Here is a 441920-nt window from a genome sequence, read left to right as displayed (position 1 = left end):
GTTCATTTATTTTTATACTTCAGGCACTGTACAATATTTTATATACTTGACAAATATAAAATGTGGGTTTAGATTAAAGACTTATTAGTTCCACAGGCCAAACAAACTCAAAAAGGACATTTAGACATAACCCGGTTACTGAGCCCTACCCAACAGATGTTTCACTCCCATGTTTAGCCACGGGCTAGCAATAGGGCAAATCTACCAGATGTCATTATGGCCTTTGTACTAATTTTTGACACTGGTTAGCTGGAAAACTGCTAAAGTGGTAAAGCTTTTGTTTTCTGAAAACAAAGGTGCATTTCACTGAACGTTCCCTTTTCCCACAAGCATCACCTACGGTATCTGTAACACTTATTCTGACCGAATACATACCCAATACTTACCTTTTCCCTTTCCTTTAAATGTATTCCTTAACAAATTACCTACTCCTAACACTAAAGGCGTATGTCAGGACAAAATAAAAACAAATGCAGTACATTTCTGCAATACTATACATGGTAATTTCCCTATGTTTTAACCATTTAAAGATCCTGCAAGTACAGAAAAATAGCTGTAGATCTACCAGAAATGTGCTCCTAAGTCCTATTGTGGTCTGACAACATACAGCATGTTTGTGGACTGAGTGTTGCCAGCCTGCCCAATTTTCTCTTGGCAAACCACTCAGACCCACCCACTCTTCTACCTCTATAGCATAAAGGCTAGTCATTCTGCAGCCCCATAATAAGGACTGGGAAGGCTAATTACTCTTTTATGGCACTTTTCCACTGCAAGTACCGGCTAGTACCGGCTCGGCTCTACTCGGCCCTGCTTGGCCCGGTTTGCTTTTCCACTGCGGTACCGCATGGTATAGTGTCGGAACGGTTCGGTACGGTACGGTATAGGTTTGCTTTTCCACTAAAGTAGTACTAAAGTTAAGTGGGTGGGATAACAACGGGGTGGGTGTGATTCTCTGACCAATCAGTGGCTAGTAGTGACTGCATGCAAAGGATTGTGGGATATGGTACCAGTTTGGTACCTGTTGGAACCACAATCGAGTAGGTACTGTTTTTTCAGAGCCGTACCGTACCGTACCGTTCGGTTCCATGCAGTGGAAAAGCAAACCTATACCGTACCGTACCGAACCGTTCCGACCCTATACCATGCGGTACCGCCGTGGAAAAGCACAAAAGCGTGCCGAGCCGGTACGGTTCTATGCAGTGGAAAAGCGCCATTAGACCCATTTCACACTCGGGCGCTCTAAAAGTCACACGATTTTGATGTGGCTTTGATGTAACTTTGCAACGTGACTTTGACACACCTTTGACATGACTTTGATGTGAGTCCTGAATGTGTACCAGGAGGTTGCAGGCAGTGAGGGTGGTACATTTCTGTTTGGCTTGCCAAGACATACCAAGCAGAAGTAGAAGCAGGTATCTATCAAAACTAGGTACCTGCTCCCAGAAAAAAAAAAATATCCAATACATGCGGTGGAGAGGAGGAGTAGGGCAAGCAGTGGCTTCCTGTAGTAAATTAAGTTCTACTTTAACCCTCAACCTATAAATGAAAATATTCTTTAAAATTAACCTAACCCAAACATGTAACCATTGACCTAATATTTAAAGTTAGCTCCTAAGAGTGTACCTTAAAGTGTATGTCAACTTCTGCAGTCAAATTTCAGAAAACCCCACTATATGTTTGTAAGGGGTTCCCATTTACATGGTATACCTAAGAACAATTTAAAAAAAATATTTATTTTAGATGTTTTGCAGGCCTCGTGGCCAACTGCAAGTGATGTCAGAGTCAGTCTGTCCCAAAAGAATGGCTTTGAACAGGCTGAGTTTCCAGTGAACAACCCCAACTTCTAAATCTTTAAGCTTTTTTAGGACCCACAGTGGTCATATCTTGTTTACATCCGATAATGTTATATGCCATCACAGTACAGACAGGGATCATAATGACAAACACGGCTTCCCAGCCCCCTCATATACAAAGATAACCAGGTAGGGTTTTTTCAGTGCAGGAGTGCCCAGACATTTACATTAAGTTGACTCTTGGTTCAGTTTGGCAACCTGAGTAGCCAGTCAATGCCTACTCTCTGCCTTTCACTTTTGGTCTTACAGCCATGGCATTAGGCCAGAAGTAGCGGGGAATCAGCAGGCCTCCTAAACCAATAGAGGTTTTTAGGGAAGCATTTGAGTTATGTTTTTGACTTTTAGTGAGGCTACAGGAATGTCAGGAAGACCTAAGATTAGTGTGAATGTATAACTACTTTCAGTCCTAACCTAAACTTACAATTATTCCTTAACCCTTGATCTAATACTAAAATTCAACCCTATATTCTTCCCTAACAGTAATTCTTTAACCAACCTTCCTTTGTCCCCTTTAATATCTGATATTAGCTTAGCTAAAATGTAATCCTTACTCTACCCCCTAATGTGAATTTAACCCTGACAAGTTATATAGATTGTCACCAGATAACTGGATTGCTTCAGTAGGTGGTGCCACTTCTGAAGAGCCAATTTATAGTGCAAATAGTTTTCTGTTCCCAACTGAGTATTTATCCAAAACTTCTCTGCCCTGCCTCTCCACCTTGTCCAAGCAGAGTACGCTTCACATTCAATCAAAAAATAAAAAACATTCTCCAAATTGGGCTTTTGCCTTGCAGCCGACCTCCTGTGTTCAGAATACAGCAGAGCAGCCACTCCGGGCTTACCCTGGAAGCAAGTGGAGATCACCGGAGTTGCTGTGTATTTTTCAGTGATTTCCAGCTTCAAGGGACATTTGTCAGGTATGGAGATGCATTTTTACATTGATCCAAGCTGGATGAAAGTAACTAAGTATAAAATATTCCAACCCATAATTCCTCCTAAAGAAAGTGGGTCTTCCTCACCTGCTTAAACCTGATCTCAAGGCAAATGGCTAAATAAACAGATTAAGTACATACATAGAAGCTGTTTTACCTGGCAAAGGATTAGTATTTCTGTCCATCCAGTTCTAAGATTTACATGGCTGTGTCAGGGAATTCCCGTGAAAGGTCTGGATAACAGAAATGTGCATGCGTGCATGAATCTTCGCAGAATGGCTATCAAGGAATAGTCGCACGGACTATGTATGTTGGAGCCAGACTGACTATTTAAGGATGCCTCTGTCTGTGCTCTAATGCTGACCGGTCCTCAGCTGTTCCCTGTGTACCCCCAGTGTATTTCCTTGGTTGCTGACCGGGCTTACTCCTGACCTGATCTCGGGTCCTGCTTTTCTTGTCGCTATTCCTGACCCGGCTCGTTCCTGACTTTGTCTCTGCTCCTGATTTGATACCTCACTGTCCGCCTGTTATGACCCTGGCTATCCTGTGACCATGCCCCTGTCTTTGATCCTGGCTTCCTGACTCATCTGAGTGTCTGCCTGGCTCTCTGCAATCACAGTTCTGTGACCTGCTGTGCGTTCCTGCTGCAAGTCGGCTGAAAGTTCTGACCTGCCACACGCTCCAGTCCTGAAGTGCAAGTGGAGTGCTTCCTTAACCTTAGCTGAACTACGGTGCGTGGGTACTGCTCCTGATCTGATGGTTCTCCCATTTCCTCAGAATCGCATCACCTGCTGCAAGTCCCTGGGCCTACACCTACAGGCACTCGTGTTCCTCCTGTCCCTTGGCACCCTCTGTTTCCCTCTCAGTGGGTCCTGAGATTTCCCCTCCGAGTACACATCCTCTCCCCCCACTCCAAAATCCCCCCTCCCAGCACAAATCCTCCCACCTAACACAAACCTTACCCCCCCAAATTTCTCCTCCTATTACTAATCCCCCCCCCAACCATTCCTACTGGCACAACCCTCCCCCTAACAAACCCAACAAAAATGTTCTCTCCTAGCACAAATCCCCTTACCCTCTACCATATCACCTCTATTAGCACAAACACCCAAAATCCCCCTTCCTAGCACAAATCCTCTTCCCCTATCCCCCTCCCAACACAAATCCCCCCAAATCTCCTTTCCTACCACACTGCCCCCCAGATTTCCCCTCCTAGAACATTTATTATCCCCTGCTGCACCCCAATATTCCCCCACCCAACACAATCCCCTCCCCCAACTCCTTGTAGTGCCCCACCATCTCACATGATACCACAATGACATGACAAGAGACCTGTTTTTCTCTGTTGAGTTTCAGAAAAACTTACAGGTCTGTTCTCACTGCCTATTACCACGCTTTTTGCACTGCAGAGCAACAAATTGGCTGCTTATGCTGCTTCTCCCTCTCTCACTCTAAGCTCTGTTCGACACGGATAGCAAGAGGCTGATTCCAAGTCAAATTCAAGTACTTACGGAGATATAATGATACTAGCAAAGAAAAGCCGCTCAGGTGAGACAGGGCATTCCTTTTTGCGAGTCGGATCCGTCTTCCAAATACTTCACAGCCAAAAAGAAAAATTGACCGCACTCAGGAATTGATGAAAATCAAAGTGTTTAATTCCTCATCAAGAATTGATACAGACAGTACATCACAGGGACATGCGACTGGTTGACGCGTTTCATGATTCTGAAGATCACTTACTCATGGCCACACTCATGTGGCTATGAGTGAGTGATCTTCAGAATCGTGAAACGCGTCAACCAGTCGCATGTCCCTGTGATGTACTGTCTGTATCAATTCTTGATGAGGAATTAAACACTTTCGATTTTCATCAATTCTGAGTGCAGTCATTTTTTCTTTTTGGCTGTGAAATTCAAGTACTTACTCTGCTTACATTGCAACAAAAAAAAAGATGTGTTGACCTGAATTAATATGTGTATTTTCTAGCTGCTCAGGATTCTGCTTTAATTGGCAAATTGGGAACAGGATGTTTCAGGATACTGAGTGAATACCAATCATAAGGATTTACTGACAGCTTGGTGCAAAAGATCATTGCTAGAATTAAAGGCAATTTAACCACAATACAATTTTTTATTTTCTTTCTGGGAAATTTCCCTAATTCAATTCCAATATGTCATGATTGTTCAGAAATACTGTGTTTTAATACTGTGTTTATACTTTTAAACTTAAAAATACATAAAAATATATACAGTATAGTGTAACAATAGCATCTTCTGCGTCTTTGTATAGGACAGATTTTCTTGTCTAACTTGAATGTATTTTGAGAAGACAGGATGGTCTCTCATCCCTAAAACTGGGAACAAGATTTGCCTGCATGCCGCCAGCTGTAACACGCATGACCAAGAGTTTCTTTCAACTTAATTATTTGATTTTATAAAGAACTACCTCTTTCCTCCAAACATCAACTTATCAGTCTCCTTATCATACTGTCCAAACATCAGCAGCCTCCACCTTTTACTGCTAAATCCTGTGTGAAGAGAAAACATCCTACTAAAGGAAGATATCAGAGCTGAAACATATTTTTAAGACATCACTTGCTTAGGAGAGATCTGTGAAAGGGTAATTCTATTTATCACCGGAGAGATCCTTGTCTGTCTCCTGTGGCGGCACACATGAGCCACTACAGACAGAAGACAAGTCAGTGCATATGACTTTCCCACATAAAAACAGTCAAGCTTAACTGCTCCCATGAATGACATCATGAGCAGTACTAAGACAAGTGCGGCTCTTTTTATTTGTTGTTACACTGTGCAAAGATGATGTTCAAACCCTGGCACTGTCACAGTATGTCATAGTCATTTAACTTACTAGTGAATCAATTAACTCAATAAAATGGAAACCGTGGAGATCCGCATAAATGTTCACTATAATCCTTTGATGTGATGTTTGCTCAGTTTACAAGTAACTTTTTTTCTGTTAGTTTTGGCAACTGTGAGGCCAAGCGAATCAGTGAAAAGGTTTCCTTTCCCTACATATATATCATCCACAAAAGTAAATACTGACAGATGAGAATCACGTTCCTTGTATTTGAATGCTGAAACTGAAAAATGCTCTTTGGTTACATTATATATCTATTTAAAATGATACAGTTGTTTGCTTGTCTTTAAACAAATCCTTTCTTTTATTGGTTTTGCCCTGGTATGCTTGAATAAATCTAATCTGTTGAACACTTATTGTAATTAATTTAGACATAAAAATAAAGAGCATGTTTCAAACTATGGGATAACAAAAACGTTGGTCATGAATTCAGCAAGAAAATATGAATGCGGTTACCAATTCTTATCAAAAACGTCTGTTGTTCTGCAAGGTTGAGATCTGCCAGTGCATGACTGTTTAAAGAAAATATTCACTGTATAAGTGTACATTGGCACCCACACAGATTATTGCATATAGCAGGTAGGAGAAAATGGAGTCATGTCAACCAAGTACACCAGAGGAAACAGAATGAGAACTGTTTTCACAAAGATCTGGAACATTTGAACTCTACTAAACAAGAACTTCATTCTACAGTCAGCTAGACAGTTCATACTGGGATCAGTAAGTAATGGTACCCAGGGCGGTTTACTCACCAGGTTACATAGTTAGGTACTATAATGGCCAGTGTTGGGGTAGTTACTCAAAAAATGTAACTAGTTACTAGTTACTTCTGTAAATTGTAACGAGAATACTTTACTAGTTACTGCATTTGAAAAGTAACTTCACTACTTATTACTTTACTTTCCTCTTTCTTAATTGACCATGTAGAAGAAGATACATGACACTCTTTCTGCATAGAGTTTATTGTATAAACACAGGCTTTGGGAAACATGAGAACAAAACCTGAAAAAACAGAATAAAACATAAAGTGCAACAAAAAGTCATAAACTTCATCTCTCTCTATTCATCGAAATAACGATTGTATCGCACGGCTTGGGTAGCGCAGGAAAGCGCGTTCCTATAGCCTAGTAAAGTAGTGTAGTTTCCTCCTATAGCCTAGTAAAGTAGTGTAGTTACCAATATTAGTATTGTAACTAGTTACATTACTTAGTTACCAAAAAAAGTAATGTAGTTACTGTAATCAGTTACTTTGTAACTAGTTACCCCCAACACTGATAATGGCATTCCCAAACTTTCAGTAGTTCTGCACAACATCATAACCATACATGCTTCAAAATGTACCACTCAGTTATATTGTTTCAGTTCTGCACTTAACCCCCCCCCCCCCACCCTCACCCACACCCACATCCTTCTGAAGACAAAAAAAAGACAGTACAGATCTGAGTAACAGTCATCCTGATCCTCCTGCTATAGGTTCACCTCCTCCTGGTTCTCCTCTTTAGAAAATAGCCTGCTCTCCTTTGTCTTCTCTTCTCTTCCTTCTTCCAGTTATTGCCATGTTTATACATAAATGTAAAAAAGAGTTAAAGAAAAAAAAATATTATATATATATATATATATATATATATATATATATATATATATATATATATATATACACTGTATATATATATATATATATATATATATATAAAAATGTATTTATATAAAAAACGTACTGCATATATATATATATATATATATATATATATATATATATATATATATATACTTGCTGCAAACGTCAGAGCTGCTGTGTCAAACACAAATTTGCATTACTCAATACTCATACTATGGGGTTAATTTACTAAAGGCAAATATACTGTGCACTGCAAGTGCACTTGCTCCAGAGCTTAGTAAATTAGGTAAATCTTCACTTTGCAAAGAATACTCAATCACATGCAAGGAAAAAAAAAAACAGCATTTGCTTGCACGTGATTGGATGATAGAAATCAGCAGAGTTTCCCCTTGTTTAAGAGCTTCCCCTCAGATCTAGAGCACTTAGAGTGCACTTTCAATTGCAGTGTACAATATATTTGCCTTTAGTAAATCAACCTCCCTATCACAGCGCTAAGGATTTCAACCAATAAAGTATATCGATTGCAAATAAAGTGCCCAGTGCTTGGTGTTGCTCTATTAAAAATAAATAAATGGGTAAATAAACAACAAAGTATCCAGTGTGCACTAAAAACTGCTCAGTGATCCTGTTCCTTTAACTCTTCACATAGAGCATCTTCTCCTTTTATAAAATTGATCACACACGTGCCAACACCTTCAAACCAGAAAACGCACTGGATGACCATGGCCCTCTTATATATCAGTGGGTTCAAGCATTTGTACCCCACAGGGGGATTCCAGGACCACTGCCACAATCTCTCCTCCGAGTATATTCCTCACATAGGTAAAAGGCGTCACAGAAAAGGAAAAGCTCACATAGTGTAAAATCTTTTATTTATTTAAAATGCCATCTATAAAAACAAAAGTATGCCCACTCATATTTACGTATGTACGCCCCTTGAAGACGTCAGCGCGAGAAACCGTGAAAGGGCAGGGCTACAGAAGGTGATGTCATCCTACTACATACACCTGGAAGTGAAAGGTACTCTTGGAAGTCCTGGAAGAAAGCAAGGCTTGGGCTGTAGATGGTGGAGCCAATGCTTTACACGTATTAGATGTGATATTCCTAGTGCAAGGTTATGTATTTGTAAATGTGAGTGCGGACAGCCTGATGGGGAAGCTGACACACTAGTTCCCCATCAGGTCTGCTGTCGGCTTGTAATTGACAGCAGACAGTAGTCGGATTCTATAGCCAATAGTAGGCTGTCTATTGATTAAGGATCCACCCACTGCCTGCTGTCAATCACAAGGGGAGGGGACCTGCTGGTGAGCTAGTGTCTGTGAATCTCCACCACCACCAGGCTCGCTCCCCCAGGTACAAAACTCCCTACCACTGTGCCATTTTACAGATGCAGCTGTGGGGAGGTTGCAGTCTATATGGACACTCTCTCTACACAGACTAGAACAGTTACAAAAATCTGGCACCAACACTGACATTTGTGGTGTGGAAGCATGTCAGAATTCTAAAGATTGTCTAAGACAATCTTTAATAATTCCCCTTGAGTGTCTAGTAAAATAATAATTCTATCCAATATGGCCTCCAAAGCAGACAAGCCAATCTGCACGTATTCATCCTATGATGATGTAAATCCTTTCCTTCCTTTCCATTTCTCCACTGAATTGTTTTATTTTATTTATATTTATGGTGTTCACTCAATAAAAGGAGTGCTAAGTTTTAAGAGTAATCAATCAGAATACACTCTGTTGAAGGCAGACTGGTACATGCTAAATTATGATTGGTTTCTTTGGGTTACTTTACTTAAAGCAGTAGTAAACACCGCTTGGTCATTTTTACCTACAGGTAAGCCTATAATAAGGCTTACCTGTAGGTAAAATGAATATCTCCTTACATGCACTGTTTAGGAGATATTCACCTTGAATGCAGCCAGTTACGTCACCGGCAAATGCGCTCTGAAGGTCCGGCATACCATGCTGGACCTTTAGAGCTTCATGCCGGAACTGAGGGCTTCTGCGTGCATGCGTGGGAGTGACGACATTGAGGCTCCGGCCAATCACATAGCCGGAACGTGTAAATCGGGAAGAAAGACTGGGGGAACATGTCAGCCCTCTCAGCAGTGACAGCCCCGCGCTAGAGGACTTTGTTCCAAGATAAGTATTTTATAATGCGCTAGTAAGCAGAGATGTATAGTAACAAAGTAGAACTACTTCACTACTGTACTTAAGTACTAAAAGGCGGTATCTGTACTAATTTTTTTCTCCTACTTCCACTTTTACTTCAGTTCATATTTTCGATGAGTTTAATACTTTTACTCCGATTTTTTTTATGTGCTGCATCGTTACTTGTTACAATTATAAAAATGTTACGAATCATTGCACTTCAAACACGCACCGCCACTGACTTTTTTTACTCGAGTCTCACTGTCTCTGAGACTCACAAGTCATGACCAATCCCCGACCCGATGCGATGGTTTAGGAGCAGAGCCTCGCCACCTCTGCCGTCCCTCAGCTCGGCCCGAGTCCCGCCTCCCGCCCGGCTCCCAAGTGAAGTGGTGGTGGCGAGAGAGGAGAGACACCTGCCTGCAGAGTGCTCTCTCTGGGCCCTGGCTGGGGCAGGGACTGTGAGTTACTAGAGTCTAGACTACTAGACTGTCTCTGGGCACTGTGCAGCGCGGCCGCCCAGCGCGGGAGAACTGGATGGAGCTAGGAATATATTCTTCTTTCAGCAGGGGGGACTGGACTGGGGACTGTGGAGAGAGAGGCTGGAGGACTCGAGACAGCCTAAGGTAGGAGAAGTAAGAACTGTCTTGAAGTCAAGTCACTCACTAAGGGGATCGGATCTATTCAATGGGGGGAGGGACCTGCCCTGGCCTGCCCTACTCTAAGGGGGATCTTTAATGGGAGGGGGACCCTGGCCTGCTCCAAGGGGAATCTATAATGGGAGGGGGACACTGGCCTGCTCTAAGGGGAATCTATAATGGGAGGGGGACACTGGCCTGCTCTAAGGGGAATCTATAATGGGAAGGAGACCCTGGCCTGCTTTAAGGGGGCTCTATAATGGGAGGGGGACCCTGGCCTGCTCTAAGGGGGATCTATAATGGAAGGGGGACCTATAATGGGAGGGGGACCCTGGCCTGCTCTAAGTGGGATCTATAATGGGAGGGGGACCCTGGCCTGCTCTAAGTGGGATCTATAATGGGAGGGGGGCCCTGGTCTGCTCTAAGGGGGATCTATAATGGGAGGGGGACCCTGGCCTGCTCTAAGGGGGATCTATAATGGGAGAGGGACCCTGGCATACTCTAAGGGGAATCTGTAATGGGAGGGGGACCCTGGCCTGCTCTAAGGGGATCTATAATGGGAGGGGGGCTCTGGCCTTTTGACTACTTTTTTAATAACTACATAACACAATACTTGTACTTTTATTTTCAGTACTTGAGTAGTAAATTTTAAAATAAACTGCTTGCAATACTTAACCTCCCTGGTGGTATGATTCTTTTGGATTTTAGGTGCTGAAAGCGGTACCATTATTTTGCATGTAATTCTTGTGAATGAGCAGCCCAAACCAACTGTATACATTTATTATATATATATTATATATATATATACATATATATATATGTATGTATACATATATTATGTATACATATATATATATATATATAATATGTATACAGTTGGTTTGGGCTGCTCATTCACAAGAATTATGTACAGTATATATATTTATATATATATATATATATACATATACGTATATATATATATATATATATATATATATATATATATATGTATATATATATATATATATATATATGTATATATATATATATATATATATATATATATATATATATATATATATATATATGTACTGTATATATATATATATATATATATATATATATATGTGTATATATATATATATACATATATTTACATAAAAAGTACAGTAAAACTGCAGGAAAGGGCACTGAGGGGCAATGTAATGTGATTTTTTTTATTTTGAACGGTATCAGTGTGTTTGGTGTGTTTTACATTCGAATTTGCCGCCGGTTCCACCCCCCCGGCGGACGTCACGTCGCCGGAGACGGAAGCCTAGGGTCGCAGACAATCGGGAGAGAGCTCCGCCGCTGCATACCGCTCACAGTCTTCGCTGGATCCCGGAGAAAAGGTAAGTAAAACCTCTTCCAGCATCCAGCGATCTTCCTAGCGCTACCCCGAGTGTGACTCGGGGTTACCGCTTTTGGCTCTAAAATCTTACCCCGAGTCACATTCGGGAATACCGCTAGGAAGGTTAAGTACAAAAAATGTTGAATACTTTAGTACTTCTACTTAAGTGTGGTGCTTAAAGAGCACTTCAACTTCTACTTAAGTCACTTTTTTGATAGAGCACTTGTACTTTTACTCAAGTCTGGGTCTCTAGTACTTTATACATATCTGCTAGTAAGTGATGCATACTAGCACATTATGCAATTGCCTTACAGGTCTTTTTTTTTTTTTTTTTTTTTTAACATCCATGGTGGTGTTAACCACTAGCAGACCGCCGCAAGTACATATACTGCGGCGGTCAGCCCCTCACAGGCAAAGTGACGTATGGGTATGTCACTAGCCTATGAGGCTCTGGGGAGCGAGCGCGTGCCGCCGGAGGTGCGCTCCTGCTCCCGCTCGGTCACGGACCCCCCGCGCGTGTGCCCGGTGGACCCGATGTCCGCCGGGCACTCACGATCGTCCGTGACAGCGGGAGAAAGGCAGGCGGCTGATGTAAACAAGCCGCCTGTCATTCTCCCCTGTGTAAGAACAGTGATCATACGATTCTACTATGTAGAACCGTTGATCACTGTTCCTACACCTCAAGCCACAGCCAATCACAGTAAGAATCACGCTCCTAGGGACACACACCACCCCTCCCTCTAAAAAAAAGTTAACCCCTTCACTGCCAGTGTCCTTTTACAGTAACAGTGCATATGTATAGCACTGATTACTGTAGTAATGTCACTGGTAACCCCAAAAGTGTCATAAATGTCAGTCAAGGGTCCGATCTGTCCGCCGCAATGGCGCAGTCCGCAAAAAGAATCGCAGATCGCCGCCATTACGCGTTAGAAAAAAAACAACAAAAATGACAAAAAATTTTCCCTTAGTTAGTAAACGCAATAACTTTTGTGCAAACCAATCAAAATACGCTTCTTGCGATTTTTTTTTTTACGAAAAATATGTAGTATAAAAGAAATTGGCCTAAAATGTTAAAAAATTTAGATTTTTACATGTTTTTTTTTTTGGGGAATTTCATATAAAAAAAATTGAAAAATATTGTTATTTTTGCAAAATTTACGCTCTTTTTTTGTTTATATCAAAAAATCGCACAGGTGATCAAATACCACCAAAAGAAAGCTCTGTTTGTGGGAAAAAAAAGGACGTCAAAATAGTTTAGTTACAGCTTCGCACGACCGCGCAATTGTCCGTTAAAGTCACGCAGTGCCAAATCGCAAAATACCCCCTGGTCAGGAAGGGGGTAAAATCTTCCGGGGCTTAAGTGGTTAAAGCAAAATCAGAAATTATATATATGATGCATTCTGTCTTTAGCACTCATAAAGTAGTCATTATTCTGAGTAACCCCCTCAACTCCCCCGCCACCTAACTTTTTTATCTGCTGACTCTGCTGTTTTTTTAATTCCTTTAAGTTAGAGGGTTGGGACAAACCAATTAACACTGGCAGGGATGCCTATATTGGTCAGCTTTTATTCATTAAAATAAAACCTTTAACCTAAAAGGATGTTAGATAGAAATAGAATTCAATTTGTTGATCACATATGCAAATTCCTTCCAAATCTATTAGTCCTACTCTACTCTACTCTCCCCAAACAGTTTCGTAGGAAATGATTGTGTATACTGTAGGATTATTCCACTAAAACTGCCAATTGTGTAAATTATTTTTGCAGCCACAATGCTGACTCGCACACTTAACCAATCACCAGTCTAACAGAATCCATTATACAGTACATTATAATGTATGTTCCTTAAACTTACCATCAGACTTGGTTTAGTTAACATTACTTTTTAAATTACTGGGCATCAATACATTAATGTAACATCCCAGAAAAAAAACCTACCATAGGGCGTGAAACTAAAATTAGACAAATTATTTTAGTATATTTGTTTCAAGTGTAAAAATCTGGAAAGTTGCTTGAGATAACATTTTCTAGTAAATTACAACTACTCTTGCAGGTGCATGAAATTGCTATGTTGTATATGTTCAGCACAGGCTATATTGTCTATATATACTGTACTGTATATATAGCAAGGTATTAGACAAAAAAGCTATACTGAATATCCTCCAACCTTTATACTCTAAATAGTTGATTTACTAAAGGCAAATAGGCTGTGCACTTTGCAAGTGCAGTTGCACTCTCCAAAGGCATTTGTCAGCAGAGCTTAGTAAATTAGGAGAAGCTCTGCTGACCTTTTCCTCCAATCATGTGCAAGCAAAAATGCTGTATTTTTATTTTCCTTGCATGTGATTAGGTATTCTTTGCAAAGCGACGCTTCACGTAATTTACTAGGCTCTGGAGCAAATACCCTTGCAGAGTCTGCCTTTGGTAAATCAACCCCTTTGTGCTGCTGAAGCCATGCTCTCTTTGAAATTGCACCCCTATGAACATAACTTAGTACCTTTAATTTAAAATTGTCCCCACCTTCATCCCTACCCACCAGAAAGAGTTTTTGTAATTTTTATAAAGAAATATGGATTGAATGTTGATAACTATAGCAGAACCAAGTTCCTTTTTGTGTGAACCTGTGCCTTTTCTTATAATGCAAGATGTTATGCAAAAGTCAAAACTGAAGGCAACTATAATACCCTTATACATACAACTGCAATGTACAGGTGCAAAATAGGCAGCGGAAACCACACCATGTAGTATGTACAAGTCCTAATGTGAAAGAATAGGCTTATCTTTTCTGACAGTGAACAATACATTTGAAATGGCCATGCAATAGTCTTAACTTAAGCTGGCCATAGGCAAAGGAATCGAATCACTTGGTCTTCTATTCTGCTGATATTCAGTGTATGATGGGCTGTCGCCTCACTACTAGTTAGTAGGACAGTAATGAACAGAAGCAGGTTCATCTCTGTTGTATCAAAGCAGATTTGAATATACTGGATGAAACCTCCAAATCCAATTGGTCCCTTTAGCCATAAATGCAGTCTACAAAGGCTTATGATGTAATTGTCTACTTTGCAAACATGGAGATTGTGACAAACTGGTGCCAGAAATGTGTGGGTGATATTCCTATCCCATGCTTTAGACCGGGGGGAGTGGTCATCTTATCCCATGCTTTAGACCGGCGGACGGCAGTGTTCAACTTAAAAATTATAGAGAGCCTTAAGTATGACCACTGATACTTGAAGAGGGCTGCAGATTTGTCTGTATTGAGGCGCATTGCAACAATTTATGCAGTTCATTCAACATAAAATGGCTGTCATGCTCCTCAACTCCAGAAAGATTTGGTCCTGCAGTTTTTTCTTGCCATAATATACAGTATCTCGCAAAAGTGAGTACACCCCTCACATTTTTGTAAAGATTTTATTATATCTTTTCATGTGACAACACTAAAGAAATGACACTTTGCTACAATGTAAAGTAGTGAGTGTACAGCTTGTATAACAGTGTAAATTTGCTGTCATCTCAAAATAACTCAACACACAGCCATTAATGTCTAAACCGCTGGCAACAAAAGAGAGTACATCCCTAAGTGAAAATGTCCAAGTTGGGCCCAAAGTGTCAATATTTTGTGTGGCCACCATTATTTTCCAGCACTTCCTTAACCCACTTGGGCATGGAGTTCACCAGAGCTTCGCAGGTTGTCACTGGAGTCCTCTTCCCCTCCTCCATGATGACATCACAGAGCTGGTGGATGTTAGAGACCTTGTGCTCCTCCACTTTATGTTTGAGGATGCCCCATAGATGCTCAATAGGATTTAGGTCTGGAGACATGCTTCGCCAGTCCATCGCCTTTACCCTCAGCTTCTTTAGCAAAGCAGTGGTCTTCTTGGAGGTGTGTTTGGGGTTGTTATCATGTTGGAATACTGCCCTGCGACCCAGTCTCTGAAGGGAGGGGATCATGCTCTACTTCAGTATGTCACAGTACATATTGGCATTCATGGTTCCCTCAATAATCTGTAGTTTCCCAGTGTTGGCAGCACTCATGCAGCCCCAGGACAATGACACCACCATGGTTGACTGAAGGCAAGACACACTTGCCTTTGTACTCCTCACCTGATTGCCACCACACAAGCTTGATACCATCTGAACCAAATAAGTTTATCTTGGTCTCATCAGAACACAGGACATAGTTTCAGTAGTCCATGTCCTTAGTCTTCTTGTCTTCAGCAAACTGTTTGCAGGCTTTCTTGTTCATCATCTTTAGAAGAGGCTTCCTCCTGGGACGGCAGCCATGCAGACCAATTTGATGCAGTGTGTGGTTTATGGTCTTAGCACTGACAGGATGGCCCCCCACCCCTTCAACCTCTGCAGCAATGTTGGCAGCACTCATACATCTATTTCCCAAAGACAACCTCTGGATATGACGCTGAGCACATGCACTCAACTTCTTTGGGCGACCATGGCGAGGCCTGTTCTGAGTGGAACCTGTCCTGTTAAATCACTGTATGGTCTTGGTCATCGTGCTGCAGCTCATTTTCAGGGTCTTGGCAATCTTCTTATAGCCTAGGCCATCTTTATGTAGAGCAACAATTGTTTTTTCAGATCTTCAGAGAGTTCTTTGCCATGAGGTGCCATGTTGAACTTCCAGTGACCAGTATGAAAGAGTGAGAGTGATAACACCAAATTTAACTTACCTGCTCCCCATTCACACCTGAGACCTTGTAATACTAAGGAGTCACATGACACCGAGGAGGGAAAATGGTTTGGGCCCAATTTGGACATTTTCACTTAGGGGTGTACTCACTTTTGTTGCCAGCGGTTTAGACATTAATCGCTGTGTGTTGAGTTATTTTGAGGGGACAGCAAGTTTACACTGTTATACAAGCTGTACACTCACTACTTTACATTGTAGCAAAGTGTCATTTCTTCAGTGTTGTCACATGAAAAGATAGAATAAAATATTTGCAAAAATGTGAGGGGTGTACTCACTTTTGTGAGATACTGTACATAGAAGAGGATGTGGCAATAAAATAAGCCCTATCAGATGCATCTCTAGCTTGTATCGAGCCATGTAGTAAATTGACACTTTAGAAGGTATGACCTGCAGTAAAAATTTGAAAGCTGTGATTTGAAAGTCAATTTCAAGACTTAGTGCATTCTTATAAATATTTTTTTAAATTAGATTAAAGGACTTTCTTTAATTATTCATTACAAAAAAAAAAAAGCACTCTTTGCATTGTGAAGGATAAACGTGGAGGAATAGAATACTATTGGTTATTCATTTGTGAGCTCTTGGCTATGTCCCATTTCTATTCCAACTATGTTGTTGTATTTTGACCTTTAATAAAAAGTGCACTGCAATGGGGGTAAAAGAGTATAAATTCCTTTCTTTCATATCCATGTGTTTCTGCTGCTATAAACATAATGTATTAAAGCAATGTAATAACGGAGCAATTACCTGAAGCAATTAGCCAGGTGTTAGCTTGTATCTTCTAATGTTCACTGGAAAAATGACAGCTAAAATCTGGTTGCAAAAAGACTTGCATATACAGTAGAAAACAGCAAATCGTTTGCACACCAATACATGGTTGAAGCTATAGGACCAATACACATATTAGTTGTATAAACCACTTGCCGACCAGTCACGTTGACTGTACTGCGGCAAAGTGGCCCGTTCCCGTCCAGCGACCTACGCTGGACTCCTCCCCCTGTGGGCGGCACGCGCGCGCCGCTGGAGGCTCGATCCCGCTGTATTTAGTCACAGCGGGAGTTGGGCCAGGGGAGGAGTGGTGGTGATCACCGCCGCTCTTCCCCGATCGTCGGGGAATTGAGTCTGGAGATCCGCCCGCTTGTGTAAACAAAGACAGCATAGCTGAACCTGCGATCTGTCCCTGTGTCACTCAGTCACCTCCCCCCACACACATTAGTAAGCACCAGGCATACATTAACCCTTTGATCACCAATAAAAATTAACCCCTTCCCAGCCAGTGTCATTTTTACAGTAACAGTGCATATGTATAGCACTGATTACTGTAGTAATGTCACTGGTACCCCCAAAAGTGTCAAAAATGTCAGTCAAGGGTCCGATCTGTCCGCCGCAATGTCGCAGTCCCGCAAAAAAAAGTCGCAGATCGCCGCCATTACTCGTTAAAAAAAAAACACCAAAAATTACAGAAATCTTTCCCTTAGTTAGTAAACGCAATAACTTTTGTGCAAACCAATCAAAATACGCTTATTGCGATTTCTTTTTACCAAAAATATGTAGCAGAAAACAAATTGGCCTAAAATTATAAAAAAAATTTACATTTTTTTGGGGGGGGGGGATTTCATATAAAAAATGTGAAAAATATTGTTATTTTTTCAAAATTGTCGCTCTTTTTTTATTATAGCGCAAAAAGTAAAAATCGCACAGGTGATCAAATACCACCAAAAGAAAGCTCTGTTTGTGGGAAAAAAAGGACGTAAATTTCGTTTGGGTACGGCGTTGCATGACCACGCAATTGTCAAGTAAACTCGCACAGTGCCGACTCGCAAAAAGTGGCCTGGACGTAAGACAGCAAAATCCTCCGGAGGTAAAGTGGTTAATCAGGTACAGTGATGAGAGTGTATATGTCTGAGAAGTAATGAATGCATCAATGCATTGGTACTTGTTATCACTCTCTTGGAAGATCTACAATACTAAGAAAAAGAATTTACATTGAAAAAGAACCATATCCCAAACTCAATAAAAGGCACATGGGGTCCAATGGGTGTGTGATGATGATATGAATGGGTATTACAGGGAATGTATACATGATTCACCAATTTAAACACAGGTTTTATAAATAAAATAACAGGTTATCTCAGACAGTGTTCTAATACTATATAGTACATTTAAATAAACATTGGCATTAGTTGCGTTTTATCTATTTGGTAGCAGCAACTTAAACATATATTAAAAGAAAGAAAAAAAAAAGGGAAAAATACATATATATATTTATTAGCACATACAGTAAATATTATTTCTTTCATGATCAAAGCCTCCCTAATAAATAGCACCTGCACACACACTACTAAGCTGCTGACATCAGTAGATCCTATACCAGACAGTAGACCGTCCGTCCTGACTGGTGACTCCTGCATGGATGGTTAACGTCTGTGGTTTTTCCCTTTGGAGACAGATGATATCTATGCCCTTTCTCTGCTCATATACATAAGGCCTCATGCACATGGATATTTAGAGGTTGCAAAGTTCGCTAGTGTAAATTCCCCATTGCTTTCCTGCACCTGGGGAGCTGCAGGTTGCGAATACTGCTGCCCATGAAAGGCTGTGGGTGGGCGTCTTATGTAAATGCTGATGGCTTGTACATGGTATATTTCCTTAAATACAATTGCAGCAAATCTTCAAAGATTTTAGGGAAGAGGATTTTGCAGCCTCTAGATATCTGTGCGCTGTTCATTTCACTGGGTATTTGTGAGGGTTTACATCCACTTTAAGTTCAACATTCAGCCTGTTCATGCTATGTCTTGTTTTAGCTGTTCTTTCTGTCTGTTCCTTCAAAGTTGCCATCACTGATTTCTCTTTCTGAAAATGATTTTTACCTAGCTGTCAACAGCCAAGCAAATAGTATCCTCAGAAGGATGTAAGCAATAGTAGCCACTAGTTACATATACATAGTAGGCGAGGTTGAATAAAGACAATAGTCCATCCAGTTCAACCTGTGTAGGTGTGTGTGACTGTAATCATCTAACATAGCCCTCAATCTCCTGATCCTTGAGATGTAAGTCTAAGAGTCTTTTGAAAGTCACCATACTACCCGCAGAAACCACCTCTTGTGGTAGACAATTCCACAATCTTGTAGCCCTAACAGTAAAGAACCCCCCACGTTGCCTGAGGTTAAAACGCTTCTCCTCTAATCGCATTGTATGTCCTCGAGTCCTCATGCAATTCCTTCGAATGAACAGCTTTTCTTCTAAGCTGAGATCCCCATTAAGATATTTATAAATTGCTATCATGTCCCCTCTCAGACGTCTTTTCTCCAGGGAAAATAAATCGAGCGATTGCAGCCGCTCTTCATAGGTAAGGTCCTCCAACCCCCTAATCAGTTTAGTTGCCCTTCTCTGGACTTTCTCCAGCTCCAACACATCCCTCCTGAGGACTGGCGACCAGAACTGGACAGAATACTCCAGATGCGGTCGGACCAGAGTTTTATAAAGTGGAAGGATTATAGTCTTATCTCTGGAATACATCCCTTTCTTTATGCATGCTAATATTCTGTTGGCTTTGGAAGCTGCCGCTTGGCATTGCATGCTGTTGCCTAATCTATCATCAACTAAGACTCCCAAATCTTTCTCCATTTTTGATTCCCCCAAGGGTTCCCCTCCTAACGTGTATTGTGTTTTTATGTTTTTGGTCCCCAAGTGCAAAACCTTACACTTCTCCACATTAAACCTCATTTGCCATGTCGTTGCCCACTCCGTAATTTTGTCCAGGTCATTCTGTAGGATATCTGCTTCATGCTGTGCAGTTATTGCCCTGGCCAATTTTGTGTCATCTGCAAAAACTGATAACGAACTACTGATCCCTTCCTCAATGCTGTTTATGAATAAATTGAACAAGGTTGGTCCCAGGACTGAGCCCTGGGGCACCCCGCTTACTACCTCAGACCAGTCTGAGTATGCGCTGTTTATTACTACCCTTTGGACACGGCCTTTTAGCCAATTCCGTATCCAAGAGCAAACCCTGCTGTCGATACCTGCAGACCTTATTTTATAAATTAAGCGCTTGTGGGGAACTGTATCAAACGCCTTAGCGAAATCCAAGTACACCACATCCACTGGTCTCCCCCTATCTAGCTCACAGCTCACTTCCTCGTAGAATGCTAAGAGATTGGTTTGACAAGAACGCCCATTTGTAAACCCGTGCTGGTTACTACTGATGATGTTGTTGTCTTTAGCATACTCTACGATATAGTCCCTTATCATCCCCTCCAAAAGTTTACATATTATTGATGTCAGACTGACAGGCCTATAATTTCCCGGGATATGTCTCTGGCCCTTTTTGAATATCGGAATCACGTTAGCCTTCCTCCAATCCCCTGGTACATCTCCTGTCCTAATACTGTCAGCAAAGATCAGGAACAGTGGTCTAGATATAACCATACTGAGTTCCTTGAGCACTCTCGGATGTACGCCATCCGGGCCTGGTGATTTGTTTGTGTTAAGTTTATCCAGTCTTTCCCTGATTTCCCCCTCTGTTAGCCATAGTGGCAAGTCCTGTGTATTACTACTAACCATACAGTCATGGTCAGTGTACCCTTCCTTTTCCTGCGTAAAAACTGACGAGAAAAAAGAATTCAGCACGGTTGCTTTTTCAGTGTCCTCTGTAACCATCCTCCCATCATCGTTAATTATGTGTGCAATATGCACTGCCCTAGTTTTTTTGCTGTTGATATATTTAAAGAATTTCTTTGGGTTTTTTTTACTATCCTCCGCTATTTGTCTCTCAAAGTTGATTTTAGCCATCTTGATTTCGTGTTTACACTTCTTATTTTCCTCCTTGTATTGCTGGAAGGCCGATACTGTGCCCTCTGATTTATATTTCTTGAAGGCCAATTTTTTTCCCCTAATAAGTTTTTTAACGCTACGGTTTAGCCAGCCAGGTTTGGCTTTGTCTCTTCTAAATTTATTCCCCATAGGAATGCACTGCAAGATGCCTTTGCTTAATATTGTTCTAAAGCATTCCCATTTTTCCTCTGTGGTCAGTGATCCCAGGGTTTGGTCCCAGTTTACCCTTTCCATCAATGAGTACAATTTTGGAAAGTCTGCCCTTCTGAAGTTTAGGGTTCTTATGTTCCCCACTTGCCTTTTTATATTGTTATTTATACTAAATGTGATCATCCTGTGATCGCTAGAGCCCAGGTTGTCCTGGACTCCTACCTCCGAGATTATGTCTGGGTCATTAGTGATCAATAGATCCAGGATAGCATTCTCTCTAGTAGGGGAATCCACCAACTGCGACATGTAGTTATCCTGTAAGGTTTCCGTGAATAGCCGGGCCTTATGCGAGTGTGCAGTCCCCTCTTCCCAGTCAATGTCGGGATAATTGAAGTCCCCCAATATGATGACTGATCCTAGTTTTGCCGCTTTACCTATTAGTGCTAAAAATTCCAGCTCTACCTCCTCCCCTTGGTTAGGTGGCCTATAGCAAACCCCCACAACTACTTTTCCCTTATCTTCTTCCCTATCGAGTTCAACCCACACAGATTCTAAATCCATGCTCATCCCATCCGTAATGTCACTCCTTTCTAGCACCTTTATATTGTTCTTGACATAGAGACATACCCCTCCCCCTCTTTTACCAACCCTGTCCTTCCGGTACACCGAATACCCTTGGATATTGGCCAGCCAGTCATGTGAGGGGTCGAACCAAGTCTCCGCTATTCCCACAAGGTCTATGTCTTCCTCATGTACTAACATTTCCAACTCATCCATCTTATTAGCTAGGCTCCTGGCATTAGCATATACCCCACTAGTTCTTTTTGATATGTTTTCCAGGACGTTTTATGTGCTTTGTTTTTTAATGTGTTTAAAGTTGAAGTTAAATATGCTTAAATTTTGTTTTCCCTGGTTCCTTCATCCCACCCTCAACCTCAACAACATGTTAATGACAATTATAAATAAAACCTTTCCATTTTCATTACATACCTAATTTTAGACCCAGTAGCTTAATGGGCCATACACACCATAAGATTTTCTGAAGACTTTTTCCTTTAGACTTACCAAAACCATATAATAGGAGGTCAAACTTAAACACTTTCAATTTGTATGCAATCTGGCAGGTCCTTGCACTACATAGAAAAGGTAAATCTGAAGGAAATCTAACCACAAAAGTTGGATAGTGTGTATCCAGCTTTACTCTTAAAGACACGGAAGTTGAATTCAACACAATTTTACTTTAGATAATTGCAGTACAGAGGATGTTTTTATGTTTTTCCAGTCTTTTGAAGTGCAAGAAGACAATCATTTGCAAGCCAATACATGGTTGAAGTGACTTTTCTAAAGCCTGTCTCTAGAAGAAACGGGGGGGGGGGATCCTGTAGGTAGCACTGAACTAATTAGCACCAAATAGGTGGGGACAACAGAGGAAAAAAACAATAAAGAAAATAAGCTGTAGTGACTCAAAATGTCAGCATGTGCCAAGCAATTGTAACTTGGTATAGTTCAATACAACAACAGAAAAAAATACAAATAGGTGGGTAAGACAATCATCATAGGAAGACATGAGAGAGCAGTAATCAAACTCCTAGATGACCCTTGCCTGTAAATTCTCTTATGCAAAATTCAAAAAATGACTGCACTATTTTGTAAATCTGGGGAGTCGCAAGTTCCCTGCTGCTATGTGAATATTTTTATTAAATCCATATGCAAGTCAATGGGGGAATTACTGCGCATAAGGCCCACTGTGAAATCCAGATGTGGTCACAGAGACCTATGTAATATCATGTGGAACTAAACATCGGCCCTGGCTTATGAAAGTTAATTTCAGCAGAAAAGAATAAGCTGTTTGTGCAAGATAACATCTCCTGTTTATTTGTGTGAATCTCTACCCCAGCCTTTTTCCACCAGGGTGCCCAGGAACCCAGTGGTGCCTTGAGGTTTCTTCAGGGGTGCCTTGGCAAAATGCCTTAAAGTTGCCCCAAAATTGTATGTGTGGGTGGATGAAACCTGCCTGTTAGTTACACAAAGCACGGGTTTTCATTGTACACCATTACAACCTTCTTGCTGCCAACCTCCTAACGACCAATGGCATTATCAGTTGATAAGGAGGATGTCAGTTGCCTGCATATCATCCTTGTTTGACCCTCCCCTGCCTCTCTCCATCAGCTTTGGGGTCTCATTAGCTAAGCAATGGAGAAAAAGAGAAACATTGGAATACTATAACCAGTACCAGTTTGCAAAAGTGTATTTGCTTTGGAAGAATAAATCACGTTTAACGCTGGGCATTCTACACGTTGATGTTGCTGCATTATGTAAAACTATCAGCAACATTTTTTAAATTTTAGAATGGGGCGCCACACGCCCTCAATACCAAATTCACCCCACCCACTTAGACCCAAGCTGACCAACAATGTATTTTAACAACATCTTCTTATATGCCCCCTTTGATCTACCCTATCAAAGGGACCCACGACATAAACCTTGCCGCAACAGGAAAGGGGGGGGGGGGGTTGGGAGGGGAGCTCCACTCGGTGGACCTTTCTGGTGACTAGCAAAAAATCTCTGTGACAGGCTTTTTAAAAAGGACCTTAATACCCTTCTGGAATGTTCTGGGAGGCAACCTGACCTTGACTGACCTATCCCTAACTGACCTACTGACCTTCCAGAACATGTGACCTCAATTGGCCTATCACAACAAGCCCCATTGGAAAGCATTTAAAGGGGCTTATTATGTAGCCACCATAGTCCCATGGGCAAAGGGGGGTCTATAAAAGACTATCCCCTTTTTCCTGACATTCTTCTATATTGTGCACTTGCCTCAGTCCAAAGTGCTGAGTGTGACATTTGTCTGCACCCTTTATTAATTTGCTATCTGCATGAATAATTTCTGACAGGCTGTGCCAACAGCAAGGGATCATGGGGGATGGGGGGGTCTCCAGTGCACAGCTTGTGATTGGCAGTCTCAGCTTTTCATGTTTCCCCATGAGTGTAGAGGGGGTGTGTCTCTTCCCTCCATTCAGGTCTCAGATTATACTCACCTCTCCTCTCTTAGCTGTGCAGCGTTTGATATCAGATCCCCACCCTCTGCCTCTGGAAGCTCAGAAAAGCTTTATAAATGATGGACTTCAAATGGCTCTAGAGAAGAGATGGCTTCAGATAACCAGGTACAACTTATGTAGGAGGATTTATTTCATCTCTATGTATCACCTAAGGCTATTCACTTCACTGGGTGTATATAAGATTTTACAACCACTTTAAAAGTTATTGTATATAACTTGTTCAATAGTTAAATAGCAACATAGACTTGCTGGTTGTAAATCCTAGAATGCCCCATGTGTATAAACCTATAACAAGATTAAAAGATAGTACAAGAACATGCCGAAGATTAGATAAGATACATAGAAACGCAGGAAAATGAATTGCGAAATGGGACACCTGCGTGGCAGTTAAAAGTAACGGAGATTAACTATTACACACAGTAAATAAATAGAAAAGGCGCAAGTTTAGATCACAGGAGCTATGGTATGCATTTAGCAAAGAATATAACAGTTTTCCTAAAACAGTTTCAAGTAGTGTGATCACTTTGTAACACTACCACAGCATATGTAAGCAATTTCAGCCAAGTGGATGAAGGTGTAATTGAATGCATATATCCACATGTGGTCAGAGTTTCGCCACTAAAACAACCACATTTGTTTGCTAGTATGCTAAAAACTCCAACTGTGTTAGAGCTTTGTAAAAAGAAGGACCATAGTAAAATATATAGTATTTGTGTAATATTGTACAGTATAATTTTGTACAAATGATATCTAAATTGTTTATAGAATTTTGACAGCTGACAAGGGTTGATTTTAAATATATATATATATATATATATATATATATATATATATATATATATATATATATATTTTTTTTTAAACCTTTTTCAATAGAAAAGGAAATTTCAGAGCAATGTTACATGAAGCAAGCTGGTAAAGAGTTCCTCGGATCCTCTTGCCAGGTAACTGCCATGCTGTCAAAGCCTGCAGATAGATGGTGCAAAAAGTGAATACATTATATAAATATATAGAAGAAAGAAATTTCCCCTTGGTGTTGGGACTTTTAAGGCATTGTATATTGGATCATGACAAATGAAAAAAAATGGTAAATAAAACTAATGTCTATTAATCCATAAAAAAAAAAAAAAAAAAAGGATTATAAAATAGTTACACATGCAAGTAAAGATACAAAAAATGCATAAGATACATAATAGTGTAGATACAGCACAATAGCAATGAACTGAAAATGCACCGACTGTGGAGGGTGCAGTGATGAAAATGTGACTTCCTCGACCCAACACGTTTCAGAGAAAGAGCTCTCCTTCATCAGGGATATGGGAGGTATCGGTGCAAGTCAATCACAGATCAAGGTATGTGGATATTGTATGTATCTTCTTAAAAACAAGCTCTGGTATTTCTGCCTGTCCACCCAATATATGGCACGATGTATAGAGGATCGTTAAGAAAGAAAACAATGGCATAAAGTTATGATCTTATAATGTTCCTCAGATTTTCTGTGGAAAAGCCACAAATTCAGGAAAACAGTTATCATTGAGACCCAAAAAGACTCCGTCCCTGAAAGTCCCAAATACTGATGTAAATGTACCGAAACTGGTACACCTATAAAATTTCATGGAAACCAGCCGATGTCAGAACGGTATACGATGCGGTGCCAGCCTCGGATCCATGTGATGATCCAATATACAATGTTTTGAAAGTCCCAATACCAAGGGAAATTTCCTTTCTTTTTTGTATACAAGGGATGTGGCATAGGCAGAGTCCAACCACCAGCATCTCTGGATTATATAAATTCATAGTGTTGTGCGCAACTATCACTCAAATAAATAGGGAATCCCTATTGGTCTCCCCATTGACCTGACATGGAGGAACCACTCATGGCCAAGTGTGAATTGATAGGTGGCTCAGATGACACCTTAATCAGATGACTTTCTATAGAGAATCAATCTGTATAAAATAGATATACAGGAACCCACAAATCTGTCCATAACCATTTGAATCCCAGGTTCAGTAGATTGATTTTTACTTTTATTATCCAGTCATTCTACTTAAATCAGTAATAAGTCCAAAACCAAAAATGTAGTACATTGCAACCTAATATCCGTTAGATGTAGTGGCTTTATTAGCTTTCTTTTTTTAGGCTTTTTTTTCCTCTGTTTTCACCTGGCACTCTGGATAAAGGAGCACAGGTACACATCCGGCAGCAGCATTATCAGTCTGGAGGGGGGGGAGTGTTAGATGTAGTAGCAGATTAAAATACACTAACAAACTGAAGCCGAACCTTAGCTAATACTTTACAATCTGGTACAACAAACTGTTTTTTTTTTACTTTTTGGGGTAAAGAATTAATAAATTAAAGCTGATCATTTTAGTCACCCCTGTCAGTGTTAAATGGTCTGTCTCCTCCCTCGAACTGCAACTGTTAAAAAACTACAGACTTACTGGCTGGATCCCCAGATGAAAATCGAGAAAAGAAAACTTAAAAAGGAATCGGATATAGCCATCACATTTAAGAATTGCTAAGCTGCAGTGTAATAAATGTCTGTGCTTGGGTTTAATACTGTTTTAAATGCAAGACAACGTACTAGCTATATTTTTAAATGAACGCTCATACAAAAATGAGTGCAGTAAATTCGATGACTTGACCAATGTTGTTCGAAACGACTTCAAAATTATGTATGCTTTTACAGGCATTACAAACTTTTAAATGTTTTGACTGTTTTAAATAGGTATTAGTCAGTGTTGGGGGTAACGAGTTACAAAGTAACTGATTACAGTAACTACATTACTTTTTTTGGTAACTAAGTAAAGTAACTAGTTACAATACTAATATTGGTAACTACACTACTTTACTAGACTATAGGAGGAAACTACACTACTTTACTAGACTATAGGAACGCGCTTTCCTGCGTTACCCAAGCCGTGCGATACAATCGTTATTTCGAAGAATAGAGAGGGATGAAGTTTATGACTTTTTGTTGCACTTTATGTTTTATTCTGTTTTTTCAGGTTTTGTTCTCATGTTTCTCAAAGCCTGTGTTTATACAATAAACTCTATGCAGAAAGAGTGTCATGTATCTTCTTCTACACGGTCAATTAAGAAAGAGGAAAGTAAAGTAATAAGTAGTGAAGTTACTTTTCAAATGCAGTAATTAGTAAAGTAATCTCATTACAATTTACAGAAGTAACTAGTAACTAGTAACTAGTTACATTTTTTGAGTAACTACCCCAACACTGGTATTAGTGTAGTTCTATTACCTGTGTTATCTGTTTGTCTTAACTTATAATGATGTGCTCACATGATATTTACAGACTACACTTTTGTTTAACAATTAAAACATAATTTTAGTTGCTTTCTGATAAACCAGGAGGGCTTAACAAGGTGCTGCAACTTGGGAGTGTTCCACAGTCAAACTCATGTCTCCTAGCAGGGTTTCCTTGTAAAGACTGAATGCGCTATGGCTCTGTGCTCCAAACTTCAGCCCAAATTCACTTTTAAATTATTGACATTTATTGTTTTGTACTTTTCCCCCTACCTTGCAGCAATTGTGCTGCAAGTTTGAAAAGGACTTGCTAAGCTATTACTAGACTTGCCAGGCTTCACAAGTTTATTGCACAATTGCAGTAAGTCTGCATTGCATGACTCCAGATCAACTTTCTTTGCACACATTCTGCAAGTCTGCTGCAAGTTCTGGTTCAGTTATGTTGTGCAATAGTCATCCCACCACAGGGGTAACTGTGGCTGAATTTAGAAAAGTGTCAACTAGAACTTGTACTTCAAGTGCTCTTCAAGTCAACTGCTCTGCAAGTGTACAACTTGCCAGTGAAAATGTGCAGCAAGTTAAACAACTTACAATTCAACACTGCCACAAATGTGTGGCACGTTATCCTTACTATCTGGGTATGGTGTTAAATAGTTAAAATAATTTAAAATGCACTACTTACCTTCTGTATCAGCACTGCATGTGTTTGCCATGATCTAGCCTGCGGTTTGTGAAATTCTTACCTCCTTGCTGCAGTGGTTCTGCTAAATCTGTCATTCCATTCACATGTGCTTCTGTGTAAACCTATGGGAGTCTCCTACTCTACTGTGGACCTTAAAGCGGAGTTCCGGCCTCAAATACCTTTTTTAACTAAAAATACCCCTATAATTCTAATCCATCACCCTTTACAGAACCGCTATTCTCATACTTACAAGGTGAATAGTATTGGATTTTAGTCAAAATTTTACTTTTAAAAATGCTTTTTGAGCGCGGCCATCTTGAATGTGGGCATCTGAAGCCGCAGTATAATCTGCTGTGTCCTTCTTCCTGATTCCAGGGAGTGTTCTGGGAGTTCTTCCTGATTCCAGCCACCTGGGAGTGATGACAAACAGCTCCCAGTATGCAATGCAAAGACGGAAGTGATGTCGGTGGCCGCGGCCACAGAGGGGGGAGAAGGAGGAAGTACAATCAAAAATGCCCTGAAAATAAGGTAAGGGACCCCCGGAAAAAAATGAAAATGCCCAATTGTTGATCAGCATAGCGAGCACTCCAGGAATCACTAAAGTTGCAAAATAGGCCGGAAGTCCGCTTTAATCCCTTCTTCTTCAATAACTTCCTGGCCTGCTTCCAGGCCTGCTGCCCTATATATAGACATGCAGCCAGTGCTGCCTGAGCAACTTCCTATTTTCTTAGGTTCTTGGTTTATCTTTATCTTTATTACTTACATTCTGTGCCTGATTACTTGTGTATCGAACCCAGCTTTATCTACCACTCTTGCAGCCAGCCCTGACTTTGGCTCATTTACCAGATTCTCTTCTGCCATCTGCATTCAGCACACTTGATTGGTCTCCGAATTATTTGCTAGGTGTTCCTGGGGGGCTGCGACCCAGTTCCAGTTTGCTGCATGACCATCCCAGGGGCCCTGGTGAGGAAGCAGACTGGGGCTTAGACTCCACACCCTGGGGAACCCTGAGTTGGCTTTTTACAAGGGCTCACTACCATAGAAACCAGAAAATGTTCTCCTTTAATCCTGGTTTCCCCACTTCCAGGTTAAATGATATTAGAGTTTGTCCTTAAATTCCTAAACAGAACCTATCACAGAGCTACATGCATGCCACATAAATCTATGTTAAAATCATAAATACACCAACATACTTGCTTACATTTTGAACGTTTTGTTCAGAGACAATACTTTAAGCGACATAACTTCAGCTAGAACTAATTTGCAGCCTAGTCAGCCGAGTCTGAAAATATCTTCTTCTATCAGAGGTTTCTGACAAATACAGTATATTGAGCTTAATAACACATTTTCTTTAAGTCTAGATTTTGTTTCTTGTTATTGTAAGATATTAGACCTCATGAAAAAGAATTGAATTAAAAGTGATGACAATTTTAAACCTGTTGATTCACTGATGTTGGACTTTAAATTAAAGCTTATGTCCAGTATAAACTTTATTTTAGTTTTGAATGAAGCTGAAAAAATTAGAACCCCTGTCCGGTTTTTACTACTTAAAACCCAATTCTGGGATCCCCCAAGTAGCACCCATTGCTCCCTGCCAATGTCAATGCCATGCCAATGGAAAGAATCCAGGCCCCAGATGGCTATAAGATCAAATATTGTAAACTGTTTGAAAAAGATGTTATCCTCTCACTCCCTAACATATACTAAATTGATCATTCAAGGCGCGCCATGCCCTACAGAATTTAAATAAGTGCATATAACAGTTATCTCAAAAAAAAATGAAAGACTCTGTTCTTTGTTAAAGCTACAGGTCGATTTCCCTAATTAATGTTGATATGAAATATATGCAAAAAGTTTGGCATCATGCCTCAAGCCACTGCTACCCTTCTGGATCCACCCAAACCAACCAGGTTGGTGTTGTTTAAGGGAGGTAACCCTTTGAAATCAGTTTTAAGTGAACAATATGCCCACTCACATAATTACTTCTTCTATCACCAGATGCTGAAAATGGGCACGGGCTCCAACATTTTTCTAGTATCATGGACCTATAGGTAAGGTTAGTATTAGTGGAGTTATTTCCCTTTCCATTAAACTCTGTAATGGAACCAGGCTGTAGGGATGCCTGCTGTCCCCTCAGTTTTTTTTTACCTAATCCTAGAACCCTTACTGGCCATATTGCCATTTTGCCATTTGCAAAATCTGAGACAATAAACATTGGGCTACCTCCGTCTAAGGCTGCTCATTTGCAATCAAAGCTCCTATTCCCCTGGAAAGACTGAACATTGAAATATCTAGATTTAAATTAGATTTAACAGCTAATTACCCTGTTCTTTTCAAATATAACTTCCATGGTTTTATACAGCCAAACTGTAAATGATTTGAGCTAAAATGGATAATCCAAAATTCTCCTTGGCAGGCCATATTGAAATTATAAAAAAAATGAATGTGTTACCTTGCATCTTCTTTATGTTTCAAATGTTACCGATAACCACACGTGAACTTCCATAGTTCCTTTAACTTTTAAATGTATTGATATTATCTGGTCTCATAAAAAGTCCAGGATCTCATATCACGTGCTAACTAGAACTAAAATGGTGGCATGGCTCTCTCAGATCTTGGGAAATGCTACAAAGCCTCATTACCTAATAAAGCTGCTGACTGAACTTATCAGAAATCTCAAAAATAGAAGGTGGATGTTGAGGAAAGTGTAATGTAGCAGGCCAAAAACTATGCATGTTGCTTTTTATAAACAAGTCCCTTAAGAAACCAGCCCCCACCAATGTTCCCACAAGTGCTACAACTTTGAGGATTTGGGACCTGGTATGGACACATCATAATTGCCAATAAAACTACCCCCTCATGCCCATTCTGGAAAATTCCAACTTTCCCTCTCATGGTATTGGTTGCTCAGATAAATCCCTAGAACTACTTGCCCACTGGGAGCAGAACTTCACAGACCTTCTCTAAAAGACACCTTTCAAAACCAATTTCTTTCTATAAAAGTGTAACTAAGGCAAAACATACTTTTTTTTGGATGAAGTGGAGAATGATTAGAACACTTATCAGTTTGTATTGCCTATGTGCCCCTGTTAGGGAGATTCATCCTCTCTGTTTGTCCTGTTCACTGTTATCATTGAAAGTGAAAGTAAAAGAATAGCCCAAATTTTTGGTTGAGATCAGAACACTAACAGAGGGAATATCTTCCAATGGGGACACTAGTTCTGGTGACCCTGGTGACACAAAGGAATTCCCTTTACTTTGGAGGGATTTCCTCTCACTTACTGTTTTGGCTATGGGACAGGAAGTGAATGGAAATCTCCCCAATGGGACACAGATGGCAAAAAAAAAAAAATGATAGGACTTATAACTTTACTGTATCCAAAATGATAAAAAAAAATGTTGCCTTTATTTACACTTTAATACGACTATAGAGCAATTTTAAACCTCTAGAGCAGTAATACAGAGACCCTGTATGAATATTCCTGCTGTGCTGGAGATGCAGACTGACCTCAGGCACCCTTTCCTATATTACGTGGTAGTGTTCACCAATTAAACCCTGCTGTGAACAAATTATTGACCTAAACGTGATAACCAACATTGTGACCCCGGTGTCTTCTTATTTCTGGCCTGCCCCTAAGCATAAAAAATCTCTGTTACGTCATCTTTTGAATGCTGCCAAAAGACTGATCCCACATTGTTACAAAGTTCCTGGTCCAGCTTCAGTAGCAGAAAGGTTTATTATGAGTTGAAAAGATACATCTAATGAAAGAAATTACAAATCTCCAAAAAGCAGGCTATGAAAAATATTACAAAATCTAGGTAAACTGGTTATATTATAAAAACTGGATGCAGTTTCAAACCTTACATAATACAATAGAACATGCTGAATTCACCACTAACAGCAATAGATAAAAGAAGGCCAGCTGAACATTGGTAACACATAACAGGTGACCTAAAGTGTTACTAAACCCAGGACCCTGCATTCACTATATCTGGTCTCCCACAGTACACAGAACATGGAAATGCAATCATTTTAGTAAATATAAATAGCCTTGTGACTTCTATCAGTTCCTGGTGAAGCTTGTAGGAGGAGTTTTCATACTGCACTGAGCTGTCCTATCAGGATGCAGAACCCCTGACCCTCTGTCTGGACAGTGCTGATTGGCCCTGTGCTGATCACATGCACTCTCCTAAGAAAAAAAATCCTACAAACCAAACTGAGCATGTGCAACCTGACTACTAATGCTCTGTCTTATCCGGAAATGTTCTGGAGTCTGTGGAAGAACAGAAGGATCTGTGCATACAGGATTAAAGCAGAGTTCCGGCCCCAAAATCGACATAGTTGATTTTGGGCCATCCGCTTGCTTATGGTCACCTGAAACAGAAATGGATAATTACGATTTTTTTTTTTTTTTTACTTACCTTGTAATCGCAGAAAAATATACTCACCTTTCTTCCACTTCCTCCCTCGGCAGCCACGGCCTGCGCCGTCGCTTGCGCTTTGCAATGATTCCTGGGAGCTGAACGTCATCGCTCCCAGGAATCAATGCGCCTGCACCGGCCCCGACGTCAGTTCCGGTGCAGGCGCGTCATACCTTGCTAAACAGCTTCTGGGCATGCCCAGAAGTTGTGCAGGGATGACGCTGCAGCCCCGGAAGTGACGGCGGGGCCGCTGCAGTGCATCGTGGGACCGAAGAGGACGAAAGAGGATGCAGAAGAGGATCGCACTGGCTTCAGCTGCCCACACCTGAGATGGCAGCGCTGGAGAAGAAATTTTCAAAGTAAGTATTTCTTCGAAAAGGTAAGTGCGAACCGGTACAGATCAGAGGCTATCCATTGTGGAATGTACTAGCCCTGACTGTCCCGGGGGTATTTTCATTGAAATTTTTTTTGGTGGCCGGAACTCCGCTTTAAACAGCCTTTTTACAATGCAGAGGAGTAACCCCTCAGGTTCCACAGTTAGTAGAACAAGCATGCTTTACTGCATATACAGACTGATTTTACTGTTGTGGGTTTAGTAACACTTTAACTTATAGCACATCATTTCTACCTTCTCCCAATGTGCCTGGTGTTTTTTCATTGTTGTTAAAGGATGTTTCATTTTATGGCTCTTCTACAAAATTCATGTCAACTGGATTGTATTTTGACTATTACTTATTTTAAGGTTCACACAATGATTCTGCTATCATTTAATTCAAAATATGTCAATGAAAAATTGAGAAAAAATATCCCTGAGTTAGGTTTTACAACCAAATATCTATCATTAATAAATGCAATTATAATATTATATGTGCAATGTATGTACACTATATTTTCAAAAGTATTGGGATGCCTGCCTTTACATGCACATGAACTTTAATGGCATTCCAGTCTTACTCCGAAGGCTTCAATATTGAGTCCACCCTTTGCAGCAATAACAGCTTCAACTCTTCTTGGAAGGCTGTGCACAAGGTTTAGGAGTGTGTCTGTGGGAATGTTTGACCATTTTTCCAGAAGTACATCAGTGAGGTCAGGCTCTGATATTGGACAAGACGGCCTGGCTCACAGTCTCCACTCTGAATCATCCCAAAAGTGATCTATCAGGTTGAGGTCAGGACTCTGTGCAGGCCAGTGAAGTTCCTCCACCTTAAACACGCTCATCCATGTCTTTATGGACCTTGCTTTGTGGAACTGGAAGGGGCCATCCCCAAACAAAGTTGGGAGCATGAAATTGCCAAAAATGTCTTTGTATGCTGACGCCTTAAAAAGATTGTAAATCCTCTCTTAGAACTTGTACCTGTAGGTAAGCCTTTAATAAGGCTTACCTATAGGTACTGTAACAACCTCCTAAACATGTACCGTTTAGGAGATATTTTCTTTTAATGTAGCCGATGATGTCATCATAGTGCCGTTCCTTCAGAGCACTCACTGTGCCGTGAATTCTGGCTCCCGCCGGCTAATCAGATGCCCGGGGGATGTGAAACAGGAAGCAGGACGGCCGAACATGTTGCTTAGTGGGCGGCACTGTGGGGGCTTCATTCTAAGGTAAGTATTTTATACTGAGCTAGTATACGATCCATACTAGCTCATTATGCCTTTGTCTTACAGGGGTTTTTTTTTCCTTTTTGTGGGGGGAGGGTTTACTTCCTCTTTAAGAGTCCTCTGCCCAGGAACTAAGAGGCCAAGCCCAACCTCTGAAAAACAACCCCACACCATAAACCCCCCCCCCACCCTCCACCAAATTATTTGGACCAATGCACTAAACAAGGTTCATAAAGACATGAATAAGTGAGTTTGGGGTGGAGGAACTTGACTGACCTGCACAGAGTCCTGATCTCAACCCGATAGAACACCTTTGGGATAAATTAGAGCGGAGACTGAGAGCCAGGCCTTCTAGTTCAACATCAGTGCCTGACCTCACAAATGCACTTCTGGAAGAATGGTCAAACATTCCCATAGACACACTGCTAAACCTTGTGGACAAGCTTCCTAGAGGAGTTGAAGCTGTTATAGCTAGAAAGGGTAGGCCAACTCAATATTGAACCCTACAGACTAAGACTGGGGTGCCATTAAAGTTCATGTGTGTGCAAAGGCAGGCGTCCCAATACTTTTACCAGTATAGTGTGTATGTGAAAATAAAGTGCTATAGTTTTGAAGAAATGTCAGTGAGTTTTAAAAAGACTGCTAATATCATCAACTTGCCTCAGCAAAATATGTGTACAAAAAAGAACTCTGGGCTTCTATAATTGCCTTGTGTTTGACAAAGATGTAAGATAGATTTCCCAATTTTATTCCATAACTGCATAAGAGATTCCTAGGATGTCCTGTTTAACCCCACATTAGGCAAGTCATGTGGCAGATGTGGATGAAAATTAATAGCTAGATACTAATTATAGGTATTGTTTTTAAATATATTTAAGGATGTTTTGAAGACTCTTCTGGTTAAATTACAGCTTAAAATGGTCTCACATAATTTTAGCAAACTTGACAGTGTTTTGTTCAAGATGAATGATTTTCCATGTACTGTGTAATTACAGGTGAGATCATGGAAGTCTGGAAAGACCTTTATTTGTGATTTAATATTAAAGCAGAGGATAGAGTTAGATACAATTTACAGAAGCAGCTAGTTTCCAGGTAATGGTCTCTCTGCTGTGGCAAATAAAGAAAAATGACACGGGGGTTTACTTGGATTACTTTTGTACATCCTTCAAAAATTACACGGAGACCTTTTTTTTTTAGGGCATTATTACGGCATTATTAGGGATGTAGTTGTGTCTGCCTTATATCTAATTATGATCAATTGAAAAGTAATCATTTGAGCCATAATTTAGCCCAGTGTAAGAGGAAAGCCTGTGTTTTCACATGGAATAGTAGCAGAGTAGAGCTTCATTTCATAGCTAATTCCTAACATATGTGAGACTCTCGCCTCTGAATATCAGAGCATTGCTTAACCAGTTTGCAAAACTGAACAGTAGAGTTCTGCATTAGGCTCATCTGTTTCTAGTTATTTATTGCTAATTTTTTCCACTACCTTTCAGATATTTTGTTTATATAATAATGTAAATTATATTTATATTTACCTGTATCTTGAGAATATTATTACTTCTTTAACCACTTGCCGACCGCCCACGCAGATTTTGTGAACGTGGCACGCGCTGCCAGAGTCACGCTCCTGATGTGTTTAGACACAGCGGGAGGCGGGGCGCGAGAGGAGCGGAGGCGATCGCCGCCAGCCTCCCGTAATGATCAATGAAACTGACAGAAGACCTGCCTGCTTATGTAAACAGAGCAGACAAGTCTTAACCACTTGCCGACTGCCTAACGACTATTTACGTAGGCAGTCAGCCCCTCACAGGCAAAGCGACGTAGATGTACGTCGCTAGCCTGTAAGGGTGTGGGGAGCGAGTGCGCGTGCCGGAGGCGCGCTCCCACTCGGTCACGGACCCCCCCGCGCGCGTGTGCCTGGCGGACCCGATGTCCGCCGGGCACTCACGATCGTCCGTACCAGTGGCAGAAAGGCAGGCGGCTAGTGTAAACAAAGCCGCCTGTCAGTTCTCCCTGTGTAAGAATGATGATCAAATGGTTCTACTATGTAGGACCGTTGATCATTGTTCTTACACACACAGCCACAGCCAATCACAGTTAGAAGCACGCCCCTAGGACACACTTAACCCCTCCCTCTCCAATAGAGTTAACTCCTTCACTGCCAGTGTCATTTTTACAGTAGCAGTGCATATATATAGCACTGATTACTGTAGTAATGTCACTGGTACCCCCAAAAGTGTCAAAAATGTCAGTCAAGGGTCCGATCTGTCCGCCCCAATGTCGCAGTCCCGCAAAAAAAATGGCAGATCGCCGCCATTACGCGTTAAAAAAAAAACAACAAAAATGACAAAAAATTTTTCCTTTGTTAGTAAACGCGATAACTTTTGCGCAAACCAATCAAAATACGCTTTTTGCAATTTTTTTTACCAAACATACCAAACATATGTAGCATAAAACAAATTGGCTGAAAATGTTAAAACATTTTGATTTTTACTTTTTTTTTTTGGGAATTTCATATAAAAAAAATGTGAAAAATATTGTTATTTTTGCAAAATTGACGCTCTTTTTTTGTTTATAGCGCATGATCAAAAAATCGCACAGGTGATCAAATACCACCAAAAGAAAACTCTGTTTGTGGGGGAAAAAAGGACGTCAAATCCATTTAGGTACAGTATCGCACGACCGTGCAATTGTCCATTAAAATCACGCAGTGCCGAATCGCAAAATAGGCCCTGGTCAGGAAGGGGGTAAAATCTTCCGGGGCTTAAGTGGTTAAGGATGCAAATCCTTCCGGTCTTAAAGTGGTTAAAGTGTTTGTAACACCTAACAATGATCTTCTATCATTTGGTTCTTTTTGGTCTGGTAAATATACCATTGAAAGCATGGTGTTGAATCTGTTTGATAAGTTTAAAAATACACTTGTTGTTGTTGGAAATCTTGTGAGCTGATAGCTTCCTGTGTTCTCTTCCATTACTGACTGTTATTAAAGATATTTTTCATGGAAGACTACAGAACCCCGCCTCTCCATGGTAAGAATAAAAGGAGAGCAGTGGGAGTCCATTGTCATGCTTGTTTCTGTTGTCCTAATACAAGTGTTGTCACTCAAATACTGGAAGTGTGTTAGAGGCAAAATCATAAAAAAACGAAAACTAATACCACATTAAACCAATTCCTAGTATGTGATCTGACACTTCTGAGTCTAGGGCGCGCATGCACCTCCGGCGACCAACAGCAGGAGCCCAGTGGCGGAGACCACCGACTCAACCAACTCATTGTCTGCCAGCACTCACCAGCTGTACAGTACACAGGCAGAACAGCGATCTGCTCATGTAAACAAGGCAGATTGCCATTCTGTCAGTAGAGAAGGTATTGATCCTGTGTTCCTCTAATCAGGATTATGGATCAATGCCTTTCAATAGTAAAAGCACCTGCGCCATAGTGAGAAGGCACAGGCTAGGCACACAGTTATACTCTTTGATCGCCCCTGATGTTAACCTCTTCCCAGCCAGTGTCATTAGTACAGTGACAGTGCATTATTTTAGCACTGATCACTGTATTAGTGTCACTGGTCCCCAAAAAATGTCTTAGTGTTCGATCTGTCGCCCGCATAATCGCAGTCCCGCTGTAAGTCGCTGATCACCGCAATTACTAGAAAAAAATAAAGAATAAATAAAAATATACCATAGTTTGCAGACACTATATTTTTTGCGCAAACCAATCAATATACGCTTATTGGGATTTTTTTTTACCAAAAACATGTAGCAGAATACATATTGGCATAAATTTATGAAGAAATTAAATTTTTTCAATTTTTGTTGTATAGCAGAAAGTAAAAAATATAGTTTTTTTTTTTCTTCAAAATTGTTCTTTTGTTGTGTATAGTACAAAAAATAAAAACCACAGAAGTGATCAAATACCACCAAAAGAAAGCTCTATTTGAGGGAAAAAAAAGAACATAAATTTAAATTTAGGTACAGCGTTGCACGACCGCACAATTGTCAGTAAAAATAGCGCAGTGCCAAATCGCAAAAAATGGCCTGGTCCTTAAGGGGGTAAAACCTTCCAGTCCAGAAGTGGTTAATAATCTCCTCACTGTCCAAACCCACTCAGGTTTTAGGCCTCATGCACACAGGGCATTTTAAAAAAGGACCTGCAAAGCCAGGAAAAAGCGTCTGTAAAAATGCTAAATGTTATTTGGGTGCAGCATCGCACAACAGCGCAATTGTCAGATAATGTAACACAATGTCGTATTGAAAAAAATGGCCTGGTCATGAAGGGAGTTAAATCTTCTGGAGGCCAAGTGGTTAAAGCGGAGTTCCACCCTAAATTTATACTTACCTCCATCTTCTCGCTCCGGGTCACCTGAAAAACAAATGGATAATCGCAATTTTTTTTTTTTTGTACTTACCTCGTATAGAAGAAAATATACTTACCTTACTTCCTTCTTCCTCCCCTCGGCGGCCACGGCGATTCGTCACTTCCTGGCTTTGCAATGATTCCTGGGAGCTGAACGTCATCACTCCCAGGAATCAATGCGCCTGCACCGGCCCCGCCGTCAGTTCCGGTGCAGGCGCGTCATTCCCTTCTAAACAGCTTCTGGGCATGCCCAAAAGCTGTGGAGTGATGACGCGCGCGCACCGGAAGTGACGGCGGGGCCGGTGCAGTGCATCGTGGGACCGAAGAAGACGGAAGAGGACGCAGAAGAGGATCGCGCTGGCTTCAAGCTGCCCACACCTGAGATGGCAGCGCTGGACAAGACATTTTCAAGGTAAGGATTTCTTCTAAATGGTAAGTGCGACCTGGGACAGATCAGAGGCTAGCCATTGTGGAATGTACTAGCCCTGACTGTCCCGGGGGTATTTTTATTAAAAAATGTATTCCCAGGGTGGAACTCCGCTTTAAGGAATGGTAAGCAGCAGCATGTTACAATTTTATTTTGGGGTTAAGATACAATTTAAGCTTTAATACAGTATTTAAAATCAAAAATAGGCATTTATTATATCGCAGCTTACCAATTCTTAGATGTGGTTGCTGCATTCGTTTTCTTTTTCAGTCCTTCTTTCCTTTATTGTGTCCTGGTGATCTAGCCAGTAAGTCTGTTGTTTTTCAACAGAATTTGCTGTCCTGCAGATGTAGAAGTTAGAGAGTTGAGGCAAATCATTTAACACAGACAGGGGTACCTGCAATGAACAGCATTTATTTATGTAAAACCTTTAGAGCCGGTTCACACTAATCCGACTCAAAGTCACCCCGACTTCGGGCGATTTTGAAGTCGCTCGTGCAGTGCGACTTCATCGCGGCTTGCAAACGACTTCTCATAATAGAAGTCAATGCAAATCGCTCTGACTTAGCCAAAAATTAGTGCAGGAACCTTTTTCTAAGTCGGCATTTAACGTTGGCTTTAGCCTTTATATAAGGCCTCCTTTCACACTTATGCGACCTAAAAGTTGCGTGTGTAGAACTGCCCCCACAGGGACTGCTGGATACTATCTTTACTGGCTCCCCTGGTTACCAGCACATATATACCTAGGAAATTCTCTGAATCCTTCCTGGTTCCCAAAGGCTCTACACAATAATGAACAGTCTAGGGTGTTGTTTGTTTTGTTGTTTTATTGTTAATTTGGGATGGGAGAAGGGAATAGTGGGATACTCCCATTGAACTATTCACATTGTTTGAGGACTTCTATCTTCTGATGTCTGTTGGTGGATATGAAACAGCCAGGCTGTTGGTTCACTCTGCCACTAGGACGAATGGGGTTAAGTCTCTTGTTCTTCTGGCTCTCTGACAAGATGATCTACCCTCAGGACACTCTCATTAGCCTCCTCTTCCCACTGACACCCATCCACTGACCACCTAAGAGCAGGGGTGGCCCCCCTCGGGTTAGGCCCCCAACATGAGTTCCTGTATCTACGATACTGCAGAAACAAGTCCTCCAGTGTCTCCGCTCTCAGTCAGCTTCTTCGGACCTTCAGTTTCCCACTGCCACTCTTCGGGCCCCGAGGGCGACCTCCTGAGACTGCATCGCACCTCTACAGAGGAGGAGGCAACCACCCCCCGACCCCCACTGGGACTCCGCTCTCCAACAAAAGACCCCGGGCACATGTGTTCCTGGCTTATACAGTATCCCAGCATGCACCGAGGTGTCCTGCCCTCTGCCAAATAATCAGGACTGTATCAAAAGCCCATGCACCCAATAGTCAGGTTTCCTCCCACTGGCTAATATGCCTCCCTATTGGACCAGCGTGAAACACTATCCCGACTGAATGAACTGCATACTGAGCAAAATAAGCAGACCTCACTAACAGATCCTGCACTCTGGTAGGCAGAGAACAATATGGATTTACCTGCAACCCCTCTGGTAAGCAGACAGAGCTCAAAACTATACTCTATCACTAGCACCTACCTAGGAGGGTGCTACACGTGATTTTGCTGTGATTTTGACTGTACTTGAAGCAATGCCTATGTCTATGGACCTCAAAACGCATTCAAAGCATCGCAAAGTAGTGCAGGGACTACTTTGAAGTCCTTTGCAACTTGAAATTGCACAGATATGAATGGTACTCATTGGAAATCATTGAGTATGACTTGTCTTGTGACTTTGCAGTCCCAAGTTGCAGGACAAGTCGCACAAGTGTGAAAGGAGCCTAAGATGGATCACAAAAAAAAAAAACATATACATTGCTTCCATCTGACATTTTTAAACACTGTTAAGACATGTCATATGAGCATTCCATAGTAATGCCTCACAGCTTCAGCACATCTTTACACTTATAACCACTGTTTGCTGTAAGATTATTGATTAACAAATTAAAAAAAAAAAAAAAAAGGAAAAAGCAATGCCCTCGTCTAATAGACTATCTATTCTGATACCCTTTTATTCAACAAAAAACGAAATATTTTAAAATCATAGAAAGATACAGGCAGAAACTCTTGTGCCCGAAATCCCTGTTTCCCAATCCTTCCATATGAATTAGTCAATTAAGGATAGGGGCACACCCTAAATTGGATACGTCATGGCCAAGATGGCTGCTATCTGTGGACACATGACTTGTAAAATTATTCTGATAACCCTAACATTTATGGATTGCTAATCTTAGAAAGAACTTTGCTTGAAGCCAAACAGTTGGATAAGGTGTGTGTGTGTATGTATATAAAGGTATGTGTGTATATATATATATATATATATATATATATATATATATATATATATATATTCTCTCTCAAACCTGAAAGTTAACAAACATACAGAGGACTGGAAACATATTGTACAATCTCCTTGCATCCATATATTGAGTTCTATAACTCTAAACTTCTAAAATTCCTGGTTTTACATAACTGCCAATGGATGCTTCTGATCTTAAGAAAGGAAATATTCCAGCCACCGCACTATAAACACATGTTTGAAAATGTCAATTCATATTTTACTTGACTTAGAAAATATTTTATTACCATATGGATTGATTTCCTTCCATAGTAGCTTAGTTTGTGCTTTCTTAAGCTTGCTTTATATTTTTAAGTTTGATTTTTGATAGCGTTTAGGAAATAAAAATACTACAATATTAGTATTTTTTTTAATACAGCAATTTTAAATTTTCATTTTCTTTTTTTTGCCCAACTCATGTTGCTTAACTAAATTAAAACTATATTTACTAAATTAATACTAAAATGTATGCTTAATTAGTTGAAAAAAAATTCGCACTGATTTCATAACACATTTAATAGGACATATGTTTAATCCTTTCGTAATAGGGTTTCTGTCTACTGTTTTATTTTAGAACTTTTCATTAGCTATTAAAGCAGAACTCCAGACACAAAAATTAAATGAATAGCCTATTAAAAGTTTAAACAAAAAGTGTGTAGTGGGAGGCTCAGGTGTGCTTTTGCTTCTGATCAACCACTTGCCTACCGCCCCACCTATATATGCTGCAGAGCTACTATCCTACAAGCAAAATGATGTACCTGAGCGTCCTTGTCTCTTCCAGGTTTGCAGTAAATGGACACAGCAGGAGCCTATCCCACCGATTGTTCCCAACAGAGGCAGCACAGTAGTCTGTAAACAAGGCAGATCTTTGTTCTGTGGAAGCAGGAACAAGGATCTCTGTCTTCCCACAGTACAAGCACTCCCTAGGGACACATTTAACCCCTTGATCGCCCCTGATGTTAACCCCTTCCCTGCAAGTGTCATTAATAAAGTGACAATGCATATTTTTTTAGCACTGATCACTGTATTGGTGTCACTGGTCCCCAAAAAGGTGTCCAATTTGTCCCCCGCATTGTCGGTATCCTACTAGAAGTTGCTGATCGCCACCATTACTAATAAAAAAAACTAAAAACACATTCGATAAAAATATCCCATAGTTTGTAGACGCTATAACTTTTGTGCAAATCAAACAATATAAGCTTATTGGGATTTTTTTTTTTTTACCAAAAACATGTAGCAGTATACATATTGGCCTAGACTGATGAAGACATTCGATTTTCTTTTCTTTTTAATTCAGTGTGTTTTTTTTAGCTGAAAAATAAAAATATTGTTTTTTTTGTTTTTCATAATTGTCCCTTTCCTGTCTGTCTCCATGGCAGCCTACGTGTGGGTTAACCCCGCCTCCACTCCAAGGGTATAGGACCCCCCTCCCATAAATTTCAGCTCTCAGGTACAGCAGGTGTTCATTTTTTGTCCTCCTCCAAGGACCTACACTTCTGATGTCTTACTACGTCCAGCTTACCTTAGGATACTTTGGATGGTGTCTGCATGTCCAGAGCCCAGCCACGGGCGGGTGAGTGACATTTAAAATCCCCTGCTCTCTGCGGTTGACTGAAGCTTGATTGGCATTCTCTGACATGGGTCTGAAGATTCGCATTGCTTCCCTTCATGGCAGCGGTATTTGTTATTTATGTACACTTTGTTTGTCTCTTTTTCTATCACTGTACAATTTGTTTGTTTGGCCCAATGGCGCTGGAACGCTTCCTGCGTTCCAGCAAACCCTTCCTGCGTTCCAACAAACCCTTCCTCTTCCTCCTCTGCTTCTAGCGTCCAATCGGTAGACGCTTCGTGGTCCCGCGCATGCGCAGTGCGCCGCGAGCGAAGTCGAGGCTTGGTTCGCACATGCGCATTAGCGATCGCGGCCGCATCACCGCTGACGTCATTCCGGCGGGAGATTTAAACAGCTGACGATTCCCCTGTACTTTGGGAATGTACTGTGGGCGTTGCGGCAGCTTCCCAGTGTCTCTGGATTCCTTGCTACAGGTATGTGCAATGGAGACTTGACTGCAGAGGGGGGGGGGGGGCGGAGGGTTGTCACCTCACAATGTATCACTGACATGGTGTCTGATATGTATTACCTTTCTTTATCAGTCTGGTTGTTTGGCCTGAAGTATGGATCCTGCGTCACCGCCCTCCTGTGGCCAGCCCTCTCACAACAGGTGGGTGCTGGCATTTTTCAGAGGGGGGGGCGGGGAGGGCTTGCTGGTCCCTAGGTCATGGCTAAATCCAGTGTCTCCCCGATTTTCTCTTTTTTCCATCAGCTCTCCCAGGCCTGATTTACCACAAGAAAGAGACCCTGTCAGACCTCGTGGGAGTTCATCCTCCAGATCTAAACGCCGTGAATCTCCATCAGGGAGTAGGCAACAAGGGAGACGCTCCAATTCCTCCCCCAGACACCATACACGATACCAGAGTCACCGCACACACCAGAGAGCCTGTTGGGGTTGTGGGGCGCATGTCCCGGAGGACAAGTCCCTATGTGAGCCATGTTTTGCTCATGCAGCCGGTGAGAGGGGGCAAAAGGATCAAAGATTGGAATCTCTAGTGAAGAGAATAGTACAACAGTCCCTGAAAGAATGGGGTACAGTCCCACCACTTGGTCCCACCACATCCAGTTCTCCAGGGGAAGTGCAGGAAGATCAAGGCCCCTCTCAACCGAGTATTACTTCTGCAAAGTCATCTGACAGTGATTCGGAAGAAGAAGGGGCTGTAGGCGGCTTTGAGTTCGCCCTAGTTTCACTCCTGATCAGAGCCATTAAAGAAGCTCTCAGATGGGAGGATCCTGTGTCTCCTCAGAAAAAGCAGCGGAAGTTCTTCAAGCACCTTGGTAAGGAGCGTATCAACTTCCCTTCCCTCTCTGAATTACAAGAGGTGATTACTGAAGAATGGAGTAAAGGGGATAGTAAGTCTTCCTTATCCTCCAAACTTGGGAAATTATATCCCTTTAAACCTGAAGATGTCGCCCGTCTGGAATCTGCTCCTCTTGTGGATGCGGCAGTTACAAGATTAGCAAAGCATGTCACTTTGCCACTAGATGACGCGGTCTCTTTCAAAGACCCTTTGGATAGGAAGATAGATCTGGACCTAAAGAGGATCTTTGTGACGGCCGGCGCGGCCTGCAAACCTGTGATGGCATTAGCAACAATGTCTAAAGCCATGGAAGTCTGGGTTTCCGATATAGAATCCAATCTTGGAAGTCTCTCGGAAGAAGCCGTAGAAAGTTCCCCTATTCACGAACTCAAGCTGGCTTCAGTGTTTTTAGGAGAAGCATCTATTGATGTTCTGCGTCTTCTGTCCAGATCGATGCTATCCTCAGTAACAGCAAAGAGGGCCTTGTGGCTTCGCCCGTGGATTGCAGATCCAGCTTCTAAACAGGCATGGTGTAAGATCCCTTTTGAGGGTACTTCCCTTTTTGGAAACAAACTAGACAGCGCCATTGCCAAGGCTACTGGCGGAAAGTCAGGTTTCCTCCCGCAAGACAGACGACTATTTGGTCAGAAGAAGCCTCAACCTAGGAGGCAATACACGGAGAGATCAAGAGATGCACGCTCTTACAAGCCTAATAGAGATTTCCGAAGAAACTGGAGAGGTGGTCAATCCTCTACTCGGAGGTCATCAAAAAATCCAGCGCCTGCTGGACAAGATTCCACTAAATCTTTTTGAGATTGGGCCCGTCCAGGCATGTCAGGTGGGGGCACGTCTTCTCCATTTTCAGCATGTCTGGGCGGCCTCAATCACGGACTTTTGGACCGTCAGGACGGTCTCTACAGGCCACAGATGGTCATTTCTGGCAGATCCAGTTCCAAGATTCATCTCAACTCATTTACCCTGTCTAGAAGAGAGAAGAGAAGTCTTGCTCGCCTATGTAGACGCTTTGGTGGCTCAAGGAGCGGTAGCTCCGGTTCCGGAACAAGAAAAATTTCAAGGGGTTTACTCACCCCTCTTCTTAGTCCAGAAGAAGAACGGGGCCTGGAGACCTGTTATAGATCTCACATACCTGAACAAGTTCATAAAGAACGAAAAATTCAAGATGGAAACACTCTCAACTATTCAAAGGGCAGTACTGCCGGGAGATTGGCTCGCCTCAATAGATTTAAAAGATGCGTATTTTCATGTACCTGTGGCAACCGACTTCCACAAATATCTTCGCTTCTGTGTTCGGAATCAGCATCTGCAATTCATTTGCCTACCCTTCGGCCTGTCTACCTCACCCAGAGTATTCACCAAAGTTCTTCTAGCAGTGGTAGCCTTCATAAGATTGAAAGGTATACGTCTACATCATTACTTAGACGATCTTCTGCTTCTGTCTCAAGAAAAGGATCAGTTATTGGCACACAGAGATCAGGTCATATCGACCCTCAAAGAGTTTGGCTGGCTGCTAAACCTACAAAAGAGTCAGCTGGAGCCTACTCAGCGCCTAGTCTATCTTGGGGCGCAATTCGACACCGTCGAGAATTCAATCTCTCTCCCATTAGAGAAGATACCGGTAGTGAGGGAGAGAATCCTTCCGGCTCTTTCCTCTCCTCGGCTGAAAGCCTCTCAGTGCCTCAAAATCATTGGCACCATGGTGTCCACGGCCCCAATGGTCAAATGGGCTCTCTGGCATATGAGGCCCTTCCAAAAAGGGTTCCTACAACAATGGAACACAGAAGAGAAAGATCAGTACATTCATATCTCCTCCAGCATGAGATACAGTCTTCTTTGGTGGCTGCAACGCAGGAATCTGCTCAACTGTCATTCTCTGGTTCCAGTCTCATGGACTATAATCACAACAGACGCCAGCAACTCAGGTTGGGGGGCTCATTGTCTGACAGAGATGACACAGGGGAGATGGTCTTTTCAGAGACACACTCCAGTCTCCAATATACTGGAACTCCGAGCAGCCTACCAGGGTCTTCGATCTTTCCAACACCTGCTAGAGGGGAAATCTGTAATGATTCGGATGGACAACACCACGGCAGTGTCTTATGTGAAGAGACAAGGTGGGACACGGAGTCTCTCTCTGCTACGAGAATTAGACCCGATCATGTCCTGGGCCCAGACTCACCTAGTAAACATCTCGGCAGTTTACATCCCAGGTTCACAGAATGTTCAAGCGGATTTTCTGTCCAGGGTCCAGTTGAACCACAACGAATGGTCGCTCCATGTGGAGTCGTTCAAATGGATTCTGTCGTTGGGAGTATCTCCCGAAGTCGATCTGTTCGCCTCCCCTTGCAACCACAAGTTGGGGAAGTATGTCACGAGGGGCAAGTGTCCTCAAGCTTACGGGACAGATGCACTAACCGACAGGTGGGAGTTCAGCAGGGCTTATGCCTTTCCTCCAGTACCCATCATTCTCAAATTCCTGCAAAGACTTCAAGCGGAAGATGTGGAGATAGTGATGGTGGCGCCTTTCTGGCCGAACAGGCCATGGTTTCCGCTACTCCTACAACTGAGTTACCGGGACCCGGTCCCTCTTCCCCTCAGACCAGACTTGCTTCTTCAGGGAACATCAGTGCACCCCTGTCCTGCAATTCTCCGGTTGACGGTCTGGTTCTTGAGAGGGAAAGGTTGGAATCGCTCGGCTGCCCATCTACAGCCATTTCCACCTTGATGAATGCTAGACGACCAAGTACTAATAAAGTATACTGTAGAATCTGGGCAAGATTCATGGAGTCTGCATATCCTGAAGGTATGTCTTCCTCAGTCCCTGGGATTCAAGAAATACTAAGTTTTCTTCAGGCTGGTCTGGATATGCCCCTTTCAGTGGCAACTCTTAGAGTTCAAGTTTCGGCCTTATCGGCCTTCTCCGGGGTCATGTGGGCCCAACACCCACTAATCCAACAATTTTTCAAAGGAGCAATCAGGCTCAATCCTCAGAGAAGACCTAGGTTCCCGAAATGGGATCTACCTCTTGTCCTAAATGCCCTCTCCAAATCGGGCATAGATTCCTCTTCTTCTATCAAGGACCTGACCATCCGAACTGTCTTCCTGGTAGCCATTACCTCGGCTAAAAGGGTCTCTGAATTAAGTTCTCTCGGATGTAAAGAACCATTCTTGACTTTTTTTCCGGATCGGGTAGTACTGATACCCAGGCTGAATTCAAATCCGAAAGTCACCTCAGTGTTTCACCAGAATCAGGAGATTGTCCTGCCTACTTTCCGTTCATCTAATGAGTCCAATCCTCATCCGTTGGATGTAGGAGAATCCTTAAAAGCCTATCTTCAAGCAACTGCACCATTCAGGCAGTCTGACAACCTCTTTGTCCTGTTCTGGGGAAAGAACAGAGGTAAACCTGCTTCATCTAGGACTATCGCTTCATGGATAGTGGCAGCTATCCAACAGGCCTATAGAGCTGAGGGGCTGGCTCCTCCGGAGGCGGTGACGGCGCACTCTACAAGGAGTATCTCTACTTCCTGGGCGGCTTCGCGGCACGTGGCTCCAGATGTGATTTGCAGAGCGGCTTCGTGGTCATCAGTCAATACTTTTATGACCCACTATTGTGTAGAGCCTGCTTCTCTGTCCTCAGTTAATTTTGGTTTGACTGTTTTGTCTGCAAATAGCATGAATTAAAATTTTCTTTGCTAAAGCATTCCCACCCGTGTGGAGTGAGCTAGTTATTTCCCACACGTAGGCTGCCATGGAGACAGACAGGAAAACGGAAAATTCCTATCATACTTACCGTAATTTTCCTTTCCTGATAGTCTCCATGGCAGCCGGAGTACCCACCCTCTCGTCTTGGATTCGGCTAAGATATGGAACACCTGCTGTACCTGAGAGCTGAAATTTATGGGAGGGGGGTCCTATACCCTTGGAGTGGAGGCGGGGTTAACCCACACGTAGGCTGCCATGGAGACTATCAGGAAAGGAAAATTACGGTAAGTATGATAGGAATTTTCCGTTTTTTGCGCAAAAAAAAAATTGCAGAGGTGATTAAATACCACCAAAAGAAAGCTCTATTTGTGGGGGAAAAAAGGACTTAAATTTTATTTGGGTACAGCGTTGCAATATCGCCCAATTGTCAGTTAAAGTAACGAAGTGCCGTAACGCAAAAAAATGGCCTGGTCTGGAACGGGGGTAAACCTTCTGAAGCTGAAGTGGTTAAGCTGGTAAACATGTCTGCTGGTGCACATAGGAAAAGCTGCTAGACGTTTACACAAATGCTTTATAAGTAGATTAATATTAATAAAATTCTAGATGAAACACACTATTCAGTCCTGCAAAGAGGGCAGTGATATGTTACATTAGTAGGCATTTTCCATGGCTCAGAATTCATTTTTAAAAATAATCACTGCCATTATTGCTGTCTTGTTGCTATAATGAGAGGTTAGGTAATATTACGCAACATGTCTCTCCAGTAATAGAGGCAAACAGGCTGTTCACTTCACTATGTGAACTTGTTCATGAATCAAATATCTGTAGCTTTGCCAAACAAATTAATTATAGAACTGTGGTCTAGTGGGACAGAACGCTTTACATGGTTTGCCTGTTCTTTGAGCAAGGTGCAATATTTGAGATATTGGTTTCTGTGTCTTGGAGGTGGTTAGTGTCTGGACATACTGACTCCTGCCTTTTGCTATATTAAAAAATAATTTGCTTTTCCCTTTCCATTAAGTCAAATGCATTTTACTAAGTTCCCATCTGACCTATAGCTGATCTGTCTGAGAATATACAACCCTTTGTAATTTAAATTATTTTAAGATACAAATGTAAAAAAAAAAAATGTTAGCTTGATGTAAATATTATCAATGTGTCCTAACGTTTTAAAAAACTTTTTGTATTTACATGATAGTTTGTAATTATACACTGCTCGAAAAATTTTAAGGAACACCTTGAAAACACATCAGATCTCAATGGGGAAAAATATCATGCTGGATATCTATATTGATATGGACTGGGTAATGTGTTAGGAATGAAAGCCACATTGTTTGATGGAAATACAAATTACCAACCTACAGAAGGCTGAACTCAAAAACATCCCCAAACATCAAAGTGAAAAAATTATGCAGCAGGCTAGTCCGTTTTGCAGAAATTTCATCACCCCAGTGATCCCATTTTATTTCTCCATGGATAATTGCTGTTACTGCATTATTAGTACTCCCCCTTCTGTATCGCAGGTGCTATTCCTTCTGTGTCAGCAGTGGTATCCCTTTTTTTTCTTCTTTTTTTTTGGCTTTATACATTTTTTCTTTTATTAAAAAAAAAACTATAATAAAACAGTTTATAGTTCACCAAGCGCAAAAGTATTGCACCCAAGCACCATATTTCCATCCCACACGCTATAATAAAAAGTTATAAAAATCCACATCCTGTCTGAAAGGCCAACAAGGAGAGTGCATCCTGTGCAGGCGGGGCACATTTGTCCTTTTTCTCTTTTTTCTTCTTTTTTTTTGGCTTTATACATTTTTTCTTTTATTAAAAAAAAAAACTATAATAAAACAGTTTATAGTTCACCAAGCGCAAAAGTATTGCACCCAAGCACCATATTTCCATCCCACACGCTATAATAAAAAGTTATAAAAATCCACATCCTGTCTGAAAGGCCAACAAGGAGAGTGCATCCTGTGCAGGCGGGGCACGTTTGTCCTTTTTCTCTGGTGCTAGCCATTTTATTGAGAAACACCATGCAGAAGAGTTGGTGAAGTGGATAACTCAGCTGTCCTCATCCTCTATCACCCAGACTCATACTAGTATGCCTTCCACCGCAGCTGCCAAAGCAGCCTATTCCACAGGCTCTTGTCCACAGCTACTTCTTCCATAACCTCACCGCAGTGGTGTATTTATGTTTTGTGCTGCCCTAGGCCTGACTGAACTTGGGCACCCATAATTTAAATATGATCCACCCCTTCCTGTAAAGGCCACACCCTTTCCTGTTTATGACCCACCCTGTCATCTGTAAACCACAGACTGCAACCACAGTCTATCAGTGCCCATCAGTCCAGCCTCATTACTGCCCATCAGTGCAGCCTCATCAGTGCAGCATATCAGTGCCTATCAGTGCAGCATATCAGTGCCCATCAGTGCAGCATATCAGTGCCCATCAGTGCAGCATATCAGTGCCCATCAGTGCAGCATTATCAGTGCCCATCAGTGCAGCATATCAGTGCCCATCAGTGGCATAACTAGAACCTTCAGGGCCCCAATGCAAGAAACCATAAAGGGCCCCCCGGACGGGGCCCTTCCCTCCCAGCCTGGTGCTGTGCCCCCTTTCAATGCAGACTGACCACAGCGTGCCCCCTTTCAATGCAGACTGACCACAGCGTGCCCCCATCAATGCAGAGTGACCACTGCGTGCCCCCTTTCAATGCAGACTGACCACAGCGTGCTCCCATCAATGCAGAGTGACCACTGCGTGCCCCCTTTCAATGCAGACTGACCACAGCGTGCCCCCTTTCAATGCAGAGTGACCACTGCGTGCCCCCTTTCAATGCAGACTGACCACTGCGTGCCCCCTTTCAATGCAGACTGACCACAGCGTGCCCCCTTTCAATGCAGACTGACCACAGCGTGCCCCCTTTCAATGCAGACTGACCACTGCGTGCCCCCTTTCAATGCAGACTGACCACTGCGTGCCCCCTTTCAATGCAGACTGACCACAGCGTGCCCCCTTTCAATGCAGACTGACCACAGCGTGCCCCCTTTCAATGCAGACTGACCACAGCGTGCCCCCTTTCAATGCAGACTGACCACAGCGTGCCCCCATCAATGCAGAGTGACCACAGCGTGCCCCCTTTCAATGCAGACTGACCACAGTGTGCCCCCTTTCAGTGTAGAAAGCCAGTGCACTTACCTGCAGCAGCGGCTTCTCCTCGAGTCCTCCCGCCTCCTCCTCGACCAATGGCACGTGTTTGCCTTTCGGCCAATCAGGAAGCGGGTCTTGGACCCGCTTCCTGATTGGCTAGGAGGAGGATCCGTGTGACAATAGTGAATTTTCATTCGCTATTGTAACACAAATGGGTGGGCTCGGGGCGCACTGCTCTGCGTCCCGGGTCCACCCTTTTCTGAAGCTTTTCTGTGACTCACACTGTCAGAAGGAGCCATCAGCTCCTTCTGACAGCTCCGCTGGCATACACAGGCTCAGTGGCACGGGGGGGGCGGACACAATGATTGTGCGGGCCTGTAACGCTCCTGCGTTTTATGTATGATGTGGATTTACAGCTGCAGAAATATTCCACTTCAGCAGTCATGTAGAGAAACGCTGAGACACCAATCCCAACTCCCAAAGACTCATCATGTGTGGATGATCTCAATTCAGCAAGTAAATACACACACTCAATAAGAAGTTCCTGGAGTGATCTATGTATATAGTAGTATAGAGGTGATAGGCTGAAGAGACAGGTTGAGTTGAGACGATAGGTGACAGACACTTGAGAGGAATGTTCTTGAGAATGAGATAGTAACAGGTGGGATGCAGATAGGTTAGCAATTATGTATGGTAGTAGATGATAGGATAGCAGATGACATACAGGAGAGACTAACCCAGTGCAAGAGCAGATGATAGTAGGCTCAAGAGCTAGCAATCTAGATAGTGCAGATGTAGTAACAGTCCTTAGTATGCAGAGCTAGACAGTGTAAGCTTTAGTATGAAGGTTATTGAGGTTTCCCCTGTGGGGTACTTATCACTAGTAGCAATGTAGCAGAGGAGAGGTTCGACAAGAGCGGATGATCCGGTAGCGGGATACAGGGATCAGCGCAGCGTGGTTCCGACAGCGAGGTATGCTTGCAAGCATGAGAGCTTCAAGACAGGTTAGCATCAAGGCACATCTAGGCACACAGCAGGTTGAACGAACACATGTGAGTGAGAGCTGGTGATTTAAATAGCTGTTCAGTCCGGCGCCTCATGATGATGTCAGCACTCTTAAAGGGAAACACACCTATATGTGCTTCATCTATCTAGGTAGATGGAAAGCACCCGGAAATGATGTGATAGGAGGCACTGAGAGTGCCAGAACCTTACAGGGCCGCAGGTTCCCCACCCCTGCATTAGGGGGTTAAAACAGGTGGTGAGGAAGCAACATATTGCCTTTTCACCGCCTATCAAATGCCTCTGAAAAGCCATATGAGTATGGATCGCTTTTCAGAGGAATAGCATTTTCTTGCTGGTACTATGAACAACCTGAAAAAAACAATTACTTCTGATTGTACACATATATGGGGTCAGGATTAAAAGTAATGTGCACACACACACACACATAAACGCACATGTACACACATACACACACATCTACATACTCATATATAAGCACATACACACACACACATATATATTTATTTATATATATATATATATATATATATATATATATATATATATATAGATATATATATATAAAAGCATACACTTCCCAGTTGACGTGTCCCACAAAGCTGACAGGCATCACCCAGCTGATACGTGTTACCCACACACAGCCCCCCTCATATAACAAGCAGCCCACACACAGATAATGAGCACCGCACACACAGCATTCCACAGTTGACAAGCTCCCCACTCAGAGTACCCCCCCCCCCAGGATTGGTGCCCGCACACACAACGCCTCCCAGATGACAAGCACACCACACATTGCTTCCTAGTTGATAAGTGTCCCCCACACAACTGGCATGTACCCTTAAATAAGCACACACACGTAAATATAGCCATACACATATAAACACACAAACATACATACATGCACACACATACATATATAGATGCACATATGCACACACATATACACACACATACACAGACACACATACACACATACACACACATACACACATATACACACATACACAGACATACACACACACACACAGTCACACACACACATACATATATAGATGCACATATGCACACACATATAAACACACACATACACACACATACACACATATACACACATACACAGACATACACACACATACACACATACACAGACATACACACACATACACACACACAGTCACACATACATACAGAAAGCCTTTTTATAGTAAAAACGGCAGAGAGGACTTTACCTTCCTGTAACTTCCTGCCGGGTATTACACTGTAGGGGGAGGCAGAGAGCACAGCACACACTGCTTTCATTTTACATTCTTTCGAATGTGATCACGATCAGCTTTCTCGGGAGGATCTGGGGGAGCTCCGGTCTCAGCTGTGGTTGCCGCTCCTCCTCTCTATACATACAGGGGGCCCTCTCAGGCCCCCTGCAGCATGGGGCCCGGTCGCCATGGCGACCCCTGCGACCCCTGTACGTCCGCCCCTGGTGCCCATCAGTTCAGCTTTAACAGTGCCCATCAGTGCAGCGTTATCAGTGCTCATCAGTGCAGCCTCATTACTGCCCATCAGTGCAGCCTCATCAGTCATTGAGTGTACTTTGGTGCCTGAGAGAACAGTAGGAAAGTGAGGAGGAGAAGCAACAACTCCAACGAGGCAGGATGTCCTTCAGGGGTTGGCTTAAGGGCAGCCATTCTATTGCATCACACCACAGAACTCCACAACTGCAGGGAGCTGCTGACTCCATGTTGACTTCCAAAAGTTCATTGGTGTGGGCTTTTTTCAACACATGTGCAGCAGACTGCAGCGTTTCTGTTTGCAATCTCTATCTGAAGCGGATCAAGCGTGGCCAGAACACCAGCCACTTGGGCACCACATGCTTGATAAGACATATGACGACCTGCCATGCAGTCCGCCGGCAACAACACCTGAAAGACGCACATTATAAAAAAAATGCAGACTTCTCCTTGCTCCTCATCTGGGGTCTCTACCTCTAATATACCTCCAGTCTTCTCGTAAATCTGCATTGAGATGGATGATTGTATAGCAATGGGTGCCACAAGTACTGCTAACAGTACACCACCTGTTGATTTCACCAGGCAAATTTCGCTACCCCAGTTGCGGAACTGTAAAAAAAAAAAAATACTGCCCCAGTCATCCACATGCTCAGCTTGCTTGGCCAAACTGCTAGCACTACAACCGCTGCCTTTTCATCTGGTAGACTCTGCCCCCTTTCATGAATTTGTGGAATGTGTTGTACCACAGTGGCAAGTTCCAAAACAAAATTTATTTTAATGCAAGGCCATTGCAGCTTTGTACCATCATGTGGAAGGCAATGTTTTGGCCTCGTTGGACAGACAGCAAGGTTCACATTACTGCTGACTCGTGGTCCAGGAGGCATGGTCAGGGATGTTACATTTCCTTCATGGCACACTGGGTAACTCTGCTGGCAGCTGGGAAGGATGCAGGACAGGGTCCAGTGCTGGGGCTTGTTCTGCCACCATGCCTTCAAAAAGCTGGTGGTGATTCTACCACATCTGTCTGCCCCACCCCCTCCTCTTCTTCTTCCTCTATGGTCTCTTCTGCTGAATTGTCGTCTGAATAAGCAGTGCTCCCTAAGCGGTCAAGAGGCTATGCAGGCAGTCAGGCTAAAAGATGCCATTCGGTACTTCAGTTGGTCTATTTAGGGGACAAGAGCCGCACCGGGCCAGAGATTCTGTCAGCTTTGCAGGGGCAGGCTCAGAGGCGGTCGACGCCACGGTAGCTTGAGCCAGGAATGGTTGTATGCGACAATGGCACCAACCTTCTCTCCGCTCTCAGACAGGGACACTTGACACCTGTTCCATGCTTGGCACATGTCCTGAATTTGGTGGTGCAGCGTTTCTTTAACAGGTACCCGGGCTTACAAGATCTTCTGAGGCAGGCTAGAAAAGTCTGTGGCCATTTCCGGCAGTCATACAATGCCAGTGCTCGGCTGGCTGACATTCAATGGGAATTCAACCTGCCCACCTCATTTATGACATGCCTACCAGGTGGAACTCAACAATGACAATGCTGCAGTGGCCGCACATGAAAAAGAGGGCCATCAATGATTTCCTGTGTGAGTATGGCACAAGGACGGGCTCAGGGGAGCTTGGCTTCTTTTTGCCACACCAGTGGCTGCTGATAAGGGATGCATGAACTGTCCTGTCAACATTTGAGGAGGCCACTAGGATGATGAGCCGTGACAATGCATGCATCAGTGACACTATCCCTCTAGTCTTCTCGCTGGAGCACACGCTTCGTGGAATCATGGACAGGGCACTTGTGACAGAACAGTGGTAGGAAGAGGAGGACTTCACTTCCTCTCAAGGCCCCCTTTATGCAGTTTCCATTTTTGCGGGGCCGCAAAACACACAGGAGGAAGAGGAGGAGGATTGTAACAGCATGGATGTAGAGGATAACATACAGCAGTCTTCAACGGATGCTTTTCCTTCCCCAGAAACCCCAAGAGTTGTACTTGGCTGGGGAGAGGTAGTTGCTGACAATGTCATCCTTAATGACCCAGAGGACTCACAATCTCATGCCTCCTCAAACTTATGCTGCATGGGCTCCCTGATTCTGTAAAGCCTGCAAAAGGACCACGCTTCGTGATCCACGTTACAAGGGTAAAGTTGCAGAGCTCATCCTGCCTTCGCAGATGGAGCAGAGGATGAAACATCTTGAGGACGCCTTGAAGAATAATTAGTGTAACACCTTTCCAGACATTGGGAGGTTGCCATTTCCATGTCAGTGGACTCCACCTGTAAAAACATTCCTGTTTTGGAGGTCATCTTATTGTTCCCCATCTAGCTCAACTGTTGTTAATTTCATTAGCACTAAAGCAGCTGAAACTGATGAAGAACCCCCTCAGCTATTAAACTGACCAGATCAATATCCCAGGAGTTTAATTGACTTGATGCTATACTCTGATTAAAAAAATGTTCCTTTAATTGTTATAAGCAGTTTATATACAGTTTATATATATATTGCTAATCTTATGATCAGCTGCCCCACTGAAAAACAATATACATCCTATGTGGCTTACATCGTATCTCAAGAGTTGTATGTAAAGCCATATATATATATATATATATATATATATATACTTTTTTTTTTTGGTTGATTGTCTGTGTCCATGATGGGAAAGTTCACCCTAACTGCTGGCCTTGTGATGATTTTTTCTAGTATAGAAAGTAATGGGAAATCCCAAATTTTAAAGTTGACTCATGATCATGAACTGAGAGTAGTGAAAACTGCAGGAGTGCTGGATATTAGCAAAACATTTACAACAATTCATGTTAAAATATTTTACACCAAAATGATACAATATGTCTGGTGGGAGGGGAGGGGGGGGATAAAAAACAAAACATATCAACACACGATCCCACGTCACCGGGAGGGGCAGATGTTTTGGACTAAGGGGGGACAGGTGCAAGAAAAAGGCATAAACATATCTACCCTTTACCTGGATTAAAAAATAAATAAATCCATAGTTCCTAAGGCTGATGGTAACATAAACACAACAAGATAGCGTGCTGTAATAAACACCAGTCAGGTACCTAAAGAAAAAAGATACATAAGTAGTACAGTACATGCAGACAATCTAACAGTCTAAGCATAAAAACAGTATGTACCAAATTATAGACTCAAACATACCGGCTAGTGGAAAAAATAGCAGCATCAAACCAAGATGATATGACCCAAGGGAGTCAGGACCGTTACAACCTATAAAAGCACAAAATTGCTAATTTCATGCAGACTTCAACCATTATGTGCCCATACAAATGTAATAGTAACCTCAATTGCACTCACACTGAACTGCTGATGGGAGCTGATCACTTCTCGACAGAGACACTAAGATACAGTATCTAAACAATCCCCCATCTATGAAAATATACACAATAAAGCAGCCATCAGGGTAGAGGCAAATATCAAAATTTAAGGCCACACACAACTGCCTAAAGCTGGCCATAAACATTAAGATTTTACCTATAAGAGAAGTATGGCTTTGTTTTTGTTTCTTTTCCAGATACATACTTACCTAGGTGGATGCAGCATCGTTCCCCAGGCCCTCTGCACTGAGAACCGAGCGATCAAACACTGCCAATCGCTCGGCTCTGACAGCTCCTCGAGCAGAGATCTGCTGACTGTTAGTCAGCAGCTCTCCACTGTGCCCCTCTCCCCACGCTCACTAGAGCGCTGGGATGTGGATGGGGTGGAGAAGTTGTCTCAGGCTCTTAACGGCTCGCTGAGAGGCTGAGGCGGGTGTCGGTCCAGGCACCTGGCGGATAATGACTTCCATTGTCGCATTGACGCAGTGCCTTGTACTGACTTCTTTGACGTCAGCAGAGAGCAGACTTCAGCCCACTCTCTGATAAAAACAGGTCACAGGAGTGCAAAACGAATTGCACTTCTGTGATCCAAAGAAGTACAGCCAAATGAGCTTTGCCTATACTTCTCCTTTAATTTCCCTATCTGTGCTAAAAAAGCTTGGATGGATGTATCTGCAGTGCCAGCTATTTTATTCTCACAGCTGGCACTCACATCTTCCAGAATATCCAACAGGATGTAGTTAATGTTTGGCTGGGAATTCAACAATTTCTCTTAACATCTCATAAAGTATGGAAGTCAGAAATAGCCAAGCAACCATTGTTCATGGTCGACAGCAAGGCTTAATTTCCTAAACTAGTCATGTAAATATGCAAAATTATTATTAATACGGTATTATTTATAAATAATAAAAAATGGTATTTCACAGACACTCACATGACTTGAAAAGAACCAGTATGCAATATAAACATTTTACTGTGGGTTGGATTTTCTAAAGGCAAATAGAAAGTGCAGTTGTATTCATATTTCCCAGAGCTTAGCAACTGTGATAAACCTCACTTGGTAAAGAATACCCAAAACTTGCAGGGGAAAAAAAAATCTGCATTTTTGCTTTCACGTGATTGGATGATGGAAATCAGCAGAGCTTTAACATATTTACTAAGCTCTGGGGAAAATTAGTGCAACAGCACTTGCAATGTGTCCAGCATTCACTTGGGCCCACTTTTCCAAAGAAATCAGGCCACCTTTCCCAAGGCAACTCACAATACAAAAGGCAGTTTCTAATATACCATTGACCCCAATAAATTGACCCCAATTAAAAAAACCATCCACTGTGTAAATTAAAAACAGTTGTTATATGACCATAACCCCTAGCCACAAAAGATAAAAATTGCTTTCAGAATACCTTGACATGGGTACAAAGTAAGACAAATTAAATGGCTGCATACTTACTAGGCAGGGAAGTTGCCATGATCATGAAGTTCTTCCATTGAGAAGCTCATTCATTGCACTCCAGGTGTGACCTCTGTGATTTCCCCAAATCCGGGAAACCTGTCTTCATAATCTGTGGTACAGGGGGTCTGTGTTGGAGAAAAATAAAAAAAAAATAAAAAAAGACTATTAAAACATAGGATTGAAGCGTGGAAAAAATGGGAGAAAAGAAAAAGGTAGATAAAATGGGTAATTAACAATAGAACAAAGGAGGAGAACAAACTATTACATCACTGGTACCCACAGTAAATGATGAAAATAAAAAGTGCTTTCATAATAAGAAAGAATAAATATAAAGATATAAAAAAGGGGAGAAAAGAGGTAATAGTCCCCTGTCCTAAAAATGTACGCATCATACAAAAAATATGCAGAATAAAACTGTAACCAGGTGATCCAACATTTCATTATGACACATTTTGAGTAATGGACATACAGTAAACAATTAATCAATACCCTTTTAGGATACTATCATCCCCTTCATTACTAACATTTCTGTAAAGGGCTTTTTTTTATGACCCCCCCCCCCCCCCTAAAAACTTTGTTTGCTTTTCCTAAAGCCTTTTGTGAAAAATGTCCTCCTTTCTAAAAGATTCTGCTATGGTAGTGATTTTACTTCAAGAGCTGTGGACAGCTTGTCCAGGCACTTTTCTTTCAACACTGGATGTTTTTAGCCTTTATACTGTTATTCATAACAAGAAAAACCTTGCGGCTGTACGGAAAGTCTTGGTGGAAATGTATTTAAATTTAAGGGTAGGTTACCTTTGCATTTTCTGATCAAGTAACTAAGGGTCCATCTTGCCCTCATTTACCTTAATTTAAAGACAAATGCTCCCTTCAAACTTTTGGGACAGCCACGGGTTCTAATATTTCACATTCTTCTTTGAAAATGCTATTTTGTTACTTTTTCATGGACCAAAAGTTTTACTGTATTGTGAAAGAAATTGTACATTCTGTTTATAACTGTAGGTAATTTTGTATGTGTTGCCTATGTATTGCACTCTGAACTCATTGTGCACATTGCACTAAAAATGTTTTGATTACATGTTTGCATTCTTTTGAGTCCTGATATAAAATTAGCCCATGTCCCTTGTTACCATAAAAGAACAATTGTATATTAATGTGATACCTACGTAACCATGTGTATAAAGAAAATTGTAATAGCTTTGAATAAACAGAACAGTGATTTAAAAAGATGCTGAGTATATCATTTTGTGTCTGCTCCCTCTATATAATTTACAAAACAGTTGATGAACATTTAACCAGGAGGGGATTTGCAGGAGACCCTTAGGATCTAAAACGAGGAGCTTGAGACAATCTGTGAATTTCTGTTAATCAGCCAGCTGAGGTAAACCATTTGCTTATATTAGAGTTATCAGACTTCCTTGGTCGGTAAAGCATTTTTAGGACAAAGGGTACCTATTTTACTCCCCTTAATCGAACTGCATTGATTGGTGGTTATATGTTCTGTTGTCACTGTCTACTGTCCATCAGAGTGTTGTAGATAAGAAAAGGAAGACTAGTGCTGTTAACAGGTTATATAAAGCACACATCTGTTGTAATAATAGGTTAGTGGCAAGAGGGTATAGGCCCATGTAGAGAAGACTGGCCTGTCATCATGGGCATTAAGTAAAGGAAAAGGGTAAGAAACTTTGAAAAATGCCCAACGCAAGAGGAGTGCTAGAGAATACATGAACCAGAGGTATGGTTCTGCCTATACTGAGCCCCTAGATAAATGGTTAAGTTGGATTGGGATCCACAATGGGTAACAGGGTTACCAAGTCCACAGGGACTTAGGATCATGCCCATACAACAACAGCTAGAGAAACCGTGATCTATCTGAGCAGGATGGATAAAGGGTGACAGACAATATAACACTAGACATAGTGGGACAGTTTTATGTTAAGTTGTGGGATGAATTTAGGGTAAGGCACAACAACTAGTAAATTGTAAAACATAGGAAAAAGCCAAAACAGAGAAATAAAAGTCAAATTGTATCGGAAAATAACAGAATTTTTGGCCTTGGCCCAAATAGAATACTTTATATGTAGTCAGAAAAGAAAGATGGGATGGGCACTATGGCTGCCCATCCAATCATAGGAGCTAGAGTAGGTTAAGTACATGATTACAGTACATGGGTTGCAAGGGATACCAATGAACAAAATAAGGAAAGCAGAAATTAGGGAGGTAAAACTAAATTAAGCAGGGAGAGCTTATCATTTATGTGTGTGAATGGGTGTGATGAGGCTTTTAGTTCTAGTTCTTTTTTTTTTTTTTCAAATATTTTATTTTATACAATCAGGCAGAAAATAATAACAACCGGATATATACAGAACTTCCATTGTACATAGTCCAACACCAAATGTAAAGCAAAATGTAAGATAAACAAACCCGGTACAGAAACATCGGGACAAGCGAATTTACTAGGTATGAGTTGAGGACGTAGCGGGGGATTACCACGGGACCCTGAGTCAGTCAATATACCCGAACATATCGGAATGCTACAAAGTACATGTTACAGGTAAGTGGTATATCATGGGAAGGCAAACCTCAGCAGACCTAGTTCTAGTTCTTTTTTATGTTCTGTAGCTCTATGCAGATAAAGTAAGGGAAAAAAGTATTTTGATCCCCTGCTTATTTTGTACTTTTGCCCACTGACAAAAAAAATATTAGTCTACAATTTTAATGGTAGGTTTATTTTAACAGTGAGAGACAGAATAACAACAAAAATATCCATTAAAAGTGCATTTCAAAAAAGTTATAAATTGATTTGCATTTTAATGAGTGAAAAAGCTATTTGATCCCCTATCTATCACCAAGATTTCTGGCTCCCAGGTGTCTTCTATACAGGTAATTAGCTGAGATTAGGAGCACTCTCTTAACCACTTAAGCCCCGGAAGATTTTACCCCCTTCCTGACCAGGGCCTATTTTGCGATTCGGCACTGCGTGACTTTAACGGACAATTGCGCGTTCGTGCGACGCTGTACCTAAACGAATTTGACATCCTTTTTTTCCCACAAACAGAGCTTTCTTTTGGTGGTATTTGATCCCCTGTATTTGATAATGCGCTATAAACAAAAAAAGAGCGTCAATTTTGCAAAAATAACAATATTTTTCAAAATTTTTTATATGAAATTCCCCCAAAAAAAATTTAAAAATCAAAATGTTTTAACATTTTCGGCCAATTTGTTTTATGCTACATATGTTTGGTAAAAAAAAATCGCAAAAAGCGTATTTCGATTGGTTTGCGCAAAAGTTATCGCGTTTGCTAACAAAGGGAAAGATTTTTGTCATTTTTGTTGTTTTTTTTTTTAATGAGTAATGGTGGCGATCTGGGATTTTTTTTGCGGTGCTGCGACATTGCGGCAGACAGATCGGACCCTTGACTGATATTTTTGACACTTTTGGGGTTACCAGTGACATTACTGCAGTAATCAGTGCTATACATATGCACTGTTACTGTAAAAATGACACTGGCAGTGAAGGAGTTAACTGTATTGGAGAGGGAGGGGTTAAGTGTGTCCTAGGGGCATGTTTCTAACTGTGATTGGCTGTGGCTACTAGTGTAAGAACAGAGATCAACGGTCCTACATAGTAGAACCGTCTGATCTCCATTCTTACACAGGGAAGAATGACAGGCGGCTTTGTTTACATCAGCTGCCTGCCTTTCTTCCGGTGTAACGGACGATCGCGAGTGCCCGGCGGACATCAGGTCCGCTGGGCACACGCGCGGGGGGGTCCGTGACCGCGCGGGAGAGCGCCTCCGGCGGCGGGCGCTCACTCCCTAGAGCCTCCCAGGCTAGCGACGTAGCCCTACGTCGATTTGCCTGTGAGGGGCTGACCGCCGCAGTAAATAGTCGTGCAGCGGTCGGCAAGCGGTTAAAGGGAGTGCTCCTAATCTCAGCTTGTTACCTGTATAAAAGACACCTGTTCACAGAAGCAATCAATCAATCAATCAGATTCAAATTTCTTTACCATGGCCAAGACCAAAGAGCTGTCCAAGGATGTCAGGGACAAGATTGTAGACCTGCACAAGGCTGGAAAGTGCTACAAGACCATCGCCAAGCAGCTTGTTGAGAGGGTGACAACAGTTGATGCGATTATTCTCAAATGGAAGAAACACAAAATAACTGTCAATCTCCCTCGGTCTTGGGCTCCACACAAGATCCCAACTCATGGAGTTTCAATGATCATGAGAAAGGTGAGGAATCCGCCCAGAACTACCTGGGAGAATCTTGTCAATTATCTCAAGGTAGCTGGGACCATAGTCACCAAGAAAACAATTGGTAACACATTACGACGTGAAGGAATAAAATCCTGCAGCGCCCGCAAGGTCCCCCTGCTCAAAAAAGCACATGTACAGGCGCATCTGTAGTTTGCTAATGAACATCTGAATAATTTAAAGGACAACTGGGTAAAAGTGTTGTGGGCAGATGAGACCAAAATCAAGCTCTTTGACATCAACTCAACTCGCTGTGTTTGGAGGAGGATAAATGCTGCCTATGACCCCAAGAACACCATCCCCACCATCAAACATAGAGGTGGAAACATAATGCTTTGGGCGTGTTTTTCTGCTAAGGGGACGGGACAACTTCACCGCAAGGGGATGGTTGACAGGGCCTTGTACTGTCAAATCCTGGGTGAGATCCCCTTTCCCTCTGCCAGGGCACTGAAAATGGGTCGTAGATGGGTATTCCAGCATGACAATGACCCAAAACACACGGCCAAGGAAACATAGGAGTGGCTCAAGAAGAAACACATTAAGGTCCTGGAGTGGCCTAGCCAGTCTCCAGATCTTATTTCCATAGAAAAAATGTGGAGGGAGCTGCAGGTTCCAGTTACTAAACATCAGCCTCAAAACCTTAATGAGAAGTGGGACAAAATCCCTCCTGAGATGTGTGCAAACCTTGTGGCCCACTACAAGAAACTTCTGACCTCTGTGATTGCCAACAAGGGTTTCTACACCAAGTACTAAGTCGTGTTTTGCGAACGGGTCAAATACTTTTTTCTGTCATTAAAATACAAATTAATTTATACTTTTTTTTAAATGTGTTTTTTCTGGATATTTTTGGTATTCTGTCTCTAACTGTTAAAATAAACCTACCATTAAAATTATAGACTGATAATTTTTTTGTCAGTGGGCAAATGTACAAAATCAGCAGGAGATCAAATACTTTTTCCACACTGTATGTTCCCTCCCTTTCTCTTTCTCAAAAAGGGAATGTGCTGGATGAGACATGTGTGATAAGAGCAAAGTTACTTTCGACTGCTGTTTTTTTTTAAAAAAAAGAACATTATATGCTGGATTAGTTAATCCGATGATAAAAAATGTTGAACTGATCTCTCTGCTATTATTGATGACATTTATTCTTCTACACCCATTCAACTGTCATTAACATTAGCTGACAGTAGTGGTTGAGGAGTTTGCTATAATATTTATGGATATGATCCTCTCTTGCTGGCCATTATCTTATACTGTTCCCTCACAGGACAAGTGACAGGATATATCCATTATTGGTGATCCACTTTGTATTTTGACATTATATTCCAAACCATTATGGGCTTCTGATACCATTTTACTGTACATGTGCACTGTACATCAACACATCCTGCTGTGTTGTGTATTAATTTTTCACTACAGGTTTATTCTGCATATTTTTGTATAATGTGTTAATTTATGGGACCAGGAATTCTCTTTTTCTATGTAACTAATTTTTTTATTCATTTTTTATGCACATTTTTATTTGCATTATGTACTGTGGGTAAAGGTGGTATTTTTCAGTAATAGTTTATTCCTCTTACCTTTGCTCTATTGTTACTTACCCTTGGCCCATTTTATTTTTACCCCTCGCTTTTCTTTCTTTCTTTTCCAAACATTGATCTCACATTTTGCTACATTTTCCTATCCCTTATTTTGTGTTACTTCCAACTTTGAGTTTTACCTTTCATGGCAACAGAATTGTATATGTTTTTGCATAGCAGTGATATGATCTCCTGGGTGAATATATTGGGAGTAATGGCAATCTTGGACTTCTCCGCTTCATCCAAATTTCATGTTTCTCTCTGCTATTGCCCACATGTACAGGCTTGGCAGTTTTGTGTGTATTTGCATTAATAGTTCAAGTATGTTTCCTATTTTGAAATGTAATTCTTACATTTGTTTAGGTTTTTTTATGCTTAATTGCTTCTTTGAATACTCTTATTTACCTAGATCCCATGAGCTGAGATGGTTGTTGTGGGTTACAGTCATTGATATTTGTTTTTAATTTACACGGCTGGTTGTTTTGTTGATTGGGGTGGATCCTTTAGTGGGGTCAATGGTATAGTAGGCCCTGCCTTTTGCATTGTGAATCACCTTGAGAAAGTATGAAATGCACACCACAGTTCCTTTTAATGCGAAGAGCCTCTCTTTTTTTTTTTTTTGCAGTGTTTTCATTTAATCATGTGCAGGGATTAACTAAAAGAGAATATATATATATATATAATATGGCTTAAAGCTAGTGGAAAAACAAAATTCAGTATCTCAGAAAACTAGCATATTACATAAGATCAATAAAAAAAGGTTTTTTAATACAGAAATGTTGGCTTACTGAAAAGTATGTCCATGTACCTCTTTGAAATTAGCGTTTTGATGATATACAAATTTTTTGAGATGCACCTGTATATTATACTGTATATACATTGTATATAGGCAGAGGTAAACCATGCATGAGACAGGGACACCTAGGAACCGTCTAGGCACATTTTGTCTTGTACTATACACCAAGGTAGTAAACAAACATAGTTTAACTACAGAAAGGCTTTGTACAGAAAATCCTTAGCATAAAACAAAACATCTGCTCATCCAAACACTAATTATACTCAGGTCAATTATTAAATCCTAAGTATAATTAATGGGTGTAAGCTAATGGATTACCCAAAATAAATAAACAATACTTGTACCTTTTTAGGTTTCTGTCAGCAGTCAGCCTTTCACACAGCAGCAGGCTCCCACCGCAGATAGAGTAAGAAAAAGAACCCTGAGTATCAGCCCGCTTACATTTATAATGGCCTGTGCACAACTAAGACTACTCAGGAGGTCTGGATACAAAATTAAAATGTGGAACTAGTAGCGTAGACTTTTTCTGAACTAAAACTCTACAAAGTCTCTGGGCTTCAGGACCTACACAGAACTTATTAAGAAATGAGAAAACAATAATCTGTTTTCTCCAAATCAATTACAAACCCTAAATTCCCTGACCATACATAAATGAGAAACCTTGGTGACATATATAGTATCCACAATCCTGCCAGCCAGTGCCTCTCAATATATTTATTGTAAGGAGGGCAGACTCAACTGGTATCAGTAGTGGTTAATCATGCATTAGACAGGGACACCCAGGAACAGTCCAGGCAGTTTGCCCTGCACTTTTATTCAGTAAGGCAGCAAGCAAACACACTTTCAATGCAGGAGGGCTTTATTCAGCATGTCCATAGAATGAAACAAACAAAACACAGAGCCACAAACTTAAATCATATCAATAATGACTAACATGCTAATCTTAATGGTTTCTCAAAACAAACAGGCAGCTCTTGCAATTTTTTAGTATTCTGTTAGCACTCAAGCCCTTTCCCCCAGCAGTAGGCTCCCACTGCAAAATGAGTGAGAGAGAGAGCTCTGAGCAGCACTTAGTTCGTATAGATATAGGCCTGTGCACAGCTGAGAATAATATGATCTAGCTGCCAGGTAAGATGTAGACGTAGGAATGGAGACTTTATCCCACCCAAAGCGCTTGAAAGTCTCAGGGCTCCAGGACCCAGGACTGAACTTTTTAAGATTCTGAGAAAACAAAAAGTTTGTTTTCTCCATATAGGCAATAAACCTTGGAGCTCCTCACCATATGTATGTAAAAACAAAAAAAAATGGCCCCTGCCCCCACCTATAACTGGCCTTCATAGCAAAGTGCACATTGAGGGAGTTAGGACTGCAGGTAAGACAGGGTGCCGTAAAGTGACCCTGCAGCTTACACATACGTTTGCAAATATATGCTAACTAAACCCCGGTTTTTAATGCATACTGTTATACAGGTTAATTCGGTAGGTAAGCAAGCTGGTTGGTGAATTAAGCTGGGAATTTTTTCTGCTTTTGTCTCACATGCGTTGCCCTTCCATGTGCTCTTTTGTTTGAAGGCCAGTTATAGGTGGGGGCTGGGGCCATTTTGTTTGTTGTTGATGATGTATACTGCTGAGTGGACACACTGGATGCCTTTGCTGCCACTGTGCTATGAGCTGGGCATGCACTGTGTGCCCCCAAGTGCTATTAAGGAGGGTTGGGCACCCCCAGGCTCGCCTGCCCCCTATCTATTCATTAAAGTGCATGTGCTTCCACTGTGGAGATTCTCATAGATTTAAAGGAGTTAGGACTGCAGGTAATACAGGGTGCTGTGAAGTGGTCCTGCAGCTTATGCATGCATTTGCAAATGTGTGCTAACTAAACCCCTGTTTTTAACGTATACTGTTAGAGAGATTCATTCGGTTGGTAAGCAAACTGGTTGGTAAATCGAGCTGGGAGTTTTTTCTGATTTTGTCTCGCATATGTATGTAAGAACCTGAGGTGACGCATACACACTGCCCACAATCCTGTCAGCCAGTGCCTAACAATATACAGTATAATATAATATATAATATTCATCATTGTCAGTTTTGCTAAAAATACTTTCTCTTACGTCCTCCGACAGTCGCCGCCTCTTCATATTCGTCACATATGGGGTATTAGACTTTGCTCCGAAGGAGTAGCTAGGCAACAGAATATGTTAACATTAAAGCTTTTAACATATCCCACCCTCAAGGGGTGGTCCCCTCAGTCAATACCCTCCTACTTCCTGCAACCATATCTCAGTTTCAATGTCTAGCTTGTCAGGAGTGGCTGGCTCTCTCTGTGCTGGGGCTTTGTGCCCCAGACTCTTTCTTCTTTTTTGATTTTTTGTTTGAGTTTTCTCTCTACCTTTATTTAGCTGTTCTTTTTGTCAGCGTTAGTTAGTTCTTCGGATGAAGAGGATCATGCGGGCTGGGTCTCGGGCTGATCCCCCTGGTCGCAGGTCGTGGGTCAGTGGCTTCCCAGCCTGCCATCGAGCGTTCAGCCAGGTAACGCTCCTGGCACAGTGAACGACCCATCCCTGTTCGGTGCAGGGATGATTGGTGAGGTGGCTACCTCACTGGGCGCTGTGCGGTTTCTTAACCCTCATTCTGTGCGCTTGTATGCGACTCTCCCTGCCTCATGTGCAGCGGCTTGTTCGCCTGTGTGGGTCCCCCACGCCATTGTGAGGTAAGTGTATCTATGTGGGGACCTGTCTGTCTGGGGGGGTGTCAGTCTGGGACTGTGTAACCTGCCTCTGTTCACACTGTTTGTCTCCCTATCACTCGGCTGCATGCTGTGGGCTGCAAGGGGGGGGGAGCTGTGTGACACTGTGTGTGTCAGCCTTGTCAGTGTGAGAAGCTGTGTGCTGTGGGGCATGTTTTGGGCATGTTTGGGCACTATACAGCGATCGCTGCGGCGATCTGACATGTTTTTTTATGCATGGATGACATGTGTGCATTACTGTACTGTGGAGCGGCGGTTTCGGCGCCAAATGGCGCCATTTTGCCTACACTCGCTCCGGCCGCATGTTCTACATGCATGGCGGCCATTTTCTTGTAGCCTCCCATAGGCTTTCATAGAGCGCCCTGGCAGCATCACTTCCTCTTCTCCAGGAACACCGATCGAGGCAGCAGCAGCGGCGAGGGTCTCCTCAGGTTATATCCTTCTTATCCATTGCCTGTGTCAGTTTTATTGTCCCTGTGGGGGTCTCATTGTGCTTGTGTGTGGTGCGGTGGGCTGCGCTCGCCGCGCTTGTTAAAGGGGCAGGTAACCCTTTATTATCCGGCATTTGTAATAGGGGCAATGGATTCTCAGGAGGGCAAATTTCCTACCGCCTTGGTGGAAAGCCAGGGGACCGCTGTTTCCCCCCCAGGGGGGATTTAGCCACTATTGTGGCTGGCCTTGCTGCTCAGGTGCAGATGCTGGTGGCTGCTCAATCTACTAAAAGACCCAGAGTTTCTCTTTCCTCTGATTCTGAGGGTGAAGGTGATGGGGCTGTTATGGCGGGGGCCTCCTTATCGGGGTCCCGCTCCTCCCTTGATCTGGTGGGGTCCGAGGTGGAGGCTGAAGTTGAAGGGGTTGATAATTCTCCCCCTGGCTCGCCTGAAGAGCTTGCAATCATGGATGAATTGATTGCTTCCATAAAACAAACGCTGCATTTTCAGGATGAAGTGTGTCCCCCCGCTGCCTTGGCGGCTTATGGGACGCAGAGAAAACGCAGGACGCCGCAGGTTTTTCCCTGCAATGATGATTTTCAGCGCGCTGTTAAGGAACAATGGCGCAATCTGCGCAAACCTTTTGCTGTACCAAGTAGGTTCAAGCTGCGTTATCCTTTCTCGCCTTCCACTGATGAAAGGTGGTGTGTGCCACCCCCAGTGGATCACGCAATTGCGGTTTTAAACAAATCCACTGCGATTCCTGCAGAGGATTCCCCTGTGTTCCGTGATGCCATGGATAGGAGATTGGAGTCTCTTGCCCGTCATACTTATTCTGTTACGGGTTCTATGCTTAAGGCTCTGTTTGCCTCTCTCATGGCGGCCCAGGCGGTCGCAAGTTGGATGCAGATGCTTAGGCGCGTCCTAGTGGCCGATTCGGCCTCGCCGGCGACCCTGGATATGGTGGATCAAATCCACCAGGGTGTCATGTATCTGTGTGATGCGGACTTGGACCTAGTCCCGTTGGCGGCACGTGTGCACAGCGTGGCGGTGTTGTCTCGCCGCCTGGTTTGGTTGAAATGTTGGTCGGTGGACCAATCTTCACGTAAGACCTTAGCCAATCTGCCTTATGATGGGTCTCGCCTTTTTGGGGAGTCCTTGGATGTGTTGATTAAGGGGATCGCCGGAGGTAAGAGCACTCTCTTGCCCCATTTCCCCAAGGCTAAGGGGGCTTCTGGGAAGAAGCATGCTAATTTTCGCCCCCCTCAGGGGTCCTTTCGTGCCTTTCGGTCGCACTACAAGGGCAAACCGTTCAAAGGTCAAGGCTCTCAGAAGAAGCCCTGGTCTGGAAAACAGAAGTCCGGTCAATCCGGATCCGCAGCCCATAACAGTGCGGCCTGAAGGGGCGCCCTCACCCAGTTTTGGGGTGGGGGGACGCTTGCTCGGTTTTCTTCAGCCCTGGTTGGCCCGCGTGCGGGACAGATGGGTTCAGGAGATCGTTCGATCTGGTTACAAGATCGAGTTTCTCTCTTGGCCGGAGAGCAGATTTTTTCCCTCAAATCTTCAACTGTCTCCAGAGCGTTTACGGGACCTGCACCTGGCAGTGCGGGACCTGAGGGCTCAGGGAGTGGTAGTTCCGGTGCCTCATCGGGACAGATTTCGGGGTTTTATTGCAATCTGTTCACCGTGCCCAGAAAGGAGGGCAAGGTTCGTCCAATTCTGGACTTGAAGGCTCTGAACCGCTCTGTGCGGGTTCGCAAGTTCCGCATGGAATCCCTGCGGTCGGTGGTGGCTGCCCTGGTTCCGGGGGAATTCATGGCCTCCATCGATTTGAAGGATGCGTATCTTCACATCCCCATTTTCGAGGGTCACCAGAGGTACCTTCGATTTGCCATTGCGGAGGATCACTACCAGTTCGTGGCGTTTCCTTTTGGTCTCGCCTCGGCTCCGCGGGTCTTCACCAAGGTGCTTGCGCTGGTTCTGGCGTTATTGAGGGCCCAGGGCATTTCTGTCCTGGGGTATCTGGACGACATTCTGGTTCGGTCTGCGACCAGCCAGGGTCTGGAGAAGGACCTGTCTGTCACGATGCAAACTCTGCAGGAGTTTGGTTGGACGATAAATTTTCCAAAGTCGACACTGAGTCCGTCGGTTCATCTTCCCTACCTGGGAATGATTCTGGACTCGGTGCAGGCGAAGGTCTTCCTGCCGGAAGACAAACTCAGAACTCTTCAGGAGGAAGTCAGGTCCCTCAGGGACGTTCCGCACTCGTCTCTGCGGACGTGCATGAGATGTCTGGGATTGATGGTCTCGGCCTTCGAGGCGATTCCCTTCGCCCAGTTTCACACGTGGGGTCTCCAAGCGGAGATCCTGTCCATGTGGGACGGGCGACCTCAATCTCTGGATCTTCAAATCTCGTTGAGTCATCGCACCAGAAGAGACCTTCTGTGGTGGCTCCAGTCCCTGATGGTGTCCGGGGGCAAGTCATTTCGTCCTATCTCGTGGACGGTAATCACCACGGATGCCAGCCTGTCGGGCTGGGGTGGTGTTATGGGCGTTCTGTCAGCCCAGGGGACTTGGTCGGAGGGGGAGTCCTCCCTTCCGATCAACATTCTGGAATTGCGTGCGATAAATCTCTGTCTTCATCGCTGGACGGACCGGCTGCAGGGCTGCCCGGTTCGGGTGCAGACGGACAATGCCACGGCGGTGGCCTACATCAACCACCAAGGGGGCACCAGGAGTGCCCGAGCGGCTCGAGAAGTGGCCGACATTCTGTCTTGGGCCGAGACTCATGTCCCGGCGATAACGGCGGTGCACATCCCGGGGGTGGAGAACTGGCAGGCGGACTATCTGAGTCGCCAGACCATGGATCAGGGGGAATGGTCTCTCCACCCGGCTGTCTTCCAGATGTTGTGCGCGAAGTGGGGTCTTCCAGATGTGGACCTGTTCGCGTCTCGTCTCAACAACAAGGTGAGAAGGTTCGTGGCAAGGACGCGCGTCCCTCGCGTTAGTGGCCCCGTGGCATCAGTACAGGCTGATGTACGCGTTTCCACCGATTCAGTTGCTGTCCAGGTTCCTTCGCAGGTTACACTCGGAACGCAGCACGGTGATTCTTGTGGCACCGAACTGGCCTCGCCGGTCCTGGTACGCAGACCTCGTGAATCTGGCGGTCGACGCCCCGTGGCGTCTGCCTCTTCGAGACGATCTCCTGTCTCAAGGAGTGATATACCATCCTGCTTTACAGTCGCTGGCTTTGACGGCCTGGCTGTTGAGACCGAGGTCCTGAAGGAGAAGGGTCTCTCCCCAGAGGTCGTTCATACCTTGATCAACGCGAGGAAGTCTTCCTCGGGGAAGGTTTATTACCGTACTTGGAAGGCCTATTTTGCCTGGTGTGAGTCCAGGGGGTTTTCACCCCGCACGTACTCGGTTTCCCGAGTGCTGTCCTTCCTTCAAACGGGTGTCGATCAGCGTTTGGCGCTGGCTACGATAAAGGGTCAAGTGTCTGCGCTGGCCGTTCTGTTTCAACGTCTCGTGGCTTCCAACTCCTTGGTTGGCACTTTTGTTCAGGGAGTGCGGCATCTGGTTCCTCCTAGGAGGGATCCTCTGCCCCCTTGGGACTTGAATCTCGTTCTATCTGTGTTACAACGTGCTCCTTTTGAACAGATCAGGGAGATCTCGTTGTCTATGTTGTCCAAAAAGGTCGCCTTTTTGGTTGCGATCACTTCGGCTCGCAGAGTGTCGGAGCTGGCGGCTTTGTCCTGCAAGTCTCCGTATCTGGTTGTTCATTTGGATAAGGTGGTCTTGCGACCTAATCCTTCTTTTCTTCCGAAGCGAGTTTCGGAATTCCATCTTAATGAAGATATTGTCTTGCCTTCGCTGTGCGCGAAGCCTAAACATCCAAGGGAGGTGAGATTACATTCTTTGGATGTTGTTCGGGCGATAAGGGTTTACCTTAAATCGACTGAATCTTTTCGAAAGACGGACTCCTTGTTTGTTCTTCCAGAGGGTCCTCGGAAGGGCATGGCGGCGTCGGCCTCTACCATCGCCAAATGGATCAGGCAGACCATTGAACAGGCCTATGCTTTGCAGGGGAAGGTTCCCCCTGTGCCTGTGAAGGCGCACTCTACTAGATCTTTGAGTACGTCTTGGGCCTGTCGTCATGGGGCTTCTGTAGCCCAGGTGTGTAAGGCGGCGACCTGGTCGACCGTGCATACTTTCACAAAATTCTACAAAGTAGATGTTCAGGCATCGGCGGATGCTTCCTTTGGCCGCAAGGTTCTTAGTGCGGCAATTCCCTAGGGTCCCTTGTTGGGGACCTCTGGCTGTTGGGATATGTTTTTTATCCCCTGGTTATTTGTCTTTTCCTGGGTTGTTGCTCCTGTTGAGCACTTGTTTTTCCTGTAGCCCAGCTGGTTTCCTTCCTTTGGTAAGGTTCCTTTCTTTGATGCGGAGACTGCGTTGCCTTTCGGCGCGGATGCGTTTCCCACCCCTCATGTTTGCACTGCTTTGGGACGTCCCCATATGTGACGAATATGAAGAGGCGGCGACTGTCGGAGGACGTAAGAGAAAACGGAATTTTTGTAAAATCTTACCTGTAAAATTCCTTTCTCTGAGTCCTCCGACAGTCGCCGCCCCCGCCCCTCTTTTGGGGTTTGGTTGTATACTCTACTGCTATTCCACTGAAACTGAGATATGGTTGCAGGAAGTAGGAGGGTATTGACTGAGGGGACCACCCCTTGAGGGTGGGATATGTTAAAAGCTTTAATGTTAACATATTCTGTTGCCTAGCTACTCCTTCGGAGCAAAGTCTAATACCCCATATGTGACGAATATGAAGAGGCGGCGACTGTCGGAAGACTCAGAGAAAGGAATTTTACAGGTAAGATTTTACAAAAATTCCGTTATTTAAAATTAACAGGTGTAAGAGCAGACTGCAAATTCTATATAAATACTTTTAATATTCAGAAGAACTATGCAGTTTCAGTTTCATCTGACAACAGAAACTGATAAAATACTTGTAATAGATTGCAGTTCTCTTAGGGGAAAATGTGGTTCAGTGTATTTTAAAGGCCGGTGATGCATGAAGGCCACAGTAACAAGCATGCAGTGCGTAAACTGAATGGAGATGGATTGGCCCACATTTTTAACAAAGGAGATCTAAGGGTAATTTTTGATTATGGGCCAAATTTGAGAAGATCTTGCCAGATTTGGTTGCTAAGGCTTGTAAAGTGCTAGCATGCATTAAATGAGATACATATTGTCGAGTCACAGCAATTTCCCTTCAATGTGCAATGTCAATGGAGCACACTTAAAAATAAAGAATCCTGGAGAATTAACAATGACACTGCAATAAAAAAAACATCTTTGTATGGTTTTCATCAAACCACATTGGTTTATCAGTATTTCATTCATGATAAACAGCCAGGAATTAGAAAAATTGTAAATTCACAACTTCAGCAAATTGCAGCTGTAGAGGAATTTGTTTTAACTTACTTTGTACCAGAGGAAAAAGGAAAATAATAAGTAGGTTTCAACTAAACTTTTCAGCTAATAGAAATGTTAACAATCAAACAATTACATGTATATCTGTATATTGTTACTATATTGCTTAAATAAAATAGAGATGTTGCATTAAGTATGCATATTTATCATAATTTTTTTGTCATTTACAATAGAGAATTCACAGAACACACAGATAAAGTACTTTAAACAGCAATACCTAAAGATGCACAAACACAACAGCAACCAAACTAATTTCAGTTTACTGAAGCCCAATTATTAAAGTGATACTAAACACACACTTTCATTTACATTGTCCCTTCTACTTCTGTATATGGAGGATGGCACTGTAATTATTTTAATAAATTATTTTTTTTTTTTTTAAAAAAAGGAAATTTTTCCTAAACTACCTGTATGTACAGCTGTCACATATGACCCAGATCTTTACCAACCTGTCTGGAAACATAAGCAGGAGGAGCTTCTAGTCCTCTGCTGCTGGTCCTGTGTTAAAAAAAACAGCCTTTGGAATACAAGTAAAAATAAATAAAGATTATCAATAAACTGTTTTAAATTGGCATACAAATGTATATTTGAAATCAAATCTTTATTATTTTTTTGGCAATAACTTGGTGTGGGCTTGTGTGGGTGGATTTCTGCCAGTCACAAGCTGTGTCACATCCCTGAAGTCTGTGTCTTAGAATAAGAGGGAGATGAAGCCACTATTAATCTACATGTAATATCCCGCCCCTATTGTGTTTAGCTGGTTGGTGCACATGGAGCAGGAGGGCGGGAGTGGGCTGTCATTTACCACTGTGTGACTCTAAAGTCACATGGGCTGCTAAGATGTGAGGAAATGCTCAGAATAAAACCTCAGTGAAAACTGAGCATGTCCAGAGTTTCCACAACAGCTGCAAAGTCCCTAGATGAATTTGGAACTTGGATTGGTAGGGAAGACAGAGAATAACAGGATCGACCAGGTTTTTTGCAGAATACAGAAAAGAAATCTCATAGTAAATAAGTGAGTATGAACAGCATGTCAAAACCTATTTGACATAGTGGCACTTTCAAGGCACAACAAAACTTATAGTTAAAATTGCAAAAAAGTTTATTTATACATCAAAAACGTTTTCAAAAACAATTCCCAATTACACATGAGATAAAATCATATTAGAAAAGGTCAATTCTTTGACAATAATCCCTGTATTACATGAATACATTTAGTCGATTCACATAAACTGACATGATCATATATTATTTTTTAGAAGATCAACATGTCACCTGGAATATATCCATTTCTTCAAGAGCTATAAATGGGATAGATGAACAATTCAGAGTATGCGTCAAGAAAGGGACAAACCACCAGAGGCCCAGGTAGGAGCAATTAACCAAGAGGAGGGTGAGGGTTGGAGCAACCTCTGGATGAATTAAGATTGGACAATTGTTTCAAGCCTGTTTGACCTTTTTAGAGATAAAGGGTCATATATAGCTGGTAAGGGTGAAATCTCCCTACACTATATATGGTGGTGGTTCACATAAGGATGGTATTCTCCGTTTGGTGACAAATTCACTCTTCCAACGAGCACTCAAGAGGAGTTTCTTTTTCACAAAGACTTTATATGGACTTTTGTTTTTTTGTATTTTTATGCCATATATGTACAAATCACCGATTTACTTTAGCGCAGCTAAAATAGGGTACTGTTCAAAAGAAAAGGCACAACAGCATGCTAAGGTACACAGTCCGTGTTCATTTTTTGAGAGGCACAAAATGTGACTCAACCTTTACTGTACAATAATCTATTAGTTCCATATATTTTCTAGGCACAATTTACTTCTACCAGCAAAAAATTTGGAATAAAATGTTTAAAGTGCACCTGTGCCCAGATGATGAACAATAAAATATTTATATATTTCTAACAAGTAATAAAAGGGCTTTCAAACAAGTCCTCAATTGCCTCTCCAGCTGTCTGTCCTGTGGAGTAAGGGGAGAGGAACTATGATTTAATTGCTTCTGAATCTGAAAAATAATTTATCCATGGTGTCTGCAGCTAAAGAGGTTAATGAGGGCTTGTTTGAAAGCTCATTTGATGCTTGTTAAGAATATGTAAATTCTATAGTCTAAGTAAAATTGAACTCCAGAAGATATCCATGCTGTATACAATACAAATGTGCTATATATAAAAGTCTAAGATTTGTCGCAGAACAAATCAGGATTTTGCCTTTGGATTGAGAATGGCCATCTGATAGATTGGGTACTGCACGCAGACTACTCGGACTTCTGCAGTGTTCCATTGTTTGATTCTTATCTATTACTTCACACTTCAATTTTGACAAGGATAGGGAGCAGAATTTTGAAGAAGTGCAATTTTAAACATTACTGACACAAACATAATATCACTCCACAATACTGGTGGCCTAATGACCACATGCTGTGCGGCCGTTATACATAAACAGCCTCCTCTTTGCAGTGGTCATGTATGTCCTTTAGTGGGTGCATGAGCATGGTTTGTGATCACTGGGGGGAGATTTACTAAAGTAGTAAAACAAAATCTCCTGCGCTCGAGTGCTGTCTGATGGAGTAAAAAGAGGTGCACTACAAACTCAGATGTGGAAAGAGCTATTGGTCTTGCTGCCCCCTTCAGGATCAAGGGTATCCAGAACCAACTGGTAGAAAAGACAAAAAAGAAAAAGAGGGGCGCACCGACCTAGTGCATTACCATAAAACTATTTATTTAAAATATTAAAAAGTGTACAAAGTACTCACAAGACTGGTGTGATACAACACACATCAACATTGCATATACAGTCTCCAAGATAGCCAGGTCCCAATTGTGACGAATGGACATGCAGATGGTCGCATGGGGCTGCTGTGGCTAGGCTGACACGTTTCAGGGGCGAACCCCCTTCCTCAGAGCCAGAAAAAGTGACATGAAGATGGTCGCATGGGGCTGCTGTGGCTAGGCTGACGCGTTTCAGGGGCGAACCCCCTTCCTCAGAGCCAGAAAAAGTGCTGCAGCACTTTTTCTGGCTCTGAGGAAGGGGGTTAGCCCCTGAAACGCGTCAGCCTAGCCACAGCAGCCCCATGCGACCATCTGCATGTCCATTCGTCACATTTGGGACCTGGCTACCTTGGAGACTGTATATGCAATGTTGATGTGTGTTGTATCACACCAGTCTTGTGAGTACTTTGTACACTTTTTAATATTTTAAATAAATGGTTTTATGGTAATGCACTAGGTCGGTGCGCCCCTCTTTTTCTTTTTTGTCTTTTCTACCAGGAGATTTACTAAAACTGGTGCATACAGAACCTGTTGCAGCTGTACATAGTAACCAATCAGCTTCTAGGTTTTATTGTCAATGCTTAATTGAACAAGCTTAAGTTAGAAGCTGATTAGACCACAATCTGTGCACCAGTTTTAGTAAAACTTCCCCATTGTGTCTATTGGATGCAGCAGATCACAAAGCAAGGTACAGAGCCAATTAAACTGGACCAGAACCATGTAATCACTGTGACCAATCACAGCAAACAAAAATGTAAAAAAGGCTGCATTTTCCAGACACAACTCTGTTTCCTCTTGCACATCAATCTGCCGTAAGAAGAAACAAAGTATTTCCTAGTGCGATCATAGCAGCATTTTTTGACTGTGCACCAGAGCCCGCCACAGTGTTGCAAATCTCTAGTCCCTCTGGTCACAAAGTCGCTAGACCAGTGCAGCCAGCCACAGTGCCTCTGATCACCAACCACACCAGTACCATGTATCCAGATGAGTAAAGTTAGCCACAGTGTCCCTGATACTAGAAGCACCAGTCCAATGTCACTAGTCCAGTGTAAGTCAGCCACAGTGTTTCTAAATGCTAGTCACACCAGTCCCAGTATCACCAAACCAGTGCAGGCAGGAACAGTGTTTCTGATCACTAGGCACACCAGTCCCAGTGTCACCAAACCAATGCAGCCAGCAACAGTGTTCCTGATAGCTAGGCACACCACTTCAAGTATACAAAACCAGGAGGTTAATGGCGCTGCCCAGAGCAAAAAATGTAAATATATATATATATATACATTTTTTGCTCCAGGCAGCACTTTTTACCTCCAGGTTTTTTATATTGATATTATATTCTCGATTGAGATCTTATAGAGGTAGGCTGCAGCCAGGGAGATACAGCGCGGATTTCCTATACAAACATCACTCTCAGTGTCACAAGACCAGTGTAAGCCAGCAACAACACTCCTGACTATTGAAGGAAAAGATGGTGTTATGCACCAATAAAACCGCGCAATGGGAGGTGAATAAATAGAAAATTAAATAAATAAATAAACAAATAATGATATCATAAATAATGCAGTGTAGGAAATTACTATTTGGGGTCGCAACAGACCATGTAAAAACGTAGAGTGATATGAAATAAATATTTCTAAATATAAAGTTGCGCTCAACCAAAATACACTTTAATAAAACCAGAGAAGTATATAATAGATATATTTTTTCAGGATATATCTATTATATACTTCTCTGGTTTTATTCAAGTGTATTTTGGTTGAGCGCAACTTTATATTTAGAAATATTTATTTCATATCAATCCTGACTGTTGCCACACCAGTCACAGTGTCACCAACCCAGGATAGCCAGCAAAAGTGTTCCTGATCATCACCATACTGGTCCTCCTGTTGCCAGACCACTGTAAGGCAGCAAAAGTAGTCCCGAATACCAGCAAAACCAGTCAAGGTGTCGCTAGACCAGTGTAAGCCAGCAACAGTGTTCCTGGTTGCTAACCACACCAGATCCAGTATCACCAGAGTTGTGTAAGCAACACTGTTCCTGATCATCACCACACTAATGCCAGTATCACCAGACCAATGCAGCCAGCAACATTGTTCCTGTCTACAGCCAGACAAGGTGCCAGTGTCACCAGACCAATGCAGCCAGCAACATTGTTCCTGTCTACAGCCAGACAAGGTGCCAGTGTCACCAGACCAATGCAGCCAGCAACATTGTTCCTGTCTACAGCCAGACAAGGTGCCAATGTCACCAGACCAATGCAAGTGCATAGGTGTTCCCGATCACAGTCACACCAGTACCACTGTCACCAGGCCTGTGCAGCCAACAACAGTGTTTCTGATCAAAAGCCAAACCAGTGCCAGTGTCACCAGAACCAGTGCAGCCATCCAGTGTCCTGATTGCTAGTCATACCAATGCAGTGTTGACTGTGCCAGTGTAAGCTACAACAGTCTTCTGACAGCTATCTACATCAGTGCAGCGTCACCAGAGCCAATAAGCCAGCAAATGTGTTCTGATCACTATCCACACCAGTGCCAATTGGAGTCAGCATCGTTGTCTGGACTTCCATCACAAAATAGATCAGCAAGTTTGGGAGTATAGCTTGCTCCTTTCTACTGGGAAGGTCACTGGTGATCATCAGGTCAACTTTTTTCATGTGGGATCTTAAGACCACTACAAGACCTGATCGCTTCATCTGTATCCCATCTGTGCAGTGTTTGTACACGGGAAGAAAAAGTACTGGGCAAAGAACGTGTCTTTTCTTATCCCAAATAGACAAAACTCACAAAGCATTACTAAGTGGCTGAGACAGAGACTGATGAGTGCCTGTAAGATGTTCCAAGGGGGAGAGAAGGAAGCGCCACCTAAGTGTAGTAGGTAAAAGATAGTTTTATTAACAATGGATTTTAAAAACTCACAGGATTGAGTAGTAAAACACGCTCATCAAGACATAATAATGCCACTCTGACCCGTCCTGCAGGCACCACTCTGTGCTGGAGAACCGCTTGAGATGAAAGAGACGGATGGAATGTCCTGTGGCCACCAAGAAGCCCACGCCAACCAGCGTGGAACGTACGGCAGATGTGACATCACTGGAAGGGAAGAGACGACCGAGACAACAGTCTATGTGCTCAGAGCCTCCAGCTGGACTGTAGAAAGAGCATGTGGCTCCGAGTGTGTAGCCTGTTGTCTCAGCCGTCTCTTCTCTTCCGGGGATGTTACATCCGGCATACGTTCCACGCTTGTTGACCTGGACTTCTGGCTGGCCACAGGACATTCCATCCATCTCTCCAGCTTCAGCAGTTCCCCAGCACAGCATGGTGCCTGCAGGACATACCAGAGTGACATTATTATGCCTTGATGAGTGTGTTTTACTACTCAATCCTGTGATTTTTTTGCATACATTTGCATAAGTCCCTGCCCTCACGGAGCTTAACATCTGAGGTTCCTAACACACTTTCATGCATATATAACTCAGTCCAATTAAGATAGGATCCAATTAACCTACCAGCATGTTTCTGGAGTGTGGGAGGAAACCAGAGTACCTGGAGGAAACCCACACAGGCACAGCTAGAACATGCAAACTATATGAGAAATTGTTGACAATAAAATGGAAGGATAAGTGGGATGTATTTTTTATTATAATATGGGATGTTTGCTTTCCAAAACGTGTTTATATTGTTGCTGTTTCTGCTGTCCTGGTGCTCTAGGACCTCCAAAAATGTGATAGGTAGACAGGAAATTAGATGCCAAATTGAAGCTCCTTGTCACCCTGAAGGTGCTCCTTGGACTTCAGGCCTCATCAATGCAGATTGGTGGTATTCCCATACTCAGGAGGAGTAGCAGAATATGTTTTGAGGTGTAATTCATGTTAAGTAAGTATGTCCATGCTGTCTGTTAGAAATATCTTATACATGTACAACTTTGTGTTAAAAAACACATTTTTATTTTCAATCTGCATTTTCTAAAAACTTGTGACAAAAAAGAAAATCTTTAAAAATATTGAGGTGTAGTCATAAAAGAAAATCTAAATGTGTCTACTTCATTCATTTTCCAAAAAAAGTGGCAAAAAGTATTGTGAAGGTGGCGGGTATCAGACCCCTGGCCTTCTCATCCACCTCGTGACCAAAGACCAAGCAATCTAACACCCTTCCGTCACTTGCGTAACAATGCCACTCTCAGCTGCACCCGGCACACCGATTGCCCAGCTTGCGGGACCACAATCTAGATGCCAGCAGACTGAGAGCGATTGTCACCGGGCTAATTAACAATTAACCCTTTCTCTGCCACCACCTCTACGTTATAATGAGCCCAGAGGACGCTCGTAATTTTAGAAATACCAATTATGACTTTAGAATAACCATCTGTAACACACACTGTCATCTCAGACAGGAATGTTCAGATGATTTATCCTAAACAGTAGCGCTCTTTCGGGAGGCAGGTTCTTTGGGTCAGTTTGCGTTTAAGAGCTTAGAGACAAAATGAACACTTTTCAAAATAAGGTTTAATTATAAGAAAGGTTAAGATTGGTGCAAATAAAAATATTTACAGAAAAATGGGTTACAAAGAAATAGAGACACAATACAGCAATTTAGAAATATTAAGATAAAGAGTGAAAATACATGCATTCAAAAAGTCCTGGTATTATCAGAGTTCCAGAAGCTGAACATGTGTGATCGGTCTCCAATGGATAGTTATTCCTTTTCCTTGATGTTACATGAGACTGACTGCTCTATCAGCTCCTGTCTTTTTCTCTGACCCACCGGGGGTGTCACCAGAAGTACTTGACCAATAGACACTGGGGCCGTGGGCGGCCCCTCGGAGGCTCATAAACTGCTAAGGGACCTCTCGGTTAGACAGATTTCTAACCTAACTCATATCTCGAAATATGTAATGGTTACATGCTTGAAACTGATATTTTATTGTACGGTATTTCATCTATTTTCCACAGACACTAAACACGGTTTATCTCAGAATAACCTCTGACCTGTAAGGCATCTGATCGCTAGCTTGTCTCCCCTAGCAAGTAAGGTGATCATGTTTGACCCTATTTCGATCAGTATTTTATCTGGCATTCAAATATATATTTTCTAGAGACCTATCTTGCTTGTGTATTAAGTTAGGAAGTTTGTGGGTGGCTGTGTCCCAAATAACAGAGCTAATGAATGTTTTGTTTACGACCTACTAGCCATATGGCTTTGCTCAGATTACCACTTAACTCTGAGCAGGAGGAGACAGAGTGGCTAGGAGGTCGGTCTGCTGCTTAGATAAGAGTTGTTTAAGGCCGTGCATACTAATGTTCAGTGACCCAGGGGGTAATTAACACTGCCAAAGGGAGCTTGGGGGTGAGGGACTGGTAAAGGAATGACCTTTTTGGTTTTTAAAAACTGTCAGCTGAAACACAAAAAGGTTGCTTGCGACAGCTTTAACGAAATGGCTGCCTGACAAACTGGGGTCCCAACGCACGATACCATTACAAGTATGACTTCAAAAAAGCCATCATGCCTCTTACTAAATACTTTGGAGTGCCTACTTTCTAAAAAGAGGGGCATCTGAGGAGTGTTTGCACTGCCCTGGCATTTTAGATCCAGTCAGAACATCAGGATTGTTACATTTCAAATATTTACTGTATACCAAGGGTGTCCAACCTTTTGAACTTCCTGGGCAACACTGGAAGAAGAAGAATTGTCTTGGGCCAAACATAAAATACACTAGCAATAAGTATAGCTGATGAGCAGAAAATGTTGGGCAGATCCCAAGTTAACGATCACTGATATAGATAACGTATCTATCTGAGTAATAATTTTCCTTCTTTCATCTGTAACTTTTCTTTTTTCAGGTTCTGTCTTCTTTTGCGATATGGTAGCCATGCTAGAATTAAAAATATAATAGATAAGGGTATTGGATTTCAACTATATATTCTGTGTGCTATGTGTATGTGGGGGGGGGGGGGAGGTAGAGGAGAGGTTGTGGGCAGAGGGCTTTGGGAGGGCACAAATGAAATCTGGGGGGCGCAGCCCAACCCAGCACCCCCTAGATCAGCCATTCGGCATTTACTTGCCTGGAGCTATCGGCATTCCCCCAGGCGTGCCATTGCTTGACTTCTCATTATCGCCCCCTGCGGCAGCTATGCTTGCATGGCATCGCTGGCCACCCTCCATACATGCATGTGTCCCTGTCTACTGTTGTGGCTTCTATCCCTCCAGCCATGCCCGGGCCGTGGGTTGGACACCCCTGCTGTATACCATAGTTTGTAGACTATACAGGCTATAACTTTTAGACAGTCTAATACAGTACATACTTTTTTGTAGCTGAATACATTTAGACAAAATTTATTAAAAAAAAAAGATTGCTTATTTCCAACTTATTTTTAAGTTGTATAACAGAAACTAAGGGAAACCATTTTTTTTTTTTTTTAATTGTTAGTCTTTTTTCATTTATATGGTGATTAAATATACCCAAATGAAATCTGTATCTGAAATAAAAAAAAATAATAAAATTAATTTGGGTACAGCGTTGCATGACCAAATAATTTTTCAAAACATCACAGTGCCAAAAACTAAAAAAAAGCCTGGTCAGGAAGAGAGTTTAACATGCCGATCTTCAAGTGGTTAAAGAGTACCAAACAATCTTCCTACTGAAAAAAAAAAATATATATATATATTCCTACTACAGTCTGCACATACAGTATACTGTAAATGACCATCCCAGCTTTACAAACATTACTTTACAATTAATTGTTATTGATATATGTATGTTTATTAGGAAATACATACTTATTTAATGTGATCTTCAGCTCCATCCACTGGCCATAAATGTGGTATTTTTCTGTTTCAGTCTATTCTGTATGAAGAATAACATTCACCTGGTGAAAATATAGCCTAATAACATGTATTTTACCAACATCGACACAGAACAAATGTAAGTGTGGTTTGAAAGATGATTAGCTCTGCAAATTCATTATAAATATACCCCTTTTTATATACCCTTACAATTTTTCTGAAAATGTCAACGCAATTTCAGTAGCAACTTAGGAAAATGCAATCCAAAGAACCTACATACTTAATATGTTTCACTTATTGTACACAAAGTACAGACAACTAGGGTTCATGGTGGTATCCTGTCAAGAAAAACTATGATGAAAAGTTGCACTATAATAGGAAAGAATAGGGAATTTATTTAAATGACTAGTGCAATGGGACATTAGAAAAACCATAAACCCATCAAAATATTTACAGGAAAATGCACAGTGATATTTTGCAGCACACCAGTACATCTTCCCCTAATATATAGAGCAGACAAAGGTGGAACTACACTGTAAAATATACATCACAGCTACAATAAAAAAACAGCACTATAAATGAACAATAATATACTGTATTTAATGCTGATGTGAACCACATAGCTTTGACAGCAAAATATGAAAATTGCTAAATAGTTTGCATATCAAGCCATTCAGAATGGACCAGAAGTGCTGGAGGTGGTGTCGCCTTTTACTCAACTGTATAGACATTGACAATAAATGATATAGAACCTATTCTTTCAATGATAATACCTCCAAATTCACACTCTTGTATTAAAGTGTACATCTGGGTAAAGAAAATTAAAAATAAATATATATATATATATACATACACAGTATATGCAATACATCTTTGCAGTACATGCATTTTGTAAAAGCATTATCTCTAATCTAATTTTCGAATGTTTAGAATTATATTTGTTGATCCTTCCAGAAATGCTTCCTGTGCTGCACTGAAATCCCAACCAGTGATGTCAACCCTGCCCAGCTCTCTTGGACTATAATATATCCCCACTCTCCTCATCCCCATAACTCCAGGGGAGAGATGTGTTGTAGTCCACCAGGGGAGAATTCAGGTAGTGTAGCAGATGCCTTGTTTTCAGTTCAACCAGGAAGTTAGGAGCTCACTTGATTTCTGGCAGGATCAACAGGTATTTTCTGTACTTGCAGCATTTTTAAAGAGACAGAACTTGTGAAAAGGTGCATATATTGCAGAGAGGTACCAAATATACATTTTTTATTTTGTACAAACATATACTTTAACTCTTTGAACTCCATTTTTTGTATTGTTTTGCTACACTATTTCCCAACGTTTAATTTAATAATATACTGAGCCAAATCATTGGCTTTTCAGTTAACAAACATAATCCCTGGTCCCCTAATTACCTGGTTTTCTCTGTTCTCAAGATTTCTGGCCGTTGATAAGATCTAGAATCATGGTTTATCCATTCTCATATACTGATGCTCTAAGACAGGGGTCCTCAACCCTGGTCCTCAGGGCCCACTAACAGGCCAGGTTTGCAAGATAACTGAAATACATCCCAGGTGATATAATTTGCTGCTCAGTGATTGCAGTACTCTAGTCTGCATCTCCCCAAGGTAATACTTAAAATCTGGCCTGTTAGTGGGCCCTGAGGACCGGAGTTGAGGACCACTGCTCTAAGACACATGTGTCAAACACAAGGCCCGCAGGCCGAATCTGGCCCTCCATTCCATTTCATGTGGCCCTCACACCTCTCCTGGAGCTGTAGTAGAGGTCCAGCCCTCCTTTAGGCCTCCTGCAGACCCTGCACTTTCTGCTTCCCAGCTCTGCCACCAACTTCTTCCAAGCAGCAACACAAGGTAAGGGGGTGTACTTTGATGTAAGAAAGGGTGGGGATGGACTCTAAACATCTGATTTAAGGCGTTTGAGATACTCTGGACATCTAGTATTACAGATGCAGTCGGCCCTTTGAGGGCAATCATAATGGTGATGCGGCCCTCGATGAAGTTGAGTTTGACACCCCTGCTCTAAGTGCTCCGTAATGTCTGATTGGACACTTTGAGTTTAATTTACTAAAGACAAATCAATTGTGCACTTTGCAGTTGCTCCAGAGTTTAGTAAATGAGTAGAAGCTCTACTGACTTCCATCATCCAATCATGTGTAAGCAAAAATGCTGTTTTTTGTTTTTTTTTCACATGATTTTTTATTCTTTGCAAAGTGAAGCTTTGCCTGATTTATTAGGCCTTGGACCAACTGCACTTTGCAAAGTGCACACTCTATTGGTCTTTAGTAAATCAACTCCTTTAAGTCCCCTAACTGTCTGTTGTTAAAGTGGAGTTCCACCCTAATTTTATACTTACCTCCATCTTCTCGCTCCGGGTCACCTGAAAAACAAATGGATAATCGCAATTTTACTTACCTTGTAGAGAAAATATACTTACCTTACTTCCTTCTTCCTCCCCTCGGCGGCCACGGCGATTCGTCACTTCCTGGCTTTTGCAATGATTCCTGGGAGCTGAACGTCATCGCTCCCAGGAATCATTGCGCCTGCACCGGCCCCGACGTCAGTTCCGGCGCGCGCGCGTCATTCCCTTCTTAACAGCTTCTGGGCATGCCCAGAAGCTGTGGAGGGATGACGCGCGCACACCGGAAGTGACGTCGGGGCCGGTGCAGTGCATCGCGGGACCGAAGAAGAAGGAAGAGGACACCGAAGAGGATCGCGCTGGCTTCAAGCTGCCCACACCTGAGATGGCAGCGCTGGAGAATACTTTTTCAAGGTAAGTATTTCTCCTAAAAGGTAAGTGCAACCCGGGACAGATCAGAGGCTAGCCATTGTGGAATGTACTAGCCCTGACTGTCCCGGGGGTATTTTTAAAAAAAAAATGTGCACTGGGTGGAACTCCGCTTTAAAGAGGATGTACTGTAGGTTACTTTATTAGTTCAATGAAGTGATCAGAAACATCTGTAGGGTTTCCATTTAGCAAACTTCATTTCAAAAGTATTTTTTGATTGTCCCTTTGCAGTATAGTACTCGAAGAGAAATACCCTGCATACTTTCAGCTTGTTGTTGCATAGTACCATTTGCACATATCTTATTACTTTTGTTATAAAGAAGCATATGTCTTCAACAAACTTTGTGACAATGATCTGCCTTGTACCAGTCCTCTAGATAGATCTAGGGATGTCAGGTTAATATTATGTCACCTAACAAATAATGATAGCCTTCTGGCACCATGCTGCCTGCTACGAACAATACTGAGTTAGGAAACAAAACCATAGGTAACAATTAACTGTGACAGAGATAGATGGGGAACTCCAAAAGCCTTACATTAAAACAAGCTGCGACACAATGAATTCAGCACTGTCAAAGAATGGAAGAATGTGTTCCTATTTTCAGATAACTGAGATAGCTGCTAACAAAAGCCAAATAATAATGAATCATTTGCAATAGGGATGCACCGAAATTTCGGCCACCGAAATTATCGGCCGAAAATGAGCCTCTCTCATTTCGGCCGATAATGGGTTAACAGTGCCGAAAATAAAAATGGCCGCCGTGGGGAAGGAGGAGGGCGCAGCGCAGCGCAGGGCAGGTTTCAAAAGTCCCGCCTCTGGCCGGCCGTCCGCCTCTTAATAATGTCCCTACTACTCTGTGCATTATGAATGGACATACTAGGCGGGGGGCGGGGCGAGCGGCCGCTATAGAGAGAACTATTGTGATCCTTCACTGTCAGCTCCTCACGTCTATGTATGAATGAGAACTGAACTGAGCTGACACCGGGCGGGGGGGCGGGCGGAGCGGCCGCTATTAGCTGTGACTATGTGAGAGCTTCACTTCCCTGACAGGCACGTATCTCCGCTGACAAGGAAGAGAAGCTCTCACATAGTCACAGCTAATAGCGGCCGCTCCGCCCGCCCCCCCGCCCGGTGTCAGCTCAGTTCAGTTCTCATTCATACATAGACGTGAGGAGCTGACAGTGAAGGATCACAATAGTTCTCTCTATAGCGGCCGCTCGCCCCGCCCCCCGCCTAGTATGTCCATTCATAATGCACAGAGTAGTAGGGACATCATTGAGAGGCGGTGCCGCCGGCCAGAGGCGGGACTTTTGAATGCAGGAGAGGACACCCGAGGAGGAGGACGCTGAGGCAGTGGGGGAGGGGGGAGGGGAGCTGAGGCAGCTTACCAATGCTATTAGTATTATGAGGCATGAGGGGTTAATGTATTGTCACTGCTGGTCACTCATCTATTAGTGACTGACCAGTGGCAGTTAATTAACCCCTTTTGTGCTGCATTAGTGCAACCAGTGTCAGTGTTAATTAACACTGGTTGCACTAATGCAGCACAAAGGGGTTAATTACCTGCCACTGGTCAGTCACTAATAGATGAGTGACCAGCAGTGACAATACATTAACCCCTCATGCCTCATAATACAAATACCATTGGTAATTAAATTAACCTCTTGCCAACCCATCACAGTACATATACTGTGACAGGGTGGCAGCGACAGGTTTAGGTGTACGTCGCTGCCTGTTTTTGGTTTATGTCCCTGTTCTATCCATTTCAAATTTTTTTGGGGGAAAAAGTCATTTTCGGTTTCGGTTTCGGTTTTCGGCCAAGGGCATCCTGCATTTTCGGTTTCGGTTTCGGCCCAAAATTTTCATTTCGGTGCATCCCTAATTTGCAATGTATTTTTCTATTTACAGGGTGCTTGTTGCCTACATATTACAGGTGACCATAGATCTGCCAATCCATCAAATCATCATGCACCGCGATTACTTCTTTTCTTAATTCAGCAAGCTTTTCTATGCGGAGAAAGCCCAGTGGAGAGAATATTTTCTATTCTGTGGACAAAAAGGAATGACCACATAGCATGCTGCCATGAGCGAAATCCAATATTTACTATTTTTCAATCACAAACAAGCAACAGCAAATGTGAAAATGCTTAGCATCACTGATAGATAACTCAAATCATGTTTGAAAACGTTTGAACATAAATTTGAGATGTAAACTATGCTGTATAATAAAATTGATAAATGCTTTTGCAGAAGGTGACATTTTTATTCAAGTATCCAGGGTAGCAAATGGACTGAGATGTTGGCTCAGAGATGACAAGCAAATCCTTGTGGCGGCTTTACACTATGTTTACAAATGTGTGACACAAATTAGCCCCCTTAAAAGAGGACACTGGTTACGTTATTATTTCAATGAAGGGATTGGAATCATCTGGGAGCTTACTTTTTAACTAAAAACTTTGCCAATGATTATTGCCATAATTATTGATCCCTGGGCAGGGAGGAGACTGAGGAAATCCTTCCTTCGGCCTAAAGCACCGTGATGACATCATCTTAGCCTAGACTATATCTCTTTTCTGTAGCTCAAGGATAAAAAGTACAATTGTTTGAAATTATACTATTGCTGTGCATTGGGAAATGTCAAGAATGCATTCTTACAGACTTGTAAAATTACTAAAAGGTCATCTTTAACCCCTTCAGTACCAGGTGCTATCATAGTTTGACAGACAATTACCCAATCCTCCGATAGTGCACCTAATGAATTTTATATAAATTCTTTAGATCAGGGGTCTTCAAACTATGGCCCTCCAGTTGTTTGGGAACTACAATTCCCATCATGCCTAGCCATGTCTGTGAATGTCAGAGTTTTACAGTGCCTCATGGGATGTGTAGTTCCACAACAGCTGGAGGGCTGTATTTTGAGGATCCCTGCTTTAAACTGTCTTTGGGAAATATTAAATATCAAGATACAAGAAATAGTGTGGGACTTTAAATGTACCTCCTTCGGTATAATGTAAACAAACTGGTTATATATAAAAATAAATCGTATTTATTGGAAATATCACAAATATATTTAAAAACTTTGTTTAAAAACATATCCATGGGTTAGCTATCCAAGATAGTATCTTTCCTGGACTTATGTCCCATCTATGGGGCCAAAATGTTGGGTAATAATAAATAAACCCCCCAAAACAATCTCATAACCAGTAGTGGTCACCTCACCTTAATACCTCTCATCGCTGATGATCAGTGGCACTGTACACCCCTAAAACAATTCCATAATTGGTGTTGGTCAGTGGTACTCTAACCCCCCACCATCACTACCTTGAATGCAAAGAAGTCTTCCAGTCTTAGGTAATATTTAATAAACACCCCCTTCATCAGTGGTGGTCAGGGGTACTTTAAACCCCCCAAAAGAATCCCACAATCAGTGGTGGTCAGTGGCACTTTAACCACTTAAGCCCCGGAAGATTTTACCCCCTTCCTGACCAGGGGGTATTTTGCGATTCGGCACTGCATGAATTTAACGGACAATTGCACGGTCGTGCGACACTTTACCTAAACGAATTTGACGTCCTTTTTTTTCCACAAACAGAGCTTTCTTTTGGTGGTATTTGATCACCTGTGCGATTTTTTGATCATGCGCTATAAACAAAAAAAGAGCGACAATTTTGCAAAAATAACAATATTTTTCACAATTTTTTATATGAAATTCCCAAAAAAAATGTAGAAATCAAAATTTTTTAACATTTTCAGCCAATTTGTTTTATGCTACATATGTTTGGTAAAAAAAATCGCAAAAAGCGTATTTTGATTGGTTTGCGCAAAAGTTGTTGCGTTTACTAACAAAGGGAAAGATTTTTGTAATTTTTGTTGTTTTTTTTTAATGCATAATGGCGGCGATCTGCAATTTTTTTTGCGGGACTGCGACATTGGGGCGGACAGATCGGACCCTTGACTGACATTTTTGACACTTTTGGGGTTACCAGTGACATTACTACAGTAATCAGTGCTATACATATGCACTGTTACTGCAAAATGACACTGGTAGTGAAGGGGTTAACTTTTTTTGAGAGGGAGGGGTGGTGTGTGTCCCTAGGGGCGTAATTCTAACTGTGATTGGCTGTGGCTTTTGCTGTAGGAACAGTGATCAACGGTCCTATATAGTAGAATCGTATGATCACTGTTTCTACACAGGGGAGAATGACAGGCGGCTTGTTTACACTAGCCGCCTGCCTTTCTCCCTCTCCACCGACGATCGCCGAGTGACCGGCGGACATTGGGTCCGCCGGTCACACGCGCGGGGGGGCCCCTGACAGCGCGGGAGCGGGATCGTGCCTCCGGCGGTGCGCGCTCGCTCCCCAGAGTCTCACAGGCTAGTGACGTACCGGTATGTCACTTTGCCTGTGAGGGGCTGACCGCCGTAGTATATGTACTTGCGGCAGTTGGCAAGTGGTTAACCCCCCCCCCCCCAACCTCATCATTGATGATCAGCGGCACTGTATACCACCAAAACAATACCATAGTGACTAGTCATTGCTGGTCATTGGAATATTAAACCCCAACACCAACTTGAATGAAAATGTGCCTTCCGTTCAGTAACATTTAATTACAGCTCCCATCCATCAGTGGTGGTCAGGGGTATTTTAAACTCCCCAAAACAACCCCACAATCAGTGGTGGTAAATGACACTTTAACCCCCCTCATCACTGAGGGTTAGTGGCACGGTATACCCCCAAAACAATCTCATAGTCATTGATGGTCAGTGGAACGCTAATCCCTCCTCACCACCAACACCACCTTGAATGAAAAACATTTCCTGTGCTGCTGGTTTTCTCTTCCTCTCCTTCCTCCCATTCTTCTTTTGATCTGCAGTAATGTAAGAGGGAGCCAAATTGCCATTGTGAGGGCAAGGGGAATGCTGACGTTTGTAAACACAGCCAGTGTTTACATTTGTGATCACTGTGATTTGTTCATGGAGATCACAAAGTACACAGGTACTCTGATTGGCTCTTTTCATTCTGCAATTGATCTATGCTGTTTACTGACAATGCAATCACAGGCATTGTGAGCTTTGACATGCTGTAAACACAATGCCATGTATAAATGGCACTCCAGAAAAAAACATTCACCGGCCTGCCATTTTTTTACAATATGGAGGTAGTAAGATGTCTAAGAATGGATAAGAATGACAGTAATCAGCATGCACCCACAAAAAATTCAGCAGTGGCAGCAACCGGATCTCTAAGCTGATAAATTCCTTTAAGCATGCTACTTCAAGCAATTGCTCTGCATCTGTGCAATATTTCAAGTTAAGGTACATTTATGATCCAGTGTCGTACACATCTTCACCAAATGCCAAAGACTTCTGACCTTTGTTATACAGTTTGTAGACTGCCTTCTTACAATATATACCTAAGTATCTATTTCAGAAGCATTACTATTATTTCCACTGAAGCTAAAGCAAACATTTCAAGAAAAATGTGTCAAGGTTTAATTGGACAGCCTGGGAAGCTGGTTTAAAATGCATTATACTTAATACACAGGAAGGGGTAGTCATAAAAATGTCACATTAGTATATAAGAAGATTAGAAAATATATACATATTTTTTGCAGCTATTAGAAATGGCAAATATTATTTACCGTGTGCATACGTAACATTCCTTTTCTTATTGCACTGACTGCCTCACCTGCATGTGGCCAATAGTCTGAAATATAAGATTAGCAATAGCTTCAAAAATGTCTTATCTTACCCATTTTATCAAATATTACAAAAACCCAACCTTATTTCAAAGTATACCAATTACAAAATGTAATAACTTTAATGTGGACCTGAACTCAAAAAGTGAAGATTTTCTATGATATCGGGAAAAGATCTAGAAATGTTAAAGTTTAACTATGGGCAAAAGATGGTATTGACTCCTCTTCAAATGTGAAGGTGTCTCCAACGCAAAGATTATGCGCAGAAAACAGCATGGTAAGTCAGAAATGGAGAATGAAAATCATCTACAGGGAGCCAACAGGCAATACTGTTGACTAGTCCTTTGTCTTCTGCTTAACCACTTTTGGACCGGAAGGATTTACCCCCTTAATGACCAGGCCATTTTTTACAATACTGCACTTACTTTTACTTAAAATTGCACGGTTGTGCGATGCTGTACCCAAATAAAATTGATATCCTTTTTTTCCCACGAATAGAGCTTTCTTTTGGTGGTATTTGATCAGCTGTGGGTTTTTTTTTTTTTGCGCTTTTGCGCTATAAACAAAAAACAGCGACAATTCTGAAAAAAAAAAAAAAAACAATAGTTTTTACTTTCTGCTATGTAACATTCCCAATAAAAAAAAATTCAAATTTTTTCCTCATTTTAGGCCAATTTGCATTTTGCCACATATTTTTGGTAAGACAAATCCCCCACAAAATCTATAAAAGTGAATATTGATTGGTTTGCGCAAAAGTTATCATGTCTACAAACTAGGGAAAAAAATGTATGTCCTTTTTATTTATTTTTTTACTAGTAATGGTGGCAATCACCAATTTTTCTAAGGAATGCGACATTGCGGCGGACAGATCGGACACCTAACTGACATTTTTGACACATTTGGGGGGACCAGTGAAAAAAATGCTAAAAATATGCACTGTTACTGTAATAATGACACTGGCAGGGAAGGGGTTAACATAAGGGGCAATCAATGGGGTTAAATGTGTCCCTAGGGGGTGCTTTCTAAATATAGGGGGGGTGCTTTCTGCCTGAACACAAAGACCTGTGTTCCTAAATAAAAGGACCACAAGATCGCTGTGTTTATAATGGCAGACGGCCGTTCTGTCTCCACAGAATGCAGTCACTGGTGTCCGACGGCAGTCGCGGGTGCCGGACCCACTGACCGGCTTCCCCTGCATGCGTCCCCCTGCTAGCGGTACCATGAAGCGACATACAGTTACATAATTTCGCGGGACATAGCCGACCTGCCGAAGTAAAACTGCGATGGGCTGTCGTTATGTGGTTAAAGGAGTTGTAAAGTCAGAAGATTTTTTTATCCTAACGCATTCTATGCATTAAGATAAAAAGCCTTCTACGTGCAGTAGCCCCTAATACATACCTGAGCCCCATCTCTATCCAGCGATGTCCACAAGTCCCTCGGCTGTCCATTGGCTCCCGCTGCTGTCAATCAAAGTCAGTTAGCTAATCAGGAGAGAGAGAAAGGGTGAGAGGCCGAACTACAGCTCCGCGTCTGAATGGACACACGGAGCTGCACCCTGACTTGGGTGCCCCCACAGCAAGCAGCTGTGGGGGCACCCAACAGGAGGGAGGGGCCAGGAGCAGTGAAGAGGGACCCGGGAAGAGGAGGATCTGGGCTGCTCTGTGCAAAACCATTACACAGAGGATGAAAGGATATTGATCTCTCTGAATATGTTTATTTATTTATTTATTTTTTTGCAGAAGTTAATAATTTACATGTACTTGCAATGCTTTATGGAATTATGGTGGTAGAACTACTTTAAAGCTTAAGATTTTGTGTAACATTATGAATTCAGGGAATGGCTTGCATAAGAAAGAGGAAGTGTCTCCATGTCCTAGCTGACCACAGATGTACAGACTTATACAATGTCTTTAGTAAGCAATATTGTTTGCCAGAATCTATAGTTTGATTCCTGGTAAGATGAACACATAGATGGGAAGGTACTTTAGGGGGTAAATGCACCCACTCATAGGAAGGGAATTTTGTCCTATCAAGGGATATACCATGAGTGGTTGCCACTTTCATTGTCATGTGATATACTATACTGTGCATCATCATATTCTGTATTGTGTCGTTGTTATGAACCCTATAAAACAGAGTAAACACAGAAATAAAAGTTGAATGTTGTACTGACCTTGATTGTTATGTAATCTGTCTGTGTATAGCACTCCCTGAGAATGCTGAACTGAAGGCATGAGGTTGGTACAGAATTGAAGTAAGGTTGAGACTAGTTAATAGAGAGATTAAGAGGTAAAATAAATAAGGTATAATACAGAGGGGGTGACTATAACATGTTTGTTATTTAAAAAAAAAACACAAGACATTACAATCACTTTAAGAGCACTAGAAAGCTCAGGGAGGTGAGAAATTATATACACAAATAGTGAAGCTACACACACTGCCAGGGCAGCCATCAGGGTGGGACAGCCCATACACATGTAGGGGCCCTGTGCGTTCCGAGAGGCCCGGCCGCCCAGGCCCCAACCAACGAGACCGAGTTGTTGCTGCTGTAGTAACTAGCAATTACTAAAGCAGAGTGGCTGCAGAGGCCGTCTCTTTGTTGGGTTAGGATGTCTCTTTGCTGGATTGGGATGTCTTTGCTGAATATATGAGGTCGTCTCTTTACTGGATTGGGATGTCTCTTTGCTGAATATATGAGGCCGTCTCTTTACTGGATTGGGATATCTCTTTGCTGAATATATGAGGCCGTCTCTTTGTTGGGTTAGGATGTCTCTTTGCTGAATATATGGGGATGTCTCTGTAGTGTATTAACACAGACCAGGCTGTACAGGTTGCTTCTTTATTCACTGCACATCAGCATGCAACTAACTTCAGCCGCACCCAGCTCCCAGACATATACATAATTGTAACATTTTGCAGACAGCAACTTAACCCGTTGCTTACCATACTACATTCCCTCCTCTCTTTGAATAAAACATAAGATGCACAACGTATTAATAAGATTAACAAAATGCATGGATGAACAACTAAAAATTTAAACTATAAACTCCTGACTATACACATAGTCCTTAAGGTAGGCCGGTGGATTTGTTGCTCGTTTTTCTCTTGGCCATTCCGATGTGGATGGTTGTGGATTGAAGTCTAGATCACTGGCAGTATCATCACTACTCTTTGCCTGTTCGCCATCTTCCGATACTTGACCGTCTGACTCAATAAATTTCTTCACAAATGAGGAATTACGCACTTTTGTGTGTCCATCTAAATCCTCTAAAACCACTTGAGTACCTCTTTTCTCCTTTACAACATAAGGCTCAGGTTCAAAGGACGGAGCCAGTTTGTTAAACCGATCATTTTGAAGCAACACCTTATCACCCTGTTGAAGGCCACTAGGTTGACAATGGCGGCGGTGGTTTGCATACTGTTCAGCCCGGATCTTCCTTTCCTCATCAATATGCCGAAAAGGTTTCTGACTCGTAGGAAGACCCCCAATGTCTGGCAATTTTGTCCTGAATTTGCGACCACAAAGAAGTTCTGCAGGACTAACGCCAGTGACAGTATGCGGAGTTGTGCGATAAGCCAAAAGAAAACGCCACAGTTCCTTTTTCCATTCTCTTCTCTCTAAATGAGCAATCCGCAAAGCTTTCAGCAAGGTTAGATTCTGGCGTTCCACTTCCCCGTTAGCCTGTGGCCAGTATGGAGTTGTACGACGATGTTCAATAGCATTTGATTTCAGATAATCCTGAAATTCCTGAGAAGTAAATTGGGCACCATTATCACTCACAATCCGTTTAGGCAACCCATGAGATGCAAAAATGCTCTCCAACCCCTCAATTACAGTTGATGATGTAGCTTTAGTGAGAACTACCACCTCTTGCCACCTTGAATAATAGTCCACAACAACTAAAAGATGGTGTCCAGATGGAATGTCGCACAGATCAATGGCTAAATCTTCCCATGGTCCCTCAGGTAGAACAGTGTGAGTTACTGGTTCTGGTTTAGGTTTGCTGCCCACCAACTGACATGCTCGACATGAAGAAACCAAACGTTCCACATCCTTGTCAATTCCTGGCCACCAGACTTTCTCACGTAATCTTTGTTTGGTGCGTACAATGCCTTGATGGCCCTCATGGGCTAAATGTAATGTACGTTTCCGTAAGTCTTTAGGCATCACAATACGATTGCCACGTAGAACTAGTTGTCCTGCAATACTCAGCTCTTGTTTGATTCTGTGATAGCTTGGGTCACAATCCACCCAAACCCCTTGTCTTACATATTTTCTCAACCGAGCAATTTCCGGATCCACAGATGACAATTCTTCAACCTCCCGCAGTGTCAATGCCTGAGGCATGGCGTTAGTAGCCACAAAACGAATGTACTCTTCTGCCAGGTTATGAACAGGTGCAGAAGACTGAGGCAATCTGGAAAGTGCATCTGCCGCATTAGTCGGTCCAGGTCTGTACCGCACTGTAAAGCGATACGGTAATAATCTGAGAACCCATCTCTCAATTCTGGCGGATGGTTTTGAGCGTGGCGAATATATCACTTCCAGAGGCTTGTGGTCTGTGATGATTTCAAAATCAAGGCCGTAGAGATAGGTGTCAAACCTTTCACATCCCCAAACAACAGCCAAAGCTTCTTTCTCGGTCTGAGAATAACGTCTCTCTACATCAGTGAGGGATCTGCTTGCATACTGAATAGGCCTGTAATCGCCTGTGCATTGTCTCTGAACCAAGATGGCGCCTAACCCCACAGGGCTAGCATCGACAATAACTTGGGTGTGTGCAGTAGGATTGAAATAAGCCAAAGTTGTGGCGCAAGTCAGCCGTCTCTTAAGTTCATCAAATGCACCTTGTTCCAAAAAGCCCCACTTCCAAGGGACTGCTTTGCGAGTCAACATTCTCAAAGGTTCACTGACAGTCGCCATATCTGGAATAAACTTGGCACAGTAATTCACTAGCCCAAGAAAACTGCGTACTTCTGCAGGGTTTTCAGGATTTCTGGCATCAGACACAGCTTTAATTTTACAGTCCTCCGGACCAATGCCCCTGTCAGACAGCACATGGCCCATAAAAGTCATTTTATTCATTTGAAATGTGCACTTCTTCTCATTTAATGTTAACCCTTTCTCCTTCAAGCGATTTAGCACTGCACGGAGACGTTCATCGTGCTCCTGTGTGTTTGTTCCCCACACAATTATATCATCAGAAATGTTATGCGTGCCTTCACAACCATGTAGCACTTGCTGAATCACATGTTGATAGGCCTCCGGTGCGGACGATACGCCAAACATCAACCTCTTGTATCTAAAAAGACCTTTATGGCTTGCAAATGTAGTGATGACTCTAGATGCTGGGGTCAATTCAATCTGATGATAACCCCATTTCAAATCCAGTTTACTGAAGACACTTGCCCCGTTCATTGCATGTAGAACATCTTCAATAGTGAGAATTGGATGTCTCTCTCTCTGCACAGCTTGGTTAGCACATCTCATGTCCACACAAATCCGAATATCTGTGCCCTTTGGTACAACAACTAACGGCGATACCCACGGAGTGGGCCCTTCCACAGGTTCAATAATGTCAAGGTCTAGCAGCTCTGCCAGTTTGTGCTCAACAGGTGATCTCAGGCTATAAGGAAGTCTGCGTACTGGCTGTGCAATAGGCTTTACATGTGGATCAATGTGAAGCTCCAACTGAAAATCCTTTAATTTTCCAAACCCAGAGAAGCAATCTTTAAATTCCTCTTTCAATGCAGAAATAGCAGGAGACACCATATTCACTCTTGCGCTGCCTACATCACGGCCAATCTGTAACACCCCTAGTGCCATTGCGGTTTGACGACCAAGCAGAGGCGACCCTGTGCCATCTACAACATAGAATTTGGTCTGCAATGGAGGACCAGTCTCATGTGTTTGAACAGAGGTATAAAATTTGCCTTTAAGTTGCAGTGGTGTACTGGAGCCATAAGTATAAATCTGTTTAGTGGTGTTACACAATGTGTAACAACAACAACTAACTTCAGCCACACCCAGCTCCCAGACATATACATAATTGTAACATTTTGCAGACAGCAACTTAACCCGTTGCTTACCATACTACAGTCTCTTTGATGGATTGGATTCATTTTCACATATTAAGTTGTAAGAGTGTTAAAAAAAAAGTGCGTGCACTGAAGGACTCGTGGAATGGCCAGTGGGCGGGTTAGGTGGGATGGCCAGATCGCGGGCCCTGCGGAATGTTGGTGGTAAGGCCCAGAGGGGCCCAGCCCTAAAGCTGTGTAAGGGGCCCCAAAATTTCTGATGGCTGTCCTGCACACCACTAATCCCTCGCATACAAAAACTTTATTCTGTCAGAAGAAATAGAGACACTCCACCAACGTCTTTCCTTTAACATATTTCCCCCTCTACTGGGGTCTAATTGCAAACTCTACAATTAAGCCCCAGTAGTGGGTGAAACATATCAGTTGGATGTGACAGAGTAAAATTATATCATATTTATTGATACATAAAATGAGGTAATGATGTAATGCACATATAGGCTGAGATGATATGGTGACAATAAAGTAATGAAGTACATGGTGTGCACCCCAACAGTTACAATCTCAAAAGAACCAACATATGTTGGTTCTTTTGAGATTGTAACTGTTGGGGTGCACACCATGTACTTCATTACTTTATTGTCACCATATCATCTCAGCCTATATGTGCATTACATCATTACCTCCTTTTATGTATCAATAAATATGATATAATTTTACTCTGTCATGTCTCTCATTCAAAGTCCCAACCTTTTTGTATTGTTTCAATTGACATTAGGGATGGAGGCGCACGGCTAATCCAACCGTGCGTTTCATTTAAAGTCCCGCCCTCCCCCCTCCTTTATCCGAATTAGGGATGGAGAGACATGACAGGTTGATACATTTTTGTTTCACTGTGCTTTGACTGCACATATTGGCTTACATTTTTGTGCCTAAACTTGCCTTGTCAATTTAGATTCCCCACGGCTTGGCTGGGGGTTTCTTGGCACTTTAGTTACAGGTATCAACCATTGTTACATCTATATATTTATATATATTTCATACTGGACACAATGTTGATTTTTTGCAGGCTGACATGTGACCATATTTTTAGCTTTCCATGTCCTCCAGCTGTGTTGTCTGGCGGTGGTGACTCTCTTCCCCTTTGCTAGCCTTGGGAGCTGCGATGTGCAACGGGTGCCCCCTCTTCCCCCTATGCTCCTTCGAGTACGGCGGATCGGGTGGGCGGTCCCGATGCACATCGGCGTCACGCCCTGCGCCGACGTGTGATGTCACCGACGCCACACGCCGACGGCTGTTGTTCATCCTGGTGCATAAGAGGAGGCCAGCGGGGCGGTATGGCGTCTGCCTCCCCTCTGCGGCTACATGTCGATGCACCTCATGACGCTGGGCGTTTGACGGTCGGCGGGCTTGGGCGCCATCATGTCACACTTTCATCCCCTGATTGGATTTATTCTTTTACAGGTTACTCCAAATCATCTTTATACCTTCTACCATTCCACTGCATCTTTTTTTCTTTAATTCCCTCCTCACTCAGTCACCATTATACTGTTCCAACCAGGCTGAGGGGTCAGCCGGGTTGTATCTGACTTCACTCCTATTTTTTGCTTCATCTATCATCTTTATATTTCACCATCACATCACTTCCTCCTCTTTTTTTGCTTCATTCAGTGCACCTTATCACTCATTCACCCCCCTCTTTTTAATCATTCAATATTTTTAGGTCCAAACACTTAGTTACTCCCCCATCATATACATCATTTAGCAGCATTATTATTTTTACTAGTATACAATCGTACAGGTATATAATCAACATACATACTATTCATGTAGCTTTATAATCTCTATATAATATATACTCATTTATAACAGTTTATACTTATACTCATTTTATATAGACATACTCTGGCTACTTAGTTACATATCTAATTTAATTATGACCATTTCATATTTTTCCATCTTCATCACATCCCCTCACTCCACCTTACTCATCTCTCCAAGTTCACATCATCCTTTCCTCCCCTCCTTTCCCCTCACTCTCATACATCAGCTAATATTATTACGTTTTGTATTCGACACAACCACTCACTATTATTATCATTTACTTCATTTAGATATACTCTGCCTACTCTATTATATCTTTACAAATTTACTCTGTATGTGACGCCTTCGCCTGGCCCGCGCGCCCCACATGCCCTCAGCTCCCGGGGGAGACATTTGGGGTGATGCCCCCACCTCCAGGACCTATCACTGTTGGAGTGACTGGGTAAGTGTTGGGGACATGGGGACTCTGCTCCCTATCCCCTCTCTCTCCCCTTCTCCCCCAATTTCCTAATTACCATCCAATGCAATGTACTCATACGCATATACCTATTTACTTATAGATATGACTATACACCGACTCTGAAGAAGTGGCCTTAGTCCACGAAACGCGTCAGTCAATGGATGTTATGATGTCATATTACTCTGTATTACTATTTCATTGTTATGTTGGTTCTTTTGAGATTGTAACTGTTGGGGTGCACACCATGTACTTCATTACTTTATTGTCACCATATCATCTCAGCCTATATGTGCATTACATCATTACCTCCTTTTATGTATCAATAAATATGATATAATTTTACTCTGTCATGTCTCTCATTCAAAGTCCCAACCTTTTTGTATTGTTTCAATATCAGTTGGATGAGTGATGGGAGGATGAGTGATGGGCAGTCTGGCTATTATTGCATGTAAACCTTATAGGAAAGTAACACTTTCAGAAATATGGAATAGAGGAGTGTTGAGGAAATGCTGTTGTGTGAATGAATAGTTGATGTGTGTATACAGGAGAAATATGTAGTGCAGAGACACAGAATAGTGTATATGTACTACTGAGGAGAAGAGAAGTGTCTGTATATGGGGATGTATCTACAATGTATCACTACTTTGGTATGGAGAAGTGTGGCATGGAAACGGCAGACGTATGTATACTACATGAGCATGCAGAAGTGCCTATAAGGTAGGGGGGGGATTAACTGCTCGGTAATGGAGAAGTGTTTACATATTGCTGGCGGGGGGGGGTGTACATAGTGCTGGGCTATATGTAAAAAGGCTTTATGAACACTATTTAAAGTCCACGTATAGCTTTATTATTTTTTTTATTTTTGGATAGCGAAGGGATTGGTGAAAACTGGTCACAACATGTCAGTTCATTTTTTATCTGCTTTTGTACCAATGGGGAGATTTCCACTTCCTGTCTTGGAATTGCAACAGAAAGTAAGAGAAAATTTCCCCAAAATGAAGGGAAGTTGTCACAGCAACATGCCCCATTTGAAGATATACAATTACCATTATTATGTTCTGGTTACAATGGTAACATTTTGGATTTTTCAGCACTTTCTGTCTCAATGAAAATAGCCGCCAAAACAGATATAGAGTTTAAAGCATAACTCCACTTTTCTTGAGAAAAAAACATTCCCCTCTGAGTGATTTCTGTACATTACAAGGATTTCACCAAACTTTGTTGCAGATTCCTACCTTTTGTTATTTTGAAGGAATCCATGTGTGTTTGCCTGGGTCCATGTGGTAAGTGAATCTAATGGGAGTGTTTTTTTAACCACTTGCCGACGGCGCTATAGCCAAATGATGGCTATAGCACAGACAGCTAGTTCTGGGAGCCGGTCATAATACGGCCTTCCGTGATCGCACCTGCCGCGCACCCGCTGCCGGGTGTGGGCAGTGTGCTTAATGAAGACACTGCTGATAGCAGATTGAGGTAAAGAGCAAATCAGCAGCTCTTTACCATGTGATCAACTGTGTCCAATCACAGCTCATCACAGATGTACATTGAAACTAGTTATCGGCACTCCTTTCCTCATGCTGACAGCATGAAGAGAAGAGAAAAGAGCCGATAACCAGCTAAAAAGAACATATACATTCATAATCAGGGCACTGATTATCAGTGTCCTGATTATTAGTGCAGTCCAAACAGTGCCCACCTGGGCTACCAATGTGTGCCAAACCAGTGCTGCCAATATCTGCCCACCAGTGCTGCCAATCAGTGCCCACCAGTGCTGCCAATCAGTGCCTCCTCATCAGTGTCACTGTGCTGCCTATCAGTGCCCATCAGTGCCACCTATCAGTGCCACCTATTAGTACCCATCAGTACTGCCTATGCAGTCTCATCATTGCCAACCAGTTCCTCCTTATTGGTGCCCACCAGTGCCACCTCATCAGTGCCCATCAATGCCCATCAGTGCCGCCTTATCAGTGCCCATCAGTGCAGCCTATCAGTGCCCATCAGTGCAGCCCCATCAGCGCACATCAGTGAAGGAGGAAAATTACCTGCTTCCAAAATTTTATAACAAATTATGATTTTTTTTTTCAAAATGTTCTGCCTTTTTTCTCGTGGTTTTTTTTTTTTTAGCAATATCACCACCAAAAGAAAGCTCTATTTGTGCTGGGAAAAAAATGCTAAAAAATTTGTTTGGGTACAACGTTGCATGACCGCGCAATTGTCATTGAAAGTGCTACAGCGCTGAAAGCTGAAAATTGGCCTGGGCAAGAAGGGGCTAAAAGTGCCTAGTAGGCAAGTGGTTATTATCAACTAGCTGCTGCACCTGCAAGGCTCTAATGGGAAAAATTGCAGGGTCTGCGTCCCTTTAGATGTGATTTCCTATTGGGGGTATCTTACCATAAATTACATTTTTGTTGCAGGAGATGCTTGATTTCTGACTTGTATATTAGTGCAGACTTCTGGGAAAATTGGTGAGCCAATCACACAAGCAGGAAATTTTGTTTCTGGGGAGCGTTCTATACACATTCTGTGTACAGAACACCTCCAGGTAGCTATATTACATTTTACAGAAAAGTGCAGAGCTGCAGATTAAAAAGGAAAGGTAATTTTTAATACACATTCAATTATAATATGACTTGAGTCGCAATTGTTTACGCTATATTATTTATTTATTTATTCTTTGGTTGCTATTTTTACCCACGAAAGTGGAGGTAACCTTTAGTCCCGGTTCACACTACCACGACTTGTCAGGCGACTTGGCCGCCTGACAAGTCGCGGTCCATTCAGTGCTATGGAAACCGTTCTAATAGGAGCAACTCAAGTCGCTCCGACATAGAAAATAGTTCCTGCACTACTTTTGACCGAAGTCGGATCGACTTGCATTGACTTCCACTATGTGAAGTCCGTGCAAGTCGCGCCGAAGTCGCTGTGCACCGCGACTTCACTAGTCACCCCCGAAGTCAGATCGCCATAGTGTGAACCGACACTTAAGGCCGGCCATACATGGTTGGAATCTGGGCTGGTTCAGCAGAAACTGTCCGAGATTCAAATCGATAATGAGCAGGATGAATGTACCAAGCTGAACAATCGATCAACTTGGGTACAACCAGCCTGTTGGATTCACTTGCGATTATCACAAGCGGCTACTAAAGCCGCTAGCGATAATCACTGTCTTCTCCTGGTGGAGATGGCTTCCCCTGCCCTTCCCTGCCCCCGGGAGAAGACAATGGCCCGGCAGGAGCGATTTCCACATTAACACTGTCTGTATTAATGGGGGAATTGAGTGAATTTCTTTCCTGTAACCCATGGTTGCAAGAAAAAAATTAAATTTGCTCTGTGTATGGTCGGCATAAGTCTCCCCAGTAACGCAGACAGCAATAAAAACGTATCTACTTACTTTAAAGCCCAACAAAAAAAAACGTTGGCTATACATTCACTTTCAAGGGTACATGCTCCTTATGGAATCCTAATTATATGCTAGTTTAGAAAGTAAACATCTCTAAAAGGAAGAGTTATTTTTTTTATTTCTGTGTGTAGACAGCATTGTGTCTGCACTTTACATTGTGGAGAATTAGAAGCAAATTTAAACTGGCAGAATCCTTGATGATTTGTGTTTACCTTTCAAAGGACTGAGAAAAGCTGACATTATAATAGGAATGAATAATAGAAGCCAGTACACCAGGATAACATCCAAAAAGTTTACTAGAGTCCCATGTCATGGATAACCTATCGGATATACAGAGCTCCCCTTTAACAGACAGACTGGTGGACTGGCACAGGGGATTTACACAGCACCACGGTTGTTGGCATGCATCCATATTTATTCTTCATTTCAAGGCAATTGTGTAGTATGCTTTGATTATTTTGTAGGTTATATTAGCAGACTTGCTTAATATACCTACCCTTAGTTTAGAATTGAATCTGTATTATAAATGCTGTAAACCTGAAAACATTATTGTGGTTTAACTGTAAAAAAAAAAATGCAATCTATGACAGCTGGACAATAAATAAAATAAAGGAATATGGAATTCCCATGAGCACATACACAGCATGTGAACACTTTATCCACTTGAAAATATGATAAAATTTGAAAGAACTCCCCAATGAATCTTCCTAATTCCTGTTGTTTAGAGTCTGATCCAAGAGTTCATAGGCCTGCTGAACTTCTTTCATTGCTCTGACACTCTCAGCCAGAAAGTTTTTTGTTTCAAAGATTTACGTCTATTTGGCATGTAATCTGCATGCAGAGCGTTCCACAATGTTTTCGAAATATGCTTGCTTTTATGTTGTGTATAAGCAGAATTTTTCAAAATGTTATATAGTTCAACAACAGATCAAATTAGCTTGTTTTATGATTTTAAGAATGTGTGCACATAATCTTTTTCATATTACAATCATTATTTTAGCCTAATCTTCACTTGTCACGTTATTTCAATGCTCTGCTCTATAGGGCACATAAAAAACTATATCTTAATGTACTATGTATTTAACACAAAGCATGCAGAAAAAGATTACTATAAACACACCCAGCTATACATACAGTATCAGCTTTAACATTTAACTTTGGAATGTATTGCTACATTTATAAGGTACCACAGTAGGTTTTCCATTGTGAAAAATAAATAATTTGGGGATTAAAGTAAAACAAAAGACAAAACATATTGGGGGAGATTTCTCTTCACTTCCTGTCCCATAGCCAAAACAGTAGGAGAAAATCGCTCCAAAAACCCTGGCTGTCACCAATAGGGATGAGCGGAACTGTGCTAAGTTCAGTTTTAAAAATTGTAAAAGTTCCACATTTTTTTAAATGGTCAAAGTAAAACTATCAAAATGTTCAATTCCTTTAAAAACTATTCTTGGGGTGCCCTTCTCCTGCCTGTGTCAGGAATTCATCTTTGTGCCCTACTACGGCAGCATTGGCATTTACAACATACAGAGAAAAAAAATGTTTACCCAGCTAGCAAATGACATTTCATTGCCAGCTTTTTTTTTAATGGCACATAGACCCCTCCAATGGCCTGCTATGTTTATTGGCAGCAACTTAAGATGTACCATTTTATTTTTTGTAGAGCATACCACAGCAAAAATTAAAAAAAAAAAAAAAAAAATTCATAGAGCCCCATCCCTCTTCAAAATGCTAACTAGCCAATTTGAGCCGAGGATGGATTTTAATTGGGTACCACACACGTGTGAGGTCCCTCAGGATGTCCATACAAGACCGCTCTATTTTTGATCTTGTGAGAACTCGAAATTTTGATAAACAGGACTAACAGGGTGAATTTCTCTTAGGGGCACAGAAAGCAATAAATATCTGAAAGATGTTCTAATCTACTCTAAATGAAAAAGTTTGTTTTTAGTTTTACTTTAGGGCTAGGGTGTCAAACTCAATTTCACCGTGGGTCGCATCAGCAATATGGCTGCCCTCAAAGGGCTGGTTGTAGCTCTAAGACTATATAAATATACTCCTTGTGCTGCTGCTGGGAAGACAGAGCTGGGAAGCAGAAAGTGCAGGGTCAGGACGAGGACCAGAGGAGGGCTGGAGTCAGCTGAATGCTGAGACCAGGGGAAAATGCAGACAAGGGGGTGCTGCAGCTACACAGAGAGCACAGGATCTGTAGGATGAATTCTGTCCTCCTCTCTGCTGCCGACTGCTGAGCTGGGGGGAGGGGGGCAGAGATAAGCCTCTCTACACGCAGAAGCGCAGGATCTAGTAAAGATGTTCTGGCCTTCTCTCTGCTGTCAACTGCTGAGACAAGGTGAGGTCAGAGGTGAGGAGGGGGGGGGGGGGGTTCTGCAGCTTCAGGAGCGGTGCAAGGGCCACATGAAATGTCCTTGAGGGCCAGATTAGGCCCGCGGGCCCTATGTTTGACACAGATGCTTTAGGGTGTGAGAAAATAACTCAATTGTGGAAGGGAATGGTGGCGCTGTAAAGGCATCTCAACTTGAGAATCACAGTACAAACCACTATCCCTATTCAAAAATAAAAATCATTTTTGGGTAGAATGGGTGTTTAACCAGCTAGGGATCTACCTGGTATATCCCACAGTCCTCACCCACTGAACACCCCTGTAAACAGCTGTTGGGACTTTATTGACCTTATAGTCAAGTTCTTGACTTAGGTAACACAGCTCCTATTAGCAGCTGTTTGAACACTGATTGACAGAAAAGTTTACTGTTTAATGCTTGTTAAAAAGTTAACATTGTAGTTAGTTGTGGATTTCAGGAACATATCTATTTTTGTACACAAAAGAGCAACATCTCTTTTTCTTTTATTCTGCAGTTTGTGAAACCAATAGAAGGCATTTTAAAACAAATTACACACTTTTTTGCAATATGTACAGATTAGGTGGGATTTACTATAGGAGTGACTTTTATGCTGTCATAGGAAAGAAGTGGCAACGTTTACACTAAATAAGCCCAATGCACCCCATGTAATGCAATATTACAGGGGCTGATTTACTAAAACTGAAATCTGGTGCAGCTGTGCATGGTAGCCAATCAGCTACTAACTGTAGCTTGTTCAGTTAAGCTTTGACAAAAAAAAAAAAAACTTGGAAGCTGCTTGGTTTCTATGCAGAGCTGCCCCAGATTTTGCACTTTCCAGGTTTAGTAATCAACCCTACAACATTCTTGAGAAAACTAGTGCAATGCAGGATTTACTTTTGTTTAGTAAAATCATGCTGCCTTTAGCAAGTAATCGATAGTGGAAATCAGCAATATTAGCACCTTCTATTTTATGGGAAGGCTGGAGGAGTTTTTAAACTAGGATTGAGGGGAGGCCAATCAGATGGCCGGATGCCGCGATCCCGGAAGACGGGCGACTGGACATGTCGCCCGTCATAGAGGTAAGCGAGCGGCGCGGCGGGGGCTAGTTCTAAGGTAAGTATTTCATAATGTGATGAAGGATGAATATTGCGCTCAGCAATTAAACTCACAAGAAAGTGCTATAGTGCATTAAACACAAGTATCCACAATATTCAGTTCATAAATATGTGCACATAATAAAGGTAAAAAAGTCCTTTCAATGGTGATAATTTACATACAATTCATATGCATTCTTTACTTGCTTCAGTATAGTTCCAAAAGCGAAAGAAATATTACAAATGTTTCCAAATGCTTCACTAAAGATTTTCAAACGTGCAAAATGAGGGGGCTGGATATGGGCAATGTTCAGAAGTTCTGTGCAGTGTTTTTGCACAGAGCAGCTGCAATCCTCCTTTTCTCTGGTCCCTCCTGCCAAGTGCCCCCAGAGCATGCAGCTTGCAATGGAGGCAGCTGCACGTTTGCAAATCTTTAGTGAAGCATTTGGAAACATTTGCAATATTTCTTTCGCTTTTGGAACTATACTGAAGCAAGTAAAGAATGCATATGAATTGTATGTAAATAATCTCCTGGATTCTCAGTCTCCACTGCAGCATGAGCCCCGGAGCTGCCTTCTGTTAACTGGCTTATTATACACTTGATGTGGAGACAGTACTGAGGACTAGGGATGATCGAACTTTTGAAAAGTTCGGTTCGACCAGAACACCCGAATTTTTCAAAAGTTCGGTTCGGATTTCAGAACCCCATTGAAATCAATGGGACCCGAACTTCAGTAATCAAAAAACACCATTTTTAAGCCCTAAAACCCAATAAATGCCCCTAAAAAGTCCCTAGGGTTCTGGGTCATGCCCCATTAACTATTAATCACACAAAAAAAAGTTCTTAAAAATTGTCATTTTTGATAAAAAAGCCAATTATTGAAAAAAAAAAAAAAAGAGATTTTTTGATTTAGTATCTGGGGGGGTCTAAAAAGTGTACATGTGAAGTTTCAGCTCTGTAGCATGTCCAGAACCATAAAAAAAAGATTGTTTGCATTAGAAAACTTTCAGATCACACCAATATGGTTTCTCGCTTTGCACAGCACGTTACCGCTTTAATAGAAGGCATTTTTTTGGGTTCTTTGGAGTCAGAAAAAACATTTGAACTTGTGTATAGTGGTACTGTGCACAAGTTCTGATGTTTTGCCTGCCTCCAAAAACCCCCAAAAAATGCCAGCAAAAACACACCTGGACATTTTTTTTTTTTTGACGCTAGCGTTTTTTTGGCATCAACAGCGGGTATAGGATTGTGTATATGGGATTGTATGTTTTTTTTTTTGGTTGAACCGGATGGACTTTTTTCAACCTGACTAACTATGTAACTATATTTAAATCTGCACAGTTGGGAGCTCTTGACACTGCTCCAAGACAGAACATTGCAAGTATAAATGCAATTTTGTCACAGCCAGAGAGAAATTTTATATTATATTTAAACACAAATTATTTTTGGTGGAAAAATTACTTGTGACTGTTGGATATCCAAGTGTTCTCTTCTGAAAGCCAATTCAATGCAAGACCCTTTGCAATTTAACAATTTCAAAAATGCCCTCTGTATTGAATTATGAAGTAGATGCAAATTTATAAAAATTGTTTAATAATTCATATGTTTCCTTGAATTTGTCAATCTGAGGATTTATTGCACCCAGAAATCTTATTTTGGCTTGTGTAATTGGCTTGCGGCTTTGCAGAGGTCTGTGTTGAGATCCAAGCCATATTTCTGGCATCCCCTGCAATTCAGTTTTATATTTTGTCAAATACACTTTAAGGCTTGCCTGCTTCTAAAAAAGGATGCAGGCACTGTAGCTCCTATCTTTACAACACAGAGACTTCACCAGTTTGTTATATATAATGAAGAAATACCACTCCATTCATAAATACGTTTGTGAACATTGTAAAGCAAACAGTAGTTTATTAAGAACAGAAAAAATGTAGAAATCAGCAGAAACATTTTGCTAAAAAAAACTTGAAAAGAACAATATGTGGTTCACTTTGAATATGTAATTGGAGTTGCACTTTACACAAAGGACATTTTTGCTCAAAGTTTGCCTTTGGCAAAAAAAAAAAAAATCTCTTTATCTCTGTATAGCTTTCATTCTTAGCATTTGTCTTATTGCACTATATACACAGAAGAGAGAAAAGAAAGCAGACAAAAAAGATGGTAAAAAATACAACTTATAAGGGCAACTATCCAGCGCTATTTACTAAGCTGTTGGAGGATTTGAGGACTTGGTCTGATGCAACCCTGTCTTGGATGGGTAGGATTGCCTCTGTAAAGATTATGGTTTTGCCCAAAGTATTATACTATTTTAGGACCCTAACTATTTCAGTACCAACAGAGACCTTGAGGTGATTACAAACAAAAATCTTTAAATTAATTTGGGGTGCTGGAGGCAGTAGACCGGCCCATGTTACTATGTATGCACCCAAAGACTTGAGCAGCTTGGGGGTCCCAAACTTTTGGAAATATTATATTGCAGCCCAACTTACCCAGCTATGTAAAATACACCATACTTATTACAGGCCGGACAGGGTAACTTTAGAGGCCAAAGCATGCTCCCTGCTGCCCATAGACTTAGTGCTTTGGACCCCCTACAGATATTGAAAGGCCATATTGTACCCCACACTCTCCCATTCTCTTAACTTTTGGGACTTGACTTGTTGACGAAGGACTCTGTGCTCACCCCACACCCCAGTAGTGCCCTTATTCAATAACCCCAAATTTCCTCCCGGTTTGTCGCTTGCTCAATTTAGCTGGTGAAGGAATAAGGGACTTTATCTTATAAGAAACTTCATTGACCATAGAGGGGTGCATCCCCCTTCCTATTTTGTGCAGGATTTGCCCTCAGCAGAGAGCGTCATCCTTTTCTTTGCTTTTTCTAGAGGAAAAGTCCTGATCTGGTAGTTCCTACACAATTTGAAAACAGATGTATACAAGAGACTCTCCAGCGGGGCTGCATCTCCATGCTGTACAAAACTTTTGTCTCTCCTTCATCGAAACTCCCCTACTAAATTGCTTTGGAGAGGGACCTGGGCATGGCCCTTGAAGTGGAGGATTGGCGATCCTGGACAACATGCCTACACAAGGGCATTATGAATGTTGCCTTGATCGAGGCAGGGTACAAACTTTTTGCGGGATGGTATTTGGTACCTGAACGCCTTGCTAAGATGTACCCTGATTTGTCACTCTCCTGTTTTAGAGGCTGTTGCCAGGTAGGTTCTGTCCTCCATGTGTGATGGACCTGCCTCAAGGTCCGGCATTTCTGGATACGGGTCCACTCCTTAATCCACTCGGTCACTATGGTTAACATTACAAAAGATCCTCGGATCGCGCTACTCAACGAACCTGTTGTTAATATCAAGAGATCCACTCAGAATCTAATATACTACATGTTCTTGGCAGCAAAAATAGCCATTGCAACCTTTTGGAAAAGCCCCATGATTGATTTAGCACTCATGAAGCAAAAGATAACATGGATCATGTGACACGAAAAAATAGTCAGTATCCTGAGGGACTAACAACCCCTATTTGAAAGCATATGGACCCCCTGGCTTTCTTATCTTCAGGTTTCAGACACCTGAGGCTGACACCATTTTAATGACTGGATGGGATTCTGGACGGACGGACTCTCACTCTTCTCGTGCCATGTTTTTCCTCTCTCCCTGTTTCTTATTCTTTTTCCTCTCTTCTCTTACTTTATATCTTAATTTTTTTTTTCACTTATTTTGGTATATTGTTGGCCCAACAGTTTGTCTTTATTTTTGTTCTAAGAATGATTGTAAGGTTTTGCTCAGGAGAAACTACATCAGGAGAATTTTCCTTTAAAGCCTAGATAGAGACACAACTTTACTGACTGGTACTATAGAGGTTATACTTGGTCGATTACATTACTGTAGTTTGTCACACCTACTTGTGAACTGTTTATGGGTTTTAGCAAAATCCTTACCATCTGTTATCTACTATTGTCTCCACATTTAAGTTTTCTTTTATTATGTACTGTGTATGTTGTCAGTTTTATTTTGTACTACTGTGTGCTACCCAAAATGTCCTTTCTTGTTACTCAATTTTTACTAAACTTTAATAAAAAGATTGACACAGAAAAAATACAACTCAAACAAAAGGTATAACATAAAACTCAAACCCTTAAGACGCATATATATGGGCATATTTTAGCTTTGTTCAGTTTTGAACTGAGAAAAATCTATTGTAAAATACAGTAAAACCTTGGATTGCGAGCATAATTCGTTCAGGAAACATGCTTGTAATCCAAAGCACTCTTATATCAAAGCAAATTTCCCCATAAGAAATCATGGAAACTCAGATGATTCGTTCCACAAACATTTATTCATAAGTCCTTCAGTTTATAGTCCATATAAAAAGATTATAGCATTGCGAGAGGTTATATAACCATAAAATGTCCATCCACAAATAGCCGCTTCCACAAGGGGATTAGAAGCAAAATCCAGCAGGAGCTACAGAGTATGAAAGAGAAGAGAGGCGCCTCTAAGTGTAGCAATATGGTTCCATTTAATGAAGGTACAACATTTAGCAACTTGCATGGTTGATGAATAAAATAGGCACATCTAAGTATGCAGGCATTGGGGGTAAAGCTGTCCACATAGACCATCTTCTGCACCGCCGGCTGCCAGTCTGTAATCCTGACCGGGAAGACCACCCTGCAGTAAAGCGATCTGAAAGCGAGGGGCAGCATGGAAAGGATGACGTAGATGGTGGTGTGGAGGATGGTCTATGTGGACAGCTTTAGCCTGGATGCCTGCATCCTTAGATGTGCCTGTTCCAATCATCAACCATCTGAGTTGCTAAAGTTTGTACCTTCATTAAATTTAACCATATTGCTACACTTAGAGGTGCCTCTCTTCTCTTTTCTACTCAGCTGTGACTTGAGGCTACTTGTATATCAAGACATCGCTTGTAAACCAAGTCAAAATTTATTTGAAAATTTTGCTTGTCTTGCAAAGCGCTCTTAAACCAAGTTACTCTCAAACCAAGGTTTTACTGTATAAGAATATGAAAATGCTTAGTGAAATAAAATCAACTATTCCTACTTCTTTGTTTTACTCTGCATGCAACACTATGCTTTTGAAGGTTGCTTCCAACTTTTGCTTGCATAAATGTAAATATAAATAAACAAATATAAATGTGTGTAAATACATCATGCGCAAAAGCAATAAAACATACCTCCAAACTTATCCATCATGGTAAACATTTAGAAAAAAAATAAATGCAAGTAACAAAGGTTTGCATGTGTGAGTACTAACTCTACAAGGAGCAATAATATATAAAAAATGAATGCATTTTTGTTAAATTTTAACGTATTAAATGTACTTATCCTTTAGTGTAGACTTTTAACATACATAGTCCGATGTTAGTTAAAAAATAAATCTACATACCTGTGAATTTGTGTAAAGAGAAAGTTGCTTTCACTCAATATATAGTCTGAATAAAATTCTACATTACACAATTTTTTTGATAAATGATTTTAACTCTTACCTGTGTATACTTACAAAATCAAGTTTTGGCGAATTTAGTGATCTACAATATAAAACCCTGTTTTATTCAGTACATTAAAAGTGAATAAAGGTTTGGGTAAAAAAAAAATCACTGTTGTGGCAAATTTGCCATTTTACAGGTTTTAATCTTAAATGAAAGCAAATTTAACAAAACAGATGGCAACATTATCTAATGAGGCAAAAGACAAGAAATGCTACTAACTATATAAAAAAATTATTTGCCATAACTTCTTTTGGAAAACAAATATAATTTGTCTCTTTTGGACTGTCCTTAATCCTAGGATCCTAAAGCCTAATGCCGTGATCACCCCCCCATCTACTGATCACCCATCACGGAGGGCCCCCTATCACTATGCTATGCTTTGTTTTTATACACCTACCAGAAGTCCTTAAACCAGTCATGTGATGTGCAGAGCCCTCTTCCTTTTCTTTAACTCTGGGGGTCCTCAATGATGCCTTACTACATTGTAAATGCAGGGTGACCTCGTGACACTGGCTGTTAATCAACCCAGAAGACTGAGGACATCTTGTGGTAGTAAAAAAGTACGCTAAGATACAGTGCCTTTTTAAAGGTGAGTATTGCAGCAAGCAATTTCAATCTACCTTGTTGCCACTTTCTTTGCATTTTCTAAAAAAATATTATTTTAAAAATAATCTTAATACAGAGTGCACCTGCAACTCTCTGTTTTCTATAAATAGAGCACAGCAGCAGCTTCTCTCTTTGTGACTAGCTGTCTCTAACTAAAGCTCTATACAGGATCAAAGAAGCACTGAGGAAGTTCGGATTAGTCATTCATCATTCAGTTGTGTATATTTTTTTTTTTTTTTTCAGTTGTGTATAATTTAAGGCCTCGGTGTCAGGAACGTGCTTGCCATAGCGCATACAAATGCACAGGCATGGGCCTGCGAGTCCCCATCTTGCTGTGCACAGGTGCACGCCATTAGCTATTGACACTGCCTGATCTCGTGCAGTATTAATTTCATTGACTAAAATATTTTCATTGACTAAATTAATTCTATTTTGGCTAAAATATGACTAAAACTAAAACAATTCAGATGACTAAAATAGGACTAAAACTAAAATGGCATTTTAGTCGAAAGACTAAAATAGGACTAAAACTAAAATGGCATTTTAATCAAAAGACTATGACTAAAACTAAATTAAAATGTGATGTCAAAATTAACACTGTATTACCACATAAGAATACATAGTGGGCATCTAAGCTGCTGAAAGAAAGAAAAATTAAGAAAAAGGCTTTTTTTATTTTATTTCTTAATAATTATTGTTGGTAATATATTCAGGTAACATGTGCATTCGCATTACAGCCAATAGAGTTAACAGTTTTTGTTTTTTTTTATATTTTCAAGTTGAACTTCTGCTTGTCAAAAAGCAATATTTTTGTTTATATAACGTGGTTTTATTTATAAAGACGTTTTATATCACAACGGCTAAATCTGTGTCTGTAGTGTATGTTCAAACCTTAATACCATAAATAATAACATGTCATTCTTTTTCTACTCCAGGAGTATATAATGTTTGTCAATTCTAAAGAAATAATTAATTCAAATTAAACTAAACTCATTCGATTTTAGTCGACTAAAATGTACTGGAAATTTTTCAACTAAAATATGACTAAAACTAAAACAACTCAGATGAAAATACGACTAAAACTAAAATGGCATTTTAGTAAAAAGACTAAAATACGACTAAAACTAATATGGCATTTTAGTCAAAAGACTATAACTAAAACTAAATTGAAATTTGATGTAAAAAATAGCATTGATCTCGTGCTGCCAACCTCTGCCTGTACCTTGACAATTCCTTGTCTGCCACCTCTGCCCGCATTTGATTGTCTGTTGTCGACTTGGCTTGTCAGACCTTGTATACAGTTGTTCATCTGCCCTGCCTGTACCTGCTTAGCTCCCGCTGGAGCTTCTTCTACTATGGCCCACCAGTCTTCCTGCAGCTGTTACCAGCCACTGTCTACCACTGCCTGCTGTCTACTAGCCCTGGGCCTGCTGTTCCTGTTGTCATCTGTTATTGCATCTATCCGACCAACTCTGGTGACACACCTGCTACACATCACTACTTCCAGCGGAAGACTACACAGTCACCCATACCTCACGACTGTCGCAACACCATTGGTCCCTGAGCAGGGGCTGTACAAAAGGCCTCCCTCTGCACGTCAGGCTCAGGCTGCAAGGTACGTGGCCCTCGGTCATCTTTGTAAACAAACTTTTTGTTAGTGTAGCAATATTCCCATATGGGTCCCCCTGGGTCACCGGGAGCAACAAAAGTACCTTTGTGCATGTTCCTCCAAGTGTGAGCACTGAGACAATGACCAGTCCAGTATCTTTGGGGGGTTTTTGTATTTATTGAGAACTTGGATGGGAGAAGGGAATGAGTGGGATACTCCTTTGGCTCAACTATGCACAATTTGCTAGGGACAACTGAAAATGCCGAATGGCGCTGACTTGACACTGACTAGATGCCGGTCAATGCTGGTTGACGCTGGTTAACGCTGGCTTACTGCCTGTTAACTGCAAATTGACCTTGGACTGCTTTCATACTTAAAGAAGTCCTCTTTGAGCTCCCTTAAGCACTCCTTACTGAGGTAGCTACTTGTACTGCTGCTGCGCTGCTAAACACTTCAGGGCCCACACCGACACCCTCTTTCTCTCACTTATCTTCAGGGCTTAGACACTGGCACCCCCTTTCTCTAAGCTTTCTCCACAGGTTAGCTGGCTCCCGGATCCCTCTGACCTTCTGGAGTGGCCCCCTCTCCTAGGCAGACCCCTGGGCGGTTTCGAGTACTCACGACACTGTTTTTCCCCAAAACTTCTGCCCAGCGGCTCCACTCGGTCCACAGCACTCTGGATCCCTCTCTCTACAGCTCAGCTCAACCTTCATCCTCTAGGCCGACTGCCCAGGACACCCTCACTCGCTCTGACAGGAGGAGAGACAGCCGTCACCCTCCTCCTAGGACTCTGCTTTCCGCCAAAGACGCCCTGTCACATGCTCCCCTCAGACTTAAAGCCCATTCCAGGGTGCATTGTGGTAAACTCCGCCCACTGAGATAGCCACAAGCCCTGGTGTGCTATTGGCTAGGTTTCCTCTACGGTTCAATAAGAGCCCTCATTGGACACAGTGGGGAGACTCCCCAGGCACAACAGGTCACACCTGGAAGCACGTGACAGCTTAACCAAATAATCAGGCCCCCCTGATAGGCAGACAGGGCCACCCACATGCTTCTTCCTAGCACCCACCTAGGAGGGTGCCACATTAGTAAAGAAATTAGGATTATCCTGTAAAAAGGAATGTAGAGCTTTATTTCTGGGTGGAAATAGTAAACATAAAAAACATGCATATATGTAAAAATCGTTCCTTTAATTTTTTTGAGCAGTGTATATATATACAGTATCTCACACAAAATCGAGTACACCCCTCACATTTTTGTAAATATTTTATTATACCTTTTCATGGGACAACACTGAAGAAATGACAATTTGCTACAATGTAAAGTAGTGAGTGTACAGCTTGTATAACAGAGTAAATTTGCTGTCCTCTCAAAATAACTCAACACACAGCCATTAGTGTAAAAGGGGTTGTAATGCGCTATAGGAATTGCTCAACCAGAAATTCAGGTAAAACTTTGGTTATACATTCACTCTTCTCTGATCACAAATAATAAAATACTTCTTCCATTATTAATCCATTTTTTTTTCCCGGTCCTCTCTCCTGGGGATATGTTTGCACCGATTTCCTATGGGGGATTTCCTAGGGTCCTTCCTCGCTTCCTTAACGGTATCCACTGTGCCTTCAGGCTCATATAAATAATGGGGCCATCATGGTGCAGTATATCAAACTTTTATTATGAATAAATATATAGACAACTCACATTTAAAACCACTGCTGTCTGTGTAGCGTATTCGGGGATCTCCGTCCCGCTCCGTCACGTCACTTCCGGGTATTTCCTCCTACGCGTTACGTCACGAATACCAAGTGACTTCCTCAGGGGAGGAAGAGAGGAACGGTAAAGAAAAATAGGAGGCACGACGATCACCCCAGGAGGAAGGGGAAGGCGTTGGAACAAAGGAACCAGAACCATTAATGGTCAAGTGATACTGGCGTATTACTGACCTCATTGAGGTGAGCATTTAGAACACCTAGAAGTAGGGTTGAGCGGACACCTAGATGTCCGTGTTCGACGGGTTCGGCCGAACTTTAAAAAAAAGTCCGGGTCCGTGTCCCGGACTTTTACCGAACTTTTCCCGGACACCGAACCCCATTGAAGTCAATGGGGACCCGAACTTTAAGGCACTAAAATGGCTCTAAAACACCAAAGGAAAGGGCTAGAGTGCTGCAAATGGCAGCAAAACGTAATTAAGAGCATGGCAAGTGCTCTGCAAACAAATGTGGATAGGGAAATAACTTAAAACAACAAAAAAAAACAGAAAAATAAAACAATGTTCTTCTTCATCTCTGAAGGACGAGGCCCATATGGAGTAGGAGGGAGGTTGAGGTGGTGGTGGATGTGGCGGTGACATAGGCGTGCGCACAGGGTGTGCTGGGTGTGCCTGGGCACACCCTAATCACCTAGGGCACATAGCATTGCCAGTGAGGAGATGGGAAAGATCTCCCTGGGACCTGCTCTGCTCTATTTCTCCTTGCCTACAGGTACATGGCCCCGATACATTACTCTCCCTGCTGGCAAACACATGCATGTGTATTTCAACTTTGGGGTGCACACCTTAATGCAATAGGCTGCGCACACCTATGGGCGGTGTAGGTGGAAGCGGCGGTGGAGGAGGACCAGGGCCGGATTAACAGCATCATGGGCTTGGTGCTGAGGATTTTGAAGGGCCTTAGGGCCGTGCCTTGCCATGCACCCAGAGGAGGAAGGGTGCAGCCATGCATGCCTAATTCAACATGGGATGCTGTCTCTGAAGCCCATAAACACATCCATGCATCGCCAACTGTCCCTCCTTGTCCGGCCTTCACGCTGTGTGGGGAGGTTCTGAGGGTGCTGCCTGGGGAAGCGAGCATAGAAGCCAGACTTCTGTGTTTACAAGTGACAGAAGAGCGGTAACAGTGAATATGGCCAACCCGGGGCCTATATAAAAGGTAGGGGCCTGGAGCTGCAGCTCCAATAGCCCCTACATTAATCTGGCCCTGAGGAGGAGGACGAGGTAGCCAACACTGCTTCTTTTCACAAATTTTAAATGAGGGTACACCCCAAAAGAGTGAGAAAGAGCAAAAATGGAACAATGGGTGGGTAAGGTCGGTATCCATTGCTATTCTGCATAAGGTACGGAAAAGTCCCGTGGGATCCATGCCTGGTTCATTTTAATGAACGTGAGCTTGTCCACATTGTCTCTGGACAGGCGGCTGCGCTTGTCTGTTATAACGCCCCCAGCCGTGCTAAATACCCGTTCAGATAATACACTGGCTGCAGGGCACGCCAGCACCTCCAAGGCGTAAAGGGCAAGCTCAGGCCATGTGCCCAATTTGGAGACCCAGAAGTTGAAGGGGGCAGACCCGTCATTCACTACATGTAGGCGTGTGCACACATACTGCTCCACCATGTTGGTAAAATGCTGCCTCCTGCTAAGACGTTCCATCTGAGCTGCTGGTGCTGCTGTTTGTTGTGGCGTGCTGACAAAGCTTTTCCACATTTCGGCCATGCTAACCCTGCCTTCTGAGGTGCTGGCGGTGCCCTGGTTGCGTTGGCGACCTCCTCCTCCTCCTCCTCTGCCTTGTGCTTCCACTGTGGCCCCGCTGTCAGATGGGAATGCCAGCAGCATGGCGTCTACCAGCGTGCGCTTGTACTCGCGCATCTTGCGATCGCGCTCCAGTGAGTGAATTAAGGACGGTACGTTGTCCTTGTAACGGGGATCCAGCAGCGTGGCCACCCAGTAATCAGCACAAGTTAGAATGTGGGCAACTCGGCGGTCGTTGTGGAGACACTGCAGCATGTAATCGCTCATGTGTGCCAGGCTGCCCAGAGGCAACGAAAGGCTGTCCTCTGTGGGAGGTGTATGGTCCGTGTCCTCTGTATCCCCCCAGCCACGCACCAGTGATGGCCATGAGCTGGCCTGGGTGCCACCCTGCTGTGAACATGGTTCCATCTCCTCCTCCAGCTCCTCCTCCTCCTCATCCTCCTCATCCTCCAGAACTGTGCCCCTGCTGGACAATTGCGTCCCTGGCGTTTGCGTGTGCAGGAACCCACCCTCGGAGCCCCTTGCGAATGACTGCCCTGAAAGCCTTGGAAATGTTACCTCTTCATCCTCCTCCTCCTCCTCATCCTGTGCCACATCCTCTTCCATCATCGCCCGAATTGTTTTTTCAAGGAGGCATAGAAGTGGGATAGTTAAGCTGAGAACGGCGTCATTGCCACTGGCCATGTTGGTGGAGTACTCAAAACAGCGCAACAAGGCACACAGGTCTCGCATGGAGGCCCAGTTATTGGTGGTGAAGTGGTGCTGTTCCGCAGAGCGACTCACGCGTGCGTGCTGCAGCTGAAACTCCACTATGGCCTGCTGCTGCTCGCACAGTCTTTCCAGCATGTGCAAGGTGGAGTTCCACCTTGTGGGCACGTCACATATGAGGCGGTGAGCGGGAAGGCCGAAGTTACGCTGCAGCGCTGCCAGGCGAGCAGCAGCAGGGTGAGAACGCCGAAAGTGCGCACAAACGGCCCGCACTTTCTGCAGCAGCTCTGACATATCGGGGTAGTTTTTAAGGAACCTCTGCACCACCAAATTCAGCACATGCGCCAGGCAAGGGATGTGCGTCAAACCGGCTAGGCCCAGAGCTGCTATGAGATTTCGCCCGTTATCGCACACCACCAGGCCGGGCTTGAGGCTCGCTGGCAGCAACCACTCATTTGTCTGCTGTTCCATGCTCCTCCACAACTCCTGCGCGGTGTGTGGTTTGTCCCCCAAACAGGCAAGTTGTAAAACTGCCTGCTGTCGTTTACCCCTGGCCGTGCTGAAGTTGGTGGTGAAGGTGTTACGCTGTCCGGATGAGGAGGCGGTAGAGGATGAGGAAGCGGAGTAGGAGGAGTTAGGAACAGGAGGCAAACTGAAGCGCCCTGCAATCCTCGGTGGTGGAAGGACATGCGCCAAATTGCTATCCGCCTCAGGCCCATCCGCCACTGCATTTACCCAGTGTGCCGTTAGGGAGATATAACGCCCCTGACCGTGCTTACTGGTCCACGTATCCGTAGTTAGGTGGACCTTGGCACAGATGGCGTTGCGCAGTGCACACCTGATTTTTTCCCCCACTTGGTTGTGCAGGGAAGGGATGGCTTGCCTGGAAAAGTAGTGGCGGCTGGGCACGACGTACTGTGGGACAGCCACCGACATAAGGTTTTTAAAACTGTGCGTCTCCACCAGACGGAATGACAGCATTTCAAAGGCCAATAATTTTGAAATGCTGGCATTCAGGGCCAGGGATCGCGGGTGGGTAGGGGGGTACTTCCTCTTCCTCTCAAGTGTTTGGGAGATGGAAAGCTGAACGCTTCCACGGGACATTGTGGAGATGGTTGTTGGTGACCCAGGTGGTGGTGTTGCTGACAGATCGTCTGTTTGCGGGGTGGCAGGTGCCGGTATCACTACAGATGTGGCTGGAGCGGCCGAGACTGCAGCAGAAGAGGAAGCAGGATGAGCCAGAGACGTTTCTTGGTTTTGAAGGTGTGTACTCCACTGCAGCTCGTGCTTTGCACTTAGATGCCTGATCATGCAGGTTGTGCTCAGGTTGAGAAGGTTCATGCCTCGCTTCAAGCTCTGATTGCACAGGGTGCAAACCACTCGTGTCCTGTCATCAGCACATTTTCTAAAGAACTTCCACGCTAGAGAACTCCTTTGAGCTGACTTTGGTGCGCTCGTTCCCTTGCTGCGTTGGGCAGTAGCGGGCGTAGTGTCTAGGGCACGGCCGCTCCGCTTCTGCACCCTGCTCCCTCTTCTGCTGTGCTGGTGGCTCTGTGCGACCACCGCCTCTTCCTCCAAACTACTCAGTTCACCTGCATGACGTTCATTCCATGTGGGGTCGAGGACCTCATCGTCCTCCACATCATCTTCCACCCAGTCTTCACCCCTGCCCTCCTTGTCGGTCTCCACAATGCTGAACGCCGCAGCAGTTGGCACCTGCGTTTCGTCATCATCGGAGACGTGCTGCGATGATCCTTGCATGTACTCATCTTGAGAAATAAGTGGTTGGGCATCGCTGCACTCAATCTCTTCCACTTCTGGGGCAGGGCTAGGTGGATGGCCCTGGGAAACCCTGCTGACAGAGTCCTCAAAAAGAATAAGAGACTGCTGTATGGCTTGGGGCTCAGACTGCTGGCCTGATTTGCAAGGGGGTGAGGTGAAAGACGGTTGGACATTGGCTGCAGGTGCCAACTCTGACCTTTCTGCAGTAGACTGGGTGGGAGACAATGTGAAGGAACTGGAGGCACTGTCAGCAGCAAACCAATCTACTATCGCCTCAACTTGTTCTGGCCTCATCACTTCTAGGGGCGTTTGATGCCCTACCAAATACTGATGCAGGTTCTGTCGCCTACTCACACTTGAGGAAGGTGTTTCACTTGTGCGTGTAGCTGGCACAGATCGACCATGTCCTCTCCTTGCAACAGGAGCTCTACCAGCAGCACCACGACCCAGGCCACGGCCCTTATTTGACGGTCTCCTCATATTTCTGTAATTTAAGATCTTGCCCTAGAAAGGTTTTTATTGAATAGCGGAATAGAAAATATGATCCAAAAAAAGTGTATGTATATCACACGTACACAACCACACTAGGCCCCAATTACTATTGTTTGTACCCCTAAAAGGCTAGATGAGGAGTAGGGGGGGTATGGAACAGGCAGCACCCTCAAACCTTCAGAAGTATGAGATGAACCCCAACAACTTGGAAAGGTGGATCTCTCTCACACGTACCGACACAGACTATCCCGCAATTCAATTGATCCTCAAAGGTTTTTATTGAATAGCGGAATAGGAAATATGATCAAAAAAAGTGTATGTATCTCGCACGTACACAACCACACTAGGCCCCAATTACTATTGTTTGTACCCCTAAAAGGCTAGATGAGGAGTAGGGGGGGTATGGAACAGGCAGCACCCTCAAACCTTCAGAAGTATGAGATGAACCCCAACAACTTGGAAAGGTGGATCTCTCTCACACGTACCGACACAGACTATCCCGCAATTCAATTGATCCTCAAAGGTTTTTATTGAATAGCGGAATAGGAAATATGATCAAAAAAAGTGTATGTATCTCGCACGTACACAACCACACTAGGCCCCAATTACTATTGTTTGTACCCCTAAAAGGCTAGATGAGGAGTAGGGGGGGTATGGAACAGGCAGCACCCTCAAACCTTCAGAAGTATGAGATGAACCCCAACAACTTGGAAAGGTGGATCTCTCTCACACGTACCAACACAGACTATCCCCCAATTTAACTGATCCCCAAAGGTTTTTGATTAAATAGCGGAATAGAAAATATGATCCCAAAAAAGTGTATGTATATCACACGTACACAACCACACTAGGCCCCAATTACTATTGTTTGTACCCCTAAAAGGCTAGGAGTAGGGGGGGTATGGAACAGGCAGCACCCTCAAACCTTCAGAAGTATGAGATGAACCCCAACAACTTGGAAAGGTGGATCTCTCTCACACGTACCAACACAGACTATCCCCCAATTTAACTGATCCCCAAAGGTTTTTGATTAAATAGCGGAATAGAAAATATGATCCCAAAAAAGTGTATGTATATCACACGTACACAACCACACTAGGCCCCAATTACTATTGTTTGTACCCCTAAAAGGCTAGGAGTAGGGGGAGTATGGAACAGGCAGCACCCTCAAACCTTCAGAAGTATGAGATGAACCCCAACAACTTGGAAAGGTGGATCTCTCTCACACGTACCAACACAGACTATCCCCCAATTTAACTGATCCCCAAAGGTTTTTGATTAAATAGCGGAATAGAAAATATGATCCCAAAAAAGTGTATGTATATCACACGTACACAACCACACTAGGCCCCAATTACTATTGTTTGTACCCCTAAAAGGCTAGGAGTAGGGGGAGTATGGAACAGGCAGCACCCTCAAACCTTCAGAAGTATGAGATGAACCTCAACAACTTGGAAAGGTGGATCTCTCTCACACGTACCAACACAGACTATCCCCCAATTTAACTGATCCCCAAAGGTTTTTGATTAAATAGCGGAATAGAAAATATGATCCCAAAAAAGTGTATGTATATCACACGTACACAACCACACTAGGCCCCAATTACTATTGTTTGTACCCCTAAAAGGCTAGGAGTAGGGGGAGTATGGAACAGGCAGCACCCTCAAACCTTCAGAAGTATGAGATGAACCCCAACAACTTGGAAAGGTGGATCTCTCTCACACGTACCAACACAGACTATCCCCCAATTTAACTGATCCCCAAAGGTTTTTGATTAAATAGCGGAATAGAAAATATGATCCCAAAAAAGTGTATGTATATCACACGTACACAACCACACTAGGCCCCAATTACTATTGTTTGTACCCCTAAAAGGCTAGGAGTAGGGGGGGTATGGAACAGGCAGCACCCTCAAACCTTCAGAAGTATGAGATGAACCCCAACAACTTGGAAAGGTGGATCTCTCTCACACGTACCAACACAGACTATCCCCCAATTTAACTGATCCCCAAAGGTTTTTGATTAAATAGCGGAATAGAAAATATGATCCCAAAAAAGTGTATGTATATCACACGTACACAACCACACTAGGCCCCAATTACTATTGTTTGTACCCCTAAAAGGCTAGGAGTAGGGGGAGTATGGAACAGGCAGCACCCTCAAACCTTCAGAAGTATGAGATGAACCCCAACAACTTGGAAAGGTGGATCTCTCTCACACGTACCAACACAGACTATCCCCCAATTTAACTGATCCCCAAAGGTTTTTGATTAAATAGCGGAATAGAAAATATGATCCCAAAAAAGTGTATGTATATCACACGTACACAACCACACTAGGCCCCAATTACTATTGTTTGTACCCCTAAAAGGCTAGGAGTAGGGGGAGTATGGAACAGGCAGCACCCTCAAACCTTCAGAAGTATGAGATGAACCCCAACAACTTGGAAAGGTGGATCTCTCTCACACGTACCAACACAGACTATCCCCCAATTTAACTGATCCCCAAAGGTTTTTGATTAAATAGCGGAATAGAAAATATGATCCCAAAAAAGTGTATGTATATCACACGTACACAACCACACTAGGCCCCAATTACTATTGTTTGTACCCCTAAAAGGCTAGATGAGGAGTAGGGGGAGTATGGAACAGGCAGCACCCTCAAACCTTCAGTATGAGATTGTGTTCACTGTACCCCACAAAGATTGAGTTCACTGCACCCCACAATGATTGTGTTCACTGCACCCCACAAAGATTGTGTTCACTGCACCTCACAAAGATTGTGTTCACTGTACCCCCCAAAGATTGTGTTCACTGCACCCCACAAAGATTCTGTTCACTGTACCCCACAAAGATTGTGTTCACTGCACCCCAAAAAGATTGTGTTCACTGCACCCCAAAAAGGATGTTGTTCACTGCACCCCAAAAAGGATGTTGTTCACTCCACCCCAAAAAGATTGTGTTCACTGCACCCCACAAAGATTGTGTTCACTGCACCCCAAAAAGATTGTGTTCACTGCACCCCAAAAATGATTTTGTTCACTGCACCCCAAAAAGGATTTTGTTCACTGCACCCCAAAAAGGATGTTGTTCACTCCACCCCAAAAAGATTGTGTTCACTGCACCCCAAAAAGATTGTGTTCACTGCACCCCACAAAGGATTTTGTTCACTGCACCCCAAAAAGATTGTGTTCACTGCACCCCAAAAAGGATGTTGTTCACTGCACCCCAAAAAGGATTTTGTTCACTGCACCCCAAAAAGATTGTGTTCACTGCACCCCACAAAGGATTTTGTTCACTGCACCCCACAAAGATTGTGTTCACTGCACACCAAAAAGGATTGTGTTCACTGCACCCCAAAAAGATTTTGTTCACTGCACCCCAAAAAGATTGTGTTCACTGCAGCCCAAAAAGATTGTGTTCACTGCAGCCCAAAAAGATTGTGTTCACTGCAGCCCAAAAAGATTGTGTTCACTGCAGCCCAAAAAGATTGTGTTCACTGCAGCCCAAAAAGATTGTGTTCACTGCAGCTCACACACAGAAAAATGGATGTGGATCACTGACACCTGCCTATCTCCAATCCCACACCACACAGCAATATCGATTGTAGTTTGTAGAACACAGTTTCCCTAAAATTCAGCAGACTCTGTCCCTAACAGGATTGAGAAGAGATCGTAGATCAGGATTGAGTGCAGACCCCACCCCCCACACAGCAATATCGATTGTAGTTTGTAGAAGACACTGACCCTATATAATTCAGCAGACTCTATCCCTAAAATGCCTACAACTCGCCCTGCCTAAACACTCCGACCTGTCCCTCAATTCTATCCGGACACAAATGGTTTTTTCCTGCCTATCTTTCCCTAATCAGCAGCCAGCACGTTGATGTGTGCTCTGTCCCTGAATCTAAGCAGCATAATGACGCCGCTGCGGCTGCCTCGAACTTATAAAGACTTGGTCACATGCTTCAGACGGCCAATCACAGCTACTGAGACATTTGCAGGCATGGCTGGGATGGCTTAAGGCACACCAGTTAAACGATTGTTGATTGGCTGTTGAAAGCCCGCCATGAAAAGAGCGCCAAAGCATGCAAAACCCGGAAATAAAACGACCGAACACGGATTTTTACCCGAACATACAGTAAAGTGTCCGTGTCCGTGTTCGGGTACAAAAAATCCAATTATTCGGTACGAACACGAATAATACAGTCCGTGTTCGCTCAACACTACCTAGAAGTGATTGCACTGAAAGGATCTGGGACACGAAGAGTTAAAAGGTGGAGGAAGAGTTTTAACCACCAAGGAGCACTATTGCCATACTGGCTTATTTTGCACAGAAGTTTTATTGGACACTATTTATACAACATTTTTTATATAGATTATGTTATAGTCATTTTATTATTACTATATGATTGAGTTTTATGAGAACAGGAATATTAGCAGTTTCAACACTATACACAGTGGTTTATTGATTTATGCACTGGTTCACTTTATATGATAAAAGCACTTTATAATTTATTATAATTGGAACACTAGCACTTTTGTAATTAACAGTATAAAGATACGGATATTATCTGATGCACAATTACCACTTTGGAGCACGATAACAACCCTCTTCACCTTTTTACGTAGATAAATAGTCACATTAGCACTTTAAGATATCAATATCACAGAAATTCATTGTTGATGAAATATACATATATTGTTTTATTTAATTTTTTTATGGATCAATAATGGAAGAAGTATTTTATTATTTGTGATCAGAGAAGAGTGAATGTATAACCAAAGTTTTACCTGAATTTCTGGTTGAGCAATTCCTAAAGCGCAGTACAACCCCTTTTACACTATATGCTCATACTGTTTTATTTGGTATCAGTTAATGTACTAGCAGCATAAGGGTGATTAGCGAAACCCTTCCAAGATAGCGCAGGAACCACACTTTATACATTTGTACACAACACACAGCCATTAATGTCTAAACCACTAGCAACAAAAGTGAGTACACCCCTAAGTTAAAATGTCCAAATTGGGCCCAAAGTGTCAATATTTTGTGTGGCCACCTATATTTTCCAGCACTGCCTTAACCCTCGTGGGTATGTAGTTCACCAGAGCGTCACAGGTTGCCACTGGAGTCCTCTCCCACTCCTCCATGATGACATCATGGTGCTGGTGGATGTTAGAGATCTTGCACTCCTCTACCTTCTACTTGAGGATGCCCCACAGATGCTCAATAGGGTTTAGGTCTGGAGACATGCTTGGCCAGTCTATCACCTTTATCCTCAGCTTCATTAGTGAGGCAGTGGTCGTCTTGGAGGTGTGTTTGGGGTCGTTCTAATGTTGGAATACTGCCCTGCAGCCCAGTCTCTGAAGGCAGGGGATAATGCTCTGCTTCAGTATGTCACAGTACATGTTGTCATTCATGGTTCCCTCAATGAACTGTAGCTCCCCAGTGCCGGCAGCACTTATGCAGCCCCAGACAATGACACTCCCACCACCATGCTTGACTGTAGGCAAGACACACTTGTCTTTGTACTCCTCACCTGGTTGCTGCCCCACACGCTTGACACTATCTGAACCAAATAAGTTTATCCTGGTCTCATCAGACCACAGGACATGGTTCCAGTATCCATTTCCTTAGTCTGCTTGTATTCAGCAAACTGTTTGTAGGCTTTCTTGTGCATCATCTTTGGAAGAGGCTTCCTTCTGGGACGACAGCCATACAGACCAATTTGATGCAGTGTGCGGCGTATGGTCTGAGCACTGACTGGCTGACCCCCCACCCCTTCAACCCAAAGACAACCCCTTGATATGACGCTGAGCACACGCACTCAACTTCTTTGGTCGACCATGGCGGGCCTGTTCTGAGTGGAACCTGTCCTGTGAAACCGCTGTATGGTCTTGGCCACCGTGCTGCAGCTCAGTTTCAGCGTCTTGGCAATCTTCTTATAGCCTATGCCATATTTATGTAGAGCAGCAATTCTTTTTTTTAGATCTTTAGATCCTCAGAGAGTTCTTTGCCATGAGGTGCCATGCTGAACTTCCAGTAACCAGTATGAGAGAGTGAGAGCGATAACACCAAATTAACCATACCTGCTCCCCATTCACACCTTAGACCTTGTAACACTAACAAGTCACATGACACCAGGGAGGGAAAAATGGCTAATTTTAGCCCAATTTGGACATTTTCACTTAGGGGTGTACACACTTTTGTTGCCAGCGGTTTAGACATTAATGGCTGCGTATTCAGTTATTTTGAGGGGACAGCAAATTTACACTGTTATACAAGCTGCACACTCACTACTTTACATTGTAGCAAAGTGTAATTTCTTCAGTGTTGTCACATGAAAAGATATAATAAAATATTTACATAAATGTGAGGGGTGTACTCACTTTTGTGAGATACTGTATATAAATATATACATGTATATATTTTTTTCTGAACATAATAAACAAAACATTTATAATAATTAATCAGCTGCTGCACTTGCAGGGTTCTAAGGAAAGTTGCAGGGTCTGAGCCCTGCTGAGGAAGTAGTGGTTTCGACGTAACGCGTACGGGGGAGGATCCTGCACGCGCTGTAGCATCCATATCGCTGTCCATGCCCGCACTGGCTGAGTGCCAGTACATGTGAGTGTTTTTTTTGTTTTATTTACCCCAATAAAGTAAACGTTACAGAGAGCACTAGATTGCTGTATTTATTTCACACATGTATCGTATTATGATGGTGGAGAGAGGAGTGTGAGGAGGCGACCACCCTATCCGCTTCAGTGTGTCAGCGCCACTGCAGATCTTTTACCTGAAGCACCTTTATACAGAGGGAGGACAGGAGGAAGTCACCTATCCACACCTACTGGCACCTGTGTGTGCAATAAGCGGGTTTGGTTCATTATAATTTGTGAGCCAAACCAGGAAGTGAGTGGCCAGCATTACCATTTATGCACCAAGGCACTTTTTAGTTATTCAAGCACCAGCACTTGGTCTTCTGGTACTAACACAGCTTAGAAGATATCACCCATTTTTTATGGACTTCTGTGTACCTATTTCTAATTCACACTAGTGTATGCTTATATGTGACTTTTATTTGCACGAGCACCTATTGTGACAACAGTCATTTATTATTACTATTGTTTTATCCACCGATATCGTTTTTATCACCTGAATATATTTTATCACATTAATTAAGAGCACTTGCACTTTGATTGTGATACATTTTTATATGTGTTTATTCATTTTGATAATTGACACATTTTGTGTATATTGAATTTATTTATAATTTATTTATCCTTTGACGCTACATAATTTATATATTTTTGCATTTTTTAATAATGTTCAATTACTATATGACTCGTGAAGCAATTGTATATGCTATATTATTATTTTTTTTTATTTGCTATTTTTTTTCCGCAAAATAGGAGTCAGCCTGTAGGCCCCCTTCACACTTATGCAACCTAAAAGTTGCGTGATTTTAAAGCGATTTTGCCTGGACTTGAACCAATGCCTATGTCTATGGACCTCAAGTCGGCCCAAAGTAGTGCAGGGACTACTTTGAAGTCGTTGTGACTTGAAGTCATACAGATATGAACAGTCATGGCGTATGACTTGTCATGCGACTTTGCAGTCCCAAGTCGAGGGACAAGTCGCACAAGTGTGAAAGGGGCCTTAATCATTGCATAGTATAAAGAAGACTATATATATATATATATATATATATATATATATATATATATATATTGTGAAAGTCTAGAGGAACCAACAAGTCAGGTGGGAGGAGCCTACATGACATCTCACAGGAAGTACCCGGGGTGCCATCTTGTTTGCTCAGAAGATTGTGTTTTTGAATGCACTTGGTCTCTTATCATATTGTGAGTGCATTTTTAATTAAGAAAATTGTTGCATAAAATGTTTTTTTTTATGGTTTTACACTAGGAATTTTTTTTTTTTTTAACCTATGGAATGGCCTGCATGGAGTTATGTATAGGGAGAGGTGGGGGCTATTGCAACTCTTGTTTGATGGATCACTGAAGAGTCTGCAGACTGTTCAAGGGATGAATCACCTATATCAAAAAGCACTGTTTGACCTACTATTTGTATGAGTAGTGGGGTCCATCTCAAAAGGTAAAAGTACATTGGCACGGTGGTGGTATTTAACAAACATATGAATATTATAGAAGGCACGGTGAATAACTCTTAAAGACGCAGTCACAGTATTTGAATCCTTTATATAAAAACATTTTTGGGGTCTTTTTTTGCTTTTAAGGACTGTTTTCTGATAAATGGGACTTTCTTTATGTATTAAAATAATTTACTGATTTAATTATCGCTTTCTGTATATGGTTTCAAAATGCATGGTACAGTATTATTTATATAATGTTTAGTTTAGTTATAAGTTTGTCGTACGTTGCTTAAAGGGAGCGCTGCGCCATAGTTTTTGGTTCAAAGTGTAAAGACATCATTCTCAACCAGGTTCTGTGAAACCCTAGGTTTCCTCCAGAGGTTGCTCAGAGTTCCTTGAGCAATGAGCAATTTCTGACTCTAACATAAGCAACCACTGACCTCAATGATCTTATTAGCCTCTTCCCACTGGCCAAAAGAGTTTTTGGGCGTTGCTTTCAATTACCAGCCAACCAACTACCAATCTTCGGGAGCCTGTATCCACTGAACATCTATGTAATAAAGGTTTTATTGACCACTAATATTAAGGGGCATGTCTTAAAGCGGATCATAAGCACCACAAGCCAAAAATGCTATTTAATTCAGTTTTAATATTAAAAGCAAACTCCTCCATCCTTCCATGTATCCATGTTTTATTTTGTTGAGAAATCACTTTGAAAAACATGCCCTAGCATTTATGTGTCCATCTTGACTAAGAGCCAATGATTCATGTAGACTATACTTCCTGGAAACCCCCTGCCCTTAGCTTAAGCATTAACGCAGGAGAGGGTGTGCTTAAAGAGGAACTGCAGTCTGCTCATACAATTTGTAATAAAAACATATTTGCCATCTGAAGCTTTCCTCCAACCACTTTGCATATTATTTTATATATACTGTGATTCTGTACTTGCCAAATATGCTGCAGAAATCTTCCTCCACTACGTCTGGCTGCAGCCATTTTAACTGTGGGCAGCTGAAGCTGCTGACTGTTCACTTCTTGGATTTACAAAGACACACAGAGGCACACAGACACATACACACACACACACATATATTTACAGACAGACACACTCACACTACTGCTTGCCTGTACATTTCTCCTCTATTGATGAATACTCATGGATCTCTGCAGTCTCTTGTTACTTCGCCCTCATCCAGCCCCCTCCAGCTCTGCAGCTCTCATTGGCCCTCCTATGACTTATCCCTCCCTTCCTTGCTGGCAAACTCTCACGAGAGTTAGAGAGAGAGCTGTGCATGATGTCATTAGCCTGGACTAATCACCAGACAAGACAGAGGAAGTGGGCTGTATAAGGTATTTACTCGCAGAAAAAAAAAATGTTTTACTATTCAAAGTTCAAACCACAAAGGAAGAACATTTAATAGATGGAAAGATGAAAAAATTACTGAAGAGCGGCTTGAACTGAGAAAACCCCTCCTCCTTTCCTCCCCTCCTGTAGACTCCTGGCATGTATGACATCATTTGCCTAGGCAGGAAACCAGGAAGTAACTGAAGAAGAAAAAAAAGCTAAAACAAGTAGATATGACATACTTTCCTATCTATTTGCTAATGCTAGCAACATGAGGATTACAAATAATCAGTTAATACAGTGGATTGGCAGAGTGAAGTTCCACTTTAAATGACTTTGTTCAGGCTACTGTGCCATGAGCTGTAGATACAGTATTTACAGGGGTTCCCTAAAACCTAAAAAATATTTCAAGGGTTCCTTTGTGTTATAAAGGATGAGAAAGGCTGGTTTAGAGCATTGTAGGGTACTTGGAAACTTGCAGATAAGCTTCTCCCTTGCAGTCAAACAGTCTTACAATAATGAGCACACACGTGCACAAACACACGTGAGCACACACACATCACACTCACTCTGTTCCTCTCATCAGTATGTTATTTGCACTGTAAAAGACACCTGAAACACTCAGAGAAAAATCTGTGCAAACATAAGGAGAATATACAAACTCTATGTAGAATTGCTCTTAATCAAACAGACATTCAAATCCTTTCCATGTTGACTCAAAGACTGATCCATATATAGGTTGCAGTAACCCTGTTAAAGTGTTTTTAAAGACAAAGTTATTTTTTTTTCCGGTATAGATAGAGTAGGGAAGGGTTCAATTAGTGTTTTTTTTTTTTATTCTTTTGCTGAGTTTGTCCTGCTGGAGATATTTCCCTTCTCTTCCTGACTGGTTATACAACAGGAAATAAGGGTAAATCTCTCTAAAGTTAACAAAATTCCTATCTTTGAGAATAGTCACTGGAACAAGTGTTGCAATTGGAGGATTTGCCCTTACATTTTGTTCTGGAGACAACACAAAAAAATTGTATTTTCTATTAGGCCTGGTTCACACCTATGCAGTATGCTTTTGATTTGTTTCTGCAGTGCTTTTGCGGTGCATTTTGCGTTTTTGCGCACACGTTTATGCCTTGTTTGATGCTTTTTGAATTTTTTTGGCCAATTTGTTGTTGGGTGGATTTAAAAAAGACACAAATATCAGCAAACATGCACACTGCATGCTCTTCTGCAGCTTCTCCAGTTAAGTCTATTGAACCAAAAATGCACTGTTTGCCTTTAAAAAAGTCCCTGACCCTTTCCAAAAATGCAGCGGCTGAAAAAAGCAAAGATGTGAACATGTCCCATAGGAAACCATGTTAAATAGACTGTAGCGTGTTTCTGAAAAAAGGAAGCGAGTGTGAACCGAACCTTACTTTTTGTCTCAGTCATAATGGTCACCAGGACAAATAGAACAGTGAATCTTCTCAGCGGGGACACAGACAACAATAGAAACTTGACAGTAAGTTTAACTCTTCCCCACTTTATCCAAAACTAAAGAAAAATGTACAGCAGGAAAGTTGTCAAACAGGTTTTCCTTCATTTTGCATTAAATTAATTTAGGGCTTACTGGCTTTAATGCCTGCTTCCACTCTGGCCCAAATGTTGGCTGTGCGACACTCCTGGCACCATACATCCTCTTCTTAAAAATCTTTACTTATTGGTCCAGGCCCTCCTGTGCATGGCAGTCTTCATTTATACTCTATTTCCTGTATTTCCTCTCCACCGTGGTGCTGCTGGAAGCTGAAGTCTTATCTTCTTAGAATCATAAGCCAGTTCAGTCTGTAGAAACAAAACCTTCCACAACCCTCCACACCTCTCTCTAGCAGTCCACATCCTCGGTGCACCCCCTTAGTGGATGGAGGGTGGTTTAAAACTGTCTGATCTATGTTCTGCAATAGGAGTCTCTCCTACAGCCGTGTCTGAGTAAAAGTCTTCTCTGCATCACAGGTTGATTTTCCTTCCAGAGTTGCAGACTGAGCTACACGTACTGTATATCCCTGAAAACTAGTTACCCCTGTTTTTGTCTACAGAAAGAAATTTTACAAGCATGACCATTTAGGAGTATTTGAGGAAATGATTCGAAAAAAAAAAATTATACGTTCTTTTTATACTAATAAAATAAAGCGGTAGAAAACCGCAGTTGAAGAAAAAACATTTCCCCTTCAAGGCAATGTCATAATGTGCTAGTAGGTATTGCATACATGTGCTGCAAGGCTTGAACATATTTGCACGGGTGCCAGACTAATAAAAATGGTGGCAATGGAGGTGGCACGGCCAAAGGTAAAGAGGGCTAAAGTTCCTCAATAAATGATCAGCCCACCTTTCAGAGATACATGTGTGCTATCATTTTATTGTTAGTTTCACAAACCAGAGCATGTCCTGTATAATTCATTAATTAGAGAAAGTAACATTCTTGCTTAGTCTGTCAGGGTCCAGTGTAACATTACAATATATTAATACGAGGTGCGTCCAGAATAAAATGAGAATGGAATTCCTACACTTGAGAAGGGCTCTTTGAAGGTAGAGGTTGGCCAAGGTCACTTGGGGCGAGGTGCCAAGACTGATCAGTTTTATTCCAGCCCTGAGTCGAGACATTCTTTTTTGTGACACACTGTTCAAGTGCCTCGTATGAGGAAAAATGCAAGCGAGTTTAAAACAGTGGTACGCGATAAAATTTTGTGCAAAATTGGATAAAAGCACATCAGAAACATTAGAAATTGTGAAGAAAGTTTACGAAGAAGCTGTGCTATCATCTGCACAAGTTTACCGAAGGCACAAGGCCTTCAGGGAAGGATGAGAAGGTGTTAAAGACAAACAACACTCTGCCCCTCTTTATCAAAAGCGGAACAGAATGTGGATGCAGTGAGGTCTGTTCTCAACTGTGACCGACATCTCACTATCAGATTGATTGTGGAGAAATGGGGAATTACCAAGTTAATTGTTCATGGAAACATGAAAAAAGTGTGTGCAAAACTTGTTCCCAAGAACTTGTCTTCTGATCAGAAGGAACACCATCAACCTGTTGGCCAGTTTGGAAAGAGATGGTGATATAAAGTTTGGAAAGAGAGTCTTTTTTTTAAGTCGCGTGATCACGGGAGAAGAATCCTGGGTGAGTACGTTCCCAAGATGAAGAAACAAAGTTGAGAATGACACACACCCACGTCACCTCACCCCAAAAAGGCTCGAAATACTAAATCAAGAAAAAAAAAATATTTTTTAATCACATGGAATTGTCCATAAGGAATTTGTACCTACTGGTCAAACTGTAAATCAAAGATTTTACCTGGAAGCTCTTGAGACAAAGAGTTTTCATGTGCATCCTGAAATTGGCTCAACTTGGATCCTTCATCACAACAACGCACAGTGATTTGGCTGTCAGAGAGTTTTTTGCTGAAAAATACCTCACAATGCTTCCCCATCCCCCCTACAGCCCTGTCTTGGCTCCTTGTGACTATTCTCAAAGATGAAAAAGAGTTTGAAAGGACTACATTTTGGTAGTGTGGATAATGTCCACTGAGCCACTATACAGGCTCTGAACATCATCCCACTTGAAGACTTCAAGGGATGCTATGAAGAATGGAAAAAATAGCTGGGAGTGTTGTGTACACTCACAAGGTGCATACATTGAAGGAGAAAATGTTCAATTGCCTCTTGGATTTGTTTGACACCTTGCATCCTATATGCAGCTGATTCTATAAAAAGTGTCACAGATTTAAAGTGGAAGGCAATTTAAACGCCATAAGGCTTGGATCTCAACATGTCTGATATTAGCCAGAAGGGCCATCTTACGATCCTGGATACACTCAACCCCACCAGCCCTTAAAGATGTTAAATCGAAATTAGAAACTATCTTCAAGCGGGAAACTTTGGATATGTCTGTATTTAAAGCTTCCCCCCATCGATTTCAAGCCAAATGGGACCTCTACATTAAAGCCTATGCTCACCGGGGGATGCCTCTGACGCCTCCTCAACTACTACGCACACATCCATTCGGGACCTCCCCAAGCACAGACCCCCTTTTGGACTGATACTCTGCTTAATAATGCTAATACACCTTTGACGCCTTCCTGATTTAGTAGAGATAATTTAACATCTTCTTCACCAAGTCCTTTTGTTCAATATTCAGGCTCTTCCTCTCTCTTCCTCTTCACTATGCCTATCTATGCCCTTTGACCCCTCTAGATGGGAGAGGGGTCATTGGTGTTTCTTTATGACTGATTATTCTCAACTGAGACGCTGCTTCCCTTTATTCTCTCTTTCTTTCTTCTCCCTTAGTTCTACCCCTTCAACCCCCCTCCCTCTTCCCCTTTCATACCCTACCCCCCCCCTCCATTTCACTCTTCCTAGCCTCCCTCACCTTCCTCTATTATCCCTTTAAGTTCTCTAGGGGATTACCCCTACAGTTTCATAGTTATGTTGTACCATGTTACCACCAGACCCTCCGGGTCCTATACTTGCTTCCCCTCTATGTTCCAGTTATGTTGTTTTCTTGTACTTGGTTAATGCACATGTTGAAAACCTAATATAATATATTTTTGAAAAAAAAAGTGATAGGCAAGTCAAAACCTAACTAAGCTTTTTTTGTTTTTCTCCCCCCCCCCCCTCATGTCTTCCCCCTCTGCTCCCGCTTCCCCTCTGTTACACTCCCTCCCTTCCCCTGCCTTCCTAGGTGCTACCGCGCTGTTTGGCTGGTCCACACAGTGCGCACCTCTCTACTACTTCCACCGCCTTATTCAGGATTTGCCCCCTTTTGTGATACCCCTCCCTCGCCGTGCCTGGGCCGGTTGTGCCCAGAGCATGGGCACGAGCTAGGTCATTTCCCTCCTGTTTAGTATGTCCCGATGTAGGACTCGCTAGTGTTTATGATATCTCCATTCCTCCTTGTAGTTGGGGTTCCTTCCCATTTTAGACCCCAGAATATAGGACTGCTCCCCCTCATTTTGGGATACCTTCCAAGTTTATACACGCTCTACATGAGACGCAAGATACACCTTGACCACTCTATGTACATTGAGGTTCACATTGCCCTTGGTTGGTCCTTGCTCTTCTTGACCTTCATATATCTATATGTGATGGTGGGGTTGTCTCCAAATTACAATGTTCGTTTACTGTTATTTACTGTTCATGCCTGTATACTTGCATGTGGTTACTTTTTCTTGTACTGCTTCTTCTTTTTCTCAATAAATTGTTTTGGAAAAAAAAAAACCTAACTAAGCTTAAGTCTATTCCCACCCCCATTCTAAGCCTATTCTGTCTACCCTGTAAAAGAAAAGATATGTTTACTTACCTATGCTAGAGTAACTTTGGTCCGGTCACTGGATCTCTTCAGCGGCCGGCTTCAGTGTAGAGGAGACATCCCCAACAAAGGCTGCAGAGCCTGGGCGATGATGTCATCCATAGGCTTAATATGGGGCATCTGTTCTTGGGTGTCTCTCCTTTACACAGGAACTGGTGCAGGAAGCCACTCATTTGCCAGACCAGAGCAACTTTAGAGTAGGTAAGTATAGGCATTTTGATTTTGTTCACTTACAGGGTAGTTAAAATAGACTTAGAATGGTGGTGGGAGTAGATTTAAGATTAGTTGGGTTTTTACTTACCTTCCACTTTTTTTTATAAAAGTCCCTAAACTATTGATTATTCAGCTGCTGATTACTCATCAATGGTAACATGAATTCAAAAAGTAATTCCTGCATTATCTGAACCTTCCCTACAATACTGCAAATGGACTTCATTTGAGACAGACTGGCTTGAATGGAGTATCTAAATTCCATCAAATAAAAGTATCCTTATGCTTCTAAAACAAATATTACCACAATTATCCAAAAATAAGAAGACGGTTGTGTTTTTATCATCTCAAAAACCGTTAATAGTTTCTTAAAGTGACCAATGAGCTGGTGTAGTCCTTGTCTACTTTAATTTATAACACTCAATTAGACCAAGGTGCTGTTTTTTTAATTACCGGTAGCCTAAACCTGATGTGTATTTGGAGGGAGCTTTGGTGGGTGTAAATATGAATAAATCAGACTCTAAGACCGCAATCACACTATGCATTTACTGCAGTTTTTAATGAAGGTAACTTCTGCTTATGTTTTTATACCATCACATGCTCACTTTGCTTATCTAGGCTTTTGCCAGCTTTAAAGGCATAGTTTACCTTTACCAAAAACTTCCCTATGCAGGTAAGTGGTGCTTGTAGAAAACAAAACTGTGCAGCTTTGACCAAAGTTGAATGAAACCCTTGTTATAGGTGTAGGCCATTTACGTACCTAATAAAGCCTGACTGTAAAACTCCCAGAGATCAAAGCCATCCTGTCTTGTTGCTAGAAGGTTGCTAAGACATCTCTAGCTCTTACTGTTTACCTTCACCGCCACAGGATTAAGCTCTTTCTCTGATTCAAACCCCTCACATGCAATTCCTTTCCCCTGATGCAGTAGCTCAGCATTTGAAAGCTCAATCATAGGCAGTTGTTTGGTTAAGGTGAACTGTGCCTTTAAAGCTGCCAAAAGCCTAGATAAGAACGTACATACACTATTAGCTTTATTGTGTTTAGCGGGTGGGCTGAATGAAAAAAAAAAAAAAAACAGTTTGCTCCATCTATACAAGGGTGGTAAATGGGGGAATCCCCCCTGCCAGGACAAAGTATTCTGACAGCGTCTCCAGCTGCTGTCAGAATACACAGATCAGCCACTGATCGAGAAAGGTTTTCCAATTTGTCTGTTTAACAGATGTCAATCAAACAATCGACTTCAGTCAAACAGGGATGGTCACACTGATCAAGATTCAGCAGATATGTGCTGAACTGGATGAATTTCGATCAGTTGGCCAGCTTTACATTAAACTCTTACACAAGTACTTACTGTATGTAAATAAAAAAAAAAGGACATAAAAATTGAACATTAATGTAAGCCTGTAGAACACTGAATGCTTAAAGCATAACTCCCCTTTTGTTGAGAAAAAAACATTCCCCTCTGGGTGATCTACGTACATTGCAAGGATTGTAACAAACTTTTTGTTATTCTAAAGAAATCATTGTTTGTTCCTCTGTGCTGAGTGGGTAAAATGGGAGTGATTTCATAAATATCTATCAGCTGTTTCAGCTGCTGAGCTCTAATGAGGAAAGCTGCTGGGCCTGCATCCTTTTAGACGTGTTCCTATTGGGAGTATCTCACCAAAAATGACATTTTTGTTGCAGGGGATGCCAGAAATCTGACTTGTATCTTAGGCCGACTTCTGGGAAAATTGGTGAGCCAATCACACAAGCAGGAAATTATGTTTCTGGTGTGTGGTCAGTACACCTTCTGTGTACAGAATAACTCCAGGTAGCCATATTGCATTGTATTTACAGAAAATTACAACAGCTGCAGATTGAAAAGGAAAGGTAATTTTGATTAACATTTAATTCAAATATGATTTGTGTCGCAATTGTATATTCTATATTGTTTTTTCTTTATTTGCTATTTTTTTCCCTACGAAAGTGGAGTTACCCTTTAATAGACACATAGGGGTTGTTCACTTAGGATGGCATGCTCACTTTGTAAATTAAATTTTCACTTAGTGTGGTAAATAGGGTATAGCTATTTTCACTTTGAATACCCATTCATGTGAAAGACAGAACCCCCCCCCCCCCCCAAAAAAAAAAAAAGAAAAAAAAACACAGGATTTTTGCTTGAAATTCAGCTCCTGCTGAACCAACCTGTTATTAGTGTACAAGGGGGTGCTGCTAAGTATTGAGCCTTACCCAGATACCCATAAATTGAGCTAGGAAGCTGTAAATTGCAGGGTGTACTGGCCAATTTGTCTATTTTCAATGGTGCAAAAATCAACTACCTATGATTTTAACTTATCTTTCTTTTTCAGGTCCAAAGTAACATGGCAGCCCCTCCAGAAAAATTCAATGTGGAAGAACATAGGACCATAATCAAGTTCCTGTTTCTCCAAGGCAAAGGTGTGAAGCAAATCCATGATGAAATGTCAAAAACTTTGGGTGACAGTGGTCCTTCATATGCAACAGTTAAACGTTGGGTTGTCAATTGTTAAACTGACCATTTCGGTGATGAAATTGATAAACCCAGTGGAAGGCATGTTTTTGTCTCTGTGCCTGCTAATGTGAAAGCCATCCATGACATGATCATGGAGGACCACCAAATATCAGCCAAAAGTATTGCTACATATCTGGGAATATCACGTGAGAGAGTTGGTGACATTATCCCCAACGACATGGAAATGAGAAAGCTTGCAGCAAAGTGGATCCCAAAACTTTTGACCACTGAAAAAAAGAGGAAACGTGTGGAAAGGTGAAACAATGGCATAACTGACCTCCTTAAGCTTTCAAGTGATGCCCCATCCACCCTATTCACCCGACCTGGCTCCTTCTGACTATCATTTGTTCCCCAATCTCAAAAAACACCTAAAGGGACAACGATTTGGGAGTGTTCCGGAGGCAAACAGTGCTGCACATGAGTGGTTACATTAGCAGTAGGAAAGCATTTATTTGCAGGGACTTAACCATTTTACGACCGCCCGCCGCAGTTATACTGGGGCAGGCAGCCGCTCCCAGGCAAATCACAGTACATGTACGGCGCTCGCTCTCGGGAGTATAGGGGGCGAGCGCGTGCCACCGGCAGCATGCTCCTGCCCCCGCTTGTCAGCAGGGAAACCAATGCAGAGGGCAAGCAGCTCCGATTGCCGCCTGATACCCATGATCGTTCCCCGCTGAGAGAGAAGGACGGTTGGCTGTTGTAATCAAAGCCGACCGTCCTTCTTCCTGGGATGATCATAGAGCTCATGTGATCCTGCTATATAGGATCACATGTCTCTATGGTCATCTCAGAAGCCACGCCCCTGCACAGTTAGAATCACTCCCCTAGGCTCACATTTAACCCCTTGATCACCCACAGGGTTAACCCCTTCTCTGCCAATGGCATTATTTCAGTAACAGTGCATATTTTTAGCACTGATTACTGTATTAATGTCACTGGTACCCCCAAAAGTGTCAAAAATGTCAGTTAGGGGTCCGATCTGTGTGCCGCAATGTCGCAGTCCCGCAAAAAATCACAGATCACGGCCATTACTAATAAAAAAAAAAACAATAAAAATGATATACATCTTTCCCGTAGTTAGTAGATGCGATAACTTTTGCGCAAACCAATCAAAATACGCTTATTTCAAGTTTTTTTTTTTTACCAAAAGTATGTAGCAGAAAACAAATTGGGCTAAAATGTTAAAAAAATTTGATTTTTACGTTTTTTTTTTTTGAGAATGTCATATAGCAGAATGTGAAAAATATTGGGTTTTTTTTGGGGGTTTTTTTTTCAGAATTGTCGCTCTTTTTTTGTTTAAAGCGCAAAAAATAAAAATCGTACAGGGGATCAAATACCACCAAAAAGACGTAAATTTTGTTTGGGGAAAGCGTTGCACGACCGCGCAATTTTCCGGTAAAACAACGCAGTGCCGAATCGCAAAATAGGGCCTGGTCAGGCAGGAAGCAAATCCTTCCGGTCTTAAAGTGGTTAACCTTCCTAGCGGTATTCCCGAGTGTGACTCGGGGTAAGATTTTAGAGCAAAAAGCGGTAACCCCGAGTCACACTCGGGGTAGCGCTAGGAAGATCGCTGGATGCTGGAAGAGGTTTTATTTACCTTTTCTCCGGGATCCAGCGAAGACTGCGAGCGGTATGCGGCGGCGGAGCTCTCTCCCGATCGTCTGCGAGCCCCGCCTTCCGTCTCCGGCGACGTGATTTCCGCCAGGGGGTGGAACCGGCGGCAAATTCGAATGTAAAACACACCAAACACACTGATACCGTTCAAAATAAAAAAAATCACATTACATTGCCCCCCAGTGCCCTTTCCTGCAGTTTTACTGTACTTTTTATGTAAATATATGTATATATATATACATATATATATATACAGTATATATATATATATATATATATATATACACACATATATATATATATATATATATATATATATATATATATATATATATATATATATATATATGTACGTGTATATATATATATATATATATATATATATATATATATATATATATATATATATATATATACAGGGAGTGCAGAATTATTAGGCAAATTAGTATTTTTGAGGATTAATTTTATTATTGAACAACAACCATGTTCTCAATGAACCCAAAAAACTCATTAATACCAAAGCTGACTATTTTTGGAAGTAGTTTTTAGTTTGTTTTTAGTTTTAGCTATTTTAGGGGGATATCTGTGTGTGCAGGTGACTATTACTGTGCATAATTATTAGGCAACTTAACAAAAATCAAAGATACAGTATACCCATTTCAATTATTTATTTTTACCAGTGAAACCAATATAACATCTCAACATTCACAAATATACATTTCTGATAAAAACAAAACAAAAACAAATCAGTGACCAATATAGCCACCTTTCTTTGCAAGGACACTCAAAAGCCTGCCATCCATGGATTCTGTCAGTGTTTTGATCTGTTCACCATCAACATTGCGTGCAGCAGCAACCACAGCCTCCCAGACACTGTTCAGAGAGGTGTACTGTTTTCCCTCCTTGTAAATCTCACATTTGATGATGGACCACAGGTTCTCAATGGGGTTCAGATCAGGTGAACAAGGAGGCCATGTCATTAGCTTTTCTTCTTTTATACCCTTTCTTGCCAGCCACGCTGTGGAGTACTTGGACGCGTGTGATGGAGCATTGTCCTGCATGAAAATCATGTTTTTCTTGAAGGATGCAGACTTCTTCCTGTACCACTGCTTGAAGAAGGTGTCTTCCAGAAACTGGCAGTAGGACTGGGAGTTGAGCTTGACTCCATCCTCAACCCGAAAAGGCCCCACAAGCTCATCTTTGATGATACCAGCCCAAACCAGTACTCCACCTCCACCTTGCTGGCGTCTGAGTCGGACTGGAGCTCTCTGCCCTTTACCAATCCAGCCACGGGCCCATCCATCTGGCCCATCAAGACTCACTCTCATTTCATCAGTCCATAAAACCTTTGAAAAATCAGTCTTGAGATATTTCTTGGCCCAGTCTTGACGTTTCAGCTTGTGTGTTTTGTTCAGTGGTGGTCGTCTTTCAGCCTTTCTTACCTTGGCCATGTCTCTGAGTATTGCACACCTTGTGCTTTTGGGCACTCCAGTGATGTTGCAGCTCTGAAATATGGCCAAACTGGTGGCAAGTGGCATCTTGGCAGCTGCACGCTTGACTTTTCTCAGTTCATGGGCTGTTATTTTGCGCCTTGGTTTTTCCACACGCTTCTTGCGACCCTGTTGACTATTTTGAATGAAATGCTTGATGATCACGCTTCAGAAGCTTTGCAATTTTAAGAGTGCTGCATCCCTCTGCAAGATATCTCACTATTTTTGACTTTTCTGAGCCTGTCAAGTCCTTCTTTTGACCCATTTTGCCCATGGAAAGGAAGTTGCCTAATAATTATGCACACCTGATATAGGGTGTTGATGTCATTAGACCACACCCCTTCTCATTACAGAGATGCACATCACCTAATATGCTTAATTGGTAGTAGGCTTTCGAGCCTATACAGCTTGGAGTAAGACAACATGCATAAAGAGGATGATGTGGTCAAAATACTCATTTGCCTAATAATTCTGCACTCCCTGTATATATATATGATTACAAAAATAACACCATCTATAAGTGGCAAGAAGAAAATAGCAACCCCCCAGCAACCTCCAGAGCCACCACTGAGGAACGAGAATTTCTTTCGTTGGGGGATGGTGACACCGAACCCAGGGAAAATCGAGGAAGACGTTTAAGCTATGATGAAGAATATCTGACTCCCCATCCTGGGAGATATGGACCTGACACCCCATACAATCCTACACCGACACCTAGGTAAAGACTTCCTAGCACCCCCTACTACAGAATTCCGGTCCAAAATCGGTTTGCACCACTGAGGGAGGAGGCGCCACCCCCCTTCTATGGCAACAATGTCGGGAACCCCCACCCCCAGCAGAACAGAGGCAGGGGACGGGGAAGAGGTAGGGGTAGAGGAAAACCTCACTGGCAACAAAATGAATATCATAACAACCAATACTACCAGAATTACTGGCAACCCCATGATCAACAACAGTATTATCAGAATGACCAGCCCCCATGGAATTACAACCAACCAAGAGGGGGTTTTCCCAAGAGGGGGTATGGAGGACCCCCGCGGAGAGGAAGAGGGAAAAATCAAAATCGGGGGAGAGGAGGAACCCAAGGCAACAACCAGCCCCAGAGAGAAGAGTCTTGGACCCCATGGCAACACACCCCGGGACAGAGTCAAGAACCAGAAAGAAGAAATACAGAACAAGAGGATGTCGAGGAGGCCAGGGGAAGAAAAAGACAAAGAGACCAATAGGCCAAGGCATCTTCAACCTCAGTGATGCCACATTCAATGAGGAGGAAATTAAGGTTTTGGAGTTGGGGCTTAAAATTGCCCCGAATAAGAATATTAATAAGTTTGAGGTATATATAGACCTACAAAAGTTCATAAGAAAAATCAACATCAAAAAACACTATTTTAATAAGGAAGATTTTAAAACACGTGACACCAAATTTACATATACGCAATTGAGGAACAAATCCATTTTTAACCCTAAAGTACGGAATCCCCATTTTAGTGAAGTTTTCAAAGTTTTGGTAGAGCAGGAAATTGAACAGTTTAATGTTGGAAATGGGAGAAGACAAAAAGACATAGAATCTGGGATCAAACAACTAGAAAATAAAAAGGAAGTGGTTATCAGACCAGCAGACAAAGGGGGCGGTCTGGTTATTCTCAATAAAAAGGACTACTTAGATGAACTCAACAGGCTGGTTGGAGATCGGGAAACATACGAAAAGTTAAGGGGTAACCCTACCAACAAAAACAAAGCCAAGTTGAAACGATTGATTAAGAGAGCACGGAATGATGAATTGATTAATAAACGAGAAGCAAGATATCTGATCCCAGACGCCCCCCGTCTAACTGTAATTTACCAAATCCCTAAAGTACATAAGAACCAAGTCAAACCCCCGGGAGGGCCCATTGTAAGCGGGATTGACTCCCTGTTCAGTAGATTAGGGGAATACATTGATTGCTTTTTGCAACCCCTAGCAAAAAAATTCCCAGCCTACCTGCGAGATAGCAAGGAGGTAATACAGATCCTACAGGGAGTTAACACCAATCCCCAACAGATATTGGCCAGTGTGGATGTGGACCCATTGTATACGAACATTTGTCAGGAACATGCATTACAAGCTATTAGGTGGGCCCTGGAAGGCTCAGACATGGAGCAAGAACAAGTTGAATTTTTACTACAGGCATTGGAATTGGCCATGAGTGAAAACTTTTTTTGGCATAGTGGTGATTATTTCAGGCAGATCAAAGGGGTGGCGATGGGGGCAAAATATGCCCCCTCGGTGGCTAACATCTTCCTCAGCAAATGGGAGGAAGAAGTAATTTTTAGCAAACCCAGACCGGAATTACGGTTATATAAACGCTACATTGACGATATTCTGATCATTTGGGACGGAAACATGGAGTCATTCCAAGAATTTATGTCAGAGATCAGAACAAATGAATACGATATCTCCTTCTCGGATCAGTGGAATAAGGAACATGTAAATTTCCTGGATTTGGTGATATACAAAAAGGATACAAAACTGTGCACAAAAACCTACTTCAAGGAAGTGGATCGGAACGGATATATCCCGTTACACAGTTGTCACCATCCAAGATGGCTGAATACGGTTCCAAAAAGTCAGCTAATAAGAATTAGACGTAATTGTGATAATGATGAGGATTATGATATCCAGGCTGACACGATCCTAAAGAGATTTGAAGAGAAGGGGTACAAGATGAAGGCCTTGAAAAAACTAAAAGAAGAAGTCAGGAAATCCAACAGACAACAAATAATGGAAACCCGCCCAAAAAGTTCGGACAAACAGTATGGGTCGGCTTTTATGACTGGTTTTTCTAGGCAATATAAACAACTAGAACACATAATCAGAAAACATTGGCATATTTTACAGAAAGACCCCATTCTTGAAAAAGTACTACCCAAAAAGCCTGTTTTTATCTACACAAAACCCACCACTTTGAGAAACAAACTAGCCAAGAACGTAGTAAACCCACCTAAAGCCATGCAAACATTTTTAGATCAAACTGGTTTCTTTACATGTGGGCGCTGTGTAATATGCAAAACATCAAAACACAGAACCCGCGAAACCACACAATTCACATCCACTAGTAGAGGAAAAAACTTCAAAATAGATAAATTAATTTTGTGCATGTCCACCCACGTAACATATTTATCGGAGTGTCCATGCAAACTCCAATATGTGGGTCGTACAACCCGTGAGCTAAGGACACGTCTAAGGGAACATGTAACAAATATAAAAACCGGTTTCGGAAAACATAGTTTGTCTAACCATTTCAGAATGGTACACAATAAAGACCCCTCAGTTTTAAAATTTTGTGGGATTGACAGAGTAAAACCCAATTTGAGGGGAGGTAATATGAAACAGGTAATTTCACAGAATGAGGGCAAATGGATTTTTTTACTAAAAACTATGCAGCCTGAAGGATTGAATGTGGAATTCGACCTAAACTGTTTTCTGTCAAACTGGTAACACAAATTTCCAGTCAGTTCCCCTACGCTCCTTTACGTTTTAAAATAATTTTAAAATAATTTTAAAATACTTTTTAAATAAAAAATGTAATGCATATCTTTTTCATATATTTTATGTATTTTTAATGTGGATCCATAATGGAATATTTAATTAGTGTAATATATTATTTTCTATATAATATTCCATTCTTCTTCAATTGTCACATATTTTTAATGGAAATTTTATTAAAAAATGGAAATGTGTGTTATGAGGATTGACAAATTAACACACTTCGTGTTTTTTGGATGTTGATAATGTATTGTTGATTGTTGCCCTAAAAACCATTACCATGTTCTTTGATAGGGATATAGGTGTCCCGATGTACATATAAGTTGCATATTTGCAAAACTTTGGCCCTTATTTCATTGATTTTATAAACGATTGTATGTTTGTATATGTTCATTTCGATGAGGGAATAGAAATATGGCGGCTCCATTACTTCCTGATGGGTGGAGATGAAGCCGCATACACCCATCAGGAATAGGAAGTTCGTCATTTGTCAATTAGATGGAGCAATACATAAACACTGCCCATCGCCGCAGACCGGAAATACGTCTGTGAAAACGCCCGGAAGAGGAGGGCGAAACGCGTCGACGCACTTCCGGTCTACGTCTTAGCGATACGTCACTTCCGGTGCGGTGGAACGCACGCCGAAACCACGGGGCGTTCTAGCGGCACCAGCTACTAGGAAGGACGAGATTTTTTACCATATACGCCTTAAATACAGCAACGAAATGTGAGTTTGTTTTTACTATTTGCACAAATAAACATCCTTTTATCGGATTTACACTATGTGAGCATCCTTTTCTCCAATACATGTATCGGGGTATTTACATCTGTGGAGATACATCCGCCTTGGAGGAGTTGTGATAGTCGGTTCCTTACTAGGACATAAGCCCTGCATATTTGCAAAACTTTGGCCCTTATTTCATTGATTTTATAAACGATTGTATGTTTGTATATGTTCATTTCGATGAGGGAATAGAAATATGGCGGCTCCATTACTTCCTGATGGGTGGAGATGAAGCCGCATACACCCATCAGGAATAGGAAGTTCGTCATTTGTCAATTAGATGGAGCAATACATAAACACTGCCCATCGCCGCAGACCGGAAATACGTCTGTGAAAACGCCCGGAAGAGGAGGGCGAAACGCGTCGACGCACTTCCGGTCTACGTCTTAGCGATACGTCACTTCCGGTGCGGTGGAACGCACACCGAAACCACGGGGCGTTCTAGCGGCACCAGCTACTAGGAAGGACGAGATTTTTTACCATATACGCCTTAAATACAGCAACGAAATGTGAGTTTGTTTTTACTATTTGCACAAATAAACATCCTTTTATCGGATTTACACTATGTGAGCATCCTTTTCTCCAATACATGTATCGGGGTATTTACATCTGTGGAGATACATCCGCCTTGGAGGAGTTGTGATAGTCGGTTCCTTACTAGGACATAAGCCCTGTCGATCTCTATAGCTATACAGCATAGGGGTCATTATTGTCCGGTAAGTGAACACCCAAAGGGGGAGGACCGGCACTTGCTCACTGCACCACAAAAGATTGCATGTTTGTGCACTTTCTTCCTGGCACTCCAGCACTTTCGTGGGACAAATTTTTGGGACTGTTTATATCTTATCATCTACTGAGATCTTAAAGAACTATTTTATCTGGACTGGCACTTTATTTACTTAGTATATGTTTACATGGTTTCTACACCCCAGCCCTTTTTGCACATATTTGCACGGTGCACTTTATGAGTTTTTGAGTAGAACCTTAATTTAATTATTTTTTATATGATCCACTATTGTTTGCGCTGTGATATATTTTTCTTGCATATATATATATATATATATATATATGTGTGTATATATATATATATATATATATATATATATATATATATACACGTATATATATATATACATAATTCTTGTGAATGAGCAGCCCAAACCAACTGTATACATATTACGTCCGCCGGGGGGTGGAACCGGCGGCAAATTCGAATGTAAAACACACCAAACACACTGATACCGTTCAAAATAAAAAAAATCACATTACATTGCCCCCCAGTGCCCTTTCCTGCAGTTTTACTGTACTTTTTATGTAAATATATGTATATATATATATATATATATATATATATATATATATATATATGTACGTATATATATATATATATATATATATATACATAATTCTTCTGAATGAGCAGCCCAAACCAACTGTATACATATTATATATATATATATATATATATATATATATATATATATATACACACGTATATATATATATATATATATACATAATATATGTATACATACATATATATATATATATATATATATATATATATAATATATATATATATATAATAAATGTATAAAGTTGGTTTGGGCTGCTCATTCACAAGAATTACATGCAAAATAATGGTACCGCTTTCAGCACCTAAAATCCAAAAGAATCATACCACCAGGGAGGTTAAGAAGCTGCAGGACAGATGTCGCAAGTGCATTGACTTCCTGGAGGAATATGTAGAATAGTGTGGCAGTTACAGGTTCCTGGCTCAATTTTTTCTGAGTAAGGCCCAATACTTATCAGCACCCCCTCGTATGGCCAGCTTAAAAAGTATTTTTTAGTATTTTTAAGTACTTTTATTGAGAAAAAACTTTCCCATCTGAATGATCTATGTACATTGCAGGGATTTTAATAAACTTTGTTTATTAAAGACCTCATCTGGAATATGCAGTTCAGTTTTAGGCACCAGCTCTCAAAAAGGATAATCGGGGAACTGGAGAAAGTGCAGAGAAGGGCAACCAACCTGATAAGATTCATGGAGGAGCTCAGTCCGAGGTCGCGGTGCGAGCAGCGCGCCGTGACCTATGAGGTCTCCCGGCAAAGTAACGTCGCCCCAGTGTGAACGGGGCCTTAAGGTCAACACAGAGGACAAGGGGGCACTCTTTACGTCTGGAGGAAAACACATTTTGTCTCCAAATACGGAAAGGTTTCTTTACCGTAAGAGCTGTGAAAATGTAGAATAGACTCCCTCCAGAGGTGGTTCTGGCCAGCTCACTAGATTGCTTTAAAAAAGGCCTGGATTCTTTTCTAGGTGTACTTAATATAACTGGATACTAATATTTATAGGTAAAGTTGATCCAGGGAATATTTGGTTGCCTCTCAGGGGATCAGGAAGGATTTTTTTCCAAATTGGATCATGCTTTGCTGGGTTTTTCGCCTTCCTCTGGATCAACTGTGGGTATAGGAGTGTGTATATGGGATTGTTTGGTTGGGTTTTCTTTACTGTTTTTTGTTTTTTATTGGTTGAGCCAGATGGACTTGTGTCTTTTTTCAACCTGACTATGTAACCATGTAACTATGTTGCAGATTCCTACCTTTTTTTGTTCTAAATAAATAGCTGTCTGTGCCCATGTGAAAAAGGAATCTAATGGGAGTGATTTTATAATTTTCAAATATCTGTTGCACTTGCAGGACGAGGAAAGTGGCAGGGTCTGCATCCCTTTAGATGTGATTTCACTTTGGGAGTATCACACCAAAATGACATTTTTGTTGCAGGAATGCCCAAAACCTGATTTGTATCTTAGTGCAGACTTCTGAGAAAGTCAGTAAGCCAATCACAGAAGTACGGAAATTACATTTTAGGGAGCGTGCTGTACACCATCTGTGTACAGGGCGCCTCCGGGTAGCCATAGTGCATTGCATTTTTTTTCTCACAAATAGGGATTTCTTTTGGTGGTATTTAAAATCACCACTGGGGTTTTTTTTTTTTTTTTTGCTAAACAAACAAAGTTTGAAAATGTAGGGAGGAAAAAAACAACTTTTTTCTTAGGTTCTGTTATACAATTTTGCCCAATTTTTTTTTCTCTTTCACTAATATACGCTGATGAGGCTGCACTGATGTGCACTGATAGGCTGCACTAATGGGCTATGATAGGCTGCACTGATGAGCTGGCACTGATGATATGGGACTGATAGGCAGCACTGATGAGGAGACACCGATGAGGAGGCACTGATAGGCGGCTCTCATAGGAGGCACTGATGAGGAGGCACTAATAGGCGCTACTGATAGAAGGCACTGATGAGGAGGCCCTGATAGGCGGCTCTGATAGGAGGAACTGATGAGGAGGCACTAATAGGCACTACAGATAGGAGGCACTGATGAGGAGGCACTGATAGATAGCTCTGATAGGAGGCACTGATAGGCGGCACTGATGGGCAGCACTGATGGGGGTTGCACTGACAGGTGGCTCTGATGAGGAGGCACTGATAGGCAGCTCTGATAGGAGGCACTGATTAGGAGGCACTGATAGGCGGCACTGATGGGCAGCACTAATGTGGCATGCACTGATAATCGGGTAACTGATGATCAGTGCCCTGGCCCCTGACTATCTGTGTAAATGTCCCCTGTCACTGTTGCCGGTTGCTTGCTCTCCTCTCCTCACACTATGATAACCGGCAAGTTTGTCTACATGTGATCAGCTGTGATTGGACATGGGCTGCTGTGATTGGCCCTTTACCATGATCTGTGATCATCTGTAACCAAGGGACACAGCAATTATAGAGGGCGTCGGATGTGTGTCCCAGGGGGTATGGTTCTGGGAAAATGTCCATGGACACCCTTCTTGCTGTAGCTGTCTTTCAGCTATAGCCCATAAATGAAGTGGTTAAAGACTAAGTCCAGCATTGATAGCACTTTAAATAGTTTGGGTCAAGCTGGACTAAATGAACTATTTCTAATACATGTGGCTGCTGTTTGAGCTGTAAAAACTGTATGTAGCATCAGTTACATACAATATACATCTCCGTGTTCTGACCTCCGTATGAGGACTTCCCACCCCACTCCCAGAACAAAATGCAGTTGGGCGAGGAGAACTAGGCTTTTATCAGTGAATACATTGCTTGCTCTGATTGGCTAAGGTGAAGAGGCAGGCAAACATCACAATCCCCTCAGCCAGTCAGAAGATTCCTTGTATTTATTCAAAAAATGCAAACTTTCCTGTGAATGGCTGGGCAGTGATCTAGTCCTGGGATCAGGGTGCCCCAGTCCCGGTAGCACTGGGCTGGCAGGACACATCATTGTATACTGTATATAGCTTTTTGCAGATCGTTTGAGACAACTTGACCAAAAGGAACAATTTAAAGTGACGGCAATTAGCCTTTACCTGAAGGTACATACCTGGGCTGGAGGAAACGTCTACACTCTACAAGATGAAAAGCATTGCACCTATGATCATGGTTACAAAGCAAACTTCAAAGCAAAAAAAAAAAAAAGCAATAAATTCATATTTTTGCTTTTTTCAAAGTGGATGCATTTATTATTATTTATAAAAGCTGGAATTCTCCTTTATTATTCTATAGATATCAGCAGTAATAGCCAATAACATACTATAGACGGTATATATATATAAAATGGGACCTATACAGGGACACCTGTGGAGAGCATCCCTTGTAGAGTGTAGCGCCCACCTGGTCAGGAGCGGAGCACACAGGTCTCCCCGTGCTCTGAGTGGCTGTGTAACCCGCTGTGACGTCACTGAGCGCGCAGTTCAGGCTTGCAGCTCTTTAATAAAGCAGCGTGAGATGGTCGGGCCAGCAAAGTGAGAGGAGAGGAGACTCAGGAGAGGAGAAGAGAGCCGTGCGCTGTGACACCGCCTAATAACCCAGCCAGGGCAATGTATGCCAGGCACAGCACCGACACCATGGACACCTCCAGGACCAGCCTGCTCGTCTGTTCCCTTCTCTGTACCGTACACCTCGTCACTGCAGCCAGGCCGGGGAAACAACAGCACCGGAGCTGCCCCAACCCGTGTGTGTGTGAGCAGGACGGCCTGATGATGAGGGTGGACTGCTCTGACCGGGGACTCAGCGGACTGCCTACCAACCTCAGCATCTTCATCACCTACCTGTAAGTCACCTTCCACTTACCGCACCGACATACATCATCCACATGTCTCTGCTACACCCAGGGCTAGCTAGTGACCCCAGAATGTCACTTCTGGGGGGAAGGGAGCTTCTTTATATTAGTGATGACTATAATGGAGTGTTGGGATTATTATTAATAACATTATTGTCAGTGACATCAGTGTTGTCTGCCACCAATAGATGATTGCTGTCTGCACTGCTAAGGTGCACCTCTCTCTTTCTTACTTCATTCTTTCTTCCTTTCTTTCTTTTTCCTTCCCTTCTTTCATTCTTTCCTTCTTTTCTTTAGGATGTGCATTGTCTGCATGGCTAAGGTGGATCTTTCTTTCTTTCTTTCTTTCTTTCTTTCTTTCTTTCTTTCTTTCTTTCTTTCTTTCTTTCTTTCTTTCTTTCTTTCTTTCTCCCTTTCTCTCTTTCTCCTTCCTTCCTTCTCCCCTTTTCTTTTTTCCCTCCTTCATTCTGTCCTTCCTTTCCTTAAGATGTCCACTGCCTGCATTGCTAAGGTTTATCATTCTTTCTTTCTTTCTTACTTCCTTCCTTCTCTCTCTCTCTCTCTCTTTATCTCCCCCAACTTCCTTCCTTCCCTCCTTCCTTTCTTCTTTAATTATTTTCTTCCTTTCTTTAGGATGTCCACTGCCTGCATTGCCAAGGTTTATCTTTCTTTCTTTCTTTCTTTCTTTCTTTCTTTCTTTCTTTCTTTCTTTCTTTCTTTCTTTATCTTTATCTCCCCCACCTTCCTTCCTTCCTTCTCTGTCTCTGTCTCTTTATCCCCCTCCTTCTTCCCTCTTCTTTCTTTCTTTCTTTCTTTCTTTCTTTCTTTCTTTCTTTCTTTCTTTCTTTCTTTCTTTCTTTCTTTCTTTCTTTCTTTCTTTCTTTCTTTCTCTCTTTCTTTCTTTCTCTCTTTCTTTCTTTCTTTCTTTCTTTCTTTCTTTCTTTCTTTCTTTCTCTCTTTCTTTCTCTCTCTCTTTCTTTCTCTCTCTCTCTCTCTCTCTCTCTCTCTCTCTCTCTCTCTTTATCTCCCCCACCTTCCTTCCTTCCTTCTCTGTCTCTGTCTCTTTATCCCCCTCCTTCTTTCTTTCTTTCTTTCTTTCTTTCTTTCTTTCCTTCCTTCCTTCCTTCCTTCCTTCCTTCCTTCCTTCCTTCCTTCCTTCCTTCCTTCCTTCCTTCCTTCCTTCCTTCCTTCTTTCTTTCTTTCTTTCTTTCATTATTTCCTTTCTTTCTTTCATTATTTCCTTTCTTTCTTTCATTATTTCCTTTCTTTCTTTAAGGTGTTCACTATCTGCATTGCTATGGTTTATCTTTCTTTCTTTTTTACTTCCTTTATTCTCTTTTCCTTTCTCTTCCTTCTTTCTCTACCTTCTTCATTTCCTTTCCTTTCTTTTACTTTTATTTTCTTCCTTATTTTTTCCTTTCTTTAAGATGTCTATTGTCTGCTTTCTTTCTTTCTTTCTTTCTTTCTTTCTTTCTTTCTTTCTTTCTTTCTTTCTTTCTTTCTTTCTTTCCTTCTCTCTTCCTTTCTCTCCCTTTATTTCTTGTCTTCCTTCCTTCCTACCTTCTTTATTTATGTCTACTGTATGCCTTGCTAAGGTATCTATCTATCTATCTATCTATCTATCTATCTATCTATCTATCTATCTATCTATCTCTATAATATATATATATATATATATATATATATATATATATATATATATATATATATATATATATATAATTTTTATTTTTTATTTCTTGTCTCACAATTAATATTTTACTGCAACTTAAAACTTAAACAATAGCAGAGACCTGTTTTGTTTTTTAGAAGTGGTTATCGGGAGTTTCTTGCTATACACATGTTAGAGAGCTGCTTATGTGTACCTAGTATGTACTGTATATAGCACTATATGTATATGTGTATAGTCTAGGTATATAGTAGAACAGATGCCATGGCTTCTATACATGTGGCATGGATGATGCTGGTGCCTGCCCATAGCTTGGTTGAAGGAAGCACTTGTCCTGGATTCTCATAGCGACACTGGGCACTGAGGCTGATTTACTAAGGATTTAGAGAATGCTCATCCAGATTCACTTTAGTCATCCAATCATGTACAGATGAAATGAGTAAACAGGGTTTCTCTTTTCAACTTGATTGGATAAATACAATGAATCTTTTTCCGATTTATTTCATGTTTTTAGTAAACTTGCCTCAATATGTCAATGTTGTATATCATCCAGAAAGCAGTGTTAGCAGTAGCTGGCGGTTTCTTCTTCTAATTAACCAACTTCCAAAATTAAAATATGATAGCAAACATGTTATATGTATGGAGTTTATCATTAGATCTTATATTGGTTGGTGTACACATGCACACTGCAGAAAATGTGTGCCCTTACCCATGCAGATCATGACATTCAGTGGCATTGCAGTATGTGTTTGTATGGATGTGCTTGCATTTGTACACCCCAGTGGAAAGTGATGGGCATTCAGCGATACTTAGTACTGACACCAAAGGCATTATTATAAATCAAGAGGGCATATTTACTACACAACAGCTGCCCTACTCTAAGACAGGGATCACAGACCAGAACCGGGAGGAGTGTGTGATCAAACCAGGAACCAAAGAGTGTGACTACAGGAGCAGTCTTGTTGTAAATCAGGGATCAGTCAGTGAGATCAGAAGAATACTGGTGCTCTGGGGATGAGCCAGATAAATCAGATAGTCACATGAAATAGCAGTAACTAGGTAAGTTACTAAACTGGGGTCAAGTTCAGTAGCAGCCCCTGCGTAAATAAACAGCCCGTGTCCCCAAATCGTTCTGCAAGGAATCTCCTTCCTTTTTTTTTTTTATCTTTAACATTCTTTTCAAATGTTGCTGGCAGGAATCGAGCACTGAGTTGAGCAGTAGATCTGCCAGCTTATGACCATTTGGCATTGATTTACCTTGTATATTTTAGATATGTGCATTTTATCAAATGCTGTTAAGGGAACAAGTTATTGAGATCCCAGACAGATTTCCAAGAAGAGATGTGTTATTCTTTAATAACGTTACCTTTCTTATGCAATCGCACAGTGCATCTGTTAAAAATTACACAGTGGCCCAAAATAATTGGGATATCACTTTATCGGGTGAGATTTCTATATTTGTTTTAGGGTAATACACATCAATTTACGTCCATGTAAAAAAAGGAGTATCTGATAATGTAAAGAGCACACATTTAAAATATGTCTTATGCAGTATCTACAGTACTACCAACCATAAAAACAATGTGATCGCTCCCCCTTTCTTTTTTGTCAGCAGGGTCATGGCGGTTTAGTGTACAGTAGCTTCACAACTCCTCCATGGTATAGGGAGTTAAAGCCCAGAGGACTGATATGACAAGTGTTTGCTCTAGTAATGTTGATCTAGTGTGAAGTTTCACGATGAGCCGCAGTCTTTCCTTGACAAGACTAATAAAAGTGAGGCAAGGGGAAATATTGATTACAGTTGCAAAAAAATTATCTCTACCTTTGGTTTATGAGACATTTCTTTGAAGTGTGCAAGTAATCTTTAACTGGGGAAGGAAAACAAAGAATAAAATCAAGGCTCTGTGCAAGTGTGCTGTAGTATTTACAAAGTAGAAATGTTGCAGGCAGCCTCATTCATAGAGTACAGGTGTACAGTGTGCAGCCTTGTCAAGTCATTACCAGTGCTGGTCACATTACTTAGATCTGATCTTTCAGATGTCGTTATGTTTATTGGAATTGCAAAATGCAGGTCAAGGTGCCTAAAAATCCCTCTACTCCTTCATTTAGTTCACTGATGGGGGATTTACTAAGGCCCCTTTCACACTAGTGCGACTTGTCCCGCGATTTTGGACCGCAAAATCGCATGACAAGTCGATTTCTATTATTTTCAATGAGCCCCATTCATATCAGTGCGTTTTGAAGTCGCACCGACTTCAAAGTAGTTCCTGCACTACTTTGTCACGATTTTAATGTGTTTTGAGGTATATAGCCCTGAGCCATTGCTCACAATCGTGGTAAAATCGCGTCGCATAAGTGTGAAAGGGGTCTTAAACTGGAGCGTGCAAAATCTGGTGCAGCTCTGCATAGAAACCAATCAGCTTCTAGGTTGTATTGTCAAAGCTTAATTGAATAAACTGAAGTTAGAAGCCAATTTGCTGCGATGCACAGCTGCACCAGATTCTGAGTCACCAGGCTTAGTAAATCTCCCCCTTAGTTTCTGTTCTATTAGTAGATCAAGTGCAATGGATTGGTTTGTGGCTGTCTAGTAATAGCTACATAGTTTCTGTTATCCTTGCATTTTGCTGTGTTTTACAATACAAAAAAAAGCATTGTAGCATGTTTGGAGAAAACAAGCCCTGAGCCTACGGCCACATCCATACTTGAAGCTCCAAAATGCTTAATGTCCTAAATCCAATGGTTTTCAGTTATGCCTGTTCACCCCTAAGCGTAGTGTCGCTTGAAGCTTGAGGATTCGTTCACACCTAAGCATATTGGAATCGCAGGCAGAACAAAACATGGGATGCGCTTGCGGTGCCATTATTTCTTAATGGTTCTAATGGCACCCCAAACCAAAGTTGTATAAAGTACTCGAAACCCATACTTGAGTAAAAGTACAAGTGCTCGATCAAAAAGTGACTTGAGTAGAAGTGGAAGTGCTCGATCAAAAAGTGACTTGAGTAGAAGTACTAAAGTATTCAACATTTTTTGTACTTAAGTACTGCAAGTAGTTTTTTTAAAAATTTTGCTACTCAAGTACTGAAAGTAAAAGTACCAGTACTGTGTTATGTAGTTATTAAAGAAAGAAGTCAAAAGTTTGAACATCATATTGTTTTTTATTATTTCAAATGCAGCTTTTATTTATACATACAGTAGCTTTTATTTTCATATGCACTGATAATACACATGTTTTGAGCTTCATGAAACCTGCTATCTACTGTTCTGGCAGTGGTAATTTTTATAATTGTAACGAGTAACTATGCAGCACAAAAAAAAAAAAATATCAGAGTAGAAGTATTGAAATCATCGAAAAAATGTAGTGAAGTAAAAGTGGAAGTAGGAGAAAAAAATTATACTCTAGGAAAGTATAGATACCGCCTTTCGGTACTTAAGTACAGTAGTGAAGTAGTTCTACTTAGTTACTATACATCTCTGCCCCAAACACAGTGTGATTTTGTTGCAATTTTTGCACAATTGTGGCAAAACATAGAGCAGCAAAAGGGCCTTGCTGAGTGCCAAAATTTGGATCATGAGCTTCTCTGATAAGTTTTTTTGAAGCGGAGGGAGGCCCGTTTAAAATAAATGGTGGCGCTCCATAAAACGCGATGCAGTGGTGTCGCTCAGGTGTGAACGAGGCTTGAAAAAGTAACAAGCAACAAGCTTCAAGCATTTTTGGCCTCAATAGACTTTAAGGAATTGGCTGAAAAAAATGTGTATTTCTTTTCCCTAATACCTAACTTTCCATTGGCTAAAAATAATTAAAAAAAATGCTGAAGCCTGAAATGCCTGCAAAAAACATTCAAAAATGGCTGTGCAATCAGCATGTAAAACCCCCGAAGATGCTCCGCCCGAAAGTGGCAGCATATTATATAATTCTATGTTTCTAGATATATGTCACATTGATAGATGGACAACCAGCTGCTGGGAAACCACAAGTCCCAGCTTGCCTTGCTAGTCAAAAGTTCAGTAGTTTGGTGGATTTGTGGTCCCAGTTGATTGCCTATCACTGGCTACAGAAGTAATTCTAATACCTAGACAAGGTAGGTGTCATTTACATTAAAGCGGTTGTTATCCCAGAAAAAAAAAAAACAAACCCTGCAAGACAAAGGCATTATGAGCTAGTATGTATCGCATACTAGCTCATTATGAATTACTTACCTTAGAACGAAGCCCCGACACGGACCCCCGGACACCGCTGCGGGCGCTGACATGATCCCACGGCGTCTCTTCCGGGTTCGGTGGATCCGGCGTCGTGATTGGCCGGAGCCGCGATGACGTCACTCCCGCGCATGCGCACAGGAGTGATTTTCTGGCAGGCTCCTGGCAAGGGAAGCTGAAGGTCCGCTGGACCTTCAGAGCGCATACGCTGCTCACGTGAGCGGCTGCATGCCGTGCAAATATCTCCTAAACCGTGCCGGTTTAGGAGATATTAATTGTACCTACAGATAAGCCTTATTATAGGCTTACCTGTAGTTAAAAGTGAAAAAAAGCGGGATACTACCGCTTTAAGGGGCCTTTTACACATACAGACCGTTTGTCCGTTTTTCATCCATCCGTTGAAGGATGAAAAACGGACATCAATGCATTGCTATGGAAAAACAGATGACGACGGATGATCATCCGTTTACATCCGTTTTCATTCGCTTCCGTCAAAAGAAATGGATTGGACGAAAAATGGATGTAAACCGACAAACTGTCAGTTTTTCATCCATTTTTGCATTGGTAGTGGTTGTAAAAAAACGGATGAAAAACAGATGAAAATTGGACAAAAAATGGATGAAAAACGGACGAAAAATAGATGAAAAACTGATGAATACTTCATTATGATGTGACTGAACTGATGAAATGAATGTATGTGTGAAAGGGGCCTAGAGAAAAATTCAGGATCACAGTTTAGACCTACAAATAAAGTTCATCATTTATAACCATGCTAATATATGAAGTGTATATACTTCTACCATTGACTTATATAGCTCTATATCCAAGCATGTAGTGCTAGGCACGCTGCAGTGATAATGTTAAAAATGTAGTATCCCATAGCAACCGATTCCTAAGATTCCTAAGATTCCTACAGTAAACCACAATCTGATTGGCTGTTGGTTTTTTAGACTTTCAAAGCTATTTTCTCTGCTTTCCTATTTAAAGCCCATAGAGCCAGGTTTCTTCCATCCACCATCGATTGGGAACATTTACAAAAAACTTTTGCAGAACGTCTGCAGCATTTTGGTGGCAAAAATGTGTTCTGTGCAAACCAGTAATGAATATGTATGGCTTAGAAATGTGTTGCAAACCATATTTTGGCACTTGCTCATAAAATATAACAAAACACACATTTACAAATACAAATGTTTTCAAAATACTGTTTCTTGTGCTTTGTTACACTCTTGTGCAGATGAATTTGTGGTTTACCAGGCACATTGCTGGGATCATCTGGGAATATGTATTTACATAAGAAAAGTAGAGAAATTGATTTGGTTAGTAAATGAGACTAAATATGATTGCATAAGGACACATCTGAGTAGCATGGCCCACACACATGTCACCAGCACAGGTAGTATATATGGGATAAGCTGGTTCCTATAGTAAGACTTGTGTGTATGTTTACTGTGCTTTGCTTGGACTGCTTGTACCCAAACTGAGTGCAGTACAAGGCTGGGTCACTAACCTTCTGCAATTATAACATCATATTATACAATCTTGTTTTCTTTAAACCTTCTGTGTGAAAGGGTGATTCAAGAGCAAAATGAATTTTTTTTTTTGTCTTTCTAAACCAAACTGCGGTTGTTTATGGACAGATGAATTTGAGAGGACAGGTTGTGAATGGGGATGACATGTACTGTTTGTTACATTATGCACACTTTTTGTTAGTTGTATTATTTCATACAGTTCCTGTGGTTTCTGTGTCTGTGTCTTTGGGAAGCTCATTGCTGACTTTTAAAGACGAGCTTTCATCCCTGCCTCTATGCTTGTGTGGTCGCTCCCAACATCCTATTTAAATGTTATGTGTTTATTTTGATGCTCTAATCCCAGAGCCCTGTTTTCTTGCGTGAACAACTTTGAAACCTCCAGATGCACATTGGCTTGCTGTTGACACAAGTTTATTTAATTTCTGCTTTAAATTCTTCGCCACAGATGAGGTGCTATTAAAGCTGTGCAAGGTTTTCATTTGTTAGCAGAGAAACAACAGGGACTTGAGTAAATATGATACCTTTTTGGCTGGTTACTTATATTAAGATCAAAGCGTCTAAGGCTACTAAGGTGTCTCCTTAGAAATTCTGCTTCACAATTTTATCCTGTCTGACAATGATTGCATTGTCTAAACGGATCTTGCTGTACTGACACTTTTAAAAATAAATGGCCCAAGCTTTTTTTTTTTTTTTTTTTTTTTGCTGTTTTTTTTTTTTTTGCAGAAGTGTAACAGAATATATTTATTGCTAATGTGTCCTTCTTGGAGAGTAATCTTTTAGGTGTAATCCTGCAGCTTGTACAAATTAATTTTTGGTGCCTGAAGCAATTTGAGACAAAGTGAATTGCCAAAGATGACAAGAAGCTGACTGGGATTGTAAAGCTTGTTTAAAGTGAAATAATCCTCACAATATACCATCTAGTTTCATGCGTCTTAGCATGATGTGATATATATATATATATATATATATATTTTTTTTTTTTTTTTTTTCTGGCTCATGGTTAAAGCCTGTGGACTTCGAAGGCTGTTTATGTTGTAAGAAAACTCTGATGGCTTGATTTGATTTCTTTAACGGGGATTCACTAGTTTCATTCAGAGGATACTGTACAGAGTTCTCATACACTTTTTTTTTCCAGAAGAGGAACCTTGGAAAAAATGTAGCTGCACTCTGTAGAATTTAGCAGCAAACCCAAAAAGAATGCACCTAATTCACAGAGGTGAAGCACAACAGTAGGAATGATTGAGTGCATAGTGTGACTTTTAAACAAAACAACAAAAACAGCAACATTAACGAAAAAAGTAAAAAAAAATCACAAAAGCTTCATCTACTTACATATATAGATCATCTGAAGTATTTGAAGCATTGTGCTATTATGACTTCTACAAACAAATCATCCATAATATGTGACAGTCAACTATTTGGGAAGGTTACATCAATGTATGTTTCAATGCTTTACTGTCAAGTATCTGTGAATATTATAGGCACATGACTTCCCATGTAGGTGGAACATTTTGGAAGGATGAAATCACTGATCTTTATAGGCTCAATCAGTAAGGCAATGCAGGAAGCAATGAAAATGTGAAAAGTGCAATAACCCATAGCAACAAATAAGATTTAGGTTTACCATGTCAGCAGGCTGATTGCCATTATATGTGCCTATCGTCCTAGCCTTGAATTGTTTTTTTAACCACTTCTATATTGGTGCTTTTACCCCCTTACTGCCCAGGCCAATTGTCAGCTGTCGCACTTTGAATGACAATTGCGCAGCCATGCAACATTGTACCCATGTGACTTTTTTTATCTTTTTTTTTCACACAAATAGAGCTTTCTTTTGGTGGTATTTAATCACCACTGAGTTTTTTTTTTTTTTGCTAAATAAACAAAAAAAGGCCAAAAATGTTGATAAAAATTTGTTTTTCTTTGTTTATGTTATGCAATTTTGCAAATAAATAATCTTTCTTCACTAATTGAGGCCAAAATGTATTCTTGTACATTGCTTTGGTGAAAATAACCCAAATCAATGTATATTATTTAGTCTGTAGGAAAGTTATAGAGTCTACAAACTATGTTATATATATCTGAAAATCCATCAATCCTGATGTACTGACAGCCTCTCATTTCTGAGACCTGAAAATTCCAGAACAGTACAAATATCCCCCAAATGGCCTTTTTGGAAAGTAGACAGTCTGATATACTTTTTTTTTTTTAAACTTCGTTTTTATAAATTTTTGTCAGGCAAACAACAAGAGAAAAAACAAGTATAGAGACATTACAGTAAAATAGTGTGCACAATATCCGCAAAAATCACCACAGATCATGTAAGTTTATGACAAAGTGAAAGTTTGATATACTTAGTAGGTGTCATGATACCTTTGTTGAAGTTGTAATTTTTTGTCACAGTTTTTTGGAAAATGAAGAGAAAATTTTTTTTTCACATTAAAAAAAAAAAAAATGTTTATTCTGTCACCAGTGCAGTACAGCTTCATTATATAACTGGTTTGGCGAGGCCAGGGACACTGACTGGTGACAGTATGTAAAAAAAAAAAAAAATGTAATCATTTTTATTTAAATTTGTTTACATTCTGTGACCAGAGCAATACAATGTTACCATAAAAACACTGTACCACTCTGGAAAGTTTATCAAAATTTTTATTTTATTTTTTACATTCTACATGTGATTGCTTGTAGTAGTGAATTTCACTGCTATAGGCAAATATTTTTACTGAATGACAGTGTGTAGACACTGTGTATTATTGTGATTAGCTGTGATTGTCCACAGCTAATCAAATGGTACAAATGGGCTGTGATTGGCCCTGTCTGTACCATGTGTTCAGTGTGACCAATCACAGCTAGCAACACAGTTGTAAACAATAAATGGCTTGAAAGGAAACCATTCATTGTTTACGACTGTCATGTGATCTGCTGTGACTGGTCACAGCAATCACGTGGTACCTGCAGTGGGCCAGTACAGTGATCAGTCATCGGACACGGCTGGTGACAGATCGCGCCATCCCGCAGATGCTCAAGTGGCGCGTTCTGGGAAGATGTCATATGACGTCCTCCCAGAACAATGGCCTGGGCAGGAAGCAGTTAAAGCACAACAATCATAATGTGGAATCGGATATGTCAGGTCATGAAATTAAATAAACCTCAGATGCTCAATGAATTGTTTTCACATTGTAATACACTCCTGAGATGCAGAGCGGGTCATTGTACCTGCCCTGCATGTATGGGGCCAGGGCAGGACAACGGTTTTAAAAAAAATAAAAAAATAAAATAAATAGTAATATAGGTGTGACAGTTAATTGGCTATATAATAAGAAGTTTGGGATTGGCTAGTTAAATAACACATTTAATAGGTCAGTTAAATACTTACTATAGATTGGACGAAATTGACTAATTTGCACACCTTGAAACGATAATTATCCCTATAAAAGAAGTTGGATCAGTTAGAATGTTTCAGTCAGGAGGAGCGGAACAAGGAATTCGTCCCTGTTTTTCTCTTTATTGTGGTTTTTAATTTAGTACTAATTTAGGTAGTTCGAGTTTTTTGACTGAACTACATTTTTGAGTTGGAAAAATATGGTTAGTTCGAGCTTCTTGGCTGGACTAAAATATTGGTATATTTAATATTACTTACTTTGTTATTTAGTCAAATTAATAAATGGCCACGGCCAAATATACCACTGCAAGTCTGTTGTCAGGACTGTCTTTATTAAAAAAAAAAAAGGGGTGTGTGTTAGGGCTGCACGATATTGGGGAAAAAAGTACATTGCGATATTTGGTTTTTAACGATATATATCGCAATATTTCTCCCGGACAGTCTCCACCAGGGGATCCGCCACACTTGTAGAACTTCTCCCGCCCGGACAGCCTGAGCCTTGTGTCGGAGCCGGAGTGTAGAGGAAGCGGGCTGAGTGAAGTGTCCCAGCAGTAGTACGGTAGCAGCCTTTGTCCCCCGGTGCTCCTCCGCCATGCTCCGGACGTCTCTCCCCCCTCTCCTGCTGCTTTGCACTTTAGTGCTCTGCAGCCTCTCCGCCGCCATGCAATCCGCCATGCAATCCAGCTCTGCCTCTTAGTCTCCAGCCGACCATTACTCCGCCCTGCTCCGCCCATTGTCTCTCCATTGAATCTATTTACAAAATATTACAGCCTGATCCCGCCACCAATGCAGCCAGGAGAGACAATGGGCGGAGCAGGGCGGAGTAATGGTCAGCTGGATAATAGAGGCAGAGTTGGGAGGGCTGGATTGCATCGGGCTGGAGGGGCGGAGTTCCAATCACAGCTGAAAGCAAAATGGATGTGTGTCCTCCTCCTCCCCCCGAGTCCCAACTTCTCCCTTCCTCCCTGCCTATGGTAAATATCGCGTCTTCGGCAATATGAATATCGCCCATGCCCGCAGAACGATAGTCAATATCACATCGACTATCGTTCAGCCCTAGTGTGTATGTATAATATTTTGTATTGTTGTTCTGCCTGCGGCACCAAATACAGTACTTTTTATTTTCACAAGGACCCTTTGAGGTTATTTACTAAAAGCAAATAGACTATTCACTTTGCAAGTGCAAGGGAATTATCCCCAGAGCTTAGAAGCTTCACTTAGCAAAGAAAATCCACAATCACAGTCAGCAATTTTATCCCATTCGTCACGCTCTGGGGATAATTCCCTTGCAGAATGCACATGTACTTGCAAAGTGCACAGTCTGTTTGCCCTTAGTAAATCAACTCCTTAATTTGCACTTATTGAATTAATTGTGATGGCCAGTTGCATGAAAGCTATAATCAGATCCCACAAAATGGCAATTCTCTGCAATTTTTTCATAGCCTTCATGTGAATTATCTCTAAAATCTAGAAATGTTTGTACACATTTTGGAATGCTAATCCATTCTTTTACTCTTGAATTGACCAGCTCGATCTTGGCTAATTATTATGCTAAACTTTTATTTGTAGTATTAATTTATCCAATATGTACTAAGCATTAACTTTTTGAATTGCAGATTTTGCAAACTTAGTATTACCAACATAAATAGAACTGTTTGATTTGAAAAAAATGCTCTACTACAAAAAAAAAAAATATATATATATATAATAGGTACAGGCAATACAATGCCGTTTTTTGCTACAAAACTCCCTTTGACTTGTGGCTTCGGCAGTCATTCTGCAAGTTTGATGTACATACCTCCTGCATTGTAAGTGAGTGCATTTTTTTTATATAGTAAACATTATTGTAATATATCAATGTCTTCTCTCCACAATGTTCAGTGGATTAACTTACTCTAAATGGACTTGGATTTAGAGGAGAAAACCTCCACTTTACTTTCTCATACTGTAAAGAGGCAGAAAAGGTTAGAACGTTGCAGGAACAATGAGATCCAACATTAACGAAATGTGATATTACTTCAAAGAGGGTAAAATAGGAAGTCTCAGTGTGACAGCTATTGTACTGTGCCCACACCTTTTAGCAGCACTTTTCTTCTTGCTACTACATACAAATGCCAATTTACTAGCTGACTAGGCTGCTCTATTTATTTATTTTTCTGAGCAAGTGTTTCTGCTCTTAGTATGTTGGGTTGCATAATCATTTACTTTGTAGTATTTTCATGTGCCTGTTAGGAGAAAGGAGAGGCTCTGCACGGTTAATCATCATACTGGAGCGGTAGAGATTAATGTTAATGAATGACAGTTTATTACTCTGTATTTAGTTTATTTTTTATTTTTTTATACAGTCTGCAGTACAACAGTAGGATGCAGTTTACTTTCTCCACATGATGCTGAGAGTCATAGTAATAGGGTAAACATGAGTAGAATAGACAGGGTGGCGTATTACTAATAACGGGTATAGGGCACACTAGTATTTCTGAACAAATGTAATGATATATCGTTCCCTTTTGAGTTATCCCACGTACATCTAACAATTTAACCACTTGAAGACTAAGCCTTTTTTTGACACTTGTTGCTTAGAAGTTAAAACCAGTATTTTTTGCTAGAAAATTACTTATAACTTCCAAACATTACATATATATATATATATATATTTAGCAGAGACCGTATAGAATAAAATGGCGGTCGTTGCAATATTTTATGTCACACTGTATTCACGCAGCAGTCTTTCAAATGCAATTTGTTTGGAAAAAATACACTTTCATGCAAAAAAAAAAAAACAGTAAAGCTGGCCCAAATTTTTGTATGATGTGAAAGATGTTACGCCAAGTAAACATATACCTAACATTTCATGCTTTAAAATTGCGCACGCTCATGGAATGGCGACAAACAACGCTACATAAAAAATCTCTATAGGCGACACTTTAAAAAAAATTAACAACAAGCATGGAGGGATGGGGTGTTTACATTTTTTTTTCTTATTTATTTATTTATTTATATTATGTTTACACTGTCCCTTTAATTTTTTTTGACCGTTTTTATTGCTGTCACAAGAAATGTAAACATCCCTTGTGACAGCAATAGTCACGTGTCAGGTATTTTTTTGGAGGGATATGAGGTCTATAAGAGCCCAAAACCCTCCTTTGCATTTGAAAGCATCCAAAACACAAAGTTTGGCTGTTTTGAATACTGGCATTGTTCGAAATCTGGCGCCTTTAAGGCTCCAGTAAACTGCAAGTGATGTCATGACACCGCTTCCGGGTTACTAGATCTGAGACCTGATCAATACTGATGCCGGCTTTGTTCGGGTCTCCGGACGTGTCGGCTGGTCGCTTGGGGGTCCCGGTGAAATGGGAGGGCCCAGGCAGAGCGGCAGAAGGCGGCGGGGTGGGAGGACATCCCCTCCCGCTGCTTGTGATAAAAATTGACTGTCGGCTCTAAAAAACGGTATTGGGGTGATGTCTGCAGCGGCAGGCATCACCCCCGGTACAACCACTTGAAGCAGAATGATGTACAGGTGAGGGATTTTGCAGCAAGTATTTACATTTTACTTTCCTTATCAGCTCATCCCCACACAGTTACTACCTTTTGTAATACTTCTTTTTCCCTCTTAGATTGTAAGCTCTCATAAACAGAACCCTCTGTCCCTCTTGCGTCGAATTGTATTGTAATTATATCTTTATTGTGTAAAGCATTGTAAAGCAAACTATTTGCGCTATATCAATCCTGTCTTATAATAATAATGATAATAACTTTTAAATCTTGTGCTATTTCTTGAAAAAACACACCTGCCTGTCATTACAACATGGTTTTCTTAAAGTGATTCTAAACAATATGTTTTAAAATGTACAATTAAAAAAAAAGATGTTAAAAGGTATTGCACAGAGGGGTCTCTTATCTCCTCTTCTGGAGTCCCTCACCGGCATTCTCCTCTCCTTCTTCCTACGAGTGCCCCCTCTGCAAGCTGTGCACTGAGGGGGCACCTATGCAGGAGCACTCATGAGCCGGGCTGTGTACATCCATAGACACACAAGGTGCGGCCACGCTCCACATTCCCCATGGCTCCCGCTGCTGCCTGTGTTATCTGTGAGAAGAGGAAGAGAGAAGAGTGGGGTAGCAGAAGGGACAGCACTGGTTCAGTTTAGGAGTCAGGTAAGTGTTAGGGAGGAGGGGCTGGGAGGAAAACAGGTAGTGGGGCTTATACTTTAGAACTACTTTAACATAAAGGAAGGTATCTAGAGATAGCTGCCTCTTGCATCACTGTATCAGCCTATCATTGTTATGGAAAGCATCTATGACCAATAGGTAGGTAGGGGAGGTGGGAGAGGATAGATCAGCTCTTATTTTTACCAGGAAGTGTTGGAACTTGAACATTAGAGTGCCCTTGGATTTCAGAGCTCCTAAGGTGTTGGTAAAGATATTTGAGAGTATACAAACACTACTTCATCTCTCTGTATTTTTTATTCATGTAGTCAGTTAAGCATGCTTTACACACAGACATCTATGTTTAAAAGTAAAATTATAATTAAAATGGATCTCCCTATCTTTCCACCCTTTCGCTATATAGCAGTTCCCATTCCATGAACGTTTTTAAAGCGAACAGAAGGTCTAAAATACCTTTGATGCAAAAACTGCTGCTCCAGATCCTGTAATGGTTAAGCTGGCCATATTTTGATCAACAGAAGTTGATTTTTTTAAATATTTCACCCATTAGAGGCTGAAGCCAGGTGCCACTGTCAGAATACATTGTCCTGGTGGGAGGCCTTATCTACTTTGTGTAGAAGGGTGTATCTGCAAAACCAGTAGTGTATGGCCAGAAATGTAAGAGCACTTTTACAAATAACATTTTTTTTTTACTGTCTACCAATAAGTCCTTATTTGTGAACTGGAGCAGCCATTGAAAGATTGATGTCTGATCCTCTCCTTTTTGGGCTCACTGTACCTTATATCCTGGTAATAGGACTGTGGACTGCTATGCCATTTCCTTCCCTTTTGTAGTGTTAGTATATGAGCAATGGCATAATCACAGCCCTCTTCACTGAAGTGGGAGGCCCAGGGCCGCTTATGCTCCCAGGCTGTCACACCCATCATGGAAGCAAAATCTGATTGACAAGCCAGGAAACTCCTGGGCTGTCTTAAACACCAAAAGTTTACCTAGGTAGGCCTGAAGACTCCCAGTCCTCCCACCCATTACATCACCCACACATCTGCCTGAACTGATTGTCAGGTTATGTAATGGAGCTCTTAAGAACATTGTCAGGGAATCAGTGATCTCTCCTCCCTGGCCCTGGGCATACCCGAACTTTACTGGGATAACATTGTCACAGGCTTCTAAAATGTAATTTTCAATGAAAATTGGTAAGGGGGAAAAAATATTGCTACTTTTTGCTGTTCCTAGGGAAATAAAGTTTTGACGGGATATTTGAAAAGTATTTTGGCATTTAGCTTTAAAAATGCTTTAAAAACGTTGTTTCTGTACATAGTTTGTAAAAAAGAAAAATGTACAGTACATGCAACCCCAAATCCAAAAAAGTTGGAACGCTGTGTAAAATCAACAAAAACACAATGCAATGATTTCCAGATGACATAATTTTCATGGCATGGTTTTGTAGTAGAAGAGTCTGGATACTTAACTGGCCTGCCAGTAGTCCAGACCTTTTACCATCTGAAAATATTTGGCGTATCTTGAAGCGAAAAATACAACAAAGAAGAAAATAATTTTTTTAACCCTGTAAATTTTGTAAGTTTGCCATCTTACAAAGAAATGAAGGGTCTACAATTTTTATCATAGGTGTATTTTAAATGATAGAGACAGAATATCAACCAAAAATCTAGAGTAAACATATAAAACAAATGCTATAATCTAAGTTGCAGTTCAGTGAGTAAAATAAATATTTGATCCCCAAGCAAAACAAGATTTAGTACCCTTGTTGGCAAGCACAGAGGTAAGACGTTTCTTGTAGTTAGTGACCAGGTTAGCGCACATTCCAGGAGGGATTTTGGTCCACTCTTCTTTACAGATCTTCTCTAAATCCTTAAGGTTTCTTTCTTGGCTGTCTCTTGGCAACTCGAAGTTTCAGCTCCCTCCTTGAATTTTCTATGGGAAATAAGGTCTGGAGATTGACTAGGCCACTCCATGACCTTAACGTGTTTCTTGAGCCACTCCTTTGTTGCCTTGGTGGTATGTTTTGGGTCATTGTCATGCTACAAGACCCATCCATGACCCATCTTCAGTGTTCTAGCTTAGGGAAGAAGGTTCTCATCCAAGATTTTACAACACATGGCCCCGTCCATTGGTCCTTTAATGCGGCAAAAGCGGCCTGTAACTTTAGCAGAGAAACAGCCCCAAAGCATCATGTAACATTTATGACTTCACTCTGTTTGAATGAGCTGACCCTGAGCTGCGGACCACCCTTGGATTGCTTCTAAGAACTGTCTGAAATTTGCACATGGACTCTTAATCCCCCCCTGTGCAAACTGTTTTTGCCCCACCTGTATACATCAACACTTTTATCTGCCATTGTTTCAGCTTATATCTATATGAACTCTTTGACCTTTAACCTCTGAGCGACTAAACCAGTCTCCAAAGCATCTGGAGAGATGGTGTTCTTGGGGTCATAGTCAGCATTTTTCTTCCTCCAAACAGAGCGAGTCGAGTTAATGCCAGAGAGCTCAATTTTAGTTTGCTCTGACCACAGCACTTTCTCCCAATCCTTTTCTGAGTCATTTAGATGTTCATTGGCATGGCTGTACATGTGCCTGCTTAAGGAGGGGGGCTCACCTTGTTTGGAGGAAGAAAATGCTGACTATAACACCTAGGAACGCCATCCCTACAGCCAAGGCAACTAAGGAGTTGCTCAAGAAGAAGCACATTAAGGTCATGAAGTGGCTTAGTCAGTCTTCAGACCTTAATCCTATAGAAAATTTATGGAGGGAGCTAAAACTTTGAGTTGCCAAGAGACAGCTAAGAAACCCTAAGGATTTAGAGAAGATCTGTAAAAAGAGTGGACCAGAATCCCTCCTGAGATGTGTGCAAACCTGGCCACCAACTATAAGAAACTTCTTACCTCTGTGCTTGCCAACAAGGGTTTCTCCACCAAGTACTAAGTCGTGTTTTTCTGGGGGATTAAATATTTATTTCATTCACTGAAGTGCAATTTAATTTATAACATTTGTATTGTGTGTTTTTTCTGGATTTTTGGTTGATATTCTGTCTCTATCATTTAAAATACACCTATGATAAAAATTATAGATCCTTCATTTCTTTGTAAGTGGGCAAAGTTACAAAGTCTGCAGGGGATCAAATAATTATTTTCCCCACTGTAGAATCCTATATCAGGCAAGAATGGAACATTTCTATCCCAAAACTACGGCAGCTGGTCTCAGTTCCCAGACGTTTACTGAGTGTTGTTAAAAGAAGAGGAGATGCGGTATACATGGCCCTGTCCCATCTTTTTTGGAATTGGGTGTGTACTTTGCCAGTTTTTTTTTTCCATGTCCCAACTTTTTTGAGACCTGTTGCTGCCATCAATTATAAAATGAGCTTACTTTTTTCTTAAAATAATACATTTTCTCAGTTTAAACATTTGCTTTGTTTTCTATTTTTTATTGTGGATAAAATGTTTTTTTTTGAGATTTGCAAATCCCCCCACCCCTACAACCTCTGCAGCAATGCCAGCAGCACGTACATGTCTATTTCCCAAAGACAACCTCTGCATATGACGCTGAGCATGTGCATTCGACTTCTTTGGTCGACCATGGGGAGGCCTGTTCTGAGTGGAACCTGTCCTATTAAACTGCTGTATAGTCTTGGCCACTGTGCTGCAGCTCAGTTTCAGGGTCTTGGCAATCTTCTTATAGCCTAGGCCATCTTTATGTAGAGCAACCATTCTTTTTTTCAGATCCTCAGAGAGTTCTATGCCATGAGGTGCCATGTTGAACTTCCAGTGACCAGTATGGGAGAGTGAGAGCGAAAACACCAAATTTAACACACCTGCTCCTCATTCACACCTGAGACCTTGTAACTCTAAGGAGGAGTGGAATAGGACTCCAGTGGCAACCTGTGAAACTCTGGTGAACTCCATGCCCATGAGGGTTAAGGCAGTTCTGGAAAATAATGGTGGCCATACAAAATATTGACACTTTGGGCCCAATTTGGATGTTTTAACTTAGGGGTGTACTCACTTTTGTTGCCAGCGGTTTAGACATTAATAGCTGTGTGTTGACTTATTTTGAGGGGACAGCAAATTTAAATACAAGCTGTACACTCACTAATTTACATTGTAGCAAAGTGTCATTTCTTCAGTGTTGTCACATGAAAAGATATAATAAAATTTCTACAAAAATGTGAAGGGTGTATTCACTTTCGTGAGATACTGTATATATATATATATATATATATATATATATATATATATATATATATAAAAAGCAATACAGTATATATACATACAGTTGTGCTCAAAGGTTAAAATACCCTGGCAGAATTTATCATTTCTTGGCCGTTTTTCTGAGAATATGAATGATAACACAAAAACTTTTCTTTCACTCATGGTCAGTGTTTGGCTGAAGCCATTTATTATAAATCAACTGTGTTTACTCTTTTTAAATCCTAATGATAACAGAAAATACTACTGCGTAGTAATGGCTTTCTTCTGGCGACTCGAACATGCAGCCCAACTTTCTTCAAATGACCCTAATCAAAAGTTTACATACCCCAGTTCTTAATACCGTGTATTGCCTATTTTAACATCAATGACAGCTTGAAGTCTTTTGTGGTATTTGTGGATGAGGCTCTTTATCTTCTCAGATTGCAAAGCTGCCCATTCTTCCTGGCAAAAAGCCTCAAGTTCCTGTAAATTCTTGGGCTGTCTTGCATGAACTGCACGTTCGAGATCTCCCCAGAGTGGCTCAATGATATTGAGTTCGGGATCATTGTCATGTTGGAATGTCCAAGCACGTCCCATGCGCAGCTTTCGGGCTGATGAATGCAAATTTTCCCCCAGTGTTTTTTGATAACATACTGCATTCATCTTGCCATAAATTCTGACCAAATTTCCTGTGACTTTGGAGCTCACACATCCCCAAAACATCAGTGATCCACCTCCGTGTTTCACAGTAGGAATGGTGTACCTTTCATGATAGGCCTTGTTGACTCCTCTCCAAATGTAGCATTTTATGGTTGTAGCCATAAAGCTCAATTTTGGTCTCATCACTCCAAATGACTTTGTGCCAGAAGGATTGAGGCTTGTCTCTGTGCTGTTTGGCGTATTGTAAGCGGAATAATTTGTGGCATTTGTGTAGTAATTGCTTCCTTCTGGCAACTCGACCATGCAGCCCATCTTTCTTCAAGTGCCGCCTTAGTGTGCATCTTGAAACAGCCACATCACATGTTTTCAGAGAGTCCTGTATTTCACCTGAAGTTATTTTGTGGGTTTTTCTTTGCACCCCGAACAATTTTCCTGGCAGTTGTGGCTGAAATTATAGTTGGTCTACCTGACTGTGGTTTGGTTTCAACAGAACCCCTCATTTTCCACTTTTCGCTTAGACTTAGAACACAACTGATTGGCATTCTCAATTCCTTGGATATTTTGTATATCCCTTTCCTGTTTTATACAGTTCAACTACCTTTTCCCGCATATCGTTTGACAATTCTTTTGCTTTCCCCATGACTCAGAATCCAGAAACGTCAGTGCAGCACTGGATTAGAGATGCAAGGGTCTGTCAGGAGTCCAGAAACTCATTGACCTTTTATACACAAACACTAATTACAAGCAAACAGATCACAGGTGAGGATGGTTACCTTTAATAGCCATTCAAATCCCTTTGTGTCAACTTATGTGCATGTTATCAGGCCAAAATCACCAGGGTATGTAAACTTATGATCAGGGTCATTTGGGTAGTTTCTGTTGTCATTATGATTTAAAAAGAGTAAACACAGTTGATTAATAATAAATGGCTTCAGCCAAACACTATCCATGAATGAAAGAAAAGTTTTTGTGTTATCATTTATATTCTTGGAAAAATGGCCAAGAAATCATACATTCTGCCAGGGTATGTAAACTTATGAGCACAACTGTATATATATATATATATATATATATATATATATATATATATATACAGTATATATATATAGACAATTGAGTACTGTCCGTGATACTTTTTTTATATATTTTTTTTATTTGCACTAACATACAATTTTTCAGGACAAGCTTTCGGGGTATGTCCCCTTCTTTAAGATCCAAGCAGTACTGATCCACAAAATGTTAGCAGCATGGTAAAGAAACACAAAATCTCTGCTACAATTACCTCTTATATATATATATATATATATATATATATATATATTTTTTTTTTTTTTTTTTTTTTTGGTAGAGTAAGGGAAGGTTTTATTATTCTGCCATCTGTGTCCCATTGGAGAGATTTACAATCTGTTAGTGTTTCGTTGTCAACCCAAAATGTGGGATTTTCTTTTCCTTTAACTTTCATTGATAAAGGGACACAGATATACAGACAGCAATAAAAACTGGTAGGTGTTCTGATCCTTCTCCTCTGTATCCATCCCATTCGACAAGATGTCATGCAATAAAACATCTATCGGTTTCATGAGGTAAATACTGCAAATTTCAATGGAATAAAGTATGCCTTTTTCAATATGAGTGTTTTTTTTTGAAAAAACGCTGTGAGCTATTTTACTGCTGTTCCTAAAGCAGTAGATAATGAATGAATTTGTGAATTTAGCCCATAGTTCCTTTTATGTGCTGTGTGCTTCTTCCATATTAGTGCATCACAACAACAGTGCTTTACACATTCTCTTATAATTATATGTTGTGTTTTTTGCAAACCGATATAAAAAAATGCGTTGTCTAATTAGCTTTTCCCACATATGCATCAGAGGGAGAACTTCCAAATTATCCAATTAAAAAAAGGGAAAAAAATGTGGCATGGTAAGTGAAAGTAACAGATGTTCACTCAGGTACATAGACATTTAAATCCTCTATGCTTCATTATTACTGTCACCTGTTATGTACATTAAAGCCTAAATGCAGTCAAAATAAAAAACAGCAGAAAAATCAGCACAAAATCAGCATGAGTGCCCAACTATGCCTGTCTATTCTGCCCAGCTGCTCTATTCATAGAAGCCGGTACTACAGCTACTATGGTTGGAAAAACGATCTATGAATGGAGGATGTGCGAATGACCTCCATTTGCCTCCACTATTCATAGAGCGCTTTTCAAACTTTTTGTAAACTAGATGTTTACATACAGTAAATAAAGCAAAATAAATATAGGGTTATTTAATCCGAAGAACAAAGCCTAAATGCAGTCAAAATAAAAAATAAAAACACAAAATCAGCAAGGGGCACGCTTGCCTGTCTATTCTGCCCAGCTCCTCTATTCATAGAAGCCGATACCACAGCTACTATACAAAAATGAAAAAATAAACCGCGCTAATGTGTAGGCAAAGTAAACAGTTCTATATAAGCAGCAATTTTCATGTGAGATATACACAATTCAAATCTTATAACATATATTAGGTTGCGCTAGTAATAATAAGTGTCCATATTAAATTGATTGTTGTCAGAATTAAATCAACAAGTGATGAAAAAGTCCTTGATGGCAAAATCAAAGCTACCCGTCACCTTGAAAGTGAACTTAAGTAACACTGCCCCCACCAAAGGCAAAAATACTCGCTTACCAACTCTAATTGACCTCCTATTATAGAAGGTCAGTGACGCTTTTGGCCTAATACCCAGCCGGGACCTTTATGCCGTCCAGGGTCCTCCTGTGACTTCACACATCAATATCTGTCCCAGTCGTTAATCATAATCTAACTGCAGCTACTATGATTGAAAAACGATCTATGAATGGAGGATGTGCGAATGATTGAAAGATTTGCTTCTACCATTCATAGAATGCTTTTAAAAATTTTTGCAATCTAGATGTTTACATACCGTATATAAAGCAAAATGAATTGATTTAGGGTTATTTAAACCCAAGAACAAACATTTAACATTTTGCAGCTTATCCATCCTTTGATTTGAAGGCTGCATTTGTTTTCTTATTTGGCTTAGTACAGTTTCTGCAAGTACAGAAAAATACCTGTTGATCTTTCTAGAAATTCAGAGCCCTTGTAATTTCCTATGCATTAAAAAAATTTAAAATAATCTTATCAGTCTCTCCAGCTGTCTTCTGTTTTCTACAATACAACACCCCTATATGTAAGGGAGATGATGTGGGGAGGCAATGTTTGTAGTGTAAATCTGAAATATAGTCAAGGGTAACAATGTTGCTTTTTTATAGATTCAATACAATAAGTGATTGTTATTATCCTAGGATGGAAGGTAGGTTGATGGAAAGAAGAACAGGTGAAAAATAAAAGAAAAAACTAAAACCAGCTGATCATTGACTGCAAGCGCTGATTACTTTTTTCTTAGAACACATTTGCTAGCGTAGAGATTGCCGCACTAACATCAGATGTGTTAGTATGTGGGAATCTGTAGAAAAAATTTTTCATTCAGCTGCTGGATCGAGAAAAAAAAAAAAATCCCCGTGTGTACCCAGCGTTAGGCTGCATTACATTTTTGATTTTGGGTTCAATTACGCCTTCATACACGTTTAAAGGAGACGTACAGCCAAAGCTCGTTTGGCTGTACATCTCCTATGGATCACAGGAGTGCAGCTCCTGTGACCCGTTTTCAGCAGAGAGTGGGCTGAAGTCCGCTCTCTGCTGACGTCACAGAAGTCTGTCCAGGAACTGGTTCATCGCCACCACAGAGTTGGGATCCACCAGGTGCCTGGACCAACACCCGGCGCTGCTCCCCGCCCCTCCACAGCCCAATGAGTGAGGAGAGGGCAGAGCAGATAGCTGCCGGCTGACAAGCAGCAGCTCTCTGCTAATGGAGCTGCCAGAACCGAGGGAATCGGAGGTGTTCGATTGCTCGGTTCTCAGTGTAGAGGTGCCAGGGGACAGATGCAGCATCAGACCGAGGCTGCATCGATCTAGGTAAGTATAAATGGGGAAAAAAATAGAAACCCATACTTCTCTTTTAAGAAAAACATGTTTGTAATTAAGACAGAAACACTTTGGCCCTTAATTATTGTATACTGTCTATTTTATTTACATTGGAAACAACTGACATTCTTCGTCATTATGAATTAAAGCGATATTAAACCCAAAACCAAAAATGCTATATAATGTAGCTTACCAATAATTAGATGTGGTGGCTGCATGGTGGCGCCCTTGTATTAGAGTGCCTCTACTCTGGATAAATGAGCACAGGGGGAACTTTTGGACACCAGCATTGTTAATCTGGGGAGAGGGGAGTGTTAGATATACTAGAAGATTTAAATACACTCACTAATTGAAGCTGAACTCTAGTTCTAACTCTAGAACTCTAGCTCTAACTCTAGAATTGTAAGCAGTTACAGTAACATTTTCTTTTCCTTTTGGGATAAAAGTTTTACATGAATGAAAAATGCTGATCATTGCAAGGACCCCAGTCCATTGGTAAATGGTTTCTCCTATTCCTCTAACTGCTACATCTGCAAGAGAGCTTTTCTTTTGAAAAACAATAGATTTACTGACCAGATCATCAGGTGAAAATAAGGAGGAAAAACTAAAAAGGAAAATGAATGCAGCCACCACATCTAAGAATCAGTAAGCTGCAATATAAAAAATGCTTTCTTTTGGGTTAAATACCGTTTTAAGTGCAATCATTTTAAAACTTGGGTGTTACTATGGGTTTGTATTAGATATCTCCTAACTCCTTGATAAAAAAAATCAACACACTTCAAAAATCTACTGAATTGAATTGGAAACTAGCCAAAACATAGACCGTGATATCAATCAAAAGAAAAAAATCAATACCATGGGTTTAATTGTGATCCTGAATACACCAAAGAGGTATAATAATAATGGATCCTTAATATTTCATTTTGAAAATGTCCATACCAAGTGATATCTTTATTGTGGAATCTTTAGAGATCATATACAATGAAAAACGTTACCAATATACAATATGCTTAACAGATTAAACATATATTTTAAGACACTGAATTCCAGTTTAGAGAGTTTAAAAGACAAAAGTATCTCCAAGTCAGTTTTGGGGCCTGAAGTGCGGAGGACAATTGTCTTGGCATAGGGAGTCTGTTTCCAGCTGCTAACGCGTGCACCAAGCTGACCCTTTCAGTTTACATGCCAAACTAGATTAAACTCTTTTTTTGAAATGTTCCTCGTTAACCTAGCGTCACTTCCCTATGGTAAGCCTGTCTTTGACATCTTCACTTCTTTTTCTTGTATGAACGTTGTGCTGGGAATTTACACCTGCTGTGGAAGGATGCTTTGTTTTTTTGAGATCTCTCCCTCACTCTGCTTCTGATGGAATAACTGCATTAATAGGTTATAGATATGATGTTTACAAAGAATTTTTAAAATCACGCTATGTTTGTAAGAATTAGCTTTTTTTTCCACTGGAAGTACTGTCTTTACTATGTAGAGTTTAAAAAAATTCTACCAAAAAGTTGTGCTATAGCACTGTTAGACATGCAAAGAAAAGTAAGGGAAAGGTTGCATCTGACAGTGATGGTCATTGAACAATTGTAGGTTTATTCATAATTAAGTATCAAAAATGCACCATTAAAAGCAGTGGACTCCCAGCATCACAGTGTACTCAAGTAAACAAAAGCGCTGACATAACGGTGCATTCAATGTAGGGGATTGCCCTCACCCTATGACCTTATGCTGAGTACCCATGGGCAGTCCCCCACATTGTTACGCACCTATTACTCTAAAGTTCAAGCCCCCTAGGGCCATACACACACCGACTGCCACTATAAACTACTTTGGTCTTGTACCATACTTGATAAAATCAAGTGACAATTATCGCATGACAGCCAGTTTTTGTTTTATGTTTGTGTGTCTTGAATGCACCACTATGTTTGCCTTTGTTTACTCTGTGATGCTGGGAGTCCATGACTTTTAATGTGGCATTTTTGATACTTAAATATTAATAATTTACAATTGTTTTCTATTAAACCCTATTATGATTTGGTTGTCACAGAAGTAACCTCTTTGTTCTCCCAAACAGCTCTCTACCTGGGTTTTTGTAATATATTATATGCTTGTCTATAAAAGGTGCGTATTAATACATTTATACATTTTATATACATTTTACCCTTATTTAGGCGGCAGCTTTTACCATTGTGGTGCAAGAGTGCACTTTTGTACAATCCTGAGCGCTGGGTGATTGAGCTTTAAGTTTGTCTTGGTGCTTGATCCTTTCTTGATATTATATGCTTGGTTATAGTGACAGCACCTACATCGGTGAATAGTCTATGGAAATGTATGAATTCTGAATACATGCATTGTTTATAGATATAGATAGCTGTAAGTGTAGGCTAAGTGAGAGCAAGAAGGAGGCAGGCAGTAGACAATAGCATAATCGAGCGACAGGCAAGGGTGAGGGCAAGCAGCAGTATGTAATCCTGCAGGCAGGTAACAGGACAGAGCTGAGTATCACATTGGTAAATGTGTAATTGAGAAAAGCACTGGTGTAGAGGTCCTATGACAAACACCAAACCCTGGACTTGTGAGGTTTAAATAATAGCACCCCTGGCCAGTCAGTACAGAGGAGGGGTTGCTTCCAGATCTGGGCCTGTTTTTGGTACCAGACATGCAGCCTGAGGGTGTGTTGCAGGTGTGTTCTTTCACCTGCATTGCAAAGACTAAGCTGAGGGCTGCTGGAAGGCAGTGACAGGTGGCGTGGGATTGCATTGTAGCAGTAAGTGAGATGTGTTCCTAACAAGCACATAGTACAGTTATAGTACATAGTACAACCCTTTGTTTAGGGGGCTTGCCCAAACATACATTGCCTAGTTATAAAGTGATTGCTTTGTTTGCACCATTGTTCTAGCTTTATTTTTTCCTTTAGCTTCAGTTGCATGATAATCTCTGTGCATTATCGGGCAATCAGTGTTTCTTGTTGCTTTAAAGGGCTCATTTTCATTGGAAAATAATTTATGTATTTGTTTAGCCTCCAGGCCAATCACTGGTGCCCTAATGGTGAAAAGGGAAGGAGTGTTGCCCCTTTAGACCCTAGGTCAATGAATTGCTCAAAATGGTTCGACCTTTCTTATGTGAAGGGAGCTTCTAAATCTGATTGAAAAATAAAAAATCACACTGAGGTCAGAGCGGTGTCACATATAGAAAAAAAAAAAAGAAAAAAAAAGAAAAAGAGCAACTAAGAGAACTCTGGTCACCTTGGGAACTTCTCTTAAACTGGCTTGAAACAACAGGTCAGTGGAGGTACAAGAAGGGCAGTCCTGTTGTTCTGCAACAGAGCATCAAAGAAGGTTTTTTTTAAATGGTTGCCAAATAATAAAAACCCTCTCATGGGTTAATTATGACATATTTTATTTGTAGTATATGTTGTCTCCAGCTGATGTCCTGATAAGAAAATCCAAACATTCCAAATGTACTGGGTCTAATTTTCCAAAGCTAAATAACATTTAGAGGGTGATGCTTGACAGAAATTATTTGTACTAAAAATATGAAAAATATAAAAAAAATGCTTTGTGCTTACTACTTGATAATAGAAAAGTAAATAGGCGCTGTACCAAAATAAATCACTACTCCATAAGCTTAGTGCTTGATCAGTTTTGACACAGCAGTACGCTTTACATGTGGATGTATTATAATGATACAGTATTCTGCTTTTCCATTCTACCATTGAGGGTGGCACGAGGCTTTGTAGAAGCTGACAAGTGTAAAGAGAATATTTTAAGTACAGTGAGTTGTAGAAAAATAGTAATTTTCAGCACAAAAATAAGTTCACAAATACTATAATTTATCTCCAAATATAACCAGACTTGCTTGACACTGGATACTTTTCGTCCTTGGGTTTCTCCCTAATGCTCTCTAGAAAAACGTATTTTTTCCACTTGACAAAGTATGGTTCATGCACTTGCTACTTTCACTTTTTTATGTAGCTGTGTCAAATTTTTTCTTGATCATCTTGTCATTATATTGGTATTTATTAGTATGTAATGCATAGTTTTGGTATAATTGAAATGATCTGTGGTTCACCTATGATTGTCATGTGTTCTTTATATTGATTTATTACATTAAAAACATAAAAAAGTTAAAAATTATCTTTTAGAAATACAAAATCAAAGCTGAAGATTGCAGTCGTTTGGATACTGGAAATGTTAGGGGACTGTTATTTTCTTTGCATACATACAGTATCTCAAAAAAGTGAGTACTTCCCTCACATTTTTGTAAATATTTTATTATATCTTTTCATGTGACAACACTGAAGAAATGACACTTTGTTACAATGTAAAGTAGTGAGCGTACAGCTTGTATAACAGTGTACATTTGCTGTCCCCTCAAAATAACTTAACACACAGCAATTAATGTCTAAACCGCTGGCAACAGAAGTGAGTACACCCTTAAGGTAAAATGTCCAAATTGGGCCCAAAGTGTCAATATTTTGTGTGGCCACCATTATTTTCCAGCACTGCCTTAACCCTCTTGGGCATGGAGTTCATCAGAGCTTCACAGGTTGCCACTGAAGTCCTCTTCCACTCCTTCATGACAACATCACGGAGCTGGTGGATGTTGGAGACCTTACGCTCCTCCACCTTCCATTTTAGGACGCCTCTGCTCAATAGAGTTTGGATGTGGAGACATGCTTGGCCAGTCCATGACCTTTACCCTCAGCTTCTTTAACAAGGCAGTGGTCTTCTTGAAGGTGTGTTTGGGGTCATTATCATGTTGGAATACTGCCCTGCAGCCCAGTCTCTGAAGGGAGAGTATCATGCTCTGCTTCAGTATGTCACAGTACATGTTGGCATTCATGGTTCAATGAACTGTAGCTCCCTAGTGCCAGCAGCACTCATGAAGCCCCAGACCATGACACTCCCACCACCATGCTTCCAGGCAAGACACACTTGTCTTTGTACTCCTCACCTGGTTGCCGCCACATACGTTTGACACGATCTGAACCAAAAAAGGTTATCTTGGTCTCATCAGACCACAAGACATTTTTCCAGTATTCCATGTCCTTAGTCTTCTTGTCTTCAGCAAACTGTTTGTGGCCTTTCTTGTGCATCATATTTAGAAGAGGCTTCTGGAACGACAGTCTTGCAGACCAGTTTGATACAGTGTGCAGCATATGGTCTGAGCACTGACAGGTTATCCCCCTCCCCTTCAACCTCTGCAGCAATTCTGGCAGCACTCATGCATCTTTTTCCCAAAGACAACCTCTGGATATGACGCTGAGCACATGCACTCAGCACTCAACTTCTTTGGTCGACCATGGCAAGGCTGTTTTGAGTGGAACCTGTCCTGTTAAACTGCTGTATGGTCTTGACCACCGTGGTGCAGCTCAGTTTCAGGGTCTTGGCAATCTTCTTATAGCCTAGACCAGTGTTTCTCAACTCCGGTACTCGGGGCACACAAACAGGCCAGATTTTAGGTATTACCTTGGGAAGATGCAGACTAGAATACTGCAATCACTGAGCAGCAAATTATATCACCTGTGATGTTTTTCAGTTTTCTTGCAAACCTGGCCTGTTAGTGTGCCCTGAGGACCGGAGTTGAGAAACACTGGCCTAGACCATCGTTATGTAGAGCCACTATTCTTTTTTTTATTAGATCCTCAGAGAGTTCTTTGCCATGAGGTGCCATGTTGAACTTTCAGTGACCAGTATGAGAGAGTGAGAGCGATAATACCAAATTTAACACACCTGCTCCCCATTCACACTAATGAGTCACATGACATTGGGGAGGGAAAATGGCTGATTGGGCCCAATTTGGACATTTTAACTTAGGGGTGTATTCACTTTTGTTGCCAGCGGTTTAGACATTAATGGCTGTGTGTTGAGTTATTTTGAGGGGACAGCAAATGTAGACTGTTATACAAGCTGTACATTCACTACTTTACATTGTAGCAAAGTGTCATTTCTTCAGTGTTGTCACATAAAAATATATAATAAAATATTTACAAAAATGTGAGGAGTGTACCCACATTTATGAGATACTGTACGTAACAGGTGAAGTAAGATTAGGACTTTAAGGACTTTAAAGAAAATGAGTATCACATATATTATAATCTTTTAACAAGTGTGCCATTAGAAAACTATGTTGAATCATCACACCAGGGTCCCAACTCTTCCCCTTTTCACTCAAACATGTTGGAGTCAATTTATTAAAGCTACAGAAGGTAAATAAGCAAAAACCTGGGATGGTTGACATTAGCAATGTAATAGATTTCACCTTTTTATTGTGTTAAAAAAAAACAGTGCCTTTTTCTACTCTCTGATATCATTGAAATGATGATGAAGACCTGCACCATGGTCTTGTAATTAAATGGACACTGCTGTGAAATAACCATGGAGGTGCCTTTGCTGACCTCTCTTTCTGAAAACGCTAGTTGCCTGACTGCTATGCAGATGGTTTGTCTTCAGTACAGGGTCAGTGACCCTGAAGAAGTATATATATAAGGAAATCTTTACTTTTCTCTCGACTTTTGTTGTGTCATAAAAATAGACCCAGCTGGGCAGCTAGCATTTTCAGATGGACACCAGCAATAACAGCTTCCATATTTTTTTCCAAGGTTTTTAATTTGATAATATTACACCTGCTGAAACTTTTTACAACGCATAAACCACATATATAGACATAGCAATAAGAGAATATATGAAACCAGTTATATAAAAGTCCAATGTTTTTGTTCAACCAAAAGTGCCATTAAAAAATCCAATGCTGTAAATCCCACATGTTCCATTACCTGTCACTATATGCTTTCACCTAAAGATATTGACCTGTATGGAAAAATAGGCCTGACTGTGCCTCTCCGCCCTACGTGTTTCATCACTCATTATCCCACATACCCATAAGTGGAGGTGTGCACTGAGCTGCTGATCTGAAATCCTTTTAGCGGGGCAACAGACTTTTAAGATGTTTTATACTGTAGTACACTTTGTTAATGTTCACTGTCCCAAGGGAGTGAATTTCATTATTTTTAACAAAGAGTAGTTTTTACAAGCAGATAGCATAATGATGATTTTATTTATCACATGCTGGAGAGTCTTCCTCTGTGAAGAGGCTAATTGCTGGAGAGCAAAGCATGGTGACAAGTCCGGAGGTCTGGGAGGTACAAAAAAAAAAAAAAACGCCTAAAGGGGAAGGCACAAAGAGACCTATTTTGCCATTAAGGTCAATATTTCCAGGTGAGAGTATATGGTGGCAGGTGGGAGAACATGTCGGATTCACAACATTGGGTTTTTTCACTGGCACATTGGTTGAACAAACACGTTGGACATTTATATAATTGAATTCATCTATCCTCTTATAGCTCTGTCTATATACATGGTGTTTATTTCACATTGATGTGAGTGATATTGCATTTATCTTCCAGCACGCAGGTCTTTGGTATTTTTTTACTTTATTTTAATTTCAATAAATTGTTTTGGGATTTATAATTATTTCATGTGGCTGCGCGGCACTATTAGAAAATACATTTTGCTTTAAATATTTTTTATTAAATTTCTTCACATACAAAACAAATATAAAAATAAATATGACGTTACATTTTGACAATATGGAAAATGATTGATTTGCACAAGACTATAAAATTTTTTGGTGTCACCAGCTTATATCTTATCCCTGTTATCCTTTCCCCATTCCCTCCTTCCTCCCAAAAAAAGTGTTCTATCTACTATTTAAGGGTATATATACACATATACCAACTAATTGTGCCACTAATTAATTCCTCTGTGTAAAAAAGGGGGACATTTTGATAAAAAACTGTAAGGGTGTATAGCAAATTAAAACACATAATTATCAAAAAGTGAAAGAGAAAAAAAAAGGGGGGGGGGGGTGTCACGATTGGCAGTACTTGGAGAGTATAAGGGAATAAGGGAAACTCCTACTGAGTAATACGACTAGCTGTGACACTTTCACAGCCCGCACTGTCTTTGGTCACCACTAGAGAGAGACTCCACTCCAATCCAGCTGGCTGACCACACACAGGCAGATACAAATCTTACATACAATCTGGTGCACTCTAAGGTTTGGGGAGCAGTCTAGCAATTGTTACACACTACTAGGATTCCTCCAGCTATCCTACAAGCTAGAACCCCGGTGTTAATCACTCTTCCCACTGTCCCCACACCCACACACCACAAATGATAGCCTGCCACCACCCAACAGTTTGTCTGCAGACTGGTCTGCTGGGCCACTACAAACATGCAGATCTCCGTCTGGTTTACAATCTGCACGCAATCTGCCAACACACAGTGCAATTGCATACAGATTGGCATGTAGCTTAGACCAAGCAATTAGGCACTAAAATGCAACAATCTCTTCAGAGATTTGAGTCCTAGCTTAGTACACAGAAGTCACTTATTAATTTTATAATTTAATATCCCGAAAGTGGGCAGTGCATAAGAAATATATACAAAGCAAAAGGAGTTACAAAAAATACAAAAAAAGATAAAAAGACACACAATTGGCAATTTGCTATGAAAATAAAAAGTAATAAAAACAGAAATAAACTTTACCGAAGCTTATCCCTTGGTAGAAGCATAGCGAAAACCGTGTGGGGACTCCAGTTTTGAACTGGCTTCATGGAAGAACAATGTACATCTCTCAGGTTCCCCAATTTATTGAAATATGGATGTGGGCTGGACTTTAGCCCTTGGCCAATCAACCCCAGGGGGTTGTCTCTGTCCCAGCCCACAGGAGGTTTCGTGTTCTGAACTGACCAGAGTCGAATTGACCCAGAACAGTGCTGACCGCTGAGTCAGGGATAGGAATTCTGACACCAGCGCATCAGTCTGATTGCGACAGTACCAAACACTGCTTGCCTGCCGCAATCAGGCGCCATATAACGGTTTTGTGCGTTTCTCTAGTATTCTACACACGCTACAGACACAGATTTACATGTACATGTAGCCCAACACGTGAACCATAACAAGGAATTATTTTCATCTCTCTTCCACTAATATTTTACCTATTATGAGAGATGAAATACATTCCTTTGATCTGATGATACCAATCAAAGCTTGCAGACTGTTTGGAGCCTAACATCGTCCCCTGCGGAATCTCATAGCCTCGTAGATGACTAGCAGTTTTCTTTGAGGCTTGGTGACAAGGTGACAATTTTTGTTTACTTGTATGGGAGACTTTAATTGGCATCTAGGTGTCAACTCTATCCTAGAGACCAGTTCTATCCTTTTCAAATGCTAATAAAAGGACATATGTGTATGACTGATACAAAATACTATATTCTACAGATCACTTCATATCTCGCTAAGGCAAAGCTACCCTACACTTACATTTATGTTACAGGGAGAGAGGAAAAGAGGGAAGGAAAGACCCCCAGGCCCCAGCCCCCATTAGAAGCTAATGGACTTTTCCATTACCCATATATCTCAAATATGTTAAGGACTGCTTAAATTCTATCCAGATAAATAAAAAAATAAAAATAAATTTTAGATGTAGCTGTGGAAACACATATCAGTGCGGGCTTTAATCTATAAACATTCACTAATATTAATTTTGTTGGTAATAGCACAGAGAGTATTTTGCTTATTAATGGATCTGATTGGATGCAGTCATTGTTCGTCTGGCAATTTTTTGCTCAGCTCCTTCAATTTTTCAATGAAAAGATGTAAAGCATGAGGGGGCAGACAGAGCCACCTGCAAGGAAACAGGCAAAATGTGAACAGTGTGTGGCTAGATTTAGATAGGCTTCAAGGGAGTTTCACATAAAATCTAAAAAGCCAACTGCCGGCCCTAAAGTCAACTGTCAGATAGAAGTAATACGGCTGTGCCGCCCCTGGATCAGTTCCACACACCTCCATATGTGTTACCTCCATCCTCCCCTGGGCACATGTCCCCGCCACGTTTCCTGGTCTCTATGTGCCCATCAGCGGGCCTGGGACCAACATGGTGGATGCAGCTGGGTAGAGGGGAGAAAGATCAGCAAATATCCATTTACTGATCTCTCCTTTCTTTTAATGACTCAGAAGTGACATGTAAAATGTCACTTCCGGGTCCTGGTATAATTTTCCCTAGACGGTATTGCTGGGAAAAATGCTAATGGAGTGCGATCTGCACCACATTAGATTCATTAGAGGGCACGTGAGACATCTTTTAGACCTCAGATGTCTCATTAAAGAGAACCTGTCACCAAAAAATGCATCTTATAGGGGACTTTTTGTCCCCATGTGTTGAAAAAAAAAATGTTTTTAAAAAACTGTGAAAAGTTACATCTAAGCTCCTTAAACCCCCCCCCAAAAAAGCACATATTGGGGGGTACCTACGCATGAATACATCAATTGTGATACACATATTACATATTGCTGTGCACACCAGAGTGAGATTTATAATTCTAGGCCCATTATTCCTAGTTAACTTTAAACTGATGACCTGTAGGGGGTTTTAGACCATCACCTGTGGAAAATATATGGTACTAATTTTTGTTCTGTTCTCGTTTCACAGCCGCACGCATTTTTAAGGCTTGATATATTGGATATCTACTGCGCAACCTCATCTTTTAATTTGTACCACAATATTGGGTTATGTATTGCAATAAGATGCCCTAAAAATAACTTTAGTGTATTTTTTACTGACATTTTGCATTTCATAAACCGTTGTGCTAATATCATGTGGCATAAAAAATTTAAACTGCCAGTGTTTTATTCTCCAGGTTATCTGCTTTCAGAAAATACATTATGGTTTGGAGGTTTATCTTCAAGCCTAAAATTATTTTTTTTTAATATGTGTGCAAAAAATGCAAAGTGGCTATGTCTGCAAAATGGTTAATGACCTGAAGGCTTGGGTGGTGCATTGTATGTTAATGAACTTAAAAAACTGAAAATAAAAAACTTCCCCTATATTTGTCCCTCTTATTGCTCTTTGAAATTATTCTGAATAATCCTATGTATAATCCTACTTCAAAGAAAAAAAATAAAAGGTAAGAAATACGGTACTTTTAGAAACTATTTTTAGGTATGCTGTGTGAATGGGAACTCATAACAAACATATAGTGGGGTTTCTCAAATTTGACTACAAAAGTGGAAATACACATTAAGCTTAGATGCATTAACTTAATCAATATTCTACTTGTGTAAAAAAAAAAAGCTTTAGGTAATAAATATCATGACCAGTTCATTTTAGCTAATTACCTTTATTTGCTAATGCATTGTCACTAATTCTCTTTTATTGCCATTGTTTACTATTAGAAAGACACAGTGAACTAATGAGGCACAGTTTAACAGAACTAACAAATTGCCTTCCCTGTCTATCATAATACAGAGAGTGTGAGTGACACTGTTAATGCTGCTTAGTCAGTCTTGCCCGCAGCACTTTATATTGGATAACAGAAACCATCAATTTTTAGTAGGAGTATTAATCAGTGCAGCTAGAACATTTTCAGTGTGCATGTGTTTTTCTTTTTATTATCTATTTAGAATAATTAAAAAGTGCTTGGAACTTTTTGCTAAATATGCCATTTCAAGAATTAGTGAAAGGAATCATGCAAGTAAATTATTCAGAGTAACATTAAACACAGAATGTGTTTACAACTGCCTTTGCTAGCGAGTGGAACTGTAACAAAAATAGGATGAATGTATTTCACTTTTTTAGAATGCTTAAAGTATTGTAAATGATAACCTTGTAAAACAATCCATTCCGTTTAAAATAGTAATTAAAGACTAAACATTTCTGTATAGATAAAAAGAAACATTATAAATACTTTTTTTATAAGTGATTACATTCCCTCTGTTCTCAACTGCATAGGAGCTGGGGGGTGGGGGGGGGGGAGGAGAAGCAGCAGCAGACAGAGCCTGCCAGTGAATGGCTGTGCAGCGGGGACATGTCAGGACAAGTCCAGTCATTGCAGGAAAGTACACGGCTTTCCCAGCACAGCTAGAGAACTGACCACAATGTGCTCTCCTGCTTAGTGTGGTCAGTTTTTAATAGGAAAGCAAGGGGGCTGGCAGGAACACCGGGGATTTCACATAAAGGAAGCAATACAAAGAGAAAAGGATACTTTCTCATACAAGTGCATGATACAGCAGGCACATATCAGGAATATAAAGTGTTGGGGTAACAAACACTTTAATATTCCCCCATTTTAGCAAGCCTGTGATAACAATACCCAGTCAGATTAAAGTGGTTGTTAACCCACACTGCTGCGTTTATATAATCCTCTTATTTCCTAATGCTAGGTGATCCTGTCACTGTGTTTTATAAAAAAAAAATACAGTTCTACCTCTTTTCAGAGTGCTGATTGGCCATCAGGTGACCTGTTGCCTCTCTCCCCCCCCCCCGCCTGACAGCTGCAGTGAGATTACCCCCCCTCACCCGCTGACCTCAGTCAGGAGGGGAGGAGGAGAGAGCCAGCCGGTCACGTGAGGGCCGAGCGGCGATCTGAAAACAGGTAGAAACTGCATTTTTTAAATAAAACACAGTGACAGGAGCACCTAGCATTGGGGAAAAAAAAAAAAGGATTATATAAGCTACTAAAAGGTTTTTCAGCAGCAGAAGGGGAGGGGGCAGGCACCGGACACAGGAGCAGAAAGCAGGGAGGAGAGAGGGGAGGAGGACAGAGCTGCGGCTGAAGGCGGCACATAAACTGACCATGGTGTCAGGGCACAGCAGCCATGATACACCGTGGTCAGTGTACAGGGTGGAGGGTAGAAACTGGCAAGATCAGCCAGGTATTCTAGGTCATACAGGGGGGCAAATTACATAGCACAAGCACTGTGCTGTATAACATGCTTTAAGGAACAGGATCTTTTTTTTTTGTTTTTGTTTTTTTTTTTTTTTTTTTTTTTTTTTTTTAGGGGTAACAAATGCTTTAAGTAAGGGGAATCTGACAGTAGATACATGAAAAAAGCAGTGCTTATAACTGTTGGTGAAAACAAATGTGAAAAAAATCTCCACCACGCTAATTATGTAAAAAACTGCTTTTCCTGTGATATCACTAAATTAAATCTAAGAAGCCAAGAGCTGCTACCACTACAAACAGTACATACACCACACTATTGATGGATAAAAATGCAAATCATAAAGTGAAGCGCTCTAAAATAAATAAAATAAAAACTATCCAGGATCCAACAATATATAAAGTATGTTTCTGATTGTTTGCTCAGAGACATTCACACCAGTGGCCTGCTGCAGGCCAGTATGTAGGGCTCTGACAGTGCTCATCCTTTTCCCTCTGCAAAAAAAGGAGCAGATACCAGTCCTGTTGATGGGTTAAGGACCTTCTACGGCCCTGTCCAGCCCTCCTAGAGTCTCCTAGAGCCTGTCTCCTGGAATCTCTTCTGTGCTCTTGAGGCTGTGCTGGGAGACAAAGCAAACCTTCTGGCAATGGCACTTATTGATCTGCCATCCTGGAGGAGTTGGAATCCCTGTGCAACCTCTACAGGGTCCAGTTATTGCCTCATGCTACCAGTAGTGACACTGACCCTAGCCAAATGCAAAATTAGTGAAAAACTGTCAGAAAAAAATGAGTAGGGAAAAACATTTCAGTGGCCTCCACCTGTAAAATAATTCTGTTTTGGAGGTCGTCTCAATGTTGCCCATTTAGTGCCCCTGTTGTTAATTTATTAACACCAAAACAGCTGAAACTGATTAACAGCCACATCTGCTACTTAACTGACCAGATCAATATCTGAACTGACTTGATGCTATACTCTAATTAAAAAGCTTTTTTTTTACATTTTTTTGAGCAGTGTGTATATATAAATAAATATATATATATATACAGACACACAGTATCTCACAAAAGTGAGTACACCCCTCACATTTTTGTAAGTATTTTATTATATCTTTTTGTGTGACAACACTAAAGAAATTATACTTTGCTACAATGTAAAGTAGTGATATACAGCTTATATAATAGTGTAAATTTGCTGTCCCCTCAAAATAACTCAACGCACAGCCTTTAATGTCTAAATCGCTGGCAACAAAAGCAAGTACAACCCTAATTCAAAATGTCCAAATTGAGCCCAAAGTGTCAATATTTTGTGTGGCCACTATAATTTTCCAGCACTGCCTTAATCCTCTTGGGCATGGAGTTCACCAGAGCTTCACAGGTTGCCCCTGGAGTCCTCTTCCATGAGGACATCACAGAGCTGGTGGATGTTAGAGACCTTGCGCTCCAATGCCTTCCGTTTGAGGATGCCCCACAGATGCTCAATAGGGTTTAGGTCTGGAGATATGCTTGGCCAGTCCATTACCTTTACCCTCAGCTTCTTTAGCAAGGCAGTGGTCGTCTTGGAGGTGTTTTTGGGGTCGTTATCCTGTTGAAATACTGCCCTGCGGCCCAGTCTCCCAAGGAAGGGGATCATGCTCTGCTTCAGTATGTCACAGTACATGTTGGCATTCATGGTTCCCTCAATGAACTGTAGCTCCCCAGTGCCAGCAGCACTCATGCAGCCCCAGACCATGCTTGACTGTAGGCAAGACACACTTGTCTTTGTACTCCTCACCTGGTTGCTGCCACACACGCTTGACACCATCTGAACCAAATAAGTTTATCTTGGTCTCATCAGACCACAGGACATCGTTCCAGTAATTCATGTCCTTAGTCTGCTTGTCTTCAGCAAACTTTTTTGTGCCTCATCTTTAGAAGAGGCTTCCTTCTGGGATGACAGTCATCCAGACCAATTTGATGCAGTGTGTGGCGTATGGTCTGATCACTGACAGGCTGGCCCCCCACCCCTTCAACCTCTGCAGCAATATTGGCAACGCGCCTATTTAGTTCTTTGCCATGAGGTGCCATGTTGAACTTCCAGTGACAAGTATGAGAGAGCGAGAGCGATAACACCAAATTGAACACACCTGCTCCCCATTTACACCTGAGACCTTGTAACATTAATGAGTCACATGACACAGGGGAGGGAAAATGGCTAATTGGACCCAATTTGGACATTTTCACTTAGGGGTGTGCTGAATTATTTTGAGGGTACAGCAAACTTACACTGTTATACAAGCTGTACACTCACTACTTTTTACATTGTAGCAAAGTGTCATTTCTTCAGTGTTGTCACATGAAAAGATATAATAAAATATTTACAAAAACGTGAGGGGTGTACTCACTTTTGTGAGATACTGTATATATTCCTTGTGATCAAATATCATCTGTGCAAACAAATAGTAGTCAAAGTCCAAGTGTCATCAGTAGTGCAGCAATAGTGAAGAAATTGGGGATATTTTTTATTTTATTTACGGTATTTTAGAGCACTTCAGTTTATGATTTGTGTTTTTATAACTGTTAGTGATATAACACCCAGATGTCTCATATTTCTTTGATAACTTTTGTTGTTGTTACCACAAACCTGGACTTTTCAATAAAACTAAGGACTAATTTCAGACTGGTGTATGCAAAATTTGTAAACTGTATAAAGCAGTGAAAAAGAACTGCTCTGTGTTACATGGCTGTCAATCATGAGAGGATTAGTATCAGCTACTACAACACTTTGAGTGCCTACTGTCAAGACCTAGAAGTTATTGCTTTTGATGTAAAGTGTTACCGATGCTTTATTTTATATGTATTACCTACAGGGAAGCTGTAATGCTTTTAGAAAATGTTATTTACTATGTTTTTAAACTGGTGCTTTAGAATTATTATAAAAAAATATACATTGCTATTTGTATAACATCTTTACAAATCAACATTTAGGCCTTTCACACATGGGAGTAAAAAACGTCACATATTTTATTGATCTGGATATAGATGCATTGTAGTCTGTAGAACTATACACATGGTTTCATAAGGATGAGTAATAAAGCAATAATTAAAGAGCCATAAAACAAAAATAGAAAATTTGAGTGCAGTAATTGACGCAGGTATGTGTTTACATGCCTATACGCATGTTTACAAATGTATATACATGTATATTGCAATACCAGCAATGAAGTAGAATTTTAGGCTTGTATACCCTTATGTGCCTTTACACAACTTAACTAGCATTCACGCAAGGTCTTTATGAAACATTTTACTTGGTATCTTTTTGTGAACAAAATCATAAGTATAGATATAAGTAAATTCTTACATCCATGTGCAACTGGCCTTATTGCAGGGTACACCCATACCACTATATAAGACTCAGGGTGTTTGGTGACACCAGAGGGATGGAAGCAGAAGTTGCTTTTATTCTATCTCTCCCTATGAAATCTTTATGCAACTGTAAAGAACAGAAAAAGAAGAATAAGGGAGGGGGCACAGTTTGCAACCCTGGACAACTTTTTTTTTGCTGGCAATACTGTACATGAAATATTAACTGACAGAGTATGTTTTTTTACCCACAACCTGACATAAACTCTTAAAAGAAAGTAAAACATTCGATATTTAAGAATTAAAATATGTAAACATTATCAATACCTACAACAAGAATTTGTTTGGCTTCAAAATTAAGAAAGTCAACAGATCATGACAAAATTTGTACATGAATAGAATTCTTAAAGTCCTAAAGCAATTTTGGATACAACAGAGAAAAAACTTGTGCTCCGCAAGTAGCATGCCTTGGCAAACAGTCAACATGACCAGATTTTGCAAGTGGGCGTAAAGGGGGACTAGTACCCTAAAAAAGTGCTAACAGTGCTAAAACAATAACAACCACAGTGTCTAATATATAAATCGACTCTTCAAATAATTAATATGCCCGTGCACAAATCTTCCATGTGCCACCATATAAAATGAAAGAGTTCCATGCAAATGTTCATAAGAGTGTCCAAAAAACTTTTTTTGTCAAGCACCTATTCACCACCGAGCAATGCTTTAACAGAATTAAATCACTAAAGGAAAAAAAAAAACAATAATATGGGACTCTAAATCTTCAATCAAAGAAGATGTCACTGCTGCAAGGGAACCAGTGCAGGTGTTAAACAGTACAGGAGTCCGGTGTATAAAACATACAACATAATATATAGAGTTCAGTCAAGATGAGAGAGCGTGAGAGAAAGAGGGAGAGCAATTTTCTTGAAATTTCAGATGACTGGAAGTCAGTCACAGTGACAGCCGCATCCACTGTCAACTGGGATATTTTACTAACAGTTTCTCCCATCCATAAACTTTAATGGACTGAAGATAACAGGCTGTTTTTTACAAACTGTCCATAGATATACAGATGGATGGGTCAGTCATCTCCCTGACTGAGCCGTATTTTTAACCTAAAGTAGACCCCCCCCCCCTTTCCAAAAAGCTACAGTGAAGTAAAATAAAAAATAAAAAAAATTAAATATACCACTTCCTACATAGGGTATGTTTAAAATGTTAATTTTATATGAATGACTTTATTAAATCAGTGTTTTAACATTAAGACACCTTTTTTTAACTTTTTTTCCCAACAACTGCTAATAGGAGATATAGAAACTTGGGCAAGGTTTCAGCCCCCCACAACACTCAACCTATTTTGGCCAAAGCCACAGTGTTTGGACTGCTGTGAACTGGACCTAAGGTATAGAATTTCTTTAATAGAAAGTGCATCTTCTGTCCCTCTAATAAAATACAGCCATATCTTTGCCTTTTGTCCCCATTCCAATTGCCCACCCCTTAGGGAACTAATATAACCACACCCTGACATATGTGATGGTTGTGTAAACCTGTTTATACAGATTAGTGATCTGCATCAAATTTTGCTGGCTGTTAAATAGTGGAAAAATACAACAATTAAAAACATATTGCTGTAGCCTGCCATCATATTTCCTAAAATGAGAAGAAAGACATAAGCCAGACATATTGCTCAGTTCCCAAGTTGGTGTTAACATAAAATTACAAAAACTTGGAAAAACAAGCTTAGCATGTGTGGTCCTTTTCATCTCTCCTTGTGGGTCAGCCAGGGAGTTAACAATGGATCAACAGGTGACAAAAGCAAGGACAGAAGACATGACTGAAAGCAGCTCTGCTTTTCACTGGCGCAGACGATCATTTAAAGGAATGTTACTTCAATTAGCCCTTATCATTATTGTACTTATGTTTGTAGAGCTGCAAGAGATTTCTGTTTCCAGTGCAATATATTAAAATCGCTTGTCCATTCATCCTTGGTTTATGTGTATTCTAACATTGTTTTCAAGACATTTTTATTGTATTCTCAGGAACCAATGTGATCAGATAAATTAAAAAGCAACAAGAATATTAATGCTATACCATATGTTTGCTGCAAAAACAGCATTGATCAGTTTTAATTTGCTAGTATTTCTTTTTAAGCAGGTGCCTTGCAGACTTCCAAGTAAATTAATTTGGCCTTGAAATACAGTACATACGTACTATAAAAAAAATATATCCACATATGGTCTGATTTACCAAATTGTGGGGTGAAGTGAAATGAACCCTTGTTAACCTCCCTGGCGGTATGATTCTTTTGGATTTTAGGTGCTGAAAGCGGTACCATTATTTTGCATGTAATTCTTGTGAATGAGCAGCCCAAACCAACTGTATACATTTATTATATATATATATATATATATATATATATATATATATATATATATATATATGTATGTATACATATATTATGTATACATATATATATATATATATATATATATATATATATATATATAATATGTATACAGTTGGTTTGGGCTGCTCATTCACAAGAATTATGTATATATATATATATATATATATATATATATATATATATATTTGTGTGTGTATATATATATATATATATATATACATATATGTACATAAAAAGTACAGTAAAACTGCAGGAAAGGGCACTGGGGGGCAATGTAATGTGATTTTTTTTTATTTTGAACGGTATCAGTGTGTTTGGTGTGTTTTACATTTGAATTTGCCACCGGTTCCACCCCCCCCCCCCCGGCGGACGTCATGTTGCCGGAGACGGAAGCAGGGGCTTGCAGACGATCGGGAGAGAGCTCCGCCGCCGCATACCGCTCGCAGTCTTCGCTGGATCCCGGAGAAAAGGTAAGTTAAACCTCTTTCAGCATCCAGCGATCTTCCTAGCGCTACCCCGAGTGTGACTCGGGGTTACCGATTTTGGCTCTAAAATCTTACCCCGAGTCACACTCGGGAATACCGCTATTTCAACTAAATGAAGTGTGCACCCACAGGCTTATTTTACCTCATTATATCTTTACTATATTAGGCCCATTATGTTCAGTATGATATGTCTCAGTGGTAAAAATTTAAGTTTTAGTAAACCCAGGACTGTGCATTCACCAAATCTGGTCTCTCACAGTATACAGAACATGGAAATGCAATTTTTTTAGTAAATATAAACTGCTAAATACCTTTTCTCATCAGCAGTATATAGCAGTCTTGTGACTTCTATCAGTGTCTGATCAAAGCTTGTAAGGAGGAGTTCTCCTACGAATGCCCTATAAGGCTGCAGGTCCCCGACTCTCTGCCTGGACAGTGCTGATTTGCCTGGGCTGATCACATGCACTCTCCAAGGAAAAAAAAAACTCTGGCAATACACACCAAATTGAACATGTGCAACTTGTCCCCAAGCTCTGTTCTGGCAGGAGATGGTTTAGGGACATGGAAGAAGGGGAGAAACAGAAGATGGGATCAAACAGCTTTTTCACACAATGCAGAGGAGTAACCCCTTAGGTATGTTTTACTGCATATACACACTGATTTACTGTTGTGGGTTTAGTAACACTTTAACACCAGGGGTCTATTAGTTTTACTTAATCCTGAAAAGCTTTCTGAGTGAAAGCAATGTTTGTTTGTCAAGTGATCTTGTAGTAGATTACATTACTCATTGGCTTGTACACATACTGTACATCAGTATGTGAAATAACAATTTGTACAATCATTTTTACAAGGTGTTTGCAAAGCTTTAAGCAGCTTTGATGAAGCCCTTAACCAAACTTCAGTTTCAGTATAGCCATGTTTAACATAGACCATAAAGCGGAGCTTTATCTAAAAGGAGAAGTTCCTCTTTAGGGACTCGTCCCCCACTCCTCTCAAAGAATTGGCACTTTTGAGCCACTTCTTCCCACTTCTGTTCCAAAGGCCTAGGTGATTGGAAGTGGAAGTTCTCCTCCCTTGACTGACCTGCACAGAGTCCTGACTTAAACCCGATAGAACACCTTTGGGATGAATTAGAGCAGAGACTGCGAGCCAGACCCTCTTGTCCAACATCAGTGCCTTATCTCACAAACGTGCTTCTGGAAGAGTGATCAAACATTCCCATAGACACACTCGCTACTCCTAAACCTTATGGACAGCCTTCCCAGAAGAGTTGAAGCTGTTAGAGGCTGCAAAGGATGGGCCAACTCAATTAAAGCTCATGTGTGTGTAAAGGCAGCCATCCCAATACATTTGGAAATATAGTATATTATATTGTAGCTAAACAATGATTACATGTGGTGGCTGCATTCATTTTCCTATTTAGGCTATTTCCCCTCTTTCACCTGGTGGCCAGGCAAGTAAAACACCTCCTGGATGAAGGAGCACAGGGGTTCACATTTGGACAGTAGCATTGTTAGTCTGGGGGGGGGGGGGGGATTTTGATGTACTAACATATTTAAATACACTAACAAATTAAAGTCAAACTCCAGCTAATACTTTATAAGCAGTTATAGCAAACAGTTTTTTTCCTTTTGGGATAAGTGTTTCACTTAGATAAATAAAAACTGGTCATTGTGAGCACTCCTGCTAGTGTTAAATAGTTTGTCTCATCTCTGTAACTGATACATTCTGTATCAAACAACAGACTTACATCACCAGGTAAAAATAGACGCAAATAAGCCTAAGAAATGGTAAGCTGCAATATAATAGATGTTTTTTTTTGGGTCTACCACTTTAATAATCTTCTCTTCTTCATATAACGAACACCTTCAGCTTGTGGAGTCTTCATGAGATTAGCAAACAATGGATTAAAGTTAAAGCTGCACAAATGTAATTTGTTAAAACATCTACTGTATTTTTGGGACATGAGATCTCTTGGTATGGAGAGAGGCCAAACAAAAAATGAAATAGAAGCAAATGACAAATGAAAGGGCACCTAGAAACTTGCGTTGAAAGCCTTCCTTGGCTTGATGGGCCATTGAACAAGATTGAAAAGTGTTTTTGCAAGGAGAGTTCCCCTATCCAAGAACTATTGAGAAACTGAGAAAAAAAAATAAATGGAGGGAAAGCAACAAGAGGTCTTTGACGATATAAGGAAAAAATGTTTACTTCACCTGTACTGAATTATGTTGATGTTGCTCAGCCTTTCCATCTTTACACCAACACAAGCAACCAGGGTCTAGGGGTGGTGCTATCCTAAGTACAACATGGTAAACAGGTAGTTTTTGCTTATGGCAGTAGGAACTTAAGGAACACCAAAAGAAACCTGACAAATTACATCGGCTTCAAACTGGAATTACTGGCACTAATATGCGCAGTAACTGGGAAATATGACTCAGGAGCCTCTTTTGAACTAATCAGTTACCACAACCTTCTGGCTTATCTGCAGTTTGCAAAGTTGGGAACATTGGAGCAAAGGTAGGTAGCCTGCCTAGCTATGTTTAAATTATCCTCAGGAACCTGTACACCTGCAGAATAAAAAATGGATGAGACATACTCTAAATCCTACTATTGCCACATCCCCGTATTAATGAAATGGAGAAAAGAGGAGAGGGGAATGAGAGAATCCCACAAATTACTGGGGTCTCTCAACCTCTCAAATGTATTGGGACTTTATAGGCTATTAGTAAGTGCTGATCTTGGTGGGAATAAATTCGACAATCATCTAATAAAAATATATATCATTTATTTCACATGGACAGACAAAATGTAACAATAGACATGTGTTCAATAAAACATGATAAATACATGCACATGAATCATAAGACATAATTTGTTAACCACTGGAGCCCCAATGCCTCTAGTAACTAGGGCAACTCATACAGATATATGACAAGTCATGATAAATCATGATAAGAGATCATACAGATATAGGGTTCACTTGTGGTAAACGTGGAATTGCCAATAGCCTATAAAGTCCCAATACATTTGAGAGGTTGAGAGACCCCAGTAATTTGTGGGATTCTCTCATTCCCCTTACCTGTAGAATAAAAGTTGGAGGAAGTTGAGATGCCAAATGTGATAGTTTCAGGCTCAGCAACTAATTAAACAAATGTAAATCACAGTATTGCCCTAAGAAAGTAACTTGGCAGATTTCCAGGACAAAGACTAATATAGCACCATTGAGGAGAGCTGTGTGCAAACAAGAATCTCCCTATTATCAGACGATCCAATGATTTTGAAAGCCAAAATTTTCTTTGACACTGGCCAAGACTTCAGATATTCAATGGGATCCTGTACTGGAAGGTAAAGATAACATGCCATTTTGATCACACTTGGCAAATGGTCTTGTCCAGCAAAATGCCAGAACCTGCAATTAAACAAGTTCACAGTGAAAATCCTGCATCGGGGGAGGGCAGAACATCTTTTAATTCAGTTTAAAGATAATTCTTCTGTTTAAACCTCACACATTTGTCAATAATCCTATGTCTGCAACAAGAGCAAAAGTGCAGAAGTTAACATCTCCCTTGCAACTATTGGTTGATTTTGTGTCAGCAGATGTCATTGATGACAGATATAAATTTGCCTTTACATTGGTAGTGTGATGGACATGTGTCCTTTGACATACAATTACCGTCGAGCCTGTCAAGCCCTGAAATAAATAAAAAAGTATGCTTCGTTTTCAATTATTCACTCCTAAAGTGATGGATCAAAGGTAAAAGTTTGTAAACAGATGCATGTCTGTTTACATATGCCTGCCCTTTAGACCTAACTTGGGTCTGTTAAGCTTCATTTTTTTCCCCCCATCACAAGATGGAGGAAAAAAACTAAAAGGACATAGAGTCTATTCATGGATCCCCTGCTAATCAAAAGAAATGCCTCCTGTTTGGCAAAACCCTATGGATGCTCAGGGCATATAAGGTATAATAGCAAGTTCATGAGCAAAAATGTCTTTCTTTTATACATCTTTAGAACTTTTATGTTTAATATCATTTTTTTAAAGGACAGAAATCCACGATATAGGAAAAAAAATGTCGTTGATAAACATAGCAACCAACAGTAGATAATTATTTAACAAAACAATAAAATGTGTATATATCCATCATAGTTGAGGTCACCTGTTGTATCAAATGGCAACACAAATACATATTGTTATTATTGACAATATAAAGACAATAATAAAAGTAGAAATTTGTACCCTTAAGTCTATTCCAGACTAACATTGGAATATGTATATACAGTGTAAAGTTCATATGGATAAGATACCATCAATGCTGATATATCTGAAAACTAGGGGAAGGTGGGAAACACAAAAGAATACATCTATATGTTTTTAACACCATAGAGCAGCCTTTCTCAACCTTTTCAACACAGAGGAACCCTTGAAATAAATTTCTGGTCTCGGGGAACCCCTGTTAAAAATTAAAAATCTACAACTCATGACACATTAGTGGGACAGTCAGTGGGAAGAATGCTCCTTACTCTTGTCATCATTGGGTAGAATTACCCCCTTACAGATAGCTAAAAGGAACAATGGTGTCATTGGAAATGTGAGAGGCAGAAATAGCCTATTGCTCAAGGAACCCCTAGCAAGCTCAGGAGGAACCCTAGGGTTCCACGGAACCTTGGTTGGGAAACCCTGGCATAGAGGCTCAAGTTGCCAGAGGTTCCTCTCCTATTTAACTGGGAAAGTAGAAGAAAGCAAAAAAGAGAAGAGAAAGGGAAGAGGAAAAAAAGAAGAGGATTGGAAATAAAAAATAGATACAAGGGAAAACCCCATCACCTAGGACCCGAAATCCCCTCCTAAACACACATCACAAGCCTTATAAAAGATCAAGAAACAATCATAGGGAAGGTGATTCATAAGAAGTGTCTGAAGTGAGACCACACAGTCCAGTCTTATAAGCTACCATTTTATCATTTTTCCAAGGGGCCATACACTCTAGATGACATAATGATTCCATTCACATGCCCAGCCAGTTAAACTGGTTGTAAACCTCAGACAGAAAATATGAACAAAGCATATCCCTCAAGTGTGTACTTGCCTCTGTTAAGAGCACTAAGTGTCAGTTCTGTCTTGTTCCTCTGCTATCAGCATAAATCACTTCTGACAAATTCTCCTGACACCAGGAGAAAAATGGTGACAAGGGAAGGACCTCCAGTAGATTGACAGCCTCAGCTCATTTCCTGTGTGCTGAATGAAGGGGATTTGTCCCTTTCCTCCTATCAGCTCTCAGATTTCTGCTTACTGAGCTCTACAGAGTGTAACTTCAGCTCTCTGCCCCCTTCCTTGGGACTCTCAGACAAGCTTTAAAATTCAGCACTTTAAACGGTGCAGATAAACAGATACAACTTATGTACAGTAGAAGGTTTTGTTTCTTTTCTGTGTATTACCTGAGGCCAGTCACTTCACCGTGTATATATAAGGGTTTTCAACCACTTTAATGAAGGTGTGCAAGGCTTACGCCATTTTCTGGATATGATCATGCAGGCAGGGTTCAGAAAATGTATGAGCAGATTTTTGTTTTGTTTTGTTTGTAGGAACCCAGTATCAGGGACAAAAGGGTAAAAGGAGGGATATAAGGAATACTGTCTCCCACAAGCTTAACTACTTGCCGCCCGCCCGCCGTCAATTGACGGCGGAGCGGTGCGACCATTATCCTGGGAAGACGTCATATGACGTGATCCCAGGATACAGGGCAGGCGCGCGATCGCGTGCGCGCCGCCCTGCACTGCCGGTGTCGGGGTGTCCCCGGGACACCCCCCGTCACCGGCAGGGGGGAAACAGCCAATGGGCGTGGCTGTTTCCCACGTGATCGGCTGTGTTCCAATGACACAGCCAATCACAATGGAGGCGCCCGGGAGATGACCGCGCATGCGCGATCGGGAGCGCGCAGCGCGGTCATGTCGGTGGCACTGTGTTCCGTAGGAACACAGCTGTCACCGGCAGTAGTAAACAGTCACTGACAGTGACTGTTTACTATGTGATCGGCTGTGAATCCATTCACAGCCGATCACAAAATGTAAACAAAGAGCAGTAACTCACTGTTACTAGCTCTTCTCCCCTCACACAGTTTCCAGTATGAGGGGAGAAGAGCTAGAAATAGTGAGTTACTGCTCTGTGAACCTGCAAAAGTAAAATCACACTGATAAACTTGTCCCCACACAGTCCTCAGCCCCCCCCCCAATATAACCTGTCACCCAACAGTCACCTCATCAGCGCCCAGAAATTGACACCCATAACGTTCACATGTGAGCATAGCGATCGCAGGCAGAATCACCGCGATTCTGCCCGCGATCCGGAAATCATTGCAAATTGCGGGACGCCTGTGCGTTGCCCGTTTTTTGCAATAGCACCCCAAACGCTGTGCGATGTTGCCGCCATTTCCGCCTGCCGAATCGCGGTAACATCACGCAAACATCGCATGAGGCCTAAAAAAGAGCTTCTTTGGGGCGTCATGCGTTGTTTGCGTGATGTTACCTCGATTTGGCAGGCGGAAATCGCAGCAACATCGCACAGCGTTTGGGGTGGTATTGCAAATCACAGGCAACGCACAGGAGTCCCGCCATTTGCAATGATTTCTGGATCGCGGGCAGAATCGCAATGATTCTGCCCATGATCGCTACGCTCACATGTGGACATAGCCTAAAGTTCACCGGTCACCAGAGACTGCCATCAGTACCGCCGTGCACCATCGCCCGTCACCCATCAGTGACCATCGCCCGTCACCTGTCACCCCATCAATCACCGTCACATGTCACCCCATCAGTCATCGTCACCTGTCACCCCATCAGTCATCGTCATCTGTCACCCTATCAATCATCGTCACTTGACACCCCATCAGTGATCGTCACTTGTCACCCCATCAATCATCGTCACATGTCACCCCGTCAGTGATTGTCATCTGTCACCCCATCAATCATCGTCACTTGTCACCTCATCAATCATCGTCACCTGTCACCTCATCAATCATCACCACCTCATCAATCATCGTCACCTGTCACCCCATCAGTCATCGTCACCTGTCACCCCATCAGTCATCGTCACCTGTCACCCCATCAGTCATTGTCACCTGTCACCCCCATCAGTCATCGTCACCTGTCACCCCATCAGTCATCGTCACCTGTTTGCCATATACATGCAATCACTTACTGACCGCCTAACGACTATATGCGTCGGCCATTAAAAGCAAAATACTGGGGTTATGGCAGCAGATAGCCCCCATAACCCTGGTATTTTTTGAAACGGCGGGCGGTCGGCTTTCAGATAAGGGTGGTCCCAGTGGCGGATTCACCGCAGAATTACCCTTACGGTGCAGGGGAAGAGGTGCCCCCCCCCCCTCCTGCCGCGTCCCAGACGTTTTCCCAGCTTACCGGACCTGCCGGCAGCGGGGAAAACTATCCGGTCCCGGATCCTCAGAGACAGGAAGTCGAGTGAGGGCAAGATGGCCCTCACTCGACTCTATGGTCATGGAGGACCGGAGCTACGTCAAAAGACGTTGCCTAGCAACCGGTTTAAAGGGCCGCTTTTTTTTTTCTTTTTTCCTCTTTTAACAATTTTTTTAACAATTTTTTTTTCTTTTTTAGTGTAGTTGTGAGGTGTGAGGTCTTTTTGACCCCAGATCTCACAATAAAGAGGACCTGTCATGCCTATTTCTATTACAAGGGATGTTTACATTCCTTGTAATAGGAATAAAAATGATCAAAACATTTTTTTTTTTAAACTGTGTAAAAATAAAAAAATAAATAAAATAAATAGGAAAAAAAAATAAAAAATGAAAGCGCCCTGTCCCCGTTAGCTCGCGCGCAGAAGCAAACGCATACGCAAGTCCCGCCCACATATGTAAACGGTGTTCAAACCATACATGTGAGGTATCGCCGCGATCGTTAGAGCGAGAGCAATAATTTGAGCCCTATACCTCCTCTGTAACTCTAAGCTAGTAACCTGCAGAAATTTTTAAAATGTTGCCTATGGGGATTTTTAAGTACCAATGTTTGGCGCCATTCTGTGAGCATGCGCAATTTTGAAGCATGACATGTTGGGTATCTAATTACTCGGCGTAACATTATCTTTCACATTATGGAAAAAAATTGGGCTAAATTTACTGTTTTCTTATTTTTTAGTTCGAAAAAGTGAATTTTTTTCAAAAAAATCGCATTTGGAAGACTGCTGCGCAAATATGGTGTGATAAAAAATATTGCAACAATTTCCATTTTATTCTCTAGGGTCTCTGCTAAAAAAATATATATAATGTTTGGGGGTTCCAAGTAGTTTTCTAGCAAAAAAAATGATTTTAGCTTGTAAACACCAAGTGTCAAAAATAGGCCCAGTCTTAAAGTGGATAAATGGACAACTTTGTGTAAAGCGCTACTTGGATGTTTGGCCTATGTATGTGGCCAGGCTGTGAAAAAGTGTTACACATGTGGTATCGCCATACTCAGGAGGAATAGCAGAATGTATTTTGGGGTGCAATTTTTGCTATGTACATGCTATGTGGTAGAAATATTGCATAAATGGACAGCTTTGTGTAAAAAAAAATGTGTTTTCATTTTCTTTCCACATTTTCCAAAAACTTGTGGAAAAAAATGACACATTCAAAAGACTAATTATGCCTCAAAAATTATACGTTGGGCTGTTTGCTTTCCAAAATGGGGTCATTTTATGGGGGTTTCCATTGTCCTGGTGCTCCAGGGCCTTCAAAAGTGCGATAGGTTGTCAGGAAATTATATGTGTAATTTATGCTCCTAGAATGCCGGAGGGTGCTACTTGGATGTTAGGCCTCTGTATGTGGCCAGGCTGTGAAAAAGTCTCACACATGTGGTATCGCCATACTCAGGAGGAGTAGTAGAATGTGTTTTGGGGTGTAGTTGCAAGTATACATGTGCTGTGTGAGAGAAATAACCTGTTAATACGGCAATTTGTAAAAAAAAAAAAAAAAGAAAAAAAAATCTTAATTTTGCAAAGCATTGTGGGAAAAAATTACAACTTCAAAAAACTACCTTGGAATGTCTACTTTCCAAAAAGAGGTCATTTGGGGGGTATTTGTACTTTCCTGACTTTTTAGTGTCTCAAGAAATGAGATAGGCCTTCAGTACATCAGGTGTGATCAAGTGTGATCAATTTTCAATGATTCGCACCATAGCTTGTGGACTCTATAACTTTCACAAAGACCAAATAATATACACTTACTTGGGTTATTTTTACCAAAGATAAGTAGCAGTATAAATTTTGGCCAAAATTTGTGAAGAAAAATGACTAATTTGCAAAATTTTATGACAGAAACAAAGAAAAATGTGTTTTTTCACGATATTTTCAGTATTTTTTTATTTATAGCACAAAAAATAAAAAACCCAGTATTGATCAAATACCATCAAAAGAAAGCTCTATTTGTGTGAAAAAAGGACACAATTTTTGTATGGGTACAGTGTTGCATGACTGAGTAATTCTCAGTCAAAGTGTGAGAGCGCTGAAAGCTGAAAATCGGTCTGGGCAGGAAGGGGGTGAAAGTGCACTGTAGGCAAGTGGTTAAAGTATAGTTAGAATATTTTCTTCCTTAGAACTTTTGAAAGCATACTTCTGCCAGCTAAGTCTGCAGTGGAGTTACAGCATGAAAGATCAGTGACAAGGTGCTTCTACTGTGTAGCCTTTCTTAGGAGATGTCAACGGGCATCATAAGAGAGGTACATTGCTTGGATATGCAGAAGTGTTTGAATGCCTATAAATTGTAGGATGTTTGATAAACCTTTACAATGTTATACTCTTTCTGGAAATAAGTAGATGCCTTAATTACCAGCATATCTTTTACATTTTCAATCCTAAAAATTATAATTTCTTCATCAGTACATGTAAAGGTAATAGAAAATAATATTAAAGACTGTGTGAACCCAAAGCCTCTGGGGAGAGTAAAAAGCCCCCCTTGCAGTGGGATTGCACACTGCAAGGGTAAATGCTCGTTTATGTCAAAGGGCACAAAAAGTGGTTTCACCTACCAGACCCTCTGTTCTCCCGGCAGCCAGTATTCTCCTCTGCTATAAAATGGGAAACCACTGGAGCATACGAGAGCGGTCTTACAGCCAGAGGATTGGGTACAGAAAACTGCTTTTTGTGCCTAACTAAATGAGCATTCCTTTTCTTTTCCCTGGAGTACAGCCCTCTAGTTACACAGCATTTTATTCTCTGTTCTAAATAAACCCTCTTCTAGAAATAGAAAAGAGGCTAATTTATTATTACCGTTATATATATACAGTATATATGTGTGTGTGTGTATATATATATATATATATATATATATATATATATATATATATATATATATATAGTATACATACAGTATATATATCTATCATTTGGGTAAAATACATAAAACTGGTGAAAGCCTCTAGAGTGCTCCATGTAACTGATGCCAATTATGCCATCTTGAGGTGGCTTGCTGTGTTACAGTGTATAGTAAATATTCCATAAAACATTATATTATTTTCTAATCATCAGGATAAATATGATCATCTGAAAAAGTTGTGCTAATTTCTCCTATTATGGGATACTTTTTTTTTTCCTATGTATTATTTACATTTTGACAGTTATTCAGAGGGACTAAATGTGTTTTTTCATTTTGAATATTCTGTGGGTAGCTTCAGATGTCTACTCGGTTTGTTAACATTAAATCAACAATTTCTGAGCTCCTTACAGGCTGGAGTTATAGGCTTTGGCAGCACCGTTGCAGTGTGCAGTACAACCACTCACTGTGAAAGCGAGCAAGCTTGACTAATTCCCAGCGGTGATAACTTCATAACTTTATCTACTGCTTTCAAGTTTAAAGGTAATGGCTTCATGCTGTTACCTTTGGTTGTATGATACTATGGAGAGGGATCAAATATTACTTATGTATGCATAAATAAACAGATCCGATTAAAAGTGTTCTTTCAGCAAGACTTTCATCAGAAGAAGCCCGTCTTTTTGAGGATGTGAAAACTTGGAATATATTACCTAGAAATAAGAATAAAGAATGGCTCTTTTGTACATGTAATTAATACACTTATACAATATTTACATTTTGAATCATTTGTTAGGAACCCTGGTTGGCTTTAAGTAACACTTAAAATATCTAACTAATATTCAGTTCAATAGTAAATGTATTTTTTGCATAATAGCTGTACAAATAGATGCCTCTTGAAATAGGGAAGAATCACCTAAGAGACTTAATCAATCAACTATCTTTTTAAATGAAAGTTTTGAAAAGTTTTTATAAATAACTAATTATGAACGATGTGCACAAGTTCTGTCATTTCAAATTCAGTTTTACTTGTAACTGTTTCTGACAAGAATGTCAGTTTTATGTCAGAAATTAATAGAGAATTCAAATAGAAAATTATTTTAAATCCCAACTCCAGGTAAAAAAAAATCCACTCTTCCATTAGGGACAACCCTCACTGTAAAGATTAATTTCTTGTTATGTCTAGAGAGGATTGTAGAACAGCCTCTTTCACTTACCTGATTCTCCTATCCGGCTGACTCTAGCAGTCTTCTCCTCCACCCGAAGCTCCGTACGGGGCCAAACCAACGAATTGAATAATCGACAACTAATCGATTATGAAAATAGTTGTCAACTATTTTCATAATCGATTAATTGGTCAGTTGATTAGTTGGCCTGCATACAGAATGCATTATTTGTTCTCATATCAGGAAATACAGTAAAGCACACATACAGCTAAGTATACCGTCTATACATGTCAGAAGACACAGCACAGCACACATACAGCTCAGTACATCCTCCATACATGTCGGTAAGTGCCTGAGAACTTGTGAATGGGATTGTGTGAGGAGCAATGTCTCATGGGACATGTAGTCCTGGGCTTGAACTTAGTGGTTCTAAAGACAGAAGTTTTTTTTTACCTTGCTATAGAGGCACTCTATACTATACTTTGCAGCTTGCTATTGGGGCACTCTGAAGGCAGAGCCAGAAGCATCATTGGGGGACCCCAGAAGAGGAGAATCAGGGCTGCTCCGTGCAAAACCATTACACAGAGCAGGAAAATATAACATGTTTGTTGTTAAAAAATAAATAAAAATCACTTTAAAGACTCTGCAGGGAAGATCAGCATCTGAACCCAGAGAAGATGGGTGCTGAGAAAATAGAAGTAAAATAAGGCATTACAATTACATTTAAAGTAAACTTTTACCAGTATTGTGTATTATATTTAAAATGATCCATGAAAAAAAAAGTCTCAGCTTTTAGTACTACTTTAATAAAAAAGATTTATTTCTCCCTTTTACCCTTCATATAGCTTCATGTCTGACTACTAGTTAAAATGTCCATATAGCCTACTTCTGGGTGTATTTATTATTATTATATATATGATATAAGTAATATATAATATTACTTTCATTGTTTCACAGTATAAATTAAGCCCTTAGTAGCAATTATCTGCTTTTTGTGTACTATAGAGGGCTAATTTTAGTTTTTTTAACCCCATTATGACAGGTGATACAAAAAAAGCATGCTGCTGCTACTAAACGTCTCATGCCTGGTTTTCACCTATGAGTTTTTTGGTGGTTTTTGCAGAAAAGCACTACAGTTCATTTAACATGGTTTCCTATGGGGCACGTTCACATCTGTGCTTTTTTTCAGCTGCTGCATTTTTGGAAAGGGTCAAGGACATTTTTTTAACACAAAACTCTGTTTTTTTTTTTTTGGTTTATTGAACTTCAATAGAGAAGCTGAAGAAAAGCATGTAGGGCGTTTTTGCCGCGATCTGCATTTTTTAATCTGCCCAACAACAAAATGCCAAAAAAAAAGCTTAAAAGATGCAAACCGCAAATCGCAGCAAAATCACGTGTGCAAAAACGCACAGCAAAAAGCACTGCAGAAACAGATCAAAAGCAAACTGCATAGGTGTGAACCGAGCCTTACGCTGGCCATACACGTATCTATTTTCAGGTGAGAATATTCATATGAAAAATCTTTGTACATTCGCTAAATGAAAGAATGTCGTTTGAAATGTTCACTTGCATTTAACATTCAGTTTAAGAATAAATGTCATTTCTGAATGAAAACCACATACACTGTCTGAAAATTCCTGTGACCAAGAAGTCTTCTCTTCTGCTCCTTCCAATTTTCCTGTCACTGTGGTTGAAAACGAAAGTCGATTTGACTGCACTAACGATTAGAAAATCGAACAAACGTTCTTAAAATTAAAATGTTTTTGAAGGAAGATATTGTTTTGTATGGCCAGCATAAGTGACAGCAGGCACATGGAGCTTTTATCAAGCCACCTGCCTATGACAAGGGAGTCTGTCATACATGATATATTACAGTTCTGTCTGAAAATCTTACATTTTTTTTTTCTTTAAATAAAAAAATGTGATCTCAGAGTCTAATCATATTTACCAGATTCAACCTCTAATAGCATATACAGTATATCTCTTCTGTCTGTTATTCTCAGAGTGGATAAGAGATTTTGCTCCCTTACCATATAGTTGGTTATTTATTTTTACCACTGCATATAGATATTTAAGAATAAACTGCCTTTTTTTAAACTTTACATATTAACTAAATTATACACCACACTTTTTTTGAGGTGATAAATTTGATTAATCGAAACAATAATCGGCCAACTAATCGATTATGAAAATAGTCGTTAGTTGCAGCCCTAATTCCTGTATGATATACTGGTGTGCAACCGGTTGCAGCTTACAGAGCAGCTAAGAGGGTTTAGTTGAAGCCCTGCAGGGAGCCAGCTGGAGTAAGAAGTAAAATAAATATTCACTCCCTAATCTTCTGCCTCTAGTCTAAATTAACCTTGAACCTTTGCAATGTGAGGTTGGGGGCAGAGGGTAGCACTGCAAGGGTGCATTTTCCTAGGGCTGGGTTTTACAAAATTTAAAAAAAAATGTATCAGATTAAGACCCAGCTAGCTGGTTAGCTGGTCTCTAAGTAAATCACTTCTCTCCATAGACCTTAGTGTCTTTCTACTTCCTAACCCCTGTCTCCACATAGATATCGTATACCATTGATAAGCTATGAAACAAAAGTCACCAACACTTCTAGGAATGTGGAACTAAACTATGAAGTAAAAAATATATCAATATGCTGGTGTTTTGACACTCCATATGTTTTCTTCTTTAGGGCAAGTGATGACAATACTCCAATAGGAAATAATTATATGTGTATATATTCACTAATATCCAATCAACTATAAACCCCCCATACTACACAGTATGCAGAGCATATAGAAGCATTAAATTGGGAGTAAACTCACATACATGAATTTTACTTATAGGTAAGCCTATAATAAGGCTTACCTGTATGTGCTGTTAATATCTCCTAAACATGCACTGTTTAGGAGATATTTACTGTACATGCAGCCAGGGACATCACCGGTGCATGCGCTCTGAAGGAACGGCCACCTGGGCCATTTCTTTAGAGTTCTATGCCATAAACGTCATCACGGCTTTGGCCACTCACACAGCTGGAGTCCATGAACCCAGAAGGAAGACGGGTGCTATCCCAAATGGCCAGCTTCTGTCGGACAGCGTGCCAAACACACATGCTGAATGTTGGCTGTGTTTTTTTTTTTTTAACAAGCCGATGTATTCCAGCATTTGGCCTGCCTGTATGGGGCTTTAGTCTCTAACCCACCCTAGCTTGCTGATGGGACAATGAAGGCATATCACAACACTGATAAGACTATTGCTCTGCTCAGTCTGCATATATATGCTCTGCTTTGGATATAGTAGGTTACTAGCTGGAAATAGAGCTTATTTCAAGGAGGAGGGTTTCAACATTATATATATATATATATATATATATATAAATAACTCAACACACAGCCATTAATGTCTAAACCGCTGGCAACAAAAGTGAGTACACACCTAAGTGAAAATGTCCAAATTGGGCCCCAAGTGTCAATATTTTGTGTGGCCACCATGATTTTCCAGCACTGCCTTAACCCTCTTGGGCATGGAGTTCACCAGAGCTTCACAGGTTGCCACTGGAGTCCTCTTCCACTTCTCCATGATGACATCACGGAGCTGGTGGATGTTAGAGACCTTGCGCTTTTCCACCTTCTGTTTGAGGATGCCCCACAGATGCTCAATAGGGTTTAGGTTTGGAGACATGCTTGGCCAGTCCATCACCTTTACCCTCAGCTTCTTTAGCAAGGCTTGGAGGTGTGCTTGGGGTCATTATCATGTTGGAATACTGCCCTGCGGCCCAGTCTCCGAAGGGAGGGGATCATGCTTTGCTTCATGCTTCAGTATGTCAGAGTACATGTTGGTATTCCTAATTCCCTCAATGAACTGTAGCTCCCCAGTGCTGGCAGCACTTATGCAGCCCTAGACCATGACACTCCCACCACCATGCTTGACTGTAAATGCTTGACAAGACACACTTTTCTTTTGTACTCCTCACCTGGTTGCTGCCACACACTCTTGACACCATCTGAACCAAATAAGTTTATCTTGGTCTCATCAGACCACAGGACATGGTTCCAGTAATCCATGTCCTTAGTCTGCTTGTCTTCAGCAAACTGTTTGCGGGCTTTCTTGTGAATCATCTTTAGAAGAGGCTTCCTTCTGGGACAACAGCCATGCAGACCAATTTGATGCAGTGTGCGGCGTATGGTCTGAGCACTGACAGGCTTAACCCCCACCCCTTCAACCTTTGCAGCAATGCTGGTGGCACTCATACGTCTATTTCCCAAAGACAGCCTCTGGATATGACGCTGAGCACGTGCACTCAACTTCTTTGGTCGACCATGGCGAGGCCTGTTCTGAGTGGAACCTGTCATGTTAAACCGCTGTATGGTCTTGGCCACCGTGATGCAGCTCAGTTTCAGGGTCTTGGAAATCTTCTAATAGCCTAGGCCATCTTTATGTAGAACAACAATTTTTTTTTTTTTTCAGATCCTCAGAAAGTTATTTGCTATGAGGTGCCATGTTGATCTTCCAGTGACCAGTATGAGAGTAAGAGCGATAACACCAAATTTAACACACCTGCTCCCCATTCACACCTGGGGCCTTGTAACACTAATGAGTCACATGACACCGGGGAGCAAAAAGGGCTAATTGGGCCCAGTTTGGACATTTTTACTTAGGGTGTACTCAATTTTATTGCCAGCAGTTCATACATTAATGTGTTGAGTTAGTTTGAGGGAACAGCAAATTTACACTGTTATACAAGCTGTACGCTCACTACTTTACATTGTAGCAAGGTGTCATTTCTTCAGTGTGGTCACATGAAAAGATATAATAAAATATTTACAAAAATGTGAGGGGTGTACTCACTATATATATATATATATATATATATATATATATATATATATATATATTTTTTTTTTTATGGATAAAGAACTATATATCAAAGTGTGACGACAAATAACAATTTTTTTATCCCTTTGTCAAGAAAACCTTCTCTGTAAAAACCTGCAGAAGCTAGTGAAAGAGAGCTTGGCAGGGCTCTATTCTTTGATTCCTAATTAACACCTTCAGTGTAGGAAGAAGACTAACAAAAATACCATAAAATGTTGCAGCTGCATTGTTATTCCGCTTGGTTGGTTTGTTAAAAGTCAGCAGTAGAAAAGAACTCTCAATAGATGTTTTGTGTTGTGCCCAAGGAGGTGGAAAAAGGCAACCATTTTATTTCCAAATAGGCAGCTGGCAAGATTTTGTTAAGCACAGCTAAATGTAAGATTTACTATTAATTTCTTGTAATTGATTATAAATAAAGAGTGGGTAACCTAGCTCACTTCCTCACAGTCACTGCATTCTTTGGCTGAGAGATTTCTGGGGAAGGCTCATTTTTTTCTTTTTTTTTTTTGTGGTTGTTTTTATGGCATGAAATTCTGATGGCATAGGGAAAATTTTTCTCTTATAAAATTGTAATGATCCCGTGAGTCTTGCATAGTAAAAGCAATCATTACAAATGCATAGCTTAGAAAAGTACAGCTCAATATTTATACTTTCCAGTCTCATGCCTGAACACCTCACACTAATTTTTAGGTGAAAAGGAAATAGAATGACTCTGACTCTATTTCTTACATTTATACATAGACTTGTAGGGAGTTTCTATGAAAAGTTACAAACTCTTTCAGCTAGTGTGCTTGGGTGAGAGAATAAAGGGAGCTTTTAACTCTGAGCAGATAAATCTTACTCACATTCAAAAAATGCAATTAGAGAAATATGTAAATCTAGATGGCTCATGAAATGCTGGCTAAGGGGTTACCAGTTCTTTGCTCATACAATGACTGAACTATAGAACCTTAGTGTCTGTGTAAGCACCATTGTCTCAAAGGCAGGGCTTGCTGGAAGCAGAGTCCGCTTTGGCCGTGGGAAATACCTATATATTTGACACAAGGCCTGTTACTAAAAGAAAAGCCAGCAGAGCCAAAAAAAAGTATGGAGATTTTACTGTTGCATTCTAATCAGCCATGATCTGTGTCATTTGCTTTGATCAGGAAGATAAACTAATTTTTCCATGTACAAGATCAAAGTAATTAGCAATCCAATGCTTTATGCAACTTGAAGAAAGTACAGAAAAGAGAAGAGGGGTTGAACTGACGAGAGCAAAGTAAGTGGTTTCTGGTGCATCTAAGACCGTAACTGATCATGTTTAATATGGTGTTTAAAATTCTGGTACTGAAATTGCAAGCATGACAAAGTTACTTATAAATGAAATCAAGAACTTTTTTTTAATGTTGCACTTCTTTTGATGTGACACTAAAAAATAATTATTACACATAACAAATTAAAATGAAAAAAAAAAAAAAAAAAGTTTAAACATTATTGGTTAAAATCTTTTTTTCATTTTTCTTTGTTTTTGTAATATTTAAAATTTCATAAAATAAGGTTAAAAAATATAAATAAACATAAAAACATCAGGGAAAAAGTGTTAAATCAGGCTAATTAGAGTAAACTAAGGGTTAAAAATAAGGGGTTAAATAAGAACAAATTGAATTTATTTATTTTAACTTGACAGGTTGATTTAACTGACATTATATGCAGATCAAAGCTCATCCCTTTCATTTGCAGATGAATAAAATAGGGTAGCTACAAAAGTACAGTGTTACTTTGTATCTCTCTGTCGTCTCATAACAGTGTTTTCAAACATTGTGTCAGATGGTCCTTTCTGACAGCAGAGGTCTTCACAGCTGCATTATTTACAGAGCAACCCCCCCCCCCCCCAAAATGAATTGCCGGCAAGTGCAAGGAGGAATGGCAGCTGCACTAAAAACACGCTCACTTGGTACCGAGGAAGGAGGAGCAGAAAGGTATTTTCTAGGATGAGAAGCAAGTCTTTTGTAGTGTGTCTCATTTTCTTTCAACCACTGAAGAGGATCACCACTTCTTCTGTCAATTACTGGTTCCTTCAAATAGAGATGAAGTTCATCATCCAGTGTCATTATTTCATATTCAGAAGAATCCTCTGCATGAGGCCCCAATAAAACACTGAACATGACATCTATTCGACCACGATAAAGTTTCTCTTCTGTCCGTTGTCTTTTTGGACATTTTTTTCTTTTTGCAGCATCCTGCTCTTTCAGATGGTTGGCTGGAACCCTGTGGTGGGTGGGTGGCTGGCTGGCACCCTGTGCTGGGTGTCTGGCTGTCTGCCACCCTGTGGTGGGTGGCTGGCTGTCTGGCACCCTTTGGTGGGTGGCTGGATTGCTGGCACCTTGTGGTGGTTGGCTGGCTGGCTGGCACCCTGTGGTGGGTGGTTGGCTGTCTGGCACTCTGTGGTGGGTGGCTGGTTGGCTGGCACCCTGTGGTGGGTGGCTGGCTGGCACCCTGTGGTGGGTGGGTGGATGGCTGGCGCAGGGGCTGTGGGTGGCTGGCTGGTAAATGGACTGCGGGTGGCTGGCTGGTATAGTGCCACAGGGAGCCTGTCTGGCACCCTGTGGTGGGTGACTGGCACCCTGTGGTGGATGGGTGGGTGGCACAGGGTCTGTGGTTGGCTGGCTGGTACAGTGCCTGTGGCTGGCTGTCTGGCACCCTATTGTGGGTGGCTGGCTTGCTGGCACCCTGTGGTGGGTGATTGACTGGCTGGCACCCTGTGGTTTGTGGCTGGCTGGCACCCTGTGGTGGGTGGCTGGCTGGCTGGCACCCTGTGGTGGGTGGCTGTCAAAGGGGCTGTGGGTGGATGGCTGGTATATGGGTGGTTGGCTGGCTGGTACAGTGCCTGTGGCTGGCTGGCTGGTACAGGGCCTGTAGGTGGCTGACTGGCTGGTACAGTTCCTGACCTGTGGCTGGCTGCAACAGGGCCTGTGGGTGTGGATGGCTGGCTGGCACCAGGCTGCTGTGGGTGGGTGACTGTATGGCTGTGTTACACTCCCGACTAGTCCCAAAGGCTAGGCCCAGTGCGCAATGATGTCACGACAATATTGGTAATATCGGCAAGTTCCGGGGCCGATACCAATATATCGGGAAAAGTAAATATCAGCCCTCCAATAATTGGCTTTGCCGATAATCGGTTGATCCCTAGTCTGTATGTGTTTAAACATATTTTTTGTTTGTTTTTTATTTTTTACATATAAGAATAATAAATAAAGAACGTTATGAACAAAATAACTATACATTCAATGTAAAATAGATATATACTGTAATAAATCCCCTCTATTTTGAACTTCCTTCCCAGGTATACAAACAGAATGTAGATTTGCTGAAAGCTCAACTGAACTTTTAATTTAAATTAGCTAAATACATTCTAGGTGCATCAAAACAAAATATATGCAAGGTCTTACAGTTTGCTTCATTTAGAAAGCAGCCACAGCCTGAGTAGAAAAGCTTACCCCTTGCCAGCATGCTATAGTTTTTTGTTCTCTGAATGGAAGCAGTGGTACCTTTGCAGATATCTGAAAAAAAACCTTGCTGAGCTATCCAATTGGCAGGGAGCAGAAGCTTTGTAGATTGAAGAGTTGTAGGTTTGACTCATCAGGAGGATTGTTGGAATCCTGAAGAGAGACGTCTGCTTTAACAGAGACTAAACAGACTTTTCTACCTACTCTGTGGCTTTTTTCTAATGAAAACAAACTGTGACACTTCATGCACCTTTTGTTTTGATGCACCTGAAATGTATTTAATTGATTTACACTTGAAGTTTAATTTTGCTTTAACCTCCCTGGCGGTATGATTATGTCAGGAATTATGTACCAAAAGCGGTAACATTTTTTGCATGGAAATTTGGCATTATGTATTGTAGGCCTACAATTCTTAGTAATTACTTACTTAACCGGTTGCCGACCGCCGCACGACTATATACGGCGGCGGTCAGCCCCGGCCAGGCAAAGTGACGTATATATACGTCACTACCCTGTCACTTCCTTGTGAGCCAATAGCGGGCGAGCGCCTGCCCCGGCTCGTTCACTGGGAAGTCAGTGCGTGTGACCGGCGGACCCGATGTCCGCCAGTCACTCGCAATCGTCCTCCGTGAAGGGAGAAAGGCAGGCGGCTGATGTAAACAAGCCGCCTGTCATTCTCCCCTGTGTAGGAATGGTGATCATACGGTTCTACTATGTAGGACCGTTGATCACTGTTGCTACACTAGTAGCCATGTCCAATCACAGTAAAAAGCACGCCCCTAGGGACACACTTAACCCCTCCTTCCCCAATAAAGTTAACCCCTTCCCTGCCAGTGTCATTTTGCAGTAACAGTGCATATGTATAGCGCTGATTACTGCAGTAATGTCACTGGTAACCCCAAAAGTGTCAAAAATGTCAGTCAAGGGTCCGATCTGTCCGCCGCAATGTCGCAGTACCGCAAAAAAAATCGCAGATCGCCGCCATTACGCGTTAAAAAAAAACACCAAAAATGACAGAGTTAGTAAACGCAATAACTTTTGAGCAAAGCAATCAAAATACGCTTTTAGCGATTTTTTTTACCAAACATATGTAGCAAAAAACAAATTGGCCAAAAATGTTAAAACATTTAGATTTTTAGATTTTTTTGGGGGGGGATTTCATATAAAAAAATGTGAAAAATATTGTTATTTTTGCTAAATTTACGCTCTTTTTTTGTTTATAGCGCAAAAAGTAAAAATCGCACAGGTGATCAAATACCGCCAAAAGAAAGCTCTGTTTGTGGGAAAAAAAGGATGTCAAATTCGTTTAGGTACAGTGTCGCACGACCGCGCAATTGTTCGTTAAAATCACGCAGTAAAAAATCGCAAAAAACCCCCTGGTCAGGAAGGGGGTAAAATCTTCCGGGGCTTAAGTGGTTAAACCTGACCAAAACAAGACTCTAGTAGACATCCCAGATGTGATAAATTTGAAACACAAACGCATGAATTATAATCTATATTTGTAATTGTAATTATAATTATTTGTAATACTTTATAATATTTATAATTATAATAAGTATAATTACACTTATATAATTATAATAAGTATAATATATACTTATATAATTATAATAAGTATAATTATACTTATATAATTATAATAAGTATAATAAGTATAATATATACTTATATAATTATAATAAGTATAATTTATAATTATAATTACAAATAACTATAATTATAATTATTTGTAATTATAATCTATATTCTATAATTATAATTGTATCAGCTCCTTTTTATGTGTTTGTGTTGGTGCAACATTTGATTTTCCCTCCCAGTTCCGCTCCCATGCACCATTGCTGCTGCAGGGAATGGAACCAGGAAGTCATCAGAGCGGCGGGGATCTCGGCGGCGATCACAGCAGTGGGAGATCATCGCTTGATCGCCAGGAGAAGGTAAGGAACCCCGCTGCAGGCTCTGCACATCTACCCTGAGCGTGACTCGGGGATACCGCTAAGGGGGTTAAAGGATTACCTTTTCTGAACAATCCACTGTTCCTAAAATAAGGACGGGTCTGTAATGGGCCTAGGAGACTGATGTTCAGACACGGCTGAACAGTTTTTGTCTCTGCCTTAAAGTATAACTAAAGGCAAACCTTTTTTTTTTTAAGTTTTAGACAGAACAGAGTTGAGAGGGATTAGACTGTCAGATTAGATTTTATTGCTGTAGCCCTGTATGGTGCATGATGTCAACGAAGGACAGCCCACAGACTGGAGATTTGGGGAGAAGAGGAGTGTACCGGAGTCTACAGGAGCTGGGGTCAAGGTAGGTAATAATGTCTGTTCATCCCCCCCCCCAGGCTTAACAAGCATTTAATTCTTGAAGTGGGGGGGATACTCCAAGAATACATTTTGCCCAATTCCCACTGTTCAGCTTACTACATAGCTCATAATCAATGTCTGCTTTTCTGAAAGGGGGCTTTTGCTACATTAAGGTATAGAACTATATTTTCACATTAGATGAAGTCAATTTTGTTTTTTTTGTTTTTTATTTCTTTATATTCTTACTTAATCCACCATAGTTGTGACAGCATTCTATAGCAGAATATAAAGTGTATCTTAAGCCAACATTTTTATGTTTCCTTTTTTTAGTTTTGAATGGAGTGTGGAAGAGTTAGCAAACCTTTTTTATTTCTTTATCGTTGTCTGTGTCCCCACTGGGGATGATAATACAGAATGATAATAGAGGGAAACTTTTAACACTTATGATGGCAGAAGCTGTCTGAGAAAATAATTCCTCTTGTTATGAGATAAGGACTAAAGAAAAATCTCCTTTATGGAACACAGATGGCAAGGGGTTTAAACATTTTAGATGTAACTTAAATAGCCTTGCACAATACTAAACCTTCTTTTACATCCCAACCATTTTCCTTCCAGCTGGGTTTTGCAGTGTACTTATAATCTTGGAGGGCCCATTCACTAAAATATAAACTGTTGTAATGTGCTTTTTAATTTTGTGATTTTTAATAGTATTGTGGCCAGATTATTAGATTCTTGGGAAAAATAGTATTGCCATCTTACTTAAGTTATTCTAAAACAGTGACAAAAAATAAAATATAGTTGTGAATGGTTCTGTAATTTGTAGTAATGGCTCCTAATATAAATCAAGAATGTAAAGTATTGCATATTATTCCATTTCTACAAGAATTTTGGGGATTAGTATTGCTTCTTCTAACTGGCCCTGCAAATTTGTATTCATATTATTATGATCATCCCATATTTATCTTTTTTCAATGTTTTAATATTGGAATTCTTTTGGTAAAAATAGTCAGGTATATAAATTTGAATAAATAAGGGGTGGGGTTACAGTGTATATCTACTAAGTTGTATAAAACATTCCTTATCTTTCCTGTTACTTTGTACTAGCTTCTATATGGATTTTGTTTGCTTGTTTGTTTTTCTTAGCATTGAAATGAGAAGAAATAAATTATAAAATGCTTGTTTATTGATCTAACCCCTATTTTCCCACTTATTATGTACTTTCATCTCCATGTACCAAAGCTTATCTTTTTTCATTAAAAAAAACGTTTATTTTATTGCTCTTCTGAAACTCACAACTTAAGTGCAAATTAATTTTTACTTTGAAGGATGGAAAATACACATGTTGGATGAGGGGTGACAATTGTGACTTGATTGGGTGAATGGTGGACGAAAGGGGCAATGAAGGTATTTTAAAAAACTCTGCAAATCTTCTGATAAACATTTTAATATCAAGAAAATCATTAATAATGAGCAAGTTCATTATTTTAGGCTTATAAATATGCCTCTTAGTCTACAGCTGAGCTGTTTGTGTCCCACTCATAGTTGAGGAAATAGGATAAATGTCCTGAGTGAGTATATTAGGCAAACTGAAATGAGGCATCGTAAGTATTGGTGAGGAATAAAACCACAAGCACAAGTTGTTTTGTGTGTCTGAGAAACACCAATGCACACATACTACACACAAAATAAACCTAGTAAAACCAAAGTGTTTATAAAATAAATCTTAGATGTGATGTTAATAGTGGTGTACAGTAGTTGCATTATGAGCAATGTGCATAAAACTATTTAAGGTTTTGATGTTTGCCTTATGTACTTACATGAAAAGCAGTAATACTATAAACCACGCATTTGTAATGTAAACGTTACAGATTTATGAATGCACTTTAAAATCAAAATGTTCTACTCACTTTGAAGGCTCTTTAATACATAGAATGTTATCCTAAGCAAACCCTAACATTTTTAATGGCCTAGCTGTTTATCTCTCTGAGTATAAAACATTAACAATTATGGGCTGATTTATAAATGTTGGTCAAAAGAGCATGAGCACACAACTTGTGTTGCCCTTAGTGACCATTTAGAATTGTTTTTTTAGTTTTGTGTTTAATTAAAGGAAAGGGGGACGTTGATTGGTTGCTCTAGACAACAACACTAGTTTTGTTTTATTGATGAGTTTTGAAAAATAAAGAAAACTCAAGCTATTTTACAAACTAAGCAGACAACAGTGACATTTAGTGAAAATAGTTGCAAGCTGTTATATCTGTATCTGCTCTTAAACCTGTTTAGTGTGGAGGATCCTTTAAAGCTTTGTTCAAAAATACACTGTCAGGTCATGCCATTACACAAATGGTCATTGTCCTTAGCCACTAACTGACATTGAGATGTCCATCAACTGGTAAACCCTCACTAGGCTAAATCTTCATTTGGCTGTTAGTCACAGATACAATGATCCATGGTAAGCTAGTTTTGGTTTAAAGTATTTTTTGTATTTATCTCCGTTTTAATTAGTTGGTATTATGTTTCAAATGGTAAAGATCTCATGCCTTGAATACGTCTAACCACAGTACCAGTTTTTCACTGGCTAGCAACACTTCCACCGATCTTTTGATATAGACATTAAGGCATGGTTAGACATATTGGGGTTAATTTACTAACTAGCAAACTTAACTGGAGAGTGCAAAATCTGGTGCAGCTGTACATGGTAGCCAATCAACTCCTAACTTCAGCTTGTTCAATTAAGCTTTGACAAAAAAAAAACTGGAAGCTGATTGGTTTCTATGCAGAGCTGTACAGATTTTGCACTCTCCAGTTTTAGCAAATCAACCCCACAGGGACAATCTAGCCATGTGAATCACATGTCCCTTAGCACAACTTATGATATTAATGTGAAAATGTTTTAGGCATACATTCAGGTTAGACTCTTGAACTCTAAACACTTTTGGTCAGTGGATAGTTGTGGACCAATAATGAGGTGAAAGAGGAAGGAAAATAAGGGGGGCACTCTAAAGAGTAAGACACAGTTTACATACCAGAGTGCTCCAGAATTCAAGATGTCAAGGTGCCCAAAAGCAAAGCAAACCTGACCCCTGTTTTCCTTGAAATGCGGAGATGCATTGTTATTCTGTGACAGCTGTATATTAGCAACCTTGTTAAAATTTCAGGTAATCCGTGACTTTTACAGTGAAAGCATTTGCTAATACAAAGTTACATTGGAATCAACTAATTTTCTAGGTTTGAAACCATGGTTTTCTACAAACTCCTGAAATGCCATTGTAACTGTTGAAAGACATTAACTCATTCTTGGTCTCTTTCAAATATTTTTTATTAAGCAATTTTTAATTACTGATTAGTTATTGGGGAGAACAGTGCAAATGATATGGAGAGGATACGAATATGTAAATTAATTTGATTAAAACCTGTGTACTCAAAAGGCAGGGATTAAAATCAAGAGACACTGTCTGTAAGGTGAGTATGTAAACCTTTTACTAAATATGGGCTACAAATACAAACTAGGGCATGGTGGACATCAGCTCAGAAGAAAGATTAACAGAATTGCATTTATTCTCCTGAAATTCCTCTTGAGAAGAAATGATTAGGGTAGTATAATCATCCTGTATAAATATACAGTATATAAGATCCACATGGTACAAGGTTGCTCAATTTAAGGTAAAAGCAAATAACAAGGGGGCACTCTTTGCACATTGAAGAAAAGAGATTTACCCTTCCCATACAGAAAGGCTTCTTTATAGTCAGTGCTTTGCCATTAAGTGGAGCTAGCTCAAGCCAGATCTGTAGACTATTAAAAAAACATATTTTTTCTAAATGAACAAAATATAGCTGTTAATTTCATACGTTATAACACTGCTAATTTTGGATTAGAGAGTATTGGACTGCTTTAGGGGATCATGAAGGAATTTTTTTCGTGTCATGGCATTCTATGTTTTATAAGGGTTTTTAACTTCCTCTGAATTAACTATAGTTTATGGCTCGAGTCATCCTGCTCCACTGTGGTATTGTGTTAAAATGTGTTAAAATAAAATAAATGCGTTAATGGGAAAATGTTACTGCAGCACAGCAGTATCAATTCACCTCTAGGGTTTTAAGAATACCCTTTCCTTCCTCTAGGGCCGCCCGAGGAACTTTAAATTATTTTACTGTCTTGGCAGTGGCGGCTGGTGCGTTGGGGGCGCCGGGGCGCAGAGCAGTGCGCCCCGAGCCCACCCATTGTGTGACAATAGCGGATGAAAATTCGCTATTGTCACACGGATCCTCCTCCTGGCCAATCAGGAAGCGGGTTCTCCTGCTTCCTGATTGGCCGAAAGGCAAACCCCATGCCATTGGCCCGAGGAGGAGGCGGGAGGACTGAGCACTCGAAGAGACGCCAGGGGACTGAGGAGAAGCCGTCGCTGCCTGAGGTAAGTGCACTGGTCTTGTGGGGGGAGGGGCACACTGGCATCTCTGCATTGAAAGGGGGCACGCTGGCATATCTGCATTGAAAGGGGGCACGCTGGCATCTCTACATTGAAAGGGGGAACGCTGGCATCTCTGCATTGAAAGGGGGAACGCTGGCATCTCTGCATTGAAAGGGGGCACGATGATCTCTGCATTGAAGGGGGCAAGCTGGTATCTCTGCATTGAAAGGGGGCACGCTGGTATCTCTGCATTGAAAGGGGGCATGCTGGTATCTCTGCATTGAAAAGGCAATCAAAACAAGAGGGCCAAGGGAAAATTATCAAACGTTTACAGGTCCGCGGCGATAAAAAGGTTGGGGAGCACTGCTCTAGACCAATTGTGGGTTTAGGGGCTCTGAGGATGCTGATTTTATATTTTTTATTTTATATATATTTTTTTAATATTGCCTCTTTGTAGAAGGTAATGGGCATGTATTTCTTTCGACCTAACAATGTAACTACTGTATTTATTTTAAATGCACACAGGCTCACTATTTCAATATAAAGAGCAAATCTATGTATGGATACCATACCCTAAGGCAGCCCATAGAAGAGTAATTTCTTTTTGTTCAACAAGCAGGTTGAATGAACACTCAATGTGGATGAGGGAATCCTTACGCTGAGCTATTTAATACTGACAACAGGGAGATTTCCCTGCCATTAGAATACACTGATCAGCACTGTTGGTTATAGCTGATGGTGCTGATCGAGTGGTGAAAATCAGACAGGGTAGTTGAACAGAAATGGATTGGTAGATTAACTTCTGTACACCCTCCCTGTCCATACATGGATCAAAATTTTACTAGTCCCCAGCCCAATGTAGACAGCAGTTGGCAGTGTTTTTCACATTTTGGTCTTCAGTTTTCTCTTTATGATACATAACATTTTTTACAACTTTTTAGTGCAGCTGTGGTAGTAGATTATAGCATAAATGGCATCTGCTACCCGTTTCCATGTATTTTCCTTTACTTAGCTGCATAGTTTACCAATATGAAAAAAGACTGCCACAATGCCACATATCTCATTACAGAATAATCCGAAATGTCTTTCTCAAACTCCTTCATTTCTATCTTGCTGTCATCTCCACTCTTATCTCTCCTTTGCCTCACATATTCCCATGCTTTCTCCATTGCCCACTATCACGTGCTACTTCTCGTACTCTCTGATTACCACTACTTGCTGCATCTCCCACATTCTGTCAGCTGCTGGCTTTCCACCTTCTGCTTTCTGCTAATCAGTTTACCATCCTTCCTGCCCTCTGTCTGCCTTTGAATGCAGAAACTCCTACCAGAACCTTGTGCTCACTGCTGAATCTGCCTTGTGCCCATCACACAGTACCATACCTTCTTCCTGGTAACCCTAGTGGATTCTGATCTTTCTGCCTTCTTCAAATCTTCAGTATCCACTTTGTCTTCTCCATTTACAACCCTGCTTGAACTGCTATGTTCTAATTGCACCATGTCAACCAGTGCTATACCTATCATTAAAATTCAAACCTTGACATGAATCCATTGGGTACATTTCATTACATTAACAAACCTGATTATTATTTTGATTAAAATGTGTTTGGACCACTGATGCCACTCTAAATAGACCTGTGACCACCAGTAGGCCAAGGGCATGCAAAATGCACTGCTGACTAGTGGTGTGAAGTTCACTCCTTCCCCTAAAAGTGAAATTATGACTACATGAACATCTATAACACTTTTTTACTTAGCCCACATGTATGTATGTCAGATAGGAGTATTGTCCTCTGTATTTGGAGTCCAATAAAATTGTCACTGCACCAATAATATAGTGGAGGTTGCAATATTTATACTAGTGCTACAAATAAAGTACATCTTAATGCATTTTCCTGTGGGGTGTGAGGTGTCAGAAATAGGAAGATACATATTTGCAACACTGCATGAATATTTTGCAATTAATTGAAAAAGATTGCATATATTTTATGCTCATAGAATAAACACATTAGTGCATCAAGCAGTAGGTAGTGCAGGACTCACCGCTATATACTGCTATGATAGATATACTGTATAATGATATATTAGTGCTTTTGAACTGAATTGAATGGTACTAGAATGGTAGTAGCACTCAACATACATCCTTCTTATTTGTTATTCCACTGACACCTGGCTCTTCTTCTAAACCTTGCACTGAGTTCTGTAACTGCTTGCTTTTCATGAATTCCTTTCAATTTCAATGTTGATTTTTTCACTATTAGCTAACAGTCATAATTGTTTCTGTGGAAAAAAACATTTTTTTAAACATTCAGCAATTCACTTTCAGACCATGCAACTTCACTTTTTTTTTTTACCGTATAAATTATCATCACTGTGACATAATAATTCATTTGTTGCAATTTACAACAATTTTGCGCATAATTTGCTTGTTACAGTTTTTCAGTCTGCACTGTCCACCAATCTCTTTACCAAGCTCTTTATATTCATATTTGTATCAGAACATAATTTGAAAAACATAAAGAAAAACATGTAATTCAAGCTAAAGCAATGAATTAATTTAATGTTATTTCAGTTGCTTGTCTCTGAAAAAAATAAAAACAAGAAATAAAACATTACTAATTCACAAAGAAAATGTCCCTTCCATGCTTTTGTAGCTGAATGTCTTGTTTGCAGCCAGGCCTTCAGTTGAAATAACAGTCCATGGATGCCACTGGTGAAATGGCTATGTACACAAGATGAATGCTAAAGTGCTCTTGCTGGTCCTTTTAATCCGGGTATTATTCTGGCTTTGAAAAACTTTGCAGTGGCCCTATGTACAGATTAATGGGAAACGCCAAAGCTCAAAGTTGAGCTGTTTGCCAAAACAGGTTTAAAGGTCCACTGATGGTTGACGAATGCCATTTGGCTTTCATTGCCATCAATATCCCATTGAAAAGGATTTGAAGGGATGTCCTCCCACTGTTGAGGAAAGAGAAGACTTTAAAGGATCTTTGTGACTTTCTTTTTTACTGGCTACCATACTAGTGTAGGCATTAGAACACGTGGCTCAGGAAGAAGGAAAAGGGGAAGCTTATTTTGGTGATGATTTTTTTTTACTACACCTTAATTACTAGTATACCTTTTTTCAGTTCTAGAAAATTTTTATGCAGCTGTGTGAAAAAAAAAACACCATACCTTTCAAAATTATTTCATACAAACATTTTTTTTTCTTTTTTAAATGCTAGGAAATTTAAAAAGTCCTGGCTAAAAGGTAAGCAAATTTTCAAATATACAAATTATTATACTACTCACCAAATCTTGGCTAAGGGAGTAGATTTTGCCAGTGATACGCTTTCTATCCTTGGTAATAATGCTCACCCAGAACAACAGGAACAGGACTTTAGAAACGTCCACCTTTCCTCTTCTCCATGACATAGGAGGGAGTGGTTCTGTAGTCCTCAGAGTTAATTGGGACAATGTAACTGGTAAGACTACAGCACAGGTAGAGAGCAATATATACATTCTTAAAGTGCTAACTAGTGCATATGGCCATATTAACTAGTGTATGTATATATTGCACATATTGTATCTAATTTTGCACTTATTATTTGTACACTTTTATGCACAATTAGTGCTTCACGTTGTGTGCGTATACCTATGGTACTTATAATAGGGTAGTGGAGCTTCCATACTAAGTTTTAATTAAAATTTCAGTGTTTTAGTGGGCTTTCGTATTTTTTTTTTTTCTCATGGCAATCCTAAATCAATTTATTCAGTAAATATCCATAATAAGACTGGCTGCAGTTGAACAGGTTTTACTTTTCCTAGTCTTAGTTCCTTTGTGAAGTTCATTAAGAACAAAGCAAGTGATGACTGATCAGGTCCAGGAATGGAAATGATAAAGGTACATATTGGGAAGCCGATATTTTGTTGATGAGACATTGCACTGACTTGTATAATCTTTCCCTGAGCTTTCATGCAAGTAAAATGCCTCAAGGGTTTGCATATGTCAAGGATCTAGCAATTTAAAGATAGATGATGTTAGGAAATGGAGTTAGACTGTGTGTGTGCCTGATCTGTTCTATGTTGAACATTTTGATCTATTACCCTTTGCTGTTTACGGTACACAAAAAACCTCTATTCTCTGTGTAACTGTTGAACTTTACAGGAGAAACACAAAAAGACTTTTGTATGAAAGTTTCATGACAACATAGGGGAAATTGCTGTGGACCAGTCAGCTCATGCCCAAACCACACATACAGTATATCTACAGACTACAGCTGACATGCTCTTATATCTGCACACATGATATGACTTCATAATCACATTTGAACATGTTCAAGTACCAATTTCTCAAGTACTGTGAGGAACATAAATTTGAACTCCAGAAAATGTTTTTTCGGGGGATACAGCACAAAAAAATTCCACCTAATGAAGAATACCCTATGTCCTAAAGACTGCTGGTTACTGTACAGTTCCTCTCTTCAGTGAAGCCTGGTACTACACACAGAGGTGACACTGAAGCATCCCATCATGTGCCATTCCTTTCCTCTTCCCTCTCCCTTTTGCAAAAATCCTTTTTTCTTCACAGAATGACAGATGTTCTGTGAATGGACACAGAGGGGCAGGTGAATGACAGGATCTCACCTCAACTATTGATGCAATGCCTTGTATTCTTTTCACAGAAGAAATGTTCTGTGAATAGACAAGGAGGGGCAGGTGAATGACAGGATCTCACCTCAACTATTAACAGAATGCCTTGTATTCTTTTCACAGAAGAAGAGTTTGATAAATGAATGAGAAGGGGGGGGGGCAAATAACAAGATCTCTTCCCTGTCACAGTCATAGCTCTTCATCACCGCAGCACCAAAAGATTACCACTGTATACAGTATCCAGATTCACTGAAGGGAGAATTTCTGCAGTAACCAGTAGCTGACAGGACATAGGATGCTCTATTTGGCTGGTACTGTATCCCAAAAAAAACTTTTTTTTTTTTTTTTACTAGAGTTCAGCTTTAGGACTTTCAAGTTGATCTTAGTGAAATGAACATGATTTGGGCAGAATTTAAGCAGATTTGTGCAGGGCTTTTTTAATTATTATTATTATACAGGATTTATATAGCGCCAACATGTTGCGCAGCGCTATACAACGTTAGGGCAAACAGTACAGGTACAGTACAATTCAATACAGGAGGAATCAGAGGGCAATGCTTATTAGAGCTTTAATCTAAAAGGGAGGGTCAGGTGATACAAAAGGTAATAACTGTGGGGGATGATCTGATGGAGAAAATACAAGTATAGTTATTAGGTGGGGGCAAGAAAGGCTTCTCTGAAGAAGAATGTTTTCAGGGATTGCCTAAAAGTGGATAGAGGCTTTACGTAAACCTGTGCCCAGAACATGCACACTAAAGTATTTACATATTCTGAACAAGCTGTAAAAGCACTTTACATGTAGCCAGCTGGTGGGGACGAATTGCATTTCTGGCAAGCCTATCCAGTTCTGAGTAGATTCTTGACCAAAGTCTTTAACCACTTAAGCCCCGGAGGATTTGGCTGCTGAAAGACCAGAGGTCTTTTTTCAACTTGGCACTTGGTGACTTTAACTGACAATTGCGCGGTTATGCAATGCTGTACGGAATTTTCGTCCTTTTTTTCCCACAAACAGAGCTTTCTTTTGGTGGTATTTGATCACTTCTGGGCTTTTTATTTTTTGCGATATTAATAAAAAAAGAATCTTAAATTTTTGAGAAAAAATGACATTTTCAAATTTGTCTTTTAAAAAAATATCCAATATACTCAATTTATGTCATATATTTTGGCAAAAATTAATTTAGCTACATGTCTTTGACAAAAAAAATCTCAATGAGCGTATTTTTATTGGTTTGCGCAAAAGTTATAGCGTCTACAAACTATGGTTTAGGAGGCCCTGAAATGTCAAGATACCACAAAACCCCCCCAAATGGCCCAATTTTGGAAAGTAGACACCCAAGCTGTTTGCTGAGAGGCATGGTGAGTCCATGGAATATTTTATATTTTGCCACAAGTTTTGGGAAAATTAAAAATTTTTTTTTATTTTTTTTTAACACAAAGTTGTCACTAAAAGATACATTTCTCACACATTACATGGATATATGTAGAATGACAGCCCAAAATACATTCTGCCGCTTCTCCCGAGTATGGGGATACCCCATGTGTGAGACTTTTTGGGAGCCTAGCTGTGTACGGGACCCCAAAAATCAATCACCATCTTCAGGTTTTCTAATGGCGTAAATTTTTGATTTTACTCCTCACTACCCATCACAGTTTCGGAGACGCTGAAATTTCAAGATAGCACAAACCCCCCCCCCCCAAATGACCCCATTTTGGAAAGTAGACACCCCAAGCTGTTTGCTGAGAGGCATGGTGAGTCCATGGAATATTTTATATTTTGCCACAAGTTTCGGGAAAATTCCTTTTTTTTAACACAAAGTTGTCACTAAATGATAAATTGCTCACACATGCCATGGGTATATGTGGAATGACACCCCAAAATACATTCTACTGCTTCTCCTGAGTACTGGGATATGTGTGAGACTTTTTTGCAGTCTAGACGAGTACAGAACCCCCAATCCCCACTTTCAGGCTTTCCAAGGGCGTAAATTGTTGATTTCACTCCTGACTACCTATCACAGTTTCGGAGGCCATGAAATGCCAAGACAGCACAAACCCCCCCCCCCATGACCTTTTTTCGGAAAGTAGACACCCTAAGCTATTTGCAGAGAGGCATGTTGAGTGTTTTGCAGATCTCACTTTTTGTCACAAAGTTTTGGAAATTGAAAAAAGAGGGGAAAAAAATGCAATTTCCTGTTTTTTCTTCATTTTCCAAAATAAATGAGAACTGCAAAATACTCCCCATGCCTCTCAGCAAATAGATTGGAGTGTCTACTTTGCAAAATAGGGTCATTTGGGGGGGGGGTTGTGCCATCTTGGCATTTCATGGCCTTCAAAAGTGTGATAGATAGTAAGGAGTGAGATCAACAATTTACGCCCTTAGAAAGCCAGAAGGTGCGGATTGGTTTTCGGGGTCCTGTACGCGGCTAGACTGCCAAAAAGTCTCACACATGGAGTATCCCTGTACTCAGGAGAAGCAGCAGAATGTATTTTGGGGTGTCATTTCACATATACCCATGGCATGTGTGAGCATTATATCATTTACTGACATTTTTGTGTAAAAAAACAAACAAAAAAAATTTTTCCCAAAATTTGTGGCAAAAAATAAACTATTCCATGGACTCATCATGCCTCTCATCTAATAGCTTGGAGTGTCTACTTTGCAAAATGGGGTCATTTGGGGGGGTTTTGTGCTATCTTGAAATTTCAGGGCCTCTGAAACTGTGACAGGTAGTGCAGTGGTAAAATAAGCAATTTACGCCATTAGAAAACCTGAAGATGCGGATTGGGATTTCGGGGTCCCGTACATAGCTAGGCTTCCAAAAAGTCTTACACATGTGGTATCCCTGTACTCAGGAGAAGCAACAGAATGTATTTTGGGGTGTCATTTCACATATACCCATGGCATGCGTGAGCAATATATCATTTAGTGACAACTTTCTGTAAAAAAAAACAACAATAATAAAAACAAATTGTCATCTTCCTGAAACTTAGGGCAAAATATAAAATACTCCATAGACTCAATATGCCTCTCAGCAAATAGCTTTGGGTGTCTACTTTTCAAAAAGGGGTCATTTGGGTGGTGTTTGAACTGTCCCGGCCTTTTATGCTTAATCTTAGCCACACATCACCCACTCTTCTAACCACTTGAAAACCAAGCCTTTTCTGTTACTTTTTGTTTACATGAAAAAATATTTTTTTTTTACTAGAAAATTACTTTGAACCCCCAAACATTATATATTTCTTTAAAGCAGAGGCCCTATAGAATAAAATGGTGGATGTTGCAAATTTTTTTGTCACATGGTATTTGCGCACAGATTTTCCAAACGCAATTTCTGCAAAAAAATTAATTTTTTTAATTTATTGCACAAATACACTATATAATTTCAAATTGTTTGGTAAAATTTAAAAGATGATCTTATGCAGAGTACATAGATACTAAACATGACATGCTTTAAAAATTGCGCACGCATGTGCAGCGGCAACAACTACGTACATTTTTAAAAGCCTTTAAAAGTCTTTACAGGTTACCACTTTAGACTTACAGAGGAGGTCTACTGCAAGAATTACTGCACTTGACCTGCCGTTCGTGGCGATATTGCATGCTGCAATTGCGGTTTACATATGACACTAGACCGACGCTTGTGTGCACCTTTGCGCGCAAGAGTTTTATGTTATTTTGACACCTTTCCTTTAATTTTTTATTTTTTTTTAATAATTTTTATTGTTATCACAGTGAATTTAAATATCCCCTATGATAGCAATCTGTAGTGACAGGTACGCTTTTTTTAAAAAAAAATTGGGGTCTTTTAGACTCTAGATCTCTCCACTGACCTTAACGCATCTGACCACACCAAAATTGGTGTGATAAAATACTTTCCCAATTTCCCAATGGCGCTGTTTATTTCTGACGAAACAGAAGTCATGAAATGCTTGTAGCTTCCGGTATCTTAGGCCATAGAGATGATTGGAGCCATTCTCATCTACAATCAGCTCTATGGTTAGATAATTGAACCACCGGCTGCACTCTCGGGTTAACCGGTGGGACAAGAGAGCCCGAGAAAAACCACGGAAGGCGGCGGTAGGGGGGGGAGAGTCCCCTCCCACTGCATGTAAAAGCAGTCTAACGGCCAATTATCCGCTAGGATTGCTTTTACATGTAAGCTGACCGCTGGCTGTAAAAAACAATACCAAGGTGATGCCTAAATCTGCAGGCATCATCCTGGTATAACCACTCAAAGTCCAGCAACGTACCATTACATTGCTGGTCCTTGTTTGGCATATAGTGTAGGTTTTTTTTTTTTTCATGCAGCCTGTGGGCTGAACGAAAAAAAAGAGAACCTAACAGAAATCACCACAGGAATATTGTGTATATTGTATTACACACCATTAACCGCCCAAACAACCACCCACTGAATTTAATGGTGGGTATACATGACAATATTCCACGTATACCTAAAAGGTATTTTAACTGCAGTGCTGAAATCAGCCTACCACAGCTGCTGCCAGCAAAGGTATCCATATATGCTGTGCGCAAACACTGTTTGTGTCAGAATATATAAAATCAATGTGGCAGCCGATGGGTACCTGCAAGAGAAACAGTTTAACAAAAGAATGAAAAACAAACAAAGTACAGTAAAAGTACAGTAGGAAGAGTAGAAGAACATAAAAAATGACTGACACAACAACTGTTTTTGGATTTTTTTATTTTTTTTGTAACACTTTTTTTTCTGTGAACTGCGATTTTGCAGCTTGGGTCTCTCAAAATGTCGATAGCCATCGAACATCTTTCGAGACCCTGTGTTTGTGTGCCCTACACTATGTCGTGCTGTACCCTACACTAATGCTCTACTAGTGTATGGTAGCGCTCGAAACATTCCCCGATGCAGAGACCAGGTTGGTCAGGACATCTGGGACAATAGTAGCGGATGTCACGTCTAAATCCGCGCCTGCTACAGACACGACATCTTCTTTGGGGGTGTCTTTGGGTAAGGGTACGCGGGAGGACATGTGGAAAATGTCTCTCATGCAGCCGGCTCACTGCATCTGGAATGGGAGGTTGGACAGGCATACCTCCTGGGTACAGGTAGGCACTGATGATCGCTTCCTGGAATTCTCGGAAGGATCCAGTTCGTCCTGACGCCCTGTATAGGGCAAAGGCGTTCAGCATAGCCAATTGGAATAAATAAACAGACACTTTTTTGTACCAGCGTCTGGCTTTATGGGCAACTAAATACGGCGCCAAAAGCTTGTCGTTAAGGTCCACCCCTCCCATATTAAGGTTGTAGTCGTGGACAGAGAGGGGTTTCTCCATAACGCCAGTTGCCGTAGGAATTTGGATCGTCGTGTCTGAGTGAAGGGAGGACAGAACGAAAACATCCTGTGTATCCCTTCATTTCACTGCAAGCAATTTGTCAGTTTTCAAGCAGGCTCTCTCCCCCGACTAAGACGGAAATTTACAAGCTGTTGGGGGAAGCCCCGGCGATTAGGTCGCATGGTGCCACATGCACCAATTTGTAATTCAAGAAGGTGACTAAATAGTGGCACGCTTGTGTAGAAGTTGTCCACGTACAAATGGTACCCCTTTCCGGATAAGGGTGACACCAAGTCCCAAACTATCTTGCCGCTGCTCCCTATGTAGTCTGGGCAATTGGGGGGCTCCACAGTGCTATCTTTTCCCTCATAGACCCGGAAACTAACTGTATAGCCTGTGGCCCTGTCACAGATCTTGTACAGCTTGACCCCGACCCCGATCTTGTACAGCTTGACCCCAGATTATCTGGCACGCTTGCTGGGGAGGTACTGTTTCATAGCAAGGCAGCCAGTAAACTTAATCAGGGACTCATCAACGCAGACAACTTGTTCGGGTGTAAACAAGGCTGCAAACCGCTGATTGAAGTGGTCTATGAGGGGCCGAATTTTGTGGAGCCAATCATATTCAGGGTCTCCCCGAGGACGACAGATTTCATTGTTGTTGAAATGCATAAATCGCAGAATTTGCTCGTATCTCGCCCTGGACATGGAGGCAGAGTACATGCGCATATGGTGAAGTGGGCTAGTGGACCAATATAGCTGCAATTCACTCTGTTAGGTTATGCCCATGTGGAGGGAAAGGCCCAGAAAGATTTTAAAATCGGCAACCATTATAGGTTTCCAGCCGAATGGTCTGGCAAGGGGCGAATTTGGGTTGGCGGCGATAAATTGTTGTGCATATAAATTTGATTGATCCACAATAGATCTGAAAAGATCTTCCGTGAAGAACAGCTCAAAAAAATTCAGGGGCGTAAAACCAGCTGTCTCCACGTGGATTCCAGGTTGGGCAGTGAATGGGGGAAGTACTGGCGCTGTAGAATCAGTGGATTGCCAATTGGGATATGCCAGCGCATCAGGGAGGGCACTATGGGCTCTACAGGCCTGTTTTCGAATATGCGATGGCTGCGGGCCACTACTCGTGCTAGCCACCGCACCAGCTTCAACTGCACTTATGGGACTCGCCACGTCACCAAGTGTTACTGCAGTGCTGGTTGTACTAGGTCCAGGGTGTACTAGACCGCTGGCGCTTGCCAGGCCACCAGAAGGATGAGCCGCACTAGTACCGACACTCTGCTCCATACGAGCACCCTGCGATTCCTGCATCTCAACAACTCCAGAATGGGGTCAGGTACGCCTGGGTCTAACAGGGACCCATCTGTCATCGGAGCTATCTGTCAGGGAGCCGCTGCTGTCATCAGGTTCGTATACTGACCCTGATTCTTCCAGTGAGGCTTCCCCATCGCTCTCATCTGACATGGTCAGTATAATGTAAGCCTCTGCACTACTGTACCAACTTTTGGTCATTTTAGTTAACTAAATCTACCGGTACAGTAGTGTGACTCACAGGTAATGAAAGCACCTGGTTGTCAAGGACTATTTCAACCGCTACCAAAATAAAACTGCTAATGCTAGCAGGGATCAGGCCTGACTCTGCTAACACAGCGGTTTTGTGTGTTGTGTTTTTTTGTAAGTGACAGTAATCTATTGATTACTACACTTGCCTGGGTGGGGTGGGCTGGGCGGAGGGGTTAAATGCAGGTGCTGGCAGGAATCAGTGCTGATCGTGCAAACACCGCGTTTTGGGAACCCTAAACTATGGGGATGCTAGTATAGTTCTGATCAGATCAGATATTTATCTGTTCAAACACTATACTAGTAATGGAAGTGTATGTGTGTGTGGTAATCAAGGGGTTATTTCTAACTATGCCCCGGGGATCTGCGCTATTTTAGACTGACGCTAATACTAGCTAATGTCACCTGTGTCACTAATAATAGTAATCATAAAAAAAACTGTACACTATAAAAGTGACACTGTGACAGGGCAATTAAGGGGTTAACTGGGGGTGATCAGGGGGGGTCAGGGGGTTAAATATTTATTGGGGGGGGCTGGCAGGAACCCTAAACCTCCTTGGGACAGAAACTAACTCAAGTCACAATCACACTAATACAAAATACAGTAAAAACACTATATTACATGTGTATTAGTGTGCAATGTGACAGGGGGGAAGGGGTTAACTGGATGTGATCAGGGGGGGATCAGGGAGTTAAATCTTTATTGGGAGGGGGTGGCGGGTATCCTAAGGATAAAAGGAACGACTGCAAGCGCTAAACCTGGTCACAAGTCACACTTATACAGGTATATAGAAAATGCTATATGCTGTATACAGTGTGTGTTGTGACAGGGGGTGTAGGGGGGATCAGGGGGTTAAATCTTTACTGGGGGGGGGATCCTAAACCTACTTGGGACAGAAACGAAGTCGCTAGCGCTAACTCAAGTCACAATCGCGCTAATACAAAATACAGAAAAACAGTATATTACGTTTGTATTAGTATGCAATGGGAAAGGGGGGAAGGGGTTAACTGGGGGTGATCAGGAGGGGATCAGGAGGGATCAGGGGGTTAAATCTTTATTGGGAGGGGGTGGCGGGTATCCTAAGGATAAAAGGAACGACCGCAAGTGCTAAACCTGGTCACAAGTCACACTTATACGGGTATATAGGAAAATGCTATATACTGTATACAGTGTGTGTGGTGACAGGGGATGTAGGGGTGATCAGGGGGGGATCAGGGGGTTAAATCTTTATTGGGGAGGTGGCGGGGACCCCAAACCTACTTGGGACAGAAACGAAGTCGCTAGTACTAACTCAAGTCACAATCGCACTAATACAAAATACAAAAAAACAGTATATTACGTTTGTATTAGTGTGCAATGTGACAGGGGGAAGGGGTTAACTGGGGGTGATCAGGGGGGGATTAGGGGGTTAAATCTTTATTGGGGGGCGTGTCGTGTATTTTAGGTGTAAAAGGGGGGGCCGCAAGCGCTACACCTGGTCACAAATCACACTTATATGGATATATAGGAAAATGCTATATACTGTATACAGTGTGTGTTGTGACAGGGGGTGTAGGGGTTAACTGGGGGGGGGGGCTATAGGGGTTAAGTGTGCCTATCTAAGTGTGTAGTACTCACAGTTAGATGTGCTCTCTCCTCTCGATGAATCCAAAAAGGATCATGGGAGGGGAGAGCAGGTCTTTTCTGAGCCTGTGTTTACATTACACAGGCTCAGCATGGAATCTGATTGGGCAGGACCGATCAACAGGTCCAGGCCAAAAATCATTCCCCTGGACCTGATGACTGATCGGTTCTGAACCCAATCAAGCCATTGGCGGCGGCGGGGGGGGGGGGGGGGGGCGCGGGAGCGGTGGGCAAGTGGTTAAACTTTTGAAAAACGTATTTTATCAGGAGATCCCTTGCTTGTGCTTTTACAACTAAAACCCCTTCCTCACTAAATCTCAATTTAAACTAACCACTTTTGTGTTATTAGATGCCAAACAAACCATTGACAAGCATTAAAAAAACGATTTACACAATTCACAGAGGTCAGACAGAGCATAGCCTAATTTTTCATTAATAGGAGGCTCACCAGTATACTTCTGGATATGCATAAGAAATGTCCTGCTAAATGGACCCAGTGTATCCAGCATGCACACTCCTCACTCCCTTTACCCCATTACCTCACATCCATGTACTTCTTTGTTAAGCGTTTCTATAGAAGAGACCCATTTGTTTTGCCCCTTCTTGTCATTATTTCCCTGTTCTGCTCTGGACTGCTCATTATATGCTTTTTTTCTTTGCCTTTTGTCAGCATCTCCAACCACATGTCTTCACCAGAGATAAATCCCTTCACTAACATGAAAGATGTAGCCTTGATGAGTTAGATCAATGATACCCCCCCCCCTCCTTTATTTCTTAAGGCCTTGTGCTTTTGCCTACAGCTTTACCTTTTTGCATACTCTATCAATATTCAATAGGGTTCAAGTCCAGTAATAATTGAAGATGTGTTTGTACTGAAAACACAAATCTTTGTAATGTTCTTTCAAAACTTCAATAAAAAATCTTTTGAAAATGAAAACAAGCTTTCATTCATCTCATTAGCTATAAGCATTAAGGAGAAATTTACATTTTGTTTCAATATTTTTATGGAAGGTTTTCACAAAAAGTAGGAAACATAATGTAAAAAATTGAATAGCACAAGGTTAATACATTCTTAAGCACTTGTACATTTTCCAGGGTTTGTAGTGTTAATCAAAGAAAATAATTTGTAGGAGGGGGAACCCCCTCTTCATGGAGATAGGACTTCCCATCATCCATTACTAAAATTGCATAATCAAAACCTTTTAAGCTCATAATACTAGAAATGGAAAGAGATGTGAGAATAGGTAGAAGAGAGAACAAAAACACCCAAAAAAAGGGGGGGTAGAGGTAGAGGAGGGAAGGGGAAGGTCGTGCGCTCTGGCCCACGTCATCCCAAGACACATTAGTTGGGAATAGTCTGGGGGTCACCATTCGAATATCTGGTCCACGGTTCCCAGACCTTTTCAAACAGGAGAAATGTAAATTTCAAAGTTCACAACATCAACATTGAAAACGTAGCTCTTGCCCTATTATTGTCTTTTACTCCAGAATCTTGAGAAGCTGCCAGCCCCGAAATGTAAACTATCAGCAGGTGTTTTTATGCTGTTGGAACCCTACTAAAACTGTACACTAGATTCTTTGTTGAGATCTTTAAGGATCTGAAATGAATAACTTCACAATTAAAAAAGGCTTGTTTTAAAGTTATTTTGCTGCTTGTTAAGAATATGTAAATCATTTAGGCTAGGTTCACATATAAGGGGGTGCTGTAATGCAGCAAACCGTGCTGATATTTAGCAAACACACGGGTGCTATTAATTCATTATTGGCACTCCCATGCATCTGAAAGGGCAGCTCGTTTTTGGTGCAAAGGCACTGTAAGATTTCTGTGTGGCTGCAATTTTAAAAAGGTGCAGAGACTTTTTTCCTATATTTTCCGCATTTAAATGAACAGTCTCCTGTGCCCATTTAAACGCAAGCTGCACAAATTGCATAGGTGTGAACCCAGCCTAATTTCAATCGTCTGAGCATAAGTGCACTTTAAAGAAAACCTGTACTGTGAGAATATGATGGCTAACATTGCTGAAGTGATGCCAACTGCATTCCACCTCTTATCCTGGTTAGCAATCTTCAGAGAGGTGCCAGCAGCAGGAAAGAAGTGATCTTCAGGTCAGTGTGAAGTAATACACTGGGTATAATAATATAGGTCTGCTTTCACACTGATGTGCTGTGGTTTACCCACACCGCGGGTGCAGTGCAGTGTACCTGCAGGTTTCCTACAGGTTTGCTGCACCTAGCCATGGACTTCTATATTCTGCGGGTTTGCAGCACTTTCTGATTGCAGGAGTTTTTGTGCACTTTCAGAAAGTGCACAACACCTGCAGAATATAAAAGAAGTCTATGGCAAAGCACAGCTAACCCAGGAAAATTGCAGATGGACTGTATAAAAGAAGCCTTATAGGGGTCTCAGAACAGTAAGGGTTTATTTACATTTAGTAAATAAATAGTTAAGATTTTACCACCCCCGCCCTAGCCGCACCCCCTTTAGCTGCGACACATGTCACAGCTGCAGCTGGAGTTATACGCACTGTTATAGTTGATGAGTGTAGCACCTGCCAAGCATGACCCATTCAAGTGAATGAGGCCGCTCTGCAAATGCCCTGCAACCTTGTGCAATACAGCAAACAAGGGGTTAAAACAGGCAAAATCGTGTTACTTTCTCACCACCTACTTTAACCCCTTGGACCCCGCAGAAGCATGCCGTGGAGGGGCACTTGCAGAGCGCCCCTTTACGTTCAATTTACTTGAAGGGGCCACAATTGGCAGGCAGTAGCACCCACCAAAAGCAACATGGAACCTAATTCCTGGGGTGGCATGTGTACACCTTTGGCTGCTGCCTCATCAGCTGAAAAGGGGGTAGGGATTGGGGGGTGGTAAAACTGCATCTCAATTGCAGGGTTTTACCAACCCCCAAGTTTATGTTGAACAAGCCTTTCCTGAAAAATTATCCAAGTCTGTTTGACAGGTGCCTCCTCACCACCTAATTTAAAGCTATGATTGTCGTGCAATTGTGACACGGTAATATGGCAATTAGAGGTTAAAATCAGGTGTGAGGAGGTGACACTGTGCCCGGTGATCTTTGACTTCTCCCATGTTGTTCAGGTAGATCTCGACCTCTTTAGGGTAGCCTTCCCCTGCTCTAAAGTAAAAAAAAGCCTTGGATGCAGATGCTGTCTGAAGAAAATGGAAGCTAGTGTCAATCATTTTGACCTGCACCATAATAATGCACCAAAAAATACACATCTGATGTAAAATAAAGATTTATAAAGAGCAATAGAACAAGTTTTTTTTTTTATTATTTTATTTATAATTTAATTTTAATTGCTCTTCTGAAACTTTTTAGTCATGTGACTGGCACAGCACCAATCAGGGCTGGCCAGACACAGACTCATGTTATAGAGAGCGTACATCAGCAGAGTAATACAAGCTCCTCCCAAAGATCTTCTCTGCAGATGCCAAAGAACCGGTAAAGATCATGTGACCACACAACAGCGCTACAGGAATAAGGTACCTAGAGGATTTCAAAAAACAAAACATAGCGGCATGATATACTGTATATGATTTATGTGAATGAATAATGGCAATAAATATTTCTCTGTTTAGTATCACTTTAGGTTAAGTTATGTTCTAAAATATGGACATTGATTAGCTATACTACATTTCCCTGAATGTGCTAAACATTAGTGATCAAACACTAGTTTTACTTTTTAAAGGTTAGGCAAAAAAGCGTAGTATGATTATTAAGAGTGATTTTCTTTTACCGCATTCTGTTTAACCTATTTTATAGATCTTTTCTTTCTTTTGCTTAACTGTTTGCCTGCTCCCTCTGCTGGAGTCTTGGCTTAACTGAAAGAAAAAACTTTCCTAAAGATTAACTAGTTAGGTGGTGTTTGCTTTGCAAACAGATCACACGTCCGCTGAGCCCTACAAGTTCTTTGATGCAAATAGTCTTTCATGTTCAAAGGAAGTGTTTTTTTTCTTCCTTTTCTTTATAATGGATTTTACAAAAGGTAACCTGAGCAATCCTCTGCAAAGGCAGACAGTTTTACTAGACGTCTTTGGATATGCCGTTTCTATCAAAGTCTAGAAAACATTAAATATATGCCAAGTGGAAGGAATTTAGGCTCAGTCCAAGAGTCTTATGCTAGAAAAAGCATTTAGGTGCAGCCACTTGGATTCAGTGAAAAAAGTAATCTTTTGTTTGCATTCTTAGAGTGGGGATCACATTTTAGGGGCTACTTATTGTTGCCCATTTGCAAAGAGTAGAAATGTAAGACCTATTTCATGAATATATGTTATTTGCTTACTGTAGGCATACATGATTCAAAGTTAAAATGTGGCTATGCCCAGAAAAGGCATAGTATTCAACTTAGGTGTGGACAGGACCCAATAAGGTGTGCATGTGGAATTGTCCCAACCAGGGCCGTGCAGAGACCTTTGGAGGAGCAGGTGCTCAAAGTATAAAAGGGGCAAATGGAACAGGGCTTTAAATAGGGCAGGTGCAGGGGGTGATCAGTGGCGGCGGACATGGTTCGGGGGGTGATTAGTGGCTGCAGACATAGTGCAGGTGGTGGTCAGCGGTTGCGGACATTAACTGTTTATGGGCGCCACTGTGGAAATTTTGCCTTGACAAAAGGGCATTTTGGTCATCAAAGGGCAAAGGGGCAGGTGCTCAAGCACCCTCTGTCCGCCCCCGTCTGCACGTGCCTGGTCCGAATCCTTCCCAACACTTTAAAGTGGAATTTCCGCTTTAAGGACTACTGACCCCCTGGCATGCCACATTTGGCATGTCAATTTTTTTTGGGGGGGAGCAGGTTCCTAGTTTTGATAGGTACCTGCTCCCACTTCCGCTTGGGCTGCCTAGGCAGCTCGAGTGGTAGTTTTCCTCTCCCCCTCCCTCCCTGCAATCTTCTGGGACACGTCACAGGTCCCAGAAGATTGCCCGGCCATTCAGCCACAAGCTGTCACAGCCAGGTGCCCACACTAGTGATGCCAAAGCCGGGGAAAGGAGAGGGAGGGTACCAAGAGAGAGAACCGAGGCTTCGGGCAGCCGCATCGCTGGATGGTGGGACAGGTGAGTGTGTGTTTATTAAAAGTCAGCAGCTACACTTTTTGTAGCTGTTGACTTTTAATGAACACAGAAATGGCTGGAACTCAGCTTTAAGAGCCATAGAGAGCTGGATGTTTATAGCTGCCCTCTGGTATTGTTTACGTCTCATTTCTTTCTATCCTTATTGGCCAGCCTTAAACAAACCCATATTTTTCCTTCAGTCCGCAGCACACATGAACAAATCTTCCACTACCACTATTGTATTCTGACAGCCGATACTAGTAGCTGTCACAGTCATGCATCTAATTGGATGCTGCAGTTGTTTGGCTGACAATTTTCTGTCTGGCTTATTTGATTGAAAATTTTCAGGCAGGAGGGTGGCCCCCAAGTAGAAAATTTTGGCTGGTTTATAAGGAACTGGTCTAAATTCACATAGTGTAGAGCTAGTTTTGAACTTGTGGTTATGGTGTCACTATAGAGCTTTGTTCCCATAGTTATAGCCAGTAGCTTCTATCTGTCCATAGTCCCATATTCTTTTCTGCCTACTCTTCAAACAAAACTAAAGCTGGCCATACAATAAGCAAATTTAGACTGATTCCTGATTAATTGGATTAAATTGGAGCTGTGGGTGGCCCGGTTCACACCCTCCTGTTCCGCGTCCTTCGATCAGAAAAGTGCTGACTGAACAATGGCTGCATCCTATTAGATGTAGCCACTGTTTGGGTATTCGGACAACCATGGTTGCTGGCTGTCAAAACTCAATAGCTGGGAGTGGAGATACCTCTATCCACACTGGGCATGCTGAGTGAAGGAAGACTATGACCGGGCAAAACATAAAGTGGATGCTAAACCTTTTTTTTTCTTAAATGATCATGTTATACTCACCTGCTCTGTGCAGAGGTTTTGCTGGTTCAAAGGAGGAGTTATACAAATATCAAAATACCTTGATTTGTGGCTGTCAGTCTGGAGCAGTAAGCATTCCTATAATGATAAGTACAGTATAACAGAAAAAATCATAGACCCTACTTTCACACAGCTCTAAAGAGGGTAAAAATGTAACCTGTGAGACTGACAGTGGGAGCCACTTGCACTTGGTTAGCTTTATCATTGGCTTTTCTTATGATGTGGCCCTGACAGCTCTACAGAGAGGCTATATAACACTGCCGCATGATGGCCTTCATTACAGCAAACTCTTTTCTTGGAGATATGACATATTGAGGGGATGAGCAGGGAGTGAGGTAGCTGTGACATATAAAGTGGAGGGGGGGGGTGAAAGAACCATAACATAAAATAAAAAATACTGGGTACATAAGTATGTATTCTTTTTCCACTGTTGAAGTATTGAATAAAGGATACATGTTTACTAATGTAACCTGGTGACTGGGTATTTTTAAATCAAGTACATAAAGCTGTGTGCATTATATTTTCTGTACCTTTAGAGCAGATGACCTGTTCACACGCATGTCACATAATAAACTCTGGTTTCACTAACTTGGATGGCAGGTGTGTACCTATAGAAGTGTCATCTGAGGATACTGCCCTAATTCTCACTATTCCTCTTGCTGACATTATTTACTACAAGTTGAATCTGTGCGTCTTCCGGTTTATTGTTTAAATTTCAACGACAGCATAGACAGCTTGTGAAATGAACAGCTCGGCTGCTTTATTTAGCATTCCTTGACTGAATATAAGGGTGTGAACATTATTGTTTTGTTATTAGGGCGTGTGACTATTATTTCCCATTATTCTTGAATGAGAATGTGTAGTCTATCTGAAAGCTGTACTAACCTGGTTCTCACAGAACACTAATGTTTCCTTTTGTAAAAGACAAAATGAGATGGAGATAATGTCCTCTCTACCGGATATACCTATGTGTTGCTGTTGTATTAGATTTCTTAATGAAGAAAGACAACTTATATTGCTAGCTGGTGATTTGATGCTCACTTTGTTTGCTTTACACGGAAACTCAGGGCATTTTGAAGGGTTTATATTGTATGAAGAACAACCACTACAGTGAATATGAAATTAAAGAAATAGGCTGAAAGTGTATATATTGTATAATTTGTAGTTTTCAGAGGTTTTATACTGTACTATAGTATGAAGTAGATACGTTTTTATTGGTTCTTTTAATTTAAATTGACTCACATTAAAATAAATCTGCTCTATACTCTTATCACACCTGTACTGAAAACAAAAAGGTTTGGGCTTACATATACTTTATGCACCTACATACAACTCAGCTTTCTTCTCTCTCTCTCATCTCATATCTGTAAAAAACAGTCTATGTCCTAGATGCACCAGAACACCAGGAGAACAGGGGTAATAAAATAATGTATCACGTGGAAAATTGCACTTCATAACCTTCGAGAACACCTTTCTTAATGCATGTGAATGATTAACAGTACACACACAGTATGCAAATCTTATCAATGTATTTATATAGTAGTAACAGTATATTCATTTTTAGTGTAAGTAATTTTAACAGACATCTACAAGGCTCAAAGTCTTTTACATCACATCCAGTATTAATTGTTTAATTGCCTTCTGTTGTCCTTTGGTACACTGAATGGTCAACCAAACATGAAATGCATAAAAAGCCCCCATTTCTTGGTTACAAACATACAGTAGATGTGCAATTGTATACTTATGTGTGCCTAATGGAGGCAATGATTGGGTTTGCAACCAAATAGCTCAGTACGGCCTTGCATGTCCAGTAATTGGGAGTCCCATTTTAGCAACTGTAGACTTGTTTGTGTTTAAGAAGAAGTGGATAAGAGACACACACACCCACATCATAGGTTGAACTGGATGGACTGGTGTCTTTTTTCAACCTCACTAACTATGTAACTATAGATAGATATACGTTACATTTAAAAAACCTGTTTTGAGATAAATAAGGTTCTCCATTTCCTGACCTACTTTTATGAATACTGGTCTCCTGGATGTCTCTAGCTTCAGTACTTCGAGTCAGTGGGGTTGATTTACTAAAGACAAAAAAACTCTTCACTTTGCAGGTGAAGTTTCACTTTGCAAAGAATACCCTTTCACATGCAAGGGAAACAAAAACAACAAAACAGCATTTTTGCTTACACATGATTGGATGAAGCTTTGGAATCAATTCCCTTGGAAAGTGCAAGTAAACAGTATATTTGGCTTTAGTTTATTAACTCAAAAAAACTCAAAACAAGCATTCAGATTAGAAGCCAGAGTGAAGTTAGAACTTCCGACCTGCATACTTATCCTACGTAAGTGATAAAGAAAGTACTAAGGCCATGAAAACTAAATTAGCCTAGCAATTAGCATTTTCAGAGGGAAATATCAGTATTGGTGGCCATTGTATTCTCTCACTACAGGTATCTTTAAGGCCAGATTCACATCTATCCGTGTTCACTTTTATCCGTTTTTAGTGCATTCGTTTTATTGTACATTGTAGGGCATTCACATGCATTTTTGTTATTTTGTTGGGCATGACAGCACATAAAAATGGACATAAAATTTGACATGCCTATTTTTTTCAAATCGTAAAGCAATGCACCGCAGAGATCTGAATGGAATGGCCCCATTAAATAACATTGCTTCCTAGGACACCTATGATTTATGCTTTATTACACATGCGCCAATTTGCAAAGGTGTAAATGGAGCCTTATTGCTGACCGTTATGTCCATAACCCACAGAATGAAGCAATATGATGGTTAATATCCTGCTATCAGAGCTAAAAAGTTTTATTTCCTTTAAACATTAAAAGTATTCAAAAATAAAAAGTCATCAAGGGTCACACACAGACAGATATACAGTATCTCTCAAAAGTGAGTACACCCCTCACATTTTTGTAAATATTTTATTATATCTTTTCATGTGACAACACTGAAGAAATTATACTTTGCTACAATGTAAAGTAGTGAGTGTACAGCTTGTATAACTGTGTAAATTTGCTGTTCCCTCAACACACAGCCATTAATGTCTAACACAAGTGAGTACACCCCTAAGTGAAAATGTCCAAATTGGACCCAAAGTGTCAATATTTTGTGTGGCCACCATTGTTTTCCAGCACTGCCTTAACCCTCTTGGGCATGGAGTTCTCCAGAGCTTCACAGGTTGCCACTGAAGTCCTCTTCCACTCCTCAATGACAACATCACGGAGCTGGTGGATGTTAGAGACCTTGCGCTCCTCCACCTTCTGTTTGAGCGTGTCCGGCAGATGCTTAATAGGGTTTAGATCTGGAGACATGTTTTGTCAGTCCCTCACCTTTACCCTCAGCTTCTTTAGCAAGGCAGTGGTCATCTTGGAGGTGTGTTGGGGTTGCTATCATGTTGGAATACTGCCCTGCAGCCCAGTCTCCGAAGGGAGGGGACCATGCTCTGCTTCAGTATGTCACAGTACATGTTGGCATTCATGGTTCCCTCAATGAACTGTAGCTCCCCAATGCCAGCAGCACTCATGCAGCCCCAGACCATGACACTCCCACCACCATGCTTGACTGTAGTTAAGACACTTTTGTCTTTGTACTTCGCACCTGTTTGCCGCCACACACGCTTGACACCATGTGAACCAAGTAAGTTTATCTTGGTCTCATTAGACCACAGGACATGGTTCCAGTAATCCATGTCCTTACTCTGCTTGTCTGCTTTTTGTACATCATTTTTAGAAGAGGCTTCCTTCTGGGACAACAACCATGCAGATCAACTTGATGCAGTGTGCGGCGTATGGTCTGAGGACTGACAGGCTGACACCCCACCCCTTCAACCTCTGCAGCAATGCTGGCAGCCCTCATACGTCTATTTCCCAAAGACAACCTCTGGATATGGTCCTGTTAAACTGCTGTATGGTCTTGGCCACCATGCTGCAGCTCAGTTTAAGGGTCTTGGCAATCTTCTTATGGCCTAGGCCATCTTTATGTAGATCAACAATTCTTTTTTTCAGATCCTCAGAGAGTTCTTTTCCATGAGGTGCCATGTTGACCTTCCAGTGACCAGTATGAGTAGAGTGAGAGTGATAACACCAAATTTAACACACCTGCTCCCTATTTACACCTTTGACCTTGTAACACTAACGAGTCACATGACACCAAGGAGGGAAAATGGCTAAATGGGCCCAATTTGGACATTGTCACTTAGGGGTGTACACACTTTTGTTGTCAGCGGTTTAGACATTAATGGCTGTGTGTTGAGAGGGGGACAGCAAATGTACACTGTTATACAAACTGTACACTCACTACTTCACATTGTAGCAAAGAATAATTTCTTCAGTGTTGTCACATGAAAAGATATAATAAAATATTTACAAAAATGTGAGGGGTGTACTCACTTTTGTGAGATACTGTATATAAATTAAAGTTTTTAAACTATAACTGTATTCCAATAATAAAATATGTAATAATCATTTTGCTTTTGTACTTACAGCATATCCATGGCAGCCTATGGAAAATGTTGGTATGCAGCAGAACATGATTGGTTTGCATCCATCTTTGCTGTAAACAAGCTGTTCTTGGCGACCATTAAGAATAAGGTTCAGAGAAGCAGCTAAATAAATATTTACAAAAATGTGAGGGTGTACTCACTTTTGTGAGATACAGTATATAAATTAAAGTGAAATTGCAAGCCAATCCTAACTAATCATAAAAAATACACCTACCCCCCAACTAACACCTATCCTCACTAACCTGTGTAAGAAAGATCTGTACACTTACCTTTTTTCAGGCCACTCTGGTCTGGTCACGTGATCTCCCCTGCGTCAGCAGATGAGAGGAGAGAGCACTTGATAAAGGCTGGAATGCTTGGGAACAGTGACGTTACCCATAGGTTCCTATGGTCCATCTGTTGTCAGCGCTTCCTTCTCCCCCCTGCAGCTGCTGGCTGACACAGGGGAGCTGGATCATGTAAGACAATAACAAGAGAAGGGCGCACCTACCTTGTCCATTAGGACTAAAAAGTTTATTAGAATCAAAGATGGGTAGCGTACAATATACTCATAAACATAGGATATGTACAAGCATGTAGGAAATGGGAACCGCTCACCTCCAGAACACTTCTCTGGATAGCGTGATGACGTCCACAAAAACCTGGTATGGTTTACGCGTTTCGAGGGAGAACCCTCTTTCTCAGAACCAAAATTGCCACTTAGGCAAATACGTAAGACATACCAGGTTCTTGTGGACGCCATTGTGCTATCCAGCAGTAGAGAAGTGTTCTGGAGGCAAGCGAACATTTCCTACATGCTTGTACATATCCTATGTTTGTGAGTATATTGTACGCTACTCATCTTTGATTTTAACCGCTTGCTGACCACCGCAAGTACATATACTGCGCCGGTCAGCCCCGTGCAGGCAAAGTAACGTATGGGAACGTCATTCGCCTGCGAGCCAATAGGGGGCGAGCTCGCGCCGCCGGAGGCGCGCTCCCGCCCCCGCTCGTTCACGGACACCCCCGCTAGTGTGTCACTTGCGATCGTCCGTTACAGAGGGAGAAAGGCAGGCGGCTAATGTAAACAAAGCCGCCTGGCATTCTCCCCTGTGTAAGTGCAGAGATCATACGGTCCTGCTATGCAGGATCCTATATCTCTGTAGTTACACCACTAGCCACATCCCTTCACAGTTAGAAGCACGCCACTAGGGACACACTTAACCCCTCCTTCTCCAATAAAGTTAACCCCTTCCCTGCCAGTGTCATTTTTACAGTAACAGTGCATATTTATAGCACTGATTACTGTAGTAATGTCACTGGTACCCCCAAAAATGTCAGTCAAGGGTCCGATCTGTCTGCCGCAATGTCGCAGTCCCGCAAAAAAAATCGCAGATCGCCGAAGAAACAACAAAAATGACAAAAATCATTCCCTTAGTTAGTAAACGCAATAACTTTTGCGCAAACCAATCAAAATACGCTTATTGCGATTTTTTTTTACCAAACATATGTAGCAGAAAACAAATTGGCCAAAAATGTTAAAAAATTTAGATTTTTACACTTTTTTGGGGAATTTCATATAAAAAAAAATGTGAAAAATATTGTTATTTTTGCAAAATTGTCTCTCTTTTTTTGTTTATAGCGCATGATCAAAAAATCACACAGGTGATCAAATGCCACCAAAAGAAAGCTCTGTTTGTGGGAAAAAAAGGACATCAAATTTGTTTAGGTACAGCGTCGCACGACCGCGCAATTGTCTGTTAAAGTCACGCAGTGCCGAATCGCAAAATAGGGCCTGGTCAGGAAGGGGGTAAAATCTTCCGGGGCTTAAGTGGTTAATAAACTTTTTAGTGATAACGCACAAGGTCGGTGCGCCCTTCTCTTGTTATTGTCTTACAGCATTATTTTGGATACCCTTGTTCCTGAGGGGGCAGAAAGACCACCTTATCTGTGCCTAAAAAAACACCTAGAACATTCACCTTTCCGCATACCACTTGAGAGATACTGTTTTTTGGAGCTGGATCATGTGACTGGACCAGAGTGGCCTGAAAATCGGTAGGTATATACATCATTTTGAAACAGGTTAGTCAGTATAGGTGTTAGGAAGGGGGAAGGAGCATTTTGAGGTTTAGTTAACCTCCCTGGCGGTATCCCCGAGCGTGACTCGGGGTGGATTTTTTAGGCTAGGATCGGTATCCCCGAGTCACGCTCGGGGTGGATGTGCAGAGTGCGCAGCGCTGTCTCTTACCTTCTCCTGGCGATCCAGCTATGATCTCCCATTGCTGTGATCGCCAGCCGAGATCCCCGCCGCTCGTCTGTCGGTATGATGTCTTCCTAGTTCCGCTCCCTGCAGCAGCAATGCTGCATGGGAGCGGAACTAGGGAGGGAAATTCAAACGTTGCACAAAACACAAACACATAACACATATATATATATATATATATATATATATATATATATATATATATATATATATATATATATATATATATGTATATGTATATATATATATATATATATATATATATATATATATGTGTGTGATATGTGTGTGTGTGTGTATATATATATATACACACACACATATATATACATATACACACACACATATATATATATATATATATATATATAATATATAACGCATGAATTATAATCTATTCAATAATATAATTTTATTATATATATTATATATTATATAATAAAATTTTATTATTGATTAGATTATAATTCATGCATTTGTGTTTCAAATTCATCACATCTGGGATGTCTACTAGAGTCTTGTTTTGGTCAGGTTTAAGTCAGTAATTACTAAGAATTGTAGGCCTATAATACATAATGCCAAATTTCCATGAAAAAAATTGTACCGCTTTTGGTACATAATTCCTGACATAATCATACCGCCAGGGAGGTTAAGATTAGCCAGGAATTCCAATTAATTTTTCAATATTTTTTAAATCTATAGCTTTCAGAAAATAAAATAATACCATGTAATCCTGGCATTTTTCATACACTTCCTGAAGATTGTGTTTTCAGATGTATGTGCTTTCTTTCTATTTTTCAGGCTGTTTGTTTAAATATCATAATTATAACATTTTATCATCCCTGCGACATTGTAAAACAGAAGAAGGCTGAATTAAAAGTGTTACAATGGATAGCAACTTACCAATGACTATCAGTATGTTATTGTTTCTACCTTTAGGACACTGAAAACTTTCCATGAACCCCATTTTGCCAAAATAAGCACATTTTAGAAAACCCTGCAAGTTTAAAGTCATTTCTAGACTTTTAACTGCTCCATTTTAACATATAAATAGTATGTTTAAACTGTTACAAATCAATATGTAGCTCTTAAGCTAAGCTGTTTGGAAAGAGAATTGCATGTACTTGATTTTTTTTACAATTTCCTTGAGATAAGGGAATGTGTCTAAGGAAAGATATCTTGAAAATACAATCTGGCATTTCACCATAAAAATAATTTCCTGCTAGAGCTGTGACCAATATAGAAGGATTTTGATTTTTGGCAGGCACTTGTCAGTATACATTATTAGACACAGACACATATCAAACCCTGTACATCAAATTATGCACCTGAAATGCTCAGTATCTTTCAGCAAAGCTTACTTATTATTGTAATTGTTTATAAGAAGACACATTAAATTAGATCTAAACCTTAACTGAATGACATTTGGGGTCTATTTAATAAAATTGTTCTTATGGTAAAAATATGTTAAACTTGGGTAAAAGTTCTCTGAATGTTGGGTGTAAACATTGATAGATAAAAAATAGCTTTCTGAAGCATTGTATATCATAAACAATTTTCAATAAAATCATGTTTTCACTTTTTTTCCCACTCCTTTTACCATCTTAACTCTGGCAATTTGCGGACACTTTCTGTCTACATGCATTGGCACCAGCGTCAACTGTGCATCCTTGCTGTGGAGCCTGACAACAGTGAACCATGCCTGCACAATGGGGATGGAGACTCTGTTGGTCAGGAGTCTCATTTAAAGTCCCACAAACCCCCCCCCCCCCTCTCCTTATGCCTGCACAATGTGCGTTGGTGTGGACACATGGGGTAGATTTACTAAAACTGGTGGACACAGAATCTAGTTCAGCAGTGCAAAGTAACCAATCAACCTCTAAAAGGGGTTATGGATTGTTGGTAAATGGCGCTACCACTTCTTAAAAACTGCATAACACTGCATAAAAACCATAAAGGTCTTCTGTGTGTGGGAATTGTATTCTTCCAAACCAGGATATAACAAAACTGTGCACTATGCTGAAATGTTGGGTCCTACCCCATATAATAAGCAATAAAATTACATAAATAGTGTAAAGTGCACAATATTAAAAATAACTGAGTCATGTTAAACCATAAAAAGTGCACAGTGCTGTGAATATAAGGTGTCAAAGTGCTGGATAATGGGTACAGATGCTGTCTGAAGCAGTGTTCAACAGATGCCGCAATTAAAACATTAAATGATAATAGAAGACTCAGTGCTGGAATAGTAAAGTGCCAGTGTGCTGGATGATATCCAGAGATATACATAGTATAGTACCTTTCAGTGAGCCACGAAGGTTCTTAGTGGCTATTCAATAAGCTCCTAAAGTGCTAGGTGCCTTGTGAACAGTGCTAAAATGAAAGTGCTGAAACTGCCTTTTATAATTATGATAAAATAAATGTTATTGTGCTCACAAACCCAGGGATTGGATGTAGTTGTGAGCCTGGTGTTAAAAAACACGAGGTGGGTGGTATATACACACAGTAGTCCCGCAAAATGGTGTCTGTGCTGATAGTGCAAGTGCTAATACCTGTGGCCCCCACTAGGTAAAGCACTTACCGCACGCCTTGCTTCTGAACAAAGTTACAGGGCTGGTGGGTGTTGTCTCAACAAAGGGATCTCCCCCTGCTTGACCACAGCTGTTTTCCCACCGAGGGCCCCCTGTTCAGGTTCTTCATGGGTACTGTATGCTTTCAATACATAAGAGAGCTCCCATTGCATAGTATTTATAATAGTGGGGAAATAAGAAGCATTCACTCACTGTTAGGTAGTTCACTGTCAGCGGGCAGTGTTAGGCCGCCTTGGCGTTTCCGCATTCCACGGTCCGGAACTACTACGACCGGAAGTGACGTGTGACGCTGTAAACTCCGCCCTATGCGTTTCGTTGTTACTACGTCATCTGGAGCGGCACCGGTAACTAATTTGTTTACCGTCGCCATATTGGTAAGTGGATTGAAGCCGTCCGGCAGCCATCTCAGTACACACTGGGCCAAATTACTATGGTGTGTCCGGGGCCAATAGAACATTGCGGATACAGCCGACCTGAACTCATCATGTGAACTTCCTCCGCATATACGGCACCTAGCATTGCTAGTTGGGACATATGTCCCTAAAACATATTTATTAGTTATATTTATTAGTAGTAGATAAAATTGGATTGAAGCTGTATACGCGTAAACATATGTCCCAACTAGCAATGCTAGGTGCCGTATATGCGGAGGAAGTTCACATGATGAGTTCAGGTCTGCTGTAGACCCCTTGCTGATGAAGCCGATGTAACACGTACAGGGGGCGGAGCCTAGCTGCCGACATCACACCCTCTCTCTTCCTGCTGAGACATCGCTGTCTTACTACTACCTACGCTGTCCACTGTTATTGAAACAGTGTGTCTTGTGAGTATAATCTGTTGAATAAATTGCTCATTTAAAAATTCTATAGAGAACATTAGATCTTGTCTGTTCTATTTCCCTCCACACCTGGCCTTCCTCTCGTGGATTTATGAGCTATTGGATCCTGGATATCTCCTTGTATGCTATCCTTCTGGCCATCCATTACCCCTGCAGGGGACTGCTATATCTGACCCTCGGTGACTCCTGGATCAGATAGTAAGGAGAGAGGCTTGAATTTGTGGTGGTGGATTGGAGCACATTCACAGAGGTGTTTTGATTTTTTGAGACTTGCAGCATCATTGTTTCACACTGACTTTTTTTCATATGTTATATGCTTATGTGAGTATTTGTATCAACATTTTAGCATCACTTACCACATGGACTTTCTTTCTCATATGATTTAAATTTATGGGATCATCTGAATCATGTTTTGATTTGTTTATTTTTATATGATCTAGCACAACACATTTTTGATTTTTTTTACTATGTATACCTCTGGATATCATCCAGCACACTGGCACTTTACTATTCCAGCACTGAGTCTTCTATTATCATTTAATTTTTTAATCACGGCATCTGTTGAACACTGTTTTAGACAGAGGGGGTGGGGGTTTTTGATCTCGAGGTGGGTTTAGTAGGTTTTGCCTCCGTCCCTTGTATATATAAAGAAGGGGGTTTTTTGGTGTCTCAGGCCAATGTGGTGGGACTTTGTGGGCAAGTAATAATATAATCAAAGGGGTAAAACGAAAATTGGATTTATTCCCTAAATCATATATATTATAATACATATATACATATTTTGAAAGTGGTATTGGTGCTTGGGTTAAAGGCCCAATGGGAAGAAGAAGTAGGAAAAAGATTCAAGAGAATCTGTGACATATGTGGCTTATAGTGACAAAGATGTGGATGTTGTCTCTGTGCTTCCTGAGAGGATTCCAGGAAATGGTAATTCACAGAGTTCATCCAGATGCTGATGCGTTTCGGCTATTTGTATAGCCTTTTTCAAAGATTTGTCACCCAGTCTGTAATGTATGAACAATAACAATTCCGTTATTGAAGATATATGCAGTTTTTGAGGACACAGAGAGAAAAGTTTGCAGAAACAAAGGCAAAAACCATGTATGTATCACTCTTTGTGGCTCAAAAACTGCATATATCTTCAATAACGGAATTGTTATTGATCATACATCACAGACTGGGTGACAAATCATTGAAAAAGGCTATACAAACAGCCGAAACGCGTCAGAATCTGGATGAACTCTGTGAATTACCATTTCCTGGAATCCTCTCAGGAAACACAAACATCCACATCTTTGTCACTATAAGCCACATATGTCACAGATTCTCTTGAATCTTTTTCCTACTTCTTCTTCACATTGGGCCTTTAACCCAACCCCAATACCACTTTCAAAATATGTATATATGTATTATAATATATATGATTTATGGAATAAATCCAATTTTCTTTTACCCCTTTGATTATATTATTACTTGCCCACAAAGTCCCACCACATTGGCCTGAGACACCAACAAAAACCCCTTCTTTATGAACACTCTTTTAGACAGCATCTGTACCCATTATCCAGCACTTTGACACCTCATATTTACAGCACTGTGCACTTTTTATGGTTTAACACGACTCATTTATTTTTAATATTTTAATATCGTGCACTTTACACTATTTATGTGATTTTAATGCTCATTATATGGGGTAGGACCCAACATTTCAGCATAGTGCACAGTTTTGTTATATCCTGGTTTGGAACAATACCATTCCAACACACAGAAGACCTTTATGGTTATTATGGTCTCTATGCAGTGTTATGCAGTTTTTAAGAAGTGGTAGCGCCATTTACCAACAATCCATCACTCCTATTCTTACTCTACCTCAGTGGTAGGTTGGTGGCAGCTTAAACCATAAACCTTTTTTAAATTAAGGAATTCCAAAGTGCAGGTATACCATAACCCCCTTTTTAGAATCAGCCTCTAACCTCACCTTGTTCAATTAACACTTGACCAAAAAAAACTAGAAGCCGATTGGTTACTATGCAGAGCCACACCAGATTCTGTGTGCATCAGTAACACAGTTAGTAAATCTCCTCCTTGTAGTCTTCATCTTGGGAGCATGGGACAGTGCAACAATGAAGACATCACAGTTGTACAGTTGTCACCCCAAAACAGGAAGTTTCTGAATAAGGACCTTCATTGCAGGACCTTATTTTAATGAGTATTATTTTAATGAAAGGTAACAATTTTAAATGATTAAAATTACATTAATATGTCATATAATATGATCTTGTGAACTGTAAGTATAAAACTACAAGGATACTGCTTCCTAAAGAACAACCCCAATTAAAAAAAATGGGAAGCTGTGTAAAATCTGCATAAAAGTACAATGCAATGATTTGCAAATCTTATCAACCCATATTTTATTCACAACAGAAAATAGAAAACATATTAAATCTTTAAACTGGGAAAATGTACAATTTAAAAAAAAAAAAATAGGAAAATTTGAAACTGATGGCAGCAACTTTTTTCAAAGAAGTTGGGACGGAGCAACAAAAAGCAGGCAAAGTACAACCCCAATTCCAAAGGTTAAGAGAGGGCCATATTTACTCTCACTCTGTAAATATCTGAGAACAAAGAAGACCAGTTTCTGGAGTTTTGGGAGAGAAATGTCCCATTCTTGCCTGATATATGATTCTAACTGCTCAACAATCCTGTGTCTTCTTTGTTGTGATTTTTGTTTCAAGATCCAAATATTTCCAATTGGTGAAAGGTCTGGATTGCAGGCAGGCTAGTTAAGCACCCAGACTCTTCTACCAAGAAGCCATGCTGTTGTCATAGATGCAGTATGTGGTTTAGCATTGTCTTGCTGAAAAAAACAACAAGGCCTTCCCTGAAAAAATATTGTCACCTGAATGGAAGCTTACGCTACACTGATTTTCTTTTTTTTTTCTTTTTAAATTGAAAAAGTAAAAAAAAATAAATAAATAAATAAAAAAACCATGGAGCAGACTAGGTCAAGCAGATCCGCCTGCTCAGCGGGGATCTGTCTGCTGATCCCCACTGAGCAGGCGGATGACAGGTCCGCGTCTGCTCTGCTGATGCAGAGGTCTCAAAAACCTCTCATATCTCACCAACGACCCCCCCAAAAAAAATTTTAGAAAAATTTAAAAGGTAAAAATAAATAAATAAATAAATAAAAAAAACATGGAGCAGACTCTGTCAAGCATATCCGCCTGCTCAGCGGGATCTTTCTGCTGATCCCCGTAAAGCAAGCAACACATGTCCATTTACATCAGCCTCTCCATGAAAAACAGATAGGCAGACCTAATGGATCTGTTTGTGTAGAAGGGGCCTAAGGCCTTGTTCACACAGGGCATACACAGGTACTTTTACAGGGATGCACAGGTGTTCCGTGCATCTCTGTGCAGGAAGTCCCATTGATGTCATTTGGGATGTAGCAACTGCACGAACAGAGCCGTTGCTCCTAATTTGACATCCATATAGGTCTACGTGCATGTCCCTGAGCTCACACTGTCTGCGTTCAGGGTCGTGCACCCACACCCACAGGGATGTCAGATTAGGAACAGCAGCTACCGTATGCCCATGCAGCCGTTGCATCCCAATTTACATAAATGGGACTGTCTGTACAGAGATGCACGGAACACCTGTGCATCCCTGTGCGGGTAAACATGGCCTTCCATGGGTGTACACTTTAGTATGCCACATGTGAATGATGGTTTACTATTAGTTTAGCAAGTTGTAAGTTATGTTGTGTTTATGTGCACTATTAATGATTTTAGTGTGTTTTTAGTAAAAATAGCGATATAATGAACATTTGCGCAATTATTGCAGGGCCAAAAAAATCAGTAGCACATTTTTTATTCTACAGGTCATTTGCTTTCAGAAAATGTAGGGTTTGAGGGGTATTTTTAAATTCTGAAAGCTGTAATTGAAAAATGGTAACCTCCGGCGTAAATTGCTTTTGTTTACAGTTTTGCTTACCTTAGATTTTTACCATTTCACAAAAAGGTCTAATTTAAAATGTACAAAAATTTGTTATTTATTAACTTAATATAGGTTTAACTTTTATATTTAGTAGGAATTTAGCAGGAATTTTGTACATTTTGCCATGTATAAAGCCATCCAATTAATGATTTTACTGTATTTTTTTGAAAATATTGGTTTGATAAACATTTGCGCAAATATCGCAGTGCCTTAAAAATCAGTAGCACCTTCTTTTTATTTTACTGGCCATGTGCTTTTTTTTTACAAACCCTAAAAGCTGTAAGTGAAAAAGGAAAACCTCCAGATTTCTAGAGAAAGTTTTGCGTACGTTCGATTTTCACTTGTCCTCAAAAAGGCGCAATTAAAAATTTACAACGATTTGTTATTTATTAACCCAATACAGGTTAAGCTTTTATATTTAGCAGGAATTTTGTAAAATTTGCTTTGTTTATATCTGCTAAAAATAATTTTAGTGCATTTTTAGCGAAAATATTGTTTTGGTAAACATTTGCGCAAATGTTGTGGGGCCTAAAAAAATCAGTAGCACCTTCCTTTTATTCTACTGGTCCTATGCTTTCAGAAACTATATGGTTTGGAGGGGGGTCTTTAAAAAACTCTGAAAGCTGTAAGGGAACAATAAAAACCTTCAGATTTTTTGAGAGATGTAGTTCTGAACATTTTTGCATACGTTCAATTTTCACCATTTTGCAAAAAGGCGTAATTAAAAAACTACAAATATTTGTTATTTATTAACTCGAGACAGGTTAAGCTTTTATATTTAGTAGGAATTTATCAGGAATTTTGTAAAATGTGTTTTGTTTATATCTGTTAAAAATTATTTTAGAGAACTTTTAGCAAATTGTTTTAATGAACATTTGCACAAATATCAAAGGGTGTTAAAAAAAAAAAAAAAAGTAGCACCTTCTTTTTTTTCTTCAGGTCATGTGCTTTCAGAAAATATATGGTTTGGGGGTTCTTAAACAAACTCTGAAAGTTGTAAGGCAACAATGAAAACCTCTAGATTTTTAGAGAAATTTTGATATTTCCATTTTTGCGTGTGTTCGACTTTTCGCAAAAAAAAAGGCGCAAACTAAAATGTACAAATATTGGGTATTTATTAACTCAATACAGGTTCGCTTTTATATTTAGTAGGAATTTTGTAAAATGGGCTGTGTTTTTATCTGCTAATAATGGTTTTAGTGTATGTTTAGCGAAAATATTGATGTGATAAACATTTGCGCAAATATCATTGTGCCCTAAAGATCAGTAGCACCTTATTTGTATTCTAAGGGTCGTGTGCTTTCAGAAAATATATGGTTTTGGGGGTCTTTAACAAACTCTGGAAGCTGTAAGGGAAAAATACAAAAAAACAATGGAAAACTTGCAAAAATGGCCTGTCCAGCTAAGTTTAAAAGTGGAGCACAGGGCTTGGCAGCGAAAGGTTTAAATCAACACTTGTTTTTGACCTCAGTGACAAGAAAATTTGAGAAAGCAGAAGGGAATTTTTTTTTCAAACAAATTCATTCTTAATAGTGAAGGTGGTTCAGGAAAGTCCATTCACTAAAAAAAAAAAAAAAAACTATTGAAAGCAAACATTTGGACTTCAGAGGCACCACCTTGACTGTTCTCAACAGTCTGTACCTTTTCCTTTCTATATATATATATATATATATATATATATATATATATATATATATATATTTCCTTTATTTTCTATAATTTTATTTTCTTATCTACGTATAGTTTACATGAGTACTTTATACTTTTCTATAATGTCTCACCTTCATCTCTTGGTTGGTGAGAGAAACAAATTTAACTGGGGTTAATAGGTAAATAACAGCAGCTTACACAAGGCTGTGTTATAACAATTTTATTTTTGTGAGGTGTCTTCTTAGATACCCTGCTAACTGTATATTTTCTTTTGGATTTATTACACTTTAAAAAAAACTCAATAAACAGAGTTAAATATAATGAACATTTTAAACGGTTGCCGACCGCCGCAAGTACATATACTGCGGTCAGCCCCGGCCAGGCAAAGCGACGTACCGGTACGTCACTAGCCTGTAACTAGCTTGTGAGCCAATAGCGGGCGAACGCGTGCCCGCTGAGGCGCGCGCCCTCCCCAGCTCGTTCCCTAACAAGTCAGTGCGTGTGACCGGCGGACCCGATGTCCGCCGGTCACTCGCGATCGTTCGCCATGAAGGGAGAAAGGCAGGCAGCTAATGTAAACAAAGCCGCCTGTCATTCTCCCCTGTGTAAAAATGGACATCACACGGTTCTACTATGTAGGACCGTTGATCTCTGTTCTTACACCAGTAGCCATGTCCAATCACAGTTAGAAACACGCCCCTAGGGACATACTTAACCCCTCCTTCCCCAATAAAGTTAACCCATTCCCTGCCAGTCTCATTTTTACAGTAACAGTGCATATTTATAGCACTGATTACTGTAGTAATGTCACTGGTACCCCCAAAAGTGTCAGTGTCAAAAATGTCAGTCAAGGGTCCGATCTGTCCGCCGCAATGTCGCAGTCCCGCAAAAAAAATCGCAGATCGCCGCCATTACTCGTTAAAAAGAAAAACCAACAAAAATTACAAAAATCTTTCCCTTAGTTAGTAAATGCAATAACTTTTGCGCAAACCAATCAAAATACGCTTATTGTGATTTTTTTAGCCAAACATATGTAGCAGAAAACAAATTGGCCAAAAATATAAAAACATTTTGATTTTTACATTTTTTGGGGGGGAATTTCATATAAAAAAATGTGAAAAATATTGTTATTTTTGCAAAATTGTCGCTCTTTTTTTGATTATAGCGCATGATCAAAAAATCGCACAGGTGATCAAATACCACCAAAAGAAAGCTCTATTTGTGGGGAAAAAAAAGGATGTCAAATTTGCTTAGGTACAGCGCCGCACGACCGCGAAATTGTCCATTAAATTCATGCAGTGCCGAAACGCAAAATACCCCCTGGTCAGGAAGGGGGTAAAATCTTCCGGGGCTTAAGTGGTTAAAGTACTTTCAAAAGACATTTCTAATGCCATTAAACTGTGAGAATTTTCATACAAATATTCATACAAAAAATCTACTAGTGTATGGTCAGACTAAAAATGATTGTAAAGTCTTTTTTTTTTTTTTTTTTTCATTATTTAAAAATAACAAACATATTGTGCAGTGGTTTTTCACAGGGCAACCCAGATCTTTCTCTTCTCGGGTCCCTCTTCGGTGCCTCTGGCCCCTCCCTCCTGTTGAGTGCCCCCACCCCAAGCATCTTGCCATGGGGGCACCCGAGCCGAGCCGCAGCTCCCTGTGTCCTTTCAGACACAAAGCCGCAGTTTGGCCCCACCCCCTCTCTCTCATCATTAGCTAACTAGCTTTGATTGACAGCAGCAGGAGCCAATGGCGCTACTGCTGTGTCTCAGCCAATCAGGAGAGAGAGTCCCAGACAACCGAGTCTCTCCTGCAACATCGCTGGATAGAGATGGGGCTCAGGTATGTATTAGGGGGCTAAGTGGGGATGCTGCACACAGAAGTTTTTTTTATCATAATGCATAGAAAGCTTTAGGATAAAAAAACCTTCTGATTTTACAACCACTTTAAAACTTTGATTTGCATTTGTCAGGTGGTAAAGAATCACTTTCTTCTGACAGCTATATATCCTAGAAGAGTGGTGTAGGAAAAAGGGGGTCACAGAGGTTATACCTGCATTTTTGCCCATGCTTGAAATTCTACACATGCTGAATAGAGAACTGCAGTGATTTGTTGCTAGGTTAGCTCTGAACTGAATTGTTGGCTTGCTCTGTTATTGGGAGTGGACAAAAACATGTGCCAATTGCTATGCTTCCTAAGTGTCAGCTCACTTTTAAATAAAAATGAAAGACTGGACTAACTCAGAAATTGTGGTGTTAGAATCCGATTTGAGTGTTTTTTTGTGTGTATAATGACATGATCTATGACTTCCAGTGCTTCAAAGATTGTGCATGGTCCATCCCTTCATTAGTGCACAGGGGCTTTTATTTTGACCATGGAATGTGAATGAGATTGGAAGTGAAAAACAATGAGCGTGTACCTTAAAATCCTGATGCTTTGGCTAGGCACAGGGTGACTAAATATTTAGCAGATATGATTTGGCATGCATATGTGAGATCCATAATTATTACTTTCCCTATGTTGAACTTGAAGAAGTTTCCTGTTTACTGCTTAGTCCCCTATCTCCAGTCATCTCGTAGATAGGGCCTATTCACACTTGTGCGTTGTGGTGACATATACATTATTGCAACGCATCTGCTCTATGTGTGGTACGCTGCAGTGCCATTTATTGTGAATGGCAACCTAACACTGCGGTAGAGTGCACAACAATGCAGCATACCATATTGCATATACTATGCATTGAATTACATTTGCAGTGCTAAAAAAGGCCTATGTGCAGTCTTTTATCCATTGTGGTATGTTAGCAGCCTATTTAAACTAAATGGGCTGCCTTAACATAATGCACATTAATGCGCAAAGTAACATGCAATGGTTGGCTAAAGTAAGAATGAGCCTTTAGACTTCCTATGCTGCCTACATAATACCACCTACATATTGTTCCAGAAGTAGTTTTTAGTTATTACAGTGTTAACATCTAGCTACTCATCATTACCTCCCAGGTAGCTTCTTGTTCTCCATGTCCAACACCGCTTCCAGTATCTTCCTATTGTGGCCAGGTCTGCTGTTTTAAGCTGTTTGTCTATGCCACCCAAAGATAACATTTAGAATACAGCATATTCAGGCATTCTTTGGCCTTCTCTGTTAATCTGATCTGTGATTTTAGCTGACATTTTGGCTATGACCCCCAACCTGTCTTCTAGATTCTGATGTTTGTCTGCTTTTTATTTTTAAAATACCTTTCTGTCTGTCAGTTCAGTTTTTTGCTTTGACTATCTTCCTTCACACCATCATTTGTTAATAGGGAAGCACTGAATACTGTTGCCAGGGAGAAAAGGTATACCTTGGTGAAGAACTGGTTCCTAGTGAAGTCCAGTTTCTGTTCAGAAACAGGGCTTTGGGGGGCCCATATTATTAAATGATGACAAATAACATGTGACATACAGTACTTGGTCAAAATAACATTAATTTTGACTTTTCCATACCAAAATGTTTTGTAAAAAGTTTTCTTATTTCCACTATTCAAATTATTTTCTCATCTCTAATAATAGTGTGATTGATACTATCATAGCTGGCATTCTCTTTAGCTGACATATATATATATATATATATATATATATATATATATATATATATATATATATATATATATAAAAAAAGAAAAGTCCAACATGGCCCATGGAAGCTTGTCTAAAATACGGTATATATGTCCCACTTTGAAACCTGAAGATCAGTTCAGTGATTAGAACTTTGGCAAAAGAATTACTTTAAGCCTACCATATAGGGTAACCTTAACTGGAGGATGCAATTGATTCTTCCCTATTATGTTGAGCATAACCATGACTTGGCTGCCAAGCTTCTAAATTTGGATCATAAAGGCTTCATAAAGGGTAGCAGTTTGATCTTAGTTACAAATTAACTTTCTTTTGTTTGAGGCTTGCTCATTTCTTACAGTGAAATGTTACCTGACCAATTCTTTCTTCTGTCTATTGTAAGAAAAGGTGTTGCTTAAAGAACTTACATTTTTTTAGTTACCTATTAACAAAGTTTTTTATGATGTCTGCAGCAAGTGCCCAGGACAGTTTCAGAACACGCACAGCAAGTGTTTAATAAAGGAAGCAGCTTGGTTCAAGCAGCACGTTTTAGTGAGGTTTATGACAACGGATTGTGCGCGCCGTAAAGTTATTGCTTATGTTACAAGGCAAACACTGTGGGAAACTTTCCAATAAATCAGGAAAAGACTGAGATCTTTGTTCGTAGAACCAAGTCCAACCCAGAAGTTGATTGAGTCCTGTAGTCTCTTGACTTCCTCTGCCAGGAACTACTGTGCAGTCCCATTAGTGTTCTCCAGTGCAATATCTCATTACACTGCTATTTTATGGGTCATTTCACATATTTAATGTGTCTAAAAACCTTACGAAAGGTGAAAGTGGAAATATGTTTTATTGTAGTGTTTTTTTTTATGGGCCACTTGAAGGGGCAAAAAAACAAACTGTAAAATATGCAAAGTGAAGCCAATATGTAGAGTAAAGCTGAGCATGCTAATATTTTACAACCACGTTAATGGATAGGCTTCCGTTTTTACTAGTGGACTGTAAAAACGTTTAACCTTCTGGCTGCCAGTAGAAGAACTGGACAGTGGGTTTTATTTGTCAAACCAAGGCATGGAATTTCCATCATGAATATTGCACGTGCTGCTGCTTGACTCTGCTGTCACGGAATTGAAAATAATATACAAGGTCATTTGCAAGGTTTATTGTTCCCTTCAGAAACAAAGGACTTATAGATTTTTTAATAGCCTTTGTTTCCACCGTTATGCAAACCTAAGGAAATTTCTGCCGAAATATTCTAGAAAGTATAGCAGGGATGCCAAATAGTTGCTCCAAAGGCTGCATATGGTTCTGTATTGAGCTTCTCTATTACTGAGCAGGAGGTGAATACAATTTTGTTTGAGAATGGAATGAAGTTACGTTTGCATTGTTCCTGTTGATTGAAAAGCAGGTAGGTGTGTGATAGCGCTAGAGCAATGTGGGTATATGTTAATTCAAACGCATCAAAGAAAGAATGCATACTCTGCGCCAGAGCCTGGTTTATGGTAGTGGACACAGTTTTGGGCTTAGGCTGCTGCCTTTCTAATCACGATCCTAGCCTCGATAATCGATTCACTTATAAGATAAGCAACTTCTAATTATGTGGTTAGGAGCGCTTCATACAGACTTCTGTCTCACTTGCAATTTGTTTAAATCTTTATTCATAAGGAACAACAGATGCTTTTATTAAATGTGATATACTTTATATATCTCTTACTTTTTATTACTGCTAAGTTCTGCAGCAGGATACCTGTGCAGGTAGCAGAAATACCCTGTGCTAGTGGCAAGTCTTACGCACAATGCAGCAAATCAGCTCTCCAGGACCAAGAGCTCTGAGATTTAGAGCTCATAAGCTACCAAATATCGCATTTTTTTTTTTTTTTTTTTTGGTTTTATTAAATTTAAACATTAGTTGCTTGGCTGTTGTCCTTTTCACCTAGAAAAAGTGCATAGATCAGGAGTTTTGACTCTTCCATGACTTTATTGATCTGAATGTTTTTTTAGCTTAATTACTCAAAACGTACTGAAATCGGAGGCTAGCATATCAGCTAGAAAAGTAGCATTTTTTAAAGTGGGAGTTAGAGCCCTTGTATTGGTGACAGGTTTATGTCTTAGGAATTTGGAAGACTTTATAAAGATTTTTTCCTTTGGAAAAAGGGTTGGGGTGGAAAGAAGTACCACCACTAATGAATTTCTGTGAATGGCACTGATAAATGTAGTGTTGAAACACAGCATTTGTCACAATGTAAGCTCACATGTAGTTAAAGTTCACATATACACAGCATGTTGGAAAATAAAAAAACAGGGCCAAAAATGATCCAGAAAGGTCAATCAGTTGCACAGCAAAATACAACAAAGTCTCACAGGGTGAATCCTCCTTCTCATGATCCATGTACAAGCTTTTATGTTGATATACCCTGCACTCAAAGTTATTTTGTTGTGTGAGAGTCACAACTTTTAAGGGGCTACATTTGAGATATACACTATATTACCAAAAGTATTGGAACGCTTGCCATTACACGCACATGAACTTTAATGGCATCCCAGTCTTAGTCCGTAGGGTTCAATATTATGTTGGCCCACCCTTTGCAGCTATCACAGCTTCTGTTAAGGCTGTGCACAATGTTTAGGAGTGTGTCTATGGGAATATTTGACCATTCTTCCAGAAGCGCATTTGTGAGGTCAGGCATTGATGTTGGAGAGAAGGCCTGGCTTGCAGTCTGCGCTCTAATTCATCCCAAAAGTCTTCTATATTGTGTTGAGGTCAGGTCAAGATCCTCCACCCCAAACTTGTTCATCCATGTCTTTATGGGCCTTGCTTGTGCACTGGTCCAAATCATTTGGTGGAGGGGGGGATTATGGTGTGGGGTTGTTTTTAATGGGTTGGCCTTGGCCCCTTTGTTCAGATGAAGGAAACTCTTAAAGTGGAGTTCCGGCCTATTTTGCAACTTTAGTGATTCCTGGAGTGCTCACTATGCTGAGCAACAATTGGGCATTTTAAATTTTTTTCAGGGGTCCCTTACCTTATTTTCAGGCATTTTTGATTGTACTTCCTCCTTCTCCCCCTCTGTGGCCATGGCCACCAACATCACTTCCGCCTTTGCATTGCATCTTGGGAGCTGTTTGTCATCACTCCCAGGAGGCTGGAATCAGGAAGCACTCCCAGAACACTCCCTGGAATCAGGAAGAAGGACACAGCAGATTACACTGCGGCTTCAGATGTCCACATCCAAGATGGCCGCGCTCAGACAGTAAAAGTAAGATTTTGACTAAAATCCAATACTGTACACCTTGTAAGTATGAGAATAGAGGTTCTGTAAAGGGCGATGGATTAGTATTATAGGGGTATTTTTAGTTAAAAAAGGTATTTGAGGCTGGAACTCTGCTTTAAGTCGTCAGCATACCAAGACATTTTGGACAGTTTCATGCTCCCAACTTTGTGGAATCAGTTTGGGGATGGCCCCTTCCTGTTCCAACATGACTGCGCACCAGTGCACCAAAGCAAGGTAGACAGTAAACAATGTTTTATAACAGTAACAAACACTGATAACATAATTGTCCTCAAGATAATTTTTTTTTTTTTTACAAGTGTATCTAAACTGTTAAACTATTAAATTAGACTGTCTGGATCCTTAATTCTACATACATTTATCCATGTTCTGCTTTAAATGTTAAATCGGAGAGAGATGAGAGCATCTTTAAATGCTATCTTGTTGTGGGTTAATTTAATGTTATGCATTCCCTTTTACTTTTTTTTTTTTTTTTTTGATCCGCTAGCAACCCATACAAATGTTGATGTTGAATTATATTGTGGATTTCTTGTAATGCCCATCACCATGATAGAATTGCTTTAAAACCTGACCTCATTCTTTCTAACCATTTCCAAACACTAATTCTCCATATGTTATATATTCTCTGGTATCTGGGAAAGACATCAGACACAGGAAAACATTTAACTTGTATAGTCAGATAGCTATAATAATAAGAATCTTCCATGGCTATAATAATTTGTTAGCTAAATATCTATGACGTGTTACATTTTTGTAAAAAAAGCATACATCTCAGAAAAGAGGCTGAATGAGCTTTGTTTGACAGTTCTATTTTTTTCTTTCTAATTTAGAGCAAACCTTGTCAGAACACATTTTTATTCATTTAAATGAGGTCTATATGTTAAAATATATTGTCAACTAAGTCCAGGCATTTGTTTAGATCAGTGTTTCTTATCCTTTTTTCAGCCAAGGCACCCTTTATAATTATGCACAATCTTGAGGCACAACTTTCTAAAATGTAAAAATCTAAACTACTATTTTTATATATCACAGCAGCATTGACATATAGCACGTAGGCTACCCAAAACTAGAGGTGATTTATTCCTCCACCTTTGCAAATGAGTACTGACTAGTAGTCTAAAATGTCTCTACACCTTCACTTTCTCTTCTTCTCTGCTAAAATGACCCCAGTTCTGACAGAGAGGGGTAAGGGAGAGGCAAACAAGATTGCTGTGCAGGCGCCCGACTGCCCCTTATATACCTACGATGTCACTGGTTGTTAAGATGCCAGTGGTAGGCCTGCACACAGCCCAAGGTTTTATGCTGTACAATAAAATCCTGTGGTTGTGTGTAACAAAAAGACAGGCTTCATCCACTTAATGGCTCATTGACAATTTTTTGGCAAATTATGGCAATTTTTAGGCCTTTTGCCAAAGCATCCCTGAATAATCCAGAAGGCACCCCAGGGTGCCAAAAAAGACTGGTTTAGATGACCATATAGAAGTACAAAGAATTCAGCTAACTGCTTTGGATTGTTCTCACTTTGCTATACAGTATCTCACAAAAGTGAGGACACCCCTCACATTTTTGTAAATATTTTATTATATCTTTGTGACAACACTGAAGAAATGACACTTTGCTACAATGTAAAGTAGTGAGTGTACAGCTTGTATAACAGTGTAAATTTGCTGTCCCCTCAAAATAACTCAACACACAGACATTAATTATTATCTAAACAGCTGGCAACAAAATTGAGTACACCCCTAAGTGAAAATGTCCAAATTGGGCCCAAAGTGTCCTTTTGTGTGGCCACCATTATTTTCCAGCACTGCCTTAACCCTCTTGGACATGGAGTTCACCAGAGCTTCAAAGGTTGCCACTGGAGTCCTCTTCCACTCCTCCATGACGAGATCACGGAGGTGGTGGATGTTAGAGACCTTGTGCTCCTCCACCTTCCATTTGAGGATGCACCACAGATGCTCAATAGGGTTTAGGTCTGGAGACATGCTTGGCCAGTCCATCACCTTTACTCTCAGCTTCTTTAGCAAGACAGTGGTTGTCTTGGAGGTGTGTTTGGGGTCATTATCATGTTGGAATACTGCCCTGCGGCCCAGTCTCCGAAGGGAGTGGATCATGCCCTGCTTCGGTATGTCACAGTACATGTTGGCATTCAAACTTCCCTCAATGAACTGTAGCTCCTCAATGCCAGCAGCACTCATGCAGCCCCAGACCATGACACTTCCACCACCATGCTTGACTCTAGGCAAGACACACTTGTCTTTGTACTCCTCACCTGGTTTCCTCGACACACGCTTAACACCATCTCAACCAAATAAGTTTATCTTGGTCTCATCAGACCACAGGACATGGTTCCAGTAATCCATGTCCTTAGTCTGCTTGTCTTCAGCAAACTGTTTGCGGGCTTTTTTGTGCATCATCTTAAGAAGAGGCTTCCTTTTGGGATGACAGCCATGCAGACCAATTTGATACAGTGGTCTGAGCACTGACAGGCTGACCCCCACCCCTTCAACCTCTGCAGCAATGCTGGCAGTACTCATACATCTATTTCCCAAAGAAAATCTCTGGATATGACGCTGAGCATGTGCACTCAACTTCTTTGGTCGACCATGGCGAGGCCTTTTCTGAGTGGAACTTGTCCTGTTAAACCACTGTATGGTCTTTGCCACCATGCTGCAGCTCAGTTTCAGGGTCTCGGTAATCATCTTATAGCCTAGGCCATCTTTATATAGAGCTACAATTCTTTTTTACAGATCCTCAGATAATTCTTTGCCATGAGGTGCCATGTTGGAACTTCCAGTAACCAGTATGAGAAAGTGAGAGCGATAACACCAAATTTACCACACCTACTCCCTATTCACATCTGAGACCTTGTAACACTAACGAGTCACATGACATGGGGAGGGAAAATGGCTAATTGGGCCCAATTTGGACATTTTCACTTAGCGGTGTACTCACTTTTCTTGCCAGCGGTTTAGACATTAATGGCTGTGTGTTGAGTTATTTTGAGGGGACAGCAAATGTACACTATAATACAAGCTGTACACTTACTACTTTACATTGTAGCAAAGTGTAATTTCTTCAGTGTTGTCACATGAAAAGATATAATAAAATATTTACAAAAATACGAGGGGTGTACTCACTTTGTAAGATACTGTATGTCATCTTTCAGGGAGGAATCCTGCGGAATATTTTTGCAAGTCTCCATATCAAACTTAAAAAATCTGCAGGGGATGGAATAATTATTTTCCCCACTGTACACTGCCATAACAATTACAATTATAATCTGCCAAGGTTTTATGTAGTATTTGTATCCAGGTTTATATTCTGGGGTCCACAGCTTATCCCACACCTTTTTGCTTTTATTGTCACATCGTTGTCTGAGATTATGCATGCCAGTTTTTAAAGATGTTGCCATTTTATATGTTCCAGATGACTGACTATATTTCCGTTTTATGCCTACAGTGATCTCAGCATGAACAACATTACCAAACTTCCCTCTGGTGCCTTACATAACCTGCACTACCTTGAGGAATTGTAAGTATGTTCTCTAAAGTTACTGGGCAGTGTGAGCCCTTGCTCTTGTCTTTGCTGTGGGAACCAGATAGAACATTTCATAAACTGTCAGCACTAACAGATTTACATGACACATGGGAAACATTCCTTTAAAAATAATCATTTCTGGTGATTTGTAGGGAAAAAGTATGGAAAGGACAAGGATATAGATTTTTTTGCAAAGGGCTCAACGATAAAAATATAGTTATACATAAGCTGGAAAGCTTCTTGGAAATACTTATGCAGCAGGATATTAAAAATTTCAGTACTTGGTCATGTTTATTAAAATAGACAGTAAAGTTATAATGAAAAACTGTTGTTTGGGTTTGATTGTGTCAGAAACGATGAAGAAAAAGTTTTATGACAGCATTACTCAAACTAATTGCTTTTAATAAAGACTTTTCTCTCTATAAACGTGATTTCTGTAGAGCCCCATGCTAATTTTATATAGACTTGAACAGTTTGGGGTTGATTTACTAAAAAAAAAGTGCGAAATCTGGTACAGCTCTGCATAGAAACCAATCAGCTTCCAGGTTTTTTTTTTTGTCAAAGCTTAATTGAACAAGCTGATTGGCTATCATGCACAGCTACACCAGATTTTGTTTTCTCCAGTTTTAGTAAATCAACTACTTTGTATTTAAAAATGATAAACTGTATAGTACTGTATATGAATCATAATAAATATCTGCAAATTTGCGTGTGTGTGTGTATATATATATATATATATATATATATACAATATTTTGTCATGTATGTAAAATGCTAATGCAAAGTTGTGAAGTTTTTAATTAGCTCAAGTATTAAAGGATAAGTTACAAAAAAGCAGGGGTAGCTGCAGCACTTAGTTTTACATGTTACACCCTGAATAACATATTACGGTGAACTTATCCTTTAAACGTGTATCATTTCACCCTGATGATGAAAATTGAACATTAACCTTTAGGCCCCGTTCACATACAAGCGACGCTACTTCGCACCGCGACCTCGGAGCGGCCGCCACGGACTTCATAACATTGAAGTCTATGGCGGTCGCCTCCTGGTCGCCCCAAAGAAGCTCCGGACCCTTTTTCTAAGTCGGAGCGACTTGTGTTGCTCCTATTAGAACGGGTCCGCAGCTTCCCTATGGGAGGCGACCTATGGCGACCTGTGAGGCGACCAGGTCGCCTCACAGGTCGCCTTAGTGTGAACGGGGACTTAGTATTTTCTCTTTCTTAGCTGACATTATTTGCTAAATATTTTAATATTATGTACTTTTGTATGATAGAAAATGAGTAAATGCTTGGATTTAAACCATCTATCCCTACAGCTTTAAATCTGACTTAAGTAAGAGTTAAACTTTCACAACAGAGTTTTCCTGATGTTCATAACTTCTAACTTGAGAACCATTAATCATTTTTTTAAGCTGATAAATTCTTTGTGCCTAATACTAGTGATGCCCATAAACCACACTAAATGAAAGACAGGGATATTCCAGACAGCTTTAGCAGATCTCTTTAGAGGTTTATATCTTTATATTAAAGTGGAAGTAAAGTTTGATACAATTAAGGTAAAAAATGATGCTTCCCCCTGCTCATATCCATGCTGCCTACCTTTTTTTTTAACTGGTTAGTGTGCCTTTCAGTTTTAGTGTGGTCACATGATCAGAAAGCTGTGGCTCCACTGTGTCAACGAGTGGTTGGACAATCTCTCTAAATTCTTGGAGCCATGACATCACCTACCAGCTTCCATTGCCCCTCCCCCCATTGTTGGTGTTCCCTCCCATCAGCCGCACTAACATAGGGGAGCTGCAGCATAAAGATTATGTGACTGCACTAAGACTGACCCTACATTATACAGTTTTCTTGTACAATTTTCCTTTACATTTACCAAAACCATATAATACAAGGTGAAACCTAAACACTTTGTATGCAGTCAGACAGGCCATTGCACTACATAGTTGAAGGCAAATCTACAGTGTATGGCCAGCTTTAAGCTGATAATTAAATGCATTTACAAAGAATTGTTTTACAAGCAGAAAGCCATCATAGGTATGAGGAGGGAGAAAGCAATGTTTTTTCTTTTACCTAAATTGTATTAGCCTTTACTACCACTTCAAAGCATGGGACTTACAGCCAAACAGCAAGAAAATGGGGATTTGTTTTCCTTCATTGCAAGAAGTAGTCCAGTACCTAGCAAATTACTCTTCCTAAATATAAGTTTTGTGGTAGGGAATTTTATCTTTTAATGCAGGTATGTCTTGTATTTCAACATCTTTACAATGCACCACGATATTCTGTTTAAAATGGTTAAAATGTATGTACTTTCATAAGGGAAACATACTGACTACATCCAGTATCTCATAAAAGTGAGTACACCCCTCACTGAAAATTTGCTGTCCCCTCAAAATAACTCAACACGCAGGCATGATTTTTTAAACCGCTGGCAAAAGTGAGTACACCCCTAAGTAAAAATGTCCAAATTGGGCCCAATTAGCCATTTGCCCTCCCCAGCGTCATGTGACCTGTTAGTGTTACAAGGTTTCAGGTGTGAATGGGCAGCAGGTGTGTTAAATTTGGTGTTATCACTCTCACTCTCTCATACTGGTCACTGGAAGTTCAACATGGCACCTCATGGCAAAGAACTCTCTGAGGATCTGAAAAAAAGAATTGTTGCTCTACAAAAAGATAGCCTAGGCTATAAGAAGTTTGCCAAGACCCTGAAACTGAACTGCAGCATGGTGGCCAAGACAGTACAGCAGTTTAACAGGACAAGCTCCACCCAGAACAGGCCTCGCCATGGTCGACCAAAGAAGTTGAGTGCACGTGCTCAGCTTCATATCTAGAGACTGTCTTTGGGAAATAGATGTATGAGTGCTGCCAGAATTGCTGCAGAGGTTAAAGGGCTGGGGGGCCAGTCTGTCAGTGCTCAGACCTTATGCTGCACACTGCATCAAATTGGTCTGCATGGCTGTTGTCCCAGAAGGAAGCCTCTTCTAAAGATAACGCACAAGAAAGCCACAGTTTACTGAAGACAAGCAGACTAAGGAGATGGATTACTATAATTATATTCCAACATGATAACGACCCCAAACACACCTCCAAGATGAACACTGCCTTGCTAAAGAAGCTGAGGGTAAATGTGATGGACTGGCCAAGCATGTCTCCAGATCTAAACCCTACTGAGCATCTGTGGGGCATCCTGAAACGGAAGGTGGAGGAGCGCAAGGTCTCTAATATCCACCAGCTCCGTGATCTCGTCATGGAGGAGTTAAAGAGGACTCTAAGGGCAACCTGTGAAGCTCTGGTGAACTCCATGCCCAAAGGGTTAAGGCAGTGCTGGAAAATAATGGTGGCTACATAAAATATTGACACTTTGGGCCCAATTTGGACTTTTTCACTTAGGGGTGCACTCATTTTTGTTGCCAGCGGTTTAGACATTAATGGCTGAGTGTTGAATTATTTTGAGGGGACAGCAAATTTACACTGTTATACAAGCTGTACACTCACTACGTTACATTGTAGCAAAGTGTAATTTCTTTTGTGTTGTCACATGAAAAGATATAATAACATATTTACAAAAATGTGATGGTTGTACTCACTTTTGTGAGATACTGTATATTAAGTGTGTATATTAACCACTTGACCTCCGGAAGATGTACCCCCTTCATGACCAGGCTATTTTTTGGGATACGGCACTGCGTTACTTTAACTGACAGTTGCGTGGTTGTTTGACACTGTACCCAAAAACAATGTATTTTTCCCACAAATAGAGCTTTCTTTTGGTGGTATTTATTCATCTCTGCATTTTATATTTTTTGCACTATAAACAAAAAATGTTTGAAATAAACAATTTTGGAAAAAAAAAACATTTGTTACTTTCTGCTATAAAACATATCCAATAACAAAAATTTAAAAAAATCTAACTGCTTCATCAATTTTGGGCAATATGCATTCTGCTACATACTTTTGGTGAAAAAAAAAAATCCCAATAAGCATATTTTGATTGGTATTTGATTAGTATTTTTATTTATTTTACTCTGATGAGCGACTTATAGCAGTACTGCGATATTGTGGCAGACATTCTGACACTGACACTTTTACACTTTTTGGAGACCAGTGACATCAATACAGTGATCAGTGCTAAAAATATGCACTGTCACTGTACTAATGACACTGGCTGGCAAGGGGTTAACATGAGGGGCGATCAAAGGGTTAATTGTGTGCTTAGCCAATGTTTGTCTATACTGTGGGAGATGCTTTTACTAGGGGAAGAAATGGAATTTGTTCCTGTCCCACTGACAAAATGGCAATCTGCCTTGTTTACATAGGGAGATTGAAGTTCTGTCTTTCTGGCTGACGATTGGCGGGTCGTAAGCCAGACATAGACATTGAGTCCGCGGTACCCGACGATCGCCTCCAGCTTTGTATAATCACTGCAGAAGCAAGCCACGGGTGGTGCGCATTCGTGCCTCCTACTGGAAGTGCAGGATAGCTTATATATACGTGAACCTGCGTACAGCTGCTGCAGTCACTAAGTAGTTAAAGGAGTTGTAGAGTCAGAAGGTTTCTATGCATTAAGATAAAAAACCTTCTGGGTGTAGCAGCCTCCCCAGAACCCCCTAATACCTACCTGAGCCCCATCTGTATCCAGCAATGTCCACAAGTCCCTCGGCCATCCGGGACTCTCCCTCCTGATTGGCTGAGACACAGCCGCGGCCCCATTGACTCCCGCAGCTGTCAATCAAAGTCAGTTAGCCAATCAGGAGAGAGATGGGGTGGGGCCGAATGGCAGCTTCGTGTCTAAATGGACACATGGACCTGCAGCTTGGCTCAGGTTCCCCCCATAGCAAGCTGCTTGCTGTGGGGGCACTAGATATGAGGAAGGGGCCAGAAGCAGCGAAGAGAGACCCGAGAAGAGGAGGAGACGGGCTGCTCTGTGCAAAACCAACTGCACAGAGGAAGTGAGTTTATTAAAAAAAAAAAAAAATGAGACTTTACAATCACTTTAAGAGATGGCATTCTTTTTTTCATTTGCTCAACATTTACCTTTAGAAAAGTAAAAAAAAAAGAAAAGAAAACCCACAACAGCTATTGCATTTAACAGAGCAGTTTATAACTGCCAGTAAATAACAGTCTGAGAGTGAAATTATTTAGATATAGTTCGTATGATTGTTTTATGTAAGAAATATCCTTGAGACTTGTTCCTCCCCTGTCAAGTTTTTGAGAAATGATAGCACATAAGGTTGAATAAACACACAATTATAGATGAAGCCATGACTTATTTTCTGCTGCACTGATAGAGATAATGTGCTTCTAGCATGTAGATCAACAGATGTGTCTAATTTGGAGTGCTTGTAACTTTGCTTTAACTAGGTAGAAGAAATAATGCACATGCTTTCCCTGGCTTAGGGAAATACATTAAAAGCAAGTTGCACATTTCACCAGACACCAGTGTTTTAGGTCAGAAATTGTGTTTTACCCAATATAATTTTAACATTTTTTTCAATATATATATCCCTCTCTATTTCGACATGCTGCCACTCAAAACTGGCAAAATGCTGTGCATGCTGAAAAAGGAGAAATTGTAGAAGTCCAGATAGACAGCTGAATATACATTTGAAAGAAAATTATGTATGCATATACACTGTGGAGTGTATTTGTAATTATTTTCACACAAGATTCACACAACTTTCATATTTTTGTCCAAATTAATCCAATTAAAAAAAATAAGTGTGTCTTGGCTAAAAACTGTGTGAATTTTGTATGAAAATGTGTGCTTATGTTAGATCTGTATGATTAATCGTTAGAAGATCCCGATCTCGAGTCAACCCCCCACATGATCTTAATCCACACATTTCTACGATTCCGCCAATTGTATTTACAAGGACAGGAGAGAATCATATGATAAACAAATTTGGTGTAGCGCTTTACATAAATGAAAAAAAAGTTCATGTGTTAGATAAAAAGTCCTATGTGTAACCAGCTGCCAAGAACTGACAATCCTTTCTTGATTCAAAAGCCCACTGTGACAGTGTGATGTGTCAAAACACTCACCAGAGAGCGAATAATATCCAGCATTCAGTTATAAACGCTTGCACCAAAAAATGTTGTATAGTGTTCCTTACCTGTGATAGCCCTCCACTATTCTCTACACTCACCAGATGGTAAGCCATTGCCATAGAACCTGGTGACATCATATCCAGAACTGTAGGGGGTTAAGAGGTCTTCACGAGGAACCGGCGATAGATGGCCTATTAGGTGGATCCCTTGAGAACAGGCATGCGCACGAAACACGCCCAGAGGGGCCTACATGCTGACGTCATTGCTGCTGCTACCTCATGGTAGGAGCGATGGCCATCTATTGCCGGTTCCTCACAAAAGCCTCTTAACCCCCTACAGTTCTGGATATGATGTCACCAGGTTCTATGGCAATGGCTCAAAGCTTGTAATGGCTTACCGTCTGGTGAGTGTATAGAATGGTGGAGGGTTATCACAGGTAAGGAGCTGCACTTTGGACATAAGTGTTTATAATTGAATGCTGGATATTATTCACTCACTGGTGAGTGTTTTGACACATAGCACTGTCACAGTGGGCTTTTAAATCAAGAAAGGATCATCAGTTGTGCGACTGAGAGTGTTGTGCGTCTGACCAGGCTGTGCGACTGAGAGTGTTGTGCGACTGACTGGGCTGTGCGACTGAGAGTGTTGTGCGACTGAGAGTGTTGTGCGTCTGACCGGGCTGTGCAACTGAGAGTGTTGTGCGACTGAGAGTGTAGTGCAACTGAGAGTGTTGTGCATCTGACCGGGCTGTGCGACTGAGAGTGTTGTGCGACTGAGAGTGCTGTGTGACTGAGAGTGTTGTGCAACTGACCAGGCTGTGCGATTGTGAGTGTTGTGCGACTGAGTGTCAAGTGAGTGTAGCGGAGTACCAGAGGGTGAGAAGGTAGATTTAGGAAGCCAGGAAACAGCCACACAGGACAGACTTTAATTACTAAATCCCCATTAGATTAGATTAGTAGGTACAATGCCCGGCGGGTGTGGAGATGCGACTCGGTGTACATCTTGTGGTATGTATGCGTTCCTCGATCATGCGATCGAGGGCGAATAAAAATGCGCAAAATGTAAGCACATTGCTTCCCTGGAAGCTCAGGTCCTGAATCTAGGGAGGCAGCTGGCAACACTGAGCCAAATGTCCATACCGAAGGAGAGCCAGGATCGTACCAGTCAGGCACAGGCAGGGGCATGCACAGAGGTGGGCGGAGTATTGGAGGTGCAGGCATCAGAGCAGAGTAGAGGGGTGACAGTTAGGAGGGGTAGAAGGGGACAAGGCAAGGAGGCTGGTCCTGGGCTGGAGCACCCCAATAAATACGCCCCGTTGCGTGATGTTGGGGAAACCAGTCAAGGACCGGCATTGCTGGAGCAGAGCGACGCCCCTAGCTGCCAGGGGAAGAACTCCTCCAGTGAGGTCGGGAGAAAGGGAAAGGAAAGACAGGTGCTGGTGGTAGGGGACTCAATTATTAGAAGGACAGACAGTGCAATCTGCCACAAAGACCGTGTGCGCCTGTTGTTTACCGGGCGCTCGGGTTCGGCACATCGCGGATCGGGTGGACAGATTACTGGGTGGGGCTGGGGAAGACCCAGCTGTCATGGTACAAGTGGGTACCAATGACATAGGCAGAGGAAGATGGAGAGTCCTAAATGATTTCAGGGACTTAGGAGCTAAGTTGAGGACTAGGACCTCCAAGGTAGTATTTTCAGAAATACTACCTGTACCTCGAGCCACACCAGAGAGGCAGCGGGAGATTAGGGAAGTTAACAAGTGGCTGAGGAGCTGGTGTAGTAAGGAGGGTTTCGGGTTCCTGGAGAACTGGGCGGACCTAAATGGGGAGGGTAAAACCGTACTGGGTGAGAAGATGGCCGAAAAGTTAGAGGGGCTTTTAAACTAGGTGATGGGGGGGAGGGTATAGATGTAGAATTAGCCAGTTGAAAGCAAGATTCAGAGGGCAGAAATGGGGACATTAGCGGTAGTGTGTTCGGAGCTCCTAAACCCAGGGGGGGTATGGGGAAAAATCAAGAAAGCAGGCTAAAAACATCAAATGAGGATATATGTAACTGGTTAAAATTATTAGGCTTGCATACCAATCCCAGAAGCCTGGCTAACAAGATGGGAGAGCTGGAGCTGCTGATGTTTGAGGAGGACTTAGATTTTGTGAGGATAACTGAGACTTGGTTTGACAGCTCTCATGACTGGATTGCGACCATTCAGGGGTATTCCCTTTATCGCAGAGATAGAGAAGGTAAAAAAAGGGGAGGGGTATGTCTGTATATTAAGAACAGTATACAGGTAAATATGAGGGATGATATTAATAATGGAGCTATGGACGAGGCAGAATCCCTATGGGTAGAACTTCAAAGGGAAGGTACTGTGGGGAAGGTAATATTGGGCGTATGCTATAGGCCCCCCAACCAGAGGGAGGAGGGGGAGGCAGACCTCCTTTTACAGATAGGATTGGCAGCAAGGATGGGAAATGTCATTATAATGGGGGACTTTAATTATCCAGATATAGACTGGGTAGAAGGAACCGCGCATTCAGCCAAGGCTCGGCAGTTCATAAATGTTTTGCAGGACAATTTCATGGGTCAGATGCACCAACAAGAAACAATGCGGTACTTGACCTACTGATTACCAACAATACAGACCTGCTAACGGATATAGAAATATGGGACAACTTAGGAAACAGTGACCATAGGTCAATTAGTTTCAGTATTAATTATAGTAATAGTAAACACAAGGGCAATATAAGGACACTGAATTTCAAAAGGGCCAATTTCCCAAAACTGCGCTCTCTGCTAGAAAATATCAAATGGGATAGAACCCTGGGAATAAAGAACACGGAGGAAAAATGGGAGTGCTTCAAAAGCATACTTAACAGAGGGATTGACCAGTGCATTCCAAATGGAAATAAATTTAAAAGAGCAAAACTAAACCCTGGGTGGCTAAACTCCAACATAAAAATGCATATTAATGCTAAAGGAAAAGCCTTCAAAAATACAAGACTGAGGGGTCATTGGCAGCATTCAAGCATTACAAAGAGTGTAATAAGAAATGTAAAGACAAAATCAGGGTGGCTAAAATAGAACACGAGAGACATATAGCGGAAGAGAGTAAAAAGAACCCCAAGAAATTCTTTAAGTATATAAACAGTAAGAAAGCGAGGCCAGAACACATTGGCCCCATAAAAGACGATAAGGGAGTTTTGGCCACAGAGGACAGGGAAAAGGCGGTAGAGTTATAATTTCTTCTCTTTAGTCTTCACAAAAGAATTGGGGGGCTACACTAACCCAGCTTGTAAGGCCAAACTAAACAACACACCTGAGGAAATACCGCCATGGCTAACAGAAGATAGACTTAGAACTAAACTAGAGAAACTTAACATAAATAAATCACCGGGACCGGATGGCTTGCACCCGAGAGTTCTTAAAGAGCTCAGCCAGGTGATTGCCAGACTATTATTCTTGATCTTTAAGGATAGTTTACAGATGGGTATGGTACCAGCTGATTGGAAAAAAGCCAACGTGGTACCAATATTTAAAAAGTGGCCGAGATATATCCCGGGTAACTATAGGCCGGTCAGCCTAACATCAGTAGTCTGCAAGATTTTGGAGGGGATGTTAAGGGACCACATACAAGACTTTAGTAATGAAAATGGTATTATTAGTAGTAATCAACATGGATTCATGAAAAATCGTTCTTGCCAAACCAATCTATTAACCTTCTATGATGAAGTGAGCTGCCACCTAGATAAAGGTAAGCCTGTGGATGTGGTGTACCTGGACTTCGCAAAGGCCTATGACACCGTTCCCCACAAACGCTTACTGTTCAAATTAAGGAAGGTAGGTATGGACCATAAGGTGAGTACCTGGATAGAGAACTGGCTCCCAGGGGAGAGTGCAAAGGGTGGTGATTAATGGGAAGTACTCAGATTGGGCGGGTGTGGAAAGCGGGGTCCCCCTGGGTTCTGTCCTGGGGCTAATCCTGTTTAATTTATTCATAAATGATCTAGAGGAGGGGATATCGAGTAAAATCGTAGTATTTGCGGATGATACTAAACTAAGCAGGCCAATATCTTCTGGGCAGGATGTGGAAACCTTACAAGCGGACCTGAACAAAATAATGGGGTGGGCAACTACATGGCAGATGAGGTTTAATGTTGAAAAATGTAAAGTAATGCACCTGGGTGCCAGAAACCAGAAAGCAATCTACTCAATAGGGGGGGGAACCTCTGGGTGAGCCTAGGATGGAATAGGACCTGGGGGTACTGGTAGACAACAGGCTTGGCAGTGGCATGCAATGCCAAGCTTCTGTAAGCAAAGCCAACAGAATACTGGGATGTATAAAAAAGGGGATTCACTCCAGAAATAAAGTGATTATTCTCCCACTCTACAAGACTCTGGTCTGGCCACATCTGGAGTATGCTGTCCAGTTCTGGGCATCGGTCCTCAGGAAGGATGTGCTGGAACTGGAGAAAGTCCAGAGAAGGGCAACAAAAATAATTAGGGGAATGGAGGACATCAGCTATGAGGAAAGACTACAAGCACTGAACTTATTCTCTCTGGAGAAGAGACGATTGAGGGGGGATATGATATCAATGTACAAATATTGTACTGGCAACCCTAGCATATGGAAAAACCTATACAGAGAAAGAAACTACAACAAGACACGTGGCCACTCACTAAAACTAGAGGAAAGGCGGTTTAACCTTAAAATACGCAGGGGGTTCTTCACTGTGAGAGCAGTAAGGATGTGGAATTCTCTTCCACAAGCAGTCGTATCAGCAGGGAGCATTGATAGTTTCAAAAAACTATTAGATGGGCACCTTAAAGACCACAACATACAGGGGTATTCAATGTACGGTTAACAGCAAACACACACACACATCATAGGTTGAACTGGATGGACTGATGTCTTTTTTCAACCTCACTAACTATGTAACTATGTAACAGTTCATGGTAGTTGGTTACACATAGGACTTTGTTTATTTTTCTAAGACATGGACTTTTTTTCATTTATGGAAAGCGCTGCACCATATTTGTTCATCATATGGTCTATATTGAAGGTTGTATATTCACCTTTGTGTGTGCTAGCTGCTTTATTATTATCTTATTGCCATCTTCTTTGATTGAAGCAAAGAGTAGTATGTCTTATTTTATTGCCATCATGTTTGATAACCTAATGTTAAGGGGTTGTAAATCTTTTTAAAAAAAAAAGTTCTTCAGAATCGTGATCTTTATTCTAAGCAAAAAAATAGTGATTCTCATTTTATCCAGAATCGTGCAGCTCTATTATATTTATTTAAATTACCTGCAAACTCATTTTAATTCCTACTCATTGGATAGGTACCCAGAATTATTAGTTATTTCCAGTGAGCATGGATTTGACCCACAAAGCTCTAAGCCTGGCCAAAGTGAACTTCTGAGCTATGCAGGTTGTCATGCATGTGTAAAATTCAATAATGGCTGAATTGAATCAGAATTGCAAATCCATTTGTGGGTAACAGTATTCACATATTTCAAAATTGTATTTATTTAAAATGCCTAGAGTTTCACTTCAAAGAAACTGTTACAATCAGACTGAGCAGAGTTTTCGGTATGTGTCAGTCAATTCTGTGCCATGGAATCTCCTTGCTGAAGAATCCTTCCTAAAAAACTGAAGAGGTGGAGGGGCATATAAGAGGTTTTCCTAATTTCTGTCTTTAGAGTCCCCTAATCCACATATAGCTGTAATGGGGGTGAATTTGTAAATATGAGGCATGGGGAAAAGGTAGTTCCAAAAAAAAAAGGAATTTCTAGAATGGGTGGCCACATTCTTGGTGGAGTGAAAAGCAGACACACTATTATATGCTCCATTCACAAAGCCTTCACACATGGATAAGGTCCTTTTTTTCAGTCTCAGGATTATAGTTTTTAATTTCCAGTCCCCTGAAGTAAAACTAGGTGTTATATTTTTTCGCTTTGTGAGTTAAGACTCATGTGCTTATTTGGGTGTATCATTATTAAATGCTCAAGCTTGAATTGTGTGCCAGCCAATGTAGAAAGGTTTTCATTTGCGAATGTGAAGTAAAAGAATAGTCAGAACTAAACACCCCAATGTTAAAGCAGATAGCAAAAAAAGGCAATATACTAAATCATTCAAATATCAAATAAACATATTATGCAGCGCTATATTGTGAATGAATATAAGTGATATGGTACAGTTCACAAACTGCCAATAATGCAAATAAAGTGCAGTCCAAAAAAGTCCAAAACAAAAGTCCTCATATATCAAAGTAAGTTGTGCCTTCCAGTGATCCAGATCTTTAAATAAAAAGTTTTTATGGGAATATTCCTATGCAAACACATGAGTAACACCAATCCCAAGGAGGTTGATGTCTCCACTTGTCAGTCCTAGACTCTAAAGATCTGGAACAGCTCCACTGTACCTGTTGTAGCAGCCTTTCTTCCAATAGAGGTGGCCCCCTTTAAGATGGTGTTGATTTCAGGCGGCCTCCTGGAAATGACAGTGATTGGCCAGCCCCTTGTTTTGTTGCAAATCCATAATAGGTATTGTAAATATTTTTCAGCTAACTTTCCACCTTTTTCAGGGTTAGCACTGTCAAAGGGTGCATGTACTACTGAATCTATTTTTAGTAGGTAAAAAGGGACAACAAGATATAATCGTCAGCATCGTCCAACAAGGAGACAGTTTCTACATTTGAATCTGTATCTAGCACCGTCTCAGGTTTATTTAGACAGCCTTCTTCTTCTTATAGTGAGTTGTTTTGCTCATATTATGAAGACATTTAATTATAGGTATAAGCAGTTAGTGTGCCATTTGTACAGAGTTCTGTAGAACTTACTGACCTACACGCTAATGTCGATGCTCTTCTAGGAAACCCATCTTGCTTTTAGTAGCAAGACCTTAATTCCTGAACTGACATTTGACAGCAGTGCACAATCAGTCTGCTACTCCAGGTGGTGATTATAGATATCAGTGTTACATGGTTCACATTACACAGAAGGGAGATGATCTGTTTGATGTCAAACCAAGCAAAATATTTTTTGCTATGGGCTTTTAAGACACCTTTCATTTAGGGTGTTATATTACTTTTACTTAATGTATATATTTATGTAACTCCTTGCCGTTGAAAGCGTATCTGGCTATCTATATCTGCATACCTGATAGGTAGAGTAGAACAGCCAAAAATACCTTCAAATTGAGTTGTTCTGGTTGTTAGATATAAAAACATAATTTTACTTTAGTAAAACATTTCTATGATGACATGAATATCATAGGATGTTTTGTACAGAAAGGTCCAGCTACCTGAAGTAATGATTACATTATGGTTAGGCACTGTGGTTAAAATTATCTGTTGACTTCCTATATTTTTTGCAAACACCAGTACAGAGATCACCACACTATGCTACATCACTCTGTCCTTCACCTCTGCAATGATGAGGACAAGCAAGGAGGGCCTCACTTGCTATTCTATTTGTATTACAATACAGCTGCATATCTTGAGAACAGATCAGCAAGGGCAAACCCTACTCAAAGTGGACAGAACTGGTGAGTGATTCCACCTGCAAGGATTCTTCAAAAAGTAAACTATGATATTGAAGTGATTGTAAAGTCTCGTTTTTTTTAAAATACCAAACATGTCATACCTGCTCTGTGCAGTTGGTTTTGCACAGAGGAGCCCAGATCTTCCTCTTCTCGGGCCCCTCTTCTGTGCTCCTGAGCCTCTCCCTCCTGTTGAGTGCCCCCACAGCAAGCAGCCTGCTATGGGGCACCCGAGCCAAGTCACAGCCCCCTGTGTACATTCAGACATGGAGCCGCTAACTGGCCCCACCCCCTCTTTTTCCTGATTGGCTGATTGACTTTGATTGACAGCAGCGGGAGCCAATCACACCACACTGCTGTCTAAGCCAATGAGGAGGGGAGTCCAGGGCAGCTGAAACACTCCTGCAATATCGCTGGATAGAGTTGGGCTCAGATAAGTATTAGAGGGGCTGAAGGAGGCTGCTGCTCACAGAAGGTTTTTTTTTTATCCTAATGCATAGAATGCATTAGGATATAAAAAAAAAAAAATCTGCCATTACAATCCCTTTAAGTAATTATTTAATGTTTAAAAGATAAGTCCATGTAATCAAGATGGTAATATAAGGATGTGTCAAGGGGGAAGCAACACATCTGTATATGTTGACTCTCACTCAAGGATGACAATGTAAGTTACAGGGCAGTTAACCTATTCCCCAAGTCACTGAACCAGAATTACAATGTGGCACATGAGCCAGGGAATGACAACATGATCACTCTCTCTGTTGGTTTTCTTATAATTTGAGGTCTGTGTAAATGATCATTTAGTTTTACTACTCCTTCACAAGCAGCATGTCTGTCTTGGTGGTGTTGCATGAACAAGAATACTTTTTGCACCAATAAAAAACTGGAGTTATCTGGACATTTTCTTTCCTGAATAATTGTTAATATATATAGAAAACCATCAGAGGCTACCTTACTGTCTTGCCTGTTACATTATGTTATGTACTAAGTATGTCACTATTTTTAAAGCAGAGTGGGGCAGGCTCTATATAGAGGGTATCTGTGTGGATCTCAGCTTCTATACAAATCTGTGTTTCCTGTGTTTCAACAAAGCACAGATATCCAGCCCGATAAGAAAGGCATTGAAAGAAAATGGCTGTGGAAACAGGCAAGGAGTGTTTCTGATAGTAGTAACTCAAGCTTTCAAACGGTGACTGTGAAAAACTTAACTAAGCGAATAAGAGTATCTGTGAAGCCAGTGAAGAAAGCCAAAAGAATATGCTGCCAAAAACAGTTGATCATTGTTCATAGCGGGACATATCCACTTTCTTTGAGATATTGAAGAGTTTGTTCTGCTCACACAAAGGTAGGGCAGAGCTGGCAGCATACCAAGCCATTCTGTGTTCCTCATCTCCATTGTGCAGCCAGTGGGAGCAGGTGCTTTCACAAAACAAGGGAAAAAGTGAAAACACATGCTTGTAGTGGCTTTAATAGGTAGGTGTTATGGATGATCCTAGTACAAATTAGCTTTAGTCCACATTTAGTCTTTCTCCAAATTAAAGGAGACAGGGGACCTTACACTTAATCTGAACTGAACGCAGGTGCGGAGAAATCAATTGCTTAAAGATTATAACTCAAGTTTTTTATATATTGGTAAATGCATCATATTGTTTCCAGTGTTTTGGAGATTATGTATATGCTTGTTCTCAAAGATATCAGCTATACACATAATTGCATATTAACTCAAAGATAATATAGATTGATCTCTGCTGAATGAAAAAAAAAAAAACATATGGTTCACACATTTCTTATTTTGTTTAAGGATTTGTAGGAGCTCATTTACACTTCTATATGTGCATTAACACACTCATTAATTAAAGGTAGTTTACTGGCTATATTCCACCCAAAATGTATTTACTTTTGGTGGATTCATGTAAGTTCAATCACCCACCTATTTAATATGTATCTAAAAAAAACTCTGCGTGATTTATGTGAGGTTCTCATTATTGCCGCTAGATTATCAGGCATTTATTTAACATTATAACATTATAAAGAATAAAGCCAGAACAGTGAGACATATGTAAGACATTCCAGGGCAAGTCAGCAGTTTGTTGTTTTATTCTGGTAACCAAATCTTTAACATAGGTTGTTAAAATACCTGGTCAGGTATACAAAAAGCCTGTTGATAATAACAGTTTAAGCATCCCGGTAATAATGTGCTGGAATATATTAAAGGATTTATTAAGGTCTTAGGTGTAGATAAAATAAAAAACAGAAAATTCAGCACAAGGGACATAGTTTACAGTCAGTAGGATATGTCTCTTGTGCTGGGGAGTATTACAACTAAGGGCCCTTTCACACGGGCGCTCCGTATGTCCGCAAATCATCCTATTTTTTTGCGGATGATTTACGGACATAATGTAAGTCAATGGCATTGCGGATGTCAGCGGAATACCATCCGCTGACATCCGATTTTCTTCCTTTCAGTTCTGTTCCGTTTTTTGGAACGGAACAAAACCCTATTTTTCCTCCGTTCAAAAAACGGAAAGGAAGCAAAATCGGATGTCAGCGGTGTCATCCGCTGATATCCGCAATGCCCATAGATTTATATTATGTCCGTATATCATCCGCAAATGGATGGGATGATATGCGGACATACGGAGCGGATTACACAACTGTCATCCGCTCCGTGGAAAAAAAAAAAAAAGGACCAGAGCGGAGGCAAAAAACTGATCACCCGTGTAAAAGAGACCTAAAGGGGCTATCATAGGCTCTCATCAAGGAAGCTTGACTATGCCTTTAGGCAGAACAAAGAAAGCGCTGCAAGGGGAGGGGAATCAAACTATTTTCTTTTCTTCTACCCTTGAAAGAAGGAAAGAAAATTGCATAACCTATGGTCTGCCTAAGGTATGTCCCTTGTGCCGCATTTTGTGTTTTTTTTTTTTTTTTTTGCTACACATTTGGATTTTTCCTTGGGCAGGATAACTACATGTCTATAGCTGCCACTGTCAAAGGGGTGCTGGAGGTAGCCTTTATTTACTTATTTCCACAGTTCTCCTGTTACATTCCTCTGTGCTACTGTCACAGAACTGTAGAACAAACTTCCTAAGTGGTGCTATAATGTAAAATCTGTCCACTGCCTGCTACTTCAGCCACCTAACTCTGCACACCATGTAGGCATGCAGCTGCACCTCCAAGCAGTGCTGTTCTGAAGGTACACCAATGGGAAGGGTAACAATGTCACCTGCATTCATTGTAGCGCTCATGATAGAGAGCCCTAAATCCAGATCTACTATCAGATCAGGTGTCCATTTGAAAGTAATCTTTTTGCCTTTTCTGTTCATGTGACAGGCTGCATGATGCGCAGTGATAGCATGTCTGCTTTTAAACTCACCTTGACATGAACGAATATGAAAAAATGATTAAATGCACACGATTTTCAGTCATAAAACAACTTCCAAGAGGTCAGAAAAATTTTACAGGCACTATATTTATAACAAACCTAAAATAAAATATGATTTGGTTCATGGGTCTACCTAAGCTCTGGTCAGTTCAGATTTTCTTTGCCTACACTTTTCTAAGATGTAAACTTGGCCTTGATCATGACATTTGGTCTGTGCTAGAGGGTAAAACTTCAGTATTTAAAGATAGAGAAGAATATGAAGTTGTCAGCATTTGGTGCTGTTATATTTAGGTGAGTATGGGAGCAGGTTTCAGTGTTCTGTGAAGTCATGGAAGAACAAACCGGGTACCCTCACTCACTGATCTTTCTTCTCTAGCAAGCCTAAGATGATCATTCTACCTATCTCCTAAAACACTCTGGCCTCCTTACCTCCTGGGCTACCTTGCTGGCTATAAAAGGCAAATTCTTTTATTAAACTAAGCAAATTGGATCATGCTTTGCTGGGCTTTTTGCCTTCCTCTGGATCAACTGTGCATATGGGATTGTGTATATGGAGTTGTATGATATAGATATATATATATATATATATATATATATATATATATATATATATATATATATTGTTGTTTCCCCCCCCCCCCTTTTACAGATTGAACTAGACGGACTTGTGTCTTTTTTCAACCTGACTAACTATGACTAACTATGTAAACTGCTTTTCAAAACATTCTGAAAAAGCTACAATATCTACAAACTGTAGTCTCAACTTGAACAGTAAATCAATTTTCTTTTTCTGAATACTATTTTACCATTTGCTTAAATAACTCCTATCAAACCTGTCAATTTTAGATGTTCTCTTTTTCTGGTCATTATTTACTTTTTTTATTTTACAGAGAGCACTGGAATCTGCAGATCATTTGAAAAACAATACTTTGAGCATGTGTTGAAATATTTATTTATTTGGTATTTAATGCAGAGATACACAAACCTTGGAGAAATAAATATGGCTTAGTATAACATTGGCACTGTTACTAAAAGTAAACACCCCTAGAAAGGATGGATGGCCATGGCCTATTAATGAACACAGTGGTGGCACAAAGAAGGATGAGCAGCCTCGTAGCCTTCATAATAGTTTTTAAAATGTGATGTGATGATACACATTGTGCAGGTATGTTTCATCATTGTCACTATCAGGAAGGTGGTCCAGAGCAATGATGTGCAGCCAACACAGTGCATGTAGACAGGAAGTGGCCAAACGAGATCAAAAAGCATAGAAAAAGTGAAAACAGTATTTTATGGAAACAAACCATGGAAAATGTTTGTAATATAAAGTGCACTAGCAAGTTAAATATAATTCTTGTTAGGGTTTAGATATACTTGAAAGTATTACCGTTTTTTTTCCACTACACAGAATTGAAGTCCAATTCTAAAGTAGATGCACAAGTAAATACCAAATGTTGTTTTTAATATCATAAAGTCGCAGGCACAGCTTTACGTGGCCTAACTCTTAATAGACATTCATATTTTTTCTATGTATGATATCGCTTAAGGCGATATATACGAGGTGTCATAAGAGAAGCCATCATCTTCAAATGACATATCAAGGGCTTTTTATGTCAAGAATCTTGCAGGGCTGTTGGACGCTGAAAAATATGTTCCAGATAGTTGGTGGAAGATGAATGAAGCACTTTGGATTCCAGTGTATGACTTCATCTTTTCTAGCTAGTGAAGAACGAGCAGATAATATCTCACACTTTGTGATGATAAGTGTTGCATTTAGGATGTCCACAGCTTTATCCAGCTGGATGTGACCTTTTTTTCCCATCGCAATTATTCTTTGTCAGTTTGTAATGCAATTATGGGAGGATTATTTTGAAGTGCAGCCCTTGTTTGAGAAACTTGAGGACTGCACATCTTACAAGAGGCAATGATCATTCTGTAATAGTTAACATCTTAATTCATTTCAGAGAAGCATCAACTCAAAAAAGCACAGAATAATCCCTGAATGGCTTTAAAGCCCACACATAACACGATAGATTTACTGAAATATTGTGCTGTCTAAGTTGAAATTTACATAGATATATCACTACATTTCTAAATTACATTTCTTGAAGTCAACCCTATTTAATTTAGTTTTGTTTCTCCTCCTCTCTATAAATAATAAATGCTCGGGAAACCTGAGCGTTAATGTGTATGCGGCAGGCTACATCCATGGAATACATGGCTGCATTCATGCGCGGTTATCTTTCAACAAAAAACACCATGTCTTTGCCCAATAAAGTGATTTTAACGTCTCTTTTTTTATTAAAAAAAATGTATTACTTAGCTGCTCTGTGCAATGGTTTGGCACAGAGCTTCCTCAAAGCTCCTCTTTTGGGGTCCCCTGCTGGCACTCCTTGTTCCTCCCGAAACTATGGGGGAACTTATTTAGGCTCGATCCTGCTGCCTCCATGTAAGGAGAGAGAGCGGGAGAGCCGCTGCTATCAGGCACAGCGCTGGATTGAGATCGGGCTCAGGTAAGTATAAGGGGGATTGGGAGCTGCAGATAGAGGGTTTTTTACCTTACTACAGAGAATGAATGCATTTAGGTAAATAATTTTCCATGTTTACAACCACTTTAAGGGCAAACTGACAGGGTTTTTGTAAAGGGCTTCCTCTTATCTCATTGATACTCAGCCTGCCAATGCCCCTTACACCCCATGGCTCCTTTCTTTGTTGCAGCTGGTACCAAAATCCCCAGTGTCGAGGGGATTGGGGACGACACTCCCAGATTATGTGACAGTGCTCAGGTGGTGGTGACAGTGGTGTCAAACTCCATTTCATCACGGGCCACATCAGCATTATTGTTCAATGGTTTTATTTGTAAGATCATATAAATGTATCTACTCTTTATCATATTAAATAATTGCTTCTGCAATCTATTATTACTGGTTTTAGTAATAACCTATGGCTTAAGCTGTGAAGAGCAGGTACAGCCCACTCACACTCCTGTAGCAAATGATACAAATCTGACAAGGGTTACCCACCACTGGTATAATCCACAAGAAACTTCATTGGTAGACTGCTCAGGCAGAACATTGCTTTGCTATGATGTTCTTTATGGGCAGTCTTCAATAAAGTAACATTTTTGTGGTTGATACCAGTGGTGTGCGACCCTCCTTTTCATCTGGTACAGAATTGTATTATTCTCGTACTCATAATAAGCAGATATCCAGAGCACCCCAACCCTCTTTACATCAGATGTCAAGAGCCCCCCCCACCATCAGAAGTCAAGAGTGCGGCTGCACAGAGAAGCATATGATCCGTCAGAGGAGATTCTGTCCTCTTCTCTGCTGCCAAATAGTGGGACAGGGTTGGGTGGAGATGAGGAGGGTGCTACAGCTTCGAGAGAGATGCGAGAGCAACATGTAATGGTCTGGAGGGCCGGATTCGGCCCCCAGGCCTTATGTTTTACACATGTGCTTTACAGAGACATTATCATTTCACCCTGAATCGATAAAATTATAGCATCTCTTTAAGGTACAGAGAGCCATGATTTTCAGATCATACTATTATATTATAAACATGTGCACTTGGTCTTGGTTGTTGTTTTTTTTTTTTTCAAAATCAGTTGGCCATGAGGTCCCTAAATAGTTGTAAACTGCCATACAATCATGTCCCCAAGCGACTGTAATTAGTCCATTGGTATCCTTAACCTCCCTGGCGGTATGATTGTGTCAGGAATTATGTACCAAAAGCGGTACAATTTTTTGCATGGAAATTTGGCGTTATGTATTATAGGCCTACAATTCTAAGTAATTACTGACTTAAACCTGACCAAAACAAGACTCTAGTAGACATCCCAGATGTGATAAATGTAAAACACAAACGCATTAATTATAATATAATTTTATATATATATATATATATAATATAAATGTTATGTGTTTGTGTTTTGTGCAACATTTGAATTTCCCTCCCAGTTCCGCTCCCATGCACCATTGCTGCTGCAGGGAACGGAACCAGGAAGTCATCAGACCGACGGACGAGCGGCGGGGATCTCGGCTGGCGATCACAGCAATGGGAGATCATCGCTGGATCGCCAGGAGAAGGTAAGGAACCCTGCTGCAGGCTCTGCACATCTACCCCGAGCGTGACTCAGGGATACCGATCCTAGCATAAAAAATCCACCCCGAGTCACGCTCGGAGATACCGCTAAGGGGGTTAAAGAGGTGTTCCAGCCTCCCCCTCCAAAAATTAAAAGTCAGCAGCTGCACATACTCTAGCTGCTGACTTTTAATATTAGGACACTTACCTGTCCTGGAGTCCAGCGATGTCGGCACCGCAGCCAATATTTCCATCGGCTGTTGGGTGCTGCTGCCACCATTGCCGGTAAGGGAACCCGACAGTGAAGCCTTGCGGCTTCACAGGTGGGTCCCTACTGTGCATGCACAAAGCGCGCTGCGCATTCGGATTGGCTTGGCGGCGGGGGAAGGAGGAGGGGGCAAAACTTCTTAGGGACAGCACCGCGGTGCCATCTCCCGGAAGTGGGGAAGGGTACCTGTCAAAAACAGGTACCCATCCCCCCTGAAAGGTGCCAAATGTGGCACCGGAGGGGGGGAAGCAAATGAGCGGAAGTTCCACTTTTGGGTGCCACTCCGCTTTATGGTTCAATAATTTTTATTAAGTATTTTGCATGAATAATTACAAACAAAGAGATAGTACAAGTAAAGAAATAAGAAAACTGCTTCGCCTAATATTTTGCTAGGCATAATTCAAATGATTAGCATAGGAACATAAAGAAACTCAGATTCAGTTGCAGGCATTGGGAGCTCCATTCACACTGGGCCCAGCCCACGTGCACTCCCCACTCCACCCAGGCACCCAAACTGGACTCAAACTGTGCCAGGGGGTGAAGGGGGGTACACATAAACTTCCACCCCAGGAACTCCACTTTAAAGTGATACCAAACACAACTTTAGTTTACATTATCCCTTCTCTTTATGTACAGTATATTGATCATTTATTCGGAGTGTATACACACATATGTGTGACTCTATAGTCATATGGGCTGTACAGATAAGAAAAAGAGAAAATGAACAACTTAGAAGTTAACTGAAACTGGAGCATGCCCAATAGCTGTGGCAATATCTGGTCTACACAATCTCAGGTTGCAGCGGGGACACAGACAAGGAGAGAGGGACATTGAACAGCAGGACCAACCAATTTACCAGGTTTGTAGCAGAATACAGAAAATTAGTCCCATAGTTACTGATTGAGTAGGAACAGCATGTAATACAGCATGAAATTACAGTTTTTAATGATAGGGGTTTAATGACACTTTAAAAAGCAAATAAACCATTACTTATAGGTTTTTGCAACAAGAAGAGTGTTAGTTCTTAAGTACAGCCAGTCAAAATTCACTAAAGTCAGATGAGTGAAGATTCTTATTGTTTGTTATTAATTTTTGCACCTCAGAATTAGCATTATATTGCATTAGGCTGTTGAGTTGCATTAGTTGACCTTTGCAAGCATGCACAACTATGTGAGTATAATCCTACAGTATAAACCCTCTTTGGAATATGTGCCTCGATAAGCCACAATGCAGAGTTACATAGCAGGCAATATGCCAGGCACACATCGTAAATACTTTCATCATAAGGCAGGGAATGGTGATGCTTCAAGGGCTGCTAGTGCTTGTCTTTGAACAGAGAGCACTATCTAGACATCTGTACCTCCTAAAATACAGCACGCATTTTAAGACCAAACAGTTCCTTAGAGTTTTATGAAGACTACTATTGTAATGAGAGATAACATTTAAATATTTTCTATCTGACTTTAAGGATTTTGAAGTTTATATGTGAGAATTGTATTTAAAATTGTGTTACTATTGCTAGTACCCCACATGAAATATACCCAAACAACAACAGACTTATTTGTCTTCTGACTTAATCACATATATAAAAGGCCTGTTGTGTGATAAATGCAATTATACTAGTTTTAAAAGGAAATTCATCATTATATATTGTATCCTTTAACAAGAGACAAAATACAGGAACTTGGACTGTACTCTATTGTTATTCATTAAATCTAAAATATGTAATCAGGATTTTGCCTGCCCCCACAGTTTCATACCCTTTCTTCCCCCAGAATCTCCTTTTCCCATGATTGCTAGGAGAAGGAACCCAGTGTAGTTGGCCTTAGACAGCTGGAATTATGGCTGATCCTGCTGAATCAAACAACATTGTGGATGTGTCCTGCAATCATTACCCAGCTCAACAAAAAATCTATTTAAAAATTGACTGGTCCTGATGGAAAACTATTGGCCAGAAATTGATTGCATCAATTTAAATGCAGTCACTGTTTAACAGCACCATAGAATTAAGGCAACTGGGCTGCTGGAATATAGTAGCAAAAAGCAGAGATTCCTCCACCCATGTTGTTTTGTATAGAAGGGGGAATCAAATAAACTTTTTTCATTCAGCCGATGGACTAAAGGAGAGAAAATCAAGCCGTGTATGGCTACCTTAAGAAATGAGTTGCCTATGCAGTGCTGGAATTTATGGAAGTCTGTAGGTTAACTCACTATCAGTGTTGCCAACCGTCAGTATTTTTACTGGCAGCCAGTAAAAAATGGGCAGATTTCTCCCGCTAGTAAATGCAAGTGCAAGGAAAAGGTTGCCAGTAAAAAATATGGCTTTGACGCTCGGCTATGAACAGCTCATGTGCATTTCCGGTCTGAAGCCAACCAAAACCATCCAAAATTGCCTGATACACTGTGTTTGGGCGGTGTGGGCAGAGGGCGGGTCTGGCAGAGGCAGTGCCTGAGTGTGCCATGTGATGTCATGATGCAAGGGAGTCGAGCTGAAGCGGGCAAGGTAAGCCAGAAGCGGGAATGTCAGTGTTGTTTGGACTGAAGGGTCCACCTGGCGTGGAAAGGGACTGTCACTGTGACTCAGGAGGAGATATGTCATGTCGGTGAGGTGTCATCATCATCTGTACTGCTGCACACTGCTGTCAGTGTCACTGTGAGAGTCAGTTTCATGTGTGTATGTCTGCCCATTCTAATTTCTTGCCCTCCTAAGTCCTGTCCCTCAGCTACTTACTGTATTGAAAATAAAAAAGGAAATGTTTTTTGCCTTAATATCTACCTTAAATCACATTGCTAATTGCAAATTGTACTTGTTTGTAGCCTACATACAGAAATCTGCACTTAAAACTGTAAATTTGTAACTTTTAGAAATGCCAGTAAAAACTTGGCTGTGCCAGTAAATTTTGGGTGTCGTGTCAGTCAATTTCAATCCGGTAGGTTGGCAACACTGCTCTCTATCCCCAGGTGACAGCATGGAATACCACAGCAGCCAAATGCCAAACACCAGCATAATCACATGGGAGGAAGCAGAATCAGTCACATGCTGCTCCATACCTGGAAGTATTGGGCATTTCACTTAGCTTCCCAGGGAGAAAAGACCACTGGGGGAGCAAAAAGGATTTAGCAGTGTTGACTGCAATTTTGATTTGTTTTCTGTGATTTAAGGTGAGAAAATCATTTTTTTTATACAAAAATTAAAAGTGTCTACAAAACATAAAATAAATATGTTTGTCTGCCCATGTGGTACAGATTCTCATTGGTCTTTTATGGCCCGTCTGGTTATGACCTATCTTTCTTATGGTTTTCATGAGGTCATTATCCTAATTTAACAAGTGGTTAGTAAATAGCAGCAGCAGAAATGATGTATGGCATCAATCACTACTTAGTTCAATAAAAACCTATCACTTTGATATTTTGTGTTATGAAATCCAAGATGATAGTTGTAAGTTGTCTGAAAGGGGACTGGAATATATGTTTGTATATGTATTCATGGCCTGAGACATAAATATGTCAAAGCTTGGAGCAGTATAGGGCAAGGTACTTTAAACATCCAGGCATTTGTACAACATTTTCTTTAAACATTTCAGTCAAAATTTCTACATTAAAAATTTCTCAAACAGTCAACTATTGACAGATGTGCATTAGCCCAAAATGTATGTAAAATTATCTTTATGCTGGTCAATCACCTTTTAGTAATCAGATTTTAGCAGGCTGAAATTATATTTGTTTTTTTTTTTTCAATTCTTTTTATTCGTTTACAAAAACGTACAAACATATATAAACGTACATTGGCACAACTAAAAAAAACATGTCACAGCTCAAGGCAGGAGATCCATGCAGGGGTCGTGAAAAGCATTACAATATAGTGAAGTGTCAGCGAATACACAAATGTCAAAAGAAAAAAAAAAAAGAAAAGATTATTATTTAGATAATCGAAATGGCTCATGCTTCATATGTGATTAGGCAGCTGGACAGCCCAAAACCGGGACGCTGCACTACGAATGGCAGTTAAAGCTGATCTAAAAGGAGATAAACAGTTGGCTGGTAACCCACCTAATCAGTCACAGCGGTAGAGGGTTCCCCCAACCATTTGGCCCATACTCTGTCGCATTTTTTGGGGAAGCTTCTAGGTAAGTATGTATCTTTGTAGAGGGGCAGCACGCTGTTTAACAGTTTTTTCTACAAAGAAAGTGAGGGAGGAGCCTGTTGTTTCCAACACAAGGTGATGGCTTTTCTAGCGTAAAATAATGAGAGGTCCAGCAGGGTCTGTTCGGCCACTCTGGGTACTAACTCCTCCACTAGCCCAAGTAGACAAATTTTTGGGGATGGAACAATGGAGACACCTAGTAGTTCATTTATCACAGAGAGTATTTGTGACCAGTAGGCGTTGATTACTGGGTAGCCCAAAATATGTGAATAAAATCCCCCGAAGCATGGTCACAGCACCAGCACTCCAAGTAAAGGGAGGTTCTCATTTTGTGCAAACGATAGAGGGAGTAAGGTATGCCCTGAATACTGCTTTAGTTAAAGGGCAACTTTAGGTATTAAGGTTTTATCAGTTTTTACAGGACCTGCTCTAGACCAGGGGACTTCACATTTTCTAAACAAGGGGCCAGTTTACTGTCCTTCAGACTTTACGAGGGCTGGACTATGGTCAGTGGGAATCGAAAAGGTCCCAACATCAGTGGGAAAAAATAATGCACTGTTGTTTGTTTCAGTGGGAGTAATTGTGCCCCAACATTGGTGTTATTGGGTCCCATTGTTGGTGTTATTGAGAGAAATTGTGCCCCATCGTTGGTGTCAGTGGGAGGAATTGTGCCCCATCATTGGTGTCATTGGGAGAAATTGTGCCCCATCACTGGTCTAATTGGGCCCCATTGTTGGTGTCATTAAGATAAACGGTGCCCCATTGTTGGTGTCATTGTAAGGAATTGTGCCACATTGTTGGTATCAGTGGATTAAAAAGTGCACCAAAGGGCCAGATAAAAGCAAGCAAAGGGCCCCATCTGGCCTCTGGGATGCAGTTTGGAGACCACTGCTCTAGATGACTGTACAACTGTACCCACCACAATATTATTTCAGACTTGTGCAGCTTTTTATCATGATGCATGTGCTAGGAAAATATTTTTGCTTCATTGAAGCTAAAGCCTCATCTACACAAGTACCTAAAAGAACACTCCCAGTACCTGGTGCACATATTTACTTATTGAGCTGAATGAAGCAGTGCAGATGTGTACTCAATAAAGTGTTGTCTTTGGTTGGTACTATATAACAATGAGAGGGGCTAATAGCATTGGTCCACATTGATGCTGTAACCTTTGCTCCTGCCAGTAGTGTTACAGTGAAGTAATATATCTACCCTGTTTTTATGACTAACAGCAGCCATTGTTAAGGTGTGTAACTTTGTGACAATCAAATAGCAGTACTTTAATGGTTTTATGTACCCCACTATTAACTGCTAGTCTTCTGCAGTTTGAGAATATACAGATGCAACAGCCAGTATGAGTCATCTCTCAGCATCTACCCCTTGGAAAATGTTAGGGGCTTTTTTCAACATCCATATAATCCTGATTATTATGGGAGGATAATACCAACTTCAGCAAATTAGAAGAGCCTTAAGAGATGCCAGCAGAATCCTAAAATAACCTGTACTTAACATATTTTTTTATCTCATTCGAATGCAGAATATATATTGTAGTGTTGCATAACTTCGGAACTAACATAAATCACTGTTATTTAAAGAAAGATAATCAGTCATCTTGATCTTTGAGTCCAAACCTTTTTCTTTCCCAGAATTAAAGGGTTAAACCAGGTAACTTGTCCATGATTTTTCTTTCTAGGAGAGATTGTTATCATCATTGCTGATTACTGTATCCGAGAATGGTTTCTGTCACTACACTATGGATGCACTAAAGTGAGCAGCTGTTTTATCCAGTCTTTCCTCCTATTAGCTAAGGTCATTTTAGGTTGAGAAAAACAATATGTTTGGTCTTGTTCCAAATTTGGACTCTTACCCTGTGTCAAAACCACTGGAATTTCATAAGCAATCCATGTGGCATGAAAGATTTTTTCTCCCTTCTGTATTCATCTCTTTGGTCTTTGGTCTATCCCATTTTGAAACTCAAACTGTCATTCAAAGTATTTAAGAGGGTTTGAGTAGAGTGATAAAGTATGTGGAATAGTGAAATCCCTCAAGTAGCAGTGCAGACAGCTCCTACGCTAGTTTCCCACAGTGCTGTGACCATGTACATCACTAACTGACCTTTAAATCCTCAGCAGCACACGAGCAAGGAATGACCACTACTGGCTGCATGCTTTGCTGAAGTGTATTGAAAAAGAACTCAATGTTTGTGAAGTTATTTTACCATTTACCAGGGTACTCTAAAGGAAGTCAGAGAATATTCTTTGTTTTGCTATCCTCCTAGATGGAAAACTTTCACTGCTAAATGTTTTAAGTTATTTAAAATTAACTATTGTAACAATAAAGTGATATTAAAGGCAAAAAGTATAAACAAACATGTCATACCTGCTCTGTGCCTTTGCTTTTGCACAGAGCAGCTCCAATCTTCCTCTTCTCGGATTCCCCTCCGGCACTCCTGGCCCCTCCCTCCTGTTGAGTGCTCCCAGAGCAAGCAGCTTGCAATGGGGGCACTCACACAGGCACGCTCCCGAGCCGCTGCTCTGTGTGTCCATTCAAACAGGGAGCTGCAGCTCGGCCCCACCCCCTCCCTCTCCTCATTGGCTCACTGGCTCTGATTGACAGGAGCGGAAGCCAATAGCTCCTGCTGCTCTTTCAGCCAAAGAGGAGAGAGAGTCCCCGAACAGCTGATGATCTCGTGCACATCACTGGATCAAGACGGAGATCAGGTAAGTATGGGGGGGGGGCTGATGCACACAGAAGGTTTTTTCCCCTAATGCACAGAATGCATGAAGGTAAAAAAAACGTCAGCCTTTAGAACTACTTTGAAGCCAAAAGCAAAGACTGTAAGGGCTACATTTCTTTTTTTGCCTTTCTTTTTTCTGTTTTCATCTGGTGATCCAGCCAGTACGTCTGTTGTTTCAGAATGTATCAGTTAGAGTGTAGAGTGTAGAGACAAACCATGTATTACTGGCAGGGGGTGCTTACAATGATCAACTTTAACCACTTCAGCCCCGGAAGATTTTACCCCCTTCCTGACCAGGCCCTATATTGCGATTCGGCACTGCGTCACTTTAAAGGACAATTGCGCGGTCGTGCGACTCTGTACCCAAATGAAATTGACGTCCTTTTTTTCCCACAAACAGAGCTTTCTTTTCGTGGTATTTGATCACCTGTGCAATTTTTACTTTTTGCGCTATAAACAAAAAAAACGAGCATAAATTTTGAAAAAATAACAATATTTTTCACGTTTTTTTATATGAAATTCCCCCAAAAAAATGTAAAAATCAAATTTTTTTTAACATTTTAGGCCAATTTGTTTTCTGCTACATATGTTTGGTAAAAAAAATCGTAATAAGCGTATTTTCATTGGTTTGCGCAAAAGTTATTGCGTTTACTAAGGGTTAGATTTTTGTCATTATTATTGTTTTTTTTTAACGAGTAATGGCGGCGATCTGCGTTTTTTTTTTGTGGGACTGCGGCATTGCGGCGGACAGATCGGACCCTTGACTGACATTTTTGACACTTTTGGGGGTACCAGTGACATTACTACAGTAATCAGTGCTATACATATGCATTGTTACTGTAAAAATGACACTGGCAGGGAAGGGGTTAACTTTATTAGTGATCAAGGGGTTAAGTGTGTCCCTAGGGGTGTGCTTCTTACTGTAAAGGGGTGTGGCTAGTGATGTAACCACAGAGACATACAATCCTACATAGCAGGATCGTATGATCTCTGCAATTAGATCAGGGAGAATGACAGGCGGCTTTGTTTACATCAGCCGCCTGCCTTTCTCCCTCTCCACCGGGAGATGGCGAGTGGCCGGCGGACATCGGGTCCTCCGGTCACACGCGCGGACATGTCAGGGAACGAGCGGGGGCGGGAGTGCACCTCCGGCGGCGCGCACGTTCGCCCCTTAGAGGCTCACAGGCGAGCGACGTAGTACTACGTCACTTTGCCTTTACAGGGCTGACTGCCACAGTAAATGTACTTGCGGTGGTCGGCAAGTGGTTAATGTATTTATGTAAAACCTTTACAGTGTTAGCTAAAGTTTTGCTTCAACTTGTTAGTGTTTTTAAATCTACTAGTACATCTAACACCCCCTACCCCCAGACTGACAATGCAGCTATCCAAATGTGCCCCCTGTGTTTATTCATCCAGAGTGGGGGCAGTCCAAAACAGGAGGTGTTACTGGCCAGATCACTAGGTGAAATCAGGTGGAAAATAGCCTAAAAAAAGAAAACTGATCACCAAATGATTGGTAAGCTGCCAAACATTACATTTGTGGTTTTGGGTTTAATATAGCTTCAGGGTTCAATTAGTAAAACCTGCTTAAAACAGTCTATCCAATTATAACCTTGATGTGTAAAAGAGAGCTTGATCTTTAGATATAATTTTAAAGCTGGCCATACACTAGAAGATCTTCAAGCAAATGTTTGTATGCATTTGTACAAAACTTTTCAGTACATTCTATGACTTGACGGATGTCATTTGAAAGTACTTCAAAATGTAGTTGGCTTTTTTTTTTTAATTTAATTATGTTTTTGATGTGAGAATACAGCTTACAACAAAAATGGCTACAATAGAACAATACAGGAATAACATTCATTTTAATAGTATAGTTTAAGGTTGGAATATGGAAATATTGGAATGTTGGAATATTGGCTATTTAGGGATGAACATTAAGCCCCGGTTCACACTTGTGCGAGTGCCGGGTTCGCATGTAATGTCGGAGCGCACTGCTCCTTCATTACATGCGATCGGCTGTGCGGTGCGAGTTTAGCCATACACTTTGTATGTCTAAATTCGCACTGCACCCGCAGCAAACACGCACAGGGACCCTTTTTGGCAGCCGCATCAGGATCGGATCGCACAGCGGTTCACACTTGTGCGATCCGATCCTGTGCGAACTGCAAGATCGCACTGCGATATGCGATCAAACTGGGGGTGTCGTTAAGATTACATTGACACCCCCAGCGTATCGCATATGGCAGTGTGAACTGCCGGGGGTGCGTGTGCGATACGGGAAAAGGCTGCGGATTCGCAGCCTTCCCGCATCGCATAAGTGTGAACCGGACCTAAGCAGTATGCGTTGGATGGTTGGCGGTTGATCTGTTATGTAGCAATTGAAGGAAGGGGGGAAGGCCTCGTCTAATTGAACATAAAATATAGTTTGGGTGAGGGTTAGAGGATGCAATTTTGGAAAGAATGGACTATCCCAAACAAAAACCATATACACTGTTGGAAATTAGTTGGTTCAAGAGAAAATTTCCATCCTGCTCCTTTGAATTTGCTGTTCACTGTAGCTGAAGAAATGTTGATTCGACCAACTATTTAAAAAAGCAAAGTTCCTAAAACAAAAAATTTGAAAGAAATGATATTACTGTATGGCCAGCTAAATTGTATATGTCGATGGTAAATATTATTTTAGCTTTTTACATAAACAAACTCTGCTTCCTGTTTTGTAGCACTACACAGTGTTTGGGCCTTACTGCTCTTTCCCATAATGTATGGCTGACCAATTAAAATCAATGCAATCTTTAACAGCATAGTGAATTCAATTTGGGTGCACCACTGTTTTGTGTCACTGGCATTAAGTTTTATACTATGCTACTCTCAATTGCTTTATAAACTGCTAGTGATGACATTGTAGGGTCCATTGATACCTTGCTTCATTACTATTCAAGTTTAGCCAGTTCTGCTGAATAGGATCGTTAAAGCTGGGCAAATTCCAGTGTATGTTCAGTCTTGGGTAAGTCTTTGGCTTAAAGGTGGCACAGTAATATTTTACCTGCCTCTACAAATAGCTTTCCTATTTCCTCAAGGTGAATGTGATTGGTTCCCAATATGTTTGCACACTTTAAAAGAGAAGTTCAGGATTTAAAAAAAAAAACAACATTTATACTCACCCAGTTGGATGCAGCATCAATCTTATGCTGCATTTGTCCCCGGCCACCTCTGCAGTGAATACTGAGAGATCAAACACCACAGATTGCTCAGTTCTCCCCTCAGCTCTGAGCAGAGAGTCATGAATGTCAGTCAGTGGCTGTCTGCTCTTCCCCTCCAGTGCTTACTGGAGTGCTGGGCTGTGGAGGGGTGAGAGGGGCTTGTATATGCTGTCAGATCCTGACCATATCTTTCCCGAGCCTGTGATCCATAGGAGAAGTGTGGCCAAAAAAACTTTGGCTATACTTCACCTTTAAAATCTAAATATTGCTAAAGTAACAAGTTAAAATTAATAATCTTTTAAAAGATAAAACAGAAAACAGTTTTTATCCCAAAATGTACCTTCAACCCAGAGCTGTCTTCCAGAGAACTTTTTTTGTCACTAGCTGTCCTCAGTTTTGTGAACAGCATCATTCCCCTGAGCCCAGGCTGCCTAAGAACTGACACTAGTCTGTGTCTGGACAGTAAAAAAAAAAGCAGCACAGTGATGAGCTTATTTCTCTGTCACTCTGTTCTCTCCTCCTAATAGCATGCTTCATGCCAACACCTGAACTGTCAGCTCATTGTACAGCTTCTTTTTCTCTCACTCCACCAGATACTAGGTCAAATTCAGATACTTACCCTGCATTCATTTAAAAAATACAATTAGGGATGTAATAACTATTACAGAGCCACATTCATGTGTCCTTTATGCCTGCCCAGAGTATAACGATAATATAGACTACACAGGTGTTGTGCAAATCACAAGTGCAAATTAATCTTATAAATGTAACAGTCACAATGTTTCTTTTTTTTTTTATGATGCACAACATTGGTAAAGTAAAAATCCAGCATGGTTGGGAAAAAAATTAGAATTCAGAATGAAATAATTTTGTTGTGAGGGTCTCTTTTTACTTTGTATCTTCCCAAAGTACATAAATCAAGGTCCTCACCTTACTTTCTTGCCCTCAATTGCCTCTTTGAGTTCACTACCCAGGTTCCCATTTGGAAGTAAGAAGGGCTAAGTATATTGATATAGACATACCTTCTTTGTTCTTCTACAACCAGAGTATACAAAGTCAGTCCCTTGTAAGGGTGTACATTAGTCAGTTCCTTGTAAATGCTCCCGATGTGATCTAAATATGTATGTAGTCTGTTGGGACTGCATCTGTTGAAACAGCTCTAGAAACAAGAAACAGGCCCAAGTTTTATTGAACAAAATAAAGGACTCTGATGCGTAAAAATAGATTACGTCTTCAATAATGTGTGTGCTGTTCAATTAACCCTGATTGTATAGTGATGTGACTTTTACCTGTACTCTGCTTTATTCAGTTTAAAGGAAAAAAGTTTACCAGATTCCCTACACAATAGCTGTATTACCTCAGCATTCCTGAGTTATCTCTTGCAGCTGCGTGTCTCAATTCTTCTCTGGCTCCATGTCATGGCAATCATTGTGCTAAATGTAGCTCAAAATGAATTGGAGCTGTGCATTATGTGGGTTGTCGCCACCTGGTCTGGTATTAAAGTTCTGCCTAATAAAGAATATGGAGGATGTGAGGACACTTAGTAGATTGAGCATTAAACTTTGATCACTTTTTTGGCTATCAACCCAGAGAAAATATTTTTACAGACCAAAACAGGCCAATTTTGCTGCAAACAAGCTATGCTATATCTCTAAAACTGGGATGTGTTCATTTCATACCAAAAGAGTTTACTTAAAATTAACTTAATACAGATCATGTTCTGGTTGTGCAAGCTTTTAATGTCAATCTGGGAATACAGAATCATTTTTCTCTTTTTTGGCCCCGAAGTGTAAGGTATCCCTGCTTTTGGCATTCCCTTTGTATTCTATTGTTGGCTTTCTGTGTCCTTGTCCTTGTGGCACATGTGCTATAGTAAAATGTATTCATCAACTGTGCATTTGCCATTGTTTTCCATACAGATGGACATTGTGTAGGGTGCGTATCTTACAACTAAGCATTTGATTGTTTGTCACAGCAGAATTACTATTTCTTAGCAGTTTTGCAAGTAACGGTCATACTCGCATGCTTTTACCCAGTGGCCACTACTCCCTGTCCTGCATAACACACAGGCTGTATTTTTTTTTGTCTTTTTCTCTTTTTTACTAAGAGCCGGTTCACATACAGGCGACCCGACTTGCCGGGGCGACCTGTGAAGTCGCGGTGCACAGCTTGCACCGCGACCTCGGAGCGGCATGCACGGACTTCATATCATTGAAGTCAATGCAGGTCGCTCCAGGTCGCCCCAAAGTAGTACAGGACCCTTTTTCTAAGTCGGAGCGACTTGTGTCGCTCCTATTAGAACGGGTCCTGTGCTACTCTATGGCAGGTGACCTACGGCGACTTGTCAGGCGACCAGGTCGCCTGACAAGTCGCCCCAGTGTGAACGGGGTCTTACTTTCTTGTTTTTACATCTGTGTTTATAAATAGCGCAATTGTGGTAAAAGACACACTTACTTTGGACCTACTTAGACTTACTTGCTTATCTTGGGAGCTCAATAAATGCTTTCTCATTGCTGTAACAGATCAGCTTTTTTTGATCACAGTAGATACACAGAACTTTTTTTTTTTTTTTGCACAATATAGTTTTATTGATATTTTCAAAATAACAAGAAAACCAAAAAGAGGATTGGTAAGTAATTATATGAGAACATTTAGACAAATGGACAAGTATATCAGGTATCTTCTAGAACATCATAAGATATTTCCGATACAATGCACGTGACATTAAGACATCATGTAAAGAACAACAGCCTTATAGCACTGATACATAATCGACTTGTTATAAAGAGAGTATAAAGCCCATATGGCTAAAATGCAGAAATAAAAAAAAGGAAGAGTAAGGTAGGGAAAGAACAATTACCATATAATCAACCAATGAATGTGCGAATGAGCAGTTATAAATACGTCCAATTACACTATGTAATATTACCAAATTGATATAACAATAAAGACCTCAGTAAACTGCTGGTCAGGTATTAATCTGGTAAACTCCTACAGAATCTAAAAATGACCCATGCCTTCCGCATTTTATGCAATTTTTCAGTTGTCTCATTTGCTATAGCCAGTGCTTCTTCCATATTGCAAATAGTGACTACTGTGTGTAACCATTCTCTCACTGTGGGGGCATGGAAAGATGTCAAATATCTTGGAATTAGGGATTTTTTAGTGACCAAAAGGTATTTGGTCAAGGATCTCTTATATTTCCATAGTGCATAGTTAGAGATCTGCAGCAAACAACAAGCTGGGGTTAGTTAGATCTTGGTATCAGTGATATGAACTATCAGTTTGCAGGGTTTGCACCAAAAGGGGACAATTGGGGCATTCCCACCAAATATGAAAAAGGGAACCTTTATCTTGGTTGCAACACCAACACACATCCAAAGTCTGGGAAAATTATTGTTTCAATTTCGTCGGTGTAGCATAAGATACACAAAACTTATGCAACAGTAGATACAACAGTCAGGTGTACTTTCTTTTGTATAATTCAACATGGTGCTCTTTAGGAAACTGGATGCAGTTTTCATATCAAATCAAAGGTCCAAACAATCAAAGTTATACCTGGGGTTACTCAGCTAGTGTGCTGTGCTTCTCAAGGGTGGGGAAGCACCATCTTACCATCACATGGTAGGCTTGATTTATTTATTTTGCCATATATGTGAAGAGTTTACTCCGGAAACCACAAACTGCTTCTCTCATCTAACCCACCTTTCTCCTAACTAGAGGATAAAAAAGTGCTATGATGATGTACAAAATAGAGCCAGATAGATTAGATATCAGCATGCCAAAGTCATATCAATGTAAGAATAATTTAGAAACCAATATCCAAAGGTAAGTACTGTAGCTATAGAAGCCAATCAGGATTCATTGTTTGCTGACCTCTATACAGAAACCAATCTCATCTAATGCATTTTGCATATTAATCAGTGACTATTACATAACCGTAATGCAGTGCAAAAATGGGATTTACTATTTAGTATTGCATATTGGAAACACTGAAATGCACTGTTTTGCAAATGTATACTGTCAGACAATATTGACAGCCTGTGTCCTAGTATTGAACATGTATCTGTGAGTTGGTTGTCCCCTATAGGGCTGTGACAAGTGATGCCAACATCTCTGTTAGCAAACAAAATGTGCAAGTTGCAGCATTACCATGGGATTGAAACATTCACTTTATTGAGTCACTGCTTTTATTAGAGGAGATTATTTGTGTTTATTTACTTTATTTTGTAATAAGAAGATGGGAAAACAACTACACTTGGCATATCTACTCAATCTATAGTTTTGATGCGCTTAGATGAACCTTGTTTAAATGTTTTGCATGGAAAGAGAAAAGATTTACTTGTGTTTTTTTGTCTCTGCAGACGTCTTGCAGGAAATGACTTGACATACATCCCCAAGGGAGCTTTTGCTGGACTCAGCAGCCTCAAAGTTCTGTAAGTAGACTGAGCATTTGTAGCATACAATATACTTCTTATTACTGTTCTCAGTTGTTGTCAGTCTCTAATTACACAACTATAGCTAACATTGTTTGACTATTTTCAGCAAAGACTGTTTCTCCAAAGCTATATATTAAAGTAGAACCATAGGCAAAACTTTTTTTTCTCTTTCCTTCATTGACGGACACAGTTCATTGTCGGACACAGCTCCTGATCGTCTTAACCATTGAGTTATATTGCCCCCTACAGGAGTAGGACACTAGCTATAGGTGCAGTTTTTTATGTCGGCCGAGACATAGCCCCATCGGACGGGGGCTTGCCTGCAAGTTAAACACCTTGCAAGGTCCCATACAATGGGGTCTTGGCCCGAGTCACAGCGTTCCACCTGGCCAAAAGCCCCCCATTTCGATGAAGAGCGGTTCTGTCTGGAGCGGTGACCGCCTGGTATGGTAAGTAGCTGTCCTCTCTCTCCCCCTGGAGGGTTTTGGGGTGGAGGTGGGCCCCTCCATGGGACAGTCGGATCCCCAAGTTCCCCTCCTTACCGTCAGGCACCCCCCTCATCTGTCCCCCCATCCTACCCCCCTACACTTATTCTGGGGCTGAGGGGAGGGTCTGGTCCTTCTCCTGGGGTGGGGGCAGAGCACTATGCTGGCTATGGGGGTGGGGGGGGCCTCAATTTGGTGCTTTCGATCATCCAGAAACCTCCCTTTGAGAACCTTCGGGAGATTCTCTTGCTTACGCTGTCTCAGAAGGTGGCTTTTTTGGTGGCTATCACCTCTGTGCACAGGGTGTCGGAACTGGCAGCGTTATCCTGTCATTCACCTTACTTGGTGATTCACAGAGATAAGGTGATTTTTCACCCCTGTCTGTTGTTCCTCCCAAAGGTTGTCTCTGATTTCCATTTGAATGAAGACATTGTGTTGCCTTCCCTGTGTCCCAAGCCAAAACATCCTAAGGAAATTGCTTTGCATGCCTTTGATGTGGTTTCGGGCAAATAATGTGTACTTGGCAGCTATGGAGTCTTTTAGGAAGTCAGACTATTTGTGCTTACGAATGGGCCTCGGAAAGGGTCGTTCGCTTCCTGTGCGACCATTTCCAGATGGGTCAGACAGACGATGATTCAGGCCTATTCCATTAGGGGTCAGGTTCCTCCTTTCCCTGTCAAGGCCCACTCTACTCGGGCGCCTAGTGCTTCTGGGCCTTCCGTCATCAGGCGTCAGTGATGCAGGTTTGTAAGATGGCCACCTGGTCGTCAGGGGACACTTTTACGAAGTTCTATAAAGTGGATGTGTTGGCATCTGCAGATGCTTCTTTTGGCCGCAAGGTTTTTCAGGCTGCTGTTTAGAGGACTTGGTCCTCTTTGAGGGTGTATTGTTTTTTTTCAGGTAGGCTCCAGTTGTTTTGGTTGAGCTCCTGTTACCTGGTTGGCTACTGTTTAGCCTTGAGAATTTTTTGCTGTTCCCACCCCTCATGTTTAACACTGCTTTGGGACGTCCCAATAGTTAAGAAGATCAGGAGCTGTGTCTGTCAATGAACGAAAGAGAAAATGGGATTTTTGACTTACCGTAAAAGTCAAAAATCCAATTTTTTCATTTTAGATAGAGCAAGGGACGGTTATAACCCCTGTGGGAGTTTTTGTTTTTATATCTGTGTATATTTGCTGGGATTTCCCTTCACTTCCTGTCCCATAGCCAAACAGGAAGTGAGAGGAAATCCCTGCAAATTTAGGGAATTTCTTGGGGACCCCAGGTCACCAGAACTTGTGCCCCCTTTGAAAGATTTCCCCTCTATTACTTTTCTGGGGACAACTCAAAATTTGGGATTTCTTTTACTTTCACTTTCAATGATAATGGTAAACAGGACAAATAGAGAGGGTGTATCTCCCTAACGGGGGACACAGACAGCAATAATAACTGACAAGTATTCTAATCCTTCTCTGCTCTGTCCAAAAAAAAATATTTGCCCTTAGTTATACTTTAATTCTACTGTAAATATATTTTATGCTGGTCACAGAGGAGTCCATTTTTTTAAGATTGAGGTCCAATTCATTCCAAAGACCTGTATGACTTTTACATTTCCATGAAAGTGTTATTAGACCAAAACAATAAAAAATAACATTATACAATATATAGAACATTTAAATGTAAGCTTGTTTACAACCCCTTTAAGACATAAATATGAACATTTTGTTCCCTTTTCTGAAAATAGTTTTTAATGCTGTATGCATCCCTAGTGGTGAAAAATCCTCTCCTTTCCTGTCCTGGTGACTTTACGGTTGGTCATGGGAAATCTCTATATGGTGATATAGACAAATCTTATGGAGTATGTAGGCAGTTACTTACATTAAAACACATCCCTGAAAAAAACGTTTAATTTGTATTGCATTAGTGGAGAAGAGAACCTTCGTTAATTTTCTCATTTGCTTTCTATGTCTTCATTGTGGAGGCTTGCTGTCACTTTCTGTTTATTTGACGGATGTCAAAGAGCAGGAAATGAGGGGTAATCCCGTAAACAGGGGCGCAAGAAGCGACAGAAAAAAAAATTCTAACAGTGAGAAAGGTTAAGAAACTCCTTAAAGGTTTAATTGCTTTTTAAGTCCGTGTGAAAGAGATATTCCCTTGCTTCTTGTCCACATGACAGAGATGTCAGACAGAACTGGAAGAAAAGAGAGGTCTTCACCATGGTGAAAGACAATATTACAAATATGGCATTATGTCATGTTCTGGACTGGGCACTGAGAGTACTGGTATGCAGATCTATGAATACCAATTTTAACAGAGAATTGTTCCGGGCTGTAACCTCAGACATATTAACATTCGTGTAAATAAATCATACAATAACTCCGGGACACTGACTGTGAAACTGCTATTATGCAGCAGCTACTGCCACAGTCTTAAGAACATGTTCCTTTGAAAATGCAGCTGAGTAAATATGTCTATATGGTGTGTTGTCTTTGCCATTGTGCTTCTGGCATCAGCTTCTAAACACATCTTCTAAACAGGTGAGTGCCTGCCGACCTACAGGAACATGCATGTTAATGCACCCTCCTATAGTTTATCTTTAGCTCCCAGGACCTTACAGAGAGTTCATAGACTGGTGTTTAAACAATTAAATCTGAGACTGATCCTATTGTTAGCTTATTGTGCTGGTCTAAAAATCATGGTTTGGATAATGTACATGAAGAAAGCCACAAAGACTTCTCTCTGCATTATTGTATAGTAATTAAAGGGAAAAAAAAAACTTTTATTTTATTTATTTTATTTTTTTACAGGATGTTACAGAATAACCAGTTAAAACAGGTTCCAAGTGATGCATTTCATAATCTCCGTAGTCTCCAGTCTCTGTAAGTATGTTTCATAGTTTGTAAAATGGATAACAATTAAAATACTTCTCATCCTTTCTGCTTTATGTTCTCCAATTTCCTGATCACAGTTAAAGAGAGAGAGAGTTTCTAAAATAAAACTGCATATACCTTATTAAACTATTACTATACCAAGCAAATCAAATGTCAAAGTTACAAGAAAATATTTTCATGTAAACTTTACAGGATTATTACCCACTTTAGCCCCTGAGGATTTGGCTGCTCAATGACCAGGCCCTATTTTGCGATTTGGCACTGCACTATTTTAACGGACAATTGCGCGGTCGTGCAACACTGTACCCAAACAAAATTGATGTTTTTTTTTCCCCCACAAATAGAGCTTTCTTTTGGTGGTATTTGATCACCTGTGCGATTTTTATTTTTTGCGCTATAAAAAAAAAAAAAAGAACAATTTTTAAAAAATTACAATATTTTTCACATTCTTTTATATGAAATTCTCAAAAAAAAAAATGTAAAATTCAAAAATGTTTAACATTTTAGGTCAATTTTTTTTTGCTACATATTTTTGGTAAATAAAAATCGCAATAGGCTTATTTTGATTGGTTTGCGCAAAAGTTATTGCGTTTACTAACTACGGGAAAGATTTATGTCATTTTTATTGTTTTTTTTTTTTTACTAGTAATGGCGGCGATCTGCGATTTTTTTTTGCGGGACTGCAACATTGCGGCGGACAGATCGGACACCTAACTGACATTTTTGACACTTTTGGGGGTACCAGTGACATTTCTACAGTAATCAGTTTCTTAAAATATGCACTGTTACTGTAAAAATGACACTGGCAGGGAAGGGCTTAACTTTATTGGTGATGCAGGGGTTAAGTGTGTCCCTAGGGGCATGCTTCTAACTGTAAAGGGGTGTGGCTAGTGATGTAACCACAGAGACATACGATCCTACATAGCAGGATCGTATGATCTCTGCAGTTAGATCAGGGAGAATGACAGGCGGCTTTGTTTACATTAGCCGCCTGCCTTTCTCCCTCTCCACGGGGAGATCGCAAGTGACCGGCGGACATCAGGTCCGCCGGTCACACGTGTGGACTTGTTAGGGAACGAGCGGGGGCGGGAGCGCGCCTCCGGCGGAGCGCGATCGCCTCCTAGAGGCTCACAGGCTAGCGACGTAGTCCTACGTCACTATGCCTGTACAGGGCTGACCGCCACAGTAAATAGTCGTGCCGCAGTTGGCAAGCGGTTAATTTCATAGTGAAATGGAAAGTAAGTTTGTCATTTCTGTAGAAAAGGAAAGTAGGATTTAGCCTTTCTTGATACCTCCTGCTCTTCCCAAACAATTGCTTGTTTTACAGCCTGTATAAAAGAATCTACAGTATTTCAGAAAAGTGAGTACACCTCTCACATTTTTGTAAATATTTTATTATATCTTTTCATGTGACAACACTGTAGAAATGACCCTTTGCTACAATGTAAAGTAGCGAGTGTACAGCTTGTATAACAGTAAGGAGTAAATTTGCTGTCCCCTCAAAATAACTCAACACACAGCCATGTCTAAAACATTAGCAACAAAAGTGAGAACACTCCTAAGTGACATGTCTAAATTGGGCCCAAAGCGTCAATATTTTGTGTGGCCACCATTGTTTTCCAGCACTGACTTAACCCTCCTGGGCATGGAGTTCACCAGAGCTTCACAGGTTGCCGCTGGAGTCCTCTTCCACTCCTCCATGACGAAATCACGGAGCTGGTGGATGTTAGAGACCTTGCGCTCCTACCCCTTCCATTTGAGCATGCCCCACAGATGCTCAATAGGGATTAGGTATGGACACATGCTTGGCCAGTTTATCACCTTTACCCTCAGCTTCTTTAGTAAGGCAGTGGTCATCTTTGAGGTGTGTTTGGGGTCGTTATGTTGGAATACTGCCCTGCGGCCCAGTCTCCAAAGGGGGGGATCATGCTCAATATGTCACAGTACATGTTGGCATTCATGGTTCCCTCAATGAACTGTAGCTCCCCAGTGCTGGCAGCATTTATGCAGCCCCAGATCATGACACTCCCACTACCATGCTTGACTGTAGGCAAGGCACACTTGTCTGTGTACTCCTCACCTGGTTGCTGCCCCACACTCTTAACACTATCTGAACCAAATAAGTTTATATTGGTCTCATCAGACCACAGAAATGGCTCCTGTAATCTATGTCCTTAGTCTGCTTGTCTTCAGCAAACGGTTTGCAGGCTTTCTTGTGCATCATCTTTAGAAGAGGCTTCCTTCTGGGACGACAGCCATGCAGACCAATTTGTTGCAGTATGCGGCGTATGATGTGAGCACTAGCAGGCTGACCCCCCACCCCTTTAACCTCTGCAGCAATACTGGCAGCACTTATACGTCTATTTCCCAAAGACAACCTCTGGATATGACGCTGAGCACGTGCACTCAACTTCTTTGGTCGACCATGGCAAGGCCTGTTCTGAGTGGGACCTGTGCTGTTAAACCGCTATATGGTCTTGGCCACCGTGCTGCAGCTCAGTTTCAGGGTCTTGGCAATCTTCTTATAGCCTAGGCCATCTTTATGAAGAGCAACAATTCTTTTTTTCAGATCCTCAGAGAGTTCTTTGTCATGAGGTGCCATGTTGAACTGCCAGTGACCAGTATGAAAGAGTGAGAGCGATAACACCAAATGTAACACACCTGATCCTCATTCACACCTGAGACCTTGTAAAACTAACAAGTCACATGACACCAGGGAGGGAAAATGGCTAATTGGGAAGGGGTTAACATTACTGGTGATCAGTGGGTTAAATGTATCCCTAGGGGCGTGATTCTAACTGTCAGGGGGCATGGCTTGTGAAGTAATCACAGAGACATGCGATCCTATATAGCAGGATCACATATCCTCTGTGAATACTTCAGGGAGAATGACAGACGGCTGTGTTTAAATCAGCCATCTGTCTTTCTCAGCTGCGGGAGATTGCGAGTGGCTGGCGGCCATCAGAGCCGCCGGTCACACACACTGGCTCCCCAGCTGACGAGCGGGGGCGGGAGCACCCCGCCAGCAGCGCGCGCTCCTCCCCTAGAGTCTCCCGAGCGAGCGACGTACATAACGTCGCTTTGCCCAGGAGCGGCTGCCTGCCGCAGTGAAACTGTGGTGGGCGGTCGTTATGTGGTTAAATAAAGGACTAAAAACAAATACACTATAGTTTGTCTTTAAAGCAGCACTGTAATGAAACAATCAAACCTAGAGATGCCCACTAATACGTGCCATGGATGCAGTGTCCCTGTTACTATATTTAAATATCAGGCTCTTCTGACAGGCAAAGTTCCATCACTTCAAGTAGAATTAAACGTGATTTTTACATTACCACTTTCAGATCAAGCGCATAAACATTTCCCAGCAGCTCTGGACACTACAGGCTGCCTGCAGGAAAATAGAAAATACAAGAGAGGGCAGATATGGGGAAGACTGGTCACCCTGCTTAAGGAGAGAGAGCAGTCTTCACTACAAGAAATCCCTGCACAGGGACAAGGTGTAGTTGTTTCATATTGGTTTACTGCAGAGGTTTGTATAAAATACACCAAAGACACCAAATTAAAATTAAAATATACTTTATTCCTGTATTTAGGCAATATTTGTTCAGCTTGGATTTCACCTTTAAGTAGAATACATGTAAAAAAAGAAAAGTAAACTTTTGAGTCTGTAGAGTGAAATGCAGATGCCAAAAGTATTTACAAGATGTTTGTGTTTAAGAAATCTGGTGTGGTGTTTAACCACTTGTCATCCAGTATATATATATATATATATATATATATATATAATGTATATATATATACTGTATATATATATATATATATATATATATATATATTTTATGCCATAATACTGGTGGTATTTTTCACAGCCGGTGATTGGCTTTACTGTAAAGGTGATCCGGGCTGCTCTACAGCCACCTGATCACTTTTTCAGTGCTGCGGAGCCCTCCACTCTCTCCTGAATTGACGTGGTTAGGTCAGCTGCCCAAAGAGGAGATGGAGGAACATTTGTTCCCCCATCTCCTGTGTGATGAGTGAAGCCAGAAGCCACAAGGATTTTGTTTGCCTTTTAGGGCAGAGGAGGGATCAGGGGTCTAATAGAGTACCTGTCACTGTCCAAAGCTATCACAGGGCGTCGTGTGATAGCAATAAAGTTAAATGAAAAAAAAAAAAGTTAAATATGAAAAAGAACTAAATAAAATAAATGGAAAACAATGTAAAGCACTCTAGTGCTCACCTGCATTTGTGTGCACTTAGGTCCAGCACGCATATGTAAACAGTGATTGCACCACACTTGTGAGGTATTGCCACAAACGTCAGAGTGAGAGTAATAATTATATTACCATAGCTCACGTTAACTCTAAACTGATAAGCTGTAAAGGCTTTTAAGCTGTTGCCTATGGACAATTGTAGGTACCGTAGTTTGTCATCATTTCACAGGCGTGCACAATTTGAAATCCTGACTTGTTTGGTATCTATTTACTTGATGCAACATCAGCTTTTATATTTTTGCTATATGTGTGTCACTGGCGCAACCTAAACTTAGACTATAATTATTTGGTTTGCTGCTGCTAAAGTGACTCCTTACTCAGGAGTGTGAATGAATAAAAAACTGTGAATAGCTGTGCTAACCTTAAATGTTATTGCAGCTATGTCCCAATCTGTTCTTCATAGATCCCCTCTATCCAGCGGTCTCTGAGGCCGTACAGTGGAGATCCAGTGCACGGATCGGCGAATATACGGCCTCAGAGACCGCTGGATAGACTTAGTGCCGGTCTCAGTGCACCAACAGATGTGAGTGTATATATATATTTTTAATGTTCCAACAAATCATTTTACGTGGAAGTTGCACAATGATGGCTATTATTTACTGTATATACGCATGAGAGGGGATCTAAGAGGAACAGATTGGGACCTAGTGGAGCATTGCCACAGCTGTCGGGACCAAAAGCAAGACCTGTAAGAGGGACCCACAGAGGCATAATAGTGTTAAGACCCTTATTACAACATCTGCTGGTGAGTGCGCATTTTGGCAGGTGATGGATTCACACACAACTGGGAGAAGCACTGCATGAAAAAGATTTATATATTTTTTGGCACGGAATGGACTAATTGACACTTTTATATTTTTTCTTTGATATTTTTCCTTCGTTATTCATAAGTTTGTATATGAGATTTGATATATTAGTTTAATAGTTTAACTATGTTCACTACATAGTTTCTTGGGATTTGGTTGCACATTTTTATAGTGGTGAATTAAATGAGCAGAAAGATTTTTGTTTGCACATTTAAGTTTGGCGCAGCTATTCATAGCTTTTATATTTTACCAAAAATTGGATGTTATGTTGTGTTTGTGTGCACTAAAATTTGTTTGAGTGAATTTTTTTCCTGAAAACTTGTGTTTGATAAATGGCTGCACAAAAATTGAAACAACCGCCATTTTGTTTTCCAGGGCCCCTGCTTTCAGAAAATATATAATGTCTGAGGCTTCTAGCAATAAAATGCTGATTTTAACATGTATTAAAAAATGTTAACATTGCCCCAGACAGCAAGCGGTTAAAACATCTTTCGTTAGTAAGAAAAACTGTTACACTGTAGTTTATACTGTATATAGATGGAAGCTGTACGGCTGTCGTTTCTATTTTTCTGTCACTACTTGGAGAGTCACTGACATGGAACAAGTCGGTGTATATCAGGTATCCTGATGTGTCACTGGCTGTATGCTTGTTCTGGGTCAGTGACTCAGGAAGAAAACAAGTAAAATAATCATAACCCCAAAGCTTTTTTCTAATACTTACAAGTCAGTGGTTCCAGTATCAGTATTAAAATCCTGATCGATACCCTTTAAAGCCCCAGTGACTCCACTCTTGTTTCTGTACAAAAAGTCCTAGCACATGTGACTCCTCTCCTGTCCCAAGATAGTGAGACACTCTAGTCTGTCTCCTGTTTGCGGAGAACTGCAAGTCCCAGCTTGCCCTACTAGTGTTTTTCTTTTGTCCATAGCAGAATTAGTCCCCACATGCTCCACTACTCACGGTAGAAATACAAGGCCATAAATATCTCACAGGCATGCTCCTTGCTTTTCTGTGCCTACTCAAACATAACTCTTAGTTTGCTTGCGGTCTCTGTCTTGCTTTTGTGGAAATACATATGTCACTGAGCATGTCCTATTTGCTGATCTTGTTTCTGTAGAACTAAAAATACCAGAATGCCCTCCTGATATCTTTTCTGTGTCTCCCCTTTTGGACTAACAGCCACATCCTTTGCTAAGCACTGCAGACCAACAGTCACCTGTAGAAATTGTCTAAATCACATCAATCATCAAGAAATATATATTTTACTTTTTTTTTTAAAGTGAGAATTTGGCTATACACCTAACTAGCCTTTAACATGTAGGTTTCTGAGCACTCTGCAGTATTATTCTGAGCAGTGGTGTCAGCGCTGTCCAGTTCACCTTTTTGAAGTACAGATCACCTACCCTCTATGTTATAAAGGAGAAGAGAGAGAGAGGTGTTCTGTAGTCCTCACACAATTTCTTGTCCAAGAGTGAAATGATGCTCCTCCACAAATCAGTAGAGTAAGTAACAATGGGTCAAGAAGTGTGTTAAGCAATGTAATCACTACCTTTCAAACCCTAAATGCACCTCTATGTTAGCCTATGTGGCCATGCATGCATATGTGTTTTACAGGCATGTTAAAAGAGGCGCATTTAGAGGCCTTCAATCACTTAGGAGAGGAGCATTTGCGCAGAAAAAACACAGAACGTGCCTAAATTAATCTGGCCAGTGGAATGAATGAACGCCCAAATGCATAACGCACTTAAATGTGTCCAAATTTGCTTAAACGTGTTTGCAAAAGGCAACTTTAGGCGCATATTAAAGGCTGCTTTTTACTCCCCTGGTGCAAAGGCATTTAGGGGAGGAATTTTAAAATAGATTAAGAGGCCCTAAACTACTGTATAATGAGCACAAATCAAACATTATATTCAATAAAACCACATAGATCTTAATGGCAAATATACATTCTTTCTGTAAAATAAAGTAATTTTAAAGGCATTCTATGCAGTAAGGTAACCCCCCCCCCCCATACTCACCTGAGCCCAATCTCAATCCAGCGATGTGCATGAGAGCAGCGGCTCTCCGGGGTCTCTCTGCCCTTATTGGCCCATACAGCAGCCAATGTCAATCACAGCCAGTGAGCCAGTGAGGAGAGAGCAGGGGAATGGTTGAGCCATGCTCTGTGTGTCAATGGACACACAGAGCACAGCACGGGAGCAAGCCTGTTTGAGTGCCCCATAGCAAGAGGCTTGCTTTTTTGGGGTATTCAGCGGGGGGAAGGAGCCAGGAGGACTGGCGGGGGACCCAAAAAAAGGGGGATCAAAGAGGCTCTGTGCAAAATTATTCCACAGAGCAATTAGGTAGAACATGTTTGTTATTTTTTTTAAAAATCTTTCCTTTAGAAACACTTTAAATGTGCCTTGTTTTAGCTAAGGCAATATCTGACTTATTTGTAAAGAATTTCAGAGGTATTATATGTGTATGTTTGCCTTTTCTCAAACACTGATGGCATGCACTGCTGAAAATCAGTAGGGGTGTGAGGGGTCACATTGTGAAGGTAATTTAATATAGTTTTTGCTTAGTGTTCTGAGTGGCATAATAATTCCTTTCCTGGAAAACCACGCGTCCCAAGACTATTTTTCCAGAATTTTTTTGATCACTGGGGGTTCCTTACACAAGGTTGTATCATATCTGTAAATCACAAAATAAAGACCCACCATTGGTGGTATAAAAAATGCGGTGTCCAATAACTGCATTACAGAAGAATGACAGTAATCAGTGGGATGCTAAACAGCTGGGTAGCAGCCGTGAGATGAGTGATAAGGCTTAGAACAGAAAAGGCACTATGGCTAAAGGCAGAATATTGGTGGAAAACTAGGATTGCTTTGTTCATTCAAGCTGGACTGTGCCCCTCACATAAAGGTGTGTGATTTTTAGTTTTCTGTTTCATGCTGTTCTCCAGGTGTCTCTTGCATTACAGATTTGCACAAGGAATGCAATTTCTGGAACAAGTTAAACAATTAGTAGGACAGTGGATGGGGTTAAGAGCTTTAAGGCAACAAAGTAACCTTCACAAAACTTCCGCTCAAATGGATGCTTTTGTTAGATTCTGCATTTGAAGTTGGCATGGTTTTGTGTAGTAGGATATGAGAAGATCAGGTAACTTCCATTTAAAGACAAGAGCAGCTGTGAAATGGTAAATGGTAAACGGCAGTTAACTCACTATCTCTACTGCTATCTTGTCCTTTGTTACTCCCAGAAATTAGCGGCATTTCTCTGGTATAGAAAAATTCCTTAGTGCAACTGAGCTCCAAACTCTCCAAACAGATACATTGTAGCCTGGAGAGAAACAAGTGTAAGTGATATAGGAAATACATTTCCCTGTTTGCATTCATGGGTTTGACATACTACCCAACCTCTTGTTAATTTATGTAAATTGTTAACAATATTATGTGTGCTGATAATGAAGGTAACAGTAGAGATATATTCAGCTCCTTACATCTATGTTACATATAAACTAGAATAAATGTAGAAGTGATAATGTTTAAATGTTGGGCTACCCAAAAAGTGTTCCTTCAGTTACATAAAGTATGGTAGATAAGGTCACCCAATGACTTCTCGTTACTTTTTTCTTTCAAAGATCTTAGCTCAGTTCTTGCCCACTCTGTATTCTTGCTTCTTTTACGACAAGGTGTTCCCTCTCCTCTTCTTTCATTATTTTAATTCAATTAACAATCCAACAGGGGAAATCAAATCCTTATGTAATTGCTGCAAAAGGTCTGCAGTTCTGGCAGCTGTAGTCCAGAGATGTCATCATCTGAGTCCATGAGAGACATAAGTATATATATATATATATATATATATATATCGCAATTTCTGTGGACTGTGCTTTTGGTGCTGAGGGATCTCATGTGGATGATCTACATACTTGGGTTGAAGAGGAGTAATATGGGATGACAGTGATGCTTAGGAAAGAACAGCAATCAGCAATGCAACTACATTAACTTTTCTAAGTAGATCACTAATTATTAATAAATTATTATTATACAGGATTTATATAGTGCACGGTTAGCACAGCGCTTTACAAATAAAGAGAGACAATACAGTTACAATAGAATTCAAGACCAAAAAGGTTAGAGGGAGTCTACTTATTAGAGCTTACAATCTATAGGGAAGGAGAAGTGATACCAAAGGAAGTAGTTGTTGGTTTTCATAGATTACTCTGCATCATAGGTGTACAACCTGTGGGCCAAGATAACAAAACGTCTGCAAATAGTGTATAGTTTTCATACTGATAGAAATGGCATTTCTTCAATGGCTTTTAATTAAAAAAAAAAAATAGCTTGGGGATCTAATAAAAAGTGTAAACTCATAGTTGCAGGTTCTGCAACATCATGAAAAGTAGACCTCTGCTATGCAATGTTGCTGTGTGGGTCATATTCTTGATTAAAGCATATGCACATCTCAGACTATCTTCAAGTTGAGACAGTTTGAGATGGGACAGGGACAAAAATGGCAATAAAGACCTAAGAGAATCCAACTATTCCATTCTTTAAAGCTTTAGTTGGAGATACACTTTAAGCAGATTTATGTAATATTAGGCTTTGTGAACTTTTTTAACATATGCTTCAGATATTTACACCATAGGCATTGCTGTCCCAAGTTTCATTGTGTGCAAGGGCTATACTGTCGGTAATTTACATAGGTATGTTGGTGTCAGTGTGAGCTCATGCAGGATCAAAATTATGTGGAAGTACAACAACATTTTTTTATGAGGTGTAGCATCTGTATTCATATAAATCCATGAGAAATGTGGTGGATTAAAAAGAGGTATCCTCTTATGATTTAGCATTAACACTTTTAGAAGCAGCTCATTACATTTGTATGTACAAATATATTTTCTATTGTTGGAGCACATAAGGAAATCCTAATCAATTCATGAGTTTGATACACAGAGCTCAAGTTTTTTATTGTGAAAAAAGTGTACAAACATAACCTAAAGTGGTTGTGAAGGTAGACTTTTTTTTACCTTAACCCCCAGACACCAACCACACACATATATGCGGGCACTCAGTGGATAGGCATTACCACTGAGCAGCCCCATATATGCAGCTCTGTTAAAACTGCTTACCACGCTGACAGCACTCCCAGCACTGTAGCCGGCATGTACCGGAAAGCTCCAGATGCATATTAGCGATTCAGAGCTTTCTGATCATGTGACCGCTGTGACAGCCAATCACAGTAGTCACATGACCCGATTGCCCACCTCCTGGCTTTTAGAACCCTTAAAGGGCCGGGGGGCAGTTGGCGGGAAGGGGTTAATGCATTTTCTGCTACTCCCCACAGCTCCTCCTTATACTTACCTGAGCCCGATCTCGATCCAGTGCTGTGCCAAGGAGCAGTGCCTCTCTTTCTGCTCTCTCTCGGTCCCATGTAGGAGGCAGCAGGAGCCATTGGCTCCTGCTGCTGTCAATCACAGCCTGTTAGAAGAGAGCAGAGGGCAGGGCCGAGTCAATGAACACACAGAGCAGGGCTCAGGCTCAAGCCTGCAGCAGTGTCCCCAAAGCCATCGGCTTGCTAAGGAGCACTGGTGGGGGACCCAAGAAGAGAAGGATCAGGGCTGATCTGTGCGGTGGGTTTGCAGGTAAGTATGACATGTTTATAATTAAAAAGAAAAAGAGAGAGACTTTTGAATCCATTTAAAACAGAAAATGAAAAGCTCACAATGCTCCATGTAGTAGTGTAACAGGGATTCCTGCCTTGGGTTGCATCTTATGGAAACATTTAAACATTTCGGTCTGTCCTTGACCATTTTGTTGACAGAACATTGACTTGTTTGGATTTATAATCTGCATTTTAACAGCAAACACTTGTCAGATTTTTGACACCTATATTTCAACTGCTACAGAGACCTTGTGAGTTTTCCATAGAGTCGGTGTTACAGGAGCTCTGTTACCAGCTGTGTTTTCTGCATTTCATGAGTGCTTAGACAACAGGATTGAATCAATTAGTTGCTGATTCAACAGTCCTCTTTTTAAGCCTCTATGAATTTTCATTGTATATGTATTGAATAAAGACACTATGAATGTTAAATGTTCTAGACACATAAACTACTTATATACAATGTTCAGCAGGTTTTACTAATTTAAATTAGTTAAATGTGCTGGTTTTTGTTACCAGGATGTATAGCGGTTATTGAAACAATACTCCAAGCTGGTGGTTTAGGAGCATAGGTTACAGCTATAACAGCTGGTTTGAAAGGAACAGTGACCAGAAACACCTTCCCCAAATCCTGTAACCACTTTGCAGCCCATCATCTCTCTGTTGTGTGTAACCATAAAAAAACCCATACATGCTTAAAAGACTCTTATTCTGTTTTATTTAAGTCTCTGAGAAGAGGGGAGGCTCTGTGGAGCTCAATTCCAACATTTGGTTCCATGCTCTTTCAATGAAAGTGTTTTTTTTTCAGCTTTGGATAAAGTGAATGGTTAGACCCCTTAACAAGTTGCTATCACTGTCTGTGTCACTGCTAGGGAGATTCACCCTTTGTCCTAGTGACCATTGTCACTGAGACATATAGTAAGAGAATACCCAATATTTTACAGTTGTCCTGACCGCAAGAGGTAAGGAGAAGTCTTCCAATGGGGACACATGTCCCAGTGACAGCTGCCTAATATTATATTTCTTCTTTCTTTGGGGCTATTTCCTCTGCCTTCCTGTTGCATCAGTGGGCACAGACAACAAAAAAGAACCTGATTTTGGTTCAACCACTTCCTACTATATCCAAAACTGAAAAAACGTTTTGGCTATATGTTTTTCAGATCCCTGCCCTCTAATCTCACACCACACTGTCACTTACATAGCAATGCTACTCTCAGCTGCACCTTGCACAAAGATTTTCCAGCTCGCTGGGCCACAATCTAGGTGCCATCAGGCTGAGAGCGATTGTCACTGGACTAACTAGGCAAATAACCCTTTAAATGCCACCACTTTTGTTTGGTCTGAGCAGGAGGAAGCTCGTAATTCTAGCAATGCCAATTATGATTTTAGAATAATCATCTGTAACACACACTGTCACCACTGACAGGTATGTTTATAGGATTTATTCTATACAGTAGCATTCTTCAAGAGACAGGTTCTTAGTTAGCTTGCATTAAGAGCTTAGGGACAAGGTTACACTTCTCAAAAAAAGGTTTTTACTTTTAAAAAAGTTTTGGCTATATGTTTTTCAGATCCCTGCCCTCTGCACTAACTTGTATGGGTGTTTTTATGGTTACACACAACAGAGAGATGATGGGCTGCAAAGTGGTTACAGGATTTGGGGAAGGTGTTTCTGGTCACTGTTCCTTTCAAGCCAGCTGTTATAGCTGAAACCTATGCTCCTAAACCACCAGCTTGGAGTATTGTTCAATAACCGATATACATCCTGGTAACAAAAACCAGCACATTTAACTAATTTAAATTAAAAGGTCAAAATTGGTGCAAATAAAATATTTACAGAAAAAAAGGTGTTTCAAAGAAATAGAGACATAATTCCGCAATAGAAAAATAAGGTACAATTGTGGAGGAAGAATACTTGCAGTCAATGTCCTGGGTGTTATCAGAGTTCAGTCAATGAGCCGGGTGTTATCGGTTCTCAAACTTGACAGATGTTCCTAAATTGATGGTAAAGGAGAACTCCCAACTGGTTAGGGATCTCCCTTTTTCTCTGGGATCAAAGGGGTGTTGACAGATGCCCCTGACCAAAAAAATGGAGTGGCCATGGGCTGTCCTGGGGTTATGACAATATCAGGTCCCTCCCTTATAGACAGTTTTATACCCCTATTCATATCTTCCAAAATGTACCTGTTGCATTCTTGAAACTGATAGATTATTGTTCAGCATTGAATTTCGCATCCTGGGATACTACACACAGGGTAGCTCAGATAAACTTGTCACCCAGGGAATATCTGACAGCTATCTTCCCTTCTATATGTGCTATTGTGGTCATATATGACCTTATTTCATTCAGTATATTTCTCATTAAAACATATACTTATTATTAATGTGTCATGTTCCTGTCTGAGTTTATGAATCGTGTGTGGATTTGTTAAGTTTTGAATTGGGCAGAGCTCTATGATTGCCTTTTAAAATCCCCATTAGTTGTTGTTATCCTAATGGATTTGGTCAAAGTTTTACGATAGGCCTGGACAAAAGAAACAAACATCCTGCCAGGACTTAAATAGCAGGTTATAGCTCTGCACAGGCTTAAGTGCTGGTTTTTGATGTCTCTGAGTTGAGATAATGGCTCTTTTGAAGCGTAGAACCTATGCATTCAATGAATTAGAGGAGGAGGGAAGGAATAATCACTGCAGCAATGTGTAACTGTTCTGTAAGACTGTCATGGCTGACCTATAATGACAGAACAACATGGCCGCTTGCTACAGCTTTTCGTGTGTCCAGGATGGGATATCGTTACACCATATACTTTAATTTATGAGGGAATGACCTGGCAATCAGGTAACCTTAGAAGCATGTGTAGCCATAAGCATAACAATAATAATTGCTGAAGCCTGACAGCCATGCCCAATATAGGTGCTGAACCGCCCATCATAACAATAAAAATGCAACCAATTCCTGCATGGATGTGAATAGAATTATTTTCCTGCGCTCCAAAAAAAGTAGATTGTCTTATGTGGTTACTGAGCAAGGTTAGGCCTACAGCCTTATGCCAATCCCTGTCGTTCTCTTTGGGCCTCTGGGACTGACTAGGCATTCAATTTAACTATAAATCTCCTCATGGTCCCTTTACCCACAAAAAACAACCCTGCCTTTACACTGGATCTTACCCCCAACAGTTTCCAATTGTGGACAAATAGAGGGGTTCTTAAAATAGCAGATTGTTTAGGGCATCTTGTCTAAACAAGCTTTACAAGATAATCATCAGCAGCCAATAGCTGAACGCTATTGTTACACGCACACGTTACACAGATACAGTGCATTTCAGAACATTGACTAGCATAGTAAACTGGACTCACGGGATAGATGAAGAGTTTTTTTTTTTCTACCTTTAATTTTTCTTTTGTTTTTCTCTTCCCATTTTAAGTGTATCTAATCATGTATACTAAAGTTTATTCTTGATTTGTTACAATTGTATATACTATAAGTCATTTTGATAAAATTGGTTTCTTTTCTACATAAACATGAGGAATGGTTTCCTAATATTGTTATGATCCTGAGACAGGGTGTGAGCTTTGACTCAGGAAACCTTGTGTCACACTGCAAAATTTAACAACAGCAAATGTTGTCTTTGAATTGCTGCATTTAAAATAATAGAAGCTTTTGGAAAAGGAAATCTAAACTTCCTATAGAAGAACAAGGGCCTGTCTGCTATGCTGTTCCATCCATTCATTGGCACACTACCTCCATTGATGTAGTGTGCCAGTGCACTCAGGACAAGGTAGGCAGAAAAGGCAACCTCTGGATGCTTGGCAGTGGAGAGGAGATCATGCAACAATGCTGCTAAAGTGGTTCACAGCTCATGTAGGGATGGCACACTTTGGTCTTTTCGCCTTGGGAGCTAAAGGACCTTGTTTCAACACTGACCATTTCATTTTGTCTGTAATCTTGAATTCACCTTTTGGTGCTGTTAACCACTTGCCGACTGCCGCACGACTATTTACATCGGCAGTCAGCCCCTCACAGGCAGAGCGACGTAGGGCTACGTCGCTAGCCTGTAAGGGTTTTGGGAGCGAGCACGCGCCGCCGGATGCGCGCTCCCGCTCGGTCACGGACCCCTCCCCCCCCCGTGCGTGTGCCCGGCTGACCCGATGTCCGCCGGGCACTTGCGATCATCCGTGACAGTGGGAGAAAGGCAGGCGGCTAGTGTAAACAAAGCCGCCTGTCAGTTCTCCCTGTGTAAGAATGGTGATCAAACAGTTCTACTATGTAGGACCGTTGATCATTGTTCTTACACATCAAGCCACAGCCAATCACAGTTAGAAACACGCCCCTAGGACACACTTAACCCCTCCCTCTCCAATACAGTTAACTCCTTCATTGCCAGTGTCATTTTTACAGTAACAGTGCATATGTATAGCACTGATTACTGTAGTAATGTCACTGGTAACCCCAAGAGTGTCAAAAATGTCAGTCAAGGGTCCGATCTGTCCGCCCCAATGTCTCAGTCCCGCAAAAAAAAATCGCAGATCGCCGCCATTACGCGTTAAAAAAAAAACAACAAAAATGACAAAAATCTTTCCCTTTGTTAGTAAACGCAATAACTTTTGCGCAAACCATTCAAAATACGCTTTTTGCGATTTTTTTTACCAAACGTATGGTAAAAAAAAAATTGGCCTATAATGTTAAAAAATTTAAATTTTTACATTTTTTGGGGGGGAATTTCATATAAAAAAATGTGAAAAATATTGTTATTTTTGCAAAATTTACGCTCTTTTTTTGTTTATAGCGCATGATCAAAAAATCACACAGGTGATCAAATACCACCAAAAGAAAGCTCTGTTTGTGGGAAAAAAAGGACGCCAAATTCATTTAGGTACAGCCTCGCACGACCGCGCAATTGTCCGTTAAAGTCACGCAGTGCCGAATCGCAAAATAGGCCCTGGTCAGGAAGGGGGTAAAATCTTCCGGGGCTTAAGTGGTTAAAGCTCCCTATTCCAGGCTCATTACTGTCTATCTCATACAGAAAGCCTGATGTAAAAAATTCCAGTAACAAATGCCAGTACTAAGAAGCCACCAATCAGATTCAAACCTGCCAAGAAGTTTCAATATGATGCAGAATTTAGAAATAGAGGAGTTTAACAGCAGATCCAAGTGTGCACGCTGCCCTTTTACTGACCCTATATGGAGCTGTGTGTGCGTCTTCTGCTTAAAATTTCGCAAAACTCACATTAAGAAACATTGAGTGAACTTTCTGACTTTAACTCAGTTGTTCTGTTTATCCCATAGTATTATTACCTCACTGATTGTTTATATGTTGCCTAGGACTGTTTTTTTAAAGCCCGACTAACACCTTCCACCTCTTGGTCTTCCGACATGTTGCTGCTTTTGCAACATTTCCCAGTGAGTTAAAGGTAGGGGCAAGCCCTTGATGCCCTGGCCTCCCAACAAATTGGTTGAATGACGATGGGTGTCTTTTACCTGGTTAAAATTAGTAAGTGGGTAAGTCTGTGGGGCAAAGTAACATAAATAGGGTGAGTATTGCAGACAGAGCTATTTTATTATTTTATACAACAGGTTAGGCAGTCCTTTATTTATTTTTTTGCTCAAGCTAGACTAAGTCCACATAAAACAGTAGACATGCTTTCTGCAATTGTATGCTGAAGGGAAGTAAGTCTTTTCATGAACCCCTGCGTTTAATGAACCCCAACGAATGAAAACACCTGTCTATGAACATAGCTGCACTTTACTGCTTACAAGCAAAAAGGCAGTTAAGCAGTTTAGCCCATGTTTGAAGCTATAATTCTGTTCATTTTGATTGATCTTTACAACAGGCCCACTGGTATGACAACATCTGATAGTGGGCTGTGTTGGGGAGCCGAAAGTGCATTTGCTGGATCCTCTTCTGCTTCCAGCACCTATTAGTATATGTCATAAATGCATCACCATGTTATCATGCATTTGCTCTGCATTTTTCCTGTTTTGTTTGTTTTTCTATGGAAAAAATCTCAGTGGGAGGCTAGTTTGAAATCATGGTCCTTGGTCATCCTTGGAAAATAATGTCTTAACTAATTAGCATCTTCCATTGAAAAGGTCTTTGCTGGAGTTCAGGTCAAATGTCGTCATTGTTGTTCTTTCATGACAGAGACACATAGTGGGCACTTATTGATACAGATTACTCCATGCAAACTCACATTTCATGAGTTAATGATCATTCTGACATGTGTGACAGTTTACATATACGTCTTTACAACTAAACGGTTTAGAAGCCAAAACAGTGTAGGAGTGTCGATTTTTGTTTATCCAGTCCCATAATTTTCATCAGTTTGGTGCATCCATAATCACACAGAAAAGAAAGTGTCACTGACAGGATTTTGGAGTTGCTACAGTACAGATAGTGCTTGTATAAACAAAATAGACACATGTACAGTATATAGCTATTCAATCTCCACATTTTTTATTCAAATTTTTGGTTTGGTTCTCTGTTAACACCTTGTTGGTCTACCATGATCCAAGAGAACAATGCAGAGATTATATTTAATAATTTATTTAAATCCACAAGGAATCCATTGCTCTGTTTACATTGAAGTAAAAAAATGAGTATGTTGTTCTGATCTTTTGATGACATTGGGTATACTTTGTTCTTTCTCTAGGCGCCTGGATGCCAACCACATCAATTATGTGCCACCCAACAGTTTTAATGGTCTTCTTTCCCTCCGTCACTTGTGGCTGGATGACAATGCCCTGACTGAGATTCCAGTGATGGCGCTGGAAAGTCTGTCAGCCTTACAGGCCATGACCTTGGCGTTAAACAAGATTCACCACATACCAGACCATGCGTTCAGAAACCTGTCAAGTCTTGTGGTCTTGTGAGTTTACTTTATTATATTTGCATTTCAGATCAGATATAATTACTGAAACAGAATTCTCTGAAGAATTTGTAGAAACATTATATAATATTACTCTCTGATCTTTAAGATGACTAAAGGATTACCACTGAATCCGTCATCATGTGTCTAGAGGAAAAGGAGTGTGTTACAACACCAGCAAGTTACCCAAAAAAAAATTACATATGAAATGTCTTTTAAACCACCAGTGTGAGCAAAAAAAAAAAAAAAAAATAACCAAATATTTTAATGTATATTTCAAAATTAAATGTTTCTGTTGCATTAGAACTCAGCTCAAAGTTTTTCCTTTTCATAGGGTTGGAACTAGTGTGGAAGGCTAACAAATTCTGGTGTTTATTGAAGAAGTTCCTCCACACTTTGTGACAAGAGCAATAAAAACCTGTCATAGGTTCTAACCCTTCCTCACTATTTCCAAAACTATAAAAGAAAGTTCAGATGAAGTTTCACTTTCTAACATCCATCATCTTTTTGAAGGGAAATGCATACTGGCTCACTATATGCCCGGATAAGGTTTAGAAAAGTGCAGAAAGTTTTTGAAGAACCCTCATACTAAAAAGCAGTTGCTATTTCTTCAGATAATTTCAGAACACTTGATAGACTTCTACTATTTAAAACTTAAAGTAGTACTCCAAGCAAAAATAACAAGATAGAATGAATAGCCTATCAAAAGATAAAAAAAAACAAAAACAGATTTTATCCAACCATTTTTTCTGCCAATATATGGCCTCAGTCTGATGTCTGGCATCAGGCGACCCACTTTTTTTGAGCCCAGACTATCATGGGCCCTGGACAGTGAAAAGAAAAGCAGTACAGAGGTGAGCTCAAAACTCCCTCACTCTGCTTTCTCTTCCTACCAGAATGCTTCTTGCCAGTACAAAACCTGATTGGATCCTTGTACTGCTTTTTCTTCTCACACTCCAGCTCCAAAAATTCAGGGACCGTAGGAGGCTTATACCAGGTCAAAATGAGGTACTATTTAAAAAAATACATGTTATAATGTATAAAATAAATACAAAGCTGCTTTAATTTGTGTCTTTTATATCTGCTTGGAGTTCAACTGTACCCAGGTGTGGGCATTGGGTGTCCCATGCAAAAAAAAAAAAAAAAACAACATCTTCAGAATACACAGAGTGTTTGTAGTACATTTACTCTGTTACATTGGTCTGAAAATCATAAGAGTTTTCATCTGCATATGATGTCAGTTAAAGCAACCTAATCATTAAATAAATAATTTTAATAAAATGTGTTCCTGTTTAATCCCCTATTAACCTTTAGTTTACCATAGTCAGCCATGAATAACTTCCTCCTTCACCTTCTCCCCTTAACAAATATTTTTATTCAGATTTATTTTGTTTATTTCTATTTTTTAACCATACATTTTTCTAGTGTTGCTTAGAAAAGCCTTTACTACATTTCTAAAGAAAAAAAAAAATACACTGCTTCAAAGCGAAACCGTAATTTAAGCATTATTTTGAATAGGACCAACTATGTAATAAAATGATACATTTTATCTAGCACTATTTATTTACGGTAATTTTTAACAGCCCATTCAGACTGGCGCGACACGACTTTGTGGGGCGACCTGTGAAGTCACGGTGCACAACGTGCACCGCGACTTCGGCGCGACTTGTACGGACTTCATATAATTGAAGTCAATGCAAGTCGCCTCCAGGTCGCCCCAAAGTAGTACAGGATCCTTCGACTTGTGTCGCTCCTATTAGAACAGGTCCTGTACTACACAATGGCGACCGACCGACCGCAACTTGTCAGACGACCAAGTCGCCTGACAAGTCGCGCTAGTCTAAATAGACTCTTAGCTGACACCTAAAAAAGTAAAAAGATGCATTTGTAAATTATTTACTTTTTAAGTGCATAAATATAATAATTCAGTTTTGCAATATTTTTATTTTTCCTAAAAATAAAAACCATTATATATATATATATATATATATATATATATATATATATATTTATTTATACAGTATATCAATATTTTTTTTATCACGAAGTAGGCCTTCTTCTGGCACAGAGTCTGAGCTATCACTGACTTATTCTAATGATCAGAAGCCTGGAGGACCAGCTCTTGATCACATAATTGCTGTGATAGCCTGTCATTTGCTGTTACGGTGATCTTTCAGCAGAACTCTGCCCCGTACCCTCTCTTCTGAATGAAGAAAAAGATGTATCTTTTTCTCCTATTCAGAGGAAAAGAACGTAAAAAAAAATGTTTGTTTATCAAAAAAATAATAAAATAAAGATAAAATAGCTAGGCTTGATCTATGTTAGTGATAGGGTCAGTGTCAGTATATCTTAAGGGCCGTACACACTTGACGAAGATCGGACTAAATATCTTCCGATTTTTCTCTGTCTTCTCAGCGTTCATTACCGTTTTTAGTCGACAGTGCATAAATATTCACGGAATTTCTCGTCCGATTTTTCTTTTTTTTGGCAAATTTGTTCCTAGACTTCCGGGTTGTCAGCAACTTCAGATCATGCGCGGTCTTTCGTATCCGATTTTTCACGGACGTACTGAATACACATTAAACGAAAATGTTGTCCCTCCGTTTTTTTTCGTTGAAAATGTCGGCATCGGCTGCTGAAAGTTGTGTACACACTAGGCGAAAATCGGACGATTTCACTGTACCCCACTTTAGGTAGGATTAAAACATGGTAGTGTGTTTTAGATAAGATAAAAATAAAAAAAATAAAAAATGTGCACTATGGTTTCTTGAGTCTACTACAGGTAAATCAACAAATAATATACACAGATGTGGAATTTATTTTTGGATGTTTTTAACGGTGGGTAATGATAACATAGACCAAAAATAATTAAGACATTTTAGGAAAATGATTTTTGTGCACTTGAAGTTTTACAATTTTAACCCCTTCATGCCAATGGAACGCAAATATGGAGCCTTGGCTTCAGGGAGTCATCCCAGGGTAATGCCTGCAGCTAGAGGCATCACCCCGGTACCATTATTTAGAGCCAACAGTCGGCTTTCTTGAAATGACAACCGATTGTCATTACAAGAAGTGAAAAGGGACGTTCAACCCCCCCCCCCCTCTCGCCACCCTCCGCGGCTCATCCGGGTCTTCCGTCTCACATCCGCCGGCTGGCCGAAGACTCGAACAAAGCTGATGTAAAGGTGCGTTTTTTTTTAAAAAAGAATGCCAAACTTGGTGTTTTGAATGCTTTTAAGTGCAGAGGAGGGGCTTGGGGTCTTTTTTTTAAAGAGTACCTGTCACTGCTACAAGGGATATTTACATTCCTTGTGACAGCAATAAAAGTCAACAAAAAATATTTTTTAATGGCCAGTGTACAAATAAAAGAAAAAAAGAAAATAATTAAGAAAAAAAAAAAACTTAAAGCACAACGTCCCTCCGTGCTCGCACGTAGAAGCGAACGCATACGCAAGTTGCGCCCGCATATGTAAACGGTGTTTAAACCACACATATGAGGTATTGCGGCGATCGTTAGAGTGAGAGCAATATTTCTAGCACAAGACCTCCTCTGTAACTCTAAACAGGTAACCGTAAACATTTTTTAAAGCGTCGCATATGGAGATTTCTAGGTATCGTAATTTGTCGCCATTCCACGAGTGTGCGCAATTTTAAAGCATGACATGTTAGGCATAAATTTACTCAGTATAACATAATCTTTCACATTATACACAAAAATTTGGCTAACTTTACTGTTTTGTTTTTTTTTAATTCATGAAAGTTATTTCTTCCCAAACAAAATTGCATTTGAAAGACCATTGTGCAAATACCATGTGAAATAAAATATTGCAACGATCACCATTTCATTCTCTAGAGTCTCTGCTAGAAAAAAAAAAAATATATATATATATATATATATATATATATATATATATATATATATAATGTTTGGGGGTTCTAAGTAATTTTCTAGCAAATAATAACTTGTAAGCAACATATGTCAGAAAAAGGCTTAGGCTCCAAGGGGTTAAACCATATTTCCTTTAATGATAAAAATATTAGTTGAAACCATTAACATTTACATAATGACCAGGCCATTTTTTGCGATACGGCACTGCGTTGTTTTAACTGACAATTGTCGTTAGAACACTCTACCCCAAAAAAAAAAATGGTTCTCTTTTTTTTCCCACAAATAGAGCTTTCTTTTGGTAGTATTTGATCACCACTGCAGTTTTTTTTTTTTTGCACTATAAACAAAAAAGGCCGACAATTTAAAAAAAAAAAACAATATTGTTTACTTTCTCCTATAAAACATTCCCAATAAAAAAATTTAAATATCAAATTTTTTCAACGATTTAGGTCAAAATGTATTCTGCTATATATTTCAGGTAAAAAAAAAATACTATTAGGATCCTAATAAGTTTAGCGTGACTGTGACATTGCGGCGGATAAATGTGACACTAAGTGCCACTTTTTGGGGACCAGTGACACCAATACAGTGATAAGTGTGAAACAAAAAAATGCACTGTTACTGTATAAATGAAACTGGCAAGGAGGGGGCTAACACTAGGGGTGATCAAGGATTTATGTGTGCTCCTAGAGAATGTTTTCTTATTGCATGGGGGATGGATGTGTGTTAGTTTAGCTTAAACACAAGATCTCACTCTTCCTCTGTGATAGAACAGCCGTCTGCCTTGTTTACATAGGCAGACGGGCCTTCTGTCATTCTCCTGCATGCGGCTGTTCGGCGGCTGACCCGCTGATTGGCTCCTGCTGCATCTAATCACAGCGGGAGCAGCGCTCTGGCGCCGTGCGCATGCGCCCCCGGGAACCCCGGCACAAAATCACGTACCTATACGTGATTTTGCACAGTCGAGCCACCCCGTCGCAGTATATATGCGGTGGGCGGTCCAGAAGTGGTTAAAGGCCAAATTTATCCTGAAAAAAACGAGTTATAATTTACTTGGATACACTAAATAGTTGCAATGTAATGTACAGTTTTTTACTCGGCCTCATTTATGCACAGCTCCGCATTTAAAGTCCCAACATTTTCTTTTTTCCAAAACAGTTTTACTAACACAACAGGTACAAAACTGTATCTAGGCATTAGGATTTATTTTACCCTCCTAGATTAAGGGGTAATGACAGAGTTATTGCAGAATAAACTATTGTAGAAACTGCTTTGGCCCACAAGGAGTATACAGCTGTGAGAGCTGGGGTGGTTCATAATCTATCCTTCAAGTGGAATTCCACTCAAATACTAACTAACCCTAAACCTACTCCCACCCTGATTCTAAGCCTATTCTATCTACCCTGTAAAAGGAAAGATCTTTCTACCTATTTATTCCGAGGGCGCTCCAGTCCGGTCACATGATCAGGTCCCAGTGAAGACTTTAGTGTAGGGTAGGGACAGCTGGCAATGGATGCCCCATAGTAGGTATATGGGTGACGTCATCTCTCGGGCTCTACGGCCGATGTTGGTGATCTCTCCTCTTCACTGAAGCCGGGTGCTAGAGAGATCATATGACTAGACCAGATCGCCTTCAGTATAGGTAGGTATAGACTTCTTTCTTTTTTACATGGTAGTTAGAATAGGCTTAGAATGGGGGTGAAAGTAGGTTTAGGCTTAGTATTGGATTATGCTTCTACTTTCAGTATTTGCCTAGACTGATAGCATAATATTTAATGGTATATTGCAATATAATATGTCTAAAACTAGTGACCGTACAGTTTAGAACAAATTGTAGTGAGGAACACTTGTAATAGAACCTGCTTTCCAAAAAGAGAATGTATTTATTGACCATAGAGCACTGGAAGGGGAAAAATTATAATCAGGACACTTTATAGACAGGGCACTTGGAAAACCCTAATTATGAGTGAAATGCAGGAAACAACAGCAACCAAATATATTTTACCCTTTACAAGTATGAAGCTGTCAGAACAAAGACAATTATTTGTGAGTGGGCTACTGCGGTTTGTACATTGCTTGTTGCTTTATTAAATGTGCCCTTGGTTTCTTTGCACTGTTTATTTGTTAAAATTCTAATGGATGTCACTGATTTTAGAGAAAAGACTAAGCTGCTTGACTGTATTATTTTTTTTAGCTTACAAAATGGCTGCCAGTTCTCAACAGGTGCACTTGAAATTACACTTACTAACAATACATATGTTGTATTCCAAATGTATTTTTCTTTTTTCAAATTCTTCATCACGTAATAACTTTTATAAGGCACTGAATCCATCCGGTTTGGTCATGTACGTTTTGACTTTTTGTATTTTTAATACAACCTTCAGGAAATTGTGTGGCAGCAGGAATTTCCATCCCTCTCTGGCGGAAATATTTGCTCAAGTAAAATGTGCCGCAGGCAGACGTTACATTGTTTTTCTTGTTGCAGGAAGCCTCAAGAGACACATAAGACCAAGTCGCTTATTAACATTCACTTACAAAGTTTCTTCTATATGTCCCTGACTTATTGAGGATTTTTTTTACTATCAAATTTAATAAGTTGTTAGTAATATGCATTGAGTTTTTAAGACGGACCTACTTTTATGGGTTTATGGTTAAATTTAAATTTGAAGACAGCTAACATTGAAAAGGTAATGTCTCTAACATATTTTCCTGTCACCATTTAGACATATTGAAAAAGCACTTGTCAGTATTATCCAAGTAGAACTCATGTAGGAAAGTTTCTGAAAGAATAACTATTTCCTATAGAGTCTGATCAAGGTGTCTGTTTCATAAAGAGACCCTGTCACCAGAACATTAATTTCAAAAACAATGTTCCCTTAAGATTATATATGCAGCGATCACATTTCATGCCTGATATTTACCTGTAAAATCCTCTCTTGTCTAAAAAATCCAAAAACCCTACAATTTCTGCTAGATGCTGCCATCTTGTCAGAAATTAGAGCTGTCACTCAAATGATACTGTAATAAAAGAGTATCTAATGAGGTGAAAGGAGGGTTGGAGGAGCTGGGCCAGCACAGAGAATAATCAATCACTCCCAAAATAGTCCTATGACATGGCAAGAGGGAATTTACTCATCCTGAAGTAGCCAAATTTGCTAGCAAGTTCAAAGGCAGATTGAAAGTGTATAACATTTTTTTTTTACGAAAAGGAAAATCCTTCAAGAAAACAATAAAATTCTTGATTTTTCTGTGCTTTTACCTGCATTTTTTTAAGCTGGTGACAGATTTTATTGAACCATAAGAGTATAAATCAGATTTGTCACTATGAATAAGACAGTCTTTAGAATCATTTGTTTCTAAATTGTTTTGAGGCATGACTGATCCCTTGTACTGCACAATGGCTTATTTTTTTTAGGTTGTGCTCAGTATATTAATATGCGTGCCCCTCATAAACTAGCAGTGTATGGAGGTCTCGGGAACAGGGATGCAGAACAGAGTACAAATAATACAGCACATCTTCAGTACTCGTTTCGGGCCCCTAAAACTGCTGCCAATCTTTTTTGAAGGAGGAAAGTGAAAGCCTTGGGAGCATGCCCTCCAATAAATTCTTTGGCACTGCTTGACTTGTATACAATAAGTGCATGCTTAAAAACACGTTTCTTTAGAAGCACTCATTGAAGAAGTTTGCCTAGGTTCACTGTGCGCAGCGTGCTGTCCTGACTGTGCTTTTAATGTTCCCCTGCAGACATCTCCATAACAATAGGATCTACTCCCTGGGAAAGAAATGCTTTGATGGGCTCCACAGTCTGGAGACTTTGTGAGTTGACCTCTTATTTGTTTCAGTCTTTTCACTGTTTTCATTGATATTCTAAAAAGAATAAAAATAGCTGAAAAGCCAAACATGCTTTTTGGCTTGCCTAATTGCCAAGCGGTTAGTGCAATTGTTCATATGATGACTGTATAAAACAGATCCTGTATGTAGAAAGAAAAGCTCTGAAATATGCTTTCTTGATCTATTTGAACCATGATTAATGCATAGGAAGACCTTTGAAAAAGCTTGTACAAACTCACCACTTATAGTGATTTACAATTCTGTCTTTTTTGGATGTAATTCTGCTTATCCAACATTTGAGATGTGGGAAGGAAGAGTTATGTTTATGTAAACTCTAAACAATTAAAGGAGTTGAAGTGTCAGAATGTTTTTTTTTATCTTAATGCATTCTTTGCATTAAGATAAAAAAACGCCTGGGTGTAGTAGCCCTCCCCAACACCCCTACTACATACAAGAGGCCCTTCTCCATTTAGCGGTGTCCACGAGTCCCTCGGGCGTCCTAGACTCTTCTTCCTGATTGGCTGGGACACAGCCGCGGTGCCATTGGCTCCTGCGGCTGTCATTCAAAGTCAGTTAGCCGATCAGGAGAGAGAGGGGGCGGGGCTGAATGGCAGCTCCATGTCTGAATGGACACATGGAGCTGCAGCTGGGCTCGGGTGCCCAATAGCAAGCTGCTTGCTGTGGGAGCACTCAACATGAGGGAGGGGCCAGGAGCAGCAACAAGGGACCTGAGAAGAGGAGGATCTGGGCTGCTCTGTGCAAAACCAACTGCAAAGAGGAGATAAGTATAACATGTTTGTTATTTGAAAACAAAAAGAGACTTTACAACCACTTTAACTTCTTCTATTTCCCTTTTGGGTTACTTTTTGAAAGCCTTTTAGTTTTATCTTGTCAGTTGATAACGTCCTGTGCTTTCTGCTTGTGCTACTTTTTTATCAGTTACAAGATTCCCAGTGATCTCTAAGGACTATAGAGCCCCTCTCCTCAATGTTATAGAGAAGATGAGAGGGGAAGGTGTTTGTAGTCTTCAGCTAGATGACTACATTGCTTTTCCATATATATAGCATGGTGAGTAAGCATTGCTACCCTAGGACAGGAAGTGTGTTAATGGCAGGATCACCTAGTGAGAACTAATGCTGCCACCACATCTAACAACTGGTAAACTGCCATATAGGGTAAAGAAATATTATATTAAACATTACAGTGGTTTTGACCCTTTCCCAATCTACTGAAAACTAAAAATGTTTCTGCCAATTACAATAATAGTTCATAGAAGGAAATTCTAATATGCAGAACCCATGATCATCTCATTACAGTAGTAGTAGTAGTATTAAAGTAGCTAAACAATGTAACAATGCAAATTTATTTTTAAGATGCCATAGATATGTGTGCTTTAGTATTTGCAATTGTTTCTGGCCAGGATGACAACTCTTGCTAAATAAATCAAGCTTATCTGACATTTGACATTTTAACATCATGTGCTTGATTTATTTAGCAAGAGTTGTCACCCTGGTCAGAAACAATTGCAAGTACTAAACCACACATATCTATGCCATCTTAAAAATAAATTTGCATTGTTACATTGTTTAGCACCTTTAATACTACTACTAATACTGTAATGAGATGATCAAGGTTTCTGCATATTAGAATTTCCTTATATGATCTATTATTGTAATTGGCAGAAACATTTTTTAGTTTGCAATAGATCGGGTAAGGGTTAAAACCACTGTAATGTTTAATTTATTATCTCTTTACCCTATATGGCAGCTTACCAGTCGTTAGATGTGGTGGCAGCTTTAGTTCTCACTAGGTGATCCTTCCATTAACACATTAATGGCAGAATAAAGCTAAACAATGTAACAATGCAAATTTATATTTAAGATGCCATAGATATGTGTGGTTTAGTACTTGCAATTGTTTCTGGCCAGGTTGACAACCCTTGCTAAATAAATCAAGCACATGATGTTTAAAATAAAGGTAAAGTTTCTGTTTTGATGTTTGGAAGGGCTGATTCCATTCTCCTTGCTGGTGGTTTCAATAGTGTATACTTGGAGCAAAAGCAAAGGAAAGAACCTTCTACTCTTAGTCACCTGCATACAATGTAAATGACCCCACTAATACTACATATCTGAGTATGTGGGTGTAAAAACACACAGGACATTCCCTCTGTGAAAGGAGGCTGGTGGGGCTTAGCACGCAAGTTACTACTGTAAATACTGCGCAAGGTGAATGAAGCATGGGCATGTCACCCCTTTTGAAGATTGGATGGGATATGATTTAAAGTCTGCACAGCATACAGTATAAATCCAGGCTTTGATAAGTATGGGACCAACATGCTTTATGATCTACAATCTGAGGATTACTGATTCTGATGAACCGTGTTTACATGGTGCCAGCAGCTGGATAGCAGTTACCAATTTCTTTAGGTGAGGTGCCACATTTAAAATGTTATGCAAAAACGTACATGCATAATGGCACCTTCTATGATATATATACACAGTATGCAGGGAGCCCAGGGGAATGCTTTAAACCATGGGTGTCCAACCTTTTGGCTTCTCTGGGCCACATTGAGTGTAGAGAAATTTTCTCGGGCCGCATATAAAATATATACTATAGTTAAGGTACATAAGTAATAAAATGCCGCCGTGCCCCCCGCACTAATTTAACACAACTAGAGGATGATCAAATTAAATGGAATCAGTATACAGAGGTTTACTTGTTCTGAGAGATATTAAAGGAACACTCTAACCACCATGACCACTTCTGTGATTTGAAGTGGTCATGATGGTAGGAGTCAGAAACACTCCGAGGCAGCCTCTGCCTACTGTTAGTTGGAAGCCGCTGTGGCCATGCCCCCGACCCGAGTTCCTTCCTCCCCAGCAAAAAATAAAATTGTCAGTGGGCCGCATTGCCTGCGGTTCTGGGCCGCAGGTTGGATATGCCTGCTTTAAACTGTTCAAGTTACCTGGACTGGTGTGTGTATCACATAAACCCCCAACACACTCAGTCCCTCATTTAGAGACAAGGAAGAGTCTACTGCCCCTCAGCTACAAGCTAGAGGGAATTTGCATTCATTTTAGGCCTCTCCCAGATGCTTGCACCCCCCATCCCTTTAAATGAAAAGAAAAAAGTCAGAGTTTATATGGATAGTGATGCATAAAATGGGGGGGGTTAGGAAGGATATATAACTTTTTTCTTTACATCTACTTTTTGGATATAGAAAATGCAGCTGATTTTATAGGGGTAGGGAGATGGCAGACATTATAGGAAGACCTTGCATTGTACAGCAAGCACTACCATAAAGCCAACCAGTCATATTAAAATAAAGGGGTTATCATTGCTGTCTTCCTTCTGAAAATGTTATTTGCCTGGCTGTAAAACCACCCCGCTGGCATTACTACAGCCTTCATATATCCCTTATGACAGCTTGCCTGTAACTATTTACATTCAGGACTTACTTCTTCCTGATATCAAATTCTTAGTGTACCTGCTTAATTTTAACAAAGAAACTCTAAAAGTGGAACTTGTTTTAAGCCTGCTGCGATCATTTTTCATTTTTTGCTTATAAGCGGCACCAGTCAGCTTAGAAAGGCTTAATCAAAGTACATATTTTTTGTTTTTCTGGCAGTTCATCCTCAATGGCAGAACCTTATTTTAGAAGGATTATGCACATAAAAGTCTCTGACAGATTCCTAAAGTGATTTAGAACTATGTTTATAATAACATGGTTATTAAATCTAAAGATGAAGCACAATTTCTTCCCTAGTAAATAATGCAATGATAAAAGAAGACTGTAGTTTCTAGATTTAAATCCTTTCATTTCGATACAGAGAAGTCAGTATTTACTATACCACAGAGAGCACATAACAAACAGATTTCAGCATAACAGCCAGGTAGACAGTAGTGTCATGAGTTATGTTATAATCAGTTTTGGATGTAGATCAATCACTTTATGTCTTATCTGGTAGAGAAGACAACTACATGTGTGAATGTTTAACCCCTTTTATAATCAGTAATAAATTAAATATATAAAGTATTATGAATTGTTCACTTGTATTACTTATATTATGTGTGTTAAACTCAGAACTATACACTCATTGGCCACTTTATTAGGTACATCTTGCTGGTACCAGCTTGGACCCCTTTTTGCCTTTAGAACTGCCTTAATTCTTCATGGCATAGATTCAACAAGGTGTTGGAAACATTTCTCATAGATTTTGGTCCATATTAACATGATAGCATCACGCTGTTGCTGCAGATTTGTCAGCTGCGTATCCATGATGTCACATCACAAAGGTGCTCTATTGGATTGAGATCTGGTGACTGTGGAGGCCATTGGAGTACAGTGATCTCATTGTCATTTTCAAGAAACCAGTTTGAGATGATTTGAGCTTTGTGACATTTGTGCATTATCCTGCTGGAAGTAGCCATCAGAAGATGGGTGCACTGTAGTCATAAAGGGATGGATATGGTCAGCAACAATACTCAGGTGGGCTTTGGCATTTAAATTATGCTCAATTGGTACTAAGGGGCCCAAAGTGAGCCAAGAAAATATCCTCCACACACCATTACACCACCAGCCTGAACTGTTTATACAGGGCAGGATGGATCCATGCTTTCATGTTGTTTACGCCAAATTCTGACCCTACCGTCTGAATGTCACAGCTGAAATGGAGACTCATCAGACCAGGCAACATTTTTCCAATCTTCTATTGCCCAATTTTGGTGAGCCTGTGTGAATTGTAGCCTCAGTTTCCTGTTCCTAGCAGACATGAGTGGCAGCCGGTGTGGTCTTTTGATTCTGTAGCCCATCTGCTTCAAGATTCGATGTGTTGTGCATGCAGAGATGGTATTCTGCATACCTTGGTTGTAACTAGTGGTATTTTGAGTTCCTGTTGCCTTTCTATCATCTCGAGCCAGTCTGCCCATTCTCCTATGATCTCTGACATCAACAAGGCATTTTCCTCCACACAACTGCCGCTTTTCTCTTTTTTCAGACCATTCTCGGTAAACCCTAGAGATGGTTGTGCATGAAAATCCCAGTAAATCAGCAGTTTTTGAAATACTCAGACCAAGCCGTCTGGCACCAACAACCATGCCACGATCACAGTCACCTAAATCCCCTTTCTTCCCCATTCTGATACTCAGTTTGGATTTCAGCAAGTTGTCTTTACCACGTCTAGTTGCCTAAATGCATTGAGTTGCTGTCATGTGATTGGTTGATTAAAAATTTGTGTTACCAAGCAATTGAACAGATGTACCTAATAAAGTGGCCGGTGAGTGTATATCTAGTATTAATATGATGGGAGCAATGTATCCTTACTGCAGAATATAAGGGTAATATCGAAGTAATCAGAGGACAATTTTTAATCTTGCTACTGATTGACCAAAAGAAGTCTGATCACAGAATCACTGATTGATTACTAAAAGGCAGAACAAGTGAACATGAACAAAATAAGCTAGCTGGCAGTACGGTACTGTGGATCTCAGTAGTTAACACTAACCATATAAGGTAGGTGAGTGTTACTAATCTACACCATTTACATTGGATACACCTGTCAGATCTATCTTAAAGAATGTACTTTTCCCAGGAAGCTATTTTTCCCCCGAGAAAATTCTTGGGCCAGGAGTCTCTATTTACCACGTAGACATAGACATTAAAGTATAACTAAAGGCAAAACTTTTTTTAGTTTTGGACAGAACGGAGAGTGATTAGAATGCTTGTCAGTTTTATTGTTGTCTGTGTCCCCATTAAGGAGATTCAGCCTCTCTATTTGTCCCGTTTACCATAATCATTGAAAGTGAAAGTAAAAGAAAATACCAAATTTGAGTTGTCCCCAAGTAATAGAGGGGAAATCTTCCAATGGGGACACTAGTCCTGGTGATCTGGGGATCCCCAAGGAATTCCCTTAATTTGCAGGGATTTCCTCCCACTTCCTGTTTGGCTATGGGACAGGAAGTGAAGGTAAATCTCTGTAATGGGACACAGAAGGCAAAAAAGAAAAAAAAATTGACAGGTTATAACTCTCTTTCTCTATCCAAAAGGAAAAAAAGAGTTCTACTTTAATGCTTGTGTGTTTGGTATATTCCAAAAAAAAATTTTCAATCTTAACATCGAGCCAAGCATGCATGATGCTGCTGCTGTCTGATGTTTTTTGCAAGCTTTAATTCTTTTAGTTAAATCATTTAAATGTAGATATTAAACGTGGCTCGCTTTCAGACACCCAAATAACTTTCCTTTTACACCAATCGCCTATAAAATACTATAGTTTTTTTCTTTTATCAGGTGCTAAATGTTTTATTTCATATAAGTATGTTTTATTTTACAGTGCAAAATCATTACTCTTCATATAAGACTTATGCCAGTGTTTGGTCGAGTCCCACCAACAGTTTATGGATATCTACTCTTGGATCCAAATGGCATTGCTGCATATAGTAATCAGATTACTATGCCTGTGTTTAGGTGAGGTTACCTATAAAATCTATTCTGTTGTTGGGACTCGAGGACAAGATTGAGAACATCATACCGGGATTTTAATACAGTATTTGTGTTTGCACACTTTAACATTTTTTTAGATGTTATTGGCAGGAAGACAATACAGGATCCCCATACAGTGTATTAAAAGTATCACAATGTGTCAAGGAATCCTGGTTTGATATTCATCTTTAACAAAATTGTTACTTAGACAAACAGAGACTGTCTAGTTTACTGAAATCTTATTTTAATTGACTTAATGGCTAACTTAACTTAAGGGTGGAATTATAAACCTACTAAACCACAGGCAGCTGATCATGGATGCTGAGTATTGTCTTCTGAGAACTCGTACAATGAGCATTATTTTCCTGGTAGCAATAAAACACCCTCTGCTGGGATTATGTGACATGGCATTTATCGTCTCTTTTCTCTCTTTAGAGATCTGAACTACAACAACCTAGATGAATTTCCTGCTGCTATAAAAACTCTTAGGAACCTTAAAGAACTGTAAGTGAAGCAAATGCTGAATGCTGCAACATGTGTGCTAGTAGTGAACCCTAAAAAATGTACTGCACTTTTAGGGATTTAAATCTGTTTTTGAACGGATTAATTTTCCAATATTTAGAGAAATCCAAATGGCTAGCACTGATGAATGCTAGCTTCAAAAAACATTACTGCCATTGTTATTTGAATATACTTCGTTAAGTCAGGTCTTAATGCATGTTTTTAGCACTATCATTAGTGTGGGTCTCAGTCCACCTTTGATAAACTAAAATGCAAAGGCCTTAGTTTCATAACTTAAATAAAAAAAGGTGTGGCTACAATGAAAAAAAAAAAGAAACATCATAAAAATAATGTATAGAAAACAATTTAATTGAAATTTCAATTTGTTTTAAAAAACAATTAAACAATAAACATAAATCGCAGTATTAGTAATGAAAGGTATACTAATGGTAATAAAATATATCCAAAGATAATTTTTTTAGTTTTGGAAAGTACAGAAAAGGGTTGAAACCCCATCGGTTCTTTTTTTTTTTTTTTCTGACCCAGAGAAACAAAAGGAAATCTCTCCACAATGTGTGAAGGCTTCAGTGACGACTTACAATTTTATATTTTTCTGAGTTTCTGTCCCGTTGCCAAGGGCCGGCGCTACAAATAAAGAGGGCAAATCGCCCCAGCATAGACACAGAAGGCAAAAAAAAAAAAAAAAAACAGACAATGGTGCTTATCCTCCCCTAATCTATCCAAATCCAAAAAAGAAAAGTTTGGCTTTAGATGCACTTTCGATACATGGTATTCCTAAAGTGCACACGAAAATTAAGTGATTTATAATGTGCGGCACACAGGAAAACAGTGCTCATCAACAGTGTGACAACACCTGCACCCTGTCCCCAGTAAGCATGCAAAACACAAGCGACCCCCAAAAGGTTCATAACGTGACATCACATTACAGGGAGATATGAAGGTAGTGTAACAGAATCACCTAATTTGTCTAGAAGCAGTAAAAATAAAACAGGGTAAATAGAAATGGTGGTAATAACAGGACAGGATAACTGAAAAAGTAAAATTACGTAAATGGACAAAAAGAAAACAGAAAACATGGCCTGAAGGGAAAAATATAGATGAAAATATGTACAGTAGTACATGAGAAGATACATTAAGTCATGGAAAAAGAGAGGTATTATCGACATTCACACCTGACGACTTGAAAGTTTTCATCTTCCGTATTGTGTTTGTTTTGCATTTTGAAGTGCATTTACTTGGTGTTTTCAAAATTAAAGGAGAAACAAAATTTACTTGAAATGCCAATCCAATACTCTGTAAGCGCTTGTAATACAATTCCGTACACGTTCACTGTTCAGTTTTTAGGTAGTATGCACTGAACAAAAAAAAGTTCTGCTGCTTCCTAAATGCACTTTGTTACGACACAGTAAGGAATGAAGAAATTCTCAGTTTAGAATATATTGGAATTGTGGTGTGTTTCAGATGCTTTCTTCAAATATAATATGGATGCAGAATTTAGCCAGAATGTAATACCTTTAGAAAAACTTGCAACTGCAGTAGAATTGTTATCTTTAACATTTTTTTAATCATATTTATTCGTAGATATATTTCTTTTTCTTTATTTCAGGGGCTTTCACAGCAACAATATCAGGTCAATCCCAGAACATGCGTTTATTGGCAACCCATCACTAATCACTATGTAAGTTTACAATTCTTTATAGCAATGTGAATATTTTTAATGATATTACATATACATTTTTTAAATTATTGCGCATTATAAAATCTGTGGTCTACCAGCTATTGTATAAATATTTTATTGCTGAAATTTTAATTGTTAAAATGAACTGAATGACATGGAATCAGCCTGAAAAATCTTCAAATCTTCAAATTACAACATTTTTGATTCTCCTAAACATATGTTGAGTATTTGTCTCTTCTAAGAAAAAGAAAATTGCTCAGTTTTCAGATTTACATGGCTCTCTACAGATCAGACAAATATAAATGCAGATATTCAAGAGAATTTATTGATGAATCAACAATTCTTGTGATTTTTATTGTTTCTAGTTGTGTACAGATATTGCCTTTCAGAGGTGCATCCCTGCTTCTGTACAACAGTTTTATAATACTACTAACACTAACAAGTAAAGTAATGAATATAAATAACATAAGTAAGGCTGGCCGTATAATTTTGTTTGATCAGTCAATGGGCAGACGAAAAACAAAATGGAATGGATTTCCCTATATATTTTTATGACACTAATAACACATAACAAGTAAATTAATGAATATTAATAACATAAGGAAGTCTGGCCTCATCATTTTTTTCGATCAGTCAATGGGCTGATGAAAAAAAAAAAAATTAACAGATTTACCTATCCACACAAGCGAGGTGGATGGGAGGAATCCTTCCCGCTGTGACATTGTATCCTGAGAGCGGGATTCCCCCGCTATTGGAATACACTGATCAGCAGCTGCAGCCATTTGGTTTCAGCCAGCTGATCAAAAAATGTTTTACAACCGTCTTGTTTGAGAGAAGTTTATATTTAGATTGACTTCTGTCGAGCAGGAACAGCCATACTTGGATTGAAATTCACCAGTCCCTGCATAAGCAGATGAATTTTGATCTACGGGCGAAGTTAATCTAAGGGCAGCTTAGGTCTTCTACCATTGATTCCAATCCATTGATGGAAGTAGAGTATAGTGTAAAAAGAAGTAGGAAATAAAATTGACATGTCCCAGCCTGACATAATCCCATCATAAATAAGCCGTAAACTATGAATGAAGAGTACTGAGGTAGTTGTTTTAAATAGTAAGAACCCTTAAATGACAAAAACAACGTTTACCTCAGTGTGGCTCTATAATCCTGTAACCAAAACCACATTTCACACTGGAATGATTGGACAATTGAGCAAGACATAAAACAGTTCACAGTGCTGGCAAATCAAAGAAGACAATTAAAATTCACATGCCAAATTGAACAAAACATTAAACATCTAACCCAAGGGTCAGAACACCCAAATATACAGTCTATCTCCTTTCGTAATATGAACATTCCTAAAAAAAAGTGTATTTGGCATTGATTAAATGACAGCAAGGTCTGGGCATTACCTCTAACAATGGGCATTTTTCAATTAACACCTAGTGAATGTCTGTTTTCTGAAACAGACATGAATAAAGCCAATTATGGTTAGTCACATCATAATTGGGTATAGTGGTTTTTCTGATGTTTCTCCGGTGATTGGTGATTATGTTAATTAACCACAGACATTGCCGTTCCCATGCATATAATACAATGAGGAAGGTCCTAGAAATATGTATACATATGTATGCACTGGAAAAAGTAATGCATAGTTGAATGTTCTTACAGTGTTATTTCTATAGTTAGCATGTCAGCCATTTATTATATTTTTTCTCCCTTTTACAATAAAATCTTTTTATAGTGTAATTTTAGCCGAACTTAAGCTGGCCATAGATGATTTATTTTTATTTTTTTTGATCAGCCAGCCAGCTGTTTAAAATAAAACAAATGGATTCCCCCATCCATACATTCGAAGTGGATGTGGTAATTCTCCCCACTGCACTATTGTATTCTGACAACAGGACTTCTTCCAATCAAGAGGAGTTGATTACTACATCAACTCCTCTCAACTTCCCAAATAGGAACAGCTGTAGATGGATAGATTATCCTTCTCAAACATACTGAATTTTGATCCACCTATGGCCAGCTTAAGTCTTAATATAGTGTCCTACCTGATAGCTTTTTAGTCTTTGATGAACCAACATCAGCATTTCAGTTTCATTTTTATTATATTTATTTAATGCACAGATAGTATTTTTTTTTGGTTTACGATATATATATATATATATATATATATATATATATATATTGTTTACAATTCTTTACAACGTATACTGAACCCTGCTCATTGCCAGTTCAGGCAGCTATGAATCTTCCAATGCTTTTTTGAGGCATGAAGAGTAAATTGAGTTACCCAGAGAAAACCCATAAAAACATGAGGAAAACACATTAATTCCATGCAGATAAGAAAGCACTAAAAAAAAAAAGCAAGCAACTTTTTCATTCTACTTTAGGAGGGTTTTTTATAATGTAGGAAAAATGAAAACATTTTTTATAAAAGTTTATTAAAACTTGTATTTAGATTGCAATACCTTTCTGGTGGGCTATTCCAAATTTCTAGATCTCCAAGTTTGCAGTGTTTTGAGTAAGAAACCTTTGTGGCTTTGTATGGATTCCACATACAGTAGTAATTCAAATAGAAGGAAATCAGAACAAAACCAGAGATGATACCATTAGTAAACACTCAGGGGTTTATTTAAAATTAGACAGGGAAAAACTAGTCACAATTCTTCAAAAAGAAACCAATCAGCTTCCAGGTTTTATTGCTAAAGCTTAATAAATAAGCTTATGATAGAAGCTAAATGGTTTCTCTGAAGAAGTGTGACTAATTTTGCCCTCTCTAGCTTTAGTAAATAAACCCCTTACTCTTCACTTTCCATTTTATGGGGACAAGAATAATATTTGGTGACTATGGGCAGCATTTTGTTTTTCGCATTTACTTACTTATTTCTAATTATACTGCCTCATATTTGCATAATTGTGCAGTTGAGGCTTCTATAAGGCTTCTATATGGCCACCCAATGCAATACATGACTCAAAAGAGTCCTCCCTGTGCTAAGTAAATATCTGACACTTCAAAAAACTGTCACTACTGCTCATAACCCAGTGATCAAAATATATAGATAACCATAACACAGCGCTAAAGACAGTACATCTCACCAAACATATATACCTGATAAACAAAAACTGAAATTAATGGATTCATCAATCTGTGTACATGACCTATTAAAGTGAATTGATATTCCCACAAATGGGAAAAACGATTAAACAAAAAAGGTTTTTAAAATTATTGTGAAATAATATTAAATTAGTTAAAAAAAAATATTTTTAAGCAAGTGTCAAGTGAAACTTTGTGAATAGTGCTCATTAATTCATAGCATCCATGTGACTTTCGTGTGAGGGGAATCTCTATTTCACGCCCCCCGAAGTGAATTCACTTACCAGAAAAAATGGACCCCTGGGCAATACTGCATAGGGCGTCTAATCAAGCTTGTGACTGGTAAGTGTGGAAGATGGGGCTCCTTGAATGTCTCCTGCTTCCCAATACTTGGCATGGAAAGACAAAGAAGATCCCAATAGTGCAGTATGTTCAATACTTTTATTAAATAAATTCAAGAAAAATATGCACTTACAATGTAACAGATGTTCATAGGCATGAAGATTAATTGTTTAAAAACTCCTGGAGGCTGGTTAAACGGCAGTACCATATGCTCACCATAGAAGAAAGCGGCGTGCATTCCAGCGCACTTCCGCTTGCGTTCCAATAGCCCGGAAGTGACGTTGCTGTAAAGCAGGTGTCTTCAAACTATGGCCCTCCAGTTGTTCGGGAACTACAATTCCCTTCATGCCTAGTCATGTCTGTGAATGTCAGAATTTTACTATGCCTCATGGGATGTGTAGTTCCGCAACAGCTGGAGGGCCGTAGTTTGAGGAGCCCTGCTGTAAAGCCTGGAATCTCATCAAGTTGAGGCTTCTGTATTCGTAATGCAAAGGTTTACCAGTGCAGTTCAGGTGTCATTTTGTAATAAATTAAGCAGAATTCCAAAGCGCAGCCAGCACGAAAGGTGAGTATTGCCTCTGTTTTTTACAGGTATGTGCTTGCTTCATAAACTTTATTGATATGACCAGGTTGCTTTAAATGATGCGGCATGATCTTTTGGTTTTTAGTTCCAACTTTTTCTTGGTTGTCTCATAGGGGTTGATTTACTAAAACTGGAGAGTGCAAAATCTGGTGCAGCTCTGCATAGTAGCCAATCAGCTTCTAACTTCAGCTTGTTGCATTAAGCTTTGAAAAAAAAAAAAAAACATGGAAGCTGATTGGTTTCTATGCAAAGCTGCACCAAAATATTCACTTTTCAATTTTAGTAAATCAACCTCATAGTGTACTAAATATGCTTAACCTATATGATACTTTTTAATGATTTATGAAAATGTCAGAATCTACAGAAGGATTCATTGGCAATAGCTGCTATTACCTAAACTCTATTATTGTGAAAGGAATGTTTTGCAGTGAAAGGAGATTTAGTATAATTACAGATACAATTATTTGTGTGATTTAATTGGGGTTTCATTCTGTTTTTTTTTTTGCAGACATTTCTATGACAACCCAATTCAGCATGTTGGAAGATCTGCATTTCAGCACTTGCCTGAGCTCAGGACTCTGTGAGTTTTTAGGACAATATAAAATAAATAGCTGTAAATGTAACATACACGTCTGTCAGGAATGTCTCTCTCTAGACAAAGATCACCTCCCACATAACCAGGATGTCCGTGTATAGATAACAAGTAGAATGAAATAAAGTCTGCTTACTGTTGTCTGAGGAAAGAAAAGGGTGGTGAAAAAAAGGCTAGGAACCTTAGTAAGAAATGAATTACAAAATATATTTTATGTTTTTTTTTTTTTTTTCACAGACTGTAAACACTTCTACCTCTTCTTTTTGTTATAATAGCTATTTAAGAGAAGATTTTACATTTCCATAATAGGCGTGTTTATTTGGTGATAACCTTATTACTTCTGATAAGAAAATTAAACATACATTGTTTTTTTTTTTTTTAACTAGTTGTTCTTTTGTCATTGTCTTTTTTCCAAAAATGATTTTATTTCTATGGAAACTATAGACTAAAAGACAAAAAAATACATTTTAAAAATGTGTTTTCTTGTGTGTGAGAGTTTTAAGGTAGTCTTGCTGTGAATAAAAAAGTATAATGTTATATTTTTTTCCAATTGATAAGGACATTAAATAATGTCTCTAGTACAAAAACCAGGAAAAGGGTAATTTTTTTAATTCTCGCACATTTTCTTGTTTTTTTGCACTGAACAAAGTAACAAATAAAACTGAAAATGAAAATAAATAAATAAATCAGCTTAAAAAATCATAGCGAAGAGGACAGGGGGAAGAAGGAATTATTAGGGCTGATTGGGGTTAACTAAGGGTTAAATAGAAATACATTTTATTAAAATAAAAATAAAAAATGTAAGGTTTCTTGTTGTCATATGCAGATCACGGCTTTGATTTACATAGAAATGAAATAGCAAATACAATGAAACAATATATTCATTCCGTTTATTTACACAGTGACTCTTGCAGACTAGTATAATTTTACACAGCAGCTGCTGCAATTCGACAGCTGCTTCTGTTGTGTATGAATTATTGGCTGTCATTTTGTCCAATAATTTCCAGTATTAGCAGCAGGGCATGTGATTTCAAAGGAAGAGGACCTGGATGTAAGAAATGTATCCTAAAAAAACATTTGAAGTGTTTTAGGATGTATTTTAGAAATTATAATTCCTCAAGTGGTTAAATCAGACCTCTACCCCCCCCCCCCAAACCGAAAAATTCATGGTGCATGCCCAAAAATGCCATATAAGTCATTTATTAAGCATAACATTTTTGGTAAACTTGCATTTTTTTCCTTCTTCCCGGTTTTACTGAAGCACTAGTGACATACCCAGTGCTTCACAGGTGCACCCTGGGAGTCTATGTCACCAGTGCTTCAGGAAATCTCACCTGATCTTGCCCTTGTACCATACGATATTGGAAGGCTTGTACATTATTTGGCATGCAGCAGATCACATACAGCTATGCACCGAAAGAGATCTGGCATTTGCATCTGGTACAGCTAGGTATTGTTTAATAACAAGGTGCCCTAACTTCACACTGAACAGGCATGAGATCAGGAGCATTGTCATGGTGGTCTGTTAAAAGATTAAAACCCTAATGCATTTCAATTTCTGTCCCTTAATTTTTCGGAGGGCTCCTATTTTCGTGTGTAGGATCTTATATTGAAACCTTTACACTGGGTATTTGTGAGCAACAAATTCAACAGTAATTCATACTTCTATAGCTTTGTCTTGACATTTTCCATGCATTTAATATTGGTCAATAGACATTTAGAAGGCAACCTTAAAAAAGTTTGATAAACATGCAAATAGGCTAAGTTGGTGGGGGTTGGGGTTGGTAGGAAGAAGGTTTTTGGGGAGGTGAAATCCCCAGAGGTCAGGTTATGCCATGCCATTTGAAATTTTGAAATCTGAACTATGTTTTTGTACAACTCCATTTTGTTTTTATGTTTTATCTCCACTTCCAAACTCCGCCAAAATAAAGGTACCACACCCTTTGTCTTTCCGGATGTATACTTCTTTACATGTTATTGCTGTGGCCTTATGCAATGTACAGGTGCATCTCATAAAATTAGAATATCATCAAAATTTAATTTATTTCAGCAAATAATACGTTTATTCAGAACTCATTTTCAGAGATACTGAATTTTGGGATTTCTCTAGCTGTAAGCCATAATCAACAGCAAGAAAGAAATGCTTGAAATATATCACTCTGTAACACATCTATATAAAATATGAGTTTTACTTTTTGAAATTAATTACTGAAATAAATTAACTTTTTAATGATATTCTGATTTTATGAGATGCACCTGTATATAAATCTTGTTTGTGTTGACCAAGCTTGTAGAGTTGATCCCCATAGATTTCACTAAAGGATGTAACTGTTGCAGTGGACCATGGGCAGGGGACATAGATAAGTACAATGGCAAGAAAAAGTATGTGAATCCCCGGAATGAATTGGTTTTCTGCAGTAATTTGCCATAAAATGTGATCTTATCCCAAATCACAGCAATAGACAAACACAATGTGCTTAAGCTGATATCACACAGTGTGTCTTTATTGAACATACCCATTAAGCATTCATAATGCTGGAGGAAAATGTAAGTGAACTCATAGATGGAGTCCAATTAATGAAATAAGTTTGGAGATGTGGTTTAGCAAATCCAAAGAGTGTACAAGTACACAGTACATACAGCGCTCCTAGGAGAAGTGCATAGTCCCTTGGTCCATTGGAACTTTCATCTGTATCTGTAGACCATCAACAGGGTAGAGATATGGAAGAGGCAACTGGATTGATGGATGGATGAACAGGAGAAGGAACCTAGACTGGAACCTCTGCAGCTCCCGCAGAAGATCTGGGTAGGTTCACCTCAATGTGGAAGAAAATGAATAACAGGGCGCTGGGGGTCAGTATCAAATTAAAAACACTTTATTAAAATAGGCAGCACACTTACATAGAAGTTAGCATGGAACACCTGGGACCAATCAGCTGTAATCATTGTGAGACTGTAGACATCACTGAGCAAAACAGAGACTGAGGATGACAGGGAGTCAGCCAGCTCCAAGTATGGGTATTGGCAGAAGCGTTCTAGGCTGCACACGAGGATGACAGCTGTCAAAATGCTGGATGGATGTCGGGAGCATCCCCAACTGATTACAATCGCTTGGTCCCAGGTGTTCCCTATCCATGCTGTTTCATGCTAACTTCTATGTAAGTGTGCTGCTGATTTTAATAAAGTGATTTCATTTGATACTGACCTCATCGCCCTTCATTTTCTTCCACATTGAGATGTGGTTTAGAGCTACTTTGTAAAAGATATTCAGACATTTTAAGAATGCTGTTTATAAGAAGCATTAGCTGATGTGAACCATGCCTTGCAAAAGGGAGCTCTCTGCAGCCTTACAATCAATAGTAGTTGATCTTCATAGGGCTGCAAAGTGGTACAAATCAATCTCAAAGGGCCATCCATCAGTCAACAGATAAGTTGTCTATAAATGGAGACAGTTTAGTATTGTGGCTACTCATCCTAGAAGTGGGCACCAACCAAGATGACTCCCAAGGCACAAAAGAGAATCCTCATTGAGATAAAGAAGAACCTACAAGTAACAGCTAAAGGCTTGAAGACATCACTGGAATTGGCAAACATCCCTGTTTGTGAGTCTACCTTAGGTAAGTCTTTAAACAGGCAGGGTGACCATGGAAGAACCAGGGCACTCTACAGTCTACACGACAGCCCCCCTGCCTTTTGAAAATATCAAATAAATTTCACTAAAATCATTATTAGAGGACACAAACACACCTTAACTTACAACATTCTTGGTAAATCTAAAATATAAAATGTTTTGAGTGAATAAATAAATCTCTCTGTGTAAATTAAGTCTTGGGGCTCATTCACAAAAGGGGCGCTGTGGCCTGTACAGTATGAATCAGCGTTTTTTTCTTCCTATTCATTCACAAACTTAAGCATACTAAATATAGTTTATTATGCTTCAGTCATGAATGAACACAGTGATTGATTGGTTCCAATCACACACTGTGTTCATTCAGAAAAGGAAAGGCCCGGCTTTCAGTTGCTGCAGGGGGAGCTACAGGGGATTATTTCCAGTAAATGCCGCCCCTCCTTCTGCCCTAGGCCCTGGGCAGAAGACCACAGAGAAAGCCACTGTTCTCCAAAAAAACATTGCTGTGTGCTTGAAGTTTGCCAAAGAGCACCTTAGCAAACCACAATGCTACTGGGAAAACGTTTTGCCTGATGAAACAAACTTGAATTGTTCAGGAAGAATACTCAGCACTATGTGTGGCACAAAAAGGTCACAGCTTACCAACATCAAAACATCATCCCAAAATAAATTTCCAAATTCACCTAAATATCCTATAGGATAATGTCAGGGCAGCTGAAGCTTAGTAGAAGTTGGGTGATTTAGCAGGACAATGACCCTAAGCATAAATCCACCAACAGACTGGCTTCAGAAAAAGAAAATGTGCCTTTGGGAGTGGCCGAGTCAGGACCCTATAGAGATGCTGTGGAATGACGTCAAAAGAGACATTTACACCAGACATCCCACAAATATGTCTGGGCTGAAGCAGTTTTGTAAAGAGGAATGGTCAAAACCTTGTGCTGATTGTTGTGTTTGTCTGATCCCTAGCTACCAAAACAGCTTGCTTGAAGTCATTGCTGACAAAGGAGGTTTGGTCAACTATTAACGCAAAGGATTCACTACTTTTTCCTGCAGCCTTGTGAATGTTTAATGGGTGTTTAATAATGACACAATATATTCAGATTGTTTGTGTGTTATCAGCTTAAGCACATTTTGTTTTTTATTGTTGTGACTTAGATGAGGATCAGATCCCCATTTTTATGGCAAAATCCTGCAGAAAACCAGTTAATTCCAAGGGACTCACATACGTATTTTGCCTCTGTTTACATCAGATAATGGGAAGAGTGGGATGGGGTCCTTATGTTTAGAGGCAAAAAAGCCAAGCACACTTTGTCTGAAAGTCCACTTTTTGCCTAATTCTCCTTTTTTTAAATATACCATTTTTTTCACCTTATTTATATGTCTTATTTCCAACAAATAATACATTGATAAATTTATGATAATAGCTTTGCTCTATATGTCTTAAGGTGTTAAGGCTTAGTTTACACTTAAGGTTGGGACACGGTAAAAATGTGTGGTTGAGCTGCATTTTTACAGACCCCCGAACTGTTTCTCCTTAAAGGGTTAGTTCATCTTTTCAGAAAAAAAGTAAAAAAGGTGAACTAACACTGTAACCCTTTCCAATCCTTCAGTCCCTGCTGTACTTACCTTTATGGGTGATGAGCTGTCATAGCTTACACAGCCGGTGTAGTGGTCCAGGAATTTTAAATCCCTGCTCTTCCCCCTCTTTCTGCATTGCTTCTAGGATAAATCAGAGCAGTGCTCTGTGCTAGTGCTGACCAATCAGAATCTCTCTGCTCTGTCCCAAAAGCCCTGCAGAAAGAAGAGCGCAAAGAGCAAACGCATCCCATTGAGCTGAATGGGGGCACCCCACAACCATGAAAATGGCCATTGAGGAGGCAATATAATGCCTCCCAACCACTTGTCAAACGCTCTCTGAAGAACAATCCAGTGCATCTTGGAAGAGCACTGGGTTTTTAGACATTATTAAGAGGATAGATACAATTTGTAGATTATGGCCTAATGTACTTGGACTTGTGTGAAATCTAAGGTTATTATATACAGGAGCACCTGTTTATTTATTTTCAAATGATAAAACCCTTGGTACACTGCTATCATCATCCAACATGAATATCTATTTTTGTGGATTTTTGGAATTTTTGATTTTGTTTATGGCAGCAAAACATTCTAAACTTTATTCAGCTTGCTTCTCAGCTTTAATCATCATGTTCATAAGAGTTTATGTTTGTAATAAAACTTACCAGCATACTATAGCCATTTTCATAAAAATATTTAACATGATTTGCCTTCATTTAGTTAGAGAATCAACACCTAAATTGATATACTTTTTTCTTGCTTGTAGAATTCTTAATGGAGCCTCTCAAATCACTGAGTTTCCTGATCTCACTGGAACCACAAGCCTGGAAAGTCTGTAAGTGCTTAGCAATTGTGTTCAATATTAGTGCCACTCTACAGTATATATGATGTCATTAAAATAGATTTATTTTTTTTTATTTTTCAGAACTTTGACGGGAGCACAACTGGTCAGTCTTCCCAATGTTATCTGTGATCAATTGCCTAATCTTCAAGTGTTGTAAGTGTTAATATGTACTGTTGTATCACTGAGCTGATTTTCTAGCAGATTAGAATGCTTTATAGCTGCCATCATCCAACATTTGTCTTGCTCATTCAGTGTTTACTTGGCAACAGATATGTCCAGCTATGACAGATCATTATTTTTCAGCAGTGCTCTTTGGCCACAAGTACTTTCTTTGCAGCATTTAGTTTTGGGCACTAAAGTTCTCATCTTTGTATGCTTAGTTTAGAGTTTAAATTTAAATGTTGAGAGATGTGGGTGTTAAGTATTAGAAATTGATTTTAGGTGGTAGCTTGGGTTGTTAAGGTTAGGTAGGAGTATAGATTTATGGTGTTCGATGAGGATAAATGTAAATAATAGGTGATATTTGAAAGGGCATGGGTGTTTATACCTAATTCAAATCTAGCATACCATCTTATATAGCATCCCTTGTTTAAATATAAAGAATTGACAATTTTCAAGGGAAAGAAATATTTCTACCAGAACCAACATAAGTTTCACAGAGGGCAGCTGACCTTAACTTCTAAAAGTAAAATAGGTGTAAATATCAGCTAACTGGGACTCCAGGCCTTTCTAAGGGCTATTTCAGATACAGTAGGAGTCTGGGGAGCGGTTAAAACAGCTGCGATTTTAACACTTTCTTGCTGCCCAAGGAAAAGATAAAAAAAGGTTGAGTAGTTAGTATTCATGATTATTAAAATGCATTCAGAAAATCATTATTAAAGGCAAAGTATTTGCTACCAATAAAAATATGAAATCATGTGAACCAGAACAGAGCTTGCTACGAAACTGACACTTGGTTTGATCTCATTGTTTGCTTGGCCGTTCATGTTGTGAGCACAGAGTCTTATGGGAGAAAGAGAGGGTCAGATTTCAGTGCACATTATCTGTACACTTTAGGAAAGAATTTAACAGTTTTTATTTTGCTGGAATATCTGCCCTACATTAAATCCTTCATCCAGCTCAGAGCATGCAATGTTTTAGCAGAGGGAGGGAGATCTTTTTATGGAATCTGTCTGAGCTTGTTAAGTTACGGTTCAAAGGTAGTGAATGGTCCAAGGAATATTGAGTGCAGCCATGAAAGGACAAAGTTTGCTCTATCTTCCAATTAATTAGAAGAGGGAAAGGCAGCAGCACAGGACTGAAGCACTGAACTACTGCTCATTTGCTGGAGGCATATTGTTTGTCTACAGCTCATTGTTTATGAAAATCATTGACTGCAAAAGTGTTTTCTACATACCATGACATTTTTTTTTCTGTACACAGTGCAGTCATATTGTCTGCTATTCACATTTCCAATTAGCATTCACTAAGGACAAAGATTCACTGGTGAGGACTGCCCAGTAATCTGGGCACGCAGTCACTCAGTATGTTCCCAGGCTTAGCTGGCTTTGCAATACTGAGATGGTGTTCCTCTACCTTACCTGTATCCTCAGACAAATCTCTCACATAATAATCCACAGTATGTCACTGGCTAGCTTTGCATTGGATTCAATTCTATTTTGAATTTCTTTCTAGTACTAGATGCACTATTTTGGCTTCGATGAATTACTGAGGGAGTAATGTAATATAGTTCAATGCATGCCAAACAAAAGCAAGCAGTCCAGTAACTGGTGATAAAGCAGGCACATGTTTTTATCCAATGGCTGGTACACACAATGAAATTATTGGAGGAAAGATTGTCCTTTTTTTTTGCATGCTAATCTCATAATAAAAATGAAGAATTTACTAAAGTTACAAAAATTCTCGTATGACAGAATAAAAAATCGTAATTGATGTAATGTGCTGTAGTGTATTTGTATTGCATTTTCGAACGACAACTGTAATGACTAAATGAAAATCGTGCGGAAAAATTTTCGCGCATGTCTAAACAGATAATATCAGATGAACTGTCATAATCGGCTTTCGAATGCTCTGTACTAACGATCAGATTATCGTACAGTCACTTAGAAAGCGGTATTTTTTGTATGATTTTCTGATCGTGTGTGCGGGGCTTTAGTAACATATAGCTGAGTGAAATCTGTCCAGAAAAATCCAAATGATAAAATACAGATAAAATATTTAATTCAGTGAGTAGTGTACACATTTTTCCCCAAGACCAAACAATGCCCTATACTAACTAAACTTTCTTTTCAATATCAATATCTTTATAGCAACTTTTTCCTCTTAAACATATGCTGTTCCTCCTGAATAGTGCTTTGTACATATATATCATCTTACTACATGTTTTTCACTTTTAATGAAGAAAAGCTACACACTGACCATCCAGAATGATGGATTTACATAGAAGAATGACTAGTGACAAGTTAAAGTGATTGTAAGTGATCACCTTGTAAAACAACCCATTCAGTTTAAAATAGAAATGAAAGGCAAAACATTGGTGTATAGATAAAAAAAAAATTATAAATACCTTTGTTTCCCTTTTTTTTATAAGTGATCACGTTCCCTCTTTTCTCAGTTACATAAGAGCTGGGGGAGGAGAAGCAATAGTAGACTTAGCTTGCCAGTGAATGGCTGTGCAGGGAGGGGGGGGGGGAGTTATCAGGACAAATTTGTAGCTATGCTGGGAACACTAAGTTCACAGCATAGCTACAGAACTGACCATGCTATGCTCTCCTGTCTTAATGTGGACAGTTTTTAAAAGGAAAGCAGAGGGACTAGCAGGAACCAGTGATTTTACACGAACAAAGCATTACAAAGAGAATAGGATACTTTTTCATACAAGTACATGATACAGCACATGTCAGGAATATGAAATGCTGGGGTAACAAAAACTATATAAAAAAACCCAAAAGCAAACATTTATTATTTTGCAGCTTACCATCTTCAATGTGATGGCTGCATTAGGCTTTCTTTCCTTTGTTTTCATCTGGTGATAAAACCAGTAAGGTTGTTGTTTTTGAACAAGGTCTCCTGCAAATGTAGCAGTTAGAGTTTTGAGATAAACCATTTACCACTGTCCACTGGGATACTTATAATGGTCAGCTGTTATTTATTTATGTAAAACCTTTATTTCAAAAGAAAAAAAACTGTTGCTGTAAATGCTTGAGTTTGGCTTCAATTTCTTAGTGTATTTAAATCTACTAGTACATCTAGCACTCCCCTCCCTCTAGATTGACAATGCTGCTATCCAAAAGTGGCCCGTTCTCCTTAATCCAGAATGGGGCACTCTAATATAGGTAGTGTGTTATTGGCCAGTTCACTAGGTGAAAACAGAGGGAAAAAAGCCTAAAAAAAATGCAGCCACCACATCTAAGGATTGGTAAACTGAAATATATTACATTTTTTATTTTGAGTTTAATATTGCTTTAAATGCAACCATAGAGATTACAACTGTGTCCATGTATAAAGTACATACATTGTTTAATAATAAGTAAAATGTTGCTTCTGCACATTCCTGGTTGGGCTTCCAATGTATTCTACAACACTGCCTCATTAGGTGCAGAATAAGAAGTTTCTGATTTAAACCATGTTTCTTTATCATTCATTAAGGGGTACAGATAGATATTCATATTTTAGATATTTGGGCTACATTGGCACCTTCAGGAAGCTTGGACACTGACGAACAAAAAACATTAAACAAGCCACACCTCCAAGCATCGTGCCTCACTTTTTTGTGTCCAAAGAGGCTGAACACCTTTTTCTCAGCCTTGCTGAGAAAAAATGTTACCTATATTTTACCCAAAAAATTTTTTTCGCTTTTTTATCTAATTTTCTTCTTCAGTTAAGATACTCTGTACGCTGTGAATACTTTTCTTCAGTAACTTAAATCAGGTCTTCTACAACAATGGAATGTGACCTTTGGACCCTGGCCTCTGTGTTGTGGTGCTTTTCCACACCTCTTTCTACTGTGTTAGCCTCTGAGCAATTTCCAGGTCCAGAGCTGTAGGACATCCTCTGGTGTGCTCCAATCTCTCAAGACTCATGTGAGTAAGGCCAGTCTGGAGCACCAGGAGCTACCTCACAGTTGGTACCATTGGGTGCCTTCTTAAATTGGATGCCAACAGCATCTTACAGCAGTAATGGTTAAAGCATAGGGAACTGAGTGCTGATCTCTTCTGCTAGGTGGAGTATGATTGCATGCTCTGCATTTATCCTTTGGTCTTTGTAACCTAGAGCAAGTGGCTTACAGCTGCTGCTCTTGCCTTGAATAAATGTGCTGATCCACCGTTCTCCGGTCTCATTACACTGCCCATCTTTTGTGACTTGGTCACCTTCGGCCATCTACAAACCTCAGCATCAGCTGTCTGGGTTTGTGAGTAAATAATGCCCTGCCTCTCTTTTGTTGTTCACTGTCATGCCAAGCAACATACACTGGCCTGCCTCGCTGCAATGGGTGACAGCAGCTTATACGCCTTCATTGTAAATAGGGGCGATTTTTCAGTGTCCGCAGAGGGGATCGATACTAGCAACATATATTGTGGGACCCCTATTACTATGAGGTCATCGCCATTGGAGTCTTATATAGCTCTGCAGCATAAGGCTGGGGTCTCTCATGTATCCAGAAGACTTTTAATATCAACTTCATATTTGCTATTGGTTTGTGCACAATTAATGTAATAACCTGCTTGTAGAGGTTCTAACAGTGCTTTGGTGCCTTACACAACAAAATCCACTTCTTGCCCTATTGGACCTCCACCTCTAAGTGTGTCTGAGGCTGCTATTACTATCTCTGATTCACAGCCTTCTCCTGAAGAACCTGTTTTTCATTAATTTCCATATGGCCCAGCTTTGCAAGGACCCTTCATACTTTGATGCTGTGTGCTCCAACCTGCAATTGTAGGACCATTTCGTGGAAGCCTTTTTCCATTATCCTAGGCTGCACTGCTTGTGAAGCTGGGCTTTTTCAAGAACCAAAATATGTTGGTTTAAAAATTTTAAAATAAAACATGATATATTTTAAACAAAATATGTGTTTTTTGGCACCTTGAAAATCTAACTTTTCCATTTCATCCATGTTTTGCTTATTAAGGGATGTGGTCCCTATAGCTCTCTCTAGCAAGTTTTCTACTTGTCCAGAATATAAAGGAGAATCTTTAAATGTGGACACTTGTCTCTGTTATTGGCTGCCTAAAAAGATATTTCCTTATACTTTGGAGAGATTTCTTCTAACTTTAGAACAAAAAAAGTTGTGACATTTGATTGAGTTAAGACTGTAAAAGGTTAATGTAAATTTGTCTCCTTTTTATATTTTTTGACATATTTCTCCTTCAGTACTCATATTATTTCTTACTGTATGTACATGCACACCTACTCAAAAATAGAAAATCAGTTTGGAGAGGGCACTGGCAGGTTCATTTACAGTTTATAATAATATTCTGAGCACAGAAAATATCAAGGGCAATGTGACACATTGCTCAGCACTGCAGGAAAAGAAGCCACTGGGTGCATGAACCTGCCCTTTTGTGATACGCTATGATTGGCTTGCCAAATGTACAATTTTGTACTACATTAGTTATTCAGTTACCTACCAAAACAATGAAACTATTTTCTGAGATTATAGTTCATCATGTTACTAGTAGTATAAACTACGACCTGTAGATAAGTCACTTTATACTCTGGAACTGGAAAGAAGAAAGAGAGTACAGTATGTGCATCTATCATTACAAATGGCATTTGATAAGAATGAGACATGCATGAGTTAGCTGGAAACTCTCAGTCTGCGCACTGGTTTATTTTCTTTTATAATGCTCCAGGGGAAAAAAAAAATAATTTATGATGGCAGCTATTAGATCATGGTGAATATATTTGATGTTTTTCCATTTGACATTTGGTGTATTAACACTGATTGCAATTTATTGCTTTATTACCACTGTGAGTGCTGTAAACCATCCACAAATATTCTGCGCACATTTTTTTGTTTGTTTGAAGGGGAAAACAGTGGTAGTTATAGACTCTTCTTCTTGTTTCGTCTGTAACGTTGTTCCATTTGCAATGGGCAGGATCCAAGTTGATGTTCTAAATATGAAAAAAACCTTCACACTGAAATGTTGGGCACATTGTGATACTAGCTAAGCCAACAATGTGGAACATTTACAAGGGGAAAATTATTAGGTGCAGATTCAGATTATATTTATTATATTCATTAATTCACTCTGTTATTAGCGTTTGGACGTTTACCATCACGCTGTTGATAGAAGTTTGTCTATCTCCATAAACACTTAGGAAGATTAGTAAAAAATACAGGCAGAATAACTACATCACAAGATTTTCTTTTTCCATTGTTTGTCTACTTTCCAGATGTCATGTTTTATGAACATACCTTGTTATTCCCTAATGTTCCATTTTATAGTATTGGATAAGGAAAATTCAAACCCTTCCAGAAAGTATTGTATTTAGCAATTATACTTGCAAGTAGCATACAAAACAGAGCTAAAGCTAGCCATAGACAGGCAAATCTCCTAGAAAATTACAATAGAAGCATTTCATTAAAATTATCATTAGGCACACGGTGCTAAGTCATTTTTTCCTGCTCCTGCCATTCTTCATTTGACATGGGTGAAAAAAAATGTTCATTTCTTGTACAAAAAGTATTCATTAAATGATTGGAAAGTGAGAATTTCAGTCATGCTAGAAAGTCTATTCAAGGTACTTGGTTCTCAGAGTAGCATTGTGTCCTAAGTTGCCAAGTTAACTCTATCTCACATTGTTTATATGGTGATTATTGCCTAGTGGATAGCCAACTAAAGTCAATTGTAAAGTCAAAAACTTGTTAAAATTTGACGAGTTATGTTGGTTTCAAAATCCATGAACGATGACTGCATGTTGGAGTATCTCACAATAAGGTCAAACCATAGGAAACATAACTTAATGGCTCAATGTCACTCACTCAGACATAGAAAATACAATAGCTTGTCAGAACTTTGAAACAATGGCATATGTATTTGCACTTTTCAAAAAAAATGGCGTACGGTTCAAATTGAAAAATGCTGCACACAGAGGTGGAGCTATATAGGGCAGCAAGAGGTGCTATTGCAAAAGACTAATCACTGGCTGATATGGGGCCTCTATCATTATTATTGTTCTTGCAGAGGCTGCAAAAAAAGTCTCCAGCCACCAAGGCAAACTGTTATACCACACATGTTTGTAACTAAGGCATACACAAGGTTTATTTGTCTTTGTATATTCCATTTCCTACATGGGTTAACGTTTTTTATGTACATATTACACTATATAAAATGTAGATCTATGTTTGAATTAAAAAAAAAAAAATGCAGGTAATCATGAAGCAATACACTAACGTTTACATTATTCACCTGAAACCATTCACTGATATGACAACTGAGTGTAGTTATTGAGCATGTCCAATGTAAACGCAGTCCAGATGTGTGTTAAATTGTTACCTGGCTCATGTCCAGTCTCCTAAAACTATGATTAATTGGGAATACCGATATTTATTTATTTGCTATAGTAAATTTTCTGTGATGCAAGGTAGCATTAGAGCACTTAAGGGGAAATGTAATACTCTTTGAAGATGCCGATGAAGCACAGAATGCTTTTCACCTAAGTCAGTGGGAGTTTCTGCTGGATGGGATTTCATTGGCTGCTTTTCATTTCTCTGTATTGAATTACCAACTTGAATTTCACTTCTTTATAGATTAGCATACCAAGAGACACTTTTTTTATATTGTATATTCATTTTTAATAACTGCTTTACACATCCTAATGTCTGCATAAACGTTTAAATGTGCTAAATTTTAAAAATATACAAACATTTTAACCAAAAATGCTTGGTAGCTATGTATGAGTTTGTGTAAGTAAGCACAAGTTAAATATATAAAAGTATTCATGCTTAAACAGGACAGTACAATTAAGACAGATGGTTATTAAGGTTATTAAGCCCTGCAAGATTATTTGAGATTATTTCAGATAAGTAGGGTACATTTTTAAATGTAGAGTATGTTAAAATTCTAAAATATAAAGTATTTATAATATATTTATATTAATTGAATATGCTGTTTTCAGATAAAATAGGCAATACTGTGCACATCGTATAAGAATTTCCTGCATTCCAGTTTATTATAGTATTTACTTAAACAGCTTGCATTGTCAATTGGATGACTACAGGAATCCACTTGTATTATGGGCAGGGCTCTTACCACCCTTTAGTGCATTAACTTTAATTCAGAAAGCTTTAAAACAAGGACAAAAATCTTATAAGCTAGAGCCAGATCCTGCTCATTCTGCACCCCTCCTGTCTCCAGGGAAGTTGCTTGTAAGCTCAGCCAAACCATAAAGCATTTGGTGGGGCCCTGTAGACTCAGAGCCTGATGGCTTTGGAATCATGCTTGCACTTCCCAGTGCCCTTTGAAGTCTATGGGCAACCTTAAGGTGACCAAATTTGGATCCATGTATGAGCAGGTATGGTTGTACTGAAGTCAATCCATCAATCGACTTCGGTAAAACTAATCTGTCAGATTTTTTTATGCACAGGTGGCTGCTATAGTTGCAAGCATTGATCATTTTATTCCGACAGCTGGCAAACCTCCCAGTATCAGAGTAAAATAGCTCCAAAGGAGGGATTCCCTTACCAGCACTGAATGGGTTGATGGGGGAATAGGGAAACCATGGGTTGAAGAAAAGAAAATTGGGGAAAATATGGCCTGCCTAAGTCTTTGTTTATGATTTACTAGTCACATCTACAAACTTTTCTCTGTTTGTAATGGCACTGCAGTTAGTTCAGTTATCAGTCATAATACTACCACATATCCTGCTACTTATTTTGGTCTGGAGCTTCTACATGGCCCTGATTTGTTTCTTGGTTAAAAGGCATAATTCTTTTTTAGATCAGGAGAATGTCATTGATCTGTTTCATAAATTGACAACATGTCATGCTCATGCTGATGTTCAAAGCTTTTAAACTATTGGCATGTTTTAGCTATGCTTTCAGTTTTACAATTAACTAATAATGCTTTCCTCTTTGTACTTCCACACACTGTTTATTTTTTCAGAGACTTGTCTTATAATCGTATCAAGGACTTGCCAAGCTTCTCTGGCTGTCAGAAACTTCAGAAGATGTGAGTATTTATTACATATGCAGGTGTTTTTTACTTAAGCCTTCTACACCATATCACTTCAAACATAACATGTTTAACCTCATTAATACTACAGTGTTTAGGTTAAAGGTGATCTGATGGTAGAGAAAGGTTTGTTACGGAATTTCATGCTTCTATAATCCGCTTATCATTTCTCCGTCATTTCAGAGATCTTCGTCATAATGAAATCAATGAAATCAGATCCATCACTTTTCAGCAGCTGATTGTCTTGCGATCCCTGTAAGTGCTCTGCAAATCCCCTGCTTGTTTGATCCCATTTTACTGTGCTGTTTAAAGAACTATAATTAAGAAGTAAACACAAAGAACTATATACTTTCTATGCAGTTCAAAAGATCAATTAAATTGGTGTAACTTGCACTGTGTAAAATGAGGGAGAGGGAAACCATGCAACTTGTCGTTATTCTGATCTATTTTTACATGGTGGAGATGCCACAAAACATCATACATATACATAAAATGTTAAAAAAAAACCTTCCAAAACAACAGAAGTCATTCTTCCTCATCCTACACACACACACACCCCAACAATAACACAGCTTATTCACTTCACTAGATTTGGAATAAGCTGTTAATGTAATAAACGGAATAATTGGATTTAATGGGACAGGCTGTGTCAGGTACTGTATCTATTATATGCACACATAGTATATTCTATTATACTGTCACTTTGTACAGCACTTGAAACTTTGGAGTACTGTTCCAGGAAAAAATGTTATGAGGTTCAAAATGGATAATACGCTTTGTTATGGTAGTTTTTAATTATCTGCTGCATTATCAAATCACAATCTGCCAGTGGTTTATGGAACATATTAATGTTACATTTCAGTAAACCTTTTGGAAAACTCATTCTAAATGTCTCTATTAGCTATAAACACTTTAGCAAAACAATTCATGGTCCTAATACATGTCACATGTATAATCTTGTTTTGTTATTTTGCAACCAGTGACTTGGCATGGAACAGAATAACGTACATTCACCCAACATCATTTTCCTCATTACCATCTCTCATCAAATTGTAAGCAATTTTAAAAGCATTTTGTTTTTCTGTCTTGTTGCATTCTGACTTGTAATTGTAAAGAATTTTAACTATCCATTACAGCCAGTGTTAATTTTGGCAGCAAATTTCAATTTAGTTTTAGTCTTAGTTTTTAACTAAAATGCCATTGTGGTTTTAGTCTAATTTTAGTCATTTTAGTCATCTGCAATTGTTTTAGTTTTAGTCATTTTTTAGTCTACTAAATCCGCAGTACATTTTAGTTAACTAAAATGCCCTAAAAATTGTAATGCATTATTTAGGCAATTCTCTAGAATTTCCAAACTTATTATAAAAATTCTAATATGTTAATATTCGTGGCATTAAGGTTTGAACAAATTCACAGATACAGATTTAGCCTCTCTGGATTGTTTAAAGAAGCCTGTAATGCTACACAGAGCTTTGGATGGGGGTCCGAGGAGGCCTGTAATGCACACAGTGCTCTAGAATGTGGTCTGAGGAGGCCTGTAATGCACACAGTGATTCTATCTTGTATATAACGAGTGTCCGTATTGTGTGATTATACAGCACTTTTGTAGCAGCAAAGTAGAAATTGTCCCTGACAGAGTTCTCATGCTTGTATAAGAGTATATGCATATATCAAGCAACCACTGCTGCTCAAGATCATTTATTGGCTTCTTGTCAGAAGGATTATGCACTTTAAGAGTTACAGGTACTGCAGTTCAAAGGGACTAGTGTTGAGTAGTACAATTCTTCTCTTTTAATGGGAAGAAAGCAATAATACCTGTGGTGGGAACATTATGTCATTTGGGGAGGTATTCTACCCTAATTTTTGTCTCTAGTTGCCACCCAATACTAGAATTGTCCTAAACTATAAGTCAGTTTAAATAGCACCAGTGTTATGCAAAAAATAGTAACCCTTAGTGAACAATTGACTATTAGTTCAATGTAGTTGGTTTTTATTGGCTTTTGGTTCTTTGTCATTTCGTTTTGATTGCCTGCCGTGGGGTTACTGCATGTATTTCCCTTATTAAATAAGACTGTAAGCATTAAAGTGATGACTTTCAGGTGAGCAGAAGTAGAAGAGAGCCACGTTTTAATTTTTTTGGAATTCTTTCCCTTTTAACCACTTAAGCCCCGGAGGATTTGGCTGCTAAAAGACCAGGGGGTATTTTGCGATTCGGCACTGCGTGACTTTAACGGACAATTGCGCGGACGTGCGACGTGGTACCTAAACGAATTTGACGTCCTTTTTTCCCCACAAATAGAGCTTTCTTTTGGTGGTATTTGATCACCTGTGCAATTTTTTGATCACGCGCTATAAACAAAAAAGAGCGCCAATTTTGCAAAAATAACAATATTTTTCACATTTTTTTATATGAAATTCCCCAAAAAAAAAAAGTAAAAATCAAAATTTTTTAACATTTTCGGCCAATTTGTTTTATGCTACATATGTTTGGTAAAAAAAACGCAAAAAGCGTATTTTGATTGGTTTGCGCAAAAGTTATCGCGTTTACTAACAAAGAGAAAGATTTTTGTCATTTTTGTTGTTTTTTTTTTTAACGCGTAATGGCGGCGATCTGCGATTTTTTTGCGGTACTGCGACATTGGGGCAGACAGATCGGACCCTTGACTGACATTTTTGACACTTTTGGGGTTACCAGTGACATTTCTACAGTAATCAGTGCTATATATATGCACTGTTACTGTAAAATTACACTGGCAGTGAAGGGGTTAACTTTATTTGAGAGGGAGGGGCTGTGTGTGTCCCTAGGGGCGTGATTCTAACTGTGATTGGCTGCGGCTTGAGCTGTAGGAACACTGATCAACGGTCCTACATAGTAGAACCGTATGTTCAGTGTTTCTACACAGGGGAGAATGACAGGCAGCTTGTTTACACAAGCTGCCTGCCTTTCTCCCTCTCCCCCGACGATCGCAGAGTGAGCGGCAGACATCGGGTCCGCCGGTCACACGCGCGGGGGGGCTCGCTCCCCAGAGCCTCACAGGCTAGTGACGTTCCGATACGTCACTCTGCCTGTGAGGGGCTGACCGCCGCAGTATATCTACTTGCGGCGGTCAGCAAGCGGTTAAAGGCAATAACCTCAATACAATACATACACTTCGAGAGGAGTGCAGCTTGTTAAAGTGTCATTAAACTCACATCATTAAATACTGTATTATATGCTGTTCAGTCAGGATGGGATTTATTTTCTGTACCCTGCAAAAAATTTGGTTGATCCTGATGTTCTCTGCCCCCTCCTCCTGTCCATGTCAGCTCGTACACATGCTCAGTTTTCTGTGTATATTCCACCCTAAGCATTTCCTTCCTTTCACATTTCAGCAGCCCATGTGACTGTATTCACAGTGGTAAATGACACACATGTGGATGTATACACAGTGGTAAATAACAGCCCACTGCCTCCCTCCTCCTCTTTTCCCACTAACCAGCAAAACACAATGGGGGTTGGGTATTACAGCTTAATTGATGGAGGCTTCACCTCCCTGTTATTCTAGGACAAAGGCTGGAGAGGCATGACACAGCTTGTGGCTTGCAGAAATCTGCCTACACCATGTTATTGGCAAAAAATAATAAAGCTTTATTTCAAATATACAGTATATTTGTATGACAGTTTATAAGGGTTTATTGATATTAATTATTTATTTATCCTCTGTATACCAAAGACTGTTTTTATATTTTAAACATGTGACCAGCAGCAGAGGATTAGAAGTTCCTCCTGCCACTGTTTACCTGCAGACAGGCTGGGAATGAGCTGGGTAATGTGACAGTTGTATATCGATTAGGAAAAAAGGCACTCAGATTTTTCATTAAAATAATTACAGTGGCAACATCCATATATAGAACAAGAAGGAATAATGTAAATTTATCAGTGTGTGTGTTTAGTATCACTTTAAGGTCACTTTATGCTTTTTCATATCTCTGATGAGAGGTGCATGGTCACTAGTCTCTAACTACACCACTTTACAATAAACAGAAAAATATAACCGAAAATCTTTCCCAAAGCAGTGACTTTTTTAAGAAGGTCATGCAAGGCTAGCTATTTGGCACTGGTTTGCAGAAATGTGAAAGTCCATTCAGCCTAGTCAGTTTCTATAGGCAATAATTCACAAAGTAAATTGACTCCAGTCATGCTTAAAATTCACCCAAGCTCACTGCTGTAATCATGCCATTTTTGTTTGGCGCACAGAGATGTAAAAGAGTACAGTCTAGGTACATGTATCAAAAAGCTGTCAGTCATGAAGACAAAAGCAAGGTATGCCAACCACATTCATTATCTGAACAGAAAGAGTTGTTTGGGGAAAGAAACCTATAGACAAGTGCTAGGCAATCATTTATTTCTTGGGAGCTGGCCTGCTACACATTTTATTTGATTAAATAAACAAGAACAAGTTTTATCTGTGTTTTGGAAAATTGTAGTAGAATCAGGACCTTCTATGAGTTATTATTTTAAAACAGAGCTAAGGCTGATCCCCACTTTCCACCTTTCTATCTTTCTTTCTCTTCCTCTCCCCTCTCTTTTTCCTTTCCTTCCTCTCTCTCCTCCCTCTCTTTTACCTCAATTTCTCCCCTTTCTTTCATCTCTCCCCCCTCTTCCCTGCCTTAGGGCATTATAACTGCCTTTTCCCTCATATTAAGTTATAAAATTCCACTAGGTGTGCTCCAAATGAAGGGTGGGGGGCTGGTCAGGAGGTCCTCCCCATTCGGGAACGAGGGGTCTGAAGGGCCCCCTTACCGGCCAATGTCAGATGCTGGCGGGGATTCCTACCCCTCCCCGCCTGAATGGGGGGCAATAGACTACCTCCCACACAAAATCCTATATAAAACAATACTGCACATGTATGACAAAGCACTGAAAACAAGACGACAAATGGGTCTAGGTTGCACTATGAGTTTATGTTTTGTGATCTTTTGGCTTACACCATGTTGTTATCCGTACCATGTGATCAGACTTTTTGTTGCTATCTTACAGCTTATTTGTATTGTTGTTGTCGTTCATGGCATACCTTTAAATAAATAATTAAATAACAAGCAGAACTAACTTACATTTGGTATAATATGCAAGTATCCACAGCATGGCACACATGCTTCCTAGTGTGCAGTTATCCAACAATGACAGGTCCAGTGTCCAGTCACTGCTCCATCTGCTGTCATCTTCCTCTCTGCTTTTGTGTTCCACAGTGCTTTGGTCAAAGGGTGCCAGGGGTTGTGTTGTCCTCAGCACCGAGCTCTATTCCTGACATGCTGAGAATGAGCTGGGATGTAAACTGCTGTGTTCAGTGCAGCATATCATTAAAAGAAGACAATTTGTGGCAAAATAGACTTTGCATACCTCTTTTGCCAAAAAAAACATTACCTCCTAGCAGTTTTGCTTTAATAAACAATATCTTTGAATTCAGTGTGGTATAATTCCACTATATTTAGTTACCTGGGGACCAGAAGACAACCCAGCAGGCCTTATACGCTGGCATTGAAGCCGTGTGACCTATAGAGTGCATCTATGTTGCAAATCCTGATTTTACATTTGCCTCTGTTCATACAGAAAGCTTGTGCATAAAAGAAGTAGATAAAACACGTATACTGTATATTTTTAGCCTGGCCAAGAGGGACTGTTTACTGGTAGCATTCAGTACTACTTTGTAGTACATCACTGTTATAGACATTAGCTGCCCACTGGCAGCCTTTACTTATGTTGCTTACTTTTTTCATGCAAAATGTACAAACATGTTCTGTAGATGAGCATTGAGGTGTTATGAAAAATAAATTTACATCTGTAGCTCAGTGACTTCTGGCAACAATATTTTTCTCACACTTATATCGTGTACAACTACAACCCAGCAAAATCTCCTTATAAAACAGAACATCAGAACAACACGTAGTTGGTGTTTGTTACTGAAAAGTAACTTTTACATTTTTACAATCACTATAAATTGTTTAAATAGTTTTTACAAGAGCAGAAATTAGGATGGAAAACTAAAGCATTTGTTTTGTTCCAGCTAGGGGGTTCACCTTAAATGTGGTTTTAATATCTAGACCCATTGTTGCAATTTTTTAAAGTAAATAAGCCTAAAAAAAAAAAAAAAAAAAAGCTTATATGCTTAAGTTAATTTATGGCGAATTTTGCAGGATTTGTTACAATATTGCTGTAGCAAAGTTTTTAATCCACATTCCCCCCATTCCTCTGGGACTAACAGGTATTTTTTCCATGCTTTCAGGTAGTAGCACAAGTGTAATATTAGTGTGACTTTATTAAAGCCACGCTGTGTGTTTGAGAGAACATCTGGACTTCTGATGGTCCTAGGGGTTAACCTGGCAAACACTCTAGAATTATATTAGTGACCTGGTGTCTACTTATTTTTCTCCCCAGAGATCTCTCATCCAACCAGTTGATGTCATTTCCTGTCACTGGGCTGCATGGTTTGACTCATTTAAAACTGACAGGAAATTCTGCCCTACAAGAACTGATCCCAGCAGAGCATTTTCCAAAACTTAGGTGAGTACTTGTCATATATTTCTGCTAATCATACAAGAAGGATGACCAAAAGATATTCATCTTCTTTTTCATCTTGGTTACTACAAGAAGGGACTAATGTTAAAACTGTCATTTGTTTGATTGCTTTTTATTTCTAAAACAAAGCACTGGCTAGAATAAATCAGGTAAAGTATAGAAAAAATAATGTATAGAATAAGCAGAGATTGGAAGGTGCATAGACTGAGAGATCAGTGTTGCACGAGGCAGTGCAAAGGTCAGTGATGGTTGTATGGGGCTTATCCCATCTAATCTGATATTGGAAAACTGTACTAAGGCTGCTGAAAGATATTTTTTTTTTAACAGGTAGAGGTTTATTCATTTTTAAGTAAAAAAATAAAAAAATGCAGCACATAATAAATGTGATATGTCATACAGCCAGGTTGACAGAGTAAAAAAATTAATGTATTTTATGAACAACTACATTTATTATCTGTGCGTCATATGTTAGACCCAACCAGTCATTATATATCTACTAAGAGATGCAGCGATGAGGAAACGTTGTCTGAATGGTAAGAGCAACAATGGTTAAGGGGAGTATAGGAGGGGGGGTGTCATCCATGAAGCTACGTATACATCAGAGGGTACTGTGCAGTCAGTGCCCTTCCAGGCACGGTAAGATAATCAGTCAAGCACTTATATTGTCAGCCCCTACGCCATTTTCTCTAGGACGGTCACCTCCCAGGTAAGTACGTCTGTAAAAATGTAAATCATTGTTAATGGCAGATGGCCACATGTCTATAGTGGATGGGGTGAGCAGCTTTCATCTAAGAAGTCTTGGTCTTGCATAAAATGAAGAATAAAAGAATATTTGTTTTTAATGATGAATAGAGTTAATGTTGTCGAAAGAAGGGAAATTTATTTTTGGGACTTTAAATGAGGAATGTGCGGCATAGAGAAAATAGGCGATGTTAAAAAAAAAAAGAATTTTATTCTCTAGGATAATCAATGCATATCAGGTTATAATATACATACATTCATTTTTATTAATATTCATAGTGTGTTCTTCTAGATAATAAAAGCATGTCATATTACAAGGTGCATACATAGGTCTGTAACCATATTCATAATGAATTGCAAACCAATATACATGAAAACTAACAGTCGCATAATGGTACACAGCATGATAGATGTAAAGCAGTTGTCCTAGATGACATGAACCACTTCAGCAACATAGTGTAGTAGTAAAAGATGGATGGATAGGGCGTGATGAGTCATCTGATAGAAAGAACATGGTGCATCAAATAAGCCCTATGCATTTCGTGGAATGGCTCCACTTCCTCAGGAGCAGATGCATCAAAAAATTTTGACTGAACATGAGGTGAATGAGCATACAACAGGAAAGGCCGCACAAGGAGTCTGTCCTGGGAACTGTGGTTCAGGGGCCCAAGAAGCAAGCCAGAAACATAAAAGTATTCCCCAAGGGGAAGGAATATCCAGGAGCATTGTGAGGGGGCTCCATTCTTCACATATGGCCGTAATCCAAAAGTAATGTGCAGTGCGCATAGTGGGCGATGCAATTTCCCTTCTTTTCCCACTGATTCAGGGATTGAGATGTATGTTTACATGCGCCTCATTTAAAGTCCCAAAATTCCCCTCTTTTTTTCACAGTTAATTTTGTCAGCTATTCCTATGTGCAAGGGATCCATTCCCAGTGTCAGACCCAGAGTGTCGATGGTACTTTACAACCATCTGTCAGAAGTTCTGGATTTAAGAACAGAACCATACCACATGAATGAAAGAACCTATTTTAGGTGACAGTGTTCCTACCCTTGGGTAAATAGATGCCAGGCTTTGTGAGGTATAGTAAGCCCTTGAAAGATTAATTATGTTTAGCTGTTATGCTCTTTACCATTTAGATAAATCTGATTGCACAAAAACACTTTTAAAAAGATTTAAGGGGAAAGGGAGAGGCCATTTAAATCGTAAATGGATTGGAGGAGGAATAAAAAGATGCACATATAACATGTGTGGTTAGGAACCATGAGAGGCCATTATCTTTGTATCATACATAACTTCTACTAGCCAAAAAGCACTGGATGTTCTTTTGAATCTAATCTGTGTCTACGTGCCATTAGAAATAGCAATCCACTAACACTGCTTGTAGACCCAGGTATATTTAAAAAATTGTGTAGCATAATTTTATCAAATAGCTTTATTTTTTTTGACATTGCATTATGTTTTTTATACTTTATTTTGCCATTATTTGTTCAATATGTAAGTTGACTTTGTATTCTAGAGCAGATTCACTGACTAGATTCATCACACTATGGGGTGGATTTACTAAAACTGGAGCACTCAAAATCTGGTGCAGCTGCGCATGGCAGCCAATCAGCTTCTAATTTCAGCTTGTTAAGTTAAGCTTTGGCAAAGAAACCTGGAAGCTGATTTCTATGCAGAGCTTCACCAGATTTTGCACTCTCCAGTTTAAGTAAATACCCCCCTATGTGTTACTAATATACAGTTCTCAGAATTCTTTGCCTTGGTTAGCATTCTTATTCATTTGTAAAGTATAGAGTAATGTAACAGAATAATTACATTTTACAGGTAGGTACACAAAACCTCACAACAACAGCCAAAGACTAGCCAGAAAAGACGGCTTTTATCAGATTTTACTATATTGCCAGGAAATTATGCCACATATTTTATTAGCCTTACCTTTTGTGATGTCTTGCCAGATTTATTTCATGTTGCCTTAGTGAACAGATACTTTTTATGGTCTACTGTGTGTGACAATTGGAGGCATGTTTTTCTCAAATTTTACACCCTGCGTTTTTGTAAAGGCTGTTTACCTAATGAATCATTTGGCCCTTTTATTTATTTACTTTTTTAGCAGTAAAAAACTTTACTGGAAATTTTGAAATATTTGACAGCAATAACTGTCAATAAAAGCACCACAGATTGAATGTCATACATTAGTGCAGTACAGAGCAGAGAAATAAAACCTGTATAAACCTCACAGAAAGTACAATTCAGTGACAAAAATCTGAAAATAAGAAAGTGTTAGCATATACCATCTTTAACGGAAGGGTCTTCAAGGCACATAAAAGGAGGGGAGGGGGAGATGCAAAAGGGAAGGCCAAGCAGAATCCAACCTTGCAGACCAGATTTTATCATATTTGGCTGGGCAGCCACCGCTCATATACAGTCAGGGCTGCAAATAGTGGGGGGGGGGGCACTTGTCCTCCTGCAGAGGGCCTGGGCACACAGGGGGCCCAGACAGCAGGAGTATCGGTGGAGCAGAAAAGGAACCTTGCCCTCTTTGTCACCCACCCAGCAACCAAAAGCCGGTTTCTCCCCCCTGCCGGCTTTCAGTTGCTGGGTGAGAGACACAGCGGGCCGGATTTAGGGGTGCTGGGGTGGGTTGTGCCAACCCAGATTTCAGTTCTGCCCCCCTGGCTGGCCGCCACTGAGCTCCTTTCGCCGCTCCCACCCGCACTGACAGCCGGGACAAGGAGACGAGCAAAGAGAAGAGGCAGAGAGGAAAGAGCCAGGAGGAGGTGTGCTGTGTTGTGCTCTCCCTCCTGTCAGAAGAGTGTTCATCTATACAATACATGAGACAGGATCGCTCTTACTGTAGATCGCATTCAACTGCACACACACACACAGTTTGATTGCCATCCCCATCCACATTTCTTGCTGCTGGGAGGTGAGAAGCCCTTGGAGGAGATAGGGGGCTGTGTGTGTGTATACAGTGCGATCTACAGTAAGAGCGATCCTGTCTCATGTGTTGTATAGATGAACGCTCTTCTGACAAGAGGGAGAGCACAACACAGCACACCTTCTCCTGGCTTTCAGTGGCTTCACCCTATAAGTTGGGTGAGGGGGGTGGGGGTACTATCTGTGTTGGGAAATGTAATGGGGATTTGGGGAGGGGAGAATATGTGCTAGAAAGAGGGATTGGGGCGGATATGAAGAAGGAAGAAAGGGGGGGTGATATGTGCTAGGAGGAGAGTTTGGGGGGGGGGGTTGAACCATGAGAGGGGATGTTTGAGCTAGAAGGGGGTGGGGGATTAGTGCTGGAGGGTGGGTTTGGGTAGGGAGGAAGAATTTGTGCTGGGAATGGTAATTTAGAGGGGATGGAGGCCCATCAGGTAGGCTGTAAGGGGCCCCGTGATTTCTAACAGCGGCCCTGTATACAGAATGTTAGTTGGTATAAGGGGAGCACAGATCTAATAGCTGAACACCAAACATTGTAGGAGGGTGGGGGTGGTAAGTTTCCATTTAAGGATAATTTCCTTTCTGGCATTGTAGGATGTGTAGAACAACAGCAGTATAGCATACTTTGAAATATAGGGAATCATATATGCCCAACAACAAAACAAATTGATCCAGAGCCAGTGATAGTTTCAGGGCCTTTGCCAGCCTGTGTGTTACTTGCTTCCAATAATCAAAAATCAAAGGGCAGTTCCACACAATGTGATAAAAAGTGCCAGTGGCACTAAAACACTTGTTACAGAGTAAAGAAAGGATTGGATTTATGTGGTGCAATCTCTGAGGTGTATATTTGTAAAAATTTAAATTGGATAATTTTATCCTTTCAAATATCATCAATTTAGTATATTGAGCTACCACATCTTTCCACTCCTCTTCAGAGAGGGTGGGTATATCAGTTTCCAAATTATGTTATATATAAACCGTGCTCGTTATGGCAAAGGTCAAGCAGCAACTTACAGTGAGACAACACAATATCCAAAATAAATTTCAAAAAAGTTGCGCTATATATGAGAAATAAATAGATTAGGGTAACAAAGTGAATGAAATTAGGAATAAAATAAAACACAAATTAAATTGAATTAATTAAATAAATATATATATAATAACTATGAAAAAGTATAAAAAAGTGATAATGAGGGTTAATGTAAAACCCAGTGATTAATAGTCCCAAAAAAGTCCCAAAAGTGAAAAAATGATAAGCCAGGGATCTGATATCTTCTTAAACAGCAAATAAATGATGACTCATGGAAAAGCACACGTAAAAAATTGACTTTTCACCGCCAGTGAAAACCACCACCATATGAAGAACCTGTTTACCAGCGACCTGTTTACTGACCTAAAAGGTCAGAACACCAAACAGAGCAAATACCGCTGATGTAAACCCCGCTGTACTGTGTCCATATCAAGGAAACGTCTCCAGACAGAGTATCTCCCCCCCAGGCTTTGATTGGACACTGAAGGAGCAGGAAACTGATGAGTTCATCCCTCTTCTCTCCCTTCCCGTCAGAAAATTCTAAATCAGCAAATGTGCATGCAGCACAACTAATTGGCCTCTAGTGTTGCCCCCTTCTCCCTGCTGAGTTCTCTAGTACAGAGGCTGGTCACACGCTGCTTCCCGAGTCTTCTGTCGATACATTGCTTTACATATACATTGTACATTCACATCAGTCCTTGCCTTCACGGAGCTTACAGTTTAAGGTCTTTAACTTCACATTCATACATACCATGGCCAATTTAGACAGGAACTAATGTGAGTTCCACAGGGGACAGTTCTCTCTCCATTCCTCTTTACTGTCTATACCACTGATCTTTGCCACCAGACAGAGTCTTGCTATCTTCAGAAGTTTTCTGATGACTCTGCAGTTGTGGAATGTATCAGGGATGGGGAAGAGACTAAGTATAGGACTGTGGTGGAGAACTTTGTCACATGGTGTCAGGATAATAATCTGTACTTAAATGTGACTAAGAAAAGGAGCTAGTGGTGGAATTGAGGAGAAAGGCACTTAGTGACCCCCGTCTCCATCCAAGGAGTGGATGTAGTGGAGAATTACAAGTATCTGGGGGTGCACATAGATACTAAGCTGGACTGGGGTAAGAACACTGAAGTGCTCTATAGGGAGGGCCAGAGCTGCCTCAATTTTTTTGAGGAGGCCAGGGTCTTTTAACATCTGCCAAGCAATGCTGAAGATGTTTTATGAGTCTATGGTGGCCGGGGGTCTCCTGTATGTAGTTGCATGCTGGGGAAGCATACTTAGGATAGCTGACACCAACAGACTCAATAAACTGATTTGCAAGGCTAGTGATGTTGTTGGGTTGGATTTGGAGCCTGTAACAAGTGTCAGAGAGGAGAATGTTGTCCAAGGTACGTTCAATCTTGAACAACTCCTCCCACCCACTCCACGATACACTGGTCAGTCTGAGGAGTACCTTCAGTGATAGACCACAGTGCAACACAGAAATTCGATTTTGCCTGTGGACATCAAATTCTATAATTCCTGTGTAAGTGCTGGATGCATGGATTTAATCTGGTTTATGATCCAGAGTTTTATGTCGTTTTTATATTATGTTGGTATTAGGTTAACTGTGTGTAATTAATTTTGGATTATCTAAGAGAAAGTGGTGTAATTTACTTGTTAGTAGTTTTGGTTTTCTGTTATTTTTTTTTTCAATTGGTGTTATTTATTCTATGCAGTTTTTAAATAGGGTAATATTGTTTATTACAGTACAGTATTCATTTATTTTCATGTGGTAATAATTGCTGTTCTTCATAATTTTATTGTTGAAGAGTCACAGAAGGCCCTTTGGTACTTGTTGGGTGGCCCTCAAATTTTCAGTCAGTACTGGAAACACTGATTTGTAAATGGATTGCAATGACAGTGATCCCTAGCAGTCGCTTGTAACATGTTTCTAGACTATGACTTTGTCCTACAGCATGTCTCCAATCTCCAACGATGCCCATAACATAGCAACAGTCTCTGACCATCTCCTGTTGTATGTCCACAGACAGTTCTGTGGCATTTCATGTACTTTGGTAATGTAACAGGCCACAGTTGAACCCCCCCCCCCCCTTCCCCCATATATCATAATGTGACAACCACTGCTCTAGTGAGAGCAGATATTCTCAGAGTAAAGACTACATGCTAAATCCAGAGAAGGGATGTAATTAGCAGTGTAGCTGGAATGGTTCAACTTTTATCAACTTCCATTAGAAACTTCTCAAACATTTTGCTCTGAAAGTTTGTGATAAAGTCAACCTATACTTTGTCCCATGCAAGGCAAAGAAACGGGCTTGTTGGAAAAGAACTTAGGAGCTCATATTACTATGCTTTGTAAAATTATTCACAGTGCTCATGCTCTCATTTTTGCACACCAAAGTGATCAAGTGGTTAATGATTTTTGTTTAGTTAAGTCAATCAAAAACTTTAAACACTTAATACTGTGCTTGAGCAATGTTAGGACATTTAGGATGTGACCAGGTAGAGCTGTAAAAATATTTCCAAAGATAATAGATTCATAGACATGTGCAAGTACCTCTGACGGGGCCCTGCATATCACAGAAAGTAAAATGCTGTTTAATGGGGTGGAAGTTTTGTAGCCTTAAGGACCAAACAGATACTTAAAAGGAACAGATTTTCTCTAGAGAACCATACAACCATAAGAAGGATGAGGTAGTATAAAACAAAACAGGAAATGGCCTTCAAAAATATAGGAAATAAGATTCAGCTGGCAATCTAGTAATGAAAAAAGTTAGATGGGCCCTTGATAATGCCTTGGGAAGAAAACTGTAAAGAAAATTGCTCGTTATTTTTATATTTTCTTTAGTAACGCGCAAACTAAGGTAAAGATGAAAAAAAAAATTGTTTTTAAGCAACTGCTGTGGATTGAGCTTTGCAAGATTAACGGACTTGTAAAATTAAAATTAGAATTCTGCCAATTCAAATTATTTATTCACCCATATTAAGCTTGAGTATAGTGTGATTTTAAAAACCCTAAATATTTCACTACAATCAAAGCTATTGGCTTCCTTTTTTCTTTTTTGCTTGAATTAGGAACAACATATCTAATAATAAGTTTAACCTAGCAAACAACTTCTGTTCACATTGCCCATGATGGCTCATCAAGTTCTATGTATAAATAATGTTATAATGGGAAGGCTAACAGTACAGGGAGAGGGGAGTGGTTGTAAAAGCAGAATAATTGTTTCCTGTGTTCATTCATTGCAATTATCTGATCCCCCCCATAATTCAGAATGGGAATGCAATGCTTGTGACACATCCCTTCTGTGCCTTTGTACATTTAAATAAATAATAGGACACTAAATCAGCCACTTGCTGAAAACATGTAAAAGATAAGCCAAGAGATTTATATGAGTGTGGAACCATAATTGCAAGAGTTCTTAAAAGAAAAGATTACATAAAATAACCGCAATTAAGAAGGGCAAATAAAAGTCACATAGCTACGGAAGAATCAAAGAGAAGGCAGTAAAGAATGTGTTGTGAAGACACAGACACTCGATGCCAAATGATAGAAAGCTGAATACATTCCACATAGCCATTTACTTCAAACTCCCAGTGGTGAAGTAAGTAAATATTGTTTTCAGCTCTTTAGCATTGGCAAACTGTGTATATAACCGCTGTGTGAACTTCTGCATACAGGTGACTGCGACAAACTAGCTCCTTGATATCAGCTCTGTAGTTTTTTATATTATTACATCCTACTGCATATAATCACATATTGTCATTTGGGTTTCAATGGCTAATAAGTATAACAATATAAAGAACAGATTTTACACATGAAAGAAAAGCATTTAGATATTTGATTTTTTGTACCAGTATTGTAACTCATCTCCGTTTGCCATAGTGATTTGTTTTTCTTTAAAGGAAATTTGTCACAAAGCAAAATAAATAGTCAGAACCTGCAGGCAAAGTTGCCATTTTTTTTAACTCCTGTGCTGCATACTAAATTCAAGACAGTGAAATACTGTACATAGGTTTACCTTGCAGGCAGAACAAATATGCAACCTTGGAACTGGATAGTGACAGGCTTTTGAAGATCTCACAAAGGTATTTTGTTTTATGTAAATTGTGAATATCCCCCGTGCTCTAATTAACTCAAAATGTGAAAAACAAATATTACAGAATTAAATTCATACAATACTGTAATCAAGTGCTGCTACTTTAAATATTAACCATAAAACCAAGTGAAAATACAAAAATTAAATATGACTTATACATGTAAGTCCACAGTAGCACAAAACTTCTATCACCAAAACGAATCGGTGATCCCAAAAACTTGGATAACAGTGCACAAAGGTCCAATAAAAGTCCTCTAAAAAGTGATTCCATGCATAAATATGGTCCCCAGTATTCTATTGGAAATATGTCACTGCTGTGTGTCACATCAGACCCCCTCCCATCAGTGAGCAACTCACCAAATCGTCTTTCCCCCAATTCTCATGAGTGGGCAAATACGCTTAAGGATCAGTTGTTGAAAAGCTCCTTGGTAAGCCACTCCACTTCTCCACACCTACTTATGGTGTCCCCCTGGTGCCCGGATGATTTGCTGATTACTGTAAAGGATCTACCGCTGTTACAATCTCCCTAGGTCTCCCTGCTTGGTCTGCAACCACGCACCCGGAATCCTCTGATAGTGAGGATTATTCCTCCACGTCTGCAACCACACTCGAAAAGGCGCTGGTGGAAGCACTGATCGTATCTGTGCGTGGGACCTTGAAGATAGAGGACGCAGCTGCGATGGAGGCGCATGTTCTCTTTGGCACTCACAAGCCATCCAGAGTGGCAAAGGTGTTTCCTTTCCCCGCCTATTTTGACAGAATTGTCGCTAAAGCGTGGGGATGACCAAAGCGTTTCCTTTCGGAGTTCCTAAGCGCTTTACTAGGTGTTACCCCTATGAGGAGTCCTTTATTAAGAAGTGGACTGTTCCACCGGAGGTGGACCCTCCGGTTTCTAGATTGAACAAGGCAACCATGATTTCGGTTGAAGAGTCCCCAGCCTTTAAGGATCTGGCTAACAGGAAGGCAGAGGCTGTGGCCCTCAATATGTACACTCTGGCTGGTTCATCACTGAGGCCAATATTCCCCATTACTCAGGTTTAACAAACTCTGACCAAGTGGGCTAAGCTTTTACGCCATGACCTGGAGGGAGAACAGCTTCCCCCTGCCTTTGCTGAGCTGGTCCAGGTGCTGCAGTTTATCTGTGATGCCTCTTTGGATGCGGCTCCCCTAGTGGCAAGGGTTTCTATTTCAGCAGTGGTCCTTCGGTGTGTCTTTTGGCTCAAATGCTGTTCTGTGGGCCAGACTTCTAAAAAAGGCCTTGACAGATCTTCCCTTTCAAGGAGATCACCTGTTTGGAGCTACTTTGGATGACATCATAACAGGTCTCACAGGTAGAAGAGTACCTTTTTTATCCGCAGGCTACTAAGGGCAAGGAACCTTGTCGTAGACGGGGGCTTCCTTCTTGGCTAATAAGAATTTTTATCGGCCCTCAGGGTAGACTGACAAGGGCTCGAAGCCTTTAGGGCCTCCTTTGGAGGATCCAAACAAACCTGGTCTGGCAAACCGAGAGGGGGCATCTCCAGACCCGCGGACAAGGCTCCTTCAGCATGAAGGTGGCCCTTACCCGTATCGGGGGTGGTTTGACATCTTTGCTGGTTTCCCGACCTGTGGACTTCTCTGGTACAAGACAAATCGGTCCACAAAGTCATCCATTCTGGCTACAAGATCAAGTTTCAGTCTTGTCCCCCGCAAGGCTCTTTTTTTCCACCATGCGCCTGTCCCCAGGCTGCTTACAGAGTCTGTTTGGGATGGTACAAGACCTGTTGCTTCAAGGGGTGACTGTCCTGCTTCCAAATCCGGAATGTTTTCAGGGTTTTTACTTAAACCTGTTTACAGTTCCCAGGAAGGAAGGCAAGGTGCATGCAGTCCTGGACCTCAAGGCACTGAACTGCTTTGTGCAGGTGCAGAAGTTCCAAATGGAGTCCATTCGCACAGTGGTGGTATCCCTGCGCCAGGGGGATTTCCTTGCTTCTATCGTCATCAAGGATGCTTACTTCACATTCCAATGTGTGCCAGTCACTAGCACTTTCTCCGCTTTGCCGTGGGAGAGGAGCATTATCAATTTGTGGCGTTACCCTTTGGTCTTTCCTCTGCTCCTCGGGTCCTCACAAAAGTATTAGCCCCGGTGCTAGCTTTGTTATGCCAACGGGGGATCACGGTGCTGGGCTACTTAGATGATTTCCTTTTGCGAGCCTACTACTGCTCTGGTGGAAAACCTGGAGATCACAATACGAACTCTGCAGGAGTTCTGCTGAATTCTGAATTTTCAGATGTCTGCGCTGGTTCCGTCCACAGAGCTCGACTATCTGGGCCTGACTCTGGACTCGGCCTTAGCCAGAATGCTCCTTCCTCTGGACAAACTCCAGAAATTACAGGCTGTAATTCGTCTCCTGCTGTCCAGCAGATGGTCATCCCTCTGAACTTACATGCAGGTGCTGGGCCTGATGGTGTCTACCTTCGAGGCAGTTCCAATTGCACAGTTCCATACGAGGTCCCTGCAAAGGGAGATTTTGGCTGAATGGGACAAGACTCCGCAGTCTCTGGACAATCAGATCCGGCTGAGTCGGGGGAACTAAGGAGTCCCTGATATGGTGGCTTTGTTCTCCGGGTGGGCAAATCCTTCCTCCTCTTGTATTAGACAATGGTCACTGATGCCAGCCGGTCCGGCTGGGGAAGCTTCCTCAGCAAGCAATCAGGGGATCTGGACACTGGAAGAGTGCAGACTATTGATCAATGTCTTGGAACTCCACGCAATCAGACTGTGCCTGGACCATTGGACGGATTGTCTTCAGGGATGCCCAGTGTGCAATCAATCAGACAATGCCATGGTCGTGGCTTATCTCAATCACCAAGGGGGGAACAGAAAGTGTCCTGGCGGCTCTGGAGGTAGCTGGCATTTTAAGGTGGGCAGAATGGTTCGTTCCAGCCCTCTCTGCTGTAAACATTCCCAGGGTGGAAAACTGGCAGGCGGACCACCTCAGTCGGCCAGCGTTGGACCAAGGGAAGTGGTCCCTTCATCCAGAGGTGTTTCATCAGTTGTGTCTCTACTGGGGCATCCCTAGGTGGACCTGTTCGCGTCTCGTCTCAACAGAAAGTTGCAGAGATTTGTGGCTCGGTCACGGGATCCTCTGGCGGACGCCACAGGCATGCTGGTGGCCCCGTGGGGGTTCAGTATTGTCTAATTTATGCCTTCACTCCACTGAAGCTTCTGCCAAGACTTCTACGCAGGATCGAGGCAGAAGGGATTCCGTTCATCTTAGTGGCTCCGGACTGGCCTCGCCTGGTACGCCGATCTGGTGCAGCTGGTCACTGACGTTCCTTGGCAGCTTCCTCTCAGGGAGGATCTGCTGTCTTAAGGTCCAATCTTCCATCCTGCTTTACAATCGTTGGATTTGATGGCTTGGCTGTTGAACGCTAGGTGCTGAAGGATAGAGATTTATCTGAGTCAGTGATTCCTACACTGTTAAAAGCTGGGAAATCTACTTACAGGAAGATCTACCATCGTACGTGAAAGACGAACATTGTGTGGTGTGAGTCTCTTAGCGTCTTCTCGTGGCTTGGGTCTTGACCTTTTTCAATGGGAGGTTGAACAGAAATTGGCCTTGAGTACCATCAAGGGCCAGGTGGTGGCTTTGGCAGTCTTCTTCCAATGACCTTTAGCCACACACTCCCTGGTGCGTACCTTTCTTCAGGGTGTCTGACATTTGGTTCCTCCAGTGCGGTCTCTCTTGCTGCCTTGGGACCTCAATTTGGTGCTTTCGACCCTCCAGAAACCTCCCTTTGAGAATCTTCAGGAAATTCCCCGGCTTATGCTGTCCCAGAAGGTGACCTTTTCAGTGGCTATCACCTCTGCGCTCAGGGTGTCGGAACTGGAGGGTTCACAAAGATGAAGTGGTTCATCGCCTCTGTCCGTCGTTCCTTCCAAAGGTTGTCTCTGATTTTCATTTGAATGAAGACATTGTGTTGCCTTCCCTATGTCACAGGCCTTAACATCCGAACAAAATTGCCTTGCATGCCTTGGATGAGGGTGTACCTGGCAGCTACGGAGTCTTTCAATTAAGTCAGACTCACCATTTGTGCTTGCAGATGGGCCTCGCAAAGGGTTGTCAGCTTCTTCTGCGACCATTTCCAGATGGATCAGACAGACAGTGATTCAGGTCTATTCCAATCAAGGGTCAGGTTCCTCCTTTCCCTGTTAAGGGCCACTCTACTAGGGCGCTTAGTGTCTCCTGGGCCTTCCGTCATCAGGCGTCAGTGACGTAGGGTTGCAAGGCTGCCACTTGGTCGTCGGGGCACACTTTCACAAAGTTTTATAAAGTGGATGTCTTGGCATCTACGGATGCTTCTTTTGGCCGCATAGTTTTGCAAGCTGCTGTTGAGATCCACTTTGAGGGTTTATTGTTTTTTTCAGGTGGGCTCCAGTTATTTTGGTTGAGCTCCTGTTTCCTGGTTGGCTACTGTTTAGCCTTGGGATTTTTTTTGCTGTTCCCACCCCTCATATTTAACACTGCTTTGGGACATCCCAATAGGTAAGAATATCAGGAGCTGCGTCAGTCAATGAACGAAAGAGAAAATCCATTTCTCTGATGTTCATTGAGGGACACAGCACCCACCCGTCTGTGGAGTTGTATTCTTCTGACACTGCTTGCAACAAAACTGAGTACCTATAGCAGCAAGAGGGAGTATATCCCCTAGGACTGCCCATAGGCATAGCCAGACTTTTTTTCTGTCTGGTGTCCTACTCCTGTAGGGGCAGTATAGCCCAATGGTTAAGAATATCCAGAGCTGTGTCCGTCAATGAACATCCGAGAAATAGATTTTACGGTAAGTCAAAAATCCAATTGTTTTCTTTTCACCGTATCATCCTAAAATGAAGTGTTATGTTCACTTGTACTGTATGCTTTGTCCAACTTTAAATAACGAACTTACACTGTTTACATCATATACTGATGGACTCCTGCAAAAGAGTTTTCCTGTATTGACAGTGAAAGACATAACACATATATACTGTAAAAGGAAATTCTGCATCTTATACAGATATAAAATCCACAAGAGTGGTATGCTCTATGCAATCAACAGCGCTTGCACTGAAAGATGTATAAAAACCATCAACGCACCCATATTATGCAAATAAACAGTATGACAATTAAATCATGCATGGGAAAATAAATAAAATATAAATACTTCTGCAACAAAAGAAATTTGTGACCCCTAAAACCCCATTGAACACAAACTTAAATGAATATCCAGTGACAACAGTCCCAACGGTAATCCTCTGTATTTTCAAGAGGAACAGCATAGTCTTCCTGCCATAGTGAATCAATGCATCCAAAAAGTGAATCCTACTGGCAAGAAAGGTGACACCCTGCGTGGATAGTGAGTATAAAAATCCCCACTGACCAGACAATGTTGATCCTTCTTACCATATGGCAAGAGGATCAGGGAAAGCTTTGATTGTCTCCTTGACCAGGATGTAGTCTTTAGCCAGTCCTCCAGTTCACCTTCCTCACAGTGATAAAGAACTCCAAGATGAATGCAGGAGAGAGGAAACTAAAACAGAGTGCAAACTCCTCATGGCGTAAAAATGTATGGTAGTGTTTATTTAAAGCCCCTGAATATGAACTAAGCATAAAAAGTTAAACTCTCCCGTGCGGACTCCTTCACTGTACAATGGGAGCAATTTAAGCTGGACCCGCCAAGTAACAGCGTGCGTTCCACCTACAACAAAACACATCGCAACGTGCATCCCAGCTTGTACAGATGGCTGGCTTTCACCTAAAGCATTGTTTGTTCACTTTATTTAACCCAATTTAGGTGTATTCCTTTGTCTGGATTAACAGTTCATTCTTAATATGTTTACTTTTTCTCAATAAATTGCTTTGTGTCTGGATTAATTTTATTGTAAGATGTTAAATACAGTCCATACTAAAAAGGACTGGTTACATTTAATAGACCCTGAAAATCTTCCAGAGTATAGACAATGGAATTTGGTCCAGTACCTAACACATTCCTCATTCTTTCAGAAAGATGTTATTTTGCTTGCATTTCAGGAAGTGTTTATGACTTGTTTGTATTCTCTGGTTTCATAAAATGTCTGCACATACTGTATCTAAAGAGTACACTGTGGCAAAAGGTCATCCTATTTGTTCATTGAATTTGGGGATGATAGTGATTTATAATCTGCTTTGGATAGCACAAACATGTGATGTCAGGATAGCACCGTGAAGAGGCTGTTCACGGCATAGTTATTTACTTACTTGGCTGTTTGGGGAAAATTGTGATGACATGGGGCTGAAAAGCAACTGTACCTTTAGCATAGAGAAGCACTGAGACCCAGTGGTGACATTGCTGAGTCTAAAATAAGGTATTTAGTGAAATCAGGTTTTATTTCAAACTTTTATTAACATGTTGATCGGGGAGGGATCAGGAAAGCCAAATATAGGTAGAATAATCATTTTAGGATTTAAAACTACCATAGACGCTAAATGGCAGGTATGTAGTTTTCTCCCTTGGAAATGTATTGGGAATGTCTAATGTCTCACCCTACCCACTAATTTCTTAACATTTTAAAATCAGCAAGCTCGAATTGCTGATCAACTCAAAAAAGTAAATAGAGTTTAGAAAAAAAATTAAAAAGGTTGTTTTTTAGGCAAAGGCTGTTGATTTTCATGTAAAAACAAATTGTTTGGTCTCTTCCAAAAGAAGCCTCACCCAGACTCCCAAAAGAAGCCCTCCCCTTACTCCCAAAAAATAGCTAACCCCCAACTCCTAAAATCAGACTTCCCTCTGCTCCAACATGGAATGGGTATATATTCTCTATAGAGTTCCTTTTTGAACAATGATAGTTGATGATTTTTCTTTTTCTCTTAAGAGGGCATTGTATTTTGGGGAAGACCATTACATTCTAACTTATAGGAGTGAACCTGTGTCTAAACTGTTAAAGACGTATTTTAAACAAGCAGTAATAGCACTTTTAAAGAAGCACTCTTTCCCCTCTATAGCCATACATGCTGTAGAGAAAATGATCTTTAAATACTGAAATCACAGTTCCTTTTAACATATTTTCAGTGGAAGCAGAAACTTGGTATACTTCCAGCCTTCTGATGAAAACAAATACTAGGTGTTTCTAAGCTATTAGAAACTTGACTTTTCAGTTGTAACCTTTAAAGACATATTCAACCTTTCATAAAAAAAAATTAAAAAAAATAACTGTGCCCATCAGCGGTCAGTGCATCATGGGTGCAATACACAGGCTCCTGCGGACAATTCCTCCAGCCCCGGGTTCATTTGGAGGTTCAGACCCTCAGTTATAAGGCTGGAGGAAGTAATAGGTGGACAACAAGTGAGGTGGTGTAACCACACTTGTGCTTCATTGATATCTGAGTCTCTTTGCCGCAGTGGAAGATGGGATGGAAAGGTGGTATTACGCTTAAAGATTAATTAGTTTAGTACAGTACCACAGTGCCAGCAGCTAGAAGGACCAGTGAGGACATTTTAAAGTTTTTTTCTACATTCTTTTCCAATTAAGGCAAAAACTTTAATATGTTAATATAGATGAGTGTGCCAATTCATTTAAATGCACAACACCCTGAAAATAATTACAAAATTGTTTCCAGGACTTTTAGGGCTTTTAAGGTGCCAATAGATCAGAAAAACAAATAGTATTAAAATAGTCAATCTTTTATTATAGAAAAATATAAAAACATTAATAAAAGCAATTATCAATCTTGTTGGGACAATACCACAATCAATTGCTCCACGTGTTTCGCTTTATATGTATAGCTTCTTCAGGAGGATTTAGTTTGGATAATGCTCATGCATGCTAATGAAAAAACATAACACACATAAAAATAATTAATTATTACATAATATTTGAAAAAATCTTCAATTTCAAAATCCCATTATTATTATATTCCATTACTACATATTTTGGACAAGGACATATATTCTTACAATTGCTGGATCCTTTTAAAGAGGCAATTATCCCTATAGTGAGTGATTTGTCTGTAAACTTCCAGAAAATTATTTATTCTTTTTCAGAAAACCCAATTAAGGACCCTTAGGATTTTAAAATTAATTCCAGAGGGATTGGACATCAGTGCACCACAAGAGGCAATTAAGGCCCAGAGTATTAATACACCTAGGGGAGGGACATACAATGAGTATAGCATATATCCTATAGCCATCATCAGAAACAACAATATTGAATGTGCCTTATTAGTTCAAAAGAGGAGAGACAAATAGTTACCATGTATCCTATGTTGGTTGCAAATCGCAACTCACTGATAGTACTGAAAACTTGTGTCTGAACCAGGAAGAAGAGGAGGTTATAATAATGGCTTCTTCTCCAAGAACAATCAGTGCTGGATTATCACCCCCCTGATTAAAGGAAAGGAAGGGAAACAATGGAATACTTGTTTAATTCCAAAAAGCCAATTGCACGTGGTCTCCCCACTTTTTGAACTAATAAACGTTTTCAAAGACATGTGTTTAAAGCGTTTTTAAATAAACACAACCCTCTTCTATTTGTGACCTATCACATTTTTCATTTTTCACATTTAAAAAAAAACGCCTGACGCTGCTAAAAGGCGATATACAGCGTTAAGCCGTGTTTAGGCACATTTAGCAGCGTCGGGCGTTTTTACAGCTTAACACTGCTGCTCCTGAACGCACTGGCCCTGGGTTTTTTTTTTTTGCAGCTTAAAAACGCCTATGCCACTTGGAGCTCTTAAAAGCCTGTGTGTGCATGAGGCCATAGAATAACATGGAGGGGCGTTTTTAAGCTGCAAAAAAAAAAAACGTCTGATGCTCCTAACAACAGCTGCAACAACGCCCTGTGTGCATGAGGCCTTATAGTTTGGACGCAGGTGCACTTTAAGATAATACCATGAGGAATTTATAGACTTTGTAAAGTGTGCAACCTCATCTAAATGCTTTAAGTTTCACCAATCTTATTTTAATCAGCTTAAGAGGAAATTAAAAAACATACTAGTTGGTTATGGATTTCAATCAAAAAACATACTAGTTGGTTATGGATTTCAATCAATCTAGTGTCGGCCTTATCTAATATAAAACTGTGTTCTATTTGATTGTCTGCTTTTTCATGAAACACTGATGTGAATGATTCTATGTACTTTGTAAAGTGTTGTGCACCAACTTAATGATTAAAAATGATTTAAACAACCTGTGTATAATTTGTAATAGCAATTTCTGCTTCGCTACAGATCTTACAGATGAAATGCGTTGTAAAGTAACACCCATTTTGTTGTGATAATCTTAGGGTCATGGAAATGCCTTACTCCTACCAGTGCTGTGCTTTTGCTATTTGTGAAAATTCTGTTAAACAATCAAACCAATGGGGCAAGGAGGACAACAGCAGCAATGATGAGTTTTTCAGAAAGGAAGCAGGCATGCTACATATACAAGGTTAGAATCAACTGTTTTATGGGAACCTTACCCATGTGTATTTTATGGTTGTTTTCTATTGTGCATTTTCTTTTGCAAAGCTATGTTTATTGTGGTAGATTAGGAAATAAATTGTGAAATATTACTAACTATGAGCTAATTATTGTTAAAAATAGAGTATCTGGACAGACCTGTGGGCCCATGTGCAGAACCAAACACATTTATTAAGTCCAGTATAACTCTTAGGCCCCTTTCACACAGGCAGCCCGTTCAGATCCGCCTGTCTGTTTTTCAGGAGGATCTGAACAGATGCTCCATGCATCTCTATGGGGCATCGGATGTCAGCGGAGACATGTCCGCTGACATCCGATCTGATCCAATCTGTCAATTCTGAATGGATGGAAACCCTATTTTCCATCCATCCATCGGATCAGATGGGATCAGATGAGAACGGACAGGCAGTCGGTTCTCATCTAATACCCCCATTGAGAACAGCAGGGACCTGACAGCTCTGCCTCCCCACACAGTGCGGAGACACAGCTGCTATCCCCCGCTGAGAAAAACGGAGTCCGCCGACGGACTCCTATGTGTGAAAGGGGCCTAAAGATTGTAGTAACAGTGACTGGAAACTGTATATTGTGCCACTGTTTTGAAGTATTTTTTTTTTCACCAGACACAGGAGTTAAAGTGATTGTAGGCGATCTCCTTGTAAAACAACCCATTGAATAAAAATAAAAAAAATGAAAGGCAAAACATTATTGTATAGATATTAAAAAAACATTCTAAATACCTTCTTTCCCTTTTTTATAAATGATCACATTCCCTCTGTTCTCAGCTGCATAAGAGGGAGGAGAAGCAGCAATACACTGAACTTGCCAGTGAATAGTTGTGCAGCGGGGGCATGCCAGGACAAGTCTAATCATTGGAGGAGAGTACACTGAGTTCCCAGCATAGCTAGAGAACTGACCATGGTGTGCTCTCCGGAGGGACTGGTAGGAACACCAGGGATTTCACACAAAGGAAGGAATATAAAGAGAATAGGATACTTTCTCATACAAGTACATGGTACAGCAGACACATATCAGGAAAATGAAGTGTTGGGGTAACAAATGCTTTAACCTAAATTTGTTAATTCTCTGGCACTATACTATTTTAAATTTGTTCAGGAAAAAGAGAAAGTAAATGATGCAGCATCTCTGCAATTCTGGGCCTGCTCTTTTATAAGCACAGGGTAAGGTGCAAACTCAATAACTTATAAGCAAAATATAGTGTTTTTCCATGTGGTGTACTGGGGCTTTTACAACTTAGGCATTGGCATTGATAGTGTGATTTTGTCAACAAGTGTAGACACTTTTAATGCTGGATTAATTACATGATTGATTGCAGTTGAAACCTACTAAGGGCTTTAATGATAATTTAATGAGGAAAAAAAACATTTACACTACAGATGATCGTGACTTTGAAGATTTCCTTCTGGACTTTGAAGAAGATCTTAAAGTTCTTCACACTGTACAGTGCACACCATCTCCAGGTAAATAGTGATTTTTTTTTTTAAATGCAATAATAATAATACAAATAAGGTATATAACCTAAAATATCTTTAAATCTGGTGTCTATTGCTATTATAGATAAGGTATTACATGTCTTTCTATAAACTGTGTACCATTTCAAAGTTTTTTTTTCTAAGAAGACCCATTATTAAATATTTATTCTATAACTATCAGACAGAATTTTTTTTGTTGTCAATCTTTTACAGATTCAATTACGTTATATCTGCTCTTGCAATGTTAAATTGACATATTACTAATGTACTGCCTCTCTCTTTACTGTAGGACCCTTCAAACCCTGTGATCATTTATTTGGAAGCTGGCTCATCCGAATTGGCGTGTGGCTTATAGTTTTCCTAGCTTTTATCTGCAATGGTTTAGTTATTGCAACTGTCTTCAGACATCTCTCATACATTCCATCCATAAAGCTTCTGATTGGTCTTATTGCCATCATGAACACCCTAATGGGCCTATCCAGCGGTGTTCTGGCCACAGTTGATGCTTTAACCTTTGGAAACTTTGCTCAGTATGGGGCGTGGTGGGAAAGTGGGGTAGGCTGTCAAATAACTGGCTTTCTGTCAGTTTTTGCTGCTGAATCTTCCATCTTTCTTTTAACAGTGGCTGCACTTGAGAGAGGATTGTCAGTAAAATGTTCTACTAAATTTGAATCAAAATCCTCTTTTATAAGTGTTAAACTGTCTATCGTCCTGTGCTTCATTGTTTCACTGGTCATTGCGGTGTCACCTCTGCTAAGTGGCAGTGCTTATGGGACATCCCCATTGTGCTTCCCGTTACTGTTTGGTGACCCCTCCTCGATGGGTTTCATGGTTGCTTTAGTGCTCCTGAACTCACTCTGCTTTCTTGTAATGACCGTTGCCTATACTAAGTTGTACTGCACTCTAGAGAAAGGTGAACTAGAAAATGTGTGGGACTGTTCCATGGTAAAGCACATAGCTCTGCTGCTGTTCACTAACTGCATATTGTACTGCCCAGTGGCCTTCTTGTCATTCTCCTCACTTCTAAATCTCACATTCATTAGTCCAGAAGTGATAAAGTCGATACTCTTGCTAATTATTCCTTTACCTGCATGCTTAAATCCTCTCCTCTACATCCTCTTCAATCCTCACTTCAAGGAAGACATTGGCACTCTAAAGAGTACAGACATGCTGTGGACCAGATCTCGTCAAACAAGTCTGGCTTCTATCAATTCTGAAGATGCAGAAAAACAGTCTTGCGATTCCACTCAAGCCCTGGTAACTTTTGCAAGTTCCAGTATATCATATGAGTTACCAGTCAGTTCCTCCTCATCATATTGTGTGACTGAAAACTGTACGTTATCATCTGCGGCATATGTGCCTTGTCACTGATGATGCAGTCCTACCAATACTTGTTTTTGGTACGATTCTGTATTTACAATGACCACAAGTCTCTTAATATTTGCGGTCATTGGTGGAATGTCAAATGCCTTTATTTAATAAGGCAAACCATAAAGCGCAGTAAGCTATAGCAACCAACCATACATTATCTTTCATTATCCTGTCTATATAAAACAACAAATAGTAAACTCTGTTTGAAAGATAGTCTTTTGAACAGTATATTCTTTGTTGCAGTTATATCTATTTAATAAGGTGGTACAAAAAGCAGTAATGTGCAGTAACGTGTGCCAACCAATTGCAAATGAGTTTTCTGCAGTTTATTGTACTGAAATGTAAGGAAAGACTGTTTATAATTGGTTGTTTTGGGTACAGTTTGCACATTCCTTTTTAAACTTATTAAAAACAGTTGAATATCTTTTTTTCCTTGAACCATAACGAACAGTGCTGTTTTAGCTGGACATTCTTTAAAGGATGAAGCTCTGGAATTAGTTATAATATTTCAGTTTTCTTGTATTCCCATCAAAATTATCTCTTTTAATTGATCCAAAAGAGCCCTGACTGAATGCCTAGGAAACACACCGTCAGCTTCCAAGTAAACTAGTATTGTTCCTATAGTGTCCTCCAAAAATTTTAAATGTGACCATTTAAAAACCTATCTTTTTAGGCAATTTACAGTAATAACTATAATTCTATATCCTCCAGAATATGTAGAACATTTCTTACATTAGGGGATTTTGCCTGCTTTTATAGTTAAGTTGCAAGGAATGTTTTTCATAGATTCTATGCAGGACAGAAGTCCTAATATCTAGTATATTTTTGCCCAGAAACCTAAACTTCTGTGTTGCAGTTATGTATACTGTATAATACTGATAAATGTCTAATTTATGTTAAAATTACTTATGGCACTTTTCCACTGCAAGTTCCGGCTCGGCTCCACTCGGCCCTGCTTGGCTTGGTTTGGTTTTCCACTGCATGGTACCGTATGGTACGGTGTTGGAACGGTTCGGTACAGTACGGTTTGCTTTTTCACTAGAGTAAAGTGGGTGGGATAACAACGATTCTCTGACCAATCAGTGGCTAGTAGTGACAGACAGTCAAGGCTGCATGGAAAGGATTGTGGGATATGGTATCGGTACAGCCCTCTTGGAACCACAACCGAGGTGGTACTGTTTAACCACTTAAGCCCCGGAAAATTTTACCCCCTTCCTGACCAGGGCCTATTTTGCGATTCGGCACTGCGTGACTTTAACTAACAATTGCGCGGTCATGGGATGCTGTACCTAAACTAATTTGATGTCCCTTTTTTCCCACAAACAGAGCTTTCTTTTGGTGGTATTTGATCACCTGTGCGATTTTTTGATCATGCGCTATAAACAAAAAAAGAGCGTCAATTTTGCAAAAATAACAATATTTTTCACATTTTTTATATGAAATTCCCCCCCAAAAAAATTTAAAAATCAACATTTTTTAACATCTTAGGCCAATTTGTTTTATGCTACCTATGTTTGGTAAATAAAAAATTGCAAAAAGCGTATTTTGATTGGTTTGCGCAAAAGTTATTGCGTTTACTAACAAAGGGAAAGATTTTTGTCGTTTTTGTTGTTTTTTTTTTTTAACAAGTAATGGCGGCGATCTGCGATTTTTTTTTGCGGGACTGCGACATTGCGGCGGACAGATCGGACCCTTGACTGACATTTTTGACACTTTTGGGGTTACCAGTGACACTACTACAGTAAACAGTGCTATACATATGCACTGTTACTGTAAAAATGACACTGGCAGGGAAAGAGTTAACTTTATTTGAGAGGGAGGGGTTAAGTGTGTCCCTAGGGGCGTGATTCTTACTGTGATTGGATGTGGCTACTAGTGTAAGAACAGATATCAACGGTCCTACATAGTAGAACCGTGTGATCTCCATTCTTACACAGGGGAGAATGACAGGCGGCTGTGTTTACATCAGCCGCCTGCCTTTCTCTAGCTCTAACGGACAATCATGAGTGCCCGGTGGACATCGGGCCCGCCGGGCACACGTGCGGCGGGTCCGTGAGTGAGCGAGAGCGCGCCTCCAGCGGCGCACGCTCGCTCCCCAGAGCCTCACAGGCTAGCGACGTAGACCTACGTCGCTTTGCCTGTGAGGGGCTGACTGCCAATGTAAATCGTCGTTAGGCAGTCGGCAAGTGGTTAAGCGAGCCGTACCGTTCGGTTCCATGTAGTGGAAAAGTGTCGCTGTACCATACTGTACCGAACCGTTCCAACACCGTACCATGCGGTACCATGCAGTGGAAAAGCGCAAAAGCGACCCGAACCGTTCGGTTCCATGCAGTGGAAAAGCACCAATAAACATACTGTAGACTCCGGGCATACAGCTAAGTACATAAATAAAATACATTTATGGAGCTGTTTTACCTGACAAAGGATTTGTATTTCTGTCCATAAAGTTATGAGATTTACACAGCTCTGCCACACAGCACAGCCATGTAAAGCAGTGCAGGGGACCTGATTTTAAGTATGTTAACTAGGTCTTGTTCCTCCTCCAGCATTGGACTGGACTGTGAATGTTGAAGCAGCAGACCCTTAAGCTCTCTGTCACTCTGCTCTTTCATCCTATCAGCATGCTTCTTGTTAACAGGTTGCATTATACTTGCCTGGAGTACAGCTTTAAACATCTCGATAGGCAGTCAGGACAAATATCAATGTTAGAAAAAACAATGTTTCAAAGACATTTTTTGAATTCCTGTTGGCAAAATCTCCTGTTAAGATGACTGACTGCACCATTACCAAAAATGAACTCCATGCTGAGGCCCCATTTCTAAAAAAAAACTGCTTTTCATTTTTTCCTTTCCAAACCATGACATATTTATAAAGGATTTTTTCAGTACCCTGATTCAGTTTATTAGTTCTCCAGTCTTAGATTTCACAGTTTTTCACCTTTTCTGGACCTTTTTAAAGTGGAGGTGCAGGAAGTTTTTGAAGCAGTTTTTTAGTATTAGTAGAGCTCTGTATTGGTGGTATACATAACTACCTGTAATACCACCCTCTACCTTTGTATGAATTTGCTAGTTTACATCTAGTTTTGGCTTTTTTGACTGGCTTCCTCCAAAAATGTGTTCTAAAAGCCACTTCACCATTTTTTATTGTTTCTTGGCCTGTAAATTGCTAACCCTTGTATGCAAGCCAAGCAAGAAATAGTGAACTTAATTTGGTTGGTAAACTGGCTGTGAAAATATCCTTACAGTTTTATTATCACTGCTGCGCTGATTTGTGGGAGGTCAGGAATTTCTGAACTGGAGATTACAAAAATAATTTCATACAGTCATTTATTGCTTTAGTGTATCCCCTTAGACTTGAATGAGCATATTCTAATTGTGTGAGAGCAAGCTGAATCCTTTTCATTTGTTTTGGCTCACCTGAATGACCTCACAGTATGATCACAGAGATAAAAGGGTATAATAAAGCCAGCTCAGTGGTTATCTTAATCCTGTATCTATTGCAGCTCCCTCAACTAGGGTAGCATGCCTTCCAAGCAGGATTCAATAAACAAGTTTGGATTAAGGAAAGGCTCAGTAGACCATTGCACAAATGTATTACTGTGTTTATTTAGGTTGATTTTAACTGGCTTTGTGTGTGCTGTAATGCTCAGTATAAGTTCCGTTTCAGTAAAACATTTAAAGTGACTCAATTATATATATTTATATATAATTGAGACTGCAGCGTTGCTTTTCACCCTTTTTTTTGTTTTACAACTGCTAATGTCTATGTACATGAAAACATCATTTGGAATTTAATTTATCCCACAAGAGCCTGATCTTTCAGAACCACACAAATCTAATTTCAAGTTCCATAGAATCCGTAAAATATTTAGAAACAGGTTTCAGCAGTCCTTTATTTATTCAGGAATTTTCACTGAACCTCAGAGATATATAATTAGTTTTGCAGCGGAAAACCATCCGTCAATTAATGGTTAACACATGAAGCCCTAGACTTTGTTAAGACTGGCCAAGACACTTTTAGAGAAAGCCACAGATAGAAAAACAAGTTATACTGAAATACTGGATTAGGACTATTAAGTTGTAACACAACCTTTCCAGCAGCAGCTAAGACATAACAGAGAATGGTATTTACTAAGTCAATGCTGGCAAAGACAAATGTAATTTTACACACTGCATTGGGAAATCATGTTTTGTTAACTGAGATACGAGGCAAAATAAACAATTTTAGCCATTAGAAAAATTATTTTCACAAATTTGAAAACTGTGCAACATTTCCTTTGAATGATTGCAATCATTTTAAGGAGTTTTTCATTTTGGCACCAACATATGTGCTCTGAGGTTCTAAGTGTGAGACAAATGTGTTACTTTGACAAAAATCTGACTATATATAAGAAACTTTAATTGCTATTTTAAGCAGTTGTACAGGTGGATCTGAAACAGATTTGGTCACACATTTGTGATCAAAGCCCCAAATACCAGTAAGGAAGAGATTATACACCAAATGCTTACATAGACATACTGTACATACTCTATCCATGACCTAGTTTGTTCACACTAAACTAGATGGGACTCATCTGTACTTTAGTGGATTACTTACAAATCTACTACAAGACTGTGGCCAGATAGTGGCTCTCTGGGCAAAAATATATATAATAGGTTGGCCTTCCGACATTACGTGCCTTTAAATAGGCAGAGCTGCAACAGTCCCTGCTGGGTCACAGATAAGACCAGATGCAAAAAAATCTTTGCTGAACGTCTATAGGACATGTAGGAGAACCACAAAGATATTATTGCAGCCATCATGTGACCATATTTTCCTCCCCAAGGGCTTGTAATAATAAAGTTGATTTTCATCAGTAAAATATCTAAAATGACCCTTCCTGGCTAATAATCAGCTGATATAGTGCTGGTATATATGAATAAATATAAATTAGGCACTAGGAATTAAATACTATACAATATTTGTCATTTCCCAGTTGCCTGTGTGTTCATGAACAGTGTAATCACTTATTAATGTTACCATTTACAGGGAAGAACATTGGCAAAGCAAATAATGACACAACGGCAATATATAGAAAAACATGAAGCAATATATTTATTCTCACTGAAGTATTTCACAACTTACTAAATTTAGGAGTGAATTTGTTCATTTTTCTGTAGTAATAAGTTATACATTTACACAACTTCACCATCAAACTGGTCTAAGAAAGTAAATGGAAATCCATTACATAGGTGAATTCACAAAAAAACATGCTCCACAAAAAATGCTCTTTAGAGTATAATTCCAGGTTTACTTTGACATTACATAGTTTGTTTGCACCAGCTTGGCTCAAGTTAACTATTTAAAGTCAAAGTAAACCTGGAATTCTACTTTCAGTGTCTTGAGACCTTTAAGAAAACTGTTACAAACCTATAATATTTTGTAATTAATACATTTACTGGGTGTAATATTCACTTTAAAAATATATTATATAGTTCAGTAAAGGCAGACACAAGTATTGCATTAAGAGCCGACTCACACTTCTGCGGATGCGCTGATCACATGTAATTCGGAGCGCACTGCTCCTTCATTACATGCGATCTCCTGTGCGGATGCGAATTCAGCCATACACTTTGTATGGCTGAATTCGCAGAGCATCCGCAGCAAACACGCACATGAGGCATTTTTTGAGCCGCCTCAGAATCGGATCGCACAGTGGTTCACACTTGTGCGATCCGATTCTGTGCGAACTGTCAGATCGCACTGCGATATGCGATAAAACTGGGGGTGTCGTTAACATTTAATTGACACCCCCTGCGTATCGCATATGGCAGTGTGAACTGCCAGATGTGCGGATGCGATGAGGGATTACGCTGCATATTCGCAGCGTTCCCGCATCGCAGAAGTGTGAACCAAGCCTAAAAACGTGTTATTTTTAATATGCAATTATTTGATCAAAAATATTTTCACCTTTCCTACCTAGGCGTAAATAAAAGGAACTGTCATAACTAATTCTCCATTCACAACTTGGCTGTTCTGTACATAGTTGAAAATCTAATTTCATCATAGGTCACTTGGAACTACAAAATTATTCCTTCTATGAGTAGCATGTCTGTGGTAAAGTACACTATATTGTCAAAAGTATTGGGATGCCTGCCTTTACACGCACATTTAATGGCTTCCCAGTCTTAGTCTGTAGGGTTCAGTATTGAGTTTGCCCACCCTTTGCAGCTATAACAGCTTCAATTCTTCTGGGAAGGCTGTCCACAAGGTTTAGAAGTGTGTCTATGGGAATGTTTGACCATCCTTCCAAAGCGCATTTGTGAGGTCAAGCACTGATGTTGGATGGACCTTGTTTGGTGCACTGGTGCGCAGTCATGTTGGAACAGGAAGGGGTCATCCCCAAACTGTTCCCACAAAGTTGGGAGCGTGAAATTGTCAAAAATGTCTTGGTATGCTGACACCGTAAGAGTTCCCTTTCACTGAAACTAAGGCGCCAAGCCCAACCCCTGAAAAACTACCATAAACACACCATAATTCCACCACCACCAAATGATTTGGACCAGTGCACAAAACAAGGTCCATAAAGACATGGATGAGTGAGTTTGGGCTGGAGGAACTTGACTGGCCTGCGCAGAGTCCTGACTTCAACCTAATAGAACACCTTTGGAATGAGTTAGAGCGGAGACTATGAGCCAGGAATTTTCATCCAACATCAGTGCCTGACCTCACAAATGTGCTTCTGGAAGAATGGTCAAACATTCCCATAGACACACTCCTAAACCTTGTGGACAGCCTTCCCAGAAGAGTTAAAGCTGTTATAGCTGCAAAGGGTGGGCCAACTCAATATTGAACCCTACTGACTAAGACTGGGATGCCATTAAAGTTTATGTGCGTGCAAAATAAGGTGTCCCAATACTTTTGACAATATAGTGTAATTGTAGCCCCCACATGTTGTCTTAGATCCCATTGCATAGACAATATTCACTCAATACTGAAATTCAATCACACAACAAAATACATGTTTATATCATATAGAATGGATAGTGACCACAGGCCTTTTAACGTTTCTATAATCTTGTCCTTCATTCACAGCAGATATTCCATTCTTTGAGATTAGGACAATTCTGTACTAGTAGTACATTGTATAAAATAACTATTTGCAAGCTCTATATAAATAGACACAAGGTTTTATTTTTATAAGCATGTTTGAAATATTGTGATTAGATGTTTGTAACATTTAAATAAAATGCATAATTTTTTATGAGATTTGTAAATATAGAGCTGTATTTATTATGTCAGTAAAAATACAATAACAACAAATGACAAGTTGAAATGCTTCAAAATATGTATTCTGCTCACTCATTCTGAGAATATGTGTATATACTGTACATAAAATCTAGTGCCTGTATATAGGTGATGCCTGCCTGCTTTTTTATTGGTGTAACAAATATATACAATTTGTAATAAAATTTGCAATGAAAAAGATGTCAATTTTTGGATTACTATATATAATGCATGGGCTGCATAGGGTTATGTACAGATGGGCACCTAATGCAACACAGTGCCTTTGTGGTTAGCACTTCTGCCATTTAGCACTAGGCTTCTTGGTTCCAGTCCCAGCCAGGACACCACCTACATTGAGTTTGCATGTTCTCCTCATGCTGTTGGGTAAATTGGCCCTAGTATGTGTATGCATGTGATTTTGGGGCCTTAGATGATAAGCTTCTAGAGAGCAGGGACTGATGTGAAAGTTCAATATGTGAAGTGCTCCTCCCCCAGAAGAGCAGGGTGTCAGTATGGCAGTGGATCGTGCCAGACGTTTTATGACTTTTATTATTAAATTTTTTCAAAATTTTTTACAATATTAATATATTACATCAGTATCCCCTCTGCACAACTGCCCCCCTTAAATTAGTCTCCCCCTTTACATCAATGCCTCCCCCTTACATCTGTGTCCCCCTTGCTTCGGAGTCCTTCATTACTTTAGAATCCCCCTAACATCAGAGTCCTCCCCTTATATCATGCCCCACTTTGCATGAGTATCCCCCTTTATATCAGTGCCTCTTTTACATTACAGTCCCCCCTTACATCAATGTCCCCACTTACATCAGTGTCCCCTTTATGTCAATGCCTCCCCCTTACATCAGTGTCCCCCTTGCTTTGAAGTCCCTTATTACTTTAGAATCCCCCTAACATCAGTGTTCCTCCTATCATCAGAATCCCCTTTTACATCAGTGTCCCGCCTTTATATCGATGCCCCACCTGACATTGGTATCCCCCTTTATATTAGTGCCTCTATTACATTAGAGTCCCCCCTTACATCAATGTCCCCCCTTTACATCAGAGCCCCCGCCCCCCCCCTTACTGCAGAGCCCCTCGTTACATCATTCCCTTCTTTATATCAATGTCCCCTCTTACATCAGTGCCTTCCTTGCATCAGAGTCCCCCCTTCATATCAATGCCCCCTTACATCAGTGTCCCCATCAGTGTCTTCCTTGCATCCGTGTCCCCCTTTACTCCAGAGCCCCCCCTTTCATCAATCCCCCTTTTCATAAAAGACCTTCCTTACATCAGTGTACCCCCTTATATAACCCCCCCTTACATCAGGGTTCTTCTTTATATCAGTGTGCCTCATTACAGCAGAGGCCCCATTTACATAACTTGCCCCCTTTATATCAGTGTCCTCTCTTAAATCAATTACATCATCAAATCCCCTTACATCAGTATCCCCCCTTACAATAGTGTCTTCTATGCATCAGAGTCCCCCCTTACATCAGTGCTGCCTCTTACATCAGAGCCCCCCCCCCCCTTGCATCAGTTCCCCCCTTAATGTCAGCGTCCCCTCTTATGTCAATTCCCCATCTTATATCAGTGCCCCCCACCCCTTCAGTGTCCCATTTACAATATTGCCTTCCATGCATCAGAGCTTCCCCCTTACATAAGAGCCCCCCTTAAATCAGAGTGTCCCCCTTACATTGAATTCCCCCCCCCCCTTACATCAATGTGCCCCTACCTTAACCAGCACAGCAGAAGCTGAGAGGCAGAGCAAGTGTCAATAGGGAAGTTCTGTCCTCCCTTGGAAGCTAGGTGGTGGAGCAAATAAGTGATGTCATTGGTTGTTAGGATGCCAGCAGTCCTAGAAACCAAAGACTGGAGATGGGGAAGTGTGCAGATTTTTAGAGACCTCTCTAATGCAGTGCAGTAGTAAGAACACATCTGTTCTTGTCACTGTTAGCTGCAGCTAAAAGATCAGTTCTGTTTAGTGAGAGCTCAGTGAGGGATCAGCCGACCTCCGCTCTACTACTCCTGGTCCTAGAAGAAGACAAGCCATGCCCTCCCAAAGAAGCGCTTACCTGGCTCGGTCCTTTCTCATGCACACACAAACTTTCCCAGGAAGGCTGAACAAACTCACACTGAGGCAACAACCTTCGCTACTTGCACGTAATCATTCAGTAGTTCCCTCATGGCTTTGAGAAGTGAGGATCTTGGGGGCAACTAGGAGGTGACGTTCCAGACTGCAACTAAATGGGAGAACTGTATAGGCAGGAGTACTGCACTGGCAGGAAAGAGAAGGGGGAAAGACACAGCCCGGACCTCCTCCCGCCTTTCTTCTCAGTCCCATCGCTGCGCTGACAGTAGTGATGTTGCTATCACTACTCTTGTCAGAGGCGGCGCACCTCTAAATGTGGCACCAAGGGCACTTGACCCAAACCCCCCCCCCCCCCGGGTTTCGGCTCTGGTTATGCCTACATAGGTCTGGTGCTCAGGAGTACCATTTTTTTTTTCTGCAAGGACGAATCGCCCAGAATCACTCCTAAATTGTGCCCTTTCCACGGAGGGTTTCCTTTAAAGCTGGCCATACATCAGTTCAGCAGGGACTGGACGAATTTCAAATTCATGTGTATTTATGTCTGTTTGACAGAGGTCCATTGTTAGATGGATCTCTGTCTGTTGCTTGTTGAACGGGGTTGTTGAAAAATGTTTCTCGATCATCGGCTACAGCTGCTGATTGGGATATTCTGAGTGTGGAGAGTCCTGCTGTCAATACAATGTCCCAGCAGGGAGCATTCCTCTATCTACTATGCTTCTGTTGATGTAGTTATGAGGTTGATGGGTTTTTATTTAGAGGGGGGGGGGTTTCGTCCGGCACACTGGTTGATCAAAAAAAATAAAAAAAATGAGTAATATATGACCAGCTTATGACTGGTATTGTTGGGAACGTGTTTTATAAGTGTGGGAGTTTGGTGCTTTAAAACACAAATATTACAGGAAAAAAAAAAAACTATTGTGAAATTTGCATTATCTAAACCAAGAGCACTTCATCACGGGTTTGTATAACTGGTCAAGGCCATGTATCTGTCATTTTATGACTTGCTCAGAGGGTTTGTGCCACAACATGTGTTTAGGAATTAAGTTAATGAATACCACTGCAAGCTAATAATAAATACACTTATTAAAATGAATTTCTTTATTGCTGGGGAAAAAAAAGACAATCTATATTAGTGTTCACCACACAGCTGCAAAGCATTGATGATATTACACACTGACATCACGGACATCTGGATGACAGCACACCATTCAAAATTATGAATTGCTATGGTGGGTTAACAAAATGATTGACACATTATGATTAAATTCATTGCTTAATTACTTCAGTCTTGTTCTTGTTTATGTTATCAGATTTTTCACCAGAGTTGATTTTAAACAGCTATGGTCCCAGTCTAGCCCCAGTGTAGACATTAGACTAGATGTTGAGCTAATCATGTTATTTTGAAGCTTGTATCCCGTTATGTAGGATTTTTTGTATGATCACTGCTTGGTTGGTTTACAAATACTTACCCTTGCACACTAACAAGATGGAAGTCTAAACAGCAGATTAACCAACAAACTGGTTTAATTATACTTAAAGTGCCACCTCTTTAGTATTTTAGCCTCCTTTGAATACGAATAGTAAGTAATCGCCTGGATGGGTGTACAGTTGCCCCTTCATCAAAGTGGAACTGCAGATAGAGCTGGGAAGGGTTACATCTTCTGTCATTTTTTTTTGCCATCTCTGGCCATGTTGGAGAGATTTCCTGTCTTACAGGAAGAGCTCTGTAATTGGACAAACAATAAAATCAATTTTTAATACATTGGAATAAGGCTATAACCAATGTCCTATTTGTATTTCCATGGTGGGTGAAGGTCTGGTGGTTGGCCCCAGTCCTGGGACAATTGGCAATTTTTTGCCTTTGCTAAAACATTTCTAAATATGATGAGGGCGGACAACAAGAAAAATCCCTTTATATGATCTGACGTGGCCCAGAGCTGGTTTCAAACAGACATAGATTTTTTTTTTTTTTTTTTATCAAGGGCTGATATAATTGAATGCTGTCAGGTTTATGTGCATTTTCCTATTTAACATATTGTTTTATACTACAGAATATTTAATAAATACAGTACATTTTGTATGAATTGATCACATGACATTTACTTGACATTATAAAACATGCTCATGATATAAATGTAAAAAAAGGTTGGTGCGCTAAACTTATATTCCACAAATATATAAACAATGTATACAATTGTAAATAAAGTGAAAAAATTAAAAGTCCATTCTCTTGTGACAACGTGCAAATGAATAAACTTTGAAGTGACTTGAAACGAATTGTGATTCCTGTAACTCGATAAATTGTGTATGACCACCACGTGAAACGATCCCCACCACCGACAAGCTGTTCTTCTTACCAGATAGACAGATATATACGTGAGTGGATGGATGATACAGCTACTCACTCCCCATGCAGCTTCACCCAAGGTGTGTGTGTAAGCCGCTTACCAGATATCAATGTGGTTGAGCATGGGAATAAACATCTCATCTCTTCAGAATCGAGGCTGTCTGTTGGTGTGGCGATCCCAATACAAAGTATAGTGTCTCCAGATAGACAGATATATACGTGAGTGGATGGATGATACAGCTACTCACTCCCCATGCAGCTTCACCCAAGGTGTGTGTGTAAGCCGCTTACCAGATATCAATGTGGTTGAGCATGGGAATAAACATCTCATCTCTTCAGAATCGAGGCTGTCTGTTGGTGTGGCGATCCCAATACAAAGTATAGTGTCTCCAGGTGTTGGACAGGATAAGGAGATTCGATCAAGGAGGGATATCCGTCTTGCCCTACATGGGTGGTTTAGGGAGTCTTGCAACCAAAGACCAGGAAAAACTTGCTTTGCCTATTTGATGCTGTGCTAATCGCTCAAACCAACAGTTCAGGCTAGAAACGAATACACCAAAGTATTTCCAGATACGTATTGGTTATGTCCATCCACAATGGCCACATTGAGGTTTTTCAGGATTTTCAATCCCGGTGTGTGCAGACGGCAGGCTCCTCCATAATATCCTCTCTCTCTCTCTCTCTATGTATATGGATGTCACACTCCCCGGATCTCCGCCGCCGCTCTCCGGAGCTCCCTGCTAGTTGATTCACTTAGTCCCCAGTAACACCGAGCTCCAAATACTGAGTGTGGGGGAAATAAGGGCCGGAGAGCGGCGGCGGAGATCCGGGGAGTGTGACATCCATATACATAGAGAGAGAGAGAGAGGATATTATGGAGGAGCCTGCCGTCTGCACACACCGGGATTGAAAATCCTGAAAAACCTCAATGTGGCCATTGTGGATGGACATAACCAATACGTATCTGGAAATACTTTGGTGTATTCGTTTCTAGCCTGAACTGTTGGTTTGAGCGATTAGCACAGCATCAAATAGGCAAAGCAAGTTTTTCCTGGTCTTTGGTTGCAAGACTCCCTAAACCACCCATGTAGGGCAAGACGGATATCCCTCCTTGATCGAATCTCCTTATCCTGTCCAACACCTGGAGACACTATACTTTGTATTGGGATCGCCACACCAACAGACAGCCTCGATTCTGAAGAGATGAGATGTTTATTCCCATGCTCAACCACATTGATATCTGGTAAGCGGCTTACACACACACCTTGGGTGAAGCTGCATGGGGAGTGAGTAGCTGTATCATCCATCCACTCACGTATATATCTGTCTATCTGGAGACACTATACTTTGTATTGGGATCGCCACACCAACAGACAGCCTCGATTCTGAAGAGATGAGATGTTTATTCCCATGCTCAACCACATTGATATCTGGTAAGCGGCTTACACACACACCTTGGGTGAAGCTGCATGGGGAGTGAGTAGCTGTATCATCCATCCACTCACGTATATATCTGTCTATCTGGTAAGAAGAACAGCTTGTCGGTGGTGGGGATCGTTTCACGTGGTGGTCATACACAATTTATCGAGTTACAGGAATCACAATTCGTTTCAAGTCACTTCAAAGTTTATTCATTTGCACGTTGTCACAAGAGAATGGACTTTTAATTTTTTCACTTTATTTACAATTGTATACATTGTTTATATATTTGTGGAATATAAGTTTAGCGCACCAACCTTTTTTTACATTTACATCACATATATATCTTGGTAGCAGCTTTACGCACGTTTATCAGCGCACCTTTATTTTTTCACTAATGCTCATGATATACCCAAAGTCTTTTCACTAAGGTTTTACCCAAACAGGAAAAAGAATCCACTTTAAAAACATAAATAACAATTTTTCTTGTTTTGATGTCACAAAGATTATAATCTGGATGTTCCTGTTGTCAGCGATTCTTGCCTCGAGCACAATTTGGAATTTGAAAAGGAAGTGGAAGAATGGAGCTTGTCAGGATATATAGAACATTTTTCACAAGAATGTACATGGAAGCGGTTGCCTCAGACTTTAGCAATGTAGATATTAGTTTCCCAAACATCAACTTACACAAAAGCAGTGATCACTGAAGAGTAAAGTATTAAAGGCTGGACCACATTTGATAGTACTGCTCTTTGTAAAGCCATTTATTTTGCCCAGTTATATAAGACCAAGTCATTTCTTAGGCTGCATTCACACTTGAGCGCGTTTTTTACCGCGATTTTACCACGATTTTCAGGCGTTTTTGGAGGCAGGCATTGACGTCTATCAAAAACACTGGTAATCAGCCCAAAAAGAAGCTCATGTACTTTTTTCAGCTACAGGCGTTAAAACGCTCAGATGTGAACAGGGGCCATTTAAATGAATGGGGTTTTACTTGTTGGGCGTTTTGGAACGTTTTTTTTAGCGTTTTTGGAGCTGAAAAACGCTCAAAAACGCCCAGGTGTGAATGGAGCCTAAAAGAGAACTGAAACAACCAACCTGTAGGAAGGGCGAGTAACTTACAGTTCATGTAAGTAATGCAGATTAGTATTTACCAACATATCTGGTTTGTAATTTGTTACTTATGAGCAGCAGTGGCCACACGAGAAGAGTGTTACATGTACAGACTTGTTTGTATTCAGCCTTTGGCACAAGGAATATTTGCCATATTTTTTGCCCCTCCTGTAGACATGTATGAATGAAGCTATATGTCCTAGTATGTACATGGTATCATTTATGGAAAGAGTGTACCTATATCAATTGACAATCCATTTTTACCAAAGGATGCTTTGATATAGAATGTGTCTCCCTGTTCATTCCTGTGATTGAGAAATGAGAGAAGTCAGCATTTTAATGGGATTTTTAGATTAGGCATGGTTCCAGTCATAATTAATATCCTTGCAGTGCCAAACTAGGATTAAAAAGAAGCTCTGGCATATACATTACCTCACATTTGTGTACATGACCAAACACTGCCATATCTAGTAGAATAATACTGTTTATGTACTGGAACCACACCTGGCTTCATTCAGTCCCTGCTGTGCAATAGCTTTACACTAAGTTTGGCATTTTATTAGGAGAGAACTCGGGTTAAACAGCCCAAGGAAACCAGTCTGTCCCCAAAAGTATATAATATTCCAAAGATAAAATATAAAGACAGTTCGTTCCATCTAAAAATTTCATAGGTGAAGTGTTGATGTGCTCCACAAAAACTCAAACAGTCCATTGCATAATGCACCTTTCTTTAAAAGTGCTCCATGCTAAATATTCTATACGTAAAGTGCTCCAAAAATATCATGACGTGAGAATGTGGCACACACCCCTCCCGGGCCCATACTCCCCAGAGAGAATCAATCCCCAGCTTTGCAGCATAAGTATCAAACACGCGTATATCTGGGTAGGGGCTCCAAGGATGTCCTGTATCTCTCCACCAGTACAAGAAGGAAACAGCCGTTGCTGTGGGTATCGCTCATTTATCACCCGAGTCAATCAAGGGAAAGAAATTCTCATAATGTAGTAATTTTATTTATTAAAAAGAAGAATTAAAATTGAACTTATAACAGGGAAGATACTGTAAGTAATCGCTTTGCAGATTATACTCTTGACCCGGGTGATAAACAAGCAGAAGCTCTTTACTTCTGCTACTGGTCGGGAGATACAGGAGAGGAGATCCTTGGAGCCCCTCACCAGATATAAGCATGTTTGATCCATATGCTGCAAAGCTGGGGGTCCACTCTCTTTGGTGAATAGGGGCACAAGAGGGGTGTGTGCCATATTCTCACGTCATATTTTGTGAGCACTTTATGTATGAAATATTGAGCACAGAGCACTTTTATGAAGAAAGGTGCATTATGCAATGGCCTGTTTTTATTTTTTGCATTGTTTGAGTTTTTTGGGAGCACTTCACTTGTGAGTTATTGAGTACAAAACAATACTATGAAGAAGATTTAAGATGGAATGGACTCTCTTTATATTTTATTTTTGGGGACTGATTAAATGCCACCCACATTTTTTTAATTTAATTTATTTGACACATATTGATTATACTCTGCATGCGCTGTGATATAAGATTTAATACATTTGTGTAGGTGTTTCACACCTTCTGAGCAATGGCTGTAGAGGAAAGATATAGGTCTTATCACATAATGCAAGTTTTTTACATATTTATAGCCCAAGGAAACCAAACTGCTTGTCTGGAAAATGTTGGAGCTGCCAGATAGTGGGTTTGGGTCTCATGTCCCTGCCACACAAGACAAGTTGATGTGCCTAAAATTAGGCATGGTCACACCGATGATCCTGCAAACTAAATGCCTACTTACATTGGCTATTGACCTGCTAAAAGGTCTACCTACAATGACAGGTATAATGTAGTGTAATTAGGGGGGTGCCATCCAGCCTTCCAAATTGATGGCAATAAACTAGCAAATTAGATGTTACATATTCAGCTTTATAGGTGTTTTTTTGAGACAAATGACTTTGAATTATTAATAGATTTATATTACGGTAACAACCTATACTGCTGTTACATTGTGATTATATGTAATTACACACCTATAATCTTTAAAATGCAGGTAGGGAAAATGTTTGTTGTTGCTGTAACGTCGAAGTACTCTGACTCGGGGGGGGGGGGGGCATAGGCATTAAAAGGCACACCATGCCTGCTCTGGATGTGTTTAGGTTCAGCATGAGGCATGAACATAAACTTTCAGATCACCTGAGCAGTAATACTTATGCTGTGATGTTGAAAGTAGTGAGTTGCATATGGACACTTTCAATGCAATCTTATGTAGCAGAGAATAATGGTCAAATATGATTTTTTTTAAACTGCCTGTAACTCATTCCTATGATCTCTTGACCGGCAATGTCTACAGGTGCACATACGCATGAGATTTTAACCCAATCTGGCTGAAATGTAGACTAAAGGCCAACCTATTCACTGATGTAAACAGACAAGGACTAGGCGATATAAAAGGTTCCAGGACTCCCTGATGGATAAAATAAAGAAATTACAAACTCTCCTAATAGCACTAGCTTGTCATTATTTAAATATTATGCCGATAACATGGACTGGATCAGTGCACCTCTAGGTATAAACACCTTAGTCTGAATTTAGATGGACTTTTGCAGATGTCTGATCCAGCAATTAATTTTCATCACATGACTCATCACATCTATAAACGTGAATCGAAAATAGCAATTAATAATTTGTGAGAATACTGGGCGTGTTCCTTATTTTAAAGTATTTTAATGATTATATATGAGATTAAGTGACCTCCACACTCTCACTGTTGAAACCTCTTTAGAGGGGTAACACCTTGAAAACACCAGATCGCTACCATGGAGGCACAGATGGTGCTGCAGTATGGACACCATACAGGTCCTCCTTAATGCACTCCTTTAATGACATGGGCATGTTTTCACAATTCAGCATTTTGCTTGATGTATTTGTTATCTGGTTGACTACATTCATATGTGCTTCTGTGGTCAGTTCAGAAGTACTGACAGAAAAATCAACACAAAAATTTAGCATTATATGCCTTGCATGCACAATTTGGCAAGCAGAATCTTAAGATATCAAAATACGTTCTAATAGGAATTCTGAAGTCACAGGGGCCCAAAAGGATTGATGTCAATATTGTATTCATTCCTATTACAAGCTAAAATAGGCAGAAAGCCATTGAAAGTAAGGGATATGTAGCAGGTTATGATCTCAGAAATAACAGATGAGAAATGGGAGGAGATATGTTCCTCACATTTGGTGGTATCGCCAATAGATAATATAATGACACAACTGTATTTAATGCACCAGATAAATCTTAGCCCTACTCGCTTATTTAAAATGGGTAGGTCAATGTCAGAATGTTTGTGATGTCATCAGGATGAGGTGGATTTCTGCCATTTGATTTGGTCATGTAGAGAAGTAATAGGATATTGGAGTAAAATAATGAAAACATTATCTGAAATTATATACAAACTGCTGCCATGTACCCCAGAAGTATGTTTGTTGGGGGTGTTGAAGGATAAAGAATTGTCAAGACATTTATAGTTTTATTTTGCAAAACATCTTTTCCAGGCTCAAAAGCAGATTGCTAAGAGGTGGATGCAAGCTATTTTCTATTAAAGAATGGATGAATGCTGTCAACCATATCATAGCATATGAAAAAGTTATGCATGAAAATAGGGGAACATAACAGAAATATCAGAAAATTTGGTTTAAATGGTGTAGTGTTGAAGGGATTAGAGAGAGATAGAGTAGATGAATAGAAGGATTATTGTTGGAAGTTGGAAACTAAAAATGGAAAATTGTATCAAATACTTACCGTAATTTTTCTATCCTGACGCCAAACCATGGCAACATACTAGTGATAGAGCTCTACCTCTTGACCACTCCCTCAGGACCAGTGAATAATATAAAAAGGAGTTGTTGGAGTGCCCCCCCCCCCCCATTCTTAGTAACAAGCCACATACCGAAACGTACAAGGGTGGGACCACATGCTGCCATGGTTTGGCGTCAGGAAAGGAAAATTACATTAAAGTATATGATACAATTTTCCATTTTCCTGATGCCAACATGGCAGCATACTAGTGATAAATAACTAGCCAATAGGGTGGGTAATGCTTGACCAAACCAAAAACCAGTTTATTTTATAACAGAAGACTGGATCGCCCCTTCTACCGAAATCCATAGATGATAGGGTGCCTGGATCAACTCTATAATGTCTTAAAAAGGTGTTTGGTGAAGACCAAGATGCTGCTCTACAGATGGTTTCCATCAAGACATATGAGAAGGCCGCCCTCAAAGCCATCACTGCCCTGGTGGAGTCGCTGTCACCACTGCAGGAAGCTCAGAGCTCCTTCGCTCTATACGCTGTCCATCCTGCCAATGTTCTTGACATGGCCCCCTTCCCTCCATTCTTCCCTGTTGGAACTATAAAGAGCTTGTCCAAAGATCTGAGGGATGCGGTAACGGATAAGTATTTCCTTAAAGTTCTGGAGACATCCAACTTATGCAGACTCACAGAGTGCTCCTCAGGGAAATTGCCAAATGCCAAAATTTCTGTTTGATGGAAGAAAACTTGCCACTTTTGGAATAAAGTGGTCAACTGGTCTCAGCTCTACTTGATCCGGGAAGAAACTTATAGTTCTGAAATTCTCCTGCCCGAGGTTATTGCTGTTAGGAAAACGGCTTCATATGTTATGTTCCAGAGAGAACACTCTTCCGTAGGTGCAAAAGGAGGTTCCGAAAGGAAACTCAACAGTACCGAAAGATCCCACTGGGGAAAGACCCTTTTCCTTGGTGGGAGAATTATGTTGACTGCCTTTAGGAATTGGTTGACTAATGAATCTTCTGCCCATCTAACTTTAGTAATTGCTGAAATGTCATACAACGGTGCCGACGTGCGGTCCGGTCTGTGTACCAGTGCCTGCCGTTAGGAGGTAACTTCTTCCTCTTTACTCCCGGGTTTAGCAGAGACCTCTGCTAAACCCGGAAGTCCTCACCGTTGTATGCTAGAAGGAGCAACAAAGATGGAGAACAGCAGGAGTCTGCAGATCCTGTCCCCATCCAGTCACCCATAGCCACCAAAATAGATGTAAATTTGTCAATAAAAGTTGCAGTATTAGACTATTTTTGGCTTTCTATTTGTCTCCCTGCACATGGGCTTTAAAAAACACCTATGAGAGGTAATTATTTTGGAGGAGTGAGGAGAAGGAGCTAAATATTTTGTGGAACCTTTTACCAATTATTCAAGTGGAGAGGAGGTGTTCCTATGGTTTGATCCACCAAAGGATAAAGGGATCATAGGCGTGTGGGGTCTGTGCGACCCACCTGTATCTGATAAGAGGCAAAGATTAACATCTTTATGCACTGGAGCACCTGATATTCAAGCAATATCATTCACTACCTTGCACGAACTGTTCTTTTTTTAGGTCCTTAAGAAAGCACCTTATTTGAACATTAACAATATTTCCTGTTCAAGAAAATATTTCATTCAATTTATTTTATTCACTTTTTCTGCTTATGCGATTCATTTATTCACATAGGTTTTAAAATTGGAATTTTAAAGTGATCACTGGCACTTTTTTTGGTCCTTTTTTCACTTTCTAGCACCTTATACATTAATTAATTAATTTTTTTTGCACAATATACTCTGTGGCACCAGCACTTTATAAATAAGCTTATTATGGTATATATGATTATTGGTTGTAAATTTTAACCTACATATATTTTTTACCACTTTTTTTAAGAATAAGTTATTCCTTGTCACAGTTACACATCAGATATTGCACTTTATTTATTTTTAGAATATTAATATTATTCTGGTGCACCACCGTCATTAATTCTATATTCAGGGATACCAGCGCCTTTTTATCATTTGTTACCTAACTTTTGGAAGGCGGGCAAGATTGGAATGTGGAGGTAGGCGTCCTGTAGATCTAGTGAAAGCATCCAATCGCCTGGCTGTATGGTTCAGATGATCGTGTGGATGGACTCCATCTTGAACTTTTCTAGTCGTATAACGTGATCGAGTCTCTTTAGATCTACCACTGGGCGCCATCCTCCATCTTTTTTGTGAACCACGAACAGGGTGGAAAAGAACCCTCTATACATCTCTGAAGAGGGAACTGGTGTTACTGCCTGCTGCCCTTGGAGGGTCTGCACGTACTGCAGGAGCACCGTCACCTTTTATTGTATTTCTGGTATTCTGGTAGGTAAAAAAATGGTCTGGAGGCAGGGGGAGGGGAGGGGGGGGGGTTTGAGGAACCTCCAGGAATGTCCCCAAGTGGCGGTGGTTTTTAACCAGGAATCTGTACAGTTCCTTGCCCAGGTGTCCGCAAAGTGTGCCAGTCTGGTCCCTACTGGCAGTATCTGGGGCCGTGCACTGTCAAAAGGACTTGCTGGGATCTTGCGGGGCGCTTGGCATCTTCTGCTTGTAAACTCTGAGGAAGGTTGCCTGTGTTACCTTTCAACCGCCTCCAGCGGACCTGGATTGGTGTGCGAATCTTGGGTCTCTGTTTCTGGTTGAATGGAATCTACTGAAGACAGGCCTTGATCACCTTTGTTTTTTGTCTTGTGGGAGCAAACCAGATTTGCCTCCCGACACTCTTGAGATAGCAGTCTCCATCTTAGTACCGAAGAGAAACTTGCCATCAAAGGGTATCCTACACCAAGACTGTTTTCAGGATGTTTCTGCTGACCATGGCTTCAACCATAAGGCTCTTTTTGCCATGACTGTATGTAACATAACATTGCTCTCGCAGAACATTTGACTGTCAGTTGCGGCCTCACCTATGAAATTTGCTGATACCTTCAGCTCGTCTAAGGCGCTGATGATATCTGCTCTTGGCACCCCCTCTTTCACTGCTGTTCCAATCTTTTAAGTCCAGACCTTCAAGGCGCTGGCCACTGAGGTCAGGGCAACTGCTGGACGGCAGGCTGCTCTGGCTGCCTGATCGGCCCTCTTGAGATCTATGTCAATTCTCCTATCCATGATGTTCTTGAAAGAAGTTGAGTCCTCCATATTATTCTTTGCCAGGTGCACCACAGCTGCATCGACCGTTGGTGAATCAAGCGAGGCCCCATCTGTCTCTTGCAAGGGGTATAATTTGTGCATACGGTTGAGAGAATACTTCTATTCAGTTTTCTGCCACTCTTGTCTTATCACCTCTTTAATTTCCTCGTGAAATGGAAAGTAAGTTTGTCGTTTCTGTAGAAAAGGGAAGTAGGATTTAGCCTTTCTTGGTACCTCCTGCTCTTCCCAAACAATTGCTTGTTTTACAGCCTGTATAATAGAATCTACAGTATTTCAGAAAAGTGAGTACACCTCTCACATTTTTGTAAATATTTTATTATATCTTTTCATGTGACAACACTGTAGAAATGACCCTTTGCTACAATGTAAAGTAGCGAGTGTACAGCTTGTATAACAGAGTAAATTTGCTGTCCCCTCAAAATAACTCAACACACAGCCATGTCTAAACCGCTAGCAACAAAAGTTAGAACACCCCTCAGTGACAATGTCTAAATTGGGCCCAAAGTGTCAATATTTTGTGTGGCCACCATTGTTTTCCAGCACTGACTTAACCCTCCTGGGCATGGAGTTCACCAGAGCTTCACAGGTTGCTGCTGGAGTCCTCTTCCACTCCTCCATGATGAAATTACGGAGCTGGTGGATGTTAGAGACCTTGCGCTCCTACACCTTCCATTTGAGGATGCCCCACAGATGCTCAATAGGGTTTAGGTATGGACACATGCTTGGCCAGTTTATCACCTTTACCCTCAGCTTCTTTAGTAAGGCAGTGGTCATCTTGGAGGTGTGTTGGGGTCGTTATGTTGGAATACTTCCCTGCGGCCCAGTCTCCAAAGGGGGAGGATCATGCTCAATATGTCAAAGTACATGTTGGCATTCATGGTTCCCTCAATGAACTATAGCTCCCCAGTGCTGGCAGCACTTATGCAGCCCCAGATCATGACACTCCCACTACCATGCTTGACTATAGGCAAGACACACTTGTCTGTGTACTCCTCACCTGGTTGCTGCCCCACACTCTTAACACCATCTGAACCAAGAGGCTTCCTTCTATGACGACAGCCATGCAGACCAATTTGTTGCAGTATGCGGCCTATGGTGTGAGCACTAACAGGCTGACCCCCCCATCCCTACAACCTCTGCAGCAATACTGGCAGCCCTCATACATCTATTTCCCAAAGACAACCTCTGGATATGACGCTGAGCACGTGCACTCAACTTCTTTGTTCGACCATGGCAAGGCCTGTTCTGAGTGGGACCTGTCCTGTTAAACCGCTGTATGGTCTTGGCCACCATGCTGCAGCTCAGTTTCAGGGTCTTGGCAATCTTCTTATAGCCTAGGCCATCTTTATGTAGAGCAACAATTCTTTTTTTCAGATCCTCAGAGAGTTCTTTGTCATGAGGTGCCATGTTGAACTGCCAGTGACCAGTATGAAAGAGTGAGAGCGATAACACCAAATGTAACACACCTGATCCTCATTCACACCTGAGACCTTGTAAAACTAACAAGTCACATGACACCGGGGAGAGAAAATGGCTAATTGGGCCCAATTTGGACATAGTCACTTAGGGGTGTACTCACTTTTGTTTCCAGCAGTTTAGACATTAATGGCTGTACGTTGAGTTATTTTGAGGGGACAGCAAATTTACATTGTTATACAAGCTGTACACTCACTCCTTTACATTGTAGCGAAGTGTAATCTCTTCAGTGTTGTCACATGAAAAGATATAAAATATTTACAAAAATGTGAGGGGTGTATTCACTTTTATGATATACTGTATTAGGGAGAAACTGAATCCAAGATGCTCCAGTCCTCTTCTGATGCGGAGGAGCTCTCCTTCTCTACCGCGGTCTGCTCTGCAGGCAGCCGCAGACTACAGGAACCTTCGGCAGTCACTCATGGTGTATATTCACGATGCCCATGTAAGTGTATTCTATCTTTTTGAGCAATAAACGGTTTAAAGGATAATGCACTATTGGCTACCTTTGTCTCTCTTGCTGCATATGGAGGATCAAGAGTAGTCAAGACTACCAGGGAAAACCAGTCCATCACAGCATCTGGTTAAGAGGAAGGATTATACCCTCAGTTTGGGAATCTCTTAAGGTCCTTACAGTTTTAATATCTGGTAAGAGGCTTACCTACCCCCTGTGTATAGGAAGGTGTGGAAGGATTCTCATCTATCCCTCTCTCCAGCACGTGGTCTGTGTATTGGATCTGGTTGCACATATGCCCTTTTTCTTATAGACTTCTGGTAAGAAGCATAGCGACATTGGTGGCGGGACAACAGGCACCTTTAGTGTTTTTTCTGGCTGTCACCGGCAACATCACCTGCTTCCTTTGGGTTAAAGTTTATGGACATTTGCTGCTTTTCACTTGAATTTTTGTTATTCATTTTTGTGCCATTTGTGCACCTTTGTGTCACATTTACCACGGATTTGGGTTATTTCACGCAGACTTTTTGCATTTTGTATTTACTGTTTACTTGTACTTAGTTTGTGCTTTGTCACTATCTTTAAGCAAATTTATTGTTCGATTTATACCATATTGTTTATTACACCATTTGTCTATTTACACATTCAGTATTACACAGTGTTTCTCTATTGTAGAACACTTTTATGTGTTTAGCACACTTGATTTACTTTTTTCACATAATATTCTACTACTTGGATTTAAAGTTGCAGCTTCACACAAGTCACAATCAGCGCACCTTCCACATTTCCCCAATCTCCTTCTCCGCTGGCTGACCCGACTAAGGATGCCCCACTAGGTAGAACTGCACTGGATGCTGACGTCCCTGGTTGATCCTCCTGAACAAGTGGCGGGGACACTGGGACTGACGAGATAAACTCAGAAAGAGATTCTCATACTACTTTCTTTATTAATGACGAGACCTGTGCAGTTTCTTGTTCCCTGTCTACCGCAAATTCCTCAAGACAGTTTTTACACAAATTTTTTACATAAGGGAATTGCTCCGCAAGCCCAGTATGATTTCTTGCTGGAACGTTTGCCTTCCGGAGAAGAGGAACTGTGTCGCCTTTTTGGGGAATTTTTTCTGGTGTGAGAGTGACGACTGGAGCTATGCTCCTTTGACGAGCATTGGTTCTTTCTGGTCTCTGCACTCCGAGAGCGTAAGGGGCTGAAACAAATCAAAGCAAACCCCATAAGAGGGCACGCTTTTGGATTTCCTGTAAACTTACCTATTTTGGAGGTCCCCTAACTTAGGAATTAAGGGTCTTGCATATGTGCTGACTCATGGTAAAAAATAGACAGAGGAACTGCCAGCAGAAAAAGAAGAAGGCTGAAAATAGAATAAGAAAGAAGTAGCAAAAAAATAAAAAAATTAAATAATTTCCAAAACTTACCTGCAGAGGGCACCACCGGAAGCCTGCTAAAATTTTCACAAACAGTAGGAAGGATATATCCAGCCTGAGTCATTGCATCCTACAAACTGTTCCTGGGGCTGGAGAGCTCTCCTCTGGGCTCCTCCTAGTGAGGGCAAAAAGATAGATCTTTTCCCTTTTCAAAAATGGTGCCCGGAGCAGCCGCCAGCCAGTGCACATGTGCAGAACGGTGCACTCCGATGACATCATCAGAAGCCGTCCAAACCGGCAAACACAGTGTCTCACTGCTGTTTTTTTCCCTACGGGGAGACAGGACGCCTCCTAACACAGAGCAGACTGCAGACACGTAAGTCTTGGCCAGATAAACCAAAAATAAAGACAAACTAAGCAGGAAAAGGGGAGAAAAAAGGGGAAAGGAAAGGCAAAGACATAGCCTGCCAGGCCCAAAAGAAAGATAGAGCTAGCATCCCCCCGCCCAATCTATATACTGTAGTCAGGTAAGCGGCAGATTTCATTCCTAAAGAGGAAACACTGCAAAAAAGGCCCATTAAGATCCATAGACGAGGGCTCCCAGGCGCTTTAGTGCATTTAGCAGCCCGAACACTGGTACTTCGCCCTGGGAGAGGCTGAACCTAGACGGCTACTGCTTCATGGCAGAAGTGGGGGACATAATGCTGCTTATGTCATCACTGGTACCCAGAGGTATGAGAAAAAAAGAATAGAATGGGTGGGGGGGAGGGGGGCACTCCAACAACTCCTTTTTATGTTATTCATCAGTCAAGAGGCAGAGCTCTATTACTAGTAAGCTGCCATGTTGGCATCAGGAAAATTGAATTTTTGACTTACCATAATCCATTTCTCTGATGTTCATTGACAGACATAGCTCCTGATCTTCATAACCTTTGGGTTATACTGCCCCCAGGAGTAGTTTACTAGGCAGAAAAAAAGTCTGGCTATGCCAGGGGCTATACTCCCTTTATCTGCTATAGTTACATAGTAGTTGGGGTTGAATAAAGACAATAGTCCATCCAGTTCAACCTCTGTAGGTGTGTATGGACGTAATTATTTCCCATACCCCTGAATGTTTTAAACCTTGAGATGTACGTCCAAAAGTCTTTTAAAAGTAGCCATACTCCCCGCAGTTACTACCACTTGTGGTAGAGAATTCCACAATCTTGTAGCCCTTACTGTAAAAAAAAAAAAAACACCTGCATAGCCTAAGGTTAAATCTCTTCTCCTCTAATCGCATTTTATGGCCTTGTGTCATCATGCATTCATGGCGACTGAACAGTTTTTTTTCTATGTTGAGATAACCGTTGAGGTACTTGTAAATTGCTATCTTGTCCCCTCTCAGGCATCTCCTTTCCAGGGAGAATAAATCAAGCGCTTGTAAGCACTCTTCATAATTAAGGTCCTCCAATCCCCTTAATCGGTTTAGTTGCTCTTCTCTGGACTCTCTCCAGCTCCTTCACATCCCTTTTAAGAATTGGCGACCAGAAGAGTTTTATAAAGTGTTAGGTACTCAGTTTTGTTACAAGCAGTGTCAGAAGTCCCATTTTCTCTTTTGTTCATTGACAGACACAGCTTCTGATCTTCTTAACCATTAGGACGTCCTAAAGCAGTGTTAAACATGAGGGGTGGGAACAGCGAAAACTAAATTCCCAAGGCTAACTATAGCCAACCAGGTAAACTGGAGCTCACCTGAAAAAAACAATACACCCTCAAAGAGGACCAGGTCCTCAAAACAGCAGCCTGCAAAATCCTACTGCTAAAAGGAAGCATCTGCAGGTGCCAACACATCCTTTTTTTAGAACTTTGTAAGTGTGCACCGACGACCAGGTGGCCGCCTTGCAAACCTGCATCACTGATGCCTGATGACGGAAGGCCCAGGAGGCACTGAGCGCCTGAGTAGAGTGCGCCTTGACAGAGAATGGAGAAACCTGACCCTTGATGGAATAGGCCTGAAACACCATCTGTCTGATCCATCTGGAAATGGTCGCAGAGGAAGCGGTCAACCCTTTGAGGCCCATCCGTGAGCAGAACTAGTGAGTCTGACTCCTAAAAAAATCTCCGTAGCTGCCCAGACCACATCCAAGGTTGGAAGGCAATTTCCTTCCGATGTATTAACCTGGGACACAGGGAAGGCAACACAATGTCTTCATTCAAATGAAAATCAGAGAGGAACGACGGTCAGGGATGAAGAACCACCTTATCTCTGAACCACCAAGTAAGGTGTACCACAGGATAATTCCGACACCCTGCGCGCAGAGGTGATAGCCACCAAGAAGGCCACCTTCTGGGACAGTGTAAGCAGGGGAATCTCCCAAAGATTCTCAAAAGGAGGCTTCTGGACAACGGAGACCACACTGGAGGGGCCAAGTGCTAAGAAACTAAGAAAAGTGTGCATCAGGAAGTATATGGCCAAGGGCTGTTGAAAGAAGACAGCTAAGGCTAACACCTGACCCTTGAAAGTACTCAAGCTGAGTTTCTGCTCAACCCCCCGTTGAAGTAAGGTCAAGATCCGAGCCACGGAGAAAGGGCGAGGATGAATTCCAAGAAGCTCACACTACGCAATATACGACTTCCACGTATGATGGTAGATGTTACTAAAGGGAGATTATCTAGCTTTTAACAGCATTGGAATCACCGACACAGACAAACCTCTATCCATCAGCACCTGGCGTTCAACAGCTAAGCGGTCAAAGCCAGCGACTGTAAGGCAAGATGGCAGATTGATCCTTGGGACAGCAAATCCTCCCTGAGAGGAAGCTCCAAGGAACATCAGCAACTAGCCGCACCAGATCAGCGTACCAAGCCTGGCGAGACCAGTCTGGAGCAGCTAAGATGACTGGAATCCCTTCTGCCTCGATCCTGCACAGTAGTCTCGGCAGAAGCTTGAGAGGAGCTACCAGGCTACCAGCGCGTCTGTGACGTCTGCCAGAGGATTCAGTGACCGAGCCACAAATCTCTGCACCTTTCTGTTGAGCCTAGATGGCAACAGATCCACCTCAAGGATGCCCCTCCGGAGACACAACTGCTGAAACACCTCAGGGATGAAGGGACCACTCCCCTTGGTCCAATACCTGCCAACTGAGGTAATCCGCTTGCCAGTTTTCCACCTCAGGAATGTGTACGGCAGAGTGGGCTGGAACGAACCATTCTGCCCACCTTAAAATGCCGGCTACCTCCAGAGCTGCCAGGACACTTCTTGTGCCCCCCCCCCCGGTGATTGACATAAGCCACAGCCATGGCATTGTCCGATTGAATGCGCACTGGACATCCCTGAAGAAGATCCATCCAATGGCCCGGGCACAGTCTGATTGCTCTGAGTTCCAAGACATTGATTGGTAGCCTGGACTCTTCCAGTGTCCAGAGCCACTGAGCTCAATTTTTGCAGATGACGCCTCCGCAGCCGGAAAGGCAGGCATTTGTGGTTACCACTGTCCAATACAAGGGGAGGAAGGATTCCCCCAGCCGAAGCACGAAGCCACCATATCAGGGACTCCTTCGTTCCCTGACTCAGAGTGCAGAGTCTCCCTTTGAAAGGACCTCATCCCTTCCTGTCAGCCGGATCCTTGAAGGCCGGGGACTCTTCAACCGGAATCATGGTTGCCTTGTATAATCTGGCAAACGGAGGGTCCACCCACTGTAGAACAGTCAACTTCTCACAGCAAATCTCTTATGGACGCCAAGGGGGCACTTTGGTCGTCCCCACTCTTTAGCGACAATTCTGTCAAAATAGGCGGGGAAAGGAAACACCTTTGCTGCTCTGGATGGCTTGTGAGTGCCAAAGGGAACCTGTGCCTCCATTGCAGCTGCATCCTCCATCTTTAAGATCTCACGCACTGATACAATTAGTGCTTCCATCAGCGCCTTTTCATGTGCGGTTGCAGATGTGGAGGAATCATCCTCACTATCTGAGGATTTCGGACGCGTGAATCCAGATCCAACAGGGAGACCCACGTCTACGGCAGATAAATCAGATTCAGGATCTGATGAGACAGATGAGGCATTGGAAGGCGGGGGGGGGGGGGGGTTTGCTAATCCATCGCCGGAAAGTCACATCCACCCAGGACACAATGTACTCCAGGACCGCCGTGTCAGTGCATCGATGGATGGTTGGGACCTGGAGGGCAGCGCAGTCTCAGAGAGGAGATCAGGTGGGGGGGGATGTGCTCCAAAGACTCCATGAGTCACCAGAGGGACCCCACAAAGTGTAAAACACTGCAGAGGGACAACCCCCACAACGCTGGCAGCACCACCTGATCGCCAGGCACAAAGCACCAATCAATCCTCAGCAGAGAGGGAGAGAACCCCACCAGACTCACCACACTGCAGAAACAGGCACCTGCAGTTACCAGGAGAATCTGCACTCCACGTACTGTCATGGCCGCCGCTATTTTCAATGGCAAACCACCTCAAAATGGACAACGGACTACACAAACATGGCTGCCGTGCATTGAGCACACAGGCTAGAGCAAAATGGCGGCACCACAAGGGCTCCCAGGGCCCCAGGAGGGTTTCCTAGGCCTCAAGGACAGGCCCAGGCAGAACGGGGGGCCCTGGCAGGAGCCCCCACCAGCTACAACCCCCCCACACACAGCCGAATGTCAGGTCACCGGCGGCACACCCCCTGCCCCATCACCAGCATAGCGCCCTATCCCCACCCCAGGAGGCAACCCAGACCACCCACACAGCCCCAGCATAAGTGGACGGGGGTAGGATGGGGGGGGACAGATAAAGGGGGGTGCCTGACGGGAAGGAGGGGAACCCGGGGGTCTGACCGTCCCAAGGAGGGGCCCACATCCACCCCAAAACCCTCCAGGGGGAGAGGGGGGGACAGCTACTCACCATACCAGGAACCGGGCAGGCACTGCTCCAGACAGAATCCCTCGCCATCGAAATGGGGGGCTGTCGGCCGGGTGGAATGCTGCGACTTGGGCTGAGACCTGGTCGTATGCGACCTCACAAGGCATTTAACTCGCAGGCCAGCCCCCTGTCCGGTGTTGCTATGTCGCGGCCGACCTAGCGCAGAGCTGAGGTCTGCGCACACTTGCTGGCCAGATTGGAGCGACCACTGGATCTAGATTATCCAGCCCATTGCCCAGTCCGGCTATTGATTGTAGATCTCACAGGAAAAAAAACGGAGAAACATTTCTATCTAAAAAGAAAAGAATTGCCAGGACCAGAGATCCCAGCAAGTAACAAGGTCTTACTCCTGACTAGGCAGAAAAAAACTGAGTACCTAAAGCAGAGAGAGGGAGTATACCCCCTGGGACTGCCCATAGGCGTAGCCAGACATTTTCTACCTTGTGTCCTACTCCTGCAGTATAACCCAATGGTTAAGAAGATCAGGAGCTGTATCCCTCAATGAACGAAAGAGAAATGTATTTTTTAATACTATGTATATTTTGATATGTAATAAAGAGAAATAAAAAAAAAAAAAAATAGCATTACTGAAAATTTTAAAAATAAATTCAAACCATTTATTTTTAAGTCGCAATATCCTGCAATCTACATGTGATAACATTTAGATGCATTCAACATTTGGGTGTCTACATAGTAGCCTAATTAAGTAAGAATGGAATAGTAGAGAGATTTATTTTTTTGTACACATAAAAAATCATTACCATCTGGAAGGTATTTGGTCATCTTTAAAGAATTTGTTTCTAGTCGAGATTCAGTTCTAAATTGACAGCTGTCCATGTCATCAAATCGCAGCTGCAGATGGAACCTATTTGCATCTGTGTATAACTGGTACAAAAAAAACACAGAATGTTTAAGTGCTCTATGAACACACCTCATTCGATGGCCTCAGTATTCTCATACCTGGTGCATCTTACATAACTACATACGACAGGAACCTTCCCAAAGAAACCTCAGCTGAAAGAACTTAGAGAACGGATATTTGGCCAAATGAAGCTAAACACTAATGTATGAACCTCGCACATGACAATATTAAGGTCAGCTGAACCTGTAAGCACAAGACCTCTGATGTCAAAAGAACATACCTCTAGAATCATTTCTGATACGGGTCTTAACCTGGTTTACAATATTCAGATGATGTATAAGCAAGTCTTGGTAAGAGGACTGTATTGAAAATTAAATCGCTATAAAGAGATAACTGGTCTCTTTACCAATGCAGGATACTGTGCAGTCTGACTAAAAAACTGAAAAATCTGCACAAAGGACATTACCTTAATCTGTAGGACGTTTCCCTTGTACCAATGCCTCATTCCCCCCTTATAACACACACACACTTTCACAGCAGTAATTTTTTTGTGTGGCGGGGGTTAATACAATACAACTAAGGGGCTGGCATCAGGGCCGGACTGGGAATAAAAACCAGCCCTGGAAATAATTTCATACCAGCCCAATAGCATTATTATACCGGCCCAACGCCATTATTTTCTTCTTCATAAAAGGGAAAACCATGCATTTTAGAGCACACATGAAGAGTGTATTATATATAGATAAGACAGATATGAAAACACATAGGGCTTTATATATGTAAGAGCAAATTCAGGTTAAAAGTGGTAAAAGTGCAGGCATGGTGCAGGAGGTGTCAGAGGCTGTGCGGACATGGTACGGGAGATGTCATAGACTGTGTGGACATGGTACAGGAGATGTCAGGGGCTGTGCGGAAATGGTACAGGAGATGTCAGGGGCTGTGCGGACATGGTACAGGAGATGTCAGAGGCTGTGCAGACATGGTGCAGGAGGTGTCAGAGGCTGTGCGGACATGGTACAGGAGATGTCATAGACTGTGTGGACATGGTATAGGAGATGTCATAGGTTGTGCGGACATGGTATAGGAGATGTCAGAGGCTGTGCGGAAATGGTACAGGAGATGTCAGAGGCAGTGCGGACATGGTACAGGAGGAGCTCAGAGGCTGTGCGGACATGGTGCAGGAGATGTCAGAGGCTGTGCGGACATGGTACAGGAGATGTTAGAGGCTGTGCGGACATGGTACAGGAGATGTCATACAGTAGGCTGTGCGGACATGGTACAGGAGATGTCAGGGGCTGTTCGGACATGGTACAGGAGATGTCAGGGGCTGTGCGGACATGGTACAGGAGATGTCAGGGGCTGTGCGGACATGGTGCAGGAGATGTCAGAGGCTGTGCGGACATAGTACAGGAGATGTCAGGGGCTGTGCGGACATGGTACAGGAGATGTCAGGGGCTGTGCGGACATGGTACAAGAGGTGGTCATAGGTACATACCTATTTTGTACTATTTATGCTAATTTGCATTCATTTTAATTTTTCAAGTGGCTAAGCATTAAAAGTATATAAAGTTAAAGCTTCTTTAGTTATTCTTCCTAGGGTAGGTAAGGACATCTGGTAGCATTCTAGGAGATGGTGTCTGCTTTTTTTTTTTCTTTAAGCCTCCTAGAAAAATGTCTCTTTGCTGATTTGAAAGAACCAATTTGAGTTTGGATTTCATGCTTCTTCTTTGGATTTCCCAGAAGGGGGAGGGGCGTAGTCACTGCTTTCAAAGATGGCTTCATAAACCGAGTGCTCCACATACCTGCCTGGGGAATGAGCCCTTACCAGAGTCCCCCACACTCCTGCACCACATCCCGCAAGCACTTCAGTCCTCTGAACATCCTCGCCATGCCGTGCCGCCGCGAGTTTCTTTTCTACAGTGAGTCGGTGGCTACAACAAAATGGTGGTGATACCCAAACACTGCAGGCCGCTGTTAGACCTCTAGAGGCAGATCGCCAGTGTTTCCAAAATATGAAGCGGTCGCAAGCCACAGCTCAAAGCGGCCCCAGGGCAAGCGGCCTACCGGGAATTTTCCCAGTATCCCGGTAGGCCAGTCCGGCCCTGCAGCAGGCTGTCATCAAGAGATACTCATTATGCCTGCCCTTTAAAGAGGCCATACTAAAGCTTCTATGTGCTGGGCAAAAAGGGTGTGCATAGTTAAGCTCTCTGGTTGACAGCCCTTGGTTATTAACCCCTGCCATACTGGAGAATTATGGACGCAAGGGGTCATGGATGCAGGAGGATTTCACCTAAAAAAAAGCATCATCACAAGGGACTGGCTGTATACCCCTTATGCTGATTTTTATTTAGGCTGCACTTAGTCTTTAAGATAACTGAATATGGTGAAGATGAGGGTGCAGCGCATACAAAGAGGAATTTTGACGTACCTGCGTATTCCATATCTTGGAGTACAGTACAGAATACAAGCAGAGTATTTTTGGATCACGGGTTATAGAGTAGGCGTGTGTCTTCAGGTGATTGGACACTGGCAAAACTTTGGAGTATATGCCCCCCGGCACCTCTCCTATAACCTCACTCTACTCTGATTCCTTCAATTTTATAGAAAGCAACAGAGAGTAAACCAAGGAATGGAAGGGAGGGAGGACTGTGTCCATCCTATGGAATTTACAGGTAAGTCATATTTCCTCTACTCTTAATCGTACAGTAAAGAATACAAGCAAAGTTTTCATACATCAAGGGATTTCCCCAAACAATACAACACAAACTCTACCAACGGGCCCAACCACAAGAGTCAGAAGACCCAGCATCAGAGAGTTAAAGCCCTGTGGCCAAAAATGAAATACCTAGAAGACTGGACGTTCACCTGGTAAACATTTGAAAAAATATAAGCAGAAGATCAAGTGGCGACCTTACACAACTGGGCTACAGAGGCTTGGTGCAGAATGCCCAGGAGAGCAGCATCACTGAGGTTTAGTGTTGTGCGGGCCTTTAGTAGAGTGAAGGTTTGCTTGTTATTTTTGCATTGACTCCCTTCTGCCTGGTCTCTGCCATAGTTACAAGTGAGGGTATTCTCTTGTGGGGTACTCATGGAATAGGGTGTGGAGTATGGGGCAAGTTTGTCCATAAGGAGTATGCGGTAACCCTGGCGAAGGCCATCCTGTAACAAATCCTTGTGGTAAAAGGGTGGAAGTACCTTAAAATGGCTCAAGGAAGAAGTAACAGTAAAGTGTATGACCAGTGGCATGATGTAACACCTGGTCGTACACCTTAGACCAAGCTCCGAGTGGTTGCATTTTAGCATCAAGTTGGAAAAGTTTACACTGTGAAGGGAATACATTCCAAACATAGCCCAATATTTACATTAACTGTTAGATAAAGGGTGATCCTGTTTTACCTGTCCACAACACTGGACTGTAAATAAAGTCCAGGCTTTGCCCATCACAGTGGGCCCACCCCTAAAGAGGACTTCCGGGGATTCTGTAGTAATGGACCAAGGCCCTGGAACTGTATAGGACCCTGTAGCTAGCAACCCATTGCACCAAGTGCCAAGTAAATGCCTCTGCTGGATCCAGTGCCCAAAGAAACATTGAACCAAGAAGAGAGTTGTTTATCCGCTTATCGTGGTGAAGTATCCTTATAATCAGCTTCACATAACACGCAAATTTTATATATGTCCTCTCCCCATGTGGGTTGATCTTCAGCACTCCCTGAGATCTTGTAAAAGATTATGCAAAAGCTTCAAAACATAAGGGAACAAGGGGAAGCACACAACTAGCGCAGCAAACAGATACACAGAAGAATCTTGGTCAGGAGTATGTATTTCATAAAAGCCTCTCTCTCACTGCAGGCTGTGCAGAAATGCACTCCCAGCCGGGGTCTACGCCACAGTGAATCTCACAGAGCACTGTCAAAGTGTGCAGGATTTCTGGCCCCACCTTGATCAAGCTTCCTGGGTTGCCATGGCTACAAGAAGTTAGGAAGCTGTATAATGGAGCCTACCTTAAAGACTCCCACTGTCCCTATATTAACCTTTTCACTCCCAGGTCTGTACGGCCCTACAGCACTGCTTGCAGCTGGCCAGGTCCATATGCCATACTAACCTAATTTCTCCCCCTGCTATAAGTTCATGGTCACGTCAATGACCATGAACTTATAACAGAATTTCTAACAAAAATTCTATAACTTAAATTAGCGGATTGTAATCTGCTAATCAGAGTTATTAACCTAAAATGTGACCGCCCCCCATGCAGCCATTTCACTGTCCCCAGCCTCTCCCACCTCCCTGTCACCTAAAATCACTCCCCCAGCCTCCTTTCCTATCCCCCCCCCCCCGCAAACCCTTTCGCCTGCAGCAACCTTAATAAGCCAGCATTCCTCCTCTGCTGCTCCCACCGGCTTCAGATGCTGCTGGGGCTTGGGGGGGGGGTTCACAGAATGCCCCCCCCCCCCGGCAGGCCAACCCCCCCATCCCTCCCATTGCCTGCAGCTGCTGACCGGCACTGGTGAAGTTGGGGCTTGGTAAACATGTGTTTACCAGCCCCCTCCCTATAGTGCAGTGGACTGAGGCAGCCATCGCTACCAATTGCTCCTGTGTCCATTGACAAGTCAGCTGATCACATAGTAAACTAAGAGTTCACTACTTGTCAGACTTTCAGTTTATGAATGGATAAGGAGTCTCTATACAGACTCCTTATTTATTCATGTAAAGTGCTGAGGAGAAAGTAACTTTAAGTCTATTTCTCGGTCTCAAAAAAAAAAAAAAGAGATATAGGGGGCGGGGGGTCTGTTTAGACCGCTAATATCTCACCAAAGACCCCCCCCCCCCCCCAATAAAAAAAATAAAAAAAAAAAGTAAAAAAAATATGGAGAGGACTCTGTCAAGCACATCCGCCTGCTCAGCGAGGGAGCTCTCTGCTGATCCCCGCTGAGCAGGCTGACAGGTCCATGTCCGCTGATGCAGAACAGACACAGCCCGCTGTTCTCTATGGGGCGGTCGGATGGAACCGGGCCACCTGTCCATTTCCATTTGATCTGCTAGATGGATGGGGAATGGGATCCCCATTTGTCTGTTTTTAGTACACCGGATCAGATTCAGGCGGGTGTAAACGGACACATGTCCATTTACATCAGCTTCCCCATAGAAAATAATGGGTGGTCTGACTGGGCCCACTTGGAAAACGGACAGGCAGACCCGATTGGTCTGCATATGTGAAAGGGGCCTAAGATCTTGTTTACACCGGGTATACACAGCGTACCTTTACAGGGATGCACAGGTGTTTCATGCATCTCTGTGCAGGCAGTCCCATTGATGTCATTTGGGAACAGCAGCTATGCCTGTACAGCCGTTGCATCCCAATTGACATAAATGGGACTGCCTGTACGGAGATGCACAGAACACCTGTGCATTCCTGTGCAGGTAAACATGGCCTTCCATGGGCGTACACTTTAGTATGCCACATGAGAACAATGTTTTAGTAGTAATTTAGCAGGAATTTCGCAAGTTATGTTGTGTTTATGTGCACTACTAGGCCCCTTTCATACATGAGAGTCTGTCGGCGGACTCCGTTTATCTCAGCAGGGGATCGATCCGGCGATCCCCCGCTGAGCAGGCGGATGGCAGTCAGGTCCCGCTGTTCTTTATGGGGGAATCGGATGGGAACGAACCGTCTGTCCATTCTCATCCGATCCGTTGGACGGATGGAAAATAGGGTTTTCATCCGTCCAGATTTGATGGATCGGATGTCAGCGGACATGTCTCCACTGACATCCGATGCCCCATAGAGATGCATGGGGGGACCGTTCAGATCCAGCAAAAAAATGGACAGGCAGATCTGAACTGTGTGAAAGGGGCCTAAAAGGTACAATTTAAAATGTACAAATATTTGTTATTTATTAACTCGATACAGTTAACTTTTACATTTTGCTATGTATGAATCCACTATTAACGATTTTAGTGTATTTTTTGCGAAAATATTGATTTAAAAAAACATTTGCGCAAATATCGCAGTGCCTTAAAAATCAGTAGCACCTTCTTTTTATTCTACTGGCCATGTGCTTTCAGAAAATATATGGTTTGGGGGGTGTTTTACAAATTTTGAAAGCTGTAAGTGAAAAAGGAAAACCTCCAGATTTTTTGAGAACTTTGTTACGTCCGATTTTCCCTATTTCTCCAAAAGGCACAATTAAAAATTTACAAATATTTTTTTTTTTTCCGAAACAAATATTTGTTATGAATTAACTCAATACAGGGTAAGCTTTTATATTTAGTAGAAATTTAGCAGGAATGTTGTGAAATTTGTTTTTTTGGGTGTTTATATCTGCTAAAAATTAATTTAGAGAATTTTTAGCCAATATATAGTTTTGATAAACATTTGCGCTAATATCGCAGGGAGTTAAAATCAGCAGCACCTTCTTTTTATTCTACAGGTCATGTGCTTTCAGAAAATGTATGAATTGGGAGTTCTTAAACTCTGAAAGTTGTAAGGGAACAATGAAAACTTCTAGATTTTTTGAGAAATTTGTATTTTTTGCGTGTTTGCTTTTCACCATTTCGCAAAAAGGCGCAATCTAAAATTTAAAAATAGTGCTTATTTATTAACTCAATACATGTTAGCTTTTATATTTAGCAGGAATTTTGTAAAATGTGCTGTGTTTTTTTCTGCTAATAATGATTTTAGTGTATTTTTAGCAAACATATTGTTTTGATAAACATTTGCCTAGATATCATTGTGCCCTAATAATCAGTAGCACCTTATTTGTATTCTACTGGCCGTGTGCTTTCAGAAAATATATGGTTTTGGGGGTCTCTGAAAGCTGTAAGGGAAGAAAAGGCAGAGAAAAATTGCAAAAATGGCCTGACCAGCTAAGTTTAAAAGTGGAGCACAGGGCTTGCTAGCGAAAGAGTTGAAGGGCCGTACACAGGGGCCGAATATCAGGCAGCACCGGCCAGGTCAATAGAAACCCACCAACATCCAGGCCCTGTGTGCGACACCTGGGCACGGCCCCTGGGCTTGCTTCTGCCAAAGGGTCATGATCGAAAAAGGTCTGCCGATTGGCACCCAATGAGCTCTCTCAGATGATGGCAGGGGGCAGAACACAATAGCTCCATGGGGGGGGGGGGGGGGAGATTGCTGTACTAACATTGCATAGCTAGTACAGCGGCTCCCCCAAGCTGTTAAAGTTTTTTTTTGTGTTCGGCCTACTGGGTTTATCAGAAAAAAAACAGTGTGTACTAGACTTAAGCAGTGGGCAAGGGGGATTTGGTAAACTTGAGAAAGTGGGAAAACCCTCAAAACAAGGAAACTAAGCTTGATAAGAGTGGACAGCACTCCTACATGCCCTGACAAGTGTTGTGTGAACTCTGCTGTGGAGCAGACCTCAGCTGGGAGTGCATGTGATCCTTTCCCCGGTCTGCCTGCAGTGAAAGACAGGCTATTATGAAACACGTTGTATCCCTGGCCAGGATTCTTCTGTGATCCATGTGGGATGTTTAAAGGCGCACACCTGATCAGGTTAAGGAGATTGCATGTATCTTCACAGTTTAAATAGTGTTTTACTGCGCGAGTTGTGCATTTCCCTTCCTTCCAACTAAAACATTACAGGCTGCCCTTACAGCGTAGGGTCCGGGTACAGTCATCAAGGTTTTACCAATGTTGTTCCAATCTGCATACACTGCTTCTATGCTGGCATTAGAAGACAATGAGGGCTGGATTGAAGAATCAGAAGATAAAATAGTAAATAAGAAAATAAACTTGTTAAGGTAATGACAATTTTAACTGTGAAAGAGAAAAGGTCCATAACCTTAAGACAATAGCACAAAACCGAGCACTCACAGAGAGGGGTAGGGTTATAGGAGAGGAGACAAAGGGGCGTGTCATCTAAAGCTTTGCCAGTGTCCAATCACATGAAGGTACATGCCTGAACCCATGGAATATGAATAGTCCTGCTTTCATGTAAATAAGCCTATTATGTGGTCTGGTCTTCAAAAGCTAGCTTTTCTGCATAATTTGCAATTATATCTGTATGTGAGGCAGATAGTCGGGCTCTGCTTAGTAGTTGTGCCTTACTGCGCTTTACTGCACAGAGCAATTCTACCATGTCAGGTATGACATGCTGAAAACAATCTACTCTCAATGTAGCTAACATATCTCAGCAGGTGCTTAAAACGGAGCTTCACCCAAAAGCGAAAAGCTCCGCTTGTGTGCTTCTTCCGCTGCCACATTTATCACTTTTCGGGGGGGGGGGGGCAGGTACCTGTTTTTGACAGGTACCTGGCCTTATGGCGAGGTCCCTTGGAAGTTCGGACCCCCTTCCTCCGCTGCCGGGCCATTGACAAAGCGCAGTGCGCTTCGCGCATGCGCAGTAGGGATCCAGCTGTGAAGCCACAAGGCTTCACTGTCAGTTTCCCTTACAACTAATTTTGGCAGCAATACCCAAGAGTCGATTGGAAAATTGGCTGGGGGGCCGAAATTGCGGGATCCCAGTACAGGCAAGTGTCCTCATATTAAAAGTCAGCAGTTACAGTATCTGTAGCTGCTGCCACTTATTTCTTTTTGTAGGGGGGGGGGGGGTGACTGTAACAGATTACAACCACTAGAAGGTACCTATAAACATAATGCTATATTAGAAAAATGGAGAAGAAAGCATAATATCAGACATAGCATACCATGCAACTGTTCTTAGGGCCCAGATATCTGGCTACAAATTAATTTATGCAGACTGCAATAGCATTTGAAAAATACATTTAGAGGGAATTAATGTAAACCATTTGACTACAAAAACTGTCTTTCAAATGGATATTAGTAAGATAGAGGACTCCTTGAAGATTTTGCTATGTAGCCCCATCGAACATAGCTATGGCCCTGCATGTCAACATTTAATACTGTAAAATAAGTAGGGTACTCATCATAACTCAGAACTAAGAACATTGAAAATTAGTGATAAAAGAAAAGGAATTGGCAGCACTCCAGGTTGAGTCAAAATCCAGGTTTATTGACTGGACATCCAAATATGACAATCGTGACAAGGTAGATGCGTTTCACACACTGACTGTGTGCTTAATCATGATTAAGCACAAGTCAGTGTGTGAAACGCGTCTACCTTGTCACGATTGTCATATTTGGATGTCCAGTCAATAAACCTGGATTTTGACTCAACCTGGAGTGCTGCCAATTCCTTTTCTTTTATCAAGTTTTCACGGAGGCGAGCCGGGGCATGCACCTGTGTGAGTCATCAGGCAATTACACCACCTTGAGCAGTGACTCCTTGTCTGTTCAATTGAAAATTAGTGGATGTTAGCTCCCAAGTGCATGGCATTTTTGCTATTGTCAGGCCTATTCTTTAGGTCATGTAAAGACAACTCTTGTTTATTTCAAATACATTAAAAAAAATAAATCTATCAGGACCCATTCACAACTAGATGTTTTTCCATGATGCATTTTCCAAATTCAAATTCTATCAATGTATAAGTTAGGCAAACATTACCATGCATCAGGATGTGCATCATAATGTGCATTAACATTCCATACAAAGTGTGTTTTATCATGTATTAACGCATGTTTTAAAGCAGTTCTATTTATTTCAATGAAAATGCACCAGAGAAAATGCAGTGTGTGAAGAGACCCTAACTGATTTTGGGAGATATTGGAGAATCAAACCAGTTAATGGTTTGTTACATCTCTCGTGAGTTAGTGGTAGCATGATCTCTGTACTGAAGAACCCAAACCAGCAGCATGAATGATGTGGAGGTCCTCCTTTTTCTGCAAGATATCCAACTTACTTTATGTAACAGTGAACTCAAAAGAGATGAAATTGGAACACCCGGTTAGTAATATGGAGGTTTGCAGTAGCGTAGACAGGCATTATAGAGTGAAGATCTTCCAGAGACATATTAGGCTAGTGATATAATCAGCCCACCACACTTCACCCAAATCTGAAATCATTTTTTTTGTGAGTTGGCCCCTTTAAAACACATCTAAACCTAAAAACAAAAATGCAATATATTGCCGATTACCAGTCCTTAGATGTGGTTGTATTAGTTTCCTTATTTCAAGCTAAGAACATTTTTTAACAAGCACTGAAAACACCTGTTGATTAACCACTTTGCCACTGCTCACTAGAGCTCTACTGCGGCAAAGTGGTTCGTTATCGTCTGGCGACGTAGACCTACGTCACCAGACACTCCCCCTTCTCAGCGGCGCGCGCGCGCCGCCGGAGGCTCGCTCCCGCTGTATTCAGTCACAGCGGGAGTCGGGCCAGGGGAGGAGCAGCGGCGATCGTCACTGCTCTTCCCTGATCGCCGGGGAATCGAGTCTGGAGATCCGCCCCGCTTGTGTAAACAGAGCGGGCGGATCTCCTAAGTGACAGGCAGGGACAGATTGCAGGGTTCAGCATAGTTGAACCTGCGATCTGTCCTTGTGTCACTCAGTCACCTCCCCCCACACGTCAGTAAGCACCAGGCATACATTAACCCCTCCCTCTCCAATAAAATTAACCCCTTCCCTGCCAGTGTCATTTTTACAGTAACCGTGCATATGTATAGCACTGATTACTGTAGTAATGTCACTGGTACCCCCAAAAGTGTCAAAAATGTCAGTCAAGGGTCCGATCTGTCCGCCGCAATGTCGCAGTCCCGAAAAAAAAAAAAAAAATTGCACATCGCCACCATAACTCGTTAAAAAAAAAAAAACCCCAAAAATTACAGAAATATTTCCCTTAGTTACTAAACGCAATAACTTTTGCGCAAACCAATCAAAATACGCTTATTGTGATTTTTTTTTACCAAACATAGGTAGCAGAAAACAAATTGGCCAAAAATTTTAAAAAATTTTGATTTTTACATTTTTTTGGGGGGGAATTTCATATAAAAAATGTGAAAAATATATCAAATACCACCAAAAGAAATCTGTTTGTGGGAAAAAAAGGACGTAAATTTCGTTTGGGTACGGCGTTGCATGACCGCGCAATTGTCAGTTAAAGTCGCATAGTGCCGAATCGCAAAAAGTGGCCCAGAGGTAAGACAGCAATATCCTCCGGTGGTAAAGTGGTTAAAACAGCATAAACAAATAATGTCACCTCTCCTTTGTAAACTACCAGGGGTGATCAAGTCAAACCTGGACTTTTAATTTTACAGGTATAAAAAGGATTCTGGCATGGCGGTACTACATACAGTAGTAAGTGGCAAGTGTGTCTGATAGGTTGTCCACATGTCGCGGGCCAGTCCAGAGACCACTAATCAAAATGGCAGCCAACAGTGTTAGTGCATGGATGGAACAGCGTGTGGTGAAGAAGTTTCTTGTGAAGTAAAGCGTAAACCCGCAGATATCTACAGAAGAATTCAAGCCCGGAACGGTGATGAGATGCTCAGTCGCAGTAAGACATTCCAATGGCATAAGAGTTTCAAAGAAGGCAGTATGTCCATCAGTGACCCTCCCAGTTGTGGTGATTCCCAGCCCACAGCAGTCATTCCTGTGAACATTCAGCGCGTGGAATGCCTGATTCTGGATAATCAATGCCTAACCTGTTGTGATAAATCTTTCTAGGGGAATGGCAAACACAACCATTCAAGGCTGTTCTATGATGGTTCAGGTGTATGGAGAAATCTTTCTATGCCAAAGCTTTCCAGACATTAGTTAAAACGCTGGGATAAGTGTATAAATGTAGCAGGAAAGTAGGTTGAAAAATGAATGCACTTTCCACTCCTTGAAATTTGTTCTTTCATATAAACTCAAAAGTACGAGTTTGACTTGAACGCCCCTCGTACTAATCCTAATAATCCACTTTGTAAAGGCCTGTACACTTTTGGAAGTAAAATTTGGGTCGACGAACGATCTGCCGATTTTCAGATTGTTAGTATGGTGCTTTCGACAGCCGATTATGAATTTTCTTAAGACAAAAACTGGATGTGCAGGCTATAAAATTGTACGTGAGCACAACGGACGATTTTCGTTTAATTAGTACAGTTTTCGTTCGGAAAAAAATCATAAGAGAAAGAGTAGGCATGCTCGGAAACGAAAGAATACAATTCAACACATGACATCACTTCTGAAGTTGAATTCGGTCGTATGAGAATTTTCGTATGAAAGTAACCTCTTCACTTCTGATATGAGACTTGCATCCAACAAAAACACAAACAAAATTTAGTTTGATAATCTGATCATGTGTACGAGGCCTAATGGAAATGAAAAAAGCACGTTTAAAGTCCTGCCTATGAGACAACTATGGTTGCTTCCATAGATAGAATGATTGTATACACAGAAGGGAAAGGAAATGTGTTATTCCATATTACCAGATAACAATAAGGAAAAAAAGCTCAATAAAAGAAACCTAAAGAAGCCATCTCACTTTCGGAGTGGTAAACTGCTGCATATTTTTTTTCTTTCTTTTTAGGCTTCAATACACTTTAAATAAGGTAATATAACAGGAGATTTTCAGAACTGGTAATTCAGAGACTAAAAGGACAGAAATAAAAGGGATAGATTTCCATGCTTGATGCTATAAGCTTCTCATTGCTTTCTCTGGTTTGCCAGCAAAGACAGACATATTTTAAGTGGAAATTTGGTTGTTAAATTGGGCTTTTTATAGGCCAAAGATCTGTTCAGCGTCTTGGAGCAAAGAAAGTATGTGTTAGAGCAGAAGAAATGGGTAACTTTCCATTTGAAAGCTTGCTGTCAGCTGCCAGAAGATAATGGCTTTATACAGCCCTATCAAAATTCTTGGTCCTATGCCTCAAGGCACAATTACTTATTCAGCCTGTGATTTTACACTTAAACTTACTGTTTGCAAATTCCAGATGTCTTTCAACTTTATCAGACTCCGGTGCAGTAGCCAATATTATCATGTGCTTTGTTCAATGCCGATCCCATATTTGTCACTTTCTTAACCTGCTTAGAGTTACTGAAATGTAGAATCACGGCTGTAAAAGTGATTGGAACCACCAAATAATGTTTTTTTCTTTTAGAAAGGTTGTGATGGCAAACTCCAAAGACCCAATGGGGTTGATTTACTAAAACTGAAGAGTGCAAAATCCGGTGCAGCTCTGCATAGAAACCAATCAGCTTCCAGATTGTATTGTCAAAGCTTAATAGAACAAGCTAACGTTAGAAGCTGATTGACTAACATGCACAGCTGCACTAGATTTTGCATTCTCCAGTTTTAGTAAATCAACCCCATGGCATTCTACTTGAGCTTTGTAGCCACGTCATATGGATGTGAAATAGGGAGGCCTGGATTTATTTTGCAGAAGTATATATGCAGAATCTTTAGCTCCATCCACAACATTTTCACAGGATTTTTTTAGTTTACAGTTTTATGCTGGGTTAGACTTGTTTCTCAGTATTTTGAAGTGTCATTCCAGGACACAAGTGAATCCAGTTGGTGAATTGCTAATATTTTCTAGCAAACACTGCAGCTGTGCTAAAGGCAGAAAGTTTTCTTAATTTCCCATTTTCTTCTAAATCTACTGCATTCAGAACTCAAACATTCTGGAGGTGATGCTGTAGAATTTTTTTGTTAAGTGGATGGAAGGAGCTGGACCTTTTTTTTAATATATTTAGGTCCCTTATGAAAATCATATCCAGTTCATAGAGCTTGCTGGCTGCAGTTTAGAATGCTGGCATCAGAGAAACTCAGGAGAGAGACTTCGTCAGATACTAATGTTAAGATGCAAAAAGACAGCCACACTATTGGTTGTAGAGTCCAACATGATTTTTAATTACCTCATATTAGAGGAACGCAAAATAAACATGGAGCTTGTTTTAGGGGTTCATGCATCCCCCCCCTCTCTTCATCAGGGCTTAAAAACTGTAGGAGTTTGAACTGGAAAGGCAGGGTGGGAGAGAAGACAAATGTCAGGATTGATGACATTTGTCCAGAAGAGTAGTTCAGTTGTTTTTGATATACCATGAGCTCATACTATGTCAGTAGCTACCAAACTACTCTGAACTCAGTGCCGATACAATAGCAGTGGCTACTGAACTACCCTGAATTCTGAGCTGAAATTGTAAACAGCTTCTGAACTACTATTTGTTGAATGTCAGCAATCCCATAACTCTTAATAAATCTGCTGAAGTCCAACCATTTTAACCACTTAAGCCCCGGAGGATTTGGCTGCCCAAAGACCAGGGCTATTTTGCGATTCTGCACTGCGTGATTTTAAACGGACAATTGCGCGGTCGTGCGACGGTGTACCCAAACGAAATTGACGTCCTTTTTTCCCCACAAATAGAGCTTTCTTTTGGTGGTATTTGATCACCTGTGCGATTTTCACTTTTTGCTATAAGCAATAAAAGAGCGACAATTTTGAAAACGCAACAATATTTTTCACATTTTTTGATAAGAAATTCCAAAAAAAAGAAATGTAAAAATCTAAATTTTTTAACATTTTAGGCCAATTTGTTTTCCGATACATATTTTTGGTGAAAAAAATCACAATAAACAGTTATAACAATAACAAAAGTTATTGTGTTTACTAACTACGGGAAAGATTTATGTTGTTTTTATTGTTTTTTTTTAACTAGTAATGGCGGTGATCTGCGATTTTTTTTGCGGGACTGCGACATTGCGGCGGACAGATCAGACCCTTGACTGACATTTTTGACACTTTTGGGGGTACCAGGGACATTACTACAGTAATCAGTGCTATAAATATGCACGGTTACTGTAAAAATTACACTGGCAGGGAAGGGGTTAACTTTATTGGTAAACAGTGTGTTAAATGTATCCCTAGGGGCGTGATTCTAACTGTGAGGGGACGTGGCTTGTGATGTAACCACAGAGACATACGATCCTACATAGCAGGATCATATAGTCTCTGCAGTTACACCAGGGAGAATGACAGGCGGCTTTGTTTACATTATCCGCCCGCCTTTCTCCCTCTCCAGGAGATCGGAGCTGCCGGTCACTCGCGCGGGGAAGTTAGTGAACGAGCGGGGGCTCACCCCCTAGAGGTTCGTGGGCGAACGACGTACACCTACGTCGCTTTGCCCAGTAGGGGCTTACCGCCGCAGTAAATAGTCGTGCGGCAGTCGGCAAGTGGTTAAAGTGTTTTTCTACTTTTGCAGTCAAATTTGAGAAAACCACATTATACGGTTGGTATGTAGCGTGCGTTAAAAAAAAAAAAAAAATCACTTTTAGATGCTTTTAAGCAGAATGTGTCATGGCTGATTCTAGGAATTTCTGGACAGTCTTAGGGCAGCCATACATGGATCTAAATTTGGCCAGTTCAGGAGGGACTGGCCTAATTTTGATCCATGTACAGGCAGGCTAGTTGTACATAAGTCAATCAACTTCTGTACCATTGCCAACCACTTCAAACAAAAGATTGATGCAATCCATAAGGAGATCATTGCCGTTCAGATACCTGCCATCCTCTACGCCTCATGCCCACAGGTGCGATCACTACTTCCCTCATTCAACCCCACCTCTATAGACGAGGTTGCTAAACTACTTGCTAATGTCCACTTAACCACCTGCCCTCTGGATCCTGTTCCCTCGCAAATGCTACGTTCACCCTCTGGCCCTATTCTACGCTCTCTAACCCACATCTTCAATCTCTCCCTCTCTTCTGGCATCTTCCTCAAACTCTCTAAAACATGCACTAGTCAGCCCCATACCTAAAAAGCCCTCACTGGACCCAACCTATCTTAACAACCTACACCCTATTTCCTTGCTCCCCTTTTTATCCAAACTTATTGAACGTCTGGTCTACAACCGACTGTGCGACCACCTTGCCGAGAATAGCCTCCTTGATCCCCTCCAGTCTGGATTTCGGACTCAACACTCCACTGAAACTGCTCTCCTAAAACTGACAAACGATCTACTAACGGCCAAAACCAATGGACACTATTCTGTACTCCTCCTCCTGGACCTCTCTGCTGCCTTTGATACGGTTGACCATCCCCTCCTCCTCAATAAATTCCATGCCTTTGGTCTCCGTGACTGTACTCTTCACTGGTTATCTTCCTACCTACCCAAACGCACCTTTAGCGTTACTTACAATTCCACTTCCTCCTCTCCTCTTCCCTTCTCTGTTGAGGTCCCCCAAGGCTCTGTTCTTGGACCCCTCCTATTTTCAATCTACACCTCCTCTCTGGGTCAGCTGATAGCCTCCCACAGCTTCCAATACCATTTCTACGCTGACGATACCCAAATCTATCCACCCCTCAGCGCTCAACCTCAGTCTCCGCACGTATCACTAATTTACTATCTGATATATCAGTCTGGATGTCACACCACTTCCTCAAACTCAATCCCTCCAAAACCGAGCTAATAATCTTTCCTCCACCACGTGCCCCTTCCCATGATCTCTCTGTCAATATCGATGAAATTACTATCAGCCCCTCCCCGCATGCCAAGGTCCTAGGTGTTGTCCTGGACTCTGAACTCTCCTTCAAGCCCCACATCCAATCGCTGTCCAAATCTTGCCGCCTTAACCTCCGCAACATCTCCAAAATACACTCCTTTCTAACCAAAGACACAACAAAGCTCCTAGTTCACTCCCTGGTCATCTTGCGCCTCGACTACTGCAATTCCCTTTTCATTGGCTTACCCCTACACAGGCTATCCCCCCTTCAATCCATCACAAATGCTGCCGCCAGACTCACCCATCTTACCAATCGCTCAGTCTCCGCCGCTCCTCTCTGTCAAACCCTCCACTGGCTTCCGCTCACCCAACGAATCAAATTCAAAATACTAACAACATCTTACAAAGCCATCCACGACTTAGCCCCCAACTACATCACTAGCCTAATCTCAAAATACCAACCTAATCGCTCTCTTCATTCCTCTCAAAACCTCCTGCTCTCTAGCTCTCTTGTCACCTCCTCCCATGCTCGCCTCCAGGGCTTTGCCAGAGCCTCCCCAATCCTATGGAACTCCTTACCCTTATCTGTCCGATTATCTCCTACTCTATTAGCTTTTAGGCGATCTTTGAAAACCCTCCTCTTCAGTGAAGCCTATCCTACCCCCACCTAACAACTCTACCTCCATTTTATCCATCTGCCCATCCCCCTTGGTTACTGCCTTTTGTTTCACTTGGCCCTCCCTTCTAGATTGTAAACTCTAATGAGCAGAGCCCTCTAATTGCTCCTGTATTGAATTGTACTGTAACTCTATTGTCTTCCCCACACTGTAAAGCGCTGCGCAAACTGTTGGCGCTATATAAATCCTGTATAATAATAATAATACAGCCAGCCTGTCAAGTTTTTCCCGAAAGATGTGTTTACGTTTTCCGTGTTTTCTGATGGTGGGGGGAAGTCTCCCAGTCATCACAAAACAAAGTCTCCGGGGAAGAGATTCCCCCACCCACTTCAAAATGTGTGAATGAGGAAATCAGGACTTTCTTGACCGATTCCATGGCAGCATACAATTGGGTAGCCCGTCCTCGCTCCTACCCCATAGGACTCCCATAAATTTCCATGCTAAGCCTGAGGTCACGTCCCTTACTCGGAGGACCATTGTTGTATGAAGTTTTCTCACCTTTCGGAAATATCAGCGGCCAGGATCTCCTGAGGGACAGCTGTGCGGGTGTCAGGAGCATCCTGTGGTATCCAGAAGTCTTCCAGAATAGCTTGAGTGGTCACTGAGTCCCCAGCTATCAGCGGGGTGGTGTTATGGCATACATATGCAGAGAACCAAGGTGGAGAGTGGGCCCTGCCATTGGCAGCCATTTGCATTGGCTGAGAGCCCTGCTATTTAGCAGGGGGCCATTAAGTGTGCCCAACGCAGATAGAGCAGCATCATTCCTGCCTCGGGGATGCCCTGCAGATGAATTGATTGCCCTGTCGAAGAGGCCAAGGTTATCCGAGTATGTTTGGCTTGAGGTCAGCAGACGCCATGCGGACTGTTAGGGGGTAACTCTACATATGTTAAAACACACATATGAAGAAGACTTTGCTCGGGGTGATCAATGTGCATTGTAGCATTTTATCAAAGTTTGGTGCAGTCGCCGTTTTTTTTTTTTTTAGGAAACTTCAGCAGCTGCAGTTTGCCAGAAAAAGGCTTAGTTTCCAAGGGGTTAAATAATCAAGGTAAAATCAGTATGTTTTGCTAGAAAATTACTCAGAACTCCCAAAGATTATATATATATTTCTTTTTTTTTTTTAGCAGAGATCCAAGAGAATAAAATGGCAGTCCTTGCAATTTTTTCTGTCACATTGAAAGACTGCTGCGCAATTACAAACGCAATTTTTTTGGGAAAAAAATTCATTATTTAAAAAAAAAAGTAAAAGCCCAATTTTTTTGTATAATGTGAAATATGATGTTATGCTGAGTAAATGGATAGCCAACATGTCATGCTTTAAAATTGAGCACACTCGTGGAATGTTGACAAACTACTACTTAGAAATCTCCATAGGCGGCACTTTAAAAAATGTAACAGTTACCAGTTTACAGTTAGAGGAGGTCTAGTGCTAGAATTATTGCTCTCACTCCAACAATCACGGTGATACTTCACGTGTAGTTTGAACACTGTTTACATTTGCGGGCACGACTTACGTATACATTTGCTTCTGCGTGTGAGCACAGAGGGATGGGGCACTTTAAAAAAAAATGATTTCTTATTTATTTTACTTTTTTTTTTATCACTTTTATTGCTGTCAAAAGGAATGTAAACATCCCTTATGACAGTAATAGGCAGTGACAGGTACCTCGTTATGGAGGGATCTGGGGTCTATAAAGACTCCAAACCCCTCCTCTGCTCTTGAAAGTTTCAAAACGTCAAAATCAGCATTTTTGAATACTTTCTATTTTTTTCAAAACTGGCGCATTTAAGACTTAGTAAACCAGAAGTGATGTGATGTCGCTTCTGGGTTACTAGATCCGACACCCGATCAAAGCCAATTGCAGCTTTGTTTGAGTCTCTGACCAGGCAGCAGACATGGCTAAATGGGAGAAGGGGGGGGGGGGTTGTCCCCTCCCGCTGCATGTAATAACAGCCGAGCGGCTAATTAGCCGCATTAGTGAAGCAGAAGGCAGCATATTTGCGTTACGTCGGTGTGAAGGGGTTACAAATTACTACGTGGCTTCAGTAGCAATTATACATTATATTTATTTTTTTCTTAATGTCGAATTTTCCTTTGTGCAATGTCAGTTAAGTAGGGATTTATTTCTTACTGCCACAGGTCCATCTGCAGACCCTGCACCCTGGTGTGTTAACTATTGTATTATTTCTCCATTGGTTAAACAGGTCTAAGTTCCTGCTTTTGCTACCAGGTTATCAGATTGAAGTCCTTTCTCTCGGGTGAGATATTCCCTCAGTGAAATATTCCACCCTTCATCTCTTCCAGTTTCTCATCCTTGGAGGTAGACTCGGTAGAGGCTAATCAGGATAGTCTGTTTCTCTAAGCTAGTATGTCTAAATCCTACCAAAAGGATTTGAATAAAGCTAGTTCAATTTGGACTGCTTTAGGTGCGATTTACTACTGGCTCAGGACTTTCGTGCCAGCTCCAGGTGAGATCTCTTTTCAGTCCAGCTTGGGTAAAGACTAAGCTATGAAGACACGCAATTTAAGGGCTCTCTCTTCAGCCAGGAAGTTTGCCAAAATCAAAGTTTTAGGTTAGGAGGGATCCTCTGGTGACTTACAGCTCCAGGTGAGATTCCATCCAGCCCAGTTGGATTAAGGATTGAACCATGATGTCAGTAAGGGTTACATCCTCAGCAGGAAGTTAGCCAGAATCGGGGCCTTTAGGATCCTTTGGCAGCTCGCTGCTCCAGATGGGAATGCTTTCAGTCCTGTTTTGAGCTCGGTCATGAAGATAGCCTAATGCCCCATACACACGTGCAGATTATCTGCAGACTTACCAAAACCATATAATATGAGGTCAAACCTAAACACTTTCAATTTGTATGCAATCCGGCAGGCCCTTGCACTACATAGAAAAGGTAAGTCTGCAGATAATCTGCACGTGTGTATGGGGCATTAGGGTTATTTTATCCTCAGGTGGTTTGCAAGGATCTGGGCCTTGTGCCATAGTACGTGTAGTGTTTATATCCATACTGGGTAGCAATCTGAGGTGGCTTTGCCACAAAGGATAACTGGTTCCATGTCATGGATACTTTGAGCAAAGCTGTAGTTTGAGAGTATGCTCAGAGTTATAGGACATAGTTTGTTACTCTCTAGCAGAACCAGTGGGACAGAGATATCATCCAAAATAATCACTGAGTGGGACATTCCAGCTAACCAAAAGACTTAAAGAGCTTAAGGCTTAAATCCTACGGAAGCTCAACCAGGAGTGTGTAGGCTTCGTGGGCTACCTGTGAAAAGGTGACACGAAAATTTTTAGTGAAAGCACATGTCTTCCATTAAGGCTGTCCTAGCGCATTGTGGGGGTGTAGCGATCTTCCTTCTACTGTTTATATCTATCCATAAAGGTTTCTATTAAGTGCGATGTTGGAAACCTTATTTTTTCTTCAGCATTCAAACTTTTTTTTTTTATTTGGGGCAGTTAGCTCCCAAGCATATGCTTCCATGTAGTCTGTCAGGAAAATGGAAAAATTCCTATCAAATACTTTCCTGATGGACTCCATGGAAGCAGGAGTTCCAATGGGGTAGGAGGGAGGGGCAGGGCTACCCAAACATATACTGCCATGGAGTCCACCAGGAAAGGAAAATAACAGTAAATATTTGATTTGAATAGGAAATTGATTTTTTTACACCACTAGTTGAAAAAGAAGAAAAAAAAAAAAAAAGATTTATATATGGCCTGTCTTAAAGGGTCTTCTCCACACTCTTGATATCCCTCATTAACATGTAATAGGGTGGTTTCTAAATGTTTAACCCTTTGTTACAACAGTGTTAAAATATAGTTCAAAGTTAATGAAAAAACTGACAAGATATTTAATAAATATTACTGAGCAGAGAGAGTAAGGATTTGTGAGAAAGTAAAAAGTATTCCTAAACCATTTTGTTTTAAAAATGCTGGTCATCTTTTTAAAGGCCAAGTTCACTTTTTTTTCCTCTTTAAGCTCCAGCTCCTCTATGTACCAATAGACCATTAATGTACCTCTGTTGCAGAAAAATAAAAGCTTTCTTTAGCGAAGGCATTACCTTAGATCCTGGTGTGTTCCATAGAAAAGTTCATGACTTCCTGTTATGTAGATTTGGGACATCAAAACCAATAAGGCACAGGAAGCAGTGGACCAGCTGACCTCATTAGGACACAAACCCTGCACCCATCAACACGACTCCAGCTTGCTGCACTATCATTTTCAGATATCTCAGGTATTTCTCTGATGACTGAAAATGCAGCCAGCATGCCCATGTGGAGGTGAATTTAGGAGGAGAGTCTTGATGCAGCTATTAATTCTTCCATTTCTGCTATCATATTTATGGTCACGCCTCCAACAATGGCCCATTGGCCAAAACTAGTCAGGCATCTGTGACCCGCGCACAAGCCCGCTGAAGCGGCGGCATTTGTTTGTATTGATGTACTACTTGTTACTTGATGCGAGTACTTTTAAACAATAAATGCACTCTACTCATTACGTACTGAATCTTGAGGTTTTCATGTATTTATGTCTACATTGTTGGGGGGGTCGGATGGAGAGAATTTAAGATGGATAGAAAAAAAAAAAAAAACTTACATCACTGTTTCTGCAGTCTTGGATTTACAGTTTGATAATTCTTTTTTCATTGCCACTCTGAAATCATATACAAGCTTGATTGATGTCACAAGATATATTACATACTGCCGATCTCATTCCTTCATCTGCTAAGATTTGAGTGTCTCACAGTGGTGCAGTGTGCTTTACTTCACAAGTTGGTGGAGTAGTTTCAGCTCACGATTTGCATTCAAATGCGATAGTGCTGCATATGGACATACATCAACTATGTTTGCATGGCTTCCCTGGTATCTCTTCAGGTATGCTTTTGCCTGGCTTGTCAATGTAGACTGCCACCATGGCTATGTTTGCACAGAATCCATCCTTCAAGATGGGCGCTGACAGGCTGGACACCCCTTATTTAGTGCAAGGGCCTGTCTGATTGGATACAGAGTTAATGGATAGATAGGTGGGTCATCCTATTCCATAATTTTAGTAACTATAAAGGTGATTGTACAATCATATTTATTAGTGTATAGCCACCTTTATATGTGTACATAAGAGGGAGTAGACGGGGAACATTTAGCAGCTTTTCTGCTCATCACACATAGGGTTCACTTGAATGGACTAAAAAAAAATCTGTAATATATGAATACACAATGAAAGGTGGATCTTGAAAGGCTCGCTCATTCACACAAGCATTTTTAATTCCCTTCAGAATGGTGTTACTTTGCCTTTGAGTTACTTCAAGCTGCTCCTGAGTTGCTTTTGCATCACATTGGCTTCTAAGGGTAAGCAAAGCAGCTTGAACAAAACCTCCATGAATGGGAGCTTCTAGTCAGTCCTGAAAGACTTGCTCTGCAGTAGAGCACACCTACTTGTATTGGTTGGTAGGTGCTCTAGGTGTACCACTATGCTCAGTATCCAGCTCGAGAACACCTTATCACTTGCTAAAGGGTGAGGTCCCCCGAACCATCTTGAGAAGTAATCTAAAACTAGGTATATTTTTGTTGCCACTAAAGCCAGCCTGGCACATGAGACCCTAGCGCGGAGTAGGAGTAGGTAAACTCAATATTTGCTATTTGGAGTACAACTATAGTAATCATTTTGTATTTGCAGTAACTTGTTTTCTCTATTCTGGTATTTGAACTTGTCTCTAGACTACTCATTTTCGACAGAACTATTTTAACTACATATAGTTTGATAAAGCTTTGATATGACCTGTCTTCAAAATACTTCGTTAGTTGTGACACTGGTAAGCTTTTAATATTTAGCGAAGGATGACACCAAAAGACATGCCAAATCAGCAGAGGTTGAAGTACACTGTCATAGTGGAATTGGACAGAAAATAACCCGAGAGCAACTATTTGAATTGTTATAACATCAGAACTTCCTGCCAGATATTTAACCTACTTTATGACACAGTAAATGCAAGAGAAGAATTTGGTACACCTGGTTGGTAGCAGAGAAGTTTATGGAAAATGGTCAGGTGTTAAAGCGACGGTACTCCAAAGAGACAAGAATATAGTGAGTTATTCAGCCCACCACACAAATATCTAAAATCTGTTTTTGCAAGCTGGCTCCTTTAGGGCTTCTCAAAGAAGCTGCTCCTAAAGACTTTTGAGCTTTTTTTGTGCTCAATTTGTTCTGACTGGAAAATCCCCTCCATGTTAGCCAATGTGTCCATGCACACTAGGGCTTTTTCAGGAGTTTACAGGCATGAGGCCTTACAAGCTGAAAACCCCACCAACAAACTTCCGTTTTTGAGAGGAGCTTTCGAGCAGAAAAGACACCCAAGTACCTGAACCCCCCCCTCCAAAAAAAAAGCTGAAGGGCAGGTTTGTGAAAAAAAGGCTTATGCTCAAAAAAATAAATAATAATAAAACATGCAAGAGCACAAAAAAGCACAAGGTTTTAGATAGGGGAAAAATAGCATAAATGCCTGTAAAAGCAGCTTTTTTTTGAGCTGCAGTGTGCATAAGCCCTAAAGTGTATAAAAGGCCAACAACATTTACTATATTTTAGCTTACCAGTCTTTAAATGTGATAGCATTCGTTTTTTTTTTTTTTTTCCTCTTCACATGGTAATCTACAAGTGAGACTTCCCCCATCATATGGTGGTATAACTCTCCCCGTCATATTGTAACAATACTCAATCACTTTACTGTAACTATGGACGGAAGAAGCATGTTACGAATACAGAACCCCCATCTAGAATGTATGTGGTGCTCTGAAGTCCAGAGAGAAAAAGGCAGGGCCGATAAGTTTAACAAAGGAAGTTTTAAGGTCATTGGGCTTCCAGCAGGATCAGGTTTTTTTTTTTTCATACTTGCAGTGAATGTCAATACATTTTTATTAGTTCTAAACATTTCAGGATAACAGCATTGCATTGTAACATAACATGAGATGAGATTTTATAAGAGTATCCAGGTGTAAAGCGGTTTCAGTATGTCCATATTTTCAATACTGACAAACCAGAACTACCACCATGTATATATCAGTAGCAGATTCCAAGGTTTCGAAGGCCAAGTGTTTCCTTCCAGAGCTCGGAGAATCAATTCTAGCTTCATTTGTATATCCTTAATCATCACTCTCCCCATGATCTATTTCAGAATCAGATGAGGTAGGAGTTTCTGGTATATTCTAGTGTAAATATTGAGACTTATTAGCCATGCTGTAGCTTCAAGATGAGGCAAGTGTGCCCACAGGTGTGGGCATGGAGCAAGTATTAAAGAAAAAAAAAAGGAATAGGGGAGAGCCGTGGAAGATGTCCACCACAAGAACTAAATGAAACCTGCCAAATCATTCTCTTACAAATGTAGCAGGGACCTATCAAACTCACTGGAAGATAGAATTCCACTTTGGATTTTTAAAAGACAAGATTATATATACACACACACCACCACACAGTGCCTTGCAAAAGTATTCACACCTCCCCCCCTGACTTTTTACCTATTTTGTTACATTACAGCCTTAAGTTCAATGTTTTGTTAATCTGAATTGTATGTGATGGATCAGAACACAATAGTCTAAGATGGTGAAGTGAAATGAGAAAAAAAAAATTAAGAACTATTTTTTAGAGATAGAAAACAGAAAATTGTCATGTGCGTATGTATTCACCTACTTTGTTATGAAGCCCATAAAAATCTCTGGTGCAACCAATTACCTTTACAAGTCACATAATTAGACAAATGATGTCCTCCTGTGTGCAATTTAAGTGTCACATGATCTGTCATTACATGTACACACCTTTTTTTGAAAGGCCCCAGAGGCTGCAACACCTAAGCAAGAGGCACCACTAACCAAACACTGCTATGAAGACCAAGGAACTCTCCAAACAAGTAAGGGACAATGTTGCTGAGTAGTACAAGTCAGGGTTAGGTTATAAAAAATATCCAGATCTTCGATGT

At 40.7% G+C, this 441920-nt stretch overlaps 1 protein-coding gene across 1 annotated transcript; it reads left to right on the top strand.

Moving 5' to 3' along the window:
* The first annotated feature begins 151050 nt into the window (after positions 1–151050).
* LGR5 (leucine rich repeat containing G protein-coupled receptor 5) lies at positions 151051–386770 on the top strand. Its single transcript, XM_082252758.1, has 18 exons — positions 151051–151304; positions 265868–265939; positions 301714–301785; positions 305060–305131; positions 322512–322727; positions 330362–330433; positions 337362–337430; positions 339055–339126; positions 343657–343728; positions 349710–349778; positions 349869–349940; positions 358895–358960; positions 359147–359218; positions 359944–360015; positions 365379–365504; positions 383612–383757; positions 385184–385267; positions 385569–386770. The coding sequence occupies exons 1-18, from the start codon at positions 151072–151074 to the stop codon at positions 386648–386650; spliced, it is 2739 nt and encodes a 912-aa protein (XP_082108884.1). The 5' UTR covers positions 151051–151071; the 3' UTR covers positions 386651–386770.
* Positions 386771–441920: the final 55150 nt, after the last annotated feature.

The sequence above is a fragment of the Pelophylax lessonae genome (assembly GCF_965119305.1).
Source record: "Pelophylax lessonae genome assembly, chromosome: 4".
In the NCBI taxonomy this organism is placed as follows: Eukaryota; Metazoa; Chordata; class Amphibia; order Anura; family Ranidae; genus Pelophylax; species Pelophylax lessonae.
The sequence above is the reverse complement of the archived record's forward strand: the minus strand, read 5'-3'. Positions and strand labels throughout refer to the sequence as shown.

Excerpts from the sequence above, each read along its gene's own strand:
- LGR5 (XM_082252758.1), top strand. The coding sequence starts at position 151,072 with ATGTATGCCAGGCACAGCACCGACACCATGGACACCTCCAGGACCAGC. Across the intron at positions 322,728-330,361 it reads CTGTCAAGTCTTGTGGTCTT|ACATCTCCATAACAATAGGA; the intron begins GTGAGTTTACTT and ends GTTCCCCTGCAG. Across the intron at positions 337,431-339,054 it reads CTTAGGAACCTTAAAGAACT|GGGCTTTCACAGCAACAATA; the intron begins GTAAGTGAAGCA and ends TCTTTATTTCAG.